General features: G+C 46.6%; 2 protein-coding genes and 3 long non-coding RNA genes across 10 annotated transcripts in view; 2 read left to right on the top strand and 3 right to left on the bottom strand.

Annotated features, from left to right (window-relative positions):
• Arhgef12 (Rho guanine nucleotide exchange factor 12) overlaps positions 1 to 87,701 on the top strand; it is a 142,414-nt gene extending 54,713 nt beyond the window's left edge. Inside the window, exons 2-41 of one of the 5 annotated variants that reach the window (XM_029481425.2) lie at positions 8,111 to 8,134; positions 9,659 to 9,744; positions 11,721 to 11,777; positions 25,934 to 26,032; positions 26,819 to 26,868; positions 31,507 to 31,564; positions 34,257 to 34,435; positions 35,665 to 35,742; positions 35,910 to 36,029; positions 38,035 to 38,175; positions 43,746 to 43,820; positions 45,981 to 46,076; positions 48,083 to 48,193; positions 48,387 to 48,485; positions 51,908 to 51,950; positions 52,259 to 52,364; positions 52,754 to 52,891; positions 53,467 to 53,499; positions 53,803 to 53,917; positions 54,694 to 54,799; positions 56,134 to 56,346; positions 60,595 to 60,727; positions 61,143 to 61,178; positions 61,691 to 61,845; positions 63,003 to 63,149; positions 64,076 to 64,161; positions 66,518 to 66,643; positions 68,623 to 68,737; positions 71,058 to 71,158; positions 73,703 to 73,780; positions 74,899 to 74,974; positions 75,460 to 75,627; positions 77,112 to 77,199; positions 77,882 to 77,968; positions 78,073 to 78,152; positions 78,496 to 78,624; positions 80,641 to 81,111; positions 81,809 to 82,122; positions 83,374 to 83,443; positions 83,974 to 87,701. In XM_029481425.2, coding sequence (XP_029337285.1) covers positions 8,111 to 8,134; positions 9,659 to 9,744; positions 11,721 to 11,777; positions 25,934 to 26,032; positions 26,819 to 26,868; positions 31,507 to 31,564; positions 34,257 to 34,435; positions 35,665 to 35,742; positions 35,910 to 36,029; positions 38,035 to 38,175; positions 43,746 to 43,820; positions 45,981 to 46,076; positions 48,083 to 48,193; positions 48,387 to 48,485; positions 51,908 to 51,950; positions 52,259 to 52,364; positions 52,754 to 52,891; positions 53,467 to 53,499; positions 53,803 to 53,917; positions 54,694 to 54,799; positions 56,134 to 56,346; positions 60,595 to 60,727; positions 61,143 to 61,178; positions 61,691 to 61,845; positions 63,003 to 63,149; positions 64,076 to 64,161; positions 66,518 to 66,643; positions 68,623 to 68,737; positions 71,058 to 71,158; positions 73,703 to 73,780; positions 74,899 to 74,974; positions 75,460 to 75,627; positions 77,112 to 77,199; positions 77,882 to 77,968; positions 78,073 to 78,152; positions 78,496 to 78,624; positions 80,641 to 81,111; positions 81,809 to 82,122; positions 83,374 to 83,443; positions 83,974 to 83,984 — 4,498 coding nt within the window. In that variant the 3' untranslated portion in view covers positions 83,985 to 87,701. Of the gene's footprint in view, positions 1 to 8,110; positions 8,135 to 9,658; positions 9,745 to 11,720; positions 11,778 to 25,933; positions 26,033 to 26,818; positions 26,869 to 31,506; positions 31,565 to 34,256; positions 34,436 to 35,664; positions 35,743 to 35,909; positions 36,030 to 38,034; positions 38,176 to 43,745; positions 43,821 to 45,980; positions 46,077 to 48,082; positions 48,194 to 48,386; positions 48,486 to 51,907; positions 51,951 to 52,258; positions 52,365 to 52,753; positions 52,892 to 53,466; positions 53,500 to 53,802; positions 53,918 to 54,693; positions 54,800 to 56,133; positions 56,347 to 60,594; positions 60,728 to 61,142; positions 61,179 to 61,690; positions 61,846 to 63,002; positions 63,150 to 64,075; positions 64,162 to 66,517; positions 66,644 to 68,622; positions 68,738 to 71,057; positions 71,159 to 73,702; positions 73,781 to 74,898; positions 74,975 to 75,459; positions 75,628 to 77,111; positions 77,200 to 77,881; positions 77,969 to 78,072; positions 78,153 to 78,390; positions 78,625 to 80,640; positions 81,112 to 81,808; positions 82,123 to 83,373; positions 83,444 to 83,973 lie in introns of all 5 variants that reach the window. The other 4 variants (XM_029481423.2, XM_021171560.3, XM_029481424.2 and 1 more) reach the window with 4 other exon arrangements.
• A 3,752-nt stretch (positions 87,702 to 91,453) lies between these two features.
• Positions 91,454 to 92,321, bottom strand: LOC147002000 (uncharacterized). Its single transcript, XR_015044566.1, has 3 exons — positions 92,197 to 92,321; positions 91,697 to 91,851; positions 91,454 to 91,501 (listed from the first exon to the last, which is right to left on the bottom strand). It is a non-coding gene; the product is annotated as an uncharacterized LOC147002000 (long non-coding RNA).
• A 15,557-nt stretch (positions 92,322 to 107,878) lies between these two features.
• Grik4 (glutamate ionotropic receptor kainate type subunit 4) lies at positions 107,879 to 533,443 on the top strand. 2 transcript variants are annotated; one of them, XM_085844546.1, is made up of 21 exons: positions 107,879 to 108,031; positions 232,176 to 232,280; positions 244,990 to 245,121; positions 365,373 to 365,537; positions 378,803 to 378,900; positions 382,829 to 382,994; positions 394,405 to 394,583; positions 399,029 to 399,082; positions 424,680 to 424,841; positions 430,789 to 430,941; positions 431,712 to 431,816; positions 455,678 to 455,785; positions 461,797 to 462,000; positions 487,149 to 487,262; positions 503,453 to 503,562; positions 506,268 to 506,441; positions 510,134 to 510,299; positions 511,975 to 512,200; positions 516,271 to 516,399; positions 529,329 to 529,447; positions 532,665 to 533,443. In XM_085844546.1, exons 3-21 carry the CDS (start codon positions 245,040 to 245,042, stop codon positions 533,019 to 533,021), a joined length of 2,871 nt encoding a protein of 956 aa, XP_085700672.1. In that variant the 5' UTR covers positions 107,879 to 108,031; positions 232,176 to 232,280; positions 244,990 to 245,039; the 3' UTR covers positions 533,022 to 533,443. The 2 variants fall into 2 exon arrangements, with proteins under 2 accessions (XP_085700672.1, XP_085700673.1); XM_085844547.1 differs by lacking the exons at positions 107,879 to 108,031; positions 232,176 to 232,280; positions 244,990 to 245,121; ... (1 more) ...; positions 378,803 to 378,900; positions 394,405 to 394,583 and having other exon boundaries at positions 382,918 to 382,994.
• LOC147001999 (uncharacterized) lies at positions 216,772 to 222,997 on the bottom strand. Its single transcript, XR_015044528.1, has 3 exons — positions 222,809 to 222,997; positions 217,530 to 217,678; positions 216,772 to 216,818 (listed from the first exon to the last, which is right to left on the bottom strand). It is a non-coding gene; the product is annotated as an uncharacterized LOC147001999 (long non-coding RNA).
• Positions 533,444 to 547,079: 13,636 nt separating the features above from the next.
• LOC147001998 (uncharacterized) lies at positions 547,080 to 549,548 on the bottom strand. The gene is made up of 3 exons (XR_015044527.1): positions 549,447 to 549,548; positions 548,965 to 549,235; positions 547,080 to 547,140 (listed from the first exon to the last, which is right to left on the bottom strand). It is a non-coding gene; the product is annotated as an uncharacterized LOC147001998 (long non-coding RNA).
• Positions 549,549 to 576,716: the final 27,168 nt, after the last annotated feature.

Genomic DNA, 576,716 nt, shown 5'->3' with positions numbered 1-576,716 from the left:
AACCCACTGTGTCCTTCCTAAGGCGCCATCTACTTTGTCTTTTGAGACAGGCTCTCCTATTGGCCTGAAACTAGCCAAGTAGTCCAGGCTTACTCATTGTTGAGTCCCAGAAAACTGCCTTTTCCCACCTCCCTACTGTTGAGGTTACAAATGTGTGCTACCTTGGCTTTCTCACCCAGGTCCTCATGCTTTTGTGGCATGCAGTTTACTGAAGCATTAGCTTCCTACTGCTCTGCTCCTAATTTTTTTTTTAATCGAAATGAGATAGGGTCTTTTGTAGCCAGGGTTGGCCTTGAATTACCAAGATAGCTTTGGATTCCTGATCCTTCTGGGTGTCTTGAGATTACTGATGTGAGCTACCATGCTTCATTTAAGAAAACCATTTCATGATAAAAGAATCGATTTAAAAAGAAGCCCAGTTAAGTATGGCATGAAGTCTCAGTTCAGACAGGGTAATTATAGATAAACTGTCTCACAATTTAAAAATTAAGGCATACAGGGGTAGTGCACACCTTTAATCTCAGCACTTGGGATGAAGAGGCAGGCAGATCTCTGAATTTCAGGCCAGCCTGATCTACAGAAAAAAGCAACAAACAAACGAACAAACAAAACAAAAAATAAAAAATAAAATTAAAAAATTAAATTACGAAGAACAAAGCCATACTTCAGTCAGTGGTAGAAGCCTGCTTAGCTGGAAAAGGTTTGTGATGTTTTCAGGACTTATTAAAAACAAAAGCAAAGCTCCCCCATATCTAACCTTTTATGCATCAATAAAAGAACTTCAAAATTCATGAAAACTAAACAGTATATAAGGACAAACAGATCCACACTCATTGTCATGACAATGATTTCAGTATTCTTTTAATAATTGGTCAGAATAAGCCCAGTAAGGGTACAGAGTACTTAACACTATTTGCCAATTTGATCTACTTGTATTTTTTTGGCAACACTTCAGCTAAGAGCATAATACATACTTTCAGTCTTGTCCATGCATGTGGAGCATTTATGAAGATACACCATATTTCAGTGTCGAAGCACAGTAAAGTAAGTGGATGCAGGCTATATCGAGTATGCTGTCTGATTATAATCTATAAATGAATACAAGACCTCCAATCTCCAAATATTTGGAGATTAAGCAGCATAATTTTAAAATAACGCACAGGTCAAAGAAGACATGAAGAGGGAAATGAGAAGGTTTTTTGTTGTTTTTTTGGTTGAAGGAGAAAGTGAATACAACACATCAGAATTTGGAGGCTGACACTGACGCGTCACGGAGAACTGTATGGACATTAAAGATGCATTAGCAGAGAAGAGACTTCCAAAACCAGCAGCAGCAACTCCCATACTAAGAATCCAGTTAAAAAACAAACAAACAAACAAACAAAAACAACAACAACAAAACTAGACAAAGAAGAGTAAACCAAAGCCAAACTAAGCATAGAGGAAAAGTAATAATGATTGGAGCAGGGGTTCATGAAGGAGAAAACAGTTAAACAATGGAGTATTAACTCATAAGTTGGTTCTCTAGAGAAGATTACTAAAATGCTAAAGCTTTAGCTAGTTAGCTAGACTAGCCTCGAGGTGGATCAGGAGTAGAGATAAGTCAAGCATTACCAATAACTGGAATGGAAGGTGACATCACAACAAGCTGTACAGCTATGAGGACAGGAAGGACATTGGAAATATCTTGGTGCCAGCTTAAATGAGATGTGGTTTGGGGTTTTATAAATCGTAATTATGTAACATGCAAGCATGTAACAATTATACTACATAAAAAAGGCAGAAAACATCTATGTTTCATCTATATTTTTAATTCCCTGGTTTACGAGATTGACGTAGGAAATGTTCTTGAATTTTTTAGTGTGCTAAGGAGCCTAGAGTACCATGTAGTGCCAGAAACAAAGAAGTACTCAGAATACAGAGGGAGGGGCATGTCCCAGTAACATAAGTGCCAACCTGAAAGGGCTCTCAGTGGCTTAAGCTAGAGCAACGTGAACATGGAAATAAACATTGCAGTATTGGATTTTATCTCAGAGTATAAAGTAAACATACAGAGTCCACATTTGGTAGATGGGAGAACACAGAAACAGCTCTTCCAGAAAATTCCAGAGCATGTAGATTCCTCTTTGTTCGGAAAGTGGAGCTTAATGCCATTAACTCCTAGTAGGAGTTAGATTAAAAAAACTAGGCTTTAACATTTTCAGACATTATTATTGGTGTGTGTGTGTGTGTGTGTGTGTGTGTGTGTGTGAGAGAGAGAGAGAGAGAGAGAGAGAGAGAGAGAGAGAGAGAGAGAGGAGGGTCCTGTGTGGAGGTCAGAGGACTAGTTTGTAGAATTGGCTCTCCTTCAACTTTAATGTGGATTCTTGGAGTCAGACTCAAGCTGTCAGGCTTTTGCTTCAAGTTCTGAGCCACCTTACTGACCCAGGTTGGAGTTTTTAATCATTTTTATTTTATTTTAAACCCTGGCTATTCTGGAATTTGCTTTGTAGAGCAGGCTGGCCTCCAAACTCAGATATCTGCATGCCTCTGCCTCCCAAGAGCAGGGATTAAAGACATGTGCCCTACTACTAGGTTAGGATTTGTGTTTTTAAAGCATAAGGTATGGCAGGCTAAAAGCAGTAGCCTTACAGGAAGAAGCTTCGACGATATCACCTTAACATCATGACCAAAGCTAGCATAAACTGTTCATAGACATAACATGTTGGTAACCTGTACCTCTTACGAGGTACAGAATGGACATCATTCCCCTTTTATGATCTTCCACAAACACCCAGTACAGAGATGGGTAGCTGATTTCCGGTGGCAGTCCAAAGGCAATTCAGCAGAGGAAATCTTTTCTGCAGTGTGCTAGAAAAGTGGGCTATCCATATGTAAGCAGATGAACATTTGTTCATAATGTCTCCTGAAAACATTTATAAAAAACACTATATTTAAAAGTAAAACAAAGTTATCAATCAGAAAAAAAAATATAAAGAAAGCCTTTGTGACTTTGGGTTAGGTAAAGATTTCTTGGAAGTTAACAATGTATCTAAAGAGCCAGCTTCTAAATTGGGGCGTGTTCAGAGAAGCCGGGGCTTAGGAATTCCCTCTGTCTCTAAACACATGTTCAACCTATAACAAATAATGTAACAACTTGAGATGGAACAACTTCTTAAACTTTGTATCATTGCAAACCTTCACAGATTTCATAAGAAACATCATTTACTCTCCTGGTACACTGATAGGTAGTACAGTACACTTCGATCTCACAGTGTTCCGTGCTTGTTACATACAGCTCTTTGTTACTTACCAGTTTGTGTATCCTCTAACTTAGGACTGCTGTGGAACACTTTCTTGGTTTGTTTGTTTGTTTTACTTAAAGAAAGCAGGGAGTCTCTCACACCCATATCCAGTCACTTGGGCAGCAAAGTAATGCTATCTGGTCACTTGTCTTATAAGAGCTATTGTTAGAAAAGTTCTTGCTGCAGTCCACATCCACAAAGGTTAGACACAAATGGCTGCATAGGATTAATGCAACCAGAGGAGCCCACTTCCTTCCTTTTCTGTTCATTTAGTACTGCCTTTATCTCTAGTCTGAACTCCCATGTGGGTTCCTTCCTGTTAATGAGTTCGTCCTAAAACTTAAAGGGGGAGTTTAGGCTTAGAGCTAAGTATTTGTAATAGTGTTGTCCCTGGACTGAAAAACTATACCTAGCCTAAATAGTAACAAAAGAAACTGGCGAAATTAGTTAAGCAGCGTATTACAGAGTAGATATTTTGCAGTTCTAAGGAATTATGTGGGGTTCAGTCCCCAGTAATGAATTAAAAGAGCTCTCTTTTTGAGATTTTTATTTGGACGCTCTATCTGAAATAAAAGCTAAGCCATTCTGATGTACAGGGAGCTCAGAGTCCTCTCTCTACTCTTCATCCATGGTAGACCTCTAATGAGCCCCGAGGGTCTTACATAGCATAGGCTAAAGCCAGTGCTGTAATGAAATGTTTAATGGTGTAAAATATGTTAATGTCTTATTTGTTTGTTTGTTTAGAGAGAGAGTCTGCCAGTGGTTCCCAGGCTGGTCTTAAATTCCTTGGGTTCAACTGGTCCAAGTCAGCCTCCCAATTAGCTAGATTACAGTGGCATGTGCTGCCGACCCAGCTTGATGAAAGTTACAGGTGATATGTTTAGTTGCCTTACTTTTCATAAAAGAACTTTTGTACTATGTGTGAAGTCCATATATAGAGAAAAGGGAATGATTTCATGGTGTTAAAGAGTAGAAAGGCTTCGTTTCATAGGCGACTTTACATCTTGGGTAGGAGGCAGTCTCATTCCTCAGTGACTTGGGAGTAAGAGTCTCTTGATTGTTATTTGATATTAGTATGTAGTATAGTAATTTGTTTAGTTATGTTAGCTTACATAGTCTTATGTATAAAGTGTATTAGAATAAGCTTTTTTTTGGTAGCTAAGAAAGAGAAAATAGGTGTAGTGGTTTGTGCGTTTCCGATGCATCTTGTATGCTTCTGGTGTTTCGCTACAGAATCACCCTGCAGTTTTCGTGGTCAGAGAACTCACTGTAGGTCCGGGCTGGCCTTAGACAGCGTGAACCCTCTAACTCAGGCCCAGAGCGTTGAGATGAGAGGCATGAGACATGCCTGCTGAACTGAGTTTTGTCTGAAGCAGTTCACAGTTCTGGGGTGATGTGGGAGGAATATTAGAATTGTTAAAACATTTTTCCTTGCATGTTACTAATTTAGTGCTGTATAGAGCCATTATTACTGATGACAGTATATTTTAGTATATTTTGTATTTTTAAAGTCTCCTTTTCCTACTTTTAATTTCTCTGTTGAGAGTAAAACAAAACCATACACATCTGGGGAGATGGCTTGTGAGAATAGGACTGGAAGCCCAATTACCAGAATAAGATAAAAAGTCAGATAGGCATAGAGTCCCCTGTAATCCCTGATTTCCAAAGGCAGAGACAAAGGATCCCCTAACTAAGCTAGTCAACTAGACTAACTGAAACTGGGGAGAGACACCGGCTCAGTACATACAATGGTACGTGTGTCTGTGTGTCTGCCTGTCTGCCTGCCTGTCTGTCTCTGTCTCCATGTATATGGAGAAATTAAACAAATAGCTTTGTAGGAACAAGTATGAAACAGTATTATGATGCTAATTTTCTTATATTTCTCATAATGTAAGAAATTTCCATTTCCCATAAAATTAGAGGACCTCCCCACTGATCCTTTGAAAGTCGGAAACATTTACATTTCACAGAAACAACATGGTTTTGTGACTCTGACAGAATGCATTAACATTTGACACTAGATTCAAAAACAAACCTCTTAGTACAAAACCAACACTTTTTAAATACATTTTAATGAAAAATAGTTTTCTTAATAGAAAATAATAAAGTGCTTTCTATGGACTTGGGAAATATATTTGTAAAAGATGTAATTAAGCTGAAGAAATGGCTCATTTAGAGTGTTCTGAGTTCAGATCCTAGCAACTAAGTAAAAATACAGGTATGGCCAGCACACCTGTATCCCTGGCTAATAGGGTTAGGACTGAGAGTCATGGAGCAGGACACCCGATGTCCTCATCCGGAGCTCTGTGCACAGGCAGCCTCATACAGTGTACACCTGCCCTCATTTTAATTGTAATGATAATATCTGTTATATTCACATACCCTCTTAAATTTCATATATTTATACAAATATACTTAACCACCTAAGGTAAAACTAAAAGTGTATGTAGGCAAACGTCTTATCAACATCTTATTTCCTTTGTAATTAAAAAGTAAGTATAAACATGAAATCTGTACAATCTTTATTCCATTAGGGTTTCTCTTACAGCATTCTACCTACAGAAAGGGTTTATTTATCTGTAAGACATAGGTAGATTCACATTGCTCTAATTCCCGGAAATTGCAAACTTCTTTAGAGCATGTAGAAACTGAGCTTGTAATTTCCTGGCTCCTTGGGTACCTTTCCTGGGAGTTTTGGTCAAGTCTCTGTCTTTCTGAGCTTGTATAGGGATGGTGGAGTTATCTGGCTGGGTATTCAGGTGGTAAGTGCAAGCTGAGTACAGGGCCAGATGAATGGGGATCTTTCAGTGCTCTGTGATTTGAAAGGGATTCTAGATGAACTGCTCTTCTGTCTCCTAAGATGGCAGAAGTAAAGGTTCTTCCCTTCCCTGTGATCCTTTTGGTACTTAGAGCAGATAAGGTAAACCCATTGTCTTAGGGTTTCTGTTGCTTTTGTGAAGCATCATGACCATAAACAACTTGGAGAGGAAAGGGTTTATTTTAGCTTAGAGTTCCACATCATAGTAGTCCATCACTGGCAATGGGCAGGGCAGGAACTCAAACAGGGCGTGAAGGCAGCTGTGCAGAGGCCATGCTGGAGTGCTGTGGACTGGCTTGCCCTCAGGGTTTGCTCAACCTGGTTTCTTAAAGAACACAGGACCATCTGCCTTGTTTGCTTTAAATAGAATTTGGTAATTAGAAAAACTGTGATTTTAGAAGTTGTTAGTTTCTTGGAGCTGGAGAGATGGATCCGTTTAAGAATGCTGGCTGCTCTTCCAGAGGACCTGGGCTCAATTCCCAGCACCCACATGGCAGCTCACCGTTGTCAGTAACTCCAGGTCCATCCAGTGGATCTAACACATTTACACAGACACACTTGTAGCCAAACACCAGTGCACATAAAATGAAAATGAATGATTTAAAAAGAACATGTGAGTTTCTCTCTGTACTGTGTGGCTGTAAGGAAGCAGATGTGAGGTCACCCTGTGGTTGCCTTTGCTCTAATGCTCCTTGCTTCATTTCTGTCTCCTCCCATTGTCCCCATTTTCTTGTAAGAGAAAACAGTCCAGGAATTGTAACAGTCATACTGCTGGAAAGTTCTAGAATTCTTCGCCAGAGTCCCCTGCATGCTACAGATGCTGACAGTAAGCATTGCTTGGGGTGCCTGCGGTTGATAGGTGAAAACAAAGGGTATATTTTGCTCTGTTTTCTTCTGGGGTTGTGTAGTTCAGAGAACCAAAGGGTTTCCTTTGGTTGATAGATTATTGCAGGCATTGTCCTTAGCAGGCAGTCCTTTCAGAGTCCATCTCTGCTAGTTTATATTCATTGATAAGGAAAAAGCCGATTCCAGTCCCTCTTCTTCCCACAAAAGGATTATCAGGTGACATAGGGACATTTTTTCTGGGCTGTCTTTTGGCATTACCTGTTTTCTAGAAGTGCATCTTCTTGTTCCAGACCCCTTCCCGCTTACCACTGTCTTATGTTATCCTACCATCCCTTATCATGGAGGCTTATAGATGCTTTGGCCTTTTCTGTTTCAGTTTGATTTAAATACGAGTTAAAGTGACTTTGTAATTAAACTTGACTATGAGGGTTTATTTGGCAATCAGATGGCCTCTATGGTGACTGGATTTCAGTTCTCCGTGTAGCATTTCTTTCTCACCAGGAAGCCGTTCTGGTAAGGGTGGTAGTGTGGGCCTTTTATCCCAGCACCATGGAGGCCAAAGCAGAGGATTATAGGCTTCAGGATAGCCTGGTTTTATAAGGAGACCCTTGTCTCAGCTCCCCCCATCCCCAAATAAACACAAAACAGAAAACTCAGATCCACTCCTTCTACTCTCTTTGCTTAAGACAGGGTCTTAACTCTGTAGCCCAGGCTGGCCCAGGTCTTGTTTTGTGGTCCACACTAACCTTGTACTTGGAAACTTCCTGCCTCTTCCTCCCAAACTGAAGGAGGGCTTGTGTCACCGTGATCAGCTACAATACTTAAAAAAGGACAACCGGGGAACAACACCAGGGAACCCCAGAAGAACAAAGCAAAGCAAACGCACACACACTTTGTTTTCTACTTGAGGAGCATATTTCTAGTAGCTGGTAATACTCTGAAGGTATTGTTTTTTCAGAGTTTCTGTTATGAAAGCTAAAAATAAATGAGAATGAGCTTTAAAGAGCAGAGCAAGACCTCTGGCCCCATTGTTGTCTTGCTTTGGGAAAGTTAGCATAAGACTGTAATGCCTTTTGGTTTAGCATAGTCAGTAGCTGTAAAAACAGAGTCTGTACAAGTTAAATTAATATGAATATCTGTTTTTGTTTTCCCTTTGTTACAGGTTTCCCCTCAAAAAACCTATAAGGTAAGTTGTTCAGTTGCTTTCATACGGAACTTGGAGTTAAGCTTTAATTAGAAGCATTCTTTTGAAATTATGGGGATTTTTGTGGTTTTTGAGAGTGTGGATTTAAGTAGTACAAACTTTTATAATGCTTCACAGATTTCAAATACAACAGGTGTTGCATATTTTTTTCTGGAACACAGCCTTGTTTTGATAATATTTTCAGTGTTTTTAATGTAAGCATTTAAAAAGTTTATTCAAATTGACACTTTAAGGTCACTCCCTATGAAGAAATTTAATTTTAAAATCTGGCTGTTTTGAATTGTGGGTTGCTTGGGGAGGTGCAGATGGATTGTCAGTTTGGGTTGTGTTGTCACATGACTGCCTGCTGTCACCTTTAAATGAACTTTGTGCCGATTTAGTCTTAGTTATTTTAAGACAATAAGGGAAAAAGGTATAGAAAGTATTTAGGTTTTTGTGCTTCTGTCTGTCACACACAGTTTGAGAGTCCCTAATACTCCTGTCTTTTTTTGGGGGGAGGGGGGGTTTTGAGACAGGGTTTCTCTGTAGCCCTGGCTGTCCTGGAACTCACTTTGTAGACCAGGCTGTCCTCGAACTCAGAAATCCACCTGCCTCTGCCTCTCAAGTGCTGGGATTAAAGGCGTGCGCCGCCACGCCCAGCTTCCTGTCTTAATATATTTTCATCTCTCTCCTTAATTATCATAACTATTATTTAAAATGCTGAGATCCCATTCCCAGTAACCCTAATTTTCAGTTAGCTGGAAGTGCATGTATCATAGCATCTTCTTTTTCAGTCGTCCAACCATCATCTGGTGCTTACAGTTGGTTAAATCATAGTAAAAAAACAATAATTCTGGTATTATTTTGGGGCCCAGAGGTGGCTGGCTAAGGCTTCAACCCTAGGAAGGCAAGCCTTGCCTGTGTAGGTTTGCTTTTATAACTTGTTTTTACATGTTTTATTTCTGTAGTGATTTCAGTTTGACTGTGGTGTATGTAATGTCAGGGAGTGTGTTGAATTCTTTGGGGCACTGTTTTCTTGTTGTTAGATGGAACTTTAAATTATAGGCAGTTGTTTTAAGGATAAAATTAGCCTTAATATTAGTAAATTTTACTACTTGAGGCCCTTTTATAACCAAGAACATAGACTGTATAGTATGTATGGCATAAGTTGAATTTTACAACTCTTTGAAAAAAATACAGGCTTATGCTATGGAAGAGAAACTTGTTTCCTTTTTTTGTTTTTGTTTTTGTCCCTTTGGTTCCTGGAGAGATGGCTCAGTGGTTAAGAGTGCTTGCTGCTCTTGCAGAGGAGCAGTTTGTTCTCTATCATGCACAGTTAGGTAGCTCACAGTCTCCTGTACCACCAAGTGCAAGGGGCTTTATAACTGAAGGTTATAACAGCCTTCGTGGGTACCTGCACACATGAGTGCACACACGTCACTGTAAACAGGTTCCTTTGTGTAATTTTTATATGAGGTTTTGCTGTTATGCTTTTCTAATAGTAAATATTTGATTGTTTTAACTTAGGCATGGAAGTATTTTGAACCGAGAGTCACCAACAGATAAGAAACAGAAAGTCGAACGCAGTTCATCACATGATTTTGACCCCACAGGTAAAATTCTCTTGTTCTTTCAAAGAATGCTTTGCAGATAGTGAAGTTCAGAGTCATAGAAGTTCTGTGGATTGAGACACTCAGGCATGGCTATTCCTACCCTCTCATACTTTGCAGTTGTGTAGTAGTGCTGGAGTCAGCAGGAATGAGTGCATACTTAACACAGCATTATAGATGCCACAGTGAAGCCTCACTGTAGGACTTGTGATAGTCGGAGAAATAGAGATGTCCTGATTGGAGATAGAGGGTACACCGAGGTCTCAAAATCAAGACGAATTGTGACGAATTGTGGTGCAAATACTAGTGTGTCATTAAATGAAGGATATTGACCACTGGGAACTTCTGCATTCACTTAAAACTCAGCTGTGATTGTTGTGAAGTGACTGACTGCAGTGCAACTTAAAAAATTTATGCTAACTGCATTTGAATAAACAAACGAATGTAAATGCACTTTCATCTTCCCTGCCCTCCTTTCTTTCTTTCTTTCTTTCTTTCTTTCTTTCTTTCTTTCTTTCTTTCTTTCTTTCTTTCTTAAGAGTGGGGACAGGACAGAGTCTTCCTTTGTAACTCAGACTGGCCTCCTGCTGCAGCCTCTCAAGTGCTGGGATTGTAGGCCTGTGCTTAGCAGAGACCCTGCCTTTCTTCAAGTACTCAGGCTGATACAATGTATATCCTTTTTTTGTTGTTGTTTTATTTTATTTTATTTTATTTTTTTGAGACAGGGTTTCTCTGTGTAGCCCTGGCTGTCCTGGAACTCACTCTGTAGACCAGGCTGTCCTTGAACTCAGAAATCCCCCTGCCTCTGCCTCCCAAGTACTGGTATTAAAGGCGTATACCACCACTGCCCGGCACAATTTATATATTTTAAAAAAAGATTTTATTTAAGTAAGTACGCTATAGCTGTCTTTAGACACACCAGAAGAGGGTGTCAGATCTCATTACAAATGGTTGTGAGCCACCATATGGTTGCTGGGATTTGAACTCAGGACCTCTGGAAGAGCAGTCAGTGCTCTTAACCACTGAGCCATTTCATGAGCCCACAATTTGTGCACAGGATTGAATTCTGCTGCCCTTTCCTTTCCCCATGTAATCTCAGTGTTTGCTTTGTAGATAGTGCTTAATAGTTTTTATTAGATATTTACATATGTTCTTTGAGCAAGTATTATTTTGTTTAGTTATGTGTTCCTGTGACAAAAGATAAACAACACTCCAATTTGAGATAGATAATTATGCCTCTTAAAGACATTTTTACTTAGAAATGTAATTTTAAATATTTAATGGAATATTTTTTGTATGAATAATTGAAATATTTCATAGTTTTCTTAATTTTAAACAAGTATTGTAAGCATTTAAGAAGGGAAAACTAGGATGTAACAATGAAATATTTGCTTTGCATCTTGTGTCGTGGTAAAGAAATTAATAGTTAGTTTAGATGACTTTGGTGGTATGGGAGCCGTAACATGTCACAGGTCTCCATGGAGAGAGAACGCTGCACTTCTGATACCCAGGATCCAGGTCATGGGCCGGAGGCTTTTAGTTATTTCTATAGCTACTTATTGTCTATAATAATGGCCACCAGTTTCACTGCCATAGTCTCTTTAGTCTTGATAGATGTGTTCTGTCCACTTGCCTATGAAGTGCCATTTCCACAGAGACCGCACCCTTCTCAGGAAGCTGGGTGTAGCTCTCAGTGCTATTTCCATCACTACAGTTATCAGATGATACACGGTGTAGACCATTCACCTGTTGTTTTGTTTGTATTTTTAATTGCACTCTTTTCTTCCATAATCTGTAAATATGTCATTCATTACCTCTGCTGTTCATGACTGTTCTAAGTGTTGTCATCTGTGATGTTCATACTTCATGTTTGCACGATTTAACTTGATCATGACTCGTTCTTTTGTCCCCATGAAATTTCCCCCTTACATTGGTCTCCATATTTTCTATATCTCTCCTTTTCTCCCGCTCTTGTACAGATAGCTCCTCCAAGAAGACAAAGTCTAGTTCAGAGGAGAGTAGATCCGAGATCTATGGTAAGCTGATGTAGCTAATGCGGCCTTGCACCTCTGCAGCTTGCTTCATGCTATCTCATTGTGTTTTTGGTAACTGAAGCCTTTCTTGTCTGCTCTGCATGGCATGATCTCCTGCAGGGAAAGGGAGACTGGGGTCCCATGTGGCTGTGGTATGAAAGCTTAAGATGACTAGACACTAACACGGTAGGCTGAGAATAGGCTGCACCGCCCATTTCCTCCGTGTTTCTCTTAGCAAAGTGAGGTCAGGCTCCCTGAGTAGCAACGATGGGCTTTGAATTATTGGCTGCCTCTCTGGTCTCATCCTCAGGCTTTGAATTAAGTAGAACTTAAGCAGCTCGGTCATTTCCTATTCTTATAGGAAATGATATCATTTCTGCATGTTAGCAGTTCTTTGAAGTTTCTTGTTTTATCTTTTATTTATTAATTTTTGGTTGGTTTATCACCTGTAAAAGCCATTCTTATAAAATGTATCCCTAATTGCAAAATTTTTTAAGTATTTTATTTTGAGGCTTAAAACACTTGTGCCTTCTGGAAGTTTCACTGAGACTTACTCTTATTAGGAAAATTTCAAAATACCTTTAAAACTAATCTTCATAAACAGTTCGTTTAACCTGAATGATGAGCTGTTCTAGCACATGGTGAAAATGGAGTATTTCCAGACTCTCCTGGAATACGACAGACTTTATGACGTTCATAGAGCTTTTCCTTTTTATTTTTTTTCAAGCTTTTTGGAGCATGGTTTTACTATGCAGCTCCAGATTGTCCTGGACACATTGTGTAGTTCAGCTGACCTCAGACGTGCAGCATCCTCCTGCCTCTGCTTCCTGAGTGCTGGGATGGCTTGCTAGCTCACTAAGGCGAGTGAGGAGGGAGGTGAGGCACTGTCTGGAGCCAGACTAAAAGCTTCCACTGAAGACAGCCCGATGACGTCTTCTCTAACAGAGCAAGGTCCATCGGATGGAAGTTCACTCAAATAGGTCTGGTCTTCATATGAGGCCCTATATGAGGAGGAAAGTGTATGGAATGAATGGTCCATACCTCCTGAGAGCATTTGGAAATTGATGCCCGCTGAAAGGACTGAGTACCACAAAGCCTTAGTGCTTGGTTCTGGGCAGTTCTGCTTGCATTAGGCACATGCTCATGTGCTTCTCTCTGCTGTGTAGTCAAAAGGAGATGTTTGCCAGGCTTGTGACACCCTGAGTTTATACTTTTCTTTCCTCCAAAGTAGTGTTTAATAGGCTGTGTTTCTGTAAGTAAGGCGCTTCCTGTCTTTTTCTTTGCTGAGGAATGTGAACATTATCTGTGCATCTCCATCCTTCCTAGCAGCCATTTCAGTTCACCTTGTTCACCACTTTTCTAGATTTTGCTGTGCGTAGGAGCTTGTTCATGTTGGATAAGGATTAATGATCTAGGAATTTGACAGAAAATATTTTTCTTAGAACAGGGAGCTTTATACTAGCTTGGTAGCCACAGAAGCATCTAAGTGTGCTCAGGGAGCAGGCCTGCTTCTCAGTGTATCTGTCCCGTGAGGACCCTTGAAACACCTTTTTTGGTTGGTTGCTGTTGGAGGACTTGAACTAGGAGTTCCCAGTAAGCCCTCTGTAGAGGGCTGAGTTAAGTATGACAGCTACTGTGCCTCTCTCATTGCGAATGTGCGTGTGGAAAGCACTTTAGACTGCAGTCAGCTTAGGTGAAGAGTATGCTCTGGGGAGCCAAGGGACGTTTGGAGATGGTACCTGACTGAGTAGAGTCCTAGCAACCAGGGACTGCTGCTCGGCAAGGGTTTATCATCCGCCCATTCGGCCTGTGGACAGAGGACATTCTCTTCTCTTGATAAAGTTCTTCAGTTGAGTGCACAGTACAGACGTCGTTCAGATAATCTCACTTGTTTTGCCATTCTTAGAGTTGCTTTGAGGGTTAGACTGACTGTGGTTGTTTGAAGAGGAAAGCGAGAGGGTTGCTTCCCTGCACAAGTTGTTGGCGTAGCCTGGGCAACGTTCTATTTGTCCCCTGTGCATTATGGGCATATCTGCTGAACTGTAGCTTTAGTGTGCTCGGTTTTCTGTTGCAATATGGTTTTGGAGACAGGTACACATCTATATCCGTTCCTATCTGGCCTTGAGTTCCTGATCTCGGCCTCTACCTCGTGAGTGTGGGGCTTGCAAGTACACCCCATCATGCCCGGGGTTGTTATTGTGAGGCAGAGTCTTGGTATGTGACGCTGGCTGGCTTTGAATTCAGTTTGTAGTCTAGGATGTCCTTAAACTCAACACAGCTCTTCTGTGTCAACTTCCTGAGTGCTGGGATGACATATCATATCTCTAATCCTGTAGTGAAGAACTGTTACTGTAGGGTATGAGGGAATCTGTAAGAATAAGCCATGTACCTTAAAAGCCATCGTAGACCACATGTGCTGCCATAGCAAATGCCTGGACCTGTGTGGCTAGAGGACAGAAGCATTATTTTCTGAGGGTTCTAGAAGCTGGATGTCTGGTACATTCAGGGGAGACTGGTGAGGTTGCAGATGGCTACCTTCTTCCTCTCCTTCACCTAGACTTTCTTGGGGTCGGGGGAGAAGGAGGAAGGGGGGAAAGGGGAGGGAGGGAAGGAGGGAGGGAGGGAGGGAGGGGGAGAGAGAGAGAGAGAGAGAGAGAGAGAGAGAGAGAGAGAGAGAGAGAGAGAGAGACTGACTTCTATTTTTGTCATGAGAGTCTCACCCTCATCATCTCTTCTAACTAACTACCTTCAGACGCCTGCCTCCAGATAGCGTCACGTTAGGAGTTAGGGCAACATCGTACAGATTTTGAGGGGATATGAACATTTAGACCATACTAGAGGCAAACTGTTAACATCAGTATCCCTTCTCTGAAATCCTTGAGACCAGATGTGTTTTGGGTTTTAAAATACTAGAATGGGGGCTGGAGAAATGGCTCAGCGGTTAAGACCACCGACTGCTCTTCCAAAGGTCCTGAGTTCAAATCCCAGCAACCACATGGTGGCTCACAACCATCTGTAATGAAATCTGATGCCCTCTTCTGGAGTGTCTGAAGCTACAGTGTGTACTTACATATAATAAATAAATCTTTAAAAAAATACTAGAATATATACAATGGACTGTAGGGAGTCCTGGCATAAACTTTGCTTATGTTTCATACATAGTATATGTACTAGATATATGTAGTCTGAGAGTGTAGTGTTTTAAATAACGTCGGCTGGTTTGACTAAGGCTTACCATATGCAGTTAGTGTGAAGCTTTCCATCGTGACATCATGCAGGCATTCCACATGTTTCAGATTTTGGAGTATTTTAGAGTTGGACTTTCTGGATTAGGAATGGCTGTCCTGTACTTAGATATGGTTTATGTATCTCAGAGAGTAATTTTGAAATTTCATGTGCTTCTCTCATTCGAGTTTGTCACATCTTTTAAAAGGAGAGCTGTTGGTTTGACTCTTGCTCCCACCAGCTTCCTGTCCTCTGTGTCCTCCAGCTTTGTGAAGAACATTGTGCATGAACTGTCCATGTTCTCATAACTCTTTTCTCTTCTTACTTTTAAGTCTGGCTTCTGAACTCACAGTCTTAAGGTGACCCCAGACATCCTGCTTGAGAGCCTGTTGCCGGCTGTGTACACTTCCTGAACCACTCAGGCAGTGCTGATGGCTTTTCATCTGATTTTTTTCCTCCTGGCTTTTGGGCTGCCTGTTTATTTGATTGTCAGTTCACTTTAACCCTACAGGTTTCCAGGTTTCTATGTGTGTGCATGTGTGTTTGTGTCCATTATGCTGTGTGTGTGCATGTGTGTTTATGTCTTTGCGCTTGTATGTGTCTGTGTGTGTACGCGCTCATGCTCCTGTGTGTGCACATGTGGATGTTGGGTGTTGTCTTTGCTTGGTTTTTGGTCTCAATGAACCTGGAGCTCACCGACTCAGCCTTATGGGCCGTCCTGACTTCCCCTGCACTGGGGTCACTGATATGCACCATAGTGCTGGGTGCAGATTGACGTTGGTGCTAGGGATCAGAGGCAGGGCCTCATGTTTGCATTGCAAGCACTTTATCAAACAAGCTCTCTTGACAGCCTATTTTTGTTTTTTGAGAAATAGTCTTTCTATGTAGCTCAGGCTGGCCTAGAATATATAGTTTTCCTGTCTCTGAGTCTAGTGCTGGGAAAATAAGCAAGCATCAATAAGCTTGCTTCTCCCTCCCTCGCTCCCTGCCTCCCTCCCTCCCTGCCTCCTTCCCTCCCCCTCCTTCTCTCCCTCCCTCCCTGCCTCCTTCACTCCCTCCCTCCCTGTCTCCCTCACTCCCTCCCCTCCCTCTCTCCCTGCCTTCTTCCCTCCCCCTCCTTCTCACCCTGCCTCCCTCCTTCCCTCCCTCACTACCCCCCTCCCTCTGTCCATTTTCTTACAGAGGGGCTTGTGTAGGCTGCCTTTGAACTCTCAGGGTACCTAAGGATGATGCTCCATTCCTAGCCCTTTTCGCTGTGTTTCCATTCTCCCTTTTGTGGCTCCAGCCCTGCTTTCTTCTTTAGTGCTCACCACATCATTACACTATTTTAATAGACTCATAGCTTTGTCTTTTTATTTTTTTAAATTTTGTTTTGTTTTGTTTCAAGACAGGGTTTCTCTGTGTATCTCTGGCTGTCCTGAAACTCACTCTGTAGACTAGGCTGTCCTTGAACTCAGATCTGCCTGCCTCTGCCTCCCAAGTGCTGGGATTACAGGGATCTCCCAACACATCCAGTCATAGAGTCATAACTTTGTATCACTTTAGTTTTATGTTGATTCACCTCCTTTTCTCTATTCTCCTATAGTCTGTTTTGATTTGTCAGATTAATATTACTAAAATAATGGATGTGCTTATTCACTTGCTAGCAAAGCACAAGTAGTTACGGAAATATACTGTGCTTTATTTGTAGTTTGTCATCCTGCCCGTCTTCTGCCCTCCTCAGGGTACCAGGCTCTCTCCCTACTCACTTCATGTTGCCTTGGGTGCTTAAGTTTTCCTTCTGCATTTTCAGTTTTGTCTGTCTTCTAAGACCCAGTTCAGGCACTGAGACATCATGTTAATACAAGGAGTACGTTCTAGATAGCTGCTGTCCCTCATGCCTTAGGAAGACGTGTTATTCTTTATCTGCAAGACGAGTAGATTAAGAACTATTAACAGAACAATAACTATGTGAAGGAAAATTTTGATTAATTAGTTACATTTAGCCATTCTGCATTATTTGTGTACTTCAGAACCATAGACAAAAAATAACACACAGTTTTGTCAATTAAAAAGTACTCCTTCGGGCTGGTGAGATGACTCAGTGGTTAAGAGCACTGACTGCTCTTCGGAAGGTCCTGAGTTCAAATCCCAGCAACCACATGGTGGCTCACAACCATCCGTAACGAGATATGACTCCCTCTTCTGGTGTGTCTGAAGACAGCTACAGTGTACTTACATATAATAAATAAATAAAAATCTTAAAAAAAAAAAAGTACTCCTTCACATTGCTTTTTTGGGTTGCCCAGCTGAGGTTGTTGTTTCTGAACTTTGGCATCTGGCTCTGTGTGCTTGCAAACCCCATGATGCCATGCTCTCTGGAAGTGAGTTTTGAATGAATGATTGTTGAAATCAAGATGATGTATTTTAGTAGAGAGAATTGATGGAATAAAATCTTGACTCATCTTAATTGGCTCTTCCCTTCCAAAAGACGATAGAGAAGAAAATGGAACTTAGAAACGGGATTCGATCCTGGTGGGCATCTAAAAGAATGAAGTCAGTGTCCGTGGAGCTTGAGGTTCCAATGCTGGCAGCCTTGTGCTTTTAGAGTGCAGAGCTTCTTAATCAAAGGATTATCTCAGGTCTTACTCATAAAACACGCGTGTCTGGCAGCAGTTTAAAACTGAGCTGCTTTTATTAGGTTGCACATGGTTCTCTCCACACCCTTCCCTGCAGCTAATTCTTAAGAGGTGAGACTTAGAGAAGTTTGGTCATGCAATAAAATAAAAGGTGAAGAAAGACTAATAATGTATGCTTTTAAAAGCAAATGGAGTATAGAAGGCTTAGCATATTGCCTTACACATTTAACACTTCATTTTCTTTAAATTTACTATCTGGCTCTGTAGGTATAGTCCTTTTCAGGAATAAATTTATAGTAAAACTCGAGAAACCCTTCTCAACAGTTTTCAGGCCTCTTACTGCTACTTCTTTTTCCCTGAAGAGCATTACTTTTTTTCATCTTTCAAAATGCTCTCACTGGTAGTCACGTGTTGAGGGAGACGGTGTCCTAGGTGGGCATGGCAGTGTGCTCTGGCAGTCCCAGCACAGGGGGGCCACAGACAGTGAGGACACGGCTGTCTTCCTGGGCCACCCGGCAAGTCAGAACATGATAGACAGAAAATAGCACACGGTTTTGTCTTAAATTAAGCAAGCAAACAAAAAGCCCGCCCTCCCTCCCTCCCTCCCTCCCTCCCTCCCTCCCTCCCTCCCTCCCTCCCTCCCTCCCTCTCTCCCTCTTTCCCTCCCTCCCTGGGGCTCTCTCTTCCTTTCTTCCTTTCTTTGTATCTGCATCATTATGTTGGAAACCCATGTTCTTTGTTATTGTGACAGAATGCAACTTAGTAAAGGAATATATACACACACACACATACATACACACACACACACACACACACACACACACACACACACACACTCTTCATTGGGAGAATAAGCCTCATACCAGCTGATCAGCTTTGAGAGGAAGTTTTAGGACAGGAAATGAGAAAAACTTGGTGAGTAGAGGTCTTACTTAGTTAGGGACAGATAGGGAACTAAATTGTTATAGTTGAAATTTTGCCAGGCATATCATTCATTAATATGTCCTTAAGTTGTTTTTCTACTGTGAATATTCTTCAGGGCTATGATTTTTCTTACTAAAAATGGTATTTAAATTTCCTCTGTGGAAAATAAATTCAGACTTAATTTTTTTTTTATTACTTGTTTTTTCCTAAGATTTGTCTTTATTTTGTTTGTGTCTGTGTGATTGTATATACACATAAGTGACGGTGCTCACAGGGGCCAGAAGAGAGTATTGGACTCCTTGAAAATGTAATTATGCAGGGCAGTGGTGGCACATGCCTTTAATCCCAGCACTTGGGAGGCAGAGAAAGGTGGATTTCTGAGTTCAAGGCCAGCCTGGTCTACAGAGTGAGTTCCAGGATAGCCAGGGCTACACAGAGAGACCCGGTCTCGAAAAACAAAAACAAAAACAAAAAAAAAAAGAAAGAAAGAGTAATTATGTGCGGTTGTGATAGAGGTGCTGGGACTCAAACTCTGCTCTTTGTGATTGAACAACAAGGATGCTTTACCTCTAAGCCATTTCTTCAGCCCCATAGCAAATTAAAAATGTGTGTGTGTGTGTGTGTGTGTGTGTGTAGCCACAGTATGGGTGTGATGGTTGGTCAGAGAATAGCTCCTAGGAGCTAGTTCTTCTGCCAGGTGGGTTCCAGGGATTGAATTCAAATTGTCAGTCTTGACGTAAGCAATTTTATCTGCTGAGCCTTCCTTTTGACCCTATTTTTATTTTTATTTATTTTTTTTGTTTTTTGTTTTGTTTGTTTGTTTTGAAGACAAGATCTCCTCACTTTGTAACTCAAGCTGGCCTTGAACTTGCAATCCTTCTGTCTAGTCCCTTGAATTCTAGCATTATCTGGTATACCAGATGCCCAACTTAAATTCAGATAAGAAAAATAATCTAAATTTATTTTAAAGATAGATGTTCTCATTAAAAAAAAGAAAACACATCTAGATTTATTTAGTGCCATGGTCACCTGTTGTATGCAGACATAATGGAAAGGAGTACAAAGATAGTAGGAGAGTGTGCTTGCTTTCCAGCCATCTGCAGGCTAGGACAGAAAGAAGCATTGCAGCACTTTTTGATAAGTATATATAGAGAGATTTATACTTACCAGCTGTCCAATCCAAATGGATTGCTATGGGGAAAGAGGAAACAAAACAACCCTTTATATAATAATGGAGAACAAGGGGAGAGAGAGACAGTGCTATGCTGGCTTTAATCAAGGGCTGCAATCAGGGTTACGCTTTAGTACTTTTTCCCTTGTTGAACAACTGCCTGTCCTCATAGAAAATGCTAGGCTATAGCTCTTAACCTAGGAGAGAGCGACCTTATGAACTCACCCAGAGTTTGTATGATAGTCGCTTAGAAACTTCATAGTAAGATTTAACAGCAGAACAAAGGATGAACTGTATGTGGTAGAAACTAGAAGACTTCAAGTGATGAGTGCTAGAGTTGGTGGTTGGGGCTTTTGTTTGTTTTAATTTATAATTGTTGTTCAGACAATATCTCATGTATTCCTCACTGGCCTCAGATTCATTCTGTAGCTGGGCCTGGGTTGACACTCCTGATCTTCCTGTTCCCTGTGCCTCTCTAGTGCCAGGTTTATAGGCCTTTATCATCACACATGACCGAAAATACCTGTTTTGGAGTCAGGACTCTGTTTTTATTTTGCACCCTCTAACTAGTGTGTGACCCCCCTGGTACCTTGTCATATACCTGCATTGTTTTCGTCTTATTTCAGTGTCCTTCCTGCTGAGTCTGAGCTCTTGAGCACAGCAGCTCCTGGTACTTCTGTGTCTTTCGCAGGCACCTATGTGGCAGTGCTTCATAATAGTAGACAGATCTCAGGAAAACTGCTGCTACAGGTGGGGGTGGGGGGTCTTAGTTACCGTTCTATTGTTGTGAGAAGATGCCATGACCAAGGCAACTCAGTGCAGGGCTATTCATGGTGGGAGCGTGGCAGCCAGGAGGCAGCAGTATCTGAGAGCTCTCAACTTTACCTTCAACCCTGAAGGGGGTGGGACAGAGAGACAGAAAGACACAGAGAGAGAGAGAGAGAGAGAGAGAGAGAGAGAGAGAGAGAGAGAGAGAGAGAGAGAGGAAGGGAGAGGGACACACACAGACACACCCCCCCCCCAACGACCCTGGGAATGGCCTGATTCTTTTGAAACCTCAGAGCTCTCTCTCCCAGTGACACCCAGAAACCCAAACAAAAGTGTGTCAGGTAGAGTCACTTCAACAGAAGGAAGCAGACTTTGCATTTCCTGCAGAACCTTGCACATGGGACCTTAGCCATCTTTAAATGCACAGTGGGTGGGCACTTTGATGTTTTTCCTATCTCTACCTTCCTTTCTGAGTGTCTGTCCTTTTTGAGCTTCTGTCCATCTGGAGACTTTTCTGCTTTTTGGAATTTTATTAATTATTTAATCAAATTGTAAAGAATTTATTCTTGCACCAAGTAGACTGTTGGCCAGTTCTGAGGAAAGAGAACCAGGTGTCCTTCCCTGCCCTGGGAGCATGGAACAGTGAGGACCTGGAAACAAACCCAGGTCCCTGTGCAGCACCAATGTGCTTTAGGAGGGAGCGGAGGGTGACTATCTGTAATGGGAGTGGGAAAAAGCTTCCAGACAGGGCAGTGAAGGAACTTTTTTGGGTGGGACTTCTTGTTGTCTCATTTTCTAAAACTGCCTATACAATAAGAAGCCCTGTTCCTTGACAGTTTTCCTCTCTCTTACCTATTAAAAGTTAATAGCCATGTTTAAACAAACGGTAGCACGCAGCTCTGGAGATAGAGGCCAAAGGATCAGGAGTTCAAGGCTAGCCTTGGCGACACATGTCACTGGACACAAAAACATAAAGGAGTTCCCCTCGAGGATCTGTTACGTTAACATCAGGAGTAATTAGCATGCTTGTAAGCTGAGGAGGCAGAGACAGGAGAACCCTTGGGTCTGCTGAGTGGTTAGCTCTGGGTTCAGTGAGAGACTATCTCAAAGAGTAATGCGGAGAGCTGTTGAAGAAAAGACCTGCGGTTTTCAGATGCTGTAAGACTGTGTGTAAAATGGGGAGACAGTTGATTTTTATTTTAAAGTCACAACACCAATTTTGAAATTTTGAGAACTGTTGAGGAGACCACAGATATTTATCTATCTAAAAACAAGCATGAGGGTCAGAAAATCCCTATGAAATGCTGCCTACTCCTTTTCTATATCATTTTAGATTTATTTTATGTGTGTGAGTGTTTTCCCTGCATGTGTAACACATATGTGCCTCATGTCCACCAGGGATCATAAGAGATCAGAGAGCCCCTGAACCATAATTAGGTATGGTTAGGACCACCACATGGGTGCTGCGAACCAAACTCAGTTGCAAAAGCAGGTGAGAAAGACTGAGCCCATCCTCTTCCCTAACAACTCAGAGTGACCGTCTGTCTTAGCTTCTGCTTATTAGAGGGGCCGCCACATCCCACTTGCCCTCCTTTTTTGGGCATTACTGGGAGCAGGAATTAAGTAAGGTCTTGCTATATATTCCAGGTTGACTCTGAGCTTGCTCATCTTCCTGTCACAACCTCTTGGTTTGCAACAACTTGGGAGCTGGAGAGATGGCTCAGTGGTTAAGAGAACCTGCTGCTCTTCTAGCAGACCCAGGTTTGATTCCCAAACTCTCACCTGTTAGTTCAGTGACCACCTTCGAGTTTTTCTGGCCTCTGCAGGCACTAGGCATGCTTGAGTTACAGACACACATACATGCAGGCAAAACACTCCTAGAAATTTGGTTGAATTCTGATGTTTTTTTGTTTGTTTGTTTGTTTTGTTTTGTTTTCTGCCCTGTTACAATTTAGTGTTTTGTATGACTGGTGAGTTTGTGGGGAAAAAAAAAGATTGTTGACTACTTAGGAGTGAAGAGAACTGAAAGATTACAACATTTCTTAATGCTGAAAGCTCATTTTGTTGATGTATTATTACAAAATTAAGACTTCACTCTTTAAAGTATGTGGTTTGAAGCAGTTGGATAACTGAATATCCTTATGTAACTATTGTGTTAATTTAAACTCAGATCATTTGCATCACTCTGAAAGATCCTGTTTCTCTGTTGCTGTTCCCATCCCTGCTTTTTTTTTTTTTTTTTTTTTTTTTTTTTGGTTTTTTCGAGACAGGGTTTCTCTGTGTAGCCTTGGCTGTCCTGGAACTCACTCTGTAGACCAGGCTGGCCTCGAACTCAGAAATCCTCCTGCCTCTGCCTCCCGAGTGCTGGGATTAAAGGCGTGCGCCACCACGCCCGGCCCCATCCCTGCTTTTATCAGGTGATAGTTCATCTGCTTCCTGATGCTGTGGTTGAGCCTCTCTTGCTCTTCCCTGCAGTTGTAGCTTGTGGACTCCTGTATTTAGCATGATATTTTTGCTGTTTATTCATGTTTTCTGTATGTGTGAAAGTATTCTTCCCCCACCCCCTTCTCCCAAGATAACATTTCTCATTATATGACTATGTCACCATTTCTCTTTTCATCTGTTGATGGGTATTTGAGGTTTTTTTATGTAAGTGCCTTCCTACATTTATAGAAGTTTCCACATTGTTTTCCCAAGACTTAGTACACTCCACCAACAATGTTGAGAATTCTAGTCACCCCTCATCTTTGCTGATACTGGGTGTGCTCAGTCTTTGCATTTTTAGCAATTCAGATTGCTGTATAGTAGTTGCATTCTAGTTTGAGCTCAGGCTTTCATGAGTGAGGCAGATGTTAAGTACGTACCTTTGCATGTGCCTTTTAACCATACTCTGTGTTCACTTAAATATTCTTTCTAATATGCCTTTCATCGAAATAGATTTTTAAGAAGAAATATATTTATTTTTAGAAAATTTATTTTTATATTATGCAAATCAATTCTTTGCCTGGATGCATATGTGTTATTCCTGGTGCTCTTGGAGACCAGAAGAGGGTGTCTGATCATCTGGAACTGGAGTTACAGGAGGCTGTGAGCTGCCAGGTGGGTGCTGGGAACAGAACCCAGGTCTTCTGCAAGAATAGCCAGTGCTCTAGACTGCTGAGCGAGTTCTGGAGGTCCTGGAGCTGCTTTTAAAGAGTTAGCTGGATGCAGAGTTTTTACTACATTGTATACTCCATTGTGTACGGCTTGTTTTTCATTGCTACAGTTTCCCTCCCTCCCTCCCTCCCTCCCTCCCTCCCTCCCTCCCTCCCTCCCTCCCTCCCTCTCTCTCTTTCTTTCTTTCTTTCTTTCTTTCTTTCTTTCTTTCTTTCAGATTTATTTATTATATGTAAGTACACTGTAGCTGTCTTCAGACACTCCAGAAGAGAGCATCAGATTTCAATATGGATGGTTGTGAGCCACCATGTGGTTGCTGGGATTTGAACTCAGGACCTTCAGAAGAGCAGTCATTGCTCTTAACCTCTGAGCCATCTCTCCCGCCCCCTACAGTTTCATTAGAATTTTTTCTTTCTGTCTTATAAAGTATTTGCTTACCTCCTCAGGCAATGGTTTTTAACATGTGGGTTATAGCTCCCACAGAGGTTGCATATCAGATATCCTGAATATCAGATACTTGCATTATGATTTATGAATTCATAATAGCAGTAAAATTGCACTTATAAAATAGCAATGAAAATAATTTTCTGGTTGGGGTTCCCCAGAACAGGAGGAACTGTATAAAGGGTCTCAGCATCAGGAAGGTTGAGACTTGACTGTCCTCGGGTCTTGACATTTTCCTATGCCTTCTAAATATTTTTTTAGGCTTTTGTTTGTTTTGTTTTGTTTTGTTTTGACCTAGGGTTTCTCTGTGTAGCCCTGGCTGTCCTGGGACTCACTGTGTAGACCAGCCTGGCCTCGAACTCAGAGATCTGCTGCCTCTGCTTCTTGAGGGCTGGGATTAAAGGTGTGTGCCACCACTGCCCATAATTTTAGTTTTTAAAAACAGTTTTTTAAACTTTAAAGGCTTGAGACTCCCTATGTAGACCAAGCTAGCCTTGACCTCATTAGACTTTCCTGCTTCTGTGTCCGGACAGTCAGGAGTAAAGGTGGGTGCCACCATGGTCTTACACTTAGACCTTTGGCCTGTTTTTGTGATGATCCCACCCGATTCCTGGCAAGTGCTGGAGCTCAAGCCCAGGGATTTGTACATGTAGGGAAAGCAGTCTCAGCCGTCAGAGTATTTTAAAGTTCATTTTGTGTAGGGTACATGCACAGACTCATGCTTTCTATGTGGAGATTTGGTTTCTCCACTATTTAGATTACGTATACAAGCACGCTGTCATCAGAAGCATATAGAGACGAGAATGTAGCTTCCCACATCTTTCATGCATTGGAAGCTTTGTTTTCTAACCACCATTACCTTCTGTTATTTTACATTCCCACACTTTGGCTTTTGCTGAGCTGCTCTTTCTGTAAAGCTGAAAGCATCCACTGGGTCTCTGCAGACTCAGGTCAGGGCCTTCGGGTGCCGTCTCTAGCAAGAGGATGAATGAGGGCTCTGCTCTGGGACATTACTCTTTTATTTCTGAGTTCCTCTTTCTCTCTTTTTAAAGTATTTTTCTTCTGTATATGTGTATGTCTGTATAAGTGTATGTCACATATGTGTGCAGGCCAGAAGAGGGTGTTACATTCCCTGGAGCTGCGGTTATAGGCATCATGAGCTTCCTGACAGTAGAGAACAGCCATAAGCACTCTTACCTGCACAGCCGGTTCTCTAGCCTGCAGGGCTCCCCTTTCTCTTATCTCCCTGCTTAGCTTAGTTAACATTTGTTGTTTAGATAGAATGAATCAGCTGAGTGCGTGCTGGAGACAGAGGAATAGTTGAGCTCACATGCTCACTTGCTTCTGCTTCTCTCCCTTTCGTGAGTAGAACTGTCTCTCTATTCTTCCCCCTGGATGCATGTGTTCTGTGCATACCTCCTGCCTTTGGACAGCCTTTTTTCCTGAGTATATTCTTCTGAGATTAACATTGGATTTCCCATATGCTGTCTCTAACCAAAAGCCTATAATATTTGATTTTCTTAGGTTAAGTACCAGTTAAACCATATAGTTAGGGGGAGGATTTTATATCATAATTAATGACATAGCTGAGAACTGGCTTTCCTTTTAATTGTCTAATCTCTCAAAATCCATCCTCTCCGGTTTGTTGTAGCTGTCTGCAATAGTCTACTCTGCTCCATGAGACACTGGTACCCCACGGTGCTTTGTGATATTATTATATTTGTTTTATGGAACTAGTGTCCATAGGGGCTTCATGAGTTACCTTTTAGTTTTCTAGACAGAAGACAGTTGATCGTCATAATCGTTCTTTCCTTCTGTTTTCCTCTTTCCTTTACTCTGTGGTTGTTCTGCAGGTCTTGTTCAGCGCTGTGTGATCATCCAGAAAGACGACAATGGCTTCGGGCTGACAGTCAGTGGAGACAATCCAGTCTTCGTACAATCTGTCAAAGAAGGCAAGGCATTTAAAAAGTTTTGTTGCTAGGCATAGTTGCACATGCCTTTAATCTCTGCACTCGTAAGGCAGAGGCATGGGGATCTCAGATATCTGAATTTTCTGCCAGCCTGGTCTACATAATGAGTTCTAGGCTACCTGGGGCTACATACATAGTGAGACCCTGTCTTAAAAACAAAACCAGTTTTGTCTCTGAGAAGCAAGTAGAGTAAGCATGACAAAGCTAACATGACGGTCCTTGCTTAGATAGAATTATACAGACTGCACGATGTGGACCCCTGTGCTCTGTCTGTCTATGGGGTTACAAAATTAATTTGCCCCAGGTGACTTTCTCTATAGAAAGTAAACAGTTCACCTATAGCTATGGAAACTACACGGTTTCTGGGTGTTTTCCATGCTGTCACTTAACAGACATTTCTTCAATTTGATTTCTTTGTAGTATTAAAGTGATGTTTTAATGGAGATAGATTAAAGAGATAAGGACCCTCGTCCCAAATGACTATCATATCTTTTGCTATTATCATACAGTGGATTCTTTTTTGGGGGGTTCTGTAATTTCAGGTAGATAATATTATATTAAAGGAGATAACACTTTATAGATGAGATTCAGTCTTCAGCTAAAAAAAATCATATACCAAGTCTGACTCACTCTAGAGTGGGCAGAAGAAGCAGGATTTGAACCCAGGTCTGCCATGCTTTATAGCCTGTGTTGTAACTGTGGTGCATTACTTCTCTTCAAAGAAGATCATCAGCGAATCACATGCTAAGCAGTTCCTTTCTTACACAGATGGAGCAGCCATGCGTGCTGGAGTACAAACAGGTGATCGAATCATCAAGGTAAAGCAGCCGGTGTTGTGGGAGTCCTGTAGGGCTGCAGCGCCTGCCTGGTCTGTAGGCCTTTTTCCACCTGGGTCTTAGAAAAAGCAGCTCCCTGCCTTTCATACAAACTTTCTCCATTTGTTTCAAAGTTCACATTAACCCTTACTGAAAGGCACAATAAAGGCTTGTTTAAATGGAGTCACCTTTGTTCTTGAGTAGGAAAGAAACTCAACTTTTAAAAACTCATTTCTGCATAAATTAACGTATTAGCAAGGAGCAGTCACGCAGCTAGGGCTGTGATGGTGAGTTGTCACTTGCAGGTTGATTATTGTTGCAGATGAACTTTTAAAGAAGCTGATACAGAGTCCCTAGTATTTGTCAGGCTCCGAGTTTGATATCTATTACCAGGAAAACAACAAAGAGTAAAAAACAAAAAGACAAGTAGCTGTGGAAAGAAAGAAATGTAGTGTGTGAGGGGAGGTGACGGAGGTTAGTTTTAACTGAGTTAAACTGAGTTAGTTTAGTGGAGAACAGAAACAGGCCTTGAGGACTCAGGGTTTGAGATAAGGTTTCATGTACCCCAGGCTGGGCAGAAATTTCTGATTTTCCTGCCTACAAAGTATTGGTATTACAGGTGCTCATCACCATGTGCAATTTGGACGGTCCTGGGGAGCAAGTCCTGGGCTTCATGCCTGAGAGCCAAGCGCTCTCCCACTGAGCTCCTTCTCCAGCCCAAGCCCTGTGAACTCTGATTGTTAGAAGGAGTACACTTCCCAGGAATTTCTGTTGAAACCATTGAATAATTTGATTACCTAAAAGTAATTATATAGGTAAAGCGAAGATTCTTGAAAGTATTTAAAAGAATTAAAGAGCATGATACTCTTTATTGTAAAGAACACTCTGTGTGTGTGTGTGTGTGTGTGTGATATACATATAGGTCTGTATGTTGCAGGTATGTATATATGTACATGCGTGAAGACCAAAGGCGTTCTTTATCAGTGCCTGCCCCATTATCTGACCAAATCTCTCACTTGCTGCCCACTGTGCCCCTACCCTCTCCGCTAGACTTGCAGTCATGGAGCCCCAGCAATCCTTCTTTTCTACCTCCTGTCCTCTCTGAACTCCAAACTATACCTGGTGCCAGGACACAGGCCTGGGAAGCCACGCCAGGCTTTTCTTCATGGATGGCGGATCCAGACTTGTGTAGCAAGCACTCTTACCCACTGTGCCATCTTCCCAGCCCAAGAGCACTGTTTAGTTACCCCCCCAAAAAATAATAATAAATAAATTAAATGGCTTGGTGGGACACTGGGAAAGTAGACAGGAGGAGCATCTACAGATTTGAGGAGGCCAGCCTGATCTACATAGTAGGTCCCAGAACTACAGGCCCTGTCTGAAAATACAACAAAAATTAAGTGAATAAATTATTACAAAAAATAGTAATTCTTATAGAAAAATAAGCAAATAATTTCATCAGAAAATTCTTCAGAGTAATTGAAGTAACTAAATTGCTCGTGGGTACATGGTCAGTGTCACTGATGTCAATGAAGTAGAAATTAAAATGGGGTGTGAAAAATGCGTTTTCTTGTCAGGAAATGTGATGCTTGAACATTCAGACCTGACATAAAATAGATGCAGTAGAATGGCTTCCTTCGTTGGCTTCAGCATCAGTTATGAAAAACCTGTTGATTAGAAATTGCAAGCTGGGCGTGGTGGCGCACGCCTTTGATCCCAGCACTTGGGAGGCAGAGGCAGGCAGATTTCTGAGTTCAAGGCTAGCCTGATCTACAAAGTGAGTTCCAGGACAGCCAGAGCTATACAGAGAAACCCTGTCTTGAAAAAACAACAACAACAACAAAAAGCCCCCAAAACAAAAGAAATTGTAAATATGGATGGCTCAGCGGGTAAGAGCACTGCTCTTCTGAAGGTCCTGAGTTCAAATCCCAGCAACCACATGGTGGTTCACAACCACCCATAATAAGATCTGACGCCTTCTTCTGGTGTGTCGGAAGTCAGCTACAGTGTACTTATGTATAATAATAAATAAATCTTTGGGACAGAGCAAGCAGGGACTGAGCAAGCGGGGTTGACTAGATCAAGCAGAGGTCCTAAAAATTCAATTCCCAACAACCACATGAAGGCTCACATCCATCTGTACAGCTACAGTATACTCATATATAAAATGAATAAATTAATTTAAAAAAAAGAAATTGTAAATATGTATTAAAGTTTTTCAGTGTAGAGCTTCCATCAGCCTGTTTGTTTTTAGGTATTTATCTAAGGAAATAACGTGTACAGATGTACCACATGAGATTTGTCAGACACTGAAAACTCATAATCTATCATCTAAGTGTGCATGAACTGAGGATAAAGCAAAAGCCCTGTCTCTTTAAGAAAGACTAGATTAAAGCAGCAGAGTGCCTACCTGTAAGCCCAGCACTCAGGACAGGCAGGGAGAGTCAGGAGCTCATGGCCATCTGTATAATAGGACTGTGTCAAAGAATACCAGTTAGAAAGGCTGGAGTCATTGGGCTCACAGGTGTCTGTGTTGAGAGATGGCAGTATGATAAAAGGAAAGCAGCTACTGTCTGTCACCCATGTTTGCATGGTAAAGGTTATTGAAAATGTTAAATGTCAAAGTTAACAGCAACAACTCTGAGGGACCTGAAGCATACTGCTGTATTTTTTTCCTTGTGTGTATTGTGCATATGTTGGATATGTGTGCGTACATGAGCACATGTGTACACATGTATGTTCAGCCCAGAGAGCCACTCCAGTGCTGTTCCTTTGGTGCTGTCAGCCTGATTTTGAGACAGGCTTTTGTTGGTCGGCTTGCTTATTACACTGAGCTGGCTAGCCTGTGGTCCAGGGCTCGTCCTGTCCCTGCTTCCCCAGCAGTAGGACTGACTGTAAGTGCCTGCAGCAGCCTAGCATTTTCATGTGGGTTCTGAGGACCCAGCTCAGGTCCTCATGCTGGCTTGGCACAGCAGGCACTTTATGGACAGAGCTCTCCCCACAGCTCCCTACTCATGGATTTAAACTTTAAGTTGGGGTTAAAAAGTTGCATGAAGCTGGGTGTGGTGGCGCATGCCTTTGATCCCAGCACTTGGGAGGCAGAGGCAGGCGGATTTCTGAATTCGAGGCCAGCCTGGTCTACAAAGTGAGTGCCAGGACAGCCAGGGCTACACAGAGAAACCCTGTCTCGAAAAACGAAAAAAAAAAAAAAGTTGCATGAAAAAAAAGTATACAATTAATGTGAAATCTGTGTTTGATGTGGAAGCTCGATGCCCTAGTGTAGGAAGTGCCAGGACAGTGAGGCGGCAGTGATGTGGGAGTGGGTGGGTGGGGGAGCACCCTCATAGAACAGGGGAAGGGGGGTAGGATAGGGGGTTCTGGAGGGGGAACCAGGAAAGGGGATAACATCTGAAATGTAAATAAATAAAATACCTAATAAAAATAATCTGTCTTTGATAGCTTTACCTTAATTTGTTCGTTTAGTGCAGACCTTGGCTAACATTTTTATATCTATTTTTTTCTGTAAAGATTACATCATGTTTGAAAGATTAAAAGTAAATTGAGTATTATTACACAACACTATTATTTTTGATTATTGTTTTGAAAAATCATTCAACTCTTAGTAATTAAAAGCAAAGATTTTTGTTTGCTTTTTGATAGGATATGGTAGCCTTATATTATTGATCCTCTGCCTCCTCCTCCTCCTCCTCCACCACCACCACCCCCTCCTCAGTACTGAGGTGACAGTCAGTTACCATCAATGCCCAGTGTATACAGTGCTGGGAACAGAACCTAGGGCTCCGTGCATGTTAAGCAGATGATTTGCCAGCTAAGCTGCATCCCCAACCCTAAAGGCATCTTTTTGAATTGGAGTAGTTTAACAAATCTGTGAAGGGTTTGTTGTTGGCTTATTTTAACTTAAATTAAAAAAAAAAAATGTATGTGGATGTTTTGCCTCCCTTATGCTGTGTACCACATTTGTGCCCAATGCCCATGAAGACCAAAAGAGAGCATTGTATTCCCTTGACCTGGGAAATATAGATAGTTGTGGGCCATCATGTGGGTGCTGGGAACCGAACCTGGATCCTCTGGAAGAGCAGTGTAGTTCTCTTTAATTGTTGAGCCATGCCGGGCAGTGGGAAGCAGAGGCAGGTGGATTTCTGAGTTTGAGGCCAGCCTGGTCTACAGAGTGAGTTCCAGGACAGCCAGGGCTACACAGAGAAACCCTGTCTTGAACTCCCCCAACCCCCCCCCCCAAAATTGCTGAGCCATCTCTCTCTAGCAACAATATCATGATTGTATGTAAATCTGTTTTCAAGAATATTTTGAATTGATTGTGTTGATTATGCTGCAGTTATCAATGTTCGACTCTTTTACATTGCACTATGTCATTGTCATCTATAAATAGATCGGGCTTGTCTTCTCAGCTATCCTAGGATGCTGTAGCCAAGTGGCCACGGGTTAGATACACCACCTTTAAATGAAGGTCTTGTTTTGTGTTTAAGTTCATTTTGTTGCTGAATATGTAGTGGAAAAATGAATTTTGGGCCAAGTGTTTATTATAATTAATACACAGTACGTCCTGAAGTCACTCTGCGTCTGTTGTTCTATCTGATGCGTATTGTTTAAATTTTCTTACAGGTGAATGGTACTCTGGTGACCCATTCAAATCATCTGGAGGTGGTGAAACTAATCAGATGTAGGTGAATGTTATTTTTTAATTTGTTTTCTCAAACCATTAAAAAAGGGTCACCAAGCATTTTTCTGTAACTGGCCAAATACCAAGTATTTTAGGCTTTGTGAACTACATAGTTACTACTGGAGCTTGTTACTGTAGCACAAAAGCATATGTGGACAATATACAAATGAGTGGATATGGCTTAGTTCCAATAAAACATTATTTGGCAAATCGGTCTGTGACCTAGCCCTGTAGCTTGGTGTTTTCCACGCCCCCAACCCCATTGGAAGGTCTAAGGTAAAAATTTACTAGTTATTTTGTGTCAGCTCCCAGCTTCAGTATGTCTGTTTGAAAGTATATAAATCCTGACAATCAAGGAGCTTGAGAATCGGATACAGTGTCCTGAGAAGAACTTAAACGCATGAAACTCAAGAAGAATGAAGACCAAAGTGTGGACATTGTGCACCTTCTTAGAATTGGGAACAAAACACCCAGGGAAGGAGTTACAGAGACAAAGTTCGTAGCTGTGATGAAAGGATGGACCATTTAGAGACTGCTGTATCCAGGGATCCGTCCCATAATCAGCTTCTAAACGCTGGCACCATTGCATACACTAGTAAGATCTTGCTGAAAGGACCCAAATATAGCTGTCTCTTGTGAGACGATGCCGGGGCCTAGCAAACACAGGAGTGGATGTTCACAGTCAGCTATTGGATGTATCACAGGGCTCCCAATGGAGAAGCTAGAGAAAGTACCCAAGGAGCTAAAGGGATCTGCAACCCTATTGTTGGAACAACATGATGTACTAACCAGAACCCTGGAGCTCTTGTCTCTAGCTGCATATGTATCGAAAGATGGCCTAGTCGGCCATCAATGGAAAGAGAGGCCCATTGGACTTGCAAACTTTATATGCCCCAATATAGGGGAATGCCAGGGCCAAAAGAATGGGAATGGGTGGGTAGGGAAGTGGGGGGCGCTATGGGGGACTTTTGGGATAGTATTGGAAATGTAATTGAGGAAAATATGTAATAAAAATATTAAAAAAAAAAAAAAAAAAAAAGAAATCCTGTAGTGCAGTCACTTGACCTCAGATCAGTAAATGGTTGTGAAATTCCAGCCGATCTTTTGGAGAAGCACAGGGCTTTGGATTTACAGCATTCAGGTCTGTGCATTACAACAGTAGGGCTGGAAGTGGGTGGTGCTCTTCTAAGCTGACAGCAAGGTAGGGGTTGGCCAAGTTCCAGTACCAGCAGGGCCCCAGTTTCTCTATATTTACAGGTTCAAGAGAGGATTTAGTGGTTTTTGTAAGTTTTCCTTCTGTTGGTGATAGTGGTGGATATTTGGGATATTGGGATTAAGTGAAGTCCTGAAGCCCCCCTCCCCCACCCTGCTATGGTCTGTTGCTACTTTCTAGCTCCACCCACTCTGGAAAAGCAGCTGTGTGTTTGTGATGACTTGATTCTTTTCATGGATGGTAGCATGACAGTTCTCCAGAAGCAGAGAAAGGCATGTTCATGTCTCATCATATAAACAGCTCTGCTCTCTGTTCTGGCCTGGCGTGGGTGTTAGGTGTTTGTCATGTTTTTAAAGAAATATAAAAGTGCAAAGAGAAAGCTGAAAATAAATGGCATGTAGCAGAAAAGGAATGAGTGATTGTGTCAGGTCATTTCATAGTAAGTACAGTCTAAAAAAAGAGAGCTATTTCTAGCCAAGCAGAATCACTTCATTTTTCTGACTGAGCAGACAGACTTTTATATAGTCAGTGGACTGGCTCTGCTGTGTAGGTTAGGTTAGGCTTACCTAGTACACCTTGCATAATCTCTCAGTGGGGGTTGAGCTTGAGCCCTGCCTCAGCCTCCTGAGTGATGAGTTACATGTGTGTTACGTGCCATGTCTGCCTTAATAAATAAGTTCCTTTAAGGCCTTTTGAGGGATGAGGATTGGAGTAGGGGTTCAAACTGAGTTGTATGTAGCCTAGGGTAGCCTTGAACCTATTGTACAGCTAAGGCTGGTCTTGACGTTTTGATACTATTGTCTTTATTTATCTCCCTAGTGCTGATATTATAAGCATAAACCTCATACCTGACTTATACGGTCCCAGGATTGTAACCCAAAGCATCACACATGATAGGCAAGCACGCTACAGACATAACTATACCCCAGCCTCAGTGATGACCTTTTAAAAAGCTGTATTCTAGTTCTTTCATTGCCTCCTCATTGCTTATGTAATCCTGATTACTTATGGCCTACTTTTTAATGCCCACTCCAAACATCATCAGAGTGATTGCATTTTGGTTTCCTTTGAACCAGTTAAAGAATAGAAAGAGCTAGAGTGAGGTGAGCATTTGGACTAGTAAGATGGAGTAAATGGCTTTCTCACAAAGAATATCAAGACTGAAAGCCTATTTCAAAGAATACTTGCTGGGCATTGTGGTGCGTAGTTGTGATACCAGCACTTGGGAGGCTGAGGCAGGAGCATCACAAGTTCAAACGTTACCTTGATGCAGAATGAGTTCAAGGTCATCCTGGGCAAATTAGAGAGGTTGTCTCAAGATAAAAAATATCTTAAAAGGTTCAATAAGTCACTGGACAAGTATGCATTCCCTGGGTACAGTCCTCACTACCACAGATAAAGAGAAAAAAGTTTTTTAAAAAGTTTCTCAACAGTGTTACTTTTTCTTTTCTTCTTTTCTCCTCACCTCCCCACCTCCAGCTGGTTCCTATGTAGCTCTCACTGTCCAGGGACGCCCACCTGGGTCGCCCCAGATCCCACTTGCTGATTCTGAAGTAGAGCCATCAGTCACTGGACATATGTCTCCCATTATGACATCCCCTCATTCCCCTGGAGCAGCCGGGAATATGGAGAGAATCACCAGTCCTGTGCTCATGGGGGTAAGATCAGAACATCGTAGTAGATGCTCAGTCATATAAAGATGTCTTTGATTTGTATAAAGAATTTTGTGTATTCAACTTATCAGTAAACTTCCATTCATGATTCTAGTTACATAATTTTCTGGAATAATTGTTATTGTGGTAAATTTAGTTGAACTATTAGATACCTGTCATGTATAAGACAGTGTCCAATCCACAGAGATATGGTTATATTTTTAGTCTATGCTCAGAGTTGTTAGTCATCTGACAGTGTCTGCTTTTTGAAGATAAGAGTGGCTTTTTTGTTTGTTTGTTTGTTTACCATTGTGTTCCTAATGCCTGAAATACTGCTAAACATATTGGAGGGGCTTAATAAACCTTTGTTGGATGAGGTTAAGACTCTATAAGTAACCATAAAAAAAGAAACAGAATGTAGACCAAGGGGGAAAATGCTACGTTGTGTGAGGCTTTCAAGGAGGAGAAAGCACATCCAACTGTGATGGTCAGGATCTTCAAAGATTGGTTGTGTTGGAATTTAGCCGTTTATAGTGGGTGACGGTGGTAGTCATGGTGAGAAAGGCAGACAGGTGGAGAAGATAGAATAAACCCATCTGAGAGCCAAGAAAGTCCCAGAACTTTCAGAAAAGCAAGACTTTTGTTTAGCTAGTGCCAGTTAAGGAGATACGTGGTGGGATGTGGCTTAACAAAAGGTCATCTGTGTACTCACAGTTGGTGAGCAAGTGTACACCAGTAACTGAGGAAGCAGGAAGAATCCCTTTGACTGGGAGAGGGGTGTGATTGTTATGGCAGTATAGGAAGACACAGAAATTGGTAAAGCAAAAGTGATGAGTTGGAAGTTGTCTCAGATTTCCGGCAAGCTGCAGTGGAAATGGAACGAAGTATGGGATTGGGGGTGCATTGGGAGGGGTGCATTGAGGTGGATGGATGGATGGATGGATGCATGCATGTTTGGTAGTAATGTCTCAACTGGGAGAGTAGAATCAACAGATTTGTACTTCTGTAATTCCAGTTCTTCAGCTGATACCCACATTTACTGTTCTTGTGAACATAGTTTAGTGAAGGCAAAACTATTCCTGCCTTCCTGTTTTCTTAATGGAATGAGCCACCTTCATTCATAACTTCCAGGAGTAAGAACTCCTAAAGGATACCTCGCTGACAAGGAACACCATCTCTCTTGGCTTTCAGTTTTAGCCTCATTTCTCCTGTGCTGTGTTCTCATCCTTTTCTAGGAGGAAAACAATGTGGTCCATAACCAGAAAGTAGAGATTCTGAGAAAGATGTTACAGAAGGAACAGGAACGGCTGCAGGTACGGAGGTAGCCTGGGCTCTTCGTAGGCCAGAGAACCTGGGAGTTACTGTTGCCCATAGTCAGTGGATAGAACTGTCCCAGTGCCAGCAGCTGTTGTGCTAGCAGTGGGTCTTTTCTCCACCTGAGATGGATAATTAGTTTCTAAGGTGGTATTATAACTTTCAGTTGCTGCAGGAAGATTACAACCGAACGGCTACCCAAAGATTGCTCAAGGAGATCCAGGAGGCCAAGAAGCACATCCCGCAGCTGCAGGAGCAGCTGTCCAAAGCCACGGGCTCTGCTCAGGTAGTGGCATTATTGAAAGTTCTGCCCAGTGTTTGCAGAACTTCTGGGATTGGGTCAGAGTATGTGGTAGTTTCCCTTTGAAAGTGATGTTTTTAGCAAAGGATAACAGGATGTTCTGTGTAGGATGTTACAGATGTAATGATTAACAGAAGTAAGTGTGGGCTTCCGATTGTTTGCTTGTGTTGGTTCCAATGAAATTTAGGAGAGTTGAGTACTTTTGATTTGCTGTGACAAACCAGAAATGTAGTTGAAAGTAGCTACACTTTTGTGGTTCACACTGTCACAGTGACAACTGATAATGTTTTTTAAAGAGGGATGTGAAGTTTTTGCAAACTAATGGGCATTGTGACAAATGCATGGGCAGGCATTCTGTAGCATCCTGAAGCTACTGTCGTTCTCCTCTGTTTTACAAATGTACTTAAGACTGACTGCACAAAAGGGTAAGACTTGAGTTCAAGGCCAGGCATGGCATAGCACTGAGGCCAGGGGAGGCTGAGGCAAGAGGATTGCACCTTGGAGGCCAGCCTGGGCTACAAGGTAAGAGACTGAGTCTAGGAAAAGAAAAGAGAGATAAATGAGAGAGATAAAGAAATTCTGAAATCCAAACTCATTAAGATCTCGAAGCTTCAGTATTTACTTTTCTTTTATAGGCAGGATGTCACTTTTACAACGCTTCCTGACTTACCCTTCCAAATGCCAGGATTACAGTTGTGCCCTGTCATAAATGAACATTGTCATAGTCTTTGTTTTTCTTTACGGATGCAGAGTCTAACTGTATCTTCCTGACTAGCTTCACACTTGGCTATGTAGCCCAGGCTGGCCTTGAACTTAGCACAATCCTCCTGCCTTAGCCCCCTGAGAGATGGAATCGTAGGCATGTGCCATGCCCAGTTTCATATTTCTGGCCTTAGTGACCCTAATTTTATTGTAAGTTTAGGCCAGGTTTTAGTAGAACTTGCTCTAAAGGCAAAGTTATGGAGGTGATATGCTAGAGGTTAGAAACCTCAGCCTTAATGTCAGCCGCACATCCTGTAATGTTCCTGTTGAGATCCACACAGCTTCCTGTATTTCATTTCAAAGGAATGTGGATAACTGGCCCTTGCTTACTTACCTTTTGCCTGTGCGTGTAAGATGGGTAAAAGCTGATGAGTTGTTACCGTTTTTGAATTAGTAAAAGTCATCTTTACAGAACTGAAAAGAGTATTTGGAGACCATTTATCTTACTTTGCTAATTTTAAAGTGAAATACTATGTTGTGGTTGGGAAAGAAGACATTGCTGAGGTTCTGTGATACGAGAGGTCTCCTGGTTTGCTGTACTTCATCACACATTCTTTTGCATTTTGATTATTATGCTCCAGTAATGGTATCTCTGTTTGTGTGTGCATGCATGCATGTGCCCTTGTATGCACATACACACATATTTGGTAGCGTTGTGACTGAGGCTTGTGAATATTAGTCGGGCTATACCACTGAGCTATATTAGAAGCCTTTTATATTTTTATATTGAATAAAACAAGGAATTTACCCAATATGAACAGTGAAAATGTAGCTTTAGTAATTTACCTTTATAGCTTGTGACCAAATATTGAACACTTTAATGCAACTCAGAAGCAGTGAGAAGGCATTTAAATAGAAGTAGTATAATAGTTTTTACTAATGGCAGATAATCTAAATGATGTAAGTTAATGCTCTTGGATATATATATATATATATATATATATGTGTGTGTGTGTGTGTGTGTGTGTGGTGATAGTTGCTTTTGTAACTTTTCTTCTGTGCTAAAACATTGCTTTTTCTATCTTTACGGTTGTTCATTTTAGGTATATAGAACTCATATTGTTTATGCTTTTTACTTTAAGTACTTTGACCATAAGTATTTTTAGCATATTGGTAGCCAGCCCTTAGCTGTATCCATGTAGAATGTATGGGAACTGTTCCCTTATACAGTCAGTAATCACCATTCTCTCCTATGACCGAGTCTGTATGATTCTTCAATCTGTTTTAGGATGGAGCTGTAAATGCACCCTCCAGGCCATTAGGTGATGCCCTAACCCTCAGTGAGGCAGAAGCAGATCCTGGAGATGGCCTGTGCAGGACTGACTGGAGCAGTGGAGATGCTTCTCGGCCCAGTAGTGACAGTGCTGATGTAAGCTTTAATCTTTCAGTCGTATCTTCTTATATTCTCCTCATGTCCCTTTCTTAAGCTATGTGTGTTTCCAATGTTGTCTTTTATAGTAAAAGTTTTTATATAGTAATTGGTGAACAGAAGTTCTGCACACTGTTCTGTGTGAGCTTTTAATTCCAGAGTTCACTTTTCCCCCAGGCATTCACTGCGAAGTGCTTCTTGTAGGGATGGAATTTCCCAGCAGGCTTCTTGTTTGTAGATAGAGAGGCAAATACTTGTGCTTTTTAGCTCAAATGAGAGGCCAACTGTTGGTGTCTTTAAAAGCATGTTAATATTCCAATTGTGGCCAGAATGACTCAGTCTTGAATCATGAGGCACTTTGCCATTACAAAGAGAAGCAGCCTTTATCCTGTTAGACTTAGTCACTAGCCTGGTTTTACTGACAGTTCTGTCCTGATTCACACAGAGACTACCAGATGGATGTATTTGTTCATAAAAACATGTTAGGTTCATCCAGGTAGTGGAGGCGCACGACTTTAATCCCAGCACTTGAGAGGCAGATGCAGGTGGTTTTCTGAGTTCAAGGCCAGCCTGGTTTACAGAGTGAGTTTCAGGACAGCCAGAGAGCTATACAGAGAAACCCTGTCTCAAAAAACCAAACCAAACCAAACCAAACCAAACCAAACCAAAAACATGTTAGGTTGAAAATGATGTAGAACTATAGTTTCATGAATACTAAAAGCTAAACCAAGCTAAGTATGATAGCACATAAACTTTAATCTTAGTACTTGGAAGGCAAAGGCAGCAGGATCTCTGCGAGTCAGAGGGTACCCCGATCTAAATAGAGAATTCCAGGCTAGCCAGGGCTACATAGTGACTCAGGCTATCAGCATTGCTTATGCAACATTATTTTATGCATAGTCCTGGTGATAGAAAAGAAATAGGTTGTCTCTTTTAAGGACAATGAGGTCATAGTTTTGTATCTGTGGGCTCTGGAATCAAGTTAGTAAGTTGTGACTAGTGATGGTTTTAAGACAAGCACAGGACATTAGGTTTGTTGTGTATAGAAGAGATGTTGTTACATCTTGTGACTTGTGAGCACACAAGTACTGGTGAGTTGTTTAAGAGGAGGGGAAACTGAGGCCTGTGCTCTAAGCCTTTATCTAGGATACCTTTTTTTTTTTTTAAAGATTTATTTCATTTATATGAGTCTTCAGACACACCAGAAGAGTGCATCAGACCCCATTACAGATGGTTGTGAGCCATCATGTGGTTGCTGGGAATTGAATACAGGACCTCTAGAAGAGCAAGCAGCCAGTGTTCTTAACCAGTGAGCCGTCTCTCCAGCCCTATCTAGGCTACCTTTGAGGCCTGGCTTACTGGTTCCGTTTCTAAAGCAAGCAAAATTTGAGAATGTTTTTTGAAAGATGATGATAACCAGATTTTAGAACTTCAATTTTCAAGGAAATTTATAATAGCTAATATTGTTCAAGCATTATAATAATGCTGGAAAATTTTTTGTTAATTCTGAAGACAGCTTTGTGGAGTATTGCCATTGTCACATTATAAAAGAAGTTCTGAGGGCAAAGGGAGGTTGCTGGCTTGCCCACCTTATTCAGGCACTAAATGATTTGTCTCTACCTAGCTCCAGGGGACTGATCCTCTAAATGTACACAAAGGAACTGACACATGAGAACGTGGCATATTTTAAGAGAATGAAGGTTTTAGGGCAACTTAGAATATCAGGATTAGGAGTGAAAAGCTAGAGATGAAATGAGACAGACCGGAGGGCAGGTGTGAAGGCTCTCCCAGGTGTGTGAAGCTCTCTCTCCCACTCATACTGGCAGCACTGTTTCAGGAACAGTCTGCCCTCTGCCCTATGTATATTACCTGCCGTTTCATTTCCAGAGTATGGGCATTCAGACCAAATGGTATGGATTGGAAGTTAGAATTTTATTTTGTATTTAAGAAAATATTAGAACCAAAATCTGTGCTTTCCAAATACAGCTATATAAAATGGAGTTAATTGATGAGTTTGGAATTAGGCATTACAGCAAATTAATTCTGTCGTGTAATTGGTAAATATTAGAGTACATAGTATCCTAGTTTCTCTTGCTGTGATGAAACACCAGTTGGCTTACACTTCCACATCATAGTCCATCATTGGAGGAAGTCAGGACAGGAATTCAAGCAGGGATGGAACCTGGAGACAGGACCTGATGCAGAGGCCATGGAGAGATGCTGCTTCCTGTCTTGCTGTCCATGGTTTGCTCGGCCTGTTTTGTTACAGAGCCCAGGACCTCCAGCTCAGGGATAGACCCACCCACGATGGCCTGGGCCTCCCACATCAGTCACTGGTTAGAAAAACGCTCCACAGAGTTGCGTACAGCACGTCTATGGAGACATTTCCTCAGTATAAGTTCCATCCTCTCAGATGACTCTAGCTTGTGTCAAGTTGACATAAAACTAGGCAAGACAAATAGTAAAATGACTGAGTACAGTATTTAGACTCTAACATGTACGTAAATAAGGAGCACCATCAGCAACGCACCAGTGTAGAAGACAAATTGGAATAAAGAGACAGGGGTATCAAAATATAAGGAGAGTGGCTTCTTAGAAATTTAAAAGATGAATGCTGAATGGATGACAGTCACCATTTGTGCCAGAAGTTACACTAATGCCTTGAGATACTCTTTTTATTCTCAAAGTATCTTAAGTAGTATTGCCATTGTATAGATAAACTAAGACCAAATAATTAAATATTGTGAAACCCTGAGGAATAACCTAGTCCAGATTTATCTACTGAGCACATAGCAAACTTCTTTAATTCCCACAAGTGTCAGTTTGAGGTAAAAGTAGCTTATGAATTTCCATATTTCTTTGAACTGTACTGCAGTGAATTTGGAAGGATCAGTCTTCTTTTGAGTTAGCATATTTTGCTTTTAAAATTTGTTATCTGTGTGTTTATGTCTGTTTGTCTGGTAGACACACACATTTATATGTGCACGTGGGTGCATAAAAGCCAAAAATTGTCACGGGTGGTCTTTCTTCTATCGCTGTCCATCTTACTTTTTGAGACAGTCTTTACTGAACCTGAGCTTACCAACCGGGTAGTCTGGCCCGTCACGGGGCTCCCAGGATCTGTTCATCTTGCCTCCTAGAACCTGGCTTACAAGTAGTCTGTGGCCAGCTTTTTCATGGATGCTGGGCTGGGCTCCAGGATTCATACTCACGTCTTTATGGTTATGGAACAAGCACTTTGCTCACTGAGCCCTTCCCAGCCCTCTTCTCAGTTTTATAAAATAGTTGTCTAGTATTTGTGAGTTAAAAAATATAACTGGTTGCTCAGTTCTGTGAAGACTTAAAAGGATGTGACAAGCCAGTTTTCTCAGAAGTGCCTTACATATCATCTACAATTCAGGTTTTCTGATTTTCATTGTTTTAAATTTATTTTGAAAGTGCTTCAGAATGTCTACTCTTAACTGTAGAAAGTCATTAAGATGCATAGGTATTGGGTCTAGTTAATCTTGCTATATGATTTTTTTTATTGCAAGTTTTTTATAACAAAATTTTAGTAAATATAAAATAATTATCAAATATATTTATAAGGAGAGAGAAAGAGAGAGGGGGCATAAGGAGGTCATGGGTCCCATCACACCTCTCATAACCCAGTCTCAGCTCAGACTTGTCTGTGATTCCTGTTCCTCAACTCTGAGACTTTTATTTCATTAATGTGACTTTAAGAGGTAAGATCTCTAAAGTGGATCTTCAGTCTTATTAAAACTTATGAATTAATAATTTTCCTAACACACAGTTTGATTACCCTAATTGTCTTACAGGGATCAGGGATTTTTTTTTTTTTTTGCATTTTGCTTATTTGATTTGTTTTATGATTCTAGGGAACAAACTCGGGACTATGATGTGAGACTCCCTCACTAATACATCCTAGTCCTGGTTTGTTTGAGTCAAGATTCAGGCAAGGTCTTTATAGCATTCCCTTCCCCTCCCTCCCCTTCCCTCTCTCTCACTCCTTCTCTTCACTTCCCTCCTCTGCCCCGCCCCCAATATTTTTGTTTGGAAAAAATCAGGCCGTATATCCAGTTAAACAACATACTTTCTGACTGTCTTTTCATGGTGCTGTGTAACCCGGTCCTTTATCTTTATTTCCTGAAAACTTAAAGTTAGATCTAGAGTATTGACGAGATTAAGGTTTGATAGTTATTGTTGGCAAGGACAATTCATGGGTAATACTGGGTACATTTCCTCCGTCATAGCAGGAGGGGAGTGGCTGTGTTAGGTGTTAAGGCTTGATTTTTTTTTTCCATGATAAAATTCTCTATCAGTCTGTTACATGTCTTTTACATCCCCCACAGGGTCAAGATATCTGGATCCTTTATTCAGTTAGGGGTTTCAAAAGCATACTATATGTATAGCTGGAGAAACCCTGTCTCGAAAAACCAAAAAAAAAAAAAAAAGAGACTTCCCTTTACTAGCCATTACTTACCATAAAACATAGTTTGCATAGGAAATGCAACATTGTGACATTTTTCCTGGGGACATTGTTTCTATTCACCCCCTACAGATAGGGCAGTGACAAACCAGAGATGGTTCCATCCAAGGCCTGTTCAGTGAATCAGTTGATTGAGTCTGCTTCCAGGATGATGGGTGACTCAGGCAGTTACATCACCAACAAAGCCTGCCTCTGCCTGCCTGATGACTCAAGGAAGCTGCGTTATGGCAGTCCTCCACACCGCTGGCAAACAGCGGCACCACAGAGAGCATGCCGGGGTCCCAGCTATTGGTTTTTACTCAGAAAATCCTCACAGGAAGGCTCCTGGAGTCCTGTAAATCCCTTCTGAGTTTCTCGAGCCCCTTAGTGCTCGGCTCCCTCCAGGAGGGAGGATCCTGGTTGGGGAAATGGCTGCATCTCATGCAGAATAAATATCTCCACCAGAGTCTATATTCTTTGTGTGTGTGTTCCTGTTTGTTTGTTTGTTTGTTTGTTTGAGACAGGGTTTCTCTGTGTAGCCCTGGCTGTCCTGGGACTCACTCTGAAGACCAGGCTGCTTCTAACTCAGATCTGCCTGCCTCTGCCTTCCTAGTGCTGGGAGAGTCTATATTCTTAAAAAAAAAAAAAAAAAACTCCAAAGAATGACCAGTGAGGGGTGGGGGTGAGTATATTTGTAGTATTTTTAACTCACAGGTGCTAATGTAAGCCATCAATTGTAATGTGAATAATTAGGAGAAGAGAAGACATAGTTTGATAATGTATCTGCTAAGAGAGATGATAAAGATAGAGTTTTATTGGAAATAATGAGTTGGAGGTCTGCCGTATGCCTGGTCATAGTTATGAAAAGGGAAAGGTGCCCCAAGCTGAGGCTTAGATGAACCACTTTCATTGCTTCTGTGCTTTTTCAGTGTGATGTGGAGAAGCTGAGAGAACAGGTAACGCCACTTAGGATATGAAGGGTATTTAGTTTTTAATAAGAAGAAACAGAACTTTGTCCCCTTGTACACCGATCTTCCCCATTTTCTTGTGGTCCTTACCAAAATGAATTAATTCTTGTGTGTATGTGTTCTCTTTTCATTAGAGTCCCAAGAGTAGCCTGAGAGAAAGAAGTTACCTGGAGGAAGCCCCAGAGAGAAGTGAAGGAGTTCAAGACTCTGTAAGTATGACATCTGCGCACTGAGGGAGTCCAGTGTGGCACACGTGCTGGCAAGTGCTTCATAGCGGAGCTCTGTCTCCTCTACCTTTTCTTGTATTCAGGATGTGCTAGGAGGATCTCACCTGCTGTCTGGGAGAGAGGGTGGGGGACAAAATAAGACCTTTTTATTAGAAGAACATAGGAAAAACTTGAATAGGTAGTCCATAGCATTAATAGTGGATTATTACAGCAAACTATGCCATAACATTTCCTATGAACTTGTTTCTTTACTTTTTGTTGTTTTGAGATAGGGTTTCTCTGTGTAGTCCTGGCTGTCCAAGAACATGTTTAGATCCTCCTGCCTCTGCCTTTTAAGTGCTGAGATTATTGGCATGCACCACAAGCGCTTGCATGCTTTCTGGTTTTATGGGTGGACTATTTTGACCTGTTCACATAAACAGAATCACATAGTATTTTTTCTTTGTAACTGGCTTATACCAAGTAGCATAATGTCTTCAAGTTTGTCCATGTTGTACCATGCGCCAGAATTTTCTTCCCTTTTAAGACTGGTTAATACTCTTCTCCCTCCTCCTCTCCCTCGCCAATGCGTATATTAAGCAGAGTATAACATGCACATATTTAGTAGTTTTAAATATGTAAGAAATGTAAACCTCCCCCATGTATATACATGCTTATGCACCACTGTGATATTTTAGTCCTTTTGAGCATCTATTTAGAAGTGCAGTGGCTGGATTTTCATACTCTTGAATAAGATTTTCTTTTGAAAAACAAAAAGTTCATTTTCATTGTGTGTGTGCATGATGTGGCGTTGGTGCTGTCTCTCCACTCAGGTCCCCAGGCTGTGTGGCAAGTGTGCTCACTGCTGAGCTCACAGTGCCCTGGGATTTATACACTCTCAATAGAAAGCTTTAGCATTATGACTTTATTTGGTATTTTAAATGTTTGGGTGTTTTGCCTGTATCTATGCCAGTGCACATGTGTTCAGTAGCCAGAAGAGAGGGCATCAGATCCCTGGATGGCTGCATACCAGCGTGTGGCTGCTGAGGCCTGAATGCAGGTCCTCTGCCAGAGCAGAAAGGGCTCATTAACTGCGGAATGTCTCTCGAGCCCTTAGATTTTATTTTTTAATAAATGTATTTGAAGTTTTACTGTAAAAGAATCAACGAATTTTGTGATATCATCAACATTTTTGAATAGTCAGAGACATCCATCCAGTTACAAAATAAAAATGTGACTGTTGTTGAGAATAAATGTCTATTGCTTCATCTAGTTTTTAAAATTCTAAAAAATTTGAGGTTAAAGAAAATAAAAGCAATTTAAAAGGAGAGATAGGGGGTTGGGGATTTAGCTCAGTGGTAGAGCGCTTGCCTAGCAAGCGCAAGGCCCTGGGTTCGGTCCTCAGCTCTGGAGAAAAAAAAAAAGGAGAGATAGAATAGGGATGGGGCTCTGGGGCATCGGTAGACCCTTACCTGCCATGACCAAGGCCCTGGTTTTAGTTCTAGCATCACAAAACAGAAGGAGAACTTAGCCAGTTTTATGTCCTCTCATTACTAGGTGTGAGTATATGTGAATGAACGAGTGAGTGAATGAGTGAAGTATTTTAAAATATGACTCCTGCGAGCAAAGGTGCAGTGAGCAAAGGTGGTTTATTAGTGTCAGGGGAAGTCACACTCTCCTCCTCAGCCCTCCCCCTTTCCTGTTCTGAGAAATAGCCAGCACTCTTCTGTCCATTGACTTTGAGCATTTGAGAGCCAGCAGTTTGAAAATAGAGCACTTCAGTGATGATAGTAAGCACTTCCTTTTGAACAGCGAGGCGGGGGTGAAAGCAGGCAAAATGTAGACCAGGGACTGTTAGATCTGATGGCAGAATCCACCAGGATCTGCCCCCTGAAGATTTCTAACATAGAATAATTGATGGGTTTAGGATGATAGATTCTAAGCCCAGCAATTGTGTTCTGTTGATTTTAAACTTTTTTTAAAAAAAAAAATGAGAATAAAATGGAGCTTCATGGATGAAGTGAGCCATGCATTTCTTTGTTTGAAACAGTCTCCTTTCTCTGCCTCCCAATGTATGATTATAGGCGTCATCCACCGTACCCAGTTCTGTACTTGGGTTTCCTTCTCTCTGTCTGTGAGCTCAGATCTTTTCTCTGTTGTTAGCAGGAGACACAGTCGCTGGTCGGCAGTCCCTCCACCCGGGGCGCCCCTCACATCATTGGAGCAGAGGATGATGACTTCGGTGCTGAGCATGAGCAGGTAAACCGTCAACTTTCTAAGACGTCTGAGTCAGCACATATCCTTTGGAAGCTGAGATAAAACTTGTTAAGGATGCAAAGCTGAGTCTTAAGGCCCAGCACGTTGGGGTGACTGCTTTTAGCTTTGAACAGAAGAAGCTAACACTGCAGACTATAGATGTGGGCTCATTTTATGGGTACTTGAGAGTTTCATTTTATTGGGGTGGGATGTTGCTGAATATGATACTTAAAAACAATAAAGTTTACAAATGCCAGCTAGTCACTCATGGGAGGGATGTCATTAGCCTTTCAGTCTTTTTAACCTGTCTTCGTGCTAAATTCAGTGATTAGTTTTAGGAACTTGTTTTAATATTAGAAAGATTTTTGAGGCATGGCCTCACCTAGCCCAGGCTGACCTAAAACTCTCAGTGTAGCTGAGGCTGCCCTTGAGCTTTCTCCCAAGTGCTGGGATCACTGTTGTATACCACCACTCTCAGGGTACAGTTTTTTAACAGGGGTATTTGAAGCCCTTAGGAGGCAGGAGGAGCATGAGTTTGAAGCTAACCTGCACTGGCTACATTGTGAGGTCCTGTCTTGCTTTAGTTTCAAAAACAAAAATAACAAAGAATACTTCTGTGATTTTTAGATAAAACATTCACGTTGTTTCTTAGTGATGTGCCCTTTGTTTTCTTCTTTCTACTTTGTGTATCCCTTATTTCTGGTTCTTGCCTGCATTGTGCTGACTAGGACTCCCAGCATGAGGCTGAGTCTGTCTGGAGGAGCCCTGGCTTTATTCAGCCCTCTTAGTCAGAAAACATTGAGTTTCTCTTGCTTTAGTATGTGACTGACAGCGGTTTTTGTAGATGTGCCTAATTAGGTCAAAAGTTATAAGCTAAAAAATAGTCCTAGCTTAATGGGAGCTTTCTTTTTTCTTTCTTTCCTTCTTTAAATGTCGACAGGATGTTGAGTTTTGTAGAAGGTTTGGGGCGATTGGCTTTTCTTAGTTTCTCTCTTACTGAGGCAGATTGCATTGATTAGTATTAGGATTGAACTGGGCTTGCGTTACTGAGATGACCCTCAACCAGCCATGACAGGCCAGCCCTTTACATTTTATTTAGCATTTATCTAGTATATATGTGGATGTGCAAGTGTGTACTCGCATGTGCACACATGTGTAGGTCAGGGAACACTTCAGGGGTTGGTTCTCTTGTCTTGAGGCAGAGCCTCTCTTCCTCTGCCCACCACTGGGCTGCTTGGACAGTTTTGGTTAATTCTCCATGTCCTGCCTCCCATCCAGCTGTAGGAGTGCTGGCCTTCTTACAGATGAGTGCCACCACAGCTGGAGATTTTAAATTATTCATTTACTTTTTTTTTTTTTTTTATGTACACAAGTGTTTGGGCCGATTATTGCGCTGCAGAGTGCTGCAGAGGCCAGAGGAGGGCTCCAGAATCCCTAGAACTGGAGTAGTTAACACAGGAACCAAACCCAGGTCCTTTGTAAGAGCAGCAAGTGCTCTTAACTGCTGGGTCATCTCTAGCTCTCATATCTGAATTTTTAAAAATAGAAAATAAAAAAATAAGGAAGTTGGTAAGCCTGTAAGCTGAGCACTTGGGAGGCAGAGACAGGAGGACCATGAGCTTGTTAGGTTGGTTCAGGCTAACCAAGGGTGTATAACAAGACCAAGAAGTAAACAAAACAAGACATGAAACAGCAACAAACAAACAAAATAAGACCCCCCCCCAAAAAAAAAAAAAAAAGAGATAGACAGAAACAGGAAGGGGCCAGCGATGAAACAGACCCTTCAAAATCACTCTCCAGTATCCTTGCCCTCCACCAAGGCCACCTCCTCAAGTTCTCACCACTTCTCAGTTAAGTCCTCAGCCATAAGCCTGTGGGGGACATTCCAGACGGAACCCATTACAGAAGGTCAATGGGAAATTCTGCTGGCTGTGTTCAATTGGCCTCACAAGTACAGTTTAACTCAGTTTTCAAGAGTTCCTGATGTGTAATCATTTTTTTCCCTCTAGATCAATGGACAGTGCAGCTGTTTCCAGAGCATTGAATTGCTGAAGTCTCGCCCTGCTCACTTGGCTGTTTTCTTACACCATGTAGTCTCACAGTTTGACCCTGCAACATTGGTAATATATCTTATAACTTACCTGATTAAGCAGCCACATACTGATTCATATGCCGGAGAGCTTTTTATCTGAAAAACAAGAATAGACAGGCTTATTTTCTAAATTTATAAGGATAGGCATTTCAAATGTTATTTACTAAATTATTACCTTTTGTGTTTTTTCACTGTCTTTTCCATTTCTTTCTCCATGACAGCTCTGTTATCTCTATTCAGACCTGTATAAGCAGACGAACTCCAAGGAGACTCGGCGTGTCTTCCTGGAGTTTCATCAGTTCTTCTTGGACCGGTCTGCAGTAAGTTGCTGAGTTAATTCTGGGGTCGGTCAGTGCATCCATTGCCTCATGGCCCTTGATTTCCTGTCCCCTAACCATGCCATGGAAGCGTAGCATGCTTAGTGCTTGATTATACTTGACTTAAAAATAATTTCTAAATTAATGTTGGGTATATGAATTTTTACAAAACATTTTAGGGAGTATATATGTATATTTGGAAATTTATATGTACGTGATTAGATTGGGAAATGAAAAACATAATATAGATGATAGACATATATATGAGGATCCAAAGGATAATTCTTGGATAACTGAATTCTGAGTGGCCCCTCTGGACATTAGAAATACACTAATGACTAATAAATACACTAATTTGACTAAAAAGTTGCACACTGAAGCCAGCAAATCACTGCGCTTTGTTTTACCAGTGGAAGTGCTAGGGAAGTGGCCCACCTGGTAGTGTGCTTGCCACACAGGCGTGAAGACCCACGTTTGATCCACATGACTCCTGGGAAGGCAGAGACAGGAGGATCTTGGGGGTTTGCTGTCCAGGAAGTCTAGCCAGTCATTGAGCCTGAGGTTTGGTGAGGGATCCCATCACTGACAGTAAGGTGGGCAGTGATAGAAGAAGATACTGCATTGTCCCCTGGCCTCCACTCACAAGCACAACACACCACACACCACACACCACATACCACTCTTGCTTAAGTCTTTTATTTTTAAGCTGAATTTTATCATGAGCATTGCTAAGTAAGGGTACATAATATCCTATAATACGTCCTTGGATGATCTTGTTGCTTGGTCCTTTTCTCATCACCTGTTTTTGTTTAGTTTATCTTAAAAAATATTGTTTCCTTAGTGTATGCATACACACATCTTCATATACACATGTAGGCCAGAGGCCAACATCAGGTGTCTTTCTCACCTTATTATTATTTTTTTACTATAATTAGTTTTTTTTATTGGTGTGTTTCATGTATACTTGTGCTAAGATGCAGAGGGCAAGCAGTGGAAGTCAGTTCTTCCACTGTGTGGGTCCCAGGGATTGAATTCAGGTTTTTAGGCTTGAATAACAAACTCCTTCCGTGCTTAGCCATCTCCCTAGCCATCCATGTTATTGTGTTGAGACCAGGTCTTTCACTGACTCTCAGCTCAGTCACTGACTTAGATCAACTGACCAGTGTGCTCCAGGGATCCTCCTGCGTCTACCTCCCCGCCACACCCACTGTGCCCTGCTTTTATGTGGATGTTGAGGGCCCAAGTTCAGGTCCTCAGTCCTCATGCTTATTTAGCAAGCATTTGTCTGTAGGAACTTCTGCAGTCATCCCACCGCTCCCCATATTCTTTATCCCTTTAGTTTTATACAGGGTTTCACACCAGCCATGAATTCAGCAGGTCATTGAAAATGACCTTAAACTTACTTTCTTGCCTGTTTCCTAATTGCAGAGATTAAAGGCATCTGCGACCAGCCATATCTAGTTTTATGAGGTACTTTATGAGGTGCTGGGATGACGCCCATAGTTTCATAAGTGCTAGGCAAACACTTCGTCCGCCACATTGCCAGCCCTTGTCTGTTCACACTTGTTCTCTTAGATGACTGCTTTAAACTCTAGTCTCCATCACTTCTCTCCAAGATTTCTCAACTGAAGACTTTGTTTTTTATTTTACTGATTTTTTTATTTTCATGTATGTTTGTTGTCTGTGAGGATAATGTGCCACCTGTGTGTCAGTGACTGTGGGTGACAGAAGACAGGGTCAGGCCCTAAGTGAACTCTTCGAGATCACATGCTCTTAACCACTGAGCCATCTCTGCATCCCAGCTCTGACCCTGCTGCTTTCCTGGAAAGAGTGTAAAGTGTGGATGGATCACCTACTTCCCTCGAACTGTGCATCTGCCTGCCTGTTGGCTGCTCAGGAGCTGTGCCAGCAGCAAAGTGTTAGGAGAATCCGTGCTAATGTGTTCATTCTTCTTTCATGTGACCAGTCAAAATTATATTACTCATGTCCATACGTAAATGAATTAGTTTTTATTTGATTTCTTGTGGTGCTAGAATCACACCCCTGTCTCGGTGCACTCAGCAAGGCTGTGCTGTTGAGCTGCACTGCTAACCCACATGTACTTTTTTGCATGTGTGCTAAAAGAACATTTCTGTTTTCTGTTTCTCACGTCTTTCCCTTTTCCATATCCTTGAAACAGAGTCTTTTAGCCCAGGCAGGCCTTTGGCTTAAGATTCTCTCATCTCTGGTTCCCAAGTGTTGGGATTACAGACATGTATGAACATGTCTTGCCATTTCACTCTTCTTAGGGGCCAGAGATGGCTTGCTCAGCGGTAAAGTGCTTGTTGTGCAAGTATAAGTACTTGAATTAGATGTTTGCACCCACATAAGAAGCCAGGCGTGGCTGTGCACACTTGTACTCCCAGCGCTAGGAGGGAAGACAGGGAGACAAGGATTCCAGGGACTCTCCAGCCAGCCAGGCTGATAGAATCAGTCAATATCAGGTTCAATGAGAAACCCTATCTCAAAAGAATAGGGTAGAGAGTGATAGTAGAAGTCAACATTGGCCTTCACAGATGCATGCATGGACAAGTGTAAATACTTACACACGTGTGCACACATCACATACACACACCAAAATAAATTATGTAATGGTCTCATAATATTTTAATACTGACTTATTTTCAAATTTACAACTTTAGATCTTTATAAGAATTACAAATTTAGGAAGTATATGACTTTAATAGGTGTACAGTATAAAATTTGTATAAGAACCAAGATATTTCCTCTGAATACAAAATAATAATATTTTCTGTTTAGTTATTGGGTAAGGAACATTATAGTCTGATAATAATTCTACATGCTTATGGGGAGAAATCCTGATAGAAAGAAGTGTATCCTAAGATAGGTGCTTCGGTTCTACTGCAGGAACTACTGATTATTACTGATAGTTGTTGAGAGTTTAAGACTCAAAAACTCAACATAACATCCAGTACTTTTTCATCGGCAGTTTTAACAATTAGCTAAGAACATTACTGATAATCACATGGTCTGTAGGATGAGCCGCTCAGATTCAGACATGAACATCATACTTATGTGAGTCAGGTTTTCCTATATAATAGACGCATAGTTTAAGTTTACTTGTATTATTTCAAGTAATGCATAACCGATTATATTGACCAGCGTCTATAGTAAGCTGATGTCAGATATTTACGTGGAGTGGTACCGAAGCATTTATTTTGCTGCCCGATAAAATGGCTAGTTCTTCCTTCACAGCAGAACTGTGGGGAAAGAGTTTATTTCCATGTCTAAGCAATAGACAGGGCTGTGACACTTGGATGGGCAAGAACAGCTGGATTAGCAAACACCTTTGGATAAACCTACACACCTTCCTCAGTCTGTCCCAGAAGCCCAGTGCAGTTCTAACTTTGTTTGTATTGTTTCAGCACCTGAAAGTTCCAGTTCCTGAGGAAATCTCCGTGGATCTAGGTAAGTTTGAAGCACCCGAGGTCCCTGAAGATTAGCGTCTCCATCAAACTGTGGCTTGCCTCAGATCCGCTGTTTTATGTTAGTTTAGTCAGGCTACTTTAACCATGTGACTCACAGCTGAAAGAGAGTCTACTACACTGAAAGGATGAAAGGATGAGAGCTGGCTTCTGACAGGAAGTGCAATAACTGCACTGAGTAGGTTCTCTGGTGTAGTAAGTTCAGTGTGGACTGTGCAATGTCACTGTGTTGCCAGTGTTGGGCTGCATAGACCATCTCTTTAGATCACTTAATTCCTCTTCTGTGTGCAGAAAAGAGAAGACCTGAGCTTATTCCTGAGGACCTGCATCGCCACTACATTCAGACAATGCAGGAGAGAGTCCACCCTGAAGTTCAGAGGCACTTGGAGGACTTCCGGTAAGTCTGCCGTTAGAGAAAACTTGGTATGCTCATTGTGAGTTATTTGTCTTATATTTTTAAATAGGAAAAAGCTACAAAAGTAAACCATATGACTTTAGCCCTGTTGTTAAACATAGTGGGCATCTGAAGTCAGAGGGTGGATGAGAGTTCATAGTCTCCATTCAGGCCCTTTCAGCACGGAGGTGGCTCAGTGCAGCATCTTTGCTGAGTGTGTTACTGCCAGAAATGAGTCAAAAGCATCAACCACCACTAGACCCTTGACTTGTTGGGTCAAAGTAGGAAACAGGACATCCTGCCTGTCCATAGTCAGTTGTAGGTAGGGCTGTCTAGACACCTAGAGGGAGATAGTTTGTTCTCTGCTGAGCTATTTTTTCCAACTCTTTTAGACAGAAACGCAGCATGGGGCTGACCTTGGCTGAGAGTGAGCTGACTAAACTTGATGCAGAGAGAGACAAGGACCGGGGAACTCTGGAGAAGGAGCGAGCATGTGCCGAACAGATCGTTACCAAAATTGAAGAAGTGTTGTAAGTCAGAGCCGCATGCAGAAATGCTGCTTTTGCGTGGAGCCCTCTTTAAGCAGATCTGGCGGAGCAGTCGGATTGTAATGTGTAGAATTATTCGTCCTGACACTTGGAAATGGAATTTTTTTCCTGTTGAAAGCTCTTGCCTTCTCCGTTCTGAGTGTTGGTTAATGAGTAACTCCAAGACTTGTGATCAGTGATAAGCACTGGTGACCACTTTCACTGCATGACTTAAGGCCTTGGGAAGTACTTGCTGCTGTAGAACACATCCACCTAATGACGCGCCTGTGAAATGGTGGGGGCCCTTTGTGGAGTAGAGTTGCTTGAGTATTTTATCCTTGATGTACACGGGACCCTAATCATTTAGTTCTCTTTTGTTATTTCAGGTGCCTGAGCTTAAGTAGCAAATCTCTGATTAAATGTATATGTTTCTTTCATCTTTTTGATGGCACCTTGGATTGAACCCAGGGCCTTGAACTGTGTGACTTACAGATAGATCACTTCCAAATGTACCACTGACTTATAGATAGACCATCTGCAATTGTATGTATTTCACCTTAAAATATTTCTATTTTTAGGCTGACTGCTCAGGCTGTAGAAGAAGAAAGGAGGTAATATAATGTTCCCTACCGCAACTAGAGCTAGATTTTCTCTCTGCTCCAAAATGTCTGTGTCTTTCAACTTCATACATAGACTGTAGGCTCCCTCTGGTGGCCTGCTTTTTATTTGGTTTGTAACTCTAGTGTCATGTGGATAGAATTGGTTTGTGTACTTTTTTTTTTTTTTTTTTTTTTTTTTTAGTTTCTGCCTTGATTAATTTCCATCATTGGGCCTCTAGAAATCACTTGATCTCTTTATTCTGACCATCCTTCTCACATCAGAATTCTCACAGTATTCAATTGTTTCTCCTCCAGTTCCACAATGCAGTATGTAATTCTCATGTATATGAAGTATTTGGGAGTAAAAGTGAAAGAACCTCGAAACTTGGAGCACAAGCGGGGTCGGATCGGCTTCCTTCCAAAGATCAAGGTGCGGCTGGGGCAATAGCACAGGGGCTGCCTTGCCATTCTGCACGTTTGCGGACAGTGATCCCTTCCCAGCGTTTACTGAGGCAGCACATCAGCCTTGAGCACCGTGATAGATCTAACTTGGTCTCTCTTGCCAAGAAACTATTTAGTGAGAAATCCACACGTAGAAAAGCTTATTATTAGGTAAGGTAACGTTTATATGCCTGCCACCTGCAAACCAGTACCTTAGACTGTCACTTCAGGGCACCTGTCTCTGTAATTATTAGGTTTTATTTAGTGTTTCTTTGAGTGTAAGGGTGAGTCCCTAGTTTTCAGCATGGTGCTTTCACATACTATGAAAATGTTGAATGGATGAATGATGCTGTAAAACAGCAAATGTTTGTCAGCAAGCTGCTGGTAAAATTAGCTTTTTACTTTCTAAGAGTATTGTTTGTGTTGAAAGCTGAGTTTGGTGGTGCAGGCCTGCATCAACAGCACTTGGGAGTTATAAGCAGGAAGATCCAGAGGTCACGGTCACCCTTGTCTATATAGTGGGCTTAAGGGCAGCCAGGACTACATCAGATGTTGTCTCACACCAAAAATGCAAAAACAGAAAATAAGGCATGCTGAGCTGGAGGTTCACACGCAGCTCGGCTCCATGGGTGCCATGGTTCTTTTCTGTGTATCGTGCCATTTCCTTTCAGCTGGCCATTAGAATCACATTGCTGTATTTGAAAACATCAACAAGACCTACTGTTCGACGTCTCTTATCTTATTGTAATTGTACCTTGAATTTAGCAAAGCATGAAGAAAGATAGAGAGGGAGAAGAAAAAGGGAAGCGAAGAGGATTCCCCAGCATTTTGGGACCCCCAAGAAGACCAAGCCGCCACGACAACAGTGCAAGTACGTTGAAGCTCGAGGTGCTGTTCTTGCTGCCTTTCCACAGAAGCCTGTTTGGTCGGGGATGCGTTGCTGGAGGCAGCTGCTCTGTAGTTGCTGTTGTTGATGCTGCACTGTGCCTTGTTTCCCCCAGTGCTGTTCTGAACAAAGCTCACCTACGGTGCTGTATTAACTGTTGTGAACATCTTCATCAGTGACATGTGCCATCCCATGCCTGCCATGGCTTCTTATCTTTGATTTTATGTGTGCCTATTCAATTTATGTTTGCTCAATTTAAAAAAAAAAAAAAAAGCTTTGGGCCAGGGAGCTAGCTCAGTTGGTAAAGCTCTTAGAAGAGACATTCAATCTGCTGTAGAGCCATGTTGAGGGGAATGCCTAATGTAGTAGCTGGAATCTGGGAAGCCAGAGACTGGTGGATCCCTGGCCTGCTAGCCTGACCTACGTACTGAGTTCCATGTGAGAAGGGGCTGGACTTAAAAAAGAATGTGGACTTTGACTGAGGAATGGAAATGGTACTCAGGGTTGTCTCATTCAGACCTGCACACTACACGCACACATACACACATGCATGCACCACGCCCCTGGTCATCGATCCCTCCACCATGACTTGTTTAGTCCCTTTGTACTTACTGTTACTCTCTGCGTATTTCTGTGGTTTCCATGTGTCCACTGTGCTTTTTCTGACAGCCTGTCACCTCCATCTGCAGAGCGAGGTCAGACCACCAGACAGTGTGGCAGCAGAGATAGATGTGGTACTAGGAAGGTAGCCAGCCTGTGCTGGGCTTTTCACTTGAGGTTCTGGCATAATGGGGTGACAGTTTGGTTGGAGAGCAGTGATGCTGCGTCTCCAGGACATGGGGAGTCGTCCTGCGAGTGCCAGGCAGAGGCAATCTGCGAAGAAGAAGATGAACTTAGATTCAGGCTGTACAGAGCCATGTGAGTATGTAAGGTACTAGAGGATGACCTGAGAGAACCTGATGTGAGCAAGAGTAAGGAGGAGGGCAGTCTTTGGTACAGCGGAGATATTGTGAATATATAGGGAAAGGTGGGAGGGATAACACTCACAGATAGAGGCTGCATCTTTGTTTTTTCAGGAGATAAAACTGTCTCCCAGCATTCCCTCTGCCTCCACTGCCACTGCGCTTGCCAGCTTCTCTTTCTATGTTCTTTCTTCTGCTCCATCCCTCTTAACTTTCCTTATCTGCTCTCTCCTTCCTTACCCCAACCCTGTTTCTTGCTGTATGTAGTAACTGTAAACTCAGATATTTCCATCCACCCCTTTCCCTCCTCTACAGCCGCTCTGCAACACATGCTGCTGACCATTGCTTTCTGTTCAGTTGGCAGGGCCATGGAGATACAGAAGTCACGCCACCCGAAGCACTTATCCACTCCCTCGTCTGTGAGTCCTGAGCCTCAGGACCCTGCTAAGTTGCGCCAGAGTGGAGTAGCCAATGAAGGAACAGACACTGGATACCTGCCTGCCAGTTCCATGTCCTCTGCCACCTCAGGGACTGCTCTTTCCCAAGAGGGAGGGAGAGAGAATGATACGGGTGAGTCATTCATTAGAGTAGACAGTGGAAAATTGGAAGATTTTAATTACAAATGAATCCCAGTTTAGTTTGATTTAAATATTGTAGTATTCTACAGTTCACAATAGAAATATGTTGAATGATAGTTTTTTATTTTCCTAAAAATCAAAACTCCAAACTACTGCCTGAACTCTTGAGGTGTTAACTATACACAGGTGCCTGCCATTTGGAGCTTATATGATGCACGAGGAAAGTCACAAAACTAAAAATTTACATTGGAGCCCCTGGGTAAGGTGATACAGCCAGAGTCACCTTCAAGAGCCAGAAGCAGAGGGATCAAAGGTTCAAGGCCATCCAGGCACACACTGGGAGACTGTTCATAAATAAGAAGAGAAAACCCAACACCAGTAAAAGTTGGAAAAAATTTTCATTCCAGGAAAGAAAGATAAGGGGGATTGAGGAAACTGGCCAGTTGGTATTGGCAAATAAATGCTCTGTTTTCTAAAGGAAGCAGAGTTGAGACTTAAAAAAAAAACACTTGATGCAGACTTACGGGACGGATAGAAAGAAGGCTGCTCAGAAAGGAAGGCGCACTGAGCACAGGGTGCCTTGAGCTGTGTCGCCTCGCCGATCAGATGGGTTCTCTACCACGTGAGATCCAGGACCAAATGCAGACCATCAGGGTGGCAGCAGACACCTTTCTTTCATCATGGCAGGCCCCAGATAAACTTTAAAGAAAATCTGTAAACCTGAGACCCTGAAGATTTTTTTCTTTTACATTGATGATAATTCAGTAACAAGAAGAGGTCAAATATTTGAATCATAGCTATTTCCACACAGTAGAAGAGGGAAAAAAATGAAAGAAAGCCAGGTCAGCTATACAGTTTTTCATCCTTAAACATGAACATCATTCCTCATTCCTGGAAACATTTGCTTCTTAAAGTTAAGGCATGAGGCAACACACAGCTCCATACGGTTAGACAATGACATAGAAGAGCCACCCCTAGAGGAACAGCTTAATTTTGATAATGCGTAAGAACTTTAAAATTGCCTCTAAAGTGATATACTTGGGAACATTAAAGAAATGATGTAGAGTAGGACCTTATACGAATATTTCAGAGATAAACTTTAATTAAAAGTTAAATATAGTAGAGTAATTATTGTTATGAATTGCTGTGTGAAAATCACTCCAGGTTTAGTGGCGTAACACAGACAGTATTCTCATGTTTTTGTAGCTGTTTGTCTAAGTGGTTCTAACATGAGGCCTCTCAGGAAAGTAGGGAACACCGTGTCTCCTCCATTCCAGATAACTCAGATGAAGGCCTTAGCCCAGAGCCCCATGGGCTCTTTCAGGAGTTGCTCCAGTGTTCCAGGATGCTATAGCTGACTCCTTAGAATGATGTAAAGTACAGAGTGAGGACAGAGTTCTGCTATCACCTCAGCCAGTTAGAGGCAAGCCACCAAGTCATCCATACTTCAGGGGAGACAGATGACAGTCCATTCCTGAAGGAGAATTAAAAGTTTATGAAGATGTTTTTAAACCACTGCATTTGCCAGTATTTAACAGGCTGTTTGTGTGTAGAATCCCTGAAAGTAGTGTTTTCCAGTGCATGTAAGAAGTAAAAACAAGAACAACAACACTGCAACAGAGCCCCCAAAATCAGGGGACTCATGAATGAGATCCTGTCTCTTCTTCAGAGTCAGCAGAGACGGTGGGGAAGGGGCAGAGAAAGTAGTGAGGGTTCCCAGAGGCAGGAATAGCATCCACATTGACTTAGAAAGGGTGAGGAGAACCAACCACTGTTACCTAAGTGATGAGGAAATCCTGGAAACTTGAGAGCAAGAAAATGAGAATTGTTTATCTGTTGCTCCTTGGAACACTGAATAGTGGAATAGAAAAGAACACGACTTTCGGGTCTCGGCAAGAAAATGGCTTTTACTTTAAAGTGTGCCTGTTAAATTGTCTGTCAAAAGGAGGAATGAATAAAGACATTTTCACATACGTAATAACGTAAAGTTTGAAACTCCTCACTCTGTGAACCGCGTTGGAGGTTGTACTGCACACTGAGAAGAAAGTGAGAGTAAGTCCTGGGGTGCAGGGCACCGCACAGAAGAGCAGCACAGGCAGTGACGGTGTCACAGGCCACACAGCCGGGGCTCCAGACTGGAGCATAGCAAGTCAGGAGCAAGAAAAGAGAGGTGGGGGCTGGGAAGGTAGTTTACATCAAGTTCGTAAGGACAGTTAGGGACTTCAGAGTGGACCCATCTCTAGCCTGGTGTTGCTGGGGAGATACCGGGTCCTTAGAGCTCACCAGCCAGCCAGTCCAGCCGAGAGACCCTGTCTCAAAAACAGAAGGTGAAGAACTATCAAGGAAGACGTCCTATGTTGTTCTGTAGTCTCTCCACACAAGTAACATGGAAACACTCACTCATACCTACATGACACACACAAAAGTGAAGGAGGAGTTTTAAGCAATTGGTAGTATGAGGAACCAGAAAAAAAATTGAGATATGATAAAATTATATTACTTTACCAATAAAGGAAAAGATTTAGAAATACAAAGAAAAACAGTTGTTTAAGAAAGTAAGTCGTTTTTGAAACATAAAGCAGACTAAATGCTGTGGCACATGTGTCTACTTCCAGAAATTGGGACATGGGTCACAAGTTGCAAGCCACTTTGGGCTACATATTGACACCCTATGTCAATAACAAAATGAAGGCTGGTAAGCTGGCTCAGCAGGGAAGGGGCTTGCCACCAGTCCTGACCACCTGAGCTGGAGTCCTGGACCCCCACATGGCCGACTGCGAAGCAGCTGCTGCTGAGTGTCGTCCGACTTGTCCTTGCTTATCTTGCACATGCTTTCGCACATGTGTGCGCATAAACACACACAGAAATGTAAAAAATGTTTTTATTTAAAAAAAAAAGAAGTTCATGAAGCAGCTGATTGAGTGCAACTTTAGTGTAATAAACACCCTGTTTCAAATGGACACGGAGTTGCATAATTGGGGGCAATAAGAAAGAAAATATTCAAACAAGCATACTTCTTAACCCGGTAGCAACAGTATGCGTATGAGCTGAAGGTTGTATTTGACAATATGTATATGGCCATAGTAATGAAAACATTGGATTGGTTTTCAGGCATTTAGAGTCATCCTGCTAGGTAAAGTATCAAGTAGATATTTCACTGAGACCACAGATCAGAAAGGTAAGAAGAATAGGAGAAGGAAATATGGATGGATATTAAATCCCTAGCCTGACTTACAAGAGAGTTAAAGTTCTCCTTGATGTAGTCAAACGGATCCGCATTTGGATTTCTGTAATGCCTCATAACCCTACCAGTAATGCCATAGCTGTCAGGCTTTGGGGCGGTGGGGCAGAGAGTGAGCAGAATCCCTAGAGAAAGGATACAGATTGTAAACTAAAAGTGTTATTTGGAATTGGTCCACTCTAACTGCTGCCATTAGAAATGAGAAAGGAGGGGTCAGGAGGAGGCTGCTCCTCATCCCGAGACATGGTGCTTGTCCTGCCTTTTTAAAAAATTCATTTTCATAGTTTCATTTATGGACACTATGCATGCTGACCCTCTGACTAACTGCCTTTCTGCCTCCTGTCTCCACTCACCACGTCTGTCTTCATGTTTAGTCATTTTTTTGTGACTCACTGATAATCAGGGCCATCTGTGTGACCTTGGGTTTAGAGCTATCTTTGGAACCTAGGGGCCTCAGCAGAGACTAGACAACTAAAGACACCTCTCCCCAAATCTATGCACAGGCAGCAGTTCAGAGGCAGAGGGCATGCATGGAATTCAGGGAACTTGTAGCTTCATTCAGGGGCCAGGCTCAGGCTGTCAGGCTTGTATGCAAGCACCTAACCAGCCGCACCCCCTTGGTGGCTCTTCCCTTAGCTTTTAAGAGAATACTTTAAAACTGATTTTCTTGTCAGGCATGGTGGTATATGCTTTTAATCCCATCTCTCAGGATGTAAAAGCTGGCAAATCTCTGGGAATTTAAGGCCAGCCACAGGCTACATAGTATCTCAAAAAGAAAAGGAAAAGAAAAGAAAAGGAAAGAAAAGAGAAAAGTTTTCCCCATTTGTTCTTTAGTGCATTGGAGAGTTTTATATACTAAATTTTTTATTCTAACTAGCCTATTGAAATAGAATGTGGCTATGATTTAGGAAAAAGTTCTGGGAATTGATCAGGTTTTTTGGTTATTGCTATTGCTGTTTTATTTTAAACAGTTAATGACTCCAACTTTTATCATCTTAGGAACAAAGCAAGTGGGAGAAGCATTGGCGCCTGGAGACTGCTTGGACAGCACACCTCGAGTCCCCAATACTGTTTTCGACTTCCCTCCTCCTCTGTTAGATCAAGTGCAGGAGGAGGACTGTGAAGTAGAGAGGTAATTCATAGAGCTTTGTGCATTGCTTAAGTTCTTTGACCTATCACTTTTAATATATAGCAGCACTTTCTTTTATGTTTTATAGACGTCTGGTTGGTAGTAAATAATAAATCCTACTGAAATTTTTTCATTATGTTAAATGGCTTTTGTATCTTGGGTATATCTATCTTTCTTTTTTGTTTTTTATTTGTTGTTGGTTTTGTTTTTTTTGAGACAGGGTTTCTTTGTGTAGCCCTGGCTATGCTGGAACTTGCACTGTAGACAAGGCTGGGCTCAAACTGCCAAGCTCAAATTCTACCTGCCTCTGCCTCCTGAGTGCTGGGATTAAAGGCGTGTGCTGCCACTGTCCGTCTGGGTCTGTCTTTCTTGGTCTCCATTTTGCTCTCTTGTGATTCCTTATTCTCTACTGTTTTAGGGTGACAGAACATGGGACCCCAAAAGCCTTTCGGAAGTAAGTAAATCTTAAGTAGCTTTCATTTAAATAGTGCTTATCCCCTATAAAGTCCTAATTGTAAAGGAAAGAAACCCTATTTATAGTCTGTGAGTATAAAGGTAAGCCCAGAGTACCCGAGGGCCACAAACAAGTGTACATCCAGGAAGAAGCCATTTCCTAGGAGAGGAGAGTCTTGGGCTCAGTGCTGAATCAGATGTAGAAGTCTACGTGGTTTACAATAAGCACCTCCTCATGAGGTTGGGGTGATAGCACAGCTGTTAAAAAATGTGAAGACCTCAGTTCAGATGGTGAATGCCCAGGTGAGAAGCCAGACATGACAAGACCATCAAAAGGAATAAAGTGAAGGACAGTCAAGAAAGACCCCCGAAGCCAACCTAGCCTCCATATGCACGTGCACGTGTATACTTGCATACGTGCATCCATACACACATGAACATATACAGAAGATTCGTGAGTCTGTCATCCACCTGAAGCCCTCAACAGGATTTCCCATTTGTTTGTTTTATTAGGTTTGACAGCATCGCCTTTGGAGAAAGTCAAAGTGAGGATGAGCAGTTTGAAAATGACCTGGAGACAGATCCACCCAACTGGCAGCAGCTTGTTAGCAGAGAAGTGTTACTGGGACTGAAACCTTCTGAGATCAAAAGACAGGAAGTGATTAATGGTAAGTTTAATCAATCTGTTGTTGGCTGTATAGATGGAGATTTACCAGATGAAGCAAATCTTTCAGCCTTGGAATTTGCTTTATTTTCTATTGGCCTTTTGTTTTAAACAAAGACAGAATTAAACAAGATAGGTTATTTTCAAGCCTTTCGATAGAAACAATACAAGTAATGGTACAATTTGTGTTTAGCTTTCAGGCAACTGAAGATCCATAGCATTACATATGGAATTCAAAAAAAGTCAGTGGGATACTTTAAAGTTATGTTGTAGACATAGATTATCAAGAATGAGCTAAATTTAAGGAGACTAGCTGAGCAACAGGTGGTGTGAAATGAAAGCGCAGGTAGGACTTAGGTCACCCATGTACAGGTCACAGACCATTATTGAGGGGGTCAAAGCAGGAGCTCAGTACAGTCAGTCCCATCACACCTACTGCGGAGCGGAGAGAGTGAGGCTTCTGTGCCCTTCCTCCTGCTCTGTATGGCCCCAGACCTCTGCCTAGGGAATAGTGCTGCCCATGATGTGCTGGGTCCTACAGTCAGTCTGTTAACAGGACAGCCCCTCCCCAGTATGCCCACACACCAACCTGTTACAGGCGTTTACTCAACTGAGACTCTTTCCCCAGGTGATTCTAAGTTGTGGCAAGTTGACATCACAGTTCCCCTAACGTGTACGTAACAAGTATGTGACATAGATGCTGTATCCTCTGCTATCACTATGGCTTGATTTCAATAAATATCTTCTTTTTGATGACAATGAGATTTAGTAAAGTTACAGAGCTAATATGACTCCAGAAATGAGGTTTTATGGGCCAATATAGAAAATTTAATCTACTATTACTTCAGAAGAGTGCTTAAGGCTATCTGTTATTAGATTTTACTGTATTCTGGTGTTATAAGTTCATATTGTAAATGAGTTTGGGAGTATCTGTTAATTAACTTCCTAATATAAAATTCTTTTGAATGATACTTTTCATTATTCTGCTGTGTAGGAAAATTTCATGAATCAGTTTGGTTCTTAGAGACATACCATCCTTTCTAAACACTAAATTTACATAATGCATTTGCTACCTAATAGCAATGGAAGACTATATTTGGTCCCATGGAATGAGTCTAAATAAAGCAACATTCTGTACCTCTTTTTCCCTCCTCTGCCTAGAATTGTTCTACACTGAGAGAGCTCATGTCCGGACACTGAAGGTTCTTGACCAAGTATTCTATCAGCGAGTGTCCAGAGAAGGGATTCTATCACCTTCAGAACTACGCAAGATTTTTTCAAACTTGGAAGATATCCTTCAACTTCATGGTAAGCAAAGTTGGCTTGTGACCGTTGTGTCTACATTGCTAGTAGAGAGAAGACTGTGTAAACACACCTTTACGGCATATTACAGATAGGTGACTACCTAACCAAGTTTATTGAGGATCTAGCAAAGAAAGATGATTGGATCTTTGACTAAATATTTTCCCTATAATTTTATACCAGTCTTACTTTTTGTATACAAGTGGCCTTTTGTATACATATGGGCTTTTCTGATCTAAAGTTAGTACTTAAAATGAAAAACATGAATAATGAAAATTACCCTTGATAATATCCTATCAATTACTTTATGTATGTGTGTAGTTTAAAATGTATAATGCATATAATAATATGCATGTAAATATATTTTATAAATAGTAAAATTAAATGACTGGTTAGATAATTTCCAGCAGGTTCCGCTATTTGTGCTTAGGGCACGTTTTCTGTGCCCGGCCCCAGCTGACTCACCTGGACTCAGAGGGAGTGTAAGATGTCCTTCTTGCCATACCCCACTGTCTTCTCTCTGACCTTAATTTTCAGTCTTTCTTGGTCAAAGGAATTAGCTGTTTGTCAAGCAAAGCCATTCTTTTTGTGGCAGTTTCAGGTTTCATTGGCATGCAGTGTGTTCTTACATCCAGAGTCTTTCTGAGCTGGGCTACACAGTGAGACCTCGAGGGTGAATCCATATTCAGGGTAGCCACACTATAGGCAGTGTGCTAGTTCCTAACAACAGAGCTTAAAATGGTAGGATCTGTGTCCAGGAAGAGCTCTGGGGATCTAGCTGTGTAAGTGCTGTGTGTAGATTACATTAATGGAGATTGGGAGCAGCTGTGTTACTCTGAAAACTTAAAAAATAGTTAACTGATTTGTACTACCAGTAGTTCAATTCAAAATAAGTCTGGACTTAATCTTTTTTTTTCTTTTTCCTCCCTAAGTTGGGTTGAATGAACAAATGAAAGCTGTCCGAAAAAGGAATGAGACTTCTGTTATTGATCATATTGGGGAAGATCTGCTCATCTGGGTAAGGAAACTGAGAATGTCTTTTAATTATTTTTATAGACATTTGATCAGATTCTGGGGTAAGTAATAAATGTGTCCAAATGAAACACATCCATGGTGCAGAGCTAATATGCAAAGGTGGAAAGGGTTCCGAGTATTATTTTATTGTTTAGTTTGTTTTAATCAGTATGCAATCAGACTCAGTGCTCCATCTCATTGAGATGCAGGTACACTGGTTCCTTCTCTTAAAGGAGAAAAGTACTGCATCCTGTCGGTTTAGGTGACATAGAATGTCTACCATCTTCTGTTGTTCAGATCTTAAGCATGTATTGTATAATATTAGGTAATTATACTTCATAAGTATCAGTAGTGAAAACGACTTAAACTTATTTCCAGTCTAAGGAAAGAATCCAGAGGCTGTAGTGACTGCAACTTCCGCCTGTCTTTCCGTCTAACTGTCTGTACAGATTGATTTTGTTGTGTTTATGTTATTGTTTTGCCTGTGTGTTGTGTGTGAGCCACAAGTTATGGCTCATGCCCACAGAAGTGAGAAGAAGACAACCAATCCAGTTTGGATTCCCTGGAACTGTAGCTATAGGCTGTTGGCTACTGAACCTAAGTCATCTACGAGAGCCACAAGTGCTCTTACGCAGCCGGCTTTCCAGCCCCTGATTGTCAACTTATATTGAACAAAACTTTATAGTTCTAGAGACGGTGGCATGTAAGACACATAGCTTCTGCTGTCACACAGTGTATGGTGGGGAAACTGTGGGAGTTTGATTGTTTTGTTTTAGACAGAGTCTCAGCAGTTAGACTCCCCCAGATCTGGCTGCCTCTGCTCCCAAGTGCTGAATTGAGAGGTGTGGGGCAGGAAAGAGAGAGGAGAGAGAATGATTAGAGAATTTTTCCAGTCTTGGACCCTTAGGTGACTGCAGAACTGCTGGGATCCCAGCATTTCTTATAAACCCAGCTGTTCCTCATGTTCCTAGTGCCTGAAGGAAAACCTGCCCTTGATTTTGTCAGTCTCATCCTTCAGCATTTATTTTTTCAGTGCTGGTGATTGAATTCAGGGCCTTGTGGGTCTGACACAAGTGTTCAACCACTGAACCATGTTCTTAGCCTAAGCATCCTGTCTGTAAGAGAATAAAAGTACAAACTTTGACCAACCATCTAGAATATTATGTTATGTACTTGAAGATAATAGTTCATCTATAGATATCTTACAAAAGAATATTTTACAGAATGTCTTCTTATATGATAGACATTTAGAAATGTGGAATATTGTACGGAAAACCCTCTTAACTAAGTACAGAGCACTTGTTTGCAAGTGTGAAACTGTCAGGAAAGCTAGCTTCGAAGTTGTATGTGCGATACCCACACTCAGGACACAGGCAGGATGGGTGGGAGTGTGTGATCAGCCTGGATAGCCTAGTGTAGTGGTTCTTAGCCTGTAGGTCATGCAGGTCATCCTTTGGGGAATGGACTGACCCTTTTGCAGAGGTCGCCTAAGACCATCAGAAAACACAGATATGTACATTACAATTCATAACAGTAGCAAGATTACAGTTATGAAGTAGCAATGAAGATAATTTTATGGTTGGGGGTCACCACAACAGGAGGAACTGTATTAAAGGGTTGAAGCATTAGGAAGGCTGAGAACCACTGTAAAGCAAAAAATAAACAGAATAGAGGTTATAGTATACAACAAAAAAGATTTTTTTGACTTGTAAGACTGCCTTATAAGCAAAGCAGTTGTTAAGCATTTCACTGAGAACCTTCAAGTTAGGGTATGAGTAAACCTACAGATTAATTATTATAAACAAAATTACAGGGGTAAGATACTTCTAAGAGGCATAATATATATGCATATATAATATATATTTGCAAAAGAGATTTACAAGTTCATGGCTCTATGCCCAGGCTCCCTTTACCCCCTGCACAGGTGACACAGAGGGGAATTTTCCTTCTGCTTGCACTTGGCTTGTGATTGTAGTACATTTCATAATGAGTAGTACGGAAAGCCCCTAACACATGGATTTCCCTGGAGAACAGTAGGCGAGTTCTTATAAAGGAGTCAGAGTCTATGAAAATGAAATAAGAATCACAGTCTCCAGGCATTTTGTGTTGCATACTCCCCAGATGTCAACCTTTCTAATTTGGAAGCAGTGTAGACTGAAAGGTAATACCTCCTAGCCTGTGCTGTCAGGGTGAGTCCTTAATGTAGTACATTGCTCCTGCCTCTACACACAAAGTCCCGTCTCTTGCATTTGAAAATGCTCCCTGGGATGTCGAAAGGACTGTGGCTGCCTTCATCTTACTTGGCCTCACAGATCAGATGCTCAGTGTTTCTTTCTCATTTCTCTGCATTCTTGGCACAGTTTAGTGGACCAGGAGAGGAGAAGCTGAAACACGCTGCCGCCACATTTTGCAGTAACCAGCCTTTTGCCCTGGAAATGATCAAGTCTCGCCAGAAAAAGGATTCTCGATTCCATACTTTTGTGCAAGTAAGTTAAGCAAGTTATGTGATCCCATGATCCCCAGCAAGTTTTGTATTAATTACAGAATAAACTCGAGGAATTCTGACTTACAGTGTTCATCTGTGTTAACATTAATATCCCCCTTCATTTATGTTTTTTATTCTATGAATATGGGTGTTTTTCCTGAATATATGTTTGTGTACCAAGTATGTGCATGGTCCTGAGAGGCCATTGAATTCCCTGGGGCTGCAGTTACAGATAGATGTCAGCTGTTGCCACATGGGTGCTGGGAATTGAACCTGGCTCCTCTGGAAGAGCAGCCAATGCTCGTAACCACTGAGCCGTCTCTTCAGCCCCACCCAATATGTCAGCGTCTTAAAAGGGCTTTATATTGCATCTTACATTACTGCAAGGAATAAAGATGCTTTTGGAATGATGAGTAATAAAAAATACACACGAAAATTGAAGCATTTGACGTAGATATCTGTGTTTCCATAGCAGTTTTAATTAGGAAAACCTTTTTCAGCTTGTTCTGCAGTCTCAGCAAGCACTCTCCACTGAGCCTTTTGTGGTAAGGTCTTATTAAATTGCCCAGGCTTGTTGCTCTGTCTGCACCTCATACTAGCCATGAGTTTACAGGCCTGTGCTACTAGGCCTGGGTTGTATTCACTTAAGAAAAGCATGTTGTTTAAGTTTGAGATTTTTTTTTTTTTATTATATCAGACTTGAGAGGATTGTAAAAGTGCTGGGGTAGGGATGGGAGTAGAGAAGAGTCTCGAACTGTGGCCCTAGGCCGTCTCCAGCCACCTGCTGTTTTATAAATAAAGTTATTTGGACACCATGCATCTGATCCCTGTTGCTGCCTTGCTAAGCAGCAGTCACAGTTTTTGTGGTTTAAGAGTATGGCCACAGTGTAACAGGACCCTCTCTCTCCCTTGGATTTTATCGTATGTACTCTAGAGTTGATATCCTCACCTGAAGCTTGGTTAAGCCAATGGCTGATTGATCAATTGATCGATCTTTTGATCAATTCCATTCTTTTCCTTTCCTTTCCTTTCCTTTCCTTTCCTTTCCTTTCCTTTCCTTTCCTTCCCTTCCCTTCCCTTCCCTTCCCTTCCCTTCCCTTCCCTTCCCTTTCCTTCTCTTTCTTTCTTTCTTTTGTAAATGCAAAATGAGGTCCTGCTTTCTGGCTCGTTGTTGGCCAGGAATTAGTCCCAGCTCCTCGGGATACCCATCTCATCCTGTGGCCTTTGAGCATTGTACAGAAGTGGATTTTTGCTTTTTATCCAAGCCAGTAGGAATTCTTTTCTCTGGACCAGATTGTTTTTAAAGTTAGGGGTTGAGAGATGGCTCAGGGGTTAAGAGCACTTGCAGCTCTTGAAAAGACTAGAATTGGGGTCCCAGCCACTTCTGATTGAATCAGGCCAGGTCTCCTCTTTTTGATTAAATCAAAATCAAGTGATAGTAAACTAACTATAGAATAGATTCTACTCACACTCCAGGGGATGGAATCACATATACCCGAGTATGGAAATCTTATATTTTTATTACATAAGGATACCTTAAAGATTTATATTTTTTATTACATAAAGCCATGTCCATTCATCTATCACTGCTCTTTGTTAAAACAGCAGACTCAGTTGTTTAAGAAACTGTCCCAGAGAGCCGGAAGTGTGTATTGTTACATTATTTTAAGGCTTGTAGACCTCTGATGCATATGACCTAGCACGTCCAGCCCAGAGATCCATGGTGTTTGCTTAGAGTGGTGGATAATAAGTTAGTAAATGTACTTTTTAACACTTTTTTGAGACAGGGTTTTTCTGTGTAGCCTTGGCTGTCCTCGAACAGAAGTAGGATGTGCATGGTTTTTCTCTCTTTTTAGAAGAATCTTTGTCTAATAATCAGGCCTCTGGTACAGTGGCATTTCTAGTAAATACATGATACATGTTTTGTAATTATTCGTCCTCATACGCTTTGTTAGTTGACTTCCTCCACTTTGATTTTAGGATGCTGAGAGTAATCCCCTGTGCCGTCGTCTTCAGCTGAAGGACATCATTCCCACCCAAATGCAGAGACTCACTAAGTACCCGCTTCTTTTGGACAACATTGCCAAGTACACAGGTACAGCATTTTGGCTGAAAGAAAAGTCGGGAACTGGAGAAATGGCTTAGTGGTCAAGTGCTCTTGCTAGGTCCAGAGCTGGGATCTCAGCAGCCACACTCTGTGGCTCACAACCACTGTAACTCCCAACTCCATGAGATCTAACACCCTTTTTGGGCTTTGTGAGCACCCACATGCATAGATTCTTATGCAGATAATGCATACATACACTTTCTTTAAAAGCTAAGAAAAAACCCAACAATATGTCCTGCTAAGTAAGTAATCTTTCATAGCATTCTGATGCATAGAATTGATTTCTGCTGGTTGTATGGCAGATATTTCCTGAGAAGACGCAGTGGCATCGTCAGCCTATTTGGATTGCGCCCTCTAATAGTTCAGACACAGCGTTTGACCTATTGTGGTGCAAAGGTCACATTAAGGTCTCTGCCTGGTTTTTATTTCAAAATTGTTTTTAAAGACAAAGTATCACAGAGCCTGGTTCATCATGAACTCCATATGTAGCTGAGGGTGGTCTTGAACCCCTGCTCTCACCTCCTAGGTCAGTGGTTCTTAGCCTGTGGGTCAAGACCCCTTTGGCCCACCTCTGCCTCTAAAAGTATTTACATTAGGAATCATCACAGTAACAAAATTGGAGTTATGAAGTAGCAATGAAAATAACTTTATGGCTGGGGTCATCACAATGTGAGGAACTGTATTAAAGGGTCGCGGTTTTAGGGAGGTTGAGAACTGCTGTCCTAGGTGGTGGGATTGTGGGCATGCACCCCCACCCCTGCATCTCGATGCCTGTTGTTGTCAGCAAGCTTCTGCTGGAGGCAGCACACGGAGGCCATCTATTTGTATGCTTTTTTCTGAGAGCCTTTGCACTCGGCAGCAGAACTGAGTATATGGCCTACAAAGTGTCAATTGTCACCTGACCCTGTAGGAAAAATTCACCCATATTTGTTTTGGCATCTCTCATTGTTTTTAAAAGGCTTTGTACTAGGTCAGAGAGATGTTTTGTGTCTATGGAAGTACTTGTAGGAAGCTGAATAAATGCATTATCATTCCAACTTTCTCATCTTGAGACAAGATTTTGATTCTGAGTTTTATGCCACAAACTCCTGATTCTTACACATGACACTAGGAATGCGTATTGGGGATCCCAGACTATGAGTACCTGGCATAAATGTGGCTTTACATCCTACTCTTAACGTATCTGTCCAGTGGGGCCACTGCACTGTTTGAGATTACAGTTTCCACTCTAGTCTGGTGGCTCTCTTCAGTGCAGTGATGACAGAGTGTCCGTGGTTTTGGTGAGCTTCATCTTCTAGCACTGCTAGTGTTGTACTTGTTCCTTCTTTAAATGTGGTCTCAAGTGCAAACTTATTCAGGAATTCTTCAGAGTTGTTATACAAAAAAGACTGCGTAAGAGGCCCAGTGGTCATAGTTGTCTAGGTTAGACTCTGCAGGGGTAAGAGAGGGTCCTGTTTGTACAGCTTCCGGAGACCTTCCTTGTTAGCGCCTAACATTGGGGTTTTAATACAAGGCATTACTCTTGCATCTGGGGCTCTGTATTGTGATATCTTCTTTCTTTTTTCATCCTTTGTAATACTGAGGTTGACTTACAGGTTGCATGTTAGGTAAGAGCTCTATCAATTAACTGTATTTCCAGTCCCTTAAAACAATGTTTCCACCTAGACAGTGTTGGCACACACCTTTAATCCCAGCACTTGGGAAGCAGAGGCAGGCAAATGTGAGTTTGGAACCAGCCTGGTCTATAGAGTGAGTTCCAGGAGAATCAAGAATACACAGAGAAACCCCATCTTGAAAAACAAAACAAATATTTTAAGACAAATATTAGCATGTAGCTAAGGCTAACTAACTGCGAGCTTGTGATCCTCCTGCCTCAGCTTTGTAAGTAGCAGGCAACTCCATAGTTGGCTTTTTTTTTTAAATGTTTTTAATGAGAATGTATGTTTTAAGTTATGATAATCAGAAGGCTGACCTGTGTAAAAACTACCTGGATAGAGACTGTGCCATAGGGTTTTTTTGTTTGTTTGTTTGTTTGTTTTAAGACAGGGTTTCTCTGTGTAGCCCTGGCTGCCCTGGAACTCACTCTGTAGACCAGGCTGGCCTCAAACTCAGAAATCTACCTGCCTCTGCTTCCCAAGTGCTGGGATTAAAGGCGTGTGCCACCACCGCCTGGCTGTGCCATAGGTTTTAACATGGTATAAAAATGTTAAAGGTATTCGTATATATCTTCTTATACTCATTTGAATAAAATGAAGTTGTGTGTGTACATTTTCATTTTTGCTAATTTTCTGTGTATTCCCTACATTAGAATGGCCTCCAGAAAGGGAAAAGGTGAAGAAGGCTGCAGATCATTGTCGTCAAATCTTAAATTATGTAAATCAGGCTGTCAGGGAGGCAGAAAACAAGCAGGTAAGAAGGAAAAATAAGACACAGGATTCAATCCTGTGTCTTATTTTTAAATGGGTACATCTGGGATCTGAAATAACAGAGAGGATCATTGTACAACTGATAAGCAGGACATTTGTTTGCTACTCAAAAGTGTTGTTTGAGTCAAAATGATGAGGCCCCAGGAGGAAATTTGGTGCTGTCTATTAAATTAAATGGCCTGTGCCTGACTTCAGCCCTGCAACCTGGCGGTTCTGATTGTAGTGGTTTAGTGGAGAGAAGTGAAGAGAAGTTCTTCATGGTCATTCTAGGCTGGAAGCAGCTAATGAATTCAGCAGAGAGCAGGTAAAGCAACGGTGTACTCATAACTTAGCAGGCTGCCAGAGATGGACGGAATGGATCTAATTAGCATTGTAATGACAGAAGAAACCAGATGCACAAGAGCACATACACGTAATTGTATTTGTGTGAACTTGTAAGATACTAAACCGATTTGTGATAGGAAAATAAATAAGAAAGACAATTGCCGCTGAGGACATAGTGTAGAGATCTAACCGGACAGAAATACAAGGAACCTTTCTGAGACCATACTAATACTCCATGCCTTGGTAAGAGATTGAGTTGTACAAGTGTATTGTTCGTCAGAATTCATGAAAAAATACACTTAAAGTGCATGCATCTTACTGTAGGTAAAGTTTAAAAAAAAGAACAAAGGGGTCTGACAAGATGGCTTAGCAGATGAAGGCCCCTGCTGCCAAGCTGACAACCTTGGTTCAGTCTCTAGCACTCACGTGGTAGAAGGAGAGAACCGCCTCTCCCATAAGCTTCCCCTGACCTCCACCTGAGGCCCTACACATAAACATGCATATGCACGCACACTTACACATACGCAAAACTCTAAAAGAAACCACTCTTATTTTTTTTAAAGATTGATTTATTTATATACGATTTATTTATTTATTTATGTGTATGTGAATATGCCATTGCTGTCTTCGGACACACCAGAAGAGGGCACTGGATCTCATTACAGATTGTTGGGAGCCACCATGTGGTTGTTGGGAATTGAACTCAGGGCCTCTGGAAGAGCATTCAGTATTCTTAACTGCTGAGCCATCTCTCCAGCCCAAGAAAACACTCTTAAATATTGAACTTAATGATATGCACTCTATAACGGTATACATGCTACAGTATTCAGTGGGGTGTGTATTTATCCAAGATTATTTAGAAATGCCTCAGAGCATAAGGCAAAACCAATTGTAGGAGGTGAAGAGACGGACAGTCTGTGATAGGCACAGTGACAAGAGCCTTTGTGTATTTATGATGAGGGGATGCTCAAACCGTTTGAAGCAGTTGTCTTTAGAAATTTATCATGCAGACATATCTATATAGATGTACAGCATACATGATTAGACATTTATTCTACAACATATTTTAATAGGGGTACCATGCACATGACTAAAGGCCTATTTTATTACAGTATCATTGTTATTGTCAAACATTGTAAGTAACCTCAATGCCCAATAGTAAGGTGTACTTAGAATTGACTACAGAGTTTGAAGTGTGAATGCTATGTGGTTGTTTAAGAAAACATATCTCTCTATGTGATATTATAAAGTAATATCCGAGGTATACTTATAACCCTTCTACACAGAGAAAGAGGAGTGCATCTTAGCTTGCTTCTCCCTTGCTCTGATCAGACACTTACCAAAATCATCTTGGTAAGGAAAAGGTTTGTCTGGCTCACATCTCCATATTATAGTCCATCCTAGGGAAGCCCAGGCAGGAGCCTGGAGGCAGGGACTGAAGCAGAGATCATGGAGGCAGCTCACTGGCTTGCTCCCCATGGCTTGCTCAGCCTGCCTTGTTATGCAGCTCAGGACCACCTACTCAAAGTTGGCACTGCCTGCATATCATCCCTACCATATCAATCATTAATTAAATAATGCCCCACAGACTTGCCTACAGTCTGATGGAGACATTCTGAATTGAGGTTCCCTCTTTCAGGTGTGTCAAATTGACAAAAACCAAGAGACCAGCAGTCAGCATACTATATGAACGGATAAGAGGATTATGTACTGGGATGCTAATGGAATGCCAATATTATACTCCTACATCTTGTTTTTAAAAGGCTGAATATATACACACAATGCACACAGAGACAAACAGACTCATTGTATTCTGTTTGCATAGGATTTTCTCAAAAGTCACTCAAGATGTGAACGTCAGGATTGCTCCTTTAAACAGAAGGGTATCGGGTGGGGAGAAGATGCTTTTTATTATATATATGATGGTGCCTTCTGAACTTTGTACTGTGTACATGGTCTATAGGGCCAGGAACTAGGTATAAGCTTACTTAGTGGCCACCAGGTTTAATAAAAGATCAGAGGGGATCTAGGAAAGTGAGTTTCTCCAATGATGAGGGGTAGGGTGAGCTAAGAAGGAAGGGCTCATCTGTCACAGCTGGCACTGCAGTTTGTAAAATGCAGATTTAAGACATGATGTGATTCAGAAACAAAGAGGCCATTGATGGCCACGTCTAACCTTGGCTCCATCCTGTTTAATTTTCAGCGCTTAGAAGACTATCAGCGTCGCCTTGACACCTCCAATCTCAAGTTGTCCGAGTACCCCAATGTTGACGAGCTCAGGGTGAGAGATGGTCTAATCATAATTAAAAATGTAAAGGAAGGTGCTAAAGACCTGGCAGGCAATTAACATCCCAGTGGGAACAGCCATCCTTAAAGGAGGTCTGCCTGGTAGATTGTCTGCATTTGTGACCTCATTCTGCTTGTTGAATGTCTGCTCTGTGTCAAGGGTGCATTCATATTTGTTACAGGAGTTACTTTATGAGAAGCTGTGACTATGTGGCAAGAATTGTTGGAGGACTTGGGAACATGCGTTATTAGAATATTTTAATTTGCTCTGTGCTTTTACTGTTTACAACAAGGACTTTTCAGAGTGCTGAGTAAACATAATTTTTCTATGACACTTTTGAAAAGCATGAGCTAACTATTCACAAACTGCACTTCTGATGCCTAGACTCTAATATTATATTATTCTATATATACTATATTTTTAGGATATTATGTTTCTTTTTTAAAATATCAGTTCACTGGTGGTTGTTTTGGTTACTTAATTATCTATGTACAGTAATCTTGTATGTTATATACAGTAGTTGTATCAAAAAGCACGCTGATGTGTGTATTCCCTTACCTTCCAAAGAATGTGAGTTCCCCTCACGATGCTAGTGCTAAGATATGGCTCTTTTACTAACAATTAAGTTGCTGGCAGTGATAGTATTTGGCATTCTCATAACAAATGTTATGACTGTTAAAACTTTGTTTGGGAGGCTGGAGAAATGGTTCAGCAGGTAAGCATGCTAGGAGTTAGAATTCTAGACTCAGAAACCCTGGTCAGATGTGCACGTCCCGCACCCGTCATCTGTATCCAGTTTATTGCAGATAAGGAGTGAGGATCTGTAGTGGCTCTTTGTAGCACTGTTCATAAGCCAGTCCTCATCGGAGGGAGGTTGGCAGAGAGCACTCATGAATGCTTTCCCGTAAGATGCTTCTCCTTTAGAAGGTTTTGTGCGGGCTGTTTTAATGTGGACAGTTCCATTTTCAAGACAGGCGGCAGTGCTGTGGTTGCTTGTGAATGAGTCCTTTTATATTAAGACTGTTCTGAAAAGATACAGTTATGGTGGCTGGGGCTCCACTGATGAAGGATTCTTGGGAGTAATTCATGTATAATTCTTTTTACTTTGGCAGAATTTGGATTTAACAAAAAGAAAGATGATTCACGAAGGGCCGTTGGTCTGGAAGGTGAATAGAGATAAAAGCATCGGTGAGTCTAGTGTTCCTGTCGGGTGAGAGGGTGGAGAGAAGAGAACAGGAGAGTCTGCCGTGAGAAGCGCCGTCATCATCCAGGTGTCACATAGAGAGCAGTGCTGTTCCGCAATATCTGAACATTATAGGAGATCTGCCGTGTGTTTGTTGTTGTTAGGTATAAAGCACGTTAGGTGTTCATTTAGGAACAGCATGTTCATTTCAGCAGCTTCAACCGTATTTCCATCATCTATCTACTGGCGAATCTTTGAGTTTTCTATAGTATCTTCCAGGCTCTTGCAGGGAGGGAGCATTATTTTTTAATTCTTGCAACTCTCAGATGATACTCCCATGAAACATACTAAAATGAACTATTTAAAGTGAAAATTAAAGAAGTTTGCAAATCTGTTTTTTAAAATTAGCTAGGTTTTCCAGAAATAATTTCCTTTGCCAGATTACTTTAAATTTCTGTACTTAGCAATTTCTCTGCATGTTTATCTCTAGATCTTTATACACTGCTGCTGGAAGACATTCTTGTGCTGCTACAAAAGCAGGATGACAGGCTGGTGCTAAGGTGCCACAGCAAGATTCTGGCATCCACAGCCGACAGCAAACACACCTTCAGCCCTGTCATTAAGCTGAGCACAGTGCTGGTTCGGCAGGTGGCGACAGGTGAGTGTGTCTGCTGCAGGATGCGAGCGTATGGACTCAGGGTGAAGCTGTGCAGGAGCTTCCGCTGTGGAGCAGCACACGTAACAAGGATTTGTTCTGTGTGTGGGGGGGGAAATGTGAGTGAAACGTGCCTATTGTCTAGACACTGGATTGAAACTTCATACCTCCAAATTATTTGAGGCAGCAAGGTTGTCCTACTGGTTTTCTGCATTTGAAAATTTAAATACATTTACCTTGGTGTTTATTTTATGTTCAATTTGGTGATAAATACCAGGAAGGTTGTGAGTGCTTTCAGGGTAGCTCCAACGACATGGCTGCCATTAAAATGGTGCGTTTGTGTGTTGGAAAAAAGTGAAAATTGAAGAGGTAGGTGAATTTATGTTTTTTGTTTTAATTTAATCTTATTTTATGTATGGGTGTTTTGGCTGCATCTGTGTACCATGTGTGAGTCTGTTGCCGTTGGAGGCCAGAAGAAGGCGTTGGATCCCCTAGAAATGGAGTTAACAGAGCTGCCATGTGGGTGTTAGAACCCAGGACTCTTAATTACTGAACCATTTCTCCAGCCCTGAATTTGTTTCTTGGTTTTTAAATATCAGTTTAAGTTGGTAAGCTACAGTTTAACTGTATTATGGTAAACTCCTTATATTACTTAATTTCATGACAGCAAAATTTGCAAACTCTTTCCTGCAGTATTTCCTGAACATTTATAACAACTTAGAAATACAGCAGTTTAAAACAAATGTGAAAGGAGTAGCATTGGGTTCAGTAGTATAAGTGTGTGCCTGTGCGTGCCTGTGTATGCCTGGTATGCGTGCACGTGTGTGTGTGTGTACACATGTGTTCATATAAGCATTTTCATTTCAGAATTGTAGGCTCATTAGAACTCCAAAGCACATTATACTTGGGCAGGACAGAGCCTTTATAGGACAGAACTTTTTTTTTTCTTTTTTCTTGGATATTTTCTTTATTTACATTTCAGATGTTATCCCCTTTCCCGGTTTCCCCCTTTCCAGAAGCCCCCTATCCCATCCTCCCTCCCCCTGTTTCTTTGAGGGTGTTCCTCCACAGGACAGAACTATTATGAAGTCAGCTATGTTCATTGTTTGAGAATCTCATCTATGTATAGAATGGACAATTTTGGTTAGATTCACTTTCTGTTCCCATCCCTGCTTTTCTCCCTTAGCAACCCCCCCCCCCACTTCTCTGTCCCAGCTTAATGCGCTCTTTATTTCAACCCCCAGAGTCCAAGGAATTTGAACTTTGACTTATTTTTGTTTTTTAATTAAATTCCGTGTTGACTTTTATAAACATTATTTAAGTTATAATTAGCTTATAGTAAGTTGCACACAATTTAAATTTACATACTGAATAAAATTTTTCAAAGTGAACAGTGTAATTTTTATCTAAATTAAGATGCAGAATGTTAATACCTGCATCTGGGTGTATTTCGTGACTAGAGTAAATTTTGTTTTCTTCTTTTCTAGATAACAAAGCTTTATTCGTCATCTCCATGTCAGATAATGGAGCCCAAATTTATGAATTGGTAGCACAGACGGTTTCTGAAAAGACAGTGTATGTATCAGATCCAATTGCCTTTTTCTGATTGATACTGTATTTTCCAAAGTATAAATGATCCACATACTTGTTTTCTTAAGATTAATTTCAATGTATGTGCATGTGTGTGTGCGCATGCCTGTGCACATGTGTGCAGGTACCTGCAGAAGCCAGAAGAAGGCATCAGATCCTCTGGAGCTGATGTTAGAGGTGGTTGTGAGCTCACGGGGTGGGTACTGGGAACTGAAGGGCTGTCCTCTGGAAGAGCCGCGGACTCTTACTGCTGAGCCATCCGTTCAGCCCACAGATTTTCTTTTACAATAAGATTCTGAAAGGCGCTGTAGAAATCAAGCACTTCCTCTTGTGTTCTTTTGGGAACGTTCCTCTAAGAACTTGTTTCTTTTGAGATTGAAGTTTTCTTTTTCTTTCTTTCTTTTTTTTTTTTTTATTCTACTGAAAGTAAGTTTTGTAAAGAGAACAATTTTCAGAAGTTCCAAGTTAATCTTTTAAAGGAGTAATGTGCTCATGTTAGAATTTTCTTTAAAGTATATTTTAGAATCTCCACAAGAGTGTGCCAAAATAAAGATGTTCTCTGGCAGCGCAGAGTGCTTGGGTTTGGTTTTTCTCTTCTTCATTGTGAGTGTATTTACGGGTGTTTCTGCTTTCCTCCCTGTTCTGGACCTCTTTCATACCCCTGAAGCTGGCAAGACCTCATCTGTCGAATGGCTGCGTCAGTGAAGGAGCAGTCTACAAAGCCGATTCCCCTCCCCCAGCCGCCACCTTGCGAGTGAGTGTCGGGAAGACATGAGCAGTTCTTCACTTGGATGCCGTGAAGTTTGGGCATCTTCTGGAGCTCAAGGATTGTCTCTTTTCTTTTTCCTTTTTTCATAGAGGAGACAATGAAGAAGAAGAACCAGCCAAGTTAAAAGTGGAGCACCATGATCTTTCGGTCACTGGTCTGCAAAGTCCAGGTAAGCCACATAGACAAGTGTGTCAGATGTAAGATGTTACCTATTACAACCATGCGTGTTAGCAGATGCTACCTCTGAGCCTTCCGTGTGCCAGCGCAGCACTGTTCTGTGCTGTGTTTTCCCCAGTGTATGATCTCTGTAGCTTATGTAACTTACCTCTGCCCCCAACATAACTGTTCTATGTTAAAAACGAAATGTCTGTTTAGGTATAATCTCCCTTTTCTGTCCCACTGAACAGACAGAGTTTTGGGATTAGAATCTCCCTTAATTTCGTCAAAACCTCAGTCTCACTCACTGAATACCCCTGGCAAATCAGAGGCAGAACATCTCTTTGTGACCGCAGCACAGTTTGCAAAGGAACAGCATACAAATGGGACATTCAAGGAAGGTGATGGCGGGTATCCAGTCACAATCCCAGGTCCACACTTGCCTGTGTCAGAGGAGCGGTGGGCATTGGACGCACTGAGAAATTGTAAGTTTTTTTCATAACTTGTGGAGATACTAAGTACCAGAGTCGTATGATGTGTTGGAAAGCCTTTAAGGGAAAAAGCAATGCCTTGTTGTGGAAAATACACAAAAGTCTAACCAATGATTTTTTTTTTCCAAGAAATTTATGGTCTAGTTGGGAAGATAATAGGACCCCACTGCCACTTTTAAAAGCAAACATTCTAGGAATAATAAGGCTCTGTGTGTGTGTGAGAGAGAGAGAGAGAGAGAGAGACAGACAGACAGACAGACAGACAGACAGACAGATCCAAGTTAGCATGGTTACAGAAAAGAAGGGCAGATAGAAGCAAAAGAAGATATGCTTGTTATTTGAGAATTTATTAAGATCAAAATAAATGTGTAGAATAGAACCATTCAGACAAAAATATCAGTAGGAGCAGGAGAGCATGCAGGAGCCGCAGCATCTCCAGGAGCAGTGAGCAGAGCAGGGGCCTGTGCACACTGTAAGCTGGACGAGCACAGGAGACAGATTTAGAAATCAAGAAGATGGGCTGAGAGGTCTCACTGTTGTGAATTTTAAGTACCAGGTTATATCTTCCATATTTGATGGACAGAAACATAGAATTTTAGGAGCTGTTTTATATAGTCTGCATTTTATATGGCGCTTTAATATGGGAGTGTGCTCTCTCTCTCACACAAACACTCTCTCTCTCTCTCTCTCTCTCTCACACACACACACACACACACACACACACACACACACACACACACACACAGAGCCTTGTTTGCTGCCCCCTCCCTAGCCCCTCCAGCCTTGTTGGGAACCATTATTTCAGACAGGAGGATAGCACATCTCTCAGGTACAGTGAGGTGGAGAAAGTCCAAGAATAGTTGCTGTGGCTACAGAGAACCATGTGAGGTTTTAAAGCTAGCTACGACGGACAAACGTCTATTAATCTTGTTGAGAGCTGCACAGGGATTTGGGTGGATGCTTGGAGTAGCGCTCTTACACAGGCAGCTATTACAGTTGTTAGGCACAAGGCTGAAATGGTTAGACTAGAAGAAGCACTAAACAAGGAGTCACTCCATTCTTAGAGCAGGTGACTTCTGTGGGTGTTAGGGCAAAGGAAAGGGGATGCATGTCTGGTGACACTTGCAGTGCTTTCCTAGGAAATAAGAGCCACACAGACCACGGTGCCTCCCTGCCTCCATCACAGCTTTTCTTGTACAGTGTGGACTAGGAGTTACACCTCAAAATGTCACTATCCAGACAGGGAGTGGCAAGCCATCCCAGGAGAGTGGTAGTGGGACATGGAGTTTTAGGGCTAGAATTAAGGTGCTTGAGAAAGAGGGAGGGGTTTTAGACCTGAGCTCTTTTTTGGAAAAGCAGAGGGTCAGCCTGTGGTGGAATCAGGAAGTTGCAGTTATTTAAAATCTCCTTTATTGTGCATTCTCCTGAGGTGACAGACTTAGTGATGTCTGATAGTTTGATGGCTTGGTCCTAGAACTGACATCACCTGCAGAAGTTTGGTATAAGACTAGCCCAAGGGTTAGTTTTAACATCCTAAAGAAGCAATGCCGCTAGTAAGGTAATTTAAACAAACAAAAATCTAATGAACACTTACTTTGGAACTTACATATACTACTCCCAAATCATTGCCTTTACCATTTAGGAAAATTGTTAGAAAGAAATGCCTATAAATAAATACAGAGTCTGCTCTCGAGAAGAAGAGCATTTGCTGGCCTAGCTGAGACAGATGAGATGCTTGGTGTCAAGTGCATTTAAGACTTCTAAATAGGAGGCCCCTATTCAAAGTACGTAACTCTTGTCAGTGTATTTTAATGTTTAGTGTAGAAGACATATTTTTGATTGCATGTTTCAAGACTGAAATGATTGTGTAGGATTAATATTTTGGTTATATATTATTATGTCCTTAGTTTTAGAGGGGATTGAAAACTCAGCTGCCAGATTTTGCCTGGCAGGGAGGCTGTGGTAATCAGTTTAACCCTCTGTTCTCCTCTTCTTGCCCTAAATCTTCAGTGGGCTTGTTGAAGCAGTTGCTGGTACAGCAGTTAGGTCTCACCGAGAAGAGCACTCAGGAAGACTGGCAGTCCTTCTCAAGATACGGGCCAGCTTCTGAAGAGGTACAGGCAGACAGTGGCATCCGGGACTTGGAAAATGTTAAGGCTTGTCATGCCAGGGAAGGACAGATGTCTTTTAAAACTGGAACTGGTGATATTGCAACTTGTGACAGTCCACGGACTTCAACTGAGTCTTGTGCTGCACAGGATTCAGTGATACTGGCATCCCAAGACAGCCAGGCAAGTAACATTTTAGTAATGGACCACATGATCCTGACCCCAGAGATGCCTACTGCAGAGCCAGAAGGGGGTCTGGATGAGAGTGGAGAGCACTTTTTTGATGCCCGTGAAGCACATAGTGATGATAATCCATCAGAAGGTGATGGAGCAGTTAAAAAGGAAGAGAAGGATGTTAATTTACGCATCTCAGGCAAGTGGCTTTCACATTTCAACTTTGATTGTGATTATTATAAACTGTCTTATATGCTGGAATGGATGTTGTTTCAGTATCTAAGATGTGTGTGTGTGCGCGCGCGCTTATTTCTTTATATAACAAATAGTCTGTTCTTTGCCAGAAATTGGCAAAGGGGCTGGGAGATTGGACAGTGAAAAATGACAGAAACTTCATTGTTCCTAAGAAGCTTAAGTGCCCAAAGGGAGAGAGTAATGGTAAATAAAAAAGCAAGTGATAAACATCAGATGGTCAAAAGCATTAGAAGCAAACAAGGCCAGCTACAGCCAGGGCAGAGAGTACTGAGAGCAGACGTGGTGACAGGAAAGGCCCCGCGGGTACAGTGTTCAGCAGCAAGCACTAGCAGAGTCTGCTTCTGTAGTTAGGGGGAGTGCGGGGTGGGAGAAAGCAGCAGGAGCCCAGGAGAGGGTGTGTGGAGGTGAGTGATATTCAGCTTGTCATGTACGGACTTTGTAGCTAAGGTGTTAAACTCTTAAAACTCTGAAATCATTGTGAAAGTTTGCTAAGGTTGACTTTAATCCAAAGTAAATTCTGGTAGAGTTAAAACTAAACTTGGGAGTTGGTGGTTCCTCCACCATGGTAGTTTTTCAAGTTGTCATTATGACCTCATTCTGGTGGCAGTGCTAATCTCATCACACTGTCCTGTTACCAATAGGAAACTGTTTGATCCTTGATGGCTATGATGCAGTTCAGGAGAGCTCCACAGATGAGGAGGTTGCCTCCTCGTTCCCCCTGCAGCCTGTGATGGGCATCCCCGCTGTGGACTCCAGCCACCAGCAGCAACATTCCCCTCAGAATGCGCATGCCGAGGGGCTGGTTTCACCATTCACCCCAGAATTCCTGGTCCAGCGGCACTGGCGAGCTATGGAGGATACCTGTTTTGAGATCCAGAGTCCCTCATGTACAGATTCACAAAGCCAAATCCTGGAGTACATTCATAAAATAGAGGCTGACCTGGAACACTTAAAGGTATGTCCCATTTCAGCCTTCGTCGCACTTGGTCCTAAGAACACAGTTGGCAGAGTGCAGGTTGGGAATGACGGAATCCTGATGTCCAAAGATGGTCCAGGTTCTGTGCCTGCCATTTTATTGTCTTTAACCATTAATCATGAGTAGGCCTGGATCAGAGCTGGTGTTGACATTGTTTGTCTTTTGACACATTATAAGAACAAGAAAACTGTAGGTCTGTAGCTAGTTACCTGTTTTTTGGGCTTCTAAGTTTTAAGACCCTAAATACTGGGTCAGTTGGTTCCCATCATGCTGGACGATGCGGGCGGTAGGCGGGCTTTCGCGGCTGTCAATCACGGCCAGGAATAGCTGTGAGCTGCTGTATCCTGGCAGTTACATGTGCCTCATAAATAGAGTTGGTAGTTTCCCGGAGGCCATGTCAGTTACAAATTGACTCCAGTGGCTTCTGTTACAAAAACCCATGAGCCCAAATGGAGGTTTTGAAAAATGGTAGTGAAAGACGTTACTGTGCTGGTTTTTAATGAAAGAGACTCTATTTTATTTTTAAATTGAGAATAAATTATTTCATACAATATCTTCTGATCATGGTTCTCCTTCTCCCAATTTCTCCCAGAACCTTCTCACCTGCCACCTAGTCAGCTCCGTGGCCTTTCTCTCTTTACTAAACATGCAGGCAAATTAAAAAAGACAAACCAACCAGAGTGAAATCAAACAATAACAACAACAAAAAAGAAAAAGCATGAGAAACACACACACACACACACACACACACACACACACGGAAAGGGACAGTAAGGTGAGAGCATCGGCCCTGATGACACAGCTGCTGGAGCTCACACTTGTCCGTGACATCATTTAGGTGGGTCATGCAGTGTCGATGTAAGCCCATTAGCTCAGGGCTCATCTCCCTTAACTTTTCTTTCTGCTCCATGTAATAGGTTTTCTTATTTAACCTCATGTATGCCACTATGTGGCCAGCAAGGCAGGCTATCTAGGCGGCCTCTGTGTTCATCTGTCACGTGACCTTCCCTGGGTGACATCTGCCATGGGCAGGTCACCTTTACTTCCTTCCCCTTGCATAGGGAGGTAGGTTACTCATTCAAAAGAAATTGGCGTCCTTCCTAGCTAACAGCATCTTTAGTGGTCATTGTTATTGTTGAAATTGGGGGCCCTGTGCCTTTAACAAGAGTGCTTTCACCCCTATTGTCAACTAAATGTTATTATTTTTTGTGTGTGTGCCATCCCATGAAGAAGGTGGAGGAAAGTTACGCTCTTCTTTGCCAAAGGCTGGCTGGCTCAGCCCTCCCCGACAAGCTCTCAGGTATGTGAAGTGGTGGGCTTATTCTGACTAACAGTACACTGGATAAATAATTTATTATTTTTCAACATGAAAACCCGTGATTTTGTTCCTGTCCTTAAAAGACGGCTTGTTTCTGAGCATCGTGTATCAAGTTTGCTGACTCTGCTCTTCCTGCTCACAGGAGAGCTGTGCTTGTTAGTCCCTGTGCCAGCCCTCGTCTCTCTCTTCACCTTTCCAAGCTGAAGGCAGAGTGGAGGGAAGCCTGGTAAACTCTAACTCAATGGACCCCTGCGCTGCCGCCACTCCCCCTCCCCGGGAGGAGCCCCGCTGTCCTCTGCTGTCCTCTGCTCTCCTGACACCAAGGCCAGCATAGCCCCTGGCTGTGGCTAGGCCGGTGTTCAGTGTGCCAGTTTGTACTCGTTTGCTTATGTGCTTTGAGTTGACATTTCTGGTGTAGAAGTGAACAAGCCTGTGCCTGCAGGTCGCATACATGCTCTTCACAATGTTAATTTGCTCTTACTTGAGTTTCCACATATCTTCTTCCTTCTCAGATAAAAGTTAGAGCCCTGTGTCCTGGAGGTGACTGCAGCTTGTTGGATTTTGAGTGTTGGCCCTGAATCAACCACATCCTGTCTCCAGTGTGGACACAGAGAGAGTGTGACAGAGGGATCTGCCTGGAACCACCTGGCCTCAGCCATGCCCCAGGGGCCCCACGTGGGACTAGTTCTTCCTTCTGGCAGCTGCACACATCTGTCAGTGAGGGAATGCCAGGTCTCTCACTCCTCTCCTCACTATCAGAAATGCATTTTGAGTCAGAGTAAAAACCAAATGTATAAAGCTTTGGGTGTAGGATATAAACTTGTACGTAGGTAAGAAAAGGGGAAAATCGGATGTATTTATTTGACTTTGTTCCGTATTTGAAAGCACACTTTAATTTTTACTTTGCCTTGTTTTGTTTTTAATTGAGTAGTGAGAGTTTTAGCCCTTTGTAGTTAGCACACCCAAGGATCAATTGTTCCTGAAGCCGAGGTCAGGCTGGGGATGGAGAGGTTAGTAGACAGGCAGTGCAGAAGAGGAAAGAGGACTCCCTGGCCCTCACTAATCTGTAACCCAGCCCTCCTGTCCAGAAGGCTGCCTTTCTGAGGATCCTCTCAGAGGTGCTGCATGACTCCTGTGTGTGGATGCCATGAGCTGTGTGTGCCCGGGTGCTCCGAGCAGGAGGACCTCCTGCCAGCCCAAGGCGAGCATCTCCTCCTGGGTTCCATCCCAGGAAACAGGAATCCTCAGTACACTAAATGGCAGGCACTTGAAAATGGGTGGATTTCCCTTGTTGTCTTTTCTATTGATAGTTGGGATTTGGGAGAGAAGAAAGCAAATTTTTATTTTCTTGATTATAAATTTGTTATTCTTGGTATTGTTACATTTGTATAAGTATACATTGACTGGCACTTGTATGAAATATTCCCTGCAAAGTGAGCAGGAAATAGGAACAAAGGAATGGAATGCTTAGTGGTGGGGGTGCTACGGGGGTGGGTGGGAGAGGAGTCTGAGGAGGTTTTCGAAACTGAATCACTACTGAGTTGAACCATGGCTGTCACTAGCCACGGGTACTGCTGATTATAAGGCCAGTAAGAAAATTAGTACCTGGACGTTTGACTCTAAGGTTTTGCACTGATGGTGCCAAAGGGCTCTGAGTCACACGCAGAGCCAAGGGAGGACAGAGGAAGGCATGAAGGAGAGTTGCTCACATTGCATCCCTTCAGAGAGCTTTCTCTGACCTCACTGCCATAGCCCTGTCTGTCTGGTGCCAGGACTGGCCTTGGGAATGGGGACCAGCGGTGAGCAGTTGCACCCGCCAAGGTGCTGACGTGCTGCAGTGTGGGCAGCGCCTGTGGAGGGCCAGCTGGTCAGACTGCAGCCTGACAACTCTTAATTCTGATGGTGTTCAGTGGCTTGCTTTGTGCATTTCGTAAATATGTTTTTAGAGTGTTCTGTAAAAAAAAAAATCATTTGTCTAATCTAAATTCTGTTAAGAAGGAGCTCACATGTTGCTTACATCTTGCAGGAGGGGGCCTCTGAACTCTGGGGGCAGTCAGGATGTAATTTTATTCTCCCCTTAATGCCCCTCACACAAAGGAAGCTCACTGTTGCCAAGGATAGTCCCCCAGCTGCTTTTATGAACACCTCTACAACTTAACAAGCTCATCTGTCTGGGTCCAGATTCTCGTTTCTGTCCTTGAGAACGCCTCTAAGCTCTTACGTCGATTGGCTAGGACCCCTGTACCTCATCTATAAATTGGAATCATAGTTTGAGTCATAGTCAACCCTAACTCATAATGGGGCTTTGAAATTTTGGAGTAGAACCTAATATATAAGTGAAGTTTGGGATTTGGACCTCCCTGTATCTCTTAGGAGAAGCAAGTAGAGACCGAATGGTTCCGTTGTCTTCCAGGCAGCCTCTTACACTACAGCATCTGGGTAGCTCATCAGGAGAGAATCCAGACAGCAGTGTTCCGGCCTCAGACACTACAGATCCCTCCGTGGTTCTCCAGCACAGTTCAGCTGGAACTCTGCTCTCCTGCTTATTTACTCCCCTCTTTCTGAGTCACAGCCTCTCAGTCACATCAGGGCTTACTGGACAGGTACTCTGGCGTTGCTCCAGTACTTCCAAATAAACGCATATCATTTCACCTTCAGATGAAACCTCAGAATGAAGTGCATTCTGAAAAACAACAACAAACCACTTTGTAAGTTTTTTTTTACTCTACCAGCCTTACTTCTTGCCTGCCCCCCTCCCTCGGGCCTCCTGTGCCTTCCACTCCATTCTGGCCATTAGAATCCATTTGACTTTGACATTACATCTCCCTTCCGTGGTGGCGACAGCAGTGTTCCTCCTGTTCTGGAATGAGATGGTCATTGTCATAGTCCTCTTAAAGGTGGGTGACAAGAAGGTGCAGTGTACTTCTGCTCCGAAGAACACTAGGCAAGCAGAAAGCCACGTGTGCCATGGGTGCAACCTGTGACCCTGCTCTCCTGTGAGCTTAGTGGCTCTCCTGTCACTAAGTGGCAGGTTATGTGTGGAGTGTCACCTTTTCAGAGTGAAGAACTAACCAAGCCAAACCAGCAAACCCTCCAAGTACTGTAATGTAAAGGCCGACTTTGGCCTTCCCCACCTGTATAGTTTCATGGCAGCCCCCTGGACTGTTGAGGTCTGCTGCTTTCACAACCTAAATTGTAACTATTTATTGTATCACAGCAGGTTGTTCATGAGTATTTCTTCCTTTGTTTCCCCAAACAACTTCTAATGACCTCTAGAAAGAACAAACCCTTTTTTAGAAAGGATTTTGTTTCATTGTCTTTGGGGAGTGAAGAAGAGAAAAGTCCTTGTTGTCAGAATTTTAGAAGCTAAAAGACTTTATGCTGCCTCTGCTGCAGGGGCTCGCTTTCCTGGCCTCCTGCCTGCAGCTGGTACCCCGCCCAAGCTGTCTTCTCTGCAGCCACCTGCTTGAGCTTGCTCTGTGCCTGCTTAGGCCCTTAAACACACATTAGGGGGCGGGTGGGCAGGCCAGCGAGACCTTGCAGAAGTCTGTTTTTGTAAATCATGGTTTCTTTTTCTTTCTTTCTTTCTTTTCTTTCTTTCTTTTGTTTCTTTTTTTTTCTTTTTTCTTTTTTTTTTTTTTGGACAGTTCACCCCCATTTAGTGTGATCTGTAAAACTGTACTTTATTTAAAGGTGTGCTCTTATTCCCGTCTGGCTGCCTTCCCCATGGGTACTGAGGGTTTGGGTAATACACTGATCAGGAAAAGGGGGTTTTCTCAGAAACCAGTCCCTCCCTCCCAGCCATTGCCAGGTGCCACCCACTAAGCAGACATACTACAGCATGGGGACCGTAGCGTGCACAGTGTTGGTTGTTTTTAATGAGCCTCTCTTTCCCCACTAGGATGTCTCACTTTACTTGTTCACCATACAATCATTTACTCTTTAACAGAAATTGCTTTTAAGAGAAATCTGGAACTATCTTTAAAAAAAAAAACCTTATTAATAATCATGTATTTTTACTGATCACATTTTGAAATGCCTAAAAGACTTTTATTGCTCTAATTATCCAGATGCACCTTTGTAAAAAGCTCTTTTATGAATTAGCTGATAAGGCTGTATGTTTCTGGAACAAAATATTGGGTTATCTAAAACTTTCTGTTTTCTGGGGTCTGGGAAAATAGAAAATAAGAATTCAAATATTAAATAAGCTTAAAAGAACGGAGTATGTGACTTTTTATTTGTATGTATTCCTATGTGTCTTCTGTAAGTTGTGTTTTGAGATGGGGCTCTCACCTTAGGCTGGCCTTGAGCTCCTCTCTGAGTGCTGAGATCATAGGTGACCACCACCACAGCCAGCCACCAAGTTCTCAAGTCGACAAGGAGTCGGTAACCTCCTGGCCTTCCTGTTGCTTACGGTCTCATTGCTGGTGAGACTAGTCTTTAGATCCCTGTGAAGTGTGAACCTCTGCAGTGGTGTGAGCCGCTGACATTGCCCTTGCAACAAGCCAGCTTTGTCCTTGGTTTTCAAGCAGTGATGGAGGCATGGTAGCATACACTTGATACCAGGCTCTAATCCTGCCACTTGGGAAGCTGAGGCAGGCAGGGTCCTTGAGTTTAAGGCTAGCCTGGTTTACATAGTGAGTTCCTGGCCAGCCTGAGGTATATAGTGAGACACTTGTCTTTTTTTTTTTTTTTTTAATAGCTTTCAACTACAATTTTTGGTATATTACATCATTAAAAAAACTTGACACATAAATTTTGCTGTTTTTCCATTTTTAAGTGATGAGATCCATGTGTCAGCTTTTGTGGCACACGTAGGAAGTGCTTCTGCCTATTTGTGCATGTCATTCTTTTAAAAGGCTGACTGCCTTTAGCATTTTCTGTATTTTGAGGAGTAGGTATAATTTCACCTTTTCTTGGGATAGTGCTTTGGTTTTCAAACATTCGAGGATACACTGGCTGAAAAGCCTAATAAGATGCTTAAAAAAAATGATTAATACTGTGGGATATAGTTTAGCTAAACCTTTTAGGAATGAGAAAGCCTCTCCTATGGTAACTGTAGTCTAAGCCCTGTTAGACAGCGGCTCCTGTGGGGCTGGAGAGATGGCCCCGCTTAAGAACGTGTGCTGCCCTATTTATAATAGCCAGAAGCTGGAAAGAACCCAGATGTCCCTCAACAGAGGAATGGATACAGAAATTATGGTACATTTACACAATGGAGTACTACTCAGCTATTAAAAAGAATGAATTTATGAAATTCCTAACCAAATGGATGGACCTGGAGGGCATCATCTTGAGTGAGGTAACACAATCACAAAGGAACTCACACAATATGTATTCACTGATAAGTGGATATTAGCCCAAAACTTAGGATACCCAAGATATAAGATACAATTTGCTAAACGCATGAAACTCAAGAAGAATGAAGACCAAAATGTGGACACTGTGCCCCTTCTTAGAACTGGGAACAAAACACCCATGGAAGGAGTTACAGAGACAAAGTTTGGAGCTGTGATGAAAGGATGGACCATCTAGAGACTGCCGTATCCAGGGATCCATCCCATAATCAGCTTCTAAACTCGGACACCATTGCATACACTAGCAAGATTTTGCTGAAAGGACCCAAATATAGCTGTCTCTTGTGAGACTATGCAGGGGCCTAGCAAACACAGGAGTGGATGCTCACAGTCAGCTATTGGATGTATCACAGGGCTCCCAATGGAGGAGCTAGAGAAAGTACCCAAGGAGCTAAAGGGATCTGCAACCCTATAGTTGGAACATGATGAACTAACCAGTACCCCGGAGCTCTTGTCTCTAGCTGCATATGTATCGAAAGATGGCCTAGTCGGCCATCAATGGAAAGAGAGGCCCATTGGACTTGCAAACTTTATATGCCCCAATATAGGGGAATGCCAGGGCCAAAAGAATGGGAATGGGTGGGTAGGGAAGTGGGGGGGGGCGCTATGGGGGACTTTTGGGATAGCATTGGAAATGTAATTGAGGAAAATATGTAATAAAAAATATTAAAAATTAAAAAAAAAGAACGTGTGCTGCCTTTCCAGGCCGGGGGGTGCTCTTCCCAGGAGCTAGACCAGGCAGCTTCTCTCCATCTGTAACTCCAGCTCCAGGGGACCTGACACCCCCATCTGGCCTTGATGGGCACCTGTGCACACATACATGTTCCTGTCTTAGTCATTTTTTACAGAAGTTAATTGTTGACTCCTTGACATAGCCAGGAGGCACACAGGCCACACAGCACCATCAGGATTCAGTCCCACCCCTTCCTCGCCCTTGTTGGGTGATCTTGACTGGGCTTACCTCTGCAGTTTTCATTCTCTCACATGGACTCAACTGCCCACAGGCTATTGAGTCTGAAGCCAGCTTATTATACATTCAAAGAAGATCGCCCTTACCAGGTAAGGTAACAAGCTGTGTAAAGATATTAAAATCTCACACAGACATCTCTGTATGCAAAGCATTACAAAACTATCAAATTCCATTTGTGTGACCTCCTGCAGATTTCTGAGACTCAGTCTTAAACTCAAGTTCAATAAATAAGCCTAAAGCAAGGAAAAACTCCTTAAAAGACAACAAACTAAGTATACATAACACACAAGATGGCTGGGCTGGGGGGAGGGCTTGGATTAAGCAGCTGCTGCCCCAGTTCACATGAAGGCCAGAGTTTGGCTTCTGAGATCACACATAAATGCCAGGCAGGCTAGCAGCCTATGGATAATTTCAACCACAGGCCGAGACTATTTCAGAGCAAACTAGATAGTGAGGCTAGTGGTATCACAGCTCTGGGTTTGATTGAGAGCCCCTGCTGCAGAGGCTAAGGGAGAACTGATTGAAGATAATTCCACCATCACACTTCACGTATATGTACGTATACTTGATCGAACACATACTGGAGAAAGGAAGCCATGGTGGCCTCCCGGTCACATTTTGTATGGTTTTAAAAATGTGTTTATGTATGTCCATGCTCATATGTGCAGTGCGTATGTGTGGGTGGACACTGAGGACAACATCAGGGGTCATAAGCTCTGTTCATCTCCTTTGAGACAGTCTATCTCCAGCCTAGAACTGCAGACTGATGGGCCAGCAAGCCCTAGAGATCTTCCTGGGCTGGGATACCAGCGTGTACTACACAATGGCTTCTGTGTCCCAGAATATAGTTCATATGCTTAGCGAAGTAACAGGTTTTCTTTTATACTTGAAATTTAGAATTTATTGATGGAAATAAAAGAATCACACATAACTGGAAAAGGTAATTATAGTTAAATACAAACCTATATGGTAATTTTATTCTTAAAACATTCAGTTTATATACTATATCCAGACATAGTAGCACACACCTTTAATCCCAGTACCAGGAAGAAAAAAGAGGGGAATCTGTAGGTTCAAGGCCAGCCTGATCTACATAATTTCAGGACAGGCTATATAAAGCCTGTCCAAAAATAAAGAATAAAAAAATCCAACTTGCGGCTCAGTCAGTAAAATGGTATCCTCCAAGCATGAAGAGCGCAGTTAACTTCCCACCACTCCTGTGAGAGGCAGGCCAGTGGAGGAAGAGCTTTCCCTTGCTGGTTCTGGGAGGCTTGCTGTGCATCCGTTAAGGAGGGACTGTGAAGTTTTGTCTCCATTTCTGCTGTCCTTAACAAGGGCCTTTTTGAAATGCAGGGAGATCTTAAGCATTGCGTCCCCAGAATGTAAGTTAGATTGATGACTTGGGCATCTGATGTGCTACTGTGATGGGTCTATCCTGGAGAGTAAGTGCCAGGGAAGCCAAAATGCCATGAAACATTTACACAGGAACAGCCCAAGTGAAAAGAAAGGGGATGGACTTTTTTTTTTTTTTTTTTTTTGAGCATATGGAGCCTAATGTTTGCTCCCCGTGGGAGTATTTGCTTTCTAATGGGCTTAGGTGGAGTAGGTTCTGGATCTTTAAACATGAGTTATGATTAACTCACATGCTCAACTTGCTCCTTCATCTCTCTTCAAAGATACATTGAGCGGAATTGCCATCAAGGCCGGGCAGACCTAGGAAATGGAAATAAGAATCTTGTTATCTGGAGCCAGAATAGCTGGGTAGCGGTGACCAAAGAGGCCATCGATTAATTGAATAACTTATTTCCAGCTTTGTTCTAGGAAACAAGGGGTTGCTGAGTGTTTGATGATAGCTTGAAGAAGGAAAAAGGAAAAAAAAAAAAAGAAAAGGGAAAAAGAAACACTGACCTCAGGATCCTTGCGGTGTTTGTTAGCCGGCTTTGTGATCTTTTTCTTCCCAGCTGTCTGAAGTTCCTGTTGCTGTATTTCCAGCGTAACCAGGTCATTTTGCCACACATCACCACAGGAGACACCCGAATTCACTGCTTCCTTCTCTCTCCAGTCTGCCACACATGTGACTACCCAGTTGAGTCTCCCAAAAACCCAGCCATCTCATCACCATGCCACTTGCCTGTCCTAAAGCCCACACAGACAGACTCTGTGGTTACCGCCCTAGAGACTAAACTGCTCAGTCTCTGAGACATGTCCCTGGTTTAGTTAGCCAGCTTTATTTCCCTCCATGCCCCACTTCAGTCTCCTTCCTGTCTCCCTGACCTGGTGCTCCAGGTCCTGCCTGCCTCCACTCTGCTTCTACCAAAGTCTGGATGGCGCCCTTTCTCTCCAGCTGTCCGGGTCCTGCCCACACTTCTCATTTCCTGTCCCCATCAGTTCTCGCCCCCAGGACCTACCTGAGTTTTCCCCAGGTCCCATCCGACACCCTCATCTTAGTAATGCTCCAAGCATTCATTCTGTGGAAGGTCACATTTTTTTTTTTGTAGAGGACTCAAAACCCAAGAATAAAAAACGCCGGTTGCAGGTGCCGTTTTGTTGACAAACCCCACCCGTCCTTCGCCTGGAGACAAGTGCGTATCACCATTTTCACAGGCAAGGCTACTAAGTCTAGGAGTGATTGTGATGCACACCTTAGTGGAAGCAGGGTTCAAGAATTTGCCTTTATTACTGGCTGCAGAAATAGCTTCTTCCTTAAAAGTGCTTATAGTCAGTTAGGCATTAGTGCATCACACCTGTAATCTCAGCCCTCCAAAGGCTGCAGCCGGAGGATCATGAGTGTGAGGTTAGCCTGAGCCACACTGAAGTGTTTGCAAATCTAATAGCCTGTAGGGTTGGGCAGGTGGGTAAAGTGCTTGTTCCTCAAGCATGAGGGCCTGAGTTCAGATCCCCGGTACCCACCTAAAAGCGAGACATGGAGGGACTGAAATCCTAGTGCTGAAAGTTATGGAGCAGGCAGATCCTAGAGTCTCAGCTGAAATGACAAGCCCAGGTTCACTGAGTCAACTTGTCTTAAAAAAAAAAAAATGTTGTAGAGGCTCGTGAGACGGCTCAGTAGATGTTCTTAACCTGCTCAATGTGGTGACATTGGCTTGGTCCTTCACAGAGTTTTTTGATCACTGTGGTATGTGTGTGCATGCAAACACACAACAATGAGAGTAAAAGACAAAAGATGGAAAGAGTGGCGAGTAATGTGCTCACAGACATGCATATGTCACACAAACACTTGTGCATGTGCATACATACATGCATACATGTGCATTCAAGTGTGCATGCATGTGTGCACACACACACACATGTTCCATAAAATTCATCACTTAAAAGTGTAGAGCTCAATGGTCTTTGTCTTGTTTTTCCAACTATAATTTCAATTCTAGAGCATTTCCTCACCACATCCCACTAACAGCCTCCCTTCTCCTTAGCCTCTAGTGACTGCTTTCTGTCCCCATGGATTTATCTGGTTGTATTTCATCCAAATAGATCATATACTATGTGGCCTTTCACAACTAGCTTCACTGCATAAAGCTCTAAAGGCTCATATTTCATGCATCAACACTTCACTCTGCTAGCTAATATTCCATTGCATAGATATACCACATTTTATTTACCTTCATCTGATAAGAAAGTCTATAAAGTAATTGCAACCATAAACTTCTGTGAGTACAAGGCTCCTGGCATGAATCCAGCTGGACCGCGTGGGATGAGTGTCACTTGGCTCTACAGAGACTGCTGCAGTTTCAATTCCTGATGGACACGCCTAAATTGATTCAGCACTCCAATGCTCAGAACCGAACTGCATGCACCTTCAAGGCCTTTCTCCCACCACTTACTCCTCTTAACAGCAAGCTCAGCCTCTTGGGTTTTCAAATTAGTTTCAGCCCCTCCTCTCTTCTGTGCTGGGCTATCCCTTATGCTGGTGTCCGTGAACTGCCTGCTACAGCACTTTGCATTCCGTCACTTTGCCACATGTAAGCCTCTGACTCAGATGTTGCAGTAACCTTCCAGGGTCTTCTCTTAACTCTCTGTTCTGTTTTGTCCTACTCGGCAGGATCCAGCCTCTCAGCTGATCTTGCTGAGGTCCGGCTATGCCATTCCCAAGATCACATGACTGGGATGAAGAGGGAACTTGTCAGGTCTTCTACGTTTCAGGGTTGATAGCTGCAAGGGAGGGAGGGATGGAGGGAGGAAAGGAGGGAGGGAGGGAGGGAGGGAGGGAGGGAGGGAGGGAGGGAGGGAGAATAGGAGGGATGGAAGAGATGCAGAAAAAGAGCTTCCCTAAGCTTCTCCTGAGTCATCTGCATGTAGAGGCAGTAATAATGGCGCCCACCTTGCAGGCTGTGTTCTGACGCTTCAGCAATACTCTGGAAATACAGAGCCATGTGCACAGTAGCCACTTGATAAATGGTGGCAATTAGTGTTCTATTATTTCTTACCTACTCCTCCCAGCATAAAATACCTTTTGAGAGCTCAATTATGCCCATTTTCTTAATTGCCCCAAGAGCCCCAAAGTCTATCGCACCAAGATGAGGAGCACAGAATAAGAGTACGCTGTGGAAATGCGTGGCTTGTTTTGCTTTCTAAGAATCTCATTAAGATCTATGGATGCAGTTGCGTTAGGTCAGTTTGCCAGCCAATTTTGTTTTTCTCTTCCAAAGGTGGGTACACCATGTGGTAATTAGAGATCTAAGATGCTCTTGGATCTGGACAGACTGGTGATGGCCAGCCAGGAACCCTGGGAGCTTCCTGTTACTTTCTCTTCCTCTTTGGAACCAAGATCCAATGTTACTTAGGGGGTCGAGGGCACTTTGGGTCAGCACTGGGCAGCTCAGCACTGGGTGCCTTCCAGTGCACCCCCCATGGTCATCAGTAACCAACTGGAAGGTAGGACCAGCACCCAGTTTGTGAAGTGTGTAAGTAAGGAGGAGCTGTTTCTTCCAACTGTCCGAACCTCTGTCATCTTTCCCTTGCTTTGGCTACGATTAGATAAACGCTCTGAAATGATACGATACCAGAAGCCCAGACAGGAGACAATTTATTTAGGTTCAGTCATCTAGAAGATTCCATAACCTTTTATAAGCCATTTGTTATATTATGTGCCTGTTGCAATCCTGATGTTGGCTGAAGATGTCTCTTGTATTGCTTCATAAAACACTGTAATAAACCCAATGGAAGCGGGCCCCCAGTCGGCCCACACAAAGGGCGCCCCTCCCACACCGCTTTCCCTGTTTTCCCACTCCCCACTGGGACTCACTCCCTGCGGGATGGCCACAAATCACCAGTGTAACTTCCATAGAAATCAAACAACCTCCGTCTCCCAGCCTGCTTTGTTTCGCTCGTCTGTTTGCTTCCAGATGTCGGCTGGGTGAAATATTTCTCCTAATCAATGTTCTAACCTTCTCATTGGTATTTATTCAACTCTGTTGAATATATTGTATTGCACTGAGCTACATGGATGGGAGAGTAAATCTGAATTTTCCCCTCTGTTCTCTGGAGACATCATAATATTTCCTATTAGCTGAGGTTATTGCTTTGCTAGGGTATTAACGAGCAGTTTCTGGACTGGAAACTACATTGCTTCCTTCCTCCTCTGGCCCCCAAACAAAGAGTTCTGAATTATCATGGAAACCAAGCTTAATTTCTGGACCCATCTCTGCTGTCTTGGAGTCTGCTGGTAATTTGGTGCTTCCAGCTGCCCACTCTCCGGCCCTGCCTCTGGATGATGTGATTAAGAGCCCCCACTCTGAGGCTTTTCATTTACTCTGAATTATTTCAGATCCTGTGTGCTGCGTTTTCATTATTTAGATCCAAACTATAATTAAGAGAAAGAGTGAAAGAAAGAGCCCTCTTTCTGCTTCCTGTCACTATGGTACTAGTGAGACATGCCTTCAGCATGTTCACACAGACATGGGAGCCATGTTTTTCATGCTGGCCCAGAGAAAGGGACTTTCATGTGTCGTCCAAACAGGGGCCAGTGGCTTGTTTACTCTACGTTGTGCTTAACAAACCTCTATAGGTACTGTAATGGAAGTACTTCATCTATTTTTATTACCTAGCATTTATTAAATGCCAACTGTTTGCTCTGGCAAGCACAGCGTGGTTCCGTCTGGACTTAGTGTGTGTCCTTGAACAACAAACAACACAAGTGGTATAACTCATCCTGGAAATTATCTTCCAAATATTTTCTCTTAAATTATGAAGATGAAATCTGGAAGCCAGGTACAAGCATAAAATAAAGTGTAAATGAAGAGGGCTGCTGAACTTTTTGCTTTACATTGCTGTGACCTGTAGTTTTACCCCAAGTGTGCAGGTAGCTTTTCAGATGTTTAGGTCACGGTGTGTTTGTCTTGTCTCAAAGATGGTCTCTATCTCAACTGGCACCAGGTGAAGATGGAGAGATGGCTCAGTCTCAAGAAAAGGGTGAGGATCTTTAAGGAGTCAGGGTTGGACTTTTAGGTCACTCGGTGGTACAGCTTGGCTCCATGCCATGCTCTGCCTGCCTGTCCTGTGTGTGCACTGGGTTAGCAGCTGCTTGTTTGAGCGGAGCTGACTTGCAAGCAGACCGTTCTCATCTAAAGGAGGAAAATGCCACTTCAAGGCTTGGAGTTTAAACTGCAGTGCTGTGGATGTAAGAAGTGAGATTGTCCTAGTCACAGTGACTATTGTTAGGGTGGAACACCTTGACCCAAGGCAAGTTGGGGAGGAAAGGGTTTATTTAGCTTAAACCTCCACATTGTATTCCATCACTGTAGGAAGACAGGACAGGAACTCAAACAGGGCTGAAACCTGGAGGCAGAAGCTGATGCAGAGGCCATGGAGAGGCACTGCTCACTGGCTTGCCCAGTCTGCTTTATTATAGAGCCCAGAGCCACCAGCCCAGGGATGGCATGACTCACGGTGGGCTGGACTCTCCCACATCAGTTACTAATGAAGACAATGCCCCACAGGCTTGCCTACAGCCCAGTGTTATGGAGGCATTTCCTAATTGAGGTTCCCTCTCTCAGATGACTTTAGCTTGGGTCAAGATGACATAAAACTGTCCAGCACACAGATGAGCAGAGGGATGGATTTGAGCCTACAGAATGACAAGTTAAAAGCCCTTAGCTGAGAAATGTGAGTGTTGGGGATGGACACAGGGACTGTCCCATGCTAAACACATGCTCTACCACTGGCTGATGCTGTCCTCTGCTCTGCTTTTATTAACATTTTTATGTCTTACCCCCTCATTACCCTTGTGATTCCTTCTCCCTGGTTCATTTAGACCATTTTGTTTTCTCTCCTCAGAGCTCCCTTCTATGTTCATGTCTGTGCATGTGCATGTGCGTGCCTGCAAGTTTGTGTATATGTGTCTTTGGGCACATGTGTGTGAAGACCAAAGGTTGATGGAGGGTATCTTCCTTCATTTCTCTTCTCTCTGATTGGTGGGGTCTCTCACTGAGCCTGGGACTCAGCAGTGTCTAGCCAGTGTGCTCCAGGGTTCCCTGTCTCTCACAGAGTCTCGAATTACAGGCTCTCCACCACTGTATGAAGCATTTACATGGGTGCTCAATACCAACTCCAGCCCTCATACTTGTATGGCAAGCTCTTCCTCATTGTCTGTGTTGTGTCTCTGCAGTCTACATACATACACATGCACACATAAACACATGCATGCATGTTGCCAGCACAGCCCAGAGTTGACCTCCCCATGTAATAAACTCCCCTCTCTACAGCCACTTCTTCCTGCAACTACATCCCACTATAAAGCAGGTCTCACCTCACTACTGGACAATCATTTGTCTCCAGTGCTTGCGAGAGAGGATGCCTGCTTTCTGCTTTAACTATTAAATTTGTGTAGGTACTTTTGCTATATTGGAAAGCTATTCTTGCTCTTATTTTTCAGGTCAGTTTTCAGGGTTTTTTTCCCCAAACCTAGTTTATAAAAAAAGATTTATTTTTTATTTTTAAATTATGTATAAGTGTGTCTATGTGTAGGTATGTGCACATGAGTGCAGGTGCCTGCAGAAGCCAGAAGAGGGCAGCAGATTCTTATGCAGCTGGCGTCATGATCAGCTTTGAGAATTGAACTTGGTCCTTTGCAAGAGCCGAAAGTGTTCCTAAGCTCTTAACAGCCAAACCATCTTTTCAGGCCCCAACCAAATATTTAAGACAACCATATGGTGGGCTTAGTCTGCATTTGAAAAGCAATGTGTGCCATCTGAAGTTGAAGGACATCTGGGATTCATCTGGCTTAGAGGAACGAGGTACTATTGTGTGCCTTAAGCTTTGCTCAAAAGTCTAATGCTGAGGGATTGAAAACCACTGCCCCTAGCAGGGGACTTAATCTGACTCAGGACAAGAGCAGTAGACGGGTCATGCTGAGATACTATGCTTATTTTACTCTTGTCTGCTATGTTCTTTCCTCAGTGTGTATTCATGAGGGTATCGGAAGGTATCCTTTTACTATTTATTCATTAATCTGTCATGTATATGTACGTGTGTGTGTGTGTGTGTGTGTGTGTGTGTGTGTGTGTGTGTGTGTGTACATGTGCCCAGGTCAGAGGCCAGCACTGGATATCTGCCTCCATCCACCCTCCACCTTATCTTTCTGAAACAGGTTCTCTCACTGAAGTTGGAGCTTGCTGATGTGGGTAGACCAGTTGGCCAGCAAGGCCAAGGATCTGACCATCTCCACCTTTCCAGTGCCAACTACAGCCAAACTTTATTTTTGGCATAGGTTCTGGGGATTTAACTTAGGTGCCCATGTTTACAGGACAAGCACTTTACTGACTGAGTCATCTCTCCAGTCCCATAAAGCATCATTTTAAAAGCAAACACTGGTCTTATTTTAGAACTGTCATCCTCTCTTGTGGATATGTGATCTTTTTCAACAAGGCAATTAATGCTATTTTCCCGGTAACACTTGAGTTTGTCAATACTACTGCTTTGGTCAATAGAGCACTTAGGTAATTACTGCATTCTCTGGTATTGAGCATTTTCACTGTACTTAAGGAAGAGTACCCGTGTACCTAAAATCAAGGACAAATACCCAAGCAGGTTGTTCCAGGTGGTGCTTGGGAGAAAGAGATGCTGGGAATCTAAGCCAGGCCATAGGGACATCTTTCTTTTCTTCCAACAAACAGTGTCATACTCCCCCAAAATTCATATTCCATTTAGTCTTGAAAGAAGGAGAGACTGGGAATCCAAGAGTTCAGAGATGGAAGCTGCCTCGTGCCTCCCCGCAGTTCACTTGGATGCCCTGTTCCTGAGGCAGTCATGGCAGATGGCCATCCATCTGCTTGTATGCTCCTAGAGCTGGGGAGCTCATTATCTTCCTAGGCAAGTCATACATTCTTTCTTATTTGAGCTGAAATCAGCCCCTCGTTGGCTTTGATTTATTGGTCCTGGTTTGGAGTCTGATGGGGAAGATTTTAAATATTTGGATGCGACTTTGGTCTTTTCCAAATTTAGGTAATTAAATTTGAGTTTTTTCTTTTCTTTCTTTCTTTCTTTCTTTCTTTCTTTCTTTCTTTCTTTCTTTCTTCTTTCTTTCTTTCTTTCTTTCTTTCTTTCTTTCTTTCTTCCTTCCTTCCTTCCTGTCTTTCTTTCTTTCTTTCTTTCTTTCTTTCTTTCTTTCTTTCTTTCTTTCTTTCTTTCTTTCTTTCTTTCTTTCTTTCTTTCTTATATGCCTGGAATCTGGAAGAACAGGAGCAGCAATGACTTGGTAGTAGACTCTCTAACACTCAACGTGACTGGGTAGTAGACTCTCTAACACTCATCGTGAAGCTTCTGCTGCAAGCCCAGCTAGTTGGTGAGGCATCTCTTAGTATTTCAAAGCTCGGCTCTGCCTATCACCTAATGGTTCAGTGGTCCTTCATTCAGCGGGGATGAACCTGGCCCAGTGTGAGCAGGAATGCTACCTTTTCCTTTGCTGCTCTCGTTTCTTTAGGGTGTTGCACCGGATTCCGCTTTCTGAGAGCAGAAGGCATGCCCAGGGTTTCTTTCTGTGTGTTGGGAACAAAATAAAGGGGGGGGGGGGGTGCTGGGGAGGCCCTGGGGAAGAAAGGGAAGGAGAAATATGCCATGTCCGGCGAGAGTTCCTGTACTCTGGGCAGGCGGACTCAGGGAGACTGCCAGGCACTTTTCCCCTCGGCCCCAGGTGAGCATGCCTGACCCACGCGGTGTGGGGTGGAGAAAGGGGCAGCCCCCAACTGGGGACCCCCCCCCCAGCTACCTTACTAAAGCCCCAGGGTTGCAGGAGAGAGGGAAAAGGGAAGAAGTTCCCAACACTGACCAGAGTGCACAGAGGGTCTTAATGGAGTAGAGACTGTCTATGGTTTAAGAGCTTTATTATAGAAATGCAGGGGAAAGAGAGGAGAGAGAGAGAGAGAGAGAGAGAGAGAGAGAGAGAGAGAGAGAGAGAGAGAGAGAGAGAGAGAGAGAGAGAGAGAGGAGAAGATAGAAGACAAAGAGAAATGAGAGGGGAGAGAGAAGTGAGAGGTAAAGGAACAAAGGAGTAAGAGAGCATGATGGGGGCTGAGCACCCCTTTTTATGGTCTTCACTGTTGCTAGGTAACTGGGGAGGAGTGTAGCCTGAAGGTCAGAAGCTTGGGCCATTGCTTACTGACCATGTTTCTCTTCTGGGGGCTGTGGGAAGTGGTACCTTAGGCAGGGGCCAGAGTTCCAGGAGCATGAGGGAACACCTACCGTGTCATGAAGGTGAATTATGACTATCGGGGTTCAGACCTCAGCTCGACTGGATAACAGCCTGCAATTCTCCACACTAGAGTGCCTGGTACCTGACCTGGCAGACAGAAGGTTCTCAGTGGATGATGGCCTATTGAGCTGACCAAAAGGACTGGCCAGCATTCGGTTGACATATACAAGAATGTATAAAGCACACATATATACAATACATACATATGTACAATACAAAAATATACATACAAGCGAGTTTGTTTGTTTGAGATAAAGTCTCATGGCCTTGAGCTTCCGGTTCTCCCTCATCTACCTTCAAAGTGTAAGGATTACAGACAGATACCACCATGCTTGATTTACACAGTGTTGGGAATCAAATCCAGGAATAACGCATATGTGCGTGTTAGACAAGCATTCTACCAAGTGAGTTATACCTCTAGCCCTCTCCGAGCAGTTAACAACAGCAAACCTTCATATAACTTCCTATCAGCGCCGTGACTCTCCCATATGTGTTACACAATGACTTAATGCCACCATTCAGATAAAACTGAACCCTGCATAGATTCAAGATGCAACTCTCTGGGGTAATAAAGGAACTGCTCTCTTATTGTTATTATCCTGGGGCAGGTCATTGCATGGGGATGACAGGCCCTTTGTTCAATACTGGCCTCTGCTCCAGTGATAAGCTTTACTCCCAGGGAATGCTTCCAACTCCCTGGTCCTGATCAAGTGTGTAGCCTGAGCTGTCACTCTTGGGGATGAAGAGAGAAGACAATGGCTGGTCCAGAGATGAAGCTCACATTTAAGCCATCTGAGCTCAGACCATCACCCTTTCTTGCTGGGTTTGGTGCCCAGCTCTCTCTCTCTAGGCAGTGGGTTTCCTTCCTGAGACCAAAGCTCTACAGTCTGACACTCAGCCTAGACCCATCACTTCCTACCTCAGTGCTTTAATCTCTCCCATGTGTCAGAATGGCCAGCCTAAGGAACCAAACGGGGAGGGACACCACATCAGAAGAGGGTGCTGGGACAGAGGACCCCTTTGACAGTGGCACTAGATGGACGCTACCCCTTTCCCAGCCTAGCCCATTTGTGGGGTGCGCCTCCAGCCACAGTGTGGATGGGAATTCTAAGTTTTTACCTGCAGCCCCAGATGCTAAAGACCCTCAGCCACAACTGTTGAACTCCATAAGCAGTTTGTTCCTCCCCTTCGGTGGCCCAGTACCCCAGCCTGAACCATGACTGTGTGTTGTCTGACTTTTCTTGGGTGGATGTGAAAAAAAAAAAACATCTATTCACCCCAGACAGGATGAAGAAATGATTCTGCCCAAATCTAGCTCAGTGACCCAGTGAGTTCGTTAGGGGTACTTATGCAAGCATGGGTGACACAAAGACAGAGGTGTCACCCCAATTCCCACCCCAGGAGTGTTGACTCATGAAGCTGCATTGCTGGAACTTGCCAAAGCTTGTGGTCAGCGTAGCCTATCAGAATCTCCTCTCCACAGCAGTTGCTACGATAATCCAGGGTAGAGTGAATGAAACTTTTACATTTTGGGAACTGCCTGAGTCTTTAAGTGTGTATTTCCCGAGCTTTTTACACTTTCCTTGTTGTCTGAGTCTTTAACAAGGAGGTAGCTACCCAACACCATGCACCCGAGCCAGCTGCCCGCGAAACCCAGCACAGCGAATAACTGAAGTTGTGGTGCCCTGCGACCAACTCCATAGGGCAAGCCACGGGTCTTCCCTGGTTCTGTTTTGCTTTTGGTTCTGGTAAGAGGTTACAAAGTTTAAAGTGTGTGTGTGTGTGTGTGTGTGTGTGTGTGTGTGTGTGTGTGTGCGCGCGCGCATGCGCAGTTGCAAGCTACTCACTGACGTGGATGATGGGAATTGAACTGGGGTCCTCTGGAAGAGCAGCGTGCACTCTGAACTGCTGAGAAGCCCCGTGGCTTTCTTGAAGTGACAGTTTCTCTCTTTCACTGACCCGAAGTAGAAACTGAAGCATGCCTAGTGGGGATAAGTCAGGGCCTCACGGCGGGGCGGGGGAGGGGGGCTGCAGAGCTGAGCTGCTTGGACACCTATGGAGCACGATCCGGATTTTCATTTTTCATTTCAGTGTGAGCAGCAATCTACGCCCAGGCTAATGAAATGGAGATAAGAGCTGGGGCGGGGGGAGGGAGCGCCATTCTAACAGCTTTCAAGAGTGGGTAGAAGCTTTTCAACACTCCATGGAGCCTTTGCAGCTAGCTTGGCTGAGCAAGAGGGTGGCATGAGGCTTGGGAACTGTGTGTGTCCACTTCATTTGCCACATGTGTTTGCTCTTTGATAGAACGTGCCATTGCCTAAAGACACTGTTTAATCTGGTCTTTTAAAGCTTGAGTAAAAATCAAAGAATATTTCGTCATCTTTTTTTTTAAAGATTTATTTTATTTTATTTATTTTATGAATGAGTGCTCTATCTGCACGTACACTTGTGTGCCAAAAGAGGGCAATAGACGCCATTATAGATGCTTGTGAGCCATCATATGGTTGCTGGGAACTGAATTCAGGACCTCTGGAAGAGCAGACAGTGCTTTTAACCAACCACTAAGCCATCTCTCCAGACTCCAGTATTTCTTCTTCTAACATCAATTCTGTTTGCAAAGTAGTTTTGTTAGACATTATCCTTTACTGACGAGCCATGTCTCCCTCTAACAGGTGGCAAGAAGGACACAGGAATTCTTCCGACCTGGAATTGGAGAGATGGGTTCTGACAGGGTCGACAGAAGCTACTGCAATATGGATGTATAATCAGGCTCTTGCTTCCTTCAACTTCAAGGTTCTTCAATGTGATCAACGCCAAGTCTAGATTTTGCAAAGAGATCAAATTTAGTGTGTACCCATCATGTCATGATTTCTGGGTAGATAATTTTTATCTGACTCTGGCCCATTCTCATGAGCCAGAATTGTGTTCCCCCGACTAACCCTTATTCGATACAGCTTATATTCTCTGTGAACTTGTGACAACCCTTTTCAGGGATCTTGGGGGAAAAGACTGCAGGTATATGTGATGGTGTAGGAGCAGCACCACCCCCCCCCCAGCAAGATTCAGATCACCCCTGGCACAGCACAGCGGTAGCTCAAGCAAAGACCAGGGAACAGCTTGTGCTGAGCAACTCTCCAGAGATGGTTGATAATCAGGACCAGCAATGGACATCACTCATCCATGATTGGATGACTCCAGGCAAAGGGGACAGCAACCAGAAACAGACAAGAAGATCCTCAGTAGCAAGAAACAGAATCAAGAACCCCCTCACCCACTACCCCAGGTGCAATCTGTCCTGTTGTAAGCTTTTGACAGCCTAGCTGCTTCTCTGCATGGTGAGAAAGGGGTTGGAATCCCTGGCCCAATTGGTCTTCATTCTATGCCTTATTTGCATACACACAGCCAACCAATCAGGTCTTTACATCTCAGGTGCCTGGGCTGTCTGTTGTTAAACCTGTGGTGGGAGAAGAAAGGAGGGGAGTGCTTTTGCTCTTAAGCTCCCCTGGAGACAGACCTCTTCTCTTAAGCTCTCCTGGAGACAGATTCCTTCCTTTAAGATCCCCTGGAGACAGACCCCTTCTAGACTCCCGCTCTAGAGACTGACCTGACCATCTGTTCCCCTGTCACTCCTGAGATCCTGAGACCTGCTTTCCACACATTTGGTCTCCAGAGGATTGCTCTCAGTTGGCATCCCAAGGGCTTCTTGGAGCCCCTTGGCAACTGCTTGGTTGGTCTTGGTCTATCAACAGGGAGTTTAGCCTTGTCACTCCTGTGTGGAGACCCTCGATCTTGTATTCCAATGGTCACTCCCCTATAAATAAATCCCTCTTGTTTGTTCACTCTCTGCTGTCTGCCTACATCATTCTTGGAGGGGGGTGGGCAAGACAAGGGCCCAGTCAGAGGCAGGAGAACCCACCATGTCCTACTGAGGACAAAATAGTCTGCTTCGTGGCTATAACTACTGAGGCAAAATACAAAGAGGGGAGAAGCTAAAATATAAATATGGGAGAACAAGTTCACAGGCTATTAGAGCAGACACGAAACAAATAAGTAAGCATAAACCCAAACGAGTACAAGAGAAGACCGCATGAAAAATTAGTTCTGCCGGGAAGGGATTCGATCGCAAGGTCGGAAGCTTCTGGAAGGGGTGGCTCTTCAAAGATCTGAATGGTAAAAAATGTACTTGTGGGGATGGAGAGATGGTAACTGCACATGTGCACACCAACATGGGCATGTGCACACATGTGCACACACACACACACACACACACACACACACACACACACACTGTCCCATGCACTTGTGTATCTGTGTGGAAAATTCCAGGCAGAATTCAACATTCTAAGGTTCAGTGGCATAAAATTGGGTGAGCAGAGAAGTCAGGCGCTTTGTGGTTTTGTTTTGGGATAGGGATTCATGGAGCACAGAACTTGGACTCCCACTTGACTTTGAATCTCTCTTCTTTTCCCCTACTTAGCAAGTGGGATTACAGGCCCCGGGCCGCTCTATGTACTTTATGAGGTACTGAGGATTGAGAGAATCACTCTGACGCTAGAGTGGATTTCCCAGCCTCCAAGAGCTTTGGTACTGATGAAGCATGCTGTGGGGAGAGGTGGAAGATGGGGTAGCAGCAACTTTTGACCTGTGCTGAGGCAGGCTGGACTCTGTTTTATCTTATGGGTTCCATTAGGTCAGTAGAAAGCCAGGTAGCTTGTGTTTCTGACATCCACCTGACAGTTGATTAAGGAAAGACTGAAGGGAGCTAGGCCTTCAAACCTGGAGCCAGCTGGAAATGGTTGGAACAGTCCCCAAGAGAGAATAGCAGGTCATGTGTGAACAAGCTACTTGGTCGCTGGGGGTCTCAGCTGGTCCCATTTTTTTTTTTTTTTTTTTTTTTTTTTTTTTGCAGGCAGGTCATCGCCAACTTGTATTGAGCTTTCATGGGTGCTTCTGGGATACATTAGGTGTAACTCAGAGCAAGTGCTTCTCTTTGTGCTGTACCTGAGGCCAATACAAAGAGAAAAGAGCTAAAAATAAACACTGGAGAACAAGCTTATACAGGCACCAACAACCAAAGAACTTGGATCCACTAGCTAATCAGGATGGCCAGGTACACAGAGTTCTGTCTGTCTAGCCCAGCATGGGAGCTGGCAGTGAGTGATGCTTCAGGCAAGAGGGCTTCGTTTTCCATCTCCTCTGCTTTTACCATTCAAGATGTGAGGCAGCTCTTGTTGTCTGATCTCTCCCTACTCTCCAGAGGCGATCTGGAATGAGCTTCCTGCTTCTAGAAGTTACCTTGTATGGGGTTGAATTTGGACAAGTGGTACTGGCTACGGAGGAATAGAGAGGGAGTCCAAGTATTGGATATCTCATGTCCACAGCTATCTGGATGGGGATGGGGATGGGGAGAAAGGGCAGTGGCTCGGGCATAGCTAAGTAAGGATGAAGGTGGGCTTTTCTGGCACTGGTTTGCAAGGTCTCTTTGCTTCCATGGGCAGAGACTTAAAGAAGACAATCTACCCTCACAGGAAGTGAAGAGACGGGAGTTTTCACAAGGCTACAGGTTACCAGCAGAGCCATACTTAAAACCCATCCCTCACACCTCCCTTGGCTCATAGAATGAGCTTCCAAGGCCAAAGAATAGGAAGAAATGTTTTTCATACTGAATTATCTTCCTCTCCTAACTCTTAAACCTCTATGGGTGTGCTGTTGTTGAATTTTTCCAGTAGACTAAGAACCATGCATATCACTTTGAAGTCATCAGGGACTGTGAAATGGCTTATCCTGCTCACAGGGATGCCCCTCACTGCTGTCAGCCCAGGGCAGGTACTGCATACACTACCTACCGTTCTCTCACTCACACAAACAGGTTCTAGCATTCCAAGGCAGGGAAAGGCGCTGCAGGCACCTCAGGACAGGAGTGTCCCACAGATCACCTTCAACTCATTCAGAAGGCAGGGTAAGGTTCACCTTGCCAAACTGATGTGAAAGCCTCTGGGAATGGCACTTGAATAAATGGTGTAGTTTTGACACAGGATAAATGTTAAAAAAAAAAAATACTGGACTGAAGAAATGGAATCCTATCCAATATGGAAACCTTTGACCTGTGCTGAGGCAGGTTGGATTCAACTTTACCTCATGGATTGGTTCTATTGGGTCAGTAGAAAGTCAGGTAGCTTGTGTTCCTGACATCTGACAGTTGATAGAGGAAAGAATGGAGCTGTCCAGGGTGGCGGGCCCTGTGCCAACAGAGCACCCATAAAGCCCAGTCTAGGAGAGGAGGAGGGAGAGAGAACAGGCTTTTACAACCACAATCACCACCCCACCCCCACCCCGCAGCAGGTAACTCAGCCCTGCTGCCCTCCCAGCATGGTATAGGGAGTGTCAACAAATATCCTGTAGTCCGTGTATATTGTCCTCCCAGGCCCTAGAACCAACCAAGAATGTCTAGAACAGCCCCTTCGTGGAGACTTTAGGGTAAGCAGGTGGTTGGGTGTGAAGGAAGAGTGGGAGAAGATTGGGAGGCTGGCTTAGATGATTTCCGGGTTTGTCTAAGGCTGAGACTCTGGGTTTGAAATGAGGAACTAATTGGTTTGAGGAAGTCATTTGACCCCTGAGGCCTCCTGCTCCTCTGACCTCTCCTTTTCTAGCCCCCTTTTGAAGGCTGCTATGATGTGGTCAAATAATCCCCTAACCTCAAACCAAGTCGCTTGGCTCTCTCTTGGTCCAGCTCCCTGCTCCTGGTGAAGGCTGGGTCTTTCACCTTTCCTAGTCGAGGTTTCCTTATGTGTAGCATAAAGCGACAACTTCTCCCAGGAGGTCTGTGTGCACAAACCAGTGGACTTCCAAACGTGAGCTGTGGTTCTTTGGCCTCCTGAAACATTTGTGGTCTATCTGGCCTTGCAAAGCTTCACCCACCTAGCTCTGGCCCCTAAAACGCCACCAGGAGTCGCCCTTCGCCCACCGAATTAGGCCAAGCTAATAACTCCTGCGGACCAGGGCGGGCTGCCCCTTGGCGCTGGGTGGTGGAGTGTACCCCAGCTCCTCACTTGGGGGCTAGTCCTCTGCAGCGCCCACCCGGAGCCCCCCATCCCCGGCCCGCAGTCTCCCGATCGTCCGGATCAGGGAAGCTGCAAGTTTGGCTCTGTCTGTTTCGGCCTCCCCGCCCCGCCGCCCGGCTACCTAGGTCCGGGTCCCCAACTAAAGGCCCTGTCGGCAAGCGGAGACTCCGGCGGCCGCGGCCCCAAAAGGACGCCCCCTCCCCGGCCGGCCGCGTGCGGGACCGCCGCAGTTCCCTCACTGCCCGCCGGGCGGCGCCCCAGCGCCTCTCCGCGCGCCTCCCGCGCTGCCCGCTCCCGGCTCGCTCGCAGCCGGACACAGACTCTGCCTTCGGCTGCTGGCGGATCGAGCTGGAGCCGCCGCCGCCGCCGCTGCGGAAGAAAAAAAAAAAAAAAAAAAAAAAAAAGGGAAAACAACAGCCGGGCCGCCGGCCGAGCAACGTCGGGTCCCCAGCTCGGCGCCCGGAGTGCGGAGCCGCCCAGGTAAGGGCAGCAGCCCCCGAGCCGCCCCCGGCCGGCGCCCTGCGCTGTCCCCCCGCGCCCCCCGGGGCTGCGCCGCACCCCGACTTCTGACGTCTCCGCCACTAGCTCCCTCCGGGCCGCGGCCCGCACCCTGCCTGGCCCCGCTTCCGCCTCCAGCTGCCCAGTCCCCTTCCCTCTGATGCCTGCGACCCCGGATTCTCCGCTGAGCCCCCGCCACCTTGCCCCGTACTTCCCCTAGTCTCCATCCCTGCTTGCTCCCCCCTGCGCCTCCTCTCCTCTCCTCCGCTCCGATCCTCCCTCTGTGATCCTCCCTCTTCCCACTCCAACTCCCAGCCTAGCCTCTGCCCCCTGCAGGGATGACGGCCCCTTCCCGACACTGGCGATTCTACCCCGCCTCGTCACCCTCGGCTTCTCCTACGGGCCGCTCTTGCCCGCCACAGTCTTCCGTCAGACCAGCCCGGCTTCTGAGCCCCCTTCCCCCTTCCCTCTTTGCCATCTGTCTTGACCACCCCTGCTCTGGGCCCTGGACTCCGGCCACCACCACACCCCCAACCCTGCACGCCTTCTTGCTTTGGGCCAAGCCAGCGTCCTATCAGAAATGACCCTCCTTCTTGCGACTAATGGGCCTCTTAGCCATCCCACCCTAGTTCACCCGAGTGGGAAGTGAGGGAAAAACTCTGGAGACCTGCATTGGGCGCTGGAGGGGGAAGGGGATCGGTGGAGGGGGAGGGGAGCTAAGGAGATGTTCTTTAGTGAGGACCGGGCAGAGCCGGAGTGGTTCCGACTCAGCTTGGGGTGGAAGGCGCCCTGGTGACGGCTGGGACAGGGGGTTTGTCCAAGGCGCCAAGAGCACCTGTGCCTCCCTCCCCGGGCTCCCTGGAGCTGAGGAAAGTGAGGGAGGAGGTGTAGCCTGGGGAGAGTTGGCCCAGGGCTTTGGGGTTGGGGGAGGCACGACCAAAGGGATAGACAAGGCACGCGGGCCAGGTTGCCTGGCTGTAGCCAGGCTATGCAGGCTGAGCTGGTCCCCTCTTGGACCTTGGGCTGTGTGGTTCTTGGCATCTGTACTTGATGCTGCCATCTTCCTCTTGGTGCTGTTGTCTGGTGATGCCACGCGGTGCCACCTCCCTGCCTCCCTCCAGTGGCTCTTCTGGGCATGTCTCCCAGGGGCCTGGGCTGTCTGGAAAGAGGAGGGGAACTCTGGCTGGGCCTGGCCACTGTGCCTGACAAGTAGGTATCTCTTGAGACCAGGGCAGGAGCGCTGAGGGTTGGCCAAGAGGATCTGAGCCCTGCCAGGGACAAAGAGAACTATCTTCTTTTTGGCTCCAGTGGGTCGTCTGGTGGTAGTGTCCCTTTTGGGAGCACCTGGAAAAGCTAGCCTTGTAGCCCCTGGGTCAGAGCTGCAGGGGTGTGGCTTGAGAGGGAGCAATCCTGTCTTGCTTTGGTCCTGGAGTATCCTAGTGGTGACAAGGGGCTGGAGAGGTCGGCTGAGTTCCAGCTTTGCCAAGGAAGGAAGCCCCTGGAATTCCGCCGGGCCTCTTCAGGCTGGCTTTCTTTGCGGAGGCCGTGGCTCATGCTTCATCGTTAATCAGGTTTATTATTTTCCTCACTGGCTGGATGTATTCCTCAAGGTCGTGACCCTTTAGAGAGTTAATCTAATATGCACACGTTACAGTGTCTGGGTTTGTTTAATTTTCCAGATTATGTTCATTTCTTGTGGCCTGGGCTTGCCCACCAGCCTTGTGTCAGTCTCCAGCGCCACCCTCTGTTTTCCTGGACCTGCCACTTGAGACCTGGAGGCAGGGTTGGTTCTAGCAGCGGGGGAGAGAGTGGGTTTGAAGGAGGGGGGAGTTGGGTTTTCATGTTTTCCCTTTCTCCAATAGACATCTCAATCTTGACTGAAGCTTTCTCAGCTCTGAAAGTTTGTTCTAAAGCTTTCCAGTCTGGGCTCCCTTAGAATGCAGAGAGAACTTTTGCATGACAGAGGGAAGTGCATTTTTCTGGAGGAACCGCAGCTGCTCCCTAGAGACTTCAGTTCCCAGAGATAGGAAGAGGGTAAGCAGGCCTGGGTGAGCCAGAAAGCCCAGTGCCCAGCAGGAGGCCAGAGTCACTGGCGAGGAGGGTAGGTGTGCTTTGTGCCTGGAAGAGGCGTGTTGGTCCTACCACAGAGTACTCGTCCCTTCTGAGTGACAGCCTTCTGCAGGCCTCTGGATGCTGCACAGCAGGCCCCCTTCAGCCTCAGTAGCCTTTGCTGTGTCTGCCAGCAGCCAAATTGGTTGGCCCACAGGAACTGAAGCTCAGAGAACTATACTTGCCCCAGACCCTGGTTTGCAGTCCCGTTCTCTTGCTCTGGGCTGCCCGGAAAGCCCCTCCCAGCTTACACTTCCCGTTCACCCTTTTATTAATGGAATCTCCCAGCATCAGTGTAGATGACCACTTTGGTCTCCAGAGTGGGTCGCCATCTCAGACGCCCTCTGCATCCGTGGGCTACAGGATACAGAACACAGGCTTTTGCTTAGCATTGATGGCCCTCTGTATGTGGGTCTCAGCATCATGTCATACCACGGCCTCAAGAGTGAACTGTCTATCCCTCAGCACAGGCACCACATGGCCTCATTCACACCATTCTCCTTTCTGCCCTGTACAACCACCTGAGCTGTTAGAACCTTCCATAGCATGGAAGGGCAGAAACCCCAGCTGCTAACTGTAGACACACCTGAGTTCTCATCCCCATAACATTTTCTGCATGACCTTGGCGGAGCTGCCTAACCTTTCTCTGAGTTTTGTTCTCCTTACCTGTAAAACCTGGATGGGCTCTGCTTTGTAAGGCTGTCGCCAATGGATTTGGTAGTCGAGGTTGGGCATCTGGGATGTATTCCCTTGTGGCCCCTCCCCCTCTTTCCCTCTATGGGCTGGGTCAGTTACTAGCCTTGCCAGGTGTTGAGACCTATCTGTCCTTGCAAGGGTCCCTACCCAGACAGTGGCTCCCTGAGGGGCAAAGTCTTTGCCTGACACCTGTTCACATTCTCTCTCCTCCAGTGGTGCAGGGCTGCCCTTCAGTCCCTGTAACCTGTCTCTGTTCATAGTGGGGAATGTAAAAACTGTATGTTACTTAATTATAACATTTTGCTACCTAAACTAGAGGACATCTTATGTTGAACAAATCTGATACAAAAAAAAAAACAAAACATAAAAAAAAAAAACAATACCACAGATTCAGGCTGTCTAAATTATGGGAAGGGAAGGACAAAATCAATTTAATATTGTATTGGCTGAGAATTCTGCTCGTTTCGCTCAATCACTTGGCTGCCCTGTGAGTCAGGTAGGAGCATTTGGGTCTCTACAAATGAGGACTGAGGTCCCTGGGGGCTCTACAATGTCCCATACTCTGTCCTGTGACAGGAATCAGCTTCAGACTCCAGCTTCCTCCCCACACTTGGGCAGCATTTGCTTTTAAAAGCAGGGACGGCTGGATAACCCATTCACTTGCATGGAGCCCAGGGCACTCAGAGTCAGTCCCTGAGCTCGGCAGGGATCCATCCACCCTTCTTTCTGCCCATATAGGATTCGGTGAAAAGCATTCCAGGCACCTGTTCTGGCTGAAAATGGCAACTTGATAATTAATGTGTATGTATGGATGCTATGTGCAGATGTGTGCATGTGGGAGTCAGCAGGGGGCTCAGGGAAAGGACGGCTTTGCTAGAAGCAGAGTGTGTAGGAGCTGTCCGAGCAGAGCAAGGGGAAAGGGAACAGGGGGAATGGGCAGACTGGACAGGGCAGGTGAAGAAGGCGTGTCCACCCCAAGGGTTCTATTGGAGGAACACAGACTTAATTGAATCTGAGAGGCTCCCGACCCAACAAGAGAAGAAAGACTCAGATGGCTGCAGCAGGCTGGGGGAGTTGTTGATGATTCTTGGACCAAGGAGTCTTTATGCTGAAAGAGGGGCTGAGGGCTAAGTGGGGGTGATGGCAATGAAAAGGGGGAACTTGAATGACATTTCCAAGGCACAGCAGAACGTGCAGACAGATTGGTAACAGCAGATGAAGGAGCAGAGAGTGGTTGGGGTAGCTTTGAGATTCCTAGCCCAGGAGCTCAGAAAGAAGAATAATGCAGTTTTTTAGGAATAAGAAAGCCAGAAGGGGACCCTCTTTGCCCAGACTGTGTGGAGCATTTGTCGACTGGGTTAGTGGCCCATGAAGTTCCTAGATAGCAACTGAGCAGTCTTAGGCAGAGCGGAGCCTCAGGCACGTGCTGCCAGAGGACTGACATATAGCAGGTCTGATTCTGGGATCTCACCTCCCATCCTCCTGCCAACCCTGCTGCCCTCCTCTATGATACCTGCATCCGGAGTCCAGCTCATCTCAGTATCTGTCACTTCCTGGAGACCAAGTGGAGTTTCTGTCTGAGCAGGCAGGAGCCACTCTATTACTTTTGCTCATTGAGATGTCCCTAAGCGTGACAGAGCAAGTGCAAGTAAATATTTGTCCTTGTTAAGGGTCTTCGACTCAGGTTGATCCAGTGTTTGCCACAGAGAAAAATTCATAGGCTGTGGTGCCTCGAGACTGCAGGGGACAGTCCTACCTTCAATGCTAGGATCATACTTCCTGAATTTGTGACCCACTCCTCTTATCTGTGTCCAGCCACAGGGTCTTGTTTGTATAGACAACAGTCCCAAGGATTGCCAGGTCCCCAAGCTGGCAGACCTCTGAGGCTGTATCCAATGGCTGCTCAGGACTGGAAAGCCTGGAGAAGTCTACACAGTCACCGTGAGCACAGCAAGTAGGTCCTGTCTCCTCCTCCGCAGCCAGTCCCTCTCCTCATCTGTATCTCAGGAAGCAGTTTTGTCAGTGGGAGGATGGCTAGGTGGTTATACTAGCATCCTTTAGATTGTGTTTAGGATACTGTTTGTCGCTTTGGTTATGGAGAGGCTGACAAGGAAGCTGGGGTATCCCTAGAGTCAGCTAGAGAATCTTGGGGAGGATGGACTGCTAGGGACCAGGAGGACGTAATGAGGAGCCCACATCTCCGACCTGGGAAGTCCTAGTGCTGACCTGAGACTAGGTGGCTAGCGGTAAATACATGTTTAGACTAGGAGTTTAAGGGCTACAGTTAAAGAGGAGGATTTAATAGAATGAGAAATCAATAGCCCGGAGGAGGTTAAGATGTGTAAGTGAGCGGCCGGCTGCAGGGCACTTAATAAAAAAGAAAAGTTTCAGATGACGGAAGATGGAGGCAGAGCCAGGCAGAGGACTAGATTGACTTCAGGTGCTGAGGCATGGAGGCTCCAGCACTGAAGTGAGGAGCAGCGCTCTGCTGGCTCTCTTAGGGTGACAAAGCCCAGATGCCTCCCCTTGCTCCCTCAAGGCTCAGCAGGACAGTGGTGAGTGCTATAGCTTTTCAGCTATACACTTCACTCTCTTCCAGATTCAGCAATGGGGTGTTGTGGGGGCCTCAGCGGGTGAGGGAGGTGCCGGGCAGTGGTGTGCTTGCTCACACCAGCAGGATGATTCTGGCTTCATGCCAGAGCCTGCCACTCCAGACAGTAGACCAGAGAATGGTCCTCAAGCTTCCTGGTCCTGGGACCCTTTAACACAGTCCCTCGTGTGGGGTGGCGACCATAATTTATTTCATTGCTACTTCATAACTGTAGTTTTGCTACTGTTATGAATTTTAAGGTAAATATGTGATATGCAGGACAACTGACGTGCAACCCCTATTGGGGTTGCGCCCGACCCACAGGTTGAGAACCACTGTTGTAGAGTAGGGTGTCTCTAGGAAGGTTGGTAAAAGGATGGCCTGTGCTGCTCTTTGGGGAGATGGTGGAGCCTGTCTGTCTGTCTGTTCTTCCTTCCTTCATTTATTATTATTATTATTAAAGTCAATGGAGTCTAGACTGGATTTAGAATCAGAGACTGAGAAAGTAGGGATCTAGCTAGGGTCAAAGGAGCCATGTGTCTAAGCTACCAGCAGGGCCTCAACAGAGCTGATTCGGAAGGGTTGGTAGGAACCACGGTCTCAGATGTCAGTGACTCAGGGAAGCCACACCATCATTTGCGGGTAAGCCAGGTCAGGGTCAGGACTCTTGCCCTGGGTTTAGTCTCTGTCTAAGGACAGAGATGGAAGGTCACCTGCCACATGCCCAAAGGGTGAGGCCAAAGGGTCCTCAGCGACACCTGTTCCTCCCAAGGCCAAGAATCTTATGCAGAATAAAGCGGCGTTTGCCGGGCAGCGATGCTTGTTTGGCTGCTGGGAAGACCGAAAGTCAGTAGGTTAAACAGATCACAGGATCTGGTTCCTGGAAGATCTTGAAATTGTGCTCCTGCGGATGGTTCTCCAGCCTATGTCCCCGCCTTGTTTTCTGAGAATGACCATCATAGAGCACCCGTGTGTCTCGGATGCTGCTCTGGATGCAATGTGTCCTGAGCTGCCCTCTCACGCAGAGAAGTAGGTGCTGCTATGCTCCTCCCTATGTGCAGGCCCACAAGCACATCGCTTGCCCCAGGTGGCACCTAGTGGTGAATGGAGCCAGAGTACAGGTTAGAGCTGGGGTCAGGCTCCTGATCTTCAAGATGTCTACTGTGGGTGGTGGGTGGTTGTAAATGTGTCGTCCCCATTCCAAACGCCTAACATGCTGTGGATGTTCAGTTGGTGCAAATGACTTCTAATTTTACTAGGTTTTACCTTCTGCCCAACTATGTCTTTGTGCTTTGGGTCCTCATTCAACCCCCCACCCCTGCGCTCCTTGGGAACCCACTGGGATGTGAAGATTCCCAGTTTGCAAGAAACAAAACCAGCGCTCTATTTCGACCTCCCTGGGAGTTCATTGTAAACACAGAAAGCCCATGGCCAGGAAGGTGACAGTGGGCCAGCTGGGGAGTCTGAAACATACATACCTGGTGGAGGCAGCAGTTGCTCCATCCCTGGTCCCTCAGGGCTGGATGCTAGGCATCCGTTTATGACTGTAAGTCTATGGGCACATGGTGGGAACAGGCAGGTACACTCCGAGGCTGGCTCTTACAAAGTGTGTCCCGCTATCTGCCAAATCTTCTAGGTGTCTAAACTCTTGGGGCAGAAGGACCACTGCTCCGTGTGCTTCTTGGTAATTAGGGGATGTTGCACCCAGCCCATCCGAGGGCCCCGAATTCAGATGACCCAAATCTAAGAGCATAGATTGGGACAACTAGAGGAGAAAGCTCACCAGTCTATTTGAGCTAAAACAGCACCACCCACCTTCCTTCAGAAAAAGAAGATGCTGCTGGCATCCAAGTACATTGGCTAGAGCACCTCTACCAGGTGGGGTGCACAGACACAAAGAAAGCGATTGGTCCATCAGCAAGGCAGGATCAGCCAGTGCCGTGATGGGCTCTCATCTCGACTCAGCTGTTCAAGGCTTGACCTTGGGCACAGGGGCTGGGGGTAGAGCTGACCTGTGTCCTGGGTCAGTGTTTCTTGTTCCCTGCCTCTGTTCTGAAATGTTACTTTGAGTTCTCTCTCACCGGCAGGCAACCCCACACTATCATCGTTAGTCTTCCTGCAGGCTCTTGTCCAAGGTCACGCAGCTGAACTGCAATGCCAACCCTGTTTGCTCTAGCACTGTGTCTTCTCCCTGGCTAGGGTCTCTCTGAAGAGCTGGAGATGTGTATATGGGAGCCTACAGTCAGCAGGAGTGTAGGAACTGAGTTACATCTCTCCCTGGGCGTAGCCAGGTGGATGATGGCAAGGAGAAGCCAGGCATTGCTTGGATGCTTTAGGGAAGTCCTCAGATCACCTTCTGGCCCTATAGAAGTGGGGTGTACTCAGTATCCTGTGCTCAACAGCGAGGGCAGGGCCAGTAGGGGGCAGGTGCTTAGTGCTCAGTAGTCAGTGAGCATGGAGCGGGATTTCTTTGGAGGTGCCTGGCTACAGAAGCGATATCCCGGGACTCTGGATTTTCAGTGAGCCTGAGGGTGCCCAGGTGACCTTCATCACACAGATGTCTGGTGTCCAGAGTCCACTGTGAGGATCTCAAAGCTACCTTTCTCATCTTGCATGTCACAGTCACCCTCAGGTTAGTGTGGCCTAGAGTGAGATAAAGCAGTACATGGATAATCTGGGGGCTGCCTGGATCTCGGTCCGTCTGATCCTGGCACCAGGGAGTCTGTGATGGGGAACTGGATGGAGACATCTTGGGCTGAGGCGTATGGGGTAGCAGCTGTGATTGCAGATCAGGGTGAGGTACACAGTTTCCGTGGATGAGAAGTAGACTCGGGGACAGGTGACTGATGTGATCTAGAGCCTATGCACACGCCAATTCATTGTTAGAGAGCCCACGTGGTTATATGAAGGTAATTGGTAGTGTGTGGGCTCAGCATCAGAGGAAAAGAGTCCTAGGAGAAGACCCATCGGTGCAGGAACAAGAGGCACAGGGATCCAGGAAGACTTCTAATCTAGTGTGACCTTTTATCACCTAGTCCTAAACCCACCTCCACCATGGACTCTCCTGTAGACGCTGGCCCATGCTCCTGGTACTACTCAGGGCTATGAGCAGGTTCTCCTTCTTTTCCCATTTAGCTGATTGACATCAGCGCCTGCAAGGTGGATTGAAGGAAACCTATGGTCTAGTGTGAGTTCCATGGGCAAGCAAAGATCTGCTTGTGATAACTTCTGACCCAAGCACAGACTGCTTTGTTTCCTCTCTAAGTGGGGAAACTGAGGCTCAGAGAGGAGAAACAGCTCCCCTCTTGGAGAGGACTCAGAGAATCAGGATTCCATCCAGGCTCCCCTGTCTCCTGGATCGTTGATCTCATGCCTTATTCCCATATGACCTTTCATGAAAAGAGAGAGGGTATAGCCCTGCTACCCTGCTCCTGCCTGGCTGAATGTCATCTTTTCTCTCCTACCAGAACCCACCTGCTAGCCAGCAACTGAGGGCACATGGAGAAGAGACTATAGGGTGTGTATAGATCCACCTAGATAGCAGAAACATCGTATCTGAGCCCCAATTGGTTGTGTTGTCCAGGTTGGAATGGGCAGGGCAGGGCAGGGCCGGGCAAGCTGGTTTAAATTAGCTAGATTGTATACAATCTAAAAGAACTTCCAGGAGCTAGCCGAAATGTGGGAAGGGAGGACTTAGCTTCCTGGGCAGGGGCTAACTTGATTTGTAGGAAGCTGTCTAATGTAAGAGTGAGGAGACAGGAGAGGGCTGGACAGCCGGCAGGAGAGTCCCTCTTTGCTTACTTCACAGCCCAGGATAAGCCAGTGGGCACATCTAAGGAAGGGACAAAGACGGCAAGGCTCCTTAAATCATAACGTTCATCCAGTACATTTAGTGCAATTTTATTCATATAAATGTCAAAGTTCAGTAACAGAAGCCAGGGTAGCAGGTACCTTTGGAGGGGCCCCCAGGAGCTGTTGGATTGCTAGCCACATTCCGTTTTGTGATTAGGGCATGGCTAACACAAGCACTTATTAGCTGGCTTGACACTTAGGAGGGCTTTCCTGCCCCTGCCTTCTACTTCAGTTTCCAAATTTGAGACTTAAGTGCTTATAATGAAGATAATGGCCAGGGCCTTATTGCTGAAGAATGGCCATTTGACAGGACACTGGAGAGGAGACATGAGGTGACATTAGCAAGAATACTAGGTGGTGGTTTTTGAACATTTTATGCCGTGGGTCACATGCATTTTCTTATCCCATCCTGCAACAACCCACATTCACTAGTGGGGAAACTGAGGTTGGAGGAGTTTGCTGAAAGTCACCCAGCTAAGCTGGACAGCAGAGGTGTGGCTCAGGCCAGACCTGCCCCAGAGAGCTGGCACTCGCAACCCAGGGGAGTCTGCAGGACACCTGGCCGGGCAGCACTGGTGGCCTTGACCCCTTGTTAACTGGATGTCTGTCCCCCCATCTGTGACGTCTCTGAAGTTCTGGCTGCTGGTCCTGCACAGCTGCAGCTTTTGCGGCAAGAGTGGGCTATCCTGAGTTCCTGCATTGCCCCCAGTCTGAAGATGCTTCCAGAATGGAGTTAGTGAGAAGCAGGAGCTTGGAGGGAGGGGGTTGGGGGAAATCTCTGGAACTAGGGAGGGAAAAAGACTAGAAGAGGCTGTAGTCACAGGAGGGGTGCTTGGCTGCAACCCTCTAGCCAATCTCCCCAGGTGAGGGAGGGAGACTTGCAGAGTTGATCCCAGCAGAGGAGGGGGCGGGGGGGGGGAAGCTGCTGCCACTGAGTGTGGTTTCCTCACTGTCTCCCCAGAGCTTCATAGGCACCTAGCTGATCACCTGAGGATGGTGGGGGCAGGGCCGGACCTAGGAGGAGGATGCTACCTACAGACCTTTCTCACAGTTCATACAAAGGCACGTTTGATGTGCAGCCTTGCCTGGGGAGAGGCGGTGGCCAGTTGTGTCTGTGTTTATAAGCAACAACGTAAGTGTGTGAAGCTGCATCATGATTCAAGGTTCCTGTGGAGGTAGGAAAAGGGGGTCCAGTGCTGGAGAAGGGCCCCCCTTTCCCAGCTAAGGCAGACTCACTTCCCTTTGTCAGAGAGGCCTGCGCCAATCCACTCCTTCATTCTTGGAGTCTCAGACCCTAGTCTTCAGCAGTAGCATACATACATGTGACTAGGAGTCTTGCTTGCTTATTGTGGTCTATATCTTAGGCTTCCACTCAGTGTGATACTGTGGTTATTCCTGTTTGGCTGGAGGCTGGCTGAGGGCACAAACCTCTTGTGGAGAGCGGTCTCATCCATTGCATCCATTGGACAAGAACCCATCACAGTGCTGTTTCTGGTTCCTGACTCAGGATCTTTTCACAGGCTGTCCCTCCAGCTTGGAATCCCTGCTTCCATCTCTCCTCCTCCTCTGACATTCCTATGACTTCTCCTCTCCTGATGCTCTTCCCCTATCCTTTCCCAGTCCCTTCCAGAAACAACCCCATGCCCTTTCTCCCTTAGAGTGCTTGCCATACGGAACTCTGGCTGCCTGCTCCCTTTTTGGGTTCCCTGTTGAGCACAATAGAGGCCATGGCTAGGCCTGTGGCCCCCATATTAGGGAGCTTTCTCTAAATTGCCTATCCTTCTGGGTAGGTCAGTGGCCCACTTAGGAATCATGGGACACTAAGCCTGAGTCCTTAGAGCCCTCCATATCTTATTCTTGCTATGCACTTAAGAGTCTGACCTTGAAAGGGCCTATGTTCTGACCACCAAGGTGCAGATGGGGTGGGATGTCTGCCTTTGACAAATAGCTCTGTGGTCCCTGGACATGCAGGCTAATTCAAGTGCAAACAGTGTATTAGTATTTATTACTTGTGCTCCACTGCGAATAAAATTTGAGTTTTAAAAATAATGGTGAGTAAATGAATCGGTGGACAGCCTGTGGGGAGAGGGAATCAGGGAAGGTGTTCTGTGAACAGAGTGGCAGGGGACCTGACTGTTGCAGAGTCCGCCAGGGCTTCTTTGGGGAGCGTCTCTGGAGTGGGGAGTAGTTCATTTGCAGGGCAGAATTTGCTGGAAAGCATATTTGCCAATGGCGGCTGCGTATCCGCAGGCTGAGGAGGTGGCTGTTGTCTGGGTGAATAGCTTCCGAATATCTATTTCAGACATCTGTGCTTAAAATCCTTAATTCGGGAAGCCGTTTCCTGTGAAGTCTGTCCCTGTGCTCCAGCAAGCTCCTCTGTCTTGCCATGACTGGCGTATAGGACAGACCGGGCTCTGCCTCATATAGCTGAGAATACGACACAGAGACCTAGCAAGGGTCACAGGGAACCAAGAATGTTCTGTAGGTGCCATGATGCACGAAGACTGCAGGAAGATTGAAAGAGCAGAGCCCATGCAGGTGCAGAGTGCAGGGGTCTTGAAAGAACAGGGAAGGGGAGCTCTGGGGCAGCGACATCCTCTCACCATCAGCAGACACACGCTGCTAATTGGAGCATCACAAATGTGCACTTGAACGAGATATGGGTTGTGGGTGGAGCTTTGTTGGCAGAGCCCCGGGTTCAGTGCCCGGCAGGCATCCTGCTCATCAGTCGTTGGGTATGACGGTGCCTTGCCTGTAATCCTAGTACTCCAGAGGTAGAGGCAGGAGGATTAGATGTCCAAGGCTATCCTTATCTATATAACAAGTTCAAGGCCATCCTAGGCTATGTGAGATCCTGTTTCAACAAATGAACTGTGAGGTGACCTGCTTCTGGATGATTTAGGAGTCATTTTAGGTCTTGGGGACTTAGTTTGCTTGCAAGCTGGTGACGGTTCAAAACTCCCTGTGTATTTCTACCGTGAAGAGACCTGGTCTAATATCCTTTCAGATACCCGAAGACAGTCCTCACACTGCCCTCCAGCCGTGGCTTTGCTTAGAGCTTGGAGTCTCAAGGACTTCCATGGCACTGGGAGGAGCATTCTGTGGTGGAGGGACCTGAAGCATCCTTGATCATGTTGTGTTGTCAGGGATGGACTTCCAAGTTGTGGCTCCCGTGTGATTTGGCTGTGGAAGGAGGGAGGGAAGTTCCTTCTTGCCTCTCCCTTGCATCCGCTTAGACCCCAGTACTCCAGTGTGAGCATCAGCTCTGTTGCTTGCCACCACCTCCAGCTGGGTGCGGGTGTCATCGCACATTACTGAAGCAAGGAAGCAGGTCAGTCCAGAGTCACTGCTGGAACTGATTCAGCCTGCCTCCTCAAGGCACTTGCCGCTACCTGGTAGTTTTGGTCTCTGGATGTCACAGAGTGCTATTCAGTAATTTTGGGGTGTCACAACTGAGTAGGTGTCATGCTGTCCTTCCCTGTTAAATCCCAAACGGAAACCTTTCCCTACCTCCGGCCCCGGATGCTTTCAGTGTGAGTAACCTCAGCCCACCTGGAAGGCACTTTGCTTTCTTTGAGCCATCGAATGAAGTGGACAAGATCTCCAAGAGCCGTGGCTCTCAACCTTCCCGGCACTGCGACCCTTTAATCCAGTTCCTCACCTTGTGGTGATTCCCAGACATAAAATTACTTTCATCGCTACTTTATAACTGCAATTTTACTACTGTTATGAATTGTAATATAAACATCTGTGTTTTCCTCTGGTCTTAGGCAACCCCCAAAGGGGTGGCAACCCAGAGAATGACTTTGCTAGGGCATCAGTGTCCACTGGAAACCCAGGGCTGTTGATGTCAGAGTGAGTGGCCCTCCTTCCCAAGCCCCAACTAAGCTCTCTGCCCACTTCCTTCTGGCTGCCTGAGTCCCTGTGCCTACCCTGGATTGGAGCACTGGTCCACTGGTCTTTCAGCATTAGTAGAGACTGTCCCAACAGCTGGGAGGCATTGAATCAAGGTCTCCTCTGAGGAAGAAAGGGTATTGTTTAGACATTTTGTGTAAATTAGTAATATTGTGACTGTTAATTGGATGTCCATTGATTGTCTGTCAGAGGTTTGATTTACTCTGTCCTTCCCCTGGAGCCTCAGACTCGGGGAAAGTCTTGCTGGCTTTGACCAGCTTCTCTTCTGATGTGGGCTCTGTCTCTGCACCTGTGAACCGGTTTCATTCCACTGGCTTTGTAATTAAGGTCTTTTGTTTCCCTGCTCCAGCCTTGCTCCCCCGGCCCCCCTGCAGCCACTGTCCCAAGTGGATTCCCCACGAGTCATTCTTTAAACAGAGTTTTCTGAAGTTTTAGGCACAAGGACAAAAACAGAAGTGACCGCTTGCTGCCTTTCTTTGGGGGATTTTTAGCGTTCTGAGTATTTCTTTGGAAGGGCACGGGAAGGGCAGTGTTCCAGAATGCATCAGGTTGGGCTGCTGGCTGCATAAGTTCCTCTGGTCTGTGGTTATCTGGGCTGTGTGCGGATGGAACCAATTCTATGCCAGGCCCTGTGATCGGCACTGAGGAAGAATTCCAGAATTTAGCAGAGAAATAGATAGATACTGGGTAGCATGGAGAGGCCAATGCAGGGGGTGGGGGGTGGACATGGAAAAGGACATTCATCTCAGCATAGGCAGCAGGACGGGCTTCCTGGAGGAGGCATGATGCCCAGCCACTCTTGGGTGAAGCTTGAGAGGAAAAGATGGAGCTGCCCCAGCAGAGACGCCTCCTTAGCAGAGACAAGCCTGCAGTCATAACTGGCAGTGGGCATTCGGATAGGCGGCAATGGGGAATGCACCTTGACTTGCTATGTTCACCCTAAGGACAGTGAGCTGCAGATGCACACTCACCGAGCACAGGGCCTTACTCAAGGGGCTTTTCTTGGGTGGTCTGACTTGTCCCTTGTCACACGCAAGCCCTGTTGACAGAGCTCAGTAAGACTCCTTGGTGGAGGACTAGGGGTATGAACTGAGGTTAATTCAGGGGTGCTGGTTCCCCCATTCTCTCTTTCCACCTCATAATTGCTATGTGGCTTAAAGAGGTGATAAGAAAGGTTAGGTCTGATGTGTGTGCCAAAATGTTGTAGCTTCACCCCAGAAGCAGCCACTGGAAGGTTTTAAGCGGAAATAGCTTTATTGGATCTGTTGTGTGGAAAATGGACAGGGCTAATACAGGCTGGAGGCAGGGGCTGGCTGGGTGCCTAGGAGCCTCGTATGATCTGTAGGGGAGAGACTAAGTGTGGGTGGAGGCACAGATGACAGGACAGCTCTGAGAGTCAGGAAGGAGGGAGAATCTTCAAGACAGGATCTCCATTAGGAGCTGTTGAGAGTGGTGGGTAGAAGGCGGGTCGTATATGCTTCTCAAGTTCTTCCTGGGAGCAGTTGACACTCAGTACCTAAGATAGAGCAGTTGGGCACCTGGGTAACAATAGAAGGTAGTAGATTCAGTTCTGACTAAGATTAGTTAAGTTTGAAGCAACTGAGAGACATCCTCCTGGAACTGAATATACACCACTGCCCTGGAAACATAGACAGCGAGAATGAAGATTCTAGAATGGGGGTAGATGGATATGTGATCCCAGAGTGAGAAGGAAAGGACAGAAGACAGAGCTACTACTGTATACCCTCAGGGTGTGGGTTCACCGACATGGGAGAGTCATATGTGGTGGTGCATACACAGAACTCCAGTGTTCAGGATGCTATGGCTGAGGCAGGAGGATGGCAAGTTGGAGGCCAGCCTGGGCTACGTGGTGAGACCATCACAAAACAAAGCAAAATCCAAAGATACCAGAAGTAGTAGGCCCAGTGAGACTGCAGGGGATGCAGGAACCCGGGGAGGAGGATGATGGAGGGAGGGGGATTCACACCAAAGATACAATGCTACAGGAAGGTCTGGTAGAAGGTCTGTGCCATGTGGTGAGGCCGCACATTGTCTGTGATTTGACTACTAAGGGGCCATGGTTGTCTCTTAGTCACTTGAGTACAGGGATGTATGACTGTCACCAGTCAGCTGGCTTGAGGGTCTGTTCATCTCACTAGATGGAAATCGTAGATACACAAGAAGCTGCTCTCCGTGAGTCTGTTTCCCTAAGGGGTTGGCGGCAGTAAGCTGTCTGCGGCAGTGGGCAGGCACAGGGATGGCAAGTGGTACCACCTAGTGTTGTAGTTCTAGTCATGTCTCAGGTATTGGGACCCTGAGTGCTTTGCTGTGTCTCACAGCCTGGGATCTCAGACCCTCTGACCCTGGTGACTTGACATGTCCTTGGCTCTCAGGATTTAGGGCTTCTTTTCTCTGTATCCTCGAGGCCTTTTCTTCTTCTTGAGTAAGCACGGTATCTTCTGCCTTGGCTGCTCTGGAATTGTTCAACTGCCTTTTCTGGCTGCGGTTGACCTAAACAAAAGGCCTTGATTGGTCCAAATCATGCCCCTTCTCAGGCTCATGCAGAGAGTAGGCTGAGAGACACTCACCTGTGCTACCAACTCAGTGGTTCCCATGGGAATAACTCGAGGGTCTTTGTCTCTCCTGGGACTGCATTTGGGAGCCCGAGTGTCCACAAAAGGCCCTTCAGGAGCAAGAACACCAGGCACAGGAGGGATCACACAAGGAGAGGCATCCGGCACCGGCTCGGAAGCCTCACCATCCATCACGGCATAGACTCAAGGCTACAGCTGCTCCTGGGAATTCTGGGAAGGCACCACCAGTGGTGGGCCTGCCAATGGCCTTCTGCAGCTGTTTCTTCGACTCTCAGGCAGTGGTTCCCAGTAGACTGGGCCCAAAGGACTTGGCTGAGATTTGGAAACTAGGCACCAGCCGCGAGCCTGGTGTTGGGTATCAGATGCCAGGCGAGAGCTGTCATTGGGGCCCTTTCCACGGCTACTGAGACTTCAACTGTCAAGCTGCTGCTGCTGTTCTCTGCCATGATGGTGGCCGCTGCAGCTACTGAACTTGGAGCTTTCTGCCACATCTGCTGCTGCTTGTGTTATCAGTGTAGCCTGAGCTACTGAACGCAGGCAAGGAATAGCACTCCCGGTGGTGTTGCCTAACCAAGGGAGGTCCACAGCAGTCGACCCCTGGGTGAGCGCAGCAGCAGCAGCACATTTATATAGCCTGAGAAGGAGTGTTTGGGCCAATCACTGCCATCTGTCTATGTGGACCAATCACAGCCACTTGTCTGGACCAATCACAGGCTTGCCTCTTAGCACCAATCACAGGCACCGAACCTTGTGTTTTGGACAAATACTGCCTGGCCTTTTAGTCACAGCAATCCGACCACCAGGCAAAGAGGTCCCTGTTGGCCAAGATAGAAATGGTTGCGGGGTCATCTAGAGTTCACTGAAACTTGTGACAGCAAGAGGCCTGATGCAAGGCGTTAGCAATAACCCTGGCTGGAGCCATGTGCTCAGGAGCCGGGGCGTTCCTCTGTGGTCTGCTGTAGAGCTGTTTCAAGGTGTCAGTGGAGTGTTTAGTACTGCTGGTGCTTGCAGATGGGTAGCTGGGCTGGCTGTTTGACTAACGATCTTTCCTGTTTAAAGACAGCCTCAGCAGCCTCAGCAACGGGAGTGTGTCCAACAGCGATTGACAAGTCAGATTGTTCCAACCTCAGCAAGTTAGATTGTCTTTGCTTGTTTATAGGAAAACACGAGGAGCTCTCACAAACACTTAAAAGAACGCATTGTTGATAACAACAGCAATTTAAAACAGAATTTTAATAATGTTTAACATCTGCCTAGTGACCAGGCTGCTTGTTTGTCTCGCTGAGAAATGAGAGAGTGGGAAGGTCTGGAGAGCACCTCAGGCAGATGGGGTGGCTTAGAGATTAGGGTACACCTGGAGCAGGGGAGTGCAGGGTCTGGATCTGCGGGGGCAGGGGTGCGCCTCCACAGTGAGAACGGAAGAAGAGTTTACAGAGCAAGGGGTGAAGATTAGGATAAACCACCTTCTGGTTTGCCCAGGATTGAGATATTTCCTTGGAGGCAGGACTACTGCTGAGCCAGGTTAGCCCAAGGCAGAGATCAGGCTAACCAGTTTAGGAGTGCCTACAGTGGGCTCTCACATGGGGTCTAATCTGCAAGTTTTTGCGACTTCTGAGGGTTAGGTTCTCCAGACAGCCAACAGCTGGCTTTTAGTCAACAATGTATCTCACTGAAGGCAGAGCCAGGACAAGATTTGCCACCTGCTCTGAACCCTGAGGCAGGTTGGCCCGGCCCTGCTGGACAGCCTGCAGTCAGAGCAGAGCAGTGAGGTCAGGTGGAGTCTGGAGGATTCCCCTCGGTGGAGAGGGCAGGGAGAAGGGGATGGAGGACCAGTGCAGAGCATGCTGGGAGATAGGAGATGTTGAAGACATGGCCATTCCAGGTCATTTATGGTCCCAAGGCTCCAACAGGTAGGGTAACTTTGGGGTGTGAAGAGGCAGAGGTAAGGGACAGGAGCCTGCCAGGGCCCACATCCAGGGATTATGCTCCCATACATGAAGGCCTGGGCAGGATTTGTGTCGGCTTGTTTTTACTTTTGTAGGGAAGTGGTGATCAAAGAGCTGGGAGCACAATGGCTCAGGACCATGGTGGTGGTCACAGACTTAAGACCTGTGGAGAGGGAGGAGGAGGCTCAGGGGAGGGAGTAGAGTGGGTGGGGCAGGAACTGAAGGAAGAGGAGGGAAGTACCAGGATCAGCAGAGGAGGGATGAGTCAGCTCTGGGAGGGAAGGGCCAGGCTAGATCAGGAGCCAGGTTTGGAGCCTGAGCCATTGGCTAAGCCTCCTGTGTTCTTGCTGAGAAGCTAAGATGAGGCCTTTCGTGGTTTCACTGCAGGTCGATAGGCTGCCTGGTGGAGCAAGGCTCCTCTCCAGGCTGGCATGTTTTCTCATGAAGTGTTATGTCTGTTCCCAGTGAACTTAGGGCTGACCTAGACAAGGCTCCTCACTAACAAACCAATTACCAGGGGTTAATGTAGGTTCAGTCATGGTCCCGGGTATCAGGCAGACTTGGTTTGACTCCTGGGCCTGTGACTAAAACTCCACAGGCCTTTGGTCAGAATCCAGACCCTCTCCGGCCTGGAATATTCTTTCTCCTCTTATCCATACAGAAAACTCCTACGCTTACTTCAAAACCCTGTCAATATCACCTTTCTTGTAAAGCATGACCACGCCTACGTTGAGGAGAATCCTCTGCCTACTATGAGCATCATGCCATGTACCTGGATGATGGACAGCCTGTGGGCCGGGTGGGTGCTATGCCACGTGCCTGGATGTGACCCAGTGACAGGTGCATGTGACCACTGTGGATGCTAGGGCGCTCAGCCCAGCTCTGTCCACCTTCTTGAGGCTGTGATGGGCCTGGCTCATTGCTACCATGGTAGAGGTAGGCATTGGCAGCAGAGTGACCCTGTGTTTTCTCTGTCATCCTGGAAATTCCCAGGGTCTTAGGAAGAGCAGTGTCACCCCCACTGTTAGGTGGTTGGCGCCTCCCAGTGGGAACTGAGCGTAAGAGTCAGAGTTCAGGATCTAATGCCGAAGCAGCCCTGGCCCTCTCCTGGGCTTTGGCCTCTTTGCCTCTTCTGTTCCTTCCTGGGGCACATACCTCCTCCTGATGCACCCTGGGTTTACTTATTCATTGCTTATTCCTCATCTCCCCCATGGAGGAGACTGGGTTTTGAAGTATAAATAGAAGTTTTCTCACAGGGTCTGTGAGACTGTGTTTTTTGACTGCTCTGTCCCCAGTATCTAGAATGATGCCTGGCATACAGTAGGCATCTAGAATGATGCCTGGCATACAGTAGGCATCTAGAATGATGCCTGGCATACAGTAGGCATCTAGAATGATGCCTGGCATACAGTAGGCATCTAGAATGATGCCTGGCATACAGTAGGCATCTAGAATGATGCCTGGCACACAGTAGGCATCTAGAATGATACCTGGTATACAGTAGACATCTAGAATGATGCCTTGTATACAGTAGGTGTCAAAATGTAATGAGTAGATGATAAAGTGAAAGCCCCTGCCTACTTTATTCTTACTACTTTATGCCAGTTTCCTGACCCCTCCATCCACGTTCCAGAAATTTCTACTGTTTACACAGCTGATTCTAACATAACATAGTGCCAACAACTTGCTGTAGGACCAGAAGGGAGGGAGGAAAGCATTCTCCTTGACATAGGAGTGGCTATGCTTCACAGGAAGGGTGACATTGACTGGGTTTTGAAGTATGAATAGAAGTTTTCTATATGGCCAAGAGGAGAAAGAGTATTCCAAGCAGAGCCAAGATCAAAAACAGAGAGGTACAGTGACATGGAGGTGCCTGGAATGTTCAGATGATAATTAGAAGGGCTGGGATGTGAAGGAAGTGTAGGGCGTACTGGGGCACTGGAGAGAATGACATAGAAAGCTTGGGATGGGCTCCTGCTGCTGTGGGTAGGCGAACCTGTGCAGACTCACTGCAGCTGAGGGGCTTGCTTATGTTTGTTGCAAATCTGAAAGAATGGCAACCCCACCACAGGGCTCTCGTGGGGAGTAAATGGGTTAACTATACGAAGTACTTACACTGGCGCGTAGCAGGCGACATAAACTCTATTATTATTATGCTGCCCGTTGAACTTTTTATACCTCCGTGCACGCACACTTGCACACGCATTCCTGCCTGGCTTCCAGAACAGAGCAGAGGAGAGGCGGGCCCCTGCCTTCCATCCGTGGGCACGGTTTGCACTTGGATACCGTGGCATGCTTGGCTGGTCCCTCCTGGCTGCCAAGCTGCGTTCAGACCATAGTGGGCCAAAGCCAGGCCCACAAACCGAGGCCAGGACAAACAAAGGTAAGTATGCAGGCAATCCCCCGTGGCAGCTGCAGGTTATAAATGCAATTCTGCAAGCATTGTGTGTGTTATTGAGAAGCCGTGGGGAGGGTGAGATGCGCCAGGAAGCTGAAAGCAGGCAGATGTTTTTGCAATGAAGAAAAAGGTAGATTAAAAAAAGACTCTAAAGCAGCAAGTGTGGGGCCATTTTCTCCCAACGCCTCGCCAGGGAATTGGAAGCAGACGGGTCTGGAGCAATGGGGCAACAAAGCAGACTGCAGTAGGGCCGACAGCAGTTCACGGAGGTCAGTTTGGGTCAACTCGCTTACTCTTCTGATTTTCCAAAGCTTACTATGTCTAAGTATCTTCAAATTGGGCATCTCAGGTTTAGAGAGCCAGGAGCCATGCCATCTGTGAGGAAAAGACAAAGCGGTTTGACCGTCCTGAGGTGAGCAGGCATCAGATCTGGGTGGACACAGAGAGGCCGGATTTGCCAGTGGATCTGCCCAGTCATTTGCATCTGTGTGGCAGACACTAACTGGATTTGTTCTTTAGGTCTTGGCTGCCACAGGGAGTCATCCTTGGGCCTGTCACATTTGACACATTTGTTGATGTCCTGGCTGAGCTGTCTGTCCACTTCACATATGAGGCCAGGCTGGCAAGACTGCAGGATGACATCATCAATATGTAGAGTGGACGGGCAGAACACAAGGGCCCAACCTACGAGGTGGGATTATCCTCCAGCATGGAGAAAGTCTGACGTCTGAGTTTCAAAGTTCAGCCGTGAGGGCCAGTGGAGATTGCTTGCCTCTCAGTCCTGAGAATTGAGGTGTAGTGATGTATGCTTGCATGCCAGTGCCAAAAATGGAAAGATGGGCGGGTACCTGGGACTCAAAGGCTACTCAAAAGTGTAGTCAAATTGGCAAGCTCCAGTTAAGGGGGGAAAGTAATTGATGCAGACATGTGATGTTAACTACTGGCAGGCACATGCGCGTGTCCACACACACACACACACACACACACACCCCATACACATATACACATGAACACATACATGCACACACATATATACACACACCTACACACATATACACACATGTACACACACACCACACATACACCACACACACATACACATACATTATAGATGGGCATTTTCAAAGTGTGCGCCTCCTTCGCCGATATACCAGGGAGCTCGGGGGAGCTGTTCACAGCCTCCTCTTGGCTCATGTGTACACACACATGTGCACACACAGACATACATGTACACAGAGACATACATGTACATACACACATATGAACACACAAAATACACCTATGCAATACACACAAACACATGCATGTACACACACACACACACCCAAATGTATAAACCCAGGATGGGAGGACCTCACTCAAGTTCACTCAGGTAGATGACTTGGAGGTAGGTGCTGGCTGAAGGAGACGCGAAGGTTCAAGGCACTGCACTTGGAGTAGCTCGCACTGTACCCAGGGCTCAGATTTCACAGAGACCTGAGAATTCTTGAAGATCATTGGCAAGATGGTAGAGGAGCCTTGGGGGCCTTTCCTGCAGGAAAGGAGCCATGGAGAACAGATCCGTATGTCTGAGGCTTTGCTGCTGCAGCAGGCTGATTGTCTGCTTTGAATGATGGTCTCGACGGATGGCTACCCCACCAGGGCTTAAGCAGGACTCCCCTCTCTGTCCCCATTAGACTTGGTTCCCAGGTGGATAGTGGGTGAGAGCAGGGGGGCTGGGGAACATGTGGGTGGGGGTGAGTGGGGCTAGAGTTGTCTCAGCAGTGTGCAGCCCTGCAGCCCTCCAGGAGGCCTGGGAGGATGGGGTTGTTCAGCTGCTGTCTGTGAGGGGAAGGCAGGTGGGTTTGACTGGAGATCTCTCCAGGATGCACTGCCTAGGGGAGTGCTAGCCAGCAGCCATTCCCCATACACACAAGCTCTCCCCAGGCCAGAGACAGAAGCAATCATTGTGCTTTTCCCTCTCTAGGCACGAAGTCCACACCTCTATTAGCTCGCTCACTCACCTGCATTATAGATGGGCATTTTCGAAGTGTGCGCCTCCTTCGCCGACATACCGGGGAGCTCGGGGGAGCTGTTCACAGCCTCCTCTTGGCTTCGTACCACACACAAAGTAGATGCTCAATAATGAATGAATGCATCTGTTGTAGGATAAATACACACTCTCCCGTGTTTGTTTGCTGGAGAACACACACAGTTGTTCTTAAAAGCCACAAAGCAAGAGAGCTTCAAGTGAATTTTCCCTGTTTGGATGGCAGATCCGGGGTGGAGGTCGGAGGTGTGTATCTGTGAACTGCACAGCCCGTAAGAAACAAGTCCATGACTGGCAGCCAAGACCAGTATTTAAATAAAGCTCTTACATTAAGTACCTTTAGTAAAGGAATGTGGGTTTTAGTGTTACAAACAGGCCTCCATATAGAACACAAAAGCCCTTCCACAGAGTCGGGAAGAGGCACAGGAGTAGGCTATGCCTGCTCTTATAAGAAGCAAGAAGCTGCCTCTTCAGATGGGGAGGCCCGTTCTTTTCCAGGGTGACGAGAAGGGGTGGATTTCTGGGCAGAGTGCTTTCTGACACTGTAGTTGGTAAGGTGGGTACATGCTAGTTGAGAATGCCCAGGTAGCTGCCACTCTGGTGACGTTCACTATCCTCTCTGCCCATAACGTCCTTGGAAAAAGCACAACACAGGATTCAACCACCCCGTACCTCCCCCCACCCTCGGACTTAGAATTCCAGTCAGCTCTCCCTTTTCTTTTTCTGTGAGTTTAGAATCAGTTTTCACATTAGTAATGAAATTGTGTGTATTGCATTAGCCATTATCATTGGCTTTCTCGTGGTTTCAGGCTGCCTGGGCCCACTGCCTCTGGCTTCTTCTTAGCCTCGAGTGCAGAGATGGGCCAGGCACTCAACGTTTGTTGTTGCTTGTGTGAGAGTTGAGACAGGCAGTCCTTCCTGTTAACTCTACCTCTGTTCTTAGAGATGGGGAGGTCAGGAGGCCAAGTCAGTGTTAAACGTCTTTTAACTTGGAAATCCAAAATCCTCAGTGGTTCAGAGTCTAGGGCTACTTGAAAGCTGGGTGCAACACCACGGGGTGAGAATTCTACATTGGGTTGTTGATTAATCACAGCCAAACACACAAGATTATTAAAAAATAGTGTATAAAATTCCCTGCCTGTGGGCTGCATGTATAAGCTGAATGTGAACCGTAACTAAATTTTATGTGTAGACATGGGTCATCTCCCTCAAATATCTCATTGTGACAGTGTAAATGTTACAAAGTCTGGAAAAATCCAGAAAATCCAAACCAGCCAAGCATTTTAGAGACAGGTTGTTTGGATTTGTACGTTAACAAGAAACACTACCAGATAGTTCTACCATGCTACCTGCAGGGCTGCAGACCCCTGCCTGCATGGCAGAGCTAGGATGGTCTCTCTGTAGGGAGAAGTGGACGGCAGGGTCCTACAGGGCCAGGGCTTCTCTCCTCTGTCACTATCTGAGGCACTTTGGTGCAAGGGGAATAAAGGAGCCCTGCTGCCTGCCCCCAGAAACTCTCTGACTAAACCATAGACCACTGCCTTTCCAGAGCAGGTAAAGGACATTAGTCAGGGAGACTCCAGAAGGCAGACACAGGGAAGGTTATGGAGGCAGCATGTGGAGTATCATTGCTGGTGGGATCCCCTGGAAAACCAGCTTCCTCACATGCTGAAGCCGGGGAGGGGGGGGGACGGGACACACGACACGGACGGGACTGGACGACACACCTCTGGGGCTCGTGGAACTCTTGTGGGGCACCCCACCCTATATAGTCTCTTTTGTCCTGAACCACATCTGGGTAAGAAGTGTATCAAAATCTTGGGCGTCCTGAAGGCAAGCCACAGGCAGTTTCCAGTGTTAAGGTTCCGATCCCTCACATTTTCCGCTACTTAGTAGCAGGTTATAGGAAGATGAGCCTCCTCAATGCCGCCTCATTCTGGATTTCTAGCAACAGGGCAAGTGTTCTTTCCTGGTGCTTCTTTGCAGATGGACCCCCCCACCCCCACCCCTAGTCCCTTGCTCCTCCCAGGAAGCCCAGCTGTGCCCCCTGTGGCCATCTGTTGCGAAGGAAGCTGGCCAGGGAGTTAACTAGAAGCATTTTAGGTTCCATGAGTCTTATTTGATCTGCAGCTTAGTTCGAGCCGCTACCAGCAAAAGTTATTACCAACATATGTAAAGCAATTAAATAGTTAAAACCCTGTCAGTGCTTCTCAGTTGCACAGGGCTACCAAACACACAAGCAAATGCCCCTGCAGTGGCTGGATGGTGCATTTCTAGACAGGGTATGCGAGTCTTGTGTTCTCATGATGCTCCTGGAGGAGAGAGGAGACCAGCTAAGGGGGAGCCAGCCATCTAACTGCCTGGCCCTTTGAGCCCCCTTCCCAGGTTGTACAACAGGGGTACTTTGGAAATAGTTGAGTTACCATGGTGCTAGGGCACAGGCTTTGTCACAGGTGAAGGAGCTACCTGGCAACAGGGGACGAAGTGGGAGATGCATGAAACAGGACTGGGGAGAAGTTACCCATGGTGCCATCTTGGGTCTACAGGAAAGCTCCAGGCCTACACACAGAGAGGGTTCCACAGCCCTGGCATCTGAGGAAGGGAAGGGCAGCTTGGGTTTGAGAAAACAAGTCCTACTATGCAGTGGGTAAGAGATTCAGAATTCAGGCCATCGAGTGCAGGGTTGGAGCCATCTGAAGGGCCCAGCAGAGGTGGCATTGTGGGTTGATTTTCCTGAGGCTGCTCAGGAGAATTCACACCCCGGGTTAGTGATGAAGAGCAAAGCGGGAAGCCTGTGCTCTACACAGAACTGTGAATATTTGTAATCTGGGTACAAGGTCAATAGCTTTCTTCAGATTCTCCAAGGGGTCTGTGGTTCCAAAGAGTCCAGAGAATCTGTTGTTTGCTTGCTGTCTAGCCCTCTCTCTGTGGTATCTTTTATTCCACCCTCTGTACTGCCAGCCATAGGACTGATTAGCCACACCTGTGGGATCCATCATGCTGTGGGATGCTCAGGCTGTGTGTGTGATGCAGCGGATCCCATTTCAGGCTGCTCTTCTGCCTTTGCCTCCTCACCTCGTTCACTTCCTTCCAGGTCTCCACAACAGAGCTCCTCTGAGCTGCCCTTTTCCCACCAGCATCAAACCTTGTAAAATGCATTTCCCACAGTGTTGACTTTTTTTTTATCCCTCTGTCTGTTTCACCCACAAGAGCTTGTGCTTCTTGAAGGAGGGCCGAGGAAAGCCTCAGGAGTGTTTGTTAAATCGATGTGAATAAACCACTTCCACTTGGGACATCCACAGTGTGTAGGCACCAAGAGAAACGCCATTTAGTTGAAAAATATACGGGAAAGAATATCCTGTGTTCAGAGAGTAGAAGAAATGATGTCATCCTAAAATTCACAGGCAGTCACAAAAGACCTCAGAAGTCAATCCAATCTTGACCATCAAGATAAAGCTGGGGGTGTCATACTTCCTCATTCTGAATTATATTACAAAGCTATAGTAATAAAAGCCATGGGCTACTAACACTAAAAGCAGACACATCAATGAATAGAACTGAACAATGTCCAGAGATAAAAAGCACACCTATGGTCAATTAGTGGTAACATAGGTGCTCAGGAGATTCAGTGGGGGAAAAGACAAGCTCTTCAGTGAATGCTCTTGGGAAAATGTAAATCAACATACAAACAGCAGGGTGTGGTGGCTGACCCCTTTAATCCCAGCACTCTGCAGGTACAGGCAGAACTGGAAGTGTGAGGGCACCTGGGCCACAAAGAGAGTTCTGGGCTAACCTGGGCTATAGAGTGAGACCCTCTTTAAAAAAAATCCAAGTGTTAAGGATGTAGCTTGGTGATAGAGTGCTTGCCTATATCATACAAGGCCCCAGATTGTATCCCAAACACCAGAAGGCAAAAACAAAATGCATGCATGAAAAAAAAGAAGAAGAAAGACAGAAAACTCATATTTATATCACACGAAATCAACTGAGAATGGATTAAAGATTTCAGCAAAAAGACCCAAGACTATAACACTTCTATAAGAAAGTGCAAAAGAAAAGTTCCTGGACATTGGGCCTGGCAGTGGCTTGGGAGTGTGTGTGTGGAGGGGTTCTGTCAAAGGCTTGGACAGCCGAGTAGTAGAAGTGAACAAGGGAAACCCTGTCCAAGCAGGGGGTGAGGGTGGATCTGTGGGATGGGAAGGAGCAGGCAGGGCAGGAGACAATATGAGAAAGCCTCGATCTACAATACATAAGGGACTCCCACAGTGCCATAGGAAAAACCAAATAACCAGACGGAGAGTAGGCAGCGGGCCGGAGGAGGAGGCAGCTCTCCAGCAAAGACACACATATGGCTCACTGGTGTGTCAAAGATGCTCAAAGGCGCTGAGTAATTAATCCTCGGGAGACACAAGCAGACCCACAGTGAGATGCCATTTCCTACCCATTGGCATGCCAGAATGAAAAGGACAAAGGATGACAGGTGTGTCAGCAAAAATGGGACCCCCCAGCACACCGAAGGTGGAGCTGAACATTGGTACCACCAAGGTGGGAAGCTGTATGGCGGTTCATCAGACAACTTAAGTGGAATATCATGGGACCGAGTATCTACTGAAAGAAAACGCAATCCAGATACAGAGATATTTACATGCTTGTGTTTACTGAATGCTTGGTCACTTAAAGTGTCCAAGATATTGATTATTAGTGGATGAATGGAGTCAATAGAATGCCACATATACATGTGATGGGATACCATTCAGCCTTAACAACGAACATCCTGAATATCTGGTGACATGGGTGAATCAGAGGGCACTATGCTAAGTAAAATATGCCAAGAAAAACAATTGCTTTCTGGTGTGCAGTCTGAAATAGCCAGCTCCCAAGGCAGAGCCAGAGAGGAGAGTGGAAGGATGAGTGGTCTGGGTGGGGGAGGAATAAAGGTGTTAGTCTAAGGGTACAAAGTTTGAGCTACTCATGTTCTATCAAGCTCCTATGTTTCCTGGTGCCTGTGGCTTATGCTGCTGGTATCAGGCAGGGTTCTCTAGAGGAACAAACCCCAAAGAATGTAATATTATTAGCACATTGAAGAGGCAGAGAGAACAGTAGTTACATAGTCTACAAGCTGAATGCTTCAGGAATCTTGGACATGGAGCTCACAGAAGTCACTTGCTTTGAGTCTAATTGGAAGGCTGAAGATGCTGAGCCTAGATGGCAGCAGAGGATGACAGCAGCCGTAGTAGATGCACTTGCTCCAGAAGGAGGAAAGTCAGGCAGGCAAACTGTCTTTGTTCCTGAGACATTTTGGAAGGTACTATGCACACTGGGGGCAGGTCTTCCCTACTTGAGTTAAACACCTTGAAATGCCCTCATAGATATGGCCAGAGGTGTGTCTCTTAGCTGATTCTAAATCTCATCGGCTCTATGATCAGGACCAACGACCCTTAGAAATGTAAAGAAAGTAGATCTTATGTTGTGCTTTTGTCCCATAAACAATGACGAGGGGAGGCAACAGATGTGACCATAGACAGGTGATGGTTTAAACAATATGTGTGAATCACAAAACTTACCATTTCTTCGGCTGTATGAACTAAATATACCCATCCTTTTGAGACATGGTCTTATGATGTGTCGCCCAGAACTGTAAGTTTGCAATTCTCATCTCTCAGCTTTTGAGTTCTAGGATAACAGGCAGAAACCAAATATGTGCAGCTTTTTTATATGACAATCAAACCTTGGTAACATGGTTAGAAATACTCATTTTGAACTTGAGGATTGCAGTTTAGCTGTAAATGGGGGATCTATCCTTCTAGTTCCCCTCCCATCTTGGAATAGTTCTGTGGGCTTGGAGCAGGCTAAGTTCAGCTTACAAACAAGAGAGATGCCCTGCGGGGCTGAAAAGCTTTGGCCTTGCCATGGGAGTGAATGACCAGGTCTGGAAACAGAAGGCTGGGAGGAACCAACAGAGATGTCCACCAAAGCCACCCCTGTTTGCCAAAAGACTTATCAGAGAAAACTGGGGAGCTGGGGCAGAGAGGCACAAGGATATTACTATCTAATTTAACACTTCGTAGAATGATGTTTGTCAGGGGTGTGGCCACAGCTGCCTGTGCTGAAGGATCTTTGTTTTCTCTGAGTGGAGAAAAGTGAAACTGAGGCAGGAAGGATGCTCGGAGGGTTCCAGGCTCCACAGTTATTCAGAGCAGGGTCAGGGTGCTTTGGCTACACTTGAAGCTGAGATGTCATTATCTTGACTCACACTCCCCTGTGGCCCAGGAGCTTTCAGAGAGCCTGAGAGATGTAAGCAAGCCTGAGATGGTGCAGGTCTGGTGCCGGCTGCTGGACCAGTTGCATTTTGGTTCTGGCAAGAGTCTAACTTCTGTGCCCTGACCTCCTCCTCCTTCTCTGCCTCTTCTTCTTCCTCCTCCTCTTCCCTTCTAATTCTTCTTCTTTTTCTTCTTCTTCCTAATCCTCCTCCTCTTCCTCCTCTCCCCTCCTCCTCCCCCTTCTTCTAATTCTTCTTTTTCTTCCAATTCTAATTATTTTAGTTCTTCTAATTTTTCTTCTAGTTTTTCTTTTTTCCTTTCTCTCTTCCTTTCTTTCTGTCTTTCTGTCTTACTTTCTTTCTTTCTTTCTTTCTTTCTTTCTTTCTTTCTTTCTTTCTTTCTTTCTTTCTTTCTTTCTGGATTTTCAAGACAGGGTGATTTCTGTGTAGCCCTGGCTGTCCTGGAACTCACTCTGTTCCTTCCCCTCCTCCTTCTCGTTTTCTTCTTCCTCTGTATCTCGTGTAGCCTGAACTGGTCTTGAACTCTCTGTGTGGCAGAGGATAAACCTGAACTTTGGGTCCTCTTACTTCTACCTCCCAAGTTCTGGGATTGCAGCCCTGTGCCACTCACTGGCTTCTGCACTTCTGGGAGATGATCTGGCATGCTAGGCAAGCACTGTACTGACCGAGCTGCAGGCGCCATCTTCTGAGCCACTGTCTCCAGCAGGGTCTCCATGTGTCTTCCAAGAAGAGTTCAGAGTAGAACCGGAAATGAAGGTCTGCTCACTCAGCACCACCCTGCCTCCAGTCCTCTGAAGTTTCTTTGCTTTAAAGCTACATTAAATTAAATAATTGAAGGTTATCTTCCCAACATTTCCATTATTATTTAATAGTCATATGCCCATATAAAGCAGGGAAAATGTACGAGGGTGGAAATGGTTTACAACCCAGCACTTACACTATTGTCAGTGGTAACAGTAACTGACATGTATGAAGTAGTCGCCATGCAGGATGCGTGACTCTTAAGTGTTTTGAAGCACTGTGGAGTGACTAAGTCTTATTTATAGTTTTCTTTTAATAAAAAGATTTATGTTATTTTACATGTATATGTGTGTCCCAGAGTGTATGCATGTACACCATGTGTGTGAAGGTGCCCTCAGATGCTAGAAGAGGGTGTTGGTTCCCTGGCTCTGAAGTTATGGACACCTGTTGTTTGCTGTCGTGTGGGTGCTGGGAGCTGAACCTGGGTCTTCTGTAAGAGCATCAGGGGCCCTTAACCATGGAACCATCTCTCAAGCCAGGATATTTTGAGTTGTAAGAGTTCACATATTCATAATGCATAATGTCTCATCTTGGGGATCAGACCTAAGCCTGATCATGAGACTCGTGTTAGACGTACAACTTAGAGGCTGCAAAGAGCTTCGTGCCATATGTTCTTGCCTCTGTGTTCTGACTGTCACCTGCCAGGTGGGACGTTTTGTCACTGGTGGCACCATAACTGATGCTCCAAAGTTTTTTGGCTTTAGAGCATTTCAGGTGTTTGGATTCGAGATGCTAAACGTAATCACTTCTTTTCATGTGCCAGGGAAACCGAGAAGTCACGTGAATTTCTGAAGAACAGGCAGGTAAGAAGAGGATGAGGTTTTACTGAGCACTTGGGAGGATGTTCTCTGAGTCTTACCTACTAGGGACCCTGGGAATATTGGTTGCAATTGTGAGGTAGAACTCACAGCTTTCAGGAACTCCTGGATCACAACTCCCCCCAAAGGCCTCGAACTCAGGCATTGTGAAGGCTGAGACTACTTCTGAGACTCAAGAAGGGAGTCGAAGGGCTTCCTTTGTGTTGCTGCAATGCTGTGTCACCTTGGGTATCCTCATTGCCAGTGACCAAGATTTCTTGGTCCTTGTGGTTTGGCCTTCAGGCATGGTGGCCATGCTTCCTAGCAGGGACAGTTTGGGGCTGCACCCTATAGGGGACCCCATGTGTAGGGGAGCCAGGACCCTTATCAGGTCTTGTGATTTTGTTGGCCTTGGTCTGGCTTGGATGGGCTTACTCCCAGTTCTATTTGTAACTCTGGCACATAGGAAAAGTGGGCTAAAACTAGATGTGGCCATAGAAACGAGGAGAATACTGCTGAGTTTGGATAGTTCTCTCTGGAATGGCACATGCAGAGGGGACATGCTTGCCTGCCCCTGGCAGGGTGGAGACACAGAGTTTTTGAGTCTCAAGTCCTGCCTCCCGGAGACCCAGCCAGCATCTCTGTTAGAACTTTCTGAGCAACAGCCTTCCTTGTTCTCTGTCTTCCACCGTTACTCTCCCGCTATGGAGCTGCTAGGATCAAGGACAGAGCTGGTTATGATGGAACTGCGGGTTTCCCGGGACTACGCTGGACACGGACACTTGAGAGGCGCTAATTTTGTTAGAGGAACCAAGTATGTTTTGATCCCTCTAATCTCACTCACTCCTGGGCCTTGCTGGTTTAGAATGAGACTTTGGGTTGAGTTGGGTGCCACTACTAACCCAGCTCAGCCTCGTCCACACACAGAGCCCTGGCACCCTGCCTGGACACTCAGTGGTTTGGAATCTGGCACAGTTCTCTCCATACACTCATCTGTGCACACGTCAGTCCCTCTGTGCTGGTTGTCTCATCTACCTGCGTTATTTTCCTTCTCATCTCTTCTAATCTCAGGACCCAGCTCAATGTCCCTCTCTTAATAAAGCCTCATTTAGAAGAAGGGGTTCTCTGAGAGACCCCAACATGCTTCTCTCCGTCTCCAGGATGTCCCGGTCTGCCTCTCTGCAGTCCTTAGCATCTTCCTGGCCAGATCACGCATTTCTCCTAGTACACAGACTTCCTTCCAGGAGCCTTTGTATGTCTGGCTTCTGGCACATGGGCAATGCAACAGGTGGCTGTTTGGGTGATGAAAAAACAATATGGCGATGTGAGGGGGAGCTTGGTCAGAATATATGTGTAGGGAAGTGATTAGATAAGAGAACAGAGCACTTTCTGGGACACTGGGGTCAGTGGGCCAGGAGGGAAGGTTTCTTCTTGTTTGTAGCCATCCAGAAATGGCTTTTGTCTTGACAAAAGCTTGTTTCCCCCCCACCCCCTAGCAACATCTGACGTGCAAAACCATGCGGGGAAGTTTTCTGGTCTCTCTTAGAGAGAGACCAGAAATTACAAGAGCTCCTCATTATTATTTTTTAATTAAATGACAGCAACTGCTTGGTGTTTGATAAACTCGGGCCCCTCCCCCATGGGTCTACTAATGTGCTGAAATCTGGCTTTAATGTACTGAATTTATGTTTTATAAGAATCTGTTACTGAACCTGCTTGGTGGAAAGGGCCTTATTAGGGCTTTAAGAAACTTCTCATTAGTAAGATAAATGCATGAGGACGCAGCTGGGCAACTGCCAGGGTGGGAGGGGCTCTGGCTGGGCGAGGATGTGCACAGAAGGGCTACCATTTACAGCAGAGGGGTCTAGGGAAACTCGGGCATGGTGGGGCAAGGTTCATGGTCTGGTTTGGAGGTAACTCAGCCTGAATCACAGAGCAGGCCTTCTGGATGCTGAGGCCTATGCTGCCTCTCTGAGCTTTCACTGTATGAAGGCACTCACCATGCTGTGCTTGGTTTTCTAGGGTAGAAGAGCAGGGGGAACGGGATACCCTGAGTGTCATCTTGAAGGTCTTCCATCTGAGTTGGGGGCGGTATGGGGAGGAGGCAGGGGCCATCTGAGCAGAGCTTTGATTGCTAAGTAGATTTTCCTAGGGAGAAGGTGAGGATTCCCAACACCAGGAACAGCTGCAGCGAAGGCACAAAGGCACGGTGGCATGGGATCAGGAGGACAAGTGATATGCTTTGATGCTAGAATTCAGAGATGCAAGAAAGCTTTGTGGAGGACTTGGGCTTCCTCCCCTAAGCCGAGGGTGTTAGGAGAAAGAAAGATACAACCTTTTGATGTTTGTAACTAGGGGAGGGCTCATAGAGAGAAGACTCGCCATGGATATGAGAACTCCAGAGCAAAACATCTGGGAGGAGAGACTGGACCTTGGGACCACCAGTACAGAAAGGAGTGCAGATCCCTTAGACGAGGAGAATCATAGAAGCCTCTGGTATAGAGGTCGTCTGATGTACAGGGGGGAGAGAGGCCTTGTGTGGGAAGTACCTTTGCTAGGGGCACACCTTTTCTAGAAATTTGGAGGCCATATACCCCCCACCCCCAACACAGGGCTGGGGCAGGAGGTGGGTAGTTCTAAGCTTGGTGCATGTGGTACCTGGCCCAGGGTTTCCCTCTTTGTCACTTCACCATCTCAGCCAACTATGGGATCTAGAGATGTATTCTATTTCCTGCATATTTTTCATCAAAAGAGTCTCTTCTCTACTTAAACCTTGATGGTCAGTGTGGACTGACCCAAACTGTGACACCTTCAGAGGGTACAAAGCAATACATGTTAGAGGCCAGTGTCCTTTAAGAGGGCATGAATCAGTGTTGATCGGTAGAAGGTCTAGCTGGCCCTTCCTTCCAAAGTATAGCTGTTTAGCTCCTAGAAGGAGCCAGAATAAGACCACGAAGGGTGAGGAGACCAGCTTGCCAGCAGCTGGCAAATATGGGTTGGAGAGGTGCTGGGCAAGGGAGAAACTGCTGTAGTAGAGGGATAAGGGACCCTGCTAAGCAGACAGAGACCCTGGTGCCTGAGCCCTCTAAGCTGAGTGCCAGGGCTCAGCGACACTGAGGAAAGGCCTGCTGGGTACTGAGGTGTGAGAATGTGAAGTTGACAAGCCAGTCGTTTCGCTCTCAGTAAATTAGTTTTATCATTTAAGCCAGTTTGAGTTGGCTTTCTGTCAGTTGCAATGGGCTTGAGTCTAAGTGCATTCAGAAGCCATCGAAGGATTCCGAGCAGAGGGATGATGGGGTCCCCGTTTGCATCATGGTAGCTGCCACATGGAGAATGGACTTTCAGGGTGACAAGAAGTGGGAGACCACGCAGGAAGCTGTCTTGATCACTCAGGTAGGGGGAGAAGGAATGGCTTGGACTATGACCTGACATGGTCATAGTCATGGGGTGGATGCCACAGCCCTGGGGCATTTGGGATGCAGAAACAGCAACACTTCCAGGGGGAAGACACAGAGCCTTGGCTGTAGGTCCTTAAAGGGGGATGGGCTTGTGGCGGATGGTTGACGAGCAGGACTTAGGGAGTAGATGCACTGAAGGGCAGAAGTTCTCTACTAACAGATGTTGAGTAGAGAACTAAGTAGAAAGACCAAGGCAACACTTGGCTGTCAGCCTCTTGCCCAGACAGAAGCTCAAACTGCAGCTAGAACCCAGGGTCATCAGTGACTAAGAGAAGGCAAGCATTAGAGAGAAGAGGGCTGGGAATGGGGTCTTAAACTCTGCCAGGCACAGTCTGGGAGCAGTGGAGAGCTCTGCCAGCAATGGATACGGAGGAAGGAAGGTTAGGCTAAGCAAGAGGGTGACATCCCAGAGGTATGTGCCCTGCGGTGCACAAAGGAGGTGAGAGAAAGGAGAAGTCCACTGGTTCTGAGTACTAAGAGGGCACATAAAAGAATGTACTTTCAGGGTGACAGGAAGTGGGAGTCACTTCATCCAGGTAGGGGAAGAGGGGAGGGCATAGCTGTATCTGTGGGATTTGGCAACATGGCAGTCATGGTCACTGGAGGGACCAGGGTACCATAGTAGTGAATAGGGGAGCAGCAGGGGAAGAGATCCTTGAGGCGCGCCGCAGTCAAGAAGGAGCAAGTGAAATGCTGGTTAGAGGGGATGCAGGGTCAGGTGCCGTTTGCTTGCCTGTATACTTCTTACTTAGTTCTTTTTGTGGAACTAGGGTTGAACTCAAGCCTTTCATATTCTATGCAAGTGTGCCATCACTGAGCTAAACCCTCAGCTCTTCATTATTCTTTTTGAGCCAGAGTCTTGTTCAATTGCTCAAATTGGCCTTGAACGTGTAGCCCAAGATCATCACGCCTCAGCTTGCTACTAAGCTAAGATTACTTACAGGCCTGTACTGCCAGGCCACACAAGGACCTCCTGCAGAGGTGGCCAAGCAAGAGGCGATGAGGATGGCAGGACCCAGCAGAGTGTCCGGAACGTTCTACTTCAGGAGGTAGAGGGGGTGGGGTGACAAAATGAGGTGTTGGGATTCAGAGAACAGGAGGGCTAGCCTTACCCTGGAAGGAGGAAGGACAGCAACTCTGAGGCCAGTAGGAGGGAGGTCTGTGGAGGTGGCAGAGTTCTGTCTGCTTGTTTCCCTAACAGATGGAGACGGGAGTCACCAAGTTGAGTGTTGGGAGACTTCAGGGAGGAAGCAAGGCTAACCCATTGCCTGAGAGACCTGGATAATAACTTGGCTGGGATCAGCACGTAGGGTGTCATCAGCATGATCAAGGGGACCTACGGGGACTTGTGGCTGAATCCGAAGCCAAGGAGCCAGCTTGGCTTTGTGATTTCTCTAGAGACCTCCCATTGTCGGTGAAAGTGTGGTAAGGATGGAGTTTGTCTACAGAACAAGACCATGGCACACCATCCTGGTGCATACCTGAGGATCTCCCAGGAGGAAATGGCTCAGGAAGTAGGGTCTTGGCATCACTGCTCCCAGGCTGGCAGGAGAGAAGAGCATAGGTTAACCTACAGAAACAGTGGAGCCCATGGCCAAACTCTGAGACTCCGTGTTAGCAGGACAGGAGTCTTCCAGAAAACCAGGGTAAACCAGGAGAGGCGATGCCACAGAGAGAGGTTGGGGGAGTGACTACTGGAGAGGGGTAACTGCCCTGTTCAGTGCTTCCAAGAAATCCTGAGAGGACCATTGTCTAATTGGAGCTCACTGGAGAGTGGGAAAGAACACTGTCAGAGAGCTGGTGTGGAGAGTGAGGAAGTTGGGAGGGAGGGCGAGTGTTAGACCCTGGGTGAAGCTGACCTGGCCAGAGAATGAGAAACTGGCTAATTTTCCAAGAGGCTGCAGGGGAAAGAAGGCCTGACCCACACTTGGGGGTTGTGTCCTGAATGAGTAAACAACGCTTGGATTCCCCAGAGCCTGGAGCATGAGGGAGGAAGTTAAAAGGGGTCAGTCAGGGAGAGGCTGCTGAGCTGAGCTCAGGCTGAGTAACTGATTGCCTGCCTTGTGAGACTTCCTGCTGCCCAGGAAAGTGGACGGTGTGCTTGGCATGCAGACTGAGTGCAGGAGAGGAGGGCAGGGCAGGACCTAAAGGTCCAAGGCTTGAAATCATAGTCTAGCTTCAAAGCATAAACCAGTGTGGAGGTGGGGCAGCCAGAGCTGGGAAGTAGGCTTCCGTTTCCCATAAGGTCAAAGGCTATATACACACACACAGACACACACACACATACACGCATACACACAGAGACACACACATACAGAGACACACACACAGACACACACAGACACACACATAGACACAGACACACAATCACAGACACACAGACACACACATGCGGGGGGGTGGGGGGAAGGAGAGAGAGAGAGGATCTAGAATATCCGTTGCCTTTGTTGTGGGTACCCATAAAGCTGCAGGAATATAGAAAAAAGGAGATGAGTGTAAATATATAAGTTCAGAAAAACTCTGGTCAGAACCAAATGGGCCCAGAAGAAATATCACTTGATAAGTTTGTGAGCCCATACCATTGGTAGAGCCTGTTTATATTCCTAAACAGCCCTGGGTGGCTGGTGGTGCCAATGAATTATTCTTTACGCCTTTTCCCAGCATTAGAATTCTGCCATCCGAATGTCCTCAGGGTCCATTCTCCCTGAATGACAGTCTGCCAGCCTTGCAGCCTCTGCATAGGCTCCAACCTCCTCTGGGTCTCTGTGCACACTCAGCACTGGTCCAGTGGGACAGTTTGGCCTCCTCTTCTGTCTGGTCTCAGGTATGGTTGGTGAGCCCTTGCAATCCTCTTTTCAAGCAAGGAGGGCCTGTTCAGCTTGAGAGTGTGATAAGCACGCTCACTTTGTGAGTGTTGGAGGAGGCCACCTTGTCACATCCCAGGAGCAAACTCCCAGGCCAGTGGATGAGACGTGAGGAGGCTGCTGGGGCCACAGGCGTAGTTCTCATGTGCTGCAGCTATGCAGGCTGCACAGTCTGCCTGTTTGTTTCATAATCTCATGCTTATCTCCTGCAGATGGGGACATGAACCCCAGAAGGCCCGGCTTTCTGCTGCTGGGGTTCTGAGACAAAACTCCAGAAAATGGCTTCATATTTATGCATTAGGTATGGGAGCTCTCATTATTGGTTGGTGACCCAGAAGCTACAGTGAGGCTGCCAGGGCCAGATGAAAGCTTCAAAAGCCCACTGAGCGCTGACACAGCAGGCACGGGGGCTACTGTTGGCTTCTCCAAGTCTGATTTGCATCAAGTTTGCTCAGAAAGTTTGCTAGCCTGTTCTGGGTTCACCTGCCTTAACCAGTGCTCACACTTCCAGACCTTGCTCCAGGAAAGCCCATGCTGGGCTCAAGCTGCTGCCAGGTGTAAACAACTTGTAGCCTGTCCTCTCCGGCTCGGCTGCCTTTCCTGCCACATCACGTCTGGATATTTTTGTATTCTGCTCACAGAGCTGATAAATGCACCCAAGGCCTAGGATGCAAGCTGGGAGGAGGGGCTAGAAGGTCAGTGGGAGTCAGGCCATGCTGGACCGTTGGTCTTGGGCAACAGAGGTGTTTACTTGGCAGTTGCTTACCAGGTCCAAGTCATAGTTAGGTTTGTTTCTAGGTGCAGTCTTGACTACTTGAGACCAGTTCTCAGAGACAAACATTTTCAGGTCTTGCTGGGGTTTCATGTTGCAGAGGGCTGGTTTCACTTGAAGCTAGTCATCAGATAGTTAGAAGGAGCAGGGTGGCCCAGGCTGTCTATAAAAGCTGCAGAACACAAATGGCAAACTTACTATGATATCGACTTACTCATTAGATAGCCCTGGCTGGCCAGAATCTCACTGTGTAGATCAGGCTGGCCTGGAACTCACAGAGAACTGCCTTCTTCTACTTCCTGAATGCTGAGATCGAAGGACCATGCCACTACATTGGCCCTGATTTTTATGTTTTGTTACTTGAATGTGTGGTTTGCAAGCATTAATTTTAAAAGCATATTAGTGAGTTTTTTTTTTCTAAATTTCAATTCTGTGTATGGGGTTGGGCATGTGAATGCAGTGCCCTTGGAGGCCCAGCAGAGAGAGCCGGAGGAGTTACAGCAGACGTGAGCCTCCAGAAATGGATGCTAGGAACCAGATTCAGATCCTCTGAGGGAGCCTTACCCGTTCTTATCCACCGAGCCATTTCTCTAGTGCTGGGGGGCATGGATTTTGTAGATGACCACCCGGTGGCACAGACTTGGAATTAAGGGGAGGTAGGCAGGCATACCTAGGAACCTCCTTACCACCAGAGCTTCAGCCTAATGACTCAGACAGGGGTATTTATGTCCCGGTTCACAATGCCTTTCTGTATCTCCCACTCATGTTCCATTCCCCAAACAACCCTGTTTGTTCTACCTTTAAAATACACCCGTATTCTAACCACCGTTCCCCATCTGTTGGTTTCCTTTCTAGTCCAAGCCATTGCATTCTTTCCCACCACTCGTCCGTCGCAGGACGGCTTGGGTTGAGCTCAGAATGTGAGCCACACCCCACATCGTGTTCTTTTATGGGGGCCATACCAAGTACACGTGAAGAATCGGGCTCCTTCACTCAAGTCAATCCTACCCATCCCCCGTCAGCTCCATAAAGAGCCTGACCAGATTCCTTGGGCTTACTGGCTTGCTTTTTGGTCAGCTTGGTTATTCTTTGGCCCACTCTGGCCTAGTCTCTCTGTCTCTAGGCTCCTTGACATCCAATGGGTAACATCTGACTTTGGAATGGCTAAACCTTACCCTTTGCTTTAGGCCAGGCCTGGCAAGACTTGCTCACTGGTGTAATAGTAACACAACATTATGGGAGTAACCAACTACTTTCTGATCTGAGTCAAAGCCTGATCCACAAGATGCAACTCATATCTGGTACCATTAACTGGGTCAACAACAACAACAACAGCAACAACAACAACAACAGACCTACGAGGCTTCTAGGTCATGGACCTATGGTGGAACCTAATACTATTGTTCTGCTAAATCAACATAGTAATAAACTATTCCTTAAGTTCTTATCTTTATGCCTATAGATTAGTGCATCTTCCAAAAGAGAGGCTTCTTTTAGTAGATGGTGTGAGTTCATCTTGCCTTCCCTCCCCTTTAATACCTGTTGGGTATTCTTACGTTTAGACTGGCATCTCCCCGCTACAGGCTATGTTTCTGTTATCCTCGAGGTAAAGAAAACAATGCTTGCTGCTGCAGCATCCCAAGGGGCCGTGCTTGCTGCTAGTGCCCCAGCCCTGCCCCTTGAAGTATCTTTTCCTGACGACTTGTGTATACTTCCCCCGCTTGTCTGCTGTCTAGGTGACAGCAGTACCCAGCCAAGACAATCTGAATTAATTTTGCAAGTAAAATTTCATCAGGCGACCTATCAAGCGCGTCACTAAATCAAGATGTATTACATTTCACATGTGCCCTGAGCGCATTCATCATGAGAGTCAGCCCTTGAAATAGCAGCCAGCAGCACGAGGCCGCAATGAGGAACCGTCTCTTGTAGAGGCAGAAGGGTCTTCCTCCTCCTTCTCCTCCTCCCCAGATTTACCATCTGAGAAGCCTGGCTTGCGCTCTATCTCTCTCTCTGCCCTTTTGTTGGTGATGGCATCATGAGGACATACACGGCTGTGGTCCCTAGCGTAAGAGCCAACAGGCCTCAAACAGAATCTGTCTCGACATTTACCAGCTGGGCAACTTTGAGCAAGTTACACTCAGGCCTCTCTAAGCCTTAGTGTCCTTATGTGTCTGAAGGAAATGACTTCCTCTGAGGGCTGCTGGGAGGTTAGGCGAGGTAAGCCTTGCGTGAGAGTACTGTAGAGATGCTTTGGGCCATTCTCCATCCGCCAAGTGGAGGACACTAAGAACTTCGAGGATATGCTCTACCCAGACAGCCACGCTGATGTAGTGCCGTTTACCAAGAACAGAAGAGCTAGCAGATGACCGGGCAAGATCAGTAGGCACAGTGCTGTGCTACTCAGCCACACAGAAGAAGTCATCTGTAGGAAAATGGACAGATCTGGAGATCATTATTTAAGAAGCCAGACTCAGAAAGACAAATATCATGTTTCTCCTCACAGTGGAACGGAGATAAACAACACCAACGTGAAAGTAGCCGTCGGGGCAGGTGAGAAGGCTTAGCCAGGGGTGGCGATTGCAGCCAAGTCTGAGGATCTGAGCTCGGTCTCTGGAATCTAAATGGTGGGAGGAAAGATTAACGCGTACAAGTTGTCCTGTGACCTCCACGTGTGTGCCGTGACCTGTGCATGCGTGCATGGGCAAGCGCTTGCACACACACTGTAAAAAAAAAAGTATTTTTAAGAGAAGAAGAGGCATTTGCAAAGAGAATGAGGCCAACTGAAGGAGAGAGAGGGGTCAGAGGGGATGATTACAGGGGGGGTTGTAGATCAAAGGACACTGTCTCTGTGTGTGGAAATGTCACAATGAAACCAGTTGTATTCTACAGTTAGTACCTGCTAATAAAAATGAAAGGCTGACATGATAACACAGACAGGTAGCACTCTATGTATTTAGTTCTTAGGGGTTCAGGGGACATTTGGGACATACATGGGTACTGTGCAGAGTCATCTTCTGGACGCTGTGAGATTTCCAGGCTGTCCTCCGTGATGCTTCTTATCTTGCCCTGACCCATTCCCTGCGAGTGTTTTGCTTTGGAGATTAAACCAAGGCTTTCCCACTGAGATGCTGCTGGTGGACCCTCTGCAGCGTTTCCTTTTCCTGTCTTTGTCCTAAGTAGAAGCCAACTGGAGCTATTTAGGACCAGGCAAGAGGACACGAGAAACTTTGGCTCTCATTAGCTGGGTTTGGCTGCTGTGACTCAGGTGGGGATGCTTTCTGGACCAGTAAGGATGGGAGCTGACCCCTCATGGCACAGCAAAGCCTTCTGGGCTTGGTGATAACAATCATCCCTAAGCTTGCCCTTCTCAGAGCTGGAGGGATGACACCCTAAAACTAGCCTTGGAGGGCGCCAGACTCCTTGGCTTCTCTGCCTTCTTGGCTGAGGATGAAGGAGACACGGGGATGCTAACACTCAGTGTGAGCAGTGATGGGCCCTCCTTGGATGCTACCTGGACTGACACTGAGCAGAAAGGGTCAGACAATCTGTCCCTGTCTTCCGGGGACACCAGTAGGTGCTGACCAGGTACGGTGAGTAGTTACATTTTAACTCATTATTTATCCACCTTCCGAGAGAATGTGGTTAATTCTTCCTTGAGACATCAGAAATTAAAGCAAATGTTTTGCTTACTTTTCTGGCATGGGTTCATTTAAAGGGACGGGAGAAGGAAGCGACCTGTAGGCACTCTTTAAACAGCAGGCAGGGAGCCCCTGATCATTCTTTTCATCACTCAGGGCCACCAGCACCAGCATCAGCTGCTCTCCTGTGCTCTGATGGGGAGCTTCGCCCAGGGCTAGGAGTGCGCTCTGTTTTCCCCACACCGGATGCCTGAGACAGCTGAGCTTCCAGTTCTTCATCCATTTCCTCTTCCCTTCTTCTCTTTAACAGTTGCCTCTTATCTCTGCCGGGATGCTTGCTCTGCCCTCTCCCTTGCTGAGCGCTGAGCGAGTGTGTGTAAACAGAATCAGTACAAGAGAGACTGACAGAGACAGAGGCCCAAGAAGGTCCCCCCCCCCCCTGCGCTCTGTTCGTTCAGAACTCTTTGTTTCCTGCTTGTGTAGGAGACAGCTGAGTCCTTCGGTGTAAGCTGGTGTAGCTTCTCTGCCTCCTTTGCATATAAACCTCGACTTCCAAGCAGGCTTTAAGAAATTGGTAGGCAAGGGATCTCACATTTGCTATGAGAGGCCCACAGCCATGCTATGTGTGCGGCAGAGACCTGTCACATGAGAACGTATCGGTGAATCTGCTTAACAATGAGACGTGGAAGTAAACACCGTTTGGCACAGAAGTTAGTGGTAGGAAGCGCTAGCACAGTACAGGTGAGACTCCTGGATGGCTGAAGGGTTAGTCAGCCACGTTGGGGAGACTTGTGTCAGTTCCAGCCATGGGGTGAGCTTAGTTTTCTCTGTGCCTTAGCACCCTCATCCACCTACACAATGGCATAGCCATACTGGTTATTTTACATGTCTATTAAAATGTCTTACTACAGAGAGATGGCTCAGTGAGTCCGAGCTGAATGTGGTGGCATCTGAATGTGGCCCCTGGGGTTTTGCTGGCCGGTTAGCCTAGTCAGCTTCACTAGTTTCCTGCTACTGAGAAACCTGGTTTCAAAAAAACAAGGTGGTGGCCACCTGAGCAATGGTACCACACACAGGCGGACCTGTGCACACAGCATGCACACACACAGATTGCCTAGCGCAGTACATACTGGGCACTTTTCTCATGCTGTGGCAAAGCACTGGACACCAACAGCTTAAAGAGGAAAGGATCTGTTTTGGCTGGTGGCCTTAGAAGGGACTGGGTTCATTGTGGTGGCAATGACACAAGGTGACTGGATACCATGTCCTCCATCAGGAAGCAGGAAGGGGGACACTGGTGTTCAGCTCACATCCTTCAATAGGCCAGGGCCTCCGTCCACAGGAGAGGGCCAGCTGTGTTCAGGGAGGGTCTTATCTTCTCAGTTAAAGCTTTTTGGAAACACCCTCAAAGACACACCCAGACCTGTAATTCCAAGGTGATTCGTAGTCAGTCCAGTTGTTGTGAGTGAGAATTAATCAGTCATCACACACAGCAAGCCGTTGGTGCTGCTGATGCTGCATACCAGTTTGATTTGAGAAGAGTGGTAGGGACAGCCTAAAGGATGAAGAAGATGATGATGAAGACGGTGATGTTAATGGTGGTGGTGATGATGATGATGGTGGTGGTGGTGATGCTGATGCTGATCCATACTAGTTTGACTTGACAAGGGTGGTGGGGACAGCCTGAACTCTGTGAGGATTTTCTACGGGTCCTTCCTCTGCCAAGTTACCTTCTCTTCCTTTCAGTTCCATGCTACTGGGAAGCTGTTTATTGGGTCTGAGCCTGCAGTGGATATTGAGGTGGATATTAATGTGGAGATGTTGGAGCTGGAGACTTCCACAGCCTTTGAATAATAGACATTTGGAAAATTAAATATTTCTGTCAAGTGGGCCATAAATCTCATCTGCTTAGAGGGATTAAAGCTGCAAAACATCTGAGAGGGTGTGAGCCAGCCTGGCAGCCCTGCCTGTGCTCCCCAGGTAGGGTGGGAAGTACCTAGGTCCTAACTGTCCTCATGTTGGTCTCCTGGGGAAGTCAGATGTGGCAGGAGCATATTTACTTCTTCCTTAAAGAGTGCACTCCTGTGAGAAAAGGGAGCCTGGCCCTTGAACCTCTAGCTCCTTTCATCTGCAGCCAGGGCTCTGTGTGCTCACATGTGCTCCTTATATATGTGTGCACCTTATATACATGTGCTCCTTACATATGTGTGCTCCTTACACACATGTGCTCCTTACATATGTGTGCTCCTTACACACATGTACTCCTTACATATGTGTGCTTCTTATATATGTGTGCTCCTTACATACATGTGCTCCTTATATACACGTGGTCCTTACATATGTGTGCTCCTTACACACATGTACTCCTTACATATGTGTGCTCCTTATATATGTGTGCTCCTTACATACATGTGCTCCTTATATACACGTGGTCCTTACATATGTGTGCTCCTTACACACATGTGCTCCTTACATATGTGTGCTCCTTATATATGTGTGCTCCTTACATACATTTGCTCCTTATATACACGTGGTCCTTACATATGTGTGGTTCTTACCTATGTGTGGTCCTTACATATGTGTGGTCCTTATATACATGAGGTCCTTACATAATATGCTCCTTACATAATGTGGTCCTTACATAATGTAGTCCTTACATATATGTAGTCCTTACATACATGTGTGCCTTACATATATGTGGTCCTTACATACATGTGATCCTTATCTTGTGGGGAAAAGGAAAGGCCCATGGCCCGAGGTGGGGCAGAGTGGGTAGCCAGGCCTCAGCTATGCATGGTCCCGCTGCTTGGTGACAGTGGGCACTCAGTATGCGTGTACTGTGGTCTCTGGGCTGTGCTTGAGATGTCAGGCAGGCACATGGCTGGCCTGGCTCCCAGGGGCTGGATTGGTGAAGTGTGCCTCTCCACTATGTCCTCCACAGGGACAATCTGGAAAAGGGGGCTCCTTTTGTAAGAAAATCATGTCTGTTTTAGACATAAGCAGTGCCCGTGTGGTTCAGGGCCTGGTGGCTTTCCTAGGTTAATAGACAAGGCCCTTTAGAAGGCAGCCACTGGGAAGTCTTTAGCCTAACTGCAGGCTAGCTTCAAGACATTCTGAGGTGTGTATGTGTGTGGGAGGGTAAATACCTGCATTTGTGCATTCATATGTGTGTCTGTACGTGTGTGTGTGTGTGTGTGTGTGTGTGTGTGTGTATGTGTGTGTGTGTGTGTGTGTGCAGGTGCACATTTTCAGGTTTCTTCATAGCCTAGATTCTCTGGATGCTAAAAAACAACTTCCAGGATCTGGATGTACGTTGATGCCCAACAGGGAGCTAGAAAAGGAGTTAAGAGATCGCTGTGTTTTGCTGTTCCTGAGAGGAAGTTAAGGTGAAGGGTAACTTTACTTTTGGGGGGGGGTGGGGGGAGCGGAGATGAAATGTAAACTTGAAGATTTAAAAATAATGATTTATTTGTTTATTTGTGTATGGGGTGGGGGAGGGTGAACCGGCTTTGTTCCCTATTCTCTCGCGAACGTTTCATCCCCTGGATCTCAGTTTCTCACTGCCCTTCCACAAGAAAGACTCGCCTCTTATTCAAGCAAAGAACTAAATCCGAGGCTTTGCTTTTTCCTCCTTATCGGTCCTGGGGTCACTTATGCCATCAGGCTGCTCTGAGCACAGCCACGATGCACTCTGCTTCCAAGCTGGTCTGGAAGGGCTGGCTACACGATCTACACTAGGTGCTCTGGGGGCGTGTCTTGCATTACATACAAGCCTATCAAAAGCTTGAGGTTGGGTCGGGATTCTGGGACAGCCTGTGGTTTAGGAAGACTGGGTTGGGAGAGGAAATACCTAGGAGGAATGGGTCAAAAAGAGGGCGGTGCAGGATCTGGGTGTGCTAGCACCTAGGCGAGTCCTGGAGCCTGCGGCCAGCCCCTCCCTGCGTTTGGTGTGCGGTAGGCCTTGGTTACTCTGGCAACTCAGCCTGCCCAGACAGCACCAGGCATCTGAATCCAGTCCCTTGTTAAGGGGGAAAATGCTCCCATTGAAGGGCCGGGGCAGAGCTTCTGCCTTTTATTCCAAGAGGCGCCAGCGGCTTCCATTTGTAAACTTATTAGTGTGCGCATAAGGGGATTCGGCCCAGGAATCCTTGTGGCTGCGCTGCTCTGGGAGGGAGCTAGGACTACTGCGTGCTTATCTGAGGATCACTCGTCACCCACTCCCCTCCCCAGCACCCCCACTCCTCCGGCTTGACCTTGACATTGTCCCTGCTTGCCCAGGTGGCCCAAGGTCCTTCCAGGAATGAGGCTCCAAGTGCACAGTTGGGCGTTTAGAGGAGACAGGTGTCACTGATGAAGAAACTCTTGCCTCGCCCTGGGGAATGTCAACTCCCAGTGTAGGGGCTTTCCTTGGTCCGGGCAGTCCCAGTTGGCGGACCAACCTGGATAGCCAAGGCTGCGGCTGCCAGGAATGCTAATGAGCCTGCTGTGGTCCCTCTAAAGGGCGGCAGTCCGGGCTGTAGTGAGGCAATTAGCGGGGGCAGATGTACCCGGCGCAGACGCGCCGCCCCCGCGGACTGGGGCTCCTCGAGGTCCCCGAGTGGGTTGGAGAGTGGCGCGTGGGCCTTCCGGGAGCGGGCTGATTGGACCCAACTCAGGACTTCGCACAAGGGCGGCTCTGTGCACAGCTTCTCTGTCCTCCCCTCCCTGCTTCCTTGGTACCCACTGCCTCCTCCCCTTTCCGGTTATCCTTCGGCCCGGGGGCGGGGGTCACTTCTCACCGCCCACCTCCCAGCTCCCGCCGCTCGCTTTTGCGTTGGGGGACCCTTTGCCGGTGAGTCTGTCGCAAGCAAGTCAGGGCCAGCTGGGGCGGCGTGGGAGGACGGGCTGCGGATCCCGCGTCATCCTGCCCCTGGGGACTGCTGCGTCTGCCCTCCCACCAGCGCGCCACGCGGGGCATGTCTGTCATGTCGCTACCAGCTGCCGACCTCATTAGGGCTCCAATCATGGAGGAGCGAGTGGCTAAAGGACCATAAGACCCAGAGCTAAGTGACTGAGAAGATATTGACAGGTTCCTCGGAAACCCACTTTCCAATGAGCAGTTGCATGGTCTCCTTCTTTATAATTAGCAGGAGGGAAGCCGGACAAGTTGTTACAACGGCGGGGAAAACGATAAAAGATGGCTTTGTATTAGTGTGGCAAATTTTATTAAACCAAGAGAAAGGGTAACTAAAACATGACAGCCGTGTGTGTAGTGCCTCCTGAATTTGTAATAACCCAATCTTGTTCTGAATCATCCCTGCGTTGGCAAACGGAATATAAAACATCGAACAGATCCAGGGGAGTAAAAGGTACTATAGAGATTAGCCAGTGGGGAGGGATGGGTGGGCGAGGCCTCCCAGGCAGGGCAGTGTGCAGCGGTTAATGAGACCCAGCAGAAATGCAGGGGCTGGCTTACCGCTCATCTCATTAATTACACCCGCCACCCTGACACGTTCAACAGCTCGCTCTTTCCACTTACAATTCCGATGTAATATCTGGCCACAGGAGAAAACTTAACTAATAGCACATTAGTTGGTAGGGAATGGACACAGCCATCTTTTCCTAAAGGGATTAAAAAAAAAAAAGCAAGACAGGAAGTAGAGGAGAAAGTTGAGACACAGAGGTTGGTCTTGCCTCCTTGCTTAAGCTGGGTAGGGAAATAAACGGCTTGTGTTTACTTAGCCCAGTGTTGTTACAAGGAAGTGTCATTTTGGTGATAAAGATCAGAGCCAGGCCACAGAGGTTAAGTTTTCCATCAAGGTCTGGTCTATGGCAGCCTGCATTTGGAGCTATTTCTTTATTACCCCAAGGCTCAGATTTTGCTTCACAAAAGAAAAGCTCAAACCCCCTTCATTTGAGAGGCCGTTTAGTGAGCAATTCCAGTTCCTAAGCACCAGGGATTTCAAGAGATCTCCTGATATAGGTAAGCTTTTCTTGGGCTGGGTGGATGGCTCAGTTGGTAAAATGCTTGCTTTGCAAACATGAGGACCCAAGTTTGATCTCCCAGAACTCCTATTAAAAAAAAATGACAGGTGTGATGGGTACCCTTCTAGTGAGGAAGAGATATGCAGATGCCGGAGTATACTAGCCAGCTCACCTATGCAGATGCCGGAGTATACTAGCCGGCTCACCTTGGCTACTTGATGAGTTCTGGGCCACTGAGAGACCCTAAGCTGGATGGTACCAGTACAATGGCAGCTCTGGTTGCCGTATGCCCTCTCTTTCTGAGACTCAGCCAGGCAGAGCAAGGAGATTCGACCTCAAATTCCTTCCTACCTACGCAAGCCTGGCCCCTCACAGAAGTCTGCAATGGCATTAGATTAGGGTTGGGGGCTCAGGAAGGGTTCAAGCTCACTGTATGCCTAAGCTGCGTCAGTGTGTGCTGTCTGGACTCTGCAGAGCAGGAAGAGGGTGATGCTTAACACACGGGCCCTTAGTTATCCCCACAGCCCGCAAGCCACTTTAGACGGCAGGCTTTGTTTCCTGAATCAGAGGGAGGAGAGTTAAATGAATTTCTAGTTCTTTTTGTTTGGTTTTGGTTTTTCGAGACAGGATTTCTCTGTGTAGCCTTGGCTGTCCTAGAAATCATTATGTTGACCCAGGCTGGCTTTGAACTCATAGAGATCGGCCTGCCTCTGCCTTCAGAGGGCTGGGGTTAAAGACACGCACCGCCACCGCCACCACCACCGCCATGCAGCTGAATTTCTAACTGTTGATGTCAACAGAGAGGGATTTTCCTAGGGCTCCCTCTCTGTTCTTACCTTGAAGGCTTTGAAGGGCTCCAGAAGCATGGTGCAGAAAGCTCCAGGGCTGGAGCTGTGGAGGACAGGGAGTTCTCTCGGAGTCAGCAGAGCCAAGGGTTTAGAACAGATGGGCTGAAGGTTCTGAGTGCCAGCACTGAAAGGGAGGCAGCCAGAAGGAGGTCAGCACTTTCTGAACTGGGGAAGAAAATGGGGGAAATGGTGGCCTGCAGGGCAGAGAAGAAGGCTCTGACCACAGCAGGGAGCCCATATGCTCTACCAAGATGCTTGATCGTGGCTCTGAATTGCATGTGGGTATCTGGAGTATCAGGGAGTATAACTCTGTGTCTTGAGTGTGGATCTGGCATACTGTTGAGCTTTCAAAGGTAGGTGTCTGGCCCTTGAAGATTTCCAGCCAAGACGTGTACACGCTTGTATCTTCCTCTGTCTTGAGATGAGCCAGTTCTTCCTACTATCCTGCCTCAGTTCTTCATCTTCACTTCTGTCCTCAGTGGAGCCTGAGGTGAATGTCTTTTTTTCAGCCACATTTTCCAGATGTCAAGTCTAGGGTGTGGGTCTGCCTGCTCTCACCCAGCCCTTCCTCCTTGGTACCAGGCTGGATTCCCTGAAGGGTTTCCCTCCCAAGCCAGGAGAGATTCACCCATCTCCTCTCCCAGCATGAAGAGGAAGTAAGCAAAAAAGACCTCTGTTTAAAAAAGGAGACAAAAATCTGGAACACAACCCCAGGCTCCAGGTTGAGTTTGCAAAGTAGAAAACAAAACAGAACCATTTTCCAGGTTACTTTTATGTTATTGCCTCCATAATGTGCCCCAAAATATATTTCAAGTGATTCATCTACAATCCAATAAGAACAACGGCTGTTGCCATTCGGATGAAAGGAGCTGAGGAGCGTTAGTGAGCGATTTGGTTTTATGAAGGGAAGTGGCACAGGTGCTCAGAGCCATTTGCCCGAGGCACCGAGTGAGGCCTGTGCCCCGGGCGTCTGCTGCTACGGGTGGGGTAGTTGGCATGGCTGCAGGTTGGATAATAGACCATCCTGCTGAAACCCAGTGGCTCACAGGGGACACAAGGGTGACCAAGATGCCAGCTTTTTATTTCAGTACGTGGGTCTCCAGCTAGGCAGGAGACTCCATAGCCTGCTGCCTTCCAAAAAAACGATCATGGCTGCAGTTGGGGAGACAGCGCAGTGGGTAACAGTGTCTGCTGGAAAGCCTGGGGCCTGAGTTCAGATCTCCAGCATCCAAATGAAAAGAGGGGTGTGGTGGCAAATGCCTGGAGCTTCAGCACTGAGGGATGGAGTGTGGACATAGGAAGCTCCTGGGAGCTTGCTAGTCATCCAGTCTAGCCCAGAGGTCAAATTGCAGGTTATGTGAGAGAGGCTGCCTCAAAATATAGAGAGTGATTGAGGTAGACCCCAGATGTCCTCTCTGGTCTCCATATTCACATACATGGGCAAGTACATGTACACACATACATACACACACACACACACACACACCCATGACTGATAATAATAGAAACAGCAATAATACGAGTTCTTGCTTGAGGGGCTGTCTGGTTTGTGCTGAGAGCCCTTTGGGACTGGAACAGATGTGATCACCCCCTTTTATAGGTGAGAAAACTAAGGCTGTGATACATTTACTACTTTACCCAAGGGTAAAAGGTTTCCTTTTATTGTTCTCCAAACGGTTCTGGTTTTGTTTGGATGATGTTGGGCATAGAACCCAGGCCTCAGACATACTAGGTGTCTTAGCTACACTGATATTGTAGTGAAGAGATACCATGACCAAGCCTTGCCGTGTGGGACGGACTTCGTGACCATCATGGTGGGGAGCATGGCAAGCAGGAAGGCAGGCATGGTGTTGGAGCAGTAGCTGAGACATCCCCAAGAGGCAGTTAAAGTTAGGCAAGCACCTAACTCAGAATAATGTGAGTGTGGGTGTTTCAAACGACAAAGGTCACCTCGTGACATTCCTCCTACAATAACACCCTCTGATCCTTCCTAAACAGGTTCACCGACTGTTGACCAAGCATTCAAACACATGAGTCTTCGGGGGCTGCCACACTGGGCAAGGGCTCTGTGCTGGACCATACCACCAGCCCTGCTCCCCCTCATCTCTCCTTTCAAAATTTTCATTCTATAGACGTCAGCTCAGGCTGACATCAAACTCATGGCCACCCCCTTGCCTCAGCCTCTCTAGCTCTTGGATGATGGTAGTTAGTTACCATGGCTAGCTTCATCCTCCTATTTCTGTCTATGGATAGCCCTTAGCAAATGACAGAGATGTTTCACTGACTTGAGTTGGGGGAGTGAAGGTTAGCTTTCCCCAAACACATGGTGTCAGTCATGGGGGGGAAGAAGAGTGTCATTAACAAGGAAGTGGGAATGGCAAGAAGGACCCTGATGTGACCAGTGAGAAGCCGTGGACTCTACAATTTTAACAATGGAAAACTCTAAATGGTGGCAGGAACGGGACTGGATGGACTGGGAAAGGAAGGTCTAAAGGGTCTAAGACCTTCAGCTGAGTGAGGAGCCAGCTGAGGGAGGAGTTTGCCAAGGGAGGAGTTAGCCAAGGGAGGAGCCATCTGAGGGAGGGGCTAGCCGGGGGAGGGGCTAGCCGAGGGAGGAGCTAGCCAAAGGAGGAGCCATCTGAGGGAGGGGCTAGCCGAGGGAGTGTTCTCTTGTTCCTTCTCCACTGGTGTTTTTACCACTCTCTGATCTCATTAGACTTGCTTTTTTGAGTTTAAGGCGTAAGCAAAGCCGTATATGAAAGGAGAGTTGGCTGCTAGGAGCAATAATGAATGAGAGACCCCTAGGGAAAGATGAAGCGCAAGTGACTGGGGATCATTTCACTGTCAGCCATAGAGGGTCGGGCTTGGGAATTTAAGAAAAATAATGATCATTGCTTTTAGGTTATAAGAGAAGTGTTTGAAAGGCTTCTAATGGTGTAGTGTTGCTCTGTCTCCGCATCCCAGCATCTCTTCTCTGAAGCAATGGTCCACAGCAGGTTCTAGCTCTCTCTTCTCAGTTGTACCTATTTTTATAGTACGTGTGTTGCTATATTTTAATGCATTGATTGCATGCATTATTAAACTTTCTATTTATGGTAATGAGATTCGGGTGTCTTAAACTGCCATCCCCTCTGATTCTTGTTTTAAATAGTCATTAAGTCAATATTCAGAATTTACATTATTATGTCAACTTGAATATTATTCACAATTGACTCATATGTCATAGTTGTTTCCTCTGTGTGGGTGGGTGTGGCTGGTGGGTGTAGCTGTCTGTGTGAGTGTGGTGTCTGCCTGTAGTGTGTGCAGATGCCCTTGACCTTGAGTACGCATATGGAGGCCAGAGGTTCACATTGCTCATTTTCTTCTCCCACTTAGCTTTTGAGATCAAGTTGCTCACTGAACCTGGAGCTCACAGACTCACGTGTCTTGGTTACTTTTTTTTATCGCTGTGATAAGACATTGTGCATGACCAGGGCAACTTACAGTGAAAGAGTTTGTTTGGGGAATCACAGTTTCAGAGGGTCAGCATCCGAGACCATCATGGTGGAGAACATGCTAACAAGAAGGCAGGCATGGGGTTGGAGCAGTAGCTGAAAGCTTATATCTTGAGACATATAGCCACAAGGTAGAGAGAGCTAACTGGGAACAGGGTAGGCTTATCTCAGAGTCTCCTTGACACACCTCCCCTGTAAGGCCACACCTCCTGATCCTTCCCAAACAGTTCCACCAACTGGAGACCAAACATTCAAATATATGAGCCTAAAGGGGCCACTCTCATTTAAACCACTACACTGGCTGAGCAGCAATCCTCCATGATTCTCCTGCCTTTACCCTAGAGCAGTTATAGATTTGTGGCCCTCAACACAGGTGTGTAAGATTACAACGGGGGCTCTCATGCTTTCACAGCGAGCATCTCACTCAATTTTACCAGCCTTATTATTTCTCTCCTCATGTCTGCGATTGTCCTGACATTGGTGACTGCTTGGTTAATTTGTATTTGTTTCTTTGGTTGGTTGATTTTGTTGTTGCTTGTTTTTCTTTTTGTAGATTTTCCTCTAGGTTGGTTTGTTTGGCTGATCCCTTGAGACTTCTGTGTCACTTGCTCCCCAGACCTGTCACAGTGATGTTTTGGGGGGATTGCTTCCAGCTGTTCTCTGCCTTGGAACCCCATTAGCCTTTCTGTCCCTTACACTTCCTTTTCCTGGGATCCTACCTGATCTTACTGTGGGTTTGCTGTGTTGTTATGCTGGAGCATGCTCTATAGGAGTTCTCCCTGGTTCCAAGGACAGTCAGTCCGCTGCAGGGGACTTGGTAATGAGCATCCCCCTGGTGCCCATGGTCTCTGTTTCACTCTCTCATACTCTGGCTGGCTGCTTTCTATGCTTGGTGCACAATGGTTCCTTCCCCGGGCTGGGTCTCTTATTTTCCTAGGATCTTACCTAGCCTTGCAGGAGGGGCTTGATATTCACGGAGGCTGACTGGAGAGACCTTCTTATCTCACACTAAGTGGCACCCCTGCTGGTTTCCCTCAGAGCAGTGATCTTCACTCCTGATCCCATTGGCTGGATGGGAACAGCCCCTGCCCCTAACCCTCACCACAGACCACAGACCTGCCTTGTGCACACGTTCTCATCTGCTGTCCTCTGCCTGTCTGGCGGGCTCCTTGGCTGAAGTTTGCCTCTCTGAGGCCCTCCCTGCACCCTTGCTTTGACTCCGTTTACAGTATGACCTGCCAGGAAGAAGATCCAGTATCCAGTGGCGACCTGAATGTCTCACACTTTTTTGGATGACTGGGGTACTTGACGGTGGGAAATGTGGTTTATAAGAACCGTGACCATCGCTGTCCCCCTTCCTTGTTGTCACAGAAGCCTGCTTATGCTACTCTGAAGGCATCCTGCTTTCGTCTGTAGGAGCTTTTGGAAGGAACTCCTAGAGACTGAATAGCTTTAACATCAAATGGTCATTTCTCACCAATCCAGAGCCTGAGAAATTCAAACACAAGATGCTGACAGATCCAGTTCCATTTGCTGGTTTACAGACAGACGTCCTTCTGTCCTGACGTGGAACAGAGGAGGCAAGAATAAGCTTTGCTATTTCTTTCTAAGAGCACTGCGTTCCTCATGTCATCACCCTGGAAAGTTTCCATACTCACCTCGGGGGAGGGGGGGGGCTTTGATGTCAAAACATGGATTTAGAAGGAACACAACTTTCAGGCCCCTGTGTGCCCCCTCCACCCTTATGTGCCCCCTCCACCCTTACTTATGTGCCCCTACCCACCCTTATGTGCCCCTCTACATCGTACCTTATAGCCTTTACTGGGAAACTGTAGACATGGAACAGGCACCTGAGAGAGGAAGGCAGTGACATCTGCTGACAACCATTGCAAGCCACCTTGTGTGCCCACATACTGATGTGGGAGGTAGAGAGGAGTCCTCCTTTGCAGGCTGCCTGTTGGGGTGGGGGTGGGGTGCTGCCTGGCCCGCTCTGCTCCTCCCCTCCCCTCCCTTCCCCTCCCCTCTATCAGTCACTTTCCAAAGCTTCATCTTTCTTGGGCAGGTTTCCAGGCAGAGTGGATGCCAGAAGTCATGCATAAATAAACGCACAGATAATTCCCAAGCTCAACTTTTAGCCATTAGTCTCAATGTTCGCATCCACTCAAGTCTCTCCCAGAGCTGTTAAAGGGAACAACACTGATTGATTTGCAACATTCTCCTTTCTGTTTCCTCTGCTTTCCCCCCCCTGCCCCCCACCCCTGCTTCTGATTAAGGTACAAATTAGTAATGAAATGACCCCAGGAAGGCCATTAAATGTTCTGCAAGAAGATGGAAAAGCAAGAGGCCTCAGTCATCCATAAATTCTATAATCAGGGCCGCAGCCACGGAGAGATGTCCCTGTTCTGTTCCTTCCTCTCTTCATTTGTTCACTCGGTCTTACCCATCTAATGAAGTTCCAGGCTTTGGTACTATAAAGTCAGCGTCTTTCATTTTGAAGTATTTACAGTGCATTTAAGGCTAATGACCTCTAGTGGCCCATAATTAAAGTCATAAAACCAGGTTGATTTTGTGGGCTCTGTAAGACATCCTGCGAGCGAGTTCTCCTTCCCTGGTTGAAGGAGAAGCAGCTGTTGTGTGTGAACAAGAGCCCTGTAAGTATTTGTCTTTGATGATGCTGATACTTGATCAATAAAGCTAATCCTGCCATCGTCGTCAGAGTATGAATCTTGGTTCGCCTGTGAGAATTTCCCCTCGACTGTGATGTTGAGGACTCTAAATCAGAATCCGTATTTACTGCTGAGGGCTGGGTGTGATGAGGAAGTCCTTGGCAGTTTGATGCTGAGAAGCAGCTGAATAGATAGTGAGGAGTTTCTCTATTGGCTATGCCTGCTCACTCTACCCAGGACCAACCACAGCTGCAGCTTATGGTCCTGTGAGGCCCAGCTCACATCTGCCCTCCCTGTGAGAAGGAGGACATGGACCCACAATGGAAAATCAAAACTGGGAGACGCAGGATCTGGACCGATCCCTAATTAAGTTGCTGTGGACAGAGAAGGGGGCGAGATTGGAGTTGAAGTCCAGGCTGGGGTCATGGCTGCTGTAGACAGTGTGTGGATGTAGCTACATCAAGAGCCAGGAAGTCACACGGGTTCAGGTTGGGGCTCAGGAATCTCTAGACTCTAATGTGTGGAGGTGGTCAGGACCGACACAAAGCCAGACTGCAGTAAGGCAGTGGTAGTGCCTCCAGCTTCTGTTAACCCATCTCCTGGACTACCTGGCTGGGGCTGCTACTCTTCGAGGGCCTTAGACCCTGAGAACATTCAGGAAAACTTTTGTCACCTTGGGGGCCGGCAACTGTCCTGCAGACAATATGGAAACTGTCGAACAAAGGGGAAGATTAGGCAAGCTGAGGGAAGTGGGCCCTGAATCCTTGGTGGTTCACCTCATAGCTCCAGAGTTAGAAGATGAGACCTGAGTGAGAAGGCTAGACACTGATCCAGCCCAGGCTAGCGGTCCCGGGAGGAGGGGGCAGGGCTGGGAACACAGAGTTACAGGAATCACACAGCCTTCATAAGAAACCACACAGCTTTTTCAGAGGTTTTGTGTGTCTTTAACCTTGTCACCTCTTGGGCCTTGTTTGAGTCACTCACTGCTCATAGTGGTTGTCTGTGGCCACAGAGCTTGAAGCAGAGTTCCCCACCACTGACCTCAAATGAAACCATTCATGTCTTTTGGCCCCAGCCCTTCCTTTCTGTCTTGATTCTCATTTATCTCTATTGCCTCTGTTCTCCACGTTGTGGCTTTTCTCCAGCCCATCATGGGTGTCTAAAGAACAAGTGAAGGCTCCTCTTCCCTGTGGCAGACATACTGAGGCTCCACAGGGCTGGTGGGGGTAGCATCTCATGTTAGGGCAAGCTGAGCAGTAACCATGGCAACGTGGACAGGGGACAGTGCCAGTAATCACCTCACTAAGGCTTACAAAGCTGTTCTTATCGCTCCCATTTTACAGATGAGCAAGCAGAGGCCTTGGCTGACTCTGGATCATTATTCGGGTTTCCACTGAAGATCTCTTTCTTTGGCAGGCTGTCACCCCTCAATTTTGCCTCTCATTATTGCCATTCCCTTCCCTTCTGGTCACGGCTATTGTAGCCTCTACTGAGCTGAGGTGTTTACACATCGATGTTATGGAATCGGTGCTCCATCAAGTACTTTGGAGTAAGTAAATGGGCACATTTTGCTGTGGTTTGAAGAATGGGGAATATCTTAGTCGGGCTTCGCTGCTGTGAAGAGATGTCTTGACCAAGGCAGCTCTTACAAGGACAACATTCAATAGGGGCTGGCTTACAGGTTTAGAGGTTCAGTCCATTATCTTCAAGGAGGGAACATGACAGCATCCAGGTAGGCATGGTGCAGAGGAGCTGAGAGTTCTACATCTTCATTTGAAGGCTGCTAACAGAATACTGACTTCCAGACAGTCAGGACTAGGGTCTTAAAGCCCACACACACAGTGACCCCACACCTACTCCAACAGGGTCACACTTTCTAATAGTGCCACTCCTTGGGTCAAACATATACAAACCATCACAGGAAATATCTCCCAGAGTGGGGTATATTTAAATTCTTAGTCCCTAGCTAATGATGCTGTTTAGAAGGCGGTGGAACCGTTAAAAGGTAGAGTCTTGCTTGAGGAAGTAGGTCACTGGGAGGTGGACTTCCATAGTCTGACCGCACTTCTTATCTGCTCTTGGAAAAAAATTTAAAAGGATTTATTTATTTATTTATTTATTTATTTGTGTGTGTGTGTGCATGTACACACATGTACCAGTTTCTTTGTATGTGCATGTGTACAGAATTCCAAAGAGGCCAAAAGGGTGAGTCTGACCTGGAGTTAAAGGAGGTTCTGAGCTGCCAATGTGGGTGCTGAGAAACAAGCCTTGGTCCTTTGGAAGAGCAACAAATGCACTTAACTGCCAAGCCACGTTCTGTAGCTCAGAACCACACTGTATCCCTTCTAACTATAAGCTAAACAAAACCTCCTTTGTTAGGTAATTGTCACCAGTTTCCCCCCTCCCCCCACAAACACATTTTTACATTATTTAGCCTCCCTGGACACGTTCTTTCATGGGGTTCTGGGCTTGGAGATTCCCAGCTGAGGAAAGAGGTGAGCCAGGACTAAGTCTCTCTATTTAACCTGCTATGTGCCTACGTCTATACTGAATGACGGAGAAAGAGACCTCTGACTCCAGAGATCTTCTAACACTGAAAGTGTAAGATCCCCATCGTCTGCAAAGAAATCCCTTTACCTTACTGGTCTAAAGCAATGGCATGCTTTAGTTCTGAAAATAACTCCCAATCTGCTCTCTTGGGGTTTGAGAAGGATCAAGTGAGCAATGTTCTCCACAGCCTTTTGTGCTACGCCCCCAGCCCTCCCCCAGCTCCTGTTGCTCAGGAGGCCCATCAGCATCTGGATCCTGGCAGCCCCTGTGGAGGACATGACCATTTTGGCACCTTCTAAAGACAGCGTGTTTTCCCCTCAGCCTGTGGTGGCTGACAGCATCTCAGAGTGACTATCTTTCCATTTATCATTTGTCCCACGCTCTCCTCCCCCCTCCCCGCTGCCCAGCCACTGCCCTGTACCTGATTCAATTCAGTGGCTTCTCATGCACCCTGTCTGCTTCACTTTGCTTCTCTCTCCTTGGGCGTGAGTGCTCCCACTGTCGTCAAAGCCGTCCTCCTCGCTCGAAGCATTTCTGTTGGACATGCAGAGGGTTTCCTATCTGTTGCACACCTGGCTGGATGTTACACTTGATCGAGTGAGTGTGTGAGTGGGGGTTGTGGATCCAATCGTGGTGCACTTGGAGGCAGGACTCCCACTCCTGTCTGTTTCTCCACCATTTTCTCTGAGACCACAGGGAATTCAAATCTCCTCTGGGTGTAGCCTTGGGCAGGACCTTGTCAGCGGAGGCCTTCTCTTTTTTCCTCTGAACCACATGGCAAACAGACCCCTTGAGTTAGAAGGTACTTTAAGGACTGGCTTATAGGCAATGCAGACAACACCCTGTTGCATGTCATGATGCCACCCCTTTTATTTTCTGGGAGGCAACCAGAGGAAAACAAAGTATGAATGGCCATAATTTACTGGGCTCCCGGGTGAATTTGTATTTCATTCTGATTATTGAATGTGTCGCCTAATTGCAGCTATAAAAAGGAACAGTCCATCTTCCCCTTGAAAGCCCGGTGCTGGCTGATTGTTGTTTAATTAGTTGATTCCAGTGGTCGAGGGGTGAGTTTGGAATGACAATTACGGCTCCTCTTATTTCATGGAGACTGCTGAATTAATTAGTGGGACAATAGGTTTCCTCATTGTTGACGTCTTAAGAATCCACAATAATAACTTTCAGATTGGTTGCACTGATGGAAGTTGGTAATAGATTTATCTCTTCTGTTGGGTGAGCTGGACTTCCGGACAACCTGGGCTTCCTCACCTAGGGACCGGTGGTGTTCCGTATGGAGGCAGCTGCCGTTGATTGATGAGGCCTTTAGGTGGCAATGGAAGACACATGGTTGAGACCCAAATGCCTGTGTCTCCTCTGGACCAAGGAGAGTGAGGTGAAAGCCTAAGGTGATGAGAGGAGAGAATAGACCGGAGAGGAGAACCCGGCTGAGACTGTGGAAGGTGTAATTCAAGGTCAGCTACAAGGAGGAGCTGTGGGTGCTCATGGATAGTCATCCTGCCCTCCCCCCCCCCCCGCTGTGCCTCTAGGAAGGGCCAAGGAGTGATGAGGCTGAAGGCATGCAAAGACCCCTCGGAGCCACGTGGGTCCTCAGGAATCTGTCCTCAGTGTCCTGCTGAGACCTCGGGGCTGGGTTGGTTCAGGGACCAGCCTTCAGGTCTCTGCCTTCTCACCTGATAATTGGGTGGGGAGCGGTAGGGACTCAGGTTCCCTCTGGGTTTCCTTTCCTTCCCTTCCTTTCATCTTTCCCCTCTCCCCAGGAATCACCCAAAACGTTGCCTCCTCTGGATATAAAAGAGAAATACTGCATGGTAGTTCTAGCCGGAGAGGTGATAATGAGAACAGAGAAGAAACTGTTTATCCAGGTGGTTAATATTTGAATAGTCCTGAAGGTCATGTGACAGCTTTCTTTTCAAGGAAATTTTCTCCTCCGGTCTCTCTAAGCACAGGTGAAATGGGACCTGCTTCACTGCTGTTCCAAACTGTCCCTGTGGGCTGGAGCCAGTGGTTGCTGGCAGTCAGATGCTTACAAATAGCTAGAAGGGGTGATGGTCATCGTAGTGGGGACAGACTGTGCCTGGGAGGACAGTGCCAGCCATGAGGTTCTTTTGGAAGAGTAGACCAGGATAATGGGGAAACTCTTGGTCTGGTTTCTGGTTCTGAAGGCATTTGCCCAATGACAGATGGTTTGGACCCCATCTTATGAGTGCTCATTACCCCCTCCCCCCACTAGCCCCTCACTTTGGAATTCTAGAGATAAGTTCTCCTAGGGATGAAGGGGCAGGGGCGCTTCTTGGAAGGCAGATCATTAAGATTTAATGGGACATTTTCTGCCAGACAAGGGGATTGTAAAACACAGCTAATTTAGAGAGCTGGGGGATTGCAGAGTCATTTTGCTTGCTGACTAGAAAAGGCCAGACATGAAATTATGTCAGTCCCTGCCCTCCTGTCTCCTGTCTTCTCAGCTACAGGTCCTGGCTGCCAAGGAGTACAGGCCCCTGTGCATGCACCACCACTACCATCTTGGCCAGGACTGCAGCCACAGCCCAGACCACCTTTCAATATTTGTACTCTTTGTGGCCAGTTGCCAGAGCTGTGATCCGGCAGGGACATGTTCCTTTGGCACAATGAGTTTAACAGTTGGAAGAAATGAGTTGGCAAAGGTGTTGTGGCAGTGTGTGCACACATGTGTGTGTGTAAGTGTGTGCATGCAGGAAACAGATGTAGAGTGAGTGAGACAGAGAGTGAGGTGGAGGGACAGAAAGGGAGGCGGGAGGAGAAAGAGAGAGGACCAAGAGGACATTGTCCCTACTCTTGGGGTTGGGTTATTTGGGGAAAGCTGGTCTTAGCTGCATGTCTGACTGGTGCAGCAAGTGGGACAATGGAGGGATAGAAGTGGGCACAGCCTGGGGTACAAAAGAGAGGCTGCATATAGGGCTCCACCTCTTGGGCTGACCAATGAAGGGAAGGCGTGGCTCCACGTATACCATAGAAATAGCCCTGGACATGGGCTATTTCAGAAGGCTTTGCCACTTAAAATATGTATGGTCTTTGAAACCACAACAACAACAAAAAACAAGGGTATTATTGCCAAGGTTATGGGGTTAGAGAGAGCGAAGCTAGAGCTTCTGGAACATAGTAGGTCCACGAGTTGGAATCCTGCCTCCACCTCCTTCTGTAATGGGACATACAATTGCTTAGCACCGTGCCAGCCTCATACTTGGCATTTAGTACCACTCGGTAGATTTGGATCTCAAATTCTAACATTTACCAATTGTCCTTAGGCCCGTGGGAGTTGGGCAAGGATGGTGGCAGGCTGGACAAGGGCTGAGGTATTGACCGAGCAACCTAGCTGGTACCATTTCTAGGCCTACTTTGTCTTTCTGCCTCCTTCCTGCCCTGGCCTATCACACACATGCTCCGAGCAGTGGAGGTGGAGGTGGATACTTATCCAGAGACACCAGGTGAAGCTGAGTTTGAGTTCATCTCTACTGTAACCCAAACTTGCCAGGCTCACTGTCCACCCATAGTGGGACCAGGAAGGTCCCAGGGGCAGCACCTGGCTTCCCTCTGTCTAAATGACAGTGTCCTCAGAAAGTTTTTGGGAAGGCTAAGTGACAGACTCTTACCTGAACATAAAAGCCGAGTTTAAGCATCTGTTGAACACCTACTGTGTGTGGGCCTTGCCCTGAGCACCTACTGTGTGCAGTCCCACCTGATGATTAGCCAGGAACAAGGCTGATGATGATGGTGCTGTCATGGAGCAGGTGCAGTCGGGAGGTGAATCAGGAAGTGACAAGTCTTAGGACAAGATGAAAACCCTAGGATTAATGAGCTGTGAGTCTTGCAGGAGAAATGTGAGAATTGTTCGGTCAATTATAGGGAGATAACATATCAGATCCACATGGAGACTGAGGATAAGGGATGAAGCCCTTCACTGGGGATATGCCTGGTATGTTCATGAAAGTGGGCAGGTGCCAGGGTGGTGGTCACAATCAGAGGGTGGGTGTTGACTAAGAACTTTGAGGTCTGAAAGGCAGGCTTCATTTTGCACCCCCAGGAAGGATTAGGGTTTTATTCTAAAATGCGACAAGACATTGGAGGAGTTAGACAAGGGAGTGACACTGTGTGATTTATATTTGAAAAAAGTAATTTTGACAGCCTTTTAAGAATAAACTATAGGGGAGGATAAGCTAAGAAGCTCTGAGTTGCCGTGGGCTGGACGAGAATTGGCAGAGCTTGGGATGGGGTGGCAGGCACTAACCCTAAGTGGGCAGCTCAGGCCTTGGGCTGGCATGTTGTCGAGAAGGTGTTTAGCACACGCGTCATGAGGCTCGCTCTGTGGAGGGTTTCCTGATGTCTGAGGGCCCCAAAGTTGTACAGCCAGCACTACAACCGAGATAAGGAACACCCCTGGCTCCTTATAGTCAGCCCGCCTCCTGCCTACAGCCTTGGCAGCTACTGATCCGGTTTTTTTTTTTTTCCTCTCCTGTCCCCGGAGGCATGCCTTTTCCAGAGTATCATATAAATGGAATCAAGCAGGAGGTAGCTTTTGGGTCTGGCTTCTTTCTCTCAGTATAATGCATCTGGGATGTATCTGTGGGGAGCAGAGATGAAATTTTTACTCCGTTTTACTCCCGAGCAGTACTCTGTTGTATAGAAGTGGTAGTTTCTTCCTTCACAGGGGAGGGGAGCTGGGCTGGTTTCAGTTCTTCAGCAGCTTTAAATCAGGCTGCTGTACACACTCAAATGCAGCTTTAGATGCAAACACAATTCGAGGACTCTGGCCGCTCTCCGTCCTCAGTGGCGATACTGTTATCCTTTAAATAAAAACCCGGGCAATGCATTCCCCGCACAGTGGTGTGTAAGTGCAGGGCTAATTTGCATTTTCCCACTTGCTTATTTGTAAAGTCTGTCTTCTGAATTTTTTTTTTATTCATTGTTACTTGCCTTATTGTTGAATTTTGAGACTTAAAAAAAAACCTGTATCTTGGATATGAATCTTGTATCCAATATGTGATTTGTAAAGACTTTCTGCCAGTCTGTAGCAGCCCTTCCCTCCCCCTTCCTTTCTTCTCTTTAAACCAAAAGAACAAGTATAGTTATAAAAATGGAAAAGATTAAATTACGTGATTCTTTTTTTTCACAGACCCCCCTTTATTGTCCTTTAGAAAATGGCAATAGGAAGATTTGCTCTCTGATAATCTTACCCAGATGGCCCAGAGCTGGCAGTTTCTTTTTTGTCTTTTTTAGAAGTAGCCAGATACACTTACCATAAAACTTACTACAGTAACTGTTTTTAACTTTAGTTCCCTAGCATTGAATACATGTACAAACTCGCAGTTAGTGGGACTCTTTACATCTGAGCTCTTTACATCTTTATAGCTTACTTCTGTGGTGACACCTTGTTCCCTGATACTCCACTCTACTTTCTGTTTCAATTAATTCGACTGTTTCTAGGCACCTCTGAACAGAGGAACCGCCTGGTGCCAGTTCCTTTTGCTTGGCTTATTTCACTGGGAATAATGTCCTTAAGAATCATTTTCATGTGGTCACTTTTATCAGAGTTCCCTTTAAGGGTGGCTATTATTGCCTTTTATACAGGCTTGCGTCACTTCGTGGTGGCTGTGGTGGTGTGGTGGTGGCTGAGCATCATCTAGGACACACCCTATGGGGCCTGTGAGCCCCTTGTTCAGCCCTTCTGAGCTCTTTCCATTCTCCTAATAGGGCCTTTTAGGGAGCAGAGTTCTTAATTTCTGTAAAGGCTAAGTCACCAATTTTTCTCTTACGGATTGTGCTTTTGGTACTAAATCAAAGAACTGATGGCCTAATCCATGGTCACACAAGACATTCCTAGAACTCTTACCCTTTGTGGCTTTTTACCACGATTTATTTTCATATACAGTGAGAGACTCTCTTCTCTTCTCTTCTCTTCTCTTCTCTTCTCTTCTCTTCTCTTCTCTTCTCTTCTCTTCTCTTCTCTTCTCTTCTCTTCTCTTCTCTTCTCTCTTCTCTTCTCTTCTCTTCTCTTCTCCTCTCCTCTCCTCTCCTCTCCTCTCCTCTCCTCTCCTCTCCTCTCCTCTCCTCTCCTCTCCTCTCCTCTCCTCTCCTCTCCTCTCCTCTCCTCTCCTCTCCTCTCCTCTCCTCTTCTCTTCTCTTCTCTTCTCTTCTCTTCTCTTCTCTTCTCTTCTCTTCTCTTGCTTCCTTCCTTCCTTCCTTTCTTTCTTTCTTTCTTTCTTTCTTTCTTTCTTTCTTTCTTTCTTTCTTTCTTTCTTTCTTTCTTTCTTTCTTTCTTTCTTTCTTTCTTTCTTTCTTTCCCTTTTTCTTTCTTTCTTTCTTTCTTTCTTTCTCTCTCTCTCTCTCTCTCTCTCTCTCTCTCTCTCTCTCTCTCTCTCTCTCTCTTTCGAAAATCCATATCCAACAGTTTCAGCTCTACTTAGCTCTCTTTAGTATGTCTGTCCTCTCCTGAGACAGGACAGATAAGCCACTTGGTTTGAGACGTGAACATGACGAGACAGAAGAGTTGGATGTCTGTCAGCTTTGGTTTGAGCAAATAGTTCAGAATGCCAGACTGCATGGGGATGTTCAGAGTCATGTCTTAGTTATACCCCTGTGGCATGTCAGTACCCGTCTGGGATATAGCTGGCATATGAGTCTGGCGTATGGGATAGAGATGAACTTGCAATGCACATTTTTTTCAAGCTGTTAATGTACACAAAGCGATGAATAGATATGGGAACCCACCTACAGATCACCATGCATTGCTGATGGCCAACAGCTTTCTGCAGGGGCTGGGTGCTCTCTGGCATATGGGGGCGAGGCAGGGAAGAGCCTTCTGGGAGGCCACCTGTGGGAGGTCTTCAAGGACAGTGGAGGTTTTCCCCAAGAGAATCTAGGGAGTTGTGTTTCGAGAGAAAGGTCATCCAAGGCACAGGTTTCACCCAAGGTGTGAAAAGCAGGCTGCCAAGGAACAGCCAGTGAGGGGGTGTGTGGGTGCGAAGACAGGAGCCAAGGCTGGAAGAGAAGCGGGACTGGGTCACATGAGCCCCTTATTTTCAGGAAGGGATCTTAGAGGGACCAAAGACAAACCTTCTGTAAAAGAATGATCATGGCTTTCTCCCTCCTTATACTGTGTGTTGCCAACAAGGAGGAGAGGGCTCCTATCCAAGGCCATATGCCTAGTTTGTAGGCACAAGGAGAAGGGGTCACAGTGCTATTTTTGGAGTGAGTACTATTATTTTTAGTCTCCCTGCCCCCACCTTAGTGTCTGGAGATAGGGCCTTCCTGTGTAGCCCAGGCTGGCTTGGAAATTATAGTCTCCCTGCCTCCCTCCTTCTAGTGTTGGGATTACAGGCATCTCACCAAGGAATCACTTCTCCTTGTCCTTTGGTCCTTGCTCTGACAAAGACGGCACATCTGTCTTCCCCTATCCACACCCTCTCGGTGTTTCGGCCTGTCATGTCAATGGTATGGTTGGAGCAAGGCACTTCTTTCTCCATTCTCTGCTCTGGGAGCATCTGGGGGTCCATACCAAGCTGTCAGTGACCTGGCATGGGTCTGCTCTTCCATCCATCAGCCTAATCAGACCCTGTCTGCCCTGACAGGAATACAGATGTGCTGCTTCTTTCTCACTCTGTCCGAAATTGCTTTGTAATAACAGTAGGAGTTAGCGAGGCATTTTTATTGATTAAGCAATCGAGACGATTTGTCTTTACAAAACCAAAAATACAGAGGTGTCTCTTTCTCTCTCCACATGCATCACACATGCTTATGCATTAGAAGCGAGAGTCTGGGCTTGTAATCAAGTTGATGTTTATGACCGGCTGTTTTATAATGCCAGGCTGTGATGGCATAATGGGAATCCGAGCGAGCAAGCGAGCGAGCAGAGAGAAAGAAGGCTACTGTAATGACACTGATGACAATCAGGGCCAAGAGGCCCCCTGGGCTGTGACCACAGGCGTGTAAAGGAGTGTTTGCTGGGAGTCTTGTTGATATGGGAGACGTGCTGATATGGAGAAAGTTTCTTGCGGAGAGGAACATGAGCTTTGGATCTGCGAGCTCAGGGTTTGAGTCTAGCTCTGCTCCTCCTTGGAGAGAAGTTACTTAAGGCTTTGGCATCTCATATAGGGATAGTGACAGCTGACGAGATGACACGTGTGCAGTGCCCTGTCCAGTGTCATACAGGTGTGGTTATTACACTGTGATCTCTCTGGATGGATGCAGTTTCAAGGAGCATTAAGATGCTTGGACCAGGAATGTGCAGTGCACAAGTGGAGCTCTTGGGAGTCGATTTTCAGGCCCAGGTCATCCATCCTGTGTGTCTAGCCTGGTTAGACAGGTGGCATGTATGTTTAGTAGTGTGACATCAGACCTGCTGGATAACCTTTGTCACGATTTCTCAGATATGAGGCTGGGAAGTCTGTGGGGTGGCCCAGGCACCAGGAGGCCAGCCAGCTGCCTTTGTAATTATGTGGGCAGAGAAGGGCCTTGTTGGACAAGGGGTGCTGCTGCTAGAGAATCCATCTGCATTACTAAGAGATCTTTCTAATTCTGTCCTGATCAGGGTGATTGTTCCCGCCCAGCAGGGTTCAGTATGAAAACCCGCTGTCAGTCACTTGGGTGCTAGGATTTGCCAAACTGTATTCATGAATTCCATTTGTCACTGCAGACAGCAGGCTACAGTGCAGACAGAGGTGGGAGGTGTGGATGTGCTTATTCAGGAGGGTGGGCTCAGTGGCGGGAGGTAAGTGAGGCAGAGGCACTGAGTGGAGTGCTTTTATCTACTGTTCAAGGTAAGCTTTCAGGGGACCTGGAATCCAGAAGGAGGTGAAATAGCTCCCAGCCTTCAGGGTTTGGGGCTGGAGTCTGGGGGTGGGGTGGGGGTGGAAGGTCTTCCTGGGGTGTGATGTTCTTGGGCTTGGAGTGCTTGGTGAGGTGGTCACCTGGCCAGCCAGCTCATGGCCAGCAGAGATTTGGTACCTACTGGGAACAAGTGTAGAGAAAGGTCACACAGGTCACACACAGGTCACACAGGGAGTTGTCCTGTAAAGTAAGTGCAGGCTTAGCACAAGGTCTTTCCTTGCATGACCTTGTATGATTTCCCAGGGGAATCTAATTCTCTCTACCCCAGATAGAGAGGACAATCCCCTGGCAAAGACATGATTTCATTGCATCTAGTGAGTTGAACCAGTGTGTTTATTGGGTTAGGGTTAGGGTTAGGGTTAGGGTTAGGGTTAGGGTTAGGGTTAGGGTTAGGGTTAGGGTTAGGGTTAGGGTTAGGGTTAGGGTTAGGGTTAGAGTGAAGTTACTTGTAGGAGTGTAGGTGACTCTGGCAGGCAGCTGTCCAGCTCCACCCTGCTGAACAGTTCATAAAAGCTGCATCCTTAAAGTCCCCTCTCCCTTTCATCCCTAGTATACTTTGGCTTCCATCTCCTCTTTGTGCAGCTGGGACAAGATTAGATGCAGTTCCAGGTGGAACAGGAGGCAGGGAATGAATGGAGCCTCAGGAGAGAGTCCGAGGAAGTCCCTCTTCTATGAGGGGATGCTATGAAGGACTCATTTGGGTATGCAGATTGCTTTGATTTCAAGAGAACAACAGCTATGATAACAGGATTCCATGACATCTGGTTATCTTGAGGCATGTATCAAAGGCTAGACAGGTAGATGCCTTGATTGGGACTGCCTGGTCTTATGGAAGAGGGAGGGTTCCATCAGAAAGCAGGCCTACCAGGAGGTTAACAGCATAAGCCAGGGACCAAGGAGTTGGATGCTGAGAGGGGAGCCTGGCACTGGAGGGAAGGGCAAGGCTATTGACATTTGAATCAGATGGTTCTTCTCCTGGGACCTGTTCATGTAGGGTGTTTGGCAGCAGTTGGATCCCTTAAGCCCCTAATTGGAATAAAAAAAATGTCTCTAGGCTTACCAGTTGTCTCATAGGTGGCAGAGTTGTCCCCAGTTGAGAGCTGGTGTAGGTGATGGGGATATGAGTGAAATATTGGCTGAGTTAGGTCTCGGGGGAGCCTTGATTTCCAGTTAAGACACCTGGAACTTCATTCTGGAAATAAGAGGGAAACCTTTTATGAGCAAGCAGTCAATACAGAGAGGTAGCATCAAAAGAGTTACAGAAGGAAGGGAGCACACAGGTCAAGTGTCCTGTGCAGTCCAACTGGTCTAACTGGAGATAGTTGCTAACCAACTTGCAATGGGCCCAAGAATAACTCCTACTTGGTTATTCCTGGTGGTGGGTCAGATTTCCCCAGGTGTGGGAATCCACAGGGAGGCATTGAAAGCACAACATGCCACCCTCCACCTCAAGTATGTAGGGGCCTGGATACAGAACACCTTGTGGGAAGGAAGGAAGTTGTATTTTGGCTCATGCTATCAGGGGAAGGCATGGTGGTAGAAATGGCTGCATCCATATGAGGAGGAGCACCAGGCAGTGGCTTGCTCACATGGCAGCAGGAGACAATAATGAGAACCCAGGGGCAGGCGCTACCCTCAAAAGCCTTTCCCTAGTGACTTACTTCTGTCCACTAAGCTCTACCTCTTAAAGGCTCCATATTCATTGTGCTGGCTAGTTTTATATCAACCTGACACAAGCTAGAGTCATCTGGGATGTAGGGAATCTCAATTAAGAAAATGCCTCTGTGCAACTGGGCTATAGGCATGCCTGTAAGGCATTTTCTTAATTTGTGATTGATGGGGAGGGTCCAGCCCATTGTGGGCAGGGCTATCCATGGACCGCTAGTCCTGAGTTCTATAAAGAAAGCAGGCCAAGCAAGCCATGGGGAATGAGCCAGTAAGTGGAACCTCTCCATGTCCTCTGCATCAGCTCCTGCCTCCAGGTTCCTGCCCTGTTTGAGTTCCTGGCCTGACTTCCTTCAATGGTGAACTATATGATATGGAAGTATAAGCTGAATAAACTCCTGCCCAACTTGCTTTTTGGTCATGATGTTTCATCTCAGCAGTAGAATCCCTATCTCAGACACCCTTCAAAATGGTACCAGAAGCTGGGGACCAACTATTTCAAACACAAACTTGTGGGAGACATTTGGGATTTGAACCATAATGGAGTCCCCAACCTGGCATCATAATAGGTTCTCAGCTGATATTGACATCAATATCCTGGAGACCACACTTTAAGAATATCTCAACTCCTTGATTTTAACTCACTTTCAAGGTCAAATAAAACCCAGCTGCCAATCAGCAGCCTTGGCCTTTACATAGCAGAAGTCGGAGTCCTACCATGGCCTTCACCGGAATGCCAAAGACCGTTTCAAGGAGGGCACAGCAGATGGAAGACACCTGCTCTTGACTCAAAACCAAGTTCAGGGACTCTTGGCAGCTCAGCCTCTGGGACCTATGTGATGTTTGCCCCCCGGGGTCTCACACAAGTACTGGGACCTCTTGAATTAGGAGCAAGCCCTGGAGAATGCCAGGGTTCAGGATGTTTGATAGGAGCAAAGGCACCAAGCTTGTGCCTTGGGAAGCATTCTGTGTGTACTTCCAGCCCCCAGAGAGGGTGCACAATTCAAATCATAACCCCTGGGCAGCCCCTTGCCTGTGTAACTACTAAACAATAGCTCGGCCCTGGACAAGGAACAGGCACATCTGCCATCTTTTAATATATATTTAAAAGGTATTGATGGCCAGAAAGGCCAGAGGGACACAGAGGGTCCTGCCTGGGCAGGTGGCATTTTCACATATAAAGGCTTCTTTATGGTTTCACGTTTAGAAGTCCAGAGCAAAGTTTGGGTGACCCACTCCCCTGGGACCAAGAGCCGAAGATCAGAGTCTCAGGGCGATGCAATCAAAGATAGGCAGGGGCAACACATGGTGCTTTAGTGAATGTTCTCCACATTTCTAGGGCTCTGATGTGACCAAGGTCTGAGCTGGAGGAAGGGACCCACCTCAGTGTCTGTGTCCTCCATGAAGAACGATGGAGCCTTTCACTTCTGTTCTTATCCCATGCTGTTACTGGAGCTGGACCCAGAACCTGGGTCCCAGCAGCCCTAACAAAACAGGATTGGCCACCTGTGCTCAATGGAACATTAAAACCCATACATATTAACCAGTGTGACCACATTGGGAAGAGGAACAAAGAAGTTCAGTGGCTGTCCCTTCTCCTACACCCCCAGGGTCCTGACTTGAATTTCAGGATTAAATAGAGGACCAGACATATGCATCAAGCTGAAGCCATCCTGGTCCAGGAGTGGACCTGTCAATCATCATTATCTGGGCTCTAGTCTCTCCAGTAAGATGTTCTGACAGGTTGTCGAAGTGTGTGAAATCTCTTCTCAGGAGAAAGCTTCCCTCTGGCTGGCACCAGCTGCGTTCAGCCTTGCTCTTTTTCCAGCATGAGTCTTAGGGGGAAATGCAAGTTTCTTGGAGGTCCATCGTAACCGGACGTTTGGCTCCTTTATGGGTTCCTTTTCTACCACCCTTCTCCAGCCCTGTGTCACCCTTCCAACCCCACAGCACTAGGTAGAGAGAAAGAAGACTAGAGAGGAAAGAGGACATCAATATCATTAGACTACTTCCTGCTGATTAGGGGCATCTACTTCCTTGGGGCAAGTTTGATCTTTCTGTCAGAATATCCAATTTCTTCATCTTATCCCTTTGCCCACAGTCACTTGACAAATGAAAATAAACTGTGACAGTAGCAACCACCAACCAGTAACCAGCAGCTGCAGCCCCTATGGGGGCACTAACATTTATATACCCTTTCAGGAGTCCCCAGAATTCCAAATGTCACCCATCGAAAAAACTATCTACACCTGGCAAAATCACCCCTGCTAGGGTACGAGGCATAGCATAGTCAGCATCTACGGATAAGACAATCCCGTATCACACACCTGGGATTTAAAAAATACATATTCTTATAACATTTCTCTGTCTTTTAAAGAAACCAGAGTTCTCACTACAGTTCATTATTTCAATAATCTGATGCCAAAGAGAGGGACACAAATGTCTCTGTAGAATGTCTTTATTTCATCCCGGGTCATTGTGTGACCATCAGTCTAGAAGTGTTCAGTAATCCGAAAAGTTGCAGAAATTCTCCACCAGTGAGCATGCAGGTCTTTCTCAGGAAACACAGTGAGGAGTAAGTAGCATGGAATCCAATTCAGTCCATATGGCCACAACATAGATTCCAGAAGGTAAGAAACTGGGTCCTTATGAAATGGAAAGGAAGAACAAAGAGAAGCACCATACAATGTGAATTCTTAAAATGCCATCAAAGTGAACTTTGGGTCTTCACTTCAGAACACAGTGCTGCTGAGTGGAGCAGACATCAGTTAGGACACTGGCACAGAATGAAGCTTGCTCCTGTTTCCAGAGCACATCATGAGAGGAAATAACGATCCCCTTCCATAGGGGCCCTTGGCTCCTTGTGAGGGCAATCAGCTCTTAGAAGCATGTGCACCCGTGTTTGGGCAGCCCAGGTGTGAACTCCCCGTGCACTTGCTTGCACTTTCCAGGATATGACATCTTCATCTCTGAGTGATCCGTAATTGATACTCAGTCTTGACGTGTTCACATAAAGTTTTCCAGTCCCCAAAGCCTCTCTGACAAGTACTTAATGACCTGTAAAATCTTTAAATAAGCTAAAAGAGTACCAGCTTTGAGGAACCAGGCAGCACAGGCTTCTGTGGAGGGAAGGCTTTGCGATGACATCACCACCCCCACCCAACCCCCAAGTTGGTTTTTTTTCTGAAGAGATCCACCTGCATCCTTGCTCTGTGACCTGAGCTGGCACAGGTGGGTTGTCCTGACATTTTTTTTTTAATTTCCTAGGACACTGATACACATCTGTTCAAATTAATTACTCTTCCTGGAGCTCCCTCCTGACTTGTTTGGAGAGAACAGGAGCCCTTGGGCTGACGGGACTGTAGTAAGAGGAAGAAGTGTGGCCCTGTATTTGCATCTGTTAGTTTGCTGAGACGGAAGCACCAGCCATATGTCTGGGAGCATCAGTCTAAGCGAGTGGACACCAGAGCTTTGTGGGACAAAGACAAAGACAGGGAGAGGAGAAAGCAGGGCTCATCTATACTGATCAGCAAGATTCTCTGGAAGAGGTGGCCGGAGCACCCAGGGAATGAAAGCACCATGATCCCTTCTAACACACATTTAACTTAGGTCCTTTATGACTGGCACAATTGCCACAGAAAGAAAGCAACACTGAAGAGCTACAGTGGATTTGAGACTGGACTGTAGCCAGGCTTGGGAGGTGGGGTCAGAGGTCACCACAAGACCTCCAGGGAGGAGTTGAGCAAGAGGAGCAGAGACTATCAATCTGGGCATCACCGTACTTTTCATCCATCTGTAACCATATCGCCTACTATGGTGACTTGCCTCAATATCTCCCTTTACTCCAAGAAGAAGCAAGATCACCTGTAATTTAATCCCTGAATACCCTTCCTACCACCTGGCAACTGTGGTGGTTTGAATATGCTTGGCCCAGGGAGTGGCACTATTTGGAGGTATGGCCTTGTTGGAGTAGGTGTGGCCTTGTTTTAGTAGGCGTGGCTTTGTTGTAGTAGGTGTGGCCTTGTTGTAGTAGGTGTGGCCTTGTAGTAAGTGTGGCCTTGTTGGAGTAGTTGTGGCCTTGTTGGAATAGGTGTGTCACTGTGGGTGTGGACTTTAAGAACCTCAGCCTAGATGCTTGGAAACCAGTCTTCTAACAACCTTCAGATGAAGATGTAGAATTATCAGCTCCTCCTGGACCACACCCGCCTGCATACTGCCATGCTCCAGTCTTGGTGATAAAGGACTGAACCTCTGAACCTGTAAACCAGCCCCAATTAAATGTTGTCCTTATAAGAGTTGCCTTGGTCATGGTGTCTTTTCACATCAATAAAAACCTAACTAAGACAGCAACAAACTGAAGAAGGGAGGTAGCCACATATTGGCTAAGCCAAATAAGTGCTTTAACCTCTCAACCTCTCAACATCCTAATCTACTTGCCACACAGAGGCTACCGTACCCATCTCAGTGGCTGCTGAGAGAATCGGCCACACATGTAAGGCCTTTGTGTGGTGCCGGGCATCTAGTGAGTGTTGTACAAAGGAAGAGTCACACAGGGACCCTGTAGCAGAAGCAGCCTTCAGAGGGCTGGAGACCCCGCTGCCACAGGCTGCTGAGTCACACATGAGTCATCATTTGGCAAGCCTCGGATTTCCAAGTCAGGGGAATGAGCAAAGGAGATGGTGTCTCAGTCACTCACTTGCTCAAACACTGAGCTGGGCTCAGCCTGGAAATGTGGCAGTGAGCAAGATGACATGCCAGCAGCAGGTGGCACCAGTAGGACTCCTCTGGGGCTACAGACCCAGACCACCAGGCAGAGCTCTTTGGAGCCGGGTACCTACTTCTTTCAGAAGACAGAGCCTGCCGCCATGAGAACCCATTAGGTCTAGGCTGAGGCCTGCAGGCTAATCCCTTCATCTCTAGGACTTAGAGACAGGAAGCAGAGGCAGGCATAAGTGACACTCTGGGACAAGGTTCGAACATGAGAGAGAAAGAAGCCCAAAGGAATCCCTTGTATTATTAGGAATGTGTGCTGGGTCCACATCCCTATTTCCTGGCTCCCAGCTCCTGCAGTCTCCTCAGTCTCCAGTCTTCCAGTCATCCAGACTCCATGTCTTTCATGTTGCTAATGAGTTGACCAATGGTGTCGACCCTTGGGTAGTTTGAGGATGAGGGATGGCATCTGAAGTACCAGGGCAGGATCAGAGGAAATCCAAGTCCATCTCCACCCTCAAGTGGACACTATGATTTGAGTGTTGGCTGCCTGCTCCCAGAACTCATATTGAAATGATGGTGTTAAGGGGTGACATATTTGCCACAGAGACATTGTCCTCATGAATAGATTAAGGCTATCGATTATCATGGAGTCCTTAGTGCCAAGTGACCTTTCTTTTCCTGTCCTACTTCTGTGCCTTCCCAGTGTGTCTTCTTCTGCTGTGTGACGTCACTCATCATATGTGGCCCTTTGGCCATGGACTCCTCAGAACAGTGAGCCTAACACGCACCTATTGTTCATATCTTGCCCAGGCTTGGTACCCTGTTACAGTGGCAGGATATAGATCAGAATAGCGAGTTGAGGACACCGGACCACGAGGGAGACACCATTTACATTCCGATGACGGACAATGGGAGCAGGTCCCTAAAGACTTGTCCCAGTTCCAAACTCAATCACAGGGTATGCCGGCTCCTGGCATGTGTAGTAACAATGTCTCTATAGTTCCTGGCACTCTAGGAAGGCTGTCTGGCGCTTGTAAGCAAACACATCCACACTGACATCCTGCTTCTTGCTCATGGTGTGTCGGTCTCCAGCTTCCCAACCTGTGGCACGCTAGGATTTTCCCAGCTGGGGTGGATTAGGTAGTTGCCTGCTCAGATTTTTCTGCCCTACTTTCCACTCTGCCTGTGCCCACCCATCCTTGAAGTCTCAGGCTATTCTCAAAGAAAGATTTTCCCGGCCTTCATATCTTTATCTCTGATGTTTTCAGTCATGGCCTCAGTACATTATACAATTACTTTTTGTGTTTTCTTTTTTCTTTTTTTTTCTAACCGCTCTGGACTGGAAGTTCCATAATGGTTGAACTTCTCCATCTCATTCAGCACTCCCCAGCCCTGGCCCACGCCCCCCCACCCCCCAAGTGCACAGCAGGGAGAGGCCATTGGCTGCCTACCTCATTGCTCAGAAAGAAGGATAATTTGACCACTGGTGCCTACCGTATTCTCTGCCACACTTGATACTCCTGCCATACTGACCTATGGTATTATGGCATGTAGAACATCCCTTAGTCTTTCTCGTGGTCTATGCAGCTCAGTCTGATGGAACAGCGCTTTACTCTCACTGGAAGCTCCCAACCCATCCCATGAGCGTTTATGGCTCAGTCTTGTTCTCTGTAGTTCTTAGCAGGCAGTGCTGCATTCCCAGATTCTGAGCTTCTCAGGCTCCTATACCACAGAAAAAGGGAGCCCTGTCATAGGCCCAACAATTCTTTGCTCCACTGGTTTTGCCTAATATTTTCAGATGTCTACCGTGTGTCAAACATTGTGTTAACCAGTGGTTCTCAACCTGCCCGATGCTGCGACCCTTTAATGCAGTTGTGCTGACCCCCAACCGTAAAATTATTCTGTTGCTACTTCATAACTGTAATTTTGCTACTTTTATGAACCATAATGTAAATATCTGAAATGGGGTCACCACCCACACAGGTTTTAGAACTGCTGTAACGTTGGGGGTTGAAAGATCAGACATTGTCTCTAGTTGTAGGCCCTGGGAAGGGACAGGCCTGTTAACCAGGAAACATGAAAGAATAGTGGAAGGGATGGAGAGAAAAAGGCTTTGGGGGCATAGTGGATTCTGCCTGGGTGGTAGAATGTATGGGATCTATAGCAGCTTATGGGGACAGTGATCAGAGGAAAGGCAGAGTGGGACTTCAGCCTGAGGGGACGTTTCAGAGAGAAATTTGTACCTCTATATCTGACTCGGATGTAGGCTTATTTGAAAGATTTGGGAGAAGGAGCTGGCTTGGGAGGTAAGGAGGAGGACATGTGGGGAAGGGGAGGGGCAAGCGAGAAGGGACCCCAGCAGCCTGACCCACACCCCATTCTTTTCTCACCTAGAGGGGTGGGGCTCCAGCCTCTCTGATTTAGCAGCTCACAGAGCTGGGGACCTTGAAGCCTCATGCCATGCCAACTCTGGTAGCTTTGCTGCCCGCAATGTCTCTCCACTTTGATGGTTGACCTTCCACTTCTGGGGTTCTGTCTGGGCTGTGCTCCTTACCTTTGGGGCGATCAGGGCCCCTTCAGTGCACTGGTAAAGATGCTTCCCATGGCAATGCCTCAGCTTGGAGCTCTAGGGACCAGGGAGTGAGTGAGTGGTGTCTACAAGGCTCCGTGTCTGTGCAGGGCTCCACACATGCCCACCCTCTGCCTTTCCCATTCTTGGCTGCTCTACCTAACAGGTGTCACCTGCCCTGTTCTGTCCCTGGTTCCCTCCCTCCCTCCCTCCCTCCCTCCCTCCCTCCCTCCCTCCCTCCCCTGAGCACAGCACCAGGAGGCAGCTGAGTCTCACTATACCGGGAAGGCAATGTCTTTACTGCTTCTTTTTAAACAACAAAAATAAAATTGCTTCCCAGTCTTCCTTGGCGGCTGACACCAGCATGTTTACATTAAGGCATCTGCGGGGGTCCCCCAGGTTGTGGCTGCCTGTGTTTCCTGCTTATTTGTTGCGCTTCTCACTTTGTCTAATTTCCCGGTACAGCGGAGTCTTCGCATCTTTTTTTTTTTTTTTTTTTTCTAGAAAGGTGTGGGGGGGGGGGAGGGAAACCAGTTCCTGGATGAGCCCCTTCGCCAGGCTGCAGCCCAATTAGAACGCTGCTCAGCTCAGAGGAGCTGGAACGCCTGCCAACGGAGACTCCTGTTCGAGCCCTAATTACCGCTTGATGGAATGAATAAAGACTGGTGTTTTCTGCATTTTACTTACAGAGTTGCTGATGCGGTGAACGCAGGGAAGAAATGACTTTTTCCTTTGAGAGATTAGAAGCTAAGTGTGTCACTGACCCAAACGAGTCGCTGTCTCAGCGACACTGTCCCTCCTTCACTGACCTGCACATTTGAGCTGGTCTGGAGGCAGAAGCAAGGCTCCTGGGGCCCTTTCTGTATACTCCCTGCTTTATTGGAGTCAGGGTGGGAAACATCCAGACCATTTCGTCCAGCTGCTTCAAAAAGACTGGAGCATTTATTGAGCACTTGCTGTTTATTGGATCTCCCTGTCCCCGTACTCATATCCTCAGTGATGTTAGGACATGGCTAACTTGCCCAATGGTGCAGTGTGGCTGACAGCTTGTAAGTAATTTGTCTGAGTTTACATAGCTGACAGGTGGCAGAAAAGCAGTTTGAGTTCGGACTTCGGATGCTGAGGCAGATCTTTCTTTGGCAGCCTTTCTTTATTTCTTCTGGGAACACCTTGGAGGCCTGCTTGGTCTGTCCAAGCCTGGAGGATGCGACCAGTTATTTGCTTTAACAAGTAATGGCAAGGAGAATGTGGTTGTTAAGTTTCTGCTGCACAATAAACCACCCATGAACTTAGTGGCATAGAAATACACTTGGTTGTTCTGCCTGGCCTGAGTTAGGGAAAGGGCTTTTGTGGTCTAGCCTGGACTGCCCTCCCATACCCTCCTATGTCCTCCTCTCACTTCCTCCAGTCTCTCTCCTAGCTTGCTCCCTTTTAGCTTTAATGTCTTTCCTTTTTTCTTTTGAGACAGGGTTTCTCTGTGTAGCCCTGGCTGTCTTGGAACTCACTCTATAGAACAGGCTGGCCTCGAACTCAGAGAGCTGCCTGTCTCTGCCTCCTGAGTGCTGGGATTAAAGGCATGCACTGCTGCCAGCAGCACCACCACCTGGGGTCTTATGACTTAAAAAATTGTGACCTAGTGATTTAAAAAAAACATTTATTAATTTTTATTTTATTTTTTAAAGATTTATTTATTTTATTTATATGAGTACACTGTAGCTGTCTTCAAGCACACACCAGAAGAGGGCATCAGATCCCATTACAGATGGTTGTGAGCCACCATGTGGTAGAGGGGTCAGTGCTCTTAATCTCTGAGCCATCTCTCCAGCTCCTAATTTTTATTTCATATGTATGATTTTTGTGCGCGCGCACACACACACACACACACACACACATCTTGTTCATGTCTGGTACCTGTGGAGGACAAGAGAGAGTATCAGATACTCTGGAATTGGAGTTGCTTTGGTGAGGGTTATTTCAGGAGCTTAGACACATTACTAGTGACTATATTTCTCAAAAAAAAGTCTTCTCACCTCTGAAAAAGCATTACTCCAATGCAGAATTACATCTATGCCCTGTATTTCACATCTGTGAGTAGCTGAGTGGGTAAAAGAGGTCCTATGCCCAGATCCAAGGATGGGATGCTAGGCCCCTGCTGTTGTGGGGAAGACAAGGAGGAAGTGTGCTCGTGTTGGACGACTGTATCCCAGAGGTCAGGGCCATCCTCAAAGACCGTTCACAATGTCTCATTCTATAAGCCAGGAGCTGGTGTGTCCTCTCTCAGCACAGGCAGACACTAACCTGCTCCAGAGAGATGGCTCAGGTAGTTTGAAGTCTTTGCTTTTTGTTTGTTTCATAACCCACAGAGAATGGAAAACAAGACAAAACCGCCAACCTTCCTTTGGCAGTCGCTCCAAGTTCCTGCCACCAGGCGTTAGCTTGCATAATTCTTATTTCCCAAGACCAGTGATTTTGGGTGCCTGGGAGATGCTGTGTAGAGTTGACAGTGGGGCAGGACCCTGCTTCAGGGATTAAGGAGGGGCGGCTTGGATCCATGACCTTTTTCCAGGACCACAGTGCTCTGGATTCTCTACCTAAACCTCCTATGGTTCCTCCACAACCTAGGCAGTACCTATTAGAGAGCTGGAGGCTTTTATAGTCATTCTACAGCCCAGGCCTGTGATGGAGTCTGACCAGCTTGCTGGCTGCAGCTCAAGTTCTATATTCCCACCTTCTCCTTGTGCTACCATGCCCCAGGTAATAGATCTTTAAAGCAGGTACTCTTAGAAGCAGGGTTTGTATCAACCTGGCCCAGGAAGCTTGCTCTGGGTTTTCTTGGGTTGTGGGCCCTCATGTCTGAAATCTAGGTGACCCTGGACCCAGCTTCTATGAGGAGAGAGAAGAGGGCCAGGTACTCCAGACACCTGGGAACCTCTGAGTGCCGCTCCTTCGCTGTGTACCCCCTTTAAGTGATGTATCTCTGAAACAGGCTGGACCCAGCACTTTGGAACCTTAGCCTAGGGCCCAGGACCCAGAAGATGGGGCTATTCGTATATCAGCTATGCTTAGGTCCTCATCAGGGTAGTCTCGAACAGGCCCTGATTCAGGAGGCATGTGCCAGCAGTGACCTTGCTCTCTGGCCTCTGTGTAGGGATCAGGACAATTCTGGAAGCTTTGGGATGGGGTGGGACTGGCAACTCTGACTCAGATGTGAGTGGGAGAAATGAGCCCCTCACCATGGAGGCCTAGAGCCCGTGTCATTTGCCCTCAGATAAAGTTCCAAACGTGGCTTCATTCCCCAGTGGGTCCCTACCCGTCAGCCTTTCAATCCAGCTGACGCTGGCTGCACTGTCAGCCGTTCTAGTCCCATTACATCAAGAAGTAAAAAGAGTAAAAAGTCTTTATGAGGGCTTTTTTTTTTTCTTTCCAAATTAAACAAATGTTACCCTCAGCTTTGCTGCCTGGGCAGCAGCTTTCTGGAAGGAGTGCCTCAGGCGACCCCAGGGCAAGTGGGGTTCCCCAGTCTCAGGGCCACCTGGAGAGGCCACCTGCTCCTCACTGTGCCCCTTGATCAGGAGTGCCAGTCCTGGCTTTGTGCCTGAGTTCAGAGCTGCAGAAGACAGATCCCGTTCAGCAATGCAGAGGCAAGGTTTTGGGGCTGCCCCCACTCCAGGGACTCCAGGGATGTGGAGCACTCAGACTTCTGAGTATCAGGCAGACAGTGAAATGAAGGAGGCCTTGCTTCCGAGCTTCAAAGAGGTCAGCGACCCTTACAAATCCCAGCTCTCTTGAGACCTAGTCCAGCCCCCTCAATTTAGACAAAAAGGAAGTGCGCCCAGTTAGGGGGAGTGACTTGAATCATGTCACACCATGGATTTAGTGGCTTCTTATTTAAAGATAGGACCTTCATGTTCCAAGGGAAGGGGACAATAGTTGGGGGGGGGTGTCGATTCTCCTGTTTGTCATTTGCAAGGAGCTTGACTCTTGTTTGTAGCTTTTTTTTGTTCACTTGTGTATGTGTGTGTGTCTGTATTTAAAGTTGGACTCACTCCCAGAAATACAGCGTCTGAAACGATAAGCAAAACAAATAAGAAATGAACAGGCTCACTCTGTGTGGGTGTGGGGGAGCAGAAAGTAAAATGTGGCTGAGTTTGGGGTAAAAGTGCAGCCCCAAAGGTGAGAGAAGCAAAGCCCTGCCCATGAATGTGCGCACATTCCTAGTCTAGCTTACAAGAGACAGGGAAAGAAGAGAGTTCACAGCTAAAAAGCTGTGGGGAGTTCGCTGCCTTGTACCATGTGCTCGGGGCTTGCCCTTGTCTTTGAACAGGGGACTTGAAGGATTGGAACAGAATCTTCAGGGCTGGGCTGTTGAACTTCGCCTCCATTTATTTCCTTACTTTTTTATCCATTTGTTCCTTCTATGATGCTGGTCGACGTGTTTGTTGCTTTTCTTATTGTGGTGACCAAACACCTGACAATGAAGCAACCTAAGCAGAGAAGGAAGGACGGGCCTATTTTGGTTTTCAGTTCATGAGAATATTGTCTTCATGAGAAAGGCGTGGTGGGTAGGAGCATGGGGTAGCTGGTCACATGGTCTCCCCAGTCAGGAAGTGTGGGTCGGACTAGAAGTGGGGCCGTAAGAAGCCATTGTTTTCTTCGACTGGAACCAGTGTCTGTTAGTCAATAAAGAGAGCATACAGGATGGGAATAGTGCCAGCGTCTGCTTGAAAGCTCAGCATCCAGTTCAGGGTGTATCAGGTCCTGGGAATGCATTGCTGGCAGTACGAGGACCCACCTCAAGAGGAAGACAGTGGCTTAACATCACATACATTTTCCCATAGGCCTTTTGAGTTGGCCATGGGCAGTCCATTTTGAGGATGTTAACCAGCTCAGAGACGTAAAAGAGTAAGGGTCTGGTCAGGTGGCTCCGTGTTGGCTGAGTGCTTGCTCAATCATGAGAACCTGAGTCCAAATCTCCAGCCTCTGTTTGAAAAGCCAGGCGTGGCAGTACGCACACATGTACAACTGTGGTGCTAGAAGGTAGAAAGAGGCAGATTCTGAGAGCTCACTAGCCAGCCAGTCTGGCTGTTGCAACAGTGAGCTTCTAGTTCTGTGAGGGACCCTGACAGGAGGCCATGAGACAGTGAGGCATATAGCAGTGGAGAAAGGTACCTGATGCCTTTGCACGGCATATGCGCTGGAACACTTTAGTGTACACACACACACACACACACACACACACACACACATGCACGCGAAAGAGAATGAACGAGCTTTACGGTCAACAGAGAGGCTGGTGAACCTAGGGCTATTCAACCCAGAGCCCCTAGTCTTGAAGAGATGATGACACAGGGGTGTCATTGTCTTTTAAAACCAACCACACTGTTGTTGTTGTTGTATCTTCCTGATGCTAAAATGTAGCTGCTGTGCTTAATGCTGGCTCTTACAATTGAGGCCTGAAAATAGACAAGGGGAGGCTTGAAGGCTGAGACTGACTTTCCCCCAGGAATCTGCAGGGCTGAGCTCACCAGTAGATAGGCTGAGACCTGCTGACAGATGTACCCCCTGAAGAAATGCTTTGTTTTGTTTTTTGCTTGGAAATGACTGAATGCCCTAAGTGGGGCAGGCATTTCCAGCCGTGCCCCTCTGCTCACCACCAGACACCTGGGAGGCCCTGCTGATTTTTTTGGCTGTCTGAGAGCATGATTCTGCCCATCTCTCCTCAGTGCTGTGTACAGTGACATCAGGATGCTTGCTTGTAATTGGCTATGCTGGGGTCTTTTCACCATGGAAATCAGCAGACACCGCATGCCAGGGCTTTGTATGTAATTTAGTTGGCTTGGTTTCTGAGGTCTAGTTTGCCTGCAGACAGTTGCCTATGGTCGTGCTTTCCGCCCTCCTTCTAAAGGTCTCTTCAATTTGTCTTAAGCCATGCTCACCTAGGCTGGCTTATTTAATTCAATTTCATTTACTTCTCATGACGTTGACCTTGTCACAAAGATAAAGAAACCCACACTGATGGGTAGAGAACAGAGTGTGGGGTCAAAAATGAGCCCTTTGCCTTTTGATAGGCCAGCTCCTTGGTTTTCAGTTGAGTGGGAGTCACCCTCCAGGATATACCAGTAATAGCTTGTGTGCATGTGTGTGTGTGTGTGTGTGTGTGTGTTGTATATATATGCCAAAAGTCAACCTTAAGTGCCATTCCTTACATGCTGTCATCCACCTTGTTTTTTTTTTGAGAAAGCCTCTCTGTGACCCGGAGCTCTCTAAGTTGACGAGAGGCTGGGTGGTCAGGGATCCTCTTTGTTCTACCTCCTAAGCACTGAGATTATAAATCCTCACTCCCAGGCCAGGCCTGACTTTTTTTTTTTTTTTTTTTAATGATCAGGAGTCTGGGGATCAAACTCAGGCCCTCATGCTTGTATGGCTTGTGCTTTGCTGACTGAGCCATCTTGCCAGCCCCAGAAGACATTAACTTTGTCACAATTGGAGACACTTCTGCTGGGATTTAAGTGAAGGCCATGCGTGTTGCCAAGTGCTCTGTGTGGTGTGTGCTCAGGGCAGCTTTGTAAAACTGGGCCCCGGATTCCACAGTGCAGATGGTGTGTAGCCGTGGACTTCCCCAGAACATACAGGAGATGGAACTCAAGGTAGCGCTGTTCACCCGGGTGAGAAAAGGCAAGCTGACTGCTGAGTTGGTTACACAGTGAGATGAACGGGCAGCTTTCAGCTCATCCTGAACTTGTGTACAGACTTGGGAGCTCATAGTAAGACAGGAGGTGGTGACAGTCACCTCAAGCGGAGGGAACTATGGCTTATAGACAGAGAAGGATTTAGGACAATTAATTTCTTGCCCCTCCCTCCCTTCATGATTAAAGGAGACAGATAACAGAGCAGAATGTCTTTTAGGGTACCTGAGAGAACGACATGCTAACCACAAAGGCCCTGGCTTAGCTCTTGGGCCTGGTGAGTTCTCCACCATAGACTGGAACGCATGGAAAAGATTTTGCAAAGTTTCAGTGCTGGGTGGAGCCCAAGCTCTTTCACATTCCCCCTCAGGAAGTACCTAGCTAGAGAGCTTCATCTAGCATTCCCAGTCAGTCCTCGCCCTCAGCCTGTGGTGCAAGAGATCCCTCTCTCAATTTCCCTGTGCCTAGCTAGCTCTGGGTGATGCTGAGGTGACAGAGACCTCATCACAAGTCTTCCTCCCCAGGGACCTTAGCATGGGTTGGGTAGGGTGGTGTGAAAAGACACTCTTTGGGATGGAACAGCACAGTTTTTGGGGCACAGGGTAGCCTGGAGCAACTGGGTGCTCTCCCCCTCTGGGCTTTGGTGAGCAAGGGTGTGGTCTTAAGGTCTTAAGGGTGTGGTCGTAAGGAAACTTTCTAGAGCGTGCTCCAAGGAAGCCAGCACAGGCTTTCACAGGGTGAGTGGAGCTCTGCAGGCAGGCAGGGTAGTCATGGGTCTAGGAGGGATTGGTGGGGGGCAGCGGTGAGGCCTCCTCCCGGGAAAAGCACACATCAGGACAGATGCCTGAAAGTTCGTCTGCTTGGTGCTTGATTTATCCTTCAAACCTCCAGTAACTGATTTCCAGTCTCATAAAATATTAAATACATCCATATATTGAATATCACATTTTGATACGTTTTCACGCCTCGTTTGCCACTGAAGTCAAGGACAGACTCACATTTTTCATGGCATGGGGCCCAGATTTGTCTGCGCCCCGCGTGTTTTATGGTCTATCCTCACCCACTCTTCCACAGAGACCACATTCCTCAGAGTCTCACTTGAGCAGCCACGCCAACAGCACACTTGGCATGGACCATGGCGGGCCCAGGGCTGAAAGGCCACATACATCATTCTGGGCAAGTTATTTACATAGTACTGTAAACATTTGAGGAAGGACAAGGTCTTTGCCAGACAGGAACCGAGCAGGTAGCTGGGCTTTAGGGCAAAGGCTTGCTTGGTTTCCTGTAGGTCAGGACATCTCCATCTCTTCCAACCCTTTCTTGCTCCCACACCCGTTTTGTTGAATGAGCTCTTACTAAGGGCTCAGGTACCAAGCTAGGCGCTGAGGACTTTAGGATAAAGATGCATGGCCTTATTTACCCCCTGCCCCTGCCCTACCCCCAACACAAAAGAGGAAATAGGTCGAATGCCCAGATGTTGAGCATGAAGACTGACAGTTGGGAAGACATGACAGAAGGACCCAGCTCTTCACCGAGCCGGGGGCTGTCTAGGGTATGCATGGGCAGAAGGCATGGAGAACCAGGCAGCCATAGTGTGTGCATGGGTGGTAGGAGATACAGGACCTACTTCTAAGCTGGAGATGTTTGGAATGGCAGTGACCAAAGGGCTCATGGACGGTCCTGGAGGAAGTTAAGTCAGGGATGGAGGCAAGGGCCAGGCATGCATCTATCGTTGTAGGAACCACAGCATAAAGGGATTTTGGCTGGACTCCAAAATCTGTCCTCATAGACAAGAGGACACACATTGTTCAGGAGACTGTGACTGTGGGCAGGCAAGACAGGCATGGGGGGCAATGTGGCTGTTTCGGCCACAGGATTTGAGTGGTAAAGGGTAATAGGTGGAACCTAGAATCCAGGAGAAGAGCGTGGGTGTGAGATCAGAGACTCACTTGGGTAGAGAAGCAGCCAAGGCTGTGGGCTCAGATGACGACAATCGTAGTCCCATCAGAAGGGTGGAAGGCACGTGACAGGAAAAGAGCTGAGAAACTTTTATGGACCCAGCTAAGGAAGAAACCCAAGAAGTCAACTGATGAATAACCAGAGAGCTAGAAAGCAAACTACAGCCAAGTGCACGCCAGTCACCAGGGATAGTCCAGGGAGGAAAGAGGTGGCACAGAGGCCAGGTGCTGAGAGGAGGGGCTTCAGTGGGAACAGTCTGTGCTTCAGAGGCAGCCACAGGGACTTTGAGGGGAGTGGTTTCCTCCAAGTGTTGGGGGTGGGGCCTGGGGCTCAAAGGTAGCTGTAGGAGGTTTTGGAGTACGGAGGTCAAGGTCAAAGTGGCGTTCTAGAAGCTTCTTTCTGGAATGGATGTAAGGAAGAAGCTGAGGATAGGGGAGCAAAAGAGGAAACTACTGCAGTATGCTTCCAGCCCAGAATGCAGCAGTGAGCTTAGCTAAGGAGACAGCTAGGAGGCAGGTTAAGGGAATGCTAGTTAGGGCTCAAAGCCACCAATCAGGCTAAGGGGGCACATGACAGGCCTTCAGGGCCAGCCTACCTGAGACACACTTTTGGGAGCTTATAGATTCTAGGTCCTGAGTATGAACATGAATGTCTGTGCATGTGTTCATGCCTCTCTGTGTGTGTGTGTGTGTGTGTGTGTGTGTGTGTGTGCTTTCCAGGAAAAATGCTATACGCATTCACACACTAGTCTCTCTCTGCCCTTCCTCTTTCTGAGCGGTGACCTTGAGATTCTAGAACTTCCTACTTGTGAAGAGAGGAGCTATTACGTAAGTTATGAGGGTCAGGAAGTTCTGTACAATGGTGAGGCACCAGAGGGATTTTGTCTGTGCTTCTGACTCCCACTAAGACCAGTGTCTTCCTAGACCCAGGAGGTGTACACAGAAGTTGGTCCAATTGCTACTGGCCCTGCCCTGAGTTCTTAGCCTTAGCCTTCTGGAAGCCACAGTGTGTGCTGACCTTGGATGCTCCCATCTCAAGGTTGGAGAGCCTGGCTGGCTGGTAGCCTGTGGACAAGGAAGTGACCTGCCAGCAGGAGCCTTTTCGTCTCTTTCTTCTTCAATTTCAAGCCACGCTGCAGCCCACTGGCAGGGGGGTTATTGAAACTGATCTGTGAAGTACAATAGCAGATTGATTTTGTAGCCACAAGCATCTGTGACAAATTCCTAGTGAAGTTTGGATGGCACAATTGTGAGGTAATGACATTTTAATTATGTGTCATATTTAGTCTGGCTGCATTTAGAAGCCTGGGGTGAAGGGCCAACCTTTGAGTGCTCTTGGCTGCTCCTGATCCTACTCCCTGCGTCTGGTCATGTTTGTCCCCTGTCTAGGCTCCCTGCTTAGAGATCTTGGTCTGGACAGTTGGGGTGAAGTTCAAGATAGCTTGGAGCATACACGGGACTCAGATTTTCCTATCTTTCTGAGCCAGTGTATTCCTGCCCTTCCCCTATGTCTCCCCATGCTTCATGCAGTTCTTGCTCTGTACTCTAGCAGTCTCCTATATGCCCCTCTTCTCTGGTCAGTGTTCTCTCTTTTCTACCTTGACCAAACAGCTGTGTGATTTGGGGCAAGTCACTTACCCTCTCTGAAGTGTAGTCTGTTTACGATGAAGGAGGTATACCCATTAGCAAGAATGAAGGACCTCCTTAGAGCTGCTCCTCCCACCGGGCTACTCTCTCTCACCCTTGGCTTCCAGTTTTATTTAGATGACTCAGTGGAATCAGGTGGCCCCACTGGGTGCCCAGAGCGGGAATTTCCCTTTGTGTAATAGGAGTGGGGGCCCAGGCTGCCTTTTATGATTCTGGAGTGTTTCAGAGGAGATGGAATTAGTACGGAACCAACCTGTTCCCCTCCCCCAGAGTGGCTATGTAATTGAAGAAAACATGAATGTTAATGATGCATTTAGCATTTAGAAGTTAGAGAGGTGATTAATATGTTGTAAGTTGTATATTAACACCTTCACAGTGGCGTAATGAAGACAAAATATACTCGCTCCAAGACAAGATTCTTTGTTTCTTGTGTGCAGGCGCCTGGTTGCCAGCCCAGGAACATGTGCTGGGGCTGTGTGTGTGGCAGGCAGGAGAGAGTGGAGGGGCAGTTTCCTGGCATTGTGGTCCCCACTGAGGATTGCACTTGTGCTCACCTATTCGTGCTAGGTGGAGGATAGAGGGCATAGTGGGGTCATACATGATGTGCAGAAGAGTCAGGAGTCAGGGGCCATGGTCAACCAGGACCGTCATGCCCAGAAGATACTGTGATATGCTCCTGTGTTCTGTGGTTGTGGGTCTTCATCAATGACTGGGGCAGAGGTGGTGGTGGTGGGGTGAAGGACGAATGGGGGAGGCAGGCACACTGCAGGACCTTGAGCTTCAGGGGACTCTGGAGAAAGGCTCAGGATTTGCCTGTGGGTGCTCACCAACTCCTCTCCCGACCTAGGCATCCTTGAGATAAGCTGTGCTTGGTGTCATAGGTCTGGGCCAAGGTCACTGATGCTGGGACATTTGTCTGTCTGGTTCTAGCTTCCTGTCCGGGAACCTCAAGGTCGCAGCACATCACAGTAGGAAGAATCTGACAAAAAGCATCAGGTCTAAGTCTGGTCATTGTCATTGAAACTGAGGCCAGGGAGTGGCAGAGAGGGGTTTGCACTGACAGCTGGATGTTGGGCCAGGAGTGGCTCACTCATATCTGTTCCTTCTCAGCCCTCAGATTGGGGTGCTGGGAACTCAGGACCATGGCTCCTTGACTTAGCGGCTTCCTGGGCTCAGGTGTCCAGGTTGCCACAGAGGATTTACCTCAAGAGTTCCAAAGTGGTGTCTCTTTACAGCAATCAAAACCGTAACTATGACACCATTGCTTTCTCCTCTCCAGTTTCCATCTCCCTCATGATCCAGAAAGGATAGAAGAGGCATGCTCTGAGGGAGAGAGCGAGAGAGAGAGAGAGCGAGAGAGCGAGCAGTTATGTGACCCGAGGGGCTGTCACTATTACCACTATCAGTGTCTTAGTTATCATTCTCGTGCTGTGAAGAAACACTATGACCAAGACAACTTAGAAAACATCTAACTGGGAACTTGCTTAGAGTTTTAGTCAAAGACAGTTGCATCGCTGGAAAGCCCACTCGGCCTGGCGACTGCTCGTGAGAGCGGCATACCCGGAGCCCCAACCCCCAAATTTCCAGCAGCTCATCCGGTTGGCAAAACTCCTCTCCCTGCAATTCTGTCACTTGCATGACTTTGGGAAACTGCAAAAGGTATTGGATCTCTGGTCCGCCCTGAGAAGTTGGTGTGCATCCATTTGTCATGATGAACAACCAATAAACAGTTTGGAACTAAGGACTGTATCTTTCAACCATCATGACCATGGGGAGCATGGAGAAGGTCTTCACCTACATAGCCACAGCTTGAATCTCCTGTAGAAGGCCTCTCTGCACTTCCAGGCAACCGCTGCCAAGCTAAGGACAATCACCAAGGAGCTAAGCCAGAGCTAATCCTTAGCCCGTAGGCCCTCAATGGTCCTGGTCTTATCACCACTCCCTGGACCCTCCCCATCCCCTGCCCCCAACAAAAATTCATTTTCAACTTCTCTTGGTTATTCTCTAGTGGTGACTGAAGGTTCAGAAGTCAGGGAATACCAGCTTTGGCTTCCCATATCTCGGACTGCGTTTTCCCACCCCCAGAGTGGTGTTTTAGTGCTTCCTTAAAGCCCAACATTTGATGGGGGCAGCACAGGGAGACACAGTCAAGAACATCCCCACCCCCCCTACACAAACAGCCCCCCAACCCCCATTTCACCTCCTCAAGAGCCATACCCAGAGGCAAGGGTGGAACACGGACCCACACCAGGGGCTTTCTGGGCATGTAGATTTCCCTTTAGCTCCTAAGTCTTTTTTTTTTTTTTTTTTTGGTTTTTTGAGACAGGGTTTCTCTGTGTAGCCCTGGCTGTCCTGGAACTCACTCTGTAGATCAGGCTGGCCTCGAACTCAGAAATCTGCCTGCCTCTGCCTCCCGATTGCTAGGATTAAAGGCGTGTGCCACCACGCCCAGCACAAGTCTTAAATCCCCTTTCTCCTTTCAGGCTTATACTCCATGAGACAGAAGGCTCAGCGAGGTCAGAGGCTGTATGTCTTTCTCTTTGTGCTTTTTATCAGGCTAGTCAGTTTCTCACCATTGTGACAAACACCCAAAGAACTGATTTACAACAGTGCCTTTGACCCAAAGTCTGCCGGTTCCATTGCTTTGGGCCTGAGCCAAGTCAGAGCATCTTGGTAGCAAGAACATGTGCAGGGGGATGCTGCTCACTTCAGGGCACCAAGAAGTGAATAAGCAGCATGCTTGTGCTTCACCCCCTCCCCCTTTCATTCCATATGGGCCATCAACCTATTGGCCAGTGCCACCCACATTCAGGGTAGTTCTTCTCCAGTAGACGAACATAACTTGACACACCTACACAGGCACAGCGGAAGTGTGCTTTCTTTTCTTAGGTGTTTCTCACTCATGTTTGAACAGATGAACTTCGTGTTCTATCTAACTCAGACCTGGTGCGTGTAGCCTGGGATGGCCATGCCAGTTCTCATTTTCGAAGGTGAACCATAGGTTTGCTGAGGAAGAAGAGGGGGCTCCCAGTAATTGGAGTCTGACTTGGTTCACCTCCTTGAGGAACTGTAACTTGGGCCCTACTGCTTCAGGAAGCTTTCTGGTAACCCTTCTTGCTATCCTGCTCCCACGGACCTTGAATTGTTCTCTTCCTAACCTGCTTGTCATATTTTATCTTGTCCTCTATCACTTGCTACTGTAACCTACTTCCTATAGACTCTTGGGTGATATGTCTGGATCGATCCTTATTGCACGTGCTGGCTAGTTTTGTGTCAACTTGACATAAGTTATAGTCATCAGATTGGACAGGACCTTGATTGAGAAGATGCCTCCATAAGATCAAGCTGTAGGAAGACAAGCCTGTAAGGCTTTTTCTTAATGAATGATTGATGGGGCCACCACTGGGCTGGTGGTCCTGGGTTCTATAAGAAAGCAGGCTGAGCAAGCCATGAGGAGCAAGCCTGTAAGCAGCACCCCTCTATGACGTCTACATCAACTCCTGCCTCCAGGTTCCTGCCCTGTTTGAGTTTCTGTCTTGACTTCCTTCAATGATGATTGTGATGTGGAAATGTAAGCCAAATAAACCCCTCCTCTCCAAGTTGTTTTTTTCCCCTAAGGTTTTCATTTTATATTTTATTTATTTATTTTATGTATATGAGTACACTGTAGCTGTACAGATGGTTGTAAGCCTTCATGTGGTTGTTGGGAATTGAATTTCGGATCTCTGTTCACTCTGGTCAACCCTGTTCACTCTAGCCTAAAGATTTATTTATTATTATAGATAAGTACACTGTTGCTGTCTTCAGACACACCAGAAGAGGGCATCAGATCTCATTATGGGTGGTTGTGAGGCACCATGTGGTTGCTGGGATTTGAACTCAGGACCTTCGGATGACTAATCAGTGCTCTTAATAGCTGAGTCATCTCTCCAGCCCCCCTCCCCCAAGTTGCCTTTGGTTACGGTGTTTCATCAGAGCAATAGTAGTTCTAACCAGGACACTGACTGTCTAACTGTGAACTATGTAATGGGTAATATCTATGCACAGTATACTTCAATAGAGTCTAAGTGGCATTTTGTTGAATGAATTAATGGCTTATTATTATATTTGTAGAATAGAAGCCTACTGGGCTGGTATCTCCGCGCTAGGTTGAATTTTCTCATAATGTTAGGTTTCATGAAAACAAAGATTTTATTAAATGTTTCTGGGTCCTCATGGTGTTGGGCAAATAATGTTTTAATGGTTAATTAATTTCCGATTGAGTGCCTCAAGTTTTTTTTTAAATCTTATTAAGATTTCTGAAGAACAAAAAGACTTATTAGCCTTGTTGAGGGGTGGCAGTATTGAAAGGATTGACTGAGCCTGATTCCCCATGATGAAATGCATAGCGTGTAGGATTCCACAAGGGGAAATCTTGTTTTTCTGATCATTCCCTGACAGGCACTGATTACTTTAATGAAGGCAAAAGATCTCAGTTAAAGGGAATTATTAGACTTGACAATTGAAGTTGTAAATGTAGCCCTCATTAACGACTTGATTAATTTTGCGTTGCCTTGTGGTGGACAGTAGCTGGCTTTGGGGCTTTGCCTGTGACAGAAAGAGAGAGAGGTCTCTGCTCGTTCTTGGATAGAATGAGGCACAGCAGAGCTCCAAGCTTCCACCAGCTGTAAGGGTGCAGAGTTCTGTGCAAGACAGGGAACACAGTACAAGAGACGAGGGGATTGGATAAAGGAAAGATGCACGTGATGTGGACTGGAGTGTTCACATGAGAGAAACATTTCTAGCCAACTGCCATCCTGGTAAGAGGCGAGCTGTGTGTGAGCAGTAGGAGTCAGGGATTAGCAGGTATGGTGGCCACGGGAGCTGGTGCCTGTAGTGGGATCTTGGACTGTTGAAACAGTGAAGTGTGTGTGTGTGTGTGTGTGTTTAGTGGAACTGAGAGAGTCCAGTTTTGGAATTAAAGGGACTTCAGGTTCCCCCTGAATTCAACCTCATGCCTGCTGACCGTGGGTGAGTAGCATTCACTGTGTCTTTTTCTTTCCTGTGGGGGCATCACAGTTCTTACCTCTGTCTCATGTCCAGGGAAACACGGCTCTCAGCTGGGACTAGAACCTGTGTCTTGGGAATTCCACATACTGCAGCCGAGGGAAAGGGCATCACTGTCCATGTGATTGGCTGCTGTTGGTGAGCTTTTGAAGACACAAAGCTCCACAAAGGTGTGGAAGTCATTAATCTGCGTAGGGTGGATGTACTGCTGTGATCTGCAAGCCAAGTAGCACAGAGAAAATTGACTAGGAGTGTGGCGCAGCATATATACAGTGCGTGTGTATATGTGTGTGTGTGTGTGTGTGTGTGTGTGTGTGTGTGTGTGTACATGTATGTACTTGTGCACATGGCTTATGCTGGCCTTGAACATACAAAGAATGACTGATATGTATCTCTGAATCAGATGGCACATAGAGGAGACATTCTATGTATTTCTGTCCCAGGAATGCTGGGAACCTATGTGGAGTTGACCCAGCAGCTGGGGCAGGAAGCCCTTGAGCTCTGAAGGGGCACTTGTGTGGTCCAAGGGGAGGACTTTGCAGCCCATGGTCAGGTGAGGTACACTGTGCCCTCTAACCTGCTCATTGTCTCAGGGTGCCTGGAACATTGAAACTGGTCTGGCTGAAAACTAATCTTTTCAGCCAGATTGCCAGCTGCCCACAACTTTGGATTGGGGAAAGCTGTGAACCGGGAGATCTTATGTTCTGTGCCCCTCTTCCGAGTGCAGTCTGTTCTCTCCCAGGGACCTAAAGTTGTCAATCACCCTCTCTTCCTGTCCCTGGCTTCTGGCAACGAGCAGGCTGTGCCTATGTCCTGGTTGGTTGCCTCTGCATCCCCAATCTCTCCATTGTGCTTAGGAAAGGGCCCTTGTGTGTGTCTGTTCTATATTCCATGTTAACCATGAGCCTCTAAAAGCAGACTTGAGGTGAGGATGCTAGGGTAAGTGGTTATTTGGGGAAGTCCACGATGAGCCTCAGAGTCCACATCAGAATGCCATCACTGAGTGTGAGTAGTGTGGAAGGGCCCTGGCCTCTCTTGTCCTCTCCGAGCCTACCTCCAGGCCACACCTGCTTGTCTAGGCTGGGGTGAGCATGTTTCTTGTGGACTATAACAGAATATGATGACTGCCCTCGGGGTTCTAGAAGGATCTCTGCCAGCTTTACTTCTGCAGGAGACTGGCAGTGTGACATGGCTTATTAATGATAGATGCACATTTATCAACATTTTCCTGTGTGCTATGAACCATGTTAAGAGTTTCTCATGCACATTTCGTACTGGTTCTTTCCAGATCCTACCACAACAAAGACTTCTCAGCTCTAGGTTCCGATGTGGGCATATTTATAGTGATAAGTTTTGTTTGTTTGTTTGTTTTCTGGGGCAGCATCTATAAACTTCAGTAAGACTCTCACAGTGGTCTCTTGTCTTTCTAAAAGGCTGACATTAAGCATGGAGAACAGCCCGTGTCTTGTTTTTCTTTGTGTTTTCAGTTCTCACTCATCTCTGGCACAGAGTAGGTACTTCATAACAACTGTCAATGAAAGGTAGCCAAGATGCTAACAATTCATTCATGGGAAAGTTTTTAATGAAGATGTGCACAGCCCTGTGGAAGATTCTTGGTTTAATTTTTTTGATAAATGTCTATTGACTTCTCACTGTTTCAGGGAACATGGCTTCATTACTGCATTTGACACCTCTGTTACTACTAAGTATTACTTCTTGGACATAGGTGATATACCAGACCTTGTGCAGAGTCCTTCACAGTTAGATCCAGTTCAAGCCCTACCCTGATGTGTTAAAAGCCAACATCATGGTTCCTTTTTCTTGACAAGGCTCAGAGAGTGGCCATTTGTCCTGGGATCATATAGCCAGAGAATGGAGATGATTTCCTTTCAGCCCACATCTAACCAACTCCAAGGCCTGAGTCCCCATCAGCTGTTCATCTTCAGGGCTGGGTGGTTCAGCACTGAGAGCAAGGGTTTACCTACCTGTGTCCTGCCTCTTCTGCAGCTGGGCTGAACTCTCTGGCTGGGATACAAACCTCATGCCCAAAGTCCCTATCTGGTTGCTAGAGGACATAGTCACTCTGGGTTATAGCAAGGCCAGGAGAGCTACTGGAAGGAGGCTTGAGTCTGGAAGGTTGGGGGTCATCCCAAGGGCCTTCCCCTCAAGCTAAGCCTATCCTGTATGCTCCGTTTTCTTGCCTGGGGTCGGCTTATTTCATGGAGCTCTGCAGGCTCTCAGGGGATTGGGCACTTAGAGCTGTCAGGAAGAAATATTGGAATCATTTGAACAGGTAATCATAGAGTGTGGTAAGATTGTTTGGTGCACAGAAAGCACACCAACACAGAATACCCCTCCCTGACAGCCAGTGGGCATGGCATTTAGGGACACATGAAACACTTCCTGGTGTTGGGATACGGGTTGGATGATGAGGAAGCCAGGTGGAGTAGTGGTCACAACCTCTACAGGACAGGCTGTGAAGAGTTAGAACTCACTCCACTTTGCTCATGACTGGATTCCAGTCCTGCCTCTGCCGTTTGTGGCACGAGCTTGCTGGTACAAGTCAGATTTCTGTTATTGTAACAAAATATCTGAGGTGACAAATTTGTAAAAAGTAAAGGTTTATCTTGGCTTGTACTCTTGAAGGTTTCAGTACATGAACAATTAGCTTTGGTGGCATCTGATGGCAGGACTGCGTAGCAGAGAAGGTATTCATCTCTTGGTGGGCTTGAAGAAGCAGAAGTAAAGTGGCTAGGGTTTCAAAAAATCCCTTCAATGGCATGCCCTTGAGACTGGGGCACCTTTCAGTGGAACCCACCTTTTTAAGGTTTTAGCACCCGCCAGTGGAACCACAGGTCAGGACTATGGCATCAACACAGGGACCATTAGGGGACATTATCCAAACCACAGCACTTGAACCTAATACTTTAAGTGTTATTTCCCTATTAAAATGGGGACACATAATCATGTGGATTTAGTCAGTTCTGATATATAAGCGTCACGAGCATGCTACGAAAAAAACATAAGTGGACATGCTCGAGTCTTTCCACAATGTCAGAATTTATTGAATAACAATAAATTCACAAGCCATGTCAGCTTTGATAGCAGCAATTTGCCAAGTCTCCCTGATTTCCTTGATCGCTGGCTGAGGCAGACAGGCTCTTTTATTCCCATCTTAACTACTAATGTCAACTCTCAGATCACATGTCACATATCACACAGTAAATCTATATCTCTATATGTACATATGTAGGTTGCTAAATGGCAGTAAAGCATTAGAGACATTTCAGTGAAGTTGTGAAGTTATTTGCCCATGTGTGCCTCCTGGGTGGTGCGGACTGGCAGTGGCGTGGCGTTTATATGCTCAGCGAGGTCCAGGATCGGTCTTCTGTGTTTACAGAGCAAATGGAGGCAAAAGCTGTGTGTGAAGTGGAGTCTGTGAGGGCAAGACTTAGCCTAGAAATCCACTGTTTTATTCAGTATGGAGTCACTTAGGGCAGGCCATAGCCTGGTCTCAAAAGTCCAAAGTCTACGCAGGTTTTCCAGAAGGAGTGGTAAGGCAAAGGGACCTTGTAATTATTCACAGTGGAAGGAGTATATCTCAGGCTGGTCTCTGTGTATGTTTGTTCTCGTCCCTCATAACTAGGATGCACACTGTCTTTATTGGCTGTCTTTGTCACACTGGCTATCAGGTCATCCAAGTTAGGAAGCTTAGAGAGGGTGATCTGCCTCCGGTCACACAGCCTGTGATGGGGCAGAAATGAGATGATACCTGTCTATAAAATGCCAAGCCCTTAAATGCTGGGCCCTCCTTGACAACTTTGTTGGCTGTGACTCAGGAGTAAGTATATGTCCAAGCTCAACCCAGACTGCCCACGTAGCCTGTGTGTCGCAGATGGAATGACTGCCTTGTGTTCGTTCTATGCCTGGGTCATGCCTCATTTCCTCATTACTTACCTTTCTTTCTTCTCATTATTCTATTAGTTTCATGTGGCTGCTGTAACAAGTGAGAATGAATTGAGCAGCTTAAAATAGTAGAAATTAACTCTCTCAGCGGTCTGTACCCATCAAGGTGTCAGCAGGGCTGTGTGCTCTGTCAAGCCTTCAGTGAGAATCAGTTTTGTGCCCAGCCCAGCTTCTTGTGGCTTTAGGCCATCGTTGGTTTGTGGCCGTATGTCTCCAACCTTTGCCTTTGTGGGCACACTGTTCCCTCCTCTCCTGTGTGTCTATCATGAGGATACATGTCCCTGCATTTAGGACCTACCTGATAGTCCAGGAGGCAGGTCCTAGGGTCCTAGGTCCTTGACTTAAGCATGTCTTTGTTCACAGTTCTGAGGCTGAGGTTGCTGACCTGTCATTTAGAGACTGGCACCCTTTAACCTCCTACACTTACAGACTCACAAACCTCTTATCTTTACTGTGTACTTAGTTCTGCCCAAGTAGCCATACCACTCACCATCGGGCCCCTCCTGGAGCCAGTTCTCGTGACCCCTGGACATGATCCCAGAGCTTAAGAACATCATTGGCCAACTTTGTTTATTTCTTGCCCCTAATGTGGAAATTCTTTCAGTCACTCTGAAATCTCTGAGGGAGGGGCAGATCTCTCTTAATTTTCTTTCTTTTCTATTTCCTTGATTAAAAAAAAATGCTGATTATAATTGCAGTGGTTTATCGTGATTGACAGCTTAGGTAGATCCAGAGGCACCCAGGAGATTTGTAAAGCACACGTCTGGGCGTGCCTGTGAAGGCGGTTTCCCATAGATGATTAGATCACAAAGGCTGGGACCTAATCAATGGTTTGATCTACTGATAGATTAAAATGTGAATAGACTTCTGGGAGATGAAAGAACTGTGGAGCAAAAGGCTGGAGGACGTGAATTCCTGGGGCATGCCTTGGAAGGATATATCTTGGCCTGGCCTTTTCTAGTTCCTCCTTTCTGGTTCTGGCCACTATGAGGTGCCCAGTTCTCTGCCCACTCTTTCCTTCATGACATGTCTAACTTTGCTACACATCTCAGACAGTAGTGTCAGGGAGCCGTGGACTGTGAACACTACGCACCCGTGAGCCACAGTGAATCCTTATTCCTGACAGCTGTCTCTGCCATGTGCACTTGTCACGACAATGAGAAGCTTGGTGCTAGGAGATTTGCTTTTCTTTGTCTTCTTCACAAGTTCGGAGCTTCCTTTGCTTTAGAAAGTGAAGCGTCCCAGAGAGAGGGTCAGCATCCACCCATCAGCTCTTCCCTGACCCAGGATGGGACATTCCTACCTCCATTCTGCCAGCGACCCTTCCAGCCCCGCCCCCTCAGCCCGCATGACTCCCCTGGGCCCCTTTCTCTCCCCCCCCCCCCACTCCGCCCCTCCTCTCTCCATCACAGCCTGGCTTCTGCTTTCTCATTCTAAGAGGCTAATGTGGAAATTGCTCACAGATGGCACAAACAATATGGAAAAGAGCCTCTCTCTTCATTAGAGCAACAGAAGACAGTGTTTTAAATGATTAAATTGTTATTGCAGTGATCACAGGGCAATCCAAATACCTTCTCAAGGCTTCGCCTCAGCCTCTTGTCAAGGGCTTCAGAGATAGGAGATTTCAAGGGCCAGCACCAGCAGCGAGCCACACACTGGTGGCCCAATCATTCCTATGACCCTCAAGGTGGAACTTGTGAGGGTAACAATTCAGGGGCAGTATTGTGCCTTCATTACAGCCCCTCACCTTTCAGCAGATGCAGAGGTCCAGGGCCCTGGCCCAGGCTGTCTGTGGGGCCTCCTCATGCATTTCATCCTCTTCTTGGTCTCTAGGTAGGGCAGGTACTCCCAGAGGGCTGGTCCTGCCCCCTCAATTTTCATAATCTTTTGTTCTCTTAGCATCTCTCAGGTGTGGACTTGCTCAGAGGGAGGAAGGCCACCTGGCAGAAGTCCTTTGTAGGACATTATTGCAATGCAGACTCTTCCATCTCTTCCTCCTCCAGCCTCGTTTGCATTCTTCTGGAGCACCCCAGGAACTGTTCTCTGTCCTCGGGTCTCTTATCCGGCTACTCTCCTACTCTTCTTCCTTCCGGGTCAGGGAAACAGCTCTGAGGAGGCATAGCCAGCCTCTCTCCTTACCTGATAACCATGTGGTAGGGGTGGAGGATGGGACAGGATACAGCTAGGGTCACGTCTCTGCTCACTTGAGGGGGGGGGTCAGCGGTGATGGGAACCGAAGAGAGAACTAGGATAAACGAAACATGCCTGTTATTAAAAGATTAGCAATCGCAAGGCCTCACTGGAACTAAACAGAATATGTGAAAATTCATGTTGGCTCCCCGTCATGATTATTTAAGGCAGCTGGGAAGGAGGGATTCCTTGAGAAGCGCTAAAGCTGGGTATGCAGCTGGGCTACTTGCTCATCCTAGAAAGATCCCGGAACTAGGGTGGCAATGGGGGTGGGGCTATGCATGGGGAAGGAGTGCCAGTAGCAATAGGGATTGGTCTCATATATCCCAGGCTGGCCATGAACTCACCATGAAGCCAAGACTAGCCTTGAATTCCTGACCCTCCTTCCGGAGAGTCACAGATATGTGCCTCCAGGCCTGGCTTACCCTACGCTAACGAGTGTCATCGCTTTTATTATTAACATCCAAATTGTAATTTGTTAGCTCTTCTGCTGCAATTTCTCTCTAGATCGTTCTGTCCTTTTGGGTAGGGACAGCTCCATCTGCCTAGAACAGGGAACATTTTGGTCTGGGTTTCAGTGGACAGAAGTCAGAGCTGGCTTGTGTATTTCAATCTTCTCTCTGTTCCAAGCGGAGAGCCAGAGACATGGTGGGAGCGGAGCGGAGCGGAGCGCTGGTGGGCGGGATGCTGGGTGAATCAGTCTTCCCAGGTGGAAGTGATATGTTAGAGGGTAGATTCGTGCCTTGCTTGCAGAGACTGTGCGGATGGGTGTGGAGAGGCCAGGATTGTGGTCCTGCCTGGCCCCATCCCCAGTCCTTCTTCTGTTCTGCTCCCTCCACTGATGAAAGGCCCTGACATAGTATTTGAAGAAATGGAAAAGGCGAAGTTCATCTGCTGGGATAGAATTGCATTAAGGAGAACAAAATTAAAGGCTTTTCATGGAAAGAGATCGCCAGGATAATTTGATGGAAGACTTTAATTATTTCAAACTGCACTTCCCCCTCCCCCAAAAGATGTTTTTTAAAAGATCTCATTTGGGTGACCACATAAAATTATATATGTGTATCTCTCTGGGTTCTTACAGCTGCTACTGATGCAGAGGGCCACCAGCAGCCCAGGAAAGGGGGGCTTCAGTTCCCTGCCCACTCTCCTGTGTGCTGGTGACAGATGAGGAAAAGCTGTGTCAGCCTGAGGAGCAAGGCCCAGGGAAGCAGGAAGCAAGCTGACATTACTTAGATTAGATACTAGCAAGAACTTGAAATGTTACATGAGTCCTGTGTGTGTGTGTGTGTGTGTGTGTGTGTGGTGTATGTGCAAATGTGTGTGGAGGCCAGGAGAGGATGTTGGGTGCCCTGCTCTGTCAATGCCTGCCTTTCTTCCTTGAGATAGGTTTTCCTGAACTAGGAGCTAGGCTGGCAGCCAAAAGCCCCAGCCATCCTCCTCCCTCCAACCCCCACAGTGCTAGGCTTACAGGACTTCATGGCCATACATGGCTTTTTCATGTGTGTGCTGGGACTTGAACTCAGGTCCCCATGATTGCACAGCAAGTGCTCTTAGCCAGTGAGCCTTCCCTCGGCCCTGTTACTTCTTAATTGATGTGGCGCTAACACTTCCTTAGAAAGAAGAGAATGGATTTTCCTCGCCCTCACAGGAGACCACTAAAGAGGTTGTGCTGTTCTAGGGCCACACTGTGGGTGGCTGTAGGCTTTGTGCTGTGTTGCCCTTTCTCTGACACGTTCCTTGCCACTAGGTTCCTCACTTCTGCCCTTTTAGTTTCAGATTCTTTCCAGGGATCACCAGGACAGAGTTCTTTCCATCCATCTGGACCAAATTGTATCCTCCCATGAGGCTGCTTGTTCTTAGCTCTGAACTCAGATCATCTAGAACTTCTCTTGCTGGATCTTCAGCCCAGTCTTCCTTTGAGGCTTGTGAAGAGAAGGGTGGTAAAGTCACATAGCCAGGACTTGCTTGGACAAATAGCTGAAATAGTAGTCACATGGTCTTCCCTCAAGAAATGTAGCTTGACATGACCTGAAGCCAGCTGATCCTAGACCAAAACCGGGGCATTGGGCAGTGGTGCTTAGGAGACAGTAGGCAGCTAGTGGGCAGGCCTGGCTTTGTCGTGACACCTCTGTTGTGTTTTATAAAAAGGAAAGAAAAGCCAAGGATATGTTTGGGTTGTGTTTTATAAAAAGGAAAGAAAAGCCAAGGATATGTTTGGAGGAGGCGCAGTATGGTGTGGGAGAAGGGGGTGCCTCTGCGGGTCCATGCTGAGGCATCCCTTCTCCCTGAGGGAACAACCACATGATGGCATAGTAGAGAATAGAGTTTATTTAGGGCATAGGGAGGGTAGTTGAGGGGATAGTAGAGACTGAGAAAGGGAGAAAGAGAGAGAGAGAGCAAGAGAAGAAAAGAAGAAGAAGAAGGAGAAGGAGAAGGAGAAGGAGAAGGAGAAGGAGAAGGAGAAGGAGAAGGAGAAGGAGAAGGAGAAGGAGAAGGAGAAGGAGAAGGAGAAGGAGAAGGAGAAGAAGAAGAAGAAGAAGAAGAAGAAGAAGAAGAAGAAGAAGAAGAGAAGGAGGAGGAGGAGGAGAGGTTGGCTATGAGCACGTGGAGAGAGGGGGGAGGGGAATGGGGAGAGAAGGGGAAGAGGGTAAGGGAGCAAGAGCAAGAGGGGAAGAGAACAAGAGAGGGAGGAGGGGGCTTGCAGCACCTTTTATAGTGAGTTGGTCACACCTGGTTGTTGCCAGGTAACCGTGGGGCTGAGCCTAGAGGAAATGCCCACAACCTCTGTCTTGGGGGCTCCTGGGGCATGCTTTTGGGGTGGCCCAGTTCATCATCCCACTGAGTCAGTAGCCTGCAAGTCCCCAAGGATTTGCAGACAATAGGTATCATATTACTAATGGGTGGGAGCTGGGAGCTGGGAGCTGGGAGCTGGGAGCTGGGAGCTGGGAGCTGGGAGCTGGGAGCTGGGAGCTGGGAGCTGGGAGCTGGGAGCTGGGAGCTGGGAGCTGGGAGCTGGGAGCTGGGAGCTGGGAGCTGGGAGCTGGGTGGTGGTGGTGCATCTTTAATCCCAGTGCTTGGGAAGCAGAGGCAGGCAGATCTCCATGAGTTCGAGGCTAGTCTATAGAACCAGTTCCAAGATAGCCAGGGCTACACAGAGAAACTCTGTCTCTCGAAAAACAAGTAAATAAACAAAACAACAAAACTGCACAGCTACTGCCATTGTGGCCTCAGGATCACAGGTCTCCTGAGCCAGTCAGGCAGGCAGGCAGGAGCTGTGTACTCAGGCCAGAGGACAGATGAGCACTCTTACCAGGAGCGCCTGAGCTGCCAAGCAGGGAGGGATTCTCCCCATCTGACAGCATGCGCCTCTCTTCCAGCATGAAATTATTTGTGTATTTTATTATTCGCCAAGTTAATTTTTTTTGCATATGGATGTTTGGCCTGCATGTATGTCTTAAACAGGATGTGTTGGTGTATGCCTGTAATCCTAGAATTTGAGAGAGGTAGAAGGATCAGAAGTTCAAGGACACCTTCAGCTACGTAGCACACGTAGACTAGGTGGTATGCTGGCGAGTTTCATGTCATCTTGACAGGAGCTGGATAGTCATCTCCGTGGAGGGAATCATCACATGTGTGTCTGCTGTCTGAAGAGGCCATCATATCTCCTGGAACTGGAGTTACAGACTATGGTTATGAGATGCTATGTGGGTGCTGGGAATTGAACTAGGTGCTTTGGAAGAACAGCCAGTCCTATTAACAGCTGAGCCACCTCTCCGGTCCCTTCCTTCATTTATCTATTTAGACAGCCTCAGGTGCCCCAGGTATCTTAGGGTTACTGTTGCTCTGAGGAAACCCTATGACCAAAGCTACTCAGGGATGGGAAGGTTTATCTGGCTTACATGCTTTATAGAGACAGTTTCTTAGTTGAGACTCCCTCCTCTCAGATGACTATAGCTTGGATCAAGTTGACATAAAACTAGCCAGCTCGCCCAGGAATCCACTCTCTCAGAATTACTCATTGTGTAGAGCCCACCTTACTCTAGGATGCGGCGAGGGATGTGTCTCTTGAGCCGCTCAGCCCCATTGGCTGAATAGCCTACAATGCTTTGGCGTTGTAGGTCTCCTGAAGTCAGGACCAGTCTCCCATGATTCCTCCTGACACGGGTGCCACAGGCAGAGAGGGACTTATAAAGTACAGGGATCACCATGGCAACCACAGTCTGTTGGCTGTATTTGGGGTAGTGCTTGGGGGCGGGGTGGGGGGGAGAGGTCCTGCTCTGCTTCTCTGATGGATTGAGAAAGAGAGTGGACACGTGTTCCAAAGGGCCCAAAGAGGGCAAGTTCCTTGGCATCCTTGATCCTATAGCCTGAACCCTGGTGGAGGGCTGTGAGTTAGAGGGACTTCTCAAGCAAGGGGAGAAACTCTTGCTCAACTCTCCATGTCTTCCTCTGTACCATGAAAAATGCATAAGACGTAAAGAGCGTCCCAGGAACGGGTACCCTTTGTCCCCCCTGCTCTTCCTTTCTGAAATATTTATTGAGCAAGCCGGCTATGCCTTATGCTACAATGCTGAGAGTGGAGAGTACTCATGTTTACTGTCCTCTGAGGGACTTGCTGTCTAGTTAGGTAGGAGGCGCGTACAGCACGGAGGCAGGAGAAGGAGTCATCACTAGCCTCAGGCTTGGGATGAACGTGGTGAAGTCGGCTCAATCCAGGAGGGCCTCCTGGAAGAAGCGGCCAGGAGTTGGAGGCACTGGAGGGTGAGTCCTTGGATAATGGAGTGAAGAGGAGCAGTGTGCACAGGAGTGGCTGTGATCTGGCCTTGAATCCCGCTGTACTACTGAAAACCCACGTGGCTTTGGACAGATCACCTTCCTGTTCATACTTTGAAAGACAGAGGCAGCAACAGGATACCTTCCATAGGGCTGTTTGGGGGTTTAAACGAAACGAATAAGAACCTTGTAGGGTCATGTTCTTTGGAACACAGGCACATTCCTGATATGGCACTGCTGTCCCCACCTGTGGGCTGTCCCCTGAGGCTCTTCCTGCTGCTAAGCTCTATGCCCTCTGCCCAGAAATGACCTGAAGCTCTGTCCCTGTACACCTGGCTATAGACTCAGGCTTCTAGCCAATCCCCGGTTCCCAAGCTGAGCCAGCCACTGCCCCTCAGGCAGGTGTGAATTAAACTCAGCTTCCCTCCTGTTCCATTCCGATTGTCTTCTGAGGCAGAAAGTGCCCCTGCCAGGCCTGCTGTTGTTCATATTGACAGCTTCTACCATCTTTGCCTTGTGGCTCTCCCCATGCTGGGCGACCAGGGAGCTGGCCTTTTGCTAGGAGAGGGGGTACCTTGCCTTCTGAAACAGTGTCTGCTCACCTCCTCAGGAGCCTGACATTTTGTCTGCACCATGGTATAGGCCTTGTCCCGGCTGTCCATCACTAATCCGATACCGAGCCTGCAGCTGGACCAGCAAAGCCACTGTGCACAGGCTTCAGACCAGAGATGAGCATCACCTGGCCAACTGAGCCCCCATTAAAGGTGGAGGAGGCTGGGAGTGATTCCTGCTGTGGTTTCTGCCAGGCCATGAGTTGAAGGTCCTCTCTGCCCTGTGCTTTTTAGGCCCTCAGCTCCCACTCATCTCTGGTCTTCAGAATAAGGCAGAAAGTCCTAAAGTGTGTGCTGGAGCTAAAGCCCTCGGTGATGTCGAGCCATCCTCCAGGGTCCTGAACTTCCACTCTGATGGAAAGGCTGTGTGGCTTTGTGGGGGTATTTCTGAAATAGGTTGAAACAGGCCTGCAGAGCATTGGATGAGCATCTCTCTGGGGGATGAGGAGGTCTCCTGGTGGCCTTCTGGGAAGAAAAAGCAGACAGGCAGGTGGAGCATCATTAGCCCTTCTGCAAAGAGTTTAGAGCTGGCAGCCAGCTCCAGCGACTGTTGCTCTGCCAGAAAGAAGTGAAGTCCTACGGGCAGGCTCGTTCCTCTTCTCAGCACTCCAGCTGTGCTCCGGGAGTCTAGGACCCTGTATCAGGAGCTCTTAGGTAAGGAGAGACATGGCAGTCTACACATCCATATTGTTTGGAACACAAAATGGGGAAGGGAGGGGGCTCAGATGAGGAGCTGTGAGCAGAGGATGGCCTTTGGGGGAAGGAGGTTCCCCCCCCCCCTCCCAAGGGTGTAGCACCTAGTAGGTCAACCATTTTCCATTGGATAGCTCCACTCTCGTGTCTATACGGGCAGTGCAAATTGAGCCCAGTGGGTTATTCTTTTAAAGTTAAGAGGAAGCTGGGAGTCAACCTTGGAGGAGTTAGGAGGAGGCATAGGGGGCAAACATGACCACTATATATTGTATGCACATGTGAAAATCTCTACAAATTAATAAAATTACTTTATCAAATGGACAGTTGATTGAAAAATTACCTTTTTAAAAAAAAATCATTTCTTTTGCCTCTTTTGTGTAAAACTGTTGGGCCCCAGTGAAAGGCAACTTACTCTACTAGAAAGTATGCAGTCCCAGGTTCGGGGATCCTGGCCTGGAGGTCTTGGGCGAAGTCGTTTCTTCATTTGTACCATGAGGAAGTGCGTCTCAGCCACCTCTGCATTCTTAGTGGAACGCTCTATCTGCTAAGGTGAGATGTGTGCAGGCTTTATGGCTCTGACAGCTCTGGGCCTGGGTTCTGTTTCTGTCACTTACAGACTGGGTAATGGCTCTCCAGCTCAGTTCTCAGATGCAGCGTGAGACTGACCCTGGCGGCCTGCCCTGGGGCTACTGTGAGGGTTTAAAGTGATGCTTATAAAGCACTCATGAGTGGCCACCTCAGAGACACATGCAAGTGTTTTGTTTGTGTCCGCTGGATTCATCATTGCTATTATCCCACCTTCCCGTCTGTTTCTGATCTTGTTGGAGACTGTGTATATGAATCACATGAGGCCTTTGTGGTCCTTACTCAGCAGGGACTGGGGAGGGGCCTGGGGGTCTATGGCTTTGTGAGTACTGTTTCTGTGGGCCTCACTTTGGGTGATAGGTTTGACTGTCAGATGTTTGTCAGACTACTTAGAGCATCCTCTGGGGCCATCCTCCAAGTTGGGATGGATGAGAGCTGTATGTGGTAGGCTTGGTAAGTCCAGTGGCAAAAGCTGCAAATGTTCATCAGAGATGAGGAGCCTCTTAGGGGCATCTTCCTGGCCGTGAGTCTGTCCTTGAACCCCAGTATCAGGACCGATACTATGACTATGATGGCCTCATCAATACGGGGCTTGCTATTAGATGCTACTGGAAACTGAGACTGGGGTCACGTCTTATGCTGCCTTTCTCCACAGAGCTCCTCAGTTGGTGCTAGGCAATGTAAAGGTGCCCATGGGATTTCACATGCCTGGATCCCAGTCATGGAGGATGGTGGGATACGGAGTGAGAACACGGACTTTGGGATCGGGTGGAGTCATGGACTTCAGCACTGCTGTGTATTATTGTCAAGCTCCTAAGGTCTCTATGCATCTCACCTAGAATGATTGATGATAATGGCAATGCCTGTTGATGGGTGTGTCCCCTCAAAATCCATGTTGATATCCTAACCTTAAAGTGGAGGTACTGGGTGGTGAGGACTTTAGGGGTTATGGTCACGTCACCAGTATGGAATCTGCTCATCCAAAGGACTGGTGTCCTTAAGAGAGACACCTTTCAAAGCTTGCTTAATCCCTTTACCATGTGAAGATTTGAGTAGAAGGCAGCCAGCTACCTGCAAGCAGAAGAGGTGTTTGCCAGAGCCTTAACATGCCGGCACTGCTGCTGCCAGTCTGTGGCACCTTGCTACAGTAGTTCCCATGAAGGCCCCCATGCCATGCGTGTACAAGGGCTGAGATAATGGGCGAGGAGCCAGCCCAAAGCACGCACCTGAATGATTTCTCCTTCCCTCCCCTCCCTCCCTCCCCTCCACCTCCCACATCTTAAGCAAAAGCAGGCCATTGTTGGAATGTAAGACCAACAAACTCCACAGTGAGAGCTCTTAGGGCCTTGCTATGTTGGTTGGTTCTATATCCTGGTTAGCTCAAGCTGTGCAAAATGATGGTGTTGATGTTGTTCCAGTTGTCCTCTGTCACCCCCTCCCCTTGCACCCTCCCACCTGTTGTCCTCTTGTTTTTTTTTTCAGGAATAGTGCTCAGGTTATAGGACTCAGTGTGTCCTGGCCTTGGGGCGGAGGAACATCCCTGAGCTGAGATATAGTTCTGAGGTGGCTGCAAAGCTTCCTACCCCAGGCCCACACCCAAGATGCCTCTGCATTTGGCAGGAGTCAGCCTTCTCGAGGGGCTGATCACCTAGGCACACCCCTCCTGTGTGCTGACCCTGGGGTGGGGTGGGGTCAGAATATGCCATCAACTGCCAAGGTTGCCTCCATGGGATTTGGTGATAGTTCTGTTGGTGATGGTGCCTGTTGCTGCACCCCGTTTCCTTTTCACCCCAGCTATGCTGTGAACTGAATGCCTACTTTCTCGTTACTCTTCCACAGTCACAATCAGATGTGGCACCTTGGCCATCAGACCCTAAATCCATTTCCCTTTTTTGGGTGGGAGCTACCCCCCACCCCAGGCCAGCAGTGTAATGGGGGAAGATTAGAGTCAAACGAGAGTGCAGTATTTTCAGAGCCGATGACGTCAGCGTCTCCTCAGCTTCGAGTTTCATTTAGAATGAAGTGCCATCAGCCAGGTAATTATCATGATCACATATTTAAAGTACTTAAATATTTGAAGCCATGTCAAGCATTTACCACTCTCTAAATCAGACATACCGGCTAGACTGTGACCAGGCCTCATGAGACGTCTAGCCTTTAGGGACCCGAGCCTTTCTGCAGGGGGAGAAGAGAGACAGGCTCCTGCCCGAGGGAGGCTCCTTGCAGACGCTGTCTTCTTCCAGGTGTGCGGCACCCTGCAGGACATGTGAGCATGTGTGTGCTTCTGTGCATGGCCCTTAGCTCGCTGGCTTAGATGCTTCAAGCGTGTGACTGTCCTTTGCAAGGCTTCGGCATCTGCCACCAGTGGTGTTCAGTTAGGGGGCCTAGAAGCTCTTAACTATTACTGCTTATTAATAAAGATAAATTCTGACATTAAAACTGCACCGATTTGTCCCTTCTAAGCAAAGAGGGAAATGAAAGTGATATATGGCCAAGGTGAGGAAGGCTGTGTGCCGCTGTCGGCACGAGCAGGGAGAGGCCAAGAGGCTGTTTCTCTCCTTGCTGCCACTGTGGCTGTTGGCTGGGAGGAAGTGGTTGTGGGCAGGAGAGCATGTCTGGGCACGGAGGGGCTTTGAAAGAGCACTTGCCAGGGTGTCTGAAAGGTCACACTGCCTACCTCTTTTGCTTTTGCTAATGGAAGACCTGTGAGCATGGGGGTGTCAGGGTGGGGTTGGAGTGGGGCAGTGCATTTGGTCCGCTATGCAAGGCTGGAGGTAGCTTTCTGTCCCTTTGAGAAAACAGTCAAGGAAAGCAACTTGAAGGTGCTATTTCTGCTTGTGGTTCAGGGTCATGGCTTCATGGATGCTGACTGGCTGTTGCTCTGGGGCCTGTTGGGAGGCAGAACGTCATGGAGGAGAGCGAGCAGGGGAGTAAAGAAAGATGATATCCTCATGACAGTGGGGAGCCTGGGGAGCTAGGGCCCCAAGATCCCCTTCTTGAGCACCATTGAGGAAGTTTTTCTTGGAGAGACACCAACGTGTGCCGTTTTACTTCAGAGAAAACACTGAGCTTGGAGAGAAAGGATCTCACCTCAGTCTGGTTCAGTGAACTGGCGAGTTTTCTGGGATTATTTCCAGGACCATGGGTGGGCCAAAGACAGCCGGGTCACTGAAAAGTCTTCCTCAGCATGGGTGACAGCTCCACAAAAGCTGCACCCTGAAAGCCCCCTTCCCAATCTTCAGATGGCTCTGCCTGTCAGTCCTCTTTCCAGCAGTTCTTACCGTGGGCCTCAGAACCATGGACATTGCCAGAGCTTCCTGGCCCTCGTGAGTTTCCAGTTTCCTGAGTCTTAGGAGGCTTCCTCTTTTCTTCAGTTCGGAGGAAATGGCTGTAGAACAGGCGGGCAACAAAGACCTAAGTTCCCCCCACTAGACTCCACTTCCCCTCCTGGATGCTCTATCACTACACAAGAGCACTGCTGGATGGCGAGCAAGCCCATGGTATGAGGACTTTTGTGGGGGACAGTGAAGATCTATGTCATAACAGTGAGCAAATATGCATTTGCACCTTGGCGTCTCCTTAAGCTGTGGAACATTAGATAGTTGGTGTACCCCTTTGAAACGTCATCTCTGAAATGAGCCCCCACTGCTATGTGTGTGTGTGCGTGTGCATGTGTGTGATGGTGTGTGTGTGTGTGTGTGTGAGAGAGAGAGAGAGAGAGAGAGAGAGAGAGAGAGAGAGAGAGAGAGAGAGAGAGAAGAGCTAGGCATTGCCGGACATGTTGTCAGCCACTTAATAAATGGTAGGAGGGGACACTGGTACCTTGCATTCCATAGCACCTTCTATTGCTGTGAAATCACTAGGATATTAGCCATCAAAGGTGGCAGCCAGTACATTTGGTATGACGTGCCAGGGTTTGACCCAAGGCTCCCCAGCTTGTAGTAGGTAGAGCTGGAACTCCAACTCAGCTCTCTCTAATCCAGAGCCTCTCCTTTCTGCTCTGTTTAGTGCTTCTCAATGGGTGGAGGCAGAAATGGCCTGTGCTCCCTTTGGGTCCCATGTTGGGGAGAGCCTGCATGTTCTGTCTGCAGGGTGTGGCCCTAGCCTTTCTTGAAAGAACATCCAGATCTATGTGGTTCTCCTGTCAGTTTCCCTCTCCAGGATGTTGCTGAGAGAGACCCTGCCCCTTTGGGGACGTACTTAGAGTGAATTTTAGGATACTTGGTGCTATGAGTAGAAGTTAGAAATCTGCCGATAGGGGTTTTGGGGACCAAAGAAGCTGGAGTGGAATTTGGCTACAGATACCCATGGCACTGTCTCTGAGGAGACCCTGGCAGACTGGTGGGAACTTCAGGGAACCTCATCCTTCTCTCCTCTCTGCTGATCTCTGCCTAGCACAAGCACAAGCTTTCAAGCCAAGAGGTGATCTTCCAGCCTCTGAGAGATGGCCAGCTTGAACAACCTTCTATGTCCTGCTGGATGGAAGCAGGATGCTAACACCCACTCCTCACTCCAGCCAAACTCTGCTTTGATGGATGGGAGTGAGGAGAATGGTAACCAGGGATGTCAGGGACTTGAGCATCCATGGTCTCTTTTCCTGCTTCTTTATCCCATTCCAAGACAAGGAAGATAAGTGGGTACCAGAGAGTGGGCCAGCTGTGGCTCAGGCATCTTTTCTTCCTCTGCCTCTATAGGTTCTAGTGGGTGACTTGGCTATGGAGTCTGCACCAGCCTGTTACAGTTGCTCAGATGAGAAGGGGGCTCACAGGGACTACCCTTTAAATACCATAAGCTAGCCAGGGTGTACTAAGTCAGCTGTGTCAATTGATAGGCAGAGGTCAGAGGTCTCTTCCCTGGTGATGGAACTGGAGATATCTTGCCACACCTCTGTCCTCTGCTCTCCATTTTAATGTTTATGTCATCTGTTGGGGTTCACCCCAAAGCCTGCCTTCCTGTCTCAAAAACCACACTCTCAGAGGTCCCAGCTGAGATACCACTGTCCATTCTCTCGGGATGGAGGCAGCTGGTGGTGTAAAATGCGATCTTCATGGCCTCAGGTGAGTCCTGTGGGGGTAGGGCCGTGTCTCTCCACTCTCCTACCTGCTTACATCGCCTTGTGGTTATGACTTTTAAGTCATTAATTCTGCTTTATTAAAAAGGGAACTACCTCAGGGAAGGGAAATCTTGTTGAATTAGTCATGGACAGTTTAGTATAAATTAATAAAGTTGATGTTTTCCTGTTAGCTTTAGTGTGTGAGAGAGTATGATGAGGGATTAGGAAGGGCCCCGGATACAGGGTGAAGATGGAGAGAAATAGTGAAGGACGGGAGCTAAGGGAACCCAGGACAAGCCTGACCCAGATTGGCCAGGTTATCGCTGGTCTTCAAAATTGTTTTGTTGTAAGATTTTCTAAAAAAGATTCTAGAAAGAAAATATGTATGTATGTATGTATGTGTATATATATATATATATATATACATGTGTGTGTGTGATGTAAGCAATAATGTACAACTTAAAATTTTTACAAGGTAAACACACCTTGTATCTAGCATCCAGATTGATAAACAGCACCTATCTGCCCTGCTCCGATCTTCAACCAATCACTATGAAGCCCACGGCACCCATTGCTCTGACCTCTGATGCTGCAGAAAGGTTTTGCACATGTGATCTTACTCTGCACGTGCCCTTTGTGCCTGGCTCTCTTTGGTTTACTGGGCCTATTTGTGAGAGCCGCCTGTAGCAAGGCTTGCTCATTTTCCTAGCAGTGAAGCTCCATGTGACAGGTCACAGGTCACCTCTCCTGTGGCTGATGGTCATTTGGATGTCTAGGTATTGACTCTCAAGAGTAAAGCTTTAAAGCTTCAAATGTTTTTAAGTATATGTTATCCTCTTGTCTCTGGTTAGAAGCTTTTCTCCTGAGAGCCCTCCTCTGACTTCACCTCCATCATAGATGAGTGTCCTGCTTGCCCCCCATGGTGTCTGTTGTATAATAGATTGCAGCTCCTAGGCCAGTGTCTGGTGGGGAAGATGTTCCCAAGGGCTGGTTGGCTGAGTGATTATGTAATTGAATGTATAGTATAACCCACTCTCTTCATATTCTGCTCAGAGCTCACTCATCTCAGCACTTATGAAAAGCAAATGTTGGGGACCTAGGGTGATAGCTCAGTGGGTATCCAGAGTGCCTTCTAGTGCTGTGTTAGAACATCGATCCAAAACAACTGGAGAGGAAAGGGTAATTTATTAGGTTTGGACAGCCTAATCACAATCCTTTAGCAGGGATGGCAGGGCTGGAACTTGGAGAAACTGAAATAGAAAGCAGGGATAAACATTGCTTACTTACTGCCTTGCTCTCTATGGCTTGCTTAGCCTGCTGTCCTGTACAACTCATACCCACCTGCCTAGGGGATGGCGTCACCTGCAGTGGTTCGGGCCCTGCCACATCGATCAGCAGTCAAGGGCAAGCTGATGGAAGCGTTTTCTCAGTTGAGGTTTCCTCTTTCCAGATTCTTCTAGCTTGTGTCAACTTGGCAAAAACAAACAAACAAACAAAAAACAAAAAAACACCCAACCAGCATAGTGGGTAAAGTTTGTTGTGCAACTGTGAAGACCCGAGTTGTTTGTTTGCTTGTTTTTGTTTTATGTTTTTTTTTAAGTTAGGTGTTGTAGTGTGTGCATGTAATCCCTCCTCTAGGCAGGGGGAGTGGAAACAGGAGGATACCCAAAGTTTGCTGGTCAGCTAGTCTAGCCAATCTGTGAGCTCCAGGTTCAGTGAGAGACCTTGTCTCAAAAAGTAAGGAAGAAGGAGACTGAGGAAGACATGGAACATTGACCTCTCTCTGGCTTTTACAAATATGTGTACACTCACCTGCCTGCACACGTTGGTACATGCCTACACAAGTGTTTGTGCAAACATACAAAAGATATGAAAAGAAAGTGGGCGTTGGGAGCCCAAGGTCAGAATCCACCCCTAAAGAGATGTTTCTCTCTAGGCTCACGTTCCACCCAAGTTCTGGGTCCTGAGAGAGGGACTGGAGTGAGAGACTGCGTGCAGCCTGGCCAATGGGAACAACATTTCCTGTTGGGTCTCAGGACAGGCTGATGCCCAGCCAATCTTGTGAGTGTCTCTGGATCCCTCTAGGCATACACATGTGACAGTTGACATTGGGAGACGATGATGACAAAAGGGGACACAAGAAGGTGCAAGAGGAAAGGAAGAGGCAGAGGGAGAAGGTACCTGTCAGATGACCTGCTCTGCCCTCCTGAAGCCAGCCACCAGTCAGGCAGGGAATGCGGCTCTCTTCAGAGAGGCACAGGTCTTCCTGTCCCTTGTTGAGGCTGTATTGTTTTCATTAGTCCGTGGCAGCATGGAGGAGGAACACAAGCCTGTTGAACATGGTATCAGAGTGCCCTGTAAGAGCAGGTAGTTTTTCCTGGTTCCTGGTAAATCCCATTCACTGGCAAAGCAGACAGTTGCTACATCCCTGGCTTTTGCTGTGAGTGCTGTTGACGGCTCATGTTAGACTGTATTCATATACCTTTTGCTGAGCTACGTAACATGTCCACCACGAATCTCCTGCATAGTGAGAGCCTGACCTATCAAGCAGCCCCACCTGGCCGTGTACAGTGTACAGCAGGTCTGGTCGCACCATAGTCATGGCCTTGCTGGCCCAGAAGCAAACATGACGTATGGGGGAAGCTGTGTCCCTGGTGTAGTTCTGTCTTGGGCAATCTGAGGCTATGCTTTCATCTGTCCCTTTACCTCAGACCCATGTTTTGCCTTTGAGGTGTGTCAGAGTGCATAAAACCCTTCTTTCTTTAGGGCCTAAGACCAGCACCTTCTTTAAGCCCTTCTCTTACCAAAGATGGCAGTTAATTCCAGTCTCATTCGCATTTGCTAATCTGTCGGCTCTGGGCCAGTTACAATGTACCAGGTACATTGTCGTCTTCCTGGAAGGTATATCTTCCTTGGCCAATAAACACTGACTCATTTAATCCCCTACACCTCTAGAAAGAGGCGCTGTCACTATCCTTACTTCCCCAAACAGCTAGACAAGGCTTAGAGCAGTGACGTCATACAGCTGGTAAGTGGGTGTTGGGGTAGGAATTTGTCCCCATAGCACGGTGTTTGTCACCAGCATGCTCTGTCTCTCTCTATGATAGCTTCCAAAGTGGTATGGAAAGCCCAGGTTGGCATTTTTAGGGGAGAATTAAAATATATTTTTTGTGTGGCTCTTAACATAATTTCTATCCAAAATGACCTTTAACCTTGGAAGATCAGGGGACCAGCTCCTAGGAGAGTAGTCCCAGGGTGTGAAGCTCACAGAGAGCCATAGGCTGAGGAGGACTTAGACTCAGGAGGCTGATCTGGAGGAGCCTGAGCTCTGAATGGGAGCACTCAAGGCCTTGCTCCTTTGTCTTGCTTCCCACACAGCACAGGTGCTCCTGGCATCTAGGGGCTTTTTGTCTCTTTCTCCTGCTCTTATTATCTTCTGTCCTGCTGGGGAGCCATTCCCTCTTCTCCACTCCTCCCTGGTGCTATCTCAGGACGTGGTCTGGACACATACAAGAAGCCTGGCTACCACCCTTGTTTCCCATTTCTTCCCACATCTGCGGCCAATGTCCAGCCCCATCAGGCCCAACTTGTAAAAGTGCTGCAGATCCATATCCCTTTCTACCACCAGTGCCTTACTCAGGACACCCTTCTGTTTCCCAGGACATCAACACCCATTCAATATGTTGTCTAGACTGTAGACATGACCTAAAACAATCCTCAGATAGTAACCAGAGCCGTCTTTCTATAAAAAATCCTTCCTGTGTCACCCCTGTATTAAAAGACCTTCCCTTAGACTACAGCTCCTTCCTCTTAGCTTGCTAAGGCATCATTGAGGATACAGGCCGATGACTGACTCTCAGCCTTTGGATGAGGACACAAAGCTCCCTGCTTCTGTACAGTTCAAGCTAGCTGTGGACTCTCCTCTCCTCATGTCTCCCCATTCGAGTAAACACAAATCATTGTGCAGGTCTCCATTTAAGCATCCTTTCTTCAGAGGAGTCATCCCTGACCCCTCAAGCCTGGCTTGAGCACACATACACCCACACCCACTCCGTGTTGCCACGGCAACCACCGATCACACTGGGGATTTGATGGCTACCTGTCTGTTTTCCCCAGCACACATTATCTCTCTTGCACACAGCAGTGTCCCCGGCCTAGTTCAAGCTGGTCTGTGGAAGATAGTTTTGAAGACGTTAATGAGTGAGGATCGCCATGAAAAGCTTCAGTGGGGCAGTGTGGACGTGGGGTTTTAGACTCCATTCCGGAGCAAGTGCTTGACTCTGCTTAAGTCGTTGTTCCTCGGACTGTCTTGGGTGGTGGGCAGTCTTCAGGTAGCTCTGAAGCACAGATTTAGGAATGTGGCTCTTAAAGGCAGGATTCACGCTTGTGTTAGTCGATTCTCTCATCAGAATGACCAAATGCCCAGGAAAACAGCTTAAAGGGAGGCAATAATCATACAGCTTTTTTTTTTTTTAAACCAATTGCAAAACTTTCCAATCTTTCTGTCCTGCTCTTTGCCTCCTAAGTCTCACTGTAAACCTGGCTGAAGTAGAGCGCACGCCACATGTCACATGCTGGGCTGTTCTGAAATGTTCTTCTCTGGCTTATCTAGCCATCGGCTTTGCACTCAGCTTTCCACCACGTCTCGGGGCACAGACAAAGTGTAGGCAAGTCCTCTGCTAGAATACAGCATGAGCAGACTCTAGCCCAGCTCCTGGGAGAACCCTCATTTCTACCAGAAGCCTAGTGATCAGTCTTCACCAGCTACCCGCCCCTCTGCCTTCTGATCTTTTAGATGCTCTAGTGAGAATCTTGGTGTCTTAACAAACCCGGCTACGTTATGTGCATATGTTTTTGTTTTAATTCCAGCGGTGGGCTAAGGGACTGTGTCAGTGTGGACACAGCCATGAACTATGATTGTCTTGAACTCTTGGGGAGGATGACACTTGCCAGCTGCAGATCCTTTAATTCTGGGGACTCTGGAGAGGGTAGAAATGAAAGAGCCCTGAGAGGGCCTGGGGCAGCTGCTGTTCCTGCTGCTGCTGCTGGTGATGGTCCCTGCTTCTGCTATTGCAGGATTACTGGTTTGCGGAGTTTGCTGGATTGCTGGATATTCTGAAAATGAAGGTTGAATTTGCCCCTAGGGACCTGATGCCTCACATCAGCAGGAAGTAGTCTAAAGAGGTCTATGTCCCCTTTCTAACCTCTCTCTTCAACTTGGTTTTTGGGTTGGAAGGAATTGGGATGGAAAAGGGGGATTGGAAGGGAGGTAGGTATAAGAACCCAATAAAGTAGCCAAGAAAAGAAAAATAGCATCCACAAGACTCCCACAAGAATCTGCCATTCAGCAGAGCTTAGTGTTCTGGGGCCTCTCTAGTTCAAATCTCTGAACTCCAAATTCTTCCAGAAATAAGGTCTAGGGACCTAAGTCACTGCAATGAGCCGTGTGTGTGTGTGTGTGTGTGTGTGTGCATGTGTGTGTGCATGAGTGTGTATATATGTGTGTATGTGTATGTATGTGTGTGTACATGAGTGTGTGTGTGCATGAGTGTGTGTGTGTGCATATATGTGTGCATGAGTGTGTGTGTTTGTATGTGTGTGTGCATGAATGTGTATGTGTGTGCTCTTGTCTTTGTGATAAAGTGCTTGACAAAACAACTTAAAGGAAGAACATTTCATTTTGGTTCAGGGTTTTGGTAGTCTCCATTTGACACAGTATTCCTGGGCCTCTGGAGAGACAGAGATGTGCATGGCAGAGCAAAACTGCCCAGCTGACAGGACTCAGGTAAGGGAGAGAAAAAGAGGAAACACCCACATTGACTTACTTCTAGCAAGACACTACCTCCCAGAAATGCCAGTCAACTCATGAATCCATTCTTTCATGTGCCAATGTAATCTGAGCCCCTGTGATCTGATGGCTTCTCAGTGTTTGAGTTACCTGCTAGGGTCCAGGCCATCAACATGTGAGCTTTTAGGGGAATACTTTATGTCCAAACCCAGTTAGTTCCCCTCAGCTCTCTTGAGGGTTCACCTGCTTCCTTTCTTCGTGGCCCTTCCCTCCAGAATGTACCGGTAGACAGAGCCTGGCATCCTGCCCCTTCTGTGCTCAGATAGCCAATGTGTCTGTGGGTTCTCCCATGTCTAGGACAAAGCTTTGAAATTCCTCACTTCATCTTATTTGCTGTCAAGAAAATTGCAACTAGGAAGCTTTCCATGTTGCCCTTGGCTCTGTTGTCACAATGATCAATAAAAGGTGTTAACTCGATGGGCCCTCCGGGCTGCCCCCTTTTTCAAGCAGAGGCAGTAACCGGACATAGACCTTCATTCTGCATGGTTGATGTCTCCACTGCATGTTGTTCCCATACATGTGCCTCCATGTCCAGTCACAGGGCACTACTGCATGGTAGGCATTGTTCTAGATACAATAGAAAAATAGAGAAAAACTCTATTTTGGATTGGCTTACATTTGGCAAGTGTGTGCAGGAGAAACCTATAGAAATAAGACTTGTAAGGATGCTGGTCATATTAGCATTCCAGAAGAGACTTGCTGGAGGTGGAGGAGTAAGAAGGATGCTCTCCCAGGAGTCAGGGTGGAGTGTACCATCCAAGAACAGAACCTGAGGTAGGAGCATGAAGGCTGTGCTGCAGGGAACTTGGGGCCCTAGGATTGCACCTTGACTCTGCATACCAGGCGGCCAGGGTGATAGTAAGGCCAGGGTGATTGAACTGAATGTCCTAAAATTTGTCCACAAGACCAGGTTAGTCCTGTGGCAAGAGCTGCCAGGTCCGCTCATGGCCTGTGTTGACTATTCTTTGTAAATTACTTACCTACCTTGGGTTTCTGCCTCTTAGTCTTTGGAGGAGAGTTGATTAGGTTAGATTTCTTTCTAAAAATGCATGGCGAGTGTACACATGAACAAATGGATGGATTTTATGCCTACCTATCCCTCGGGGGCTATAAGTGCCTTCAGAGCCTTCGGAGTCCTCAGGTTGGCTAGCTTAACATAAAGGAGGCTGCCTGTCACGGCAGGAAGCACCCAGCTGAGACTTGGTGTTGGATATCTTTGGTGCCTGTGGTGTTTTGACTAAGAATGGTCCCTGTATGAACATATATTTGAATGTTTAGTCCTACTTGATGGAACTGTTTGGAAAGGATTAGGAGGTGTAGCCTTGATAGATGAGGTGCGCCACTGGGGAGAGGATTTGAGGTTTCAAAAGCTCAAGTACCATTTCCAGTTCTCTCTCTCTCTCTCTCTCTCTCTCTCTCTCTCTCTCTCTCTCTCTCTCTCTCTCTCTCCTTCTCTCTCTCTCCATCATGCTTTTGGATCAGATGTAAGCTCTTAGAGCTACTTCTCCAACACCATGCCTGCCTGCCTGCTGCCATTATCCCTAGCCATGATGGTCATGGACCCTAACCCTCTGTAACCATGAACCCAAACTAAGTGCTTCCTTTTACTTACCTTGGTTATAGTGTTTTGACACCAACAACAGAAAAGTAACCAAGACAGTGTCCAAGTTGAATTGGGACCCTCAGGCTGTATACAGCTGGCCTGGGTCTTTGGTGGCTCTGGGTTAGACTGGAAGGCCAGCTGTGGTAGTGTAGAAGTGCCTTTGTTCTGTGATTCGGAAGAGTTCCCCATCTGGTGCCTGCATCCTCTTGCCTGCTGGCTTCTCCTTGGGTCTCATGGAAAAAGGAAAGTGTTAGGAAGTTGTCCTTCCTGTGGTTAATGCATTTCATGCTAGCTGTGTCCCCCTGTGCTCTGGTTCTGGGCAATTACCCTCCTGCCGGGTTTTGTTGCTGAGCACAGCAGGTGGGCCTTGTTTGTAATTCACTTGCACCATTAACGCTGGGTTGGCACCATAAGGGTGGCTGATCCATTCCATGCCCCTAACCCCAGATGTCATTTGATAACGGGGACATTAAGATGGCTTTGGGGGTCCAATTGCTTCTGCAGTTTAAAGCAATGAGAAGCCTTATCCGCTGCTTGTCGCTGGATGCTCACAATCATCTGCTCTGATGGAAAATTTGTACCAAATACTTCCCCCTGACCACTGTGATATGGCCCTGGAAACTCTCAGCACCAGTAACAATAACAGCTGTCGAGCTTTGAGCACTGCTTTCAGGCACAGCAAGACCCTCAGCAAGACTCTGAAAGCGACTTACAGATGTCTGACGTTTCCCCTAGCTACAGATGGAGAAACTGAGGTCTGGAGAGATTGCACACTCACCTGAGGTCGCATGTGTGAGCAGTGGAGCCTGGGCTGGTAGCATCATCTCCTGCTGAGGCTAATAGAGAAAATTCAGTGGACAGGGAGGGCACAGGAGAATCTCCAGCTAGCGTTCATGTTACTATATACTACTATTACTGTTGAGATGAGCCATTGAGTAGGGTAAAGATGAATATGATTAAAACATCTTCTTTAAAAAAATCTTTGTGTGTGTGTGTGTGTGTATGTATGTATGTATGTATGCATGCATGTGTGCTCATGAGTCTGACCGTGGTGGTGAGTAGACATGTGCTGTGGTGCACATGCAGAGGTCAACCTGGGGGGGTGTGTGTCAATCCTCGATTTCCACCTTGTTTAAGACAAGGACTCTTGTTGGGCAAGGTGGCACACACCTTTCATCTCAGCATTTGGGAGACAGAGGCTGGTGGATCTCTGAGTAAGGCTAGCCTAGTCTACAGAGTTCCAGAATAACTAGGGTTATACATAGAAACAATGTCTCAAAAACAAAAAACAAAAAACAAAAAACAAAAAACAAAAAACCAAACCAACCAACCAACCAACCAACCAACCAACCAACCAACTAACCAACCAACCAACCAATCAAACAAACAAAAGGCAGGGACTCTTATTGCTAACTGTCACTGCATATGGCAGGCTAGTTGGCCCTTAAATGTCTGGGGGTTCTTCTTTCTCTGCCTCCCATTTCACCATAGGCGCATGGGCTATAGCCATGTTCTGCCACAACCAGTTTCACATGGCTTCTTGGGTTCCGATTCAAGTCCTCATATTTGGAAGAGAAGAGCTTTACCCACTGAGTTGTCTCCCTGAGACTTCTTATAGGTTTACCTTTATCAACCATCCAATCAATCAATAACCAATCAACCAATCAATCATATATTTACAGAGCTCCTACTAGGTGGAAAACATTATCAATCTTAGGTGTTTCATAGAAAACAAGACCAAAGATTAATCCATGGAATGAATCTAAGAGAGGCAGGGAATCAGACAGAGATTCCAGAGGATAGGCTAAGGTGTGGAATATTGCAGTGTCTGGAGGGAGGGCTGCTAGAACTGACCACAGAGATCACATTTAGGAAAAGCCTCTCTTAATTCGACTGCAAATGAGTACCATGTCTCTCGGGGTGCAGCACCTTCTCTGATGCTGGGATGATGCTATGGAGTAGACGGAAGCAGATCTGTCTCACAGGAAAATACAGAGAACTTTTACAGAAAACACAGGGAACAAATGCATAGCCAGCTTTGAGCTTGACCTCTGACTCCAAGGTCAGACCCCCTTCCCTCAAAGTCACCCAGCAGTAAAGCTCCAGGTTTAGGGCTGGGCCCAAGCCAGACCCAACAGCATGCTTGATGTCCCGTGTCTTGTGGAGGCTGGCTCTGGAGCTGCCTGAGGCTCTGTCCAACTTGGAGATCCACAGAATGCATGTCATTCCTCAATGCCTGGATGCTCAGAAATGTTCTTTTGTAGTTTCTGGGAACATTCCCTGTACCCCGATTTTGGGTTGGGTTTCTTTCAGGGTTTCTCATACTTGTCTTCCTCTCTCAAAGTGCGTTTGTCCTGCTGCAGCCCCCACTCTTCTCCCTGCACCCCACACCAACCAGGTACCCCATTCTTGCTGTTTTCCTCCACACTACTCCTACCTACCACACCTATCCCCAAACCCACAAAGCTCTTTACTACCCAGAGGAGCAAGTCCAACTTTCTTAACCTTGGCCTTTGAGGCCTTGGAGAACCCCAACTCCCGTAGAATCTTAGACACACATCTTTGGAGGCACCTCTCATGCAATGAGTGTCGGGCAGGTTGACTTGAGTTCTATGTTGGTACTTTCCCCATTGGTGTGGCCAAATATCCAAGGAGAAGCAAGTTAAGGGAGGCTCAGAGCTGGGGATGCATGGCGGTGCACAAGGCTCACGGCTGTGGCAGCAGGAGCATGAGGATGCTTGCTTTACGTAAGTGCAGGCCAGGAAGCAGAGAAAGGAAAAGGCTGGCTCTCAGCTCACTTTCTCCTTCCCCCATCCTCCTTGTAGTCAGTCTAGGTGCCCAGGCCGTGGAATGGTTCTGTTCACAGTCAGAGAGCATCTTTACTCCTCAGTTACTCCTCTCTGGGAAAGTGTTCACTGACATAACCAAACCAAAGGTCTACCCTGCTAATACACCCGGTATTTCTAAATCCAATCAAGTTGTCAATCAAAATTAACCGTTACAGTTATTCTTTGTGATTGCCCCTTACTCTCTTTAGTGTGTTAGCAGGAAGCCTGGCCCATAGCCTGCATCTTCCAAGATTCCTATCCCAGCAGTGATGGTACAGGATGCCTTTCTGTCTCTATCTTCCAGCCCTGGTCCCTGCTTAGTGGCAAAATCTACATTAACGATAAAGCTGCAGTTTTGATGTGCCGTTTCCTGAGTTCCCACATCCTTTTATCATCAAATAAGGTCATTGGGTTTTCTCTGGAGCTCCTTGAGGAAGCCAGTGCATCCTGCCATCCTAATGCGTATTAGCATGAATCAGGGCAGGCTAGGCATGCATGGCTACTGGTGCATTGCCTTGGAGCTGCTAGACCATGCATCTCCAACATAGCAGTGCCATCTGGGGGTGCAACAGCATTCTTGGCCTTTCCTCCTGCTTCTGGCAGCCAGAGATGGATATTGAATGCTTAGCTTAGGTTGTTGCAACCTAAGGGAGGGATGGGTAAGAATTGCTACCTCCTGGACTCTCAGCCTACAGAGAGGCTTGCTGTCTCAGGCCAACAGCAAGCAGAAGTGATGGGACCCTGATGTGATTTCTTCTGGGGCTTGTGGCCAAGGGCTTCTGTAGAGTAGCTCCTGGAGATGATGGCTGAATATGATGACCCAGTGGCTTCTTCCATGAGACCACTCTCCTCAAATGGAGAGCTTGGGATCTACCAAGCTGAGAACGGAAGCTGGAGTCTCTGGGGGTATGAACTGGGATTGCAGATTGACTGAGGTGGATGGTAGCTATGGTGAAGAAAGGATGCCTGGAGGGAGGAGACTTTCAGCTCTGAGTAGCAACTCCACTTCCCTTTGGGTAGCCAAAGCATCTATACCACGAAGGAATGTGCCAGAGAAGGTAGGAGAGTCCTAAGCAGGCCCAGCATCCCTGAGCACTCAAGCCTGATGAGTTCATGTGTGATCAGCCTCCCTCTCCCGACCAGGGACTCAGGCTCAGGGGTACGGAGTGCTTGCTAGCCTAAGAGCCAGCCAAGGAGAGAATCGTGACACTTTGCTTTTTAAATTATTGATCAAGCTTTTAATCGAAAGAGCAAACCAACCTTTTTCTACTAAAATGCAAACAGAACACTGTAGACTGAAACCTAAAGTACCCCCTCCTGCAACTGACGTGGGTCCTCGGGCCTCTTCCAAGGGTAGTTGGCCAGAGCCACTTTGTCCCCTCAGCCTCCTCAGGGAGCCCATGCTAGACTCTGCCTCAAGTGGATGACAATCAGCGCTGACTGAGATGGACAGAGGAAAGGGGGAGGTTGGGTCATCCTCGTGCTTCTAGATGAGTCCTCGTTGCTGGCCTGCAGAATGAGTGAGTCACTCTGAAGTTTGAAAGGGATGTCCATTACACTGTGTGAACTTTTATCATAGAAACTTACATTGTTGTCAATATAGACTTGCATGTGGCTCAGGCTAGCCTCATACCCACTGTGTACCCAAAGATAAACTACGTACTTTCGGACTCTCCTGCTCCTTCTTTCCAAGGGCTGGGATCATGGACATATGCCATTACTCCATCTTAAGTGGTACTGAAGATAGAACTCAGGGCCTGGTGCATGCTGGGAAAGTTCTTTACCAACTGAACCACACACCCAGCCTCTGGACCTTTATTTAGTTATTTACATTTTTCGACTGCTGGGAGTGCTGAGGGGCTGGTCCAGGAATGTTTGCCCAGGTGGCTGTATCTCTGCCTGTGCTGGCTAGGATTTAAGACAAAGCTGGTAGAGAGCCCTGCTTTCTGCAAATGACATCTAAGACATTAGAATTGCTTACGTATGTGGTTACAAACAGAAGGGGTGCACTGGAGGTTGTCCACTTGGGGTGATGCAGCCAGGCCAAGGGTGCCCTAGAAGCTCCAGGCCTTGGAACTTCTTCCTTGTCACATTAGATTGCCAACCTCTGGCTTTGATCCTGGGCATCATCATCTGTGAGTCTCAGATAAACCTCTGACTTTCCAGCGTGACCCGAAGACTCTCTGCTATGACGCAGGATATCACCCCATCCTACTTCTTTCTAGGTTGAGCATTCTAGCTTCTTTCAGGCTCTCTAAAAGGCTCACACAAGAGTCTACAGGGCAGGCCCCCTCTGCCTCCAAAATATCAGTGAGATTCCAACAGAGGAGAAAGGACATCTTTTCCCAGAAGTGATTAGACCCTACCCTAAGATCCACTCTCCCTTCATCTTTCCCCTCTGTATCCCCTCTGCTCTTTCACAGACCCTCCTTTGCGGGGGCTCTGAATGTGTATCCCCACACTCCAGCACTGAGCTGCTCTCTTTCAAAGCCACGACGCATAATCTCTCCAAGGAGCTCATCTCTCTTCAGAGCATCTCAGTGGCTCAGATAAACGCCAGGACCATTTCTTACACCCCAAGCCAGTCCCACCCTTCCCATCAGACTCTGTGGTCCTCTGTGCACCTGCAGCTGACAAGTGGCTCTCCATCTTCTTATGGACAACCACCTGCGCAGAGGCAGGAGATGAGGAGGCTGAGCCCTGCAAATCTTATCTGAAGGGTGATAGGTTCAGTGTGAGGCTCACTGGGAACATCTGCTTTAGGTGACATGGCTTATCCTAGGCCTACGAAATCAGAGGATCAGGGAGCAGATTGGAGTTATCCTAATTATCTCTGTGCAACAATGAGGGCATTGATTGTGATGGGAGATTCACATCGAGGAATCTCTGGGCTTGTCTATTGCAGTAGACACAGCCATTTCTAAAAGCAAGACTCATGACCCAACAGGGACCTCATGTGCTGTTTTCTCTGAGCTAATCTACTCCCTGCCCATTGACTCCTGTCTTTAACTCAATCCTAATAGCCCATCTCCTGCTACTATCCCCAGCCACGTGTTTCTTCTTCTTGTCACCCTTTAGAGCAGCGGTTCTCAACCTGTAGGGTTTGACCCCTTTGAAAGTCAAATGACCCCTTTCACAGAGGTCACATGCCAGGTATCCTGCATATCATATATTTGCATTATGATTCATGACAGTAGCAAAATTACAGTTATGAACTAGTAACGAAATAATTTCCTGGTTGGGGGTCACCACAACCTGAGGAACCTTATTAAGGAGTCACAGCATTAGGAGGGCTGAGAGCCTCGACTTTAGCAATCACACTCTCATCTACAAAAGTTCACACTCAAGAACTGTGGAAACCAAATTACAAATAATAACAATAATCACAAAAATCTAATGGCTTAAGTCAGTTTATAGTTTCGTGGTGCACCCCATTCATAGTTCTCCTTTGCCACATGCAGCCTGTGGTCAGAAGACCGGACCCCTTGAGCTAAAACAGCCACATGCTTTCCCTTCACTGTCTGTAATGATGCCCTGTACTCGTTGAACGTCAGATTCATGTCACTTAACATCACACATGGTGAGGTCCCTGAAGGCGTGGACCCAATGCTAGGGCTTGGAGAACTGCCTGTAGGCAGTAGTCACTCAATTTAAATATTCAAAGAGGGGACAAAGTACAAGGCAGACCCACAGTGAGGAGTCAGGTGCTTTGGCCAGTCTAGGCATGGTAACCCTCTGAATTATTTTGCTCCCAAAGTACTTTCTTCATCTGCAAAGCAATTCTTCATGTGCTACAACATCTGGTCATCTTAGTAACCCTGAAAGGTAGGCACTGTGAATGCAATTTGCTCTTGTCCCAGAAAAGGAAATAGGGATCCTCAGAGGTTAAATGACAAGCCTGAGGTCACATAGGTCTTCACCTGTAGTGTGCTGATATTTTTCTGCTCTGGCTGAGGTTGAGTCGGGTAGGGGGACTGATTGCTGCAGAGAGAGCTCCTGGGGCTATATGGAGGGTTTCTGGTATTGCAGGGAGAGATTCTATGAGCTTCCGGAACAAGGTTGACTTGGAGCTACGTTGTAGAGGTGAAAGCTTTGGAGTCATTCCAGTAAGCAGGCCTTGGAGAAAGTCTTGTCAGGTATGTTGATGCAAGCTAGGCCGTCTTGTGCACAGGAGCTGGATGGAAAGGAGAGACGAAGAAAGGAAGACCATGCTTGCTGAATGCGTTGTCTGAGATCCAGGCACCTGTCTTTCCAGTGGGGGATACAGTCCACTGTGGTCTTATGGCTCTGGAAACAAAGCCCAGAGAAATTAAACAGTCAGTGTAAGGACACACAGCAGCAGCTGGGATAAGACAGCAGGCATGCCCTCTGTTCTCTAGTGAGGGAGGCTTGTTTAAAGGTGAGTTAGTCTGACATCTATTTGGGAATGGTTTAGTGTGTTTGTGTGGGAGGGTTGGGTCCAATACATTCTGTTTAACAGTAGTTGAGAATTCTGGATGGGTGTCCCTTGCCCAGTGGTCTGTTGGCTACCAGGTACCTATAGTTACAATGAACATGGGACATGCCCAAACAGGCTTGGGTTGGGCAATCTGTCCAGCCATCAATTCTTCATTTTGTCCGTAATGATAAATCAGTCCAGGCTCAGCTCCTGCTGCCAATGCTCAACACTCCCTGTCAACTCTGCCATCTCGTAACTCATTACGAAGACCCAGGAACAGCTTTTTATGGGAAACACTAATGGTTGAGAAGACAGAGGCTGCAGGTTTTCCAGAGGGTATCCTCAGACTCATACTTCCTTACTCAGCAAGATGTGCAGATGGCTTGAGGTGTATACTATGCCTTGTGCTCTGACATCACTGTATAGCATTACTGTGTTCCCACCTGTCCTCAAGTACCTACTGCATGCTAGGTTCTAGGACACACAGAGAAGGTGGTGGTGGTGGGGGGGGGGGAAGCATGGTCCTGGATATGATGGTCCTGTTTCTGCCTTTGCTAGTTGCATGGCCTTGGCAAGCCACTCAACCCCTTTGTCCTCTGGCTTTGTTTCTGCCAGTGAGGAGAATGAATGAGTGAGTCTACCCTAGAGAGGTCTTCTGAGAACCAAATGAATCGAAAATTTTTTTTTTTTTGCACATAATACACATCCATAAATAGTCAATAAATGCTGTGTTATCATGGAATTCCATTCTTAGAACTGCAGGATTTCAGAGCTTAAAAGATCGTTTGAGACCATGTAGCCTGATTCCTTCATTTTGCAACATCAGAAACTGATGCTCCAAGAGTTGACTTGCAGAGCTTGTGTGTCCAGGCCCCGACTCTCCAGGTAGTGCTGCATCCTGACGCCATCTTACCTGTTGCTAAAGAGATGAGGTAATTACAAAGTGTTAGGAGACAACATTAAATTCTCAAGTGGCCATGGAGTCTGGGAGAAGGGATGGCTTGTTCCCCTATGGTGGCCTGCCACCACCCCCAGACCCTCTATCTGAGTGGCTGCCTGCTGCTTGCTCTTTCTCTCAGCCAGGGGGAATGAAAGAGCAGCAGGGAAGCAAACACCCATTTGTCTTGAGGAGCCTGGAGCGGCAGGAGAGGTAATCAAGATCTTGTTGCCCACAGCTGAGAGAAAACCTGTAATTAATCTGACTGCCCCTCTGATTTTCTCTGTCCTTTTCTCCACCAAACATTGTCTGCCGGCTGTCAGCTTCCTCTCTGTCCCACCCGGAAAAATCAGGATTAATGATGTAGTAGTCCCGCGAGGACAGGAGAGGATAGTGCAGGGACCACTGAATGAGAAGAGTTGCCATCCAGTGCAGGAGGGCTGGGGTTCCAGACAGCATGCACAGCCACTCAGGACTGCGGTGGTGTGTCTTCAGGCTATGATTGTCCACTCCATCAACTGGCCACTAGTGTGAATCAGTAATTGTTTATGGAGCTCCTGTGCAGAACAGACCCCATTGCATGTGTGTTGGGTAGATATATGCCTGGAAGACATGTTCCCTGCCCTCCTTGACAGGGTAAGTGTCAGGGGAATCAACTGCTGGCTCATGCAATTGTATCTATTTGTGGTTGCAGCTTGTGAGCGCTGTCCAAGGTTCTGGAGTGGCTGCTGTGAATGAGAGGGAGAAAGCCCCGCAGGGAAGGTTTTATGCTCAAAATAGAGACATAGAATTGGGGGTCAGAGATGATTCAATCTGAGTCATGTTCAAGGAATACTTCTCTTGACTTGAGGAAACGAAATAGCCTGTAGGGCTGTCAGATTGTTGCTGTTAAGAGGCCATATTGGGGCTGGCACATGGGAAAGCAGAAGCAAAGAGGCAGAGTGTCAGCTCCCACTACAGTGCTCCACAGCCTTGGGAGAGAGAGGCTGTCAAAGGAACAGTCGATGAATGGCGCCTTTGAGCTAGGTCAAAGACAGTAAAGGACAACAGATGGGAAGCTTGGGTTGGGGCAAAATTATACTTAGATTATGGACTGCTATACAACATGTTAAGTACCTAGCAGTTTACACCATTTCTAGGTTCATTCTTTTTTTTCTTTCATTATTTCAACAGATACCGTGTGAGTACCTACTATGTGCCAGTCTGTGCCAGGCACTGGGGACACAGGTGGAAAAGTCCGAGTTGTTCCCTGCTTTTCTGGTTCTCGTTGTCCCGGAGGTAGGCATCGTTCTTCCTGTGTTTTCAATGAATGAAAAAGAAAAAGAGAGAGAGAGAGAGGGAGATGTTTTTTGCTTTAACAGAGTCTGTTTCTGAAGGTCAGGGCCAGCTCTTGCCTGCTTTGAATGAGGCCCACCCTCTGTTCTTGTGATTGATATGACCACATGGGATGTTTGGAACAGTACTCCCAATAATGCTACATGAGTCTGCACCTGGCCTAGGCGTTCCAAGTTCAACTACATCCCATGCTCTAGAACAATGCCTGGCATACTTTACAGACTCCATAAATATTGTCGAATGGATAAATGAACTGTTAAAAAGGAAGGAACTTTAAAAAATCAGATCCAGTTATACTGTATTAAAACAATACTGAATACAGCCATTTACATCAAATGCCTTCCATTTATGCCTAACCAGCACCCGTCATGGTAATTATCATGCAGACAGCTAAGTAGGTGTCAGATTAATCCTGTGTATTTTATTTGATGACAGAACTACACTCAGTTCATGCAGGTGTGAATTTTGTTGTGCCTAGCTCCAACGTCTGCCTGAACCTAGAGACCACATTCCAGAACAATGATTTCTAAGGTCTGGGGAGCCCCTAACCCTGGGCCCAATGATGAGAGATTATCTGGTGAGCCTTATAAGAATGGAAAGGATCACCTGTCCCATGAGTGGAAGGCTCAGTGGTTTTCAGCCCTCCACCAAATGTTGGGAGAGTCCATCCACCAACCAAGCTCTGTTACCGATCAGAAGGCTGCATCCAAGAAGACTGAGTGTTAGCTCAAGAGCCAGGGTTGCAGGCTTCTCACTCCATCTCCTTCCAACTGTTTCCTTGGAAGAGCAGAAAGCTGGACCTTTCAGTTCTTCTGTAAAAACTACAAAAGACTGAGGTGTTGGCCTTACACTGACATGCCAACGATCTAGTTTTAAAAAGCTAGCAGCTGGATTAAAATATTTGAATAATTTAGGGCTGGAGAAGCCAGGATCCAAGTGTTTATAGCACCATACTCCCCTAAATTCCCAAATCAGGATCCCCCTCTCCTGCTAAAACTACATGAGGCTCCTTAAAGTAGGCAGAACTATCTACTTCCGGAGTCCTTGGTGCATACACACAACCCTAGCTTAGGTATGCTTGCACGCCAGTGTGGAGACAGTCAGTCACTGAAAGAACCAACACCATCATAATAAGTAAGAGTACCAGGCTTCCCTTGAGACCGGCTTTGCTTTAATCTGTCTCTGTACCAACACCCAGTGCTGTGATTTGCATGCCAAATGTTTCCCATTGGCTTCTGTGTTTGAGCATTTGCTACCTGGGTGGTGCTGTGGTTTAGAGAGCTTGTAGAACTTATACAAGGTAGAACTTAGCTGGGGAAAGTGGGTTGTTGGCCCTGCTTTTAGCCTGCATTCTCTGCTCCTCTCTTTTGGGATATGGGGAATCCCAGTAACACAGCTCATCCACTCTGAATTCTAGCATGACTTCCCCTCTCAATGTATGAGCTAAAACAAATTCTTCTTCTAAGCTACTTCTAGCAAGTATTTTGTCACAGCAGGGAGAAAAAAATACCGACTACATCAAGAATTAAAGGACAGATTCCGGGACTCGTTTGTTATCATTGGAGTTTCCTTTACTCCTCTGTTCCCTCCTGGATCCTCTTCTGCCTTCCTGCAGCAGGGGGCCATTTGAGACCTGATGCTCATTGAACAAACAGGCACCATGTATCCACTGTTTATGTGGAGACTCTGGGGACACCACAGAAAGCTGGGGACAGTCCTTGCTCTTAAGAGGCTCACAATGATCCCAGTTGGAGACTTATGGCAGCATCAGCCAGAGAGGAAAGTGCTGTCTCTGAGTCACCACAGAATGCAGTGCTGGCTCACAGAGGAGGGCCTGATTCTAGGGGTGAGACACACACAGACAGACAAACACACAGACCCATAGACACACAGACAGACACACAGACACACAGACAGACACACAGACACACAGACACACACATGCACATACATACAGACATACACATAGGAATACATACATACAAACAGACACATGGATGCACACAGACATGTACAGGCATACACACACACACAAACATATATCCACATACAGATATACATAAACACAGAGACATACACAGACATATACAGGAACACAGACATACACACACATATACATACATACACAGACACACACAGATACACACATACATACACATACATACACACAGATGCATACATACATATATACATACATACATACATACATACATACATACAAAGACATACCCACAGGCACACACAGAGACAAATACACAGAGAAAGACACAGACCCACACACAGGCACAGATACACACATATAATCTCACACACAGACACATATAGACATACACATACATACAAACACAGATACAAACACACAGACACAGAAACAGAGAGATAGACACACACAGAGACATACACACAGAAACATAGAGACAGACACACAGAGAGACATTCAGATACACACAGAGACAAACAGATACAGACATACACACACACACACACAGACAGACACCCATACATGAACACACCCACACACATATACACACACACACAGAAACATAGAAACAGATACACACAGAGACACAGACATAGGCACAGAGGCACACACAGAGACATAAGCACATATAGAGACACATATACACACAGATACAGACATGCACACACACAGATATTGACACACGCAGGCACACACATATATACACATACACACATACATATATACATAAACATACACACATGTACACATACATACACATATATGTACATAGACAAACACACAAAGACACACAGATATGGGCATACACACACAAGCACACACATATACACACACATACAGACACACCCCTTCAGAACATGTGCAGGGAAAGCTGCAAGGTATGATGGGAAGAGTGAATATGTGTTCAAATGTGGGGTGCCATGAAACACCAATAACTTCTAAAGCTTAACACACCTAAGGAAAAGTGCACAATGGATCTGACCTGTCTAACACTCATCCGAGTGGAAAATGGATCATGTGCTCTGCAGAGGGCCCCAGGGAAGTGTCTACCCTGAGCAGAGAGTTTTAAATGGCTATTTACTTTATAACATAATGGATTTCATACCTGTACATAACCTACTTGGAGCATATTCCACTTCTGTCATCCTTTCTTTTTTTTTTTTTTTTTTTTTTTTTGGTTTTTTGAGACAGGGTTTCTCTGTGTAGCCCTGGCTGTCCTGGCACTCACTTTGTAGACCAGGCTGGCCTCGAACTCAGAAATCCGCCTGCCTCTGCCTCCCGAGTGCTGGGACTAAAGGCGTGCGCCACCACGCCCGGCCTGTCATCCTTTCTTTCTCTCTCTCCTTCACCTCAATCCATTTCTCTCCCCTAATAGTTTCCCATCTACTTCTGCATCATCTTTGCTTCTAGATTACACATAAGGCAGAAAACGGGTATTCCTTGTGTTTCCGAGTCTGGCTTATTTCTGTTAGCATCATGATCTTCAGCTCTATCTCTCACGCTGGTGTTGAGGTCTCAGGTGACATATTTTTTTCTCTATTGATGACTAATACTCTACTGTGTGTTCATATGCTTTCCTTTATCCATTCGTCTGCTGGCAGGACCTAGGACAGTTATCTAACTTGGATATTGTCAATTGTGCAGCAATAACCCCAGGTGTGCAGGTATCTCCAGTGTATGTTAGTATGTTAACTTCATTCCCTTCAGGTATATACCCAGAAGTCATAGACGACAGTAGTTATATTTTTAGGTTCCCTCCTACCTTCCCTCCCTCCCTTCTTCCCTCCTTCCTGCCTTCCCTCCCTCCTTCCTTTCTTTCATTTTTGATTTTTCTGAGACAGGATTTCTCTGTGTATCCCTGGCTGTCCTGGAACTCACTCTGTAGTCCAAATTGGCCTTGAACACAGAGATCTGTCTGCCTCTGCCTCCCAGTGCTGAGATTAAAGTTGTGTCTCTATACTAATTTCCCAAGCCTGCACTTGCTAATTTATTTTTACACCAAAAATGCATCTTTCCCTTGAATCTTTGCCATTATTTGTTGCTTTTTTTCTCAAAGAAAACTATGCTGACCAGCATGAGATGGAATCTCAGTATAGTTTTGAATTGTATTCAATGGCTAAAAATGTTGAACCTTTTCCCAAGTATTTATTGGCCATTTAAAAACTATCTGCTTAGTTCAATTGCCCACTTATTGATTGGATCATATGGGTTTTCTCAGCGTTCATTTTTTGGAGTTCAAAGATCAGATGGCTGTAGCTGCTTGTGTTTATTTTTGGATCTTCTATTCCATTGTTCCATGTGTCTTATAGATTTCAACAGTGAATCGTCTGGTACTAGGTCTTTCTTTGTCTGGATACCTTTTTATTAATCCATCTTATTCCTTATTATTACTGTATTTGGGATTTTTATATTCTTTTCATTCAGTTTTGGTAGGTCTTTTATATCTGGAAATTATATTTATCTTTCTGGACTTCTCATTTTATTGGAGTATAAATTTTCAAATTATTTCCTAATGAACCCTCCATATTTCAGTGGTATACTTTGTTATGATCTACATTGGAGAGAGTGGCATGAATTGCTGAGAGGAATGCATATCTTTCCATTCAGGATGTAACATTCTGTAGGTGTCTGTTGAGTCTATTTGATCTATAATAAAACCTATCTTCATTTGTTGGGGGAGAGTTGCAGGATATAGCTATTGATGAACATGGAGGTACAAAAGTCACTCACTATTATTATATTGGAGATTTCCTCTCCAACTGTGTTTGTCTTACAAAACAGGGGGCATTGATAACTAGGGCACATATATTTATTATTATTATATTTTCTTGACATATTTGTTCTCTTTACCAATAATGTAGTGACTTTTTTTTGTCTCCCTGAGTTTTGGAGGTAGAAATATTTTGTTGTGTTCTGTTTGCTTCTGGATTCTATTTGCCTGTGTTATCATTTTTCATCTTTTTCTTTTCAGTCTGTGTATGTCTTTGCCAGTGAGGTGTGTTTCTTACAGGCAGCATCCAGTTGGGTCTTTATTTCTGACCTACTTACCTAGCCCATGACGTTTAATGAGAGAACTAAGACCATTGATGTTGGAATTCTAATATAAAGATGTCAGCTAATTTCTACTATTTTATTGTTGTTGTTTTTTTCCCCTAATGAGTGATTCTAATTCTCATTTGCTTATTTACTGTTCTAGATATTTATTATTGCATGTTCTTCTGGGGTCATGCTTATCTTCCTCTACTGTGTGTAAAACCTCTTGAAATATCCTTGGCAGTGCTGGTTTTGTGTCATGGATTTTTTTTTTTTTGCTTTTATTTACCTTAAAGGATCTTTATATTTTCTTTTATTCTGAAGGTTAACTTTGGGGGATATTGTAATCTAGATTGGTGGGGTTTTCTTCTATGGTTGAAATAAATCATCCTATTTTTTCCTGTGAGATATTTGAGCTATTCTAATAGTTTTCCCTTTAGAATGGGTTAGTATTTGTTGCTGACAACTTTCAGTATTCTTTCTTTCTTCTGTACTTCACTTTTAAAGTGTAATATGGCTAGCTTGTCTTCTGGTCCTGTCTGTTTTGGCTTCTAAATACGTCCTTTTCTTGTACGTCTGCACCTATCCTAAGATTTGGAAAGTTTCTTGATATCATTTAACTGAGAAGGTTTTATGCCCTCAGTCTGTATCTCATCACCTATCTTCACATTGGAAAGGAAGAAGTCAAAATATCACTTTTTGCAGATGATATGATAGTATATATAAGTGACCCTAAAAATTCCACCAGAGAACTCCTAAGCCTGATAAACAGCTTCAATGAAGTAGCTGGATATAAAATTAACTCAAACAAGTCAATGGCCTTTCTGTACACAAAGGATAAACAGGCTGAGAAAGAAATTAGGGAAACAACACCCTTCTCAATAGTCACAAATAATATAAAATACCTTGGTGTGACTCTAACTAAGGAAGTGAAAGATCTGTATGATAAGAACTTCATGTCTCTGAAGAAAGAAATTAAAGAAGATCTCAGAAGATGGAAAGATCTCCCATGCTCATGGATTGGCAGGATCAATATAGTAAAAATGGCTATCTTGCCAAAAGCAATCTACAGATTCAATGCAATCCCCATCAAAATTCCAACTCAATTCTTCAACGAATTAGAAAGGGCAATCGGCAGATTCATCTGGAATAACAAAAAACCTAGGATAGCAAAAACTCTTCTCAAGGATAAAAGAACCTCTGGTGGAATCACCATGCCCGACCTAAAGCTGTACTACAGAGAAATTGTGATAAAAACTGCATGGTACTGGTATAGTGTCAGACAAGTAAACCAATGGAACAGAATTGAAGACCCAGAGATGAACCCACACACCTATGGTCACTTGATCTTTGACAAGGGAGCTAAAACCATCCAGTGGAAAAAAGACAGCAGTTTCAACAAATGGTGCTGGCACAACTGGCTGTTATCATGTAGAAGATTGCGAATTGATCCATTTCTATCTCCTTGTACTAAGGTCAAATCTAAGTGGATTAAGGAACTCCACATAAAACCAGAGACACTGAAACTTATAGAGGAGAAAGTAGGGAAAAGCCTCGAAGATATGGGTACAGGGGAAAAATTCCTGAATAGAACAGCAATGGCTTGTGCTGTAAGATCGAGAATCAATAAATGGGACCTCATGAAACTGCAAAGCTTCTGCAAGGCAAAAGACACCGTCAATAAGACAAAAAGACCACCAACAGATTGGGAAAGGATCTTTTCCTATCCCAAATCAGATAGGGGGCTAATATCCAATATATATAAAGAACTCAAGAAGGTGGACTCCATAAAATCAAATAACCCCATTAAAAATGGGGCTCAGAACTGAACAAAGAATTCTCACCTGAGGAATACCGAATGGCAGAGAAGCACCTGAAAAAATGTTCAACATCCTTAATCATCAGGGAAATGCAAATCAATACAACCCTGAGATTCCACCTCACACCAGTCAGAATGGCTAAGATGAAAAATTCAGGTGACAGCAGATGCTGGCGAGGATGTGGAGAAAGAGGAGCACTCCTCCATTGTTGGTGGAATTGCAAGCTTGTACAACCACTCTGGAAATCAGTCTGGCAGTTCCTCAGAAAATTGGACATAGTACTACCGGAGGATCCAGCAACACCTCTCCTGGGCATATATCCAGAAGATGTCCCAACCGGTAAGAAGGACACATGCTCCACTATGTTCATAGCAGCCGTATTTATAATAGCCAGAAGCTGGAAAGAACCCAGATGCCCCTCAACAGAGGAATGGATACAGAAAATGTGGTACATTTACACAATGGAGTACTACTCAGCTATTAAAAAGAATGAATTTATGAAATTCCTAGGCAAATGGATGGACCTGGAGGGCATCATCCTGAGTGAGGTAACCCAATCACAAAGGAACTCACACAATATGTACTCACTGATAAGTGGATATTAGCCCAGAAACTTAGGATACCCAAGATATAAGATACAATTTGCTAAACGCATGAAACTCAAGAAGAACGAAGACCAAAGTGTGGACACTTTGCCCCTTCTTAGAATTGGGAACAAAACACCCATGGAAGGAGTTACAGAGACAAAATTTGGAGCTTTGACGAAAGGATGGACCATCTAGTGATTGCCATATCTAGGGATCCATCCCACGATCAGCTTCCAAACGCTGACACCATTGCATACACTAGCAAGATTTTGCTGAAAGGACCCAGATATAGCTGTCTCTTGTGAGACTATACCGGGGCCTAGCAAACACAGAAGTTGATGCTCACAGTCTGCTATTGAATGGATCACAGGGCCCCCAATGGAGGAGCTAGAGAAAGCACCCAAGGAACTAAAGGGAACTGCAACCCTATAGGTGGAACAACAATATGAACTAACCAGTACCCACCCTGGAGCTCTTGTCTCTAGCTGCATATGTATCAAAAGATGACCTAGTAGGCCATCGGTGGAAAGAGAGGCCCATTGGACTTGCAAACTTTATATGCCCCAGTACAAGGGAACGCCAGGGCCAAAAAGGGGGAGTGGGTGGGTAGGGGAGTTGGGGGTGGGTGGGTATGGGGGACTTTTGGGATAGCATTGGAAATGTAAATGAGGAAAATACCTAATAAAAAAATGAAAAAAATTATATAAATTTGGTCTTTTAATTATGTCCCAAGAGTCTTGCATGTTCTGTTCATAATTTCTACATTTTAAAAATTGTTATTTTCTGAGTATTCTCACTTGTCTGTCTTGTCTCCAACTCCTGAAAATCTCATTTTTAATTGGCTTAGTCTTTTGGTCAGGCTTTCAACTGAATTTTTAAATTTAGCTAAATGGAATTTTCATATCCATGATTTCTGTTTAATTCTTTTGAAAAGTCTTTGTCTTTTGAACTTCTGATTCATATTGTTTATTGCCTTCTTTAATTAGTCCAATTATTTTTTATGTATTTTCTTGGAACTCATTGGTATTTAAAAAGTCATTTTGTAAAATTCTCCATTCTACTATTTTATCTTTGGAGTCAGTTGCTATAAAATTATGAGCTTTGAGGGGAGTTTTGGTGTTTTATTTTCATATAACTTTTATTTTTATGTTGAGACTTGAGAATATGCTGGGATAGCTCTTATACTTTCTGTGAGAGTCTTTTTTAAGGAAAATGATCTCTTGTTGATGTATCCTTTGGTAGCAGATTATTGAAAAATGTTGAACATTTCTCAACTGAATTTTATATTATAGTTTCCTTGTTACTTTTTTGGTTGGAGGTTAGTCTGTTTTGACACAATACATATGCTGTCAGGACACATATATGTAGGTTGAACCTTCTCTGTAAGTCTCACAAGAGCAGGGTACTTCTATTGTATTAGACAGATATATTAGAGACAGAAGAAATATATGAGGTATGTCTTCAGTCATTAATCCTCTGATCTTGCAGTCAATACGTCTAAAGGGATATATATATATATATATATATATATATATATATATATATATATATGAATGAAATACACTGTAGCTTTTCATAGATATATTATTCATGTTTTGTTGTTTATTTTTGCTATTTTAATGCATAGCATCTGTGCCTACTTGAATCCTGGTCTTCAGATGGACATCTTTATATAACCTTTTGTGTTGCATTGAAGTATTCACTGAAATTAGACAAGGGTTGGGTTTGGGTTTAGAATAAGGTGCCATGACTCCTTAGCTGGGATGTGTGTGTAGCTCAGCAGCAGAGTATTTACTGTTTATTAACCCCCAGCCCGGAGAAGAGTGAAAGGGAAAGAGCAACAGGTAGGAAAAGTATGAAAAAACTCAAGACCCACAACTCTCAACCTTGGCAGCAGCAACAGGAATGGTGGTGATGGAAATAATATAAACCGTAAAAATTTATATCATGATGGAGCATTGTAATTAGGAGAAGAAATAAAGGAAAATGGAAAGAAAAAGTCAGAGCATCTGAAACATGAAAGGAGAAAAATGACGAAAATGTAGAATGTGATGGTCACACTGAGAGAGAATGTGAGAATGAACGACTGTCAGTTAGGAGAGGCAGAGAAGGAGCAATCAACCCCTTCTCCAAATAACTGAAGATTTAGAGACAAAAAAGAAAAGAAAGAGGAGAATTTATATATAAACAAGTCATAAAAACATGAGAGCCTCAGTGATAATATTGAAACAGATAAGTCTTCCCTGAGGTGTTGATGTGGGCATGGGTGGGTGGGACCTCACTGTCCCAGCCAGTTTGTTCCTCTTCCTGGGTTTTTTACAGCTCCATGGTCCCTGCAGAGATCAGAGGCTAAGGTTCATCTCTCTTCCTTTCCCTGATGTTTCCTTTCTTGCTGATTATGAGAGTGATTTGCGAGCAAGGTGGTTGGAATAGTTTTGTTTCCCTGCTTATTGGTACAAAGTAATATGAAAAAGCAAATTTCTTTCAGCCTGAGTTTACCCTGGATAGCTGAGTTCAAAGTGTTTCCAAGGCCAGATTGATGCTGAGTTCCACTGGGGTCTGTGTCCCAGGCATTCCCCCTGAGGCTGCTCAAGGAGGTCAGGGCAATGGACTGTATTGGATGGAGGAGTACAGCAAAGCTCCCACTTTCCAAAGTCTGTGTTTTTGCAAGGCCCAGAGTCTATATGAAAATTTGCACACTTCCTCATCTTCTGACCCTCTCTGACTGCCTGCTGGGAGTTGCCAGTCTTAAGGGAATAGAGACTTCATTTCTTTTTGTGTCTCTGACCCAAATCCTACTGTTTATATATATATATATATATTTATATAAATATATATATATATATATTTTTTTTTTTAATGCACTTGCTTCAGTTGTATTCTACTGGGGCCAGGCAGAGATTGGCTGAGAGGTATTGTAATAACTGCTGTGAGTTCTAGGGAAAAGGAAAATATGGAAACTTGGTTTCTCCAGGCAGGAGCTTGGTTGGTTGCAACCTTCTCAACATGGTTCCCTGTTTTCTGCATGAACCTTCTATGTTGAGACAGGCAGAGCATTTCAAAGAGCCAGCACACCTGGCAGCTCCCAGAACAGCTAAATACAGTCTGCCTTTCTGCCTTCCCTATGTCTTCATCGTATATCTCCTTTTTTTCCCCTCTGTTGCAAGGCTCTGTGGGCTCTCCCTCCCCCTCCCCCTCCCCCTCCCCCTCTCCTCCCCCTCCCCCTCTCCTTCCCCTCCCCCTCTCTCTTTTTATGTGTGCATGTCCATGAATGTGCATGTGCACGTGTGCACATATGAGTGGAGGCAGGGGACAAGCTTAGATATAATTCTTTTGGGTGTCTACCCTGCATATTGAGGCAGAGTCTATCACTGTCTCGGACCTTGCTGAGTAGGTTAGACAGGCTTCCCAGTGAGCCTCGGGGATCTGCCTGACTTTGCTTTCCCTGTACTAGGATTGCAAACATGCTCCCGTCTTTCTTGTGTGGTTTCTGGCTACCAAGCTCAGGTCCTCATGTTTACACAGCAAGCACTTTATTGGCTGAGCTATCTCTCCATCCAGTCAGTGTTGTGCTTTTTCTTGCCCTCTGGTTTGATAACCAGAGGTTCTGAGCATCTCCACATCTCTGTCCGGCATTGCACTCTGACAAATTCCTCAGCTACTCACTTCAAGGAGAAGCTGTTTTCTGACTGTGTCAATTTCAAACCACAGAGAAGCTTAAAGGTGCTGCTTTCTTCTACCCCATCATTTTGGTGACAACATTTTGTCACTGACTGAACTTTTGATTGCACAGCACTTTTTACACTTTACAGCCATATTGTATGCAGTTTTGTGTCTGGTAAATTTTTCTCAGTATTATGTTCATGACAATATTTGTGCTGTTACATGTAGCAATTGGCTACTCATGTCCATGCCTTTATCACACCAAGTTGTATGATTATACAGTATATTTCTCCATTTTGCTGCTGGACACTTGGGTAGCTTCCAGTCTGAGCAAATACAAAGACTGCTGCTGTGAACATTCTAGGGCATGCCTTTAGTAAGCATGCATGCACTTTTATTGGAGAAGTATTAAGGAGTGGACTTGCTGGCTCATGAGGATGTGTGAAAAGCTCAGGTAGACCAGTTCTCCAACACACGTACATAACTTATATTCCCTCGTGCTGTGTGGGAGACCTAGTTGCTCCATGTCCCAGCTAATACTTGGTAAAGAATGTGACTTAAAACTGTGCTTCCTTGATGCTAGTGGATCTGAGCATCTTTTCAAATGTGCACAGCCCATTCGTTATATTAGTTAGTGAAGAATCTGTTCAAGGCTTTTGACTGGTTTTCTGTTGATGATCAAGTGGGGAGGGGAAACATTTGAGTACTATTCTCCTATCCTGGAGCATCCAGAATCAAATATGCAGGTGCTTGGGGCCCCCACTTTCATCCTAGTGATGAGGTAGAACTGGTTTGCTACAGAGGCCGAGTCTCAGAGTAATCAAGACATTATGGGAAGGTGAGTGGCTCTGCTGCTTTGGGGAGGGTCAGCCCATTGACAGCTTCAATTTTGATATCAGGAAGGTGAGGAGGTGGAGGAAGGATATGAGAAGGGCTTAGTTAGTGCCTCTGGCAGCTGAAGCAGGTGCACAAACCATAGAAAGGTGTCCCTTGGTGAGCTCTATTTTCTGGGAGAAAAGGTCTCCCAACCCAGCCACGGAGGAAGTGGCATGCATGTAGCCTCTCATTTAGGACAAGCCTCCATAAGGTAGCTTCCCCTCTGGGGTCCTCAGAACGTCTTATCAAGAGGGAATTAGTAGGGTTTACACAAATAAGGAAGCCGTGTTAAGATAAAGAGAAGCTTTGTAAAACCACACAGGTGGCGGTTGAGGGAGCGATACTTGGACCCATCCCATGTGCTAAGGGAATACCTCGTTTCATGCCGTCTCTTCTGCTTAGCCATGGCTTCTATTCCTTAGGACAAACTGAAGTTCTTGATTCCTAACTGGAGATTTATAAAGGAAAGTGGGGTGTGATGTATCCTGTAGCCTGCCCTATGTACATCAGGGGCTTTCCAGGGCTTTGTCCACATAGTTTTCTCCTGGGTGCTGCCAGAACTTCTGGGGGGATTGTCACCTCCCCCTACTTGGATTCTTGCATGCTCTCTGGAGCCTCTGTCCCTGGGTTGGACCATGTGACTACCTAGCCTGGTTAGGACTCACATGCTTGCTTTCTCTGTCCCCTCGCAGCGTTATGTCATGCCCAGACCAGCAGAGGGCTCCATGAGGAGTTATAGAAGATGCCCCGTGTCTCCGCTCCTCTGGTGCTGCTTCCTGCTTGGCTCTTGATGGTGGCCTGTAGCCCACACTCCCTGAGGATTGGTAAGTACAGGCTGGCTCTGGATGATAGTCTCGTTGCTACCCTAAGTGTACACAGAGGAGATGTCTATACTTCATAGGCTCTGTGGGATGCTTCCCTGACCTCCCTGAGTATGGCTGTGACAGACATGGAGGTGGTGGAGGCAGAGGCAGATACAGATGTGAATGTGGAGGTGATGAGGGGGCCCGTGCTGACAGCTCCCATCTGTCCTTCCTAGTGTCTAGAATAAAATGATGCTCACTTCCCGGTATGATTCAAGACAGGTTCAGTCCTGAATGTGAAGCTGTTAGTAATGGCGGAAGGTGAAAAAGGCTGTAGGGATTCCAAATCCAGGACCGGAGATAAGCAGTTGGTTGCCTCTTTCTTTTGATTAGTTAAAGAAGAATCTAGAACTTGGTGTAAAGGTTGTGTTTGGCAATTTGGATGAAGTCAGGAGTCTGCTTGGTGATTCTAGTCCGGCCTGCTGGCAAGGGTCTTGAGTTGCTATCTGCTAGCCATGGCGTAGCTCTGAAATGGAAGACTAGGCACCTCAGCTCTTCTTTGTCCTCATTGCTGAGAACAAGCAGGGTTACCACCTACACCCCTGGCACCTCTACTCCTGGCAGTCAGGATGGCGGGAAACCATGTGCCTCCTCCCTGCCATGACTAAAGCTCAGACCACTGGAAACCAAGACTCTAGATCTTGGGACCTGGTGGTAGAGATGAGGACATCATCTACTCTAGCACAAGGAATCCTTGGAGTCAGGACAGGTGGGAGGGTGGTAGAGGTCAGACATATGTACATGTGTATGTGGGACATGGGTTAAGTGAGGCATCAGCTATCTAAATTCTTGTGGGCTGAAGAGAAGTCTCCTGAGACCAGGACCTCCAGTGTCAGGTTTGATGATTGTTCTTGTGGGCGGTTATATGCAGATAGCTGTGAGTCCTTCTTCCCTGACTGAAGGTGGGTGGAGTCATGACTGGACTTTTTTTTTTTTTTTTTTTTTCTTTTGAGATAAAGTTTCACTGTATAAACCTGTCTGGTCTGGAACTCCCTACATAGACTCGGCTGGCCTTGAAGTGATATAGATCTGCCTGACTCTGCCTCCTAAATGCCAGGATTAAAGGGGTCTTGCCACCATGCCCAGCAGGACCCAGATCTTCATTGTGAAACTGAAGGCTGGAGGCAGATGTAGAATAAAATGGTTGGATCGCAACCAGGACTGGCTTTAAGGGCACCAGAGTACAACTGGCACTCTGGTGATGGTCAGGAGGCCCAGGCATGGGCTGATAGCTCAGACCACATCCAGGTGAGGCATCACCTGTCAGAGGCTGGCACAGTGGCTCTCAAGCTGCTCCTCCCTGTTACCTCATGGCCATATTTCTCCATGGGAAACGATGGCTACTGATGGACATCTGAAATGTGGAGAGGTGATTTAATTCTCCCCTCACTCTGCACTCAACTCCTTGTTCTGCCTGCTTTACAAAAAAAGGCATTAAAAAACAAGATTTTCTCTCCCTCCCTTCCTCATTCATTTCTATAGAAACTACAAAATCTAATTTAATTCTACTTGGTGATGATGCAAAGCGGTTCATATCCTTAAGATGCTTAATTTATAAGATGCCCACAGTTATCTAGCATTTACTTCGAGGTCCCCACCACTACCACCACCAAATGAGCAGATAAAACGGCAACCCATCAATTTCCGTTTGTCACTAATGGGAAGTAGAATGGAATCGAGCCAGAATCACAGCCCCCACCCCTGCCTTGCCTCTCTGAGCATTGGTTCTCTGGGGAAGGAAGCACACGCTGGAGTCCACAGATCTGTCTTGGTTGCTAGGTTAGCAAGAGGGCTTTGAGGGGTCCCCGTAAGCTCCCCCTAACCACACTAAACAGAGAGTGCTTGTCTGATTCTGTTGAATCTCCAATTTTGTTTTATGTCAGTCCCCTTTAACCTGATTTCTAACCACAGATTCCCCTGTCCATCAAGGTCAAACTGGGTTTGAGAGTTGGGGGGGGGAAGGAGGGAGGGAGGGAGAGAGAGAGAGAGGAAGAAGGAGGAGGAGGAAGAGGAGAAAGAGAAGGAAGAGGAGGGGGAGGGGGAGGGGGAGGAGGAGGAGGAGGAGGAGGAGGAGAAAGAGGATGCCAGGACTTGTTTTGTCTCTTTGGTTATCCTGGAGTTAGAAGTCTTGTAAAGGTCCCTGGTGGTCTCAGGTGCTGCGGTGCTAATTACAGCGACCCCAGTGGGACAGTAGAGTAGGGCAGGACTGGGAAGAGAAGTAGGTCAGGAAACTCTGAATAGCTCTGCTTCATGCCAGGCAGCCTGGCACATGGATGGGCTGGGGCAGTGCTGAGGTTCTCAGGTCTTTGACTGAGGTTCCCAGGTCTTTGACAGATTCACAGGAATGGGAGGGACCACTGTTTCATTCACCTTCTCAGGGGTCACTACAACCACATATGAACTTCTCTGGGTCTTTCCCCAGAGCCCTCCTCTACATCTTCAGAATAGATGGCTGTCAAAGCAGGACTGTACATAGAGACAGGGAATCTTGGAGATAAATTGTCCAGTCTGCTCCATCCTCAGCCCGACTTGTCGCCGGTGACAATATGGATGTTTGGAAGAGGCAGACAAGCCCATTGCCCTGCCTTGTGATGGCTGTTTTTCATTCAAGCGGGGCACGGGGCGGGAGATGCAGCCAAATTGTCTATTACGGTGTCTGCTGTTTACCCCCTGAATGAAATTTTGGGTCAGAGAAAGGGATTTTATTTATGGCTGCAAGGCTATCCGCATAAATTTCCCAAACTCTCACATGTGTGTCAGACCCCTTCAGTCATCTATCTCCTGAAAATGTTTTAGATTTTACTTCTTTCCCTCTGGGTCCTCTGAGCGATGACTGGGGAGCCACAAGTAAATAAATGCCTGCCAAACTTCCCCCATCCCTGCAGATCTCCCCGACTTAAAGAGATCATGGCTGCTGGGTCTTGTTATAGCAGATGATGAAGACCCATTATCCAACCTGCTCAGTTTTGCAGATGAAGGGATGTAGCCAAGGTCACATTGTTATATGTGGCTAGCCTGAGAGCCTAATAGCTTTGACTCATCTTTTGGGGGCCTTTTAGCTATTAGGCAGCACAGTCAGCTTCAGTACCATGTGACATTTTCTCTTTGTTTCCCTTGATATCTTCTATGTTAGTCAATGTCCTTTTTCCTGCTGTGTTGGGTACTTACTCAGTTCTTGTTAACTGATGGATGACTGCTTGCTTGCCTTGGCCGGTACTTCTGCACTGCACTGTATACACATTGGGCTACCCACTACTGCCCAAGGGTGAGGGAGGCTTACCCACGCTCTCTCTATCTATGCTCTTACTCTGTGGGAACGTGTTTCATCCTATCCTCCTGCTGGGGATGATCCCCCTCCTCCCTGTTGCCTCCTCCTCCTCCTCCCAGCTGCCTCTTCTCTTTGCTCCTCCTCCTGCTCATCCTCTTCCACCTCTTCTCTTTATTTTGATTCTCCTCCTCCTCCTCTCCCTCCTCCCCATCCTCTCCTCCTCTTCCTCCTCCTCTTTTTCTTCCTCTCCTGTCACTTTTGACTAAAATAGCTTTTCATCTGAAAATCCTTTCCCTGGGGACAGCAGCATTTCTTATTTCGGGTTTTAAAATATTGAAAGATGGATAATCATGGCTTGTATGGTCTCTTACTTTGCCTTGGCATTTTTACCCGCAGTAAATTACCAAATGATAGCTGACAGAGGAGAAAATCAGCAGGGATCAGCAGGAACTTCAGAGGGTTGGTCCTGATGCTCATGGGAGTCTCTTGGCATTGGTGGCACGGGACATCGTGCAGGTTAAGGCAACAACTGAACCCCTTTCTTGTTTAACGCTTTCCTACACAGTGCAGCAGTAAGAGCTCAGACTTGTCTGATGCTCAGCCTCACTAGGTCCCCCACCCCCCACCCCCAGGCACTTCACAACTATAAGTTTCTACTTAGTTGACTTCCTCCAGTGACCCTCAATCCTTTGCAGAGAATGTCTAACCTAGAGCATTCAAATGTTATCAAGATGAAGCTAACAGGAGGATTGGGGGAGACCAGTGTGAAGAATAAAGCCACTGGTTACTGATCTCATCCGCTGTGTATGAAATCTATTGGGCACACTGAGACAAACCTAGTGCCGATTTCTTAGCCTTGTAGAGGCCTCACCATGGGGTGTTTTGAGTAGTGAGTTCCCCTCCTAATGTTACAACATGACTTGATTTATGAAAGTTTGATCATTGCGCAACTTTTCTTCTTTATTCCAAATTGAATCAGTTAGATAATCAATCAGCCAGTATTTCACCATAGTGGCAAATAGCTATTGATGACCCTTCATGTGTCACCTGGACAGGGGACACAGGGAAGCTTCTGGACTGTAATCTCTTCTTTGGTAGCATCTCAAGGGAGTCTGTGTCTGTCTGATTCATGCGTTTCCTCTCAGGATCTAGTCTTGACTGCAGGGCCAGGCTTTCCCACCATCTGCTGAGTGCGTAATCTATGGCAAAGTTTGCATTTTGAGCCACCCTTTCAGTGTTCCAATGCTCCCCCTGCCAGGGTGAGACGATGCCCAAGCATGGCATCCCATTTGCCTGCTAGCCCACAAGACGTAATTAGGAAAAGTGTAGTGTGAGTGTGAAATGTTCCCAGAGTGTGTTTGAACACTTGGTTACCAGCTGGTGATGTTGTTTTGGAAGGCCACAAAACCTTTAAGAGGTGGAGCCTCACCAGAGAATGAGGGAGGGCCACTGAGCAAGGGTCTGGAGGCTTTATACCCCAGCCTCACCTCTTAGCCACTAGTTTTCTGAGTGTGAATGTACTGGCCCTGTGCTCTAGCTCTTGTGGATTGCATCCTCCTCACCTGGGAGCCACAATAAACCCTTTGTTCCTCAAGTTGCTTCCTGCCACTTATTTGGTCACAGCAACGAGGCAAGAGACTAATACAGAAAATGAGTATTTTGCTTCCAAAGTGAATGTGTGTTTCTGTAAATGCACTTGCATTCAGATCCTAGACGACTGACTCTCTCTATCTTGCTTCTGGACCCACCCACTTGAACCTACACACTTTGGGGTGGATATGGGAGCTGGCAGGAGTTGGAGAGCTATCTAGGTCAGTGTGCCCAGTGAAGGCATCGGCCAAGATGACACAACTCTCCAACTGGTAACGTTGGTGCCATGGTTTGCAGTGAATAGAGTGTTCTGATGTGTTTACTGGGTTTCTAGGAGACAGGCAGAAGGGGGCATGTGCTGTGAGGAAGAGTCCAAGGTTCTCAGGATTTGTGGCTTATCTAGGATTCTACCGAAGTAAATGGTAAAGTCAGAGGATATGAACTGAGCAGAATCTGAGGGTGTCACAGTCTGAGACAGCCTTTTGGCAGCACATTCCCTGTGGCCAAGATCCAAAAGCTTCCAGAGGCCAGAATGCTGCTGTCTGGACCTCACAGAGGAGTAGGCAAATCATGGTAGTGACCATTAGTAACTGGGGCTTCTCTATAATTTTTCTCAGCATATTGTGACGAGTCTTTGGGGTTGGGCATTGGCAAAGGTCACAGTGCAGAAGTGTCAGAGGTGAGACATAGGGCCCTGATTCTGTAACTGCGAACTGTGGATGATGGAGTTGGTTTAAATATCATTTGGGTGTGTGGCTGCCTATGCTTGTTCGTTCTGGAATGGTCTGGCTTCCCTGCCTGGAACTCGCGTTCATTTTGTCTGGCTGTGATGATATCCGCTCCTCAGCTGGATACATCAAGGTCTAGCCCTGCCTGAGGAAGTGACCGGTACACTTGTTAATCACCACTGGGTTGAGCTGGGAGCACATGGTACTGAAAGAATCTTATCAGAATTTCCAAAACCTGTCTTCAACTCCATGTATGGCTTGCAGAGCCCTGGGATGTGGACTGAGTCATTTGTCCATTGTATTTGAGGGAAAGGGGGTGAGCTTCTGGAAGCTATGAAGAGAGATCTTTCTCTCCACATTTAAAAAAGTCTATCTGGCCGATGGAACGGGCATTTTGGGTACCAGGTGACCATGAGAGGTTTAACAGGGATTTCAGCATCAAACTGAAGATTTCACCTGTCACCCTTAGGACCCTTAAGGTGTGACAGTTTAGTTAGCCTTTGGTCCCATTCGCACATGGAAGACACTTCTGTTTCATTGTGGTTTCATTAATAACCATTAACAAGAGCTTAAATTGAGACAGTCACCTGCCTAATTAAAGCCATGACCCTACTTGGCTCCAGTTGCTTGGGGGAAGTCAGGTAAGACATGCTAGCAGGCAGATCTTGTTTTGTGATACAGTCCAGACTCTCTGGGGGCGTCCTTTCTCCTTGTGGCTGTGGCTGTGTGGTGGGTGGGAGAAGCAGCTGCTAGATCTTAGCTGAGTGCTCGCGTGGTGTGAGTCTGAGTCGGTGGGATGCACTCATGAATGCCAGCAAAACCTGAACATTCCTCTCACAGCCTCTCGGCTCAGCTGCAGGCAAGACCGAGGTCACATTTAACTCTCATTAGTCTGGATAAGCAGACACACGTCACCCGCAGGGCTTATGGAAGCTGCTGGGGGCACTCACAGGGCATCAGGATGCTGTAGACAAGCCAAGAGGCTTCCCAACAGCCGCTCTTGCAGATGGGTATTTCTTCTCATTTGGTGGCTGGTCAGATCCTAGAGGACTGAGCTGATGGTGCCTAGTTAGGCTACAAAATGACAAAGAGAATTGTGGCGAGAACCCAGGCTAATCCAGGCCTAACTTTTCATGCACTGGCATCTACTGTCTTCTTTGTCTGCAGATAGTACTCCTGTGCTGGCCTCAGGAGGCGCCACACGTGAGTCCAGTGTGCAGCCGTGCTTGGGAATGTCTGCTGGTGTGACCTCTTTAGATGACCTCTTTAGGTGCTCGCCTCTGAACCTCTACCCCAGGGCGGCAAGCACTGACCACAGACTATTCTGTTCCTTTCCTCCCATCTTTGAGGTGGGCTGGTGTCCATGGTGAACTTCTCCTGCTCTGGGGAGCTCTCACCCCCGGAAACCTCAGCGTGCCTTGTGTGTGTGTTCACTTGCTTGCCCAGCATATCACTGTCAGCCTCAGGACTTACCCACCTGTTTCATACACATATTTTCAAAAATTGTATTGTATTTCAATTCCAACCACACCAGGCGCCTAGGAGCATCCCATGGGGATAGTCTCTGTCTTTTGTCCCTTCACACCAGATGGCAGATCTTCTCTTGACTCCTGCCCCTCCTTAACCATCCATGCCAGTTCTCTCTTTCCCTTTCAGGAGGCACCGTGGAAGAACTGCTTATCCAAGCCCCTTTACCTCCTCTTCCCTCTTTTCCTATCAACAGCGCTCAGAATCAAACTCGATTGTCAGGCTTGGTGACAAGCACACTTAGCCACTGAGCCATCTCCTTGGCTCCCTCTTCGTGTCTTTCAATCTCTGAATATGGCTGTTTCTCAGACCTTTGACCTCGAGTGTCTCCCATATCAGCACCACGACCGTGGTGATCTTATGTACGTCTATGTGTCTACATAGATGATCTTCCGGTCTCCTCTTCAGCTCTGAACCCATTCTGTAGCTCATCCATGCAGCAATCTACCTGTCATCTTCACACGGGTGACAATACAGACTTAGATACGGCATGTCTGCAGCTGAGATCTTGTCACCTCCTGGCCTGCTCTTCCTATCGTTTCCCCACCTGTGAGCTGTAATGAGCGGGATGCTGAGATGGCTCAGGAGGCAAGAGTGTAAGTAAGTGTGGGAATCAAATCCTCAGCATCCATAGAAAAAGCTCCGCATGATTATGTGTACCCAAAACCCCAGCACTGTGGAACAGGTGGATCCTGGGAGATTGCCTGGCCATAGAGCTGAGTTCTTCGTTCAATGAGCGACTGTGTCTCAGGCATACAGTAGAGAAGTGGTACAGGAGAACACCCAGTGTCCTTCTCTGGCCTCCACAAGTATGTGGATGCATGTACCTGAACACTCATGTATATATACACACACATATCTAAAAATACAAACACAGACCAGGCTCCCTTTCTCTATCATACCTGTTTGAAATTGGGCTCCCAATCTTGGAGCCATCCTTCAACCCATCGGCCCCTGACCCCGCCCCCTGGCCATCAAGTTCTGTTGGTTTAGCTTTCCACATCCAGCCAGTTTGACTCAACAGCTTCCTGCTAGCTCGGGCGTCCCTTCCCTGTTTTTAGTCACACTGACTCTTTCCCACAGTGCCACAGACTTTTTTCTCTTGTTTCCTAGCTCACGGTTATGTCACCTGTTGATCTCAAATATGACATCAAGAGCAATTCTTTTAAACTAGAAGTTGGGTCATGTCAGGTTACTGCTCTTCCCCACATCAGAGCACAGGACTCCATCCTCTCGATGACCCTCAAGGCTCTCCACGGCTTGTCACCCTTCTGTTTATTTATGGTTTATTTCTGACAGCTTGCCTGCTGCTCATGTCACGCCAGCCCAGCCCACCAGCATCTTTCCTTTCCCCCAAACATATTGAGCATGTGTCTACCTTACAATCTCTGTACATGCTCTTCTCTCTGTGCAGTGTAGCAGCACAGTTCATCCATGCAGGACGGTCACACCCTTCAGAGCTGAGAGCCTTTGGGAGGCACAGACTAGAGGCCCCACTTGGTGCAGAAGTGTTAACAAGAAGAACTTTTCCGTCACCTAGAACAGTACACCGACACAATAGGCAGACTCCAGGTCTCTGTTCTCCAAGCTCTGATTTCCAATCAAATCCAGGTCTTGGGGCTCCTCTGAATCCTGCTCTGAGAAAGCCTGAGCCAGCAGTTAAGTGCCTTAACATCTGTGTGAGCTGAGAATCTCTGTCCCTTGGATTCAAACAACCCAGCGCCACTTGTGTGGTCCCTGGAGTCCCCACATCTCCATTGTGTCTGAGTTCCGAGCTTATCTTGGTATTGTGTCTGTGCCAAGCTCCTCAGGACTGTGGCAAGGCAGGCCTTACTTATCTGTCTTCCAAGAACCCACAGGTCCAAACCTGGACCTAAAGTCCCAGCTGGGACTATGTGACAGGCTTCTAGCCTTTTGCTGACACGGCTGCTGTTGGCCAGGTGCCTGCCTGCTGTTGGCCAGGAGCCCACACCCGTTATGGCTGCTTGCCTGTGCTTACGTTCACAAAAATCTAAATGGTGGCAGGGACCCCAGTCCAACCCACTAAGCCTCTGAATAGTGATGACCACTGTTTTTTCTTCCTCTCTTTGCATCCACTATTGGAGTTCTAGGCAGGCTGGTCCTCTTCCTAATGATGGCACCTCAGAGAGCTGAAGGGGTAGGTTTTCCTCCTCTCAAGTTCATCACTACCGCCTCTTACATCATTGCTTGGATTCCACTATCATCCTGGTTACCTTCCTCCTTAAAGGGATTCCTTTTCTTTCCCCCTCCCAGGTGAGGATGCGATCCCCTAAACCAGAGGTACCCTTCTCATCTGCTTCTAATCCACCAGCGGCATGTGCTCCAGCTTGGTAGGGTTGGGCTTTTCCAGTGTTCGGCTCATTCCCAGTCAGCACTGGCTGCATGATCTTTATGTTAAGATAGCCAGGCCCATTACTCCCTGCACTATGAACCTCGGCGCCAGAAACATTCCTAGCTGGCTCTGCTCAGGGTACACAGGCAGAGGCTGCTCTTTGACAGTGGGTTGGTTGTTCCTGGATCTGAAGACACCTGTGTTAAGGTTCCAGATGCTGCAGGGGTGGGGGAGGTGTTCCTCATAGTAAGGTGGTGGCTTCCTCCAAGCTATGAATTTCCATGTCTAGGGCATGGCCTTTTGAGCACACAGTGACACACAAAAGGGAGAGAGTGCCACTTTGCTAGCAAAACTCACAAATTCCCCTCAGGAGCAAGGAGATCTAACAACATGAGACTTTGAGCTTTCAGCTCACAGATGAAATAACAGGGATTTTCCCAGAGATGACAGAACATGGATTCATGCAACCCTGGGGGCCTCTGTAAGAAGCTGCCCCTAGGGGCTGCTCCCGGGAGACTCCAGTCATCAGCTTGTGCTGTGGTAGGCTTGCAAGTGGGTGTGCCCAGATCTCTGGGGCACCACCCCAAAGTCTTAGATCAACAACCCAGAGAAGAAGGGAGCCCAGAGGTAAGGAATTCTTCTGTACATCGTCACTTCTTGGAGCAGTTGGCTCTGAGAGGATCCTATCTTGTGGCAAGGGCAGGTGAATGCTAATTGGAGCGGATCTGGAAACTTAAGAGTCATAAAGGAACTGAGGTTGATCGGCAGCAATCAGTGGCACTGGTAGAGATGGAATAAGGTATTGAAATGATCTCTGTTCTCACCTTCAGAGAGATCCTTTTATTTAATCAGCTTCTCATTTGGCTGTCATGGGAATGGCCTTTCAGAAAGCAAGGGAGCACCTGTGAGGGGCCGGAGCATCTGTGAGGGGCAGGAGCAGAGGAGGCAAGGACCACCTGCTCCTGGAGACAGGGCTCCTGCTTACTTCCTGCTGGGTTCCGAATTGGCTTTCCTCTTAGCGTGAAGTCATAAGGATGGCCTTGTGGGGCAGCATGGAGGTCACATTCAAATTTGATGTCCCAGACACCACGGAACAGTCCCGGTCTTGGATTTTTGACTTACATGTTCGCGAAGCTCACACATATGTGCATTGAGAGAAATGACTCAACCCTCCTCACACTCAATGTCCCATCCCTAAGCAGGGAATAATAGTGCTTATCGCTAATTAATTAATTGGTATTAGCTCAGAGGAACATTATAACGTACTATGAACAGCATATGGCATATCGTAATATTTTGTAAATATTAGTTCTGGTCCTCGAGTTTCGTTCAAGGGATGGTTTTTAACTCAATGATTCCGGCAGGCAACTGCATGGCCCCTATAGGGTGGTGAAATGGTGTGGCCTTCGTTGACACAGGGACCTGGAATTAAATTATAGTTTTGCATGTGACCTTACGCAAATTGAATTATTTGGCCTCCGCTGACTGCTATAAAAAGGGGATAATAAACTCACCTTGTATGATTACTGTGGTTTACGTGAGAGATAACGTATGGAAAACAGCTGGCAGGATGCTTGACAGTCGGTAGGACGTCAATAAATAATAGCTGTTATCAGTGGTGCTTGTGTTATTGCTATTACTATAGTTTTTCTATTGCTGCCATAACAAATTACCACGAATTTAGCAGCTTAAACAAGACAAATTTATTATCTCAGTCTGTAGTTCAGAAGTCTTACTGAGCTGAAGATAAGATGTTCCTTCCCGGGGGCTCTTGCCGAGCAGCTGTTTCCTGCCCATTTGGGTCGCTGGTAGAACTCACTTCCTTGTGGTTAGAGGACCAAGACCCCTGATTTCTCCTTGGCCTCAGCTAAGAGCCCTTTCCAGCTTGCAGTGTGCTGAGTGTTGGCCCAGAGCTTTCTCCTACATTCAAAGCCAGCAATTGTGAGCTGGGTCCTTCTTAGGTCCACTCCCGCAGGTGAACTGGGAAAATGGTCTTTAAGGTTAAGGAGTTCTGAGATTACATTGAGCCAGGGTTTTGGTCCCAAGTCATCTCTCCTTCTTAGGCTCAGTCATCCAATTCAACCTCAATGGAATCTGAGGTCCCATTTTCTCTGGACAGTCACACAGTCTTGAAACCAGCACATGAGCATATTCAGAACCACGGTTCTGCTCATGACAGTTACTGCGGTTAGCATCTAAAGGGGTCACAGAAAATTCTTGTGAACAGTGTCTGATGCAAACAACTCTTGAGAACTTTTCCCTGCCCAAACTTTAACCTGAATTCATGGATTCCCAGTGTCAGTCCTTGTTCATTTTGCTGGAGAATCAGGCATCTCAGCCAACTGGAGCCAAACTCCCCCATGTTGGAAGTCACCACATAAGTTGGTCACGTTACAGAAACTGAGCCCATGCCAGCAGTACAGAGGCAGCCGGGAAGGTGCCGTGTAACAGGAAGTGCTTTATCACTGTGATTTAATAATCTCAGCGCTTCTCACATGTCAGGGCACCGGCAGAGTAGTCTACAAGCTGAATGCTATCTAAGGCTGTCACGTGGGCTTTGCCAGGCTCAGCATGGAGTGATGTGTTTATTTCCTGCCACAGGGCCTGGAGAAAATAATATCCCCCAGAGACCTGGCAGACTCTTACTCTGCCTCCTGTCATCCTTCCTGCGGGGACAGGGCCACTTCTGCTTTAAGAAGTAACTGTGGGAGAGAGGCATTGAAGGCCTGGTGTCTGTACCTGATCTAGCCTATCCCTCTGTCCCCTGGAACTTTGTGACATAGACTGTGCCCTGTCATGTTCTAATTGTTATAAGGGAAGGCTCCTAGACACATAGGACTAAAGAGTCATGAAAAACAAGGTAGAGTTACCCACTTAGGCTGTGATGGTGATGGTGGTAGTCCAGGACAGTGGGCATGCTGGCATAGACTGTGGTGGTCTGGGGACATTGGGCATGCTGGCACAGACTGGTGGTTCAGGACAGTGGGCATGCTGGCATAGACTGTGGTGGTCTGGGGACAGTGGGCATGCTGGCACAGACTGGTGGTCCAGGACAGTGGGCATGCTAGCATAGACTGTGGTGGTCTGGGGACAGTGGGCATGCTGGCACAGACTGGTGGTCCAGGACAGTGGGCATGTTGGCATATAGACTGTGGTGGTCTGGGGACAGTGGGCATGCTGGCATAGACTGTGGTGGTCTGGGGACAGTGGGCATGTTGGCATAGACTGTGGTGGTCCAGGACAGTAGGCATGCTGGTATTGGAAGTGCCTTGTCCTCCCCAGATATTTTCACCATTACAACCCAGAGTGAACTGAATGGCTGTGGACGTGGTTTCCAAAGACTGTATTTGGGAGATGGAGTGGCCATTATGCTTACTGAACACCTACTGTGCACATTCCATAAGTCAGGTTTTACAGCCTCTACAGGTGGTTTTGATAAGACATGGTATTTAAATATAAAACCGCTTGTGTTGGGGAGCAAAGGCACTCACATAGAAGTAGAGCAAGAAGGGATTTGAACCAGGTTTCTTGAGCATCAGCTTTGTGTTCTGTTCTCTACGTGAAACCTCTCTCTGGTGAGTTCCCACTTGGAGCTCTGAGGCCACTGGCTGTACCTTGTGGACCAGGAGCTGGGGAGAAGGTAGACCTGGCCATAGCTCGCTCCAGACCAGGGTGAAGCTTTAAGGAAGAAACCTCTCTGCCCCTCCCCTACTACCTCTGCAATCTTCTTTTGAGAGAAGGGTTGGGAGGGGGAGGGAAGAAGAGAGGGGGGAGGGAGGGAGAGAGAGAGGGAGAGGGAGGGAAGCAGATAGAAGAGGAGGGAGGAACTAACTCAACATTGAACTGCAGGGGTATCACAGCCGAAGGCACCTTAGGCTAAAAATAAGAGCTGAGACTGCTGTGCTCTAAGGGGCCAAGTCTGCATGCTGGCTTTATTTATAGTCGCTTATTTATTAGATTCCAGATGATGTTTAAGCAGGAATCATATGGCAGTGATCTTTGATTACTTATGTGGCTAATGGCTGAACATATATTACTATTGCTGTTTCTTTAGCGCTGCTCAATGTAACTGGGTGCTTCTCTTCCACATAGCCACCAAGGAAAGGGTCAGGAGAATGGAGCAAGCCGTAGCTTGGTGGATGGTGCAGGGGGCCAAGCCAAGGAGATGGGGTTCCAGAGCTCCAGACCTTGATGCTCGGGGGGAGAAGGGTTGGGGTAGAGAGAATGCCTTGAAGAGTAAAGAGGGGTTTAAGGTTAGAGTTTCAGCTCTGTGAACCAGAACTGTCTGGCTGCAACATTAAGAGCAACACACACGGAGAATTTACTTTGCGTCAAGCATGATGCCGAGTATGTTCAAGATAATTTAATCCTGCCACATTCTCCATCATTTTACAGAGGCCAAAGCAGAGGCCCAGAGAACTCTAGTAAAGTACTGGAAGCTACACAGCAGGTAGGAGGCTGTGATAAGCCACTCAGTCCCCACCGCTGCCTCCGCTTAAGCCTAACTTTTTGAGTAAACAGCTCAGGAACCGAGTGGAGAGTTGGTTGTTCTGGAACATGGAGTGAGTGTGAAGGCCGGACTTGGCTTCCGCTGTTTCTTCCTGCAGTGTTTACAGCTCACTCGGAGCCAGCTGCCCGCAGTTCTGGGGCATGGCCCACCAGCGCCGCCATCTGATGTAAACTCTGGAGCATCCCTGGGGTGGGGTCAGGGATGCCAGGCTTAGATGACAGTAGAGATTCCTGAGCCAGCTGGAGTTTGTTCTCCAGACCCACGGAGCAGAAGGTCCATGGATTGGAGGTGGGTGTGACCTGGGAACTGCCAAGTTTAAGACATGGAGATGCAAAGCCTCCTGGCTCTATCCTTGGGCATCTGAGAAGAGCCCTGCTCTCCTCCCTGAGAAAACCGGCCATGCTGCACTTCCAGGCCAGTGTCTGACACTGCCTCTCCTCAACGCCATTCTGCCTCTTCCTGTTCTTTCTTCTAGCTCGGGTTCCTCTGGAAGGAGGGTGTTAGAGATGGGCAGAGAGGCTGTCCTGTGCTTTATGGCTTGCTTTGGGGAAGGGAATGTAGTTGCCGTGGCTCACGCTGGGGTGAGAGGATTCTTACCTTCCATGGCCTGCCTGGGTGGGGAAAGAGGAATGAGAATCAGAAAGAGTAGAGACGGCAGAGACTCCAAAACTGATATGAGCCACATTTGAGCCGTAGTGTTCAGCTGCCTAGACCGTGTTCTAAATCATGACAGCAGCTACTGTGCATTGGCTAAGTAACCATTCAGGGGAATCATTTTTATGCTGGGCTGGTATGGTAGTATTTGTTCTATTGGCACCCACTAGCTTTGAAACTGGGGACACCGGGGGAAGAGACCAGGCTGAGATGTGTTGTTACATAGTCAGCATGCTATCAGCTAAGCATCTGAGTCATTCTAGATCAGGGAAGATGGGAAACTCTTAATTGTGTGTCTGATAACCCGAAGGAAGGAGAGACCTCCTGGGGGCACAGGGAGGATTCCAGGGCTCCCCTCCTCTCTGCAACCCCGATGTTTGCTACCTGGCCTCTCGGTTGTGTCTAGATGCATGCTGCTAAGCCTTTGACCTTTAGAAGGAGGCTTCTGTGTCATGTGAGTAGAGCCACCCTGTGGCCTCTGTATGCTTTCAATGCTGTCCTTCAGAGCTGTTCCCTTCATCTGAGACCCAGCCAGTGGCCCCCTGGGGCTTCTCTAGATGAAAAGGGGACTTGAAAAGCGAATCTTTGGATAGTAGAACAAATCACAGAAAGGAAGCCAGGGGGAGAAGAGGAGAGTCTGGGTAGAGAAAGGAGCCAGGGAGGGACCTGTGTTAGTAGAACTTGAGGCCCAGGCAGGAGTCCAGGCAGAAGAGAGCCCCAGATGTAGAGAGCTGGGGAACTTGAGGGCTCAGCACCCGGCTAGGCTCCAGTGTTTTCTAGCTGTGGTCTGCCAGATCCCTACATCTCTGCGATGTTCTTGTCTTGAGGCTGCCACAGGCATATTTTCTGCCTCTCTGTCATCTCTTGTGCGGCTGTGTTCTCTCCTCTCTCTCATTTTCTTCTGCCCCTCTATGCATTTACTGCTCACCTGGGCTTGAGGGATCCCCTGATGGAGAGCCATGTAGCTGTTGGCTTGCTCTCTCAGCTCTATAGACAGGTTCAGAGAGCCCAGAGGCCAAGGCCTGGTTTGGGAGAGGGAGGGTAATGAGGCTAGAGAGCAGTGGCGGCCCACTTAGATCAGATTTTAATAAAGCTTCCAGCTAACCTAAATCATGCTCGTCATAGGCGGCCCATTATCTCTGAATGTGAGGGTCAGCTCAAGGCTGTCTCCGCAGGTTGGGCTAGGCAGACCTGAGTGTGGAGGTTGCTGGACGTGTGGAGGGCCTTCTTGACGGCGAAGGGTTAGGACTATGCGAGCGTCGCTGGAGGGGAAGGCTCTCAGAGGGGAAGCCGAATGCCTGCTCTTTCGGCAGCTGTTAATTAGTTGCAGATGATGAGATAATTCATAAAAATTAGCAATGATTTCCTTCATTGTGTTAATATCACCGGGCAATAAAACTGCTGTTAAGGATGGCTTTTCTCTGCATCAAGGAGCAGGGTGTCAAGGAAGAAGCAGTCCTCCACAGGGCTAGAGAGAGGGAGGGGAAAAGGGAGACAGAGCTGGAGAGAGCAGGAGAAGGGAGTCATTCCCAAGCTTTGGCTGAAACCATCAGAAAGAAGTCTGAACTGAAATGCAAATCATGGTGTCTCAGAGCCCCGGCTGGGGAGAAATGGTGTCACCTTGGTAGCCATGGGCTGGGTGGAGGACTGAGGAGTGGTGAAGTTTGTCCTTGTTGTTCTTGAGACACAAGATGGTGGCAACCAGAGATGGAGGCTTAAGTTTCTCCTGGGGAGTGTGGAGGTGACAGATCCCACAGGGGAATCCCTGGAGAGCAGGCACACTTGTGTGTTTAGCTTGTGGCCCCATCTGGCCTTGACCTTGTCCATTTGTTGCTACGATGCTTTATTCCTGTCTCCCAAGCTCTGCCCTCACCGGTTAATGTGAGTTTTTCACTGTGCCAAGAGCCTTTCTCAGTTAGTGCCTTATCTATGGTGGACTGTCTGTTGACTCTGGGCCACGATTTGCAACCTCCTTAAAAAAAAAAAAATTCCAGCCAAAGCCAGGTGTGATGGTGCACGCTTTTAATGCCACACCTTCAGTCTCGTGAGTTCAAAACCAGCCTGGTCTACCTAGTGAATTCCAGGCCAGCCAGGCCTACACAGAGAAACCCTGTCTCAAATGAAAAACCAACCAACCAAGCAAATAACTGACTGAATCTGGCCAGCTTGTATTTTCTAATCCTCAGGTAAACTGTTATGCCCTGTAGGTCAGTGGTTTTCAACTTTGTCATTGCTGTGACCCTTTAATACATTTTCTCATGTTGTGATGACTTCCAACCATGACATTATTTTTGTTGCTGCTCCATGGCTGTAGTTTTACTATTGTTATAAATCATAATGTAAATCTTCGTGTTTTCCAATAGTCTTTGGGGTTTCAACCCACAAGTTGAGAACCACTGCTATAAATAAACATATTCCTTGCGTTGTGCATGCCTGGTTTGATTCTCATACTGGACACAGAGTGAAGAGTAGGTAGTCTCTTTCCTGATAAAACCCAGGTCCACACCCCCCGCAGGGATGTATAGAGTACTCTGTACTCTAGTCCCTGCCTCCTCCTCTGTCTGCTTCCAGCTCCCTAAACACACCACACTTTCATCTCTCCGTCATCACACCCAGGAGGGCGTGTCCCAAGTGTCTGCCTGGTGGGTTCTTGCTAATTCTCTAGCAGCATCTTTCATGTCAGGCTCCCTGTGAGGTGTTCCCTGACAACGTCCACTGCTCCTCATTGTTCACAGCCTTCCTCTTTATCAGCCTCGTGCATTCCTTTCCGTAGCAGCTCTGCTTTGGTGCTTGAACCCGCTGTGCTCATGTGTGAACATTGACTGATGCAGAGTAGAAGTTTCCTAAATCGCTGAATAAACAAATGAACTAAAGCTCAAATATGATGTTAGTAATAGGCACGGACTTTCGTTTTTTAGATTAGTTACCGCCACTTGTGTATTTGTGCGATATGGAGAGATTCCACCATAGAGTCACTTTTCTCCTTTCACCTTTACACGTGCCCCACGGCAAATATCTTTACCCACTGAGCCACCTTGCCCACCCTTTATCCCCTATAGTACCTTTTACTAGCCTATGCTAGGGTTAATACTGGCTTAGGGGAGAGATGATGGAGAGCTGAGATCTGGCTGGGGTTAAGTTGACCAGTTATGAAGGATGAAGAAGAATTTAAGGATGACCAGCTAGGTAGCCATGGACAATGGATATTGCTTATTGAGATCCAAAGAGGGATCTGAGGAGCAAGCTTGGGGTTAAGGCAGAGAGAGAGACATGAATTCCATTGGTAGACCTTAGCTTTGAGTTGTTTAAAAGATATCCAAGTGGAGGCACCAGGGAGTCAAATGGGCATAAGATATTAGATCGCAGAGAAGCCGTTTCAAATAGAGAGAGGAACAAAGGAGCTGCTTGGTGTACAAATGGCATTCAGAACCACAGAGCTAGGCAGCCTCTAAGTGGGAAGCTGTGTGGAAAGTACAGCGGACGACTACGTACCAGGCAGCCTAGATGACTGCTCAAAACGAAAATAATGAAGGGTTCCAGGGCCATTACTCAAAACAGACATAGTCTAATGAATACATAATGAACTTCAGGGCCAACCCAGACAAGATGACTTGTTTTGTTTTGTTTTGTTTTTCAAGACAGGGTTTCTCTGTGTAACAGTCCTGGCTGTCCTTTGTAGACCAGGCTGGCCTCGAACTTAGAGATCCACTGGCCTCTGCCTCCCAAGTGCTGGGAGTAAAGGTGTGTACCACTGCACAGCCCAGACAAGACATCTTGATCAGAAGGAAAAAAGCAGAAGGCTGTGAATTTTGTGTCTGGGGGTAGGGGGTAGATTGATTAACCATGATCAGATAGCCATGAGAGACTAGGAACGTTCTGAAGAAATGGACTCTCACTATGTTCTAGATAAAGCAGACATTAGCTCTCGAGTGTTCCTCTGCGAAGGTAGGAAGTTATCTCTTGTGAAGGATTGGAAGATCCTCAAAGGATAAGACGTGAACACGGTCTTGTAAATTAACACAGAACTTTTCCAGTCCATTAGCACTTTCTGGCAAGCCTCCTTTGTTTCTCTCTGGGGAAGAAATCAAAGCCAAGCAAACGCAGCATACATTTGATTTCACGATGGCCAATTGGGTTTCTTGCTCATTCATACTCAATACCTCTCTGTCTAAATCTCTGCCACTCAAGGTTAAGAAAAAAAATTAGAAAAGTATAACATTTGATCGCTGATCTCCAAAAGCTCGAGGAGACATTTTTAATGCATATGAAAAGCTGAATGATCGTGAAGACAAATCTAATAATTATAATAAGGGAAAATAGACTTAAGGACTCAATGAATGGTGCTGACAGGGTAAGGGACAAGGGCTTAGAGGGAAGATGGCTCTCATCTGCACCTGAGTGGTCAGAGGAAGCTTATCTGTACTTGTCTGATGTAGTGGTTTATCGCAGAGGAATAGAGTTCCATTAAGGGGGAATGGCATCAGGTGGAATGGAGCTGGCTCGGACTTCGCAGGATGATGACATTTAGATCTGCTGCCATCTGTCGGGGACTATGGGAAGGAGCCTGAAACACAGTCACAATGAATCAAGGATACCAAAGAGAACCTGGTTCCTTTCTTCTCCTTTTTTCTCTTCCTCTGCTCCTTCCTCATCTTTCTGATAATTCTCAGTGGAGGGCAGGGTCCGAGTTCACTTCAGTGGAAGGGTCTTGGCTATATTAGCTCACTCCTAACGCTCATTTTACCTTTGTCTTGAGTTGCATTGCATCTGCAGACTATTCTGGAGACCATGGGGGATCGTCTATGTGAAGCGCTGGAAGAGCAAATGCATGTTAATATCTTCAGAAGATTCTATTTTCATGCTACCTATATCAGAACCAATTCATTTTTGGCTCCCAACTTGCCATTTTAGATCTATGTCTTCGCTCATGTTCTTCCCTTTGCACGGAATCTGTGATTCTGCTCGTTCCAGAGCAGACGCTATCGCTACCTAAGCCAGGAAGGCTCTGATGAACTCAGTTCTTGTACAACTTCCTGCATCGCTTTAACTGTGTGTCTTAGATCACTCGTATCGTTATTTGAGCATTTATAACATCTTTCCTACAAGACTGAGAACTTTGTTCCGGCTGGGCTCATGACCTTGTAATAGCCATGTTCCCGCTGCAGGCTAGGCCACCTCAGCTGAGAGGATCATCACTGCTGTCTTTATTTGCACGAGCTTGCCTGTTGCTCTCCATAATGTGTGCTAATAGATGGAAGCGGTGACGTGGAGAATTCAACAGCCCCAGCATTCCTGCTGTCAGCTTTGGAAGGCATCTCGATATTGCTGCTTCCGAGTTACCTTGCCCATGATATCTCCTTATCAGGCACAAATTTGTGGAAATTTGTATTTCGTGAGCATGCACCACCTGGGAAATGGAAGCAGGTGATCCAAGAGTCTGCCGATCTCTGGGAACATCTAGTTTGGGGTTTTCTGTTGTCTAGGGATTGCACATAAAGCGACTCATCCATCCCTAAATCACAGAACTGACTGTTTTGTTATCATTGCCTCTCTTAGCTTTCTAAGCTTGAAACCCTCTGTAACGATTCATCAAGGACGCGCGACTCACCTGTCTATTGGCATAACGTCCTTCTGGCGAGGGATCAGATGTGCTGTGTTTTGAATTGTTGCCAGGCTATTACAGTAATGATACCTTACATTTGTGTAATGATTAGTAATTTGTAAAAAGCCTTTATGTGTGTTATTAGTTTTATCTGCACTGCAAAACTAAACAGTGTGTCTCATTGTTCTGTTTGAGAAATGAAGGAATCAAGGTTTGGGAGAATAAAATGGTTTTTCCAGGCTCCAAAGGGTCACTACATGCCCTTTTGCTCCTGGTTTCCAGGCATTTCCACCTTGCCATGCGTCTTTAATGAGTCTCTCATTCTTTAAGATTTTGTCTGAACTGGGACAAAAGCTCAGTTGCTAAAGTGTTTCCCCTCCAAAGCATAAGAACCCAAATTTCATCTCCAGAAGCTATGTAAAAACTTTACCAGGCATGGTGGTAAACACTTGTGATCCTTGTGCTGGGAAGCAGAGACAAGATCCCTGGGACTCACTGGTCAACCCCGCTGGGCTAATTGCTGAAGTCCAGGCCTATGAGAGACTCAATCTCAAAAGGACTACAATCATTTCTCTGGACGACACCTGACATTGTTCCCCGGCCTCCATGTGCATATGCACGCATGTGTATGCCTGTGTGTGTTACACTCATACATACATACACAGGCACACACACACACATACACGAATCTAAACACACATAGGTGTGGACACACATACTCTTCCTCATACACACACACTAAAAAGAATGGTGTTTTTAAATTTACTTTAAAATTTTTAGTAGATTCTTTATTTTCAACTGGTTGGTGAAACTTCATCCACTTTGCGTATTTTCTTGGATTTTTTTTAACAGAATGGCCACATTAAATTTTTCTCTCTTCTATCACCTCTGCTCTCTGGGTCACTTGTGGGTACGCTTCTGTTGTTCCCTATTCCCTCCTTGAGTTGGTCATCTGGTTCTAGCTTTGAATGTGCCTGGTATTTTTGAAAAGCCTGAATGCTGAGTATTGTACAGTCTGTAGATGCTACAGTCTTTCTCTGGCGAGGCATAACTCTTTGCCAGCTACATAGAAAAAAAAAATCTTAATCCAATTAAAAACTGAACCAAGTCCAAGCTAGGTTTTGTCTTGATAAAGCGTGAGTTTGGGTTCTCCTCTTTGTAGCCAGTGCTAATTGAGAGCCCAGAGAGCCTTCTATTGAAGGCTTTAAATTCTAGTTCTTTTTTCATATAAGACTGCTTAAATAAACCAAATAACTCACCTTCTCTGCTTTCTATTTTTAAAATGTTGTTTAATGTATTCTTTTTTTTTGTATAGACTTTCCGTCTGTGATTATTTAGTTTCACTTCCTACAGCATTTAGTTTCACAGCTCTCTAACTGACCTGAAGAAGTCAGTGGACGGTAATCAGGGGACCTTCCAAGTCCACAATTCTAACTCTGTCCTGTTAAAAAACTAAGCAGAACCCTCGTGGCTTCTTTGTCCCCCTATACCAATCCAGCACACACAGACTAAATTCTCAGCTCATTGTGTGCCTACTAGTGTCTGAGCCCAGATGAAAGGCCATTCTAGAACATTCTAGAACATCTTCCCTTCTGCAGTTGGGTCTTCCCTGATCCTTTCTGCTCCATCAAGTCTCTGATACCTTGAAACATTGGATGCTGTATTTTATCCAGTTTTTCATTTATTCTCAGTGGAAGTATTGATCCAGCACAAGCTCTCCCATCCTATCTGGATGTCAGGCGTTTCTTGCTAACACATGAGAAGAACAGGATTACAAGGGCAGTTCTTAGCCGGCGGTCTTGGTAGGTGGCCCAGCCAACTAGAGGCAAACTGCTTAAGGCTTTCCCCAGTCTCTGCCCAACCAGGAAAGAGGCAGGGAAATGGATGGGAGTGGAACAGGAGCTGGGAAGAAGGCATTCATTAGGCTGAGGAATGAGTGCCTCACAAACTCAGGAGGCCTTGATACTCCATCAGGCTTCTAATGATTTTGTCAGAGTGTTAATCCCCCGGGTGAGCAGCAGCATTTTGATATCAGCAAACAGATTGTGTTTCAGCCCAGATAACCCAATATGGAGTCCTGCATGCGCGTCGAAAATAATTCATCACGTTTTAATGGGATTGAGAGAGGCCAGTCAAGGATGATTTATGTTGGAAACAGGGTGATAGGGCTCAGAGCAGGCATGTGACATGAGAGGGACAGGCCCCTGTGTGCGCCAAAAAGGAGTGCGTTTATATACATGGGTGTGAAAGGGAGCCATCTGTGCACGTCATTGCCAGGCCACATACTTCTGTCACTGACTCGATCCTGAATGGCCAGTTTGGGTCAGGATCTGGGAACGCTGAGATTAAGAGGATGGCCATTCTACTCTTCCAACCCTCCCCTGCTGAGAGTGGAGCTCGAGAGTTGGTCACATAATGAAGAGCGGCAGTGCTAGGGTAAAAGGAGACTCCGTCACACTGAGGCAGGAGGCAGGGATCAGGACAACAAGCATCCCAGCAAGCTCAGGGGGGTGGGGCACAGGGCTTTCCATGGAAAAGAAATGGGTTGAGGAAATGAACTTGCTGCAACATGCGTATATGCACATACATCACATGCACACATGACATACAACACACAAGCACACACACACACACACACACTACACCACACACACATACACACACCACATACATGACACACACCACATACTAAAACACACACCACACATATACATAAACCACCCCCCACTTTCCTGCGCCCCACATACACACATACCACACAGAAAAACATATACCCCCACTACACGTACATCTATACTACGCACATGCACACAAACACATAAGCACCCCCCCCCCCACAACCCAGCACACACTGGACTAGCAGGAGTTTGCATGGCCTGACCTCTGCTTGGTTTCTGTCTCTCTCATCTTGAATCTATTCTACAAATCTGATACGACTTGAACATGGTTTGTCCCCTTTGAAACTCATGCTGGAGTTTAAGGCATTAGGCACCTGTAGTGTTCAGAGGCAGAGCCTAGAGAGGTGGATAGAATTTTAAGGGTGGTGTTCCCATGACTAAATCTTGTGACTTTATCAGAAGAGTGAGACACACTGGCTCTCTGGGCTGCACCAGAACAGTGCACATATAACTCTTGTCTTTACAAATCACCCAGATGGATAGATCACCTTTTTCCTCATTAGTGGAGTTTAGACTTAAGTGTGTTTGTATTTATATATGTATATGTGTGTGCATGTGTGTGTATGTATGTATGAATATGTGTGTATGCATGTGTGTGTGTGTGTACCATAAAGAATAATGGGGACCATGAGAGAGGGAAAATTTTAAGCAGAGGAAGGGAGGAAAAGAGAGAAATAGAATATATATAACATGAAATCTGGACTATTTGAGGGGAAGGAAAGAAGAGAGTTAACAAGAGAGGATTGGGGGAAGGGGAGGGCTGTGGGGGAGAGAAATGAATAACAATAAAGTATAATGAGGCACATGTATGAAAATTCTGTAATGGAACTCATTACTTTTTACGCTAACTTAAAAGTTAATAAAAAACAAAATAAAATAAATGACCTGGACCATGGCATTATTATTAGCAACAGAAAACAGACTAAGAAAATGTGGAACCTGAGTTTTCTTCCTGAGGCTTGGAACCCGCTGCTCACAGCCTGGGAACTCCCTAGAGTTTCTGTAGCTGCTTTTAGCCTGCTCGGTGTACATGGCCTGACCCCACCCGTTCTCCTTCTTCCCTCACTTCTTCTGTACCCTTCCCCAGCTCCTACTCCACACCTTGATTTCCTTGCTTTACACAGCCACTCTCTGCTTCAGAGGACAACCAGCATTTTCTCTGCCTTGGATCCTGACAACTTGGATCCTGATACCCTAGCTGGCTTCTGCGACATCACCACCTTATGCGAGTTTAACCTTTCCTCAAGATCCAGATCACATGTGACTCCTTTCTAGAAACTTCTGTGATGCCTAAAGACAGGGAGAATCATTGTCCCTCTAAGCTACCTAACAACCCATCACTCAGTTAAGGTATGTCAAGTGTCTACAGCAGTTTTTTATGTTTGCAGGAGGCTGCTCTCTCTGCTTACCAGAGCAAGCTCCTTAAAGGCACAGAGATGTGTTCATCTTTGAAGTCTCCATTGCAGCTCACAGGTAGCTTAGTCATTTCTTGTACTCAATATATTTTTATTGATTAGATAAATAAATGAGTATTGAATGGGCTTTCTAAGGGTTTTGCTGTAGGTGTCTCTTCTTATAATTAAAGTTTTTTTTTTTAAAGTCAATTTCAGGCATGAAAGTGACATAAATTCTATGTGAGGTTTGAGAGGGAGTGCAAAAGTGACTTAAGAGTGTGTAGATGGGTCTGGAGAGATGACTCAGCAGCTAAGAGCACCGATCACTCTTCCAGAAGATCTGAGTTCAAATCCCAGCACGCATTTGGCAGCTCACAACTGTCTGTAATTCCAAGACACCCTCACACAGACATACCTGCAAGCAAAATACCAATGTACATAAAATAATAAATTAATTATTAGAGCATTTTTTTCCTAAAATTTAGAAAAAAAAAAAAACGTGTGTAGCATATTTGTGTAGACAGAGGAATGCCGCTCTGTCTGTCACTGTTGACCCTAAATGTACAGATACAGGCCCTCAGCAGCCCTGGTCCTCAGGTAGAATTCTCCTCCCAGCATGTGAGTGACAGGTGATATTCAAGAACAGTCTTTGTATTTCTGAGGGATGGATTAGCTTCTGGCCCCCTTCATATACCAAAATTTCCACATGCTCAAGTAGTATATAGAAATTGACATATATTTGCATTTAACCTACCCATGTCTTGCATACTTTAAGCCATCTCTAGACTATTTATAATCCTAATACAATGCAAATGCTATGTAAATAGATGTCAGGCTTCATCGTTTAGGAAATAATGATAAGAAAAAAGTCTGTGCATGTTTGGTTGAGATGCAAGTATGGTCTATGGTCAGTTACATCTGTGGAGGACAGAGCACATGGATACAGAGAGTGGATACTAAATAAGAATGCTCATGCCTGCAGCAGAAGAGGTGACTTATTGGTAAAAATATGAGTTTAGTTCTTAGGACCCATGAGAGTCACAAATGCCTGGAACTCTTGATCCAAGGGGATCTGATACCTCTGGTCTCATGGGCACCTGCACTTATGTGTATGTGCCCATGTTCTCTCTGTCTCTGTCTCTGTCTCTGTCTCTGTCTCTGTCTCTGTCTCTCTGTCTCTGTCTCTGTCTCTGTCTCTGTCTCTGTCTCTGTCTCTCTCTCTCTCTCTCTCTCTCTCTCTCTCTCTCTCTCTCTCACACACACACACACACACACACATTAGTGGGTATTGCCTACCTATGATGTTCTGCATCTCATGTTTGAAAGAGTCTCTTTGTTTGCACCAGTTAGCTTTGCTATGGTCCAGTCACATTCTCTTGCAGCATGTTTCAGGCACACCTCACAAGGCTCAGCCCTACTAACCTGACTCTCTGACTTCAGGCTCTCCTCAGCAGAGCCAACTGGATGCAGCAGCAGGATCCTGTCTTTACTTGTCTCTTTGTACTGCCAGAGTGAGGCAGAAGGTGAGCAGCCTGGCAGCCAGAGCCAAAATCCTGCACATCATGGGGCTTGAACATTTAGAAACAACAGTTCTGTATGGAGAATGAGACCACAGTCAGAGTAGCCTGTACAGGCCCTGGCAGAGCCATTGCTCTCAAATGGAGACAAAGCTTGAGACCTGTGGCTTCTGCTTTCCGGTGGCTTTGCACCATTGGCTATGTGTCTTGTCCCCTAAATTCCCACTGGCCTAGATTTAACTTTCTCTTATTTTAGTTTCAGGCCATTTCTTTTGGTAATGGTGTCCCAAGCTGCCTGAAATAATTCTCGCCCTTCTTTTATGCGGCTCTGTCTCGCATATTTATGGGAAGTTATCATATTCTCACAGGCCTCGGTTCTCTGGGTTGTACATATTATGTCCCTTTAACCTCCCTTTATAGGTCAAGCCTTCTAATTCCTTTAATCATTTTTATTGCCTTCCTTTGTGTTCAGCCTCCTTCTTTGCCTTCTTTTAAGATCAATAAGGCCAAACTTCACAATGTGTTTCAAGAATGACCCAAATAGGGGGCAGTCAGGGACCCCTGCTATGGACTCTCTGCTTCTTTCCCCCTAATGATGCTCCTGTGAGACCTCCTTGCTACCTTGACCTCCACTGTTCCCTTGTAATCACCCTGAGCTTGTTCCTTGCACGGGGTGGTGGGGGATGCTTTTTTTCTTAGTGGCCCAGTCCTCAGGCTTGGGAAAAGGCACAGGAGATGCCGAGGGCTTGGAAATGAAGGCTCAGAGGATTCTGGATAGAAGGAGGAAGCGAATGCCTAGGATACGCCAGGCACCATTCGAGACAGAGTTCAGTGAGTTATTGCCCCTCCTTTCAGTTAAGGAAGCCACTGCTTGAATAGATAAATAACTTTCTCCAGAACAGATATCTCATAAATGGCACAGGAGGGATTCGAACACAGACTGTGAGATGACCCCCAAAATATCTTTCCTTTCCACTCTCTGCAGCCTTCTTTGAGGTAGGAGGAGAGTCTTTTGGCAGTAGCAGCTGAGCTCCACACAGTGGGCAGGTGAAGGGGTTCATGCTTTCCTCCTCCCCGTAGAGCCCAGATCCAGGGAACCAGTAGCTTTCTTCTTCCATGGCCTGATCTGGAAAATAATTTCCCATGCTTTGATCCAAACACTTCTCCCTTTAGCCTGTCTGAACTCAGCTTATTTCCTGGCTTGTGAGTTGTGGGGCTGTGTACCCACTAATCCCATCAGTGGCCTGAAGAGGTATGTTTAGGCTTACTGTGTGAATGCGCCCTGCTCCTGAGCACCAGAGAGCTTCAATTGTAAGCGTGATCCCACCTGATACAGTGCCCCAACCTTTTCTTATCCCCTCTCCATTAGGGAATAAAATGTGGTCACTTTCCTGTGAAGCACGCATGTGTGGTTGGTTTCATGGTAACAAAGTCCCCCATCCTCTCTCTTTATGTGCGAGCGATGTAGTGGCACGGGGGCCAGGATTTGATGGCTGAGCCATTAAATAAAGCAGAATGGCCAGGTTTCAGTGGCAATGGTTTGATTAGCTAGCTATCTTTGTTGCCTCTCAGTTGGGGCAGGGTGGCATCTACCACGGTTCTGTGGTCTTCTGTCCTACCCTGGCATAAATACCAAAGAATCCTTGTCAGAAAACGCCAGGGAAGGACTTGGTTTGCCCACAGGAGCTGTGACAGCATCCATGATGCTCTGCAGGAGGCCAGAGAGTGGCCAGCCCACCAGCCCACCAGCCCTGGGAAAGGATTCCCAAGCTTTGCTTCTCACAATCACCCTCCTTCACACCAGGGTACCAATTGCAGTCATTGTACATATCTTTGCAATGGACACTGGAGGCATAGAGCAGAATGAGAGATGGAGCTATGTCCAAAGGGTGGACCCAAAAGCCTTGGGCAGCAGTGCTGGAGAGAGAAATGGCTTTTGAGAAAGACGTAGTTAGTGGTTGAGTTTAAGAATTGGCCGAATAAACCAGAAGGCTGTTCCTTCTGGTTCTGGGGAAGGACAAGGAAATGAATCTGGAGAGGAAGCCGGACCACATCTCATGTGTGCCACAGCAGGGAACCTGAACCTTATTTTGGAATAACAGTCATCTAGCTACTAAAGAGGGGCTCCCAGGAAAGAGGGTGCCTCAGCAATTTGTATGCTAGATGAATCAGCCAATGGTAAAATGGAGGTCACATTTGAGGGGAATGGAACTTTTTAAACAGAAAACAATTAAGAAGCTTTTGGTATAACCCATCAATCCACCCACCCACACATCCACCCACTGATAGCTTCAATAAACGTCTGTTGTGTGAGCCATAACATGTGTTGGGAACTTCCTTGGTCACAGAAATATGTAAGAAAGCCTCGGACCTCCAATGCTGACAGAGAAGAGGTGAAGAAGCCGTGGAGTGGGTGGAGGAAGGGAGAGGAGATGGATGGAGGGTCCTCTGGCTCTTGCAATAGCCATTGTGTTGACAGGAAGGTCAGCCCCCGTTGGATGGTCCTGAGTCTGGGTCAGGAGGGGCTTCCTTCTTGTCTTTAATACCCCCATGGGATATGGGTGCTAAGGAGAAGCAGTGTGCTTATGAGGCCAACAAGGTGGCCAGGATCTTCCCTGTCTCTGTCCCAGTACTCTCATGCCCTTCTGTAATCTCTGGCGCTGCCCCTGGCTGCTGGAATGGCTCTCCACTGAGGCGGTCACCGAGCGGGGCACCATGGGTGAGTGTAGCTGTGATGACTGCCACAGCTTCCCATGAATGTTTCAACAAGACAGCGACAGGCTGTTGATGGAGAGGTCTGGAGCAGGAGGCAGTTTCTGGGGCTGTGAGAGAGTTGGGCATCATCCGTCAGAGGAAGCTTGAGAACAGCCTGAAGGAGTGGGGAACAAACAGTGGCTGCAAGCCAAGCCACCTCGCCACCTCCACTCTTCGTGTACTGTGACCTCCTGGGTTCCTTCCCCCTCCTTCCAGTCTCAGGAGCCCTCATCTATAAAATGAAATCAGACCAGATCAGTGGCCCAAACTTATGTCTAGTGGTTAAATGTTTTGTTCAAATAAAAATCACAGGAGGAATTCTCAGCTCTAAAAAGTTGAGTGTCTCGAGGGAAAGGCAGAGAACATGGGACTTGCTGCCTGGGCTCCACTGTCTACCTTACCTCTCTGCTCCTTGCTGTGGCTAATGGGGCTTTGGGTACCAGAGGTGGGGCCGACATCTTAGGCCACGGGCATCTGTGGATGTGGGAGCAGGCGCGGCCTCCTACTGTTCCACCCGCCAAAGCCTTTAGCACTCCCATCCTTCCAGAGTCTAATTAAAACCCCAGTCCTTTAATTTGTTTCCTTTGAAACAGAAGAGAGAGAAGGGCCATAAAACACCGCAGCCTGTGACTTGTCTCCATTAGTTCCTGCAGTTCTGGCTCCTTCCCGGTTTCCAACCTCCGGCTTCATCATGGGAGCTCCATTATTGCCTTTTCCCCTTCAGAGCCTTTACGAAGATATTTAAAAATAATATTCAGAGCCCCAGCTGAAGCCAGGCCTGATGCCTTCTCATTCAGGTTAAGGCCGATGTGTCTGATGGTCACACTCCAAAAGAAAGGACCTCAAGGTATTCCAGGACTCCCTCTGGGATCCCCGAGGCTCAAGAATGTGAGCCAGGTTCTCACTCATAAGCCAGGCTAGTTCCTAGCTGTGTGCATTGCTTCTGGCTTCCCCTCCCTGCTGTGGGTGAGGTGTTGTATGTGGGCCAAGGGCTGTCAGCAACTTCTAGCAGGTATGTACACTTTCTGACGTTGTCATCTACAAAGTTCACATTTCCAGAGCTGAGTGACAGAGTTATGAAAAAAAGATCTCATAATATTTTAAGCGAGTGTTTGGTTTTGGGTAACCCTGCATTCGTAGCTATCTTCGGCTGCATGTGGCCATGGACCTCAGGTTGGGCATACCTTTGAAAGCCAAAATGCCCCTGATTTATGGCTCCTCATGGAGCCATTCTGCCATCTTCACTGTGGCGCCAATCTGTCTCCCACACAGTTCTGGCCTCGCCTCTGGCCTATGTCACCTGGTTCTCTTTTTGAAAGGCTTTCTGTGGCTTGCTGAGAGACTTTTTAGAAGATGGACATCGGACCCAGGTTCTGGGGAGAGTCTCTGTAATCCCCGGAGGAGTCTGGGAGAAACTTCTTTGCATGCCTAAGCATCTGCTCTTCAGTAGCAAGGGCGCTCTAGGCCGTGCTTGTTAGAACGTTCACTTAAGCAGGAGAGACAGAGGTCAGTCTGTGGGATCGGGTCACCCAGCCTGGAAAGCCATCACTGGCAGGGGGGTGGGGACACCTAGGCTGTCACTGCCTTGTTAGCTTGGCGGAAGCTCTGAGTTGAACTGAAGCAAGCTGCAGGAGGTTGACACCCTCATGACCCAGGTGAGCTGCAGTGTCATTAGCAGGGTAAACTGTGTGTATACTGAACAGCTTTGCAAGAGCATGGCAGGTTGGCGAGTGGAGCCAGCACATGAGCTCCATGGGTCTAGCATTTGGAGGTAACAGGATCAACATAGATTCCAAAGGCCTTATGCCACTCACAGAGATCTTTTCTGGGGGTCAGAAGAAGCAGAGCCCAGGACACACACAAGCCTCTCCTGAGGGAATAGGGGGCCTTTTCTCTTACAATGATCTCCCTACCTAGTGGAGAGATCCGGGTTAGGTTATCTGTCTTGGTGCAATGGGGCAGGGGCAAGGGAGTGCCTCAGACTTGTCTTAGAAGTGACAATAGAGCTAACTAGCACTAATTGACTGTTGATGCTGCAGGCTAATGAACCCTGGGAGTGCAGAGAGAATGGAAGAAGCTCTGCAGGCGCCAAGGCTGAGCACATCTGTGCCAAAGCTTGTCTGCCCCAGTCCCACAGAACCGGGGGTGGCAGGGGGTGGGGTGGGGGAGTCTAGAGTGTTGAGCTGAAAAGAAGACCTCAGCTAAAGAGCTCCAGTCCACTTCAGTTTACAGGGTGAGGAAACTGAGGCCCAGGAAGGATGGAAGTGTGCTTCTTTAATACACAAAGATGACTGATGTTGTAGTCAAGGTCGATGGTGCAGGTCAGGAAGGCCAATGTCTGGCTGGTGTGTGGTGACCTACGTGAAGGCCCATCTTGGCTTGACATTTTTAGGACCTAGTGACAGTTATTCTAGTGTGTTTGAGTAAAGGTAGCCAGAAAGGAACTGCTCTCCTGTGCCTGGACTCTCAGGGATAAGCTGCTCAGGAGAGGTGGAGCCTGCTGACCTTTTTGAGCAAGATTGTTGTGGAGAGAAATGTCCAGGGAGAATCAGTGGTGGAGGAAGGAGCCTTAAAGCTGACATTGCACGAGGCTCAAGGTCAGCCTGTGGAGGTTGGAGAGGTGACTTGGAGCCTGTGTCTGCCGTGGAGAACAGGAACAGTCTGGGAACAGTGGGCGTTAACGCAGGTGGAGACAGTGGCTTCCAGATGTGTGTTTTGGGAGAGAACAGAGGTGGCTCAATACTGGGAAAGACTTGGAGGAAGATCTAGGGGATATCAGGATCTGGTTACGGTAAGGGTGGCAGGAAAGGGTAGGCAAGGGAAAGCAGGGGCTGAGGACAACTCCCATCCCACAGTGCCAGTCCAGGTTCTGCTCTTTGTACCATCTTGCCACTCGCCTGCCCCACTCCTCACTGTCAGAAGCCTTTAGACAGCTTGAGGCCCAGCTCTGTTGCTTTAAAGACCACAGAAGGAGGAAGACCTGTGGTAAGATGGTCCCACATCTAGCGCCCTGAGGTCAGATTCTCACACACTGTCATACCCCATCAAAGTCCCCTTCTCTTTTAAACTCCTTCCCTTTGCCTCCCCAATTACCCCACCCACCCAGAGCCATCTTGCCTTGTGGTTTAACATAGATCAAGCAGCCAGTCTGCTGTTGGAGAAAGGATTGTTAGAGCCATGGGGTAGCTGTGTTGATTGTGGGAACCGTGATGGACAGCCCGAGATAGCATCTCATTCCTGATCATGACGCCTGTAGCCAATGCGTGTGGGATAGGGAAGTAGACTTTTAACATTTGCACAGCAGAGCCATGGCACACTCAAGTGCACAGTCCCTGTGTGTTGGGTCTCTACACACTCTCTGGGTATGGTTTATGTTGGTCCTGTGTATGGGTTTGAGGTTCTCTATCTTTTCTGAGAAGGGCTGGTCCAAAATGGTCTCCGGGGAGGGTCTCAGCTCTTCCCTGCCCCTTCTTACACTTGCCTCCACCTCTCCCCCGACTCCCTCTTGTCTAAAGCCATAGTATCTCTCTTTCATGTTTCAGAAAATAGGGATGAGGTGGGGTGGGGTGGTTTGGCTCTGCATGGTCCTCCATGAACTGTAGTATAAGTCCATAAGTTAAGTTGATCCCACTCCCTGCCATACAAAATCAGAGGCAGTCAGCTCTAGAAAGACTGCCTGCCTGTGGAGCAACCCCAGTCCCCTACTGGTCCTCACACCTTAGATTTCCTGTTGCCATGACACTATCACAAGACCAGCTGCTTCAGTCCATTACAGCTGCGTGTGGCCCTCTCTGACCAGGGTACCTAAGGCAGATTAGCCACCAGATCCTGTGAGTATGGAAAGGAAACATGGGAAGTCCCAGCACACAAATTCATTATCTCCTTTTATCCCTCCAAGTCCTACCTAGGATGTGTTTATAAGCTGAGAAAATGGGGTGTGGAGAGGCAGCACAGCTAGGGGCTTTTATAAATCGTGTTGGCCAATAGGACTTTCTGTCATGGTGGAAATGTCTGCTTCAGGCAGTATTGGCCTCCACACAGCAGTGAATGCAGAGGGCACAGCCTAGCTGACTTTTTAACTGTATTTTTGACTTTAAAAAGTCAGCTGTGCCTAGTGGCCACCTCCATGGCCAGGACACTTAATTCCTAGCAGTCAAATCTATATTTCAAGCCAAACCTTCCAAATCAAAGCCTGGTTTTTCCAGTCTTCCCTCTGCTCCTCAGGAAGGCTGTGGAATGTTAGAAAGAGAGGTAGGTGGGTTGGCTCAAGCGGATGAGAATTCAGAGAGTCAAGTCAGAGGTGATGATGTGTAGGACCCAGTGTCCCATCTCAAATTCTGGTCTTTATTAGCTAGTTTGCAAGTACTCTATCATGTCTGATACCTTCTCTCTCTACCATCAGCCCAGGCTGAGGGGTGAGGGGGTGGAGGAGGAGAGAGAAGGGGTGCCTAGATTGGTGACCACCTATAAATCCTTGTATGTTTCCCTTGGAGTGTTTTCCCTAAACACTTCAAACCCTCTGAAATATTGTTATTATAGACTTCCTGTAGACTTGGAACATATCTCCCATTATTGTCAGTATTTCAGTGATGTCTGTGTCCTGCCTCCTTCTGCAGGTGAATGATGGCATGTCCTATTTCCTATTCCTGGTGGGGATGGGCTGCGATGGTATAAAAGATTGTTCATGTAACACCAGAGTCTGGAATGACGTTCGGAAAGCTGTAGGACTTTGATAAAAGGCTGTTTAATAACCGAGCGGCCGGAGTTAGAATCTCACAGTCTCTGATCACGTTTCAGAGTTTCTGCCCACACTAGGCCTGTAGCCAAGGGCAAAACGCAAAGCTGCCTGAGACCCAATTTGTTCATCTGTCAAGTGTGAGACTGTACTTTTGCGTTCTCACGAGGACTGAGTGAGATAACGGCTGTAGACATCTTTGCACGGTCATGGATGCTCGTTACATGATAGTGCTTCCTACATCCTTTCTCCTGATGTGCAATTGGCTTAGTCTTCTCTGGACTGTGGTCCTCTAAGTCTGGGTAGGGTGTTATACCATTGATGCACTCCACTATGCTCACACAGCATCCTGAATATAGCAGATTCCTGGGAGTGTTTTAGATTTATTGTTTGCTGGATACCTCTGGCCCCAGCTCAGGAGATACAGTGGAATGAGGCATGACCCAGGGCCACTAGGAAGCATTTGTGGCTGCCCGAGCTTGGCGTAGTCATGACCTTTAGCTCATGCGAGAAGTCTGTTGGTAATTTTTAGACAATCTCACTGCTTTCCCCAGGGGGAATCCAAGTTCTTGAGATTGCAGAGCTGTCCTGTTTCATCTTTCAGCTGGAAGAGAAGCCTCTTTGGTCTACGTATTCACTATGCTAGGGCAATGCATAGTATGGGACAGGTGTGCAGTAATAGGGCAGGTGTGTAGTATGGGGCAGTAATAGGGCAGATGTATGGTATGGGGCAGGTGTGTGATATAGGGCAGATGTGTGGTATATGGCAGGTGTGGTGTGGGGCAGGTGTGTGGTGTGGGGCAGGTGTGTGGTGTGGGGCAGGTGTGTGGTGTGGAGCACGTGTGTGGTGTGGGGCAGGTGCATGGTGTGGGGCAGGTGTGTGGTGTGTGGTAGGATATTTTGGATAGAAGTATGTTCACAGATGAGAATATGAAGCAAGATTTTAGAACAGGAATCTGTAGCTCTGATTTGGTAAAGGACCAAAGAGTAGAAATTTTAGATCTATGGATTCTACTGTGTCCATGGTGCCTGCTCACTTCAACCATAGGTAACATGCAGACTGCCCAGCAGGACTGTGTTACAGCAGAGAGTAACCACACCTTTTAAAGCCGTCCTGACACCACTGTTGAAGAGATCTTCTTTTCCCCGTTGTATTATGTATCCTGGCATTCTTGTGACGATCATTTGACTATCGAGCTCAGACTCCCAATTCTATACTATTGATCTACTTGTTAGCCAAATAGTTTTGTCACTATGGTTTTGAAGTTAGTTTTTAAATAAAAAAGTGAAATTATCCAACATCTGTCTTTTTCTTTTTTGCTTATTCAGGGTCCCTTTCAATTCTACATAAATTAGAAAATTATATTTTTCATTTCCACTTTTTAAAAAATATTTATTTTTAATTTTATGTATGTGAGTACACTGTAGCTGTACAGATGGTTGTGAGCCTTCATGTGGCTTTTGGGAATTGAATTTTAGGACCTCTGCTCACTCCAGTTGGCCCCACTCACTCTGGTCTACTCTGCTCGCTAGTCCCTGCTTGCTCCGGCCCAAAGATTTATTTATTATTTACATAAGTACACTGTAGCTGATTTCAGACACCAGAAGAGGGGGTCAGATTTTGTTACAGGTGATTGCAAGCCACCATATGGTTGCTGGGATTTGAACTCAGGACCTTTGGAAGAGCAATCAGTGCCCTTACCCGCTGAGCTATCTCTCACCAGTCCCATTTCTATTTTTTAAATGGCAGGTTTTATGTACGTGTGTGTGTGTGTGTGTGTGTGTGTGTGTGTGTGTGTGCGCGCGCTCATATATGTGTGTTTGAGGTGACAGGCTGATGTTCCGTGTCTTCCTCTCCACTATATCTTTTGAGATAGATTCTCATTGAACCTGGAGCTCACTAATTTGTTCAGAGTTTCTCACACCCTAGGGATCTTTCTGTCCCTCCCTCCCATGCTCTGGCATTATAGGTGCATGGGGCTGTCACTGAGTTTTTACTTGGGTGATGGGGATCTGAACTCATGTCCTCAAACCTTCATGGCACTCACTGTATGACTGAGCCATTTTCTCAGCCCCATCATTGGGACTTCAGTCTGGTCTGTGTTGAGTCAGTTTAGGGAGTATTGTTGTTAACAACATCAATTCTTCTGAGCAAAGAGCCTGAGATTTCTCTCAGTTCAGTCAGGTTGTGTTTGTTTGTTTGAGACAGAATCCCACTCTGTAGCCCAAGGTTGCCTCTGCCTCGTGATAGTCCTCTTGCCCTGACTTACAAGTGCCAGTATTATAGACATGAGCTTCACCTTCACCTTTTAACCAGGTCTGTATTTCCTCTCAGCACTGTTTGCACGTGTAGAGTATGTTTTACTTTTTGGTTTAATTCCTTTTGGATAGTTTATTCTTTTTAATGCTATTATAAGTGGTCATGCTTTCTTAATTTTCATCTTAGATCATTCATTGACAGTACCTAAAAATCCACTGTGTGTGTGTGTGATATCCTACAGCTTTGCTGAATTTGCTTCTTAGCACTCAATATATATAAAATGATTATTACTGTGTTAGTTGATGTGTCCGTGGCTCTTCTTGCTGTGACTGAATACCTGAGGAAAGCAGCTAAAGGGCCTCCTTTGGTTTAGGGTTTGTGAGGTTCGTCTTCCAGGAGGCGAAGGTGTGATAGGCAGAGCCCGAGGCAGGTGGCTCCATTTTTTTCTCCATTCAGGAAGAAATGGCATGGAAGCTGGTACTCAATGGGCTTCACCCTGCCCTTTTTATTCACTCTGGAATCCCAGCTCACAGCATGATGCTACCCATGTTCAGGGTGGACCCTCCTTCCTCAATGAAACCTCTCTAGAAACTCTGTCACAGACTTGCCCAGGGGTGTGTCTCCTAAGTGGTTGTGAGTCTAGTCAAGTCACAGTGAATGTGAAAGGTGACTCTCAGCTTTTAGTTACTGTAACAAATCCTTAAACAATCACGAAGAGGACAGATTTGCCTGGGTTTATAATGTGAGGGGTGTCAGCCTTTGGATCTGACAGACGCATTATTTTGCAGGCACACCCTTTCCAGGCACATCCTTGGTGAACAGAAGCCTTCCCAGCAGGCACCAGCTCATCAAATCCCTCTGCCTTCCAAAAGCCCCAAACCGAGGACTATCCACTTAGCCCACAGGTCTTTGGAGTGCATTGCAGATCAAACACACTAGCGAATTCTTAGATTTTTTTTTTTTTGCCTAAAGCAAGGTCACCAAAGCAAAAGTCAAGAGCCTTCCCATTAACTTAAAACCTCCGTGTAGCAAAAACCATTATCCAGGAAGTATAAAGAAAACCTACAGAATGGAAGAAAATATTTGCAGCCGTATATTAGATAAAGCTTTGAGAATCTGAATATGTAAAGAGCCCACAAAACTCAACTACAGAAAGCTAAGCGCTCCAATTTTAACAGGATGTTGATTTGAATAGACATTTCTCTAAGTAAGATAGCCAAATGGCCAAGGAGCACCCGAGAAAATGTTCAGTTTCATTGATCCTTAAGGAAATGCAAATCAAATCTGTAACAAGATAACCACTTTATGCTCACCAGGACGATTGCCTAGCAAGAGTAAAGACTAAAATTAAAAATAAGCAGCAAAATAGCAGGTGTTAGGAGCGGCGTGCAGAAGCAGGGATTTTATTCTTTTGCTGGTGGGAAGGGAAAGTGGTGTAGCCACTGTGAAAAGTGGCTCGCTAACTCCTCCGAAAGCTAAACACGTAATTACCAGATGGGCCAGCAACTAGTTCCTTAGTCTCTAGGAGAAGCAAAACCAGCTGTCCATACAGAAAGTTATACAAGCATTCAACATGGCATTATCCAGAACAGGCAAAGCATGGGGAAACCCCAAATGTCAGTCACCAGATGAATGCAAGAGCAGCTGCAGTCGACCCAGAGACTGGAGGGTTATTTAGGTATAAGAGGGAGTAAAGGCACAGATGGAAGCTAGAACTCTGGTGAACCGCAAAAACACATTACAGAAGGGAAACCACAGAGGTGTATATTCTGTGCGATGCCTTTGTGTGAATCATACAGAATAGGTAAGTCCTAGAGAGAGAAAGCAGGTTAGTGGTTGCTAGGGGTGGCGGGCGGGGGCATAGAGAGTGATCGCTTAAAGGGCATTGGGAGTTCTTCTGAGATGGATGGAGGTTTTGAAGCTAGAGTGGAGGTGGTAGCCACGCAGTGTGGTGTCCATGCACTCTGTGCTGCCAAATCTACATGGAAATGTAAACATGCAGAATTACATTACAAAAACTAAATAAATAATGTTTCAATCAAAACAAAATCAGGTCAGTGAGATAACTCAGCAGGAAAGGGCTGCCAAACCCGGTCACCTGAATTTCATCCTGGGACTCATGTGGCAGTAGAGAATTGACTGCTGAGACTTCACATTCATGTCCGTCACGCCATGGTGTGACACTCCCCTCCCCTTGTCATGTACAAAAAGAAATCAATCAATACATCAATCAATCAATCAATCAACCAATCAGAGGATGACTATCAGGAAAGAGCTTGCTATGACAGTATGAAGGTCTGAGTCCAGCACATGAATAAAAGAGCTGGGTGTAGTGATGTTCACCTGTAAACCTAGCCCTGAGAACGTGGTGGAGATAGGCTGATCCCTGGAGCTCACTGGCCAGCCAGGCTAGCTGAATCCATGATCTCCAAGGTCAGTGAAAGACTCAGTCTCAAAAGATTAAATAGGGTAGGGAGGGATTGAGGAAATGCCTGATATCAACCTCAAGCCTCCACATGCATGCACACGTACAAATGCAAGCACAATACACATGCATGCACACATACATGTGCATGCACACATGCAAATGCATGCATACATGTGCACATACCCACATGGACACATGCATATATCACATATACAGCACCCTTACAGCACATATGGGTCCCATATACAGCACATTAGTGATTTGGCCCCTGTCCTGTAGTTTCTTTCTTCCTTCCTTCCTTCCTTCCTTCCTTCCTTCCTTCCTTCCTTCCTTCCTTCCTTCCTTTCTTTTTTCTTTCTTTCTTTCTTTCTTTCTTTCTTTCTTTCTTTCTTTCTTTCTTTCTTTCTTTCTTCCTTCCTTCCTTCCTTCCTTCCTTCCTTCCTTCCTTTCTTTCTCTTTCTCTCTTTCTCTCTCCCTCTCTCTCTCTTTCTCTCTTTCTTTTTTCTTTTTTTCTTTTTTTACTTTTCTTTCACAACAGTGTTTTTCAAGCCACAAGCCAAGACCTGTTAGTATCTAAAGACCTAAATTAGTTTAGGGTCACAACCAGCAATTTTAGAAAAGTGAGGGAAAGTAGGATAGAGCACACAAGTACAGTCTTAGGCAGTATGGTGTTTGTGGGGATTTTACATATACCTACAGGAATTGGCACCTTGGTTAACAGTATGACACATACCACTGTATATGGGTCATGGCCCTTGCAAACTTGAAAGGCACTTTATATGTAGTGACCTGTTTTTGGCAAGGATTAAACTCAGTGCCAAAGCCTAAAGTCAAGCTACATTTCTCACTTAGTATTCAGTGGAGGTCTCCAGTTTTACTGGAGCACCCCAGGCTTCTATTTGCCTTTCATCGTTGCCACCGTGAGGTCTGAGGACATCCTCACAATCCCAGAGCACTCCTTCCCAGTGTCCAGCTTTCTTTAAGTTTCCCCTAGTCCCATTAACCGTCATGACAAGTTTACTTGGTATCTGCTCAGGGGAGACACAGAGCCTCTTCCACGGTGAGTGCAGGAGTCTTGTTGTCTGTCATGTAATTCAGAAAGCACCAAGAATTCTAGGCCAAGGAGTCCAATACATGGCCCATGAGTCACATGTGGACCATGATTAGAATAAACAGAGCCCACCACAAAATCATAAACTCACTGAAAACATTGAGATTTTTTTGTCTGTATTATTTGTAACCTGATTATGTGGTTGGTTCTAGAATATGAACTTTTAAAATGACAATACCACATAGCATTGTAACACAAGATAGATGTATGTATGCATGCATGCATATATGAATGTATGCTCTTACAACCTGCAGGACACTCCTGTTGATTGACCTTGGGTTCTGCAGAGATGTTTTGGTAATGTTTCTATTGCCAGTTATACCCTCTGGCTGCCCCATGTAGAAGCAATGTCCTTTCTGGCCATCATTTGGTCCAGGTTCTTATTTCCTGGCTCAATGGGCCTCACATTGTACCCAGCACTCTTAATCTTGGCTCCCGTACTTCTTGCATCACTATTGGTTAGCTGTCTTGCATGGGCTTGAGTGGGGATACATACCTGTGGGTGTAGATGCAGAGGGTCAGGGACCCTCTTTTCAGGCTTGCCTGCCCTTGGTCCATGCCTTTCTGCAGGCCTGGAGACCTCACATGGAGCTTGTAGAGAAGCCACAGAGGGGAACGTGCTAAGACTGTTGCACCATTGATGTGTGGTATGTAAAGTGTGGTCCATCCCCCAAAAGGCATGTGGTTGATTCCCATCTCACAGACTGATCAACCTGCTATGGCCCTCGTCACACAGGACACATAGGCTACCCTTTGCATGCAGTGTCAGAGAGCCTGAGAAGTTGTGTCTGGAGGTGGCAGTAGCCCCCACTTCCTGGGTCCGCATCAGCCCCGCCAGTCTCCTGATTTCAGGTCTCTTTCTGTAGGCACATGCTGCTAGGTGGCCCTGTCTCCTCTCAGTACTGTCCTTATTGATATCACCATTTTGTACCGAGCGTTGACATCTGCATCACAGTGCTGTCATCTGACAGTGATGGGTCTCATGAAAGGAATCTGCATCTACTGATCTGCCCTGACTCTGGCAAAGATCCTAGAGCACCTGTGTGCTCCCGGGACAGCCTTGCAGAGCCTTTTGTCTTTTTCAGCACTGAGCCACCAGGCTGCGGTGAGCTGCCAGGAGAGTGCTCTCAGAGGGGTCCTGCAGAGTGAGGTCCATTTGCAGAAACCTAAAGACAGGGAAGGGAAGGGGGTAGGGATGAGAGGAGATCTTAGGGAATGATGGAAGGACCCTTGGTACATGAGCTAGATTTCATGTCCTGGGAGCCAGAACTGCAAGGAAGGTCTGAACCTGCCATCTTTTGCCTGAGATCCACTGCCCTCACCAGCAGTCTGCAGGCAGACATTCTACTGGAGAGCAAGCTAGAGGAAGTACCTGCCACTGTGGCTGATTCCGCTAGGATCTTTGTCCCCGGGAGGATCCATACTGTTTTCTTTCTCAGTGGGACCTTGTGGCTCTCTCACTGAGAGCCTTCTTTTGGTGGCAGGCTGGCGAGTGTTAAGTGAGGGTGTCCCAGAGGCCTGGCTTCCGGTGTGTAGCCAATTCAGTTATCTTTGACAGAGTAAAAATCCATCCCAAAATGTCATGGCTTCACAACAGTCGTCTATGCTTTGGTTGGCCAATCTTTCGTGTGTTGAAGTTTGGTGGGGAAGGCTCTAGGGACATCCAGGCTGCATCCATGGAGCACCAGTTAGGGGTGGTTGGAAGAACTTCTTCAAGACAGCTCATTTGTATGGTGACGGGCTGGAGTCTGCTGGAACCAGGGCCTGCGACATTCTCCATGTGGCTTGGTGGCAGGTTCTAGGCTGAGCTGGAGAAACTCAAATGTCCCATCAGAATTGGGCCTCCCCTCTTAGGATTGAGCTAGCAGAAGCCATGTAGAATCATCTAGATCAGGGATGTCCAGCCTTATTCCTTTTATATATAATTAATTGATTTTATTATTATGTGTGTATGTGTGTGTGTGTGTGTGTTGGTGTGTACATGTGCATCACATGCATGTGGAAACCAGAGGACCAACTCAGGTGTAATCCTTAGGGACACCATCCATCTCCTTTGAAGCATTGTCTCTCACTGGTCGAGAGCTCACCGGCTAAGCTAGGCTGACTGGTTAGTGAGCCCCAGATCTGTGTCTACTTCCCTACCGTTGACATTGTAAGCAAATGCCACATGTGCAGCATTTTTATATGGCTCTGGGAATCTGAACTCAGGACCTCATGTTTGTGAGGGAAGCCCTTTATCGATTGAATTATCTCCTCAGTCCAATATGTCCAACCTTTTGACATTACAACATCTACAAATCTCATGCTTGAGCATTGCAGGTTACAAAATACATCATAGAATGCTTTAAGTTAGCTCAAGATTTTTTTTATTTGGCAACATTTCTAGCTCTATTATAGATTTAAAAGGACGAGCCACAGGCCCAACTTATTAGTGACCAGTGCAGACCATAAGGCACACCATAAGAAGATCACAAGGCTGGGAGATGACATTGTGTATATTTGGAGAAAATACAGCCAATGCAGAAGAAATGCTATATTTGGATGTCATCGTGCACCCCTAAGGGATTTTTTTTTTTTTTTGAGCAGATGAGATGCTGAGGAATGGATTTTCCTACAGGCACAAGCAAGGGTCCTAACCTGGGCTACTTGATTTATTTCTGCTCTGTGTGTGGGGAGGCAGCCAGGCTTTTGATTTGCTACCTTGACATATGAAAGGGAGCCTTGGTGGGGAAAGCCCTAGATGGAGTTGCGTTTGCTAAGTCTCCTCTTCCCGTCCTCCCACTCAGCCCAAGCACACACTGCAGTGATGGCAAATCCTCACAACGGAGGATGGCTGGGAGCAAGATCTGTCTCCTGGGCAGCCTGGCAGAGGCAGGATACACACAGAGCTTTGAGGTGTTGGCCTGGCAGCCGGTAGGCTGGCTGGTGTGGATTGTTTTCAGTTTGATTCTCCAGAGCCACATCAGGAAGATGCCCTCGGCTTGGTGCTCCTGAAGGGAACACAAGCAGGCTCTGGAGGCAGCTGCTTCTTGTTGGTAATGAAGCTGCCCCGCTAAAGGTTAATTGTCTTCAGCTGTGTGGGGCTGCGAGCAGTGGCTGAGCTCTGCTGTCGGATTCTGCAACAGCTTTTCCTTTGCTGGTACCTGCTGCTGGGCGTGGGGTGTGGTGCAGAGGCTGCTGTTCACAGATGTTCCTCTCCCACCCACTGCCCCACTGTGCAACGGTGGGACTTCCGAGAGCCAGCTGACTTCTTGCTAACGGCCGAGAGCCCGAGAAAATTCCAGGTTGTCACCTTTACTGTTCTGGCCTGTGGACATTTATAAAATCCAAGAGCTTGGGGACAGACTCTGGGCAGGAGGTATATAAATAGTCCTCTGGAGAGAGAGCCCACCAGCTTGGGATTCACTCCTTCCTTTTCAAAGGAAGGCCCAAGGATCCCCTATTAGGCATCTTACCTAGAGGACTGATTAAAGATGCAGACTTCGGGCTGACGGAGTCGCCAATGTCTGAGCCAGTTCTCTGCATTTTAACAAGCGCCCTGGAGTTTGAAGCTCAGTTCTCATCCCATGGAGCACACTTCCCTTTGTCTCCCTGGAGCACCTCCTTCATGGCATCGGTTGTATTTGATGTTGGAGATGTAAGGATAAATAAGACAAGGTATCAGCCAGGGAGGAGATAATTGTCTCCAGCAATTCTTGCACTAAACTTTACTTTCTGGAGAAAAAGAAAAGTGTGTGTGTGTGTGTGTGTGTGTGTGTGTGTGTGTGTGTGTAGGGGTGGTGGTGGTAGTTGGACTCACTTTTTCCAACTCTTCTCACCTTCTCCCAGGATTTGGAGCTCTCTTCCTAAGGGATTCTTGGCAAATGCTGATGCTGAGTAGCTTACAGAAAGCAAAAGGTCATTTGGACAGGAGCCCTGGGAATGGGATGCCATCTGGTTTGGCAGTCTGAGATTTTGATAACAACCACACTTTAGTTTTACATGACCCCTCTGACTATCCCTGCAAATAGACCAATCTAGAAGTATTTGTTGCATACACAGAGTGCTTTGGACAGCTGTTCACCCATTTCCCAAAGCTCATTTCCTTTGCAGTTTTCCGATTATGCAAAGCAAGCCTCAGTTTTTCTTTACAAAGTAGAGCATAGGCTGGGGAGAGGGCTCTGTTGGTGAAGTGCTTCCTGTGCAAGCAGGCAGAGCTGAGCTCTACACCCCCAGAGTTCCTGAGAAAAAGCTGGGCAGGGCCAAGGCACACCCATGATCCTAGATAGAGATGGGGAGGTAGACATAGGAGGATTCCACTGGCCAATAGAGCCTAATTGGTGAGCTCCAAGCCAATGAGAGAGCCTGTCTCAAAAAAAGAAGGTAGACAGCTGGAGGAACGGGAAATGTAAGATAAAGTAACCCACATCAGAGTCCCATCTCAGCTGTCTGTGAGACTTCATGTGTTCCCCTCTGAGGCTGTGTTCCACCTGTCACATTCATGCCCCACTGTGTGCCTCATGAAATCTAATACCTGAGGCAGATGAGGGTCTTTGGGAAGCGAGAAGCAGCCCCAGGCATGCAAAGCACCATGGTTAATAACAAGAACTGGTTACCCTGGCTTCTGAAGTGCTTTTGTGTCTCTGCTGAAAAGAGATGAGGGAGAAGCCAAATGGAGTGACTGACCCACGTGTCTTCAACCCAGAATCTACAAATACGGATTTCCTGTATTCCAATTAATTCTTATAAAAAAGTTGGAGGAATAGGTAAGACAGATGTTATCAGTACAACGAGGAGATTGGACTAGATAGTTTCTGGGGCCTCTTCCAACTCCCAAATTGAATGATTCTGTTGTTTGCCAGATGAGAAAACTGAATTGGACTGAATCAAAGCACCGGGAGATAGGAAGAGGTTGCCGAGACCGTGTCAGTCACTAGTGACAAGGGCTGAGTGTATGTGGGTCCCCTAGCCTCTCTGCCTCATCCCCACCTGTTGTGTTTGTCATAGATGCCATAACCTCCCTCTGGACCGTCAGTAGCTGAGTCTAACCTTCTGTATGGACAGATTGGTGCCTTTCTCCCGAGCTTTGTCACTCAATATAGTCTTTCTGCATGGATTTGAATATCCAGGGAAGGTGTCCTTCACAAACGTCATACAGCTTGAACCCTTTCTCCAAGGACATACGGTCACCTCCAGATTGTCCTCGGTGGCACAGAGGTTTAACCACAGAGCCATGTCCACTTACACCCAGCTCCCTCTTAAGCTTGCTTTGCCACCAGGGAAGGCAGAGTGGGTGGTCTGCTTTGCTACTTTAGGCATTAATGGTTTATATTATTTAAAGTTGGTTTGTGTGCCTTGAGGCCTCTTCCGATGCACAGAGTAAGAAGGTGGGTAAATACACAAACTGGGAGTCCTCAGCACACCCCAGGACTGGTGTGCCCCAGAGTGCTGTGGGGAACTCAAGCATTCGGCATCCCTGCTCTGCCTAGCTGCTGCTTTGAGATGGGGAGGGCACAGGAAGGGCCCTCCTCTCCATTCTAGGCCACACAGAACTGCAGGAGGGCATCAAGCATCGAGCCAGACTCTGATTAATGCTGCACCAGGACTTGGTGTGTCGGGAAAGCGTGCCTTCCTCGAGAGACATTAAATATTAATAGCAGCGATAGAGGCAGAGGGTAAACAGAGCGAGTTGTCAAATGTTCATTTTAAGGGCAACTGTGTTCCCAATATGGCAGGGAGTAGAATGAGTCTTTCAAGAGTGGATCAGAGGCTACAAGCTCCTTGGGGTCCTATCTCCCTGGGCTCCACAAGTCTGGGCCAGACTCTCTGCTGTCCTAGAAGGAGAAGCACCCAGGCCAGCACCTGACTGCGTGACTGTACGTCTCTTTAGCAGCATTGCTGAGTCCTGTCCTGGCTGCCTTTTCTAGGAACATTTCTCAGGATAACCCGGGTTCAGGAGGGCAGAGATCCTCAGGTAAGAAAGGGCCCTCCATGGTCATCTCTCCTGCTTTCTTGCCACGTGGCAAAATCATATCAGACAGGTAGATCCTCTGAGTTTTCCAGAAAGAACTTTGTTTCTTGTCCCTTGCTGAACCAGCCGCTGGTAAGGCATGCCTGGTGTACCTGGAAGTTGCAGAAGGCTTTCTTGGGGTGAGGTGGGAGATGGGGTGGGGGCTTTGCTCCCCAGGATTCTGAGTACTGGACAGAAAAACTTTAACACTCGTCTGCAGCACAGAGGATGGAGGGCACATGTTCCATAAGGGACGATATGCTTGGTTGTTCCCCAGTGCTGTTGTCTGAGAAGCACATCTAAAAGCCAGCTCACCCACATCTGAGTGCTATGTGTCGCCTTTCCATGTCACGTCATGCACTGTGCTGTGCAAGCTCCTCAGGATGCAACCATGGCCAAAGCAGACAAAACCCACTGCCGCCACCCAGCTTAGGTTCAGCAAGGAGATCGAACAGGTTGGTCATGAGCAGTAACTGGAAGGTGGGGTAAGCACTTCAGATCCAATAAGGTAAGGTACTGAGGGAGTCTGGTGGGAGGCAAGCAGAAGAAACAGCAGTGAGGGCAGAGTGCTAGAGTCTAACCATGTGGGATGCTCAGGAGAGGTTGGGCAGTGAGGGGCAAAGGGGCACAAAATGAGAGCAGAGGCAGGATTTAAGAGACAAGGGACCAGGCCTGCTGGCCTCATGAAGTGGAGTTTCCGAGCCAGGCAGCCTGAGTGTGAGCCAACTGTAGCCCCTCAGGAGAGTCTCCTGCAAATGCAGGGCTCTGGGCTTTGCAGGGGCAGTGTGATGGAGGTCACAGACCCCCACCAGCTTCACCCCTACCTCCAACCTTGCCAGAGTCAGGAGGCTCACAGCAGCACTGCTGCCCGTCAGTTTTCCTTCTGTTGCCCAGGCTTGGTCTTCCTGAGTTTGCAAAGTAAACTCTTTGCTCTTCAGACACCTCTATTATGCAGGGAAAGCCAGCAGCTGTGGAAGTCACACGTCCCTCTTTCTAAGGTTGGGCCTCTTTCATTTCTTCCCTCACTTCTCATGTGGCTCCATGTCTGTGTCACCAGCCCAGATTCCTTGTTTTTCTAGCTTGTCACGGTCCTTTTGCATCTGGTCATAGTGGTCTCTGTTGGTCCGACTCAGGTAGAGATTAGAGAAACTGTTCCTTCCTTTGCCCATACTCTGCTGCTGTCCAGGGTCTCACTCCCTTCCCCCATCTTTGTATATGGTGAGTGTGTGTGTGTGTGTGTGTGTGTGTGTGTGTGTGTGTGTGTATGTGTGTGTGTGTGTGTGTGTGTGTGTGTGTGAAGACAACTCCATCCTCTGTGTTTGTTATTCATGGCTGTGTGTGCCTGTCTAGTTGACCCTCGAGCTTCTGTCTCCATCTCCCATCACTCTGTCAGACCCCTGGGATTACAGACACACTCCCCTGTGTCCGTTCAGCTTTATGTGGGCTCTAGGGATTAGAACTCTGCTCCTTACACTTGCGCTACAAGTGCTTTCCCCAGGAGCTTTTTTCAGCCCATCACTTAAAAAAAAAGTCAGTTTGCCACTTGGCTCAAATTAAGGTTATGGCTCTAAAACCACATGAACAAACACAGCGTGTCCATACATTTCCTTTCTCTGATAATGACCATATACCCTCTGTTTATAGGTCTGCTATTGATCTCTTGAATCCAAATGCAAGTCTTTGCATTTTCCATCAATATTTCCCTTGGATGCTTTGTCTGGAGAAAGGAGGTCCCATGCCTGTGTCCATTGCACCCTGGAGTACAGATGAGGGGCTCTCAGAAAGAAGGGACTGTGTCCGTTTAGTGCTCTATGGAGTCATCTAGACTTTGCTAAGTGTGGTCCTGCTTCCAGTATAATGGCCCCTGCAGATGTGATCAGTTCTGGAGGGTGACACTGCTGACCCTGCCCCCAGACCCTAGCTCGTGAAACTCCATATGGAAGCAAACAGAAGACTGGGAACCTCTGGATGCATCAAACGCAGGGCTAATCAGTCTTTGTCAGGCTGTAATTGGCAAATTGGAAAGCACAGGAGTGTTTTCCTGTTGTGTGCTTAGAACTTGTTACCAGTCGAGGTTTAATTGCAACAGGATTTATGACCACTGCCTGTAGGAGGGAACAGATAGAGCTGTGTGTCTTTCATTCTCTCTGGCCATAGAGGGGTTTTAAGGGAGGGGGAGAGTCAAGTGGGACAGGGTCTAGAAACTGCAAGGTGGAGAAGTGGCTGGATGAGCCACTGAGGATGCCTTAAGAGCTCACAACATGAATATTCATAGCTTCCAGTGCTTAGGTAGCTGGCTTCTGAACCTTATCTCTTTGTAGCAGCCTAGGAAGATAGGGAATAGAGGGCTCCACTCTCCATTTTACAGAAAGGGAAATTGAGTTGACTGTGGATATGCTGGACAGTGTCTCAGGGAGAGTCACGAACAGAATTAGGGCCAGAGCCTGGACTTGGGCTCTGATGTCCCTGCAGAATACATGCTGCTGGTGCTTTAGCCCAGTGGGCCCGTCTCTGCTGGTCCCATTCTCTCTTACATAATTATTGATGAGACCATGCAAGAGACGACGGCATAGTGTACCCTGGAGCCTGGAAGTGCTACCCACGGTTCCTGCTGTGATGATCGAGGACATGCCGAGTGAGAGAAGCCATTCGAGGTGCCAATGCACCTGCCTTTTCGACAGGAACAGCCGTGACAGTGTGAAGAATCACACAGCCCGGAGGCTCATCTTGATTACACTCCTAGTTGCAAGAAAATGTCAGTACCTGGGTCTGTTGTATTGTGGAGCCAAGATGAGGGACGCTCAGGAAAGGGCTTTGTTAGTTACTCTCCGTATCACAGTGACAAAATGCTTTACCAACTCTCGAGAGGAGTTTCAGCAGATGTGGCAGGAAGGCATGGTGGCGGGGGTGGGGGTGGGAACCCCCAAGGATGGTGGCGGGCGTGCAAGGCTGTGACTATCCACATGGTCACATAGAGCAGGAAGCAGAGGTCACACCTCAAAATAACATCACAAGCTGGGGCGGAGTGTTCAAAACGTGGGCCTGCGGGGGCCATTTCAAAGTCAAACCTTAGTAAGAACTAGCTCCAACCCCTCCCCTCTCTTTGTTTCTAAGTTGTTTATTGGCTCTCCCTGTGTTGCTTTGGTTGGCCAGTAGTTCTCTGTGTAGATCAGGCTGTCTCTGCCTTCCAAATGGTGGGAATAAAGATGCATAACGCTGTGTCCTGCTTCCCTTCCTTCCTTCCTTCCTTCCTTCCTTCCTTCCTTCCTTCCTTCCTTCCTTCCTTCCTTCGCTCTCTAGCGCCCTCTAGCCTTCTTGGTATTTTTGCTGAGTCAGTTATCAAGTGATAAATTTCTTTCTTTGTGCATGTGAGAGGCTGTGAGTTTGGAGGTCAGAGGTCAACTTTAGGTGGTATTCCTCCATTGCTTTTTGGCACAGCCTGGCGGAGTTCCCTGAGTAGGCTATGCTGGCTGGGCCACAGGAAGCACAAGTGTGCACTACCATGAGACGCTTGAGTTCTGGGGCTGGAGCCCAAGTCTTCCTGCTTACAAGGTAGGCACTTTACTTACTGGGTCATCTCTCCTGACTCTCAGCTGACTACTTTCTGTCAGTTATTTACTGCACACCTACTGTGTGCCTGGCACCCAGTCAAGTGGTGTGGTCATAGTCATGAACACAAAGACCTAGTCTTTAGTCTCTTGGAACACAGAGGCCAGGCCTCTCTTGTGGCAGGGGTGGGGACATGCAAGATAAAGCACCGATTAAAAAGAGTAATGGTGCCTTGCCTATGGTGGCACAGGCCTTTAGTCCATGTACTTGAGAGGCAGAGGCAGGTGGATCTTTGTGAGTTTGAGGCCAGCCTGGTCTATAGAGAGTTCTAGGGCAGCCAGGGCTGCATGGAGGAACACTGTCTTGAACTCCGACCTCACCCCCAAAAAGAGTAATGTTTGTATTAATAGGGTAAATATGGAGGATGGCAGGGTCACTCAGCAAGGGTCAGTGACTCAGCCTGGTAGGAATGACTTCCTAGAGGAGATTTGACTCAAATAAGAGAGCCGAAGCTTATATAAAAGCTATCAACGTGAATGAAGGGGTATGTTCAGGTACTGTAGTGAGAGAGGGTAGGGGAGAAGAACACGATGTTGGGAGGAGATGAGTTAGGCAGTGGGAAGACCATGAAGGACCTTAAGAGTCCTGCTAGGAAGGGTTAGCGCATTCACCCTAGTCTAGCCAAGGCTGCTGGAGAGTTAGAAGCAGGGAGGACCCTGACCCTAAGTTTGTTCCGATGAGGGTCCTCCGAGTGGGTGCAGAGTGTGAGGAGGGACTGGGGTGGGAGAATAGGTGAAAGGGTTAGCATTACAGCTGTTCCTGCAGATTCCTAGGTGCTTCTGGTTTTGCCAGAGCAGCCCATGAAAGAAGGCTGCTCTCATGAGTGAATCAGGAACTTAGAAGACTGGTGCAGACTAGAGACCTGAATCCTCCTTCTCTCACTACCCCAGGGCCACTACTGCTGACTAGCGCCAGGAGCTAAGAGTCAGAGATGGAGCAGAGATTGAAGCCAGGGATGTGAGCAAGGGAGGGGATAAAAGAGCCTGGGGGCAGACCTCTGGAAGCACCAAGCTGGGAGCCCAGGCAAGGAAACAGAACCCAAAACTGGCCCAAGAGAAGAAAGCCCTTTGGGTAGGTCACAAACTACACTGAGAGCATTGTGAGCCTCACAGAAGCTAGGAGCCCCTCCCTGGCTGATTGGTGAGCTCAGATGAAGACTTATTGGTTTAGGCTGAGTCCTGCCCCACCCCCCAATTGCAGCTCCCCATCTTTGCTCCTTGCTGGGTGTACCTTTCCTAGACATCATTTCCCCCACCAGTGCCTCCCTGGTCAGGTAGGGAGAATGACATTTGCAAAGGGCTCGGGGATTTTCAAGTCCCAGTGGCCCAGGGAGGGAAAGGTCACATGCCGATGGCTTTATTGCAGGGTGCACAGGCAACTGTCCATCTCCCCTGTGGGGCCTGTGGACTCTGGGCCAGAGGTCCTGTTTGTTGAGACAGAGCTGGGTGGAGACAAGAGAGCCTTCTGGGTTCCAGCTTGAACTTAATTTGTAGATGGCAACATTGTTTCCTTAGATTTTCTCTGCACAACAGCGCTCAGTTCCAGGATGGTCTGACCCGGCACCGGCACAAAGAAAGGCAGTGAAAGGTGCATGGGTATCCTTAAGAATTGGGTATGTAGGAAGCTGCTCGGTGGTAGGAGACTGAGTGGCAGGAGGCTGGAGGCTGGGTAAGTGGCTCAAAATGCTGAGAGGGAAGGAAGGAGTCCGGACTGTATCATAGGCTGGTTAGAGAGCTGGTTAAAGTTTTTGATTTTTTTTTTTTTTGGTCTTGGTTTGCTTTGTTTTATTGATGAGACAAGATTTCTTTAAGTAGCCCAGGATGGCCTTGAACTCTTGACCCTCTTGTCTCACCCTCTGGAGCGCTGAGATGACAGGTGCTGAGGTTTTAAAAATGGATGTGACCACATCTAAGTGGCACAGAGGAAGCAGAGGCTGATTTGCAGATGCCCAAATTTGGATTCTACATGATGAAGTTTACTCATTCGCTCACCATGAACCGAGCGACTGCTTTGTGCAGTATCTGCTCCTCCACAGCAGAGATGCAAGGGTAACTACGATGCGGTGCCTGTTTCAGAGAGCAGACAGCCTGGCTGAGGAAACGGTGTATAGTAAGCACAGACCCTCAGCACCCCTAGCTGCCATTCATCTGTCCTGCACAGAACCCTGTCAGAGGAAGGAGAAGAATTTCCAGAAGTTTCCAGACCAGCAGCCAACCTTACAGCAGCACTCCAACCAGAGATGGCTCAAAAAGCTGCTTCTGAGCCGGCTCGTTCTCTGGACTTCATTTGCAGAATCTGGATCATGTCAGAAAGCCTGTTTGCAAAGCCCTGGCATGAGATTTTTAGCTTCGAGCATTGGAGAGGCCATGGGCTGGGATTAGGAGGCAAATCCTCTAAATGTTTGCTGCAGGGATCTCTTCCCTCCTGAGAGGGGCACAAATGCTGAGGCAGGGACTTCTCACTGACGGGCAGCTGGAGGTCTGCTGGAAGATTGCTCCCACTGACCGAACGATCTCGAAATGAGATCTCTATGCTCATCACAGGTCCGGTGCCTTTAGTTAGAGATCTCCCAGCAGGTGTAGCCTGAGAGGCCAGGAGGCAGAAGCATCCATAAACCGCTGGGTGGTAGGTAATGCAGCCGGCAGGAACAGGTGGACCGTGGTGCCACTGGGAAATTGACACTTTGGTGCTGTAGGCAGCTCTCTGTCCTTGCTGCTGCTTCTGCAGGCTGGGCTCTGTCTCAGGTGTCCCACCCAGAGGACTGTGGCTGATGCAGAAAGGGAGGCCTGCTTCAGTTCTTCTCTGCCTGCCTGGTTTAGAAAAAGAATATAGACTCAGGAAATCTGAACCCCAAAGCTTAAAAAACCGGACACACCTGGGCTTGAGGTTGATTTGTGATGTTGGCTGTTGCAGGCCATTTGATCTCCATTTCTTTACCTATGTGAAGAAAAAAAAAAGATCTTCCTGCTTTCTACCTTACCAGATGAGGTACAGAGACTAAATGAGATGATACAAGAGTGAGTCAGAGGGAGAAAACTCTCTGTCCCCGTCTCTGTCTCTCTGTCTCTATCTCTCTCTGTCTCTGTCTGTGTCTCTGTTTCTGTCTATCTCTCTGTCTTTGTCTCTCTGTGTTTCTGTCTCTTTGTCTTTGTCTCTCTCTGTGTCTGTCTCGTTGTCTCTGTCTTCCTGTCTGTCTCTGTCTCTCTCTGTGTCTCTGTCTCTCTGTCTCTGTCTGTCTCTGTCTCTCTCTCTCTAGGGGTGCTAGTCGGGAGAGCCAGATGTACTAGCGCTTGGCTTAGTGACTTGCTGTTCTCCTGGCCAAGCTGCTGGGGTGGTGTAGGCTCTGCACTGCCTGGCAGAGACTTGCAGGGGGCACCTCCCAGCGTCCCTCCCGGCACGCCTCCCTTGCTCTGCAGGGGCTACAGCAAAGGGGCTCTAGAGATGTTGAACAGAACTAACACAGTGAAGGTTCTTTTCCCCACGTCTGTCTACACAGCACCTGACTCCAGGCAGGAAGATCATACGTCACCCCTTTACGGCCTCAGATGCTACGAAGGCAATCACTTAAGGCTTTCTTCCCTTCCTCCCTCCCCTCCTTCCTTCCTCGCACAAAGGCACAGCTCAGCCCTGGAGCATCAAGATTGCAGGTAGTGTGACTGGCACTGGATTCCTCAGGAAGTCAGCTCAGTCCAGATGTGCATTTGTTCTCTAAGCCCTACACATCTGTAAATAACTTCCTAGCCACTTCTGCCTCCCCCCAGTTTTACCCAGCCAGTGTGCAAGAAGCGGAGACCCCCATCATTTCTGGTAGACTGAGGAGTGCCATGGTCAACTGGAGCATCCATGGTCAGTAGAAGATGCCAGCCAGTTTACGTTTTCTCTGAGATCAGAGAGGAAAGAGATTCAGGCAGTAGCTTTCAGCTGAATTTGAAGAAGAGCTCTGAGACTCTGGGTGGAGTGACTTTCCTGACTTTCTCCTTGTCTTCTGTATGGTCTATCTTGGGATACTCTACCCCGGTGGTGAGTATCCCTCACCAAGTATGGTGTGATCTGTCTCCAAGGTGGATGTGAACAGGGAGGACCTTACACAAATTGAGTACTGTCTATAAACTGAATCTAGGGAGACCTTAGAATCTAGTGCCCATCCCATCTTGTGCAGACAGAAGGTTGACCCAGATGGGGGTGAGCCTGGTCACTGTCGCCTCTGCCCCACTTCAGGGGCTGCAGCGCAGACCAGATCCTACTTTAACACCCCTTTTAGGCCTTTCCTAAGCGGACTGGACTTTCTCTCCTTCATTCTGCCTGGAGTCTATGAACCATTTCATTCCTGGTCAAGCTAGGGTTTGGACAGCCTCAGCTGCAGGCCAAAAGATTAACTTAGTAAGAAAGATGGCGTCGGGCTGGAGAGATGGCTCAGTGGTTAAGAACACAGACTGTCCTTCCAGGGGTCATGAGTTTAATTCCCATCAACCACATGGTGGCTCACAACCCCTATAATGGGATCTGATACATTCTTTGGTGTGTCTGAAGACAGCCTCAGTGTACTTATATAAATAAAATAAATCTTAAAAAAAAAAGAAAAGAAAGAAAGATGGTGTTTTCCAGACCTTGGGGAAGTGAAACAAAATTTTAAGAGGTTGTTTGTTTGTTTTTTGTTTTGTTTTGTTTGTTTTTTGTTTTATTGGTTTTTTTTGTTTTTGTTTTTTGAGACCCGCTGATGCTTTACAATGATAAGTCACATGAAAGAGCTCATTTTTAAAAGGGGGATAAAATGATAAAATGAATACTGAAAATTTTAAATACATAACTTTTTAAAAATGAGAGCTCTCATTCTATAGACCCCTGTGATGATTGAATAGCATTTGACACATGGTTGGATGAGTCTTTAAGAGTAGGCTTTTAAAATAATAGAGCAGCTAGGACATGCCAAGAGGCACTCAGGAAGCTGTATTCCCTGTCATCCGTCTGTTTTAGGTAGAGGTGAAGGTGGATGTGTGAAAGCGGGTTGACCAGATGGCTTCTTTCCATAAGCTCTTGATAGATGCTGAAGGTTTAAATGTGACAGATCTGAGTTGAAATCCCAGCTTGGACATTCACTGTCTGTGTGCCTGCCCTACCACATGGGTCTTGAATGCTGTTGTTTCAGGTGAATTCAGATGGGTGATTCTCCCTTCCTCCCGGTTGCTATGAAACGTGCTGCAATGCCTAAGGGAGACCCATCTCCTGGAGGTGCCCCCATGCCCTCCTTCCCTCCCCCATTCCCTTCAGGCTGCAGGAGCCAGGGTTGCTTGTACACGGTTCTCCCCTTATCAAAAAAAGTGTCTTTCTTTTTTTCCCCCTTAAAAGATATTTAATCTGAAACAAAAGAATTAGATCACCTTTCCTCCCACCTAATATTTAAAACCAGAATTTACAAAATAGGAAATTAGGCAACAGTTAGGCTAATACAGACGAATCATCAAATGTATGAGTGCAGCCACACTTGTGTGTATGTTGTGGAGGTCAGAGCTCATCCTTTGTCATACTTCTCTCTCTCTCTCTTTCTCTCTCTCTCTCTCTCTCTCTCTCTCTCTCTCTGTGTGTGTGTGTGTGTGTGTGTGTGTATCTCTCATTAGCCTGGAATTCTCACAGTGGGCAAGGCCTGCTGGCTTGCCAGGGAGCCCCAAGCATCCTGTCTCCACCTCCCTCTTGCTAAGATTACGATCACACACTACCCACCTAGCTTATTTTATGTTTGTTCTAAGACCTCATGCTTGCAAGGCAGATACCGTACTGACTGAGCTATTTCCTCAGCCTTGGGGAAATTATTCTTTTTGCCTAAAGATATTTACTAGGGCAATTCCACTCCTGAGTTTCCCCCCTCCCCCGCCCCCCCCGCCTTGTGTGAGATGCTGTTAGTCCCAGAGGCAGAAAGGGGCTGGAAGCTGAGGCAGGGATATCAGGCATCCGCTTCCCCAAAGATCAGGTGGGAAGGAGATGGGGAGAAGGGGTTCTCTGTATCTGTGGCTTTCCTATCAGTTGTCTCTGGTACTGGGATGGGTGCAGGACAGAGCAGGGTGACATGAACACTCACCTATCTTTATCACAGAATATTATTGCAGTTATTCTATTGGCTATTGTTGTTGATATTTTCCTGTGCCTAGTTTACACATGAAACTGTATTGTCTATCTCTCTGTGCAAAACAACACAGCATGAGTAGACCTTGGTCCCAGCTGTAGTTTTAAGAATCCGTTGGGGGTGAGGGGTGGGTCCCCTACTGATCCTGGGGAGTTACCGTGATAGGTTTTTATAGATGTGCAAAATAAGAATTGAGAGTAAGAATTGGGAATCGGCTGATAAAAGTTCAGGTTGTATAGTGTGCACACATGAACACGCAAACACACACACACACATACACATGCAAGCACACACTTACACACGAACAAGCAGAGGTGAGAGAGGCAGAGAGTAGGGAGGGAGAGGTGAGAGTGAGAAGCCAAGGCTCATTGACATGAGCAGTGTAACTATTTCTGGTCACAGTCACAGCACATTAAGGTCTTCTGAGGCAGAATTGGTCATGAAATCAATCAACATTGCATTTTGTGTTTGACTCTGGTTTACTGTAGACGGTTTTCTCCAGACATCCTGGGACGTGACTTTGACCATGAACTGGCTGCTGCAGATTCTCCTGCACATTACAGGTCTAAGAATGACTCCCCCACAGTCTGGCATCTTAGAACCAGGGGGGAGTGCTCTGGAGTGGTCCAGTCCTTCCCAGTGCTGGGCAATGCAGAGGCAGCAGCTGAGGATGGGGACTATGTCCTACCTTCATCAAATGGGGCTTTCAGGGGGCGGGGTGGGGGGATGCTGGGTTCTGGCCATGGTCTTTGGAAGAAGAGACAGAGTGTGGAGGAGAGGTACTGAGACCAAGATTGACACCCCTGGATTTTATTCTAAAAAGGTTGGGTTGGGATGGGCAAGAAGAAAGGTACCTGAGGGATTTAGCTTCCTTTGAGGGAATCTGGGTGCAGTGTAGGTTGGAGGAGAGATTGGAGTTAAGGAAACATACCAGAGGCTATTGTTGGACTGTGGCAGAGGTTTGGGCAGTGAAGTGCTTGCCACACAAACAAGTGGACATGAGTTCAGATCCTTAGATTAACATAACAAACTGGGAGTCTCGCCGTACACCCACATTCCCAGCCCCGGTGAGGCAGAGACGGCAGGATCCTGGGGGCTTGGCAGGCCAGATTGTATTGCTGAATTAGTGAACTCAAAGTCCAGTGGAGGGCCAAAGACATAGCTCAGTGGCCAAGAGCACATGCTGCTCTTGCAGAGGCCTGGAGTTTGCTTCCTAGAACACATAGAGAGGCTCACAAGCATCATGGGAATCTGATGTCCTCTTCCAGCTTCCTTGGTAACCTACAGTCACAGGCACACACCCCTAAACAGATGTCCATATACTTGTACATATACTCAGAAGAAAGAAAAGTAAGTCTTTTAAGGAGTCATTGAGGAGGACACCAGTGCCAACCTCTTGTTCCCATACACATGTGAACACTGCTTCCTGCCCCACATGTGCATTCACACACACACACATACAGACACACACACATACATACACACAGAGACACACACACATACAGACACACACACACAAACACACATACAGACAGACAGACACACACACATACAGACACACATACAGACACACAGAGACACACACACATACAGACACACACACATACAGACACACACAGACACACACACAGACATACATACACACACAGACACAGACACACACAGAGAGACACACAGAGACACACACACATACATACACATAGAGACACATACACATACAGACACACACAGACAGACACACACAGACACACACACAAACACACATACAGACACACACACAGACAGACACACACATACAGACACACACACACAGACACACACACAGACATACATACACACACAGACACAGACACACACAGAGAGACACACAGAGACACACACACATACATACACATAGAGACACACACACATACAGACACACACAGACAGACACACACAGACACACACACAAACACACATACAGACACACACACAGACAGACACACACATACAGACACACACACATACAGACACACACATACACACAGAGACACACACACATACAGACACACACACATACACAGACAGACACATACACAGACATACATACTCACACAGAGACACACACAGAGACACACAGAGACACACACACACAGACACACAGACACTGACACACACATAGAGACACACAGACACTGACACACACACAGAGACACACACACAGAGACACACAGACACTGACACACACACAGAGACACACACACAAAGACACACAGACACTGACACACACACAGAGACACACACACAGACACACACACAGACACACACACAGACACACAGACACTGACACACACACAGAGACACACAGACAGAGACACACAGACACTGACACACACACAGACACACACACACAGAGACACACAGACACTGACACACACATAGAGACACACAGACACTGACACACACACAGAGACACACACACAGAGACACACACAGACACTGACACACACACAGAGAGACACACACACACAGACACACACACAGACACAGACACACACAGACACAAACACACACACACAGACACACATACAAACACACACAGACACACACAGACACACACACACCAGGCCATTGCTTTGTGTGATCATGTCATGGTAAGGTTAGAGGAATGAGCAGTCCTGGAGGAAGGGGCCATAAAGAGAAAAAGGACAGAGGAGGGGTCTGAGCAGTCAAAGATCAATTCAGGATAGAAATACTGGACAAGTTTACTCACTCACGTGGCGCCCATTCATTCTTTCTGCTAATAGCTACCCAGCAGCTGGCCAGGTGAAGGGGTCTTTACTCTAGGGGGAAGGCATGCTTTTGGGCAGAGTCTCCAAGGGAGGCTTAGGCCATTAGAGCCAGCAAAGGTGGAAAGCTGGCGCTGGCCAGGGCCTTGTGCAACACGTCCTTTGGGGATCAGGTGGCCATTCAGCAAAGTCAAATAGTGTAGTAAGGCCAAGAAAGCAAATATCTGTGAATGAGGCCATCTGGTTGGCAGCTAGGATGGCACCAGTGCCCTTTGCTAGGTAGGGCGCTTTCGGGAGAACCAAACTGGGGCAAGGCATCAGTTTAAAACAGTACATTCAGAGCAAATGTGGGAGCAGCAAAGCCAAGAGAGCAGGGTCAGCTGCCATTGCCAAGAACTGGGCTCGCGGTCTGTATGAGCAGAGGGCGTGCCACGCCATAGGGCCGCTTAGCATACCCCATGGGAGGGGGCAGTGCGGAGGAGCCTTTGTGGTGGATGTTGTGAGGAAGTACAGGCTCAGCCTGGCTGTTTAAATGACTTCCATGGGTTCTGGGCCCCACAGCTCTGCCTAGCTGTCTTGGCTGTGGTGTTGGGGTGGGTGGGTCAATGGCTAGTGGCCCCAAGGATAAGGACTCTGTAGAAGAAGTAGAGTGGACACAATCTGGATAGTTTGTTTGTATTTGAAGAGCACCTCTGGAGGTCAGTTGCTTGCTGCTTTTAGGGAAGGGCAAAGCTGGGGAGGGATGGTCTCTGCAGGGTGGGGAGGGGCGCTCTAAGACACCAAAGCATCAGGATACAGAACAGGAAGACATGGTGAATAGAACAGTTATGAGAAGGGACATGGAGAACTATGTGTCGGGTGTTCTTAATACTTTATATATTTCAATGGCTTAATAGCCACAGAGTCTTCAGAGCTCAAGAGCTACTTTTCCAGATAAGAAACTGAAGTTCAGAGAGGCTAAGCAACTACAGGTAGATCACACAGCAAAACCCAAACCAAACAAATGGCTCCCGGACTAGCCGTTGCATTACCCCAGTCCTTCAGTGTTGAGCAGGACAAAACAGAGAGTGTAGGTTGCTCACCCCTGCCAAGCATTTTAGCTCAAGTTGAAGGTTCCTCACTTATATTTCTATGGTCGGTTTCCTCTTTCACACCTACGACCTCGGCCATGATGGAGGTGACGACATTTTGTGGTGATCAGATCAACTGAAGATGCGGGGGATTTCCTTTTGATCAGCCTGCCCTGAACAAGATCCCAGGAGCTGGCATTTCCCTCCAGCCAACACCAGCAGGCCTTTCCCAGATGTGGGGTTCCTTCGGCTGCATGCACATGGGTGTCTCTGGGGCTGAAGGACCCTGAGGCAAGCCCATGCATCCCTTCTGTAAGGAAGGGGAAGGACCCATCTGCTCTGAGGAGCACGAGCGAACCCAAGTGAGATTTCCTCAGCAACTACGTTTTCCATAACTTGGTTTAAAGGAGGCAGTAACTCACAGGCTTTTCCTCAGACACTAGCCATCCTTCATCAGTAATCAGGGCTTTATAGGAGAGGAATGGAGGAGGCTGAGGGGTGCCATTTGTCAAGGCTGTAGTGACAGATGGGAGAGGAAGACAAGAGTGTTGAGATTTGGGGACCTGAATGGTCTTCCAGTGACTAAGGCTTCAGGGCATGACACCAGCTTTGGGGCCTTTGGCTTTTCCTAGAGGTACCAGTGGGTCTTCCTAGAGTCTGGGCTCATTTCTGGCCTCTGAAGGTCTGGAGTACAAAGCAGAGACTTCACCCCTACAGGGTGACTAGACTGTCTGCTGTGCTGACCTCTTTTCTAAGGTGTATTAGAGGCAGAACCACACAGTGTGCAGGGGTTTGTGTCTGGCCCCTTTCACTGGACACAGTGCATTGAGGATGTTGCTGTCGCCTCTACGAGGTTTGCTCATTTTCACTACTGAGTAATATTCCACGGTGTGAAATGGACTTCTGTGTATGTGACCACTCGCCAAGTCAGGGGCTGTTGGGATGTTCGCAGTTGTTGGTGATGGTTAGTAAGTGTGATATCTCATAATAATACACATGGAGAGGGCATTTTGCAAATTCATCACATCAATTTTTTTTTCAGTTCTTGTAAGGAGTGTGCTTTTGACATTTGAAGGGGCAGGCTGGGTCCATGGTACTATTCAAGGATCAGGCTATTTCAATACAGTGAAGGCATTTTCAGCTCTCTGCAAGGCTTAAGAATTCTGCCAGATATTCTCACAGGACAATTCTCCTTATTGGTGTGTAAACCTAGAAGGAACTATTATCTATTAGTACATAGTACGTTTTAAAAAAGATTTATTTTTATGTGTATAATGTTTTGCCTGCATGTATGCCTGAATACCAGAAGAGGGCACCAGATCCCATTGTAGATGGTTGTGAGCCACCCTGTGGTTGCTAGGAATTGAACTCAGGACCTCGGGAAGAGCGGCCAGTGAGTGCTGTTACCCGCCGATCCATCTCTCCAGCCCACATAGTACTTTTTAAAAGATATTTTTCATTAAGCATTTTTATTTGTATGAATGCTTTGGCTACGCCACATGCATGCAGTGCCTGCAGAGGCCAGGAGAGGGCGTCAGATTCTGAGGGATGGCTGTGAGCTGCCATGTAGGTGCTGGGTGGATCAGGTCCTCTGGGGAGCAGCTAGTGCTCTTAACTGCTGCGCATCTCTGCAGCCCCCAGAGTACTTTTTTCAAGCCCTTGCCTGTATTGAATTCTCCATTAATGCAACTACTAACTTAAAAGGACCATGATTTTGCTTTGCTCCAAGTTTTATCTGCTGTTGCCTACCGCTTGCGGAGAGCTCACATCAGTATTGATCTTCCTTGCTGACTTGGTTTGTGGTGTTGAAGTTACCAACATAAGCTGCTTTAGGCTGAGTCCTCTGTTGCTGTGCTCACGGGGAATCCCACGGGCAGGTGCAAGCATCCGCCTGTTCCATTGTCTTCCAGTTTGGCCCTACAAAAGTATTTGCATAATGAAATGCTTATTATTTTGTTATATATTTCTGCCTTTTTTATTACTCCTTTTTATTATCATTAGGGAATTATGTTAGGGTTCTCAGGAATGATTAGGTATGCAGTTATATATAAATTGCATTCTCAAATAAAAAGGAAACATCATAGACTATGTGCCTTGGAAACAGAGGACCACTGCTCCACTCGTGAGTTAGGTGGCAGACACAGTGAGTGGCTTGGACTGGGTTCACGTCCTTCCTGAGTGAGATCCTGAGATTGACAGAGGATGCTTTTGGGAAAACGTCCTTGCTTCTGAGCTTACTGTGGTGCAGGGCTTGGCTCTCTTGGTCATATCCAGAGGCTCTTGGAGGTGGTAGCTGGGCAATCTCTATCAAACACTTTTTATGTACCAGATGCTGCCTCTAGTCCTCTACAAGGAGAATTCCAGTGTGGATGCTCATGCTGACATGGTTGTGTAAGAGTAAAATATAACAGCAGATACATTTACAAGCTATTTTCCTAGGTTTGGATGAGTTCTAAGATAAACATGGTAACAGGTATCTTTGGGATACCCTGGCTGCCGTTTCCAAATCTGGCTTAATGGCAAAAAAAAAAAAAAAAAAAAAAAGCAGAGTTGTAAGGGTCTAGGAGAAAAACATTCCCACCACATATCCAGAGACCAGGACTATTGGGGCATCTGTAGGGATAAAAAAGAGAAGATTTGATGTTGGTGACACACTGAAGGCAGGAGGGTGGAGGGAGACTAAATCAGAGGGGGGAGTGTGGTGCAGATCCTACAGGGGCTTTAGGTCATGGTTGGGGTGAGGATGTTGTTGTGATGAGAGGCTTTGGGACATGAAGAACGATGTGATGGTGCATAAGGGTATCAATTTAGCTGAGCTGCTCTGGAGCAGAGTGCAAGAGACGGATCAGACAGTTTACCCTGAAGTCATCAGGGAAGTGGAGCATGAGGGATAATGTCAGCCCTGTGGAAGGTGCGTACTGGCTGGTGACTCTGAACAGGAGCGGTTGGGGAGGATGTGGGAGAGGCTTGGCCTGAGCCACTGGGAACATGTGTTGAGAAGATTAATGGAGACGGTGCAAGTGGGATTTTGTTTTCCAGGTTTGGGTTGAGATACCAACTAGATAACCATGAGAAGATAGCAGTTTGTAGTTAGGTCTCCACAGGCAAGCGAAGGACGCAGCCACAGGCAGAGGCTTGCAAGTGTTGGCAGGGCAGAGTTCATAAGATAGTGGTCATGGTGACGGTGTGATTTTATATCTTTCGAAAGTCTACCTAAAGTGGAACAAAAAGATAACAGGAGCCAATACACTGTGCCTAACATGGGCAAAGATGGAGATTCAATACTCAGAACCATAAAATAAAAGCAAAATGAAAGGTTCTCCCTGACCTCCAATCCACAGGCGGCATTTACCCCAAAACTAAGCTACAGGGTCTTTTCCTGTGCTCCAAAATACATTGAGGGAGGGAGGGACCATTGTCATATCTGAGACCTGTCTGTTTTTGGTGTCCATGTAAAGAAAAGCAGAGAGAAAATGGACCCAGGACTGAGGGGCCTCAACAGTTCTTGACTGACAGATGTAAGCAGAGCAGCTGGCAGGGAAGGTGTGTGTTTACAGCAGGAGCCCACCAGATGGGCTGTAGGCTCAAGAGAGCTCAGCATTTGCGTCTGGTGAAGAGTGGCCCTCAGTGTTTTCTCCCAGGGTCCATTGAGAAGATGCTGCAAGGAGCAGAATAAGATTAAACAGAGGTTGGGTAAGAAAGACAGAATCTTACCAGCCAGTGGTGGTGCACGTTGTTAATCCCAACACTCAGGAGGCAGGCAAATCTCTGAGTTCGAAGCCAGCCTGGTCTACATATAGAGTAAATTATGGGACAGCCAAGGCTGGATAAGTCTTGTCAGAGAGAGAGAGAGAGAGAGAGAGAGAGAGAGAGAGAGAGAGAGAGAGAGAGAGAGAGAGAGAGAGAAATATATATATATATAGAGAGTTGGGATAGAGCCAATGGAAGGAATGGTAGCTTGGAAACCTTAGAAAGCCAGTGACTTGCTTTTTTTTGCTTGTTTTTGTTGTTGCTTTGTTATACAGGCACCCCGCCCCATGAAACAATAGCAATGTCATCTCCGTGGAGTTAAAAAGGCTGTCTGCGCAAAGCCTTTTTTTTTTTTTACAGTGTAGGAAATATAATTTAAACTGGGTATGGTGACGCATGCCTGTAATCCCAGCACCTAGGAGGCAGAGGCAGAAAGCCAGCTGGAAATGCATGGGACTTTGTCTCACACCAAACCAAACTGGAAAAACCAACTTATTTCATGTAAAATGAAATGACTGGATACAGAGTGTATACATATATATGAAAGAAAACAGAGAAGAAGACTAGCCACTGAGACAATAAGAGCACACCAGAAAGATATGGACCCCTACACTCAGGGGACAGGGGCGGGGGACAAAGGACTGAATGTTAGAGTCTGTTGCTGTGGTTAAAGGCCTGAGTCATTCATCTCCAATGGAAGAAGGTTGGAAGGGAAACCTCACAGTTTCGTAGGTCTCATCTCATTGCTGAGTGATTTCGTTGTTTTGGGCTTGTGGTAAGACAGTGTCTCAGCTGGCAGTCTCCATACAGTAAAGGTCAGGAAGAAAGAAGGGAGAGGAGAGCCCAGGTCCCAGTACCCACTTCAGAGGCCCACTCCGAGGGCCCAATGTCCCTCCACTATGCTCCGTGTAAAGCTATAGTACTATCTAATAGTTTTGGGGTTCTGACCAGCCTTTGGGGGAACACTTAAGACACAAACTATGGACTGGGGAGATGGCCCAGTGAGGATCTGAGCACCCACATAAAAAGTCAGGGGTGGTCACACCAGTGTGATGGTTTGTATATCCTTGGACCAGGGAGTGGCACCATCTGAAGGTGTGGCCTGGTTGGAATAAGTGTGTCACTGTGGGTGTAGGTATAAGATCCTCACCCTAGTTGCCTGGAAGTCAGTCTTCCACTAGCAGCCTTTGAATGAAGACATAGAACTCTCAGCTCCTCAGGTGAATGTAGGGGCCACCCTACAATCTCAGCATGTGGGAGGTGCGTACTGGCTGGTGACTCTGAACAGGAGCAGTTGGGGAGGATGTGGGAGAGGCTTGGCCTGAGCCACTGGGAACATGTGTTGAGAAGATTAATGGAGACGGTGCAAGTGGGCATGGGGGGGGGTCTGCACCATGCCTGCCTGGGTACTGCCATGCTCCCACCTTGATGATAATAGACTGAACCTCTGAACCTGTAAGCCAGCCCCAATTAAATGTTGTTTTTTATAAGACTTGCCTTGATTATGGTGTCTGTTCACAGCAGTAAAACCCTAACTAAGACAGAAGTGTGCCTGTCACCACACTACTGTGAAAGACACGGCCTTGCTGAGGCTCTCAGGCCAGTCAATCTACCTGGAACCATGAGTGTATCAAGGGAACTAGGCTGATAGTGGTAGAGCAGGACCCCTGACACCATCCTCTGGCCTCTGTACATGTGTAGACTTGAATATCTTCACAAGTATGTGTGCATTTGCCCCATATACATACATCACACACAACAAAGAGGAGGAAAAAATATCCAAACTTAAACAGTACTCCGGAACAAAGCTGTGACCAGTATGGGTTGTCTAATTGAATGTGGGGGTCCTGAAAATTTGGCCACAGTATAATGATTTTTATGTGTGTGCGGTGTGTGCACGTGCTTGTGTGTGCACACATTTGGGTGCACACTTAGTGGTTGCCCACGGTTGACATTGTGTATCTTCCCCATGGCTCCCCACCTTATCCACTGAGACAGAGTCTCTCCTTTGAATCTAGAGCTCTCTGTTTCAGTCAGCTTGCTGCAGGGACCTCTCCCCCCACCCCATCCCCCCTGTCTTGCCTCCCACATGCTGAGATTGTAGGGTGGCCGCTACATTCACCTGGCATTTATTGGGAAGCTGGGAGCTCAGCTCCAGTTCTCACACTTACTTGGCAGGCACTTTTCACACAAAATAAGGTTTTGCAATGCTTAGTAACCAACCATACATAGGAGTTTGTTGTTGTTGTTGTTGTTGTTGTTTTCTTTAAGGTTTCTGCTCTTTCGGAATCCCAGTGGTGTAATCAGAGGACCAACTCTTCTGATATTTACCTACAATCATCCCAGGGGATATACATATCTTTGGATTGGATTATGTTACAATGTTGGATTTTATTTTTATTTTTTCACTTCCTTTTATTTTACTTAACATTTTTCTTTATTAAAAATAGATTCCCCTCCTCATAGACTACATCCTGATTATGGCTTCCCTCCCCTCTACTCCTTCCGGTTCCTACCCACCTCCCCTCCCCCTCCATGTCCACCCCCTTCCCGTCTCTCATTAGAAAACAAACAGGCTAAATGTTTGATTTTTTCAAAATGCTGTTTGAGTTGCTACTTAGGTTTTCTGAAACGTCATTAAATAAATGTTGGCTTGAGATAGGGACAGACTTTCCAACCATTTCTGAAATGGCCCCAAATGTACCTCTACCACTTTGTACTAAGTATTTATACAAAATGCTGTTCTCAGCATTGATGATTATAAAATCAAAATATTGATTATCTCCGGAAAAGGTCTACATCTGCAGTATCGAATATTCAGCCAAGACTTAATGCTTTCCGTAAAAATAAACAACCACAGCCATTTTACTGGTATGCAAATTTTCTCTGTCTTTAATAAGTGGTAAATTACATGTACAAGAAAGAATTATTTTAAGATTTGTTATCAATAATGTTTGATTTGCATATCCATTTTAAATATCTGAGGTCATTTGGGGGGCGGGTGTTGGGAATATATCACTGAAACATGCTCAGGAATATTTAAAGAGGACACAAGAAAGTAACCACTGTAAATATTTCTGAGAATTTTAGAATCAAAGGGAATCCATGAGGAGAGAATATGGAGGGAGAAAATGGCAGCAGGCCCTGTGTAACAACCCTGCAGTGGTTCAGAAGGCCTCATGAGATCACAAATGTATGGGCTGGGCAGCAAGAAACCCTGGGTTCCCTCCAGAGAGCACTGCAGGAAACTGGGCGTGGAGGTGTACACCTGTAACCCAGCACTGGGGAGGTAAGGGCAGGAGGGTCTGTTCAAGGCTAGCCTTGGCTATACAGGAAGTTCCAAGTCAGCCTGGGATACATGAGATCCAGTCTCAAAACCAAAACAGAACAAAACAACAACAACAAAAACTGTTGAAAGCACTATGTTGAAAATGCAAATGCTTGCTTAAGAGTATTATTCTAGAAGGAAAAAAACCCACCCTATCAAAATCATCAGGTCTCAAGAACCAGGAAGAGAAGCCCACTGGGCAGCTAAGCAAAAAGAACAGGCGACTCATGTGAGAAAGCAAACGGTCATGAGACTCTTTTGCAGCCGTGTGCTATGACAGAAGAGAATGGAATAACATATTAAAGGTACTGAAAAACCATATGAGCATGAGCCAAGGGTTTTTGTGTTCAGCAAGACTGACCTTCAAGCATAAAGAGCGCAAACTGTTATTGATGTGGCATGAAGGAGTGGACACACCGTTGTGCCCACGAGCTCTTCTCTAGGAAACTGCAGACAAACATGCTTCAGGTAAGCAAGTGAGATGTCCGAGGCACAGGCACTGGTGGTCAGCACCAAACACCTGGTGACAGAGGGGACCAACGTCAGGCAGGACAGGTTGGGAGGGCTGCCTCCTGTTCTGTTGTAGGCAGGATGGTCTGGGGATGGAGATGAGGGGTAAGCCCTGGAGCGCTGGCATGGAGAGCTGTGTGGAAAGCATTTTAAATGTTTTTGTAATCATAATTTGCTTGTAGATATGTTAGCATTGTTTTGTTATTCTGAAACTGCTGTGTGTGTAACGTGAGATGATGCGAGGAAATGTCTTTGTGGCACTGTCATTTTGTGTCCTTGAGAACCTGTGTTCTCAGTTTACAAGAGAGAACACAGAGTAAGACCAAAGAGGTGATGCTGTAGGGCTGCATTTTAAACACAATATATGTAGACACACACATACACACATGCACAGACATATACATACTCACAAACATACATACACAACTCATATATGTATACACATACATACACTCACAACATATACATGACTACACATACATACTCTCATGCATACATACACAACTCATATATATATATATGCACATACACACACTTGGAACATACACACATATACATACATACACACTCACATACACATACATATACATACATATACCTGCATATATGCACATATACATACATGTATATACACACACTCACACACATGCACACACATATACATACAGGCACATATACATAGTCATGTACACATTTATGCATACATGCACACACTCACACATATGTATATACATACATACACATACACACATATACTCACATGTACACACATCCATTCTTGCACATAAACATGTATACATGTGATACACACACATGTACACATACTCACACATATGCACACACATGCACATATACACACATACACAACTCATACATGCATACACATACACACATGCTCCCACATATACCCATACCTCCCCACATGCATACATGTGTATAAATATACATGCACATGCACATATATATATGCGCCCACATTTACACACATATATACATACTTGTACAAATATACACACATATACATGTACACACATATGCACATATACATGGATACACATATTTACACATACATACACACATAATACACATGCATACATACATAATACATACATACATATATCCATACATAATACATACATACACACATACATATATACACATAAACACTCACACATACACACTCACACATACACATGCACATACACACATATGTACTTCCAGCTAGGTCTACTGACCAAGGCCTGGAAACCACACAGTAAATGCAATGAGCATCTCTTATACTTGACTATAGCTATGACACCATTTCCCATGGAAGAAAACAGTTTCTGTGAGAACTGACCAACCCCAAGCTTGTTGATGGTGACCCCACACGGGTCGTGTCAAAAGGATGTAGGAATCAACTTAGCAAGAGTCCCTGTCAACCAAAGGTGACTATTTGACTCTAAGAAGAGTAGAAATGCCATGAAACCCATATTTAAATGTGAGTTTTATATACTTTCACATTAATGAATTTTTATACTTTCACATTAATAAAGGCATATTAAAAATTTACTAATTGCTCATCTTCTAAGGATGACAAGGAACCAATTTATCTTGAAAGCTGGGTAGATATAAGGAAATAAGCATTTATCCCGTCATTCCTATCTGAACTGTAGCTCTGGGTAACCAAATAATAGCTGCAGGGCACCCTCTGTGTGGCGGTCTTCAGCTGATTTGTGAAAATCAAAATGAGTTGTGAATTTGGGTTGATATTTTAGAAAAGGAAGCACCAACAGCTGATACTATTCTCATTTTTTACCAAGAAAAGGCAGGTTTCATGTGCTTCCCGATGGAAGGGCACCACCATAATCTTCCTTGTTGAACTTGAACCTAATGTCTCAGAATCCAGAGGCAGGGGATTGTCTGAGACTCATGTGAACTGATTCTAGATAGAGGCGGGCTCCACAGGGCAGATGACAGAGGGAAGAGGTGAGAGAGGACTGTGAATGCAGAAAGACACAAGAGACACTTTCAAGAGCGAGGCAAGGCTAACTACCGTGTCTAGCAGTGTACACAGGTGATAAAATCCATAAAGAAACACACCCAGGGAAGCAAGTGCATAAAAGGAAAGTGGTTACTTTGCAGGGGATGAAGAGGTAGACTGGCTGGCTGGGAGAGTTGCATATTATAACCCTCCTTAGGGTACTTTACTAAGTCACTTATTTGCGTAGAACTTTATGTTTGTGTTTTAGCCAACAGTGAGCTGATTAAAAATGAAATACAAATATAAGTAGAGTTTTAAAGCTGTAAGGAATTGAATGAGTTTATTCGGGAGAAGGGGAGGGATAAGTGGGGATGATTGGCCAGGGCTGAACCTTGGGGGCACCCCAACATTTCAGAGCTTAGAAAGAACGAAGGAAAGACTGAGGAGGACTGCCATGGAAGTGTGCGTTTTCTAAGACTATAATAAAATGTACGAGGCAAGCTAATCACATAAAGAAAAGAGGTTTTCACATCTGTTAAAGACTTCAGTCCTAAGAACCCGTAGCCCTGCAAGTCTGGACTTCAGTGAAGGCTTTGAACAGATGGTTTCCGAATGATAAGAGCATATAGGAGCAAGAGACCACATCCCCAGCCAGGAAGGGAGATGGCTGGGCAGGACCAGCTGGCTCTTTTAACAACAACTGATGATGATGATGATGGTGGTGATGTTGATGGTGGTGGTGGTGGTGGTGGTGATTTTATTCTAATTTTCAAATCTTTTTTGAAAATTCAAGATCCCATGAGAAGTACCTTAATTTTTTCTGAAAGCAGAAATGCTCAGGGACTCAAGGACTCTGCATTAGCACTAGGCCCTCCCTGTTAAAGGCCCCACCAACTCTCCCATTGTCATACTAGACTGGCCCTCCACTATGTGATAAAAAAAATGATCGTCACTGCAAGGCAGGACCACTGAGCTACTGCTGTGGATCAGCAGATGGGCTGACTGTCGGGGAAGTCTAGAGAAATAGCAAGCAGTTTAAGCTGCTGCAAAGAGATTCACTAAAGTAGGCACAGAAGATGAGCTTCCAGCATGCAGCAACAACATAGCAAGCATTGTCCTCCAGTGTCTGTAAGCTGTGACGTGGGGACAGGGAGCCATGAAGGGAGAGTTACAGGATCTGTCCTGCTGAAGTCCATCAGCTCATCCTACCTATGACTTAGGCCAGTGTAAGTTGCTGGAGCTGGGCCTGCAGCAAGGCAGCCTGACCACAGTGGGGCCTGGAGGGTGAAAGGCCTCATGCTTGTGCACAGCAACTACCAACTGTGGAGCAAGGGTGCCCATAAGACCTGAGTCATCTGCTGGGGGTTCTCTTTGCATCCTGCCGATCTCCTCTCCTGTAAGGCCAGAAGCAACAGCCAGTTGTCATCCCAGGGATGCAAGAGCCCCAACACTGGAGATGGAGGCAGGCCAGGGTTATTGGAGACCTAGGCAGTGGGATCTGATGGCAGCCACTCAGTATAGAGGAACATAGGTCCAAGTCTTCACCAAGGGGCTAGGGCCAAGAATCAGGGGCCGAGGCACTTAGAGTAGGTCCATACAATTTGAGAGCAGCCTGGCCATTTCAATAAGCTCTTATAGCCCTAGATCTAACATCTGGAGTTATCTCCCTTGTAGGTGTGTTGACTCGGGCTCAGGATCACCATCTCCAAGGGCAGAGGCCATGGAACGAGATAGCCTGGTGATAAAGAGCAGGGCTGGGGTTAGCTTGCCCTCTGGTGCCTACAGTTCCTGTGAGAAATGACTGATTTTGCTTCAAAGCTCAGAAGAGCACTAACCACACGGGGGTGATTTTAGCTGGCCTGCATCCAGAGGACTCTGCCTGCATCGCTGCCCTCTTCCAGGAACGTTATGGGATTTCTCATTTTTTCTACCAGGCGTGTCCCATGTACGCATCTCCCATGGAGGTGTAAAGGACCCCAGAGACTGTCTTCTAGGTGAGAAAATTGAGGTCCGCAGGACAAAACCTCTCCTATCACTAGAATTTTCTCTTATTCTGTATGTCATTGCTTCAAACTATTATAGATCTTTTGTATCGCTGTGTATATATTAAAGATGGCATTATGAGGTTGGAGGCCTCAGTGGGTCTCTCTCTCTCTCTCTCTCTCTCTCTCTCTCTCTCTCTCTCTGTGTGTGTGTGTCTGTCTGTCTGTCTGTCAGCAGTCTTGCTAGTCATGGGAGCAATGTTCAGCCTCAGTTATACCTATGCAGCTGTTCTCTAGCATGTACGATGAACTTTCAGTGAACCGGTCCATTCCCATGCTGTCTGACATCTGTGGGGGGAGCCGAGGGAAAGTAGACATTTTATGTTATCAACAGATTCAATCTAACAAGGTCACAGACAAACTAAACCTGTTATACTGTTGTGGGACTGTGTTCCTGCCAGCTGACCTTAAATGAGTTCTAACCTTGTCCACCAGGGCAGCCCATCTGGTTAGCCAAAGCTTGCATCTGGGAAATGCAGGTGGCTGGTCTGCGTGATACAGAACAGCTTGGGAACTGGATGACACGGACAGTTGGCTGAACTTCTGCAGAACCGGGCAGATGCTTAGCATCATGAGGCGGACAGTCTTTTCTCCCCTTCTGAGCTCACGCCTAGCCTCCAAGGGCTGGGGGAGGGCTAGTCAGATGCTTGAGCCTTGCTGTTAGGCCTGAAGCATTGAGTTGTAGCTGAGCAGCTGGGAAAATCTATGCTTTTGGATGGCAGAACAAAGGGACCCAGGACTGTCACAGCCAGCCTCTCACTGTAACAGTAGATTTTGTAGCAGTAGACCTTGCCTCCCCATCCCCAACATGAGGGGCAGAGTTTATAGTCAGAGCAAGGGTAGGGATGGAGGAGGATCCCTGTGAAAAGATACTGATTGTGTCACCCACAGTATCCCCAGACTCTGTCTCTGCTTAGGATCTGAGGAACATGTCCCAAAATGCCCTTCCCCCATTTGGAGACCGATCAGTAAAAAGGCAGGTGGCCTTCCCAATCCCTGTTGCCCTGGGCCGGGATCTGAACACAGTGACATCTTTACCCTCATCTGTGTCAACTAGCTGGCAAATTTATTGTTTCGACATGTTACTTTGGGGTCCTAATTAGTACCGAGTAGGCAGGACTAAAGCACTGGAGGGCTTGTTCTCTGCCTGGCAGAGGAAGAGGGGGCTGCAAGCAATACAACAGCACAAATAACTCAGACACGGTCTTCTCTGTGTAGGGCACAGGCTTTGATGGTCCCACTAGAGAAGAGAGTCCACATTTCTGGGAAGAGGAGGTAGAGAGGATGCAGGAGGAGAGAAGGGCAGAAGGAGCAGGCCAGCAGGGTGGGAGCGGTGGCATTTGTATAAAGAGACTCCTGGAGAGATTTATGTGGAAGTTAGCACTGGAGAAAGCCCCACTCTAAGTGGAATATTAATGGCCTCCATTTTCCTGCCATCTCCTGCAGGAGCGCTTTGGAAGTGCAAAGGGAAAAAATGGCCTTGCAGTAATAACTGTTATTTATATAAGAGAAGAGCATTGGATCTATCAAAATGTGAGGTTTCGAGGTAATAACCGGACCCCCGGAATCATCATTATCTATTTAAAAGGCAATTTCTAGACTTGGAAGTTGATAGAAAAAAAATGGCTCAGTCCAACCATGGTGGTAAATAAATTTGCCTTTTTAGTTTGGTGATTTGATTTTGTTCTGACTCCAATGAGAAGTGATGGATGAGGGGAGACCCAGAGGGAGTGACTGGAGGGTGACCTTCCTAGCATGTCTGCATACATGTTGAACTGTGACTGTTGGGCACATCACATTTCTTGCTTCTGTCCTGGTCACAGCTGGAGGGGAAACAGTAGACAGAGTCTGTGAAGTATCCTCTCTGAGGCTTGCTCCCGGACGATGCATTCTGCCTCTCTCTTACCCACTGAGTTAAACAAAACCAGTGATCACATTCCTGTTGATTTTTTTTCTATTTGTGTTACAACTGTATGTTTTTCTTTCCCTTCAGAAGAGGTAGGAACAGTTCTGTGCACACTGCATTGTGCCGGACCTTTCTACTACCTGCCTTTGTTTAATACAAATCTCTATCTTTTGACTCTTAAATATCCTCCAAAGAGCTGTGTGCTATTAAGAAATGATCAAACATGTGTGTGCACATACATGTGTGTGCGTGCATGCACGATTGGATGGTCTGTCTGCCTGCTGCTGGGACTCGAACCTAGGGCTTCCTTTATGTTTGGCAAGTGCTTTACTACCGAACTACAGTCCCAGACTGAGGAGTAGTGGAACCTTTAAGAGGTGGAGCCACTCTTGAAGTGGGCGGTTGAAATCTCCTTCTTTCTCTCTCTCCTTGCCCTTCTGCCATCACACATTGCCTTCCTGCAGGCCTAAAGACAGCAGAGCCAACCAACTGAAGCCAAAACTGTAAGCCAATAAATTAATTAACTCGAGTGTTTGTTACAGTGAAGGAGAGCTGACAGGAGCTGGCCAGATAGCTCAGTGGTAAAAACGCTCGGTTGTAAGCTTGATGGCCTGAGTTCTCTTCCGGGAACCTAAGATGGAAGGGAGGAAGGAACTGACACCCCAACATTGTCCTCTGACCTTCATATGTAGGCATGGCATGTGCGTGCCCTCACTTAGATACATATCACACACACACACACACACACACACACATTGCACACACACACATATATCTCACACCTACACATATGTGCACATCACATACACATTACACACACACATTCACACATCACACACACATTATACACATATATATACACACATCATACACATTATACATACATACCACACACATTACACAGACACACACACACAAGACACATACACACCACACACATTACAAACATACACATCACATACACATTACAAACACACACATGACACACAAACATATACACACACCACATACATATACACAAACATATACACACACCACACACATACACACATCACACAGACATTACACACATATACATACACATCACACAAATAAATACATCACACACATATTACACACATGTTGAAACATGTTTTTAAAAGAAAGCAGACCAGCACACCTACTTCCTTTTAAAAGCTACACACTCTTCTGTGTTTGACTGCTCCAGCACGTAGTGCTGCTTCTCTCTGTGTGCAGGTTCTGTCCATCCCTGTACCTGACTCGGTTCTGTCTATCCCTGTACCTGACTCTGTGTTTTTGGAGTATTATTCTTAGAAGTGAGAGAAGTGGGTGAAAGGGTACGAACATTTCCAATTAAAATCCACTGAGCATTTTTTGAACTTAAAACATGAAATTTGACATCCTCTGTCCCATGGGTCACATAGTCTCATAATGTCTCATGTTTCCTGTATGAAAGAGGGACCGTCACACACACCTCACCGAGTGACAGACTGTGAGGGCTAAATGAAATAACCTTGCAATCCTGCTGTGTGAAGTACAGCCCGCTACCCAAACGCTGGTTTAAAAATTAATAACAGATACGAGGTTTATTTAGAGAGCCATGCGCTCCTCTCTGCCTCACTACAGGGCTTAGAGCCCTGTGGCCTAAAGGAGAGACGTTTTGTATTCTCCTCTTTGCCCTTTGACCTTGGGGGAGGTAGGTAATCTTCACAAGCCAGAGAGTTTCTGTTTGAGAGAGGGGCAATATGGAAGATCGGCGGCCTCTTTAGCCAGAGAAAACCCATGTAGCCTGGCATGCTTGAGCACAGGAGCGTTGCCACCTGAAGGTCAAATGTGGGGCAGGTGGGTAGACAGGTGGGATGTTAGGAACAATCTGTAGAAAGGTCCTGAGAACAGGACACGAAGTAGGCACTACCCTCTTCTTTAAACCCTTCTCCTGTCCCAGCCTGGTCAGAGTGCTCTGAGCCCATGGATCTCAATGCGCACAAGGAGGGAACCCAGAAACTGGCCTGGAGAGTGGAGGGGGAGGAGCTTATGCTCAGCCAACAGTGGCCCGAGGCTACACTTCATTCTTTTCTGAAGCCGAATCGAGAAATATTCATGAGTGGAGTCTATGGGATCCAGGGCTCTCTGTCACTGTCAGGAGCTCCAGGTCCTGCTACAGAGACGTGGGCAGAGCACACTTCTTGCCTCCTCTTAGCATGCTATGCCTGGAATTTCAAACAGTCAAATACTGCATCAATGACATTGTTCCTTTCAGGAGTAGAAGATAGCAGCAGAACCAACGTAGTTTAGGAGACAGGGTTGGGACTAGGTGATAGAGCAATTACTTAGCATGCACAAGGCTTTGAGCTCAATTTATAACAATGCACACACTCGAGCACACACTTGAGTACACACACACACACACACACACACACACACACGTTGCGGGTCAGGACAAGAAGAGAAGAAAACTTAAGTCTGTGGAGTTAGAACCCAGTCTCCTCCATCACTGGCAAGCTGTGTAACATTGTAAGTTACTTAACCTCTCTGAACCAGCAATTCTTTATGACTAAAATAGCGCCTTTCTGGGAGCATGTCTATGAACATGAAGAGACAGGGACCTAGGGGACAGAAAGTACCTGTCAAGTCCACGAAGCAACAGCTGCATGCTATTACTGAACTCTAACAAGTAATTGAAGGCCCAAGGCACCAGGCCTCGCCCAGTATTGGCAGACATTGCGTTGATGTGCTAACAACTCCTAATGAGTACCATGATCACCAGTTAAGTGCGAGCATTAGGGGTGGGTAGAAGGCTCTTTCCCAGCTCATCCCATTCATCTCTGGTCATTAGTTCACGATAGTTTGCAAGCTGATTAGCTGCACATCTCACGGCCACTGTGTCCCCTCAGTAATGAAGTGAACCTACTGTCCCCCAGCCCAGCCCAACTTGCTGCAGTCTCCCCAACTCCTGGGGTTGTGACAAACCGAGTCTGTGTTGAGATGAGTGAAGATGGCAGGATAAGAGCCAGCAAGTGGTGGAGGAAGTCCAAAACCCCATAAATGGATTGCCCTAGATGGAAAGCCATAAGCGGTGAAGTGGTTTGAGGCCAACGAAACGAAAACGTAGACAAAAGAGCTGAGGCTCTGGGAATCTCATTGGAAGCCTTCAGAACACTGTGGGAGGCAAGGGTCGAAGGAGAGGCATATGGGCTGCCAGGGTCCCTGGTTTGGTCCAGCCTTCCATTTGCAGTGCTTTCTTGTTTATTTTGAACATAGGGCTTTCTTATCATTAATATGTTTAGTATTGCACTCAATAGCATGAATTTTACGTTTAACCTTTCTCTATCTCCCTCTCTTCCTTTTATGGCAGAGGTTAATGTTGCCTCAACTGGCCTGCAGTTCACTAGACTAACCACTTCAGGTCTCCTTGCTTCCATTTCTTGAGGGCTGGGACTACAGGCATGCTACTATGCCTAGCTCATGGGGTGCTAGGGTTCAAACCAGGGCTTTGTGCAATGCAGGAAAACACGCTTTCAAATGAGCAACATCCCAGCCCAATCTGGTCGGCACCGTTATCAGATTAGTCTATCAGAATGCTATCAAGGTGGGTGCTGGGCCTGGCCCAAAACCCCAGGGTATGTGCGTGAGCACACACATACGAATGCACACCCTCTCCCCTCAGTTTTTAACCTTCACTGGCTTCGGATTTTCTTTCTAAGCGAGACCCAGGGTACGAGCCACGAGAGAAGGAACCCTTAACAGGATGAGCAGGCTTGACCATGTGTAGCCCGAGCCCATGATCCCCTAACTAAGTAGTCTAATTATGCTTATCACTGCTACCCTGAGCCAGGCCCCTCTGTGGATTAATGCAGCTAATTCAATATCCGCTCTAAGCAGTGCTGTCGGCCAACGTGACTCTGCTCTAAGCAGCAGCCCTGGATCTCTCCATTCAGCATCAAGGCCAACCGGGCCATTCATCTTGCCTCTGGAGGAGGACTCTGGGAAGCCCACTGACAGGCAAACCTTACTGTCTCCTGACCAGTCTCCCTTCACAGTGCTTGCTTGCCTCTAATGTCCATTGGAAGTTTTTTTGGATCCTCTCCTTCCTCCTCCCAGCTTTCTCCACCCTCTGCTGAACACTTTTAATTTGCTTTGAATAATCGATTCTGTCTTCTTCTTCTTGCCGCTCGTTTTGTCTCACTTGTATCTATCACCCGTAAGCCCCTCCTCGGTATCAGCAGCCGGGGGTGGGGTGGGGTGGAGGGGCTGGGCAGTAGCACAGACTGCTGTGCAGTGGGCATACAACCCTAATGCTCTGGAAGTTACGGCGTCCTTATTGACCTCTGCACACTGATGACCTCATGCTTATATCTTCAGGCCTACAAAGCACTCGACACACAGGAGATTAATGAACAAGGGGACGTGTGAGACCTGAGTCATGTTTTGTGTTTTCCTGGCTGTGGGGTTGGCTCCTGTCTTTTCACCTATGACAAATGCCTCCTTGATACCTCACACCCACTCACTCTTCCCAATAGGATGTGAAACCCGCACCCTCTGTCAGAATCATTAGCTTTTCCCATGAAAAAGGTAAGGCTTCCGTTGAAACCCTAGAAAGTGGACTATCCCACGTCCCCTGGGAGTTGAGAGGAAGCTAAGAATAATGTAGCCTTCTGTCTGCTTGAGATTGTTATAGGAACCTGTTTTTCTTTCCTGGTAGTTCTTATACAACCTCTTCTTTCTCAGAAAAGTACTGGCAACCTTTTAACCAAATTCCAAATCTGTGTCATCGGCGCTGGCGTTGGGAGCAGTGTAGGAGTCAGAGAGCATCTTAGACATGATGCTGGCAACCCACCATGCTTTGGTCTGCCCGGAGCCTGTTTTTGTGGTGTCTAAGCCCCTCTTTCTCCTAAGGACCTGTAAGGATTGGCCATGTTGGGTATGTTTAAGCAGCAGGCTTAGGGTTTCTTAGGCAGAATTAGATTTCTTCTTGGTTCTTTTGTTCCCTTCCATTCCTTACTCTGAGATTGCTAGGGAAAGACATAGAATATTCCAGAGCTCCTGGGTGGATGGCTTCTGGCTATGTTGCCAGACTAGAAGGGATCTCCAGCTCTCTCTGGGGTCTGAGACTGGACCAGAGAACTTGTTTACCCAGTCCCTGTGTTCAGGAGCCACAGACAAGGGGCGGTGCTGTTGCTGCAGAAATCAACGGTCTGCTAGGGTCAGAGCAGTCTGCAGAGATCTCCAGGCTAAAGGGAGAGCACAAAGAACCACAGAGGAGCTCCCATGAGTCACTGAAAGCCATGAGTCTCAAGCAGAAGGAAGAGAAAACAGGAGAGGTGACAGTGAGCAGCCATAAGCCAGCACAGTTTCATGGCAGGATGCTCACATGCAGGAAAACTGTAGAGAAGAAACCCCCTACAAGGGGGGACTCATAGACTATGATGGGATGGAAGGAAATTTCAGGATTATCTTAAAATGTATTTTTATTCCATTATTACTGTTGTTATCTGTACTATTAGAAAGAAAATTCAATCTGGCAATGGGTCCCCATTTTGGGATGTTTGTACGTATGTCCCAGAGCTGTGTGTTAATGGGGTTTCTTAGCCAAGCTTGACGGAGGGACACTGCAAGGCTAGCACGGAAAAGAGCCTCAGACAAACTGGTGTAACTGTGCAGAGAAGAGCACTGGTTTTCAGGCCTTAACAGGCTGTTTTGTGGCAGAATGGAGACCTGGATCCAAGGCTCTTGTTTGCAGACTAACCATTTCGTGAGATGAGAGGGGAGGGTGAGAAGTCTTTCCATTGATTAAGTGCTTGCCTCAAAAGCATGAGGACCTGCCTTTAATCCCTAGGACCCACCCAAGAAAAAATTCTGGGTATGGTGGCAAACAGATATGGAAGGGTCTCAGGGGCTCATTGGCCAGAGAGTCTAGCCTGACTGGTAAGCTCCAGGCCAATTACAGTCCCTGTCTCAAAGGAGATCCGTGGCATTGGAGAGGATGAGATTTGACGTTGTCCTCTGGTTTTAATAGGCACAGTCCCAAACACACACACACACACACACACACACACACACACACATACACACATAGATACACACACATACATACATACACACATACACACACATACATACATACACACACATACACACACACACATACACACATACACACACATACACACACATACACATACACACACACACATACACACACATACACACACACATACACACACACACTATAAATGAGGATAAGGGGTTGGAGAGGTAGCTCAGTAGTTACAAGCCCTGACTACTCCCCAAGAGGACCTGGTTAGATTTCCCAACACCAACATGGCAGCTCACAAACATCTGTAACTCCAGAGTCAGAGGACCCAGTGCCCTTTCTGGCTTCCTAGAGTGCCAGGAATACATAGGGCACACAGACATATGTGTAGGCAAAACACCCATGTGCACAAAACAAAAAAAATTTAAATAAAAAAGATATGAAAAGAAGGAAATAGAGGACTCAGGCCACATGACTATCTCCATTAAGCATCTGTTCTCACACGATGATTCATATATTTAGTATTCCTAAAGAACATGAGCTGGAATGAGAAAAAAATGGTTTAGACCGGGTCTTGGCACATCCTGCCCTAGCCCTGGTGACAAACAGATTGTGGAATGGTGTCTTCTCATTTTCTTTATACCCCCACATATAGAATGCATGGTTCTTGAAGTGAGGTGCTCTCTGTTTCACTCTGCTAAGATCGAAGTAGCCTGTGGATTAGGTCTTCTGTAATGGGCAATGTACTTTAGAGAAATGATTTCTTGTCATCTTCTGAATCCGGAAGTAGGCATTATTGTCCTCCTCATGGATGATGTCATCACTGTACTCTCATGGAAGCCCTAGAAGATTTCAGTCATTCCTTCAAATGACACAGCTGCCCAGTGATTGTGAAGGATTTGAGCCCAGGTCTCTAGGCTCCCCAAGAGTACCCCTGAATAAAGCCTGTTCATTGAAGAGTACCTTGCAGCAACTCTACACCAAACTTGATCTGTGCATAGTGGTCACAGGGTGAGAAGACTCCAGTGTGAACATCTCCGTAGAGAGGAAACTTTTCACATTGGCACTCCCCACCCCCAGGCTCGCTGACTACCCGGGTCTGCTTCTGCCAGTGCAATTAAACCTCTCTCCACAGCGAGCTCAGATCCCACGCCTGGTAGGATCCAGCAGAGTCCTGCCTGTGGCCGCCAGTAGGAAGCACACAGCGGCGGCGCAGAATCTTCTGAGCAGAGGGCAGAGAGGCAGGAGACGGTGCCACAGTGCCCTTACAGTTCTTAAAAGGACACAGAGAAGAAAAGCCACATAGGTTCTTGGCAGCTTCAAGTTCCAATTTGCATCTCATCTGGGAGTCATTTGCATGGGAAGTCCTATCTGTAGCTTTATGAAATAAAATAAAATGGATGGGCTGGTGGAGTTGCTAAGCAGATCTTCAGAAACTTGTGCGCCCTAAGAAGTTACTGTTTTGCTGGTAGTTTCCTTGGAGTTCCCAAGAGCCTCTCACTGCAACGCTCTGGGTAGGTGGGGCAGGGTGGAGGAAGGGCAGGCTTCAGAGTGTGGCGTTCAGAGGAAACACAGCTCAGGTTCACAGTCAGGGTGAGTCCTGAACATAGCCTAGGAAACCCCGTGGTTCTGCTAGGATGCAGTTTCTTTAGCCCCTCGGCACCATATTGATAACAGTGAAGCCTTTCAGCTCCACGGGCTTTCCCCTTCCTCAGTGCAGCTGGGCTCTAGAGCTAGCAATGTGCTAAAAGCGCCTCTTAATGTTGAATGAGTGTGCTAATCCTGGGTGTCCTACCCAGGAAGAGATCTTGGGTCCATCTAGCGAGACTACTGTAGGATATCAGGGGTGGGGGAGCCCACACATCTCTACCTGGCATTAGAAAGTGTAAGGGCCCCACCCTCCGAGGAACCTGCTCACAGATGCGGGCAGCCAGAACTAGAAAGATGCCAGTATCTGCTGCAGGCTGACGGTTACTTATTCACTCCGAGCTCTGACCCTTGCCTTGAGGTCACCGCATATCCTCTCCCCACCGCACATGCAGTTTGTAGTAAGAGTCAACTGATTGCCTAAGTTAACATCGAGGACTCATGGATCAAAAAGGCTCTGCCCTAGGTCACTTAGCCAGTAAGTAGGAGAGATGAATTTATAATCTAGTTCTTCAGATGCTGCATTTTCACGGGAAGTAGGAAGATCCTTCCTGAGCCGGGCAGGTTGGTTCATACTTCAGATGGTTTAACAGTGTTGGCCCAGTGACCCTTAAAGGACATCCAGCTTAAGGTTTTTCTTTCTCTTAAGGGTCTCTTGCTCCCAATAATTGGTTTTATCTCCTGTCTTCCAGTAACAGTCCGGAGTGGGGAGGTACATAGTCCAGAGAGGCCAGGGGGAGAGCCTGGTCTCCTGTTCCAAGTCTAGAGCCCTCTTTATGGGTCTTTGTTGTCACTGTTGCACAAAGTGCAAAGGACAGTGACCATCAGTGACTCACGTAGCCTTCTAAGCCTGCTCACTCTCCTCTGTAGCGTGATCAGGGGTGTTCCCCTCTACCCCTCACCTCAGAGAGATCTTGGAACGTCACCTCCACACCCTCATCGATGAGGTCAGGGGTGATCCCTCCAGCCCCATCTATAGTGAGGTCAGACAGAGTCCCCTTCACTTCCCTCCACAGTGAGGTCAGTCCCTTCCAGGCCAGGGTTGGAAGCAGGAAACTGTGACTCCCCTAGGTTTTACCAGCCCCCTCCTCTGCACTTTTCCCATCTTGCAGCCTCCAGAGAAGTGGCTCAGCTTGGTGGGGCTCCCAAGTGAGCCTGCACCTGCTTGTCCCATTGTGTCTTTGGCAGGGTGACAGCTATGCACAAGATGGAAAGGTTTAGAGAAGACTGGTGTTGCCCAGAATGTGATGGAATGTCGCCCAGATTTCCCAAAGAACCTAAGAGCTCCGTTTGAGCCTTGTTCTGAATTCAGCCTCTTAGATGAGTCTAAGGAACGTCCTGGAGGCAGTGATTGATTTGGGAGATCCATGAGGCTTAGCTGAGGCTAGGGAGCAGAGGCAGACCAAACCCTGGGCTGCATTCTGTTATCAGAGAACCATGGGCACTGGGAGAAGGAAGGAGGAGGAAGGCTGGGGGGCGGGGTAGAGGGAGTAGATTAGGGACGTTAGGTCAGAAGACTTGACTCTGATTTCATCACTGTTATCGGATCGGGTATCTGCATCACCTCAGACAAGTGACCCAAGTCTCACTGGTCTTCAGTTCCCTTCTCTATATAATCCCAGCGGGTCATAGTTAGACAAAAGTGAGGTAGGTGGCCAGGTGTGGCGGCACACACTTGTAGGCTGAGGCAGGAGGATGGAAGGCTCTAGGTTGTTTCATGTTGTATAGCAAGCTGCAGATCAACTCAAGTTACAAAGGGGGTCTCTGACTCAATCCTCCTTCCATATTAAATAAAAAAGTGAAATAGAATACCCATATACCCATCAGGAAAGCAGGAGATAGTTTCTCTGATTATACTGAATTTGAATGAGGGTCTAAACACCCCAATTTTGTTTGGGTCAAAATGATTTATGATTTTCAGTTTAAGAAATCAAATCTGGTTACCTGATATCCAGCCCTGTTGGAGGTATTATGGGTAATACAATAGGCCAGGTGTGACTCAAGGTATGTTTGCTAATGTTAGAGGACTGAGAAAAATGAAGAAATCAGAAACTTGTTTTTCTTTACATCTTTTTTAAAAGTGTGTTTAGTGTGTGTATGTGCATATGTGTTTCCCATGTATATATATGCAACTGTATGTATGTATACATGTGCATTTGTGTATCTGTGCGCATGTGTATATGTATATATGTGTATATGTGCACATGTATGTATGTGTATATGTGTATATGTTCACATGTGGAGGTCAGAGGACATTGTGTGGAGTTAGCTCTCGTTTTCAACCTTAGGGTGTGTTCTAGGGATGGAACTCGGGTTCCCATGCTTGTCCTGCAGATACCTTTACCCATTGACCACCTCAGCATCACCTCATTCCATTCTGAATGTATCATACGAATCATGGTACAGTCAAGTAGGGTTTTTGCATATCTACACAACTGTGCAAACATCTCCCTGCTCAACTTTAGGGCATCAATGTCACCCTGAAAAGGCCTCATCCCCTTTGTACCATCTCTCCTTAATTCCCAGGCCTCTCACAGGCTCTGGAGCACCCATATGTGTACTTTTTGTGATGGAAAATGCGCCCACTGGAGGCATTTCTTAGTTACTGTTAGTGCCACCGGGATAAAACACCTTTGACAAAAACTATATATATATATATATATATATATATATATATATATCTCCAGATCTTTGTAATTTCTTTTGAAAGCTCTAAAGATGAGCACCCTCTTCACATGGATAGAGGATAAAGGCTTTATTTTGGCTCGCCATTATCATAGGGAAGTCAAGGAGCTTGAAGCATGTTACCTCCATAGTCAGAAAGAAGAGAGTGAAGAGTGCTGGAACTTACCTCACTGTCTCCTTTATATCAGCCCAAGACCCAAGCCAGAGTGGTACCACCTGCTACGAAGGAAAGGCTTCCACCTTAACTAATCATGATGGTTAGTTATGTCACGGACCGAGATTAACCTAATGTAGATAATCTGGTTTCTTTTCACCTTCATGATATTTTCAGAGTTCATCCATGTTGAGCGCTCCATGCCTTTCTGTGGTAGAAGCCTACTGTGTGGGCATCCACATTTTATCTGTTTATCAGCTCACAGGTATTTGGCTTTCTCCTCCATTTTGAGCTATGATGAGTGACATTCCTATAAACGCTCACATGCACAGGGTTTTTTTTTTGGCAGATACCGTATCCTTCTGATTCTCTTGGGCGTGCACCTAGCAGCAGAATTGCTCCACCCCGGGCTAACTCTGTGTGGGATTATTTGGAGAACTCCAGGCTGTTTGCCAAAGTGGCTGCCCCACTTTGCTCTGTTGTTCATGTGTGAGCATTCTAACTTCACAGTGGTCTCCTGCATTTCTGGTTAGCATCCCCTAGATGTTAGTGATGAGGAGGACCCTTCTGTGTGCTATTGGTCATTTGTAATCTTTGAAGATCAGTCTATTCAGATCTTCTGCCCATTTTTAATTGCATTGTTTCTTTTTATTAAGTTAAAAGGGCTCTTTATGCACTGTTGATACAGTTCCTTGTTCTATGCATAGTTGGCAAGTATATTTTCTTTATTGCGCTGGCTGTTGTCTTACTTTCTTGATGGCGTCCTTTGAAGTGAGACATCTGAATGTGAGCGATAAAAAAAAATTGTCAGTTTTAATTACACTGAAACCTCATTAATTTGGACTCTAGCAATTTGGAATTGGTTAGGGCAGACTGTCAAAGTCCATTTTCTCAACAAATAGTTATTGAGACTGTCTGTGGTCAGAGATTATGGCAGGCCCTGGGGACAGAGAGGTGAACGGGGCAGAGCCTGCGCAGTCCACAGTCTGCAGTGAGGAGCACACTCGAACACCAGGCCAGATAATGGGCAGATCTCAAGCAGCACACGGAGGGGCTCAGGAGTTCTGGGGGAGGAAAACCGAGCGCCATTAAAAAAGGGTTTAGTAAGCATGTGAGCAGTGGAAACTATTTAGGAAAATAACCTGCTTTTTATGCCCTGGAGCCTCTTGCTGCTGCTGATGTCTGTACTAACAGAGATGTGATTGTCTTTGTCCTTCGACCTTCCAGGCAGAGCTTGGGAACCTCCCCCTGCCCCTGCACTGGCTCAGGACACTTTATCATCTTTAATCCTCATGAGAATCTAGTGGGTTGTCACCATTTCTATCAGAAAACTGTAGCTTGGGCAAGTTAAGTTACTCCCTCAAGGTGACAAGATTAATTGTTGGGGCTGGCATTAAGAGAGAGGGCCCATCTACAGCGTCGGGCAGCTCTCCAGCAATGTGAACTTGCTGCCTTCCCCAAGAGAAGAGCTATGCTACCTGCCCTGGGGCGAGAAGGCAAATGCTTACCTGTGCAGCTCAAAATTAGTGGATAGAGTGTATAACTGTTCAATGCTGGATTCTCCATGGCTGCTGTTTGAATGCCTCTCTCTCTCTCTCTCTCTCTCTCTCTCTCTCTCTCTCTCTCTCTCTCTCTCTCTCTCTCTCTGTGTATGCGTGTGTTTATGTTTTGTTTAAGATGGGGTCTTACATTGCTATGCAGTGCAGGCTGACCACAGACTCATGGCAATCCTCCTGCCTTAACCTCCTAAATGCTGCGATTACAGACTTTATATAAACATATACTTTCGCTCATCTGCTGCACTGTCTGCACTCTGTACCCCCACCCTTTAAAAAACTGGCAAGATCCTGTGTGTGCCCAGCATATTCTTTACTTTGTGGTTGCCAGTGGCACTTTGACATTGGAACTGCTCACCCCTGAGGCCTCTGGGATGTCCTGATATGTACACAGTATTCCCCCAGCTCTCGGTGACAGCATCTACAGGACAAGGATGCAAGCCAGGATGCTGCATGAGCTTGGCATCCTGAAGAAGCCCCTTCTGTCAACTCGGGCTGTTCTTTGTTCCATACTTTTGAGGCCTTGACCCAGAGGACACTGTGAGGTCTGTGAGCCATGCAGGACTCACAATCATTTCTCTTGCTGCCAGTTCTTAAACCAAGCTTATCACTGCCACTTTTCTTGGGGACTTTCTTCTTAGACTCCTCAGGCATAGTCCTCAGTAGAGCCTTCCTGCCATCCCGAGCATCTTCCCAGTTCCCCACTGATGGCTCACACTGCTGTTGAGAAGAGAATGCCAGTTGCCTTTATTACCTACAAGATGGGGAATCTAAATACGATAGATGTCCAGGACCAAGGCTGTAACACAGGTGGGCTGGACTTTGCACTTTTATTTTGCAGGCTTCGTAGAGCTTGGATAACTCAACTCCCTTTGCGTTGTCTCTTTTTGCTGCACCAGACTCCCGAAGGCAACAGCCGGGGCCTCTCATTTCACTTCCTGCTGGAGGATTCAGTTCAGTGCATCTGAATTTGTTGTTCTTAAAGTCAGCTCATTGTTCACCCTCTCGTGAACTGAGTGTGAACCCACCAGCTCAGTGGTCCATGACACCCTGTCTCAGACACAGTGGCAGCATGGGCGGGGCTGCCTCTACCCCAGGTAGAATAAGGGATTCTCAGACTGCTCTGAAAAGATATCAGAGGCACATCTCTGCTACTGGAAGCCACTGGTCAGGCCAGAGACAACAGGAAGCAGTCTCAGGAGAAATGGAGAAGACCACTAGGAAAGGGAAGGGTTTGTCTGATGGTCCATGGTACTGTCAGTTTGACAGGGAAGCTGATGCTGAGCACCCAGGCAGTTGGATCAATGCTATTATTTTCACACGTTGGGAATTTGGAAAGATGCTATAGTCTCTTGAAAGGACCCTGGGATTTTTGCCAATCCCATCTTTATTTTCCTTGGATTGGTTCTTTGGGGGCAAGACCTCCACCTCCTCCTTGCTTCAGACACTTCTCTGTGTCTAGATCATGGTACCACCTGTTTGACAGGGAAGGCGACGCAGAGCAGAACTTCTCAAGGCACCAAGGATGCTGAGTGCTGAGGCAGCTGGACCACTGCTAGCATTTTTCTTTCTTGAGGCTCTGTCCACCCCCAGAACTATAAACGGGAGATTAGCTCTGGGGGTCAGATACGAAACAGTGACGCCTCAACCCGCTAGACCTCACCTTCTATTTTTTTACCTTCCAAAATAGAGCCTGGGTCCTAGAAAGGAGGAAAGCTACATTTAAATGCTGGTTTCTTTCCTGGGCGCGTAGCCACTAGCCTTCCCGAATGATAGGAGAGCTGTTGGCATGGCTCATTGCCTGGGAGGAGAAACTGGCTTGGGGAGCTTGGCTTCCATGAGATTCTTTCCCTCTGGACATCTTAGGCAGGTTCCCTCCACCCCACACTCCAAAAATCCAGGACATGTGAAGCAAGCAGAAAGCCTCGTGCTTTTCTCTGGAGGCTCTTGATGGGGCCTCTTCAAAGGTTTGGCCAATTCCTTACAGGTTGTGGCATGACAGCTTGGGGATTTGACCTCAGGGACAGCAGAGGGGAACTGTGCAGAGTAAGTGGTACCCCTGTGGCACCTATCTCTATGGAGGGATCATCTCCACAGGCAACTATTCAAATTTACCCCTCAGCCAAGGAGTAAGCATGTGCCTTGGGATGCCCATGGAGGCTCTCTTGGCCGCTAGGTGGCCCCTTATCACCCATTTTCCAGGGTATTCCTTGCTACTCAATTCCATACCTTCTGTACCCTCTCTGCCCCCCAGACCACACTAAGAGCAGAAGCAGACCATGGCTGGTGGAGCATACAGGATTGTGAGCCTTCTATCCACCCACCTCTTTAGCTGTCTGCCTTGACTTTCCATCCTGAGGACCCAGGGGGCCCTGTACCTAACATATGATTCCAAAGCTCATTAGTAAACTAGACGCTCTCTGTTGGATACCTTGGAAGACCTCTTATTGTATTACATCTGTGTTTGTCTTTTCCCAGAGGCCCCAAGCCAGGAAGTTTCAGAGAAAAATATTTATCTCTAGAGTCTAGTGAGACTTGGCTTAGAGAAAAAGGTGCCATCAGCAAATAAGTTTGAGGAGCACTACATATCATGCCTCTTGTCTTACGGGCTCCTAAGCAGAGCCCTGGCACTGCCTACCTCCGCTCTCACCACTGCCGACACAGCACTGTGTCAAGGTCTCTGAGAAATCCCACAGTGGAGCGAGCAGCTTGGCTTTGTTTCTCAAAAAATGGCACAGGTCTGAGACTTTGAATGCTTGGTAAAGAGGGAGCAGTCTCTAATACACAGCCTGTCTTAGAGAGAAACAGTGTAGGCAAGGAAGAGAGTGAGATACAAACCGCACACCTTTTCTTTACTGGTCAAATAGGCATAAGCGAGTGGCGGGATCTTTACGCCCTACTTAACACCGTGTCACAGCAACCAGCCCTGCAGGTAGTCTGGACACTCTTTGAGAAACGTTCTATTTAATGGATGGGCACTGCCTTTGGCTCTGGGGAATCAGTGCAGAACACGCCAAACATGGACTTGCCGTTGATGACCCATGTGGATCTTAGCAAGGGAGGTATGGGTAAGTGTAGAATAGATAAATGATATGTGTGGCAAAAGGAAATCCTGAGAACTGTGGGTGAGGTGGTGTATAAAACCTGTTCTAGCAGGCCACATCCTATGATACTGCAATTTCGATGTTGCTTGGCAAGGGGTGGGGAGCCGAGAGCTTTTTGTGCAGAAGGGATAGTACATGCAAATGACCAGAGTTAAGAGGTTCTCCCGGCTCCAAATCACAGACATTCAGATGAAGGCAGCTTAAACCATGAGGAAGGGGTCTAGGCTCCACTACTGGAGGTCTAACAGTAGGGGGTGGCATTGCTCATTGTAGTGCTCAATGGAGACAGGGTCTCTCACCTGGGCTCTGTTGTCCAGGACATCAGCTTCATCTTAAAGATGGCTTCCCCTTGAATCACGGGCTACTGGCAGTGATATTTTTTTTTTCTCCAAGCCTAGCAGAGGAGTGAGAACCAGACAGGCAACCTCCTCTTACCTCAAGTCTTAGTGGGACAATTTGGATCACTAACCACCCTGAACCAATCATTGCCACCCGGGAGGGAGCGTCTAGATCTGGCTGACTTAGTCTGAGTTCTTAAGAAAACATCCAAAACCACTGGTAAGGCAAATGAGATCTTTGCTCGACTTAGACCGGGGCTTGGCAAACTTTTTCCATAGAGGGTCAGGTCATAAATATTTTAGGCTTTCTGGGCCTAAAATACAGCCTCTATTACAATCTCCTAACCGCCACGGTGGCACAAAGCAGCTACAGAGCATGCATAAATGAATGAGTCTGGCTGTGTCCCAGTAAGCTTTTAGTAATGGATATTAATATTTTAATTTGATAATTTTTTCCTGTAAAATAATCTTCTTTTGATTTTTTTTTCAGCCATTAAGAAATGCAAGGAAAACAGGGCTAGGGTTATAGCCTTGTCAGTAAGGCAGCTTTTGTGTTAACATTAAGATCCATGTAAAAAGAAGCAAAACAGGCTGGATACTGCATTTATTTAACCCCGGTGTGGGTGGAAGTGGATCTCTGAACACATTGACCAACCAGCCTAGCTGAGCTGATGAGCTCCAGGGTCTCCGAGATAACAGTCTCCAAAATTAACTAGAAGAGTGATCAAAGAAGACACCGAGTGTCAACCTCTGACTTCCACACATAGATACACACACACACACACATACACACACATACACACACACTCACACACATACACACATACACACACACTCACACACATACACACACACACTCACACACACATACACACACACTTACACACATACACACACACTCACACACATACACACATACACACACACACTCACACACATACACACACACTCACACACATACATACACACACTTACACACATACACACACATTCACACACACTCACACACATACACACATACATACACACACTCACACACATACACACACACTCACACACACATACACATACACACACACTTACATACATACACCCACACTCACACACATACACACATGCACTCACACACATACACACACACACTCACATACACACACACTCACACACACGGTCATGCACATATTAACATATATACTCGAGTGCAACATAAATATAAATAAAGAAAATGTAAAACTAAGTAAAAAAAAGCAAAAGTAGTCGATATTTTAAAGGAGAAATGTAAGAAGCCACTCTCAGGACCTAGACCACACCCTTCCAGCTCACCATCACACTGACCCATAGAATCTTGATTTGGTCTACCGACCATAGTTTGCAGACTCCTGACTTAGACAAATCAGGATTCTATCCCGGAGCCAAGGTTTCATCCCTAAACTATAGTTAGTGTGGCTGTATGCTGAGGAAGTGGGTACTGTGGTAGATGGGAAGTCAGCGCAGGATCTTCCTTTGAGAGCCTGATGCTTTCTTTCCAGTGTCTGCAGAGCGACTGCTGACATCTATGCAGTCTCTCTGGTGGACAGAGGCTACCAACCATCCTCACACAGCATTCTTCCTGTCTGAGCAGGGCTGTGGCTCCCACCCAACTTGACTAACATATCATTCAAGGGATGAATCCTTGAAAATGGCGGCAGTGGCCGGGCTAATTTCCTTCTTTCTTCTAAGTTAATGCTAAGCCCATGCCTTTGAGCAGGGGCTTCCTGAGAAGGCAGCTCCCACTTTTCTTGCTAGACCCCAAGGAGTTCCTGCAATTAGTCAGCTAGTCAGTAAGTAGTCACTGAAACACTGACTAGGTTTGCAGCCCCCCTGGGTGTCATCGGGAAGCAGAAGGAGCAGAATGGGCCTCCTTTATAGGAGAGGCATGGCATGCAAAACAAACATCTACAAATCTTCCCAAATCCTGCAGCACGCCGCTTCCCTGGGTGGCAGAGGCATGATGAAATGACCTCAGCTCCCAGCGTCTGTTTATGCCATGCAGTCAGAGTTAATAAAGGCTGACCCTCAGCAAAACTGGGAAGTCAACCAAAGTTCAGCCTCTGGCTCCAGCCATCCCTTCAGAAGACATGTTCCCTCTCTTAGTAGCAAACACTTTCTCAGGGTTATCATCAAGTCAGGCTTTGCTTCCTCTTTGACCTTGCTCTATCCATAACAAGGGTCTGTCACTGGCCTGTTCCGTTAAGACCAGTTGACAGAGTAGACTTTGCTTTGAAGTAGATTACGCTTGTAGTTTTTAATCATAGCCTCTTTGTGTTCTGCTGTCTTCTGTATATTTATATAGTTATACATTGAGTGGTGCACACCTTTAATCCCAGCACTTGGGAGGCAGAGGCAGGCGGATTTCTGAGTTTGAGGCCAGCCTGGTCTACAAAGTGAGTTCCAGGACAGCCAGGGCTATACAGAGAAACCCTGTCTCACTTCCCCCGCTCAAAAAAAAAAAAAAACAAAACAAAAACCCAGAGGTTTTGTCCTCAGAGAAGTGTATGGTCTAAGTTCTGGGTCTCCTCAAAGTGTATCTGTTGGACTAACCACCAGTGTGACAGTAGTAAGAAATAGGGCCTTTGGGGAGTGATTGGCTCATGAGACTTTGCCACATGGCATTAACCTTATTAAAGAGGCCCAGAGAGGGGTTGGAGAGATGGCTTGGTGGTTAAGAACACTGACTGCTCTTCCAGAGGTCCTGAGTTCAATTCCCAGCAACCACCTGGTGGCTCACAACCATCTGTAGTATGTAGTATCTTCTGATGTATCTGAAGATAGCAATGTACTCACATAAAATAAATAAATAAATCTTTTTTAAAAAAAAGTTGTCTAATTAAAAAAAAAGAGGCCCAGAGAATGCCTTGATTCTTATTCCACATGAGACCGTAGCAAGAAGGAAGCATTTAGGAACCCAGAAGCAAAAGCCCTCCCCGAGCACCGAATCTGCGTAGTCTTCATCTAGGATGTCCAGTTCTTTCTTATTCTTTGATGATCAGCTAGTATCTAGCATGGTTTAAGCCTGGATATACTACACTGAAAGCTGATATTTTAGACTACGATTTCATCTGACTTTGCATGTGTGAGTGTTTACCTGCACCTGTGTATGTCTACTCTGTGTCGGCCTGCAGGGGTCAGAGGAGGCATTAGATCCCCTGGAACTGGAATTGCGGGTATCTGGAGGCTGCCATGTGGGTGCTAGGAATCAAATCTGGGTTTGTTACCAGCACAAGCTGTGCTCTTAGCTGCTGAGCCAGTCAGTCCCCTATAAATTCATCTTGAAAAAAAAGGAGGGGTTGCTTTGTAATAAAGTCCCCCTCCCCTGAGAATGGAAACTGTTTTGGAACTGAGTCACAAGGAAAAGCTACTAGAGTTTTGAGGTGTGTGCTTGAGAAAACTTAGACCACTGAGAAGAGACTGTCACTGTTGGTCCTGGGGAAAGGGAAAGAAAAACAGGAAAACTACAGAGAAAGTCCCCGTCTTCTTAACAGATAGTTAAGTGGTTCTGAGTGGAGTTCCTAGACGTAGGGGTAGTTAAAGCTGTCTCACAATTACATACAGGAGGAGCATGGAATTGTTACTGGCAGCAGAGGAAAGGCCATCCTGGCTGTAAAGACCTCCGCTGACTCAGCCTCCCTTCCTTGTGCTCTTTGGAAGCTAGAACTAGGAGTTAGGTCGTGGCTCTTTGGCCGAGGACATTTCTAGGCCAAGTGCTAAAGGGACAGCTCAGCTGTGTGAGTGGAGGCCTGTGAGTGTGTGTGGGTGCATGCACACGCATGTGTGAGCACATGTGAGCATGTGTGCGTGCAAGCGTGTGTGTGCATGCATGAGTGCAAGCATTTGTACGTGCAAGCATGAGTATGTGAGAGAGTGCATGCCTGAGTAGTAGTAGATGTGGGAAAAGATAAACAACTTTCAGTTGTATTTGTTAATAATGGGAAGGAGAACTTAGAATAGTTGAGAAACACAGTCCAGGACATTGGGAAGACTGTGAAAGCACATTGGGGAGTAGATGAAGATGCAGCCAGGTACCTCCTGCTTGCTAAGGATGTTTCAGGCAGCTCAGAGAACCCTGGCCCCATTGTTCAAGACAACAGAAACATTTGGTGGCTTTCTGGAGACTTTCAGAGCTGTTCATCCTACATAGGCTCAGATTCCCAGGGCCCAAGGGACAGAATGATCTCAAAAGAAGTGAGCACCTGTATAAATTTGAAACTCTGAATTTGGTGGGACCTCAAGGGTCTCTCCAGCATGTTCTTTGATCCCTAATTATGGCTCTGAACTCTGTTGGAGAGTATACTTTACCCAGCCAAATTCTATGTGTGTGGGTACCTGTGTGTGTGCATGCCTGTGTGTGTATGTGTGAGTGTGTATATGTGAGTGTGTGTGTATGTGTGTACATGTATGAGCATACATGTGTGTGATTGTGTGAAAATGTGTGTATGAGTGTATGTGGGCATGTGTGTATGAGCATGTGTATGTATGTTTGTGTACATGTGAGTGTGTGTGTATGTGTGTACATGTATGAGCATAAATGTGTGTGATTGTGTGAAAATGTATGTGTGAGTGTATGTGGGCATGTGTGTATGAGCATGTGTATGTATGTTTGTGTACATGTCAGTGTGTGTGTGTATGTGTGAGTGTGTGTGTGTGTATATGTGTGTATGTGTGCATGTGTGTGAGCAAGTATGTATGGGCATGTAAGAGTGTCAGTGTGTGTGTGTGTGCGTGTGCGTGTGTGTGAGTGTGAAGAAGAGCCACAGAATCCAAGTTGAAAACTGCATGGCCACCAGGGAAACCTCCATAGAGGAAGGAAGAGGCAGGCCATCCCACAGGACCCCAGCCTGGCAGAGTCACCACTGTGAAATTCCAGAGTAGACTGTTTCTCCTGCGACTTCTCTGCTGAGCCGTGGGGAGGTCCTGGGTCCCACAACCTGATGATAGGCGAAGAATCTGTACATGAAGCTGTTACTGGGCACTTAGGTTTATACCATAGTCTCTCTGTGTTCCAAAAACAATTAAGAAACAGTAATTGGCAAAAAAGGATTTGTTTAGAGTTTGACTAAACAGGGAAAAGAAAGAATCAATTTCTTCTTTACCAGGCCTGTGACAGTCTTTCAGTTTATGGAAAATAATGACACCATGTATGGCCGTTCCACTCTGAACAAGCAGATCTCAGGCTTAGGAGCTAAGCAGGGCCAGGCCTGGTTAATACTTGAATGAGACAAAACCATGAAACAAAGGCCAGAACACACACAGATTTGCCTGAGACAGGGATTGGGGAAATTTAGCCTTGGTGGTCCATTCTGTTACAGAGTTTTTACTCATATGCAGCCGTGAGGAAAATGGGGTAGGAATCCCATTGTAAATATGCCAAGTTTTAAAAGAGAAAGGATTTTGGAAGGTTTTATTGAATGGAAGATGTAAGATGTCCCACTGTGGGTCTGGCATCATTTTTTTGAGACTAAATCCATGCTTTTGAGAGATGCACATGGAAAGCCTTTGTTTCTTTCCTTTGGAGACCAGATTCAAGCTGGGACTCCCAAATGCCTCCCTCCTTCCGTCCTTCCGTCCTCCCTTCTTTTCTTCCTTCCTTCCTTTCCTTTTTTCTTTTTTTGAGACAGGCTTTTTGTGGGTAGCCTTGACTGTCCTGGAAATTGCTCTGTAGACCAAGCCATTCTCAAACTCACAGAGATCCTCCTGCCTCTGCCTCCCAAGTGCCGGGATTAAAGGCGTGTGCTGCCACCCACCAACTCCCACGTGGCTCTTAAACACACCACTTTTGTAGTTGAGAAAAGATGTTCTGCTGGAGGAAGCAGCCGTAGGAGGGACAAGGGCCTGACTTGGGCGTTCCCAAGAGCCCCTCTGTCCCTCCTGGGCGCCAGCCTTCCCAGAATGAGATCAGTTATAAAATCACAACCTAGACTATCCTCGAGGCCCCTTCAAGCGGACAGAGGGTGATGGAGCCAAGGGGAATAATCTACCTGAGAGGCCTGGCTGAGGTTGAAGAGCATAAAGGCTGAGGCGTGGCCTGGCTCCAGGCTCCCTTCCCTTTCACATCTGCATGACTTGGGTAAACTCAGGGCTTCTGTCTCTGTCCTGCAGAGCTCACAAGGTTGTCTTCGTATCTAATGGCATGGCATTTTGGAAGTACTTTGTAATGTGTATAAGATAGCTGTCATGACGAGTACTGTTTGGGGTGCTTCTTACAAACCTGGATCAGAGAGAAAAGGACTTCAAAGTGTACTGATAAGGAGGGTGGGGACCTTACTTATCATGCCAGCAGTACTGGGTACCTGCCACATTCCCGACCCCTGCGGCCTCTTATTTACACATGATGACAATACTGGTGAGACTGTTTGTTCAGAGAAATGAAGCAACCTGCCCAGGGGCAGAACTAAATGATAGAGCCGACACTGGAATTCAGCAATATCTGGCTCCCTGGCCCATTTGCCCACTCTGCACACATCATGCTTTTTCTCGGGGTATTCACAAGGCGCTTTTATTATCACTTGGCTCAGCTTCTGCCCTCCTTTGCCATTGGTTTTCCTTAGAGATCCTCCTGGCAGGCCACAATGGCGTGTCCAGGAGACATTCCGATGAAGGCATCTCTCATTTTGACTGAGAATCTGTGCACCCAAGGCCCTCTTAAGAGTGTTAATAACATTTACGGAACGTGACAGAGAAAGGTCAGCCTCTGAGTATTGTGCCAACAGGAGATAAACCTTCCACGGAACATCTGCTCTCTATTATTGTTGGGCAGACTCAGCATCTCCTGGCTAGCCTGTGAGTTCAGTGCACAGGAGGCAGTAAAACAGGGCAGGCCTCCACCTCTACTATACCTCTGGGACTGGGGCACGCAACAGGTGTGTGGGCAGAGCTGGAGGGACAGAGACTGTGTCACTCTCAGGCAGAAGCTGGACTCCAGATCTTCCTTTGAAATGAAGGAGTTGAAGACCCCATCTTTTTCCTTGCCAAATCTTACTAGGTTCCCCTGAGGAGTAGCCTTCACAGAAGCAACAGTCCTCATCTCTACCCGATCTCTGTCACTCAGGCAAAAGTCACTCCATGCTCTTGGAGAGAAAAAAGGCTGTCCTAGTGACTTCTCACTATGTCACACATTTTCTTCAGATTTAGCAGCTTCGAGTGACAACTGAGTATCTGTGTATTGTCTCCTTTATTTTCTGAGCGGAGGACTCTGGAGTTGTTTCTTGGGCTGTTTCTGGCTCAGGCTGGATCACAGGGCTCCAGGCAAAGGTGATTTGAGGCTGCAGCCTATACAGAGCCCACTGGGGCTGGGGCTGGGGCTGGGGCTGGGGCTGGGGCTGGGGCTGGGGCTGGGGCTGGGGCTGGGGCTGGGGCTGGGGCTGGGGCTGGGGCTGGGGCTGGGGCTGGGGCTGGGGCTGGGGCTGGGGCTGGGGCCACCACTCCTAAGCTCTTGCCTGGTGACTTTCAGCAGGCCTTGGTATCTATCTCATTGGCTGTCAGCTGGAGGCCCAGTGCTTGTCTGTGTGGGTCTTTCCATCGGATGATTCTCCTGGGGGATTTTCCTTTTCCCTGAGTTGGGTGCAGGAAGATGAAACATCCCCTAAGCATCTTCTAAGATGAAGCAGCAGCTTCAGAAGCCACCCTTCCACCACCGCATCAGTGCCCCTGGGCAGGGCTGCCCTTCCCAGGTGGGAGTGAATGTAAGAGGGACATGGGATACAAGAGGCAGTGATTTCAGGGACCGTCTTGGGAACAATTCGGTAAACAGACCTGTCAAGACCGTGTACTGGTAGAGCTGTGTGGGTAACTGGCCTGTTCACCTGGAGGCCTTTTCTGCAGCACTGCCCAGCAGTGCTGTTGTATCTCTCCCCAGTGCCCCTGACATAGAGCCAGCTCAAGTTCCCATAAATACCCGCAGCCTCATTTTCTGCCCTTCTCTCCAGCTGCCTCAGATCCCAGCTCTGTGGACTATTTGTTTGATTCCTCTGTGCCCTACACCTACTGATTTCTGTCTCCAGCCAGTAGGTTTCTATGTCACGGCCTAGTTTAGCCATCTCTGCTGTGAGTCTCTCAGTACCCCAGAGCCCTGTGGCTCTCTCTCAGTGGCACTGTTTGATCCCCCACGCAGGCAGGATTCCTGAGCGTGTCCTGGGTGCCATGCTCGGTGCTGGGCTACAGGGACAGTGGTGGACAAAATGCCAGTGAAGAGCAACAGAAAATCAGAGAAGTGGAGTGTGATGGGGGTTGCAGGTGCAGACAAGGTAGAAGAGGGTCAGGAGGAGGAGAGCGTCCTGGCAGAGGGGAGGGCCTTCCTGTACTAGAAGCGGGGCAGGTTTGCTTCTGGAGGGCATGGAAGAGAGACCACAGGCAAGGCATTGAACTTGGAGCTAGGGAGAAAGTTTTAAGCCCAGCATAGTGTAGTTACAGTCAGGTGTCACTTGTGGTGGAGATACATTGTGGGATATGCGTTGCTAGGTGATCCTGTGCTGACATTGTAGAGTGTATTTAGAGAGGGAGGGGGGGAGAGGGAGGGGGAGGGGGAGGGGGAGAGATAGAGGACAGAGGAGAGAAAGGGGGAAGGAGAGAGGAGAAAGAGAGAAGAGGGGAGAGAGGGAGAGAGAGAGGAAAGAGGAGAGATAGGAGAGAGAGGAGGAGAGAGGAGAGAGGGGAAGGGAGAGAGGAGATGGGGGTGGGGGGAGAGATTGGTGCTTGCTACCTAGATCATTTACTTACTTTTGCATTGTCAGGGATACAACCTGGAGCCTTAGGCAGATTTAAGTACCTCTACAAGTTAGCTGTACTCTACCTGCCCCTGTTTATTTCCTACCATTATTATTATTTTTATAAATTTGAGACAGGATCCTCCTATGTCTCTCAGACTGGTATTGAACTTGAATCCTTCCTGCCATATCCTCTCCAGTACTGGGATTACTGGTGCGCATCACCTCACGCAACTTATGCCATTAAGGTTATATATAAACGAGTGCACACATACATATACATTTGCAGGCCATATGGTGTGTATATATTACTAATGTAGTCTGTTGCTCCTAGGGCTGTGGTGAACAAAACAACATATGATTAAGTCAACCACCAAAGAAAACACTGCAGTCAGGAGACATGGTAAACACCAAATGTATGGGGTTGCTTCCAGTGCCACTTGGCACACTGCTTTACAGTAAACATTCTTTCCAGCATGAGTAGATATGAGTAGATTTTACAGACAAGCCCCGTACAATAATTATACAAAGCACAGTGTAGTAATTATGTAAGCTAGCAACCCAGCCTTTCATTAGCACATCCTCTCTTAGGCCCATTACATAACTCTATATGCTGGACTTTCTTATCTCTGACAGAACACTAACTAGGTTTGCTGGCATTCAGCAGCACCACAGTCACGTGACTAATGTGGTGTGCCGTGAAGTCACGAGGGTAATGATATTACTAGGCAATGGGAAATATTCTGTTTTAATAATCTTATACACTTCCCTGGTATGGTTGTCTATTGTAGACCTGAGTGCCTCCATCCAAAACTGGCAGCCCCCTAAGGGCAGGAACCACGAGGACATCAACTTTGCATGCTCTTCATCCTGCTACATAGACCAGCTTTGGCACGTGACCGTGCAGGATGAGTGTTCTTTTGATGTGCCAGGGTTGAACTATGTCAGAGCCAGGCAGGCTTGGACAGACACCCAGTGAACTTCCAGAGGCACCGAGACAACTAAAGGAGAAATAAGAGCAGAGAAATTTGTTTTGAGGATTAAAGACCCGCTCTGTATATATCCCTGCTTTTTATAGACAGAGACGAGATGAAAGTGAATTTAAATAAAGACTTTAGTCTGTATTTAATGGTGCCGTTATTAGGCTGCATTTGGCAATGCGTCCCCTGACATAAAGTTTTAACAGTGGCCTTGCCGAACACTAAATTACCTTTTGGATCTGCCAGTTTCAATGATAAATAAAGAGAAAGTCAACCTCATTACTGCCAGATTCATGGAGAGAGGGGTTAACATGTGGTAAACTCAACCAGTTCGGGATGCTAAGACATGGCAGCCACTAAGTGACAGATTCTGATGGAGAGTCAGGGCCTGGAGTCACATTTTGCAGCCAAGTTCATTACACAGGGGTCGATGAGCCTCTGCTTTAAATCAGTGGGACCTCGGTTCCCTCTATATTCTTAAAGCAGGGAAGGCTACAGATGCCTTTGTTGGCTCAGTCAGCCCCAAACACTGGACTCTAAGGATGCAGGAATGGAGAAAAAAGCTGATCTGGAAGCGGTGATGTAAGATGCCATGTGAATCCAAATGGTCATGAGAGAGTGGGCTCCTTATAGACTCGTGTGTGTACTCCATCTCCAGTGCCTTCTCCCTCAGGGTGCCCTGGAGACAATGGACAGTATTCCCTTGGGAAGGGCCTGCCCTGGATTGCATGTGCCCTGCTTTGGCTATTCATGGGTCAGACCAGGGAATGGCGAGTGCTGGATTGGTGGAAGACCTACACCATGCCCTCAAACTTGAGTTCTTTGATGAAGGAAGGGAAGGGCCTTGAGACAGAAGTAATTACCCTGACAGAGTTCTTCCTTGTCCCATGAGACATACCATGGAGATGTAAGTGCAGAGACCCCAATGAGAGACAAGCTGGTGGCACATAGGCCTTGTGAGTTAGGGGGTCTGGCAAAGGGAAAGGAAAGCTCCTATAGGCCACACCCCTCAGACCCAAGAACTTCAGACAGATCCAACTGGCCAATTCTATGCCAACATACAGCTTTGTTCTGAGTCCCTGGAGAGGTGGGCATTGCTGGACAGTATTGTCTTCCCATTTCAAATGTCCTGACAGAGATGATGGGGAAGAAGACAGTGAACTGGGCTGACTGGTATCTTAGGCCTAAAGACACAAGCGCTATGTGTTGGTGGTATTCATACCTTCCCAGAGAACAGGCCTGACTGCATCTCCCACCAGAAGCCACACAGATCGAGAGAGGTGTTTTGTTTTGTTGTAAAATTGGTTATGTAACTCAGGGGCTCTATCTGCCCCTCATCTGTAAAATAATAATACCCACTACAAAAGGCAGATGTTGGCTTTCCATCTTCCCCAGGGCATGAGGTGGGAATCTCCCTAGAGCCCTGCCATCACTCTTGCTATATCTTTCCTTTCTCTAGGCAGGCCAGCTAGCATCGTCCTTAGCACATGAAAGGTGGTCTACTCTATAGAACTCCGTGATGTGATGTTCTGGGCTAAGCATTGATGCAGCAGAGGACTTGGCTTCTATTTTTAATCTGATCTCAGCCTCTGTGTGCCCTTGAGTTGATTTCGTCTTTCTGGGTTTCTGAATACTTCTCTACAAAACTAGTAATGAAGCCATTTTACCTCTGCATTGTGGATTATGTAAAGATGCAAATGAGGTAAGTTTTGTGAAGTGCTCTGTAAACCATAAAGCACCCGGGATAAAATAGCTACAGTGTAAAACGTGCCGCCTTAAGCATTTAATGATTTTTAATATCTTCATTTCTTCCTTTAAGTTTCATCTTTAATTTTGATAAAGTTTAATCTTTTGTGGATGAACTGTGTGTGAGTGTATGTTCATGTGTGCATGGGTGTGTTTAAATGTGTGTATGTGTGTGTGTGTGTGTGTGTGTGTGTGTGTGTGTGTAGAGGCCTGAGGATAACCTTGGATGTTATCTTCAAGAACAGAATCCATGTTCTTTTGAGATAAGGTATGTCATTAGCTTATAGCTCACCAATTAAGCTAGGCTTGATAGCCAGGGAGCCCCAGAGAGAGCTGCTGGTCTCTACCCACCCCGTAATTACAATTATGTACCAGTACGCCCAGACTTTTTAACCTTGGATTTTAGGGGTTGAGTTCTTGTCCTCATGCCTGCAAAGCAAGCCATTTACCAACTTTGCCATCCTTGGAGTCTTCTTCTTAATCATTTTAAAGTGTATGGTTCAGCAGAGAGGAATACCTTCAGGGCTTTGTGCTACCATCACCACCATATGTTTTCGGAACTTGTTTTATTTTGCAAAACTGAAAATATTTGTTATTGCAGAGGACCTTACTACTGCCCCATCCCCAAGCCTGGGGCAACCACATCACTCTTTCTGCCTCCAGAATTCAACTGCTCGATGAACCTCCTCTAAGCGGGACACACAATGTTTGTCATCTTGAGACTGGCTTATTTCACTTAGCACAGTGATCTCGAGGTTCACCCTATTCTCAGCATATATTGGACTTTTCTTCCTGTGTAAGGCAGAGTAACATTTCGTTGTTTGAATATACCTTCTATCCATTCAGCTGGGTGGATGTGAGAGTTGGTTCTTTCTCTAGTAAAGAAGCACGGAGGCACTGGTAAACTTGGATGCACAAGTATCGGTTTGAGACTCTGCTTTCAATTATTTTTGGAAATAGAATCTAAAATATGCTGGGACATATGGTATCTCAGTTTTATCCCCTGTTTTTGTGATAAAATACTCTAACAAAAGCATTAAGGGAGAAAAGTTTACCCTGGTTGATGTTTCAAGAATCCTACAGACCATCATATCATGGAAGGCAAGGTAGCAAGAGTTAAAATTGCTGCTCACATCACATCCACAACAGAGACATAGAGCAATGGATGTATACCACGTTCCAGTTTACACAGTCCAGGATACAGGCTAGGAAATGGTGCCACCCACAGTGGGCAGCTCTTCCCACTTTTATGCAATCAAATAATCGCCTACAGTATACCCAAAGGCCCACCTTCTTCCAGGTGACTCTAGATTCTGACAAGTTGACAATTAACTCTAACTATCAAATATGGCAATTGTATTTTAATTTTTTGAGGAAATTTGTTATATTTTTATAGTACCTGTACCATTTTCCATTTCTCCCAGCAGAAGACTTATGCAAGTGTTCTATTTTCTCCACCTCCTTACCAGCACATCTTATTCTTCTAGTTTTTTTTAAAAAAGTGTGTATGCATGTATGTATGTATGTATGTATGTATGTATGTATGTATGTGTGAGGTTTGTGCATGCATATGTATGTACATGTATGTAATCCAGGAGTCAGTGTTGGGTGGTTTTTCTCAGTTACTTTCTACATTGCTTTTTTGGAGATGAGATGGGGTGCCTCTTACTGAACCTGGAATTTGCTGATTCAGCTAGACTGGCTGGCTGACAAGCTTTGGGGGTCTGCCTGTCACCACCTCCCTGGTGCTGGGACTACAAGTGTGTGCTTTCATGATTGACTCTCTTTGTTTGTTTGTTTTGAACACGGGCCCTAGAAGATGGGACTCAGGTCCTCTTGCGCAGTAGGCACTTTATTAACCGAGTTCTTTCCCCAGCATCTTTCCATGGTTTGTTTGTTGGCTTTGATTTGCTTATTCTGAGGGGGTTTTATAATATTTGGGTGGCATGAGACAAAGGTGCAATGTTAGTCATTTATTACGGATGGCTCAACACATTCAAAACAAGAAAGAGGGATTTTTAGCAGACTTGTTAGGCTAGAGTGTGGGCCTAGAAGTCTTGGTTTAGAAGCACGACTGAGCCTCCCATTCAAGCATACACAGCAGGTCAGAAGATGATGATGCCTTGGTAGTGCTAACTGATGTGTTGCTCACAGGGGATTGGTCCATGTGCCCAAGGCACATCACTGGAGGGATCACAAGTCAGGCTTTGACAAGTGACTGGGAATTTAAACACGAGTGCAGAGGACAGGTGTGCTGGCGTGGCGGCAGGGACATCACTGAGGACACATCTAATACTCATTGGAGGATTGCTTCACACACACTCTCTGGATTAGCAGTGTCAACAGTTCCTGGGAACTTGTGACAAATGAGTACTGTTGGGTACCACTCCAGACCCCTACCCGATCACCCAGTGGAAGCATGGACCAGGCAAGCTGTGTCTTACACATCTCATGGGGACCTTGGAGTACATTCTTAACCTAGAGAGCAGTACAAGCTAGCTAAGATGAGCTGTTGAGGGACTGACTGTGGAGTCTAGAATCAGGCTGGAGAGTGGGTTTATATTTACAATCTCCAGTGAGCTCGTGTGGTGGCACACATCTTTAATCCCTGCACTTGGGAGGCAGAGGCGGGCAGGTCTCTGTAAGTTTAGGCCATCTTGGTCTAAATAGTGAGTTACAGGGCAGCCATATGTGGAGAGACCCAGTCTCAACAACAAAAACAAGACCAAACAAAAGCAATCAAATAAAAGCTCTAAAAACAGGGGGGGGACCAACAAAACAACCCCCCCACACAAAACAGAAAACAAAACAACAACAAAAAACAACCAAAACAAAACAAAAAGCAAAAACAAGCCCAAACCAAACAAACAAGAAAAATAACTTCTCCAGTTCCTTATGAACTACAGTTGTTTTCGAACCCCAGTGACTGGCCATCAGGACTAGGGAAGCATTAAGCGGCTTGCCATGCCACAGAAACATATGGCCACCTGTGACCCACTCCTCCCTCTGCAGACTTCTTGGTCACTATTCTGCAGATGCTGACCGAGGCCCTCCCTAGGAGCTCTCCCTAGGAGCTCTTTCTTACTGTCTTCCTTCAACCTTAGTGCTCGTTGACTCTGGCCATAGCTTCTGCCTCAGCGTTATTCCTGGCCTGGCTCAGATGGAGCCTAGGTAGTAGGAACTTCCCCGGCCGTTCCTGGTTTGCTTGGACCTGCCCACTCCCTTTCCTTTTTAGTTCTCATTGCCAGCCCATGGCTGTTATTTGCACCTTTGTTGTCCACCCGCCTCTCCTTGTGTCTGGGTCTCAGGGTTCCTAGCTGTATTTCCGATGCTCAGAACAAAGTGTGGTACCCGGTAGGTAACCGGGATTACTGCTTTTCATTCTCTGGACACTGGAATGCTTTGGAGCAGTTATGAATAGTGAAGTGACACTATCATAGATGTGTCTTGTGGAGAGAGTCCTCCTGTGGGTTTGAGTGAGGGACAATTGCTGAAGGCAAGAGTTAGGTTGTAAAGTGATAATGGTCCAAACCATTGCCTCTCAACTGGGGGAAGTGGCTGTCTCTTTCTCAACTCAGGGGGACATTGGGCAATCTCAGGGGGCAGTTTCAGTTGTCCTAGTGAGGGAGGGTGCTGTGGCATCTAGTGGACAGGGGCCAGCAGTACTGTTAAACCTTAGAGGATGCTCAGAACAGCTCCCAAATACCAGCAGTGCTGAGCACAGTGAAGCTGACTCTAAACCTCCAGTGGTGACTGGAGGAAAGGAAAGAACAAGACGAATGTTTTCTAGTTGTTGGAAAAGGCGTTGCCATGATCTGTGCCTGCAGAGGTGGCTTTAGGTCCCTTTGGCAGCAGAATGCAAGGACTCTAAGTGGCAGTTCCTCAGAGACACAGTGTGTTCCTTGTACTGGTTCTCTGCCCCTCCCCCTTCTCCCACTGCCTCAATCTCCTTTCTGGTCTTGGGTTCCTTTGCTTTTCCTCTTCCATTTTCTCTTCCTCTCTCCTTTCCCCCAGTTTACCCTCTCCCCTGTACTTTGTCTCTCCCATTTAACTGCCCATTACAAACATTTGAAGTTTAGTGAGTTTATGGTCTCGGTCCTTAATTTTTAAAGTGGGTAATTGCATGGTCTATACTAAATTAGATTTACTAGCTTCTTGCTTCTGTGGCATATGGCATCCGGATGGGGCTGGCTTTTATCCTCCACAGTTGGTGATCTTTCTTCCAGTACGTTTCTCTGCATTTTGCATTTTCTAGCAACAATCAGGTGAACATCTCTTTCAGCCACTGTTTCAGTGGAAACTCAGTCAGACCAAGCAGGAGTTATGCAGAAAGCAAGAGCAAGTCTGTGCTGCTGGGGTCAAGAGCACACCTGTGGCCCATACCCTCCCTACCCCTAGCATGAAAAGAGGAGGTCATGGCTCTTGGAGTTGATCTCCTTACTCCTCCTCATTACCTCACAGAAATGGTGAGGTACCCATGGATACCAGCCTAACCAGTGATTTAGTTTCAAGGAAAAATGGCACGCAGAGGGAGGGGTCTGGAGAGACGACTGCCACAAGGATGTTTGAATGTCTGTGGTCCCCTAAGGAGGCATTGTGGTACTGAAGTCTCATTTTCACAGGGGCTAGGAATGACTTTCAACCTGCATGCTACATGTGGTCTCCTAGACAATTCTGCCTGTCTCCTGGGTACATAGAACAGCGACTATCACTCCAACCAGAAATCATAATTACAGTGTGAGCCACAAGTCTGACACATTTTGTTGATAGGAATCTCTTCTCTCCCAGCTTAGGAAAAGGGCAAGAGAGAAAGAATGACAGATTATTTGAATATTTTTCGAATGAATGAGCATATGAATATTCTTGTTCTACTGGGAGTACCTAGCTTAGACTCTAAACACCAGTGTCCTGCTGGATAAATATCCCTTGCCCTGTTCTGGCTTCTGGCTCTTTCCTTGGGGGATGATGACAACGAATGACGACGACAACCATGATAATGATGATAGCCCATTACTGGTGTTTGATCTCCTGGGATATAGAGATGGATAAGGCTAAGTAGAAACAATCAAAGGAATGGCTCTTCAGATTTCCCTGCCATGTTCTGCAAACTCACGTCCCAGTTGGTTATTTCTCTTGCTTATGGTCATACGTAAGATAGAAGGGAGATGACTATCAACCCAGTGATTTAGGAACACATTTTTCCTTTCTGATCAAAGGCAGCAGGGTCCTGTGTTGTCAACTCTAGCAAACTTGGCATGCATTTGTTCAAAGCTTGGGGCAAAATGTGTGCCTTAGTGTCTCTCTGTCTGATGGGTGTGATTCAGTGGTGAGATTGCACCGATTATTAACCTCACCGCTCTGATCAAATATCTGATGACAACTTAAGGGGGTGGGGGCCAAGGCTTATTTTGGCTAACAGTCCAAGGGAACACAGTCCATCATTGCGGGGAAGTTGTGGTGGCATGATGTTGTAGCTGGTCACACTACATTGGCAGTCAAGAAAACAGAGTGGACAGAAGTGAAGCCAGGCCATGAAACTTCGAGGTCAGCTTTCCAGTGGCCCCCACTTCCTCCAGCTTTACATCTAAAGGCTCTACAACTCTCCGCCCACTATCACTGTTGGGGACTGAGTATTCAAACACTTGGGACTAAGGGAGGCATTTCACATTCAAACCAGGATAGACTCATTAGTGAGCTGAATGCCCTGAAAAGCGGTGCTCTCTCAGAGGTGTGTGGATTCTTGAGAAAGCATTTGATAGCTGTCCATCTAGGCTCACCTTCAGAATCTGCTTAGCAGATGGCTTATGGCACCTACCCTCACTTCCTCCATCTCTATCTCCCCAGTAAGCCTTTGTTGAGTCTTAGAGAGCAGAGACCAGAGCTGTTTCGTGTCTTCCTAATTTGGGTTCTCAGCTCCACCCAGCCTCCCTGGTGCCTGGCATTGAGATCTGTGATCCGTATAAGCTCTCCAGATTGAATTACTGCGGTCAAGGAGGCTGGCCTGGGCTCAGTTTCCTTTGCTGTTAAAAGGCCAGCTTTGCCTGGCATCCTGCACACTCAAACTCACCAAGGCTCCTAGCGACCTTTATTGTTCCACATCCCCTCGGCCTTTCTTCTTGTTCTGTCCCACAACTTGGCCAGAAGGCTGTCACCAGAAGCCATAAAACAATATAAATGGGCATCTCCAGTTCCCATCCCTCCCCATCCTGGCTCTGTATGCAGTGAGCCTAGAATGTGGCCCCTCCAAGCACCGAGCTGCCACATCCTGCATTGGGGTCAGCCACAAGCTGCCGGTGAAGCTGCCAGACAGGGTGGGGATTCTGTCTGTGACCACGGCTCAGCAGAACACATGGGGATGATCTTCAAAGGAAAAAAAAAAAACAGGAGCTATGTGGCAAGGGCGAGGAGAGAGAAAACGAGAGCCGCTTAAGAAGGTTAGCCGGGAATATCGAGCAGATGTATCCATAAACTCAGCAAAGTGGCCCTATTAATAAAGCACTAAGTGCAGATATAATTGTTGGCTATGCCAGGGAATTCATTCATAAATTTTTTTCCAAGGGTCATGTCCTTTATTTAGCTCCGGGTGTGTGAAAGATAAAAGAGAACCATGCCGTGAAGTTCACGCATGCGCGTCCATTGGACAGATCTGAAAGGCATCCATGCCTAACGTGTGTCCCACTCAGAGCTGGCTTGTACTGGAGCCAGAGACAAGGGGCCTGCTCAGCTTCCCATACTCATTGCTCTCTGTCTTGCTGGCAGTTCATAGACAAGGAAGCCAGTGGTGCTAGCTTCATTCCCTACTTGCTTCCCGCCTGCAGCCTCATCTCTAGGCCTCTCCTGGACTGTGTTCTGACCTCAGTTCACAGCCCCACCTCCGAGTTGTTCTCCACACCATGGCAGTAGGCACCCAGAGCCACCATTTACTAAGTTGTCCCATCTATCACACACATGCCCTGCACGAGCTAGCACACAGCTCTAGTGGGTAGAAGGCTTCCCTTCCTCTCTCCCATCTCCAGGGGCAACTGCTTACCCAAGAGTGGCGGCTGCATTGTCCAACCTCCCTGGTGTAACACTACCCTCTGTCATATTTGGAACAGGTGCCCATGCAGTTTGTACTTGCCCTGTTGTAGGGATGACACTCTAGACCCATCCTCCCCTCCCCTACCTTCCTCCATCCTGATCATCCTTTGGGCCTGTGCACCCAGCCCCCTCCTGTGCCACAGCTGTGGAGGTCATGGTACCCACCCCCTCAGTGACTTCTCTCCCATTCCACACCAACATCACTGTTTCTCTTGGTGTCATGACAGATCCCAACCCTCTGGTTTTCCAGAAGGAGGTAGGGGACTTGACTCATGCTGCTAAGCCACACCTCTAGATTCTCTGAGAGCAGTTGCCTGTCCCTTATCCTCCTGGACCTTGCTTCCACAATGCCTGGTTCTCAGTATGTCCCAGGATCTGTCACACATCCCCCATATCCCTATCTGCTGGTCAAATCCTTTGTGCATATATATTTGAGATACCCATCCAGTGGAAAGACCCCACCCCACCACTTCGCTCTGTTGCCATGAGCGCCATTACCTCCCCTAACAACGGCCAGTTCCTTTTGAGAGCTCTGAAACCCACCTGCCCTGCTCTGTGCCTTGAGCCACGTCAGCCTCTCCCCCATTTCAAGTGGACTCAGAAAAGTATTTATTAACAGAGCAGTTGCTCTCAGCTCTCACCTGTAGCCACCTCCCCTGTCACTCTGGCTTGCAGGAGATGAAGATATTGCCTCTCCTCCAAGAGAATGTAAACTTCCCTGCTCGGTCTCTCGTGACTTCCCCTCCCATCAAACACTTAAGGTGCTGCAGTGTTTATTAGTCTCAGACCTGAGCTATCTGTTTCAGCTCTTGAAGTGGTGCTGGCCTGATTGGAGATGTGTCACACACACACACACACACACACACACACACACACACACACACTAGATATAAAACATCTCAATGATTCTTTTGTATTGATTGGATGTTGGCATCATAGTACTTGTGATTTAATTTCATAATCTCCTACATTTCTTTTGACCTTTTACAAAGCGCCCACTAAAGAGGCTTTGTTTTCTTTCCCTGGTGGGTAGCACTGAGGCGGGATAGAGGCTGAGCCGCAGTAGGACAGAAAACAGAAGATGCAGTCAGTCACTCAAATGTAGATGTGTATTTCCTGCACACATGCCTAGGGTATGCAGTAGTTCAAGGATGGAGATGATCATCAATGTTGCTGTTATCAACTATTGTGGCTTGTGTGTGTTGCTCTGTCGCCGTAACCTTCCAGGAACAAAGAGAAGAGAACAAAGGGGTGATCTGCATGCCAAGGTAGCCTTCAGCTACCTCTGTGAGCTCAAAGTCAGCTCAGGTCTTCTGAGCTCGGAGGAGGCTGTCAAATTCATCTAAGCTGGGTCACCATGCATCTAGTTATTATCAGGGGTGATGGGGCTTGTTAACAGGAAGGAGAGAAAGGCCCTTGGGTTGGCACTATGGACTGCCATCTTGGCGGAGGACTGTCCCCTCTGTCATGCCGTTTTTACCCTTCTCTAGGTTCTGTCTGCCTTTTACAGGGCTTGCTCAGAAAAGGCTCCTTGTCTTCTGCCATGGTCAGCTTTCCTCCCAATTACTTCTTCTTTCTAAGTTCTTGCCTTCATAGCTTCCTGAGTCCTTGTAAATTGTGATGTGCCCTGCCCCCAAGTTGTCCCAAGACGCCTGATCCCATATAAGCATTGCCCCTGTCTCTCCACTGAAGTCCCCAGAGACCTGCCAATTGCCAAGCCTCATGGGGAATCCTTGGTTCTTATTATCTTTGGTTCATCTCACTTCTAGCCCCGGTAAGTTCTCAGGTCAGAACGTTGTTTTTCAGCCTTCCTCCAAACTCTCCCCAAGTATGGCGTCTCCAGTGCCTCTGGCCTTGTTTCCCCTCCCCCCAGTCTTCATCCAACACGGAACTCAATGATAACCCTGTCCCCAGGGATTCCTACTGACCCCACCTCATAATCACCATTTGGATCTGCCTCGCCTTTGTAAGCCTAAAGCTTGTCCTTGGTCTCCTGAACTCAGGGGAGGCTAACACATGCTTTCAGCTCTCCTTGCCTTGACCCTCACATCTGACCTCATTTCCCTCTGCTGGATTTTTAAAATAGCACCCAGACTGATCTTTTCAGATCAAATTTCCACTCTCTCTCCAGTATACCTATAAGAACAATCACTCTGAAATGCAAACCTTGCCATGTCATGACCTGTTTAAAGTCCTTGGGCTGTTCCCCAGCATCTTAGGGCACCATTCCAGCCTCTAGTGAGGCTTTATAAAGTCCCCCATGCTGTGACAGTCTTCATGTGACCTCTTTCCAGGTCTCTCTGACCAGGCACCCCAGGCTTCCTTAGGCTTAGGGTGGGAGTTCCATACCTGACACACTTCTTCTCTGCCTCTTTGAAAGGCTCACCCACTACTTTCATAGCTATCTCCTCTGTGAAGCCTGGTAGTCACAGATACTTAGGTAGTCAGTAGCCACTTAACATGTATGCATGCCTTAGGTAGATATCTCTCTTTGGAGTTTCCCCATCTGAGAGTTGTTTTTCCTTCATCTTCCTAAGAATGCCTTACTTCCATATACAGTAAAGATCACATGCTTCCTCTCCAGACCCCGGGATCTCTTTGAGAACTAAAGACCTAGTCTCTCTGGCTTGAGATTTTTCTGGTACATGAAGACCTGTGGCATAGTTGCGGCATAAATGACTTTGCCTTTCCACTTTCCTTGTTGGCTTGTGGCCATTTGCTTACGTAGCTTTGTCTTCCTCTGGACACATATGGATCAGAAGCATCCCATCCGCTATATATCCATCACCTTGACTAAGAGAGTTGGTTGATAGATTTTGATGAACTAATTAAATATAGGAACGAGTGAATGAATGCACTAACTTCCTGTATAGTAAATGGTACTTCCTGTATTGTTTGCAAAGTTCATGATGAAGGACAGAATTAATGATTCATATCACAAATGCTTTGGGAGGAGCTGAAAAGTAGGGGATCCGTTCAGCTGGAGCTCATCATGGCTCCCTGTGAAAAGGGTGGGAAGCAAGAATAAGGCGCTGTTCAGTAAAGATGTGGATGTGGACATGGAAAATCCAAGAGCTTTCCAAATGGAAGAGACAACCCAGGCAAAACCAAAATAAACAACAAAAAACCAAAACGAAACCACAGTGCAAAGTCCCATAACCCGTTCCATGTTCAGCAGGGATGGTCTAGAAACAGCTATGTGACCACAGAATTTAGTAGACCATGATCATGGAAAGGCATATTAGATCCAGAGGTTCTTAAGGATAGGGGATCTATCTAAACTGGTGTGAGGGTGACTGAGGCGGGTCAGGGGAGGAGGACAAGAGAGCTGACAGCAGGGAGAGAGAGCCATAGGAAGTGACTGACCTCAGTGACTGAGCAGATGGAGTCGGCAAAGGGTGTGGGAGAGTGCAAGCCAGCTCTGCCAGGAATGTCTGTGTGAGCAACTGCACTCTTAATTAAGTCTGAGAGGCATGAATGAGCCCCTGATTGTATGTGAAGGCAATGGGTGCCACTGGGACACAGAATTTTCAATATGCTCTAAGGGAGTGTTTCCTAGTGATAGCTCAAGCAAGAGCCGGATGTGTGGTTGAGAACTTGAGTCTGTACGTAACAACCCAGGGGCTGATAGTTGAGATCTGGTGTGAGAATTAAGATGTTATTTCTTTCTGCATGTATGCATGTTTGTGTGTGCATGGACATGTGTGCCTGTGGAGGCCAGACAACTCTGGATGCTGTTTATCAGGCCCTATCTATCTTGTTTTTGAGACAGTCTCTATGTGTTTGGGGACTAAGCAAGTAAGGTACACTAGCTAAGCAAGGAGCCCCAGGGATCTGCCTGTCTCTGTCACTGGGGTTACAAGCATGGACCACCATGTGCTGCTTCTTTACACGGTTCTGGGGATCTAACTCAGGCCCTTGTGCTTGTAAGACAAGTGTGTTCCTAACTGAGCTGCCTCCCCAGTCCTGTAGGTTCCTTAGGGGAAAGTATACAAGTGTCCAAGTGTCCAAGTGCCGGAAAGCTGAAGATTAGACCCTGGCAATACTCACAACTAGGATCAGGGCAGGAGAGGGTGGTTGAATGGGAATCACCGGGTATCTTTGCCAACACTTAGTATGGTCAAGCCTTTTAATTTCAGCCATTCAAACAGGCTTGTAGTAGCATCTCATTATGGTTTTAACTTGCATTTCACTGGTTACTGTTAGTACTGAGTATATATATATATATATATATATATATATATATATATTAACCTACCTGTATTACTTCTCTGTGAAATGTCTGTTTAAATTTGGTTTGACTTAAAATTTGCATAATTTACTTATTACTGAGTCTTGAAAGTCTTTGTGTTTTTTTGATGTGAGGCCTCTGTCTAGGATCAGCTCTGCACACGATTTTCTCCCAGGTTGCTCCTTGTCTAAGTCATCCCGTCCATGGTGTCTTTGGAAGAACAGACAAGCGCAGCTTTGATGTAGTCTAACTTCCTGAGTTTTTTCTTCACGGGTTGTTGCCTAAGTCTTATTCTAACTTGGGGTCATGCAGATTTTCTTCGAAGTTTCACAGCCTCGGGGTTTACATTTGCGTCTGCAGCCCAGTTTGTGTTCATTTTGACACACGGCAGTTGGATGTTCTTGTCTGCCTTTACGGTGGGAGGAGCTGGTTATTTTGACTCAGTGCGTGTGGCACTGTTTTTCGCTGTACCAATATCAAAATCACATTTTTTTTCTTGAGACACGAATAGAACAGAGTGATGATCTTAACAGAAGTTTCCTTAGTAAAACCCCAAAGTCAAAGTTAACTTGGCTCAGATGTTTATAAAGGGTATACCCTTGCCAGATGGGGTGCCAAGACCCAGGTTAGAAGGAACGGATGAGGGAAGTTAAGGGCTGAAGCCTTGGTTAAAATGCACTACAAGAGGCAAGGGCCTGTTGGGAGTTTACGATAGTAGAGGGAAGGCTGGAGTGACAGCAGGGACCTTCCTTACATCTTGATTCACAGGCAGGGTGAGCCACTACGTTCAGGGTAAGGCTTCTTGGAGGAGGAGATGTCCCAGGAGTTATCCTGAGTGAGCAGAATCAGCAAGCAAAGATGAGAAAGCAGAGAAAGTGGGGACCAAAGGGATGCAGGTACATGGCAGCATAGGTGTGCTTGCATGTTCATGTCTGTGGGCAAGTATGCATGTGTGCTTACATGCCTCTCTCTCTCTCTCTCTCTTTCTCTCATGTGTGTGTGTGTGTGTGTGTGGTGTATGCATGCACACATAACATTTCATCAACATTTTACTATTTGTGGTGGGTTGAGAGGAATACGTAGGGCAGCAGAGTCTAAGGGGGTGGCAGGTCTCATCAGCTATACCATGATTACATACACCAGGGAAGTCTCCTTTCACAAAGGTACACTCCAAGCCTGTTTTTATTTTTGTTTTTATCTTTATTTTGAGCCTGGGTCTTGTTAAGTTGTCTAGGCTGGCTTTAAACTCATTCTGTGGCCCAATCAGGCCTCAAACTTCTAATCCTCCTGCCTCAGCATCCTGGCTAGCTGGTATTACAGGAATATACCCATAAGACAGCTAAGCGACTATCTTCAAGGTAGCTGGGATGACAGAACAACAGACAGCATTGTTAGAAGATGTGTGTGTGTGTGTGTGTGTGTGTGTGTGTGTGTGTGTGTAATGGTGACAAGTGTGCATGCCACAGTATCTGTGTGGAAGTCAGAGGACAGCATTTTTGGCATTGGTTCTCTTCTAGGAGGTTTGGATGAGAATGACCTCATACAGTAATCTGTTTAAATACTTGATTGTTAGTTGGTGGAACTGTTTGGGAAGGATTGGGAGGTGTGGCCTTGATAGAGGAGTCAATGGGAGTGGCTTTGAGGTTTCAAAAGAGCAGTGCCCTTCCCAGTGTTTCCTTCACCTTCTGCCTGTGAATCAAGATGTAAGGAAGGTCCCTGCTGTCACTCCAGCCTTCCCTCTACTATCGTAAACTCTAACACTCTGGAATCATAAGCCCAATTAAACCCTTGTATGTATAAGTTGCCTTGGCTATGGTCTCTTATCACAGGAGTAGAAACTCAACTAAGACATATGGATTTGCTGATCAATCCCAGGTTCTCAGGCTTGTGTGACAAGAGCTTTGCCAGCTTTGCCCATTGAGCAATCTTGCCATCCTCCTAGTTTGGATCTTGATACATTTGAGATGCTTTTTAATTAATTAATTAATTTAGGTTTTTGAGACAGGGTTTCTCTGTGTAGCCCTGGCTGTCCTGGAACTCCCTCTGTAGACCAGACTGGCCTCGAACTCAGAGATCTGCCTGCCTTTGCCTCCCAAGCGCTGGGATTAAAGGCGTGCGCCACCACTGCCCGACTTGAGATGCTTTTTAGACCTTTCCCTGAGATGCCAACAGATTGTTGCATGCATGTGTTTCCTCCCCAGGGAGGTGGCTGGAAATGAGATCCATCGATTAGGAAGCTCCTGTAAATAAGACAGAAAGGGGGCTTTGCAGAGACTCTGGGAGGTCCATCCGCATTAAAAGATGGCAGGAGCAGAGGGTACCTGCAGGAATGGCCAGAAAACTAGTAGAGTTCTTAGAGAACAGCTTCCTGGGAGAAAATGAGGTTGAGGGGCTTGGTGAGACAAGGGGAGCAGGGCTTGACTACAAAGAACCTTAGCCCAGGAACAGCCAAGGCAGGGGTACTCCCATAAGTGGGCCCAGACCCCAGGTGCCACTATGAGCCGTGCAATCTTGGGTAAATTGCCTAACTTGCCCTTTTCACTTATCTCACGCTAAAACAGAATAATAAATTGCACGTTGCATGGGGGATTAAATGAGATCATATATTTGATGTTCTCAGAGTAGCACCTGGGTGATCATAAACAATAGTGCTGGCTATGATGTAATTAGACAAGGGCTCAGAAGTGCCCCCTGATTTTGCTGTGATGCTTGTTGGTACTGGCATAGTGTGCAGTTTGAGTGAAGTGGGGGGGGCAGAGGTGGCTTGCAGTGAGCAGATTGGGGTACTTTGAGCTGATTTCAGAAAACTGAGGATCATTCAATAAGCCTGGCTTGAACTGTGGGTGAGGAGGAGAAGGATCAGTCAGTATTGTACAAGTATCTTAGGAGGCTGTGCTCACCTCCCTGCGGGCATTAAAAGTCCTTCACTCTACTGAGTGTTGTCTGTGAATTTATTTATTTATTTATTTATTTATTTATTTATTTATTTATTTATTTATTGGCTTTACACTTACAGGATCAGGATCCTGTTGGGTTTGGCTCTAGGGGCATTAAAAGTCCTTCACTCTACTGAGTGTTGTCTGTGAATTTATTTATTTATTTATTTATTTATTTATTTATTTATTTATTGGCTTTACACTTACAGGATCAGGATCCTGTTGGGTTTGGCTCTAGGGCCAGTGTGGCACATGGCCCATCTGGTCACAGGAAGTTCTGTCTGCTTGGGCTTTGCTGCTGCCTGAGCACCAAGAGACAAGCTCATCTGGAAGACACTAAAGGCAGGATCAAAGAGAGTGAAATGAGGCAGGTAGAGCTGTTGGGGAGGAAGGCAGGGAGCGGGGATGGAGACTGTCTTGGAAGAGGGGATGCAGGTGAGGATAAAGGTATGACAACTTGTGTGGAGGGAAGAGATGAGTGGGAACAAGGAAATGGAGGGCAATAAGAGGACAGAGCAGATGATGGACAAGGGGCAGGACCATCACCCTATCTGGGAACCTGGAGCTGCAGGCTAGCAGCTGGGAAGCAAAGGTAACCGATTCCCCAGGGCTCAACCCATCTCTTCTTCTTGTTAGCACGGGGCCATAAAGGTTTGGTCCAAACAGCTATCAGCAGTGTTATAGATATGGCCTATAAAGGCTCACCAGTAAAACTTCTTTATTTCCTCCTTAAAGGGCTGAGAGCCACCGAGGTGCTGAGAATCTTCTGTGGCAGGCTTCTGGTGGAACTTAGAGATTAAGGTAGCCAGCATCCATGCTTGAGGAGTCACTCCCAAGCTTTCAGTAATGCATGCAGGGAAGGCAAGCCCTGCCCCAATTCCCACAGGAGCTGAGAACAGAACGCTGCCATCCCTGGAAAGATGAAGCCCAGTAGAGGTAGCAATGGGTCCCTTGCTGTGCCTATGCATGCATAGGAGCTGCCTTCGATCCTGGTGCCATCCAATGTAGCCACCCCACCAACCTTTGCTACAGTTGCTGCAGAGGATGAAGAGCGAGGGGATCGTGCACTATTGTGCTCTCAATAGCCACATGGTCCTAAGCACTACCTGCTCAGATTCATCTATTCATCTGAGATGTGTCAGGCCTAGCCAGCCTACTCCCTCAAATGGTTGACTAGGAGAAAGAAGAGAGGCCACAGATAGGCAGCCAGAGAGATTCACTGAGCTCAAAGGAAGGGAGTACAATTGAGATGAGCGCTCTGGGAAAGCAAGCAGGCAGGAAGGAAGAATTATCTGGGCATTTAAGGCATGATCAGCTAAAGACACACAGAAGTACAGATGGGGAGCCAAGTGTCTGCCAATGGGCCAGGGAGCTGTGTGGGTTCTCAGGCAATCTATGGAAGAGAGCATCGGTACCTAGAAGTCGGAGAGGACCTTCAGAAAAAGATGAGTCTGTAGGGAGAAGAGTCCGTGGTGAGAAAGAATAGCACAGCGAGATGGCTCCAATGACTCCAGCGGTGAGGGTGCCGCTTAGCATGGCCGAAGGCAACGCCCAATGCTTTGGGAGGATCCTAAAGCGTCTCAGAACTATACGTCCACCTCTGCACAGGCCTGCTCACACTTCCTAGCACTGAGCTAACCAGTGCTATAGTAGGCTGAGCCAGGCCCACCAACCCAAAGGGCGTCACCCTGTCCAAAGCAGAGACACAAAGGGATGAGAGGGTGCTGGGGAGTTTGACATCAGGATGTGCACTGTCAGAGGGCTGCCTTTCCATTGTCAGGGGCCTCAGACTGCAGATGGGGAGAGAGCTCAGCCGAGAGCATAATGCCCGGAGTTTGAGTGAGAGGCTCTCTGTAAATGCAAAGGTTTTCTTGACATAAAGAAGGTGTGCTAAATCCTGCTGGGCCAGCGAAGCACCGGCACTACTGGGCCTTCAGGGCTTGATAAAAGGACAGACAGAAGTCCAGACATGTGTCTCCTAATCCCGGCCCTGCCCTTACTGCTGTCCAGACCCTCTCAGCCTCACCGTGGCTACTAGTTGACTCCTTCCCAGAACAGTCCCCAGGGCCACAGGATGTGCTGGCTCATACTGTTCCTCTTTTGGCAGCAGCTGGGAATGCTATACAATCTGGCCTAGCCTGGTAGCTGGGCCTGAGGGACCCAGTATGGTCCAGGAGCATCCGCTGCACATTAAGTCTTGAGCACACTGCTCTCTTCCATCCATCTGGCTCCTCTCCTGGGACTACTGAAGAACCAGTGTGCTGCTTGGTAACTGCCTGCTGGGGATACGTTCCTTCAGCATCTCAGAAGAGCCTGAGTCTCCACCTTGTGTTTGGCATTCATAGCCCTAGAATTTAGTTCCTATTTTCAAGCTAATTATCCTGGTTCCGATATGTCTGATGCCAACAAAACACCCAGTCAAGCCTCTTCCCTGTTAGCAATTCATCGCCATCAAAATCCAAAGCCTTAGTGAAATGTGGGGCTTGGGATGGCTTGGGAGCGTGCATGGGGAATAGGTTTGTCAAATATCCCCAAGGGTTCATGGGGAGGGAAGAAGGGACTCAACATCAGCTTGCCACATTCTCCTCCTTCCATTGTTCCTCTGACTCAACACGTTAGATGGGTCTCTGGGTATTGGGTGTACAGTGTGTGACACAGTTGGCTGGGGGCCTGCACATCCCAGGTTTTATGAACACATTGTCTTAATCAGCATAGGATGCAATACAGTAAGACTGCAATCTGAGCGGCTTAAAAATAGAACTTTTATGTCTCAGTGTTTGCTGGGATGTCTGAGGTCACGGGCTGGTCGAGTCCATTGCTAATGAGGCCTGTCTTCCTGGCTATACTAGAGGGTCGGGTCAACTCACTGGGTCTTCCTAGAGTAGAGAGCAAGTGACTGCGCTTCCTGCTCTTTCTTCTGAGAGGGACACTAATTCTATGAGTTCAGGGCTCCACCCTTGTGACCTCATGTAACCCCAATTAACCCCTGAAAGCTCTCCTTCCAAATATTATCATATTGGGAGTTAGGCCTTTAAAAATGCACTGGAAAAGAGAGCAACAAAGAAAAGGTGATGAAACAGGGCAGCACACAGCTTAGACACATCTTTTTCAAACAGAAGAGAAGGTATGGATGCAGCTGTATCTGGAGCAGAGCCTTGGATGCGTGCTGCCTCTTGTAACACTGCTGTAATATTGCCATTTATGTAGTGATGGAGTGGCAGCAAAGCCTGTGAGACTCCGGGCAGACTCTCCTAAGTTCTTGTGTTCACAAAGGGTATGGACTTGGTGTTAGCTTTCCATCACTGTGAAAATATTCCTGAGGCCAATCAACTTAAAGGAAGAAAGGTGTGCTCGGGCTGCAGTGTCAGCCATTCAGTTCTTGGTTGCTTGGCTCTCTTGCTTTAGGGACCATGATGAGGCTCTCTATCATGGTAGAATTATGTGGCGGAGAAAGCCAAGAAAGTGGTCAAGAAGGAAGGAGGAATTGAGGGAGGGATGAAGGGAGGGAAGGAGGAAAAGGGGCAGCTAGGATTATTGTCACCCTTCAGTGACCCAAGTTCTTCCCACTATAGTCTGCCTCTTGAGGTTCCCGATAGATCTCAGTAGACCCAGTCTCTGGGGCACACTTGAGATCTAAACCTTATAATGTTTGGGGGGAGGTTATTTCAGTGATTAATTTATTACAAGTAATTTATAAAATATCTAGTAGATGTTAATAGTTAATAGGATGTCTGCTCCTAGATGGAAAATCTCATGAGGGTGTGGTGTGTGCTAGGAGCTGGGAAGTAGAGAGATCACCTGGGGCGATCAGAGCACCAGAATCTATCCTGCCTGTCGCTGTTAGTGTCTCAGGGTTGGTTTGCCCTGGTGATGCTTCCTTGAAAGCTCCCATAAGATGAAGGATCTCTGCCTGCCACAACTTCTTTTTTCTGCCCAAGTCCTGAGAGGACAGTTCAAGCCAACCTGAGACCACTTCCTCCTCCATTGCTTGCCAGCTCTGAAAGCCTGGGCAAGTCACCAGACTTGTGAGAACCATTCCCTCTTGTCCCACGCAAAGAAGAGACACTGGCTGAGGATGAGACTGTAACATGGCCACTAAGCACACTAGTGTTGCTGAGTACACAGCACAGCTCTGTCTCGGATCCAGGATCTCCTGCGTACGACTCTGCTGGACTGCCAGTTCCTGTTGTTCTGGATCGCTTCCCATTGCTCTGGGGCCAGTCTAGCTGTTGTTATATAATTTTCACTGTAAAGTTTGTTTGTTAGTATCAAATCTTATGTGACATTGTGACGGTCACCACTGGCACGGGGCGACACATCACTTGTCTGCTTTTAGAAGGAAAGTCCCTTAAGGGACATCATTTGGGAATCATTCCTTTCTATTACAGCTTCCTCATGGTCTCACGTTGTGACCCTAGCGTGACACAGTGTGACTCTTTCCATTTCTGATTCTGATGGCACTGTCTCATTCCGAGTCTTGTCCCCTGAACCAGTCTCATGTATATGAGACTATAACATGAACACTGACTCAGGTCAGAACATCCCCAAGTTTTCCCATTCCTAAGCAATGTGGACATGGGAGGGCTTTTAAGTCTTCCCACTTATAACTCTTTGGCCGCCCCTACAGGTGGCCAGCCACTTCATGTGTGCTTTTCTAGTTAATGTGTCTACCTCATTGTCTGGGCCTTGGGACTCACCTTCTCTGCATGCTCGAGCCTACACTGTGAATGTGAAATTGAGTTTACATTGTTCACTGGGAGTGTGCATATAAATAAATCCTCAAGTTGGGGAAAAATGCGTTGTCACGTTCCCTGCCGTGTCCTGGTATTTTCTTGGTGGATTGTACTTAGGACAGAAAGCGTGGAGCCTGGGCCTTTTAGGTACAGGGGTGACTTCAGAGTCACAGTGATGGAAAGCCAATTAGCACCAAGTCTGTATCTCTTGTGAATATGAGAACTTAGGAACACCCCTGCCCCGCCCCACCCCATTCACCTGGTCATTGCTACTCAGGTCCATGAGGCAGGGGAATCTGCTGTGGTATACCCTGTGTTTCCTTTACCTCTGAAAGATATGTGTCTTAGACAGGATTTCTATTCCTGCACAAACATCATGACCAAGAAGCAAGTTGGGGAGGAAAGGGTTTATTCAGCTTACAATTCCACATTGTTGTTCATCACTAAAGGAAGTTGGGACTGGAACTCAAGCAGGTTAGAAAGCAGGAGCTGATGCAGAGGCCATGGAGGGATGTTCTTTACTGGCTTGCTTCCCCTGGGTTGCTCAGCTTGTTGTCTTATAGAACCCAAGACTCCCAGCCCAGGGATGGTCCCACTCACGAGGAGCCTTTCCCCTTGATCACTAATTGAGAAAATGCCTCACAGCTGGATCTCACGGAGGCATTTCCTCAACTGAAGCCTCTTTCTCTGTGATAACTCCAGCTGTGTCAAGTTGACACAAAACTAGCCGGTACAATATGTTGGATTGTCTTTTTTATAATTACTTTACTGAGGTTAAAATTCATCTCCTGCGTAACTCACCCACCCAAAGCATACAGTTGAGTGGTTTTTACTATGCTCACAGTTGTCTCTTAACTCCAGGCAACTGTTCCTCCGTTCTGTGTCTTTATGGATTCACTTTGTCTAGATAGTTTTGGATTGATAGGCCCACCCATCCGATGATATGTTGTTCTTTGTGTCTGGGTTCTTTTGCTTGGAATAATGTTGTTCAGGGCCATCCACATTGCCACGTGTGGAAATATTTTCTTCCTCTTCTTAAACAGTCATAGTTCCACTGCAATAGGAAAACATCGTCTTCCTCGCCCCTCGGTTGATGGACCTTTGGACCATTTCCACTGTTAGTCTTTGTGAATAACTGCTGCAAGTGTTTACATAAAAGTCAGTTTTCAGATCCCCCAGGAAATAAGAATTTCTGTGGCTAGCATTATTGAGTACCTACTAGATGCCAGACCTAGTAGTGCCTACAAGATGCAAGTGCCTACTAGATGCATTGAGTATGTCCCATCTCATGTACTTCTCACAGTAGGCCCACGAGGAGCTTTCCTCCTCATTTTTCAAGTAAAGAAACAGACCCAATAGCTAATATGGGTGGAGCGGCGGCTACACCCGATTCTCCGCGATTCCCTTCACATTGCATCCTGAGGCTGGGCCACTACTAGGACTGTACCTCTCCAAGTCACCCACACTGGCTAAGTCCAGATGATGGGTCCCTGACAGCCATTACCTGAACTGAATCCCTCCACTAACCGCTGAGCTGGCCTTTACTACTCCAATGCTCAGTGAAGAAAAGATATTCAGAGAAGTTTCATAGCTCACCCGGGACACATGGCTCATGGGCACCAGAGACTAGAGTGTGAGCATTCCACGGTACTCTGTCACTGCTTCCCTGGTCCCACAGCTGTCCCTCACAAACGCACAGCCTTATCTTTCCTCGGGGACCTTCTTGTAGACTTAGAGTTCCATTTCCAAAAGGATAGTGAGCAAGTTCCTTTCTGTGCCTGTGTCTCTTAAGGGTATTTTGGCACCTGGGCCCAGGAACCTCAGACAGGTAGGACCCCTGGTGGCCGGCTATGGTACTGTATTGTTCCCCTGATGCTTATGCCATAGAATTCATTGCTGTCTGTGATTAGAGGCTGAAGCATGCAGTGAACTCACTCTGGAGAGTTCTGTGGGTGTCGAGGTAGAGAGGGATTTGGGAAGCTGACTGGAAAAGGAAAGTGGCAGTGTGGGTCGGGTGAAGAAGAGGGATGGATGGGCAATGGTGGTGGGTGGCATATCAACTCTCTCCATATGGTTACCTGCCCACAGCTGCTATCTTGGATGACCCCATGGAGTGCAGCAGAGGGGAACGGCTCTCCATCACCCTGGCCAAGAACCGCATCAACCGCGCACCAGAGAGGCTGGGCAAGGCCAAGGTCGAAGTGGACATCTTTGAGCTTCTCAGAGACAGCGAGTACGAAACTGCAGAAACCAGTACGTAGAATGGGTAGGCTGGCAGAGGAAGAGTTGGTGGTGGGTGTGTGCTAAGTGCCAGGCCTCCGATACAATGTCTTCAGGGGAGGGAGAGAGTTACACACCAGGAAGGGCTATGGGAATCTCAGCCCAGATGAAATTCCTAGGTTTTGTTGTGACTATGAATTTGATAGAATATTAATTCACCAAGTAATACATCCATCCATCGATTTATCCATCTATTCATTCATTCATTCACATCCTGGACATTTTCTATACAAATACTTGGACAAAGGTTTGTGGATGATCTGGAAAGAATGGCAGCCAGCGTAAAGGCAGCTTACCCATTGGCACCTTCTTCCTTCCCTCCATCCCGCCCTCCTTCCCTCCTCCCCCTCTAACTTCCTTCTCCTTTCCCTTTTCCCTTCCCTTCAAGTCTTTAGTAGTTCACCACTGAGATAGGCTTTCACTTTGTAGCCCAGGCTGTCCAGAGCTAAGTAAGTAGCCTAGGCTAGCTTTGAATCACAGCAACTCTCCTGCCTAAGGAGTCACCTGGTTCTGCCTTATCCTCTTGTGCTGAAGGAGGCAATGCAGGAAGATGCTGTGTCTTGGAATGGAGTATGGCCATTTTTCCTAATTGAGGTATTCAGCCTATCTATATCTCAGTTTACTCATCAATAAAATGGGAGTTCTAGGTTCTACTTTACAAATCTTGCGTATTTGTTATGAGGTTCACACGAGTTAAAAGAAGGGAGAATTCCCTGTGGATTGTAGGGTTTTACAGACACAGTAGGGCCCTCAACTTACTCATAGCACACAGGGTGGGTTCCATGTGCTGGGTGCCTCTTTCACATCTAACAATACTATGAGAATTACATGCTGCTTCCTCTATTTTAGGAAAAACAGTGATGCTCAAAGTTGTGGGATAATCGGCCTGAGCCCAGAGCTAGTCTGCACAATCTGCTGCATCTCCCTTCGGTCCTCTGCCTGGTGCTGGTATTGCCTTGTGACTTAGCCTCAGCTAGTGAGCCTCTGCCTTGCAGCTAAGCCAGAAGTGAACAACAGCTCTGGTACAGAAGGGAAGCAGAGAGCTATCAGTCAATTCTCTGCTTCTCTGTCCAAGTGCCAGAGACAGCAGCTTAAAGGGAGAAAAGGCTTGCTTGGCTGCACAGTCTTTGAGGTCCATGACTGAGCACCATGGAGAGGCTTGTGTTAGAGTAAAGTTCCCCACTGCGTGGTACCCAGGAAGCAAGAGGAGATGGGAAGAGAGGGAATGAGGAGGCTCCCAATACCCCTGTAAGGATACGCCCCAGTGACCTCACTCCCTTCCACTTGGCCCCATCTCCCATTACCATGTGATGACCATGCACGCCTTCACCACAGGAGCCTTTGAAGGATACTTTCACCCCAAATGTAACAAGGGATGCTCAACCAGACAGGTGACCTGATGACATCATTTCTCCAAGACTCTGGGGGAGTCCCCTTCTCTTCATTTTGCAACCTCAAACTAAGTGAATGAAAGAAAAGAGCAACTTGTGTAACTATTGGTGTTAGACACTGGGACTTTCCCGTGAGGATGCAACAATGTTCTGTTGCTCTAGCCTGGGCGAGAAAGGGAGCAGGTTCTCACTGTTTGAAATACAGCAGATGATGCGGAGGCAGGTAGTGGTGCCCAGACCCACCAGCATCTCTCTCTCTCTCTCTCCCCCTTCCCCAGTGTTTCTTTCTCTGCCTCTCTTGTGTTCTCCTTTCTTCTCTATAACCCTCCTGTCCTGCGGAGTCCAGGCTCTTCCCTCAGCAGGTTAGTTCTCCTCTCCCATCCATCCTACACTATCTCATAATGGCTGCCCGGGATGATTCCCTATGATTCTTCATCCTGGAGCTTTTATTGAGTGCTTCCTCTGTGATTCAGCATGTTAGGCATTGGGAACAGTGTTGGAAACAAGAGAGATAGGACCTCTGGACTCATGGCACTTACAGTCCCCTCAGAGTATATGTAGTGTCAGCCTCCCCTAGTACTGCTTTTTATGATACATTTTTATTAAACTTTTCAGAATTTTGTGCATGCATACAAAGTACTTAGATCGCATCTATCCCCATAGTCTTCTTCCTAATTTTGTTTTCATTACACCCCACCCTTCCCAACTCCATGCAATTTGTTTATAAATAATGCACTGAGTCCAGTTGGTGCTATTTTTGTAGGCAAGGGTGTGGGGCTATTATCTGGAGCATGGCCAGCCTATCAGGGACCATGCCTCTAAAGAAAACCGACTCTCCTTGCCCTAGCACCATTAACTCCAAACCTTCTCTGCCAGGAGAGAGTCATGTGAGCTCCTCCACTCTCCATGCTGGCTTGACCATATGCAAGTCTAGCTCAGGCCCCCACAGCTATTGTGAATTCATGAGTGCAGCTGTCCTGCCACATCCAAAAGACACAGCTTTGCTCTGGTTCTCCCTGACTCTCGACTCTCATATAGCCTTCTGCTCATTCTTTCCTGATGTCCCCTGAGCCTCGAGGGGGTGAGGAATATAACATCGTTCTCCCGCTTAGTACCTGTTCCTCTGGAAACCCAAAGAGAAAGATCTCATTGGGACTGCTCATCTCGCTTTGTGGCCAGTCTCACAGGATGCTGGTGTTTGCCAGTCTGCAGACAGATGTTGACTGTCCTTAGGGAACAGTGCCCTTTCCTGGTTCAATAGCTGTGAGTAACACACACTTCTCCAGAACAGGGTGTGGTGCGTCCAGTATGAAAACATTCATTTATTCATTCAATTAGTAAATAAATATTCAGCAAGCGCCTATTGCACCTGATTCTAGCCAACAAGAATTTATCAGGGAAGATGTCACGATTAATTTCTAGGACAACAAAAGGAAGACATATTGCTCAAGATCTTCCGATTAAAATCAGAATACCAATAACTTCTCATGAGTCTCCTGGTCTGATCTGTGGAGTTTCTTCACCTAGGTATCAGACAAGGGTCTGGATTTCTTCATAGCTCTTTGAAAACCAACTCCCCTCTCCTTCCCTTCAGTTCTTCAGAGCCTCCCCAGCGGGACTCAATGCATATGTGCCCATTGTGGATGGCGTCAGTGGCGGGAAGAAATGTCCTCTCCCTGTGACCTATGCAGCCTGCCTTGGTAAGGTCAAGGCATCTAAAATATGAAGCCAGATGAATCAGGGACTAAAGGAAATTGATATCTTTATTCTTCTTTGCAGGGCTTTGGACATCTTTTTAATGTCCTTTTAGGCACCGAGTATTTTATTAGCAAGTGGCCTTCGGTTCAGCTTTTATATCAGTGTGTTTGAGGCAAGCTTCAGATGGCTTCTGGAGTTTTCTACCCCCAAGTGTCTTTCATCTGGAGTCAGAGTGTACCGCCACCATAGGTTTTAAACACCACCTGGATAGTTCTTTGAAAGGCCACGCCTAGTTTTGCTATGTTCAGGGACGGGAACAGGTGGATGGTGGGCTCATGCAGTGAGCTAAGGCAGTCTCTTCAGCGTCCATGGCAAACTGGAAAAAGATAAGTAGATTCAGAACAGAATCCTTGGGTGGAGGAGGCCACTCTGATCCCTACTTCGGAAGAGGCCTAAGTGGTATGACAGGATTGTGGGCTTGGGAACTGGATTGAGCAAAGCACTACCTGTGTGGCATGGAAAGGCTATTTAGCCATTTTTATGCTTCGGGTTTGCTGACGTGTCACGTGATAGTTACAGTCGTGTTATCTCACCAGAGTGGTCTGTGCAATAGTGTAAGTGACACATGCAACATGTAGGGTGACATGGGTGTTCAGAAAACTATAGTTTTGGTTGTTGGATTATCTTTGCTCCTGTCTCAGCTGTGCATGCTTCCTACACCCCCACCCTCCCCATCACCTCTTCTATCCTGTTTCAAAGCTCAGCCATCCCCGAGGGCCGGCTCCACTCTCTCCCAGGCTCTTCTCAGGTGACTTGCTTAATGTCAACATCCTTCATAATTGGACATTCCCATTCTCTTTCCAGTTTCTTGCATTTGATGCGCCTGACAGCTTTGAGTCTTTGAAAGTTGTGGTGGGTCATCCCGTGCCAGAAGCTGGTCCGTACCACAGTCTGAGATTTCCCTGGGCTAGTGGTCCAGGTCTGATTTTCATTGCTAATTGAAGACATTTGCATGGATCCAGGGCCTTGGATGACTCCCCCGACCCCTCACCTATCACCCTGCGGCCAGGGACCATGCTTCAAGGAGATGAAAGAGACTGCAAGTGATGTATTTGGTTGGGCAAAGTCAAGGCTGTGATTGAAGTTGGGACTTTAGCAATTCAACAGGGCTATTTGGTCTTACTGAAGTAATGGGTGCTTTTCAAAAAGCTCTGTACATTGCACACTTAATGAATCACACTCAGGGTGGGCCAGCCAGTCCAGGGAAGTGGAGGTTATTTTAAGAATCCAAGATGAGGGAGTGTAACGAAGATGAAGATGCTAGCATCATCTGTTTGCCTAGCCCAAGTCTTAGAGATGCAAAGTATCACACAGGGCATTAATTAACAGCCAACTTGGAAGCTGGGAAGATACGAGGAGAAAAGAAAATCAACCCCCATTCTGTCTGGTTCACATAGGCAGGTTTTCATACAGCAGGTTTAAAGGGGGGTCACTTACAAAGCTTCCCCCAACACTCACGGGACTCCCCCCACCTCTGCCCTTTACCACTGTTGCCTCAGGCTTCCAGATATTTGATTTGCTAACTCCCCCTGCACAGCTCACAGATCTGAAGTGAAAGGAATAGACAAGACCCATTAGGCCACCTCTTCCCTGCCCCTGAGCCCTCTCAGCCCTTCCGGCTTCCCTTGGCATCTTATCGCCATCTCTCCATACAGGCTTCCATTTGCAAGGAGCCCCTAAAAGGATCCGATTTTGATGCCCTCTGCTCCATAGATCGCTCTGTCTCCTGTGGCGAATGTATCAGATTTAACTGAGCACCTCCCCTTTGCCACTCAAATATCCACAGGCACTGGCACTAGGTAGCCAGAACCAATCTGAAGCTTAATTTACTATAGAGCTAGAAGTAGGGGCCTTCCTGTCAACCCCTCACCTCTGCTTGTTTCTGCGAGGCAAGCATACGGTCCACTGTCCACACTGTCTCCCTTTGATATCCAGAAGGCACACTAGGGAACCAAGACCAAGGCAGGCTCCAGCGTTCCTGGCTCAGGACGTGTGTCTGATATGTTCTGACTCCATCTGCAAGTCCACTCTTCCTGGGATTCCAAGATTCTTGAAGGCTTGGGGTCATGAACCTCCAGGGATTTAAGGTTCCCTTAAGATCAGTTCAAAGCCTCTGGAGTGACAGCTCAGTGGTAGAATGCAGGCTATCTCTGTAAATCCCAGTGCTTGGGAGGTAGAGGTGAATAGATCCCTAAGCTCAGTGGCCAGTCAGCCTGGACTACTACTTACTGAGTTCTAGCCCAGCAAGAGACATTGTCTCAAAACAGACCGAGATGGACTGAGCCTAAGAAACAAGCCCTAAGGTTGGCTTCAGGCCTCCATGAGCATGTGTGGGTAACACACACACACACACACACACACACACACACACACACACTGCCAGGGTAAAGAGAAGCTAGAAAGGCATGCAGATCATGAGGAGTCATTCAGCAAGCATCCTTTGCTCTCAAAGGTCACCCCTTACTTCTCGGGTGCACAGCGTGGACTCAGAATCACACAGAATGGCAGAGCTCAGGAGTAGTCTGCTCCTATCCTCTTAAGTAACTGAGGCTCCTGGTGTTTTCGATGACTACACATTCTTCAAAGTGACATAATTCTTAGATGTCTTCTAGAGGTGTTGTCAGAGAGTGGGTACAGACAGGGCATACATCAGAGCTAGGACACAGGCCAGGTACTCCATCAGGGGAAACTCTAGGCAAAGCCTTGGGATGTTCTATAGTGAAGAGACCTAGCACCCTAGTATATGGAGCATTAGTCCGAACAAAGGCTTGAGCCTGGACAGGGGGATACAATGGAGCAAAATGGCTGATGAACAAGTGTCTTTTACAGAGTCTACAGCGGGCACAGTTGATGGTCAGATATGAAGGTCAGTAGAGACTAACACACCTATTCAGGTCACCTGTATGCTCCAGAATTCTAACCTTGGTTCTACCACATCTTCAGCTCAGGCCTTATTTCTCTAAGTCCTTATGGGAGAAGAATCAGAATTCTCTGGAAACGGGTGGGCATGCCTAGCACTGTGCCTTCCTGAGATCAGTGGGGATGGGGTGGGAGTATTTAACACACTCGGAGTAGCGCATGACCTGGTGTGAGCTCTCAGCAACTTTTACCCATTTTTGCGAAGCCTAGACTCCTGTCTCCCTCTCAGTGGCGGTGTGCCTGCAAGCTTGATGCCTGGCACGTGGGAAGCCCCAGGGAATGGTGGTGTTCCTTCTGCAGTGGTTTGTGACTATGAGGGAAGGAGGTGGCAGTGGTGGTGGTTTCTGGAGCCAGGCCCTGCTCCAGAGCATGATAGTGCAGTGGCAGTTGCTGTCGGATTGTAGGGCATTCTGAGTCTCTCCATGTGTTGTTCTGCGTGTGGGAACAGAGAGGCACCTGTGCCTTGCTGCTCTCCTGCTTGATGCCATGCCCTGAGTCATCTCTAGTGTTTTCTGCCCCGTGGCTCTCCTAGCCCTGTGAGACTAGGATGTTTGGCACCTGACAGTAGCTGAGTGGCTCATCTAGAGCTACCTTGCCAGGAACAGGGACCTCCATTCAGTAGCCTCTGGATTAACCTCCCTGGACCATGTGCCGCACAGCCAGCCCTCTCCATCCTACACTGCTCTTCCTATGTGCCTGTGCCCAGCTCCCCAGATGGATGTCAGAGCCACAGAGATGCTCCTCTACGGCATGGTCTAACAATTGCTTTCCGGTTCCTCTGCTGCCGGGAAAACAGTTGTCCTGACCGTGTCATGTACATCTTTCTGTATCCTCACTCCCCTGCTCCCCTAGAAACAGAGTTAGGGGCATCTCGTTCCCTTCCTTGCTGCCCCTCCCAGCCACTCCTCAGTGTTCTCACCCTGGTGGCTTTGGCCTGTGGGATCCAGGCCCAGAGATGAGTTCTAGAGATAAGGGTTTTTATGGCTGTTTCCCATCCATCTCAGGGATTCCCAAGCTATGCTGCCATATGATAGGTGGACCACCTGATTTCCCTGGACTCATCTTGGACCACCTTGGTTCAATAGAGCAAGCATCTGGTGAGCACCTGCTTTCTGTCACGTCTGAACAAATGCCCCTGTGCCCTCAAGGGTTTAGAACCCAGTGAAGTCAATGGATAAATGGATGTGGGTCTGGAGAACTCAGAATGGCAGGCTCAGGATCCCAAGCTCCTGAGGCCTGATATGTTTAGAACTCAGAACTTTTGAGACTATAGAAAGTGCACGTGGTGCATATGCCAGACACTGAAGAATGTCCCCATGTGCAAGCAAATATATTTAATAGTCACACACTCTACAGGTTGAATGTCCCTTGAATGAAATGCTTGGGACAGGAAGTGTTTCCTGGTGGCGGTGGAGGTGAGGATTTGAACTGTTTGCATGGACATTGGTAGCTGAAAATTCCTAATAATCACTATATCTTAAATCCCAGGTCTCAGGTGTTTTGAGCATCATGCCAGTGCTCAAAAAGTTTCTGATAGGATTTTGGATTTTTGGATTAGGGCCGCTTAGCTGGCAAATAGCTACACACCTGTCTACTTAGATGAGATTTTACCACTTATTTTGAGGTAACACATCCAAATTTGGGATTATGACCTTCTGTACAAATTTATCTTTTGAGAAAAATCCCTGTGCTGAGAGCCATCACAGGCATGCTTGGGGCAGAAGCTGGCTAGGAATGTAGAGACGAAGGGAACTGCCCTGTTTGTACAGGTAGCTGGGTCAGATGCAGGACACAGAGATGCTTTCTTGCCTTGGGGCAGGAGCTGGGCTGGATGCTGGAGGATCAATATGAGTTTCCTGAGCAGAAGAGTCTAGATCATGGCAGGATGGGAGTCCCATCTTAGAGAAGTCTTCTAAAGTAGAGAAAATAGCGGACCATGGAAACCAATTATATAGAAAAGCAGCTAAAATATTTTAATAGTGATATATTAATATCTATGATTTTTAATGTATTCATAGGCAAGCTCCGAGTTGGGTCTAAGCACCAGAACAAGGTTGAACTAGTCATGAATATAAATGACGTTTGTGATGAGCTATGAAAACATCAGTAATTTCTGCTGGTGACAAAGGCACATGTACTGTAAATATACTGTGCTTTATTGCATGCATTGAAAGCAAAGAAAATGTTACATTTCGGCTAGGTTTATAAAGAGGAATGAACAACAACAGCAACAACATCATATACACACACACATTCTCTCTCTCTCTCTCACACTACACCTCTCTCTCTCTCACCACATACAAACACATACACACACACACTCACCACACACACACAAGCACACACACACTTTCTCTCAACACACACACACACAAGCATACACATTCACTACACACACACATACACACTTTCTCTCTTACCACACAGACACACACAAACACACACACTCTAACACACATTCTCTCTCACACCACACATACACACACTCTCTCTCACCACATACACACACACACTCTCACCACACACACACATACACACACATATACACAGAAGCACATACACACACACACACACACACACTCTCTCTTACCACACACACACACACACACACACACACACCCTCTCTCTCTCTCTCACCACACAGACACACAAGCACACACACACTCTCTCTCTCTCTCTTACCACACACACACACACACACACACACACACACACACACTCTCTCTCTCTTACCACACACACACACACACTCTCTCTCTTAACACACACACAAGCACACACACACTCTCTCTCTCTCAACACACACACACACCCCTTCCCATCCCTGACTGCTTGTCCCACAACACAGGCAGCCGGTCAGGTAGGGAACAGCTGATTTAGGCACAGCTAATCACTCAGAGGTAGCCTGGAGGAGGAAGACAAAGTCAGGCACAGTGCAGAAAGAGGCACGGGGGCTGAGAAGGCAGGGTGACAGGCAGATCAGACCTCTTAAATTTTACTTGTCATTGGAAAATTTTTTTTATCACATCCCTTACAACATATTATAAAAAGAATACATGCTCATTACAGAGAGCGAAGAAATAAAAAAAGAAACCCACAGAACATTCTCACTGCCAAGGCGGTGTCATGGAACCTTCCAGATAATTACCATTCTCTGTGGAAGGCTGTGGCTTAGGAGGTGGTCCTAGGGCCAGGGGTCAAGCCGTCCAATCTGCACTCTATTCCTTAATTTCTTTGTCTTGTTTTTGTGTCTGTAAAGTGAAGATGCCAGCCATTGTGCCTGTTTCATCAGGCTGCTTTAGAATTACATAAATCCATCCCTAAGATGTTCTCTGAGCAGGCCATAATTATCTCCTGGTAAGTGTTGACACTAGTCATGTCTTCCTTGGCTCATTCTTCAATACATAACTAGCCCCGGTATTGGCTTAGCTTGAACTTTATGTAGATGCACATATAATTTTACATCCTACTTAATTCTCTTAATATTTTTACATAAATAATCATAATGCAATTATTAACTGCTCAGATACATTTAAAATACCTAAATACCATTCTATTTGGCCATATGACCCACTCTTTATAGCTATTCCTTGATGGTTAGACATTTAGTTTATTTCCATTTTCCCATGAGAAGAGTCAAGAAAGCTGTAGTATAGCTTAGCCATGGTTCCCTGGTGTGTTATCTAAGGGCAGGAGAATGCTTGGACACATATGACAGACCAGAACAACAGGTCAGTGTTTTATGATTACGGCTTACCCTGCAGCATGGAGAAAGAATTGGAAACGGAGATCCCTGGGGACAGAACCCCTAGGAAGTGAGGTCAGATCAGCAGAGCCTAGTGAGAGGAAAGGTGTGGGAGAATCAAGAGTGACCATAGCATTGACCTCCAGGAGCCAAGGGAAGTGAAGCCTAGTGGTTAAGAACATGAGCCTTAGTGTCAGATGGACTTCTAAGGTTAAGACTGGCTCAGCCATATATTACCCATATGAGCTTGAATAAGTTACTTACACACTACGCCTTCATGTCCACAGCTGTAAAGTGGAAATAAAACGAATCATCCTCAGGGGAGGAAAAGGATTAGCAAGAGCTGACAGAGGAAGATAGAGGAGCACAGTGTGGGAAGATGGATGAATAAGAAAAAGTATAGTGATGTGTTTGTCTAGGAATGCCATAATGAAACCCATCGTTTTGTGGCTAACTTTAGACAGTAATACATTCGGAGGGCTGAGGTGATGGATCAGCAGGAAAAAGCCCTTACTGCTTTTGCAGAGGACTTAAGTTTGTTTTCTGGCATGTATGTTGGATGGCTCATGACCATCTGCAATTCCTACTCCAGGGACTCTGATGCCCTCTCAGACCCAGGCTGTTTGGCAACAGAGTCCATGCTCAGACTACGCTGAACTCTGCCATATTGAGTAGGAGATGCCAGAGGGCAGGTGCCTTGACTAAGACAAGCAGGTGCTTAGAACTTGATTTTGTACTCAAGACATAAGCCAAATGGTAGGGTCATCTGGGCAAATGCAGCAAGGATAAGTTTGTTCATGCAGAGGGAGGCATAGGTAAAACCTGGGTTAATCGAATAAGAAAGAAAGAGCCATTAGCCAAGAGAGATTGTCAGAGACCTAAATGAGAAACTGCCCTGGACAATGTCACGAAATCCCAGAGATATGACCCAGCTGGTCATATGCTAGGAAAGAGAGTCGGATGAGAACCAGTGACAGGCGGTGACATTCTTGACAAAAGCTGGACAAGGTGAGCTCAGAGAGAGAGACCTCTGTAAGCACAGAGGCTTGTAGTTGTGAAGGAGAGAGCTGGGATGGTATGGCAGGAGAGAATCAGACTGTACCGTGAATGGGGCCAGGGGCTTCAAGCCCAAAGCCAACTCCGACCTTGACCTACTATGCATCACTTAACATCAGGAGGGAGGATCCTCTTGAAGGTTGCTGGGGTGATACTGAAAGCATCCAGCAGGCAGGGGGAGATGCAAGTCAAGTATGAGAAGGCTTGCATCTTTCTGAGGCTCATCCGAGGTCAGGCCTGGCCACTAGGTTACATGCCTCTGGGGAAGGGTGTACTTAGTATTGTTGAGTCTTCTGCAGCTTTGAGATGTTGGAGCCCACAGGTGAAGAGAGGACCTAGAAGACCCAAAGTTCAGCTGGTACAGCACAACTCTGTGATTTGAACCATGGAGTCCTCCCCCTGGTATCTGCACCCCATGCAGTTCATCCCATGGCTTTTGTGGCTGATGGTTAGGATTCTCTCTCTCTGTTGGAAGGAGCCCCAGGCATCAGTCATGACTAGGTGGTGTCCTCCACAAACCAGCATGCACTCTTTCCTCACACGCAGTTTCTGGGCCTGGGAAATGAGTTCTGTCATGACTAAGAGAGAAATGTGTGTGGAGCTGGGGTTTCAGTTGTGGATGCAATGTCAGGTTGCGCAGCAGAGAGCCTCTTTATGCAGCCAAGGATGGCGTGTGGGCTCTGACATCACTGATGTGTGCAGAGAATGATCTCAGTCTCTTTCTCTTCCCTTGTTTCTTCCCGTCTGCCATTCCTCAGCCTCTAGCATTCTGAAACCTTGATTCCCCCTTCTTCTTCTGACTCAGGCTCCATCATTCCACATCCATTCACAAATCCAATCTGGGACCCTATCTAGAAAACATTGTGCCTAACATCAAAAGTCACCTGGCCAAATGGATTTGCAAGCTTGTGAAGAAGTGACTCCAGGGAAATGGTTCAATGGGCTAGGTGTTTGCTGCACAAGCACGAGGACCCGAGTTTGAATCCCCAGCTCCCACATAAAAGCTGGATATAGTGATACACATGAGCAACTTCAATGCTGGGGTAAAGATAACTGGACCCTCTGGGCTCACTACCCAGCTGCCCAGGCTAGTCCAATGGTAAGATCTAGGTTCAGTGAGAGACTTTGTCCTAGAAATTAAGGTGGGGAGCAACAGAGGATGACCTCTGGTGTCCACATTACACACACACACACACACACACACACACACACACACACACACACACGCATGCACACTAGTGAAAAGAAAGGAGAACTCTATATCACAACCAAATCGGACAAAGTGTTTAAGATGAGAGATGTTTAGTAGGGATGTGGGAACAAGGGTCTAAGGAAAGAGGGTGTCTGGGTAACCCGTGAAAGGTGAGTGTCTAGCATTCAGGAAAGGAGGGAGCCTTCCCCATTGAAGGAAAGTAAGGTCTCAGATAATTCTGGTCCCCAGGTAGTACACGGTGGGAAACAGCTCTTGACAAGGCAGCCAGAAAGGCCCTGCCAGGAGACACCCTTCCCCTTCTTCCCTTCCCCTTCCCCTTCCCCTTCCCCTTCCCCTTCCCCTTCCCCTTCCCCTTCCCCTTCCCCTTCCCCTTCCCCTTCCCCTTCCCCTTCCCCTTCCCCTTCCCCTTCCCCTTCCCCTTCCCCTTCCCCTTCCCCTTCCCCTTCTTTCCCTTCCCCTTCTTCCCCTTCCCCTTCCCCTTCTTCCCCTTCCCCTTCTTCCCCTTCCCCTTCCCCTTCCCCTTCCCCTTTCTCTCATTTTTCTTCCTTCCTTCCTTTCTTTTTTCTTCCTTTTTCCCTTTCTTCCCTCCTCCCTTCCTTTCGTTTTTTTTTCTGTTTCTTCTCTCTTTCTCATCTGCCTCCTCTGATTTCTGTCTGCTTTTCACCTCTCTGCTGGCATCTCTTAGCTACCTCGGTCACCTGATTGTCTTCTTTTCTTCCTCCTCAACTGTCTTTGTGTCTGAGGCATTAAGAGATTGAAGGCTGGCCACCACTCTGGTACCACCTAGACCTTGCACCTTTGCAGCAGCTGTGTCCCCTAACGCTCTGCAGACCAGATAGGGAGTGTGTGGGGCACCTTGGATTCTGTCCTTTGGTGATGGTGTGGACAATTTATACCCCCTGTTGGCTATGGCTATATGTTGTCATAACCTGGGTCATTTTCCCATTTAATATTGTTCATAAACACTAATAAAACTGTCGGAGAGCCTAGCAGACCGGGAAGAGGAGAGACTTTAGAAGGGGTGGAAAGGTGCCTGAATTGGGCATGGGCAGAAGGTGAGAGTGTTGGGTCTAAGGACTTACTTAGTTAGGGCAGAGCCTGAGCTGCATCATCTGATTGTTTTCTTCCCTAATCCTGTTTTTTGCCCTGGCTACAGTGTGTCAGATCCTCCCCAAGGGTGTGGTTGCTGTCCTGGGACCATCGTCCAGCCCAGCCTCCAGCTCCATCATCAGCAACATCTGTGGAGAGAAGGAGGTGAGTGTGGGGCTGCTTTGGGGATGGTACCTGTAGACTGGATCCTTGAATGCAGGAAGAGTCAAGCAGGCCAAGCTGTTAATGACATCATCAATGCAAATGTGAGGTAGAATGACTCCTGGGGGGCAGGGGGGGGGAAACATGTCCTTTTCCCAAGTGATGAGAAGATGGGGACACGTTTGACCACAGGATTTCCAAGCTAAGTAAGCTCAGTGTCTTGGGGCCCAGGACAGGGCAGTGCCTGTAGTGGCCTCTCTGTGATCTTTGCAGAGAGATGGAGGCTGGTGGTCTGGCATGAGGCAGAGGGAACAGAGGCCTGAGTTCTGCACTGTTGGTGTAGGCAGCGTATTGTCGGTCTGTTCCTTGGGATTCTGGGGAAGAATGCCTTGGGAGGAAGAAGCCACTGCTCCGTTTTATTGCGAGAATAAACTGTAAAAGCCTCTGCTTTCTAAGTGGATGGGGAAGAGATTTTATTTTGTTTCCCTCATTCACCGGCTCCTGCGTTTGCTTTTAAGTGAGATGTTGGTCTTCAGGTATGACCTCTGACTGGAGGCTCTCTGGGCCCAAAGTGTGGAGGCCATTTCCTCTGGTTCCAGTTCATGGGACAAAACATGATGGAAGACAGGTTTCCTAGCAACTTGCACTTTAGAGAGCCTGCTGATCCTAGGCATCACTGTGGGCCCGTTTAGAAGCTGCGGTCTTTCACCTACAAATATATGCCCAGAAAACAATAGGCAAGAGACAAGACTTTTCCACCTCCTTACCCCTATACCCCCGTACCCCCAGCCCCCACGTCCCCACATCCCCACACCAACCATACCCCCACCTCTCCCACCTGCCACCCCCCATCCCTGCCCCGCACCAGCCTCCCTATGTCCCAAAGCTTTTCTGGATCAGTATGTAGGAAGCAGATGGAGCCCAGGCTCTGGGAGGAACATGGGGAGGCAGCACCAATCTCCCACTTGTGCTAGAGACCCGAGTCTTGGCTTTTGAGCAGCATCTGATGCTGGAGAGCAGCCAGGTGCCCTTTCAGAGAAGGCCTAACATCCTCAGAGCAAACCACCCTTACCAAAGTCGGGGAATCACAGACAGGCTTCCACCTACCCAGCTTCCTGGGACTGAATCCTTGATACCCTGATCAGGGTTTGGGAATAGGCCCTGGTTCTCTAACCCCCTCTCAGAGCTATTATGTTTAAGCATTTTATGGCCTTTGCCACCCCTGTTCTGAGGCTGGAATTGCTTCTCACAGACCTTCAGAGTTGCCCTCCCCCCAACCCCAGCTCAGTTACTCCGGAAGGTGCTTCTTAGGCAAGCTCAGACCGCAAAGCCACTTTTGTCCTGCCACAGCATGTCAGAGGCTCAGCCAGGAGCTGACGTTTAATTTGGATCTCTCTCGCTGTGCTTCAGGTAACAGTCGAGTGTGTCACAGGTTGTTACTCCAGCCTTGGCTCTGATCTTCATCGGCTAGGTTGCCAGTCTTTGAGCTCCCACACTCTTTGGCTGATTCCTTTTGCTTTCTCTTCTCTCCCTTTCTCCACCTCACTCCCTTCACTGGCCCTTGCTCTCCTCCCTCAGCCCCTACTCCAGAAGAGCCCTGTCTCAGAGCTGAAGATCTTTCACATTGGCTTGCAAGACCGTCTACAGTGTGGCCTTTCAGGACAGAGGCCACGGGAGCCACTGATTTACAGCGTCCCCCACAGTCCAATCAGGAGGCACTGCCCAGACAGCAGCCAGGCGGTTGCCCCTCCCCTGTCTGGCCATGTTCTCTCCAGAGTGACCTTGCCTGCCACTCAGATTATGCATCTTGGTTAATATTTTATGAGGCCTGACTCTGAGGAAAAGCCATGGAGTCCTCACCGTGGGCTCTAGTCCTTTAAATGCCACTAATATTTCTGAGACCCCCATGGCTGGCTGCTTCCTGCCTCCTGCTCTCCCCTCAGCCCCACTGTGGTGACTTCCTGGGACGAATTTGCAATCATGAATCAATTGTGGATTGATTTTTCTCCAAGAGAGAGAACAAACCAGCAGGGTGAGGGCCTAGCTACCCTTGCCCAGGCCACAGAGCAGCTGGCTGCCTCTCCAGCAGCCTTCCAGAGGGCCCCTGCTAGTGATTGAACACTTGCATCCAGCCTGGAGTTACCGCCCCACTCTCTCCATTACACAGCTAAAAGGGCCTCTGGAAACTTCTACAATTAGAGAGGAGGGAAGGGAGGAAAGCAAGGCACTGACTGTGTGCGGGTTTGCTTTGCTGGGCTGCTTTGTTCTTTGCACAGAATCACATTCTCTCTTCCTGGACTGTCAGAAACACCTGAAGTCCGCTCTATTTTGATGAAGGTTAGCCAGGTTAAATGGTTTGCTCCTGGATCACACAGTAGAACCTAGACAAACAAAACAGTCTGTAGACTCCAAAAACTGAGTATCCTTCTCCTCCTTGAAGGGCCCCTCCTCAAATCCAGGGCTAGGAGCTATGAATTCATCAATGTCTCCAAGGGCTCCCCACCATGGGGGAGCTAAGGGGCAGAGCTCTTCTGGCCAGCTGCTGTTGCAGCTCAGTGAGCTGCCAGTCACACAGGGAGGAGTCAGGGCAGAGACTCCAAGATCTGGATCTGAATGAGCCGGGGCACCTGGCCCATCCCCAGCCTTGCCCTCCATCCAGCTCATTTGTCATCTCTCCTGCCTTCAAGGGGTGTGTGTGTGTGTGTGTGTGTGTTACTTTAGATCGGTTGTGTAGGATACAAAAGTGCAGGCAGGAGGAAAGGCCCCGGTGAAATGCACTGGGTCAGCTCTGATCTTGAGAGTCATCCTCCATCTTCAGGGTTTTGTCAATTCTGCACCATGCCATCCCTGCTGGGGAAAAAAATATGGCCGTGTTCTGTTCATGGTTCAGGGGCTAAGCCTCCTTGAATTCAGTAATTTTCTCTTTGGATTTTACTAGATCTTTGCTCTCTTCCCATCTCAGTTTCCAAAGAGCCCAGGTCTCTGGCAGACTTCTCTCTAAATTGTAAAAGGATAAGATGGTAGAATCCTATAGAGACCATCGTAGCAGCATCCCAGACCCCTGTAGCAGAGCCTTTGAGCAAAGACGGGCAACGGAAGCTTCGGTAATCGCATCTGACTAATCCATTCTAGACGCCAAGCGCCCCATCATCAGGAAATTCTTCCTGCTGTCCACTTTCAATCTCACTTGCTTTCGCATCAGTACAGACTCAACGCTCAGTGTCAGCTTTCCCAGCTCTGAGTACCAGAGATGAGAGCGTCTGAATAAAATCAAGGTGGATGGCAGCTTATTACGATTTAACTTTCCCATTACCTACCAAATAGCCTAAGCTGTCAATAAAGCCACCATTGGTGCCTCTTAATATCTCTTTCCCAGCAAAGAGAAGGAACGCGGCGCCTTCTAGAAACAAGGCTGGTAGATGTGGTGGGGACGCCAACACTGCTCTGATGAATCCAGGGCAGATGTTTGTCCCTTTGGCTCCATCCAGAGGCTCTGAATGCCCCTCCAGCACATTGCTGTCTGCTCCATACCCCCGGGACTTGCTCAGGAAACTTTCTGGGATCTACTATACACCAGCTATGTTGGGTTGCACTGAAAGCCTCCTCTCTAACCTATAGGGAACTGTGTGTCTCTTCTTGCTATCTCTGCTCCAATTTATTAACTACAGTCTTGTAAGGACTTCAAGAGTGATTGTACTCTTACACTACAGAGAATGTACTGAGGTCTCTAGCCAAAGGATGCTACCGTGTCGTTACTCCCATGGGCTTGGAGCCCAGGTCCTGAATGCTGCTTTCCCCTTGGTGTGTGTCAAAGGTGTTAAGCAAAAGAAGCCCTGCTCAGGCACAGCCTGGGTCACCCATCCTGTTTCCGATCTCTGCGTCATGGTGGATCTGGATTCTCCTTGCTGTCCTGTTTTGCTCTTCTTTCCAGGTCCCTCATTTCAAGGTGGCCCCAGAGGAATTTGTCAGGTTCCAACTCCAGAGATTCACCACCCTGAACCTTCACCCCAGCAACACCGACATCAGCGTGGCTGTGGCTGGGATCCTGAACTTCTTCAACTGCACCACCGCTTGCCTCATCTGTGCCAAAGCAGAATGTACGTATTCCTGGGCTCGCTCCATGTCCAGGCAGGTTGGTCTTGTTCATTTCTACTAGGCTGTGGGCACCCAGGCTTGCAGCAACCCAGGAATGGGGTATCCCTAGGATCCTAGTCTGTCTGACTACAAACAGGTACAATCAATTCTCTCTCTCTCTCTCTCTCTCTCTCTCTCTCTCTCTCTCTCTGTCTGTCTCTCTCTCTCTCTGTCTCTCTCCTCTCTTCTCCTCTCCTCTCCTCTCCTCTCCTCTCCTCTCCTCTCCTCTCCTCTCCTCTCCTCTCCTCTCCTCTCCTCTCCTCTCCTCTCCTCTCCTCTCCTCTCCTCTCCTCTCCTCTCCTCTCCTCTCCTCTCCTCTCCTCTCCTCTCCTCTCCTCTCTGTATGTGTAAAAGAGAAACAGTGCCCATAAGCACCCTTTGGCATGGAACTAGGTTGCAGGGAGGCTGGCCAACTGCCAAGTCTTTTTGTATCTGCAAACTCAATTCCCACATTTTCAGCCTCATTGTTAAGGAGATACAAAGAGAGAGGGAGAGAGAGGTGGGAATACAAAATTGAATGCATTTGTGCTTGATGAGCTGAGGAGTGTCTTCCCCCGGAGAGCAGGTTTTGCTGATGGAACAAGGTCCAAGGTCAATCCCTGATAAAGCATCTCCTTTTCTCTTTCTGCAAACACAGGCTTGGAAATGCATTTTCTGTGTTTCTCACACAATTGGAGACATAAACTTAGGGTTTATGAGATTTAGCTAATTTGAGTCAGCAAACATGTGTGTTCATGTAGTCCAGGTGGCATCTGTCTACCTGCTTATTGTCGGTTAGAGGCTGGCTGGTGTGTACTGGTGGCCAGTGCTTGAACCTCGCCTGCCACCTGCACAGGGGAGCGGAGCAAGTTGTTCTGACCCCACGGGTCTTCATGGGCTGTGCTCATTTATGGAGGTGTGCTCTCTTCTGCCAGGACCTGCCTTGGACTTGTCTGAGCTGCTCTGAGCAAGGCATCCCTCTATCCTTGAATCCAAGTAATATCTAAAATCAAAACCGCAGGACAGGTCAGATGCACACACTTCAGCAGACCTTCGCCCTTGACTGCCTCCACACGTGTGCTTTGTATTCATCCTCCAGCTTTCCTGACTGTTTACTCGGCAGAACCTGCTCCCTGTATGCTCTATTTGGACCTAATTATTACAACCAACCCGGGGTTTGGAAGGCACGGCAACCCCCACTTCCAAGCTGAGAATGTTGAGACTCTGAGGTCAAGTGACTCACCCTCAGTCTAAACCTTATGCAGCAGAACCAATCAGCTCTCCTCTAGACAGTCCAAGTTCCTTCAGAGCCCCAATTGGATACAAAGGAGAAGGGCCACTGCCTGCACTGTAAGCTGTCCCCTGACAAACTGTGCTGCGTGTCAGATGAGAGAGGAGATGCTCTGAGCCTAAGGATGCCAGGAAAGGTTTTCCAGGCTTCAGATGAGGAAAGAGAGACTGGCTCTGTCTGAGGAGGTGGTGACTCCATTAAGCATGGCTATTGATAGGAGATGAGAGGAGGTTGAAGAAGGAAATCCAAACCCATGAGTGGCACGTAAGGGAGTGAAGACTTGGTTCCTGCCTTCACTGAGGGACTGTGGAGACCTCTTCCCTGAGAAGAAGGGCCATTGTAATGCTAGGGTCACCGTTAAGGAGCAACTAGTTTGAGTAGATGAAAATGAGGCCAGGGTTGAGGACCTGAGTTAGACTTACGAGGAGCTGAAGACCCTGGAGAGACCATGCTGGTTGCTAAGGGTCCCAGCAAGCATGCACTGTGAGGGCTCACACATGGTCACGGGCAGGAACACACCAGCTCCTCTCACTGACAGTCAGCATGGGCACTGAAGCAATTAATACAGGAAAGTGACTTTGTAGGGAATGGGGTGTGTTAGTGTTCTCAGGCCGGGGGCTCACCGAAGGGCTTCAGCAAGGGCTGAGCGAACAGAAATCAACTCCCTTCAGTACAATAGAGGAAGGAGAACTCCAGAGAGACCCTTGTCTAGGGTCCCATAGCTAATAAGTGGTAGGCTTAAATCCAGGTTCCCTGGCAAGTAGTTCAATGTGTTACCAGCATTTCCTTTGCATTTGTCAAGCTGGGTTCCCCTGGATCTAAGCTGACCTATGCAAGTCACTTTTCACTATTTAAATTTAAAATCTGAATTACATAAAATGAAATTTTCAGAGCTGTGTGAGATGGTGCTCCTCTGTAACCTTAGCCCTTGGGAGGCTGAGACAGGAGGATTGCTATAGATGGAAGCCTTCACAGGCCTCAGAGCAAGATTCTGTTTTGTTTTGTTTTTTAAACGTACAATAAGATAAATTTACACTAAAAATTCAAATCCCTCAGTCTCACTATCCTCACTTCATGTGTTCAGCAGACACTTGTAGCCACTGGCCACCAACTAGCAAGCGCTGAGACAGAACAGCGTAGCAGTGCAGATAGCTCTCTTGGACAGCATTGCTTTGATGTGAGTGATTATGGGCAAGGAGTTCTGTGGTTTCAAAAAGACAGAGATAGGTGAATAGAGGATAAACCCCCTCATGGCAACTCACACTTCCACTTGGCATGGACATTCTAGATGCCCGTGCCTCTCCAAGAAGACTCCCACAAGCCTCGCAGAGATCTGGTAGTCCAAAGGATGCTAACATTTGATAGGATGTGGTTGGGAGATGCTGTATTTCTACCCAGCATCAATGGGTGGTGTCCCAGAATCAAGCCCTCTTCCCATTCTGGGAATTGATTGTGACAAGGCCACTCTAACCAGACTTACATAGTAGGGGTTGTTAAGAGATAGAGAGGAAGGCTGTGTGGAATATCTGGAGGCAAAAGCTGTCTCAAAGTCTACCTCAGAGCTAGTTAACAAGAGCTCCCCCATCCTTCAGGAAATTCTTCCTTGTGTCTAAGCCACGGTCATCTTGCATATAATCTGAGCCTCTTTCTCTCCTTTAGCTCTTATGGGACTTGGGGAGGTCTATGGCTCAGGTGTATGTGAAACATTGACTCTACACTCAGTACTTTGATGGGTACTGCAGCCTCCCAGCTTTCCATCCTCTCCTCAGGCATGCTGGAGTGCAGAAAACAGCATTGGGTATGTTTTGTTTTGATGTGTTTTGTTTTGTTTTGTTTTAAGGGACATAAAGTACTTATCATGGCAAAGCCAGGACTCTTCTTCGGGTCCTCCTAGCTCACTCTGGGGCTTACTGCTCAGTGTCTCATCTTTCCTCTCCCCAGATCTGTATACACCACCCTGGGGCAGCAGCTTGAACATGGGGTCTGCCTGGTAGGAATAGAGACTTTTGGAGCAGAGGTCCCTAACCGTCCTGGAAAAGAGGGTGGCTGAATACACTCCAGGGTCTGGAAAACCCGAGGATGCCTGGACAGACACAGGCTCGGGGCCTCTTTGGCCATAGCATAATGTGCTTAGAGAATTCATTAGGCTGCTTCGACTTCTGTCCCTACCCACCAGGCCAGGGGAGGGAAGGTGGGGCAGGCAGGAGAAGTTCAAGGGCAGAAAAGATTAAAAATCTAATCAAAGGCTGAGGAAATGAGGGGCTGCAGGGAAATGTGGCTCAGGGCTCTGGATGAGCCCTTCTTCCATCTTCCTTATTAATGCCGGGCCAAGAGACATCGAGGGTGGAATTAGGAAGGGGAATCTAATTCTATTTCTCCACCTCAGAATCGCGTAACAGGGATCATTCCACAGGGAGCCGACCATGTGTGCTCCTGTTTCCCAGAAGGAGTTTTTATTTTAATAAGCAGGTTTGGGACCAAGCAGAGATACACGGTGAATTACGTTACTTTTCTTTAATGAGGAAAAAAAAAGTCAGAAAGTCTCTAAGTTTTATTTCTAAAAAAAGGTTGAGGAGATGCTGTGAGTGGCCCTGCCAAGGCTTTCCTAGTTATCCCTACAGAACCCAAAGGAGCCGGCTGTGTGAGGGCTTCCAAAGAAGAGTTGTGGGTCCCACGATGGCTATGGAAGCACACGTGTCATGATCACAGGAGGAAGTGTCCCCTAAGAGAGAGGCAGGGTGGTGGTGTGAAAGAGAGCCATCCTGGGGCTGAAGGAATGGCTGTTAGTGAAGTGCTTGCAGTGCAACCATGGGGACTCAAGTCTAGATTCTCATAGAAACCACCTAAAACCTAGTCGGTGATAAACAGTTGCACTCTCAATGCTGGAGGAGCAGAAGCAGGAGGCTCCTGGCCAACCAGTCTAGCCAAATCGTGGAGCTCCAGTTTCAGAGAGGCCCTGTCCCAAAAAATAAGGACAGTGATTGGGGGGGGGCATCTAAAATCAACCTCTGGCCTCACCTTGAAAGCATATGCACATACACACACACACATACACACACACACACACACACACACACACACACACACACACACACACACACTGGACGGGGAGAAGAAGAGAGAGAACACCTCACTGCTGTAACCCAGAGGAGCTGTTTGATACTCAGCAGATACTCTGCCTTCCTGAGCCATTCTTTCCTGTTGCTGAAGACGATAAAGCCCATTGAGGTGATAGGGGTGGGAAGGTCCCCGAATCCAGAGGATGATGCGAATTTGATTACTGTTGTCATCCCTACAACTGGCTGACAAGATGGGAGCTGAGCAGGGGACATTATATCTTGCTACCCAGCATGCTTTCAATGAATATTGGGGCAGTAGTGGGCCTTCTCCATGAGTCACTGTGAGAAGCCTTTTGCTTATAATGTTACAGACTTAACCATGCACCTACAGGCTGATCTTGGGAGGGGACAGTGACCCCCACGACCCAGTGACATTTGTTGTGTACTGAGCACTGTGCTGAGAGTGCTTATTTTATCTTAACCTTAAATTCTCAAGTCCCAGGTTTGATCCTTGACGTTACCCAGAACATTTAGATAGGACAGTCCAAACCGGAGAGCTGAAGATGACCAGTCATGACGGGTTCTGTTATCAGTATTATTATCTGCAGGAAGAAAGGAGAGGTGACATCCAATTTCAAGGTCACATGGTTCCCATGTCCCTTGGCTTTGTTTACTCCTCTGATCCATATAGGAGAGACAGGAGGGAAGACTACCTACATATGGAGAACATAGAGACCCCCTCCCCCATGTGAGCGATGCAGTTGGAGGCCAGGTCCACACCTGCTCAGACCTCTGTCTCTGTGGACTTCTTCCCTTCCACCTCAGCTCCACAGCCTTCTCTACCCTCCTTGTTCCTGGTGCCAGCCTCAGGTGTGAGATGGGACAAGATGGAAGCATGTGAAAGGCATCCTTCCTACTTGAGTCTGAAACGTGCTCCTCACCATGCAGTGGCCAGTCTCTCTGCACTCTCACCTTCTCTGGTCAGACTCAGTTTCTCCAGCCAGGTACGGTGGCACTCAGGAGACTGGAGGAGAAGGATGTTGAATTGGAGGCCATCCTGGGTTATATAAGTAAAAGTCTTAGTCTCCAATTGACCCTCTCCTTGCAAAAAGAAAAAAAAAAAGATAATTAGTGCCACAGACATTTGACAGCCATGCAACCTGGGTTTGACACTTGGCAAGGGAAGAAAAATGAGCACTTGGCAGGGTCAAGGGCACCAGGCACCACGTCACACTCATTTATCGTATTACATCTTCCCCAAGGTTTCCCCCAAGGTCAGGCCATCAGCATTATCTGACTCTCCCAGGATTCACAGTACTTCCCTCCCTGGAGAGAGAGCACTTTCTATAGTCAAGTGTGTACTGAGGGAGTCAGCTAGTGGAGGGACAGAGAAGGGAGGCTGAGAGAGGACCAGCCTGACCAGATACTGTTTTGTATTTTCCTCTTTGAGATGGGTTACATGTGTCACAGGATGGCCCCAGACCCACTATGTAGCCAAAGATAACCTTGAACTTTCTGATCCTCCTGTCTCTAACAACTGATTGCTGGGATCGTGGTGTGAGATCTCTTGCTCAGTTGCTGGAAGTTGAAGCCAGGGATTCCTGCATGCTGGGCAAACACTCACAGCTGAGCTACTCCCCAGCAGCCTGATGTAGATATCTTCTGCAGTGTGTGTGTGTTGTACTTATTATTTGTTTTATATATATGGGGATTTTGCTTACATGTATTTCTTGCGGGTGTGTGTGTGTGTGTGTGTGTGTGTGTGTGTGTGTGTGTGAGAGAGAGAGAGAGAGAGAGAGAGAGAGAGAACTTATAGGAGGTGGTTCTTTCCTTCTACCATGTAGGTCCCAGGGATCAAACTCAGGACACCACTGGGCAGCAAGCACCCGTTCCTGCTGAACCATTTTGATAGACCGTCACTTTTTTTTTTCTTTTGAGATTGACATTCTCACTGTTCTTGAAGCTTCTTGAATCTTCTAAACTGGCTTACCATGGAGATGCCAAAACTCTCGTGTCTCTCTGGGTCTGCTCTCCGCCGAGCACAGATTCACGAGCCTTGCCACTACACGTGGCTTTTCAGAGTGTTGAGGATCCAAACTCGGGCCTCTATGCCGTACAGTAGACACTCGAACCCTGAGCCTTCTGCGTAGGCCCCGTGTTTAGATTTTTATGTTGAATCATTGTGTCCCCTGCAGAGACATTACTCAAGCATCTCTGCCTGTCCTGTGTCTATAACTAACTCTAGATCCACTTTCACAGCCTTGATGTCCTCCCTCAGCCCTGGAGCCCCTGCCTTCTACTTCTGGAAACCAGCCTGTGCCCTTCCTCCTAGAGCAGCTGCCTATTGGGCTCCACATTGATCCACTTTGGTCCTGATGGAAACTAATGGCTTCCCCAGGCTCCTCAGCCCAGCCTTGCCAGGCAGGCTGCCACTGGGCCAGCATTCCGTCCCCATCCTATGAGGGAGAAAGACTGGGGTGGGGATGGTGGAAACCTGAAGGGAAAGCAGAGTTTAACCCTTGTGATGGCGGCTGTGCCCAGTAAATCCTTTAGTTATAGTAAAGAGGTGAGAGTGACACGGGCCCAGCAGCACCAGGTAGGGCATGCTTTCTCTTCTGTGAGTCTCCCACGGCCTGGAAACAAAAGCACCAACTTCCAGTTACCACCAAGCACGATTGCCTGAGCTGGAATCCCGGGATCCACATGGTAGAAAAAGCACGGCTCCACAACTCTAGCCTCAACGTGAGCATGTGCACATGTGATGTGTGGGAACTCTCTCTCTCTCTCTCTCGCTCTCTCTCTCTCTCTCTCTCTCTCTCTCTCTCTCTCTCTCTCTCTCCAACACAAATACAAAGTTAATGTTAAAAGGTTTGGTTTTGGGGGGGTTGTTTTGGGATTTTTTTGTTTTGGGGTGTTTTTTTTGTTTGTTTTTGGATTTTTTTGTTTTGGGGTGTTTTTGTTTGCTTTTGGATTTTTTTTTGTTTTGGGGTGTTTTTGTATCCTGCTTTAGACTTGCAGAATCTGAGGCGCCCTGAGCTGGAGATATATGGTTTTTCTCTCTTTCTACTTCCTGCCCATAGTTTAATTCCCTAGAGAAAAGTCCCTAAGAGTGTCTTCCTGATGATGGGTTTCTGCACGCCACACAGGCAGCCCATTGCATCTGTAGACAGTGAAACCAAGACGCTTCTCCAGTGTGAGCAAGCCTCTCTCCCTGTGACATCTAAGCCCTCACAGTCCTGAGGCCTCCCTGACCAAGTCCATCTTCCCTCAGACCACACCCCTTCCATTAAGCTGCCTGCTGTGGTGACAGTGTGACAGGTCTCCCCAGGCACTGCTGTCCCCTGGCCCCAGAGTTCCTTCCTCCAGTTTCTAACTCAGTCTGGTCCAACAAGTGCCGTGTACCAGCCTTTCCTGGGGATGTGCAGAGGTCTCTGAAAGGATTCCCTGCCTTTCCTGAGGGGAATCACTCAGGTATATAGTCTTGTATTCGGGTAGTTCCAACTTACAGTGATCTAACTTACATTTTCCTGCCTTTACCATTGGTGGAAGCAATGTGCCGTCAGTGGAAAATGTTCTTAAGGGGCTTGCGAGATGGCTCAGTAGCTAAAGTGTGTCATACAAGCATGAAGACTCAAGTTTGGGTTTTCCAGTGCCTACATCAAAACCTAGGAGCAGTGGCATGTGCTTTATAATCTTGGCACTAAGGAGATAGGAACAGGAGAACCGCTGGGCTTGTTGGGCATCAGCCTAGCTGAATTGGCGAGACTCTGGTTAGGGGAGAGGCTCTTCCTCAAAACATAAAGCAGAAAGTGATGGTAGGAGACCCCTCACATTGAAGCCCCTCCCACCACCACCTCCTCCACCCCACACATTCATACCATTCTCGAAGTTTTTGATTTGGATTCCTTCCCTGGTACTAGACCTCACACTTTTGGGGGATGCTGGGCAGTGATAGTAAGTCATGTGATCACAAGAGGGAACCCCACACACACACACACACTAGAGTGTACAGTGTGTGGTGTTGCTAAGCCACAGTGTTCTACAGCAGCAGTGAGTGTGTGCAGTGTGTTTTCAGATTAGGAGAGCTCCAGCTGACAATAGCCTTATCAGGATTGAAAATTCAGGGCACTATTTTTGCTGGTAAATATTTTATGTGATTTATCAGCAGGGGCTGTGATTTAGGTGCTGGGTGATTGCGCCTGTGTTGGTGGGGGAGATGGGTAAAGACTTGAGAAGGGAGGGACGTCTTCAGGAGGAGAAGCAAGTGCAACAAAGACACAAACAAGCTGTGCAGAGGCCCTTCTGGGTGACTGACACCTCGGTGCTGCGTGACTATCTCATAACCTTGCTCCCGATCGATCTCCCAGATGGGGGGCACAGTAGGCTGGGGACATTGTCCCACTAGCTCCCTTGCTGTGTTTGAGCCTCAATATTGGCCACTCCAGGTAGGGGAAGGGATAGCTTCCTGATGGGGGATGGGTGCACTCACCTTTAAGGGCACTCACTGCCTTTGTCTCCAGCCCTCCCTCTTTGCACGCAGAATATGGGGAGAAGCAGAGGAGTGCTCTGTCAAGGGTAGCAGAGCAGCCCAGGTCAGTGGCCAAAGATTGATTGGAGCAGAGTCTCTGGTGTGTCACTGGCTTGGCTTGGGGAGCTCTTTCCTCAAGATCCCAGGGCCCTTGCTAGGATGAAAGGGATGATGGGTCCCTGGGCTGCCTTTGTCAGGTGTCACCATTCTGCGCACCATCCTGCTGTATTCCCCCAGGATTCCTGGTCTCGCTCTACCGAATGACTTTGTCCATCTCATACGTTTTGGGTTGGGGGACGATTAGCCTCTTTCTAGCCAGCCTCCAAAGATTCTCATTGCTACAGACCAGGCCTGTGGGGTTCACAAGACTTCCCACATTTTGCTCTTTCTGGCCTCAGTGATCACTCAATGCCAAGGGAACTGATGGAGACCCTGGAGTGCCATGTCTGTGCCCTGACCTCCTGGTGAGAACAGTGCCTTTTGGGGCAGAAGCTTGGGTCTGTGTCTGGTGGAGGCTAGCCTCTGATATCATCTCATTGGATGGCGCAGTATGCTCATTCTCCATCTTGCAGCTAGGACAAAAAGGGGCTGTTCCCCCAGGAGTCTAAATCCACTCAGGTCATTAAACAAAGCGGGAGTATGATTTAACTTTACTCTCCACCTATGCTAAACGCTGAGGGCAGGATCCATTGTGTCTGCCTGCTGTCTGTATACATAAAGCCCCCAGGTACACACCTCCTTCAATGAAGCCACACCTCCCAATCCTTCCTAAGCTGTTTCACCAACAAGGGACCAAGCTTATGAGCCTGTATGGGCCATTCTCATTCAAACCACCACATATCACATAGCTCCTGTTTATGAAGCAAGTTATTCTAGCCCAAATCTCTCACCAGGTAGCTTCCAGCTCCCTGGAAGACCTTCTCAAGACTTAGAGTGAAGTAGTGGTGGGGGGCAGGACACAGACACAGGAAGAGTCACACCTTCCCAGCTTTCTCCTCCATCAGGCAGGACCTCAAGCTCCCACTCAGGTTCCTTGTATTGGCTTCCCTCACTTACGTGTCCAGATGCACGTGCCCATGTCGCAGGGGAGCCGTGTAGGTAGGGACCTGCTGCTTCCTGCTTTGTTCTAAGAGGCAACGTGGTCTCCTGGATAAAGGATCTGGTGGAGGTCAGAAAGTGGGTTTTCTAGTCTCAGCTGTGTCCCTCGCATGTGTGACTACACAAGTCACCATATTCTTTATGGCAGAAGGACTGGGTGGATGGTCCTCAGTGCCACCTATCAACGATGCCAACTGTCTTTAGAGGGTACAAGAGAGAGTCTTTATAGGCTGCATCGATGGCACCTCTGAATAGAATAGTGTGTCGGTCAGCACTGAAGCTGGCACAGAAACATACAGTGGCAGAAAAATCAGCCTTCTTTTACTGCCCACAGCACGAGGTGCCTTCCTTACCTCCCTGCCTCCCATTCTTCTTGGAGCTTGGGAATTCTAATACTGTACAGTATTGTTATGAAGACTTACATAAGATAAGCCATGTTAAAAATTTAGTACATTAGCCAGAGCATAATAAGGTTTGATAAACGTTTCTCCTGTCGCTGCTCTGAGAGCAAATGCCTGCAGGTATCTTTCTACCAGACTCCAGACTACTGGCTCCGGGGAGATGGCTCTCCCGCCACACGTCTGCCCTCCTCCTGGCTTGCCTTGGCAGGAACAGGCAGAATGAAACCACTTTAGTCTCAGCAATGTTGTTCTGGATCGTTTCTTCACACCAAGACCCCTGACATCTACTAGCTGGGGGTGGAGGGGAGAATCCTTAGCCCAGGGTCCCCTTTCCCTGTTTGGTTCTGAGCCTAGGCTTGCTGCTGTTCAAAGCCTTTTCTTTTATGATCATGATAATGCCTTGTCTTAGAGCAGCCACAGGGCTCTGAAGAATTCAAAAGGTTTTGCTAAGACTCTTTCCTGGGCCTCAGGATCTTGAGGGAACTGCTTTGCCACCACCAAAATGGAAACAAAGGCTTTTCTTGATGGAGCTTGATGGAACACTTCTGGGTTCTCCTGAGCACTGGGAGAGCTTGACAGTGCAGCATTTAATGGATGCACAGCCCCGGGAGCTGTCCGCTGTTAGGATTCATTCTTCTTGGAGGAGCTGACTAGACAACCGGCTACATGAGAAGGTTCTGGAAGTGGGGAAAGAAATTCAGGCCTGCTGCTCTCTGAATCCAGCTCTCAGCTACTGGGCACAGTGCTTCAGAGAAGGGGGCAGGGACCCTCCCTGAAGAGGCCTCAGGTTCTGCTGTAAAGGTAGAGGACTGCTGGGAGCTGATGGGAGCTTCTAGGGGCTCCTTACAGTTAGATAACATAACTGAAGCTCAAGAGGCAAAGAAACCTGCTTATGGTTTAAAGCTCATAGCATTGGCTCTGAGCTGCACTGCTTCACCATATGGCCCACTTTTTGGTGAGTGTCTGTGGAGACCGCTCTGCAGACCCTCAGGGGCTTCCTCCTCTTTCCCATCCCAGGCCTTTTAAACCTGGAGAAGCTGCTCCGACAGTTCCTTATCTCCAAGGACACACTCTCGGTCCGGATGTTGGATGACACACGGGACCCCACTCCACTCCTCAAGGAGATCCGGGATGACAAGACAGCCACTATCATCATCCACGCCAACGCCTCCATGTCGCACACCATCCTCCTGAAGGTGGGAGCCTGGCTGGGGTGGGTGCGAGGAGGATGGTTCACTCTCCTTACGTCAGCTTTCCTGACTCGAGCTGTGGTCATCCCTTGGTCCTGGGATGGATCTAACTCTGTTTCCGTGGACAACAGCTCCTCCAAAGAGAAGGCAGGATGAGGTTGTCACTCGGAAACACTTAGCACCTGGTGGAGCTGAGACACCAGTTGGACTAGAGTGAGACCTGAGAGGCTGCAGTGGGCGCCACTTGTCAGGCAGTGTACCTAGAGCACCGCTCACGTGTGGTGCCGAGGGTCAGCCCATCCTCGTGATAATGTTTCAACAGCCCTGACAGTGTTTCAACAGTTTGCAAAGTGCCTCCCTGTCATTCCACAGCACAGCCCTCTCCGAGGTGACATGAGGTGCGTCTGTTGTTGTCTTCGTCATGTAGGTGAAGAGGATAACTCTGGGAGGTTATCTGCTGTCAGAGGCCAGGGCAGCAGGGCTCAGCATAGCTAGTGGGAGCATCACTGCCAGGGTAGGCACTTTCTATTGGGCTCATGATGCTCTAGATGTCTGAGCAGACATAGGTACTTGGCCGTGGAGCTTTTTTCTCTTGGTCCTGGAGAGAGAGAAGTCAGGTAGTTAGGGTCACATGGACAGCTGGCAGCAGCTGGCCAGCTGAGGTGCCACCTGGCTCCAGTCCCTGGGCTAAGCATGTGCTTCAGGAAGCAAGCCTTGCTCTAGGGTCTTCCTGGGCTCCTCAGCAGGCCTCATAACTGCTCAGGCACAGTGACCTCTCTTAATGCTGTTTAAATTGCACTGCCAGCTTCCACTGGGTAGCCAGGCTTCTTGTTAACCTTTGCTTGGCTGTGCAAAGCCCCCCAAATACGCCATATCTGTCTCTCTCCCTCTCCTTTCTGCCTTTCTCCTCCCTCCCCTGCCCAGGTCTTTTTTTCCTTTTTAATCTAAGAGTTAATAAGAGATTTGAATGAGTTCTCTCAGTACCCAGGGCTGTCCCTTCAGCCTGTTGCTATAGTAATTTTCCACAGCACCGAAACCACATTTGTCTATGAGCACTCGACTTATGAAAGAGCACTCAGACACACACACACACACACACACACACACACGCACACACATATACACACGGATCCATATACAGAGAAAAACATAGAGACATACACACACCGACACACCCAGAGTCATAAACACACACAGAGATACACACACACACACACATACATACACACGGATCCATATACAGAGAAAAACATAGAGACATACACACACCGACACACCCAGAGTCATAAACACACACAGAGATACACACACACACACATATACACATACATACACACGGATCCATATACAGAGAAAAACATAGAGACATACACACACCGACACACCCAGAGTCATAAACACACACAGAGATACACACACACACATACACACACACACACACACACACACACACACATACACATACATACACACGGATCCATATACAGAGAAAAACATAGAGACATACACACACCGACACACCCAGAGTCATAAACACACACAGAGATACACACACACACACAGATGCACATACAGAGACAAACATAAATACACACAGTCCTGAACATATTCAGACACACAGACAAACCTACAGACATAGAGACACACTTATATGCACACAAAGATGCACACACACACACACACACTCCTCTTTTTGCTCTTTTCCTTCTCACATCAGGAGATATCATTCATGATGTCATTAAGAATGAAAAGGCCCCTGTAGGCTTCAGGGGACAGCAGGCTGAGGGTCATCTTTATGGGTAAGAGCCTCAGCTTGGTAATCAGAAGTCCTTCCAGCGTGCCTGTGGAGAGCAGAGGCTGGAGAAGGAGCGGCTGTTTCCAAGAGTGCTCCACAATTCCTGCCATAGCAAACTGATGTTCCCCTAAACCCCTCATTATACCCTCACCCTGTTAACCTTCGGAGTTTATTGCTGAGATTTTAAAAATCACCCAAAAAACGCACAAAGAAGAAAATAAATGTCACTCACAACCCTCGCAGCCTTAACCTTTCCTAAAATTTTGATGTCTATTCTTCCTGCTTCAGACGCCCCCCCCCAATCATCCCCACGCTGTTTAAAACCTTCTGTAATCAGCCATTCTTTTTGCTCAACTATGTATCACACATTTTCCATGTCATTAAATATTTCTCTACAGATATTTTAGTGGCTGTATCGTTTCCTATCATGCTCGTGTCCCATAATTTATTTAGCATCCCTTCATCCTTGTAGAAACAGGTTGTTTCCAATCTTTTGCTATGATAAATAATGTTAGGGCACACATCTTCATGCATAAATCTTTCTGCACGTGCGTTCATGCATATTTCTTTAGCATATGCTCTCGAAGTGGAATACCAAGTTCAAGCGCTACATGCCCTGAAGGAATTTGGGATGACTTGCCACTCAAACCCTTTACATGCTCAGAAGTGACAGACAGTGCACCTTTGCCAGTATTTGGGATGTTCTTTTAAGCATAGCTTGTGTTTTCCCGTCTCTTAGGGATTTTATGCAGAGGAGGAGGACCTGGGATGGATGGATGGATTTACTTAGTGCATCATGCTTTTGAAGGCAACTGTCTATAGTGATCCTTGTTAACCAACAGCTGCTCTGGGTGTCTGTGGTCACCCTTTCTAGCCTCCCCTCCCTTTTTACTTACACTCTTGCATCTTTACAGCTGAAATGATCAATGAACAGCGAGGCCTTTGGGGAAGCTTCCCTTGCTTCCCACCTGACATCCTGGTAGCCACAGGCAGACAGTATTTCCAGCAAGCCTGGCCTCTCTCCTCAGGCTTCCACGAGGCTCCACGTTTGTCTCCTGGGGCTCACGAGCTTTCTAGGCTCTGGTATGCACTTGGGAGCCATGCTCCAGTTGGCAGCTCTTGGCAGCTTCTTGCTTTGAGGAGGCTTTGCACAGTAATCCCCTACTTTATTGAGTGGCTGTTTCAGCAACGAACTCCATATTTACCCAGAATTCATGTCTTAAAAAGCGAGGATCTCTTGTCTTTTATCTCTTGGAAAGCAGGTTTTCCAAAATGGATTTTAACTACTGACTGTGCCCCTTAGCCTGCTCCTGGCTGGATGCCTGTCAGCAGTAGTCATGTGAACACTAGGCAGTGTTCAAGGCAGTGGTACTCACTTAGGAAAGATGTGAGTGGGTACGGTAAGGTGTGAGTGGAGAGAGGCATCTGCCTTATCATTGTCTTGAGAAAATGGATAGGAAGTGTTAAAGAGAGGACCCGATGAAAACTTCATACTCTGCTGCAGCCCCATACTATCTTGATCTTGTCACCAAGCCCTTCAGGCACCCGTTGGGACTGCGGTGATGTCATTGTACCCTGAACCTCAAGCAGCTGTGAAGATGCAAAGTTAAGAATGCTCTCAAAGTTATTTGAGTTCTTGGGAGAGAAAGAGGAAAATGCAATTACCCTGGTCTTGTTTCTCCCTTCCTCCTTCACAATAGTTATGACAAGAGCCATCTCCCAGTGGCCCGGGGCTGCAGGATATATATGAAAATCTAAGGGACTGTCAGGAGGGATGAGGGCCCTAGAGAGAGCCAGGCTCATTACTTACATGATCTCCTTGTCAATTCCTATAGCACCTGTCACACTCAAAGCCAGGCACACTGACAGGGAAGGTTGGTCAGGGGTGTTTGTGATGGGTACAGAGATCAGACAGAAGGGAGGCTGTACCAAAGCCACAGTTCTCAGCTGCAGGATGGCACCACACCACTGCACAGCGATCAAGGGTGAAGCATGTCACGGGCAATTGTTCCTTAGCAGGAGCAAAAGAATCAGGCTTGCAAATGACTCACTTAGTCTGCAGGTACAGCCTGCTCAGGTCTCATGTACATTCTGACAGACACAGGGTTCATTTGGGTCTGCTCCATGTCCTTCATCTCAGTCCCTAAGAGTGCTGTGTGTGCACTTTCATCAAGCTTGTGGTCCTTGGTGGGGTAGTGTGGTTTGGCTACAGTGCTTGTCCCCCTTTGGTTAACCCATTGGAAGGCTTTAAACTACCGAGCACAAAACCTAATAGTGGATGAACCCTAGCCAGTGTTATTGTTAGGACTCATGAAGGTTATTCTAGTATGTTTTCTTACTTGCTTCATTTCCCTTAAATCCACTCTGTTTTCTGTAATGCTCAGTCCCATTTGTGGGAGTGTGCTATACATAAGAACACCAGGTGTGTGCATGTCACCCAGGGGGAGGGGGAGGGTAGATAGAACATCCTCTAGAGGATAACGTTTCTGTCTTGCATTCTCTAGCTTCCAGGGCCACTTGAGAACCAGATGAGATGTTCCTCTCTGCCTTGTGCTGAGGGTTAGTGGACCAGATATGTGGTAGAGGCGGTGCCTCCCACTGCTCCTGCGCTTCCAGTGACCATCTCTTCTCTAATCTCCTTCTCTTTGCATTGCAGGCAGCTGAACTGGGGATGGTGTCAGCCTATTACACATACATCTTCACCAATCTGGTAAGACATTTCCACAGTCCTCCTCTTTAGCATACTGTTGTCAGTGGCCAGGGCTTGTGGGTCCTGATGGAATGATATCTGGAAGATGGTTTGTGGGGAAAGGGAGGCAAAAAGAGCAGAAGCCGACATAGTGTGTAAGCATCGTGAAGACACAGGATCCAGAAGCCTGTGGGATGCTCATGCTGACACTAAAGCCCTGTGAGGGTGGGCATTTGGAGGCTCTGATGCCTGCCTCCTCCAACTGTCACTGGTCTTATAGCAATGATTCCTCATGGCAGATGGGTGATGGGTGAGCCTCTTCAGTAGGTACAATTTCTGGTCTGCAGTAGAGTGGCATCCTTTCCCACCCCCCACCCCCAGTCACGATGATAACTCAAAAGGGGGAAAACTAGGGCATGTGAAGTATGCATATCTGCTGGCGTTGTAACCGCATGTGTCTCCGCAGGTCATCTTAGCTAGACCCCTTATTTTACGAATGAGAAAACTAGAACTTTACTGAATTAGGCTTAAGCATTAGGTTTGCCAAAATACCAGCCACGTGCCCTTCAAGAAAGCATTGAGATGTGTGTGGTGTGCTTATTCATCAGATATGGACATGAACAGCTACATCACTGGGCTGTGGCTAAATTACAGGACTTAACACATATGGAAGCATTTTGAAATTGTAAAGCATTAAGAAATGTGAAGATGCTGGCCAGTGGTGGCACAGGCCTTTAATCCCAACTCAAGAGTAGTTAGAAACTAAGAAAACAAGCATTAAAATAAATAACTGGAGTGGAGTCATGGCTCGGTGGTTAAGACTGAGTGGTTTAGTGGTTTTGCAAGGACCCAAGTTTGGCTCCCCGCACCCAATGGGTGGTTCACAACAGCTACCTCTAACTCCATCTCCAAGGGATCTGATGCCCCCTTTCGGGCTCCACAGGCATCTGTACTTACACGCCCACACTAACACACAGAGACATGTGATAAAAATCTGATCCTTTAAAATGTGTAACTCTAACTTAGGAATCATGACAAGAAACCTAAGAAGTCACAAAGGTAGCTACATATTTTTGTTTGCCAATCTTGGGGCCCACAAGGCTTTCCTAGGGCCACTGCTCTAGAGTTCCACCTGCCACGCCCCTTCCTACCACTGCTAAACCTTAGCAGTCACTAAGCTGTGTCCCACCTCTCTCATTTTAGAGTTTGAGGAAAATGATACTGTGGGTGACCTTCTGAGGTGGCATGTTCACATGGTAGAGGGCCCTGGGGACCCATCCAGGCTTTTGCATCTTTACTGCTGTTTAGGCTTCATGGTTTAGTTGTCCCTCAATTCACTCACAGGCTGGACGATGTTTTGGATTTCTTCTGAATGCTACTATAGATCAGCATTTAGAGAAGTTTATTTTATTTTATCAATTACTTGACTGGGGGTAGTCATTACTTTTCTCACTGCTCTCACCAAATACCTGACAAGAAGCAACCTAAGGGAGGAAGGGTTTATTTCAGCTCGCAGTATGAGGAGACAGTTCACCATGTTGGTGAAGGCATGTCTGGGAGTCAGGCTGGAAGCTTGGAGTTTGCAACATACCCCACCCATTTTTCCACTCTACGGGCAGAGTGAGATCATGCTGGAACTGGGGCCAGGCTGTACTCTGTAAGGCCCAGCCCTCAGCAAGCCACTTCATCCAGCTAGACACCCCACCTTCCAAGGACTGCACACTTCCCCAAACAGTACTGGCTGGGAACCAAGCATTCAAACACAAGAGCCTGTGATGGGTTTCTTACATCCAAATAATGGCACTGGACAGCTCCTTCATCCTGATGTGCTCTCAGGTGTGTTCCTGAGTATTTTTGGTATACTGAGTGTCTTAGTTAGGATTCCCATTGCTACGAAGAGACACCATGACCAAGGCAACTCTTATAAAGGCAAACATTTCATTGGGGCTGGCTTGCGGTTTCAGAGGTTCAGTCCATCATCATCGTAGCAAGAAGTCTGGCATGTTTTGTAAAAACCCAAAGTACCTCAGGCAATAAAACACAGAGAATTCTATTTCTAGATATGTCATGAATGGCACCAGCCTCTTGGGCAGGGAGTACATGCTCACCCTAGGGCAATAGGGAGCAGCTTCACGGAAGAAAGTTCCAGAAGAAAGGTAGGGTCCTTCTGTACACACATGGAAAGGAAAAGGCAAGGTAAGGAACTGTACCCTCAGGTAGCTGGACAGAAGATGGTTTGTGGCATGTCCAGAAAACAGCAAGGGCCTTTAACCTCATGCATTCCCAGGAATATGAGCTCACTTGTTTTTAGTCACTGCCTGTCGATGCCCTTCTTTGAAAATAACCGGTGAATTGTAAGAAGACCCATGCTAAGAGACTTCAGCCTCGCAGCTTGGATGCTTTCGATCTTACAAAGAGAAAGGTTGCTTGTTAGTAAAGACCTTGCTGACAGGGTGCATGGGATCTTTAAAAGGCCGTGCAGTCTCCCTCCTGGGAACTGGGGCAGGTCTCTTTCATGGTCTTGCAGTATTTAAGAGATGCTTGTCTAGAGAAACGGGTCTGGATTGACCTAGGTACCATGGACAGCTCCCTCTTGGGGCTGCCTTGGGATTGCTAACCCTGATACACACGGAGGTCAGCTGAGCTCCCAGAATGAACGACTGCAAAAGAATGAACCATGCTTCTTCCTTCTGGTATGGGATGTCCCTCCACCTGTGCAAGGAAGCCATTCCCCATGGCTTGAATTTGAGAGTACATGGCTGGCTCCTCAAACCTCTAACCTATACTGTGGTTTGCTGTAACTGTTTTAACTTTTATAGCACAGGCTGGCCTCAGAACTCATGGCAATCCTACTGCCTCGGCCTCCTGAGTGCTGGAGTTACAGGTGTCTGCCACCATGCCTAGCCCACGGGACCATTTATTCCAGTCTGGTGTGCCTACAGAACACTATGCATGTTCTATATGCACAGAGCAAAGAGCTGTCTCCAAGTGAGCACACCTGGGTAAGCAGCCTGTACATCCAGAAATAGAATGTCACCAGAACCCCAGAAGTCCCCCTCACTCCCCTCAAAATGTAAAATAGAACAAACTCCTTTGTTTGCCCTTTTTTTTCCCTTCTATCTAACACTGCAGCTGTGAATCCAAGAATTAACATGTAAAAAGAGAGAAGAGGATTAGGCTATTCCCACAGCAATGCAAATGGGTTTGCTTAAGGTGAGGGGGCATCTGGGGCAGCCTGGGCAAGTTGGCAAGAGGGGAGAGGGATTAAAGTACAGTCCTGCTTTGTTCTGAGACTGTGGTGGGGGTGGGGACAGAGAGAGGAGGGAAGAAAGGCAGGTGGAGGGGGTGAAGTTGTCTGCACTGTGCCAGCCTTGCATCAGACAAGCTCAGGACGGAGCTGGGCATCTGCATGCCACCCAGCCACTAGGCAAATGGAAGAGAGCAGTTCCCTACAGTAGTCAGCATGAGATGGAGGTGCTGGCTTGGGGTTCTAGGAGGACAGCATCCGATCTGCCGCAGGCCATACTGTCTATCACCCTTCTCTCTCCTTGAAGGATGACAGTGTTCTCTAGTGGGAAAAAAATGTACCCTCAAGTCAGGAGGCCCAGGAACCAAGTCCTCATACTACCTTGTTTTCTCTGGGTGACTTTAGGAGAGCCGCACCTACTATCAGCGGTCCCCCCATCCCCTCCCCGTTTCCTCACTTTAGAGATAACGAAACCTTACCATGGTATGTGGCAAGCCTCCTGAGTCCCTAAGGAGCCATGCGGTTTACTATAGCAGGAAGATGCTTTCCTCCTTGTTGGTGGGCACCCACCGGGTGAGAATAGTTCTGCCTTCAGCCTCAGCCTGAGATCTTTGCACCTGGAATCAGCAGGACTCATGCCCGACTGAGGGATTTCAAGCGGAAAGCAGAGATCTCACCAATCTCACCATCTGAGTGATGCTACCTGGGAAACAGTCAAGAAACAGAAGCAGGAATGCTGCAGAAATCAGTCAGTGGGAGAATGTTCTGGAAGCTGCTTGCCAGTGCCTTGTTTTTTCCAGGAGGAACAGGATCCAGCAGGGGTAAAATATTGTTTTAGGGCCAGTCTTGCTGCCTGGAGCTTTCAGAGTTTGGAAACAGAGCAGAGGGGCTTTGTGGTGGTGGAGGATCTTCTATATGCTCTGTAGCTCCTTTCATCACACATAATGCACTGGGCTTTCCCTCTCCCTCACCCCCTCTCTCAGGCCCTCGTGGAACCCCATCTTGTCACCTCTCTCTGACTTCTGCAACAGTGATGTGAGCTCTCAGGTCTGCCTTTTGAAAACCAGGGTGGATAACTGGAAAAGACATAGACCTGGACATCTGATAGACAGGCCTTTAACCTTCTAGTCTGAGGCGCTACCGGCTGTATGGACTACTTAACCTATCTGAGCTCTGGTGATCTCTTTGATCAGTGGGCCCTGTACCTAGCTCAGGAGAGCAATCTGCTCACAATAAGAGTTTAATAAAGGGGAGTTGTTATGTTAGAGCGTCTTGGCTTTGCTTCTTGTGGGTTCATAGGAACAGAAAACATATTTTGCTCCCCCAGAGAATGATTCCTAAAATACCATTCTCTTTATTTCTAGTGAATGATCAGTTGTTATGTGCACGAGAGTGCTTCCCATTGTGGGGTGTTTGTGTGCATGCCAATAACTACTGAGTATTGACCAGGTCCCCACACCTCAGTCCCATCCAGGTGTTAAGAACACTGATTGACATAGGGCATCTGCGATAAATGAATTAGACTGACAGCTCTGGGTTTGATCTGTTGATTACCTATATCAAGAGGTGGGCCCAAATGGCCAATCGTAAATTAAACATTAAGCCATCAATCCACTGAACCCTGTTTGTGCTACACAAAGCATAGTCTCTTTCTTAGTCAGGGCTTGGCATTGGGGACAGTGTGCATGTCACCCTTAAACTTTGATTGACATGGGAGACTGATGTGAGAAATGTTGCTGAGTCAGGAAAAAATGAGGCTGCTCTTTTCCAGCAGAGCCCAACAGAGTCTATGGTTTAACAGCCAGGCTTCTGAGTCCAGAGGAAGCCCAACTCAGTGGCAGAGGGACAGAAGGTGTAAGGCAATGAGGGACACTTCAGCAGCAGGAGATAGACCTGTGTTTGGGCCAACACCCCAGCTCTGGCCAGAATAAAAAGAAAAGTGCACAGTGACAGTGCACAGCAAGAGGATTTTAATTCTCTTCTTCATTTGCAGATGGATTTAGGGATGCGCATATTGGCGGTTTAATCCGTCAGCGAAGCAACTTCTTGTCCCCAGTTATGATTCTCATGAGGCACAAGTCAGTTCCAGCAGAGCAAGTCTTTGATCAGTAGATGGGACTGCCACCCAGATGGTGTGGGAGCCCTGGGACAGGGGGTTGGCTCGTGGGGTTCAAATTGCAAAACACAAGCAGTCATAGAAAGCCAGAGGTGCACATGGCCAGAGGTCAGGATCAAAGAAGGTAATGGGAGAAAGTGAGGCCTGGCCAGCAGAATAGGTAAGCATTAGGCTAAAGAGAGAGAGCCTGGGCTGAGAAAGGGACAAAGCAGGGCAAAGAAGAGTCGCTGTGCAAAGTCCTAAGGTAACACATGCACTGTACAGAGGACCTGTTCCTGCCCTGGTGCAGAAGTCCCTCGACCAACCTTCTTTCTCTTAGATGCTTTCTCTCCCTCTCCCTCTCCCTCTTCCTCTCCCCCTCCCCCTCCCCCTCCCTCTCCCTCTCCCCCTCCCTCTCTCCCCTCCCTCTCCCTCTCCCCCTCCCTCTCCTCCCTCCCCCTCCTCCTCCCCCTCCCTCTCCCCCTCCCTCCCCCCCTCTCTCCCTCCCCCTCTCCCTGTCTCCCTCTCCCTCCCTCTGTGTAAGCATATATAACATTACATTTGCCATTTCAAGCATTTAAGTTTACAATTCAGTGGTGTCGACACATGACACCTACCTGTTTATAAACCATCACCACCATTTCTATATCCCAAGGAAACCCAAACCCAACAGTTCCCATTCTTTCTCCCCCTGCCCCTGGTATCCTCTGTTCTTTCTTCTGTGTAAATACAGCTCTTCTTGTTCCTCATCCAGGGACCTTATACAATATGTCTTGGTTGGTATCTGGCTTAGTGCACTCAGGGTGATGTTTTCTGGGTATATCCATATCGTACCATGTATCAGAATTTCATTTCCTTTGTTTCAACAACAACAACAAAAAAAACCTCTTTCTGTTATGATAGAAATACCCACCATAAAGTTTACCAGTTTAGTTTAGTGTGTCTTTCAGTGGCATTAGCCTATTCGCATTGCTGGCCACCATCATCACCCTCCAGTCTACGCTTTCCATCTTTCAAACAGAAACTCTACTCTTATAACCCTGATCCCCTCCTCCCAGACACGCCCTGGCCACAAAGCACACTTCTATACCGTCAACTGAAAATGACTGCCTGCTTCATGGAAATGAAGTCATACAATATTTATCCTTTTGTGTCTGGCTTGTTTTATGTAGATTATGTCTTTAAGTCTCATCCTTCTTCAAGCTGAATGATATAGCATCGTGCATGTGCATCACGTCCTGAGTTAACACACCAGTGAGTGCTCACGGTGTTTGGTATTGTGGCTAACAGTCCCATGAACATGGATGTGCAAATCTGCCCCCCACTTTCTGCCTTCACTCCTCCTGGGTATGCACCTAACGAGGGAACTCACTAGACAGTCATCACCTTTTAACGTATCGGGCCATCACCAAACTGTTCTCTAGAGTGACTGCACCATGTTTCATTCCCAATAGCAATGCACAGGAGGTAGAGTTTTGCTACAATCTTGCCAATATTTCTTAATTTTTATCTTTTAGCGAGAGCCACTCCAGTGGGTGTGAAATGCTCAGATAAATTTCTTCTCTCTCGTTAGAGTTTGCAGATTGGGAGAGTCAAGACCACAGGAGTGTAGTGTAGGGCCCTTCTCATGAAGAAGCTTTGTAATAAGAGGAAGCAGCTGGTGTTTGAGAGTCAAGCCCCGATGGATGTTCAGGACAGGTGAGAAGCCCTGCTTCTGAGGTGTTCAGGGACTTGTGTGGACCTGGGGCTCTTCGGACTTTGGTTTTCCCATTAGTGAGGTGTGTATAGGGGGAACGCCTATCCCTAAAGGTTCTTAGTAGGGATTTGAAAATATCTACCGGTGGCATTGTAGCCACTAAGCAGAGCTGACTACTACAGCCATTCAACCCACAAATCCCACAGCTTCACTATGCAGAGGCAAACACGCAGTCTCTTTCTGTGGCGAGGGATGGGTTGTAGGACCCTTTGTGAATAATAATAATAATAAAGATGCAGATGTTCAAGTCCCTCCTTTATGATGTGGCATTCTCTCCCACATACTTTAGATGGTCTCTATATGAATGCCTACTGTAATGTAAATGCTAGCAGCTATTATTTGGAACCATTTAGGGAACAGTGAGAAGGAAAGTCTGCGCTTGCCCAGACCTTATGTCCCCTGACTATTTTCAATCATCTGTTGGATGAATCGATGATTCAGAACCCACAGATATAGAAGGCAGACCTTACATTTCTTACCAGAAGTTCAACAAGGATAGCCGTGATAGAAATAGCCTCAAATAAGGTCATTTAGGGTCCCAGGCATCTTCTAGCTTATAAATATGTCTCATGAAGGTCAGGGGTAGGGGTAAACATGGAGGCTCACATACAGAGTAATTTATGAGTCAAGCCTTGAAGCCCTGCAGATCACTTCTTACAATTCCATTGGCTAGATCTCATTACATGGCTGCACTTCCCTGCAAAGATGTCTGGGAAATGTAGTTTAGTGCCTAGGCAGAAGGGGAAATAGGTTTGGCCGTCAGCAAGGAATCTCTGCCACATTATTGAATTATTAATTGCTACTGTACTTCTCTTTTGTGTATGCTGCAAGATCAGTTGACGCCAGGACCCTGTCTTGTCTGTTTAGATGAGAACTGATCCTAAGAGTGGGTATTAGCACCTGTTGGCTCCCCAGTAACCAAGATTGCTGCGGGGCTTAGAGTGTGCCTGCTTAGATAGGGTGCACACAAAATATATGTCATTCGGCTGCTGAGTGGAATGGAATGGAGTCTCTCTGCCCTTCAGCTTGCTTGACTGCGGTTGGAGGAATCTTTATTTCACAGGATACATGCAGGTTGGATACAGGACATAAAGAATTAAGGCTCTGGGCAAAGCCGTCTCTGTTATTGCAGCTGATGTGTTTGGGAAGAAGAGGTGAAGAGGAAGCGGGGTTTGAGCTCATAAATCTGGAGGGGTTCTCCAGCTGCTAATGAACCCAGCAAGAGCTGTAATCACTTCCTAATAGGAAAGATAAGATCACCCTAATCTACTGTCAGAGGGCTCAGGCAGGCGATGTGCCATAGGAGGGAGCTGCCACCTTGGTGGGGAGAATTGTAGAGACTTAGGGGTAAAGTCGAAAGTCTCACAGGATGCCAATGCAAAGCTGGAAATGTGAGCACCAGGAGCCTGGGCATCCTCTAGCCTCACAGGCAGCCTGGATCTATGTCATCACCACCGTTCCTGTAATGCTGCCGCTGTGGGGTGTGTATAAAAGCAGCAGCTCCCCAGACTTGTTCCCTGGGGGAATCTGGAGAGAAGCTAAGGAGAATAGTTACGGCAGCAGGAGGAGTCGAGAAACACCGGATTGGCAGTGAAGCCCCGGGGACGCCAACGGCTAATCCCGGCACCGATGCTGGGTGACAGCGATGGCTGTACTTGCTGTTTATTGAATGACTTCTCTGGGCATGGCCCTGTAAACACTGCACCGTGGTTATTTTCTCATGTAAGCCTCACATCAACTCCAGCAGAAACAGCTATTTCGTTCCCATTTACAAGAGCAGAGGCTGATAATGCCTTGGTCTCTTGCTTGTAAGTGGAGCCAGATCATAAAGCCAGGCAGTTAGCTCTTAACCGCCCCGCTTAGTCATTCCGTCGTCTACGCCAGCCATTCCTTCTTGCTGAGCTTAGTTCTCTGTCTGTTTATTATGGCTTTGCACGAGGAGGTCTCCGAGGGTCTTTCTAAGTCTTGGACTTGTTTCTCTATACGTTGGTTGGGAGCAATCCAACGCACAATGTCCTGGGGATAGAACTGTTTTCTGGAAAGCGGGGAGAACGACACACTGAATGGAGGCCCCACGTGGCCCACAGAAGCAGTTCCTATTTAGGTCTTTTCTGTCACAATTATAGCCAGGTCCCAGCAAGCTCTGCAATAATCACCCTTCCATGTCCCAGGCGCTCCGTGTTTCAGCAGGAAAGGTGTGTGCAGCTGGCCTTCCTCCCCTCTGTTCCTTTTACTGCCAAACAGACTTGAGTTTGTATTTATTTTCCAAAGGCTTATCAGCGAGATTAGCCATAAGTAATTGAAATTGCTAAAATTATTACAGGAAGGGGAAACAGGGCAGACACACAGAGGAAAAGGCAATTAATTTCTGGAGAAAGGGTGAATGCCTTTATCCCAATCGTCTGCTCCCATCTATGGCGAGCCAGCCCTGCCCATCTTCCAGGAGTTCCTTAAATGTCATTCTTCCACTGAAGTCATCCTGACACATCACCAGGTTGAGTGTGTTGTCACTTTCACAGGTAGGTGTGTATGTGTGTGTGTGTATGGCACACTCATTTGTACACACACATATATATGGCGGCACACACTCATGTTCACAGATGTGTGCCAGAGAAAGACATCAGATCTCTTGGTCTGTTGCTCTTGGTCTCCATCACTGTACCTGGAGCTTCCATTTAAGCTAGGCTGGCTGACCTGCCAGCTCCCAGGATCCACCTATCTCAACATCTAAGCCCCGATGTATAGTGGTCATGTTCAGTTTATGCATGCACACATATTGAAACTCAGGTTCACACAGCAAGTACTCTTATCCATTGAGCCATCTCACCAACCTCACTCACAGTTCTTTAGCCCTGCCTAGGCTCTAAGCTTCATAAAGTCCAAACCAAGTCTGTTTTACCCATCTGTGTAACCCTAGTGACTGACAGGAACATAATAGATGCTCAACCAGTGTTTATCAGGTAGATTAATGGATTATTTCTTCACATTCTAAGAGATCTGGGCATGGGAGTTCTGGATAGGGGGGATAACTTACATCCAAAATGAATTCAGTTCATCCCACAAAAGCTCTCCAGCTAAAAGGAGCCCAGGGGGTTGGTTGGCTGCAGTCCAGCCTGGGAATGGCTTCCCTATCGATCCCTAGGATGCCTCTGCACATATGTAGCCCACATAGTCACGGGTAACTTCTAAGTCTCGCGTGCCCTTCCTCTCATTCCAGCCTGCAGAGATTTGGACTGAAGGGTATGAGGACCTGGCAAGGAGGTTTATTCAGGATTCAAGAGGCAGAATTTGGAACTCCGCCAAGGGTGGGAGATGTCAAAACCTGAGGTTAGGTTAGAGTGGAGAACGATCGTGGCAGAAGGAAGATGGAATTCAAGGCTAGCCATGATTCATTGCACCAGGGGGCTTCCCTGTCATCAAGAGGTTCTGATGGCCACACTGTGCCCTGGTGGTCTGAGGTCACCTGCCTTCTTGAAGCCTAAACCTGGCACCTGACTTGTAAAGTGAGAGCCCAAGGGTCTTCCGAACAAATCCCGTCCTTTGGGTCTGAGAGGTCACTTTTAGAGGAGTCCTTTCCCCTTTCCTCGGTGCTGGCCACAGGAGATAAACGCAACCTCAGTGGAAGCAGGGCTTTGTTTCTTGGAAGCAGGCAGAGCCCCAGATCAGCGGGAGTGTGACCTTTACTCTGTTAGATGTTCACCTTAGGTTAGATGTCCATGCGGCAGCTGCTTTACCTATTGGATTCCATATTAGGTGTTTTTCTCCTTGCTATGTCAAAGTGTCTGACAAAAGTAATGGAAGGGAAGAAGGAAGAAAGGAAGAAAGGAAGGGAGGGAGGGAGGGAGGAAGGGAGAAAGGAAAGGTTTATTTGGGTGAAGTTTGACAAGTGGGTGGGGACAGGGAGCATGGAGGGCTGGTCACATGGTACTTATCATCAGGAGGCAGAGAGAGGTGAACTGAAACACCAGTTCTGCTCAGTTTCCCATTTCTCATTCAGCCCAGAACTGGGTGCAGAGGAATGTGCTGTCCCCATTCGGAGCGGATCTTCTCACCTCAGTTCAAGTTCCCTGAAAACACCCTCACAGGCACGCCCCCAGGGCTCGCCCCCTGCATGGTTCTAATCCCGTCGAGCTGACAGTCAAGACTGATCATCACAGACCCTATGGCAGAGTAGGATAAGGATGCTGCCCGAGGAGCCTGAGGAGGCTTCTAGTTCTTAGTTGACGGCGGCAGGGGAATCGTGCCTTCTCCCCAGCCCCAGCCCTTTCTTCCCCATTGACTGTTTGCACCTGGAGACCTCATTTTCCTGATGACCGCCTCTGGCTGTCCTCAACTCCATCCAGAGTTCTCATCAGGAAAAAAAAAATGTCAAAATTGGGCTCACCTAGTTAGAACTATAGTTTCTACTATGTCTGACTCGATTCCAGATTGTTCACACTTTCATTGAAAGAGTACGCCACACACACTCACACACACACACACTCACACACACACACACACACACACACACACACTCACCAACCAGCCAGCCAGCCAGAACTACAATCTGTCAGGCGGACAACTTTCTGGGTGCCAGAGCAATTGATTCTAAAGTGTAGTTTATTGTAAAATTATTAAGAGTCCACACATATTTCAGCATTATCGAGCCCTTTAGGAGAGCCATTCTGCATATTCCAGTATGCTTTAGCGAATAAATGCAGATTTATATCAGCCCAGGGTAGAATAATGAAGTGAAAGCTCCCCAGGAGTCTGTCTGAGCTGTGAACATCTCCCCACCCCCACTCCGTTTTCCCCCTGAATGCAAGCCTGAGAGGTGGCAGGTGCTCAGTGACAGATGTCTGCTGGGCCCACACAGCCTGGCAGCCTCTTTAGGAGGAGCTGTGACTCCAGCATGGTGTTCATCGAGGAGCCTCCTTGCACGTGTGCTCTGAATCACTGTTGGGAAGTGTGGGTGCATTTGTAAAGAGCAATGGTAGGGAGAGTCAGAAGGAGGTTCGGGGGCGTTAGCTAATGCCTTGTGTTTTGCTTTTTGTCCTTTAAATTTCTTGGGGGGAATTCATACTCTTTCGCAAGCATAGCCTGTCCTGTGTAAAGCAGAGTAATAGGAAAAGCTTGGGTCCACAGTGGATCTGAGTCAGTACCTTTCACTTGATGGTAGTTTATCACAAAGGGATGTCCCAGACCAATAGTCACAATCACAGACAACACTGAAACAAGAGGGATGGCCACGACTGTCCTAAACAGAGATCAAAATCGTGAACTGCCTCAGGGCACAAGCAGGGGTTGGGATGGGGTTTGACTGGTCTCGAAGCTGGTGCAGCCCTGCTTCCTTCAAGGCAAGAATGCCAACCGCTCAGAAATGTCTGAGAGGAGAACTCTGGCCCAAGGATTCTGCCCCCTTGGCCCTGGCTTGGGGGCTGCTAAGCCTGGAGCAACACTGCCAGGGAGCTGTGGAAGCCTTTGGCAGCAGAAGAGGTCAGTGGGGACACTTATCTACAAGGCCACATGCTATGGGGAGGGGGCATTTGAATGAAGGAATTGCTTCCCTGTGGCTGCTCACAGGTCTTTCCAGGAAGAAAGATGAAAACCTCAGAGATGGGACCCATCCCTCGATGAGTGCAGATAGCCAGTTCCCAAGCTGCATGGGAAGCTAAAAACCGCTGTGACTGAGATACTCTGCTTGCTCTCTCTATGTGTTTTCTCCACGTGGTGAGAGTTGGGAGAGACTGGTGAATGTCCCAGTGAAGGGAGGATGAGGCATGAGGGGGATTACCCCAAAGAAAAAGCAGCAGGGGGCCCAGGTCTACAGAATCCTGGGGAATGGATATGAGGCAGAGTTGATGTGGAAGGAGGAGTCTACCCTGTGACCTCACAGTGGCACTGCAACGGCCATCGCTGTGCTGTCTGGTTACGGAGGCGAGGCAGGTGTGTCTGCAGGAGTCAGGAGGCCTCTATCCAGGTGGGTCAGGGATGTGTTCAGGAACAGACCAGATGAGGTGTGCCTGGGGTAGCAACTGGAAAAACCTTCCATAAGGTGCTATGGCTCGGGGTGAAGGCTTAGAAGCACTGTGGTGGTTCAGAGGAGCCAATTATCAGGCAAACACCTTTGTTGATGTTGGACAAACAGGGTGAGAGCAAAGATCAGTCCCCTCGGGACTCCCAGATCCGAGTTAGAGGTGTGTGTGTTTTGTCTATTTGATAAAAGTCAGAACTCATGCCTGTCTTTGCTTTCAACTCTGGCACACACTTCTGAGTTTCTCCTGAGCCCAAATAAGCTTGTTACTGGGTGCATCAGGCTGCTCGTAGGAAATAAATCAAATGGAAGTAAGAAGCAGGCTCTGGGGAGGTCTCTGGCTTAGTCTCTGGAAACATAATGGAAGTGTCCCCTCTGACTGTCATGACCATCTGTCTGGTAAGGTTTAAGGAGAAAGAGAGACGACATTGACTCCTGTCACAGAGTTCTTAAATATTCAGAAACCCTACTAATTCAAGGAGAGTCACTTTACCACCATTACTGTCTGTTGAGCTAGCAATTTCAAGATGTCTACCCTCCAGAAGATGTATTAATAAAAATCTACCCATTTTCACAAGCTGGGGCAGTAGCAATAGTTATCTCTGGCTCTGGGTATAGTGGGGTGCTCCATGTCACTCCAAGCACTTGATCTTTGTATGTAAGGGGATAGACATATGTATGAGCACGGACACTGGGAGTCATCCTTTGAGGTGTTCTACAGGCATCATTGCCTTGTTTTCTGAGATGATCTCCCTGTCCCGGAGCTCACCATGTAAGTTCTGCCTGCTGGCTGTCAAACTCCAGGTATCCACCTACCTTTTTCTCACCAGTAACATGATTATGACAGCATGTCACCTTGCCCAGGGTTTTTGTGTAGGTCCCAGATATCAAACTCAGGTCTTCATGCTGACTGACTGGCGTGGCAAGCACTTTTCTGACAGAGCTATCTCCCCAGGCCCTATATTCAAGATCTGTAAGCATTAGCAGTGACCCGGCAAGGTAGAGTTGTGGTTCTATAAAGCAGGAAAGTGAGTCTCAGAGAAGGTTGAATCCTGTCTGTCTTCTGGCCACATGGTGTGTGAAAGGATTTGGTGTTTCTCCCCCCTGCCAGCCTCTCATCCTTCTCTCTCCGTTTATGGCACTGGTACACAGTATCTGTTTCCTATCACCATACGACAGATTATCACAATGTTAGCTGCCTGTGTAGGTCATCTGTCTTGTTTAGCACGATGGGGCTTTACTCAAGCTACTATGATCAAGGTATTCACAGGTTGTGTTGTCACCTGCAGACCAGGACCCTCTGCCCAACTCATTTTTGTCACTGGTAAATTCACCCCCTTGAGGCTGGAGGGCTGACATCTCTGTTTCCTTCTGACTCTTGGCTTGAGTGAGCACTGAACATCTGCAGCAGCAATCCAGCCTTTGTCCAGGGCCTGCTCCATCTCACCAGCAGGAGACATCACTCTAGCCCGGTCTCCAACTCCTTACCTAATAGATCTCTTTGACTTTCTCTCTTGCATCTAACTCCTTTTAAGGCACTTGTGGGTAAGTTGGATAAAGTTTACCATGTGATATAAACTAGTTACAGAAGTAGAGGTCACCGTAGTCCCAATTGTAGGTATGGTGTGTGTGTGTGTGTGTGTGTGTGTGTGTGTGTGACACTCTTGTGCATTTAGACTCACCCCACATTGCACACTAACTGTGTAAATTAGTTAATCCCCTGTACTCTCCCCATTACCACCAGGGAGGGCTAGACAAGGCAAGAGGTAGCCAGGGAACGAGGAAGAGTCACTAGAGACAGTTGTGGCAGGAAATCAGTCCATTCCCTGACTGCTTGAAGCAGGTGGCACCTGCTCTGGGCAGGGCAATCCCTGGGCCTCAGAGGATGTTATGTAAACAGGGTTCTTGAGGGAAGACAGAGAGAGCAAAGGGAGAAAGTGAAGCCTTTTGAGACTTCTGTAGCTACCCGGGGTGCTTTCTGTCCTGAGGAATTCAGGTCCTACTGAGAGGAGCGTTTGGGATTAATGACTGGGCAGAGTAAGAATGAGATGAACACACACCATGGCAAATTATTATTATTATTATTATTATTACATTTCTAAGTGCTATTGTATTCCAAGCACCACTAAGAGTAGCAAGTACTGTTATTATTAAGCCATCCAGCTTCTCCATCCTCCACTCAGTGTCAAAAGCATCCACAGCTCAATTAATCATCACGTCCTGCACGCTGGCTCTGTGGTGTTGGCAGTTTGTGTGCACAGCCCAGGGGGTAACAGGGCACCTGCCATCCTGCCAGAAACTTCACCTTGTGACACCTCTTGTAAATCCCAAAGCCTGGCTTTTATCTTGGACGAGACTTAGAATCTTCCTAAGCCATTCCTGATCTTATCACTCTTAAAGATCCTCTGGGGGCTCCCCCATTACCCTAGAGTAAACTCCTGACCACCACTCCCGCAGCCCCTTACAAACTTGCCCCTCGGCTTCCTCCTGCCCTGTCTCCCATCCCTCCCCCACCTCTGGGCCATCCACTGTGTATGCTTCTGGCTGTTGTTGAAACACATTTGAGAACCTAGTGGCCTGGAATACATCATAGTCAGCAAGCTGCCCACCTCTTGTGGAACCTGCTGCAGAGGTGGGGCAAGCCGAGTAAGTAAAGAGGCAGAGACCACTGATTGACAGCCTCTTCCCAGACAACTGTGCCCATAGTGAGAAGGGAGGTGCCTTAGGCCTGTATCTATACACCTATATACCTGAATGCATGGGGTGATGCACTGGGACCTGGGGAAGGAGATGCTGGCCTTCTGATATGCAGATAAGAGGTCTCACAAACAGTCCTGAGTGCAGAGGACCTCATATGCAAAGTGATATATGAAGCCAGTCTTCATGAAAGCAGAAACTCTCCTTAGCCCAAGGCGGGCACACAAGGTGGCCACCATTTTTCATGTCAATTTCACACATAGAAGTTTAAGCTGTACAGCTAATGATGTAGTTTACAGCTAGTGACATAGTTAACAACTACTTATTTAGCAACTGAAGACAGAACAAAACCTAGACAGTCCCAGCTGCTGCAGGGGAGAAAGGAGGGCTTTCCACCTGGCCTCTGTCTTCTTCTTCAAGGGAGCAAATGATGGACATCTTTGTAAAGGCAGTTACACTCCGAGGGTGTGTTTCTAGGAGAACATTAATTCATTTAATGAGTGTACCCTGAACACCTGCTGAGCACAGGCATGGAGTATGGAGCTGGGGACAGAGCAATGAGCCAGACAGAATGGACTCAGCCTGTGAAGTCCTGTTTGCAGGGTCACATTGGGAAAGCAAAGCCGAAAAGGGACAAGGTTCCTGGGAAGAATAGATCTGCATGCTCAGGTCATCGGAGTAAATGAATAGGAAACATGCAGGGAGAAGAATCCAGGGGAGCTGGGAGCTGGGCGGTTTGGGGCCAAATCTTCCATTAAATAGGACTTACTGACAGGTATGAATTAGCCTCCCAGCTGCCACTGTCTTCAAAGGCCTATTATACAAAAAGCAATCTTCCAGCCTGCAGAGAGCAGAGGCTTTGATGCAGATAAATAGACTGTCGGGTACCACAGTTAGGTGGCTTTGGGGGTGGGGGAAGAAAGAAGGAGGGAAAGGAGAGAAAGGATGCTAAGTTGCCCAAGAGACTCCAAACTTCTGCTAGCTGTAGGGTCTTGCTAAGAAAGGTTAAGGTGGGATTTGTGAGGGAGAGGTCAGGGGCCTGGCTTCTTCCATGTGTCAGGGCCTGAAGAAATGTGAATAAATACGGCTATAAAGAAGTCTTTGGGGGAAATTTCAAGGTTCTGATTGCCCATGTAAGATGGCGGTGTTTCCTTCTGAAATCTAGTCAGCCACCAGCGCTGACTTCTTTCATGTGTGATATACCGAGTGGATGTAGTATATAAATACAAACATGTGCTTCAGCAGAAACCTGGCATAGGGGTGGTAGCTCTTCACAGACGTATGTGATTAAAAAAAAATAGAAGAAGCAGCTCTAACAAGGCAATAGAGATACTGTGACGGCACACTTGAGTGGCCCTGTTCCAAACTGTGTTTGATGGAGGTCAAGGTGGGGATTGCATAAAAGGTGGGCCTGAATCACTCAAAGACTTGTGTGTGTAACTATGTCTTGTGTGCAACTTGGGCAGATGGGGGTGTTGAAAATTCCCTAGCAAATTTATATTCCACAAACATCCCTCCAGCAATAACAAGGCAAAGGAAGTTGGTGAATGACAAGACCAGAGGAAAGGTCGGCACGAGATGGTGAGGACTTCTGGAATTGAGATGAAGATGGTCGGTCGATAGGGAAGGAGGGCAGAGGACAGAGCCACGGAGTGGGATGAAGGGAAAACGGCCTCAGGTAGACGCCGACGAAAGCGCACAGGCTTGCAGAGGGAGCTGTGGCTGGTCGGAGAATGAACGAAGTGGAGGGCGACGTCCAAATTCTAGCTTGAAAGATTGGTGGGTAATGGTGACATTCATAGATAGGGCACCAAGGGAGAGGAGCCAAGTAGGGTGGGAGGATACTGGGTTCAAGTCGAGGGGTGATGCCATCTCAGGATTCCTCCCATCCTCCCCGCATCGTAATAACAGGTTAGGAAATTGGAGTCTTTGGTGTTCTCGGACTCCTGGGGTGACAGCGTTTTAAGTTGTCAGTCATTAACTATCTCAGGGAGGAGACGTGTGTGACTGCATGTCCTGGTGGCCTTGCCTAGTGCTGAGTGTGCGGCGGGAATGAAATAGGATCTGATGTTGATTGCAGCAGGATTTCCTCCCATTTCTGTCTTTTGGGGGAAAACACTTACTTCTGGGCACTTGGCTTCTTCTTTCTCTAAATGGGAATGTGTAGAACTCCATCCCCTGTGTTAGTGTGGTTGGAGGAACCCAAGGTGACTCAGGAAAGTTCCTTGTCAGCCATGTAGAGCCATACCAGTGGAAGCAGGTATGAGCATACTCAAGAATAGATGGGTGTTTAGGAAATTTCTGTAGTTGAGGTGATGTAAGGCTGTGACTGTCCCTCCCAGGCTGGTTAGAGGCTGAGGCTGAATGTGGAGCTGTGGGAACCAAAGACCGAATGAGAGCGGCAGAAAATCCCCCTGAGAAGGGGGCCGACTTCCGCACAACCGTTGAGAAACTTGACGTGTTCTGGAATGAAGGGACCGACCGCAAGGACAGTCACAACCCAGCCGGGTCCAGGAGGCTAAACTGGGAAGGGTTCCAGTGGCCCTAGTGGTACTGAGACAATTAAGTGAAAATTAAGAGAGCCAGCAAGGGTCAAGTGTCAACGGGAGCCTGCTTCCTTATGCCAAAGCTGAGAGGCAGCCTTTGCGGTGGTTGACACTACAGGCTTCCTGAAGTCACACTGTCTTCCTTACTGCCTGTCAGTGACACATGGACTCATGTGATAAATGACTCCAAAGCAGAGGCCACCAAAGAGAGGCTTTCCAAGGGCTAGCAGTAGCTCCTGACCAGCTCCCTGAAGATGCTGGCTAAGTTCTCGATCCTGAGCCTGACACATCTTGCTCTGTACCATCCTTGCCACACGTGTCTCCAATTTGCTTGCATCTGCTCCTAATTCTTCCTCCCCTTGTGGAGAGCTAGCACTTCTCTTAGTTCAGTGGGTTCCTCGTGCTGCACAGAGGAACAGTCACAACTTTCCCTGTGAGCCATTGCCATCCAGGTGCTCAGTCTGGAGCTAAGACAAAGCCCCAGGCTTCCTAGTAAGAAAACTCCCTCACTAAGAAACTCAGCCAACACATCATAGCCCCTCCTCAGACCATTTGGTGTGCCGTTGCCACCTGTGTGTTCCGAGATTAGCTTTGTCTTGGTTTCCTTGGTTATTTCATAGCATGGTCCCAATGAAATCACAGTACTTCTCTGACTTTATGGCGAGGACATTGTACATCAACACTGAGCCCTGGGTCGGAGCTCAGCCGAACCTGGGTTTGAACTCACAACTCCCTTTTCCCGGCCATGTGACCCCGGGAGAGCCACTTTGATGTTCAGCGTCTCCATTCTGATGCCATGAAATAGTCAAGATTAACTGCATGCCCCAGGCTTGCTCTAAGGGTAAACAGAGATCGTGGGTGAAATATGCTTAGTTCTGTCTGGCCAGTAGATTGTAGCAGTTAGTGCTATAATCAACTTTGTTAATGTTGTTCAGGCTTGAAAAAGTTCAGAACTTGAACCCTAGCCTTCCTATCTGGACACAAGTGACTTCACCCAACACTGAACCCCTTATGACAACTTAGTTGAGCCTTTCTCATTTGACAAGGAGCTAAGAGTAGCTTCCTGCAGAGGGATGTGGAAGACATGTAGGTGTGGAAAATCTCACAGGGCAGATATTTTCTATGAGGTAGGGCCCAGATGCAGCTCATGGAAGCCAGAAAGAAGGGAGAAGAAGGGTGCTTGGGCCCTCTTTGTTAAAAGCACAGAGATTGACTGTGCTTAGAAACAAGGGAACTCATGTGTCTGGGGTTCCTCTGTGCTGGGCACCCTTCTACAAGGTGGATGCTCATTCTATTATAGGCAAAGGAATTGACATTGCAGAGACCTCCCATGGACCACCTGGCCAAGACCTGCGCAAATGAGCATTAAACCCCAAACCTGTCTCTACTTCCTACCACCTGACTTTGTTTCCCAATGAGATTGTCACACTGCACAAGCCCAGGAGGCCCTATTGCACTGTCTCAGCACAGACAATGGAGTTGTATAATATAGTAGCTTTGTCTCTCAATATCAGCTGCAAGATCTGCATTGAATATGCTGCCCCCACAAAAGGGAGAGGATGAGGGCCTACACCGGTAGGGCTGGAAAGGAAGGGATAAAGTCCAGAGAGATTTGGGAGACCAGATTTGACAGCATCAGCAATGAACTGGGCATAAAGTTTCAAAAGGAGGGAGTTGAGGCTTCATCTTCAGTCTCGAGCTTAGGTGCCAGAGACTAGGATGCATATTTGGCCTAGGAATGTAAAGGTTGCTTGGGCTAGGAGATGCAATGGGTCATTAAGAGCCCTTACACTTGCAGTGACCATTGACAAAACTTGGCCTGTCCCTGAGTTGACTAATGGACTAGGCTGGTTAGCATAGGCACAGGGGTCTCAGAGAGGCCACCTTCCCCCCCCCCACCCTTGTCTTGGACATAAGCTGCCCACAAGCATGGATTTGTTTTCCACCCCCTGTCCTGTACCCCTGGCACCCAAGCTGTGTTTCTTGATATTTGGATCCTAGAAAGGGCTAGATGTGTGGCTAGTAAATCTTTTCTCATTTGAAAAATAGCCTAGAATGGCATCTTGCAGAAGGAAGGAAAGGAGGAGGAAGAAGAAGAGGAGGAGGAGGAAGAGGAGGAAGGGGAGGAGGGGGAGGAAGAGGAGGAAGAGAAAGAGGAGGAGGAGGACAGCTCGGTGATAACCTCAGTTTCCCCACCCCTCTCTTCTCCCTTGAACACCTTCCCTTCCCTTGGCCCCGTCTCCTGCTCAGTGCCCTACCCACAGCTTGTCCTTACTTCCTGGCCTGCGTGGATGAATGGGCCATGGAGGTTCCTCGAGTCAATCCAAGAATGGATGCCTATGTGTAAATCAGGACCTGGGTAATGTCACCTCTTCTAGAGAAATAGGAAGCTGGATTGAGTGCTACCACCTATGGTGACCATTCCACACAGCCCTCACCCACGGGGCAGTCTTCCATGCATTGAAACATTCCCTGGTCTGACTTCACCTTCGACTCTATTTATTTGGATTTTACACACCATAACATAAACAAACATGCACACACACACACACACACACACACACACACACACACACACACATACCGGAATGTGCAGGTAGGCTGGCATAGCCTGTGCTCGTATTCTTATACCTTCCATGGGTATAAAATCGTGCTTGGTAATATAGATGACCATAGTGATGACTACAGGAGGATTCCCTCCCAGGAACGACTCCTAGACTGTCTGTCGTTTTCTGAAAGGGTCAGTCAGGCTGGGCAGAGGGTAAGGGAGACAGGAAGGTTGCAGGAACCTGAAGGGGCCATGTGTGCATTCATGGTTAAAGCTAGAGATGGAGAACAAAAATCAGACAAAATTTCCTCTCTTCCAAGTCTGGATTTTGTTAATTTTATGGAATATCTGTTTTGGCCTGGCATCTTCTCCACCTTCTTTGGGATTTATAATGTTTCTCTGAATGTATTTAAGGTAGCAGGGCCCAAATTGTGTTCTGCAGAAGGGGACTGGGAGACACAGATTTGAAGGAGGGGGGGAATATATATTCCGTAGTCAATGTGTTTGAAAAATTCAAGATTAAACAAAATTAAGCCAGCTCCACTGCGGGACTTCATTCAGCTTTCAGTGTGCAGGGGTGTGCTGCGAATCTTAAAGAGCCAGGAAGACTAAGTGAGTGTTTTTAACATTATCTGAGCATGCAACCTTGTTTTAGTGAAATTGCTGTCCAGTTTTCCTGGGAAGCTAATGTCTGCAGGAAGAGACTTCGGGAAATACTGTCTTAGAAGGTTTTCATTGTATGAAAGTGGGTAGCTGTCACCCGTTTCCTGAACTCTCTTAGAAAGTTTGCTTCAGAAGCAGTGAGAGATCCTAAGTTCACACACACACACACACACACACACACACACACACACACACACTACAGCAGTACAGATGCTAGCAGAGTAAAACCCTGGTATGTCTGGGAAATTGCAGTAAAAGGGCCTGCCACCTCTTTCTTGTCCTTCTGTGAGCTCTCCCACGAGTCATCGTATATAGCACGAATCACCAAGGAAGCCCCCGAAATCGTTTTATCTTAAGAGGCCTTTGAAACTAGGAAATAGAATGTAGTCAGGGGAGAAGAAGGTAGGAAATGAAAGACAGGAAGACAGACTGGCTGGCTTCTGGGGGAACTGCCTCAGAGTGTCTGCAATTAACCCTTTCATTCTTACCCTGCCCAGAACATACTGCAGTAGGAGATACTTCCACCCTCCGGCTTCCAAGTAAAACTAAGGAAGGGGAGGGTCAGGTGCTGCTTAGATCCCACGAGCATCTTTCAGTAACTACCATCCTCTGACTCCTTCTCATTTGCCAGCTGCTGCTGTTGGGCCTTGCTTTATACCTGTCTTGTTTCTTCTTTTCTTCATGTATTCATTGAATGGTGTGGGCAGGGATGGAGAGAGGGAGGTGAGCTTGTGCTGTGCCATGTGTATGATACAGGGTTTCTACAGAGGGGCCAGAGAACAATCTGGCTTGAGTTGGTTCTCTCCTACTACCACATGGGTCCAGGGATTCAAACTCTGGCCCTTGGGCTTTGTGGCAAAGTGTCTTTTATCCAGAGGGCCATCTCTCTGGCATCTTGATTGTTTCTTGGCATAACATAGGAGGTTTTTAAATTTTTTTATTGAAAATACATCCTTTGCTCATACACTACATTCTGACCATAGTTTTCTCCCCCTCTACTACTCTCACTTGCTCTCGATCCCTCCCCTCTCCCCCAAGATACACCCCCTCTCCATTTCCTCTCTAGAAAAAGAGCAGGCCTCTAAGAAATGACAGCCAAACAGGATAAAACAAGATGCAATAAGCCCTCATATCGAGTCTGGACAAGGCAACCCAAAGGCAGTGTAAATAGTCAGAGATACACCCATTCCAGCTGTTAGGAGTCCCACAAGAACACCAAGCCAACAGGCATAACATACACAGAGGAGCTAGTGTAGATCCATGCAGGCCCTGTGCTCTCCACTTTAGTCTCTGTGAGCCCATGTGAGCCCTGCTTAGTTGGTTCGATGGGCCATGCTCTCATAGAAATGTCCAATAGCCACCTTCCTACTTTCAGTGTGGCTGGAAAGGCCAGAAAAATTAAAGACCTTACTCAAGGTCACATAGCCTGTATGGTGAGGAAGCTGGATTTGACCCGGAAGTGGTTGTCTACTCTGTACTCCTTAGTGCCATTGCAAATATGGACATACAAGATATCAGTGCCTTCATCTCTCAGGCTGTACAGGTGGTATGTCTGCCCACACTGATAAAGAAGCCAGCACAAGAGACTAATCCCAGCCTTCACCATCCATGGCCAGCAAAGCCCCTTGGTTTCCCAACAACAGTCTGGCCGTGTGCCTCGGTCACCTCATCCTTGCCAAATACATTTCTTCTCATTAGCCATCTGCCCCCTCATGCCTGCTGTTAGCCCACTGTGGTTGGGCAGCTGCCCCGTTAGAAAGACAGGACCTAATACCAGCGTATGAATCAATGCATTCTCTGGCATGCCTGTGATCCCCTAACGGGGAAAGTGGCAGAATCCAAAACATACTTCATCCTCATCCAAGTCCACTCTGTGGGGTTGGTGGCTTCAAAGAAGTCTTAGTAACTCCAGTGTACAAACTAAAGCTAACAAGGTTGGGGTCTGGGTGGGTGAGGCTTGCAGCCTGAGGTTCTGGTGGTGGCTGTAGGTGGGGGCAAGATACAGATGGGGGGGGGGGGTACCAGGAGCTGGGAGAGCAAAGTCATTGGAAAAGGAGACCACCTAAGGGAAAGCAGTGTGTCCACCTGGGCAGGGTGTAAGCCTGAGGCACCTGCCATCTGTCCCATCATGCTGAGTGACTGATAGGTCAATTCTAGTGCCTGTAAGTACTGTGTGCCCATGGGCTAGGGAGCAGTGTATAAGGCATTCAGAATGCGCATGTGATGGGTGCAGCTCCAGTCTGAGAAAATGGCCTGATCTCATCTGAAGGCAGTTTTGTAGGAATGGACCAGTAAGCTGAATAAGCTACACACCTTTGCTTGTGTAGGGCCAAAGAAATTCAGGGTAAAGATGATGTGGGGATTGTGACTTAGTCACCATGCACATTGTTGGGATAAAATACAGACCAAATTAAATTATAGGAGAAAGATTTCATTTGGGCTCATGGTCGAAGGTACTGGGACGTAAGCAATAGAGGCACGAGCTCGAGGAAGGTGATCACACTGCATCCTTAATCAAGAAGCTGGGAGCACTGAACGCTTATGTTCAGCTAGCCTTCACCTTCTTATGCAGTCCAGAGCCACCCACTTTTAGTGCGTATCTTCCTACACTAATTAACCTAATCACGACAGCCTTTCCAGGCCTGGCCAGAGGCTAATATAATCTAAATGACTCCCTGAAGATACATCCAGACACTTATTTCTTAGGTGACTGAAGATCCTATCAAGTTGACAGCCATCATTCACCACCACTGCATGGATGACTGGATGACCCTTGAACTTCCAGATGTCACTGCCTCAGATGTCCCAGTTCTCTGACTGCAGGAGCCCCTGCTCTCCCACCCATAGCTGTCCAAAATAATAATGTGCTTGGCTCCTTGCTCTCTGCCTCTTTGACTCCTGTAAGGCTCTTGAGTGTAGCAGGGTCATATCCTACGCATGTTCTTTTTGCCTAGAACAGTGTCTAGCATGTGAGAGATGTTTGCCTATTTATGAAATGAATGGAACCAACCATGATTACAAACATACAACCTTGGCTGCACACCTTCCAGTTGACATGTTTAGAAAGCAAACCTGACGCCGACACCCCGCTGTGAACAGTCCCCCCCCTCACTTTTTATTTACTTACTTATTTTTATTTTTTGGTTTTTTGAGACAGGGTTTCTCTGTATAGCCCTGACTATCTTGGAAATCACTTTGTAGACCAGGCTGGCCTTGAACTCAGAAATCCGCCTGCCTCTGCCTCCCGAGTGCTGGGATTAAAGGTGAGTGCCACCACGCTGGCATAGTCCCCCTCACTTACAGGACAAAATTCTGACTCCATAGTCTGGGATGCTCCTTCACACTCGGGCCCTTGGGCTCTGAGCCCATCACAGCCCTCCTTCTATCCTCCCCAGGCTTCATGCATCCTGTGTATTCATCCACTCATTGCTTCTGGAACTTTGGTGTTCATGAGATGTAAGGACCTAGTAGTGATTATTCCAGCCCAAGCCCTGGACTCAGCTACGGGCATACTCAGACTCAGGTGGTATAGTGTGGTGGTCCATCTTGAGAAAGACTTCTGGTTTTGATGGTAGATCCGCACTATGAGGAGCTCATGTCTTCATCAAAGTGCAATGGGCAGCCCAGCGAATCGCCACATCCTTTCTCCCCTCAGTGCCTTTGCATGATGGTTTCTGGAAGGAATATCCCTTGTCTATCCACATTCTCTGTGCAAAAAAAATGCCCGCATATCCTTTAGACCTGGCTCCTAGATGACCTGCCGAGGATTCGGTCTTCCCTCCCCAGTCACACATAGTCCACGTTTCTCTCTTCACCCAGTGCATCTTGTACTTACCCTGCTTAGGAACTAATCTACTGAATTCCTTTTCTCCCTGGACCCAGGACTGCAGACCCCAGAAGAACACTCTTAGCTATTCTGTATACTGAGCATCCAGTGGGGTGCCTCATGTGTCCTGCGCTGGCTCACAGCCCCCTGGTGTGCTCCATCATGTTCTTCCCTCTTTTCCTCCACCCTAACTGTGTTCTCTCTTTCTAATTGCCCCGTTTCCCCAGGAGTTCTCCCTCCAGAGAATGGACAGCCTTGTGGATGATAGAGTCAACATCTTAGGATTTTCCATTTTCAACCAATCCCATGCATTCTTCCAAGAGTTCTCCCAGAGCCTCAACCAATCCTGGCAGGAGAACTGTGACCATGTGCCCTTCACCGGCCCTGCGGTAAGTGTCCTGTTAGGTGCCCTTGAATCCCAACATGCTCTGTGGTCAACGGCATACTCCATACAATGAGGCAGATCCAAAGTCATTGGTCTCCAAGATGCATCATGACAGGGGAGTGTGAGCCCATCTACATCTGGGAGTACAGTTCTGGAGGCCCACTGATGCAGAGAGGACATCTGCAGAGGTCAGAGAAGGCCTTTTAGAAGGTGGCAGGCAAACCCAGTCAAGAGCTTAGCCACAATGATTTGGTCAACCAAGGACCACATGACCAGCAGTGATTCCACCTCGTGGTCATCTTACTTTGTGTAAGTGCACTCTGTGATACTTACACAATGATAGAACAGACTAAGCAGCTGCTCCTCGGAGCATCCTCTTATTAAGTGCTGCGAGACTTGTCATTCATGCTTTATGCACAAGACCTGGATGGGGAGAAGGGCCCGGTTCCCCTGGGTACAGTAGGAGCATCTTCTGTCTCATTCTTGAGACCCAAAACCCTCCTGCCACATGGAAACTCATACAGCATGTATTCCCGAGTGTCACCTTCCAAGCCAGTTGCAGGGTCTTCTGGCCCCTGGGAATGTTGGAACGGATCTGGGTGGCAGAAAAGTGTTCTTCAAACAAACTGAGTCTTAGACCCAGGTCAATCTCCATGTGATGTCATAGGTCCTCTTTCAAGTCCCCTTCCAGTCCCTTTGGATTTCTTGCTGGCATGAAGGGTGCCTGTTCTTACCTAGGTTTACTCCTGCCTAAGCAGTGCAGCATATCTCATAATATTACCTGCCTTGGTCCTTTTCCTGCTTCACGGTATCCCAGTAACAATTCACAGATGGCCATCCCTTTCTGACAACGAGAAAACAAGCACAGGAGAGCAGGGTAACAGGTGAGAGGAACTCTAAAATCCTTGTTTTAACACAGCCAGGTCCGAAGCCCAGATCAGCTTCTCTCTGTAGGGAACATTGCAGCCATCTTCTCTCTGCAGTGTGGCCTCTGAGAGAAAGAAGGTGTTAAACCAGTCACCTCAGGAGCCAGGAAGGAAGCTGGTGGCAGGGACAATAGCGGCATATCCCTCTAAGCCTTCTCGATTTTGCAGTTTACCTTTCAAGGGCTGCCTCTTCCTGCTTCTCTGGAGGCCAAGAAATTCTCACCGCAAACAGCCCAGCCCCTCAGGGCAGCAAGCCAGAAGAAGGTGAAGGAGTAGCTTCCAGGAAACGGTGGCATGGCATGGGCTTTCTTCTTTGCTGAATTATGGAAACGCTGCCTCTGTGGGATGCCTCGTCCCTTCCTCTTCTCAGACCACCCTTTCCTCATCTTCTCTTCCATTTTTCTATCTAGTCTTTTTTTCCCTTTTTCTCCCTGTAACTTCCTGTTTTGCTCTCTTTTCTATATAGCATTGAATTCTTGCCTCCCTCTCTTCTTCAGGCTTGGATGAGAAGCTGCTTGCTTCCCCACCCTTCCCATGACCCCTGGTGGGATGCCCCGAGTCAGTCTAGTTTATAGGGTTTGGGACTGGGCTAAAGATACCTGGAGAAAGCTCAGGATGCCTACCCTGGCCAAGAAGCCTCCAGGTGGCCAGTGGTGCGCCACAGATGCGCTTCCTGCTGGAGACAAAGCCAGCGCAGAGGGAGTGTTGGGAAGGGACACACACGCCCACTAGTTTCATATGCCGTGCCCATTAATCATGCTGCAAAGAACAAAAATCGTGGGAAATCATTAAAATTACAGATGGCTAGATTAAGTAATTAGAATTTAGGCTAAAGCAGATGTTTGTAATTAAGTGTTTATTTCATTGAATACAATCCAGATTGTAAGAACTAGTTCATGAGATCTTAATGGTCCCTACCCTGGTATTATTTGGGGGGGGCCAGAGTTTAAGCTTTCAGAGGTTCATCAACAAATGGGCACCTAGGAAGATGCCGGGAATCCAGTCCTTGCTGCTTTGGGGAGGATGGGAGTTACAGGTGTGTGTCTAGAAGATATTCTTGTTTTCATTGGAGGAGGAGAGAAGGGAACCCAGCCACAACTCCCTGAGTCAGAACTGATTCATCTTAATTTATTCAGAGTCTTTCATTCCCTGAAACAATTTGCAAAACAGCTCAAAAGAAAATAACAATGAAGAAGCAAATGAAAATACAAAAACAAGAGAATAGAAGGTTTCTTGCCAAACAGCCTGTTGCTGCCAAGAAAGAAGAGAGGATTTTAAATGAGGATTGAGCCAGTTGGTGGGATTTAATATTCAGAAGAGACAGGGACAGCCTAAGCAGAGACAAAATCAAGAGTCAGGCACGCACCCACACAGACGGGCAGCTGGGGCCTCAGAAGGATGAGTGGATCAATCCTGGGAGGAGAAAGAAGTAGAAAGGAAAGAGAGGCAACAGCAGGAATGTCTGCCTTCCCTTCCCCAGTGGACCCAGAAGTAGAGACAGGGACAAAGCCTTTTGTGACAGAAGCCACTTTTAACTGACCGTGGCCCACATGCTTTCTGAACAGAATTAGTCAATAACAGCAGAGGGAGAAGGCAATTAGGAGAATGAAGAGCTGAACCACAAGGCACGACGGGCAGGCAGAAATGGCAGGCTTTATTCCCTGGCAGCTGAGATCTGGACAGAAGAGTTAGAAGGAAAGAGATTGGCAACTCTGACAGACTAGATGAAGGAGTGAGGGGAGGAAGTTCTCAGGAGAGAGGACGATGCGGTGAGCACCCTAGGTAGATGGCCAGGAGCCTACAGGAGAGGGACATCTGGTGGCAGATGAAGGACTCAAGGGAACTCTCCTGAGGGTACATTGAGCTCCAGGATACAGGGAGTTAACTTGAATTAGCCCAGGCTCAGCTTCAGAGAAGACCCGGGAAGTGCGGTGTCTACAGGGACACTTGACCCAACTGAAGGCTGTATGTAGGTAGAGATGAGATAGGAGCCCTGACAATTTTCCACCCACTTGGTCCCTGCCACAGTGTCCCCAACTTGAATTGTAATTACAAGAAGGATCCAAGTGATCATGAAGGCCCTGGAGTTGGAGATGAAAAAGGACCCTGGGAGCAGGCACACACTGATCTCCCAGCATTTGGATAACATACGGATAAGAACACCAGCTGGGGCTAGGGAGATAGATGTTTGGGTAAAGTGTTTGCTGTACAAGCAAAAGGACCCAAGGTTCTACCCCACGTAAAAGCTAGGCTGGTGCTACCAGTGACCAGTGACCCCAGTATTGGGGAGGTGGAGGCAAGAGGAAGTCTGAGGACTTGATGGGCAGCTAGTCTTGCCAATTGATGAGTCCCAGGCTCAGTGAGAGACCCCCTGCCTCGAAAAAGAAGGAAGAGGGGGATAGAAGAAGACATGCTTGTGAACACAGGTGCACATGCACACACACACACACTTGTGCATATACATGCGCACACACACACTTGTGTAATACACACAGAGAAAGAACACATACACTTGTGCATACACATGTGCACATCTGAACACATGTGCATTTGTGTAACACACACACACACACACACAGAGAGAGAGAGAGAGAGAGAGAGAGAGAGAGAGAGAGAGAGAGAGAGAGAGAGAGAGGAGAGAGAAAGCGCACATCAGCCAAGGAAACTTCACTCCAGCAGTGAGAGCGCAGCAACCATATGGCAGGAAGGGAGATGATGGCGTGGCCAGCTTCCTCTGAAATCATGCATGGTCCCCCAGAAACCAATGCACAGCCTCCAGAAGAGAAAGAGACCTCAAGAGGGGATGAGTTACAGACCTCTCTTGGGACCCTGAACAACACTACTTTGAGAGACGGGAGATCCCTGGGTCCTCTATACTGTAGGATGCTCTCAGTTGCTAGAAGCAGGAACCCAATTAAAATGCAGTGTGGTGTCACACAGCAGAGCAACACTTGAGGGGAAGGTAGCTGGAGGCCCAGACCCCTTCACCCTTGAATCGGTTACCTTTGGTGTCACCTCCATGCTCAGCCTAGTGCTAAGCAGTGGTTCCAGGCATCACATCCAGAAACAGTACTATTTAGAGAGAGAAGGAAAATAGTATCTTCTATGAGACAGACCGGACATTGGGATTTGGATACCCTTGTCTGCTTAGACCTCAGGTCACAGGTAGATCTAAGGCCAAGGTGCACAGAGGAAGTCAGATGGCGTCGGGAAGACAGAGACTTGATGGAGGTAGCAAGGACTCAATGGCTTTTCTGAGTATCTATGTAGACTGCAGAGATGCTGACATAGATTGATAGGACCTGCTGTCTATAGCAAGGTCTGGATAGAAGTAGAAAGAAGCAGCAATGAGTGGGAGAGAGAGGGAGGGAGGGAGGGAAATGGGGGGAGGGGTAGAGAATGAGGGAAAGAGTGAGGGGAAGGAAGAGAGGCTACATTGGCTAAGTAATGCAATGCAGGTGAACTCCGATTGTGGGCTGACCTCCCCTGACACTGTGTTTGGAAAGACTCCCCCGACGTCAGCACACTCAGTGCCTATTAGAGGTTGCAGCCCTTAGTGTAGCCATATAGGGAATGCAAATATCTGTCCAGTCTGCTTTCTAGCCTCAAGGCATCCTGTTCCTCCTGTTCCCTAATGCCTGCCCCTGAGCACTGCCAACTCCCTGGATGTGAGATTGTGCTGTATGGGCCCCACTTGCAGAAATGCTCACCCTGTAACGGATGACCTTTGAGATGTGTGAGACCGGATGCTGCCTCTTTTATGGATATGAGCGGTCCCTGCCTGAGGTTTGGCAAGGTGTTCAGGATCACTCAGCATCCAAAGGAGGGGCTGGAGTAGAGCTAGGCTCCCAAGTTCTTCCCTTTGTACCTTGTTGTCTGATGCTGTGTGACCTCTGACTGGAGGCCTGTGGCCTCCCTCCTTCTAACAGTAGTGCTCCGGCAGTGTCCCGGAGCCTGGCCAGAAATAAGGGAGAATTAAGAACTCCACTACACATGGGATTCTCTCCTCCAGTTCCTCCCAATGCTGTCTTCTGATGAGCAAGAGGGCTGGGCAGGGAAAGAACTGATTGCCAGGCATCATGCAACCATGGAAGAACTAGCCCCCCCTGCCCCCGCCCCTGCACCCTAGCCCCTCGGCACTCTAGCCCCCTGGAATCTCAGTATTGTTTCTCCAGGGCCTTCTTCCTGCCTTTCTGGGCTTTTCTCAGCCCTGTGGACAATGCTGACCACACTGGACAGGACTTCATTTCTTGTAGAGGCTTTGTACATTTGAAGCTCTGCCTAGATGGTACACTCCCTTGAGACAAGTCAGCTGTGCTTCTACTCTCTCTAGCCACCCAGCCCTCTTGGCCTTTCCTACCACCAAGACTGCAAACATTGACTTTACTCACTAGGCAGATGTCAGCCAAGACTTAATCCAAATCAAGCTATCTCTTGGGGGCTGGAGAGCTGGCCTAGAGGTTAAGAGCACCTGGCTGCTCTTCTAGGGGACTGAGATTTGGTTCCCAACACCCACACAGTGGCTCAGAACTATCTGTAATTCCAGATCCAGGGCATCTGAAAACCTCTTCTGGATTTCTTGGGCATTATACACACAGAGTCCACAGACATATATACAAAGAGATGATAGAGATGGAGATGGAGATGGAGATGGAGATAGATGGAGATAGATGGAGATAGATGGAGATGGAGATGGATGGAGATGGGAGGAGATGGGAGATGATGGGATATGAGAGAGGGATAGAGAGAGGGAGAGGGGGAGAAAGAGGGGGAGGGGGAGAGGGAGAGTATGCATTTGGAGTCCAAAGATGTACCTTGATGCTTCAAGCCAGAGCAGCCTTTGTCAGTAGGATGTAGATTGCAAAACCTTGATAGCAGACTTGGACCACCAGCAGAAGTGGGTGAGACCAGAGGGAGGGGTAGGCAGAGGGCTGTGAACTTATTTGCCTTTGTGTGCTTTCTCTCTTCCCCCTCTTTGTCCTCTTTTCTCTCCCTGCTACCACCTGCTCTCTCTGCTTCTCCCAGTTGTCCTCAGCCCTGCTGTTTGACGCTGTCTATGCTGTGGTGACAGCGGTACAGGAACTGAACCGGAGCCAGGAGATTGGTGTGAAGCCCTTGTCCTGTGGCTCGGCCCAGATCTGGCAGCATGGCACCAGCCTCATGAACTACCTACGCATGGTGAGGAGCGGCTGAAGGCTTGGTCCTGGCCAGCTTCAGGGGTGGGATGCTTGATACAGGGCTACCCTGGTGGGTCACAGCCCTGGCTAACACATCACCTGTATTGAGTGGGTCATAGGTTCATTTGTTCCCAATTCTTAACACTCTTGGCAAGAGACCATGGCCAGCTTACTCCCAACACAATCGTTCTAAAGCTTAAGCTAGAAAGGAGTTCTGAATTCTGCTGCATCCTGTAGTCACCCCTGTACAGATCAGCACCTCTGGGAGGGGACCATGATGCCGGAATAGGGTCCCTCTGGAGGCTCAGCCTGCAGACTCCTAGCTTGATGCTTGATTTTCCCAGTGTTCTCTCTCCAGTCATGTTTTTCGTTCACAGAGAAGACATCTTTCATTAGTGAGAGAAGGTGTGGAGGGTCTTATAATTTTGCAGCGAGTCAGGAATACCCTGACTTCCTGCAGGTCCAGGCTCAGCAGATTCCCAAAAAGGGAAGATGCTCACAACAACCCACTACCTCCACCCCTGCCCACATGCCTACAGAACAGGGAGAGCTGAATTTGACCTTAAGTCTGTGTGGTGACTTCTGTTGGCTTACATAGTTGGTTTGGGGTTGCTGGGCGTGGCCCCCCCTCTTCCTGCACTCCAATTCTGTGGCTTCAGAGTGGATGAAAGAGGTTTTCCATACACCGTGAAGTAGCATGGAGTAGCAAGTTACTTAGGGCCAGCTCTGGCAGGGCCTATTTGGCGCTGTAACTCACTCTCTCTTGGACAGGTAGAATTGGAAGGTCTTACCGGCCACATTGAATTCAACAGCAAAGGCCAGAGGTCCAACTATGCCTTGAAAATCTTACAGTTCACCAGGAATGGGTTTCGGCAGGTAAGCCCACCTATGCTGCCAAAGTGTTGGATACCCCCTCTTTGCCCTTTTCTCTGTCTCTACTTCCAGCGGCCTCCAGATGTCAAGTATCTCCCCAAATAGCAGCCTGCATCCATTCTGATATAGGCTCCTGGACTGCAGTCGCCACCTCTTTTCTGGGTCCCACATCAGCCTGCATGGGCTCTTCCAGCTGTGTACCTTGCAGAGGGAGGAGACAAGGGGGTGTCACTTAGAAAGGAGTGCCTGGGTCCTCTACACTCTCAGATTATTCTTTTTCTGGGAGCAATGGAAAGTGTCAGGGGATTTCCTCCAAGCCTGGAACCCCCCCTGGACTCCAGGGGTACCACCACTAAGGCAAAGGGTGGGTCCCATGTGGAGTAGAATGGCTGTGTTGGGATAGCCTGCCCCTTCTCCTGCTCTTCTCTAGCCCACCCCTCCATGCTCCCCTGTCTTCAGCTCTCTGTCTCCATCACCTCAGGGACACTATGCCCTTCAGAGTCCTTTGGTTTTCTGTACGGTTCTTCCTTTTCCATTAAACCCTCTTGTTCCCCTCTCTCCGATCTTCTACCAGAGGATACAGACTCTGACGACCACTCCAAGTCTTTCTAAACATCTCTCTCATCTCCATCCCCGAGATCTCCACCCAGCAGATCTTTTATGGAGCATCTGCTGTGTGTCAGACATCACGCTGGGTCTGGGGAAAGCAGATGTAGCCTTTACACTCCACTCCAAGGCAGGGAAGGCTGGAAAGACTGAGCCAGACAGCAATTACAGTAGGAAGCAGGCAAATATTAAAGATCTCCCGACTGTCATAGTGGTTGGATGAAGGAACATTCCACTGTAGTACTCAAAATTTGCTGTAGCCACCCTTCCAGTGAATTAGGAAGACCTGCTAGCTTTATCTTCACCATCAGCAACATTATGGTAGCTACTCTCATATAGCGAGCACTTACCATACACCTTCTGCCATGGTAAGTTTAGCATGTGTTTGCTTGTATAAGCCTACGAAATAGACACTTTTATTTACCTTCCATCTTTAAAAAAAATAGGTACTTTGTGTGAGGTATATGTGTGTTCATGTATGTGTTCATATGTGTACTTATATGTATACACATGTCTGGGCACATATGAAGTTGGGGTTCACTATCTAGCTCTAAAGCTTCCCACCTTATTTTTTTGTGATAAGTTCTCTTATTGATCCAGAGCACACTCGTTCAGCTAGACTGGCTGGCCAGCAAGACCTGGGGACCCTCTGTTTTCCACCTCTCCCATATTGGGATTCTAGCCACACACCACTATGCCAGAAAGGGTGTATTGGGCACTGGAATGTGTTACTGATTTATCCCTCTTTCTATCGCCCAAATGGGTACTTTGTATGAATGCCCTCACTTGTTTGTGAAGTTTATGACTGATTTGCCCTTGAACAATTAAGTCATGCCATAACTGGTTTGGGATCTATGTATGTCTTACCTAAAGCCCAAGACCTTATGGTAAATTATGTACAAAGCTTAGCAATTGCCAAATGTGCCATTTTAGATTCTACCTCTTGGGGGTCTGGGAAGGGAGGCCCAGGATAGGACCCAGGAACAGATCTGGCCAACAGGTATCCAGGGTGACCATCACAGAAGCATAGAACATAGAAGCCTATATCACCTGCCTCTTGCCACACCATCTCTGCATCCAAGAGGGGACTCTTGAGCTTACACAGGCCCCACAGAGCTCTCAGTGATGTTTTGGAGGGCCACTCTTTACTCTTCATCTGCCTTTGGAGGCCTGATGATGAATGTCAGCAGCACCTCGGGCTCTAGATGGGAGCTGCGTGGGATGGTGGCACTTCTCACATCTCCTCAGATAGGGGTATGGTCAGGTCGGTAGCTGGAATCATGGGGTGGTTCCTTCATTTACCCAGCAGATCTTTTATGGAGCATCTGCTGTGTGTCAGACATCACGCTGGGTCTGGGGAAAGCAGATGTAGCCTTTACACTGAGAGAGCTCACAGTCTGGTGAGAGTAAGTGATGTAGAAAAAAAAAACAGAGAGAACGAGAGCTGCAATTTGGGACTATTAAACTCAAATCATGCCCCATGGCTTACCATCCTTGAATGAGAAGGCTGCCAGCCTCTGGGAAAATTGTCAGGGAGACTTTTCCCTGAGCCCCAATCTTCTTGGGGGATCTGAATAAAGAGCGTTCATTCACTCTTTCAAGTTGATACCTGTTGAGTGCTGCTGTCTCCCTTCTAGGTACCGGTTTAAGATGAGAAAGATCTGCTTTTGTGCAACATATGCTCTAGCAGGGGACAGATGACAGGCAAAAAAAAAAAAAAATACATATGTAACATTATGCCAGCCTGCTAAGTTCTCTGAGACAAATACAACTGGGTAAAGAGTCCCAGTGTGAAGAGCATAGCATTGGAGGAGTGGTTAGAACAGGCTGCTCAGGCTGCTCCAGACCCAGCCCAGAGAACCCCGGCCCAACCCAGAAAGCTCCAACCAAGCCTTGAGAGCTCCAACCCAGACCAGAGAGCCCCAATCCAGCCCAGAGAGCCCAGGCCCAGCCTCTGCAAACCTCCCCTGGACCTCGATTCTTCCCCACAGTGATCCAGGAAAGAGCTCACTTCCTGTGCCTCTTTCATGGCACTCTCCAACTCTCTGTCCACTCCCAGTTGAGAGATAGCTGATGGGGCTAGATGCCTCTCTGACTTCATTCTGCTCCTGTCCCAGCTGCCACTCATGCTGGCTTTGGGGAGGGGCTGGGAGAAGGAGGGTGAATATAGTCGAATCACATTGTATGAGTTTCTCAAAGAACTAGCAAAAACTTGTATTTTCCAAAACGGATAGAAATCAGGGCTGGAGAGATGGCTCAGTGGTTAGGAGCACTGGCTGCTCTTCCAGAGGACCCAGGTTTGAATCCCAGCACCTACATGGTGGCTCACAACCATCTGTAATGGCATCTGATGCCCTCTTCTAGCATGCAGATGCAGGTGTACATGCAAATAGAGAATTCATTATCCGAATACACAAAGAACATAAATACATCTTTTTAAAGAACTTATAGAAATCAGTATTAAAAATATATGAAGGGACAGGGGTGGGAGGTTAAAGTCAGTGGTAGAATGGCTCCCCCACCCCCGCCCTGATTTCCAATACCACCAGACCAGTACTACAGAACTGCATAGAACTGAGCCCTAAGCAAGCATACTGACCCAATTAGTATTACACACCAATAAAATTAACTTTATTGGTGAGAGCCCCTTTAGGATGACTTTCAGAAATGCATCAGAAAGGCAAATGGAACATTGAATTGTTTTACAGGACTTTTTTTTCCTGTTAACATGTTTTTCAGTAATGAATTTTTAAAATACATATTTTATAATGAACATGGAAAGGAGTCACCATCAGCAGCCCTGCCCCACCCCCCAGGTACCATTTCCAGCCCAGCCTGGCCAGGACCCAGGAGTCTGCCTGCCTTGGGTCTTTCTTCATGTAATGGTGACCTCTGCATAAGCAGCGCCCACTAGCGGTAAGCAGTAGGCCTCGCAAACACAAGTCCACTTGAGGGTTGACCCACCAACTTTGCTTTATGAGGTGCATCCCCAGGCTCCATGGCTCTGCTCTGCCTTTCATTTAGTTAAGCACGGTGTTCAAGGAATCTGTCAGTTTAGCTAGCAGCACCCCCAGCCCCATGATTAGCATGATGGGGTGACCACAGGCTAGCCTTTGGCAAATACTGTGCTAATAACAGAGTGGTTCTATGAGCAGAGTTGTTTTGTTGATGTGGCCTCTCTGTGCCCTACCCCGTTGTTTTGAGCTAACACTGAATGGAATATGCCACACAAGTGACCATTAAAGCGACTGTCTTTTTGACCTTTGGCTACCCTAAGGAACACCCAGTCCTGACTGGACTTAGGAAGTGGATAGTGAGACTATTCTTTATGACCTCGGCTTTTCAGCGAGTCTGGAGGCTGCCCAGCTGCTTTTCTGTCTGCTTCAGGTGCTGTGAGCGCCAACTGGAAGCCGTGTGTGATGTGACTCGTGCACAGATGCAGCTTCCCAGCGCCGGTCCCCAGGTCCCATCCCAATCACCACCCAATCTTTGCCTCTTGACGGGTGTCCTTCCCTGCTTATTGCAGGGTGAAGAAATGGTTTAAGGGGGGATAACTAATTAGGCTTCTCTCCCAGGACAGGAGGAATGTCAGTACCTCTGCTCTGATATTCTCCCAGTTCTTTCCAAGGTGAAAGTTGGTGCGGGAAAGGAATTGACAAGGAGCCATCAAGAAATCAATGCGAGTCATCTGTGGTGCTTTGTGCAGATCTCACCTCACCCTAAGGATGGCTCTCTAAGGTAGACCAGCTCATCAGGCAGAAACTGCAAGCTCAGGAGATCTGCAGATCTGAGTTCAAATCCATGGCACCCACGTGAAAAAGCTGGGTGTGTCTGTGCAAGCCTGTAACCCCTGCACTGTAGGACAGAGACAGAGCTTCCTAGCTGATCAGCCTCACTGTAATGTGAAAGCAACTTCAGGTTCTGTGAGAGACCCTCTGTCAAGGCAGTAAAGCAGAGATCGCTAGATCGCTAGAGGAAGACATTGGATGTTTTTCTCTAGTATTCAAATGTGTGCATAGGTGTACATATAACTATATGTTCATATGCATACAACACACACACACACACACACACACACCTCACCGTCTCCTGTCAAGAACCTGGAAAGACTGGAATTTATATTCAAGTTTGTCTAACTCTAAAACCCATGTTCTGACCTCTTCTACTCCTGGTTTCCCTTCCCACCCTTGGGTACCTGAAGCTCTCATCCTGAGCTTTGCCTCTGGTATGTTGCTCCACTGCCTGAACCTGACTGCCACCATTGATTCTAGCACCCTGCTGGGATGGGCTTTCTTTAGTAATGACATCTTTTCATTTGGCTTTGGTTCTGTTCTTTCTCTCCTGTCTGGGAGAACTACTATTAAGAGCTGGTTTTGATTATTTAGAAAGCACCATGCAGGGACTCAGTGGTCTATAATTGGTAAAATGTCTGAACCAACTACCATATTCCCTGCCGGTGGCTGATTAAAGGATTTTTTACCATTTTAAAAATAGTCTTTCAGAATTCAGACTTTTTTTTTTTTTTACCATTTTAAAAAATTACTATTTTGATTCTGCATGGAGGGTGTTTGCCATCCTGGGAGCTTCCACTACCACACATTTGGAGGAATGAGCTCCTTATGTTGTCCTGTAGAGGACATTCTGAACCATCTCCCCAGTATTTATAGGTATAAGAGTCAATAGTACTGCCTGAGTCTCTCCCTCCATGTCTCAAACCATAACGTTTGTTGTTGCTGCCCCCCATAGATGTGCAGAGGGCTGTAATAGTAGTGTTGTCTCTCTTCCTGTCTGGGAAATATCCTCCTTGAAAGAAGCTAGAAGGAAAAGAAGGAAGTCTTTAGGAGACCATTAATTTCCTTCATTTAACTTAGTCTGAAGATCAGAGACGACTGTGAGCATCCCTTGAGCAACGTTGTTAGTGTTGTAATAAGATGAGCATACCTTTCATCCAAGGATCGGAAATGGCTTAACAGGGTCTAATTAAGCCTTTGGGGTTTGACATCCCTAACTAAAGATGCAGATCTGCCTGTTCCTCATTGGTTCTTTGTGTATCCCAAGCAGGGTGGGCTCAATTTTCTTTCCGTGCGTAGTAACCCCTCATATTTGGTCTCACAGGATCGGAAGATGATTGAAAATAGCTCTGCCTGGCACTGTGTTTGAATGGCTATACTTATGCGCAAAGCTGGCTCTCCTGACATCATAATAATAGCCCACATTTATTGTCGCCTACATGATGTACTGTGCTGGGTGGTGTACATATATATTTAAATTTTTTACATTCTTTTATCAGCCTGGCATGAAAGCTGTTCTGTCATCTTGTAGGTGGAAAAACAAAGGCAGAGAGATTAAAGAAAAAAATATATATATCCATCTTCATCAAGGTGGGAAATGGCAGGCTCAAGAGCCCAGTTTGGGTCAAGCTTCCTCATCCTCAGAGTCCAGGCCTTTCCATTATGCAATGTTTACCTAGAATGTGGGGGCCGAGAACATCATTAAGCTGCTTCATTAATCTCCTAATGCAATTCATGAAAGGTTTGTGTCGGGACACGTAAGAGACACACAACCTGTCTGTGAGGCCCATCTGGGCTGGAGAATTAGCAACCTCTTCAGAGATAACAGTCAGACTCTTCCAGGTACTTAGGTCAACCTCTGTCTCCTAACTACTCTATGGAACATTCCAGAATAGCCTGCTTCCTCTTCCTTGCCAGCTCCTCAGATATGTAAAAACAGATTGCTTTTACTGCACTCCTTCATTTTTCCATTCCAGAATTAGCCTAAAATTTCCCTGTAAGATCTACTCTTTGTCATAGGTTGGGAATGCTGGATGAAAGAGCCCTACTCCACTTAAGAGCTCGAGATCTTAGGGGGCTGAAATTGCAGCCCACAATTGCCTTAGAGTACTCTGATTATCTACCACTTATTTTACCCTTCGCTGAGCAGTGGGCTGTACCTGTTCCCAAGAGAACATGGCTTACCACTCTCTCATGGAGGAAGAACCAGGGGCTGTTGGCGCTCTTCACTGCACAAGGCTGCGGAATGGATGCACTGAGACTGTGGGGGTCCATCAGTCACCTCAGCCTGAATCCTCAGTTCTCATTTCCCACATTAGCTGGCTTCCTGGCATTTATTTTTCAAATGTCCCATTCCTTCTGAACCCTGGGCCTTGGGGTCATTTAGTTACTGTACTTGCTGACTTCCCAGTAATACACTCGGCCCTCCGTGTGTACACTTTTCATAGAAACTAGACCCAGTCCAGCTTTTCCTGAGACAGCTGAACCATTTGACTCCATTTCTATAGAAATGGAGAAACAGACAGGGCTGGCCTGGAGAGTACCAGGAAAAGTAATGTTGTGAGCAGATAGCCTTATTTTCCAAAACAGAGACGAGCTCAGAATTCAAAGGGTTCATTTCAGGAATGATTTCAACACTTTCCTAAACAGAGGCAGGAGGAGGACGGCTTATCCAAAGAACTCTTGCAAGCAACGAACTCTACTACCCAGAGTCTTTAGAAGGCAACCCAGAGCCAACTTCCTTAAGATCCTGCAGGACCCCACTCACTGCCACAAAGTCAGGCTCCTTCCATTTCCTCTCTCTGGCTGCCATCTTTGCTGAGAGCAGCCCATGCAGAGGCAGGTCTGCCCCCTGCCCCCCAGGAAGTCTGCAATCCTCCTGTGTTGCCAATTGAAGTCCTGGCTCTGTTGCACCCGTGAGGGGCGTAGAAACAGTAGAGATTCTTATTACAGCCATTAGCAGCAGAAGCCACGGGGAAGTGGTTTCTCCTCTGAAGATAATCGGAGCAGACCTGCTGGTGGGGTTCACAACCTTCCCCACCTCCCGACCCCCGTCCCCCACTTCAAAAGCAATCAAATATAGAGCAACAGAAAAGCCTCTACATACTGCCTGTCAGTGAGTCTGCACTTCATGTAGCGGCTAAGGAACAATATGGAGGATGCCATGGTCTTAAAGAGAGGTCTTGCCCAGGTCTATACCTTTCTCCCCAATCCCTCTGACTTAGCTGTCTCTGTGACAGCCGAGTCCTTCCTGTCCTCTCAAGTGAACAGCCATTGCTCAGATAGCTTGCCAGTGGGAGAGGCAGCTCTGAGAAGCCTGCGATTGTCACTGTCTAATACATTTTCAATTTCGAGGAAGGAGTTTACCATAAATATGCAGATCCTTTGAAGCTGTCTTTGCTGAGACCTGGCTCAGGGCGCTGGAGCCGGGTTTGATTGCTGGAAATCAGCAGCCTCTAGTGCCAGCTCCCCAGCTGGGGGACAGACCTGTGAGAACAGGCCAGCTGTGGAGCTTGCATGGGCCACAATCCCCCAGAGACAGCTCTGCCTTTGATGAGGAAACTCAGGGCTGCAGCTCCTCATAGGGGGAGGTGGCCCAGGGATGCTTTGAAGGTGACTGAAAAGTCACTCACTTCTTTTTAATTAAGAAGCCAAGAGAGAGGGAATTGGTGTGGAGTTTGAAATAGCTGTCTCTTAGAATGGCATCAGTTCTTTGGGGCACTGATCAGTTAGGCCAGCTCTCTAAAAAGGCAGTGACTTATGAGAGTTTCATCGGGTTTGAAAGCCCTTAGTGCTTGTTGAGTGAAGGGTGTGGTCCTTCCAGTGAATCTTCTGTCCTCTCCTTCCCTATTAGTCTTTCTGCCCAAGTAGTCATGGATGATGGAGGTCTTGGATGTACAGGCAGCCTCAGAGTCACACCCAGGCCTACCTCATTTCTGATATGAAATGAACCCAGAAGGCTGTCCCCACCATCCCTACTCTGTCAGTGTCCTCCCTTGGCTATAGCATCCTCTCACCACCATCCTTCCAAGAGTGGGGACTTGTGAGCCAGGCCCACTCACAGCAGGGAGTGGGTGTGGCAGTAGATGAAAGTCTCAGGACTCACAGGGTCCGGAGAGGTGACTGCAGGAGCCATAGGAGTGTGCCCTCCAGGTCTCAGGGAGCTCAGAGCCAACAGGGCCATCAGAGCCCCCAGACCTGTGGGGTGTCTAAAGCCACTTGCTTCCTGTTTAAGTCAGGAGAATTCCATGTGCCAAGCCTCTTACAGGCAATAGTGTTTACATGTTTTAGTTAAAAGGCCCCTGGAATCACTGACTCATCTCTCACCCTCTCCATTGTCCTCCACTCAGTCCAGATCCCATACTCTGGAACAGGCTCTATCTAGAATGCCTTCTCCCAGAAGAGATGTTCTGGCTGTTCTCCTGGCTGCCCAAAGTGGGAAAGGGCAAGGAGCAGATGAGCTGGCTTTTCAGGTAGTATCTCAAAGGGCTTGTCTTTTTCAGCTTCTCTGGTCCCCCGCACATTTGATTCTTTCCCCCAAAGCACAGGGACTCCTGCTTATCGGCTCTGCTGAACAATTCAGCAGCCACGGAAGCTTACAAGCTTACTCACACATCAGCCAGCAAGCAAATTAAGAGGTACTTACAGTGTTGAACAGGGGGCTGGTTTTGGGCAGAGGAGCAAGGTTTTAAAGTGCCGCATTTGAAATCTATTTCTTGTCATGTGCCCGATCACGCTTTTCCCGGAGATCAGCCTGGGGAAGTCTGCCAGCTCCTGGAGACGCTTTCTGCGCCCCTTCAGCCAGCTTATGCCAGGGGGAGCTGGAGGAGGGCGATTTGATAATTCAGTGCCATGAATCAGCCAGTTCCTTCAAATGAAAAGCAAGCCAGATCTAGGAGTAGGCATTTGGGGTACAGGCAGGTGGGCCAGGAGAAAGAAGCAAGGCGGATTGTGGAGGGAGCTTACCCAAGGAGGCAGGCAGTGTGTGGGACTAGAAAGACTCAGGGCTGACTCCCACAGTCCTTGTCCCTAACTTCGCTTTCCACGTTTCTCCTTAGTGAAGTGAAGAACATCATGACTCTGCTGCTTGGGTAAAATAATAAATTATTGAGAACAAGATGGCCTGTTGTTCATAGCTGTACTCCGAGGGTTCTACTACACTGTGCAGTTTTTAATCGTGCTGTCTCACTTGGCAATGTCTAACTATATACCTCACTGTCTTTGCTATATTCCCTATAATGTCCCAGACATTCTGGCCTGGTTCAGGGCAGGGAGAAGGACACAGCCTTGGAAAGGGAAGGCTCAACATGTGGGATTGTTCCTATTGAAGTCACACAACCCTGGAAGAGGGCATATGAGTAGCAGCCTATGCCAGGCAGGCATGCCTAGCTAAAATCAGTTCTGCCAGCTGGCTCTTACCTAACTCTCTTCTTCTGTCGCCAAGGACTTTTCTCTATATGCCTTTAGCTTACTCTCTGACCTTCAGCCCCAATTTGGTGGCAGTGGATGGATGTGAAGATGAGAGAATCCAAATTATGGCTACTTCTAGAAGCCACAATACACCAAAGGCCCACAGAGTATGATCAACATTGATTAGACAAAAGCAACAGACACCCCCAAATTACAAATCTTGCCTCTTCAGGAGTGCAGTAAGACCCAAGTAAAAGCTCTTTGCTACCCACAAGCCTGCACTACACCCAGCAAGGGGTGAGGACAAGCCATTCTCAGCCGCAGGCTGAGAGCTCCGAAGCCACAGTGCTGTCCTGATTCAGCACCAGGGTGGAGAGTGACCAGCTTCCTCCAGTCTAGATGCTTTATTGAAAGCATTGGTTCAGTTGGCACCTGGGAGTCAGAGCTCAGAGCCAAGGCATCGGTACCGCTGCCTTCCCACGCCACTTCTTAGCTGCTGAGTTGAACAAATGAAGCCGGTATGGGCTGGCCGTCATGTTCTTTGGCCGACTTTCCTTAGACGGAAAGTCTTTTGCTTGCTTGAGCTCCCTGAGCCCTTAGCAGCACATGCTGACATACTTCCAGTCTCCTGGGAGGCAGAGAAGGAAGAGCAGAGTCTGCTGACTCTGCCATGTCCTTGTCATGACTCAGTGTGAGGAAGGCCAGGGGGTCGTCCCCAAACATCTTGGGAGGTTTTCAGTTATATTAGAAAAGGAAGCCAGGCATGGTGACCTATACTTATAGTTGTATTATAATAAAGTAAGACTTGAGGACTGTGACCTTGAAGCTATCCTGAGTAATAAAGCAAGTTCAAGGCTAGCTTGGGCTATCAGTTAAGACCGTCTCAGAAATACAAGTGTCTGGAGATTACATTTGAGAGAGTGCTTAACAGGCATAAAAGTCCTGGTTTTCTCCTTTAGTTCCACGTAAACAGGCATAGAGGCACATGCCTGCAATACTAACATGTGGAATGTAGAGAGTCAGGAGGCCCAGGACCTCACAGTCATTCTTAGTCACACAGGGAGCCTAGGCTAGTGATCCTGCCTAGGAGAAGGAGGAGGGGGAGGAGGGGAAGGAAGGAGAAGGAAAGAGGAGGAGGAAGAGGAGAAGGAGAAGAAGAAAAGAAGAAGAGGAAGAGGAAGAAGAGGAGGAGGAAGAAGAAGATGAAGAGGAGGAGGAGGAGGAGGAGGAGGAGGAGGAGGAGGAAGAAGAAGAAGAAGAAGAAGAAGAAGAAGAAGAAGAAGAAGAAGAAGAAGAAGAAGAAGAAGAAGAAGAAGAAGAAGAAGAAGGGGAAGGGGAAGGGGAAGGGGAAGGGGAAGGGGAAGGGGAAGAAGAAGAAGGAGGAGGAGGAGGAGGGAAGAAAAAAAATAGAGTGCATTAGGATATAGACAAAAGCAACTTTTAAACTTGTCCAAACAGGTAGGAGACCCAGGCATTCTTCTGATTCTGCTGTGGGAGGTTTTATGACTGAAGCCCTGATAGTTTAGGGAGTCCATTAAATCTGTGTAAGTGTCACTGGGGTGTCATTTGTCATCAGAGCCAACACAGGTTTCATGAATACCAGAGCTCCTCTTGATATGATTCTTACCCGTCACTACATTCTCCAAGAACAGCCAAAGTTGGGGCTTGTGGGCAGGAAGGATGGTGGCCAAATCCCATGTTACATCCCAGAGGCTGGAGATCATGACTAGAAATCTGAGCCCATCCTGGTGACAGCCGAACAGCCCAGCATGGACAGGTCTAATTGCTTCTCATTATTTGTGAGATCTAGATTTGCACATTTGACTGCTTGGTGAAATCTTTTTTTTTTTTTTTTTTTGCAAACCCCATATCAATACTCGCAACAATTTTACAGACATGTGGAGAGGCAAAAATTTGACTCATTCAATGTGTGCATCTCCAGCTGAGCTTGAATGTGGCAATGTTCTGCTGTGTAGTTTCAGCACTAATATTGTCAACAAGTGTCCTTTTCATGGACTATTGAGTGCTAGTGTGTGTGTTTCCCCTAGTAATTTTTCTGTTTAAACTAACCCCCACAATGCAATGCTGACATTCCATCCCATGTTCCTACGCATGAGAAAAATTGTGATGTGCTCTACGGAGACAATTTATGTTCCAGAATCAGCCATCTGTATTAGGTGAGGCAGAGATGCACATTAGGGCCACACATTGTTGGGTCGATAGGAATGCTCTGGCGGAAGCTCACAGGAAACTTACTTATTTGTCCTGGGAGCAGAGGTTTGCTAGTCCCTCCTTGAATGTGTGTGGCAGCTTTATATAAGTCAGAGGAGCAACAAATAATGAGACCCAGCCACAGAGAGACTCAGCCGGGAGACAAAAGCAGGAACGAGCCAACAGGAATTTCTGAATTTTCCTGCAGGCCTTTTCTCCACATTCACCACTCCATAGTCCTGCTTTTTTTTTTTTTTTTTTTTTTTTTTTTTTTGCTTGTCCAAGGCCCCTATTTGCGGCCTTGCCTTCCTCCTGGTTGCCCTGGTATAGAAATAGAACATATATCCTGAAGACTGGATGGCATAATAAAAGCCTTGTAGACCAGTTCTAACTGGCCTACTGCAAACACATCCTCATTTAAATCTTACTTAAATGCCTCACGTCAGAGAACTCACTACCTTCAAGGACAACAGATTCCATCTTGGGAAGCCCTCCCTGTTAGAAAGTCTTTCCCTACTGGGGTCAGGTGTCCTTCCTCCCAAAGGCTCTGCCTTTTGTCCTTGTGTGTGCTTCCCGAGTCCTCACATCTCTTCCATTTGCCCCTGATTACCTTTCCTGGAGGAAATCTTGTTATAGGATGGAGAGGTTCTTTCTGTCACCACTCATGTTAAATGGCCACCTGTTTTACCTTTGTGACCAGGTAGCTGCACTTCCACTGACCTCTCTGTGGTCTCTCTTAGGCCATATCTCTCGCCCTGTCTTTCTCCCAGGTTCAGTCCCATGGCACTTGGGAAAACCACATATTACAATTCTTTGAGTTGGAAGAGGCCAGGATACATTATTCTTTCATGATGGTAGCAGAAGTTTGACTCCTACCTAACTTCTCCACAGTAGCCTGCTCGGGCTTTCCTAGGCTCTTTTCTGCATACATAACTCAGACTCAAAAGCAAGGAAACGCAAAGAGATGTGGGCTTTCAAGTAGAAGAGCTTATGGCAAATGATGCTGGCTAAAGTCACGGTTCAAATAGTTGCTAAATGGTTGACTATATATCGACAGCCAGAGAAATCACAATAACCTGGGACAGTGCACTACAGTAGTGGTTCTGCCTGAGTTTGAATCTTCTCAAATCTTAGTTTTCTTATCTGTGAGCTAGGGACAGTAGCTGAACCTCCTTGAAGTATAACAAAATATTTAGTCCAGAATTGTGTCATGGAAGGAATGCCCTAAAGCACTGATTCACAAATGTTCTAATAGATAGCCTTTAATTACAAGGAGTGATCAAGACTAGGAGTCTATGGGTATCAACTGTATACTTATTAAACATCACTTACCATCCACAGACTCTGCTAGGTGCTGACTGTAGCGAAGTGGACAGGTAAGCTCTGCAAATTCGGGATGGTGTGAGTTTGCATATTTGGAATATAATTTGCATGCAGGGAGTCATTCAGGATGCATGCACACCTCTATGCATAACCGAAACACAAATGTATGTAGTATTCATTACCTCTGCCTTATGAATTCCCCCTTCTCCACTCCATATAGAGATCTCACTTTTTAAATGCAGGTGTTGGTCCACTCAATTGATTTCATAACTCACAAATGGATTGTAGCCAGCTTCCAATAAGACACTCTATCAGACAAACTAAGTGGAAGTGTTGGAAAGGCTGCGTTGTCCTGGATCTTCCTAGTTCGCCCTGTACTCGTTCTTGATCTCTTTTCATCGGACGCGGCTGCTGTCCCAGAATTCTAGATTTTTGCAGCATTCTCACTCCACTGCTCCAGTGCATATCTAGGTGTATTCTATGGCTGAGCAAATCAGGCCTCTGGTGGACTTTGACAACTCTGTTTGTTCCCCATGTTACCCCAGCTCTCAGTTTGGGATTCAGTCATGACCCCAAACTACTCTTGTGTCATATAAGCTGTTATATGTGTAGAGACATTGGGCTTAAAGCTAATGAACATTTGCCGGGTGCCATGATGGAGGCTGATATCATTAATAGTTTGAGCTGGTGTTTGTTTTGTGTATATACATGCGTGTATGTTTTGGGTGGGTGTACATACAGGCATGTGCATGTATGTATGGAAGCCAGAGGTCAACTTCAAGTATCAGTCTTCAGGTACGGTTATCCTGTGGGTAAGGATGGGTTTTCTCCCTGAGACTTGGGGATCACTGGTTAGACTTGGTGCCTGAGCAGCACAATCTAAGGATCTGCACGTCTCTGATTCTCTGGTGAATATAAAATGCTCTGCCCCTTGTAGATTTGCTGAGGATTAAATGAGATAAAGTTCCTGGTGCATTTGTTCAGTTATATCTAATTGAGTATCTATGAGACATGAATGACAAGCATGGGCTGCCGCTTTAGTTCTTTAAAAAAACAAAAGCAAAAACAAAAACAAACCACCAAGGATATATATGAGAATCCACATCCTCCCATTTGCTGAGATGAGCCATTCCCCAGCCCCTTAATCTTACCTCTGTCAAGTTGTACACCTGTCCCACCAAGTCTGTGGAACTTTAACCATCTCAGGTCATCCCTGGGATCCCCTGCCGTGGTGTCCTCCCACACCTGAGTGCCACATCTCCATCCCATATGGAGAAGCTTTAAGCCAGTGGGTCTCAACCTTCTGGACGATGTGATGTGACCCTTTAATACAGCTCCTCACACTGTGCTGACCCCCAACCATAAAATTATTTCGTTGCTACTTCATACCTGTAATTTGCTACTGTTGTGAATTGTAATGCAAATATCTGATATTCAGGATATCTCATATGTGGCTACCAAATGGGTTGAGATTCATAGGTTGAGAAACACTGCCCTAGGCACTCATGGTTTCGAGTATTTTATCATAAGCATCCTTCAGAATGTGAACTTCAACTTAGAACTGTAATTTAAAAAATGATTATGATTCAAAATGGGTGAGCCTGGAAAGAAAAGAACTGGACCGTAAAGAACTTGCATTTGATTGGCCTTGACTCTGTCACACCTGTGAATACCTCTGATAAGATCCCCATAAGTGGAGAAGGGTGAGGGAAATTAGGCTGATCTTGGGTAGCAAAATTGATTTCCCCAGACCACACAGTAAATGACTGGCAAGGTAGAATCTGCACCCCGATCCCCTGACTTCTGATCACCTGCTGTCCCCTTACATACATAGTCATATGCTGTCTACCCATCTGTGGCTTATGGCTCAGCAAATGCCTTCAGCTGCTTACTAGGAACACTGCACAATATCACACCAACCGGCTTGCAGTTACTATAATGAGAACCGGAGCCAATCAATGTCTGAAGACAAAGGGCCATCTGAGCTCACAGTACTGCAAGGTTCAGTCCATGGTTCAGTCCTGCTGCTTTGGTTCCAGTTTTGTCTGTCAAGGCAGGGAATGTCACATGGAACAAAGCTGTTGACCTCATGACCATAGTCAAAACGTTAAGAGGAGTGAGGAGGTAGCTAGAGCTCCTACTTGGCTTCATGGCTTAAAATTTCCATTACTTCCCAACAGTTCCAGCTGTAACCCACAGGTCCTTGGGGTTCACTCTAGACTCAAGCTGTGGCATATGTGTAGATTCTGTCATTCACTTCCATTCCACGGATGAGTGAGCTCAGGTGGGTCTTTTCGGTTGACTCCATTCAGGACTATAGTCAACCAAACAAGCTCACTTTGTTCAAAGAGGCATGAGGGAAGGCCCAGGCTCCAACCTCAATATAGCCTACACCTGTTCTAAGCCAATCAGCAAAGCAACACATAGCATCTGAGTTCAAGTCCTAATTTGATCCCTATCGGCCGTTGATGCTCAGCAAGTAGCTTGTCATTTCTGAGTTTTGGCTTGGCTAATTTATTCACCATTAACCTCGTATGCATGTACCTACTTCAAGCGTTTTTTTTTTTTTTAACTGTTTCTAAAGTACCGATGAGCCTGCATTTCTCAGGTGTGAATGATGACAGGGTTGCTACACAGAAGCAGGACGATTTATGAAAGGAAACCACATGGGCCGGGGCCCAGCAAGCAAAGATCAATAAGTATTTGAAGCCTCTGACTCTGGAGCGGGGCTTAGGGTTTCATCAGCCCCCGTAGAAGAAGCTGGGTCCCAGTGGTGCAGAGTACAAAGAGAAGCTGTCTAAATGTGCACAAACTATTAAATGTTCTAGTGTTGTGCGCACCTCCGAGGATGGGGGCAACGATGTGAGCAAGTCCCTTGGTGTTTAAAAACTGATCCTTTTTTACCTACTTAAAAAAGAACAAAGTGGTCAAAAGACACCCTGAGCACCTTCAGGCAGGAAGGAGTGGGCTGTGAGCTCCAGGGCTCCTGGCAGCAGCAGCAGGGAATGCAAGCCATCAAGCTGATGGTTTTCCAAGTCCCTAACCCTCCAGAAAAGGTCCTGAGGGCGCCTATTTGACAGTTGAGAAGGAAAGTATTGGGCAGAGATGGGGAGGGCCTTGGCGAAGTTTATGCAGGTTCTGCCAATGCCAAGCACTGCGCTAAGCCAGTTCCCATGGTTACGGTCTTGACCCCTTCTAACCAGATAATGCAGTGGTTAGGAGCATGGGCTCTGGTGATCGAGAAAGTCTGTTTGAATCTCCATTGTGGTGTTTATCGGACTGTGACCGTGGAGACTTTAATTACCTAACTTTGCTGGCATGCAGGGCTTTAAAAATCTTTAAAATGAATATAAAATGGTCTGCCCCTTGTAGATTTGCTGGGGATTAAATGAGATAAAGTTTCTGGTGCATTTGTTCAGTTATATTTAATTGAGCATCTATGAGACACGAGGCAATGAGCCAAGCCCTGGGGATAAGAGGGTGGGCTAACCAAGCCACTCGCCTTGTTCCTATAAGGCTTATGCCGTAGTAAGACAGACAGTCATCAATGTCCAGTGGACAGATGTTTAAAAGGCTAAGGGAAGAGAAGACAGGCTTTCTGGAAGAAGTGTTCTTCAAACAGAGGCTTAAAGGAAACAGTTGAGAAGTGGATGAGGGTGTGCAAGCATTTTCTATGACGTCTGGGGGGGGGCGCTTGTTCTTTGCAGGAACATTACTGTTGCAACTCTGCCCTTGTGAATGAAAGCACTGACAGGCTGTGCAGAAGTGAATAGGCCAAGCTGTATGCCAATAAAACTTTATTTGCGTAAACAAAGAATGGTCGAATTAAGCTTACAAGCCAAGATTTCCCATCCCCTGCCCCTGAACTAGCTGAAGGAGAGTTGGAGGCAAGAAGTCATGTGGCTGGGAGAACTTTAGGCCAGGAATGTCATGTACAGGGAGTGATGATAGAAGGACATGACAGTGAGCAGGCATGGAGGGTCTTGTAGGTCCAACATGCTGCAGTATGGCTTCTTGTCTCTGTGTCTGAATCAAAATGGAAAAGAACTATAAGGTTTCTAAGCAGAGGCTGCTGTGACTAAAGGGAAGATTCTGAGGGCATTACTGGCTGCTGCTCTGTAAAGACCAGAACAGAGAGGCTCACAATGTCTTCCAGACCTTAGAAGCTTCAGCAAGAGCATGAAGGCCCACAGGGCCCTGTGGTCCCAGCACTAGACACCAGCATAGTTAGGTCTCCCGACTCCAAGTAACATTCGTTAATTTCTGAGAGGTGAGGCACTGAGCGGGCCCTTGGGATGAGGGCAGAGCAAGGCAAGGAGCAGCAGCAAATGCCTGTGGTCAGGCCCCCGACAAGCACTTTTTGTAGTGACCAACTTATTTATGTTGACTGAGGGCCACATGGCAGATCAAATCCCAGTGCCTGGAGTGCATTCAAAGACAGTCATGGCTTCTCAAAGGACTGTGGAGAGCTTCTATCTAAGCCACAGAGCCCACCCTCTAGAACCCTCATTGCCTTGCATGCTCCTGGTCTAATCTTTCCTTCTACCAGTTCACTGCTTCTTCCAGAGGTGTTAAGCCCCGTTCAACTCTGGGAGGACAGGACCTCAGAATCAGTCGTCCTGCTAGAAGCAAGAAACAACTGCCCACCCGCCATGCAGAAAGAAACACACACCTGGAGCTTTAAATAGATCCCTTTACCATGGCGAGGAAATGTAAACAGCCAGCACACTGCAGGAATCCTAGGGCAGCGACAGATCCACATCATGATGTCTAATCCAGCTTCCTAATGCCTGTGCCACACTTTAAGGTAAAACCCATTTAGTTGGGCTGGTGAGATGGCTCAGTGGTTAAGAGCACTGACTACTCTTTCAGAGGTCCTGAGTTCAATTCCCAGCAACCACATGGTGGCTCACAACTATCTATAATGAGATCTGATGCCCTCTTCTGGTGTGTCTGAAGACAGCTACAGTGTAGTCATATATATTAAATAAATAAATAAATAAATATCTTTAAAAATATTTAGTTTAGGTACCCTTAAGAATGAAATAAGTATTTTTGAATACATAATTAAGACCTGCAAAATTTGGTGCCTAAAGGAACAAGAAAATTATTAATTTATATTGATCTTTATCTCTAGGGGATCTGGGTTAAATGATACTTTCTATACATATGTAATTCCATCTCATGTTAGTTATATTTGCCTAAGTTTTCATGTTTGGCCAAGCATCACCATCAAAAAGATGTTTCTTTCAATAGGCTTCGAGTCAGGATTTAAAAAGACTGCACTTTTTTTGTTTGTTTGTTTGCTTGTTTTTGAATTTGAGATGGAGGTCTCAATAAATAGTCCATGCTGGCCTTGAATTTACTACGTACTCCAGGGTAGCCTCCAACTCTCAACAACTCTCACCTCAGCAACCTGAGAACGGGATGTATTTACATTTGTTTGCACAGCTGTGATCACAATCAAACATTCAGTAGGTCTTATTTAGTTCATAACTTTTTCACTTATTCATCCTGTGAATTGGATACACTGACTTAGCAGGACTCGAATCTCTTTTCTGATAGAGTGAGATGAGTTGACTCTGTACCTGAGTGTACAGCATGGAGCCTGTAGGCAGAGTCAGTGTCTGCTACGTGGAGAAACCAGCCTGCTTCAGCTGCGGAGAGTCCGTTGTGCATGCCTTCCTGGCTCTGGGCGCGGTGTGGAACGTGTGTGTGAATGTTGACTGGAAATGTTTACACCACACAAGTTGGTAAAATCTAGGAATTGGGACCTCTTATACCAGGAGTGCCAGTTTTGAAATGCCTCCTTAGTGTTATGGGTGTGCCCCAGTCCTAAGGCTGTGAGTCTCGGTGCCCTTAGTTAGTCCCAGGGTCCTGTTCATCACTCAATTGTTCTTTGTGCTCTACAACAATCCAGCCAAGAGTCAGAACAGCTTTCAGGGCTGCTTAAAGCCTAGATTGTTGGTCCTATCCCTCGACTTCCTCACTTTCTTGTGGTGGCGCTGCTGGTCTGAAAACCGAAGTCTTTGGCACGTGCCTAATCCGTCTAATAAGCTAAAATCGAAGTGTGGAGCACTTTGAAAACACAGAAGAGACTGTGTCTTTTGGCCTCAACAATGGCACTCTAATGGATGCTGACTAACACAGTACTTGAACTAATCTTAAAATCCCTTTGAGGCAGCAAGTGCTATTTTAATCCCCATCTTACAGATGGGAAAGGAGACTCTGAGGCATTAGTAACCTACACAAGGTCAAACCATTCATAAGCAGAGACGCCAGGGTAAAAGGAAGTCCTCTGACAAGGGGGCCCCCTACTGGAGGGTGCAGATGAAGCTATATTCTCAAGGACCAGATGGAACTGAAATCCAGCATTATCTCTGCGTGCTCAGCTGTGCACACAGGCTGGACTGCATCAGCACAGGTGACGGAGGTCTTCCTTGAGTTAAGATGCCTTAACGTAGGGGCTAGCTGTGGCCCTACCCAGATTCGTGCCTTCCCTCCCTCCCTTCACTGTAGCCTCCAGGGCCTCTGAAACTATGGAAATGCAGAGCAAGCAAACAAGAGGCAGAGGTGTAATCTGAAGTGAACTGAAGCCTCTGTGTGTGTGGGCAAACCAGCCAGGTCTGCTGAAAGACTTGGGGGTGGGGGGTGCCATGGGGGTGGAGCAAAGCGATTTGGCTTTGTGTTGGGAGAGTGACATCTGCTCACCCCTGCACATTTGTGGCATGCATGGTGCCCAGTAGGTGGGGCAATTAGCCTGTATCCCAGGGCACCTGGCTCTACCAGCTTTCCCCTTCCCACTGTCTTTCTGCAATTAGATTGCTCCAGCTAATAGCTGCCACGCCACTTTGTTGGAGCTGCTGGGTCTATTAATTTCTGGAGGCTAACATGAGAGTGGGTGGGAGACTCCTTTCTTGACTGGAGCTCAGGACTAATTAGTCTATTTGCCAGGTCCCCAGGGGTGAAGTCTTGGAGGGTCCATTGCTGAGGCTGTCATATCTGGCTATGGAAAAATCTTTTTCACCCACAGCTGTTGTAGGAACCTGATTGGTTGCTTGAGCGTGGTTAAGGGACTGGGGCTGCTTTGAGCAGGTGGCCTCACTGGTGTGAAGTGGAAGTCCGGGGTGACAACAGGTTGCTAAGAAGCTCAGTCTTGTCTCAAACATCCGAACATTGGCACCCAGCCTACTTGGTTTTATGTTCCCCTTGCCCAGGTAAAGTTCGTTTCAGCCTAGCAGACCACTGAGAACCAATTATACATGTTTCAAAGACAGCCCCTTGGAGAAGAGAGATTCCTACTGGATTTATGGAGTGTTGAGACCAGGGAGAAGGAAGTTATGATTTTAAGGTTTGTACTGGGTGGCTGGGGGCCTCCTGAGGCCACTCCCTGTTTAATCTGATTTGCTCAGATTAAAAGAAACGCACTAGTGTCCTCACTAAAAGATGTCTACAGAGTTGGGAAAGATCTGAGACTTAGGCTCTAAATTCAAACCTGTGCCACAGCTACCATCTGTGGCCTTAGAAGAGGAGCCATTAAGCCCACCTGAGAACTTCTCTTCATTAGACAGAAATACCATGACACCTCCAAACTATGATGGAGGACTTCAAAGAGGTGACAGAATGGTGTGCATAACACAACAGGTGTTCTGTAATTATTACCGCCCTCTCCCCTCCCCCCATTTGAAAATCTCACAACATGATCATCATCTTCTTACCCTTGTCCCTGTAGAGAGGAGAGGGGCCAGGAGTCAGACAATGATGTCACCTGACATGTCCCTTTAGCAGGTAGTGGGAGCTTCAGAAGCCCCAAGGGAGATCATCTGTGTTATGCCCATGCTCAGCCAGCAAGAATAAAGTACTGATAGGTGACAGTGGCTTCCTCTGCTTCCACTACCAGGAGCAAGGTTCTGGGTTCTGAGCATGCAGGATGCTGATGTTTGGAGATCCACCAGGAAGTAAATACAATACGCAGCTAAAAGTCTAGAATGCAGAGCTCTGCGGCTTCCAGGGGAAGATTCATCTGGGGTTTAGAAGCACAGGGTTTAGGATTCAGGCTTCTCTCAGCTGATGGGCTGTGGGTTCTCAGAGAAGCTGGGTGAGATCTCTTATTGTATATAAAACAAAGCACATAGGGTCCTTAGAACCACTGCAGAGGTGGAGAAAGCTGTCCCTCATTTATGGTGATGTCCTTCCAGGGGTATGGAGAGGAACTTTTGCTTATTTACCCTTTGCCACCAGGAAGGCTCACTGTCATGACCATACATGGGTTCATGTATGGTCCTAGAAGGCCATCAGAGATCCAATCTGGCACTCCAAGGTGGTCCTGGGTTGGACCATCTCTTTGTATAAAGGCAAGTTGCTGGCTTCTCCTTACTGTGACTCCTAGTTCTCTTGTTCCATGGAGTAAAGATGAAAGCAACGGAGAGCTAAGCCTTCAGTGTTGTTCGAGCATCTGAAGGCAAACTCAGAGCTTACCTCCAGGTGGGGGAGCAACAGGAGCAACTGCAGAGCTTATGGGAGTTTCCCTGGGAAGCTACTGCTGGTGCCTAGAAGAGAGGACCACGTGCATCTCTGGGTATGCAGGCAGCCATCAGCTATCTTTCATGGATGCAAAGCCCAACTAACTACTCAGCAACAGAAGTGACTTGTCTGGAGTCTAGCCATCAGAATTATATGGGATCAAAAATATGTGTATTGTATATGTCTGCATTATTCATAGACTTTTATATCCTTGCATTCTGTATTGTTTATTTATAATATATTTATGTAATATAAGGTCTAGTAAAAACAGTGCTCTCTTCCATCAGACACTCTAGGGATTGTCAGGGTGATGGAATAGTCTGCAGTAATATAAATATATACTCAAAAATTGGTTAAGAGCGCATGATGGTTCCTGTAAGCACTTGCAAAGTCAAGGCAGGGGTATTGCCACAAGCTGGAAGTTAACCAAACATGATTAAAAGGGTATATCTTATTTGTGCATATATGCATGTAATGTATGCATGTGTATGCTTCTGTGTGTGCGTGTGCATATCTGTATGTGTGGGGGTGTGCACACATGGAGGCCAGATGTCCACTAAGGATGTTTTTTCTAGCTCTTTTCACATGATTTTTTTGATACAGGGACTCTCACTGAACCTGGAACTTGCCAATTTGTCTTGACTGGCTGGCCAGTGAGCCTCCAAGATCCTCCCACCCCAGTCTTCCTAGGGCTATGATTAAAGGCGCAATACTGTTGTGCCTGGCTGTTTTACACGGGTGCTGGGGATTTGGACACAGAGCTTCACACTTGTGCAGCAAGCACATCCGCGATAGAGCTCTCTCCCCACCCCTCTGTGTAAATGTTCCTTTAACCACAACAAGATAAAAATAAGACAAATAGAGGACAATTTAAAAACACAGTAAAGAAATGGATGGAAAAATAACATTTATGGAGTGCCAGGTTAAATCCATCCTCATGATACCCACCAGAAGTTTCTGTTATTATTCTCATTTGGCACAGAAGGAAACATGCCTAGGAGCGCAGAAATATCACTGAGGTTACACAGTGGGTTTTATGTTCCTCGTTGGAATGGGAATTATGGCATCAAACCGGTCCATACATGATGTCTGGGTTCTGAGAAGGGAGGTGAACATTTCCATTTTTATTTCTAGCTGGAAGAGCCAAAGCTCTGGGGGAACCTCACAGTGAGGCAGAGGATGAAGGAGAGACTAGGACTTGACACTGCCTTCTCCTGACTTATTCACTCAGCCATATGCTTAAACATACAATAATCATTTAGCTTCCTGCTCCTGTAGCAACATAATTTCATGTAGGCTTTCCGGTACCAAGAATTGAACCTGGGGCATCATCAGTGAGCTGCATTCCCAACCCGGGCAAGCATTCACCAAAGGTCTACTACATACCAGTTTCTGTTCATCTTATATCTATCCCCTCAATCACGCTTTTGTTTATTTGTTAAGATAGAGTCTCACCATGTAGCCCAGGCTATCCTTGAACTTACCAGGTAGCCCAGGTTAACGTACAGCAATCCTTCTGCCTTGACCTTGCGAGTGCAGACATGAGCCACCAATATTTTTACCTCAAGCAATTTTTAAATGTACAAGGATACATGCTGCCATTCTTACTATTACTTAGATAATTGGGTTTATCCAGGGTAGGCCAAAGGAGGCTTGGAAAATAACACATTTCCCTGTCCCTCTGCCCCACTCCCTTCTGCTGTTAGAACTTCTCTACAACCATGCTATACTCCTCATTTCTCTATTTCTCTCATCTCTCCCAAGTCTTTGATCTTTTCTGTCTTCACTCGGACATCCCCTTTCCCTCAAGACCGTCAATCTTGTATGGTGTCCCCCAGTTCTGGTCTAGCCTATTACTCCTCTATATTTCTCCCCATCCTTCCCTCTTGCCATCTACCCACAGTAGACCACTGTCCTCTGCTGCTCTCAAGTCCAGCAACCTGCAGCCAGAGCCATCCCTTCCTCAAGCCTTCCCATCCTCTCCCCCCTTGGTCTCCTCAGATTGGCCAGTGGCATGTGGCAGAGGGCCTCAGCATGGACAGCCGCCTCTACGCCTCCAACATCTCTGACAGTCTCTTCAACACCACCCTGGTCGTCACCACCATCCTGGTAAGCGGGGTTTCTCGGGCCTCCAGCTGCAGCTCCCGAGGGTGCCTCCTCCCCCAAGCTCTTGCTTGTGGGCTTCCCAGGGAACAGAAGATGGGAATGCTAATCACAGCACAGAGGCCAATTTATGACAGTGTAATTGCACTCCAGTTGCTGTTTCGTATGGAAATGATATCTGATGAGCTGCTGAGCAGCTGGGGCAGAGGGAGAGAGCCCACGGTGTGTGAATGCCTCTCCCCAGGGATCTGGGTGGCTCGGAGAATTGCTTAGAATCCCTAGAAATGGGACCTCCCTACATAGGTGAAACCAGCTGGATCCAGTACTCTGAGATGATTCCGTCTTCACCAGCAGCCCACTTTGCTTGGTAGCTGCTATATCCAAAACCAGCCCCCCACCCACCCTTAAGTGGACACCTAGATGTCTGTGGACCTCCATGGCCTTTCCTTCACTTCCAGACAGTGACAAGAGAGTTTCCAATGAACCCATACGTTGACCGACCATCTACCTTTCCTCTTGATTCATTTCTATTCAGTAATTACTAAGTCTACCTCCCAACTCTGGCCAAGGTCTTACCATCACCACTGACCCTGAAGACTTCATGTTTCAAAAGATCTGTCAATTAAGCCAACTACATGTTAAGCAATAATTGCTTTGTTCTTCCCCACTCTGATATTAACTAATCGGGAGGGTGTTTCCCCACCCCACACAGCATCTCACCAGGGAAAGATAACTAACAACGTCACATTGATATTCTTTCAGCCCCGAGCAAGGCAATGCATAGGCCAGCTGCACAATCTAACTCCTACTAGGTAATATGTGTAAGGTCTTCAAATATGTCTATTTCTCTTGACCTTTTTTTTTTTTTAAATAAAAGAAGCCTGTAGTCCCCCATTATGACTTTTAGGAACTCCTGAGGCCCAGGAAGGCCGGGCTGATATGACTGATCTATCATAAACAGAGTGGACAAAAAAACCAAACAAGAAAGGGGTGGGAAGCCAGAGCCCCGAGATGTGGAGGAAGGAGCCATGGGGGAGGGCAGCAAAGCCTGAGAAAGCATCATTTGTGATGGACTCCAAAGGACAGGAAGCAGTTGCAGAGGGAAAGGAGAGCAAAGGAGAGTGTGGTTAGGTGCTTAGATAATGCTGAGAAACACGGGCTTTCCTGAGAATGGGCATGGGTTGGGAAGGGGAAAGCGTAATCCAGAATCAAGAGTCCTCAGCACGTAGGATCCGGTCCACTCCGCCATCCATCCTTCCCTTCATTGGGAGATAAGACACTGAATGTTTCCGTTTGTTCATTCAAGGAATATTTATTGGGCACTTCTGTATGCTTGGCACTCTTCAAGGTACTCAGAAAACATCAAGGAACCAAAGACAAAAATCCAAAATGTCAACAAATATTGAGTCACCCTCACTATTTGGGTATATTTTCATAGATATTGCTCGTTGAACATCCCTAATGAGAAATCCTAGACTCTGAAACACCTGGTAGCGGCCTGTTAGCACTCCAAATGTTTTAGATTTCGAAGTAGCTCAGGTTTGGCGTTTGAGTTACAGATGCTTAACCTGTTGTCAAACTGTGCGTGAGAAGGTAGCCTGGGTGCAAGGGCTGGCAGCATCAATTCCCGGGTGGTCAGAGGAGCCTCCTTAAAGGGGCGGCATCCGAGTGGAGGCAAGACCCAGGGGAGGAGCTACTTAGTTCCCCCATCCCACTGCCAGGAAACAGCTGGAGAGAAGGAAGGAAAGGCAGGTCCCAGGTCTGAGCCTCTCCAGTGCCCAGCTCCTCCCCTGCTCATCCATCTGAGAACAGGGAGCAGTCTAACTAAGCTGTGGTTTTTGGAGGGAAGTTAGGGCAGGGCGTGACTGCTGGGCCCTCCCTCCATCATCTTTTCTGTCTGTGGAACTCCTTCTCTCAGTCTCACAGTCTAGTCCAGAGTTCAGCCTGCTCCGGTGCCTCTTTGTCACCAGTGGAGTCCTCCCAGGCTCCCCTTCCACTTGCTAAGTCTATCTCCCCATGACACTCATAACTGTCCAGTCATTTCCTTCCTTAGTTTGGGTTCTAAACACATCATGCACACATAACCACCATATCATGCATCACTCCATGCAGCCTCAGGGCCCAGGGTTTCTCACGTCCCCACACCTCCATGAGGGGATGCTGTTCCCTCCCCTCAGGAAGCCTTTCCCCAGCTCAGAGGTCATCGTTACTCTGGAGTCTCCCCGTGTGACTCCTGCCTTTTCTGCCCCTGGCTTTCTCCACACCCCTCTGACCACACAAATTTGGGGCAGGAAGCAAGGAACCTGTAGGGTGTGCTTCTTGCCTGCTCACATCTGGAGTCTGACTATGCTAGAGGCTTCTGCTATGTTGAAGCCAGAGGTCATCTTCTTAGACAGGGAAGTTGCTGGTGTGTGTGTGTGTGTGTGTGTGTGTATTTGTGTCTGTGTGTCTATGTGTGTGTATGTGTGTGTGTATGTGAGAGTGACTTTGTATGTATGTCAGTGTGTGTGCGCGCACGCACATGCCCATGTTTATATGTTCAGATTAACACAGAAGTCCTTGAGAAGTTGGTGCTGGCATGATCTGTGTGAAGCTAGTTCAAAGGAAACCTGTTTCCTGTGCAGATGTGGGTGAGGTGACCTGTCCAAACCAGCACCTTTTACTAGGAACAAAGGTGCTAGTCAGGCCCTGTGTGATTCAGCAAATGGTGATCCCAAGTGATCATTCCATAATTCAGGACATAGCCATGTCACCTTACATAGCCAGGGACACATGGGGTCAGCCACAGCTTCCGTTTCCAGAACATATTTTCTGTGCTGGGTCCAGTAATAAACACATAGCTGAAGTGTCACTTTCAGTGAGCCCCGGGCCTGCTGATCCTTTGGCTGCCCAGTACTTCTCTTCCCTCCAAGTTCAGCCCTGTGAACATTTCCTTTGAACATGACAGTGGACTCCAAGTGAACTTGAGAGTAGAGTAAGTGAAAGGAGAATTTCATGATATTTATTAGATTAACTAAAAAATAAAAATAAAAATCTTGTACTAGAGTAGAACCCCTCAGCATGTGCTGTCCACGAGGCAGAGGCCCTTCTCACTCATAATCAGCAGGTATCAGGGGGTGACAATGAGGGAAACGCTGGCCTCAGACCCCACTCATGCCACACCTGGGACACACACAGACTTGAGGTGTGAAGAGGAAGCATTGAATGATTTTTCACAGACACCTTGGCCTGAGCCCGGGGGCAATTCTAACAAACGCATTGGTGTCAGAAACAATGTGATTCCAAGGTTGGCATGAGTTAGTTTAGCTGGGACAGGATGGAGATGAATGTGTCATGGAGAGGTCCTTGAGCTGAGGACAGCCTGTGTGGTAGGCGAGGAGACTAAATCATCTCATTGTTATGACCATGGACTCAATCACAAGTTGAGCCCACAGCACCTTTAACTCAGAGCCCACAGCCCTGACATACAACCTGCTCCTGATGGGACACACAGCATTGCATATTCACATATGCTCAAACTGCTCCCCCCACCCCAGATCTCTGGTCTGTCTGGCCCTCCATCACTCTGTGTAGAAGCTCCCTCTGGCTTGAACAGAACAGCTCAGCATTGCACATATCCCTCTGCTGGGATGCTCAGCTGTTTCTGTGGTGGGGCCTCCATAATAGCTGTGTGCATCTTTCTCTACTAGTCACGTCTGGCCCCTGTGCAGCTCTGCAGACCCACACTCAGCACATGCACTGAGCCTTTATTCCCACACACTCCCTGCACGACTCAGGCTGGCACCCAGCTTACCTCTTCTCTGCATCTGCATGTGCACCATGCCCAAGGCCTCTTCCCAGCTTTGTTTCCACCAAGTGCTTCCTGGAATCTGGGGGCACAGGTAACCCCTCCTGTTCTGCCTTCTCCAACCTCCCTGATTAGCAGGAATTCCTTGTCACCTGTCATCACATGACCCCTGTTCCCTCACCTCTTAAAAGGAGGCCATCATCACACTGCTTAAAGATATTACCATACAACAGGGCATCACAGATGGCACATTCTTGGGCACAGAGAGGTATGACTTTGAGGTAGAGAGGATCCTTGTGAGGCTATTTGATATATCCACCTCCCACCTTCTCCAGTTGGTTGTACATTCCTTTATTCATTTACACCCGGATTCTTATAGTCCTGCACACCTTCCATGCCTACTTGGAAAGGCCTTGTAACCAAGACTCAGCAGCAGCACACAGCTGTGCTCTTTTCTGAGTGGGAATGGGCATATTGTCCTTCTTCTGTCTTCTTCCCCTGGACTTTCAAACCCCTTCATTCCTCAGTGTCAGCCTCATCCTTTCTAATATTAGTTCCCTTGAAGGCGTGGTTCTCCATCACTCTTACCCTGTCCTGCATTAGTTCTTTCCCATGATGCCCGACATTCTCCCTGCTTCCAAACCACTGCCCTGTCTTACCCTCACCCACAAGTTTAACCTCCATTGGTCTCCCCCCTCCTCCCGACCCTATATAAGCTACCTTCATTCCAACCACAGTATGCCCTCAATCATCTTTCCTGCCCAGCCATCCAAGGTCAATGTGACTCTGTCACTGGTCATTGATACAGATGTCAAGGATCTTAAGACCTCTGTTTCCTGCTACTGATGTGCAGCCAGGCATGGAGTGGACCTCCTATGAATTTATATTCTTCTAGCTTTCTCTAGTCTGGCCCGAGCCACATGTGCTCAGGACTCTGTCATATATCACGACAGAGCATGTTCCTTGTCAGCACTTAGTACTTTTTTAAATCACAGTTTTATGTCTTCAAAACCCAAGATGTTTCTCCATTCTGTCTCATCTAATGTACAATGGCCTCATCCCACACCTGGGCCCATGCTTAGCCTTTTTCATCATTCTCGGTTTCTCCACCTAACCCTTTTGGCATAACCATGGGCCACTTACACTGGAGACCCTTCATGGGCCACCCCTTCTTACATGGAATTGTATCTGAGCATGTCCTTCCCTGGCCCCAACCCCCACCAGTGTTTCCATATCTCTCTGCCAAGAGCCTGTGTGGATGTCCCTTCTCTGTGGCACTTTTCTCCAGACATCTACCAGAGTGACCTGCCTGCTTCCCACCAGCACTCTGCCTTGCAGTACAGCTCTTCATTTATGTGCATGGTCTTTTAAAACTTTTATACAGGATTTTACCATGTAGACCAGGTGGACCCTGACCTTACAGAGATCTGCCTGCATCTGCCTCCTGAGTTCTAAGATTAAAGGCATACATAGGAAGCCTGGCTTTTCTTTCTTTTTTTTTCTTTTTTTTTTTTTTGAGACAGGGTTTCTCTGTATAACCCTGGCTGTCCTGGAACTCACTTTGTAGACCAGGTTGGCCTCGAACTCAGAAATCCGCCTGCCTCTGCCTCCTGAATGCTGAGATTAAAGGCATGCGCCACCACACCTGGCTTGGCTTTTATTTTAAAACAATATGTACTTGAACATTTCTTTCTGAGTTGGAGTTATTTCTTAACATGATAACCTCAATTTCTAGCTTTTTGTATGTGTGTGTGCAGATGATATGAATTCATTCTGCTTTCTGGCTAAGTAATATGCCTATGTGTGCATCATATTTTCTTTATCCATTTGCTATGTCTGTATTTTTACTTAGCCTGCCATCTTGGAAGTATCTTTGCATCCTTAGCAATTGGTCTGTGCATAAAAGAAGAAATGGGCCCAGGGGCCTGGAATGGTGGGAAAGGCCAGATGATGACTTATAATAGCATAAAGGGGTTTCACCTTGGCTCTATGCAGTGGGACTCATGTGCGTTCCTGAGAAGAGAATGCTCCTGAAGGAGTACTTTGGGGAGTGGGTAGAATGGGTAGAAGAGGGCAGCTAATCACCACTTCTAAGGCTGCCTGTTACTCAAGCTCCATCCTTTCTCCTATCCCCTCAAGTCCCTGACCTCCCGTGCTCAGCCCTCCCCATCCCACATGGCTGCAATGCCAGGGCTAAGATGAGACTGACAGCTGCCCAGTTTTGCTGCAGGAAAACCCATACTTAATGCTGAAGGGGAACCACCAGGAGATGGAAGGCAATGACCGATATGAGGGATTCTGTGTGGACATGCTCAAGGAGTTGGCTGAGATCCTACGGTTCAACTACAAGATCCGCCTTGTTGGGGATGGTGTTTACGGCGTACCCGAGGCCAACGGCACCTGGACAGGCATGGTTGGGGAGCTGATCGCTCGGGTAAGGAGTCCAGTGGTCTGTACTGGGAGGTGGGGTAGGAGGGTGCTGGGGGCATGGCATCTGCTCTCTGCCTCACGTACTTGGTCAGTCATACTTATCTTCACCTATCCATCCCACAAATCTTTAGTGAACTGAATGGTAAAAATGATTGCTATGATTCTTATTCCAGGGGTCTCTCCAGCCAGCCCTGGAGCAAGTTGGATTTGGACTTTGGGTTCTATTTTTAGACGATCCCTATGTTTTATTTGTTTGCTCTGATGGTTTTGTTGCTCAATGACACACCCTTGTCCACGCTTGGATGGGCCCTGGGAGAGCAGAGGACACCTCCATCAGCTGACTTTGATGTGTGGGAGATGGAAAGAGAAATGTGGCAACCTCGGGAGCTAGGGCTGAAGTGTCAGAGGTGTGGGTCACGATGATGGCTTTCACTTGTTACTTCTTGTGTTCTTTTCTTTTCTTGTGTTTCTTGGTGTCTGTTTACAGGCCAAGAGCCAAGGTATACCAGCATGTGCTGTCAGTTTTCAGGGTAAATGGGTGACTTGATTAGATTTCAGGTCACTTCAGAATGCCAGTCTTCTGTCAGGTTAAAGCAAGGGCACAAAAAGTTCTTCTGGGTAAAAGATATGGCTGTCCTTGTAGACACGATCAACAGCTGTTGGAAATAATGAAAGCATTGATACTTCACTGTCCGTGTTTCTACACTGAGTTTTAATGGCCAGGACAGATAAAGACGATGGAATGCAGACAGTACATGTCTTGGTCCTTTGTAGGCTGAGCTCTCATTTCCTCTCTGTGATTTCAAGGGCAACAGCAGCCTCCATGGCCTCCCATCTTGACTGATGGTCACGGACTCTCCATGTAGGATCTCTGACCTCCTTGGACCATTGCTGTCTGCACTTCTCGTATGAGCAGTCTGAAGGACTCAAGCTGAATGGCTTGTTAAGTTACACTGTATTCGATAGTGCTGGGATTCAAGCCCAGATCCCTTTTCCTCATGAAATGATAACCATGTGCTACATAGAGAGAGGTGTTTTCTTCTGTGACGGTGGCCTCATGAGTTTATACTGTCTGGTGACATCACAGCTGTCTTAGTTTGCATGTTCCATATGATGGCTGTCTCATAAGATTATGTTGCCCAGTGACGTCATAGGTGTCTTTATGTACTCTATGATGTTTACACCATGACAAAAATCACCTAACAGCTCATTTCTCAGGACAACCGTCTCCAAGATAAGACTTCCATGACTCTAATAAGACTTTAATCCTTTCTATGTGCCAAAGTTAGGTTATAAGATAACATTTTCTAATCCCTGTCTTTGAGGCTATAAATACTACTTAGATTGTTGAAGCAGTAGTTACTGTCAGGGACTACAAAGAGTTCTATGTAAGTGAGAGCTGTAGAAGAGGTGTTTAAGAGCTAATCAGAGAGGATGCTGAGGCCAGGTCAGGCATCCCAGACAGCAGCATCTTCAGGGTCCCAGCAGGGTAAACAGCAAACCCCAAGCAGGGAATTATGAGCCAGCCAGAGGGCCTCAAGTTCAGAGTGAACCTGTTCAAAAATAAGGTCTTGCTTCCAGACTGAAGCTGGGGATGGAAGGCCAGTAGGTCAGCAGGAGCTTCAGCGAGGCCCCAGGATGTGGTGGTTTGAATGAGAATGACTCGCATAGATTTCTTGGTCCCCAGTTGGTGGAACTGTTTGGAAAGGATTAGGAGGTGTGGCTTTATTGGAGGAGATGTGTCACTGGGATGGGGTTTGAGGTTTCAAAAGCCCATGCTATTCCCAGTCTGCTTGTTCCCCCCCTCCCCCTTCCCCTCTCCCCCTTCCCTCTCCCCTTCCCCCTCCCCCTCCCCCCTCCCCCCTCCTTCTTTGTTTGTGGATCAGATGTGAGCTCTCACCGACTACTTCAGTGCCATACCTGCCTTCCTGCAGCCATGCAGGTTATAAACTCTAACGCTCAGGAACCATGAGCCGTATTAAACACTTTCCTCCATAAGTTTCCCTGGTCATGGTCTCTCCTCTCATGGCCTCTCCTCACAGAAATATAAAAGTAACTAGGACACCAGGGGCTTGGAGATGTGGACACACCCTTTATGGATGCAGAAAGGCAATCTGTTCTTCTCTGCAGTCCCAGACCCCTTTGGATCACTTGTTTGGCAACTTTCTCATGAAGGCTCAGCTTCGCAGTTAGCCCACAGCAGGCTGAAATTTCAAGCCTTTTCTTTGCCCCTCATCAATGTCCTTGGTCACCTTGAACCAAGCTCTTTAGTTCTCCCCAGGCTGCCTGGTGTCTGGCAGGAAGACTTCGGGGATAGGGGAGTCACTGAACAGCCATCTCCTTATTAGCCCCCTAATGAGCTGTGACATGGGCTGCAGAGAGGGAGAAGATCCTGGGATGTAAGGGCATGCATCTACATACGAGTGACTTGGACAATCAGACAAGGATCTTAAAATTCACCCGAGCTTGTCTTCCAACAAAAACAGTGCTGTGTTGATCTCATCAAAACTTGGAGACATGGTAATATTGTATAGCTAGTCCATTAACTCAATGGGCACTCATTTAATACTTTCCACTCTTCTAGACATTGGAGATACAGGAGACCACATAAGTGTGGACAGTGACTGTGTAATTCCTATAGCTAGGGAGCGAGGCAGAAAGTCGTGACTAATCACATTTGCATATATTTGTGAGCTATGTTAAGTACAAGGGAGGCAGAGTACATGGAAGTTTGAGAGAATATCTAAAAAGAGTGTATCTTGTTCAGAGACATGGGGACCCTGGTGAGTGTTACCTTCCCTGGGGAGATGACTGGCCTACCCTCTAGAGAATGAGTAGTGACTGTCTGGGTAAGATGGAAAGAGCTTTTCGTGTAACAAGGTGTCCGAGTGTCACTGGGGCTGTCCCTGCACAGAAATGGGGGGTGTCAGACATCATTATCCCCAGGTTCTACGAAGGATATAGGAGATCTAGGCCCAGATCCATCCTCAAAGATATTTCTCCCAAGCAGTACCAAAGCAGAAGCTGGTCCTATAGTATCCCCACGACTCTGTCGGGGCTACTGAACATCTACACTGGAGGAGACCTTAGAGGAAACCAGACCAAATTTCTCTCTTACACAAATGAGGAAGTGGAGGCTCAGAGAAGTCAAAAGTTAATTGGCACAGGTAGTAAGTTCACAGGTTGGGTTGTCTAACTGTAGTGCTCATGATCTGGGAGAGCGCAGACCTTGGCATCATCTGGGTGTAAGCAAAGATTTCAGCATCTACTTGCCAGTTGTGTGTACTAACGTCAGTTATTCTACCCTGGCTGCTTGCTGCCTTACTGTGACCGTGTCCATCTAGAAGGAGCCTTTTGTGAAAAGTTACACACACACACACACACACACACACAACACACAACACACAACACACACGCACGCGCGTGTATTGAGGAAATATTTGCATTGTCTTTTGCGAGCCTCTCTGGAAAACAGAAACTAAAACCAAGGCCAAAGCTTACTGCTAATTTCCAAGAGTGTAATTCCAAGGAAACATGAGGAAAGGGTAGAGATTGCCTAGCAGGATGGGAACAAACACACGTCAGACAGAGTGTTAGAGCAACAGCCACTCGTGGCTCTGTACCCGCAGCAGGTGCTTCAGTCCTCAAGGCCAGGTGAAACTGTTGCTCAGCAAGCAGTACACAGCTGGGAGAAGAGCATCTGTCATCAGTCCCAGCTCACACTGCCTGCAACTCATGTCCTGCAACATCAGCTCTTCCACTCCTTGGGCTGCTGACCCTAGGTGCCATTAGAAGACTTGGATCCCAAGGCCCCAAAGGCAGAGCTGAAGGGTAGGATACATCTGAGGGCCGAGCTGGTGAGTTATGTGAATCTGAACCGTGAGACCTCCCTGTCTCTACGTCTGCCTGAAGCTGAGGAGCCCTGAAGGTTTAGATACCAAGGGGTCCTTCTTCCCCACAAATCTCAGCAGTCCCAGGAAGTCTCAGGACTAGAGCCCAAGCACCTACAATGTCTGCGAAGGTCAACAACAGCAGACACGGGCAGTTGAGAACACAAGGATCCCTGGGCCCCAACCAGATCACCCCTGCTGAGCTTCCTCTATGGGGAAGGGAGTGGCCCTTTATAAGTCACTAAATTGTAGCTGCTATAAAGTCACCTTTCAGGAGGGATGTCAAGGGACTTATCTGAGACAGAACAAACTCAAGGATAAGCAGAAGGTGGATTGGCCCAGGAAGGTGTTCTGCGGCCATTTTGGCCCACCAGGCTGAAGGGTATTTGATGTCCATGTACAGGGCTATCTTCTACATCGCCCTGGACACAAAGCTAGATCAATGCAGTTGAAACTTCAGCAGCAGGGGAGATGATGTGATATCAAAAGAAATCCGCACAGAGGGCTTGGGACTCTGCAGAGTCTCAAGACTTATGAAGAAAAGACTATTTTAGCAGCTACCTGTGCAGCTAAATGAGATGGGGAGACAGGATGCGTCAGTCTTTATCTCTGGCGATGGTCTTAAAGCCCTGGTCAGTTGTCATGTCCTTGCACAATGTATTGCCGGGGCACATGGTGTGTTAGGTGAGGAAGAGCTTTCAAGGACTTTCTGTATATGTGTGTGAAAATCATCCCAGCATGCCTTTCATGTAGATGCCACCAGTGTTGAGAGTAGTGTATTCGGAAGGAAAGAACAGGGACTCACAGAAGCAGGCCAGAGGGCCAGCACCCTGCTGGGATTAAGTCTGAGCAGGAGGTCTGTGGCTGTGTGGAGAACTGTAAATTTGGATTTGTTTTGCTCCAGTCAGCCATCCTCAGGCCCTGCTTGGGGAAAGGTAGGCACATTCATCAGAGGAAGCACCCCCGCCCCCAATCTAACTTCATGGTTTAGAGCAAAAACACCCTGTTGGCATGCAGCCCCATGTTGGGCAGAATGGCACATTTAGGTTCAAAGAGAAAAGAGCTTTGCAAGGCTTAGATTCAAGGCTCATAAGCCTGGGACATCAAATAGCTCTTACCAATGACATTTTGACGAATTAAGTGTAAATGAAGCTGAAATGCCTTGTTCCATCTCCTCTCCTGGGAAGGGACTTTGCCAGAGACCCGAAGAGGTGGCTGTCCGTGGCCTCAATCCACTGGGAAGATTGGCCAGAGACATTTTGCTGAACTGAAAGAAAATTCAAATAGTCCCCTGAGATCACTTTGCACCTTGAAGCCAGAGACTATTTTAACTGCAAATAGGTCAGAGAATGGTACTCAGCATTCTTTAACAGAGAGAAATTGATCCAGGGCCCCCAGATGAGTGTTCCACTCATTCTTTACCTCCCCTCCCTCCAGGGCAGCCATGATGTGGTGAGAGGGCGCCCATTTTGCATCGCCCTCCCCGTGAAGGTTGGCTCTCAACAGTCGGGCAGAGCTGGCCTTGAATTATAACTCCACACTTCACTCATTCATCAAAATGCCTACTTCCTGTCAAGAACTGCTTAAATATGAGGGATTACCTGTAAAAGGTCTGGAATCTATTCAAAGAGTTAGATGAGAAAACTAAGAATTACTGTACAGTGTGACATGTGATATATTAATAATAGCTGTAAGAATGGCGACATAGGATGACAAAGGCTGACACATTACATGTTTCTAACGGTGATGGGGAATGAACCTAGTGCCTGTCAGGTACACACTCTACCACTGAACGAAACCCTCAGTTCACTAATTTTAACTTTATCTTTTGGGGTGTTTGGTGTTATGTGTGCGCTCATGTGTGAGCCAGCATGTGTGCCTGTGTGTGTGTGTGTCAGTCTTTACCTAAAATGAAACTCTGTTTGAGACAGGGTCTCTCTTGTTCACTGCTGCATACCCAAAGCTTGCTTGCCTGTGAGCTTTCAGATGGTGTCCTGTTCCCACCTCCCTCCTCTCTGTACACTAGGATTATAGACACCCTGCTGCTGTCTGACGTTTGATTTGGATTCCCAGATAGTCAGGATTGCATGGCAAACATTTAACCCACTGAGCATCTCCCCAGATCCACCAGGTATTGTTTTAAGTGTTCAACGGACCCTGTTAACCAAATCCCCACTGTAACCAAATGTCCAGACGAGGAAACTGTCACAAAACAGTAGAAGACTTTGGGTAGCGATAGCTCTGGCAGAGTATGAACCAGTTTGGGGGTTGTCTCAGGGAAGGACACACAAAGGCAAAGCCAGCTCAGAAGAGCGGAAGAGCCGCTGTTCATCTGAGGTTCGCTGGCTGTGGTCTCAGATACCCGTCTGAACCTGCAAGTGCAAAAGGCAAAATTCCAGAAATAAATTGTTCGTAAATTCTAACTTGTGTATCACTATGAATAACATAAGATGGATCATCTTTCTTGCCCAGTGTATCAGCACTGTATATGCTACCCACCCCTTAGTCACTGTCTGTCAACTACGACAATACTGGTATTCCAGTTGCTGTCATCCCCTTATTTTCCGTAATAATGTCCTCAAAGCACAAAAGTAGTGATGCTGGCGATTCAGATATGTCAAAGATAAGCCCTTTCATAAAATACTTCCCATAGGTGAGTGGGAAGGAAACTCTCAACTTAATAAGGAAAAAATATTGCATTCTGTGTTGCTAAGGTCCACGGTAAGGATGAATCCCCAGTGTGACTGTGAAAGAGGGGGGATAAGTTTTGTTCTTGTACCTCAAGCTGCAGAAGTTACATAGTGTGTGATGGATGCTCAGTGCAGACGATAAAACATTGTAGAGCTTGGAGTTCTGTCCTGTTTCAGGCATCTGATGGATGTCTTGGAGTGCTCTCCTCTCAGCAAAGAGGGGCATCCTGGGGAGGTCAAGAAGGATCATCTTCATAGAAAGGACACTCTGGATGTAATGGATGCTGAGATTCATTTAGTAGCATGCTCTTGGCTCCGGACAGCCATAATCAGGCATAAGAAGAGCCAGAGAGGGATAGGTTATATTCTGGAGCCAGTTTTGATGGGGTTCATGTGTTTGGATATATAAGCTGTGCTCAGACAATTGGTGGGCGCTACTGTCTGAAGACTGGGCAGTCAGTTTATTGGATTCAGAGAGGAATAGCATCATGACCTTAGTCTAGGGGTTACGTAACAGGGAAGAGGGTGGACAGCATGTATACATCACTTCATTAGACAGATGCCAGGGATGCAGGAAGATGGCATGAACCTGAACGGGGCCATGCTGAGGATGTCCAGGAGTGATGGAGACAGTAGGGGGATTTTAACACTTAGAGCTACAACCCAGTAAACTTGGAGGCATCCATTTCCTGTCAATTTGTGAGCATGAGTTAAGGTTGATGGCTGGCCCAGAAAGCCTTTTCTGGAATGTTTCCTTGTGTGTACAAAGTGTGACTCTGCTTGCAAACCATGACCACCTGGGAAGAAAGGCAGTCCAGGCTGATTCTGCTTGATCCATTATCCCCAGACTGGGGAGTTAAAGGGCCCAGACATTAACTGTATCTTAGGTCACAGGTACCTCCCCTTTCCCTCCATCACCCAGCCCCCCCCCCCCGAATGATACTGCCTCATCTGAGTTCTCTAAAGGCTGTTGTGGGGTTCTCGGGTCCTTTTAGGTGTGCTTGATTAAAAGCCAATAAAAGCCCTTCAGGTCTGTGTGGCCTCTTACTTTCTTCTGAATGGCTGTGTAGCTGCCAGCATGCACAGGGCTTTCTCAGCTTCCCACCACGAGGACTGAGGGTTTCATTCTGCAGAAGACCACAGTGGGGCCTCCAGAGCCATAGCCTGCTATGGATGGGAGGCCCAGCAACATTCTCTGTCCCTTGGTTTTGGAGGAAGTCCATCCATGAGTTTTCAGAACTTTTCTTCCCTCTGGTTTTCCTTGACATTGTCATAGAATAGAATAGGGTCATGTCTGCCCCAGACATCTCTCTCCCTAGCCCATATCTAAGCAACAAAGAAAGAAAGGATGAGGGAAGAGGGGCTGGTATCTCCAAATGCCAGGTAAGGGTTCCCGACTCTCTGTGCCATTTATCACAGGTAGCTATGAGAGAGGGATTATTACCCTGTTTCACAATGAGGACATAGGAACTTGGGAAGTTCTGCAGTTAACCCACATCCAGACACGCGTTATATGATCAGAGCTTAGACCAACACCCTCTTCAGTCCGCCGGCTCATGCTCTTCCCACTGTGCTATGGGGGACATGAGAATGGGTAACTATGACAGAGAAGATCTTGGGTGGAGAGTTCTTATCCTCTGCATCTGCATACTAGGATGGAGAGGAAGGAGATCAGCTGGTCCAGGATCATAAGCAAGGAAGCTCTCAGGGATCTATGTGAGAATGACATTTGATTGACACATGCCTGTAACCTCATATCAAGAAAGTGAGGTATTGTGGTCTAAATATGAAATGTGCCCCCTCCCGCAGTAGGCTGATGTTTGAATTCTTGATCCCCAGCTGGTGGTACTATTCTGGGAGGTTATAGAACACTGGCTTGTGGGGTCTAACTGGAGAAAGTATGTTGTTAGGGGTGGGGCTTTGAAGATAAGTGTACTTTGCTTGTGGTCTTCTTAGCTTCTGATTCCTGGAGGTGAGCAGCAACAGCCTCACATTCCTGCCTCGGACCTTTCCAGCCATGATGGACTCTAGTCTCTGAAACTGTAAGCCAAAGTAAACCTCCTTCCCGTAAGTTGCTTCTGTCAGGAAATCAAGCATCATGGGTGGTTCTGTTACAAGCAGTGAACCCACACCCCTTCCCCCACTTCATGCGGTGTGCACATACCATTAAAGGCAGAGGGGATGGAACCTCAGCTGACTCATGTTTGGAAGCACTGGGTCTTGCTTTTTTTTTTTTAATGGGAGCTCTCCAACAGGAAAGGGAAGGGAAGACGTTTCATACAAGGTTCCCTAAGGGGAAAGTGATGGAAAGACCAAAGTCTATCGCAGCACAATGCTAGAGTAAGAGCAGAAAGCCACCCGACTAGAGGCTTGTCTGGCAGCTCCTTGAGAGAAAGCTTGGTCACCCTGTGCAAGCTGACTTCCTTATGTAATGGATGTGGGACATGAAACACAGTCAAAGCAGCATTGGGTTGGCAAGACAAGGTGCCAGGTGTCATGGGGCAAGTCCTTCTTTGGCATTCTCGGAAGAACACTTCCTAGAATTGGTGGATCTATAGCAACTGGCTGACAGGCCAAGGGTCAGACAAGAGAGCTTTCTGGGGATCAGTCAGCAGACTGACTTGGCACTTGACATTCATCTGTCATTATAGTAGGTTCTTGGTGATCAGATCAGGGGTTCTGGCTTTGGAAGCTTATGGGTGAGGTGAAATAGAGGTAGAAGAAATATTCATCCCATAAACAAAATACAGACAGGTGTAAGTACCTGCCAGAAAAGTCCAAAATGAACAGTTCTGAACGTGATATCTTCATGCCACCAAAGAATACACACAGCTTGACTCCTGACCTCTTAGAAAGTGGGCGGGGCCCTCCCTTTCCCGGGACAGTGGAGACTGAGGCCCAGAGAAGACAGCTTCAGGTTGGAGGGAAGGCCTCAGGGTCTCAATTGTGGGTCTTTAGATCCCAGTATTGCTTCTTTCCCACTGAAGGTGTTGATTGGAGAAACCTGAAGTGGGCACGTTTCACTTCGGTTTGGAGCTATCTCAGCAGTTTCAGACTGGGAACTTCTCCAAACCCCAGGGGTGCCTGGGAAATGTATCTGAAGAGTCACTTCACTGGGATTATTTCTGCCTTCCCCACTGAGTGCCAGCTGTTAAGGGGAGAACGGGGTCTGTAGAGGAAATGAGAATGTGTTAATTAAGGTCCCCAAATTTTCTAAGGGATGGCTTGCAGCTACACAGAGAGATGGACAGCAGAGGACTGATCTGGGACTTGAGTAAGAAACTGTCTCCTGTGGACAGTTAGGGACAGTTCCATCATGGCTTCTTCTAAGGATATTTTGGCCCCAGTCCTTTACCTCTGTGACAGAGGTGAGTGTGTCATCCTGATACAGAATATTTTATGTACTCAGAATATTCTAGTCTGAGGTCACCTGCGTTTTTGAGAGAGCTCTGTTCGGCAAACAGGGACTTAGCCTCTGCCTTAGTCACCAAAGCCATTCTCATTCACCGGCCAGTTTTGGGAATTCTGTTTCCGGTCACTCCCTCAGCCTGTCTCAGAGGTTCCTAAGCCTGGTCCCTGGACTCTTTCTCTTACCAAGTAGAATGCGACTCTTGAAGCTCGGCTCCCACTGGCCTGCTTATGCACTCCCATCCTTGGCCAGCCAATATTACCTGCCCCTGGATGTATTGACCGAATCTTGGTTGTGGCTTCAGGCTGAATCTCACAGAGTTCACATTCTGTATACCTAGAACCTTGAGGTACAGCGGTGCAGGTTGTATGTTGTCCAAGGAGTGAGCATGGCCCCTGACCCAGCCAGTGCTCTAGGCTCACCCGTCAAGCCCTCTGATGTGGAGTTTTATCCATTTGTAGTAGATTTTCCTCCTATGAAAGTGCCTACAGCTTGTGAAGCCTGATGCCCAAAAGTCTTCTGGGAGAGCCCACTCTTTAATATTCATATTACTGCCCCGATTCCATGGGGAATGAGGCTCAGTGTATAACATGAAGCCATAGCATGAGATATATGCAAAGTGGGATCACGTACCAAATTTATGGGAGCAGAGAAGAGAGGGACTCATTAAGCTGTAGGAGCCAGGCAAGACTTTAGAGCAGAGCTAATGAAAATCATAGCTATTGTTTATTGAATACCTAGTACCTGCGGGTATTCTTTATGAATCATTTCCTCTCTACCAACAATCTTGCAATATAAATATTATTATTCATATTTCACAACAAAGAAGCTGAGGTTAATTTCTGCTTACCAGAGAGTTTACCTCCAACTCACATAAATTGACTGTGAATTGGAAGCCCAGTCTCACTGATGCAAAAGTTCACGATGGTCATTCTCACACACTGGGATCCTTCTAGTGGATGTTATCGTTAGCTAGGACCTTGGCAGAGAAGTGAGACTTTGACAAGCAACAAGAGGGAATCAGTTGCAAGCAGAGGTAAATGGGCAGGGTCTGAAATCCAGAGTATTTAAGGGCCATAAAGAGTACAGTGTGCCTCCATCATGTTTGAAGGCTCATCAATAGATTGGTGTGATGCTGAAGAGGAAGACTGGTAAAACCCCTGGAGATCACAGCCAGAAGAGAGGACTGTGTCTGGGAGGTAATAGAGAGACAATAGAGCCTGTTAACCAAGGACTGACAGGATTTATGTAGGGGTGAACTCTAGAGCAGAGGTTCTAAAACCATGGCCCATCATGTATCCAATGCATCAACATCATCTTGTCCTCACCGAACATCCAAATTCTCATGCCTTATGTAGACTTTCTGAATGAGAGACTCGGAGTAAAGGCATCAGGCTGCAAGTTAATGGGTCCCTGGAGTTGTTGTGATGCATATGAGAACTGCTGGTTCCCAGTCTAACTCAGCTCGAGAACTCCTGGTACCCAGGACTGGTCAAATGGATGGATGGCTTGGGAAAGAATCCGAAGTCCTGAATGGAGATCATGGTAGTGATGGATTCAGGCTTGGGAAAGAATCCGAAGTCCTGAATGGAGATCATGGTAGTGATGGATTCAACAGGCATTCCAGATTTAGAATTAACTGCGCTTAGTTTTCGAATGAGTATAGAGTAAGGAAGACGGGTGACGACTCCAGGCTTACTCCCGCTCTATTTTGGATGGCAGGGAGAACTGTCATGGTATGCTCAGAGAGATGTTGTAGATGCAATGACAGAAAGTAGATGGCATGAATACAGCAAGCCAGCAAGGTGGGCGAGGAAGGCCAGCAAGTCAGCAGCACTCAGCCCTAGTTCTATTCTGAAACCCTCGCCGTGAGGTGGTAGTGGTGAGATGGGAAGACTGTGTTTGCCACCCCTTACCCCATTCCCTCCAAGCGCCTACCAGTCTTCATCAGCTAGGAGCCATGTGGACTTGGAGAAGTGGCTACATTCATTACTTCTCTCAGTACTGTGACAAAGTCCCTGACAGAATGCCCTGAAGGAGGATTTATTTTAGTTGGTTGTGTTGGTGAAAGGATTATGGACAGACTCCATAGCAGTAGGAGAATGGGAAGAAGCCTCTCACATCCTAGCAGTTCGGGACACTGTGAGCTTGGACCAGGACCAGAGGCAGATATAAAACTTTCCAGGCCAGTCCCCTGTGGCCCAGTTCTGACTGAACGCTGTCAGAGCTGCTCAAATATACTGGTTTTCCCTTGCCCAGTGGGAGGGACCTCAGCCATTAAACCTGCTACAGTGGTTCCCTGCTCTGTCTAGCAGGCAGCTCCTGCCCATCCCTCACTTCCCCGTGAATCCCAAATGTGCCCCTTGTCCTGTCCTTGCCAGGGCTGCTGGGACTCTGCTTGCTTTTTGCTCTGGCTTGGTCTCGCTGGCTCACGGGTTCAGGACAGAATCATGCTATGTTCCAGGAGTCAGAGCCACACACTATTTTTCTTGCTGTCCTGTGCTTGTCAGAAACACCTGATGTCCCCCACACACATGCCAGTGTGAAGTCAGACTTGGATTGGTGGCACCAGTGGCAGTGACACCTATAAAAGCAGTCGTCCCCCATCTCACAAGACGAGGGATTGTTTCTTGTCTTTTCATGCCCTCACATGGGTCCCCAGCTTCATGCCATGCCTCTGCCTCCATCTACATATGCATTTGCTATCCAGGCAGGAGAAATAAATAAACAAAAAAGGCTAGGTCCCTTGAGGAGGCAGCATGTGGTCAGGTCAATGAATTGGAGCTGAGGGAAAGCACAGTTGGCTTCTGCTAGGCACGTTCCTACTCAAATCCAGGAGACAGCCTGAGCAATCTGCTATGTCCCAGACTGCAGTGGAATGTGGCTGCCAGAGAGGGCACAGATGGAAGAGCAAGACCAAGGGTGTGTGTGTGTGGTCAGCAGGAACGGTAGGCATGTGTGCACCCAGGGTTAGTCTCGCCAATATTAAAAGGGAGTCAGAAGGGTAGGAGGAAATAAAGAAACCGGCCACTCTTAACTGCTTGGTCTTGGAAAACCCCCATAGGAGTGGCCCAAATCAGAGGCCACATACCCTGGCACTCACAGAAATGGACAGAGGAAGGATGTGGGATTCCAGAATCGAGACTCATATCTCAATAAGAGCAGTGGAGCCTATTGAGCAATTATCCGCGCTGAGCCTTGTCTATCTTCCAATCTTCACAGAAACCCTGGGAAGGATTCACATTCTCAGGGGCTAAGTGACTGACCCCAGGGACCTGACAGCCCTCTGGCCTACTGCCAGGTAGAACCGGGGGTAGATCACACGTGCTGCTGTAAGCATCTCCGACTCTTCTCTGCTTCTGAGAAGACTCCACTCGGGTAGGGACAGTGGGTTCTGGAGGGTGTGGTGACGGCCACTCCTCTGGGAGAGCCCAGACCCTGTCCCCCCTGCAGGCTTTGCTGGATGCTCACACAGTTGGCTCCCTGGGGCTTCACACAGTCTGTTCAGTTGTTTAGACCAGATGCAGAATCTGGGCTGACTCCATCCGGCTGCACACCCAAACCCAGTTAAAATTCCAGTCGTTCACTTTGCCTCTTCTTGCTTTAGAAGGCATGCAGATGTTGAGCAGAAACATACGATACCTGAATGATACCTGAATTTACCTCTCCCCACCCTGAAGTCAACAGGGGAGGGTGCAGCACATTTAGGGACAGCTACACAGTCTTCATTTGTCTCACTAGCCTTCATTTGTCTTACCTCAGAGCCAACAGTGTAACATGTCACATTTGTATCTGTTTTACTTGGGCAAACTTGTTACTTTAAAAGAAAAAAAATGGGGTTGGAGAATTGGCTCAGCAGTTAAGTGTATCTACTGCCCCAAGAATGAAGACCAGAATTCAGATCTCAGCACCTCGAAAACAAGTTGGGTGCCCCATTAACACCTATCAGCCCATCTTCAAGTGGGGCAGAGATGAGGGAGGTGTCATTGGGCTTGTTTCCCCAGGCTCAGAGAGAGACAGACTCTGCCTCAAAGAAACAGGGTGGAGTGTGATGGGAGAGATCACTCATGACTCTCCTGGGCTCTGCACAAGTGCACACAGGCGGGCACACGGAGACAATCACACAAAAATAAACAAAAAAAAATCTTTAAAATCTTGCTGATCCAGGTTTACAGAGAGGTGTACAAGCTATGAATCAGCTTGAGGAATTATGACAAGGGGACACACCACTGTCCTTATCAACACCTCAAAGGTCCCCTTTTCAGCTCCTTAACCTTTCTGTCTGCTTTTCACTCTCTCTCAAAGATGGCCGCTAGTGTCAGGCTGGCCACGCCAATGCTCCCTCCTGATGAGCTAAGTAGCTCAGGAATCCGTTTCTAAGATGAGGCCGCTCAGGAAGTTATTGGAAGGAAAGAAGGTCCCCCAGGGACCCCCACAGTCTTTAGAGGCGCCCTCAGGGAGGTCTCTGGATATTTTTTGTGGTGCTCCCAGGAGTTGGATACTTTGTTTCAGCTAACAAAAACAGTCCTAATAACAAGCCTGTGAATCACACCAGTCCTAATTACAGGCCTGCAGAGTAGGAAGGAGATGAACTATGGTACCACAAGCTGCCATCCTGTCAGGGCACCAGAGCACCAGAGGAGCCTGCAGGAGCTTGCCAGGGCCTGCATTACTCAGGTCCTAAGCAGGCCTGGATCTCATAACAGGATGGCACAAGGCACATACAGTTAGTGTAGGAAAGGCCACTCACAGTTAAGGCTGCAGTCCTGAGAATTGATGGAGCCTGTGAGCCTTGCCCCATGTCAGCCTCCCCAACCCTGTCCCCAACCACCATCACCACTGCCTCCTAGACCCTAACAGACAGGGCTGGAACACCAGCAAAAGGGGAGTGGCCATAGGTGGGGCTTTAGTGTCTCTAAGCACATAGCCTTGTTAGAGATTAGCATCTCCACATGGACTGGATGATCTCAGTAATGGGCACTTAGATGTGTTGGGCAGGGGATGTAGCTCAGATGCAAGAGTGCTTGCCTGCCTAGCACGCTGGAGCCTCCGCGTCCTTTCTCAAACACGACATAAACTAAGTGTGGCGTCACACACTGTGATCCTGTTACCTGAGAGGTGGAGGAGGGAGGGTCAGAATTTAAAGCCATCTTTAGCTACATAGTGAGTTTGAGGCTAGGTTTGGTTATATAAGACCCAGCCTAGAAAGAAAAGGGAGGGAGAGAGGGAGAAAAAAAAAGTAAGAAGAAACAAGTGTATTATCCTGAAACCTCAAAGAGGCTTCTACTTTCATTCCTTGAGCTGTGTGAATTGGGGCCATTCTTCAGAAAGCCAGGAGTGGGGACAGCGGCCATGGTGGCAATGTGAGGAAGTCACTGAGACTCAAAGTCTGGATACTGTTTCCTTTCCACGCCACTATGACAAAAACAGTCTGAGGTGTGCATGATACATATCGATTTTCCCATCATGAGATTTCTTTGCACTCTTCAGAATCTACATCGAATTTTCTAAAGCAATCAGGTTAATAAATGAAATTAAAGTTAACGCTTTAAGCTACAGACAGAGTCATAGCAGCACTCTCTCCCGTGGCATGTCCTGTCCTGGCTGCTTTCTATGTGCTTCTTGATTTAAACTTTACAATATATTCATGGAGTATATGTTATCACTGCTTCTGTTTTCCACATGGGGAAACTGAGGCACAGAGATGCCAAGTAAGTGGCATCTATTGCATAGCCAGTATCTAGAGCCTAGAGGCTCTATCCTGAGCCAGTAAACTCTGCTTAAGTTGCCCTCACTGGGAACTGAGCTGAGAGACTCAGTGCTTGGCTCCTCTTTGAGGTTTTCGCCTGTTTGTTCCCTGATCACATCCATTCAGCAAGCGCTTCCTGGGTGCGAAGCAAAGGACAGACACTTCTGTAGACATGACCAAGACTGTAAATGACAGGTAGGGGTGCCTTGTCTCCTGGAACTCTCACTCTTCGAGATTACCGGTAGCTTGATCCACTAGCAAGATAATTTTAGATCATGGCCCTCACATAATGAAGATGAAGCAGGATAATGAGTCCAAGAGGGCTGGGAGTGGCCCATCACATGGGCATCCAGCGAAGGCTAGAGAGATGCCTCTGCATGGTAAAGTGCTTGCCATGCAAGCAGGAGTACCCAAGTTTGAATCTCTCGAACTCACATAAAGCTGCCATGGTAGGTATATCTGTGGTGCCAGTATTCCTATGGTGAGATGGGTGGCAGAGACAGGAAAATTCTGGAAGCTTGAAGCCTGGTTAGCCTAACACACAAGCAGTGAACAGTGAAGAGACCCTGCTAGTCAACTTTCTGTTGTTGTGATAAACACCATGACCAAAAAAGGAACGTGAGGAGAGAAGTGTTTATTTTCACTTACCACTTCCAGGTTACAACCCAGCATGGAGGGAAGTTTGAGCGGGAACTCAAAGCGGAAACCTAGAGACAGAAACTGAAGCAGGGACCATGAAGGAATGCTTACTGGCTCACTTCATGGCTTGTGTTCAGCTAACTTTGATAAACAGCCCAGACTTGCTGAGGAATGACACCGCCCACAGTGGGCTGGCCCTCCTACATCATTAACGATCAAGAAAATGCCCTCACAGACGTGCCATAGGCCAATCAGATGCAGGCAATTCCTCAACTGATATCCCCTTTACCCAGGTTTGACTAGGGTTCTATCAACTTGGCAAAAAAAAAACCTAACCTGCACAGAGACCCTGTCTTGCGATTTGGAAGGCAACGACTGGCGCCTAGAGTTGTCCTCTTTCCTCTACACACTTGCCATGCCACTCATGAGCCTGCACTCACATGTGGAAATGCACATACACACATGTACAAGAGAGAGAGAGAGAGAGAGAGAGAGAGAGAGAGAGAGAGAGAGAGAGAGAGAGAGAGAGAGAGAGGCAGGAGGCAGAGGGACACAGAGACAGAGAGGGACAGGGTGTTCAGAGGAAACAGGTCTAGTTTGAGGCAGAGCATTGCACTGTGTGTGTGCTTGGCAGAGCTTTGGTTCAGGCACATGTCTATCTGAGCACAAACAGCAGGAAGGAGCACGGTGAACAGACACGTGTCAGCGTGTCAGGGGACATCAAAAGTTAACACTCTCTTCTCAGTCCCCCGACCCAGCTCAGACCCTGTGCCCTATGGCTTCACCCTCAAGCGACGAGCTATCCCCTTCTCCCCACAGCCCGCAATCTTTCTTCCGATCTGTCCTCGAAGGCCAGTCACCGAGCCCTGTGCCCAGCCAAGTAAATATTTCATAGGGATTTTAATTTAACTCTAAGGGAATCCATCCAACCCTGAGAATAGACTGTCACCTCGAGAAATAGCACCAGGGATGACTTGGACCTAGGGATGACATTGCCACTCCCCCGATGAATGCTAATGGGTCTCTGGCATCTGCCTCCCCCAGCACCACTGTGACAGGCTGGGCACAGTGAGCAGGCATGTGAAGAGTGGCTGGGGCTCTCTCTGAATGGAAGCTTCTGGGGAACAGGCTTAGGGAGGAGGTTTGGGGAGGTGAGAAAACCTGTACAGATGACCGAACTGAGCATAAATTGTGTGTGTGTGTGTGTGCTAGCGCGCCTATACAGGTGACCAAAACTAGACACAATTGTATTCCCTTATCCTTCAGGAACAGCCAAGGGATGAGCTCCCTGTCTAAGCCACTGGGCAGGGACACGCAACGTTTTGTGGATGCCATGTGACTGCTAGGCATTTTCCCTGACCACTCCTGGTGGGTGGCGTGGGCATCCATCCTGATGATGCAAACAGGACGCCGTGCTATTATGGAGTGTAAGTGATGACTTCCCAGGCACACAAGAGCTAGCAGTGGCTGGCTGTGAGTCCCTGGCTCCATCAGAGTCCGTGCCTCCCTGCTCTGAGACTCCAGATCCCTGGGCATCTGCATAGATGGGGATGGCGGGAGAAAGGCCTGCATGCAGCAGGTGAAAAGATTGAAAGACAGAAGTGTGCAGATTCTCATCTGGAATGAATGGCGATGCTTTGCTAATTAACCTGGCTGAGCAGCAGAGAACTTGGCATGGAGAGCCTGGGGGGTAGAGGGGTGGGGCAGCTTCAGCACAGAGCAGGCCCTGTGGTTGGCTCCTGGCTTAGCCCAGACCTGCCTACTCTGTCCCTTCCAGAAGTGTAATTAGCACCCTGCTGACAATTGCTCTGGCCAATAAGGACCTGGGTTCCCTGCTAATGCTATCCTGGACATTAGGGGTTCATGATTAGAGAGTGGGGTGTGCGCCCTCTAGTGGGGAAACTGGGGTTTCAAGTCCCTTGACCTGATGAACAGAGAGAGGCACACTAGACTCTGCCTTCTCTCCTTCAGTGACTGAGAGGTGGGAGGGCTGGCTCCTGGAAAGATGAAAACTTCGAATGGTCCTGAGGATGGGTGGTGTTGGTGGCTGGATATTCACATGTTGATTATGTAACTGGTTTCAGAGAGGAATGGCTTCTAGACTTTGGTCCAGGGGTTACTCAGCAGGGGAGAGGGTGGAGAAGAGAGTACACATCATTTCATTAGACAGACACCAGTGCTCAGGGGACCAGTGAGTGGACACTGGCTGCAAAGGCAGGATGGACGATGTGGCTGGGAGTCTCAGGAAACTTGCCTTTTCTGCCCTTTTTGTGGGATTTGAGGGGGTACACAGGGTCTCTCAATATAACCCTAGCAGTCCTGGAACTCACTCTGTAGACCAGGTTGGCCTTGGACACGAAGAAATCCACCTGCCTCTGCTTCCCAAGTGCTGAGGTTAAAACTATGCTTCTAGCACACTCAGCTCACAGGAAACATCTCAAGAAAAAGCATAAAACCAGGAGACTTGAAGGTTCACTCATGTAATTCCAGCACCTAGGAGGCTGAGGCAGGAGGATTGTGAGTTCAAGGGCAGCCTTGTGATACATAGTGAGATCTTTCTATTTAAAAACAAAACAAAAATAAAACAGCAACAACAAAGCCTCACTGTCATGGTGCGAAGGTGAATTTTTCTAGAAAAAAAAAAGCCAATATTAACGACCATTTGTTAAAGTTATACTATATGCTAAGCACTGTGTTTCCAGTACAGGGTGTGCAATTTCCCTTAGCCTTAAGGGATCCCAAGTTGACCATTGTTATTGCTAAGCACTGTGCTTCACTTACAAGATGTACAATCTTAAGTAGCCTTAAAGGATCCTGAGTCAGCCATTGTTATCTCATGGTAAAGTGAGAAGTGGGCATGGGGAAGCCATGAGGGCTTACTAAAGTCTCAAGGCCAGCCTAGTCTAAAAGCAAGTTCCAGGACAGCCAGGATTAGGTTGAGAGATTCTGAACACTTAACCCCCAACCCAGCAAAAAAAAAAAAACAAAAAAAAACAAAAAACAAAAAACAAAAACAAAAAACAAACAAACAAACAAACAAACAAAAGCAGAGAAAGCTCCACCCACATCGGCCATCCTGCCTGTCCCCTGAGTACTGGCATCTGTCTAATAATGAAATGATGTGTACACGCTGTCCACCCTCTTCCCTGTTCAGTAACAACTGGAACAAAGTCAAGATGCCATTCCTCTCTCAATCCAGTTGCATAGTCACATGTGACTATCCAGTCATCAACTCCACCCGTCCTCCTGGCAGTGATGGACTTGAACCCAGTTTAGTGTGATGACCCAGGCAGAAGAGAGGCATGGCCTCAAAGTCCCTTCCCTTCTGGATGTCATAAAGAATGCCAGCCCCTTTCTCCAACCTTACCTGGCCTTGATTGAAATGTTCTGTGCTCTTCAGAGGCAATCTCCCGGGGGATGAGGGCTTTTGGGATGCTCAGCACCATCCTGTTCTGAGCAGCATTTCCTCCCAGAGCCTTACAGAGGTGGAGATGCAATTACAGAGTTAAGTAAAGGGCCATCAAGAAAGAGAAAGAATCCACGGGAGCAGCAGGCATAAGCTAGGCCCAAAGAGGCAAAGGGAGCGGAGGTGCAGGGGCACAGGACTTCCTGGGGCAGAAGCTGATCAGAGGAGCAGGAGAAGCTGATCTCAGCAGGAGTTGAGAGAATTTGTAAGGTGCTGGGGGTGGGGCAGGGCGGGGCTGGGGCGGGACTGGGGGCGGGGTACACCATCTACTCTTCCAGAGGTTCAGAGGATATAGAGAATGCCTACTTTCCACTTGGCAATTGTTTCCCCAGAGATACCCAATGAATGGGATGATGTGAGGCCTGAGAGGGCCCCAACATGGGTCACACAGAAGCACAAGGTCATTGTGGCTTTCCACAATGCCAGGGCCCTGCTAGAAAGCCTGCCACTCACTGTGGGCTCAGCTGTGTTTCCTTTTGAGCTGAGCTCCAGTGTCATGTTCAGCAGCAGCCTCATCACCACCATCATCCAACAACAGATGTGAACCAGGCCCATGCTCACAACCCACTAATACTCCCTCACTGACCTTTCCCCTACTGCAGAAAGTGGGTTCTGATTACCCCCACTTGATGGATAAGCACACTGAGGCCAGAAGAAGTGAAATTACTTGTCCAAGATCATACAGCAAGAGTTGAGCCAGGCCTGTCCCACACCGAAGGCTCAGCCAACACCTACTGATATGATACAGCGGCACCCTACAGTTTGTACAGCCTCTAGGCTCCTCCATGCGATCATCTCTCTTCATTCGCCTATTGTCTGCAGAGGCAGACATTAAACCTTGTCCGGAGCCACATGACTAAGTCACCATGAGTTAGGGGTAGCCTTATCCATGCCTAGGGGAAAACCATAGGTTGGGGAAGCAAGCCAGGGTACTAGGAGACTCGATGTAGGCCAAGAGAGAGGATTTTGCACAAAATGGGGCAGTGACTGTCTTAAAATGGCAGCCAAGGTTACCAGCTTTGTCCACTGGGGGTAGCCAGGCTCTGTGGCTGCCAACGGATGTCCTCATCATCAGGGAAGTACCAGGGGAGACTGTGGGCTCAAGCAGCCTGAGCAGACAGGTTCCTACTGTGAACATGCTCTTGGTCCTAGCCCAGACCCAGTTACCCACAGAAGCCAAAGCGAGCTTTGAGCTTTGATGTCAAACAGGGGTCTGCTTTATGATCCCCGTTAACCTCCAAAGAGACGAAGGGTGGTGGTTTTGGAAGTCACCTCTAGGCCAGCCCCTGCCTGGCCCAACCATGTAAATTCCACGAACATCTAGGAGATAAAAGGTGGCATCCCTCAGAGGTAGCATACAAAGGCCTTCATAGAACACTTTCAATCAAAACTAAGCAAAGGAGTAAAGCCTGGTGCTCATGGGGAATACGTTTAAACACTTGTGTGTGTGTGTGTGTGTGTGTGTGTGTGTGTGTGTGTGTGTGTGTGTGTGTATTCTCTTTTCCTGTCTCTGATCTCAGCCTGACTTTTGGCCTGGTCTATTTTCCCAACCGTAGGAAGCCAGGGTCAGGTCTGAGCCCCACCTGGATCTTCCCACCCTTTCTGGATCCAGGTTTCTACAGTTGCTGCCTAGCCTGGGATCCAGACTGTGCCCTGGGCATCGTGTCCTCATCCATACCACACCATGCCATTCTGCCAGCATTACCTCCTGGGGCAGAGTGGGGACCAGCTAAAGGAAGTCACGTGACCTCGAGCAGGGCAGAAAGCCTAGGACTGATATCTGGGAAAGCCAGGGAGCTCCCTGGCTGGACCCTTCCCCTTCATGGTTAAGGAGACCATTCCTGTTGAAGAAAAGCTTGCCAGGATAACAGTGAGGCTGGAGACCAGCTGTGACAAGATCCAGATCCCCTCATCTGCCATCCATTGCTCCTTCCCATGGGGAACATAACCCTTTGCCACCCCCCACCAAGGCCCCAGACAGGCTGCCATGTGCCCATGTTCCCCTCCACCCCCCAGCCTCCAGCCTTAGACTCCAAAGCAGTCATGTAGTCTCAACCCCCTTGCTTGTTAGTGTGTCTTCATGGCACATTATCTCCTCATCTGAAGGCTGCTTTATAGCATAATGTCTTTTTAACTAAGGTAAAAGAAAATGAACACACATCTTTTGGAATACTCTGATCCCACGTGATCATGGCTGGCACCCCGGGGTGCGCTGAAGCCAAGGTAGATAATTACTCTTTTATACTGAGTCAATTAAATATAAAAAACAGCCGCCACCAAACCTCTTGCCTGTTTCTTGTAGCTTGCTACTGCTGCTGCTGCTGCTTCCCTGCCCCCCAACTTATTCCAGCCTGAGGAGAAAGGGAAGAGAGATGGGGTGAGAGGCACCGCCAAATCAGCTTTGCCAGCCAAAAGGCGGTTTTTCTATGTGGGGTCCAGTTTGGGGAAGAAATGGCCTGTATGTGCTGGGAGCATGCGGTTCCCACCTACACAGGTGGAGGGGAGAAGGATGTAGCCCATTTCCGGCGCTCTGTCCATATGGACATATGGATTGCTCTGGCATTCATCATGCCTTTGTTGGCCAACATAAATAAACTTGCAAAATGATTTCCAAATTGTTACCCAAAGTTTACCCCTTTTACAGAAAAGCTGAGCGTGGAAAAAGGAAATCCGGGGTCATGACGATTTACTTTGGTTAATTGATTTGGAGTTCTGAGAAAAGAAATCACCAGAGAAAAGAGCAGATGCTATGTTTACCCCTTGACTGTTTTTTGTCAACTTAATCATTTTGAAAATTTTAATTAGTGTGTGTGTGTGTGTGATGAGTATGCAGCGGCATATGACAATGTGTACACAAAAGAGGACACTGGTGTCTGACTGTATCATTCTCCCCTTACTGCTTTGAGAAAGGGTCTCTCGCTGAACTGGAAGCTTATGTTTGGCTCAGTGAGCTCCTGGTATCCATCTGTCTCCACCCCCATCAGTGCTAGGGTTACAGGCATGCCTTGATTTTTATGTAGGTGCTATGGATTTAAATCTAGGTTCTCACACTCGCACAAGCATTCTTACCCAGTCCCAATCTTAATTTCCTGTATGTGTGTGTGTGTGTGTGTGTGTGTGTCCATATGTGGAGGTGAGGTAGAGGTCAACTTCAAGTCATTCCTCAAGAACTGTTACTCACCTTGATATTTTGTGGCAGGGTCCCTAACTAGTTTGGAGCTCACCAATTAGGCTAAGCTGACCAGCCAGTAAGCACCATGGATGTACATGGGCATAGCTGAAGGCCCATTGAGATTACAAGTGTGCATCGCTAATAACACAGTCTTAAGCATGGATACTGGGGATCCATCTCCTATCTGCATGCTTGCACAGAAAGCACTGTTGGTCACGCCATCTCCCCAGCCCCTTGTTGTCTTAATGTTTACTTCAGTTGCTTTATTCTAATTATTTCAATGCGTGCTCCTTCCCACTCAGGTCTCAGGCAGAGCTATGCCCCTACTCTACAGCACACCCACGGGTGTAGCATTGCCCCTGCAGGCCTCTAGCCTGACTTTGTTGTTCTGCATTCAGCTCACCAGCTGAATTCAAGTCAGTATCTCTGGGAAGCTGAGGTTCTGAAAGGCCCAGGCAAGCCTCTGAAGAGTTCCCCGAGATGGAGATGCTGACAATCTACTAATCAAACCCCACTCTGTCACCAAGGGCTGATTCACTTGGTGGCAGTCATCAACACTTTCAGAAATAGGAAACAAGCCGCTCACTTTCCCCCTTCTTCATTAAAGCCCTCGTTCATCTGCACTCTGGTTTCTTTGAAGGACGGCTCTACTTGATTAGGGTCTAAGTTTGCTAACCTTTGCTGGGGCATGAATTGAGGATGGGAGGCTGGCATGAAGATGTTGAAAGTGAAACTTGATAGGTTTATGCTTCCTGAGCCTGAGTCACATCAGCATCTGAATTGGATACTATCCATTGCTGTGACCAAAAGCCTAGCAACAACTTAAACAGGAGAGGTTTGTTTTGGTTCACAGTTCAAAGAACAGAGTCCATCACGGCGTGGTAGGCGGGGTAGCAGATGTTTCAGACCATGGCATGCACTAGAAGCTGAGAGAGGCAGATACAGAGACACAGAGACACACAGAGAGAGACAGAGATACACAGAGACACAGAGAGAGACAGAGAAACACAGAGAGACAGAGAGTGAGACATAGAGAGAAAGAGACAGACAGACAGACACAGAGAAAGAGAGACAGAGATGAGACAGAGATAACATGTCCCTGGATGCCAAACTATAATCACAAGCTCCGCCATTCAGGCCCTGTCTTCTAGCTAGGCTCCAAAGGTCCCAAAAGATTGTGCAACCTCCCTAAACCATAAATACCACATGTTCCAACACAAGAGCCCATGGGTGGGTGGGGGGAATATTCACATATAAAGTGTAACAGTGTCCTACTTTCTTTGCAATGGTTTGGCGGTCATCAAATGCCTGTGCACATGTATGCATGCTCTGGGTATTCAAACCCACTCAGGACTCATGGCTCTGTGGACACTTCACTTTTTCTCCCTGTTTTTTTTTTTTTTTTTTTTGATGAAATGTATTGCCTGAGTGGTAAATGTGGCTTTTAACTCTTTGGTCTTAAATATTAAAACATAGGTTAGAATCAATCGCTATGAATACAGAATCTAACCCTGGGCTCCGGGAAGAAAGTCAAGAGTTCACATTTTAATTGGTCCAGTGGGTGGTGTGGATAGATATAGGTGACCCCAGAGGCTGCATTTCGAGCAGTATGTTAAAGAATTGCTGTGAAGAACGGAACCCTCTCTTCACTGTACATTGTGGATGAGGCTATATAGTCCTAGACAGGCACATTGACTAAGCTTGATCAATTCTTTACTTAGGGAGAGTGCACACTAGAACCGAGTACTGGCTCTGGGCTTTCCCAGGGCCCCAGGTATTGGCTTGCAGACAATAGGGAAGGGTTTCTTTTCATCAGGATGGACTTAAATTGGATCTAAGGAAGAATTTCTGACAGAGAAGAATATGGAGGAAGTCTGCCCAGAAGGTCTCTTTTCCTGGAATGTTTAGAAGTTGTATCTGAACAGTCTGATTGTCTTTTCTCATGCTTGAAACTTACCTACGAATTCAGAGGGGTCTACCCGTAAGAAAACATGGATCCCAGCTTCCACATGGGTCCTTCTGAGAGCCATGGTTTAGATCCTGACAGAGCCAAGAAGCCTGACCAGAGTGACACCTCCTCTGCAGTGACAGCCTCTGGTCCTACCTCCTCTGATAGTTTCTCTCTATGTCCTTTCAGAAAGCGGATCTGGCTGTGGCGGGCCTCACCATCACAGCCGAACGTGAGAAAGTGATCGATTTCTCCAAGCCATTCATGACGCTGGGAATTAGTATTCTTTACAGAGTTCATATGGTAAGAGACTTATTTTACAAGCATTTATGCCATTAAAGTTATTTGCATGCAAACACCGAGTTATATGGTAATAATGGATGACTCACAGAAATATTTAGATTTCGAGACTTAAATGCAAATGCGCTGGGCTATTTTTTTCCTCCATCAGCTGCAGGAACTTACAAACAGAGGAGATGGAAAAGTCGAACTTGGGAGCTTTCCAGCCAAGATGGCTTCTGTCTCTAAATAGGGATGGCCGAGAGAGCCACTTGGTACATAATGTGTCAGTGACTGGCTTCAGTTACGCTCTTCCAGAAGGTAGGGACTAAAGCTTAGATAAGTGCCAGCATGCTTAGGGCTCCTCTGCCTCCAGGGTCCACTGTATCCACTCTGGACATTGTAAGATGTGGGATTATGGGCTTTGCCCTCTCTTGCTTACTGGTGCTGACAAATACAAAGCTGGGGTCTATACCTGCTAAACCCAGGCGTTTACATTCCTTCTTTCTTTGCTTTTACTTTTTTAAAGGATTTTTTTCTGGCTATGAAAAGCATCAAATGAATACATAGGAATACCACAGTAGCGAGCCAAAGATAGACATGGCATCTGAGTGTCTTGCCTAGTGAAAAGATCAGGAAAGAGTCATTCTGGCTGTGGGCCATCCATCAAATGGATCATCACTCCGTGGCCAGCCAACAATAGAAACATCCTCGCTTCCATTATTAGACCAGAATATTCTTCCTTGCCTCCTTCACCTAAACTACCTCTAGGTGTACAGCTGTCATATAGATTTCCCTGTATTCTAGTCACTTTCTGTGGTCATAATTTAACTGTCACACTTCTCCAGGATGTAACCTGACACCATGAGTCACTGTGACAATGGCTCTCATTTATTGAGTACCTCTGTGTCCCAGTCACTGTGAGGTAGAGTCTAGTATAGGAATGAACTGTGTCCCTTTAAAATGTGTGCTGAAATCCTAAGCCCTGTACCTAGACACGTGCCTTATTTGGAAAGAGAGTCCTTTCCAATATTATGAAAAGTTAAAGATAAAGTTTAGCAGGACTGCCCATAGCCCTCCACCCTGGCTTCTGCAAGAGGAGACCCCGAGTGTCTTTGCAGCTTCAGTCTGGTTCAGAGAAATCCTGCTTTAGAGGAGAAACAAGTTGCCAATGGGCGTGTCCCTCTTATGTATAAATCTGAATTTCCCCTGGGGAATTGGAGAGGGCCTTTGTAGCTATGGCCAGGTTTCTCCAGGACAGAAGTCACTGTGCTGCAAGAGCATGTCCCACTAGCGGGCTTGACTTAGCAGAGATATGCTGTTCTCTGCTGGGCTACCTGGCTGGAAAAGATGGCCAGAAGAAGAGATAGGTGTTGAGTGTTAAGCTCTACAGAGAGAGACAGGACAGTGAGGACTCACTCCATTAGAACCATACGGCTAACGGCTCTGTGCCTTGTGGAGAAAAGAGGCTGTGATCCTCCGAAACTGTATCCTCCCTTGTCCTATTGTGATGAAAGCTCCCACTTAGTGAGAGCATCTGTATCCCAGACACTTGTGGGTACCTGTGATGTGGACTCTGGTTTGATGTTCAATTGTGTCCTCTTCAAAGTACATGTTGAAGTCCCAATTCCACAGACCCATACACATGACCTCACTGGGAAATAGAGTTCTTGCCGGTGTAATAAAGAGGTAAGGTAAAGGCATGCTGGATTTGGATAGGTCCTTGCCCAATCACTAGCCAGCATCTTGCAAAATGAAGAGAATTTGGCTGGATGAGGTGGGACATGTTTTAATACCAGCAGTAGAGAGTCAGCGACCTTTTTGGGAATTCAAGCCCAGTCCTCCCTACCTAGCAAATTCCATGCCAGTCACACTTACATAGTAAGTGTTGTGTATTTAAAAGCCAAGGATATGTTTTATAGAGCTCGGAGGTATGATGTGGTGGAAGGAGGTACTTCAGCAGGTGGTACCCATGCTGAAGCATCCCTCCCTGCTGAGATACCAGCCATACAAAGGGTCTAGTATAGAATAGAATTTATTTGGGGACATGGGAAGAGGAGTTGAGAAGGGAGTGGAGGTAGAGAAAGAGAAGGGACAGAGGACAGAGGGAGGGAGGGAGGGAGGGAGGGAGAGAGAGAGAGAGAGAGAGAGAGAGAGAGAGAGAGAGAGAGAGAGAGAAGAGGCAGACCAGGAACATGTGGAGGGGGGAGGGGAGAGAGGGCAAAAGGGGTCAGGGAGAGCGAAGGGGGTCAGGGAGTCAGAGAGAGTAAGAGAGGGGGAGAGGCTAACTGGTCCCTTTTATAGCAAGCCAGGCCTACCTGGCTGTTGCTAGGTAACTGTTGGGCGGAGTGAAGAAGGAATGCCAACAGTAAGACTTTGCTTTAAGATAATTGTTTTTGAGGGGTCGGGGATTTGGACACAGATGCACAGGGGAGAAGGCTGTGTGGAATCAAACACAGAAACTGCAGGGTGGCATCTCCATGCCAACGAGCATCAGTGATCACCAGCAACCACACAGGTTAGGAGAGATGAGAACCCTCCCCTAGGGGCTTCAGAGAAAGCCAGGCTCTGCTGTCACATCAATGGGCTTCTATCCTCAATAGCTGGGAGATGACACATTTCTGTCATTGTAAGCCTCTCCGTTGTGGACTCTGTCTTGGCCATCCCAGGAAACTGACACAGTTGGGCTGTGCTTATTTTAGAAATGAGGGCACCGGATATGATCTGTTTGAAAAGTAGGTCAAGGGCACATGCTAGGTATTCATACATGCTAATCACATGTTAGTAAGCCAAAGAACATGCTAACCACATGTTAGTAAGACAAAGAACAAGGTATAAGTTCAGCCTCGCTAACTTTAAGTAGTTAGCCAAACACCCGTACCTGTGTGGTCTTTGGTAACTTCCTGCAGGGTACACTCAGCCCTTCCCATTGGACTGTTCTTTAAGAGAAAGTGGACAAGTACTAAAACCCCATCTCACAGAGCAGGAAACCAAATTCACACCTGGGGCTATCTCAAGGAGAGGCTTGGACTCAGTCTTCTCTCTCCGTGATGGGGATCTGGACTTCCAGCAAGCCCCACGCCTCCAGCTTCCTCTCCCCTTTCTCTCTTGAGCTCCAAGAGGGTTTCCAAAAGAAATGGAGACATGCATCCTTTCAACATACTACCATGCTCTGGCCAGCTGTAAAAACCCAATCAGGCTATGGCCTTGATTTCTCGATTAATATTGAGGGAGCTAGAACACAGGGGAGACCCGTTGACCTACGGGCAGCACTGAGATAGAGGGACACATAGCTGGGATGCTCATCACAGGGCACAACAGAATCAAATAGAACCTCTGTCCAGTACTACACCTTAGTCACCAATCCTGTGGACATCCTAAATGAGATCACCAACCAAACATTTTCTATCACCTACCTCACAAATCTGCAGCTATGTTAGTCCCTTGCAGTAGTTCTTGGGAAATTAAATCTTGTATGTCAACTTGCAACACTACAGCTTCTTCAGATGTGTGACCAACCATTAGTCCATGTGTTTTTTAGAAAAGTCTTTTAGAGTCATGGTGACATCTGTAATTATTGTCTAGAACTCGTTGCCATAAAGATGCCCCCTTCCAGCCTTTGCCTTTGAATCCTTTCAGCCTCTCCCCATGTATCTATGTCCAAATTTCCCACTTTAGAAGGATTCTCATTATTGTCACAGGGATCACCTTTTTTTTTTAAGATTTATTTATTTTATTATATGTAAGCACACTGTAGCTGTCTTCAGTCACTCCAGAAGTGGCCATCAGATCTCATTACGGATGGTTGTGAGCTACCATGTGGTTGCTGGGATTTGAACTCAGGACCTTCAGAAGAGCAGTCAGTACTCTTAACCACAGAACCATCTCTCCAGCTCCTACAGGGATCACCTTAATCCAGTATGATTTTATCTTAACTCTCCATAACATTTTCAAGGACTCTATTTTCAAATGAGCTTGCGTAGTCACATATAAAAGTCATGGGAGTTAAGATTTCAACACCATTTTGAGAGGGACACAAACCAACCCCAAGAATGTAAGATGGCCTTTTTCAATTAGTTTAATGCTATAAGAACAAAAATGAAAAAAAAAAAAAAAAAGAAAAAATGCTATAAGAAAAAAATGCTATAAGAACAAAAAGAGAATTTCTAAAGAAGGAATTCTGTCCCAGGCCAAAGCATAAATATGCCTCAGATCAGAGCCTGTTGATCTTTTGGACTTATAAATTCCTACAGTCATATGAGCTAATCCTTTAAAATCAATCTAAATATGATAGATAGGCAGATGAATGCATGGATAGGTAGATAGATAGATAGATAGATAGATAGATAGATAGATAGATAGATAGATAGATAATCAATGTATAATAAATAGATGGTAGATAATAGGTAAATAGATACATTCATACACACATATACAATAGGTAGATGGATAGATTGTTTAGTCAAAGTTCTACTGCTGGTAAGAGACACAGTGACTATGGCAACTTTTATAAAGTTTAATTGGAGCTGGCTTACTGTTTAGTCCATTCTCGTCATGGCAGGATGCATGGTGACATGCAGGCAGGCGTGGTGCTGGAGAGGTAGCTGAGTCCTACAGCCAGACTGGCAAGAAGCATGAACAGAACAAGACAATGGGCCTAGTTAGGGCTTCTGAAACCCCAAAGGCCACCTCCAGTGACACAGTTCCTCCAAGAAGCTCACACCTCCTAATCTCTGCTAAGTAACGCCACTCCCTAATGCCCAAGCATTGCATAGATGAGAATGGGGGCCATTTCTATTCAAACCATGACATAAATATACAGAAAATTGATATTTAGATGATAGGTAAGTAGATAGACAGAGAGACAGATGGAGGACTTATAGATGATATGATGTGATATGATATAGCTATAGGAATATATAAATATGTATGTACCTATACTCCCCCCATCATTTCTGTTTCTCTGGAGAACCTAACTGACCAGTACAGTCTATCAGATTGGTTCAGAATTCCCCCTCTCTCCAGCTCTACCTTAGAGGCTCTAGTATGCCACATAGCTGCTCAGAACTAATTTATAATGAGGCCAAACTGAGTGAAAAACGAGTTCTGGCACAAACAAGTTACACTGAGCAGACCTGACAGTTTATGCATTTATTCAACAAATATTTACTGAGTACATTCTGCGTGTGAGGCACTATGCTTAGAAAGTTCCAGAAACTCAACTGGTGAGAGAACATTCCTAAATTGGCTGAAGCTGAGGAGAGCTAGTAAGAATGTACGCAGCTGTATCAGGATGCTAGCATCTGCCAGGCGGAGTCTGCCACCAGAGCCCCATATAAACCTACACAGAGATGCTGCCTTCAAAAGAATAGTGCCAATGTGATGAAATTAAGATTAAATAATGGGTGTTTACTGGTTTGTGAATTTTCTCTGATTGATGGTTATCTTTGAGCAAAAATATAGCTAATTTGTCCTCATTTATAATCTATAAGAATCTAGAATCTCTTTCTCCCATATCTATAAGGTCACCTGACTAATGAGTAACTGTTACCAGAAGGTGAGCATCTGCCTGCAGTCAAATCTGTATGCAAACATCAGAGTACTTCACTCAGTACAAATGCCTAGGCAAGGGCTGTTTTTATTCATTTATTCATTTTTAACAGAAAACCATGAAATTTGTATGTATTCACAGGGTACCTTGCATTATGTGTTTACATTGCATAGTGTAATCCCAGTTACGCACAATTGCAAAACCCTCCGGAGAGTTAGCAGAATGGCTCGGTGCGCACAGTGCTTGCTGTGCAGGCCTAAGGACCTGAGTTCGGATCCCCTTTGACCCATGAAACACCTAGTGTAATGGTGTCATCTGTGGTGGTTGGCATGGAATGCTTCCTAAGGCTCATATATTTAAATACTTAGTCACCAGGGAGCAGGAGAGTTTGAGAAAGATTAGGTGTCATGGCTTTGTTGAAAGAGTGTCCCTGAGAATGGGCTTAAAAAGCCCATTCCATGTCCAGTGTCTTTTTCTCTGCCTGCTGCCTATGGATCTGCTTGTAAAGCTCTCAGCTACTGCTCCAACACTATGATGATAATGGACTAATCCCCATGAACCTCTAAACAAGCTCCCAATTAAATGCTTTCATTTCTAAGAGTTGTCATGGTCATGGTGTCTCTTCACAGCAATAGAACATGAACTAAGACAGCATCTGCATTCCAGTGCGTTGGAGGTGGAAACAGGTAGACTACAGATTCTCATGGGCTAGCCAGTCTGGTTGAAACAAAGAGTTCCAGGTCCAATGAGAGACTGTCCCCAAAACAAGCTGGAGTATGATAAAAGACACACAATAACAGCATCTGGCCTCTGAATTTGCAAGCATGGACACATATACACACCATACACACATACACACACACTATACAAAACACACTACACACATCACACATACACAGTACAGGTACATCACACGTACACACTACAAGTGCATACACACATGCACACACACACACACACACACCCTCCAGAATAATAAATGGTGGCTAGCATGTTTCTGAAATTTAAAGATGATCAGAAACACTTTATGAATTCCCAACACTTTTCAAATTGTTTTGCATATAGGTCATTAAACATTCATTAGGGGATATTCTCTTTATTCCTAACATTCCTAACATCACAGAATAATGTTTCTGTTCAGCCATCTCTAAGACCAAAATAAGAACATTCCCTGCTACTTGACAAGCCAGCTCGGGAGTCTGGCTTTGGCATGTTGACCCTTTGAACTCTTTGTAACTCTTCATCCCTAGCACCCGAGTCACCATGTCTCCTGATGTTTCTGGTGCCTCTCCATCACCTTGACTAAATCCCCTGTCTTCATCCTTTCCCTCCCCTCTGTGTCCTTGCCTTCTTCCCTAGCTAATGCCACTCTAACTCTAGACTCCTCTCTGAACTCCAGCAGCATGTACCTGCACATGGCTACTTCCCTCTACCTGGATTGCTAATAGAGACAACTCACAGGCTGTTCCAGACAGTAGGGAAGGGCTTCCTTTCAATAGGATGGGTTAAGTCGGATCTAAGGAAGAACATTCTAACATAGAAGACTATTAGCAAGCTTGGCCAGAGCATTTGCTGCCCTGGGATATTTGGAGATTGAATCTGAATTGTCTCCTTCAGCAAGCTGGTTCCTCTTCCTCTGTCTCAGCTCAGATAATGTCACCTCATTCAGTGACCTGAGCTGACTCCTCTTTCTTCACCCCTAACACTGCTTAAACTCTAGATAATCTCCAATTATTTTCTGCTTCTCTCTAACCTCAGCTGCTGTTACTACAGTAGCTTAGAGTGTCCCTAATGGAAAAGTGTCTCCTATTCACTTACTATCACAACCAAAGACCACAGTCATCATCAGCATTCACTAAGAAATAATGGTGAGCTTTCTTTCCCCGTGTCTTCATTGCCACCTTTGCCCTCTTCCCCCACAGTAAACCCCACATGGAACTGTAAAACACAAAAAGAAATAATGGTGAAGATTCTGGACTCTAGCCTGGTTGCCTGCTGTTGATGCTGGAAGGGACAGTTATTCGCTAGAGATCACATGCACCTCTGTTGCTTCATCTGTAGAAATAAATGAGTTGTCCTGTGCAGATTAAATGAGAACACACATGCAGTGCTCCCAGAGCAGTGTCTGCTGTGTGCACAGGAAATGTTCACTATTATATGTACTAAATACAGGAGAATTGCTCCTCACTTCATTCCAGGCCTCACACTGCAGCCTGAAAGTTGATTGCTTGATTGCCTTACAAATTTAATCATATCAACCCCACACTCCAGATCATTTACCAGCTGCCCAATCTCTTAGCATGGCATGCATTACAATTGCCTCCCCTCACCTCCTTATCTAGGTTCACACTCATATTCTGTCCCCTCAACAACAGAACAAAATCATCACTGCCCTTCTATACCCAGCTCAAATGTCATGTGGTCTCTCCCACCCAACCCCCTCTCTTCTCTCAGTGGCTGCTATCTATTATACACTTTCATGATGCATTCAAGTTTTCTCTCTCATCTCTTAACAAGACCCCAGTATGGGGTATAATAAGGAAAAGCTACTGTTTTGTCAGACAAGAATTTTAGATACTACTTTTGATTTGGAAAATGTGGTGATTCTAAACATATAGTATTTCTTGATAGGCACATGAAAATAAAGTGGGAAGGCGAGAGAGAAGAGTGAAGGCCATATCCAGTGGCCCTGTGGTCAGTGAGCACCATCCTCTCAGTAGAACAACACTGAGCCCCAGAAAGCCAATTTATGCTAGGGAGGTCCAGTATGCTAGTATGCAATAAAAAAAAATTTTTTTTTATTTCTGTTCTTTATCCCAATTGGTCTTGAGACAGACATTTTAGGCAGCCTGCTATATCATCCATACCTGCCACCTGAACTTATTGTTCTCTCTGGCAATGTCTACACACCCAACGCACAGCACAGCATCTGTATTCGTTACTTTTCTTCCTGCTGTGACAGAGTCCCTGACAAAGCAACTAAGAAGAGAAAGGAGGGCTTATTTTGGCTTCTAGTTTGAGAGCACAGTCTATAACAGCAGAGCAAGCCTGGCAGAAGAAATGTGAGACTGCTCATCACATTGTATTCACAATCAAGAAGCAGAGAGCGACAGATGCTGGTGCCTTCCTTCTGTCTTTCCTATTATCATGTAAGACCCCCGCCCATGAGATGCTGCAGCCCACACTCAGAGTAGGGCTTTCCACCTAGGCTAAACTTCTCTAGGAAAGCCCCCCCAGACATCTGCAGAGCTGTGTCTCCTAGGGGGATTCCAAATCTAGTCAAGTTGCTAGTGAAGAATCACCATCATCACATCATCCACCCGAGAAAGCACCAGGATCCATCCTTGCCTGGGACCAGCTGGGATTCTAAGCCATGCACTCATGGGTGGACCTTTAGAATCTGGAGTGGCTTCATCTTTGATGCTTCAAAGTTGGTAGTCATGTGACAGGATCTGGATCGAGTTCAAGGCGTATGAGTCCCCTGGCAAATTAACTCATTTCTTTTTAATGAGAAGTTTGGTGTTTAGTCTAGTAGTTTATCTCCAAGGGGATTTTGTTTTCAAGAGTTGTAAGGCATTGATGCGCACTGTGAATTCTCAACTATGTGTAAGAAGAGGAGAGAACAGCCAGGAAAAAAAAAAAACCATATTTGACAGAGTATATCTTGTGGTTTTCTGTCTTTTTTCCCCCTGATGCAGCAATTTACCTCATGACATTTTTGCTCAGACTAATATTAAAGTAAGTTTGTATTCCTCAAGCACTCCCTGTCTGTTGTAGTAAGGTAATATTGGAATATGCCAGAACCCAACCTGGGATACAACATTTGGCCCATTTAACCCCCAAATGGGTAAATCTCGTTTAAATAATTTCATGTTGGCTTCTGCAGGGAGGTTGGATTGATGTCTAAGACATAGCATGTTGACGCACCGCTTTTGATTTATGAGACGCTTCCACACAGGCTCTCGTTGAGTGCAGCAGTGCCAGAGACAGGTGGGATGGTTTTTAATGCATGGATTAGGAGGTTGGAACCCTGCAAACCTGGTCCCTCAGTCGGCACTGAAGCCAAGTTTCCTGTCTCCAGGTCCCAAATACTGTCAGTGACTTGTCCCATCCTGTAGTAAGTCTATTCCTCCCATGTAGAGGACATGCATTGACTAGGTGCTTGTTCGAGGCTCTTTCCTATCTGAGGACTCAACCTGTGAGATCTGTGAAGCCACACAAGGTCTCTAGCCTTGTGTGCCTGATATGCCTTGGATAGGGAAGCTCCATTGTCTTTTCCTTTGCTTTGCTCTCGGAGTCTTTTCCCTCAAAAAAACAAACAAAACCCTAATAAGAGAAAAGGTAATAATCAGATGTGTGGTGGTTTGAATGAGAATGGACTCATGGGCTCATATGTTTGAATGCTTGGTCCTCAGCTAGTAGAACTGTTTGGGAAGGATTAGGGGTAAGGCCGTGTTGGAGAGTATATGTGTCTCTGGAGGTGGGTTTGAGGTTTTAAAGACCCAGTCTGTCTGTCTGTCTGTCTGTCTGTGTGTGTCTCTCTCTCTGTGTCACACACACACATGCACACACACACACACACACACACACACACACACACACACACACACACACACACACACACACAGAGGCATGCACGCATGCATGTACCTGTGCTGCCTACAGATAAAGTTATAAAGCTCTCAGCTACTGCTCCAGCACCATCCCTACTGCATGCCACCATGCTCCCCACCATTGAAGATCCTGGACTAACCCTATGAAACTATAATCAAGCCCCCAAGTAAATGCTTCCTTTTATAAGAGTTACCTTGGTTGTGGTGTCCCTTCACAGCAACAGGACAGTAACTAAGGTAGTCAGCAACTAAAACGTGAGAGAGAAATAAATGTCAAATGGAGCTAAGGCCTGGCATTTTCTGGGTGTGTTATCGGTTTTCCAGGCCGGTCAGTTTCATCTCAGCAAGGCTGTCTAGGAACATGGAAAGCTCTAAGCAGTCAGCAAGTCACTTCTAAGTTATTAGTCTGTTATAAGGTGGTCAAAATGAATCATGTCCATGTCCCCAAAGCTGAGTAACTTGATGGCATAACTCGCCATTAGAAATATAGACCCCTGGATAGTCATTGTAATATTGGATGTTTATAGATGGAGCTCCCTCAGGAGATCAGGTTGTCATATCAGCATTGTTCTCCTAACAATCCCATTCATCCTTCCTGTGCATCATCATGTTCTGCTTTTATGACAGAAGAAGAAAAACAAGATGCCCAGAGATGGTGAGTGGCTTGCCTAGGCCTGACCACTCAGTGAGTCAAGGTTAAGGCTAGAATGGGAACTTGGGTGTCTCCAAGCCTGATCTCCAAGCAGAGAAGTAAGAATAGATATGTCCATGTGTGCGATATATTGAAAAACAGCTTTCTAGGTGTTTTGTATGGAAGGGAGGTAGCTGCTTGCTTACTTCATCCTCCTGGGCTTAAAGGCAGAGTATACACTAAGCCTCACTATACAAGACACATCCTACAGATTAACCACATGCACGAGCTTTTGCAATCATATATAACTTCCTCTGCCTCTCCCAGGCTGAGTGCCTGATGATACTCTATCTCCTTCCCTTTTCAACCTTAGAGGATGTTATTGACCACTGACCATTCCTGGCGCTTGACTATCTAACAAGAAACCACTCTATAAACTGCTGTTACATTCTGTAAACACTCCAGTTTACATGGAACACATGACACAGATCATATGGTAACCCCTGGCCAGTGACGTGCTGGAGAGATAGGGCACGGGGAGGAGAAAGAGAGATGACATCACTGGTGTCACATGTAGGAAAATGTCGTTGAGGCACACTGCCCTCCCACAGTTCCAAGAGCAGCTGCCTCCTGTCTGCTTCATTCTTTGGGAAAGCTGAAATGGAACTTAGTTCTAAGGATTGGAATCAGAGGCAGCCCTAATGACATGTGACTAATCCCAGCACTCACGAGGAAGAGACAAGAAGATAGTCTGTCTTCAAGAGTACGTTTGAAGTCAGCTTGAGCTACACAGCGAGTTCAAGTCTAGCCTAGACTACTTGTCTCAGCAAAACAAAGCAATAGCAACAACAAATAGACCACTGGTTTCTGAGATCCATCCTTCTAGGATGAAGGCCAGGTTGCCCTAGCTGCTTCCCTCAAGAACCCTGGAGAGCCCTTCTGATTCATGTGGTACAACCACAGGAACATGAAGAATTTGGAAAAGTGATTGTGGCCAGACAGCCATCTCCTCCCTCAAGTATCTTTATCCTGTGTCATCATAGGACAGAAAGTAGTATTTCTGGTCCACTAGGGGAAGATATCAGTATAAAAGGAAGACCCCTCCTCTGTCATACACCATCCTTCCTTTCATTCCTGCCTGCCATTAGAGAAAGAGAGAGAGAGAAAGCAGTGTGTGGGGACATGGACACACACACACACACATACACACACACACACACACACACATACACACACACACACACACACACACACACACACACAACTCCTTACTATATCTTCAGTCCTCAAAATAACCCTACAAAGTCAGATTTATTGTTATTCCTAAGTTACAAAGAGTATATAGAGACCCAGGGGTTAAGAAGCTTGCCCGCCATGGTTGAGCTTGTATCTAACTAGAAAACCAACATATACCTGGACAATTTGTGACCATAGTCTGTGCCAAGTCCCAGTGACTAGGGTGTCCCTTGGGAAGGAAGCAATCCAAAACATCCACATAGGAAAATGGGTTAGCATTTGGAATCTTGCAAGGAGCATGCTTCCTTTGCAGTTATCTCAACAGTGTGGCTCAGCCTAAACCCAGACCCACATCTCCAATGACTGCCCAACTGTTCTGGTCAGTATCAGTCAATCATTGGTGAAATCAGAGGCTGCCAGTGTGACAGGCAGCTTTCAAGTGAGGCCATGTCTACCTACATCTTGTTTCTTATTTGTGTGATGTCCCGCACCATATAAACCAAGCCTCTAGGAGTTTGTCTCACTTTGGTAAGGAGAGCACTTTCTACAATATCATTTTCCAACACAGAGAAATTAAATTAATAGATGTTTAAGAATAAAAGGCAGCACTGACATATTTCAGATGAGAAGATCCACTGCCACCAAACAATTCAAACAGCCTCCAAAGTCCAGGACGCTGGGCTAGTTGGTGGCCAATCCTTTAGAGCTCTCTTATCACTAAAGAGGCCAACTGTGGTAGGGTCAGATTGAAGCACAGTCCAAAATTCAAGGCAACTGCTTCTAATTTTCATCCCACCAGCAGGACCTGTCCTGTCCTTGACCTCCACATGGCTATGACTGTATGGAGAGAGATGGGTACATACGCCATTACTTATCTTCATTCAGAATGATTGCCATCACCTAAAGGCACTGGCCACACCTGCAGTCTGCAGTTATATTGATCGTCTAAGTCAATACAAATGTCTATAAAACAACAGTCACAATAAATGATGATGAGGATAGATAAATACATCTATGAGTTCTTTAAATGGGTAGGATTGAGTAAATTGGGATTCTCTTGGCATGGGGTAGAAGGCCTGGGATTAATTAAGGAGTTTATTGGAGCGAGTTACAAACATTAAGAGTTGAACAAGACTTGGTACAGCTGCCATGAGAATGGAGCAGCGCAGCGTGCCGACGGCACAGCTTGATGAGTGAGTACCAGGGAAATTGAAGCCATAACCAATGATCTGAGTGAGACACAGCTTCCCTGGGCCCTGGTTCTTCCGTCTGTCAGCGTGGGAACTCGTATTGAAATCGAGAGCGTATAGCGAGGTACCGAGTTTTTCCGGAAGAGTCACTGTCACCGTTACACATCTTTTGGGTTCAGTAGAAGCTGGTACTTTGAAGAAGTGCCTATGGCATGTGACCATAGTCTGTGCCAAGTCCCAGTGACTAGGGTGTCCCTTGGGAAGGAAGCAATCCAAAACATCCACATAGGAAAATGGGTTAGCATTTGGAATCTTGCAAGGAGCATGCTTCCTTTGCAGTTATCTCAACAGTGTGGCTCAGCCTAAACCCAGACCCACATCTCCAATGACTGCCCAACTGTTCTGGTCAGTATCAGTCAATCATTGGTGAAATCAGAGGCTGCCAGTGTGACAGGCAGCTTTCAAGTGAGGCCATGTCTACCTATGTCTTGTTTCTTATTTGTGTGATGTCCCGCACCATATAAACCAAGCCTCTAGGAGTTTGTCTCACGGCTCTGCATCATTTCTTATCAACCCTAACCAAATATGGCAGCTTTAAATAGTGCTGCCATCTTCCTCGGGTTCCCTGCTTGTGATACAATCAGGTATAGATTTCTGACATGGAACATCTAATGGAGTTCAGATTCAGAAAGCAGCAATGAAAGATTTTTTTCCCCCTTCCTGGCTGTCTCACACTTGAAAGGCACAGAGTAAAACAGTTTTAGCAGGTCACATAGAATTCATGTACATTTATCGAGAGGCAGTCTGCAACCAAGCATAGCCCCGAGAGTGGACCAAGCTAGTGATTTCTGCTGCAGTACAAGAGTAGCAAAGGTGGTCTTCTTTGAGTCCTTCATCACCTGTGTGGGTTCTTCACACTCTTTCTGTGTCTGCCACGGGATGCTAGGGCGATGAATAAGATAGTCAGCCTGTGGTAGACATTGCAATGAACAACCATGGACCCAGCTTCTGTTGCCCCTGAGCCCCTTGTTTCTTGTTACAAGATTGATGTAATGATGGGAGCAAACACACTCATGATCTGGTCTCTAACCTGCCTCCCCTCCTCCTGTTGCTGCTGCTGCTTCTGCTTCTCCTCCTCCTCCCCCCTCCTCTTTCTGCTAATGCTGTTTCTCCTTTTCTTGCTCCTCCTCCTCCTGTTCCTTTCCCTCAGTTGCTGTCCTTTGCCTCTTCTTCAGACTCATTTTCCCAACCAGCCTGATCAAGCGTCCTCTGAACATCAACAACCATTCATGTACTGTAAGAAAATCCACTTGGATTCTCCCTGGCCTGTGCTATACGTGGAAAGAAAATTATTTTCATAAAGGCTTCCTAAGAGGTTCTGGTAGCGTTGATGAAAGACGGCAGGTCTCAAGAATGACTGCCTATAAGCAGGGCAAGTGATAAAGCAACTCTGTGTCCCTTTTTGTGCCAGGGGAAAGTAAAAGTCTTCCCCAGGGCATTGAGGATGCTCCTCCTGGTTCTCTGAGAGGAAATGAGAAGCCACCCATAAAAGCTGAAGTCACTGAGGAATGAGGCTATGCAGGTACCATGGGGTCACTCATACAGAAAGCTATCGGGGCAGACACTGCATACAGGTAGTAGGTGCTATTATGACTGATATCATTTTAAGTGTGAAAGCAGACCTGCTCATAGATTGGCTTAAGGTGATATTGACTTCTAGTTACATCCACAGACTTCCTGGATTCCTGAGATCATAAAAATTACAGCATTTCTGTTTCGAATGGCCCTTAGACAGCATCTAGCCTGGTGGCTTTGTAGTAAACAGAAGTAAAGCTGACAGTGGAACGTGGCTGGAGAGAGCACACCCCATCTGTAGCGGCAACCACTGCTCAGCTCCCGCGCCGCCGTCAGACCATCTAGGGCAGTGGTTCTCGACCTTCCTAATGTTGCAACTCTGTAATACAGTTCCTCATGCTATGGTGACCCCCTGGCCATGAAATTAGTTTTGTTGCTGCTTCATAACTGTAATTTTGCTACTTCTATGAATTGTAATGTAAATACTTATGTTTTCTGATAGTCTCAGGCAACATCTATGAAAGGGTTATTTGGTGCCCCAAAGGGGTTGTGACCCACAGATTGAGTCTAGGTGTTCATTCTGATGTAAGGTGTTTGTTTCCTTTAGGAAGAAAGGAACATAGATGTGTATGTGAGCTCTCTTCAGTGAAAGATGAAACACTGTAGGGTAATGAAGCAAGCCTGCAGCTTTCAGAGAGTGGGTCTGATCTAGCCCAGCTCTAGCTGAGACCAGACAGGATCAGGCACCAGACTCCTTGACACCATCTTTCACATTCTTTCTTGTGAGACGTGGTGGGAACTTGGAGCTGATTTTCCCTTCCTGGCTCCAACCTCAAGAGTTGTAAGCACATCAAGCTATGAGGGGACCGGATGGTGACTTCGAGTTAGAAGATGTGTCTCTAAGTCGTCCATTTGCCATGGCATGACTTTGGGTGCATCTCTTGGGCTTTGGTTTCTTTACTAGGAAATTGGACAAAATCGTCTGAGGGGCCCTCAGGACTTTGTTTCCATTGTCTGAGGATACTCAGCAGAGCAAAAAGCCAAGGGAACCAGCTATATTAACACTCTCAGGAGAAAGATGCAGCCATTAAAGAGAGGTGCTGAGGTCAGACCCCTGTACAGCAACTTCACCTCACAGGTCCTCCTGAGCTCCAAGGCAGTAGTCACAGGTGTCAAGGGCTGGCAGATTTACTCAGCACAAAGCCTCATTATTCCTGGAAGAGTCAGGCCCACACTGCTCTTTGTTTCATCGGTAGATCAGGGTTTACAAGGTGTTGGGCTACACTATCATCTCTGGCATTGTTAGAATCATCCAGAGTCTCCCTAGAATGCTAGGTCCAAGCCAGTGCTCATGCCCTGCCCTGCCCAAAGCCATTTTGACTATGTATAGTGAATCTTATTTTCATCTTCATTTTCAGGGACGCAGACCGGGCTATTTCTCCTTCCTGGATCCCTTTTCTCCAGGAGTCTGGCTCTTCATGCTTCTAGCTTATCTGGCGGTCAGCTGTGTCCTCTTCCTCGTGGCTCGGTACTCTTCCCTTTCCTTCCCTGTCCTCACACTGCCACCTCGTGTCCACTCTGGGAACTGCATGGGGGCGGGGGGGGTGGGTGGGAGGAGGAGAGGAGGGTTTAGAAAACCTCGGTGCCAAATAGAGATGGCAGAGGGACTGGGGGCCTGAAATGCTCTCTGCCCAGCTGTCAACCTCACACTAGCCGTCCATCTGTCTGTGCATGTGTTCCCTACCATGTGCAGTGTGGACAGGTTTGCTTGTCTGCGTTTGCTTTTGTATTCTGGCCTCCTGCATCCTTGCCACCCGCCCCAACTTAGATAGGAGCTTTGGGAAAGAGGAGAGAGGGAGGGGGTGACAGGAAGACTGCTCTAATTAAGCATGGTGCATTTGGGTACCCTGGCATCCCTCCTTGCTATGATCTGCCCTAAAGTCCTGAATGATGAGAAATGGAGCTTGCAAATCCAAACAGAGTTGGGGGGGGGACAAGGGGGACAGAGGCCACAGTGACACAGGCCAGGGAAAATGCTCCTCTGCAGAGGTTGGCTCTGCCTCTGAAAACACAGCTGTCTTGGCGAACAAAACCCACAGAGGGTAGCAGGCAACAAGAGGGTACATTTGTGCCCAGTACTGAGTTGGAAGAAATGGTCAGGGTTAGGGGCCAGGGAAAATTAGCCTTCCCTTGTCCGCAGAAGGCAGGAACTGTTCCTGGTCATATGGAAACACTCCAGGGTATCCCTAAGCTGTAAGGGATTGTTTGCCCCTGAGCTAAGGTAGCCTGAATTTCAGGACAAGCCACCTTCCACCTGTTTAAGTCCCCACCACCTGCTCAGTTTATCACAGGGGACTGTTGAGTGGGAATGGAGAATAGCTTAGAATGAGCTAGAAATCCAACAGAGGCTCTGTGGCAAGTGACTTTTTATCTCTAGACCACAGCATTGGGGCCAGATGATCCTTTGGACCCTGCTCTATCTCTCAGAGGTGGGGGTCTTCCTGGGGTTGTGTTCTGTCTATGGATTGGGCGCCCATGCTCTTTCCACTCAAGAAAGGCAACAGGAATGTATTGAGTCTTACATGACCCCAGTGTGCCTCTTCTTGTGGTGATCAAAGGCTAAATCAAACGGCCTTTGTGGCCACCTAGTAGTCTTCAAAGGCACCGGGGTTTGCTCTTGTACACCACCCACCTCTCTTGGCCCCATAGGCACTGCCACTGTCAACTATCTGTTGTCAGTGACAGCTGGCGAGGTGCGGGAGCTTGCGTGCTGTCTGACACTTCCATTCTCCACTTAGCAGCACTGTCTGCTGCTGTGTTTAGGAAGCTGTCTGTGAGATCCAGGCTCTGCTGCTTTAAGATTCTCTTTGGCCCCCTGTGGCTGAGGCTGTATGTGTGGACAGTTGGCTCTAGTGGAGTCTGCACAGCTTTCAAGTCACCTCTAAGGCTCTGCAAAGGGTCTTAGGGCTTTGTTGCTCTATAAACACTCAAGAGGGACTCACCTAAAGCTACCCTGATGGTCTCTGCATCCTCCTTTGTGGCTGCCACACCCACATACTGTCCCAAATCTGGCATTAGAAAATAATAATAATGATAATAATAACAACAATAACAGCAATGACAACAACAAAAGAAAATACATTAGCCTATTGTGGTAGGAGGCTGAGGCAGAAGGACTGTCATGCATTTGAGTCTAACCTGGGCTATGTAGTAAGCTCCAGTCCAGCCTGGGCTAGAGTGAGACCCTGTCTCAAAGAATGAAAATAGAAAAGGCAGTAAAGGGCTAATCATATGACTGCATATTTGTGTGCTATGCAAACCTGGGATATTCTGCTCTAAGGCAATGGTTTGCACATGGGTTCCACGGAGTGCAAAGGCTCCTGGGAGCCTTCAGACACATGTGGTCACTGAGAACTCTGAAGACCCAGTGCCTGTTCCTTCAGACAGGTTGTACTTTCATTTTTGTATGCTGTAACTCTGGTTGAGATTCTAGAGCAGGAAAATGAAACTCCAGGCAGCCCCCACACACAAGCCAGCTCATCATCAGAGGTACCTCACAGTGCTAATACTTGTACCTTTGCATCTCTAAGGCTGGGATCTAGGACACTGCATCTCTTAAGAGGGAGTCGGTGGCTGTCAGTGTGGATACAGACCTGGGGCTGTCTACACCACTCAGGACCTTACAAGTTTTTAGTCCTCATGCAACTCACAGGCTTGTCACACAGGGACTTTTAGAAACAGGCCTCCCTGGCAGTTCTGATGTAGCTGGGGTTTGAGACCTATAGAACTAGGGTGAGAGTTTTTAAGCTGGGGCCCTATGGGACCCTGGGAACTTTTCCTGGTCTCCTCGGAAATTCACCATGAAAAAACAAGGGCTCTTCCAGGCTGCCCATCCCTGTGCTCCCACCTTTCTGACAAAGCCATCACCTTTAGTCATTTTAAATATTGGAGTTGAACACCTGAGTTTACTTAAGGGAGAAATGTATTTATTTGAAGGATTCAATAAAAAATAGCTTAAGAAGCACCAACTTCTCAAACTATTGAAGGGGCTGAGTCCAACCCACCTCAGCCCCTCCACGGGAAAAAGAAATCCAAGAATCCAGGTATAGCGGAGGGGCAGAGGGGAGTAGTGGACCCAGTCACACAGGCACAGCCAGGAAGATGAGTTGTGCAGCTTTCCAGCACCCCATGTCTACCCTCCTCACCCCAGGAATGTGGTCTTCTCTCCTGCAGGTTGACTCCTTATGAGTGGTACAGTCCACATCCTTGTGCACAGGGCCGGTGTAATCTCCTGGTCAACCAGTACTCCCTGGGCAACAGCCTCTGGTTTCCGGTTGGAGGCTTCATGCAGCAAGGCTCCACTATTGCCCCTCGAGCTTTGTCTACCCGCTGTGTCAGTGGTGTCTGGTAAGGCCCGGCAGCAGACCCAGGGCTAGGGGATTGGACTAAATAGAGACCCGAGACTAGATGGTGGTGGTGCATACCCTCAGTCCTAGCACTTGGAAGGCAGAGGCAGGCTGAGCTCTGAGTTTGAGGCCAACCTGGTCTACAGAGGGAGTTCCAGGATAGCTAACACTACACAGAGAAACAGATCGCCCTCTCCAATGGCAAAGAGAGCAACCAGGAAGATCTGCCTTGCCAGGTAGACCCTAGCAGGGAGCTAGCTGTCTTAAAAGTTCAGAGGGTGATGGGCAATGTGGATGTGGGAGGTGGGGTCAGAGGGGATGAAGAATCAGTACTGTTTATCTTAGCACCTAGCCCTGTCTCTGGGGTCTGGGTACAGAGGACAACCAAGATGAAAGAGAGGGAGGGGAAGGGAGAGGGGAGAGGGGGGAGGGGAGGGGAAGGGGGAAGAGGGGAGAGAGGAAGAGGGGAGGAGGGGGAGAGAGGGAGGGGGAGGGGAGAGAGGGAGAGAGGGGGAGGGAGGGGGAGAGGGAGAGAGAGAGCGAGAGCGAGAGAGCGAGAGAGTGAGAGAGAGGGGGGGAGGGGGAGGGGGAGAAAGGAAGGAAGGGAAGGAAGCAAAACAAACAAACAAACAAAAATATAAAACAAACAAACAAACAAACAAAAAATATGACCTCTTGACCCGAAAACTGACTGAGATAGAGTGGCTTGGCCAAGAGAGGGCATATGCACATTTATGCACAAAAGCCTGCTGTACATTTTCTGCAGAAGGCACCTCTGCTCTCCCCTCCCAGCCTCTGTCTTCCTGGTCAACCAGTACTCCCTGGGCAGCAGCCTCTGGTTTCCAGTTGGAGGGAGGCTTTGTGTAGCAAGTCTCCACTATCGCCCCTTGAGCCTTGTCCACCCACTCCTGACTCTGCAAGGCTGGCCTGTCCATCTCAGGAGCTGCAGGAATGGTCAAACTATTAGATTCTCTGACAGGCAAAAGATTCAACATTAGGAAAGTTCTTTGAAAGCTTCCAGAAGCTATGTAGAAATGAGGGACATGAAGAACATATGCAGTCTGGAGAGACAAGCTTGCGAAATACAAGTATTGGATCCTCTGTTAGCAATCTACGATAGGTTTGACTGTCGTAGCTCTCAGAAATTACAGCCTTAGTTCCCCTGCCTCCTCCTCCTCAGCCTGTTTAAGCCAAAGGAAGAGGAGATGAGGTATTTTCATCCTTGATTACTAGTGCCTAGGTTCACACAGTAGGTCTAGAAGTAGGCACCAGAGTTGTTTCAGGAGCTGGGCTAGTAGCTGGGACAATGATACCCCTTTCTGTCTAGAGCTTTCATTTGCCTTCATATGGCAAATATGGCAGGATTTAAGCCACTTGGGCAAGATTCTCGCCCACTCCCAGGCATTACCGAGAAGTTACTGAGTAAATGAACATACAGAACTGAGCTATATGTCCCCAAGAAGAGGATACTGTCTCAGCAGAGACAGTCACATAACTCCCTCGAAGCCTAGGAAAGCTAGGCAGAACCCAGGAAGAGGAACATCTAAGGGTGTTCACTTGGTTCCTTTGGGTTTTTCCTTCCAACGGGTGCTCTTTGTCACTGGTGTGCCTGCTGCATCTACCATAGACACCCTCCCTCCCCCCACTGCACCCAAGGAATGCCTTCCTCCAGAGAGTTTTAGAAGCCCACACCCTGCAGGGTACTGCTCTAAATAGCAGGCCTCGAAATGCCTGAGTCACTGTGTTCCAGAGCATGCTGCTGCGAGAGGAACTCTGCAACAAAGAGCCACCACGAGAGACCTTTACTAGCCCCCAGTCCACAGCATCAGCATGTGTCTCTGCCTCCTTCGTTCTGAGATTATTAACGTCAAGGTTTATTTAGTCCCCTGGGAGAGTGGAAGATCAGAAGACAGGACTCCCATGATCTGCCCTGGCCTCCCAGCCAGAGCAAGGGACAGAAAACGTCACATTGCTCAGAAGAGTGCCAGCTTTACAACTGCTAACGTCCGTCCTCAGATGCAGTGGCACAGCCCCACCAAGTCCTTGGGATAGTTTGGCCTGCTCTGGGTCCATTGAGCTGGCTGACAGCTTACCCTTATGACCATGACCCTAAACACCTGCATGTCACCCAGGAAAAACCAGGCACCAGAGTGTGGCCATGAGCCCGCGAGAAGCTCCTAGACAGCTCTTCAGCCATGTCTATGTCCGCTTCTCCTCAGTGTATCCAGGCTGCTGCTGAACTTGGGCATGGCCCTAGGCATGGTTACAGTGTAAAGAGCTGAAGGCGGTGCAGAGAGTGTGTCCTGAGTAGGGAGGGAAGCCTGCCACTTAGAGGGCCCTACTTGAGAAAGCATCAGGGAGGTAGTCAGATGATTTTTATCCCCTGGCCAGCCTGGAGGCTTCTCCACATTTCTCTAGCTCTTGTGTTCATCTAGCATGTTCTAGATTGCTGATCACAAATGACCTAGTACTTCATTTGCTGCTGCCAGGACTCAGAGATAGGTAGAGCAGGTATCATTATCCCATTTATTATATAAATAAACCCAGGAGAAACCAAGGACTTCCCTTGCTATCATATTGGTGACCAGAACAACAACAAAATAAAAAACAACCCCAAGACAAAATACTCCATCTCCCTTGTGGCCTAGCATATAAAAGTCCATTGAGTTGGTGGATGGCCCTGTTGTGTCTGCCTAGGCAGGTGTCCAGCCGGAGTTCTTGGTAACCACTAAAGGGACAATGGGATTTCTTGGTCTTGAAAATCCACCTGGCGGCTGCGAGCTGCCGAGTCCCATGATAAATGCTGTGCATTAACATAGCAGTGTCTGCATACTGGGCAAACCCTTGTGAATACGGACGCCACTGATCCTGAATTGGTGATTCTCCAGCCTGATTCGTGGTGCTTAGATCTGTGTCTGAGCCCCTAACACACAAGGAGGGAGGTACTGATGTAGCTCCAGCCTATTGAGCAGATGGGAAAAGCTTGCTTAATCTACCAGACTGAGCACGCTGCTGTTGGCATATAGGCTCCCTGCATTGCAGAATTATTCAAATTTCAGATGAAATTCTAGCGACTCCATAAAACAGTCTTGTAAGTCTGAAGCAGCTTGTCCATTGTCAGAGGATTTTCCAATTTCAACTTCTCAGCAGTCCAAAGATGCTTTTCACAAGCTCATCTTCATTGAAGACTTTCTGCTGTCATGGTCATAGAAGTGGCTGTGTACAACTGTATCAGTATTTATCAAGGTACTTCCCAGAGCCTCTCTCTGCTTCCTGCAGCGGTTGAATAGTACATTTGCCTCCCGAGTTGTAAGGATTAGCGGATGTTAGGATGTGAGGATGTTGCTCATATTAGGTATTCAGTACATGGCAGTATGCAGCCCTGCACAGAGCCCTCACCTCATTCACCGACTCCTTTCCAATGGTCCCCAGACCCTCACGTGCATGGGCTATACCTCTTTTGAATGACAAGTAATCACGTTTCAGAAATAAGAAATAAAAATCCACCGCCAATTTCGGTTCATGTCTCTCGACATTGTATATCCTGCATCCTCCCCCTCCCTACACTGAGCTGATATCTCTTTCAAAGAAAGATACTGGCTCCCATCTGCATCATAGCAGAACTGAACTCAGGAGCCTAACCCTCCTGGCAATGCCAGGGCAATGAAGCCTCTCTGGTGTCTTCCTGCATAGGTGGGCATTCACGTTGATCATCATCTCCTCCTACACGGCCAACCTGGCAGCCTTCCTGACTGTGCAGCGCATGGAGGTGCCCATCGAGTCTGTGGATGACCTGGCTGACCAGACTGCCATTGAGTATGGCACGATTCATGGAGGTTCCAGCATGACCTTCTTCCAAGTAAATACTACATGGCTGCTTACCTGCGTGGGGGAGGGCAGAAGGAAGCTGATATATGTGGGCATTCAAGATCAAAACATCTCTGCCCATCTCATTCTCTCTTTTGAGCATCTAACTTAGAAGTCCTCGAGGGGACTAGTTTCCTCCTATTCCAAAAAAAATTTCCCCAGAATGAGGTCTCAGGAGGATTTTGTATGAATATCAACCTATCCCATATTGTTGCACATGAGCAGCTGGTAATACTTAAGATGGTTTTAGAACTAATGTGATGAAACCTTCTAAATTTATAATAGTCCTGTGTTTGTTTTATGTGCACTGTATGCTGTGGATCGAGCGTACAGTCTTGTTTACATTACTGCATTGGATGGGGCTGATACGCTCATTTAAATTTTAAAAAGCGAGTTGGGTTTTATAGTTAGTACTTAGACAAAGCGAGATTAAAATAATACGAGGCTGGGGGGTGGCTCCTTGGGTAACATGTTTGCTGTGCAAGCGTGAAAACTTGAGCTTGGGTCCCTAGCTACCCACATAAAAGTGGGTGCGGTCATGCGCACCGGTAACCCGGTGCTGGCGGTGGAGAAGAAACACAGACAAGCGGTAGCCAGAGCTCACTCGCCAGCAGGATAGCAAATCAGTCAGTGGGCCCCAGACTCAATGAGGAGACCCCTGCATGGAAATAACAAGGTGGAGAATAGTAAGACACCCCAAATCCACCTCTACATGCATTCCTATGTAGAAACATAAACACACACACACCAGTAGTGAAAATAGTGTGCCTGTGAGCAATGTTTAAGAAATGCTCAGTGGGGATGGCCCGGTCACTTCTCCTAGACTGATGGGTTCTCCGGAGCAGACACATTTGGGTTCTTTGGGATATCGCCTTGTAAGTCTCAGGAGAAGCCCCTGCCACAGTCTAGTGTTCAATGACAGCCACACTGATTGATCGCCAGGGCTGACAGAAGCAGGCCGCGCAGAATAGCAGTTTTCCTGTGCTTCGAGAGCTCCAGGGAAGATTTCCCCCTGGGGGCTCACAGTGTCTAACCAACTAACATCCAAGACACTCGTTTCCACAGGAGATAGGCCCAAGGCCTGCTGTCTGTTTTCCATAAGAATATCTGTGCCTGTTGGCGTAGGGACAGGGAAGGCTTTGTACAAACAGAGTTTGGATGGACCCCCAGAATTCTGTCTTGTTATTATTGGTAAAACAGAAGCCAGCCTTGGGTGGTGGAGTTGATACATTGGCTTAGGTTAGGTAGGAGACATCCACACTGCCTCTTTAGGACTGTCTCTTTATTAGTCCCGAACGAATCTGTGTGCACTGTCCCACACTGAGGAACAATGAGGGATTAAAACCAGAGTTTGAATTCTACTTGTCTGAGGAGGTTGGTGCTGAAGGAATTCTGGAGGGTGGCTTAGACAGAACCAGTGATTGACTGATAGGCAGAACTCACAGGACAAGTCCCTTCTTCATCTCCTATTAAAGACACAGGCCTCTCCTCCATTATGCAATAGCAGTGACCCTCTCGGGGCGAGGTGATAGAAAGAAAGAGGTGCCAGGCTGTGATGTGGGGCACACGGCAGAAAGGCCCATCTCATGATTCTTTGATGCCCTCCGTTTTAAGCCAATGTTTCCTTTCTTATTTCTCAACCTTGCTTCCTTCTGATGTTCTCCCAGAATTCCCGTTACCAGACCTACCAACGCATGTGGAACTACATGTACTCCAAGCAGCCGAGTGTGTTCGTGAAGAGCACGGAGGAGGGGATTGCCAGAGTGTTGAATTCCAATTACGCTTTCCTGCTGGAGTCCACCATGAATGAGTACTACCGGCAGCGAAACTGCAACCTCACTCAGATTGGGGGCCTGCTGGACACCAAGGGCTATGGGATTGGCATGCCAGTCGGTATGCAGGAGAGCGACAACCTTTGGGTATAGCTTCCTCCAGGCAGGGTCAGGGGAGCCAAAGCCACTGAATGCTGTCTAGAATTCATTAGCCTGTTTCCAGAACCAACAGGTTTGAGAACAACTTTAGGTAGGCTTCCTTATGGTTAAAAAACAAAACAAAACAAAAGAAAACAAAACAAGCACGTGGACTTGTTTTTCCTTCCTTCCTTCCTTCCTTCCTTCCTTCCTTCCTTCCTTCCTTCCTTCCTTCCTTCCTTCCTTCCTTCCTTTTTCATTTTTGGTTTTTTTAAGACAGGGTTTCTCTGTATAGTCTTGGATGTCTTGGAACTCACTCTAGACCAGATTGACTTTGAACTCAGAGATCTGCCTGTCTCTGCCTCCTAAGTTTGTGTGTGTGTGTGTGTGTGTGTGTGTGTGTGTTTGTGTATGTGTGTGTATGTATGTGTGTCTGTGTGTCCGTGTGTGTATGTGTGTCTGTGTGTATATGAGTGTATGTGTGTGTGTCTGTGTGTGTCTGTGTGTCTGTGTGTATGTGTGTCTGTGTATGTTTCTGTCTGTCTGTGTGTGTGTCCACTTGCACACATGTGGAAGTCATTGGTTGATATTGAATGCCCCTCTCAGTCACTCTCTACCTTAGCTTTTGAGATAGGATCTCTCATTGACTCTGGTGCTCACAGCTTTGGCTTGATTAAGCCCCAGGATCTTCCTGTTTCTGCCTCCTCATCTTCAGGATTACAGGTGTGCACCACGATGCCTCCAGTTTTACTTGGGGGCTGAAGATCTGAATTCAGGTCCTTGTGTTTGCACAGAAAGTACTTTACCAACTCAGCCATCTCTCCAGTTTCCTAATTCGTAATTAAAGAACTGGTTGATTACTTATTCATTCATTCACTATTCAGGGATAATTCTAACTATTGAAGAGTACTGATGCCCCAGCAGACTTTAGGCCTTGTTCTCTTTGTCTCTTGCTTTGGCATGTTGGCCATTTCTCTGATGATTAACGTCTCTACTAACAGAGGGAAGAAGGAAGCACTACAAGTGCTAATCACCTTTGCTGGTTGTACTTCACTGGCAAGATTACAGAAGATGACGTTCAAACTCTATTTAGATTTCACTGCTCTGTCTACTCTGACTTGGTGTGGGTCATTGAAAGTGGGCACTAATGTACCATGCATTTACTGGGCGCCATCTGGTTTTGTAAGTTTTTTGGCTTCTAGAACAGTGCTGCAGCTGGGCTTCTCAGAGTACATTCACTTTGCCGATAACTCTACTACCAGGGAACCGGGAGACTCGTTCAGCTGTTGTGATTGTGAGGGATCTAAGCACAGCCTTTGGGTGATTCTATGTGGAGCATTGACTGCACTGCTGTGTCAGGCTCTCTTGATGTAAGGCTATTCCTGAAGAAGGTGACAGGCAGAAGAGTCAGGACATGGGGACATTAGCATGTGAGAGCTCTGATCTTTGGCATGCAGACTTGGTAGTCACATTGTACACCCTTGGATCGATCTGTCCCTGACTGGCAGTGTTATAAACTGCAGAATTCATTCACACCTTGGAATATAATTAGCATGGTCTTGGAGTTGGGGAGACCTGCCTGTGGTACCTCAGAGAGGTGCTTTAACATATCCGAGCCTCGATTATCCAAGTAATAGGATTAAGTTTCTCATACCTACTCAAGGAGTGTGGGTTAGGGCTGTAGTTGGTCAACTGCCTTCCCTAGGTGCCTAATACTTAGCCTTCATTGGGGAATATTAGTGCCCTCATTTTTTTCATAGTTATCTATGCAGTTTGGTAAAAGCAGATTGCTTCTTAGAACACTGATTAGAAAGCAACCAAATGAGCCTGGGTAATAATGAAAGTCCCCTCTGAATGCTGTCGGATCTGACACCTGAGGCTGTGTAGACCAGAAACTTTACTCTGTGCACTGGCCAACCTTCATGGACTCTGTTTACAGTCATATTTTTCCAGTGCCCATTAATATTACAGATTTTGAGCTTCTTTGGGAAATGTAATGGCTGGCATTTTCTTTCAAGATGGTGGGGTAGATCATGAAATGAACTTGGGGTGCACCTTGGTAATACTTTAGTGACTCAGTAAATTTAGCCTAAATGTCAAGTGCTTCCTTTCACAGGGAACTTGACCACACATAGTTGAGGTGAAAGAGACCAGCTCTAGAAAATTTTATTTATAAGCAAGGGAAAAAATGGAGAGAAAGGCCTCTGTCTTGACCCTGTCATGATATCGTTTTATGAGTATTATCTCACTTAATTGGGCCATGTGAGAGGTACACTGCAGAGAATAGAAATTATCCAAGGTCACAAACTAGAAATATAAGCCTGGGACCTAGGATACTGCTCTTCAAACACAATACTTTCCAGAACAGATCACATTGAGGTAGGAGACCCCCAGCTAGCCGGCTCAGGCTAGAGAGGGTGAAGGTGTGCTGTAGGGAGGTTCATGTTCTCACGTCAAGTGAGGCTGGGAACAACATTATGCAACTGCTGATGTACTGTGCAGCCAATTATGAGACAAGATTCAGATCCCTGAGGCTATACTCCCTGCCATTATTCCAGTAGGAGGAAAGAGAGTTACTACAGAATGCGTGGCGTGGTTGGGCCCAGGGAAAAGAAGAAACCCAATAAGGAAAGATGGAAACCTAATCAGATGGCTCTGGAGCAGAAACAGCAACCAGGGATCAGGCAGTGGAGCCTTCAGTGGCAGCCCCTGGGCCACTGAGGGTTTGGATAGAAGTGCCTTGAAGCATTGGAGTACTGTCTTTAAATCTAGCTAGTGTTAGCCTAGCATCTGTCTACATCTGCAGGGCAACTTGTTCGTGTACTCGTACACTACAAGTGTGTATTACACGCCTGTTCTACAGATGACTGTGCATGGACATCCATGGCAAAAAATACATTCAAGGCTGCAGGTGTGTCGTGGGTTCACTCAGCCTAGTTGTGCCTAAAGAAGGCCAGACTCTACTCTACAGTCCTGCAGTCTATGGCCCAGAAGCTTGGGTACTGCCTTGGAGCTTACCCAAAATGCAGAATTTTGGGTCCTGCCCTGAACCTATTGAATTGGAACTTTCCACTTAACAAAATCCCCAGGTGATTCCTACATACATTAAATATGAAAAACCCTCACTTCTGTGTTCAGGCTTCTTCCTTGTACCCAAGATCATAGGCATTCTCAGAGGTGCCTGTCTACACAGGATCTTTGTAGGGATTGGAAAGCAGGCTGGGCAACCAAATCGTTTTCCCAGTCTCCTAACAGCCTTTTCTTAATGATCACAGGCCTCTACCTGTTGGAGGACATTGAGCTTTCCTTGAATCCACTTAAGCCCGTTTTTTAATGATTAGATTTGGATCCTAGAACCAAAACTCCTCGACCATATTCTATTGGAAAATTTTTCAAAGAATTGTATTCAACAGAGAGAAGCCTCTGTTCAGTGGAGAAGAGGCAACAGGGATACCGAGTGATTGGCAGGGCAGCAGGCTCTGGTGAACTCAGCTATGAGAGCTGGGTACATCTGGTGACTGGCTTCTCCATGCAGAAGGACGAGAGGATGCTCTGGTTAACTCTTCTTTCAGTGGTTGATGGCTGGTTATGGTAAATGATTATAAGGTATACTGTGACAATAGTCACAAGCTCCCAAGAAATGAATCGATGTGACGTAGAAAGTTGAACATTTGACTGGGGGAGGGGGTTGTGCCACATGAACTCACATGATGGCTTCCTAGAGCCTAACGGGCATATCTCCATCCAGTTTCCTGAGTGTCATTGTGCAGCTCATTGAGTTCTGATAGACCCTCTATTTAAATTTGAAAGTGAAGGTGCTAGGCACTGAGATGAGTAGCACAAATGTCTGGGAAGCCATTACTCAGCCCATGCTGGGTCTTTGATCATAAGATGACCATGTTGGTCATGTGACAGAAAGGAAGTGGAGGAGCTAAGAAGGTGTAAACCAGAAAGCCCTTCTTTTAGCAGGCCAGGAAGGATGCTGGGAAGGGGAGCACCATGTGCCTAGGAGAACAATGACATCATGCCTTGGGTTTTCCTTTGACTCCATAGGCTCAGTGTTCCGGGATGAGTTCGACCTGGCCATTCTCCAGCTGCAGGAGAACAACCGCCTAGAAATTCTGAAGCGGAAGTGGTGGGAAGGGGGAAAATGTCCCAAGGAGGAGGACCATAGAGCCAAAGGTAAGGAGGACCACAGAGCCAAAGATGAGCACCCTTGGCTCTTCCCCCTACTTGACAGAACCAACATGGCCTTGTTATACAGCACAAAGTTCAAGCAATCACTTGTAAGATACTTTGACACCAAAGCCTAGATTGGGCTGCTAGGAACCAGACCTATCCCAGAGTCATTTCTGCTATAGGCACCAGTGTCTCCTTCACACAGAGACCCTAGAGATGCTAGCTATGTTATCTGAATCTACCCCTAAATTCCAATGTCATTGTCACCAGCCTGGCCCATAGCTAAGTGGTATTCTTTTCTATTGCTGTGATAAGAGATCAAATGAAGGTATGGTGTCAGGAGCAAGTAACTAGGGACTCGCAGCCTGAATGGCAAACACCAAGGAGAGAGCAAACTGGAAATGGCCCATGGCTTTGAAACCTCTAGGCCCATCCTCCAGTGACATCCTTTCCCCAGAAAGACCACACTTCCTTAGACTCCCCAGTGAGCATCACCGACTGGAGACCAAGTATACAAATGTTATGGGGGACATTCTCGTTCAAGTCCACACATCTGTCCTTCTCCCTTCCCTCCTATGTGTCTTGACAGTGGCCAGAGTGATTCATGTTTAAGATGCAAATTAGACCACAGCATCCTTCTGCATGAGCCTTTCAGCAACTTCCTATCTCACTCAGAATAAGTTTCAGGTTCCCTGGAGTCTCAAGGCCCAATGTGATCTATCCCCCCCCCAATACTCTCTGGTTTATTTCTGAAACTCCCCAAGCCTCCCTCATTCTGCATCTACCCTGGAGCCAGAGCCCCCAGGCTCCCTCAGAAAGGACTCCTTTCCCTTCTACCCAAACCTTTTACTTTCAAGGCTGTACTACAACTGCACAGTATCTCCTAATTCTTTATTTGCTCACTTTCTACTTTTATTAGAGTGAAGATTTTATAAGGGTGGGTGGGGTTTGTCTTCCCAAGGCCAGCATAGGATATTTTCTCGAAAGAAAGAAAGAGAGGATGGTTGAGTGAATGGATGGTTGGGTGGATGGACATATGGACAGACAGATGGATGGTAAATAAAAGAATGAACACTACATTGGCTTGAATGCAAAGCAGCCACAGATTGTTTGTGCAGTAAGGAGTGCGGAGTGTCCCTGAGCACCCAGGAGAGACAGGTGAGTTCTGATTATGCCTAGCACAGACTCACTGATGCCTGCTAGTTATTTTTTGGATAGCTCATATTCTCAATGTATACTGACTTGGACACTAAATCATCCGGTCACCCTTGCAGTCTACTTGCAGCCTTGCTAAAATATGCAACAGATTTACCTGTGCATGCTCTCCCTTCGAAAGGAGTAGGATGAAGGAGAGCAAGCACTTGCCTTTCTGCTTGGCATGAGTGATTATCCCCACAAGACATTGAGAGCCACTGTGTTTCTAAGTGCTTCTATGTAGGCTTCCATCTGGCAAGGCCAGGTCTTAGGGATATGGCTCTAGGAGGCTGGTTATAAATAATGTAAAAGAAATCCTGCCTACTTAGCCATACACTTCTTGGGATGCTCCCTTCACGAAGGCTCGAGCCACCCATTGGGGTGGCCATGAATGGGCATGGGGCATTGGCAGATCTCATTTGAATCCCAGCTCCACCCATTGCTAGTCGGTAACTGTAGGCATCTGTTACTATTGCTGAGCTTACTTCTGCATTTGTGATGACTATAGAACCCAGCTGGACTATAGACTTGCTGGGAAGGTGAGTCAGAGGTTGGAGAATACTAGGTTCTGTTCATAGGAAGGGCCCAGAGCATCCCAATTTATTGCTATTATTGCTCTGCTCTGGAACGTGGGCCACGTTACTCTGAGAATCCCAGGATGGTCTGTTCTGTTCTATATCTACAGAGGACTCATTTCCAACTGTCAGCCGGCCAGTCATCCAACAACAGGAGATACTGAGGTATAATGAGGTCTGTTGTTCCTGGGGAAAAAAGCAAGTCATACAGCCTTAGCATTAAAGGTCTTGAAGTTTCAGGAAAGATTATCAAAAAGCCTCAGTATTGGCCAGACTACAGGGAGAGACTGGGTTGAGTGTTGAGGGGACAGTTACATTTTATTCGAGGAAGAAAATAATGAGGGAAATACAGAGCAAAATGTCAGGACATGCTTACAGATTGGGTATAACAAAGTAGATTTTTGAAAATGCCCAGATCCTAAGCAGGTAAGGACAGTGTGAAGAGGGCATGGCATCACATCACACTGCATCGCATCGCATTGCATTGCATCACATCGCAGACGGATAAGCAGCATAAGGAAGGATAGGGAAGCTAAGAAGGGCAATGCACAGGGGCTGTGTGGAGCAGGTGAAGCCTTGGCTCCACACACGGGCCACTTTGAGGAAGTTGGCTGTAGATGTTGGAGGTTCTAGAGAAGACTGCTCTGGAACTGCAAGAGCCGGTCTTGGATGTGGTGTCAGAAATTATTTGGAGAGCATCTCTGATCCCAAAAGACAGCTATTGCCTTAGGAGATGCACTGTCTGAACAATTCAAACTCATGGTGGATGTGATGCTGTTGAAGGGTCAGACTCTGTGTTTGCTAGAGAAGTATTTGGAAATGCAAACATTTTCTTGTTGTGGGCTGAAGGAAAATGATAATGTTGATGATGTAAGTTAACAAAACACTCAAAGCTACCAGGTTCGGCAAAAAAAAAATGGATAAAAGGATGGACTTATCAGGGTATGTTGGGTTCTGGCCAGGAGACTGCTCCATGCTGACATCTACCGCTAGTGTCACTCCCAGAATGAGCTGAGGATTGTAAGAGCTACAGAGAGATCTTTTTGTCATTGTTAGAGTTTGGAAAAATTCCAGAATTAGATGACATACCACAAACAGGGTAGCGGCATGGGGACAGAGGGCAGAGAAAGCAAAAGGCCTGAAGTTTCCCAAGTTTCCCAGACAAGAACATTGGAAATCTGGGTGTAATGAGTAGAAGAGGAGATGCCCACCCACTTGCTATGAAACATCATGGTCCCTTCCCACCCTATGGCCAAACGTACATCCAGTGAACGAGGAAAAAAGACATAGAGGAGATGCTGAATTTTACCTGAATTTAAACAAACAAACAAAAAACCTACTGAGAAGTCTGTGTGCTTGGCACTGGAATGAAAATTGAAGTTTGAGGTAGAAGTTTATTCACAGGAAAATTAAAGGTATTCTCGGCAGTTGTTGGCTTTGAAAACCCTTCCGTGTTCCACAGAGGTTTATGGAGACTGATTAGACATCAGAGGTGGAGGTAGAGGGAAGAGGGAGACTGATGGGAGTCAGCCTCCCCAACCCCCTCCCCCCCCTTCGCCCCCCCCCTCCGGAGAATGATAAAACGGCATGGTCGGGAGGCCTCGTTGTGGTGTTCATGGAGACCAAGTGTTCTCTGGCATAGAGGGAAGAACAGACAGAAGAAAAGGAAGCCATCAGTGGAGTGACCCTGCCCAGGTCGCTGAGCCTCAGGAGACATCTGGGTCTTCCCAACCTGCCAGCACTAACTTGCCTTTGGAACCCAAGAGCAAGCACTGTTCTAAGAGCCAAGGTGAGGGAGCAGGGCCGTCTGGAGGACGCTGCACACATTTCCATGAAAACCACAATGTCAGCTGCCTGCCCAGCCATAGCAACCGAGGCCATCTTCATACAGCGACCCCTCTTCTGCCATGGCTGAAATCCAGACAAATTGTTCAAAGATGCTCGAGCCTCCTTGGCCAAGCAAAATTCCCTCATGACTTCTTACAGGCCATCTTGGAAGTCCTGGCCCAAGCGCTGTGTTTTTTTCTCTGGCTAATTACCCATTGTATTTATCTTTGCCTCTAACTCAGACTTGGAGGAGCAGCAGGACATAAAAGATCTCCTTGAAGTCTTTAAATGGCCACCAAGAGGTGAGCCATGGAAGCTTTTCCCCTTGTGTCTGAGATAGCAGGGGTTTTAATTTGCGTTCCCCAGCAGCTCTTGGGTCATCTTTCCTTTTATAGTTTGCACCAGTTGGCTTTCATGTGTGCCTAAAGAAACGAGGGGACTGTGGAACAGCAGAGAGATGGAGGTGACAGGAAGTGGGAGGGGGGCCTTTTTTTCCCCAGAGACCTCTGAAACTGCCAGCAACTGCCAGCACTTTGGTCTCAATTAAAATGTACCAGACAACACGCGGGAGCCTAATGTAATCCGTTTCTGCTTTGTTATCCTATTAAAATGCACAAAATTTCAAAGAAAGGGAACTGATGCTTACCCTACTTTTAATCGAGCATTACAGCTCAGACACCAAGGCCGAGAAGAATCGGAACACCGAGGTAATGCCTCCTATCTCAAGCCTCCTTAACGGGGCCTTATTTGGATCTTGTAAACGGAACAACATTTCCCTCTTCTTGTCATAACCTCTTTTGTCTGTCCCTTCCTGAAGCTTGGCGATCAGCTACCTTCCTGCAAACACTGAGACATAAGATAGCAGATCCTGTGGAAGAGTGGAAATAACAAAAAAGGCCAGGTTGCACTCCAAGCTGTTTTCATTTTGCTTGGGTTTTCTCTCTCTCTCTGTGTCTCTGTCTCTGTCTCTGTCTCTCTGTCTCTCTGTCTCTGTCTCTGTCTCTGTCTCTGTCTCTCTCTCTCTCTCTCTCTCCCTGTCTCTGTCTCTGTCTCTGTCTCTCTCTCTGTCTCTGTCTCTCTCTCTCTCTCTCTCTGCCTCTCTCTCTCTAATGTATTTTATTTGTTTATTTTCTCACCATGCTCCTATAAAAGGAAATCTTGCTAGCCATTCTCAGATGCCAGCATCCCATGCAAAGGGATTGGATTACCAAAGGCTTCGCAGAACAATCACCAGACAAAAGGTGGTGGGTGAACCCCAAGGAAATTGAATACCTTTATCTTGAAAAACATGAGCTCATAATCAAGGCTTCAAAGGAAGACAAATACTCCATCAGGCTATGAAAATCGGGGTCCCCTTTCAAGAATGGCACAGAGGCAGTGCTGTTGACTTTTGGAACCTTTGGATAACAGGAAGTTTGCTGTCTGGCACAGTGGGAATGAAAGCTTGAGACATCTTAGGGAGAGTGGGGGTGGGGAGGGGGAATGAAGGACTCTGGGGACGCATCCCTCTCTTTCTTTTCTCAGAAAGCCCAGCAGGCTCTCCTCTTTCTCTGGTTTCTTTGGAAAGCTCTGAAGGTGAGAACCGACTTTGGGAGTTTGATAGAAACCCAGAGAGATACTTCCAGGAAGCACCCCACCCCCACCCGAGTCGAGTCACACTGAACAAGGGGTGGCAGAGAAACTCCAGAGGATTGTCAGAAAACACAACAAGACCAGAAACGGAGATAAGTGGTGACCTGGCCAGTGTGCCATCAAGAAATACAGCCATTCTGAAGACCATACGACCCTCTGTCTGGAAACTGAGCCAAGATAAGCTGACACATCACTGCATCAAGCATCTGACATCATGTTTTGCAAGAGAGTAGGGGTTCCTGAAGTGAGCTTGTAGCTTGTATGTAGAATCCCTCACCCCTGCCACTTTGGCGGTTCTGGGCAATAAAGCCAGTTTTCAGGATGCCAGTTAAGTTCTATGTGCATCTACTATAGTGGAGGGATCACAGAGTGACCGGATTGCAGATTGCGAGTGTGGTGTGAAGGCTGAAGGCTCTGCTTTGAATCTAGATTTGGGTGTGGAACCTTGGGCAATGAATTTTAATTCTGTACTTTTGTTCCCTTGCCAGGAAAATGGAGCCACAACTTGTCAAGGGCAACTACAAGATTAAAGTTAAAATAGTTTTCAAGGGCAGAGTTAAAATCTTTAGCATGAAACCTTGCTCATAGTAAACACTCCTAAAGGGAGCCTTCATATTTTTAGAGCACACAACGTTGCCATCAGATTTATTTAGAAGTTGCCCATTAGCGATGAAAAGTTGGACAGTCCAAGTTCTCTGTCTTTTTAATGTTTTTATGTAGCAGGAACAGTGGGTCTCTTTTCTAGCCTGTCTAATAATTGGAGGAGATTTGGAAAGTGGGATGTTTGAGCTTGTATTATGGGCCGTGATGAAGTGTGCCTCTCCCGTAATTGCAAGCTTTCTCTAGTGCGTCTTCCAAGTTTGTATCCTTCTTCCTGATTTTCCTCCACCTGTCTTTTCTAGAATCTGCCGGTTCTAAGTGAAAGATGTCACAGTGAGGGCAAGCAGAAATGGCAAGCTTTCTCCTTCATACTGCCATGCAATGCAAATTGTTACTGGGAAGGTCGTGTAGGTCACTCTATACACTCTAAAGGAGGAGCTGCTGTTTACAGCAAAGAGTCCCATGGAGATGGCCCTGTCTGATATGTCCACATGGCTATGGTGGGATGCGACTCTAAAATGATAGAAAGCCTCATGGTTCCAAGAATCTATGTTTGCATGAGATACTTTTGGAAAGTCTGACACTGCTCACAGCTTAGCACCTAGTACAGCGCCCAGATCAGGGAAAATGTACCACAAAGATGTGTTCATCAGCATCAAAGAGAACATATGATGTCACGTGTAGAGATCATGACTCTTGTCTGTCCTTTATATCTGTGTGGTGTAGCTGCCCCATACCCACGTACAAACCATTGTTCCAAAAGAGAACAGCATACATTGTGTCTTAGGTACAGATAGATACACTGTTACTTGGAATTCAGTTAAAGGTTGGGAGCTACGTCTACTGGAATCTCAGAAATGATTCTTAGCTAGGCTGAAAGGAGGGAGGGGCAGGTGTGTGATTTGAGTCTCTTCACTGAGGTATCTCCTGATGACGTCTGTTCCCCAATCACATTCCAGAGACAAAGAAAATAATGCATTTCATTTGGGAGCTAGTATTTGTATTTGTGGGCAATCTGTGAGTGACACCAGAGCTAGTATTTCACCAACCGGGGATTTGCGAGGAGACTCTGAATCTATTTGAGCTAATGTGTGCTGATTGCTGAAGCACAGCTGAGGCTCCGGCTCCGGGTGTCAGGAGGAAACCCCAGTTTTAAAGCCATCTGTCTAGGTGGCTTATGCACTGTCCTGTGTACTGGAGGGGGCAGAAATAGTGACTCGATGATTTCCTAGTCCCTCTTGCAGGTGCTAAGGCATCTGGAAGGGCGGCCAGGATCTTGCAGGCTGGAGCAAACCCCTCCCCAGCCCCAGCTGATGAATGGCTGTGTGCTGTAGAAGGCATTAGACTTCTAGGGGGATGACTGATGACAGTGTTAAGCAGAATGGCCCAGCTCTCTGAATGTGCCCCTCCCCCCTCCATCTGTTTCTCAGCTCTCACTCTGCCAGCAATCTATTCTTGCTTCTACTTTCCAATAACTTCCTAAAGGCATGGCTGGTATACAAACTTCGCTCTGAAGAAGAGGAAGAAGAGGCCACTCAGCCAGGAGTTAGCACGCTGGAGCCCACACCCATGATTAACAGGTTGGCCGTGAAAGTCGAGAATCTAGGAAAGAAAGACTGGGCCATTTGGTGACTCTTGGCCTCTACCAGCATCTCATTAAAGCCTCAGCTCCTTCTGAAAACATGTCTAGATCAAAGCAGAGTTACAAAGCTCTGGTCTTAGTGCACAGCACATAGTCCCTTCTTCCCCGCCCCAACTCATCTAACATGGGGACCTATCTCATGGATTTAGCCATGTGAGTGTTCTGCTGCCTTCAGAAGGTCTGGAACATCTGGCTGGAGCCCTCACTGAGAGTCACCATGGTTTACAGTTACCACAGACACATTTAATGAGGTCACAATGAGGACCCAGAGTTTTGTGTACTGTAGGCCTCTACATCTCAGCTGTCTATCTCTTTCCTTCTTTTTGGGGGGGAGGAGTGGGGCAGGCAGGGTTTCTCTGTGTAGCCCTGGCTATCCTGGAACTCACTCTGTAGACCAGGCTGGCCTTGAACTCAGAAATCCACCTGCCTCTGCCTCCCGAGTGCTGGGATCAAAGGTGTGCAGCACCACTGCCTGGCTATCTCTTTCCTTCTGATCTTTTATTTTTCTTCATTTTGTGTGTGGGTATATGTGGTGTGTGTGTGTGTGTGTGTGTGTGTGTGTGTGTGTGTGTGTGTGTATGTGTGTATGTATGTATGTGTGCGTGTGTGTGTGTTGATGTGTTCTCAGGAGTACAGGTACATGAGTGCCTGCATGTTTGTGTATGTGGAGTCCCTAAGACTGGTCTAGAATCTTCCTTGATCATTTCATACCTTTTCTTCTTAAGGTTCTAGCTCTCAATCAAACCCAAAGCTTACTGACCCTGCTAGTGTGGCTAGGCAGCTTGTTCTTTCCAAGGCTGGAATTATGGGCAAGCAATCACATTCATTGGGCAATGATGCAGAATTCTTGGTATCTGGACTCAGGCCTTCCTGCAGCCTCCTCTCCAGTCCATTCTGCCCCCCCCCCCAAGGCCTGGTTCTTCCCAATGAATTTAGTCTAATGAGAAATCTAGATTCATAAATGTAACTACCATGATTGTTGTGTACACACAATTAGAATGATGCACAGTGTGTTATTAGTGAGGTGCAAAGACAGAAGAGCTGACAGAGTTGTGTATGATCAGGTAAGCCACCAAGATAAGGTGGCCCCACGTTCAGTGATAATAGATGATGTTAGCCAGGATGTGTGTGTGTGTGTGTGTGTGTGTGTGTGTGTGTGTGTGTGAGAGAGAGAGAGAGAGAGAGAGAGAGAGAGAGAGAGAGAGAGAGAAAAGAAATGCTGGACTAGTTATTTTTTGCGCTATCTATTAGCAGATAACCTGACAGACGCATCTGTGGGGAGGAGGAATTTAATTTGATTTTCAGTTTCCAAGAAATTTCAGCTCCCTGAGGAGGGAAGGCAAAGGTACGGTTCTGTCCACTGAAGCTCTCAAGCAGCGATTCTCAGCCTTCCTGATGCTGTAACCCTCTAAGACAGTTCCTCATGCTGTGGTGACCCCCCCCCCACCATGAAATCATTTTCATATCAACTTTAGAACTGTAATTTTGCTTCTGTTATGAGTTGTAATGTCAATATTTTTGGAGATAGAGGTTTGTAAATGGGGTCATGGTCACAGGTTCAGAACTGTTGCTTTAAGCTATTTGAAGAGGCCCACATTCACATGGCAGCCAACCAGAAAGCATCAAGAGGCCAGTCCGAGTCAGAGGGGGCCTAGCCTGCTAGTGACCCATGTCTGCTAGCTGAGCTCCACATCCCAAAGGTTCCACAACCTTTTGCAAATGATGCCACCAGCTGGAAACCATGTGTTCAAATGCATGAGCCTTAGGTAATATTTCAGACCCAAAGCCACAGAAGTGCCTGAAAGGATTCAAAGTGCACAGACAGAAGCACCAGGGCATGCTGGGAAATGCAAGCAATTCTGTGTCGCTAGCAGTGATGTCACAGGATTTACGCTTTGAAAAGATCAGTTTGATGGAGGGTGGAGTTGAACAGGAAATGCTACTACATGCAGAGACATCATTTTGAAGTCGATGCAGTAGTCCAGGCAAGGGTTGGGGAAGACCTGAAGCAGGAAGGAGATGGGATGGGTAGAGAGAAGAAGATCAAGATAAAGCCAAAAGGACTTGATAGTAACCAATGCTTGAGAGGCAAGAGACCAAGAGCAAGCCTGGGTGACTGGTGAGGTTCAAAGAGGGCATCAAGCAGCGGTTTTATAAAGAGCCAAGAAGGGGAGTGGATTGATAGGGTCCAGTGCTAAGGTGATTGACAGGGTCCAGTGTTAAGGAGATTGACAGCATCCAGTGCTAAGGTGATTGACAGCATCCAGTGCTAAGAGAGGCTGTGTAAGATCAAGGCTGGGAAATGTCCCTGAGCCGGAAAACAAAACGTGGGCAGTGCTATCAGAGGAACAAGCCACTGTCACATGCAAGGGCAGCAGGTGATGCCAGAGTGTGAGAGCTAACTAGCATTCACAGAAGTAAATCCAGATTAGTAAATTCATTTTCTCCTTCAGGGCCTAAAAGCTTCTCAGGTGTTCAAAATTATGGTTAAGGTCTGAAAAGAAAACTATCAGCTTCCCAATGCACAAAGAAAACTTGCAAAATTAAATTAAGACATGTTTAATTAAATATCTCCAAAATGGAACATTGTTCCAACTTCATTAATTTTTAAATTTAATATTCATAAAACTGCATCTCATTTAGATGCAATTTTGGGGTTAGATTTTTCTCATTTTACAAACATTCCCTTCTATGCAGCGAGGGCTGAGAAATCACAGTCAATTGTCAATTAACTATTTCTTTCTGCTCTGTAAAACCAGAAGCGAAGAAATTTTAGGTGCATTTGGTTGTAAAATGTTGGGTGCATTTTCTTCCACCTGCCTTGATGTGGGATGGAGTTCCCAAATGTATGTGTTCAGAGTGTCTTAAAATGGTGCTAATGTTGACAGCTGTGTTTGAAGGTTCACAAAGATAGAGAAGAGAGAGGAAGGGCATTGGGTGGGCAGAATTGGAGTAGTCAAGGGTCTGAGAAGGGAAAGACATGACCTGGAGAGAGCCAGTGAAGAGAGGAAGATGGAGGAGGTTCAGGAGGAAACTGCTGGGGAGATAGGGAATGTAGGCAGGGCACAGGTGACAGACAGGTCCAGAGAGGAGAAGCGCACCCTTCCAGAAGCAGGAGGGAAGAGCTCTTCTGGGAAGCCCTAGTCTTCTTCTCCATCTCATATAGATCTATCTTCAAGTGCTGGGGTTATCTTAGAGGGTCCCAACATGACCCAAGGACTCCCTTCACCTGGGCAGGTGGCCATCCTCACCATCACCAACGTCACTTCTCTTGGCTGGGCTGGCTGGAGTGCTTTGAGAAGTCATGGGCTATAACAGTCCCCCCCCCCCACCGTCTCACCACTCCTTACCCATGGGCTGGAGCATCCACCTTCAGACCACAGCCAGACCCTTGGGCATACTCTTTCTTTCTTAAGAGACCCCTTATGTCTCATCCCCCAATCCATATGAATTCTGATATTCCTATATTCAAATGTCTTCTGTCCCCAGTGGCCCAGGTGAGACAGGCTGGTATTTAAATTAATCGAAGCCAGTTTCCTCCCCCATTTTTAAGACCCCTGCCATGGATTAATAATTGGGATGGAGGCCCCTGCATCAATTGGTGCAGAGTTGGAAGAGCTGACCCATGAATCTGCAGACTGGAGTGCATGATCTGATAAAATTATAGCTTGTGTGAAGCCTCAGGACCACTGAAAGCAGACCATCATCTGGGCAGAGAATGCAGTATACTGTATTGCTTGAAGAAAGAAAAGAACTGACATCCTTCGGGTTCTTTATAATGAGAAACCCAAGGTGTCTTGAAATGGCCAGGTAGCATCCAATTCCTGTTCCTTTCTGTGGAGCATCTTGTGTGGTGCAAAACTGGCTCTTCCCAGCTATAGCATAGCCCAGTGCCCCATGACAACTTAACAGAGATCAGACATGAAATAATTCTAAAGAGAATAGGACTTCAGCCTTCCTGCCACCAGTTTCTTAGGTAGAAGAGGCTTTTGATCTCTTGTTGTAGTCTCCATTCAATCAATGTGTTTTGGGTGCTTCTCTAAGTTTGGTTTCTCCACAAATCAAAGAAAGCATCAAATTGGCTAAACTCACCAAGCTGCAAATGAAAAAGCCCATAATCATTCTATAAATCCATATCAAGATATCTTTAGATTATTAAAATTAGTTATGACCCAATTTTAAAGAACTTAAAAATGCATAAATGCTTCTTGTCTTAGTTAGGGTTTCATTGCTGTGAGCAGACACCATGACCAAAGCAACCCTTATAAAGGAAAACATTTCATTGGGGCTGGCTTACAGTTTCAGAGGTTCAGTCCATTATCATCATGGTGAGAAGCATAGCTGTGTGCAGGCAGACTTAGTGCTGGAGGAGCCAAGAACTCTACACCTTGATCCAAAGGCAGCCAGGAGAAGACTGTCTTCCTTGCTAGGTGGATCTTGGGCATTCGGAAACCTCAAAGCCTGCCTACACAGTGACACACTTCCTCCAGTCAGGCCATACCTAGTCCAACCTCCTAATAGTGACATTTACCGTGGGCCAAGCACATTCAAACTACCACACTCCCCAAAATAACAATTTGAAACTAGTTGTAGGCCTGCCTAGCTAGGGAGAAAAATCACCTGAAAAGCTTATTTCAAACAGAGTTCTGGAGCCGGTGAGATGACTCCATAGGGTGCCTACTGCCAAACATGATGAGCTGCATTTGATTCCCAGAGCCTACGTGGTAGAGGGAGGGGGGCCTTCTGCTGACAGTTATCTTCTGACCTCCATATGTGTGGGACCTATGTGTGAGTGCATGAGTGCACACACTGACACGCAAAGAAATAGATGTAAGAAATGATAACATTTTAGTAAGTTTAGTAAGCTTGTAAGTTTGATAACATTTTAGTCCTGTCTCCCGAGTGTCCAGGTCTAGAATTATTTCAGGGTTTGGAGATTTGAGATTTTGGAATAGTGACTGGCTGGGCATCCCCTGACCTGGAAATCTTTCTAAACTTCTCTGAAATCTAAACTTATTTAAGCAGATGCCGGAAAGCTTCAGACTTTAGAGATCTGGAGTAAGGTGACCAACCTATAATATGCTAGCGCTGGTGAATGTGATTCTTTTTATCTCCTTAGATCCCAAAACACACTGTGAGGATCACCTAGAAGCTTTAGAGTTTAAGGTATCCTGGTGCCAAGTTAGATTGGGCCTGCACCTGTCCCTTAAGACAATCCCCAGCTCCCAGCCCAGTACTGTCTCATGGTTTCTCAAATCCCCTCCATTCGCAGCTAGAGCTCCCTGCCCCGATTTACTGCAACCATTGTGCTTCTCTTTCAAAGGATGAATGAAATCCCTTCCAGGAATGAGTCTGGGTGACCATCTCCAAGACTCCCTCTGGCTGTTTAGGCAACCTTGAATTGCTGCAGTGTGTCTTCCCCTCCCTCAAAGTAATGGCTACTTCTCGTCACTCTCTTCCAGGCCTGGGGATGGAGAATATTGGTGGAATCTTTGTGGTTCTTATTTGTGGCTTAATAGTGGCCATTTTTATGGCTATGCTGGAGTTTTTGTGGACTCTCAGACACTCAGAAGCATCAGAGGTAAGCTTCCCAAGACTCCCAGTGGCACACGGGCCACAGCAGTGTGCAACACCTGGGTTCTACAAGCATTTCAGACAGGACCCGTGGAATGCTACCACAAGATACACAGAATGGTACAGTGGGAAGTATTTTAGTCCCCAGAGTAAATGATATGAGTACACACTGTTGCATCTTGATTGTGTAACCACAGAAAGGGCTCCGGATTCTCCTTGGACGCAGTCATCGAGTTAATATTGAGAAAAGATGTCTTATGAACAATAGACTTTAGTACAGTATTGTGGGTTGTGTATGTGAAAGTACCAGGTTTCTCATGTAAAGTATGATCTCAGACCTTCCATTTTGACTGTGTTTTTACCGTGCGTGCAAAAATCCTCAGAGATATCCCAACTTGAGGAAACTGGAGGTTCATTTTCTATCTTAGAGATTTTTAATAAATTTAATTCTCTAGATGAGGCTTAGAGGATAGGTTAATATCTACTTCGCATCTGTGGAAACTGTGAGAAGAATCAATGCTTTCTTCCATTGTTCCTCCCTCCCTCCCTCTCTCCCTCCCTTCCTCCTTCCCTCCCTCCCTCCCTAGAGAAGATGCACAAATCCTTGTGTGTTAATGTGTGCATTGTGAGAATTCTTTTAAAAACAATGCATTAGCCTATCAGCTCTGCTCTGGATATATATTCCTTAAGCCCCTCTCCTTTAACTTTTGCTGAGGAAATATCTCCCGACTGTACAGACAACACCCTGGAAGCCTATGGGGTGCCACCTCCTAGGATACTTGGACATGACTTCACTGCCTGCCAGTCACTTGGCTGTCTGTGCTCAGCTTATTCGTCTGTCCTCTGCTCCTGCATGAAGAGAGCTTGATTTCACTTCCCACTTCCTCCAAGAAATGAAGAGTAGCCAGCCCCTGTCTAAACATCCCCCTCACCTAAAAATATATGCATCAGGCCAGCTGCTGATGCTGCTGTCACTGGGGGTGCAACACTCGTAGCTACAACAGGAACTGATCCTGCCACTCCTCGTCTCTAAGACTGTTGGCCCTCTCTCCAAAATCCACAAGTGTGCCCTGGTTGTGCCTTTTAAAGAGTAGCGGTGTCACCATCACCGTGCTTTACGATGTCCTTCTCCTGAGCTAAGGACATTTGATAGCAGGATTGCTTCTCACTTCCTTGTCCCCCTCTCTGCCCTTGACCCTATTCCAGCCTGGCTTCTCTCTACCCTTGCTATGAAGGGTCTTTACCCCATTGCCTGACCTCTTCAGCAAAGAGCAAACCAAAGGGAACACATCATTCCCAGACTCTCTTGTCCTTTTAAGGAACATGGGTCCCTTCCCTGGTATGTCTGCTTCCAGTTCAAGTCCCCTCTCCCTTTGGCCATTCCTTAAATTCTGTTAATGCTTATGTATTCCATCTGAGACTGATTGGGTGTGTCTTTCACTCCCCATGAGACCTTTCCCATTTCTTCTCCTTCCTTTACTATGGACGAGCAGAAACCAACCATTCAGCCACCCCAGCACCAATGTAACCCTGACCTAAAGTGCTTACATGCCATGCCACAAGGACTCTAGACATGGAGGTACTTGGGTGTAAGAACTGCTTGTTATCCCTGTATTTCCATGGCAAATCACAGTGTTTGACCCACCGTAGATGGTAAATGAATGTTGTTATATTCTTGTCACACGAAACGGATCAAGCAGGTGGCAAGGGGGTTGTTGCCATAGTAATTATTAGAAGCGCAGGGGTTTAGTGGTTTGCCGAGAGTCTCTGTTAGTGACAGTGATGGGTCTAGAATCAGGGCTGAGAGCTTGTTCGGCCATATTCTATGAGCTGATATCTGCAGCGGCTTCGCATGGCTGTTTCTCCATAGAGCTTAGGCAGGGTCTGGACTTACATTGAAATTCAATGACTCCCAGACTGCTCTGATAGCTAAAATGAAAAGGAGGCTATATTGGCTGTGTGTCTATGGGGCAATATTTGTCCCATAGACAGAACACAAGAAAGAGGCTTCTGCCATCGTGGTCCCGGAGTGCCACTGTGGTCTCAGAGATGAGAACTCTGCCAAGTATGTTTGGGTTTTGGAGTTAGAGGTTTAAGTTCTAATTCTCAATAGAATGCTCGTTAGTGGGTTCTTTACAAAATATATAGTATTTCCCGAGTTCCTACCTATATATCTTCAAGGTGAATATTATAATGTTATTATAATATTAGTAGTAACAACAGTAACACATGTTTATAATTCTTTATCCATTGGTTGCCAGACCCCAAAAGCTAGAATGGCCCAAGCCCTTTGTGAGTTTGATACAAATGCTTTCCTTCACAAAGCCTAATTAATGTGCACCATCTCTGTTGCATTCATTGTGAACACACACAAACATTTCGCTGTAGAAATAGCAACGTGCTCAAATGGAGGGTGTCCTAGCCCCACAGGGTGTTAAACATAATACAGTGCTTGTGCATTGTGATGCCTTTTCTAAAATCTGGAATATTCTGCATTTTGAGACGCAGCTGGAGCCAAGCCTTTCCTATTAGGGGACTGTGGACCTTCAGATGTGCAAGCGTTTATTCCAGTGGTTTCCGGGGTACATCACCGCCAGCCGTTGGCAACTCCATTGAGGACAGTTTTAAAGAAGTCAAGGCTTGTGATGGCTTTGAACTGTCATGTTGGTGGAGATGAAAGAGAGAATAGGGAAGAAAAGGAGGCTGCTTCCTCTCACTGTATTTCTAGAATGTTCCTTTCCAGCTCAAACAACTCAATCGGGCATGGTGGGTAAAAGGCACAAGAATCTTTGGACTAAAGACAAACTGTTCATGAAGATGTTTTCAAATACCAGGCAGACTGATGTTTGAGAGAGTGTTTGTTTTAAGTAAGTTTCAAGATCCAAATTTCCCTGAGGTCAACGGATGAACTTTGCAGTGGTAGAAGAAGCTAAGCAGAGTGGGAGGACGTAGTGTTGGTGGGAATGTGTCAAAATGGCATCCTGTCTTTCCCAAGATGCTGCTATTGCTCTTTGAAGGTGACCAGAGATAGGGCATCATCTGGCAGAGCTGTTACATGAAGGCTGTTGGGGGTGCTTTTGAGCCTTAAGCAGGAGAGGGGAGAAGTCATTTAATCTCCTCACAGAAGATGAGAGAGATCCTCCCAATACCCATGCCTATAGACTCAAGGAAAATCAGGAGACTGGTTCTGAGTGGCTATCTGTGACCTGCGCTGTCTCCCCCAGGTGTCTGTGTGTCAGGAGATGGTGACAGAACTGCGCAACATCATCCTGTGCCAGGACAATATCCATCCCAGGCGGCGGCGCTCTGGAGGCCTGCCACCCCAGCCCCCGGTCCTGGAGGAGCGCCGACCCAGAGGCACAGCGACGCTCAGCAATGGCAAGCTATGTGGCGCCGGGGAGCCAGACCAGCTGGCGCAGAGACTGGCACAGGAGGCCGCCCTAGTAGCTCGAGGCTGCACGCACATCCGCGTGTGCCCAGAGTGCCGCCGCTTCCAGGGCCTGCGGGCGCGACCGTCGCCAGCGCGCAGCGAGGAGAGCCTGGAGTGGGACAAGACCACCAACAGCAGCGAGCCGGAGTAGTGGCAGCAGCGAAGGGAGGACCGTGGAGCCAGGCGGGGAGGCGGGAGGGCTAACGTTACTAGTTCCTTCTCTCCGGATTCAAGATTCAGTGACTTTACAAAGCGATCTGAGCCTGCTGCCCCAGCAGGAGGCGGATCCCCCGCCCTGTGGCAGAGCGGCCTATCCGAGATGAGACACTGCACCCACGTGGCAGAGACGCTGTCCCTCGTGGGCACAAGGACCCATCTCCTCCCAGAGAGCCTTTCCCTCACACTCAAATAAGTGGATTCTGGGTAGTGGGGCCCTGCCGAGAGAGCAGTCCAAGAACTGATGGCGTCATCCGTTGAATTCCCCCTAGGAAGGGGCCATTGTACCCTGGGTCTAGTTCTTACAGGAAAAAAAAAATTAAACTCAACAGGGAAGTTTTCTTTTCTGAATTTGTATATTTTTGTTGATGTCCTTTTCTTTCCTCTCATTTTTTTTCTTTTTTTTTTCTTTCCTGTCTCTTCTGGGTTCTGTTCTAAGGCTCGCTTGTCTTGTGCTTGGGGATGGAAGTCTGATCTCTCTCTCTCTCTCTCTCTCTCTCTCTCTCTCTCTCTCTCTCTCTCTCTTAGGTTTTGGAGTTGCAGGTGCACTGGGTTTCAGGTGCTGACTCTCCCACCCCCTCCTTCCCTCTCCCCCTCCTTTCCTCCCCCCCTCCCAGTGACTGATGTTTGGTGGTCTCCCTCTGCATAGAGAGACTAGGGTGAAAGTCCATCAAACAAACTTTTTAAATGCAACAAACAAGCAAGCCAACCGGAATGTAACCTTCCTGGAGATACTTTGAAATGCCGGGGTCTCTAAGGATTAATCTGGTTTTTCTTTTTCTTTACCCTTTTCATCTCTGAAAACAGAAGGAAGAGAGAATCTTTAAAGCATGCAGAGTATTGTATAAGGAGAAGGAGATGTGTATGCGTGTGTGATTTCCCCACACCTTGGTGGTCCTGACTTCCATTGCAAGGTACTACTCAGAGAAGAGAGAGACAGGGCGCCCAACGGGTATGACAGACTCTTCAACTGGATCTGCTTTTAGCTGAAGTTGGTAGCTGCCTCTGAAGCCCTACCCACAAGGCTCTTATGTATTGGGTCACTTTTTGGTACTAGACATGAAACCTGGATGCAACTGTGTGTGTGCCCACATGTGTGTGTGCATGTGTGTGTGTGTGTGCACACGCTCGCGTGCCTGCATGTGTGTGTGAGTGTGTGTGTGCCTGCATGCGTGTGTGTGTGTGTGTGTGTGTGTATGTGTGTGTGTGTGTGTGTGTGTGTGTATGTGTGTATGCTCCCATACATGTGAGAACCCAAGCACATATGCATGTGTTTATGAAACAGACTGCAAGTAGCCAACAACCTAGTTTCTGGGAAAGAGTGGAGGGTTTTAGCCCACCAGTGGCCGAGGAACTAGGAACCGGAACCGTGAGTTCAGATCTCCGTGTGGTCAGTAGTTTTCCTTGTGTGACTCAGGGTGAACTGTTTGACCTCTCTGCTGCAGCCTGGGAGTCAGCAATACTTTCCTAGGGTATCTTGGACCGGACCGCGAGGCTTGCAAGGTCTGATGGGAATACCCTCTCCATGGGAGGGCCAAGGCTCCCAAGGAGCCACTTGGCCTTTGTTCGGTCTCACCACTTCAGAATTCCATGAAGAGCTGTCATTTTTCGGATGGAAAACAAATTCTATGCAATTTCTGATAGTAACTTAGTAAACTCGGAGACTGGGAGGGGGGAGGGGGAGACAGCTGCCACCAACTCTACCTCCTGCACCTCCACCTTGAGCTGAGCTGATTTCACGTGGCTCCTGTTCTGAATGTACTAAAATAAAGACTTTTTTTTTTTTTTTTTAAGATGGGCTGAATCCCCTGGTGCTGCCTTTTGCGTAAGTTGGCATCCTGTCTGTGCCGGGATAGTTTGTTAGAGCTGCCACCCCGGGGCCAAGTTGTAACCCTAATTCTTCTGGATCCATGTAAGAGATGCCCTGCTGGTCCTAAACTGACCCCTTGCTGGTAACTCTGAAGCCCTTTTTCATTTTTCTCTATAACTGCCCAGTGGCAGCAAATTTTGTGGGACACTTAAGTTTTGTTTTGTTTTGTTTTTTTTCTTTTTGGTTTTTTTGTTTGTTTGTTTGTTTGTTTTTTGCCATTCCTTGTGGAAAAATACAGATTTGGTGGGAAGGACATTTGAAAGCTGACTGCCAGCAGTTGCCCCTCCCACCGCACCCCCCCCCCCAGCCCTTTCTCATGCTTCTGACTCCAGGATCCCTCCTGCCAGATCACATCTTGGACAGGAAGGTTTGTTTTTTAAACTCGTTTTTATGAGCAGGATATCTTGATCAATAGAAACTTTTTTTAAATGGATTAGTGAAGTAAATGTTCCCACGCATCATTTGTGATGTCTGTTTCCCATCCCTGCGTGGAGTAAGGAGGAGACTGACAGCACCAGGCAGCTTTCTTTAACTCCCGGGACCGTCTCTGCGCCTTCCTCCAGTTGCTACGTGCGTCCAGTTGCTACGCGCGTGCGTGAATCTGCTACCAGCTGTTTCTGGGCCTTGGTTTGTCTCCACACTTCATTCATGGGTCGTTGGCCTTCTTTCGCATCCTGTGTTTTCTATCTGACTCTGTGTACTATATAAAGCAGTTTTTTTCTTGTCTGTTTACCTTTCTTCGACTGGAATATTTACAATAAAACAAACCCTGAAATGTTAGTGACAGGTGCGAGGTGTTTTGAGTTTGGATGCCCGTGCCCACAGCCCACGTATAAAACTCCAAAAGAGACTAAAGCTAGGAGCCCACTTTCTATCTTACCCTCTGCCTACCCCACCTACCAGCTGCCTCTCCCTCTTCTCCTCTCTGCCCCCCTCCTCCCCCTGTACTTCCCTCTTCACTTCCCACCCCCTCCACCCTTTGTTCAGATCCCAGCAAAGTCTAGGTGGCTTCTTTCAGTTTTCAGGTCTGGGAGCCTGAGCCAATTCCTCCCCTCCACCCATACACCCCTCAAAACGGATATGCATGTTAATGGAGTTCAGGTTTGTAGGGTTTTTTTGTCTTCCTAAATGCACTTTCGCAGAATAGTCATCTACTGATACCCAGGGTAACTCTAGCCTGATATCACCCCAGATTCCACTGGGAGCCCGAAGATTACATCAATTAAAATATAATACTTTGCTTTATTTCTTTTAATTGCTCTACAGGGCCCCAACCGTCACAAGATCTCTACTTCAGAACCCAGGTGGGGTGTAAGTTGAGCATGTAGAGGTTGGAAAATCTTTTGGCTTCCTCTACTCCAATGCTCATGTGAGAATATTCATGCTGGGAACCTGCCAAGTGGCCCTCTTATTGGTTAGGTGAGACCGAAATATCATGCTAACCAGTCCATCTGGGACTGCTCTGTGAAAGTTCATTAGTTTGGGATTCCAAGGAGTTTAATTTTCTTTCAGATTCCAAAGAGGACTTCCCATTGGTATACAGGGCCAGGATGGAGCTATGGGTGCAGCTTGAGAGAGAGAGAGAGAGAGAGAGAGAGAGAGAGAGAGAGAGAGAGAGTGCAGTCTGTGGCCCTCCCATCTTCTTGGTGTTCACAAGGCAAAGTAGTCTGGGAATGATAAGAAAGGTCTGGTTCCCTGGCTGGCTGTCAGCCCTCAGGGTATAACAATGAGGCCTGTTTGGAGAATGCACAGAAGACAAGCTTTCAGAAAGATGTGTCTGGAAGCTGAGGCTTCCTATGAGGCCTGCTCATAAGAAAACCAAAATCTTAAGATGCTTTCGGCTTTGAAGACTTCTTCTGCCTTTCAGGAAAGGTAACTCCCTATACACACACACACACAGACACACACAGAGAGAGAGAGAGAGAGAGAGAGAGAGAGAGAGAGAGAGAGACAGACAGACAGACAGACAGACAGAGAGTGAGAGAGACAGACAGAGAGAGATGCCAGTCCCTACCAGGACCTAACTGAGACCACCCTCAGAGGCAGGCAACTTGGGGGTCCTCTGGTGTGCCTCAAAGATTAATGGTGGCATGCTTCCAAAAGACCTGTCCCATCGAGGAGGAAATTCCAGTGGAGTGGAGGTCGCCTTTCAAGTCTTAGAACCGGGTGGTCAACAACTTTACTAGCATTTAAGAACAAGGGGAGAGATATCCTTGCATTGTTGTTAGAACATGATTAGTCACAGTTCACTGGAGTCTCCAAATCCAAAGAATGGATATGATAACCCAGGCATCACCGTGAGGCAGCCCACAGAATCTGTGTTAGGAGAGGTAAGAAGGAAGTCCTATGAAAGCTGTACAAGAGATAACATCCTCTGACCAGGGATGGCAGGACAGGACCCGTGAAAGGGCATAAGGCAGCTGGGCATCTAATGTGGCTAGAGATTAACTGTGTGCATGCAAATGTTCCCTTGGGTGACACGTTCAAGGGAATCAGTGCACAGGCCCAGTGGCTGAAGTGGTGACACTGCAGAGTGGAGGTTGGACTGTGTGTGGTCCATACTTTATAGAGAGCCATGTTTCTCTTGCTGGAAGACAAGCTAAAGGGTCCCATTATCCTGTGATATTCCTCACACCCAATCTAGCTTTGTCTCTTGGCTATGTCAGAGAAGTCAGAGGGCAACAGAGATGGAAGGATCTTGGGATGAGGTAAAACTTTTCCCCACGGGTTGACAAGTGGTTAGGTAGTTCTTATTTCGCAACACCACTTTAGACTCTGCCGGAGCCGGAGAACCAAAGGAACAAAAGGCAGAGATCCAGTACCCCAAGCGGATAAAACTTACCTGTGAGAGAAAGTGGTGGGCCTGGGGAGATGGCTCAGTTGGTACGTGACTGCCTTTTACGCATGAGCACCTGAGTTTGAGGCTCAGAAGCCATATTGAAAAGCTGGGGTGCTGGAGAGATTGCTCAGCAGTTTGAAGCACTTTCTACTGTCCCTGAGGATTGGGGTGTGAGTCTCAGCCCCCACAACTGCCTGTAACCCCAGCTCTAAGGGATCTGTTGCCCTCCACTGGCCCCCACAGGTACCTGCACACACGTGGTGCACAGACATGCATGCAAGCAAAAACACTCACACACATAAAAAAGATCTTGGGAGATGACCACAGCCTAGCCTACTTAGTAAGCTGGAGGGCAACGAGAGACCCTGTCTAGATAGATTTTTTTTTTAAATTGGACAGCACACGAGGAACATCACCTGAGGTGGTTCTCTGACCTCCACACTCATACTAAAGCTGGAAAATTAAGGCGTTGCCTCATACGCCTTGGAGGGAAGTGTGGTTAATTCAAACTGGTGAATAAAAAGATAGCTCGTGGTTGCCTTGGTTCCCTTGTCTTTGTTCCCACCCACAGCCCTGCTTTGGGAGGGATTCTGGCTCTCCGGTGATGCTCATCATGTTTGTCTGCCACCGTGACTTGGAGATGTCCACCGCTGTCTCCCTCCCAGGCTTCTTTAAATTGTATTGGTGGGATTAGCTGTGGAAGCATCAGCATCGCCCTGTGCAATGCTGCTATGCTCAGCAGCCATCTGGAGTGGACTTCTGAGCTGTTTATGAAGAGAATCTGTTTAAAATTGGAGGACAGGAGTAAGGATACAGAACTGAAAATGTGGAGCCAAAATGAAACTAATGTGGAAAAAACCCTCCCATTTCTAACATACAGAGACATTGAACGGTGCTGCCTTTCAGCCCGTTAAACCATCCTGTTATCTGTAGCACATGGAGTCTGCCTGGAAAGTTATTCTACTTGAATTGTTCCGATTAGATTCTTAGTGGCTTTTCCATTAAACGTACCAGTCACTTCCGTTTCCGCATCATCTGTAATCCTAGAATACTTTGTGGACTGAGAAATGTTTTAAATCATGAAAACTTGCTGAAATGTGAATGCCGATGCAGCGAAGTCACAAGCAGGCGAATGGCTCAGGCCAGCATTACCCAGAGACTGTGTGTAACCACCAGCTCTCATGTGACAGGACTTTCAAACTAGCTTAAAAAGCATCAGATAAAAATAGTTCTGCAGAAGACAAAGCCTTGTTTCTTTGCAGATTACCCTCATTTTCTATAAACTAAAAACCTGATGTGTGTGTCTGTATGTGGTGTGTGTGTACACACACATGTGTGTGCACTGAGTGTGGCATGTAGATGGTTTACTAAAACCATCAAGGTTTTGCCATAGTGTCTGTCTGTAAGGTATGTGTGACTGTGAAATGTGTAACAGTGTTGTATATGTGTTATGTTTGCATTCTGTGTATGTATTAGCAAATACATGCAATTTTGTGTCAATGTGTATATGAGGGGGATGAGGTGTGAGCTTGGTATGTGTGGATAGCAGTTTAGCATAGATGAATAGGTTCTTGTCAGTGGGTTTAAAGGGGTATATGTGAGTATGTAATGTGTGTGCGCACACTTGTGTATGTTGTCCATGTACTGTGTATGGTTTGTAAGGAATATGGTGTGATGTGAGTGTTTAGTGCATGTGTGGATGGTATGAGAGCATATGGCATATATGTGGTGTGTGAGTGTGCAGTGAGTGTGACAATCTAGCACAGATTAGACAAGCTCTTGCCAGTGTGTCAGTGTGGTATAAACGTGTATGTGAGAAAGTTGGAGGTCAGTGTTTGTATGTGAGTGTATGTGGCAACATAGCACAGTCATGCTAGTTCATAAATGGTGGAAGACGACCTCTTAGCACTTGAGCCTTTACCCTGTGCTTCTGGGAGACAGAGTTGGGCTAGCTTCTGACTTCCCACAGCTCAGTTCTTACTTAATAGCTTTCGGTGTCATTTATTTCTAAGCTCAATGTATATGCAGATGCATGCGGCAGGAGGTCTTTCTTTCCCTAGTCTCAGTTGAGTTATGCCGTGCCTGAGCTGACTTCTTAAAACCTGCTTGCCACTCTCACCAACTGAAGCTCACCCACCGTTCCTCCAGCTTGAGTGTGCCCTGCTACAGAATGTTCTGTGGTGGAGTGACTAAGCACCCAGTGAGGAGAGGGGCAGGGCACCGCTCTCCACCCCAGACTCACTCACAGCTGCACCCGTTCCTCACAGAAGACCATCTTCAAACCAACACAGCAATGGACTTGTTAAAGACTGGGTGTTCCAACTAGATACAAAGTCCAGAATTCAGAGACACTTAAATTCAGATAATCTGTCTTTTTGCTTAATGTGATGGAGCAGCCGAGTGGCTGGGGCTGCTGTTGTCTGAAGAGAACCTAAGGCTCTTGTTGAATTCAGCCTCCTGACAGCTTCTCACTTCCCTTCCACTCTATCCAAACATCCACCTGCATTTATCTTTTAGTGTCAAGCTGTTCCTCCTGCCTTTGTTCTGGTAGTTTCTACCTGCTAAAGTTTGCCCATATTTAAGCCCTGGTTTAAATGCTATTTCCCCATGAGCACATCTAAGGTAGAGAGAACCACCTCTTACTTCCACCACTCTGGACCTCCCTTTATGACTCCTATGGCTTCCTGTGTCTCTTCGGCATGATATGTGCTGTCCTTCTCCCCCACCCCCCTTTCCTAGCAAGGCCTTTAGGAGTGCAGAGAAATGTGCCTTTTGTTCCTTCACAAGGGACAGGATTCCTGGCACACGCTTGCATCCCATGAATGAATTCATGAATGAATGAGGCAAATCAAACAGAGAGCAAATATACATAAAAATGTAACAAGTGTGCGAGTGAGTGGCAGGATATGCTAATGCACCCTTGATTCAAAGCGACCGAGCCAGGAGCAGCTTAATAATTTATAACAAGCCAAAGTGTGACATCATTCATTTTCCTGGTCATGAGGCCTGTGGGAAGAGCAAGATGATAATACCTGCAGGTGGCTAGGGACCCACCTGAAGGGTAAGGGGATATTTACTTACCGGTGACTGCTTGTCTTCCACACAGGCTACAAGAATCCAGTCTCCTGACTCTTAAGCCTGTTCTGAGAAAAGCCAACTTGCCCCTGTCTCCCTTCCTGATCGCCCCCCCCCCAAAAAAAATCCCAGATGAAATGATCAAACCTTGGGCTGTGGGCTATCCATCCTAATGGAAGTCCATCAGGGTGGTACTTGCTCAGAAACAGTCTTCTTTGCCAATATAGTTGAAACCAACCGGGGACCCTTTGTATTCACAAGGAAAAGGTCTACTTCCCCTGGTGGTTGGCTTTAAAATGTGGAAATAGCATCATGGTTTGAAGAACAGCAAATTATAGTCCTAGCAGGTCAAGTGTTTGTAAGGGGAGGTCTGGCCCATTTTGACAAGTTCGGGAAAAGGCTGCCCCTTTCTGATTAAGTGTTGGTGTTCAGATGGAAGAAAAGAAAGGCTGCTGAAGAACCTGCGCCCCACCCACTATGGTCTATAGGGCAAAGCATTAACTCCTGTAATTCTCCAAGTAGCATCTCCGTCCCTTTCTTTGAGTTAAATCTTATTGTTTCGAGGCTGGGAAATGCCACACCTATAGTCCTGCAGGCAGGGCTGCTAGGCTCCAACTTCAGGGTTAAGGGCAAAGTCCTTGTTCGTCCCAGAATGGAATCAGTCGCTCAGCCTCACTCCATCTGAGCTCACCTGAGCAGATTGTTCCAGAAAGGGCAGAGACTTGGCCAGGGGCCACGTTAGCTCAATGTTTCACCAGCTTCTGCTTTTTGCTGGTGATGAATCTCTCTGATCTCTCTGACTCTGCCATCCTGTTTCTCCCTGGCATTTTTGCATTTGTTTTCTGCTTCAATTTTCTTCTATGATGCTCACAAATACATATCTCTTAAGAGATGGCATTGGATTAGAAGTGCCATTTTATTGAGGTCTCTCACAATGGTTTTTACTATTAATAACAATGAAGGTTTATGGCTTAAGTGTAGCTATGTCAACTCAGCCAAGGCAGTTATTTAGTTGAAGTGAGCATCCAGTGGCTCCAATACTCCCTCCCAGCCCCACTCCAGCCCCAGAGTAAGAAAGTCAGGTCCAGTGATCAGTCAAAAATAAATCCAAGGACAACTGTGTACAGCCTCTATAGCTCTAAATTTGCCATCTGACTTAAGTACCTAGAAGAGGCTCCAGTAGTTGGCTGCTTCGTCCCTGACCATTAAGGACTACACTCAAGCTTAAAAAATAGCAGCGCTATAAATTTGAAATTATAAACCTTTATTGAATGCTAAGCTTATATCAAATAGGGAAGGGGGACACCTGTGGGTACAGCCAAGAGGTATGAACATGGCTGGGGTCAGTCGGGAAAGGTGGGAGACTTGATCTGGTACACTTGCTAGAGCTGACAATCTATTTTGCTCAGGGGTGACACGGAAGATCATGGGTACAAAGCAATGTGTTCACCTGTCACTAGGACATGTGAGCTCGGGTGATCAGATGCAGACTAACCAGAGGATAGGTGATTCTTTCTTATTTATTTTTATTTCAAATACTTCTTATACAATATAGTTTGATCATATTCTTTCTTCCCTCAGCTCCTCCTAGATCTCACCCACCTCTCTGCCCATCTAATTTCATATTCTTTCTCCCTTAAAAAAGAGAAATTTTTAATGAAAATAAAGACAGATAAATAAACAAAATAAAACCCAAGTAGACAAAACTATCAAAATAAAACAAAAAGCACACACAAAAAATCATGGTGTCCATTTTGGTGTTCACTACTCCTGGACATGGGTCCTGCCCTAGGGTGTGGTTAATATACCCAGTGATACCACATGGGAGAAAATTGATTTTCCCTTTCTCAGCAAGTATCCATTGAAATAGCTTCTTGGTGAGGGGTGAGACTTTGTGTCAGTGATGGTGTTTTGTCTGATTTGGACTCATACAGGTCTTGCACTTGCTGCTACAGTCTCCATGGGTTCACAGGTGGATCAGTCCTGCTGTGTCAGAAAGATTCTGTCTCCTTGGAGTCACCCATCACCTCTGGATCTCACAGTTTCTCTGCCCCCTCTTCCATACAGATCCCTGAGCCTTGAAGGGAGAGTTTTACAGAAAACATCTCATTTGAGACTGAGTGTTCCACAGTTTCTCTCTGCCTATACACAATCCAATTGTGAGTCTCTCTGTGTTAATTACTGCAAGAAGGTCCAGCCAGGAGGGCTGGGTGATGCTTTGATCCATGGGTAGAACACTACCATCAGTTCATTTAGCCGAATAATAGTAGTGGTTTTTTTTCTAGGACCTGGCACCTATCTAGTCTCAGGTTCTTGGCCACTTTAGCAGTGCCAAGAATGGGTTCCATCTCACGGAGTGGACCTTAAATCCAATTCTTTAAGGAAATGGCTGTTTACTTGTGTGTCTCTATTGAACCTGGTGTCTTGCAGACAGGCCTCTGTTGTGGGTTTCAGGATTGGTAGCCGGCTTAAAATGATGGTGACTTTTCTATCTGGTGGCATGCACGGTACCTTCCAGACTTGATTCATGGTGCCATGAGTGCTCGTCAGCAGGATGAAGCTTCTGGCTGGACCCCAGCTTGCTCTCTCCATATTCAGTGATGTAAGTTATGTATTCAGCCATAGGGGCTTACTATCAGATTCTGGAAGTAACTAATTGACTTGGCAATAGTCTGTGATGTTTGGGAGGTTTTACGGGACCCATTTGGCCAACGACTTCACAAGGTGTCACCCATTTCATAGGCGATTCTGAGATTTGGTTGGAAGTCAGTTTTATTGGAAGCTAGTTGATAGCATGGTGATGACGATCCTACAGAGAGAATTATGGAAGTAATAGTAGCCACAGGGCTGGGGATCGGACTAAGTCAGCACAGTACTGACTCAGAAACGAGGGCCCGAGATCGATCCTAAGTGTAGAAAAATCCTAGGTCTGGTTTACTGCATGTGTGTAATCCCAGCAATGGGGAGATGGAAACAAGTCTATCTCTGTGGCTCCCTGGCCAGCCAGGTTAGCCTACTTTGTGGGTTCAAGGTCAGTGAGGGACCCTGCCTCAAAATGAAAACAAACAAACAAAAAAACCAAAATGAGGTAAAGAACCTAAAGATTGACAGGCAGAGTTGCTCTCTGGTTGCTACCCAGCCTCCACGAAGAGCATGCGTGCAGGAGGTCAGAGAATTCTATGTCTGGGCTACAGGGAAAACCTGGTCTCACAAAATCAAACAAAATGAAGTCATTATTATTTTTTATAAAAATTCTTTATGTCCAACTTTTGTCCAACATTGGATTCATGTGGAATCAGATATGGGGGTCTATCTATGTACAAACTGTGATGCCGTTAAGTCATAAGACACATGACATACTTACTCTCTTACTGTATAAATATGAAACACACAGTTCCAGCATCATAGAAGACATAACAAAAGATGGGACTGAGAAGGCACAATAACAGGAGGTATGCCATCTATTAATAAGCTTGATAGTAAGAGCGTGTTCTGAGGTCAAGCAGGGGCCTCAGAGGTCCTCTGCGCGCAGGCTTCTGCCCTAGATACCGAGAACACAATGGTCAACATTGAGAGACTCCTTTACCGTGTCACTTGTTTGACTCTGAAGCTGATTTTGGCTTCGTGAAACTTCCACTATTGTACCAGCTAAGCCATATCTTAAGTTCTTTAAATGAAACCAACCAGTTAAGTAAGATATATATTCAACAGATATAAAAGGGAAAAATACAGAAAACCACCCAGATGTCAGCATCCGAAGGTGATTACTATTGCGATTTGTCCTCTGGTAAGATTATTAGTGGTTTTGAGTCAGCATGTTCTTACACACACATAAGACAGACCCAGCATGATTGTCATCGAAAGGAAGGGTACATTTCTCAGGAGCCCCAGGACTCAGAGAAACAAGACTCTTCTGCGTGTAGAAATGCTGGAATAAGGAATGACTTCCTGACTCAATCACCAATCAATGCATGGATAAACACACACACACACACACACACACACACACACATGCACACTCACACACACTATAAAGCAAGCTTCTTGCCCCTGAGGCATTTACAATCAATGAGGAAAGAGAAGCTCAGGACAACGTGTGGGTAATCTCAGGCCAGTCCTTGCTTAGAAGGACATGTGGTACAGAAGGGTGGCTTGGAATACAACTGAAGGGCATACTTGGAGAACGTGAGATTCTTTTTTCTACCCATCCAGTGAATTCATAGTAGAATGGGCCACTCTATGCAAGCCCAGCTCCCATTCTCCTGCCTGGTGCCGGACGGTCTCCCATGAGCCGTCTCAGAGGACCTACTATATTCTACACAAGCCAAAGAATCCAGGGCGCCTCCTTCTTCACGAGGGGAGCTGCCCAGCTAGTGTTTCTTCTCGGCTCTGGGATAAGAGGGAATCCGAAGCCATGTAGCCATGATGTGGATATCTCTCTCCAGTGGTAAACTTACTAAAAAGGGGGCTTTAAAAACTTTTCAGACTTCTCTTAAATGAAGGCTGCTCTGGTTAAAGTGTTGAAATAGTACTCTGCTGCCCAGTTATCTGATCATCGAGGGCTCGGGGCCCCCATTATATACAGCCTGTGCTGAAGCTGGGCTACTTGCCTTGGCTCTGACAGCCAGCACGTGAGGGGCACATGGGGGAGCTGGGCGCTTCTCAGGTGGCCTGCATTCAATTCCGAGTTCATAGCTGATCAATAGGGCACAGTAAGCAGGGGACTGGAGGCAGGGGTGGATTCAAAAGGATTTTCAAGTAATCAGATTGGAGAAATACCCTGGGTGTAGAGCAACGTATAATATCTAGCTGCATTTGGCACCCACAAGCAGAGGTAGTAGCAGCTTGTCTGACGGGATGTCCGCCCTCTTTAACAGCTCTTTTAATTCCAGACGAAATGAAAATTCCGTTCTCAGGAGTCATTAAGGCTCCAATTTTACTTCTCATTATTAAACCATGAAGTTGGCCAAAACATTTAAATTAAGCCAAATGAAGAGATTTATGAGAAAATTGGAGTCTAGGTGAAAAACTCAGCTTAATCTCCAAAGATTAAGAAGCACACAATAACTAAATTATTGAGGAAAATAAAATAAAATAAAATAAAAAAGCCAATCTCAGCACTAACAGGGAGACATGTTCTTTCTTATTTTTCCCTAAGAATCAGCTCCTCAAAATTGAGTTTTTCGTTGATAATTTCATGCTTGGTAATACTCACATGGTTTGAGGACTGTTGGGAAAAGACTTAAATGGTATTTTAGTCTTTATGCGAAACTAGAGAACTATGTCGCAGTGATAGCCTGAGCGGCCAGCAGCCACCTACGGCAAAAGAACACTAGGAAGTGAGCAAACAGGACTTATCTCAGATCCTGCTGCCCTGAAGACAGAAGGCCAAGGTGAGAGATGAAGCATGTTTGATCTCCTCTTTCCCCATGAGCTGGTCCTGCCTGAGGGGAGAAAGTTTTCTGCTTGCTGAGTGTCCATGGATAAGGGAAGGAGCTGAGACCCCCATCCACGCTCCTCATCAGGGGCTGCATTTTTCTTCCTGGAAGAGAAAACGTCCTTGGGGAACATTTGGAATGGTAACTGAGGGATGCACTAGTGACCACCTACGGGAGCCACCGAGGGTCACGAATATTTATAGTTCCATCACTAGGTCGGTCCTGTTATCTGGTTATAAGGAGAGGTGGTGACCCTAAGAGTAGATGAGGACATTAATGAAATTGAGCACCCAAATTTGCCACTGTCCCCGGATATTGCATTCTGGGGACAGGAGTTGGTACTTGAAATACACAGGCAGCAAGTGTTTCTTTGGGAAAAAAAAAAAAAAAAGAAAATGCTGAGTTAATCATTATAAATCAGTGGTTACCCAATAGTAGAGATAAGGTCGGAAACTTGACAAGGAAGAGGTCAGCTTTGATGGATTCACACAGGGTCTGTTGCCCAGAGACCTACCCAAGGGGCTTCTGGGCCTAGCTAGGAGTCACAGCAGTACTTGGAGCTGTGGGAAAGCTAGCTGCAGAGCGCAGGGCATAGGAAGGGAAGGAGCTGGTGTCTGTTTCATAGCTTTGTGTCCCAGGCACATACTAAAAGCTTTTGTGTAATTTTTCCTATATAATTCAATTAACTGTAAGGCAGCCTCATTACCCTTATTATGTAGTTGAAGAACTGGAGGGTTAAGGAATTTGCCCAAGGTCACAGGCTTCTCCAAACTTGAGCTCATCTTTGCCAAACTTTAAAGGTCCTCTCTGTCTGTGTCATCATGCCTTTGTACTGGAAATAATGGAATAAAGGGATTATTCACAGCTGTGTGAGCCAGAGCTTACCCTACTATATCAGCCTGTATAAGGAAGACTATGTAATAAACCCCAATAAAATCTCTTAATAAAAGCTTGCAAAATTAAAATGGCAATTAGCATTCTAGACTGTTCCCCAAAGGTTTTGGTCCTCTGCTTAGCCCTACAGCAGCTGGTGGGAGCTAGAATGATAATGGGAGTGTATTGGTGGGAGCTAGAAGGATAACAGGAGTGTATTGGTGGGAGCTAGAAGGATAATGGGAGTGTATTGGTGGGAGCTAGAAGGATAACAGGAGTGTATTGGTGGGAGCTAGAAGGATAATGGGAGTGTATTGGTGGGAGTTAGAAGGATAATGGGAGTGTATTCCTTCCCATCTCTGCTTTCACTTCTGGGTCATCCTGTGCTTTCCTGTCTAATGATAAATGGCTTTACTCTAAAACAAACTACTTACTGAGGTGTGCTGCCTTACCACAGATGTAAGAGCAACAGGAACACTTCTCTACAGACTCCATTATTGTAAGCCCAAATAAAACATTTCTCTTCCTTTTCTTGTTGTATATATGTTGTATGCATGCACACCTGTTCATCTGTGGAGGACATGTGTGTGTGTGTGTGTGTGTGTGTGTGTGTGTGTGTGTGTGTGTGTGTGTGAGAGAGAGAGAGAGAAAGAGAGAGAGAGAGAGAGGGGGGGGGGGAGGGGGAGAGAGAGAGAGAAAGAGAGAGAGAGACTAGGATATTAGGTATATTATGTATCTTCTTCTATTTCTCTGCTGTGGTTAATATCTTCAATATGAAAGGATCTGGAATCATGTAGGGGGCAAATGGCCTTTAGGTGTGTCTAGAATACACACTTGTGATGGGAAGGCTCACCCTAAACCTTGGCTGCATCACCATCATCTAGGGTCACAGACTTAATAAAAGGGAGAAAGAGAACCGAACATAATAACCCACTTCTGTCTACTTCCTGAATGCTGATACAGTGTGACCAGCTGTCTTCTAGTACTGCCCTCATGTCTTCTCTGCCCCCTGTCTACTTCCTGAATGCTGATACAATGTGACCAGCTGTCTTCTAGTACTGCCCTCATGTCTTCTCTGCCCCCTGTCTACTTCCTGAATGCTGATACAATGTGACCAGCTGTCTTCTAGTACTGCCCTCATGTCTTCTCTGCCCCCTGTCTACTTCCTGAATGCTGATACAATGTGACCAGCTGTCTTCTAGTACTGCCCTCATGTCTTCTCTGCCCCCTGTCTACTTCCTGAATGCTGATACAATGTGACCAGCTGTCTTCTAGTCCTGCCCTCATGTCTTCTCTGCCCCCTGTCTACTTCCTGAATGCTGATACAATGTGACCAGCTGTCTTCTAGTACTGCCCTCATGTCTTCTCTGCCCCCTGTCTACTTCCTGAATGCTGATACAATGTGACCAGCTGTCTTCTAGTACTGCCCTCATGTCTTCTCTGCCCCCTGTCTACTTCCTGAATGCTGATACAATGTGACCAGCTGTCTTCTAGTCCTGCCCTGTCTTCTCTGCCCCTGTGGACTGCATCTCTTCAAACTGTGAGCCCAAATAAACCCTTCCTCCTTTAAGGTGCTTCTTGTTGGATATTTTGTCATGGCGGTGAGAAAAGCAACTCACTGGCTTTCCAATTTACGTTTTTAAGGCAATGTCTCTGGCTGAGCATGGAGCTTGCTTAATCGGGAAGATCACCTGTTCTCCTCCTTCCCAGAGCCAGAACTGTGTCACTGCAGCCAGCTTTTTACCTTGGTACTGGGGACCTGATCGCAGTCTCTCATTCTTACCCAGCAAGTGCTTTACCATCCGGGCCATCTCCCAGTTCCTCTCCTTAAATTGACCCATGTTTGTTGAGTCAACAAACATGACTCAGATGTTTGTCGCGGTCACAGGCAGCTGGCTGACACAGGGTATAAGTCTCTACACCAGATTTTGGTCCACTCCAGATTCATCTTCTTGGAATCTTAAATCGTAGCTGGTACGATCTTTGTTTCTGGGATCCCGTCTGCTCCTTTGTAATTTGGCTTCAAGTGAGCTTAGAACAAGCTTCGCCATTTCCTATAGTGGAGGGGAAACATAGCCAAATTAGTGAGAGGCTTAGTTAACAAGCTCAGAGGTAACAAAGGGAAAATCAACACAGATTAAAATGTAACTAATTAGCTGCGCTCTCTCAGGAGATGTGGTTGCACCTAAGGGCAGGGTTCATCCTCATAGGGCCTCTTTGCCAGGTCCCCCCACCCCCATCTTCCAGGCTCAGCTACAAACTGACCAAATCGTGAGCTTCACTCTACCCTGCCCTAGTAACTAGAAACATCCTTGGGAGTGTTCCGTGTCTAACGCCAGCCTTCACAGTGTTCCGTGTCTAAAGCCAGCCCTCACAGTGTTCCGTGTCTAAAGCCAGCCTTCACACTTCTCAGCAGATGCCTTCCCATTCAGGAAGGGGTTTGTCCTGACATTTGCTCTCAGAGGTAGTCCCAAATTCCTAAACATGAATAATGGGAGGTGAGAACTATAGAATGAGGGGATTTTTTTTTTTTGAGTGCTGTCAAATCTCGAATAGAAATCAGTCTTTTCGTAAGCACAGTGGTAAAAGCCCGGGTCATAATAACCAGTTTTCTGCCCCATCGTCAACCGGCCTCACTGAGCACATTCTTCTCCATTGCTCACATCGTTTACAACAGAAGCTAGTTTTTCAGTGAGTTGCCAACTGGCTTTCTAAACATCACAAGGCATTTGAAACCACAATGAAGAAATACTTCACACACAGCGGGGAAAGTAAATAAATAACTGTGTAGAACCACGCACTGACAAGGATGTGGGATACGGGCCACTCTAATACACACACCACTGCGAAGAGTGGAAACTGGGAGAGAATTTGATAATCTGTACCATAGGCTCTAGTGAACAATACTCCATGCATTCTCAATGAGCTACCGTATTGTATACTCCGGGAAGCTGTACATGCTCACAAGGAAGTATGAACAAGAAGGTTCATTGCAGACTTTTGTCAGAGCAAAGTGAGCAGTCCCTAGAAACTAATTACAGACATAGCAACTACACAGAGCATTTGTTTTGTTTTGCTTTGTTTTGTTTAATGTTGGTGATTGAACCTACCCTGCCCCTCACCACCACCCTGCCCCCAATGATAGAGAAAGGCTTTCCTACTGCTAATAATTCCCAGTCACAGAAAGAAATAAATGGATAGTATTTTTGAGAGACAGACACACACACACACATGCAAGCACCCATGCATGCGCACATGCACACACACACACAACACACACACACACACACACACACACACACATACACACATACACACACACAGTCATATAGAACAGGTGGCCTGGAACTTGATGTATAGCTGAGAGTGGATTTGAACTTCTGATCCTCCAGTCTTCTGAGTGCTGGAGTTAGAGCCATGTGCCACCATGCCTTGGTTTAAATAGTGCTACCCAATCATTCACAGTGAAGAGTGGAACAGCTTTTCATATTTCCATATGGATAAGACTGAGTGAAACCCCAGCCGCTCTATGCTGGGAGCTGTGCTGTCACTCAAGTGTTCTTAATTATACGGACAGGCCTCAGTCAGTTATTGGCACAGGTTGAACTATTGGTCTTACGCCAGCAGAAAGGTTCCTCCTGCGGGAGATTCTCACAGTCTGGGTTCATCTATAATGGCTGAGATATGATGTGCCCGAACCACCACGGATAGTGTGGAGTTGGAGTGTACCTGTGGACTCTGATAGATGCACACAGGAAAACAAAACCCCAAAGCATAAAAGGAGCAGGCTCCTGTTTAAAGGAATGCAGATAAGTGGTTTTTAATGAGAACGTGTTAGACAACAGAAATCTACACCGGGCTCTTCAGGATCTCAGATTACACTGTTGCTACCAACATCGTAAAAAGGATTGAGACCTGTTTGGCTTTTGTTCTCAACTCGAGTATTAAATCTACTCAAAGGATCAACAGACTGATTTGTTTTTCCAAATGATTTTTAGTCCTGTGTGGCATTTGGAAGGAAGTAATACAAAATGGAAAGCGACTGTGAGAAGCCAGGGGAAAACCCATTGTAATTAAATTGTAGGAATACCAAGCTGCTTTGCACAAGGTCAGAAGTGAGTCGAATTCAGACTTACCATTTACGAGCCCCAGTACTGTGAGATATTCATGTAATGGCTCTAATCTTTATCTCTCTTCCCTTCCCTTGCTGTTATTGCCAGCCATAGGCGAGGGGAACAAAGACCAATCCACACAGCCACGCTTAATGGTCTTGGGTGGGGAGTTCTCTTAAATTTCTAGGGACCGTAATTCAGGCCCAAACCAGGATTCTTAACTTCAATGCTGAAAGAAAATTCAGAGTTACCCAATAATGTAAAGCAGAGTTAGAAATCTTATTAAATATATTTTAATATAAGTTCTGCACATGGATAAAAGAAAGGGAGGTACTTAGAAAGTAGGGTACGCCCACCCAAAGAGGGGAGTGGCCTTCCAAAGAAGAGTAGAGAAACGTCAGATACACCCACGAATTAGTGTAGCTTCTCCAAGGAAGACTAAGCAATATGTTGTCTTGGTGGTGGCATACAGATCCTTCTACCAGTTCTCAAGTTTAATCCTGAAAGGTTGCTAAGGAGCAGTTAATTCCTTCCATCTCTTTTGATAAGCATGATCCTTGAGACAGTCCCAGAGTACTTAGGTCAGAGTTTTAATCCAATAGGTGAAGCCAGGGTCCCTAGGGTTGTCATGGGTATAGCACACGCCTTCCTCTATAAATTCGGTTTCTGATGAGTATCTTAGAAAGCTGCAGGTTTGTGGAGAAGGAGACTGTTGATAGTGCTGGAACCCTCACTTGGATGCTGGCAAAGGCTTCAACTAGATTCCAGAGCAAGGGGTTTTCTTCCTCACTCCGTCCCCAGGATTTTCCCAGCCTTTCTCTCCCACCACACTTTCAGTTCTGTCTTCCTTCTCATAGCCATGGTGACAGCTGAAGAGGAATCAAGAACTTTGCGAGATGACCAAAAGCCACGTGTGATGCACCCAGTGGCAACATGTAACTCTGTCCACGTAGATCATAACCATCCAGAACGTTTTATTGACATTATACATTCTGGCTTCAGTTGAATTGTCTGTACCTGGTTCATACACAAGGATACCCCAGACCCCTGCAGTTATTCTTCTGGAATGAGGAGATCCTGGCTGACACAGATACCAGCGAAACTCACTGGCTCTCCTGTAAATAAAGAAATCGAGCAGAGAGTTCATAGCATATGATACCACAGTTGGATCACCAGGGGACAGCCTAATCGGATCTGTGACAAAAAATAAAAGAGCTTAATGTCCCTTGAGCAATTGATTTTATCCTGCAGATTCTGTAAACTGACGAAGTTATTTTCCTCTTTGATATAGAGCTAAGTTTGTGGTCCATGTGTAAAATATGTGCGGCATCCCCGGAGGCATGTTTCGCTCTGAAACCATTGATGCTCCAGCTCTTGCTTTTCTCATTCTCCTTCTACCCCGTTAAGACATAAAACACACATCTATAGATGCTTAAGCCTATACGTGTAACACGGCACTCTAGACTAATGTGTGAAAATTAAGCTTTAAAAGCCTGTCACCTTAGGTGTTCTGGGCTAACTCAATAAACTGTGGATAGTGTAAAGTTTATTTATTTTTTTCATGGAAACTTCATTTTTAAATGCAGCCCTTTAAAAGGCAGTCAAGTTGTTAGCTCCCATCTACATCCAGGTAAGCATCCCTCCACACATCCACACCATTTATTGAAGTGCCGAACCCTCAGGAGCTGAGGTCTGAAAGCAGTGCTTGAGACATGTTGGGGGAGCTAAAGAAAAACAGTGAGGGGAAGCAATTTTCTGCCCCATTTTCCTGGTGGGAGATTCTGGGATGAGGTAGCACTGTTTGTGTGTAAGCAAAAAAAAAAAAAAACCTTTTCAGTGCACTGAAAGATGAAAGCAATGCCAGTCTGAACCCCTCTCGGTAACACTTTGCAGATAATTTATGGGGCAGAAAGTCAAGGACCAACACTTTTCAATAATTGTCATCTTTATGCATTGAAGAGTCACAGTAGACTTGGGGGAGGAGTCATGGAAGCTTCACTTTAGCTCTCTGGTATGTCTGCTTTTATTCCTTCTTGAAGAATGAATACACACACACACACATCTGTATTATATATATTATATTACACACACACACATACACACACACACATATATATTTTGAGCCTAGTGTGGATTCAAAAGTACATCTTGGTACACTCAAGTTACATACTTGTATACTCTGTCCCTGACTGGGAAGAGGAAATGTAATTCCCATCATAACCAAGATGGGGGTAATTGCCTTGGTTTGCAATCATGTGTGAAGTGGTCTCTCAGCATCCGTAGACAAGCAAGTCCATAACCCCTAAGGATATGATGCTCAAGTTTCTCAAATGGAACATATGAAATGACGTAATATTTATAAACAATCCATTGTGAGCTCCAGAGCACTTTAAATACTGTATACTTATAAGGACTGCTTACAACACAGACCACTGCAGAGAGCTGCTATAGTATAAAGAAGACTCACAGAAAAGGACTCTACTCGTGTTCAAGTATAGACATTATTTATCAATGTGTGTGGAGATGGGGGCAGGGCGGTGGGAGTGTTAGGGCACATGTGTGGGACTCAGGGATCAAGTTCAGGTTGCCAGCTTGGCATAGCAGGCAAACTGGCCCTAGTCATAGCTATTTAAAAAATAGATTTTTTTTTTTATTCCAGCCAAATGACAGATACAAGTAGTCTACTGGAGATAAAGGACCAATGCCCTTGGCTGTCTGGCTTCAAGGCTGCTTTGGCAAGTTGCTCAGAACCCAGTGAAAGCCTGCTGAGGTGGATTTGATCTGATCAGCAAAGGTGGTTCTTTCTGAGCCTAAAAGAAAGGCAAGGCCAGACAAGGTTCATTATTTTTACCTTCACTCTGCTTAAAATGCTGTGTTGCTCATTACTGTTCACACAGACAACTGTGAAGAAAAGTGGAGTTTTGGGGCTTCTAAGGGAGAGACAAACAGAAGTTTCTAGGAACACGTGGAATGCGATGGATGAGCTGGCTCCTAACAAACAAGGTACAGATGGCTTCCACTTTCCTGAAGGTATCAGACGTGTAGTTTGCGTCTCTCAGTAGGCTTTGCACTGGTGATGGGCAGGTGCTGCATCATTAAGGCAAGGGTACTGGAGTCAGCCACCCAGACCCAGTTTGCTAAGGACCAGCCTCAGCTAGGTCAGGATTCCTGAGGACAGGGGTGTCTGGGAGCCACAAAAACAAATGACTTGAAGTCAAATTGTGGATCTAAGCTGGCAATCTAGGTTCTGCTAATATGGCTTTCCAAACTCCTCTCTCTCTCTCTCTCTCTCTCTCTCTCTCTCTCTCTCTCTCTCTGTGTGTGTGTGTGTGTGTGTGTGTGTGTGTGTGTGTGTGTGTGTGTGTGTGTGTGTGTTCTGCTCTGTTCTGCTCTAGACAGCTTTTTCTTGCTATTCTAAGAACTCTTTGGCTGAGACAGTTCTCTCTGCTAGTAAAAATTCTAAAAACTCTCTGGATAGCCCACTGGTTTTCTGACTTATCTGTTTGCCGATTTATTTATATGTGTGCATGCACTCATATATACACACATGACATATGGGGGTCATAGGATAACTTGCGGGAGTCAGTTCTCTACTTCCATCTGTGGGTCCCTGGAATCGAACTTGGCAGCAAACCCTCCCATAACCTGCGAGCCATCTTGCCAGCCTCCCATCTGCCTTCCATCTCTTTCTGTTGTGTATTTTTGACAACTTGCTGTACTTATGTCACCATGCCCCATCTCTGTCAACTGTGGAGTATCATGATAATAACAGCACCTGTTTCATAAAGTGACAGAATGAGGCAGTCTCTCTAATGCACTTTAGTCCATTGCCTGAACACATTAAACTCCAAAATGTATCAGCCGTCATGATCTCCTAGGTTAAAATCACTTTAAGGACGGCTGATCTGCAAACTTTTATTTTAATCAGGAAGCCCCTTTTCTAATTGAAAGTTATTTTTCACAGCCCCACCTAATAGAGTCCCTCTGTACTTTTAGGAAGAAGAAATGAACACAGAGTAGATTAAGAGTGCTTGCTCTGAAGTCAGGAGGACTGGAATTTAAATCCCAGTGTATCATAAAGCTGGCAGCCCCACAGACTTCTATAAGTCCAGGTCTCAGGTTGGTGGAGACAGGTGCTTACCAGAGCTTTGCTGGTGCCAGCAGGTAGTGGCCTCAGGTTTAGGGAGAGACCTTGCCTTAAGGGAATGGCGGGAGAGTGAGAGACAAGAGAATCCAATACTCTTCTGGTCTCCACTCACACAGAAGCCCGTGGACCCTCACATTCACATACAAATACACTCACATGGACACAGATACACATGTAAATAGATACATCTGAAAAATAAATTGATATTAGTGCTTCTAAACTTGCCAGAATTGACAGAATTATTTTAAAATCACTATCAGTGGCCCAGCATGGTACTGCACACTATAGCACTGTATACTGCAACCCCAGCTGACAGAACCCAAAGCAGAGGAGAGTAAATTCAAGGATAGCCAAGGCACATAGATCTAAGCCAGCTGCCTCAAAAACAACAGCCATAAAATGTAGCATATGTGTTTTTGAGTATGGTTGTGTGTTGGGGTCTGACACCCTTGGGGATATGCAGACCCCATGTGAGTAACTCCCCAGGATCACAGAGTCTGGGTCCATGTCTAAGGAGACACTGCATCTCTAAATCCTCTATGATTTTATGGAATGGTGGTTTAGTGGCTTGGCCTTGTGTTAGTCATCTCTCTGTTACTAAAACAAAACACATGAGAAAATCAACTTAGAAAGAGAAAAGGTTTATTTTGGCCTAGCTGTGAGGGTGTTAGCCCTTGAACATTCTGCCTCATTTCTCTGGAGTTGTGGTGGCACAGTACACCATGGAGTGTTTGGGGTAAAGAAACCAGTTTGCTTGAGAGCTCAGTGTGGAAAAAGAAAGGAAAAGATGAATGTCTGACAATCCCACCAAGAGCACAGTGCTAATCACCTAGGACCTTCCATTAGGCTCCACCCACAAAAGTCTCCATCACTTTCCAGTAGTGTCATGGTTGAAGGTAAAGCCTCCAACATGTGGACCACTCAGGAAAGTTCTAGATGCAAACTAGGTCACATGCTGAAAGGTATCTATGAAAAAGATGTGCAAAGCTGAACACATTTGGAACATGTATGAAATAAAGTCAAACTTACTTCTTTTTTGCAGAACTTCATAGAACGAATATAATGCAAATGTGTACCTCGACTCTCCAAATGGATAAATGGGCACTTCCCAGGCATTTTTTGATAAAAGCTGGTGTGTGTGTGTGTGTGTGTGTGTGTGTCTGTCTGTCTGTCTGTCTGTCTGTTGATGTTGGTGTACTAAAGGGGAACCTGGAGAGAGAGAGAGAGAGAGAGAGAGAGAGAGAGAGAGAGAGAGAGAGAGAGAGAGAGAGAGAGAATGTGTGTCTGTCTGTCTGTCTGTCTGTCTGTCTGTCTGTTGATGTTGATGTGCTAAAGGGGAACCTGGAAATGGGAGGCTTGGGAATGTCCCTGCGATGGATCTCCTTTCCAGCCATGCTAATGGCTTCCGAAGCCTCTGTGCAGATTTATGCCTGCGGTTTCCCACCCCACCCTATCCTAGTTGTCTCCATGGCTGCCTTCCTTCCACATGCTATGCTCCTCTTCATGGGCTCCTCAGAGTGGTACCACGTTCTGCTCATTGACTCTACACTCTGTGAAGTTACACGATGTTCTAGTTATAGTCTGGATATGAAGAGCTGTGTTCAGACCTGTGTGTTAGGATCTTGGTCCCCTAGCTTGCAGTGCCATCTTTGGGGGATCCTGGGAACTTAAGGAACTAGAGGATGCAGGTTACTGGATTGAATTATCTTCTCTCTACCTCCTTGTGGTGGTTTGAATGAGGATAGGTTCCATAGTCTCATGTACTTTAATCCTTAGCCCCTCGTTGGTGGAACCATTTGGGAAGGATTAGAAAGTGCGACCATGTTGGAGAAGGTGTGTCACTGGAGACTCACCCCAATTCCCACCTCTCCCTTCCCTTCCTGTTTATGGATTAAGAGGTGAGCTTTCAGCCACTGTTCCAGCACCATGCCTGCTTGCTTGCTCCCATGCTCCCCAGCATGATTGGCAATCATGGACTCTAACCCTCTGAAACTATAAGCCTAAATAAACACTTTCCTTTACAAGTTGTCTCTGCTGGTTAGTTTTATGTCAGCTTGACACAAGCCATAGTCATCTGAGAAGAGGGAACCTCAACTGAGAAATTGGCTCTGTTAGATCTGGCTGTCTGCAGGCCTGTGGGGCAGTTTTAAAAATTAGTGGTTGATGGGGAGGGTCAAGTCTACTGGGCACAGTGTCACTCCCTGGACTGGTGATCTTGTAGTCTAGAAGAAAGCTGGCCTAGGAAGTCATGAGGAGCAAGCCAGTAAACAGGACTCCTCCATAGCCTCAGCATCAGGCCCTCCCTACAGGTTCCGGCCCTGTTTCCATTCCTGTCCTGACTTCCTTCAGTGTTGAATAGTGATGTGGAAGCGTACTTTCCTCCCCATGTTGCTTTGGTCATGGTGTTTTGTTACAGCAATCACCACCCTAGATAAGACAGTGTCTTATCATAGCAACTGAGACATCCTTCCTTCCCCTTTCTCATCCTCAGACCCCTCCCACTCCAGGCTCTGCTGTCAAGATGTTCTGCATGAACATGGGGCCAAGCAAGCAGGAGCTAAAGTCTGACACAGTGAGACAGGATAATCCTTTTAGTTGCTTCTCCAGATACTTTGCAATAGTGATGAGAAAAGTAATTATTCCCAGGTCCAGAAGAGAGCCTAGAGGACCTGGCCCCTGTCCTATGAGACCATTTATTTCCACTCAACTAAATACAGACACTTAGCAGGATTTAGGACCTTTGGCTCTTATCTGTCCCCAGGTAAATTCCCCATCTATCCCAAGAGCTGAGAAAAGTTTCTCCCACTCGTTTTTAGCATCCCTCAGTTCTAGTGTTTTATAATCCTACTGGCAGTACAGTAACTTCTCAGATCTTAAAGCTCCCAGCAACCTGTCCCAGAGTTTCTCAAGTAGGCAAACATGGTAATGTGTTTCCTATTTGTTTGTTAAACATTTGTTTAAAGAGGGCAAATCTGAGCCGAGTATCTGTGGAGACAGAAATTAGGCGTATTCTGGAGGTAGACAACATTTGGTACAGTCAAGAATGAATTCTCTGTTACTACCTTTAGAATTCGGGGTGGGAAGTGATGGCACTCACTAAAATGAAGAGGAAAGACTGAGAGGGGTTTGAAGGAGGAACTGGAAGTGAAGTTTGGGGCATGGTAAACCTGAGATGTCTCCACATTGGCTGAATGGGAGTATTGAAGAGTCAACTGTGTATGCAAGTCTGGTGACCCAGACAATTGAGCATTCACAGGAATGAAGATGACATCAACACACAGCAATAGATGATATAAACTAGGAAGGGGTTAGAGAAATAAACGAGAAAAGAGGCAATACGGACTGAATGCTGGGCCTGGAGAGATGGATCTTGCAGAGGACTAGAGTTTGGTTCCCAGCACCCATGTCAGGCAGCTCACAACTGTCTGTGACTCAAGATCCAGGAGGTCCTTGGCCCTCTTCTGGACTCTTTGGGTACCAACATACATATGCACACACATAAATAAAATTAAAATGAATCTTAAAAGTGGAAATAAATACTAAGCAGCTATAATATTTGGAAGAGGTAGAGGGTGAGCTAGGCTGGGCTTAATTACACCAACTAAGAAGATGCAGCCAGCATGAAAGAAAACCCAAGGCAGGTGACACACCAGAGGCTAGAAAGAAGGCAGGGTTCAGTTACCCAGATCTCTATCCCTATAACAAATACCTAGGATAAAGAACTCTAAAAGACTAAAGGTTGATTTTGGCTTGTGGTCTTTGAGCCATGACACTCCTAGCTTGTGGTGGGACAGCATATCCCAGTGGGAACATGCAGTGTAGTAAAACAGCTTCATAGGAAATGAGGGAAAAAAAGCCAAGAAGAGACCAGGATCCCACTGACTCCTTGAATGGGCCACAATGACCCAGAGACCTCGCCCTAGGCCTCACTTTTTAAAAGTTCTACATCTTCCCACTAGCACCAGTCCAGAGACTTTACATATGGTGGGGGTTAAGACCCAGGCAGAGCAGGGGTTAAGTGAGAGAAGGCGGAGTGAATGTAGAGTGAAAATGGAGATGTCTCCCTTGGTGATCTACTTGGGAGTACAGCAAGGAAGAGATGAAGAAGACGCAGAAGTGGCCTTGTGGTGGTGACTGTAAGGGACACTTGCTGAGAAAGGAGAGCAGTGTGACAAAGGACCAAAGTGTGAAGTCAAGAAGGGAACATCAGGGCTGGTTTGCTGTCTGAACAGAGTGACCTGGCAGAGAGGGAGACATTGGTGAAGCATGAAAAGACAGGAAACTTGAAGGAGAGACGGGAATGAATGAGAAGAAGTCCAGAGCTGCCCTGCATGAGCGAAGGGTCATAGCCTCTATTGTAGTGGGACACATGGTGCCAAATAGAAGACATTAGGAGTAGGGACATGTGCCAAACACACACATGCAACACACACACTGGCAACATCTGCTTTTTCCAATAATGTCTGAGGTCAGTTCAGCAGGAAGGAAGGTATGGGGGCACCATTGTAATCAGAGGTAGAGTTAGACTCTGACTCTCCCCAGCAGTGGTCAGATCCAGGGTTGCTGACTGTGATGCTTTGTATATTCTTGAACAAGGGACTGGCACCATTTGGAGGTGTGGCCTTGTTGGAATAGGTGTGATCTGGTTGGAGTAGGTGTGTCACTGTGGGTGTGGGCATAAGATCCTTACCCTTGTTGCCTGGAAGTCAGTCTTCCACTAGCAGCCTTTGGATGAAGAGTAGAACTCTCAGCTCCTCCTGCACCATGCCTTCCTGGATGCTGCCATGCTCCCACCTTGATGGTAAGGGACTGAACCTCTGAATCTGTCAGCCAGCCCCAATTAAATGTTGTTTTTTCCTAAGACTTGCCTTGGTCATGGTGTCTGTTCACAGCAGTAAAACCCTAACTAATACACTGACCCAGCCTGCTCTAGCCTAAGGTTTGCTCTGCAAGATGGACAGTAAGGAAAGGGTCCTGGGGTTGAGGGAATTTTCAAATGAGTGAGGCTTAAGGTGGTGGCTGGTACAAAGGTGTTAATAAAGAACTAATGAATGCTGCATTTGACCCTTACATGATTTCCACTCTTTGTCAATAGAAAATCAACTATGTTGTTAAGCAGAAATTTTATCATGGCAATAAGTACTTGGAAAAAAATCTGCAAATTCTCCGGTCTTGCCCTATCATAATTAAATAACCAACTTTTCACACCATTTCCTCCATTGTGATATTTATTGTACATCATATGCACACACACAGACACACTCACACACATGCATACACAGACACACTCACACACATGCACACACACAGACACATTCACACACATGCACACACACAGACACACTCACACATATGCACACACACAGACACACACACATATGCACACACACAGACACACATATGCATACAAATACAAAACAAAGACATTAGTTAGTTCTATAAGGGCATTGTCTTAAACGTTTTCCTTTAGGAATGTGGTTTCTAGTGTGTGTTACTTATACAATAAATGACAAAAAATTATAATAGTGTCCATCTTAGGATGAAACACACCTCTAATCTTTGCACGTGGAGGCAGAGGCAGGCAGATCTCTGTGAGTTTGGGGCCAACCTGGTCTATAAAGTGAGTTCTAGGATAGCCAGGATAACAATGAGACAAAAGGAGAGGAAGGAGAAGAAAGAAGAGGAGGAAGAGGAGGAAGAAGAGGAGGAGGAGGAGGAGGAGGAGGGAAGACAGAGGATGAAACAACAAAGCTGTAACACAGGAATATCTGACTACTGTTTCATTTGCTTTCTGTTGCTGTGGTAACAACTGACTTGGCTACACATTCTGATCACAGTTCATCACTTAAATGAGTCAGAGCAGGAATGCAAGCAGGAGCAGAGGCAGGCACTTCCTCCATACACACTCAGCCTACTTTCTTATACAAGCCAGGACCACCTGGCCAGGGCGAGCCTGTCCACAGAACACTGAGCCCCTCCACATTCCCCAGAGTGTGTTAACAGGCCATCTGATGGAGGCAGTGCCTTGGTTGAAGTTCCCTCTTTCCAAGCATTTTTAGTTTGTGTCTAGTTAACAAAAACTAACCGGCACAGGTTCATAACAAAGGATCAATTTAATTTTGTCTAGTAGGTGTGGGTGTCTTCATGGAAATGTTGACATATAAATTCAAGTAAAAGGTTCTACTTTAATGCTCAATAGACATGAGAATAGAAAGGACTTAAAATAATAGCTAATATTTATGGAGAGTTTACTATGTGCCAGGCACTAAGTACTTTAAACACTTTAGTCATTTAATTTATGAATAGGTCCTACAGTTTTTTCCTTGAAGTGCTGAAGACAAACCCAGGATCTCATTAGAAACTATTCTCTGGGCCAGGTAGTGGTGGCACAAGCCTTTGATCCCAGCACATGGGAAGCAGAGGCAGGTACATCTTTGAGGTTGAGGATAGCCTGGTCTACAGAGTAAGTTCCAGGACAGCCAGAGATGTGCAGTGAAACCCCGTCTCTAAAAACAAAAACAGAAGCAAACAAACAAAAGACTTCCCTCTACTACCAAGCGGTGTCTCCAACCTAGGAATAGGTCAGATTTGTATCTCTCTCTTCTGGTAAGGATTGGAGAGGTTGGTTACTCTGCTACTGGGTGGCCTCTATGGTATTAAACCCCGGGTCTTCTGATGCTAATGTCCAGGGAAAAGAGATAGCATCATCAGAGAGTCGGGGAATGTGAGGATGGAGAGATAAACGTGTAAGAAGAGCAAACTGTAGTGGGTGGTGTGGAGCACACAGAACAGAGGCGCATGGCAGGGACAAGGAAGAACAATACAGGGTGAGCCAGGAAACAGACGGCGCCAATCTGAGCCTTCAACTATGAGTGGGCTCAGTTTTCGGTTGCTGTGCAACAAACCACTTCAGACTTGGGTTGCCTGAAACAGCCATTTAATTACGCTCGTAGCCTGGGCGGTTAGGGATTCAGAGAACTGCGGGGATGGTTTGTCTCTGCTCCATACAATTTGTGGTTTCGGCTGGGAGCACTCAAAGACTTGGGGATGACAAAATTCTGAAGGTTGAAAATATATAAGGGGTCTTTTGCATGTAGGTCAGGTTGTTAACATAGTAATGTTTACCAGTAACTTAGTATATTGGCCATGAACTTAGCCTGGGATGTTGGTCCCAGCTGCCATAACATCACACGACTTCTCTCTGCCACACCCTGGGCTTCTATTCAGCATGGTGACTAAAGTTCTAAACACAGGTGCCTCAAGAGAAAAATGCTGCTGTACTTGCCATTTTACTGCACTGACTGAGGCCGTCCATCTCACACTAGCCAGGTTCAAGTAGAGAGCACACAGACTTCTCCACCAGTCATGGGAGAAAGTACCAAGCAACTCATGAACGCATAGTAAAAACCACCGCTAGGTCAGTGATTGAGCATCCCAGATGCAGGGAGGGAGTGAACTGCGTCATTAGCTCAGGGAGGATCTTCAATGTCACGGAAAGCTGATCTACCATCACGGAGGTGACGTCCATTCTCTCTATTCTGCGTGTGAATGTAAAGACTAGTACTCTCTGTTCCCACGAGACCCCATCTGGCCTCTCTTTACCTCATTTTTTTTTCTCCCTTTCAATAGTTTGCCTTATTTACTTCATTTATAACCGTGAAGAGAGCCAAGTTTAAGGGAGCCAGATGGGAGTGCGTGGAAAATGAAAAATACCTATAAAATCCCTACAAGTGAGTAGTGAAATAATGCATAACTGGGCAATTCTATATCAGAGAGGATTGTCTTCTTAGCTCTCAGTGGTTGTCTGGACCCTTTAAGTGAACAGCGTATACAATATCTTTGATTGTTCTCGGTGTTATTTTTAAATTGGTACCATCTTTTAAAGTGACATATTCACAGAGTTCAGTGAAACCTCCTGAGGTAGATGAACAGCTAAACGTGCCAAGACAGATGGCTAGCTGTGTGCAATATTTCATCTTAATGGCATGGCAGGCTTACCTATGACGCACTCCTGGCTTGGAAGCAATGTTTACTGTGATGCAATTTTACTGAGCTAAATGTTTGCTGTGAATGCAGGGTGGCTGGCTAGCCGAACAGCTGAATTCCTGCACCACACAGAACCCATCAGTGTGCACCTGAATAGGTGTTTCTGTGCACCGTCAGTGCGACCCATAGACAAGCTCTCAAAACTGTACCTTAAATATGCAATCATTGGTTTGACTCTATCACAGCATTCTCCATTCAGTCACTTCATTATTTTGAACCCAATACCATGTCCTTGTAATACCATGCCCTACACGTGGAATGTTGTCATCACCCTACAGGCGTAGATGTCTTTTTGTTTTCTTTTAGCAGTGCTGGGAATTGTGTGTGAGAGACAAGTGCTCTACCACTGAGTTACATTTCCATCCTAGAAGTGTATTCATTTTTAAAAAGTTCTGTGTTTAAATGATTAACTCCTTCTGAAGATAAGCAATTTGAGTTTTCAAAAATATGTTATGATAAAATATCTTAAAAGCTATATGAGTACATGAAGAACTAAAACAATATACACCTAGCTACTCTAGGCTCACTAAAACTCTCTCAAGTTCTCATTATATTTCCTAGTGAAGTCAGAGATTGAAAATATACTAGAAAAGAAAGAGGTCAGTCACTAAATAGACTGACAATTGTCATTTCTAAAGAGTTGAGGGCAACTGGGAAGGCTTTCTCATCTACTGATCTGTTAGGACCCCTAACCACAATGGTCCTACTATAACAAACTCCGCCATGTCTACACCCCCATGTGGGAACTATCCACAGACATCTTCTCATGGAAGTTGCTTCCTGGTTGATGGCAAGAGAAATAACTGATATGGGAAAGTGATATGGAGAAATAAGAGTTGCTGCCGCGACATGCCTGACCACGTGGTATGTAGGCCCGCAACGCTGGTTTGTGGGAGGGATGTGGTAGAGTTTGGACTACAGGCTGGAGGACCCTCAGAGTGCTGTAAGTGAGCTCTTAGCAGGGCATTCTGGTGGGAACTCAGAAATCCAGGATAAGTTTTTGGACAGTAAAGAGTGGGCTGGTAAGATTTCAGAGTCAGAGATCATCTTAGGAACTAAAATAGAGGTTATTTACGTTATATTCTAATAACAGAGACTCTTGTGCACTCTGCTCAGAGCCTGCCACCTTGAGTGAGCCGACACTCAAAAGTGATGAGCAAATTTGTTTGCCAAAGAAAAAAATTAAGAGACCGCATGACATTCAGGCCTTGGGATTGCTTGCCCACGGCATTTTCCTGGATGTACAGCAATAGAAGATAGGAAAAGACGAAGTTTGGTAAGAAAACGATCATGTATGAAGTTCAACTTGAAGGTATCAAAGCAGAAATAGCCAAGGAGTTTGAGCTTATGTAAAAGAGGACAGGGTAGGTATAGACAAAATGGTTATAATTATGAAAGAAACTACCACTATTCAGGAGACACCTCTGTCTGGATTTTGCACTGAGACACTAGGAAAAGTAGCTTGAGAAGAAGATCTCATTCATCAGAAGTTGGGTGTCACAACGCGAACACAATTGAAAGACTTTCCTTTGAAAGGAAGATGCTGGAGAGGATTGAGTCTTCATAGTCCCCCTCCTGGAGAGTGGCCTCCTGGGGAAGTGTTTCGCTGATGTTTAGCAGGAAGGCATACAGAGGCCACTAGAGCCCTGGTGCGCAGTGGCCAGCCTACAGCTGGAGCTAGCTCTATAATACGGAGTGAGACACCTGGTGCTAGTTTTGCAAAGGTGCAAATTGTAAAAATGGGGGGGTGCTATAGCGAGGTTTATGTCAAGGCTCCAGAAAAACTGCTGGGACCAAGCAATGTGTATCAAGGTCAGGTTTCCTTCACAGAGTTCCTAAGTGGCCTGTGTACAAAGTTGTGAAGGTGAAGCCTAATTTTAATAGAGATCCCAAGATGCTGACACGTAGGACACATTGCCACAAAAGCTACAGCCAATGAAGATGGAGAGTTCAGGAGTCAGGGCCAATCGCCAAGCTTGTGGGAGCCCAAATGATGCCATTTCAAGCCCCAGATGCTGGGTGTGGACCAGCAGGTTTTGGTATTTGCCCTACCATCCTTATGTCTTGACTTCATTTGACCTTCTCTTTATGTACCCGCCCCTCCCTTTTTGGAATGAGAATGTGTTACTCTGTGCTACTTTATCAGAAGTTGGACCTTTGATTTTTGGGTTTCATGGGAAAACAACTAAGAGATTGCCTTAAGTCTTAGAAGAGACTTTGGACCTTTGAACAGGTTGAACCTGTCAAGATTGTAGAGACTTTAGAAGTTGGACTGAGTGTATTTTGCATTATGAGATGATCATGAACCTACCGAGGCCAGAGGCAGCATGCTGTGATTTGCTGTGAGATGCCCCTACAGGTTCATTTGTGTGCATGCCTCATCCTCAGATGTGGCAAAGCCTTCAGGAGGTGGAGCCTCACCAAAGTGAGTACTGGGTGAGGCTTGCTGAAGTTCAATAGCCCAGTCCCACTTCCTGTCTTTTTTCTGCCTTCTGTTCTGTTGAGAGGCAATGAGCTTCAGGTGTGTGTTCCCATTGCCTTGAACTCTGCCATCCCTTACCCACCCTGATGGACATGCCCTCTAAAGAAATGAAACAAGAATGCTTCTCATCTAAAAGCTATCTGCGTGTAAATAATAAGACAGTTACAAAGCAGTGAAAAGCAGCAGTATCCATGGGAAGATGGAAACCCAGTCAGGCACCTGCTGGGCACCTGCTAGCCTTTTCACTCGGTGGCATTGGGAGAGAAGACTAGGGAGCCTACAGGCTGAGTGTTCCTTGATAGCATCATAGGGATGGGAAGACAATACTGCAGAGTGACAGACATATAGTTGTGTACCTTGTAACATCACCTTGGCTAATGACAGGTTGCTTATACAGTGGTGGTCCCATATCATAAGGCCACTTGGGATTTCTATCATTTAATGACACTATAGCCTGGTTCAGTCATGATGGTTCTAACATACCTACCAAAGTAATGTACATAGGGACTGGGGGTGTAGTTTAATGGGTAAAGTGTTTGCTATGAAAGCATCAGACCTGTGCTCCCTGAACACATAGAAAAGACGGGCGTGGTGTGATGCTCTGTGGTTCCAGTGCTGGAAAGGGAGGTAGAGACAAGTGGATTCCTGGGGCTCGGTGCCAGCCCAGTCCATCCCAATTAGCAAGTTCCAGTACAATGAGAAACTTTGTTGCAAAAAGGCTGAAGCAGATAACTCCTGAAGAATACCGAAAGGTTGTCTTCTTCTGGCCTCCTGCACATATGCAAACACACACATACACACACACACACAGACACACACACACGTACAGTCCATAATCTTGAAAATAGCCATAAATGGTGAGACTGTTTGTTCCTCTACCCTGCTTATTAATCATTATTTAGAGTGTACTTCCTCCATGGATGAAAAGAAGCTCACTGTAGAAGAGACACTGTGGCTCTGGCAGCCGTCCCCTACATCTCATGCTTATATCACCTCTTTATTGCATCAAGAGGCCACATCAATGATTGACCAATGCCATTCGGGTCTGTGCATGCACAGTTTGTGATGTTTGCACAAGGACACAATCACCTCAAAGCACATTTTCTAAACATTTCCTCATCCTTAAGTAATGCATGGCTTGCTATCAATCTTTTTGAAAGTCTTCCAAAACGTGGGCGATAAGGGCACATTTCCTAACTCATTCTATGAGATCAGCATTAAACTGACACCAGAGCCAAAGAGTCTACCAAGTCCCACATCTCTCCCAACAAACTATTACCCCTATTAATACTGCTGCAAGACTTCTCAGCAGAATACCAGCAACCTAATTCACCTAAATATTACCATCTTACACAACAGAATCAGATGGCATTTTTCTCAGGAGGCAGAGATATGAAGACCAATCAACAAAATTACACTACATTAACAGAATGAAGTGAAAAGACACATGATTGTCAATTGATATATAAAGAATATGGCAAAATTAAATGTTCTTTCATGATTCCTCAACATTCAGACAAACTAGGATGTGAAAGAAGCTACTGAATAGGTAGAGGTACACTCAGTGGGGAAGGGTTGACGGTGGTTCTCTCTAAAATCAAGGAGGAAGAGGAGAAGGAGGAGGAGGAGTTGTGTACATTCTAATCTATCTAGTATTGGAAGTACTGGACAGAGCAACTAGGTAGAAAGGAGGAAAAAGAGGGCCCTGCATTGGAAAGGATGATGTTTGTTTCTGGGTAACAAGACCCCACACTTGTAAATCCATAGCTGTTTTCCATCTGAACTATTGGAACTAACAAACGAGCTTAGTAAAATTACAGGGTACAACAGCAATATGGAAAAATCGGTCGTATTGCTATATTGTAAGAATGACTAGCAGAAAATGAAGTGAAGAAAGCAATCTCCATTACAATTGTATTGAGAAGGATAAAATACTTAGGAATAAACTTACCTAGAAGGCAAAGAATTTATATGCTGACAATTACAACAGAGTCAAAAAGGAGGCACAAATGGGAAGCTATCCTATGTTATTGGATTGTAAAACTTAATATTGTTGAGGTGCCAATACTACTCAAAGTGATATAAAAATTCATTAACATCTCAATGATAACTGTAGAACCAGATAAATCCATCCTAAAACTCACATCAAATATCAAGGGAGCCCCTATAGCCAAAACAGTCTAGAAAGAGAACAACATTGGTGTTATCACACTGTCTGTTTTAAAGCATTAATACAACTACAGTAATAAAGAGTATGGTGCTAGACTCCAGAAGATGGACTCCAGAGCTTCTAATGATTTTCAGCAAGCGTCTCAATCCATGCAATGGGGAGAGGGTAGTATCTCCAACCAACAGTGCCAGAAGAACTGGAGCGCCACATGTGAAAGAGTCAAGCCGAACACATCTCCACACCAAACACAAAACTTATTTTAAGTGAATCAGATCTGAATACGAAGGGAAACTTCTTAGAAGGAAATTATTAGGAGAATAACACAGGGGGACACTTCATGGAGTTTGATTTGGAAATGACCTTTTTGAAACCGAAACCACAGACACAGGTAATGATGGCAAAATAGACCAAAACAAATAGAACAAGACAAAAAAAAAAAAAAAAAGAAAACCTTGCTACATCAAAGTCACTGTTAGAAGAATGAAAACACAAACATGGTGAATGAGCAAAGCTGTGGCCACTGTGGAAGGCAGTGTGGTTTGATCCATTTGATCCACCGATTCCTCCTCTAGGTAAGCACCAGTCATGAGAAACGGCCATAAAGAACTATCAAGGACCTTATGGCCTAAAAAATAAAAACAAAACCAATCCAGGAGTACTGGCACATACCTGTACTTCATCACAGAGAGCTGAGACAGGAGAATTACTGTGAGGTTGAGGATGGCTTGGGCTACTCAGTGGGTACCAGAGTAGGCAGTGATGCATACTTAACAAGACCCTCTCTCAAACAAACAACAGAACCTTCTTTCTAAAGTCTTTCAGCTGAGTGAATGAGGGAGCTTAAACCAACCTCCATTATCTTTTTACTAAGACACTAATATGATCACTCAGAGTCCCATCTTTTGGCTTTAGTTAACTTAATGGCTTCCCCATCTCCTAATATACTCATCTTGAGGGTTATCTCACTATCTGAATTCTGGAGAGACACAAACATTCAATCTAAGGCAGAATTAAAAGGGAACTCAGGCACTTGCTGGCCACTCTCAACAGTGTCATTCACAAGAGTTTAAATGTAGAAATAAACCAAACGGAGTAAGCGAGGACTCCACAATGAGTCATATTCCCAGGACTAGAGTTGAAATAGGTTATGAAACATTCTGTTTACTGATCACACTCCTCCCAGCCCCGCAAACCCAGGTTCCGCAAGGACTCAACCAAGGATTGAAAATATGTGCAAGACAAACACATCTGTACTGAGCATGTCAGACATTTTTTCATAATATTTCATTAACCATACAGTACAATAACCCTTATAAAAATATTTACATTATGTTAGGTATTGCAAGTAATCTGTAGATGTCTTAAAAATATGAGATACAGACAAATATATGTTATATCCAAATGTGATCCTATTTTATGTGAGTCATTTGTATATCTGAAGAGGGTTCTGGAACCAATCCTTACACATGCCAAGGGACCCCTGAATATCTCAGCTGGGATATGATTCTGCTTGAAAAGTGAATGGAACTTTAAGTCATTCTTTTAACCTTGAAAACATTATCTTAGGTGATACAACCAAGGCCCAAAACGATGAAGATAGTATGATTCTACTTATATAAGATATAGGAACCTAGGCAAACCCATCGGGTCAGAAGTGCAACAGGGGTTACTAGAAATGGAGGCAGGGTGGTGGGCAGCTGTGGTGTAATTGGTATCAAGTTTCCATTTGGAACAATGGAAAGTCCTGGAAATGGAGTGTGGAGGTGATGCACGGTATAAGTGTGCAGAATGGCATATAATTGCACACTGAAAGTGGCTGAATGGTAAATTTTATGTTTTATGTGCTTTACCACCATAAAGAAGAAGAAAAAACAATTAAGATGATAACTCCACAGGTCTATTTAAGTGAACACTGACCATTAAAGTAACATTACCTCTTTCTTATGGCCTTTGAACATTTATGTTACAACACATGACAGCATTAGCCAACAATGCAGGTGGAGATAAGTGGGATGAAAAAAAATCCTTGCATTGTCAGAGGAAACGGCAATAATATTAAGCAACATTAGAGCTCATTATGTCTAGAATGCATATTATGATCTGTGTTAAACACTAATGGTAAAAGTGGATATAATTTTTAAGGTAATGGTGAGAGGAATGGAATCCAGAGCTTACTTAGCAGGACGGGGAAATGGACAAACATAGGTAAAGTGAAATTATGGACTTAAACCCAAATACATATTTACATTAATTGTATGAGGATCAAATTCTTCAATTAAAAGTGTCATCTGTGCCTTTTTATTAGAGATATGGCTAAGGCATGGCGACAGAAGCTGTACAAAAAGAAGTAATTAATATCTGACAAGATAGTCCTTGAGGTTATACAAACAGTATTAACTAAGATTGCATGCTATGTCTCGATGAGAGCTTTAATCTACCCCAAAGAGACTTTAAATTTTTCCGTACACGTTCTACTAAGTAAATTCTAGCTCCAAAAGCATGAATCAAAATTAGAATTATAAGGAAAAATACATTTTCCCCCCATAGTTACAGTGAGGATTTTCAACCTACAGTTTTTAGGAGCAAATAAAACAATTAGTCAACCTGTTTGCAATTGTTCACCATGGAATAAAGCAAAAATTCCCAGTGTCCAAAGGACTGGAATCCTATGGAATGTATTCTTTGATCACCTTTTAAGGAATATAAGAAGTATGGGATGGAATACGTAGTTCAACAGTAGAGCTGTGTGATTGAAGCTCTGGCTTGATTCCTATGCACTGAAAAAAGTAAAACAAGGAACTGGAACTTAATTTTTAAAACCCCTTTAAGATTGCAGCATACTGGGGCCCAGAGAGATGGCTCAGTGGGTAAGATCTTGCTGCCTTTGCAGAGGACCAGGGTTCAAGTCCCAGAACCCACAAGGAGGTTCACAACCATTCATAGATCCAGTTTCAGGACCTGACACACTCTTCTGGACTCTGCAGACACCAGGAAAGCATGCAGTATACACAGATACATTCAGGGAAATGTACATAAATTTTAAAATCTTAAAAAGACTTTATATTTAAAATTAAAAAATATATATATACTTCTCAGACCTTTTCCAGTTTGGTACTGAGGCCTTTCTTTATCTGGACAGTGACTGTACATTTTAGCCATGTCCTGAAAGGGCTCCAGGGATTTGACCATGAGTATCTACAGAAAGGTTTTAATAAGATATTTTTTAAAAAGTTATGTGTGTGGGGGGGGGGGCAGGGGCTTGTGTGTGCCAAGGGACAGGTGTGAAGGTCAAAGGGCAACCTTTGGGAATCTTTCCTATTTTGTCTTTAGGCTGAGTCTTTGTATTCAAGCAGCTGATTCTCCTGTCTCCATCTTCCATCTTGCCATAAGAGTACTGGGATTACAGATGTGCATCACCACATCTGGCTTTTAAAATGTGCTTTCTGAACTTCAAACCCAGGTTTTTGGGCTTGTGCCACAGCACTTTATCTGCTGAGCCATCCTATGAAGAGCCTACAGGACTTCTTTGTCATGATGAGAGTAGCTGTGGCTAATTTGTGGCCAGGTGATCACATGGCAAACATATTTATATTGATGAATGCCCTTGTGTTTCTTGCCTGTCTTGCATCTAGCATCTTTCTACCAAGACAGACATGCTCTAGGGTGTCCCTGAGCAGGTGAGGTTAGTTCAGATGTATAGGCACAGAAGAGGCAATACAGCAAAATATGGAATAACAGAAGTGATATATTACTTACATATCTCAGAAAGAAGGGATTCCCCCTGCCTTGCAGGAAGTAGGGGCTTAAGACAGAGCCCAGAAGTCACTTGTAACAGGACGGAGGAGCTTGTGAGAGAGTTCAAACCTTTCTTGGAATCCAGGATGTTACCCAAGCTGATTTCCTATGGGAGTTGTACTCAACAATTGTTGAGTATACAGCAGGCACTCAGGAGTTTTTTTTTTCTTTAAGGATGGACCAACATGACTGAAAAGAGTGTCACTGTCGCTTGTCTGTTTGCTTTGGGGAGCAGCAAGTCTGCATTTGCATGGGGCAGGAGGGGGCTGTATTAGACAGATGACTGAACTGAACATCCTAAGGATCCAGGGTGTGAAGACTAGGTGGTACAGCAAAGGTGACTAAGCTTTGCTTGTGGCATGAGGAAGCTTGTTAAGCTTGTCCTTTGAACAAATTTTAAGGTAACATAAAATTATCAGATCTTACCACCCTTCTAAATAACCCCACGACCAAAGAATAAATCGCAGTCAAAGATATGTTGAGCCAAGCACAAAAACAAAACAGTCAAAACATGTGGGCTACAGCAAAAGCAATGTTAGTAGGAGAATGTTTAGCATTCAGTGCATAAAAGGAAGATGGAGAGTCAGCTGAACTTCTTTGGTAGGAAACTAGGACGAGAACAGAACTGTACGTACAGTTACTTGAGACTTGAGACAGGAGGGCTCAGAGATTGAGGCTACTCTTTCTCAGATACATTGGTGGGAACCTATCTCCAAACCAGCAGCAACAATACATTAAGTTAAATCCGAATTAAGCAAAAGAAACATATATGAGAGCTCAAATCGATGAAATCTTGGACAGAAACTCAATAGAAAAAAAAAAACAATGACAGAAAACAATGGCTCTTTGAAAGGAATCAGGAGCACGGATAAGCCTCTAGCTAGACTGAGAATAAAAGTGAAGCCTAAATAAGTGTAATATCATAAACGAAAGAAGGACCATCACTACTGGTCCCACAAATGAGCAGTATAGGAAGATTAATTCAATGGCCAGAGATTTGATAATCTTGATAAAATGAACCAGTTCCTTGAAAGACACAACCTATTAAAACTTATAGAATAATTAACTGACGGTCTGGATATGCATGTGTCTATTAAAGAAGTTGGGCCAATATTAAATCATCTTCCAAAAGGAGAAAGTACCTAGCCCAGATGATAAATTAGCAAACTGTAGCAAGTGCTTAAAAAGAAATTATACTGTAAGTAATTTTATGAAGTCAGAGTATCACCTTGATACTAAAAACTGGTCAAGATATAGGAAGGCCATACATCAATATGGCCAGTGAACTTAGAAGCAAATGTCTCCAGCAGGATTTTGGCAAATCCAATCGTAGGGGATGTTGGACTGTGTTACCAGACAAGCATAAGAACTGACAAGGCCGAATGAGCTCAAACTCTGAGAATCTCAGAAATCTGACCGAAGGGTGAAGCCATTCCCTACCTGTTTCTGTACCTGTTCTTGCACACATAACTATGACCCCCACTGAGTGGACCATGGACACTCAGTAGCACAGCATATAATACCTCGATTTCTTCTCCATGACAATGAGGTCTCTAAATGGTCTTCAGCCTTCAAACAATGACGTTCCCTTCCTGTGTACTCCTTCCTGCAAAAGGTATATAATGTTTGGTTCACACCAATTGATGTGTATGTTAGTGTATGTCCACATCTGCCCTCAATATGAACAAGCAAGGATCATCTCAGAGAGCTGCTTCATTAAAGATTGCTACAGGGAAAGTCTTCAACTAAAGAGCCATGGCTAAGACTCCTGAGGAAGGCTTTCTCTCTCCAACCCATCCAATATACTGGACATTCACTCTGAATCAGGCCAGATTCCACTTGTCCTGGCCACATGCTCACCCTCTCCACCAGGCATGTAGATGCCCCTGGTACCCAGATAGGAGATCAGAACTACTGTGGACACCCCATTTTGGATTTTGCCCTGCCTCCTCTTGGTGGCATGCCCGTGACACCCAGGCACTTCCAATGGAGAAGCAGGATGCAGATAGACATCCAATCTAATAATAAGATTTATATACTACACTCAAGTGTGATCGATCACAGATACAAAAGGTTGATTCAACACTGAAAAATCAATTAATTTTAATCTATCAGATCAAACAACTGAAGAAATCAGAAAATACCAGAAACTGAATTATAACGGAAGTGCTAACATATCAAAATGCAGGAACACCACCAGCACTGTCCTTAGAGATGCCTTATTTAAAGGAAGTTTTCAGAGGAGAACACAGAAAAGGAATAACAAAATTGGCTAGAAAAGGCCAAGCCAGACATGGTGGCATATGCCTGTAATCTCAGCATGCAGGAAGTGGGAGGGGCCAGTGAAATGTTCAAGGTCATCCTCCTTACATAGTGCATTGAAGCCAGGTTGAGTACAAGGGATTCTGTTTCAAAACCAACTAAAGAAGCAAACAGATGAAGAAAAGTACTAACAAAAATATAAGTGGGTGAGACCAACAGAATAAAGGGTATGGCATGAGCAACCGTTATCTAGAATAAAAATGAAGAATCAATGCAGGTGGGTCATCAAAAAGAACTTAATAACAAACTTGGAAATGTAGACCTACAAACAAATCCCCAGAAAGAAACCAACTCAAGAAGTAGAAAAATCAAACAATCCTGTCTACATTTCTAAAATAATTGAGTGCAAAATTAAAGCCTGTACCACTGGGAAAACTCAAGATGGCTTCACTAAAGAAATCTGACAATCATTTAAGGAACTAATGGATAAATATTACTCAGGAGTGTTGTTGTATTTTTGTTTTGTTTAGAGGAAAAGAAAAAGAGGATGATTGTCTTAGTCAGGGTTTCTATTCCTGCACAAAACATCAGGACAAAGAAGCAAGTTGGGGAGGAAAGGGTTTATTCAGCTTACACTTCCACATTGCTGTTCATCACCAAGGAAGTCAGAACTGGAACTCAAGCAGGTCAGAAAGCAGGAGCTGATGCAGAAGCCATGGAGGGATGTTCTTTACTGGCTTGCTTTCCCTGGCTTGCTCAGCCTGCTCTCTTATAGAACCAAGTCTACCAACCCAGAGATGGTCCCACCCACAAGGGGCCTTTCCCTCTTGATCACTAATTGAGAAAATGCCTTACAGTTGGATCTCATGGAGGCATCTCCTCAACTGAAGCTCCTTTCTCTGTGATAACGCCAGCTGTGTCAAGTTGACACAAAATTAGCCAGTACAATTGATCCCTTGTCAACTTGACACACAAACACATCACTAGTAAGCCTCAACCCTTACATTCTTATTCATCCCTAAGGTCTAAATAACTTTAAACGTCCAACAGTCTTTACATATTCTTAAAATTTAAAATCCAAAGTCTTTTTACAATTAAAAGTTTCTTAACTGTGGGCTCCACTAAACTAGTTTCTTCCTTCAAGAGAGAAAATATCAGGGCACAGTCACAATCAAAAGCAAAAATCAATCTCCAACCATCCAATGTCTGGGATCCAACTCACGATCTTCTGGGCTCCTCCAAGGGCTTGGGTCACTTCTCCAGCCATGCCCTTTGTAGCACACACGTCGTCCTCTAGGCTCCAGATGCCTGTACTCACTGAGCCCACAGACTCATCTTTTTCTGAGCACTTAAAATGTGGCCTGAACTGCCCAAAGCATAGAAAGCACAGGGTACTTCGAAGACTTATTATAAAAAGACTTTAAATGAGTCATTTCCATATTAATAATGTGTTTGAATGAAATATCGTGGATTATATAATAACTAACAAAATGAATGTTTAACATCAAACATATCTTTTACAACTTCTCTAATATGGCCATTAGAAAAATTTAAATCATGTATATGACTTGACCTACATTTATATTCAATCATGCTGATTTCAATAAGCTAGGATCTACTTGGTTTGTTCTAAGCTTGTTTCCTAAAGCAATAGCTATAGATGTATACATTGAGAGGCATGCACAAGATCATTCCACCTAAAGGCCTCAGACTGATGGAGTTTCAAATGTCCACCAACAGGAAACAGAAAAATCAGCTCTAGTGTTTAACATGAAATACTGTTTAACAACAAAAGCGAATAAGCCACAGCTCCAGGAAACAACATAAATGACCCTATTGCATTATCAAATAATTGGTCTCTTTTGATCCCATTTATACAGATTTTTTTTTTATCATTTCAACTTCTATTTTATTTTTTATTTTTTTTTTAAATATTTTTATTACATATTTTCCTCAATTACATTTCCAATACTATCCCAAAAGTCCCCCATAGCGCCCCCCACTTCCCTACCCACCCATTCCCATTTTTTTGGCCCTGGCATTCCCCTATATTGGGGCATATAAAGTTTGCAAGTCCAATGGGCCTCTCTTTCCAGTGATGGCCGACTAGGCCATCTTTCGATACATATGCAGCTAGAGACAAGAGCTCCAGGGTTCTGGTTAGTACATCATGTTGTTCCAACAATAGGGTTGCAGATCCCTTTAGCTCCTTGGGTACTTTCTCTAGCTTCTCCATTGGGAGCCCTGTGATACATCCAATAGCTGACTGTGAACATCCACTCCTGTGTTTGCTAGGCCCCGGCATCGTCTCACAAGAGACAGCTATATTTGGGTCCTTTCAGCAAGATCTTACTAGTGTATGCAATGGTGCCAGCGTTTAGAAGCTGATTATGGGACGGATCCCTGGATACAGCAGTCTCTAAATGGTCCATCCTTTCATCACAGCTACGAACTTTGTCTCTGTAACTCCTTCCCTGGGTGTTTTGTTCCCAATTCTAAGAAGGTGCACAATGTCCACACT

This window comes from Mus caroli, unplaced genomic scaffold, assembly GCF_978045245.1.
Source record: "Mus caroli unplaced genomic scaffold, Mus_caroli_1 scaffold_11, whole genome shotgun sequence".
NCBI classification, from domain to species: domain Eukaryota; kingdom Metazoa; phylum Chordata; class Mammalia; order Rodentia; family Muridae; genus Mus; species Mus caroli.
The sequence above is the reverse complement of the archived record's forward strand: the minus strand, read 5'-3'. Positions and strand labels throughout refer to the sequence as shown.

Bases quoted from the DNA above. Each gene is read 5' to 3' on its own strand.
- Grik4 (XM_085844546.1), top strand. From the start codon at position 245,040: ATGCCCCGTGTCTCCGCTCCTCTGGTGCTGCTTCCTGCTTGGCTCTTG. The intron at 245,122-365,372 runs GTAAGTACAGGC...ACCTGCCCACAG, and splicing joins CCCACACTCCCTGAGGATTG to CTGCTATCTTGGATGACCCC. The intron at 399,083-424,679 runs GTAAGACATTTC...CCGTTTCCCCAG, and splicing joins CATACATCTTCACCAATCTG to GAGTTCTCCCTCCAGAGAAT.